The 550,326-nt window shown below is 36.9% G+C and overlaps 49 protein-coding genes, 1 long non-coding RNA gene and 2 other non-coding genes across 79 annotated transcripts in view; 25 read left to right on the plus strand and 27 right to left on the minus strand.

The window, feature by feature from the left end:
• The window catches only part of LOC113498891 (transcription factor kayak), a 31,664-nt gene extending 27,753 nt beyond the window's left edge, over nt 1-3,911 (plus strand). For 2 of the 3 annotated variants that reach the window (XM_026879071.1, XM_026879072.1), the window contains exons 2-5: nt 1,601-1,775; nt 1,962-2,514; nt 2,700-2,832; nt 3,062-3,911. In XM_026879071.1, coding sequence (XP_026734872.1) covers nt 1,601-1,775; nt 1,962-2,514; nt 2,700-2,832; nt 3,062-3,271 — 1,071 coding nt within the window. In that variant the 3' untranslated portion in view covers nt 3,272-3,911. Of the gene's footprint in view, nt 1-156; nt 570-1,600; nt 1,776-1,961; nt 2,515-2,699; nt 2,833-3,061 lie in introns of those variants that run through there. The other variant, XM_026879073.1, reaches the window with a different exon arrangement.
• An 895-nt stretch (nt 3,912-4,806) lies between these two features.
• Nucleotides 4,807-11,682, minus strand: LOC113498890 (sodium channel protein Nach-like). Its single transcript, XM_026879070.1, has 9 exons — nt 10,868-11,682; nt 10,301-10,430; nt 9,348-9,514; nt 8,738-8,879; nt 8,278-8,414; nt 7,560-7,750; nt 6,441-6,567; nt 6,097-6,206; nt 4,807-5,674 (listed from the first exon to the last, which is right to left on the minus strand). The coding sequence occupies exons 1-9, from the start codon at nt 11,038-11,040 to the stop codon at nt 5,535-5,537; spliced, it is 1,317 nt and encodes a 438-aa protein (XP_026734871.1). The 5' UTR covers nt 11,041-11,682; the 3' UTR covers nt 4,807-5,534.
• An 860-nt stretch (nt 11,683-12,542) lies between these two features.
• On the minus strand, nt 12,543-25,363 carry LOC113498888 (synaptotagmin-16). Of its 2 annotated transcripts, XM_026879068.1 has the most exons (11): nt 24,006-25,363; nt 23,753-23,935; nt 23,147-23,238; nt 22,012-22,215; nt 20,422-20,580; nt 19,806-19,914; nt 19,159-19,337; nt 18,576-18,788; nt 18,047-18,211; nt 17,460-17,624; nt 12,543-17,035 (listed from the first exon to the last, which is right to left on the minus strand). In XM_026879068.1, the coding sequence occupies exons 1-11, from the start codon at nt 24,040-24,042 to the stop codon at nt 17,003-17,005; spliced, it is 1,539 nt and encodes a 512-aa protein (XP_026734869.1). In that variant the 5' UTR covers nt 24,043-25,363; the 3' UTR covers nt 12,543-17,002. The 2 variants fall into 2 exon arrangements, with proteins under 2 accessions (XP_026734869.1, XP_026734870.1); XM_026879069.1 differs by lacking the exons at nt 23,753-23,935; nt 24,006-25,363 and adding an exon at nt 23,412-23,456.
• Nucleotides 25,364-25,692: 329 nt separating this feature from the next.
• On the minus strand, nt 25,693-71,040 carry LOC113498884 (sodium/potassium-transporting ATPase subunit alpha). Of its 11 annotated transcripts, XM_026879054.1 has the most exons (18): nt 70,946-70,976; nt 40,917-41,021; nt 36,393-36,473; nt 35,980-36,111; nt 35,696-35,866; nt 35,394-35,615; nt 35,097-35,315; nt 34,839-35,019; nt 34,505-34,762; nt 34,080-34,429; nt 33,749-34,000; nt 33,447-33,658; nt 33,167-33,350; nt 32,680-32,895; nt 31,060-31,154; nt 28,193-28,367; nt 27,721-27,953; nt 25,693-27,612 (listed from the first exon to the last, which is right to left on the minus strand). In XM_026879054.1, the coding sequence occupies exons 2-18, from the start codon at nt 40,923-40,925 to the stop codon at nt 27,492-27,494; spliced, it is 3,111 nt and encodes a 1,036-aa protein (XP_026734855.1). In that variant the 5' UTR covers nt 40,926-41,021; nt 70,946-70,976; the 3' UTR covers nt 25,693-27,491. The 11 variants fall into 11 exon arrangements, 10 of the variants coding, with proteins under 10 accessions (XP_026734855.1, XP_026734853.1, XP_026734850.1 ...); XM_026879052.1 differs by lacking the exons at nt 31,060-31,154; nt 40,917-41,021 and adding an exon at nt 29,922-30,016 and having other exon boundaries at nt 70,946-71,040; XM_026879049.1 differs by lacking the exon at nt 40,917-41,021 and having other exon boundaries at nt 70,946-71,040.
• A 1,390-nt stretch (nt 71,041-72,430) lies between these two features.
• Nucleotides 72,431-90,450, plus strand: LOC113499077 (alpha-mannosidase 2). Of its 2 annotated transcripts, none has more exons than XM_026879420.1 (21): nt 72,431-72,567; nt 72,862-73,001; nt 73,628-73,876; nt 74,338-74,485; nt 76,874-77,048; nt 77,486-77,787; nt 78,108-78,193; nt 78,392-78,492; nt 79,082-79,259; nt 80,932-81,116; nt 81,394-81,567; nt 81,975-82,239; nt 82,565-82,737; nt 83,151-83,369; nt 83,882-84,059; nt 84,508-84,666; nt 85,046-85,198; nt 85,452-85,574; nt 86,297-86,488; nt 86,978-87,091; nt 87,496-90,450. In XM_026879420.1, the coding sequence occupies exons 2-21, from the start codon at nt 72,870-72,872 to the stop codon at nt 87,658-87,660; spliced, it is 3,471 nt and encodes a 1,156-aa protein (XP_026735221.1). In that variant the 5' UTR covers nt 72,431-72,567; nt 72,862-72,869; the 3' UTR covers nt 87,661-90,450. The 2 variants fall into 2 exon arrangements, with proteins under 2 accessions (XP_026735221.1, XP_026735220.1); XM_026879419.1 differs by having other exon boundaries at nt 72,432-72,567; nt 73,601-73,876.
• A 278-nt stretch (nt 90,451-90,728) lies between these two features.
• Nucleotides 90,729-106,784, minus strand: LOC113499078 (dihydroxyacetone phosphate acyltransferase). Its single transcript, XM_026879421.1, has 11 exons — nt 106,385-106,784; nt 105,775-105,951; nt 105,355-105,484; nt 104,668-104,871; nt 103,582-103,733; nt 96,674-97,166; nt 94,888-95,025; nt 94,395-94,474; nt 93,860-94,021; nt 93,322-93,470; nt 90,729-92,864 (listed from the first exon to the last, which is right to left on the minus strand). The coding sequence occupies exons 1-11, from the start codon at nt 106,565-106,567 to the stop codon at nt 92,723-92,725; spliced, it is 2,010 nt and encodes a 669-aa protein (XP_026735222.1). The 5' UTR covers nt 106,568-106,784; the 3' UTR covers nt 90,729-92,722.
• Nucleotides 106,785-107,546: 762 nt separating this feature from the next.
• LOC113498695 (putative helicase mov-10-B.2) lies at nt 107,547-123,856 on the minus strand. Its single transcript, XM_026878811.1, has 19 exons — nt 123,299-123,856; nt 123,003-123,108; nt 122,390-122,552; nt 121,724-121,851; nt 116,336-116,439; nt 115,999-116,112; nt 115,652-115,748; nt 114,967-115,078; nt 114,358-114,463; nt 113,848-114,018; nt 113,242-113,389; nt 112,835-112,980; nt 112,401-112,535; nt 111,701-111,894; nt 111,252-111,409; nt 110,728-110,846; nt 110,117-110,228; nt 109,602-109,778; nt 107,547-109,492 (listed from the first exon to the last, which is right to left on the minus strand). The coding sequence occupies exons 1-19, from the start codon at nt 123,397-123,399 to the stop codon at nt 109,190-109,192; spliced, it is 2,694 nt and encodes an 897-aa protein (XP_026734612.1). The 5' UTR covers nt 123,400-123,856; the 3' UTR covers nt 107,547-109,189.
• Nucleotides 123,857-126,038: 2,182 nt separating this feature from the next.
• On the minus strand, nt 126,039-127,166 carry LOC113499107. Its single transcript, XM_026879466.1, has 2 exons — nt 126,922-127,166; nt 126,039-126,492 (listed from the first exon to the last, which is right to left on the minus strand). The coding sequence occupies exons 1-2, from the start codon at nt 127,021-127,023 to the stop codon at nt 126,280-126,282; spliced, it is 315 nt and encodes a 104-aa protein (XP_026735267.1). The 5' UTR covers nt 127,024-127,166; the 3' UTR covers nt 126,039-126,279.
• A 2,107-nt stretch (nt 127,167-129,273) lies between these two features.
• Nucleotides 129,274-138,314, plus strand: LOC113498738. The gene is made up of 4 exons (XM_026878875.1): nt 129,274-129,543; nt 132,750-132,926; nt 135,806-135,933; nt 136,106-138,314. The coding sequence occupies exons 1-4, from the start codon at nt 129,450-129,452 to the stop codon at nt 136,892-136,894; spliced, it is 1,188 nt and encodes a 395-aa protein (XP_026734676.1). The 5' UTR covers nt 129,274-129,449; the 3' UTR covers nt 136,895-138,314.
• An 877-nt stretch (nt 138,315-139,191) lies between these two features.
• LOC113498535 lies at nt 139,192-150,777 on the plus strand. 2 transcript variants are annotated; one of them, XM_026878567.1, is made up of 7 exons: nt 139,192-139,597; nt 146,032-146,130; nt 146,915-147,241; nt 148,516-148,678; nt 149,442-149,585; nt 149,822-150,026; nt 150,167-150,777. In XM_026878567.1, exons 2-7 carry the CDS (start codon nt 146,061-146,063, stop codon nt 150,413-150,415), a joined length of 1,158 nt encoding a protein of 385 aa, XP_026734368.1. In that variant the 5' UTR covers nt 139,192-139,597; nt 146,032-146,060; the 3' UTR covers nt 150,416-150,777. The 2 variants fall into 2 exon arrangements, with proteins under 2 accessions (XP_026734368.1, XP_026734369.1); XM_026878568.1 differs by lacking the exon at nt 139,192-139,597 and adding an exon at nt 141,049-141,135.
• Nucleotides 150,778-151,495: 718 nt separating this feature from the next.
• LOC113498536 (putative transferase CAF17 homolog, mitochondrial) lies at nt 151,496-152,960 on the plus strand. The gene is made up of 2 exons (XM_026878569.1): nt 151,496-152,838; nt 152,918-152,960. Exon 1 carries the CDS (start codon nt 151,659-151,661, stop codon nt 152,730-152,732), a length of 1,074 nt encoding a protein of 357 aa, XP_026734370.1. The 5' UTR covers nt 151,496-151,658; the 3' UTR covers nt 152,733-152,838; nt 152,918-152,960.
• A 3,891-nt stretch (nt 152,961-156,851) lies between these two features.
• Nucleotides 156,852-185,794, minus strand: LOC113498786 (ubiquitin carboxyl-terminal hydrolase puf). Its single transcript, XM_026878929.1, has 57 exons — nt 185,524-185,794; nt 185,274-185,370; nt 184,229-184,983; nt 183,878-184,149; nt 183,511-183,729; nt 183,117-183,302; nt 182,434-182,512; nt 182,289-182,361; nt 181,860-181,978; nt 181,457-181,571; nt 180,780-180,951; nt 180,225-180,374; nt 179,590-179,717; nt 179,378-179,456; nt 178,899-179,083; nt 178,187-178,367; nt 177,689-177,839; nt 177,133-177,436; nt 176,202-176,391; nt 175,856-175,984; nt 175,480-175,659; nt 174,832-175,186; nt 174,288-174,412; nt 173,833-173,952; nt 173,455-173,577; nt 172,540-172,692; nt 172,083-172,194; nt 171,621-171,835; nt 170,887-171,055; nt 170,165-170,391; nt 169,618-169,821; nt 169,170-169,342; nt 168,512-168,678; nt 168,193-168,283; nt 167,648-167,825; nt 167,079-167,219; nt 166,380-166,534; nt 165,879-166,005; nt 165,616-165,726; nt 165,413-165,489; nt 165,218-165,326; nt 164,751-164,909; nt 164,120-164,302; nt 163,674-163,820; nt 163,271-163,435; nt 162,775-163,035; nt 162,181-162,315; nt 161,600-161,790; nt 160,718-160,915; nt 160,009-160,166; nt 159,453-159,568; nt 159,087-159,339; nt 158,699-158,869; nt 158,188-158,327; nt 157,580-157,714; nt 157,204-157,432; nt 156,852-157,123 (listed from the first exon to the last, which is right to left on the minus strand). Exons 1-57 carry the CDS (start codon nt 185,564-185,566, stop codon nt 156,852-156,854), a joined length of 9,852 nt encoding a protein of 3,283 aa, XP_026734730.1. The 5' UTR covers nt 185,567-185,794.
• Trnac-gca lies at nt 161,201-161,272 on the minus strand. Its single transcript has one exon. It is a non-coding gene; the product is annotated as a tRNA-Cys (tRNA).
• Nucleotides 185,795-185,988: 194 nt separating the features above from the next.
• Nucleotides 185,989-190,197, plus strand: LOC113498899 (dol-P-Man:Man(7)GlcNAc(2)-PP-Dol alpha-1,6-mannosyltransferase). Its single transcript, XM_026879089.1, has 8 exons — nt 185,989-186,202; nt 186,277-186,409; nt 186,669-186,842; nt 187,087-187,240; nt 187,435-187,579; nt 187,969-188,195; nt 188,374-188,514; nt 188,601-190,197. Exons 1-8 carry the CDS (start codon nt 186,077-186,079, stop codon nt 189,790-189,792), a joined length of 2,292 nt encoding a protein of 763 aa, XP_026734890.1. The 5' UTR covers nt 185,989-186,076; the 3' UTR covers nt 189,793-190,197.
• Nucleotides 190,198-190,389: 192 nt separating this feature from the next.
• Nucleotides 190,390-207,417, minus strand: LOC113498900 (protein UBASH3A homolog). Of its 3 annotated transcripts, XM_026879090.1 has the most exons (14): nt 207,256-207,417; nt 206,813-207,053; nt 206,365-206,560; nt 205,996-206,085; nt 203,004-203,173; nt 202,416-202,554; nt 200,691-200,783; nt 199,362-199,541; nt 198,382-198,434; nt 196,215-196,366; nt 194,070-194,236; nt 193,549-193,687; nt 193,233-193,342; nt 190,390-192,518 (listed from the first exon to the last, which is right to left on the minus strand). In XM_026879090.1, the coding sequence occupies exons 1-14, from the start codon at nt 207,399-207,401 to the stop codon at nt 192,274-192,276; spliced, it is 2,121 nt and encodes a 706-aa protein (XP_026734891.1). In that variant the 5' UTR covers nt 207,402-207,417; the 3' UTR covers nt 190,390-192,273. The 3 variants fall into 3 exon arrangements, with proteins under 3 accessions (XP_026734891.1, XP_026734892.1, XP_026734893.1); XM_026879091.1 differs by lacking the exon at nt 205,996-206,085 and having other exon boundaries at nt 207,256-207,416; XM_026879092.1 differs by lacking the exons at nt 205,996-206,085; nt 206,365-206,560; nt 206,813-207,053; nt 207,256-207,417 and adding an exon at nt 205,575-205,605.
• A 164-nt stretch (nt 207,418-207,581) lies between these two features.
• LOC113498901 (H/ACA ribonucleoprotein complex subunit 3) lies at nt 207,582-208,348 on the plus strand. The gene is made up of 3 exons (XM_026879093.1): nt 207,582-207,757; nt 208,042-208,084; nt 208,198-208,348. The coding sequence occupies exons 1-3, from the start codon at nt 207,704-207,706 to the stop codon at nt 208,293-208,295; spliced, it is 195 nt and encodes a 64-aa protein (XP_026734894.1). The 5' UTR covers nt 207,582-207,703; the 3' UTR covers nt 208,296-208,348.
• Nucleotides 208,349-209,006: 658 nt separating this feature from the next.
• LOC113498706 (anaphase-promoting complex subunit 2) lies at nt 209,007-211,755 on the plus strand. Its single transcript, XM_026878824.1, has one exon. The coding sequence runs from the start codon at nt 209,394-209,396 to the stop codon at nt 211,722-211,724; it is 2,331 nt and encodes a 776-aa protein (XP_026734625.1). The 5' UTR covers nt 209,007-209,393; the 3' UTR covers nt 211,725-211,755.
• Nucleotides 211,756-213,637: 1,882 nt separating this feature from the next.
• LOC113498720 (probable Rho GTPase-activating protein CG5521) lies at nt 213,638-236,519 on the minus strand. 6 transcript variants are annotated; one of them, XM_026878847.1, is made up of 34 exons: nt 236,248-236,519; nt 235,144-235,254; nt 234,840-234,857; nt 233,933-234,104; nt 233,267-233,847; nt 232,613-232,906; nt 232,211-232,392; nt 230,499-230,645; nt 230,005-230,186; nt 229,587-229,669; nt 229,353-229,504; nt 228,937-229,123; nt 228,657-228,776; nt 228,465-228,563; nt 228,292-228,393; nt 227,697-227,950; nt 224,826-224,929; nt 224,242-224,372; nt 223,674-223,828; nt 223,034-223,159; nt 222,398-222,565; nt 221,813-221,909; nt 221,187-221,371; nt 218,843-218,998; nt 218,230-218,452; nt 217,695-217,833; nt 217,290-217,398; nt 216,701-216,861; nt 216,022-216,198; nt 215,540-215,666; nt 214,927-215,082; nt 214,326-214,484; nt 213,883-214,211; nt 213,638-213,724 (listed from the first exon to the last, which is right to left on the minus strand). In XM_026878847.1, exons 1-33 carry the CDS (start codon nt 236,351-236,353, stop codon nt 213,888-213,890), a joined length of 5,487 nt encoding a protein of 1,828 aa, XP_026734648.1. In that variant the 5' UTR covers nt 236,354-236,519; the 3' UTR covers nt 213,638-213,724; nt 213,883-213,887. The 6 variants fall into 6 exon arrangements, with proteins under 6 accessions (XP_026734648.1, XP_026734649.1, XP_026734650.1 ...); XM_026878848.1 differs by having other exon boundaries at nt 213,656-214,211; nt 227,697-227,947; XM_026878849.1 differs by having other exon boundaries at nt 213,656-214,211; nt 216,022-216,195.
• LOC113498733 (endocuticle structural glycoprotein ABD-5-like) lies at nt 219,006-220,810 on the plus strand. The gene is made up of 3 exons (XM_026878866.1): nt 219,006-219,636; nt 219,797-219,918; nt 220,359-220,810. The coding sequence occupies exons 1-3, from the start codon at nt 219,625-219,627 to the stop codon at nt 220,546-220,548; spliced, it is 324 nt and encodes a 107-aa protein (XP_026734667.1). The 5' UTR covers nt 219,006-219,624; the 3' UTR covers nt 220,549-220,810.
• A 2,565-nt stretch (nt 236,520-239,084) lies between the features above and the next one.
• LOC113498730 lies at nt 239,085-242,524 on the plus strand. 2 transcript variants are annotated; one of them, XM_026878864.1, is made up of 3 exons: nt 239,085-239,435; nt 241,846-241,942; nt 242,124-242,524. In XM_026878864.1, the coding sequence occupies exons 1-3, from the start codon at nt 239,361-239,363 to the stop codon at nt 242,480-242,482; spliced, it is 531 nt and encodes a 176-aa protein (XP_026734665.1). In that variant the 5' UTR covers nt 239,085-239,360; the 3' UTR covers nt 242,483-242,524. The 2 variants fall into 2 exon arrangements, with proteins under 2 accessions (XP_026734665.1, XP_026734664.1); XM_026878863.1 differs by lacking the exon at nt 239,085-239,435 and adding an exon at nt 240,096-240,430.
• Nucleotides 242,525-242,595: 71 nt separating this feature from the next.
• LOC113498721 (protein phosphatase 1 regulatory subunit 12A) lies at nt 242,596-258,278 on the plus strand. Of its 2 annotated transcripts, none has more exons than XM_026878852.1 (8): nt 242,596-243,149; nt 249,227-249,506; nt 252,862-252,995; nt 253,205-253,377; nt 253,464-253,729; nt 253,802-256,556; nt 256,645-257,039; nt 257,194-258,278. In XM_026878852.1, exons 2-8 carry the CDS (start codon nt 249,341-249,343, stop codon nt 257,490-257,492), a joined length of 4,188 nt encoding a protein of 1,395 aa, XP_026734653.1. In that variant the 5' UTR covers nt 242,596-243,149; nt 249,227-249,340; the 3' UTR covers nt 257,493-258,278. The 2 variants fall into 2 exon arrangements, with proteins under 2 accessions (XP_026734653.1, XP_026734654.1); XM_026878853.1 differs by lacking the exon at nt 242,596-243,149 and adding an exon at nt 247,749-248,014.
• Nucleotides 258,279-258,293: 15 nt separating this feature from the next.
• Nucleotides 258,294-291,136, minus strand: LOC113498719 (dynein beta chain, ciliary-like). Its single transcript, XM_026878845.1, has 82 exons — nt 290,889-291,136; nt 290,306-290,413; nt 289,861-290,031; nt 289,545-289,715; nt 289,311-289,399; nt 289,134-289,237; nt 288,638-288,826; nt 288,020-288,193; nt 287,532-287,667; nt 287,156-287,384; nt 286,851-287,042; nt 286,624-286,758; nt 286,398-286,531; nt 286,002-286,191; nt 285,796-285,897; nt 285,525-285,678; nt 285,030-285,225; nt 284,861-284,951; nt 284,525-284,774; nt 284,262-284,410; nt 284,054-284,174; nt 283,803-283,943; nt 283,454-283,548; nt 283,205-283,372; nt 282,855-283,024; nt 282,177-282,396; nt 281,660-281,824; nt 281,180-281,353; nt 280,950-281,098; nt 280,426-280,549; nt 279,516-279,646; nt 278,963-279,077; nt 278,533-278,757; nt 278,263-278,449; nt 277,973-278,151; nt 277,386-277,581; nt 277,088-277,298; nt 276,824-276,965; nt 276,495-276,651; nt 276,171-276,411; nt 275,882-276,083; nt 275,288-275,512; nt 274,875-275,213; nt 274,648-274,796; nt 274,247-274,465; nt 273,707-273,944; nt 272,993-273,185; nt 272,433-272,610; nt 271,357-271,485; nt 270,991-271,210; nt 270,665-270,826; nt 269,977-270,176; nt 269,223-269,389; nt 268,929-269,107; nt 268,769-268,846; nt 268,534-268,695; nt 268,093-268,341; nt 267,796-267,907; nt 267,292-267,554; nt 267,085-267,165; nt 266,789-267,004; nt 266,351-266,499; nt 265,909-266,068; nt 265,507-265,673; nt 265,019-265,220; nt 264,613-264,743; nt 264,150-264,434; nt 263,734-263,989; nt 263,304-263,485; nt 263,052-263,183; nt 262,758-262,890; nt 262,368-262,594; nt 262,004-262,127; nt 261,693-261,829; nt 261,221-261,416; nt 260,714-260,887; nt 260,430-260,498; nt 260,108-260,290; nt 259,596-259,769; nt 259,191-259,339; nt 258,717-258,911; nt 258,294-258,476 (listed from the first exon to the last, which is right to left on the minus strand). The coding sequence occupies exons 1-82, from the start codon at nt 290,895-290,897 to the stop codon at nt 258,377-258,379; spliced, it is 13,770 nt and encodes a 4,589-aa protein (XP_026734646.1). The 5' UTR covers nt 290,898-291,136; the 3' UTR covers nt 258,294-258,376.
• Nucleotides 291,137-291,286: 150 nt separating this feature from the next.
• LOC113498723 (DNA replication licensing factor Mcm5) lies at nt 291,287-295,772 on the plus strand. Its single transcript, XM_026878854.1, has 13 exons — nt 291,287-291,586; nt 291,726-291,873; nt 292,122-292,229; nt 292,629-292,801; nt 293,014-293,092; nt 293,292-293,450; nt 293,707-293,944; nt 294,051-294,244; nt 294,352-294,492; nt 294,571-294,747; nt 294,837-295,081; nt 295,229-295,371; nt 295,459-295,772. The coding sequence occupies exons 1-13, from the start codon at nt 291,432-291,434 to the stop codon at nt 295,686-295,688; spliced, it is 2,190 nt and encodes a 729-aa protein (XP_026734655.1). The 5' UTR covers nt 291,287-291,431; the 3' UTR covers nt 295,689-295,772.
• On the minus strand, nt 295,761-297,884 carry LOC113498726 (1,5-anhydro-D-fructose reductase-like). Its single transcript, XM_026878859.1, has 6 exons — nt 297,535-297,884; nt 297,284-297,451; nt 297,007-297,210; nt 296,612-296,862; nt 296,386-296,536; nt 295,761-296,263 (listed from the first exon to the last, which is right to left on the minus strand). The coding sequence occupies exons 1-6, from the start codon at nt 297,676-297,678 to the stop codon at nt 296,090-296,092; spliced, it is 1,092 nt and encodes a 363-aa protein (XP_026734660.1). The 5' UTR covers nt 297,679-297,884; the 3' UTR covers nt 295,761-296,089.
• Nucleotides 297,885-298,357: 473 nt separating this feature from the next.
• LOC113498728 (N-alpha-acetyltransferase 40) lies at nt 298,358-313,679 on the plus strand. The gene is made up of 5 exons (XM_026878861.1): nt 298,358-298,480; nt 298,580-298,836; nt 299,347-299,505; nt 310,391-310,549; nt 311,066-313,679. Exons 1-5 carry the CDS (start codon nt 298,475-298,477, stop codon nt 311,220-311,222), a joined length of 738 nt encoding a protein of 245 aa, XP_026734662.1. The 5' UTR covers nt 298,358-298,474; the 3' UTR covers nt 311,223-313,679.
• Nucleotides 299,518-307,618, minus strand: LOC113498724 (UDP-glucuronosyltransferase 1-7C-like). Its single transcript, XM_026878855.1, has 6 exons — nt 306,878-307,618; nt 303,685-304,152; nt 303,437-303,607; nt 301,804-302,035; nt 301,311-301,530; nt 299,518-300,456 (listed from the first exon to the last, which is right to left on the minus strand). Exons 1-6 carry the CDS (start codon nt 307,049-307,051, stop codon nt 300,102-300,104), a joined length of 1,620 nt encoding a protein of 539 aa, XP_026734656.1. The 5' UTR covers nt 307,052-307,618; the 3' UTR covers nt 299,518-300,101.
• A 945-nt stretch (nt 313,680-314,624) lies between the features above and the next one.
• Nucleotides 314,625-319,962, minus strand: LOC113498729 (homeobox protein MSX-1-like). Its single transcript, XM_026878862.1, has 3 exons — nt 317,476-319,962; nt 316,309-316,472; nt 314,625-315,478 (listed from the first exon to the last, which is right to left on the minus strand). The coding sequence occupies exons 1-3, from the start codon at nt 317,690-317,692 to the stop codon at nt 315,164-315,166; spliced, it is 696 nt and encodes a 231-aa protein (XP_026734663.1). The 5' UTR covers nt 317,693-319,962; the 3' UTR covers nt 314,625-315,163.
• A 127-nt stretch (nt 319,963-320,089) lies between these two features.
• On the plus strand, nt 320,090-326,199 carry LOC113498725 (alcohol dehydrogenase [NADP(+)]-like). Of its 2 annotated transcripts, XM_026878858.1 has the most exons (6): nt 320,090-320,230; nt 321,376-321,556; nt 321,990-322,177; nt 325,103-325,341; nt 325,525-325,675; nt 325,994-326,199. In XM_026878858.1, exons 1-6 carry the CDS (start codon nt 320,159-320,161, stop codon nt 326,135-326,137), a joined length of 975 nt encoding a protein of 324 aa, XP_026734659.1. In that variant the 5' UTR covers nt 320,090-320,158; the 3' UTR covers nt 326,138-326,199. The 2 variants fall into 2 exon arrangements, with proteins under 2 accessions (XP_026734659.1, XP_026734657.1); XM_026878856.1 differs by lacking the exons at nt 320,090-320,230; nt 321,376-321,556; nt 321,990-322,177; nt 325,525-325,675; nt 325,994-326,199 and adding an exon at nt 322,231-325,027 and having other exon boundaries at nt 325,103-325,172.
• LOC113498732 lies at nt 320,399-321,031 on the minus strand. Its single transcript, XM_026878865.1, has one exon. The coding sequence runs from the start codon at nt 320,822-320,824 to the stop codon at nt 320,453-320,455; it is 372 nt and encodes a 123-aa protein (XP_026734666.1). The 5' UTR covers nt 320,825-321,031; the 3' UTR covers nt 320,399-320,452.
• An 11-nt stretch (nt 326,200-326,210) lies between the features above and the next one.
• Nucleotides 326,211-332,082, plus strand: LOC113498727 (elongation of very long chain fatty acids protein AAEL008004-like). The gene is made up of 6 exons (XM_026878860.1): nt 326,211-327,494; nt 328,010-328,200; nt 328,926-329,060; nt 329,529-329,634; nt 329,846-329,982; nt 331,570-332,082. The coding sequence occupies exons 1-6, from the start codon at nt 327,434-327,436 to the stop codon at nt 331,732-331,734; spliced, it is 795 nt and encodes a 264-aa protein (XP_026734661.1). The 5' UTR covers nt 326,211-327,433; the 3' UTR covers nt 331,735-332,082.
• A 6,505-nt stretch (nt 332,083-338,587) lies between these two features.
• LOC113498923 (HSPB1-associated protein 1 homolog) lies at nt 338,588-343,759 on the minus strand. Its single transcript, XM_026879188.1, has 6 exons — nt 343,285-343,759; nt 343,077-343,213; nt 342,606-342,730; nt 342,194-342,336; nt 341,651-341,761; nt 338,588-339,881 (listed from the first exon to the last, which is right to left on the minus strand). Exons 1-6 carry the CDS (start codon nt 343,606-343,608, stop codon nt 339,477-339,479), a joined length of 1,245 nt encoding a protein of 414 aa, XP_026734989.1. The 5' UTR covers nt 343,609-343,759; the 3' UTR covers nt 338,588-339,476.
• A 497-nt stretch (nt 343,760-344,256) lies between these two features.
• On the plus strand, nt 344,257-346,389 carry LOC113498929 (single-strand selective monofunctional uracil DNA glycosylase). Its single transcript, XM_026879195.1, has 5 exons — nt 344,257-344,700; nt 344,825-344,944; nt 345,462-345,605; nt 345,714-345,869; nt 346,259-346,389. The coding sequence occupies exons 1-5, from the start codon at nt 344,416-344,418 to the stop codon at nt 346,367-346,369; spliced, it is 816 nt and encodes a 271-aa protein (XP_026734996.1). The 5' UTR covers nt 344,257-344,415; the 3' UTR covers nt 346,370-346,389.
• Nucleotides 346,379-348,609, plus strand: LOC113498933 (tRNA-specific adenosine deaminase 2). The gene has a single exon (XM_026879199.1). It carries the CDS (start codon nt 346,391-346,393, stop codon nt 346,877-346,879), a length of 489 nt encoding a protein of 162 aa, XP_026735000.1. The 5' UTR covers nt 346,379-346,390; the 3' UTR covers nt 346,880-348,609.
• Nucleotides 348,592-350,561, minus strand: LOC113498926 (protein HEXIM1). The gene has a single exon (XM_026879191.1). The coding sequence runs from the start codon at nt 350,347-350,349 to the stop codon at nt 349,333-349,335; it is 1,017 nt and encodes a 338-aa protein (XP_026734992.1). The 5' UTR covers nt 350,350-350,561; the 3' UTR covers nt 348,592-349,332.
• Nucleotides 350,562-351,670: 1,109 nt separating this feature from the next.
• Nucleotides 351,671-352,685, plus strand: LOC113498934 (trafficking protein particle complex subunit 6b). The gene is made up of 3 exons (XM_026879200.1): nt 351,671-351,929; nt 352,016-352,279; nt 352,463-352,685. The coding sequence occupies exons 1-3, from the start codon at nt 351,840-351,842 to the stop codon at nt 352,586-352,588; spliced, it is 480 nt and encodes a 159-aa protein (XP_026735001.1). The 5' UTR covers nt 351,671-351,839; the 3' UTR covers nt 352,589-352,685.
• A 573-nt stretch (nt 352,686-353,258) lies between these two features.
• Nucleotides 353,259-358,064, plus strand: LOC113498921 (DNA polymerase alpha subunit B). 3 transcript variants are annotated; one of them, XM_026879183.1, is made up of 12 exons: nt 353,259-353,408; nt 353,549-353,789; nt 353,961-354,006; nt 354,873-354,943; nt 355,248-355,412; nt 355,615-355,738; nt 355,832-355,956; nt 356,282-356,430; nt 356,614-356,848; nt 357,205-357,408; nt 357,587-357,770; nt 357,907-358,064. In XM_026879183.1, the coding sequence occupies exons 1-12, from the start codon at nt 353,333-353,335 to the stop codon at nt 358,036-358,038; spliced, it is 1,752 nt and encodes a 583-aa protein (XP_026734984.1). In that variant the 5' UTR covers nt 353,259-353,332; the 3' UTR covers nt 358,039-358,064. The 3 variants fall into 3 exon arrangements, with proteins under 3 accessions (XP_026734984.1, XP_026734985.1, XP_026734986.1); XM_026879184.1 differs by lacking the exon at nt 353,961-354,006 and having other exon boundaries at nt 353,317-353,408; XM_026879185.1 differs by lacking the exons at nt 353,259-353,408; nt 353,961-354,006 and having other exon boundaries at nt 353,415-353,789.
• A 34-nt stretch (nt 358,065-358,098) lies between these two features.
• On the minus strand, nt 358,099-365,434 carry LOC113498787. The gene is made up of 15 exons (XM_026878931.1): nt 365,183-365,434; nt 364,161-364,386; nt 363,862-364,006; nt 363,677-363,771; nt 363,489-363,600; nt 363,196-363,401; nt 363,042-363,116; nt 362,574-362,704; nt 360,547-360,772; nt 360,077-360,221; nt 359,453-359,547; nt 359,025-359,136; nt 358,731-358,936; nt 358,584-358,658; nt 358,099-358,231 (listed from the first exon to the last, which is right to left on the minus strand). Exons 1-15 carry the CDS (start codon nt 365,196-365,198, stop codon nt 358,099-358,101), a joined length of 1,998 nt encoding a protein of 665 aa, XP_026734732.1. The 5' UTR covers nt 365,199-365,434.
• Nucleotides 365,435-365,749: 315 nt separating this feature from the next.
• Nucleotides 365,750-366,674, plus strand: LOC113498935 (signal recognition particle 14 kDa protein). The gene is made up of 3 exons (XM_026879201.1): nt 365,750-365,927; nt 366,001-366,073; nt 366,153-366,674. The coding sequence occupies exons 1-3, from the start codon at nt 365,904-365,906 to the stop codon at nt 366,377-366,379; spliced, it is 324 nt and encodes a 107-aa protein (XP_026735002.1). The 5' UTR covers nt 365,750-365,903; the 3' UTR covers nt 366,380-366,674.
• A 54-nt stretch (nt 366,675-366,728) lies between these two features.
• On the minus strand, nt 366,729-383,366 carry LOC113498918 (zinc finger FYVE domain-containing protein 26 homolog). The gene is made up of 16 exons (XM_026879179.1): nt 383,180-383,366; nt 382,462-382,545; nt 380,635-382,288; nt 380,418-380,539; nt 373,872-375,584; nt 373,693-373,791; nt 372,529-373,613; nt 372,199-372,333; nt 371,774-371,910; nt 370,998-371,413; nt 370,323-370,793; nt 369,751-370,027; nt 369,027-369,327; nt 368,675-368,809; nt 368,052-368,178; nt 366,729-367,691 (listed from the first exon to the last, which is right to left on the minus strand). Exons 2-16 carry the CDS (start codon nt 382,525-382,527, stop codon nt 367,524-367,526), a joined length of 6,906 nt encoding a protein of 2,301 aa, XP_026734980.1. The 5' UTR covers nt 382,528-382,545; nt 383,180-383,366; the 3' UTR covers nt 366,729-367,523.
• LOC113498924 lies at nt 375,595-380,410 on the plus strand. Its single transcript, XM_026879189.1, has 5 exons — nt 375,595-376,094; nt 376,329-376,749; nt 377,796-377,943; nt 378,591-378,827; nt 380,014-380,410. The coding sequence occupies exons 1-5, from the start codon at nt 375,883-375,885 to the stop codon at nt 380,202-380,204; spliced, it is 1,209 nt and encodes a 402-aa protein (XP_026734990.1). The 5' UTR covers nt 375,595-375,882; the 3' UTR covers nt 380,205-380,410.
• Nucleotides 383,367-383,601: 235 nt separating the features above from the next.
• On the plus strand, nt 383,602-386,310 carry LOC113498925 (probable cardiolipin synthase (CMP-forming)). Its single transcript, XM_026879190.1, has 5 exons — nt 383,602-384,202; nt 384,546-384,683; nt 385,020-385,235; nt 385,715-385,810; nt 386,055-386,310. Exons 1-5 carry the CDS (start codon nt 383,780-383,782, stop codon nt 386,205-386,207), a joined length of 1,026 nt encoding a protein of 341 aa, XP_026734991.1. The 5' UTR covers nt 383,602-383,779; the 3' UTR covers nt 386,208-386,310.
• An 89-nt stretch (nt 386,311-386,399) lies between these two features.
• LOC113498927 (transforming acidic coiled-coil-containing protein 3-like) lies at nt 386,400-389,650 on the minus strand. Its single transcript, XM_026879192.1, has 2 exons — nt 389,461-389,650; nt 386,400-389,184 (listed from the first exon to the last, which is right to left on the minus strand). Exon 2 carries the CDS (start codon nt 389,115-389,117, stop codon nt 388,146-388,148), a length of 972 nt encoding a protein of 323 aa, XP_026734993.1. The 5' UTR covers nt 389,118-389,184; nt 389,461-389,650; the 3' UTR covers nt 386,400-388,145.
• A 445-nt stretch (nt 389,651-390,095) lies between these two features.
• On the minus strand, nt 390,096-396,352 carry LOC113498928 (complex I intermediate-associated protein 30, mitochondrial). Its single transcript, XM_026879193.1, has 5 exons — nt 395,920-396,352; nt 391,917-392,134; nt 391,361-391,546; nt 390,642-390,786; nt 390,096-390,227 (listed from the first exon to the last, which is right to left on the minus strand). Exons 1-5 carry the CDS (start codon nt 396,215-396,217, stop codon nt 390,148-390,150), a joined length of 927 nt encoding a protein of 308 aa, XP_026734994.1. The 5' UTR covers nt 396,218-396,352; the 3' UTR covers nt 390,096-390,147.
• Nucleotides 392,425-395,169, minus strand: LOC113498922 (transforming acidic coiled-coil-containing protein 2-like). Its single transcript, XM_026879187.1, has one exon. It carries the CDS (start codon nt 394,994-394,996, stop codon nt 393,410-393,412), a length of 1,587 nt encoding a protein of 528 aa, XP_026734988.1. The 5' UTR covers nt 394,997-395,169; the 3' UTR covers nt 392,425-393,409.
• Nucleotides 396,353-396,639: 287 nt separating the features above from the next.
• Nucleotides 396,640-403,149, plus strand: LOC113498931 (probable glucosamine 6-phosphate N-acetyltransferase). The gene is made up of 6 exons (XM_026879197.1): nt 396,640-397,041; nt 398,404-398,623; nt 400,454-400,581; nt 401,396-401,457; nt 401,570-401,710; nt 402,059-403,149. Exons 1-6 carry the CDS (start codon nt 397,015-397,017, stop codon nt 402,075-402,077), a joined length of 597 nt encoding a protein of 198 aa, XP_026734998.1. The 5' UTR covers nt 396,640-397,014; the 3' UTR covers nt 402,078-403,149.
• Nucleotides 403,150-404,590: 1,441 nt separating this feature from the next.
• Nucleotides 404,591-414,558, minus strand: LOC113498919 (N-terminal kinase-like protein). The gene is made up of 13 exons (XM_026879180.1): nt 413,972-414,558; nt 413,567-413,796; nt 413,089-413,265; nt 412,416-412,644; nt 412,022-412,165; nt 409,511-409,692; nt 409,013-409,241; nt 408,568-408,655; nt 408,179-408,340; nt 407,680-407,820; nt 406,574-406,707; nt 405,911-406,109; nt 404,591-405,570 (listed from the first exon to the last, which is right to left on the minus strand). The coding sequence occupies exons 1-13, from the start codon at nt 414,347-414,349 to the stop codon at nt 405,419-405,421; spliced, it is 2,445 nt and encodes an 814-aa protein (XP_026734981.1). The 5' UTR covers nt 414,350-414,558; the 3' UTR covers nt 404,591-405,418.
• Nucleotides 414,559-414,839: 281 nt separating this feature from the next.
• LOC113498932 (39S ribosomal protein L11, mitochondrial) lies at nt 414,840-416,319 on the plus strand. Its single transcript, XM_026879198.1, has 4 exons — nt 414,840-415,145; nt 415,226-415,415; nt 415,623-415,789; nt 416,120-416,319. The coding sequence occupies exons 1-4, from the start codon at nt 415,011-415,013 to the stop codon at nt 416,216-416,218; spliced, it is 591 nt and encodes a 196-aa protein (XP_026734999.1). The 5' UTR covers nt 414,840-415,010; the 3' UTR covers nt 416,219-416,319.
• Nucleotides 416,308-426,324, minus strand: LOC113498930 (N-acylneuraminate-9-phosphatase). Its single transcript, XM_026879196.1, has 5 exons — nt 426,111-426,324; nt 421,094-421,268; nt 419,397-419,481; nt 417,744-417,966; nt 416,308-417,396 (listed from the first exon to the last, which is right to left on the minus strand). Exons 1-5 carry the CDS (start codon nt 426,219-426,221, stop codon nt 417,226-417,228), a joined length of 765 nt encoding a protein of 254 aa, XP_026734997.1. The 5' UTR covers nt 426,222-426,324; the 3' UTR covers nt 416,308-417,225.
• Nucleotides 423,267-426,059, minus strand: LOC113498920 (neurochondrin homolog). The gene has a single exon (XM_026879182.1). The coding sequence runs from the start codon at nt 425,730-425,732 to the stop codon at nt 423,519-423,521; it is 2,214 nt and encodes a 737-aa protein (XP_026734983.1). The 5' UTR covers nt 425,733-426,059; the 3' UTR covers nt 423,267-423,518.
• An 8,467-nt stretch (nt 426,325-434,791) lies between the features above and the next one.
• LOC113498937 (cuticle protein 8-like) lies at nt 434,792-436,601 on the plus strand. The gene is made up of 4 exons (XM_026879202.1): nt 434,792-434,880; nt 435,361-435,486; nt 435,802-435,968; nt 436,455-436,601. Exons 1-4 carry the CDS (start codon nt 434,869-434,871, stop codon nt 436,510-436,512), a joined length of 363 nt encoding a protein of 120 aa, XP_026735003.1. The 5' UTR covers nt 434,792-434,868; the 3' UTR covers nt 436,513-436,601.
• Nucleotides 436,602-481,145: 44,544 nt separating this feature from the next.
• On the minus strand, nt 481,146-482,059 carry LOC113499025. Its single transcript, XR_003401059.1, has 2 exons — nt 481,724-482,059; nt 481,146-481,432 (listed from the first exon to the last, which is right to left on the minus strand). It is a non-coding gene; the product is annotated as an uncharacterized LOC113499025 (long non-coding RNA).
• A 50,656-nt stretch (nt 482,060-532,715) lies between these two features.
• Trnal-cag lies at nt 532,716-532,799 on the minus strand. Its single transcript has one exon. It is a non-coding gene; the product is annotated as a tRNA-Leu (tRNA).
• Nucleotides 532,800-550,326: the final 17,527 nt, after the last annotated feature.

The following is a 550,326-nucleotide window of genomic DNA, read 5'->3' on the forward strand; positions in this document are numbered from 1 at the left end:
TTTGTATATAAAACGTTACCTCAGATAAGTAACCATCACCGCGTGCGATGCGAAATGATGCGAAATATTTCCGGAGTTAGAGGAGTATTCTATTAATAAATGATTCGACGTCGCTCGTGGGCGAAGATTTCGGGCGAGCGTGCGCGGGCGCGGCGTTCAGTAGCGCGCGATCCGCCGCGGCCGGCCGCCGTACGCGCGCGCAACGAACGAACGACCCGCGCTTCCCGCGCACACGATACTCCACGCGATACTTCGCGACATACGACCCACGATCCGCCCCAGCCAGACAGCGCCAACCCCTGCACGACAACCCTGTAATATCGATCTCAGTGGTGCATCGACGGATCGACCTCACGTAGTTAATACCTACTGCACTTTTGCGAGGGCGGATTATAACGAACAAATCGACTAACAAACTCGAACCGCACGAAGGTGTCGCGTCGCAAAAAGCGCAACACAATAGAGTAAGCGTCTAATTATAACCGTGGTTGAGTTAGCACCGCAAGATGCAGAACATTGATCCTCTGGAGATCGCCAACATCCTCGCCACGGAGCTGTGGTGCCAGCAGGTATACCGCCCACTGTGCCCCTAATGTATGAAGTTCTAGCGACTAGAGAACGTGCTCTATATCATGAAATCCTTTAGTTCGAAAACCCATTTGGCTTATGTTCCATTTTAAGGTGACAAGTGTTGATTAAAGGTGTCCGTCTGCATTGAAAGTATGAAACTAACATTATGATATTTTACGATACAATTAAGTACAACTAGAACGACGGTAATTTATGTTCATAAATCGTTATCACAAGTAATTTGCAGCGCGAGTAACGAGTCTAGTACGTTCACTAGAGCATCAGCTTTTAGGTGACAGATTTATTGGTTCGCTTTCAACGCACATGCCATTAGCGTACACATTTTACCAACTAACACGAACTCTTGAGATAAACAAAGCCAAGGATTAAAAAGGAGCATTAATTTATTTTTATTTGCGGAAGAATGTTAAAAAAATAATATATAAACAAAATTGTTATTTTGTTATGTTGCGCGAGACATGTGTTGTGAAAATATTTCGCTGATAAAATGTGATCGGAATGTGGAAGCAACCGATCGATCATAACAATAAATATTGCATAACAAGTATAATAATTTCACAATGAAATATTACAAACTTGCAAATACTATCAGTCGGCAATACATATATGAGTGAATAGTAAGTTACTTACTCTAATTAGGTTGTAGGGATCATATTTTGATGACGATGCTGTCTGATACATAATCAATACCTAGATTCGCCGTTTGACAAGTTGTAACAGGTTTCGTCAAACCTTTATCGGTTGTTTTCTTTCTCATGGACTTAAGCTAATGAAGTCAAATCTCCATCTATATTTTTCTGCCCATAGCCTCTAAGGATTGTAACATGAGATGTAGATGAGATATTCAGATTTAGGAATTCTGTAGATTCATTGGAAGACCTTTAATCTTATATGGTCCTCAAGACTTTTGGAGGCTTCTCATGGAATATTACGTACCTCTATAGTTGGACTTATGAATTTCTGAACTCAATTTCGACAAAGTACTTATAGTAGTATTATTTTGTTTCAGTTGGCAAACCTTGAGGGCCTCCAGTCGGGGGTCCCAACCCGCACCACGGCGACCATCACGCCCACCCAGCTGCGGAACTTCGAGCAGACATACATCGAGCTGACGAACTGCCGCAGCGAGCCAACCACTCACGCCGGCTTCGTACCGCCTTCAGTCACGCACGCCAACAACTACGGTAAGAAACGTTACTGCCAGCAGATGTTTTGATTTCCCAATTTCATTTATTTTGTTAGTTTTATTGTGAAATTAAAGACACAGATTTTTTTGTCCTGTAATGAACACCCATTTATACTACGCGAGGAGACTACTCATATTTTGTTAATGAAATATGAATATTAATAGTTGTTCGCCTCATTTCCAGGCATCCTGAATCAGGTGGGGTATAGCGATTTGGGCCCGACGACGGCGCTGCACGTGTCGCCGGGCCCACTCTCCGCCAGCGGCGACAGCAGCAGCAGCCCTGGTTTGCCCACGCCCAAACGACGCAACATGGGCGGCAGAAGACCTACCAAAACCCCCACTGACCTATCACCAGAAGAGGAAGAACGTAGGAAGATTAGGAGAGAAAGGAATAAGATGGCCGCCGCTCGCTGCCGTAAACGCAGACTCGATCACACGAACGAGCTGCAAGACGAAACTGATAAGCTTGAGGAGAAGAAACAGTCACTTCAGGAGGAGATTCGCAAGTTGAACCACGACCGGGAAAAGTTAGAAGCCATCCTGCAGAGCCACGTGCTGGTTTGTCCCCTGGGCAAGAGGTCTACAAGCCCGCCCGACGTGAAGCCCTTCCAGGAGTACTCGTACCCCGAACTGCCGGAGGACGGCGTCAGAGTCAAGGTCGAGGTCGTGGAGCCCGTCGTCGACCCCGTGCTAGGGTTGGATAATATTTTTACTTCGCCGGCGAACGATAAGAAGTGAGTACTAAACCCTTTTTTCTGAAACTTTATTAAAAGTAGAGTCCTATACATACCACTCGTTTCCATTCAATTGAAGTCATAAGCTTCATAATCAGTATCTGGAATATAATAGGTTTTTTTTATGACTTGATGGAGATTTTAATTGAACGCATTAATTAACAATTTGTTATGATTTTTTGTAGAATAATGCTGTCGGCGGCCAACCCAGCCGTGGTGACGAGTGCTGCGCACGCGACGCTGGACACGCCCCCCGTACTCTCCCGCCCCAACAGACCCAACTCCCTCCAAGTTCCACTTAGCCTCACACCAGCACAGGTAATTACATGATCTTACTTTTTAATTAGATTAAATTACTTTTTGTTCCTATTAAGAGAGAGAATAATTGATTTTGAGACTAGTTTTTTGTTGAACAGTTTTGAACTCTTTACTAACTTATATTTTTGCAAAAGACATATTTTCGTTTCTATTGCGTGCTGTATACTTTTCATTTGATCAGTTTACTTAAGAGACAGCTGTATTAATCTTTACCGTTCGTTATTTTCAGATGCACAATAACAAAGCACTAGGCAACAACAACAAAATAGCGGGCATAGAGATAAGCACGCCCAGCAACGGCATCCCGTTCAACTTCGACAGCCTGATGGAGGGCGGCACGGGGCTGACGCCGGTGCACCCGCACCCGTGCGCCAGCCACGCGCGCGCCGCGCCGCTGCCCGCCGAGCCCGACACGCACGCCAGCCTCGTCAGCCTCTAGTGACGTCACGCGGTGAGCCCCACCACCACCACCACAGCGGGACACAGTCCGCGCCACGAAGACTACGCCACTATTTATTCATGACTCTCGGCCGCGCCGAACCCTCTCGTCTTCAAACCTTCTCTACTCTACCGTTCGGTCTACTCAGAGGCGATCGAATCTTTCTGATTCTCTTTATTTATTGAGAGCTATATTTAAGTGACATACTTGCTCATTTGTGCTTTGTATTTATATCGTAGTCTTGTAATGTTAGTGACGGCCTAGCGTCGCCGGCCTACTGAAGTCAATTTACGAGCTGTTTTATAAACATTCTAAAGAAATGAATATTTTTATAAATAGATGTGTATTTCCGCAGAAATAATAATTGTGATCGAAAAAATAAAACAGAGTTTTATTTGAAGCATTTCAGGGATTTATTTCGTGTTGTGCTTTATGTCTAGCGAGGCTAGAATACTCGGTGCGTTTTGTATTGTAAGGTTAATTGTAAAAGATCTCTTTTACACTGTTCACTTGGAAATATTTCGGCACAAAATGTATTTATTGAACGATCCTCAAAGTATCTTGTCATAATAAACCTCGTGCCATTAACTACGTCTACTCTCAGGAATACAATAATTACGAGTACGAAATATTTAGTTAACCATAAACTAACAGCAATATTACTTAAAGAATAATTAATATATTGAATGTAAGTTAGCTCAATGTTGATGTAACGTCTTACCGTTCCATTGGATTAGGTACTGGTAGTGTAAAATTATTGTTAAGCCTTTTGTGATACGTCCAGTGATTGTAGCGGCCGCGGGCGACCCGCGGAGAGTGTTGTAGACTCATGCCATACCCACAACTCCACAGCGTACATACATGTTGCACTGACTGCATTTTTATACTCACATTATCTAATGTTAACTACATTTAAATGATGTCTCCTTATTACAGTAATTATAATTGTTACAGAAAACATTGAAGTCAATTGAATTAATGTAATATTTATGCTCAGATATTGATCATGGCATGAGTTAGGATGTTTTTTATTGGTATGGTTATACCGTTGGAATAAAAAATAAATTAGTTTAAGGCAATAATTAGTGTAAGGGCACTTAACGATTTAATTATATATTGTATGCATAACGTAGACCAAATTATTACTTCATGTGCTTTATCGTAGTTGTAATTAAAATCTAAGCCAAATATTGAGTTTATTTCGTTACGTTAGGTTTAGTTATTTCCGTTAAAGTATTATTGTACGCGCCGAGAGCGGAGAGTATTTATTTAGTACCTACTTAATGTATGAACCATCACGGATTGTATTTAGTGCAATACATACGTTGCCTAAGGTTTTATAAGCGACATTTTTGCTATGAACTTATTACTCATTCGAAATATTATTACGCATAATATGAACATCTAGGATAAATAAGAGATGTAATTTTTTCTAGACGATTTTTCTTAACGCAATTGTAGAATACTTTTGTATTTTTTCATGGAATTAGCAAAGCAATATATTTGATAAAATTATTGGAATTTATAAGCAGATGTAGTAAAATATATATGTAAATCAGAAAATATAAATTTGTTTACATACACCTGAACATTGTTTTTTATTGTCGACACCTTTCCTAAAGCATTCCTGCAAAATTACTAGTATGTTGATGAATAAACTTCAATGAATTGATCATAGCTCTAAAAATAAATAATTATAACAATTATAGTTGCCATAAATCATGCCCTTGTCCTTTATTTAGTTTCCACTCATCAGCTACCCACACTATTGACAAGACCACTGAGTCATCAAACAGAAACAACATTATTTATTGACTAAACATTATTTAAAATAGTGTACTAATGTACTAAGTATTATTTTAAATACCTATCGCGAACAAAGCAAGATTTTGTGCAATAATTGTCTGTCTGTCTTATCTGAATGGGGAAAAATGTGGGATACTGTTGTTTAATAGTGGGTACATTTACAAAACAGCTGTCTGAATTAAAAGTGGGCGTGGTTAGTCCATCATAATACTTATTATTTTGCACCTTGTTCAGGTACAAAGTGTTTCGGTATATTGTAAGTATTTAATGCCGAAAATGATTAATTAGACCCTGAAAGATCACTCCTGAAACAGTTTTCATGTAAAGAAATTTGGGTATCATAATTCTGTGTTATAAAGCGACAGCTAAATGGATTGGAGAAGTACATACTTTTAGCAGCCTAATATAAAATCAAACGAAGCTAAAGATTGACTTAAGGTAAACTTCCCTAAAAGTATCAAGTCGAATGTCGAATCCGTCGCCTCAATTGTCTACGTTTCAGCCTGTTCTTAATAGCCAGGTAGATATAGAACAACACCTCCAGCACGCTCATACAACTGCAACCCATGAACAGACCGAATACACCGCCCAGGTTTGCTGAAAACACAAATTATGAGAAAAGTAGAACATCTCGTGAATAATTAAAAAAAATTGTCATAGAAATTTCTCCTTTTGTAATATTCTTCGGCGTAAGCAGAACGTATGAGACCCAACATACAGAAACCGTTATATGATGAAAAAAAAAACGGATTGGTTGATACAAGTTAATCAAACCTTTGGGTTTCATATCAGCATTCTACTAGGTATAAAGGCTAAGCTGAAATTTGGCAGATGTTGAAAGCTAAATGAAATATGAACACTGCGGTTTTTGGGAAATTTTATTTTGGGTGGCAATGGGTCAAGTTTGAGGCATTTATATTGAAAGGGAAACCACCGCGCGCTGCAAACTGAAGTCCACTTGGACGGAGTCACGGGCAACAGCTAGTTCTACATAAATAGGTAGGTATATAAGTACGTACATACTAAACTGATGATGGACATCACAGTCTCCTGCTTTAGCTTGGTGTACACCGGCGTGGAGAAGAAGAAATGCATCACACTTGTACTCGTGTTCAATTCCAAACCAGCGCTGTAAACGAAAAATAAAACTTAAAATGGAAGAATCTTAGTCTTCGTTTAATCTATCAAATTACCGAACAATGTGTTGATATTATGTTGTTTAATTTAACAATTTTCTCAGTTGTTTTTTAAATATTCAGCGCTTCTTTTTATTTTAAACTTGTTTGTGACTTTGTGAGTGACCCCAGGATATTTCCTGGGGTATAGAATTACAATATGTCTAGGTAAAATTTTTGCTACTAACTATGGGTTCCTAAGCATGTACGGTACAGCGTTGAAGTTCCCCATGATGACCTCAGCCCGGTAGCGGCGCGACACGCAGTCCCGGGGGCACTCGCACTCCTGAGCTGATAGCCAGTTGTACATCTCCTCTGAAACGTTAAAAAATGCCTGCAACGCTCAGTGTAAGAAATGTCTACAGTAGAAAGTTCAGAGGTCGAAATGCCCTTACAGGCTCTAGAACTTAAAGGATCGGCCTTAAGTCTTATTAAACATTTGTTTACACAACGTAAGAGACGATTGTCATCAACAAGTAAGTAGCATTTTAGTTCTCGTTTTCAAGAGTAAAAACGGAACCAGATTAATGCTTCGCTGTCTCTGCTTATGACAGTCTGTTCTGTCACCGAGTTGTATCTCACGAGCTGTTATGGCCAGACAGTTGTATTTAATGTTGTAATAAAATTACGGATATCTTGGTTTCGCAAGTCCGACTCGCACTTGACCGGTTTCAGGAGCACGAAATTTTAAAATAATCTAAAATCTTTCATCACATCGTAAAGTCTCGTGAATCAGTATGACAAGGCCAAATCGTAACAGTGATTTCGCAATTAAAAAAAATTGTATGGACAAAAATAAGGCATGATATATGATAATCTACATAGCTTGCTAGTACTCGAATGATTGTGGAGGTCGAGGACCATGAAGGATCATTCCCCTGGCGGTCAACGACATCCATCGCCATGAATTGACATTTCAAAATATTGGGCAACACCAAACATCGTGACGTAGGGACAGCGTAGACGTGATTTTCAAGGTCTTACGGACATTTCGCAACTAATGCTAAAATTTAAGTTAGCTGTATCTCTTAGATATGTAAATAATTAAAAGATTTTATTTTTCTTAAAGTCATCATTACAAGGAGTGTGTAAAATAAACAAATGTTTATAAAACACATGAGCAGTTGCATAAATTAATTAGACTAGGTATAGATAAGAAACTTATCTTGCTTTTTTAATAAATCGATTTTTAAAACCTAAGAAGTAGATGCTCAACTTACATATAATTAAATACACTCAGAGCTACGAGAAAGAAGAATCCAAAAATATTTCAACTACCCGTGCACATGAATGAGACCAATACTTACTTCTAACATTAATAATACAGGGTATGCTTGTAATCCTGCAGCCAGTATCAGTCCGTAGGTTGGGCACGAAGGAGAGGTAGCAGCCGCAAGCCTGGCGCACGGCCTTCAGGTAGCACGTGTGGTCGCAGTCAGAGTTGTGGTACTTCCTGAAGTGGGGGAGGTGGTGCTCGTCCTCGAAGTAACAGTTGCGACTGGAATTTTCAAGAGGAAGAACTTTTTGAAAAGAATTCTTTATCGGCATTGGAAAACAAATAAAGATGGCGCCTCGACCCCGCTTGAGACACGGGCTCTGTTCCTATTAATACTTTTTATTAGATTAGTAAGATTTATAAATTACCGTCGAGATTCACGCGTCTTATTTTTTTATTTATACATATTACTCCTGTAGGTTATTTTTAGAAAAGGTTTGTTCACACACATACGGTTCAACCAGACGAGAATTGACAGAATTGTTCTTAGAACTTGCAGCGCTGTGTTAACTAGACGTGATGATGTGGGTGGTGATTAAACGATAATTAGGTATTCTCCTGGATCCGTTATTCGTGGACCAGGCGGTGGAAAAACTTGACTTTCTCATAAGTATTCCTCGTATGGCTTCATTTGAGAAGAAAACGGGAAAATCGTCGAAAATAAAACTTTTAAGTTTTTCGGAGTAAGTACTTTCGGAAGCCAATTATCTTTCAAATATCTTGTATAAGATTTGACAGTAAGTCCGTACCTCCAAACGGGCAGTGTCTGCACTTCGTCCGAGCAGTAAGTGTACGTAATATGCAGTATATGGTAGGACTCGCCGTTGGGGTCCACGATGCTGGTCTCGTCGTCCGCCGGGAACTCGGTCCAGTCAGTGTACATCACCTGAATACGTTATGAGTATTTTACGTATCTTTCGAAAGTTGATTGAAATTTGTACCATATTAAATCGGTGGGCATCGCATATATTTTTATCTCGGTTTCTTTCGCTTTTTGTTATAAAACCTTATAATCATGCTTTAAAGAAAGTGAGTTAAAAAAATATTCTTAGATTTCTTCCGGGGTCAAAGATGACGATGAGTACCACACGAAAACATACGATTCCCAAACTGAGAGATCTTTGAACTTTTTATTTAAATAAAAAAAAAACTATTATTATAAAGCTATAATTTTTTCCCGTTTAGGTTCTTATTATTTTGCTTGTATACCTTACTTACCCGGATAGCTCCTCCGTTTAGAAGAGTGCCCTCTATGGCATCTGCTGGGTCATAATCCGTGACAACTGTCAGGGCGTTGAACACACCAATAGCATTTATAGTGAAGTTAGGTAACTTATTGCTAACTGTGTTTCTGAAACAAAATAAAGTTTATTTATTTATTTATTTATTTATTTATTGGAACATAATCAATTTTACAATGTGTAGTGCTCGTTAACGACTACATTAGTTAAAGTAAATGTGTGATGAACACTCTTGTTACGGTTCGAGAGTAAGGTTAATTAGAAACTTTTTTCAATATGGGGTTGGAAGTTTCATACAAATGACAGACTCTAATAGTACAAATAGTCTTAAGGTATCTTCATTTATAGTGTTCGTTATACCAGTAGTAGTAAAATAAATTATCTGTGAAAAAGCCAATTGTTTAGCTATCACGGCTTACTGGGTATATGTATATAGCCTGGTGACGGACGGACGGAAAATGGATCCTTACATGGAGGAAGGATGGAGACCCCCCTTGGGGTTAAAATGATATCCCTCACATCACTAAATTACCTACCTGAGATACCTAAAATCTGACGTCATTTTCTCAAATACCAACCTTTTGCCATTGAAGTAATACACATTATTAAACGTACAGCAAAAGCCATGCGTTGTGAGAATAGGCTTGAAGAGGGCTGAACACTTCGAATAGAGTTTACCCTCCAGATAGCAACGCTTTAGGAAGTCGTCGCAATTCTGCGGCAAGGTGGCTAGCACTTCTGGCACCTGGGAAAGGAAACTATTGAGAAGTTGCCACGTCTTATCTTCCACAACAACAAAGTGACCTCCTGTACTTAGATACAAATGTTTTAATTGACCACGTATCGAGAGTTTGTGATTGAAAAGGAATTTAATCGTCTTGATGCAGGGAGTGCTAAAAACATTCAGGTCACATGCAGAAAACACTCAAAACTAAACGAGCATTTGTGGATGGGTTTCCTACGCGAGGATTGAACCGACGACTCATCGCGCCGTGTGGTTTTGAGCATGTTAAAGTTGTTTAACCCATAAGCTTTCTTCAAGGTTCAAGTTGGGTTAAGTGGGATCTCAGCAACTTTTTAGTATATTCCAGAAATGTACTGATACTTCTATAACTTTAAACAGGCGTTATTATGTACATACATTCCTTTGATCATGAATGTAATCCAGTGCCAAACGGACCAAATTGACCCGTAGCTTATAAATAATAATTTTCGTCGAGTCATCGTCCTCCCGGACGACCCTACAGTTTTTGCTCTGTCATTGCCTCGCTTTGGAAACGATATAATATCGTGCCCAACAAAGAGCAATACTTGTACAAGATTGATGGATTCAAACTGTCAAAATCATTCAGTAATCCATTTTTGAAATTTATTTACAAATTGTGTGTCAGTAATTATCATGTTAGTCCTAATTGCTAAGTATTAGGATGTTCATTTCATCCTTACAAATTTGGTATCATTAGCCTATCCCGAGCTAAATGAGGATAGGAAGATGACCTGCTGTGGGAAACTAATAATGATTATTACTTACGGTGTATCGATTAACTTCTAGAAGATCCTGTAGATGCTTCAAGCTCTTGGTATCCAAATCGTTCATGATCTCATAAAAGGCTAATAACATTGGCAATGTTGCTTTTAAGTCAATTGTTAGGTCGCCGTCGCTGAAATATATATTTTTGGTAAAAATATATAATACTTAAGTACCTAACTAATAATTACCTAACTAGCAATTAAACTTTGCGTTGCGGGGGTTTTAACAAACATTCAAGTGCATGTGCAACAAAACACACCAGGCTCAGAATAAGCTTTCAAGGATTCGCATAGGAGTTGGGGTTGGCAGAGCGACCTCAACCACTCGGCCATGATATACAGAAAACAAATTCTTTATATTTTTTTAGATATAATAGACACAATTGTACAATAGATAAAAAATAGTCACGTTGTAACTATTGCAGATTGAGCGAACCATACTGATTCAGGCTTCTTCAAACAAAAATAAAATACATATACTGAAGATATTGTTCTATGTCAAAATACTGTCTTACATAGTTATTTAGTAGGTCAAAAAAAACTTAATGAATTCCTGAAGTGAACTTACACAAGACTTCTGTTAAAATACTTCATAGCGGTGATAGTCATCTGGTTTGGGGAGCACAGAGTTATAGAGGGGTACGGGAGGTCGATCAGGGACTCGAACTGGCTCTCGATCGTGACGCGTGTCGGCATCTCCTCGAAACGGTTGTACAGAAGCTGGGTCAGTAGGAAAGACATCGAGAGAACTGTGATCAAGTTTGCCGCCCAGAAGCATCTGTGTGGATGGGAAATTTTTATTACAGTTTAAGTTTGTTTGACAGATGAAACTCGTCAGAAGTGTAAACAGTTTTTTAAGTATAGTAGACAAAATCAATCAGCTGATAAAATAACAACAACTAAGCTAAATTTAATGAAATGTATATGGGTCAAAATGACTAAGTATTTTACGTTAAATGAAAAAAAAATGTCAACAAAAATGGTTCATCCATTTCGAAGTCCTGTGGTTAAAAAAAATGACGAATTGAGAACTTCCTCCTTTTTGAAGTTGGTCGAGAATAGCATCGCCGATCCAGCTTAGGTGTATTAGATGTTGCGTATGAAATTCGCACTCGCTATAAAAATACAAAAATTGCAATAGAATTAATTGGGAGAAGATTAGTTGACGTTTTTTCAACACGGCTGCAAGTACGGCATGGAGTGGCGTCTCTCAGCCACAACTGCGATATCATTTCTTTAAGCGGTGTTGGGAGGCCCTTTATTTGTAAGTAAACCAAGAAAATTCTAAATAGATACCTTGATAAGATATCCGGATACAAATAAAAATACTTCAGCCCCACAATTGTGCTATTCAAGCAGTAAGATTTTAAAAGCCGCTTACAGTTTTCCATGTCTAAAAAAAAACACGACGATATTAGGTACAGAAATATGAAATTAATAAAATTGAAAACTGTTAACATTGTTTCCATGTACTCTGCTTTTATACCTGTAATTAAAGTTTTAAAATATTAATTTGTATAAGAATGTTGGACATTTTGAAACCCGCCGACTGTCACGATATGCTAATTAATATGAATAATTAAACATTTTAATCTAATAAATCTACAGTGAACAAACAGCTGCGCTCAATGTTTTGAGCAATCTGAATTAATGTTGCGAGATTATCAATGGTTAATTCGTAGTTAAAGGCTAATTTTAGTAAACTACTAGCTTTATCCTGCGTTTTCGCCTGGATGTCGCTTATAGTTGAACCACATTATTCTCCTTCTGCAGTCGGTAAAAAATTTATATCTAGTTACTGGTCAACCTTTCGGTTTTATAATTAGTATGCTTTGCATTAGTTTAAGATACTTTAGTAGTAATGTTAGTTTATACTGACCTTTGTTAGTTATTCAAAGAAAATTCTGACAAGATACGGAAAACATCGTGAGGAAACTTCACCAACCCGTAGTCAGCTAGCGTGGTGATCAATACTCAAACGTTCCAGGCCTGTGAACAGCAGTAGGACATCTATACCATAGTATTAGTGATAGTAGAGTTCTATTTACTACTTCATCTGCCCTAGAGTTTTACCAAATTCTCACCAGACGTAGCACCAAACAGACTTTAATCTTTTATGGAGTATCTTTTCTTTACTGGATAAAATCCAATAGTATTACTAGAAAAATATTTTCAAATAAAATATAATAAATAAAGGGAACAGAAAAAAACAGCATATAGGAAAAATGTATAAAGTGATTTTATTGAGAATTTCTCATTACATACATTTCGTAATAAGTAACAATGTTATACAGTTTTGTGTTATTTTCAAACAATATATATCATACATATATTAAATTTTATTTTTATATACGGTGATTGTGTTATTTGTGTGAAAACTAACAAAAAAAGAGAAGGTATTAACATGTTTTAATAAATTCATAAGTGAATACTGTAGATTGTATAGAACGATTATATTTTAATGTAATTTATGTTTGAAACCTGTATAACATCTATCGACTATCAGGCATAGATAATCAGTTCTTCTTAATTAACTTTTTAGATTGATTTAGAATGTCTGAAAAAGTATGATTTAAATTGGAACAGGCACTTTAAATTATGATTACAGTATGCACTCATAACATTAATTAACACAGGTTGCAAACTTAGTCAAACGATTTCAAATAGCTTTAGAAAAAAAATCTAATCCACCCCCCCCCCACTCCTACTAAAAATATTATGTCACTCGATTAAGCAGGAAGAGCAAGAATAGATATAAATTAATTACTTAAGTCTGTGTGTTAGTATTTTTCAATATGATCGTGTAAATATATATTTATATAGAACGACATAATAAGCTGTCGAAATCTAATTACTTAAACATTTAATGATGTCAAATTAAGTAAACTTTATATGGTATATAACCCACGAACGTGGCGTGCGACATTTACAAATACACACATAAAACACTCAGAATATCTTCAAGCATTGGATAATGTCCTATTTTCATTATAATAGCGACTCTACGCACTCCCTCAACGACTTTTATTGGGTATAGTCTCGACAAGTAACAGAACGCGAGACAAAACGACAGTGTAAAAATCAGTTGCACAATCAGATTTGAAAAATAACCTATACATTAAAATTCAAACAGTTGTTGTGTTGCTACTTAGATAAAACATAAAGCAAAATTAGATTGCACTAAATACTATATAATTTTGTTCAAATGACTGAAAAAGTCTGACACTTTGTAAATCTGAGTTGAACATTGACTTTTATTGACAATTGTACTCCCGGTATGTCTCGCAGTAGGTACAGTCGCTATAAAAAAAAAAAAACAAAAAAAACTTTTTCTTTTTTTTCAACACCTAAATGAAATTAGCGATCACAAACATGGTAATCCAATTTGCAAACTATAGATAACTATTCAACAGTTAGTGGTCTACTCTGCCAATTGTACCAGCGTGGGTGTGTAACAGTCTTTTAACATAGTACTCTTGCTTGCCAGGTATACAAATAGTCGTACCACAATACTACATGTTTATGCAAGCGGCACTCGAAAGACCACTCTACTTTGGGGACGAACTATCTAACATTATTCAACATTCTTTGGACCAAACGTTGCATTAACGCTTCAAAGTAAAATTATAAATTCCATTCACAATTGTGTTTTATCTGAGCTGAAATGTTTTCATTGGTATTGTGTGCGTCCGTAGTTACAATTTTAATTCTAAATAGTTGGTTATTAGTTTCTAGTTATTTTTGTATCAGCAGAAAATCGCAAACGACATTTTGTCGAACTCAAATTATATATTTATTACATTTATACGCCTATCGCAATATAAGAATATCTATCTACAAATATTGTGTAAATACATGAATATTTTTAAACTTATAGAAAACTATTTTTTATAAAGACAGCAGGTACTATTTTGGCTCACATGAAGTTTTAACTATTATTTGATAAGTATGATTATATCTAGGTAGGTATATCGAAGGAGTATTGTAGTAATGAGTTAATTATGAGAACATACAACATTTAAATATTAATAAACATATGAGAATAGATGAGAATATTTCTTTATACGAATGCAAAAACGATTTATTATTTTATTTCGTGGCGGAAAATTTTATATGTAGAAATACCGTTGTGGGAGCGAGACAACGTCATTAAAAGTGTAGAGTTCTGTGTCTCTTCCACATTGGCAATCCTCTTGCTTTAAGAGGTTTCAAATGTTATCTGTAAATTGTGTTATCTATATATTGGTCGTCTTAAGCCTATTAAGATGGAGTCTAATGTAACAGATAATATAAATATTGTATTAAGAATTTGAGCTGCAAAACTGAGCATCTAGTATTAATATATTTCAATGATTATACATGTGTAGTGTCTTTAGTTCCTTATTTATAATTGTGTTTCTATACGGTTTCATTCAATCTTATCAGATATCCTTATTCTATTAAATAAACTTGATAATAGATTATAAATATGATCTATATAATTATGGTATTAAGTAGGTACATTTCATTCACCGTCTTTAACATTTTTAATAACTTTTATCACATGCATAACATTTTCATTTTATAAAGAAATTAGCTTGAAAGAAATTACGTGGGAGCACGTTTGACTTAGCAGAAAAATAAAATATTACTAATCTATGTCTACCTCTATGACTTTTAGTAAAAACTAGCTTTATAATTTATATAGAATAATACAATATATAATTTATAGGGACATACCACATCCTAAACTATAATTCTTGCTCTATGGAAGCGAAGAGCGATGTTTTTTTCATAATTCCAAGTTTAAAATAAGATTTGGCGGTTGTCTTTATTTTTTTAACAAAGACATAGATTAGTTATATTTTTTTGTGACAAAGGAAATTACTTTAAGTTACAAACATCAAGTCTTAAAACCTTACAGAACACGGCCATTGTCAATATTCTTTTTGCACAATATTTTATACAATCGTCCTTATTTATAATGGCATAGAGTCCATAATGACTTACACAGACAATAATTTGGTTTAAAACAATCATAAACATTCACATTCAGCCTGTGATCTACGTGACAACACTCATGGACATAGCAAAATTTTATAGTGGGGCAATCCGCTTTGAAAATACCGCAATGCATAAATATATCTCACTAATTATCAACATTACTTCCATAATACAATAAAAGCAAACTACGGAATTTCACATCCCTAGAAACCGCAAATGGGACAAATCTTCTTTATCGAAGTCTTACAAATATCCTCAATGGGACATACATGGTACATAAACTTTTAATTCAAACATTTTTCGAAGGGACTATGTATACAAACTGTTTTCTCCTAACTACTCAGCTGAACTCCTTTTCAAGACAGTTACTAACCTAGAGGCAAATGGAACACTTCCCAGTAACAATGTATAGATTTAATTTCTTACTTTCAATTTCGAGTTATAATTTTGAATATCTTAAATTACTTATACCCGTATAAAAGACATCTCAGAACATACCAAATTGGTGTTATTTATAAATATGTACATGTATAATTGTTCCGCATTCAAGCATATACCTTTTCTATTGGTCTAGGACTATGATGTGATTACTGCATTTACTTACTGCTAGATTACATCAACATGCAAACAGGCGTTTCTTCAGGTAGATAATTATTTAAACATACATACAGTATTTATTATTTTTTACCTATGACTCTTTTAAAAAAAATCTTAAGCATGATACATAAGTATACAAGGAAATATTCAGTTTTCATATCGAATTGACGATTTTTAATTTAATGTCGATGAAAATTGAAACTTATTTTAATCCAGCAAGAAAATAGTTATAACGAACAAATAGATTTTATGTAAAAAATGTAACCGTTATTATACTTTAAGAAATACCTAGTCTATGAGAAATATTAATCGTTCATTATTACATATTATTTTTGAAGTTTGAAAGTGGTAGAGAAATGTAAATTATTTATTTGTTACAGTATGGCATAGTGAGCTATTTTAATAAGTATATTCGAGATTCAAGTAATTATGTAATGAGTATTATTGAGTATGGTAAAAACATTGTTTCAGATTGATGAGCTATGGTTGCATATCAATAACGTTACAAAAATGTTAAGTTTCTTACAAATATATATAAAGAGTATATTCAAGACATACTAGAATAAATGTCTATCTTGTAAGGGTATAATATATCAATATTCAATAAATATCCGTTCTACTATCATTATTCTATCTCACATGTTTTGTGCGCTCCAAGTCTTCAACATCATTATAAATACTACAAAACGACAACGATCAAACTTTTGGAAACCATAAACGAACTACTAAATTACCCTCAAAAAGAAGCATAAGTATAGTAGAAAGAGTTGCCATTTAAAAACCATTTCCAAACATTACAATTCCCGTTCAATATACATAATACGGATAATATAATATAAGCTTCGTAATTTAATAATAGAGAATTAATTATATTTGAGATTCGATCTCCCGGTATCCTCGCTGTCATCTCAGTTGGTAAGTGCGGTCCCCGTGCGAGGGACGTGCGGACACGAGCACGTATCGGCACGGAATGGCGACCGCGTGCTAACAACGAAAGCGACACGCACCAAACATGAAGTGGAGAGGTGCAGCGGGCGCGGGGGCGCAGGGGCGCGGGGGCGCGGCGTCTGCCGGCGGGCGGCGGGGCTCAGGGCGCGGCGCAAGCACGCTACGTCACCGACCGTCAGGAGTCCAGCAACACATGCCACCGCTGCACCTGTAACCACACGGACTAGTTGTAGTAAATGCCCTGACAGAGTACTTGTGTCTAGAATATTGGTATAAAGAGAAAAATGTCTATTCCCAACGTGTCCCAATTGCATACAAGATGGCCTGTGCAATTTCACTGATAATGCTCTAAGTTGCAAGGTTAAGAACTGGGGAAATATTAGCACCTCTTGAAGCAGTCTATTACAGTTATATAAGTGAGACGTTACCCTACGCCGCTGCCTCACTTCCACAACTGAAACTGTCTTCCCTATGGAGATTGGTTCTTTGGTCTAAAAATACATGTGGAACCTTCGTTGTATCTGAATTCCATAACACAAGTGCTTTAGCAACTTACTTTGGGTTCAGAACAATGTATGTGATGTTGTCCACATTTATATGTATCCCAGCAGAGGGTTCTACAAGGTAGGTACCTGTTCGCCTTGCCGCTCACAGAGCTCCTGCCAGTGGCGTTCCTCCTCGCGGCCGGAGGGGCTGTGTCCGAGTGAGAACCAGCCCACCATCTCGTTGCGCTTGACGCTGCGGCGCCACCACACCGACACCATCAGCGTCACCTCCGTCAGTTGGAACAATGCTACCTGCAGTGCACATGCGGGTAAAATTAGTTGGGTACAAGTAGTATGTACTCATAGTATAAGGAACTAGTTAGAAAAGTTTTGTTTTTTTTTGTATATTTAAACAAAAATTAAGAGGTGGGTTTTTGGTAAACTATCGAAAGAAAGGAATACAAATTACTCAGTGCAAAATGCCCGAAAGCGGGAAAGAAATGCCCCTGTTTAAAATGTAGAATAATCTTTCTGTGGGAAAGGTAGGTAGGTGTTATGCTGTAGAATTAATTATTGAGGTCAGATAGCAGTTGTTTAATGTAAAATATATAATGTAATCGAAAAAGGTCAAAGATGAGATTTGAATTTGTGTATGGCTATGTAGGAATGTAGCTACAATTTACTCTGTGTGATGTTAGTGAATGAGGTAATGTGTGTGTTTTCATTTATTGTACCTGGAATATAAAGAGCTCCTTATATAGCGGGTTGGACTGCGCGCGGCGGGTGGTGGACTTGCAGCGACCCATCTCCATGCCCAGCGAGCTGATGAGGCACAGCTTCACGTAAGTGTCCGGGGCCTTGTTGGGAGACAGCTTACGGAAGTGGGTGCCTTTTATCACCTGGGGAAATATATTCAAGAGAGTTTTATTTAAGGGGAACCTTAGCAAATGAAACAGGGCGTCTCAAAAGTAACGTTTTTGCTGGCGTTTTTTAAAGGTATAAAATAAAATGCTTTAAAAGACGGACCAAGGATGAGAAAAAATCATTAATATGAACGAACAACAAACTTAAAAAACTTTATCAAACGAAACTCAAACATAAGTTTTAGACCAACTGATATAAGGATAATAAGTATAATAACATACCAGTACCAGTCAAAAAAAAGCTACAAGTTACAAGCGGCTGCAGGCTTCTCTTGGGATACCCGAACCAGGACTGGTCTTTCTCCTATGGACCGACCGAGTATATCCCTAAGCAACATACCTCCACAGAAAGATGTCCGGTGGTGGAGTTATACTGGAGACCGAGCAGCAGTTCTGGGGCGGAGCGGGCGCTGCAGCAGGACGAAGCGGAGTCGGACCGCGCGAGGCTGCAGGCCTCCCCCGGGATGCCCGTACCAGGAGTAGTCACTGTTGCTATGGACGACGGACTCGCCAGCACGCCGGTAATCGTATGGTTCAGATCTAACTTCGGAAGCTATGTGATATATGGTTAGTTAGCGTCAATGAGTAAGAGCTGTTTACCTTTTAAATTTTTGAAGAGCCCTCCACTTGGGACCTGATTCTGAGTTTTTGCTGTGGATTTACTTATCTCCAAAATTATCAGGCTATGTTCCTAATAAATTTATATTTTCATTTTATGAACAATATTTAATTAAGGTCAAAATGTAGCTTTTGTGATTTAAAATTCCATAAAAATGATACTTTTAAGGTGGCAAATGCTTTTCAAAATTACCCCAGAATCTTAAAAAAGAACTAGAGCATATTTATTCAGATATCTTACAAAAAAAGGTTGGATCAGTTTACCGTATAAACTTATTATCGACATATGTTTTGGCAAATTATACCTTATTGACCTGTAAACTAGGTTGATGATGCTGTCTCGGCATCAGCTGGAGCCACAGACTGTTCTCGAGCTCCAGGTTGAGCGTGGCGAAGCTGACTGACGCCTCGCCTAGCAGCCGCTGACGACGCATGCGCTCACACCCGTAAATACGTATGCGAAGACCAAGACCGTACACATCCTCTGATATAAGAAAAATGAAATAAATATCAAAGCTGCACATTATAAACGCGGAAGATTGTATGAATTACTGTGAATGGATCTATGTTCATCTTTTAAATTCACACATAGTAAGCCTGAGCGTAGGCTTAGTCAATTTCATCGGTCTTACAAGTTTGTTACTTTTTTTACCCAGTTACGGATCAACCCATTTTTAATACTTTTATCGATAGCTAAACCTCGGATGCAACTATTATTATTAGATGAAAATACATAATTGGTATAGTAAACCGGATCAAACCGATTTACACTGCACCGTACCGTTATGTATTTGTTTTAAATGTCTATTGTGCAGATGTTAAACATCATTCTTAAAATAGAACACTAACAGAGCGTTAATATTAGAATCTATTTACAAGTTCATGGAAATGTACTTAATTCCCGATATATCCTAATATCCAAACACTACATACTAGGTATATGACGTCTCACCTGGGTTTATCTTGTGGAACACGAAACTTTCCATGTATTGAGGATTCTCGCCATTTCTTATTTTCGACTTGTATTTTTGCTTCTTCATTGGCAATAAAACTACTCGGACCTGTTAACAAAGATTACAATTTAATAACTCAATAAAAACAAGCCGCTTTTTTTGGGATAAGGTAACCGGAATATCCGTCAATTGTTTCTTGTGAACTGTATGTGCTGAACGACCGATTATAAGCCCATTGCCCGGCAGGGGTAGATATAGATATACACAGAGATTCAGAACAAGCATTCGTGGATCCGACAAATGCTTGTTCTAGGCGGGGATAGAACTCACGACACGGCGCGCACTGTGGGCTTGGCGTGTTGACTAATACCACTTCGCACTACTATCCCTGCAGCTAATTATTGACGTAGGCCTCTCCAAAGGTACGCGTACAAAGCCCTATCTATTACAGCAATTAGCAAATTACCTTGAATTTCCCTTAAAATCCTTAAATCTATTGTATTAGTTTTTTTTTCTACTAGCAAAAGCGTAATTGTAGGGAGGTACCTAAATAAGTATTCATCAATCAATAACCGTTATTTTAGTGGAATTAATTTAAATTTAATTGTTACAAACCTGGCTCTGTAGTATCTGGCCCTCATTCCTGAGCGGGAGTGTCCTGGCCTGCAGGATGTGCACGGTCATGCTCCTCACGGGCGCGTCGTACAGCAGCGTCAGCTCTAAGGAGCCTCGCTCCTGGGAGCTGCTGCTCTCGCCGCATAGGAGCGAAGTATCCTGGGAGAAGATGACATGAAAGGATTATAAGAAAAATGGTTCGTTGGTCTCATAAGAGTTCAGCTCTTAAATGAACAATTTATACGCCATTTTTTGGGTATTTAAAAAAGGTTTAGTTCTACAGCTTTGGAGTTTGGACTGAAATTTAAGTAAAAATAAAACGCAACTCTAAACAAATCCAATACAAGAATAAAAATTATCACAACCCCTGAAATGAATTAGTTTCTAACATTAATAAGATAATTAATAATAATTTCTAACATAAACAAATAAGACAAACCAAGATTTTAATTTTCCATTTAATAAGAATTTTATCCTTTTTCAAGTAACTGGAGTAGGATAAAGATAATTTCTCAAAAAAGTTCTGGAATTCAACGAACTTTTAAAAATAGATTATTTTAAGTCTCGTAACAGTGGACTTTACAAACAAAGAAACTACGCACGCAATACAAACGCGTCATTACAAACAATTATTATCAGAATGTTAATTCCCATCGTTAATTATTTAGATCGCGTGCTGCTGCTAAACTGACGCGCTTAATATTAAACGAGGCAAAATATACCCGTCAAGCTTTCGATATAGTAACACATCACTGACATCATAATAATTGTGTGTATAATGCTTTTAAAACCGCCCTCAAAAATATTAAATAATTTAGTACGAAATGTACTGAATTACGGTCAATTATTTAGAAGATTTTCCCATAAACATAAATTGGTTCGAGTCAACTTTTAGCCTTCACAAAATGATCAATAATAGTGACCTTCAGTGACGTCATTGAATAGAACACTTATCATGAAATTTCTGCTTTCACTTATAAGTAGGTAAAATTATAAATGAAAGTTATGAGTCAGTCGGTAAGTTAGTATTTTCTTTTTTGGAATCATCATCGGCCTAGCCTTTTTCCCAACTATGTTGGGGTCGGCTACCAGTCCAACCGGTTTCAGCTGGGTACCAGTGTTTTACAAGGAGCGACTGCCTGTCTGACCTGCTCAACCCAGTTACCTGGGCAACACGATACCCCTTGGTTAGACTGGTTGTCAGACTTTTTCAAGCTTCTGACTACCTGTAACGACTGTCAAAGATATAGGAATAACAGCCGGGACCCTCAATTTAACGTGCCTTCCGAAACACGGAGGAACTCGTTTGTCTTGGAATACCTAAAGGAAAATATTAAACTTGTTTCAGGAATTTCTAAAAATTTGAAATCATATATTTGATCAAGAAGTAAAAAAGCCCACCGTCGGACTTCAATATTTCCAAAAGTCCTATAGGTGCATACTGCATGGGTATGGATCTAGTTGTGCTGTCAATGATTGCTACCACTGTAACAGAAACCTGGCCGCTTTTCGGAATCAGGAACTTTATATTAAGCCTACCATAAAACCAAAAAGAGAAAGAAGACCGAAAGTATTCTGAAGAAGACTCACATTATGCGCAATAACATCGCTGTCGACGCTGCTCTGTGCCTCCAGCGTATGGATGTACTCAGCCCGCTGCGGCACCACCTCATCGATCCTGGTCTCCCGGAGGGTCGTCTCCCGCAGCTTCGACTCTACCACCTCCACGTCCAGCTTCGGTACCGACGCGTTCTCGTTCTTCTCCTCGTAGTGGCATTCCACTTCCTCCTTATCCTGAGGAGTTGAAACTTTTAGACAGCCATTGGGGAAATTATCATGATCACGATCTTGGATTTTGATGGGTTGTGATGGGAACAATGTAAATAGTTGCCTGTATTTTGCTTGTGAATTAATGTATTATAGATAGTTTGATGAAAGAGCAAAAAAATCTGGGCAGGAGAAAATGTGTGAATGCGGTTAACGTTTACGAATAGTGTCCTTCCGCTTTATATTGTTGAGTCCTCGATTCAAACTGCTCAAAATGATACACAAACACTTACGAAGATTAATATAAAAAAGTGACTAATAAGTAAAGAAGATACGATCTTAAATGAAAAACAATTTCACATGCTTTAATGAAATAGAACTAAAATGCTAACTAGTAAATAAGAAACTAGTCTACAGCTCATAACAAGATGGTAATCAACAAATGGATATCTTATTTGCAATTCATGAATAGCGCGCAAGTGGTTAGAGAACTTTCCTCATCTCGCGTTTCCCACCTGGGACCACCGTCTCGATACGAGCTGTAGTTAATACTGAGGAAGTGGTAACACAATCATATCCAAGTAAACGTCGTCGTTATATCGTCCGACTGTTTTTGCTCAAATATGTGGGCTGTATTTATAGTATCTACAGACATTGAAATTTCACACATCCACCTCTGATGCAGGATGTCAGGATATTGCGCAGTTGGACGTTAAATTGTGTAAATTATTGCAATCTGTTAACATATTGGGTGGGTATGTTTTGAGTTCACCGTAAAACACAATTGATGAGAATTTTTGATAGGAATAATATTTATTTTTCCATTCATGAATAGTGTTACAAAGCTGGGAAAGGGAGAATTAATTTCACATCCTAAATATGGATCACAAAAATTAAGCATGACATTAGCCAGTATAGCGGAAGGTAAAATCATATGTCGAACGGTCTACTGTCTCACCTGTTGTATGCGCAAACGCAGCTCTTCATCCGAGTCGGACGCCTCGAACGTGAATATTCGTTCAGGGTAATGGTTCGGTTTCGACAAAGCATCTATAACAACACAGACGTACGGACAACGTCAATCGATATATAATATTGCCCTAACCAACTAAACTACGAAACTAATTGTCGCTGCTACTGGCGTATACTATCCTCTACTACTCTATGTGTAAACAAACACCTAGATAAAACAAATAAGTAATAAAGAAAGTTTAATACGAGACCTTCATGACGCACTCGGCGCCCTTGACGGTACATTTAACACTAAAATGAATGTAAGTAACTTCTATTCTACACAATGACGCTTCCACGAATGACTTCGCTCTATAACGAAATCGAAATGTTAATAATTAATCACAAAATCAATAGGCATAGGTTTATTTATAAAGGTGAAGGATATCTTGTCTATACATACAACTCATAAAGAAGGTATTAAATATATCGTGAACGTTTTAACATCTATTGTGTTAGCAACAAAGAATACTGTAGTACCGTACTAATGAAATATGACTTAGACATACAGTAGCTTATCAACACACAAGCAAAACAAAGGGGCTGTTCTTACCAAACTGAGCATTGTCGAGCGGCAGGCAGGGCACTGCGATGCGAGGGTTCACTGCGTGGATGTCATCGCAGCACTTGCGGCTGAACACCGCCGAGTAGCACCAGCGGCGACCCAGGAACAGCAGCACCACCAGCACCACGGCCGCGAACGCCGCTACCGCGCTTATGTACGCGGTCGCCTCCACTGCGCCACAGACAAACACTCAGACTCCAGTACACAACTCCAAACACAACCTAGTGACAAAGATGTTTACCATTAGAAGGGTTGATGACGCCGATGTTGGCCACCATCCTCGCTTATTGCGAGCCCGACGGGCATCGCTGCGCGCCTTTATAACACACTTCCACCCTTATAACTCCCTCCGATACCCCACAAACATATAACGTTAATATCTTCGTTGAATATGCGACAATAAAGCGAACTGAAGAAAATAATTGGGACGTGTTGGCACGGTCGGGCTGTCAAAGCTGTGCACATGCGCGGTGCGCGAGGGGCACGACGGGGCGTGAGGAATATTCTGCGCGGCTATAGGACGAACTACGAAGGACCTCGCTTACAGGTGTAGCTATGGCGCTACATACCTACACGCATATATACACAGCGAGAAGCCTGTCGTCAAGGCCGAGGGCGGCACGTGCCCACACCGACCCTTCCCTTACATTTATAGAACTATACCTTCACATAGGTACTGACAGCATTACTCCGATGTCTTTATGGGCAGTTAACATTGCGTGAGTGATCTTGATAGGAATTAATTAATTACTTCGCAAACATAACGACGAGTCGCTCAAAAAAAACACTAGCTTCCCAGCCCGTATTTTTATAATATTTAGGGTTAAAATTGAAGAAATACCAACGCTGTCGTAGTACGTAAAGGAAATAAAATTAAATAATATTTTCGCTACACGTGCGGTTGGTTACATTACAGCAATATCACAATTAGGACATTGGAGATCTGCCAAAGCTGTAGAAACTGCGGAGCAATACGTCAACCCCACTTAAACTAAGGATTTGTAAATATAAATAAACTCTGCTCATATTGAATTCAGGCTTTTAGTAAATTAAACATTACTCGGGGTTTGTTCTATTCCTTGTGTAGATGGATATCGGGCATGCGTCTAACGTCGGCGCGGTGTGGAAATAATAAATATGTATGAAGGGAAGATTAATGCGAGACGGTCCGACACGTTTAGCTGTTCGGATATTTCATACCATCGTCCAGAATATGTTGCGGACATCAAATGGAAGACGTCTGGCTCTGAAATACGTTGTGCTACATATAATCGTAATATGATGTTGGCAAGGACAGTATCTTTTTGAAATGAAGAGAAAGAGTTACATTTTTTATGTTTGGCTTTTAATTTTGTCATGTACCGTTTTGCTAAATTATATAGACCTATGATTACTGAATTAATTATCAATTAGGTGTTTAGAGAAAATCACTAATAGGTAAATGCCTTTAAGTCAGTAGCTTCATTATGTTGTAAGCGACAGAATATTTTTACCAATAGATTATGCTCCTAATCTTAAAATATTTTTTTTTTTTCATTTTTCTTAACTTAATTTGGTGCTATTATGCTTGAACAGTATCACTAGTCTTTAAAAAAATACTTTGATAATTTTTTATAAAGGATTTATAAATTTCAGTTTTAAAAATTTCTTCGATCTTTCGTGTTAGTGCCAATATCATATTAAGACTGTATTTTCATCATCATAGTAATTTTATTATAAGTAAGGTGTCGCTAACGTTAACCAGTGTGGAAGGAATCCATGTAATTATTCTGTTTCAAAAACTTTAGATTATTGCTTTATCAAAATGTATTATAATTAAATTGTATTTGGTCTATTCTAAATGTTTAGTGGTATGTGATCGGTGCGTCTCCACGTCAGAAAAAATGTAGGGCAAAATAAAAATAAGAAATAAACAATGAAACAACACATTAATATTTTGAAAATGTTTTTTTTATTAACACTTACATTTTTACAGCGCTCCTAGCCAACAGAGTAATACTATAAAATGAATTGGTGTAAAGAACTGTCGAACGCAAAACAATGTTAGTTCTACAGTGTACGATAAACAAACCGCTTACAAAGATCAGATCATTACAATAATATCATCAACGACTATTGTCAGTGAGATGTACATCGTTCTCATCAAACAAGCACAGAAGGTCACCCTAAAGAAACGAACTTCATTTAAATCTATAAACATTTCATATAATTTAGATTTTATTAGTCGCTATAATGTTATATTTTACTTTTGTAACCATTATTATAATGTTATATGTATTCGTTACGAAAAATTGAAATGCTCGCTCCACTTGGTCCTCGGCGGGTGGGAGTGCCGCGCCCGCCCCCTCCCCGGGCCCCGCGCGGTCGGTGCTACGGGGCCCGCCTCGCTGCTAGCCTGCCGCGCAAGGGCCAAGTGGCGACTAAAACAAGATGACTCTATCATAACTGTATAATTTTAAAAATTTCTAATTACGCATCCCTACGTTTTGTTATTATCTTTTAATTAAGAAATAAAATCTTACGTAATTACCATGAGCAGCCTATTTTAATAAATTTGACGAAATTCGCTAATAATCTGATTATTTTAGAAAAGAAAAGCGTCGGTTGAGGGCCGGGCGGCCGGCCGACTGACGAGAGACGAACGAACAATAGTCGACGGCAGTGCTGTATGAACGTGTGGCGGTGCTGCGCGCGCACCGCCCCCCGCGCCTCGAAGCGATCGCGACTGTGTATGCTTTATTTATCTACTTTTACAATTGAAAATACGGCATCAAAATTTCAACTACCTACCTAACAGTAAGCAGTAGTACACTAAAACTCAGGCACTCCACATCGACCTCTCATACACCATGCACCCGATCGAATCGACAACTAAACTTTTTTTCACTCGAAAAATTCAACTTAAATCTAATTCACTTAAAATATAATAATCATAATGGCTTCTTAACTGTTAATTTTACAACAAATGCGTTTCGTTGGCCGCCGAGCAAGGAGCGCGGCGGGCGTCATACTTTCTGCCCACTCGATTCACGAACGATGAACTACCGCTAAACGATAATTTATTACTTATTACATAAGTATGTGAAAAACAATTTATTAGTATTACGTTTAATCTATCTTATAATGTCATCAGTGTCACTGAACGCGTACTACTGTAACATGAAGTCCGAGTCGGCGGCCGCTTGCGCGTGACGTCGAGAGCGCGGGCCGGCCCGCACCGACTGCGCACACTGAAACTTATATTCCAAGAGATTCATCAGATGTCGCATCACACTCGAGATATTCGAACGTTTTAAACGATCTCGATACAAAAATAACATGATCCACGATTTAAATAATGTGTGTATAATATTTTTTATATCATCACAAATATCAAACTCTCCACAGTGCATATATACATACATAGTTCATTAGAAACAATTATAGTGAATGTGCGGTGGCGAGGGGCGGGCGCGGGCCCGACCGGCGCCAGCGCAGCCGCATCCTCTCGGTCACGTTACGCAATGAAACGAACATCATAATATATATAACACTCGACAGGTACATACACAGGTGCCCCTGTGCGGAGCGATGCGGTAACAAGCGGTGAGAAGCGTACACGACAGCGATTACACATATACCGGAACGGCACCGCAAACCTCTGTCAGTCTGATATAAGAACACAAATGAACTTTATGTACGCAGTAACTAACTGATGCACGACGGTGTGGACAGTGGTCGGTGCTGTTTAGTAGTAAGTCTCTTGTTCCAGCCAGCCGCCGGGGTTGCGGCGCAGGTAGAAGCGTCGGATCTCGTCGTAGATGAAGATCGACAGCATGAACGGAATGGCAGGCAGCCACCACACGAACCTGTGCACAAGGGCTCCAGTCAACACACGGCAAACATCGTATCATGTCAAACTGATCATAACATAGTATAATTCCATATTTTATATGTATCCAGTCAGTCATACTTACTTGAGAGGGTACATCCTCAATCCCTTGTCCATTCCGGGGGTGTAGGATAGGAACGCAGCGAGGGCAGTTTCGAAGATGAGGCCGAAGTTCAGAGCCCAGTTGCGCATTCCCTGGTGGATGATGGAGTTACGGCGCGTCTTGCAGATGATCAGATCAGCCCATTGCACCACCACGATGGATACGAAGAAAGCGGTGTGGCAAGTGAACTCCAGAGCCTTGCGGTCGCGGTAGGTCTGAAATATTACCAAGTGAGGTTAGAAACAGGAATAAAGGAACAAAATATAAATTTGAAAAGGAGGGGTAAGTAAGGAGTCCAAGTTGCTTCATGAGGGAACCAAGGCTTTGATAAAGGTCAAAATATATTAAAATTACTAAATGTCTTTGGTATTTTTGGGAGAAATCAGTCAATAAGTTTCTATTGCTCAAAGCTAGTCAGCTAGTTTCTTACAAAGAACAAAATTCATAAACGCACCCATTCCTGTCCGTAGGAGTCAGTCAGATCGTTGATAGCCTTGGAGTCCCACATCTTACGGATGCCGAAGAGATGCATCGGCAGGAAGCCGTTCTCAGCCATGATCACGAAGTACACGAAGAATCCAGCTGCGGCTTGGATCATACCGATCTGGCCGTACGCCATCGAGATAAGCCTGTATACACCCGGTTATATCTCACTATATGACCTCACAAAGCAGGCGATTGAAGTTAAGAAGTTACTTCATAATTCTAAACAATCTAAAATTAATACTTTGTTTTTTTTTCTTAATGTTTACAAAGTATTTCTCTGAATAATTTTTGATTCTTTTTACTTTAAATTTTGGGCATCAAATATATTTAAAGGCATTCTATAAGCAGTTATGCCTATTTCGAGCTTAAGCGTGACAAATGAGACTTTGTAATATATTTTGGACAAATTTTATGTTTTTAAGATATGTTTCCTTTTGTGGAAATATATAGAGTGAATTTGCTGTTACTACCAGGGTTTTTGATTTATGTAAAGTCTTATTTGTCAAATGTTAGTCATTAATCAATCACTCCATTAAAAACCAGAATATCTAGCATATAGTAATATACTAATACCAGGTTAAAAAGTACATGCAACATATTCTGTTTTTTTTTTAATATTGTTACATTTATTGTTAGGGGTTAGTAGGGTAGCACAAAAATCCATTGAAGAATCACCACGAGCATGCATATTTGATTAATCTTAATGGCGAAGAAAGCTTAGCAAATCCTAACATTAATGTGTTAAAAAAATTATGTAGAAAAATAAGCAAGAATATTTGAAAAGAAATAAAATAAATGTATCGATAGCAGAACAAAATTGCCTAACCATGGTGTGGTATGTTGTGGAGCTCGGAAGCGCTATTAGCGGTGTGAACTTTGCAGAGCAACGTGCTTAACTATGTAGAATATATAACATAAACTATAAACATAAAAAGACAACAGGAAAATATAATAAAAAATATATGTTACAATATAACGCTCCATGTCGCCTACGACATTCCTTCAAACAAATAAAATAATATCGTTTAAAATATTAGTTATGAATCATTCGACCACCACTATGATCTACTTTGGCTACACGTCACACACAATAACCACTAGTGTGCTCTATGACAGAGACTAATACATTTCGCTAATTTGTTTACTAAACGTGCAACTCTTCGACACAGCATTGCATCGCTAACTTGAATAATTGAATTTCTAATATTGAAATATGGAAGAGTGAAGATTATAGAGATATAGAAAGTACTATTTCGTCTAGTTCTAGAGACTTCTAAGCGTATTTAATAGAGCTAGATAATTTAAAATAGGATTTTTAAAGTTTAATATTTTCTAGATGAATTCGGTATATTTATTTTGTATACTGTACTCAAAAGCGTGGCATCTATATTCCTATTGGTACCGGGGAACTAATTTTGATAACGTCGGGTCGTCAGCCAATTACTTTACGATGGACAGGGGACGGAGTGGGGGGGGGGATCGGGTAGTCATAATCACTCTTCCACATCCAGTTACAAATGGTACTGTTGAACCACAAGTAGCCGCACCACTCTAATAGTTTAATCTCACCAATCGTGTAGTTGGTTACAAGTTATATCGGTGGGCTAGTCGTTGTGTTAACACCCAAATGAGAATCTAGTAAGCGTCGGCGCACGCGGTGAGGCGGCGGCCGGTGACGGGGAGGGTGCGGGGCCAACCTTCTGTTGACGAGGTTGTCGCGGTAAGGGTCCCGTGGCTGCCGCTTCATGATATCGGACTCGGGCGCCTCGTACGCCAATGATATAGCAGGCACCTTCGGTAACACAAGCAATCAGGACAAACCAACACTCGCGCGACGAGCACGCATTCACTTATACATAATAAATATACGTACACACACCCCTCGGCTACGCCGCAACCTATATCTACAGCTAGCATTAGTAGAAATATAATTATCAAAAAATTACATAAAACTATTTATTTTATACTTAAAATATTACGCATAAATTAACTAGTAAATATAAAAGTGGAAAAATTGGCGTGATTAGAATTCAAAAAGTACTGTAGCCGGTACTATCCTGAGGAGACAAAATATAATCTGAAATACTACGCTAGTGAGAGAAGTTACAAATACAAGCCCTAGCAGCATGTTGATATATTTATATCATGTAAGTATATTACAAGTGTTGCACTACCTGAGGGTATAGAGATACGTAGACGTCTGTGTGAGTATGCAGTGTGATGAAGCCTGTTGCGTACGTGTGACAAGAATACCGAATGAAACGATGTCACTTGTGAGAGACGAGTAGATACCGTGTCATGAGATCATGAGAGGTAACAAATGAGAAAGTCAAAATACAATAAAATATATAGAATAAATAGATAGTCAGTATATTGTAGAGACGTCAAGGTGTGTTCAACATGCACGATAGACAAATGACAGAGACAGGGAGACACCAAACTTACCTTAGCACGTGACCACATTAATAGCAGAAAATATTAATAAAACGACAACTCAACAATGGAACAATGCGTTTAGCTCGTGAGCTCGACGCGATGTGTCGAAACACGTTGTTCCATCACCACATCAAGCTACATAGTTAAAGAAAGTAGGAGATACGTTAGTAGAGAAAAATATATAAAAAGACATCGCAAGGCATACATTAGGAGCGGTGCGACTGTCGCCTTCAATATCCACACACAGAGAGTTCTAGAATCGTGTACCTACAGGACACCGTCCACACACTGCAGGCAACAACCAAACCTCAATATTGAAGACTATCGTACACGTGGTAGCAAGCAAGTAGCGGATAGAATAATATCTTTGAACGAGTCACGTCACTCGTTATATTTTACCTCTCGTTAACGAGTTTATCAGTGAAAGGGTTACGCGGCTGTCGCTTCATAATGTCAGATTCGGCCTCCTCGTAAGCCAGGGAAATGGCGGGCACCTACACAAACACTAGCGATGTGAGCGACGGCGGGCGAGCGCGAGCCGAGCCGAGCCGAACGCGGCCGCACGACCGCGCCCGAGCCGCGCTCACGCACTCGCAACAAAGCGTGGTGCATCATTGTCACATGTGTACAACATCGAACATATAGCAACAGCAGTACAATCAGACGCCACGCGGACCTGCTCGTCACACCGCGCGACTGGGCCGACTGTGCCGACACCAAGCGGGTAGCGTATGCTTGCAACTACTTGTCACGCTTATAACTAACACAACAAAATAAATTAACACAAAAAATGTAGATCATGAGATGACTTCAGTTGTGACAGACGGGGTCTTTTGTAAATTAAAATGTCATAAATAAACCGAATGGTATATGGTATGGTATATGAACGTTGTGTTTTATATCACAATGTCGGATGATTTTTACCGAATTGGCTTGATGGGGATGGTGTGAAATGACGATGACTGTGGTAACATCAGTGTGTTGTGTTTGTCTTAGCTGTAGACCATTTGCACGGAGATGATACTCTCCGTCATAGGCTTTTCACGTCGTCTAGTATTTTAGGACATCACTCTTGGTTTAGTGAGTGTTTTTAGTATGAACACAAACCAGAACACATCTACATAATCACCCCCTCATTCCTAATGAGACTCCCGCCGCATTCCTAACAGCAACTTGACAGACAACACGTATTAGTACATAGCCTTACTGGGTTCATAGCCTATTAGTCCGTCTGCTTTGTATTAGTAGAATCATGCATGACTCTACATTTTTATAACATCATATTTTAATTTACGCAACCATAACGTACGAATTTTCAATGCATTACAACAATGTCAGTTACTTGAATAATTTTAATTTGGTGTTTATATTTGGTATTTGTATCGTTTTGATTACGTGATTAATAAACACATTAGAAAAACACCCACTCGTCACGATATCGAGACAACAGCGACGTTATTAGCTGAAAACCAGTTAGGAGTTATATGGCAACACAAGTATGTAACATAATAAAGACCTCTCATTGACTAGTTTGTCGCAAAATGGGTTCCTAGGTGGACGTTTCATAATGTCTGCTTCGGCCGCCTCGTAAGCCAGCGCGATGGCTGGCACCTATGTCAATCACTTATTTATAATAACAGTTACATAACCGGCTCCGTAAGTCTTCTGCTGAAATATCTAAGTAAAATACACCTATGTGTTATTTAACAGCCCTTCTTCAATATTGTCTATGTGTGCGAAAAATATATTTTCTTTTATAAAGTATCATATCGAAACTTTTTGAAGAAGAACTATTAATACACATAACAAATAACAGTTACATTTATTGGTATAAAATATCCATATTTATGCAACATTGTAAGAGCTTTGTTTTATTTATAAATTAGTCTTTCAGTTACATTGCAACCAATTCGTGCCGACTTACTATTAGTGCATATACGAACAAAACAATTTTAGTCTTACAATGCAACATGTATGACCAATTAGATTGTAGTAAGATACAAATAAGGTCGAACTTACCATGTCAGTTCCAAGATCAATGCAGAGGATGGTAACAGTGCCAAGTGGCAGTGGGATGTCGCACAGGATGAAGGCGAGGAAGGGAGAGATCTCGGGAATGTTCGAGGTCAGGGTGTACGCGATGGATTTCTTCAAGTTGTCGAAGATCAGACGACCTTCCTCGACACCGGTGACGATGGAAGCGAAGTTGTCGTCAAGGAGGATCATGTCGGCAGCCTAGGGATAAGCGATGTGTTTGTATTTTTACTGGCGAATTAGAAGTTTAATGTTTCTATCGGTTCAATCCGCTTGTGACATTATATGTCCAGAACGAGTGAATCGATATAGAATTTGTTTTGCTTGAAATAGTCTTCCTATCAGTGTCATGTGTGAGCTAAATCTCTTCAGATGATATTTAACTTGTCGTTTTTAATGTTTCTTTATTTAAATCTTTTGATACTAAATTCTAAATCTGCTGATTTTCAATGGACACTGTTTCTGAACTTACTTGCTTAGAGACGTCAGATCCAGCGATACCCATGGCAACACCGATGTCGGCCTTCTTCAGAGCGGGCGAGTCGTTGACACCATCACCAGTTACGGCCACGATGGCTCCCAGACGCTGGCAACCCTCAACGATGATCAGCTTCTGTTGTGGTGAGGTACGGGCGAACACAATCTCCGTGTGGAATCTAAGAGACGAAACGTCGAGGGGTTAGGAGTAAGGAGTCGAAAAACAGTCGAGAAAAAATTGTGACAGAAAATTTAGAATTTGGAAGCCAGCTTACTTCAGAATTTCATCAAGTTGATCTGAGTTCAGTTCCCTAAGCTCAGTTCCGTGGACAACGGCAGCCTTAGCCTCGCGAGGGTTCACTTCAGATACAGGAATGTTCAGACGAGCAGCAATGTCCTCAACGGTCTCGTTGCCTTCAGAGATAATTCCTACAGACTTGGCAATAGCCTTGGCAGTGATGGGGTGGTCACCAGTTACCATGATAACCTGGAAAATGTATTAAGTTTAAAAGTTGTTCTAATAGAATGATCTTGTTCCATATAATTTGCAGGCGATCATTTGGTTGGTTGACTATACCTTGATACCAGCAGATCGGCACTTGGCAACAGCGTCGGGTACGGCGGCACGGGGAGGGTCAATCATACTCATCAATCCAACGAAGCGGAGGTTGTCCAATGGGAAGTTAGGGTCATCAGTGTTGAACTTGTAGCCAATTGGGTACTTGTCAGATGGCAGTTGAAGATCGCAGAATCCGAGTACACGTTCACCAAGACCACCGAGTTCCAGGTAAGCGTTGTTGAAAGCCTCCTTCATTTCCTCGTCCAAAACCTAATCAAATAAACAATGTTTAATGCCATAATGAAAGAAGGAAATCATTGGTATAAGTATTTCTTGGGTTGCGTGTTACCTTTTCCTTTCCGCCAATGAAGATAGTGCTGCAACGTTCCAGAATCCTTTCGGGAGCACCCTTCATGACAAGCAGATGGCGAGGGTCGCTGGGGTCATCACTCTCGTGAATCGAGACCTGGTACTTGTTGGTTGAGTTGAAGGGAATCTCGCAAGCCTTCTTGTTGCGCTTCCTGATCGACAGTACATCTCCGAGAGCCAGTTCCATACACTTGAGCAGAGCCGCTTCCGAGGCATCACCGGCAACTTCCTTCTTCAGAATTGGGACACCATCCTGACCACCCTTGAACTCAGCTCGGTTGCAAAGAGTAGCGATCTTAGCGAGAGCCTTGAATCCGGGGCTGGTACGGTCTGATGACAAAAGACAAAACATTGAAATACTAGTTCATAAGTCATATGAACATTTAGTATATTTGCATTACATACCATATTGTACTCCAGACTGATCTTCGGTGGTGTCAGCTTCAATGATCTGGTTGTCGAACCACATGTGGGCTACAGTCATCCTGTTCTGCGTTAGCGTTCCGGTCTTGTCAGAGCAGATGGTTGAAGTAGATCCGAGGGTCTCGACGGCCTCCAGATTCTTCACCAGGCAGTTCTTGGAAGCCATTCGCTTGGCAGTCAGGGTCAGACATACGGTTACAGTGGCAAGCAGACCTTCGGGTACGTTGGCAACGATGATACCTGTAGAAGACACATGGTTAAGATTCTAGTACATAACATCGAAGAAACGAACAAAGAACATTTTGGTAATATTTACCAATAAGGAAGATGACAGCATCCAGCCAGTGGTAGCCAAGGATGAAGGCAATTACGAAGAAGGTGACGCCAAGGAACACAGCTACGCCGGTAATCAAGTGGATGAAATGGTGGATTTCCTTTGCAATTGGGGTCTCGCCGGTGTCCAATCCCGAAGCTAGACCAGCGATACGGCCCATCACCTACAAACATAAGTGCATTCAGAAAAGTCCTAACATCCTTCATTTTGATTGAGATTATTCATGTCAATTTAACTTACGGTATTATCTCCGCAGCAGATGACAACGCCCTTCGCCGTTCCCTCGACCGCGTTGGTAGAGAAGAATGCCAAGTTCTTGGTCTCCAATGGATTTTCATGAGTAAATTCAGCTCCACGCGATTGGGGTTCAGATTCACCGGTTAAACTTGAGTTGTCGACTTTGAAACCTCGAGCCTCAATGATACGAATATCAGCAGGGATTCGGTCACCGAATTTAACCTGCAAGATGAATAGACGTTACTACTTGTTGAGAGAGCTCGTTATAGCAATATGGTCATTTTTTGGGTGAAACTTTACCTCAACGATATCGCCAAGTACCAAGTCTTCAGCACGCAGTGTCAACTTTTCGCCTTCACGAATGACGGTAGCGAACTGGGGTACCATGTTCTTAAACGATTCCATGATTTTCGATGACTTGCTTTCCTGATAGTATGAGAAAATACCCGTAACGATCACGACAGCCGCCAATACAATGCCGAGGTACAAGTTGTCATCTGCAGGTTCTTCAACAGTACTAGCCTGGGGGATTAATTTAGCCAGTGTTAAAAAGACGTGTCCACTAAACATTTTTGTGTAGTGTCTCAATGTCTATTACTGACCTGAATTCCGTAGGCAATAAAGCAAAGAATAGCACCAATCCACAATAATAACGCGAAACCTCCGAACAGATTTTTACAAAACTTTACCCATTCAGGTGTCTGTTTTGGCGGCGTAAGTGCGTTTGGACCGTCCCTTTCAAGGTTTTCTTTCGCTTTCGCGTGACTAAGGCCCTGAAATGGAAAATAAATGTAAATAGTGTCCAAGGTACCGATAAGTTATTGATAGGTTGTTATTGAAGATTACTTATAGGTACCGATAAGTAATCTTTGAACTAAGTCCTTACATTTTCTGGGTGTGTCTGAAATCTTTGGTAGAGCTCTTCCGGTGTTACTTTGTGAAAATCGATATCCAACTCCTGTTTGAGATCATCTAGGTCTCCTGCTTTCCGTTTCTTCGCGGGTGGTTTCCGGCGTGTCTGAAATATTCATGAATAAATATATGTTAAAAACGTAGAATTAGTAGTCAGCATTACATTATTTTTTACATTATTATAAAACACTTTTCTTAATAAAATAAAAAGTTAAGAACTCTTCGCTTTTAAATTGACAAGGGAAAAGACAAAAGTATCAAAATGCGAAATGAAAATGCATTGAAAACCACGCAATACATTAGTGTTGACAGCTCCTCGTCTTGCGACTGCTGGCGTCAATGGTCACTTAGAGAGATTAAATGAAAGATGGTAATGTAAATAAAAACCTTGTACTGTCCGTCAGCGGTTCTATTATCGTCCTTAATGGGTCCAATGGTGGCGACGCGGTACGAGTCGGTACGGCCATGCTGCAAACACAACTAGGGGCTAGACACATTCTACAAGGCGGCCCTATGGGCCATGCACTCGAGGATGAAAGGTGGCAGTGACAAGTGGCGATATCGAATGTCATCATATGTAGAATTAAAATAAATTGTAATCATTATTGAAAGACAAGTCAAATGATACATGCAACATCGACACAAGAACAAAACATGTATAATATTTTTATAAAGTATGTGGATTTGAAATGTAATCCAGATACTTTAAGTACAAACAAATCAAAATGAAAATATGCAAGTTGATGTTATCGGATAAAGGTAGCTCTAACAAATTGCATCTAAAGACGATTGTGCTAAGTATGATGTCACAAACTACAATTTACAAGGGTGTGTTGTAATAATAATTCAATAGAAGTACGTCTCCATTTGAAAAGCGTTGAATAGCAAAGCATTAAAGAGCTACATGTGTAGCATAACCTTGCCGAACGTGTACTCTATAGAGTTAGGGACCAACGGCTCAATGGCACTCAATTGGTCTGAACTAGTTGCGCGTGCGAACCTGAGCGCAAATGTAAGGACACCGCACAAGCGTACGTCTCTATGCATGGATGACTCCAAACAACTTCTCAACCACTAAAGTGTTACACAATGTTAATCTATAGCTACAGCTGATACTCACATTGGACATGGTTTTCGAGTTAGTTTAACACTTCAGGAAATTCAGTCTTTTTGTCACTAGTATACTTGCGAACTGTTTAAAATAGAATGGTGGTTATCCACTTGACAATAGTCGACCTCAAAGTTTATAAATTGCCTGGATATGGGCTCTTACGTAAGCAACGAGTGTGCTATATGCGCTAAAGGGGAGTAATGTCACAGAGTCTAAATGCGTCCGCGGTGCCGTAAACAAGCCAGCCGTCGCCGTCGATAATTGATGAACGTTTTCATAGCAAGCCTCATTAAACCGCGCCCTGAATTCCCATGAAGGAGAATAACTAGCACAACAGGCTGTGAAATGGACTCGTGCCGCGAAATTCTGGGACTAATGGCTTATTAGATTAAGGGAACTTAAGTAAACCGACACATATTACTTCGGATTAGGATGGGCTATGACTGAAGAAGTATGACAACGGCTCACTTGATGTTAGCGAAAGGCACGACTCAATATAACCGGAGTAAGAACAAACTATTGAAAAAAAAACACGATTTTTTTTCATATAAAGTGTATGAGTTTGCTCTTGCCTCTCACCGCATGGTGCAAGGCAGGAGCTACACTGGGACTGACATGCGGCAACGCGACGACGGCGGTGCGGCGGCGTGTCCCGAGTTACATAAGCGGCGCGCACATCGGGCATGCGCACTGCGGACCAACCCCCTCTCGCTACCCTCGACATAAATAGCTAAAAGACAAGGTTGCCACCCCGGGGCCCCGTCGACCGCATTTATAATCTCTATAAAGGTTAAACCGGAATATCTGATGGAAAATCGAAACAGGTTCTAACAAGAATAACGACGTCTGCAAAATGCAGAGGGTAAAATAACCCACTTAAAAATGACAAATTAGGAAAGTAGGTTAAAGTATATTTTATTGTTAGGGACTGTAACTTGTGCGCGATACGTAATTCTGCCGACAACGACCTTTTTAAATGCGATGCTTTTTGTTATTAATTCAGTTTATTAACACTTGCACTTTGACTGTCGAGATAAAAAGTTGTAATATATCAAAACAAATACAAAATTAAGGTGATAGAGAATCCGAACGAATGCCACACAAATGTCGTGTCATGTGTCAGACGCGGGGAGATTCATTGCCACGGCCGCAAAACTGCTTTACACCGAAAATTTGTGGTTACTACCGTAGTAGATGCGTGACTAGTGAATGAGACAATTATTTTTAACATTAATGAAGCGAAGCTATGTGACGCGCCTCCGGATCTCCGTGACGCCGCGCGTGTGCCAGACGATGCCAAAAACACTATTATTATCTGGATCCCACTTTCGCGCGGATGATCTAGAGATCCATCTAACATAAGAAACAATAACTAGGAGCGTGGGCGCGTCCAACCGACGTTGAATTTCATAATATACAAAAAAATACAGTTTCCCATTTATTTTATCGTTCTGCATTAGCGGCATTAGCATTTTGATTGATTGTTATGCTTGAACCAATATATCTTAATATTTCATGGAATTTTTCCCAATGAAATACTTTAGTTTTGAAATAAATTTTATTTTAAACAATTTGGTCTGACATATCAAAACCTAGTTTGTAATAATTGTCAAACCAGTTGTTATGCGTATGTATGCATAGTAATTGCAAGTGTTTAAATTATTTGACTGTATATGACAAGAGGCACTTAATCTTCATTTGCAAAAAAAAGTATGATGATTTACTGTCATTGACTCTTGTTAAAACAAATAATTGCAACTAGGTATTTTTGTTCAAAATTGTTTCAATGTTTGAAGTTAAACCCAATGACCTATGTATACTGAACTGCAACACGAATGAAATAAGTCGCATATGCAAGTGTTATAAAAAAGAGCTGTTATCGCAATGGAAACCCGATGAGGACTGAGCACTCGAGAGTGCAGCACTAGGAACTGCAATAGTGCCTAAGTCCGGTTACGTAATACCTAGATCCTAACCCGACGGAGGATCAAGTCGATCTGCTAAGAGCTGAAGTGAAACTGGAGTGAGCTGAACGATTTGAATGACCACCAAGGATGGCAACGGTTCCGTAATTGCGTAACACTGTACTACGACTGTGACCGTGGCAACGAGAAATGGATCGTTATCATGGCGACGATCTGATGCAGTGTGCATGTGTCCGTTTGTCACGTTTTTATTATACTGAATAATCACATTAACTACAGTTTGAATAGGTTAGCATGAATTTAAAATGTAGACCGTCAACTATAAATTAGTACTTGGACTGCGAGAAAATATACTCAATTTTAAAATTGAGATGTCTAATCCTATTAAAAACTATTTAATTAGCTCTTTGTCACCGTTAGCTAATTGATGAAATTTTATCCAAAATGTCAGCCGGGATTATGAAAGCGCAGACTCGATAGCTACGAAGCCATTGTTCGTTTGGAATTCAATTTACGCGAGAGCTTCTGCCGGCTCTAATGAAATTTCTATGAGAACATTCGAGATGCCTTAAGACACAAGTTTAAGAGATTAGGAAACACCTTCAGGGACTACGTCTAGCATCCTAATTGATGCATGCTGTCGTCATAAAGGATAAAGGAAATACTCCAATAGAGCGACGGCACTCTATGCGATTTAAATGACATAATGACGAGGCAATTTTCTAATAAACCTTCGGTACTCTTATAGTTGTCGTGTCCGAAGCACGGTTGGCTCCCGCGACAACCTGTTAGCCACTTCCTTCAGAACACCTAGAGAGGAATGGTCTTTTGCCTTGGCATTATTAGATCACGCGATCTAGACATGATGGTTTCTAGGGGACTATGAGCACTTAGTAATGCGAAGTTTAACTTGATACAAATCTGGCGTTTTAAATGTAATTTTGAATAATTACTAAATTATTCTTTTAAGATAAGATTTTTCGAAAACAGTTGTATGAAATGATTTAATGTTGCGAAAAGAGCGTAAATGCATGCGTGAATCATGCTTTAATTAATTAATACGTTTTCGTTTTCAGTCATTTTTTAATTCACATCCGTTTTTAAAAGTACTGAATTTGATATTTTTGTAACAAAGATTTTTTTTGAAATATTTTAATTATATTTAAACTGTGAATAAGGGACGGCACAGCTAACTTTTTGATTTTAAGGTTTAAGTTTAGTTTTATCATATTTTTTTCTTGAATGTTAAGTAAATCGGTCAAATAGCTGTACTGCGAAAAACAGTTGAAAATCAAATGGTAGAAATAAATGAGGATGTATAAAGGAAATGGTTCGGTACTGGCATATGAGGGACTGAGCGGAGTGTCCCGCTCTTCGCACAGATCGATACAGCCAGTTACGCAACCCGACCGGCGCCGTCTCCGATACATTGCTCTCCTTCGGTCGGCCGAACTTTGTAATTAATAACACCCCTTAATAAATGATTAAGAACAATACGATAACTACAAAGTAAAATAATCAGTACATACTTGTACTAAAAATGAACAAAGGAATCTAAGAACTTCAGGGAGAAAAATAAAAAAATTGACGACTACGTGCATAGGATAATGAGCCGGTTGATATTTTCTAGAGGAACAAAGGCTATGGAACGTGCAAATGCATTTCTGTAGTGAGACTGTACAAGGACTTGATACGAGGATCGCAAGCACTATCCCCAAGCGGGCGGGCGCCGCGCTAGCAGCTAGGGGCACCTTCATTACCTTTTCGCACTCACTTCTGCGACATGCACTTACACCTTCACGAAAGCACTGTCTCGCTGACTCGGCTCGCTACTGTAAAGGCTAAGGCAAGCACTACTGCAAGCACTGCACTCACCTCGCCCATTTTCGCTAGTCTTTATGAAAGGCGGTTAAAAAGGAACAAGCCGCCTCTTGGTCTCGCCTCTGTCCCTCAACGGAATGGGGTGGGTCGTCGCTAGTTCTGCAACAACGGGGACCGTTACGGTTTCCGCGTTCCAACGAAAAAACTTAAAAAGTGTGCGCTTCACGTAGTCTCGTCGCACGGCACTGGCTATGTCATCTTTGTACGAAACTAAAACCCGGTATGAAAGAGGTGCGCGGATGGCGGAGGCGCGTAGGGCGCGACGTTCGGCGGCCTGCTTCGGGCGGCGACTGACGGTGGGGCCGGCGCGTATCGAGCCGACGGCGCACTGACGTCACACTGCGTCACGACGCCAGCGCCGCCGCTGCCCAGCGTCGCGCGCAACCCGCTGTGCGCGGCGCCCTCTTCCGCCGCCACCGCCCCTCTCGTAACCTTCCACAACCGGTACGTTGACAGCCCTACAGATCGACAAGCTTTCCGTACAAGTACCATTTTATCTACCAAATATTTGTCCGTTTCCTTAACCGGTAATATTACTTACTAAGTCAAAATTTCGCGTTACCATGTACCTTTTACGTAAGCCGGCCCGTATAATAGCCACTACATGAAAGTTCTTATGCACGCCGTAATAAATTTTTATGAGTATTTGTTGGTAGGGCGGCGAGTGGAGGCGGATAGAGAAGGCCGTCTCGGCGGGCGGCGCGCCCTGCCCTAATACTATATTGAGTACTTATTGACAAACGGGCCTTATCTCGAGAACGATTTCTTAACGGGATAATATCTATGAATACTATAAAACAACATATACGTAGATAGGTAACATTTGGTCAAGACTTTTACACTTTTCAATACGCATACACCCGAATATATTTTGGTAGCCAATAAATTTTATGGCGAGTGAATACATTTGCGTCCGGTTTATTGCATTCGTATTATGATAATGTCATAACCTACGTACATAAATAAATGGTAGACGTAAATGTTTTATAGTCAGAGGAACGTTCTACTGTCCCTGTTGAACTAAATCCGATCGTAGCTTATATTATTCAGACGCTAGGCGCTGATTTTACTCAGGAGGATATTCCCTACTTTCAATAATGCGAATGTAATTGTATAACAAATTATAGTTTTTAAAACGTTCCCTAGAACAAAGAATCAACGTTTTGCCGTTGTGATAAACTACGGCGACGAACGTAGATATGTACGTAAAAGCTTGATTGGTAGCTAACAACTACGATGCATCCACAAAGCTAAAATTAGATAATCGATAAAGTAAATTGCCCTCTTTGCCGCATATTCGTTATATCGTATGCAAGTAATGATCGATTCCATGCGACTTGGAAACCAGGACATTATTTTCATTTTTTAACATTATTTTCACGTATCGTAGATGTTATATCATTAAACTCAGTACCTAAACAAGTAAAAAATATCATTACATGCGAAAATGTGACAAACCATGTGTTCAGTAATTATGTCACATAATTCCAATTTATCACACCGGATGATAATTATAAAACTCGTGTACAAAATGGTGCGTCCTACGTAACCTGCGTTATCAATTACTATAGACCCGCTTATGAAACGAGGTACCATCCTATATTGTTTTTGTGCTACTCACTCCAGATCAATCATTCGTCTGTCATCTACGGCAATACCATTATGGCACGATATTCAATATTATGATAGATATTTGGAGTGGTTGCTTGCTACACAGTTTTTTTTTTTTCAATATAATGTACATTTAACATCTTTCCGTTAATATTTTGTACTCTATACGTAAATGGTTATTTCTGGGTTTTTTTTCAACTCCTAGTAACATTAATTTAGTATTTTTTACATTGCTGGTGCTGTATCATTTCATTTTTTAATTTGGTAATAAGTCACATGGTCATTACTGATAGTAAAGTCATAATTCGTTACTAAAAGTTGCTATTTCAACGAACCGAGCCTAGCCTACTTTAAAATAGATAATGAATATTGTTGAGAAACTTTCCGGAGGTATACTTTTAAGCAACAAAATTATAAAATCTGTATTTTGAGCGGACATGGTTTTCTTCGAACAAAAATTTTTATTTACTTACGTTCCGATAACTAAACGGTTCAGAACGGATTGTACAACGAATTGGAATTTATATTATTGGTTGTAGTTATTTTCAATAACTCATTTACAACTATGAGGCTTTTTGTTCAGTAACGTAAATACAGTGAACATATCTTTTTATCGACACATATATGATCTTATGCAAGCTAATAACATGAAATAGCACACCGGATTAGGCACTGACACATCACGTATCTACGATGACACAATTACCATCATTTAGATTTCATGTTATGTGACGAATATTTTTTTATGGGTTCTCGACTTAGACACGTCGATTTAATAACGCTCTTACTTGCGTTACTACAGTAACTGTCATAACACATAAAATATGATTCGAGCTTTTCTTTCCACGCTGGCAGTAAAGTACATTTTTAATGCGTAGACTGAAGAATAAACTTTTCTAGTATGGGCCATACGCACGTAGGTACGTTCTATGTGAAAAAGGCAAATATTTTATGGGAAGCGGAGTGGCTGCCGCGGAATACGTTTCCGCTAGTCCGAGGGCGCTACCTGTCAGATATTAATTTCCGGCACTTGACGCTGCTTGCCTGGCGTAATTTCACGTCAGCAAATATAGACACATCGCCGGTGCCACATAGCCAGCGACCAGCCCCTCCACCAACACTTGAGCACGTTAAAGCGCTCCGGCGTGATTAGCTTTTTATTATAATGAAGCTAAAATGAAACTCAGTAATAGCCATAGCTTGACCTACGACACTTCGGAAATTGCCATACTAAGTTTTCAAAGAGACCCGAGGATATTTAAAGAGAACAAAGAATCTTTCTTTTGTATCCAGACGACCGCAATAAATGGATTTATTGTTGCAGACCCCGAGCAACTCGGATCGCAAAAAAGGCATTTATCTGAAGCAATCGCAGAAGGTACAATTTATTCGCAATCTCCTGCAGTCTATGCGTTTTATTGTAACAGGGAGGCCTGCTACAATAAAACGCAAAGTTGCACACTTTTCAATTTCAGCGTCCGTGGTGCCCCGCCTGTGCGCGTATTTTTCATTTTACTAGCTCTGGACTGGGATGTGAAACAAAAGGACTTTTCTGCTCATTGTTTCAGTTGATCTAGAATAAGCATTTCAACTGTTTTTATGCGTAATTGGCGAGGATTAATTAAAACCAGAGTAGTTCAAGCGTAATACAAAAGGCTTTTAACTGCATTAACAAAAGGTAAGAATACCGTATGCTTTATGTAATACTCTTTGATTTAAAGCACTTAAATTATGTAATACGTTAGGTTGCGCTACATTGTGGACGTTAGCAACACGTCCAGGTAAAATGTAGAGCCGATCAATATAATTGCAATATGTCAGCTGAATAATACAGTACGCATGCACCGCCCGGGCGGGAGGCACCCAGCCATAGGTCAGTTACCCACTCCGTGCCTTTCCGTCACGCCACGCCGCAAGGGGTTGTTTAATTTATAATGCACTTTCGACCATTTTCTTTGTTACGTTACGTAACAAACGAGATTTATGATTTTATTTCTATTTTTGGTCAGGCATTTTGTTCAGATTAAGATAACACTGCTCATTTTACAATTTTAACTTCAAATAATAATGAACAAAGTTCTATTCACAAGGTAAATATCAATTAAAAGTTGAAATAACTCTCTGCTTTTTAAATAAAATCGGAAAAGTCTAGAGGCAAAAAGATTAAAGTGGAGTTCAAAAGCCCTGTGGTCACCGCGACCTACATTTACATAGGCAATCTTTCATTTTGATAAAATAAACGAAAAAAGGTTACTATCCAAATCGCTATTCAGAGTATTGTGTAGAAACTAGACAAATTTATTTAATTCTAAATCGACATGACTATTCTCAAAATGTCAAAACCGACGGAAATTCTGAGGCGTAGATATAATTCAAGGGCGTTCAAGATGTATATATAGCATTATTATTTAAGTAGGGCTAGCAGGCCATTCCTTGGTCGTGAAGGACCGGCTGATATGAAAATTCGCCGTGGAGCGGTCGGCGGGCGGGTGTCGGCGAGGGGTGCTCGCGCGCGGGGCGGGGGTGCACGGAGGCTCTATTTGGGTCACCCCGGGCGTCATTCTCCACGATCAATAGTGGAGTCGGCGCGCGCCGTCTCCCCTCTCGCTCGCACGCCGCCGGTTACCTAACGCGTCTCGCACACTGCCCCACCAACATTAATTATTTTCCAAATCGCCTATATATGGGAACTATTTAGATAATCCTAAAGACCACCAACACTACAGCGACATACTACCCCATTACTATCAGTAATACATAAGAACATATTATGTACTTACACAACGCAAGTATGAGGGAATGTACTAACATCTCATGTCTAGTACTTTCCACCAGTTTCAGCTCGAATGGTTACGTAACTTAGGATACAATGTACAAACTGTATCTACAGGATACAGGACGATTGTAAAGATTTTATCAGGTGATGGTCTTAAAACGGGCTATTTCAAAATATTCAGTGGCCATCTTGAAGGAGGCAAGATGATGCAATAAATTTCCAGTCAGCGCTATCACAAATGGCTCATAATTTAAAAACTACGCTGAGAGCTTATAATGAGGCGTTCCTAGGCGAGGGGCGAGCTGAAGTAGGCACATAAATAATACTGACGAGTTCACCCGATGAAGCGGTGAATGCTAACTAGTAATAAGATGTTCATCTCCGGTGAGAAAATTGAACCCTCTGCGAGAGTATCGAGTTTTGTATGTCGACTTACGTAATACGGGAGCGTAATGTATTGATAGGTACAAAAACATTTCTATATTTAGTAAGTAGGTATCTCGTGCCTCTCAAATATAATGGACAAACAAACTTATACAGGGACATAAAGGTACACCGCAGAGTGATAAGCATTTGCATTTTGACTGGATTATTGGAAAAACTTTTTACATTAAGCTCAGATGGTAAACTTTTCCATTGTTGGATGGGTACTAAACATTTTATTCTTGTGCGTTCCAAGGGTTTCGAAATCAATCATAAAGCTGAAATAACTTATAATATTTTCATATCTTGTGGCAACATATCCTTCACGAACATAGTAAATCATCTATTGTTAGGCAAAATACCTAGACCGCAATCCGCGTTTCAGAAATAGCTCGGTTGAGAGTATACGTCGGGATATAAGGTAAACTTTCGTATATAGGTAACAAGGTGACGTATGCCCACAAATATATTCTTCGGCCAAATGTTCCATAAAACCCCTGAAGTTATTGTAAACGCAAGCCGAATTTGAAGAGATTGTGGTTAACGGGTTTTCAAGGAGAAACATCAAACTAGAAACATCCCACAATTGTAAATTGTACGCAATAATATGACAGCTCGTGATGTAAACTAGACCATTTTGGTGTGCAGTACGAATATTTCGTATCTCTATCTACATACATATTATATGGTATTTACATGAATCCTAAATGTACAACCACCCAGTTACGAGGTATTGAACTTCTGTTACATAAACTTAAAACATTGATTTCAGTCGAACTGTGTCGTGGTAAGGCTTTATTGAGTTTAAGTGTTGAATAAAATAACATCAATACAAAGTCATTTAGGCAAACATTCGAATAAAGAAGTCCACTCAATTTTCTCTTCACCTCATAGTCTATTACAAACATTAGTAAAAACAAACATCTCACTGAAAGATCTGTTTCTTACTAAATACATGAAATGTTTATTTTCCCACTCAACTGAAGCTATGATTGTTACACAAATGAGATCTTACAAAAAAAGTATTTACTCCCAAATTACTTGAACATTAAACAGTATGCAATGTGTTACCCATCGTATTGATTACTTAAATTATATTTTGTTAGGAAAAGTGGCAATTCAAATCGATGTAGATTAAACAAATACTCGAAATCTAGCAGTATTTAGTGAAATCACTGTTTAAGTAATGAAATCTAAAATGGGTTACTTTGTCGTAATTAAATAAAATATCTTATCTATATTCCCGTCAATTTTTGTTCTTTCCCTTGATAGGTAAACGTGGTAAAAATAAACTTGCCCTAAATAGAAGTCTTGCGTCAACAAAAGTCTTGTGCCTACTCTAAAACTTGGATAAAATCCTTAAATCTGACCAGGGCCATATACTAGGATTAGGTTGACAAATATCGACGGCGAAATTTTCGCTAGAGAAAGCAACGTGGAACTTTTGTACACGTATACATAAAGTGCATAAGATATTGCTTCTACATTAAATGTGGAGGTGAAGACAAACTTAGGGTTATGTGTATGTTTCCCATTAACCAGATAAAAATTTACAGTGATCATTTGTACTACCGGACTTAAAACAGAGTACAATAAAATCTCATTTTGGAAAAATCAGCATTCTTGGACTTTCTCTGAGAAAATTACAAAATTGAAGACAAAATTACAAAAACTACAAATTGAGACCAGAACGAAGAATGGTAAGCATTCTCCATTGAACATTAGAGACATAAGAATAGAAAAGAGAGCTAGGAATCAGGATCGGAGTGATGAGAACCACTCCAATCTCCCTTTATGAATATGCGCAATCGATACCCGTTCCTTACCACTGCAAGCTCCACATTTCAAAATCAAATACCCCGTGTACATAATGAAGTAACGCGTTTATTACGACGACGTGACTCTTTACAATTCACACATTATAAAGTCGTTAGCGATATCATGAGATGTAAACTTCAAAAAACAACATAAGAGTTAAAACACGTAATATTTCCATTACTCTTGTACAGAGGAAATGTATTGAAAGTTAAAGTTTCATAACGGTTATTTTGAAGTAAATTATTTGAGAAATTGTATTAAAACGTGGAATAGGGCTGAGAAGATCTTAATTCGTTATCGCGACGAAGTGGGCTAATAGTTTTAACTTTTACCTTGCCTCCAACCGAGTCAGGACGAGGTCAAAATGAATAAACCGTCGAGTCGAGTCAATTTCCGATATTACATTTGCCTACAGGCAGCAGGGCGACGGTATTCCAAGTCTGCTTTATCTTAGCAAGAGCGTTACTTGAATGGCGTTTTCAATCAGACTGGCATCCTGATCGATTCAACTAACATTGATGGAAAAATCTCGAACGTGTAGACATTTTATGATTTCAAAAATGAGGTCGTTGCGATTCCGATAAGATTTACATTAGAGGCCATCTCCAATGCAATAAAGACAATAAAGAAATCGGAGCTTTTGTGTATTTTTACTGAATGTTAATCGATATCCGATATCCTCAAGATTTTTTTTTCTATATATGGACAAGATATAAGAACGAAGCCTCTACGAAATCTTAAGCCTTTATCAAATGCCGAGAACGGCACCTAAAACTCAATAAATAAAGTCCAGGATCTCGTTATATCTCCAATGAATTCGCGAAAATATCCAAAATTCGAAGCAAACGACATTGGCTCGGAGCAAGGGAAAATTACTTGGAGAGGCCTATGTCCAGCAGTGGACTGCGATAGGCTGATGATGATGATGATGATGATGAAGGGAAAATTATAATAATATGATTGAATTAGATTGGTGAAGCATGATTTCGGCTAAGATTTGTTCCGTATACATAGGAATATGTGAGACTACGTCAAAGGACGTAGCTCTGATTAGTAAAATATGTATTCCAAGAAATTCAGTCTATAAAATTATTGTAAATATTATATGAGCTAGTATAAACATCGGACGTCACAGTCGTTGCTACGGCAGTGGTGTTGATTCACGCGGCTCAGCGTACGGGCCGAAGGTGAAGACGAAGGAAGTTTATTGCAATATGTACTAGATAATATTTATAGTTCTCTGTAACTATTCTAAAAATTGCACACGTCTCGACTCCACTCTCCATTGGTTTGCTTTGCTTTGAAGAGCAACGTTTCACAAGGTTCATCGCTGATATTTTAGTACCATGATAAATGCAATATTTACAGAAACAGCAGATCTATTTAGATCATAAATTAAAAACTATTACCGATACAGGAAATATTGGTTACATGGACAAGTTTTAGTTCGACACAGCTCTGTCAAACGGCTTTCATAATTTTGTACAACATGGAACTATTTACTTACTTTAACAATAAGTAAGGGAATGGATTATCTAACCACGAAGCCGCTAAACTGTTGCAATTGAATTGTTTTATGTTACAAATACATTGGGTGACATTTGAGAACTGCGGTAGAAGGGCTAGGCAGCATTGACGATTCAGTGAATTAGTAAACGGGGGACAGACAAAACCTTTTTAGAACCAAAACAAAAAGTAAGAAGTATTGCGTAATGTCTTATCGTAGACTGTAATGCGCAAATTTTATGCTGAGGGCACATTTAGGAGCGTAAATATTTGCTGAAGACTAATCTGACGCGAGAATATCGTAGAGAATTATTTTCCTCCATTTGGGTGCTAGCATTGTTCTATATGTATATGAGACGACAAACACCCCTATTGGAGAAGGATTTCCAAGTGCTTCGTTAAAGCACAATCGACGGATGAATTCGTATCATAAATATACTACGAGTATTCCACACGCAAAAGTTGGCGTATAACGTTACAAACAACAAACAGATCATGTACTTTTATCGAGCTGAGTTCCCTAACCAGATATTAAACGTGGAAAACTACGCTCTTCTAGGCCATTAACTTTAATGAACGGTACGTACAAACAGTTTTATTGTGGTTGTAGTAACTGTATGGTTTCCTTGAAGTATATGCGATACAGTCTGTCCTTTTAACATGCGAGGATGGAAAAATGGAAAAGCAAGCTTGGATAGAAAATCTGTTTCTCATATTACGCAACTAGTCGTTTTCTTTTCCAAACAGGGTCTTGGTAAAAGTATTGCCATCAATGATGTGATCCAGATGACATAACAGTTTCACATAGAGGTGTTAGCAACATTGACATGGCTCTAATTAGTTAATCCTGGCATTGACGACAGGGTCGATACTCAGGTGTGTGCTAAACTAGATTCCATGGTATTTTACGAATCACTCGGTGTTAAGTGCACGTGAGAATTGCCGCGCTCCATATAACTCAATTATGAGCCTGACGGCACCTTATAGCCACATTAGCTTTATATTGGAGTAACACCATTACTTTATATTGCATAGTATAATCGTTTCGAGCTAAATATGTTTTAATGGCAGTAAAAGTAAGTGTTACGATAATGATATTAATCACATTAAGAGTCCGGTAATAGAAGATTGTGGACAGGATTAACGAACACAAAAGATGTTTTTAAAGGACTTGTCCTAATTTTGACTATTACCCGAAAATCTGTTATTCAACTCCAATCCACTATTCAGTTCATTGGTCTGAACTGTAAACGGATCTGAAAAGGACTCTGGAGGATAGCTGTGTGCATATAAGAGTATTAGCCGAATCTAAGCGATTATCCTTTGACCGTTACTGGCTATTGCCGGTGGGATCCGCTCGAGGCGGTCGGCACCGGTGGCTCTGGCCAGTCCCCGCGCGACTTCCGTTCACTATTCCACTTACGTCAGTTCAATGCACCACGTTTTAGAAATACGATCAATAATCTTACATATAACATTTTGAGTAACATCCCTGTTAAAGGGCACGAACGTGCAATAATCAGTAATCGAAAATTTTGTAGTGTTTGCTTTTGCAGACTACTCTAAGTCTTTTTTCATTAGAAAGGACGTACGACATACCAATATCAGCACTAAAAATATTTTACAAAGCTTTAGTAATGGATTTTAATAGTCAAAATTCACAAAACGAGATTCATTCGACACTCCCGGTAGTGACTTTTCAATTATTATACATCACAAGACTAACAATCATTCGAAAATGGTATAAACTTTCTTTAAACTTTCGTCTTTATGAATACACTGCAAGAATGTAGCATTACTTTACTGACGCCTGAAACAATCTGAAATAATCTATCTAGTGCGAAATCGTCCGAAATCCAAGTCCGCGAAATTAGTCCCGATGGGAAACGAATAGTTTCGTACAAACTTACGCTTTTATGCTGATTAAACATTTGGCATACGATATTTTACAAACGGAATTCTCCAAACAAACAAAAATAACTATTGAACAAATTAAATTTAGATAGCTAATTGTATGAAGTCATATGTTTTCAAAGCTACGTTTAACAAACGAGTTTTGAAATAATACCTAAAAGTTTCAGGTAAGTTTGTCACCAATTGTATAATCTGCTTGTGCTAGTCCAATTGGGCGTGGGCGTAGCGTGTGAATGAATTTCACGCGGCACTCAGACCTAACGTGATCGCCGGTGCTTGTGCACTGGATTTCATTTGTAATTCAGTTAAAAAACAGAACTTTCTGGACCGAATCATTTTGAAACGTCTGCCGGCTAATTATCTTAATGCAAAGTGGAAGTTCTCCTTTTATAAAAGTTTTGCTAGCTCAGAACTGACTGTCCGATTTAAATACAAGTTTCTTTTTTCTGTTTGTTGAGTTGCAAGTAATTACTTTTTACAATGACATGGCATTAACTAGAAAACAGTTCTGCAACGAATGAATTTTACACAGCGTTGTTGATAGAAATAAAATTACATAGATTTATCTGACAATTTTGTTTAAAATTCAGCTTAAAAACGTCAAATCATTAGCATAACGTTCATCAAAGCGAATACCAGTGCGAGTAAATGAGACTTATGAAAAGCTCCTTAACTGCTGTGCTGAATTGCAGATTCAATTTTTCGTAGAGCTCCGCTGCAATCCCAGCGGGTTTTAAACGAGTGAAATAGTTGCGAACCGTCACTATATAAATGTGAACGAAATAAATATATGTATAAGGGAAGGATTAATTACGCTTGTTACATAATGTATGCAATGGTATGGGTACTGAGTAACTTAGCATTTATATATATTATTTTAGTTAAATATACATGATCTCCGTACTACTGCCGTCGTAGGTGAACTAAAGCTGTCAAATGATAGAACGTATAGATAAAAGTGGCAGGTGTTTATTTTCCAGCCATTTGTAAAATGGCACAGACGGTTTTTTTAACACCCTCAGAGTCACGCGATGTTGTAATCAGTTAATTCATTTATTGTACTACATTGTGGTACACTTTTTCAGATTAGTATCTAAGTGAGTATTTTTCCTGAAGGTTTCATAGATTAATATTGGTTTTTCATAACATTCCTGATTAATTATAACTTTTGTACAATCAGTTTATTCACATAGCAATGTTTCTACAGCTGAGTCATCGGGCTTTTCAAAATGTTATTTTGGCAAGATATTCATTTTAATGTTTAGCAACTATCGGAAGTAATCCTACAATTTAACCACCGGATATCCAGATGAGCATTTGGACGGCATTCAGTTTACTGACATGCCCGGATAGACATCTTAAACGTCCGCCAGTAAATTCACATTGTAGGTAGATGTTCATTTCTTACAATGTGAATTTATTAGTTGCACTCTTTGTAAGGAAGCTACAATGCAATTCTTATTACTCTTTTATAGGCAAAAGCGCTAGAACTTCAAACAAGTCTGCGCTTTGGGTCAGGTAAGCTGCGGTCAAAAGTCCTATTTTATATCGGGCATAGGTCTTTCAGAGTAAAAATAAAAGGAACCCTCACAAGTGTGAGTGCTGTTCTATTTATGGATAGCGCAACCTACTTCTTTATATTTTTTAAATTTTCTCACCAGCTACCGGTTTTCACATAAATAATTCTTTATAAGGAAGAACGGTTGAGTTTTCATTATTTCTTATACAATATGCACGTCTCTTGCGGTGAAACTACTTTTATAATTCATTGTAAACATTATTCTTACTTAAAAGAAGGTAGTCTGGTAAAAGGAGAAATAAACAGACTCGTATAAAAACTTACTGTCACGCTAAATGATTTAGGTATCATTATGAGCCGCACCGCCGGGATAGCAAGGTTTGCGAGAAATTGGATGTGGGCGTCGTAAAGCGCTAGTTGTATGGCTCGTTATCTCTCTGCTTTTAAATTAATTAATCCGTGTAACAATGAACTTCCACTAATAAATCTAAAGGACGGAAAATTTCCACATTCTCTGTCATGAGTGTGCAGTTATTTTAAGTGTTGCCAATGATGAATTACCGGCACTTTCATGAGCCCTTCATTCTCCATAGTTTACGTTTTAATGGAATTATGTAAACATAATCGTAACATAACAAGTAATAAATCTTGTAACACAATATGCGAGTTTGCATTGAAGCTTCACAACAAGGCGGCTTAACATTCGTTGTCAGACACACGCATTAGTCACACAATCACAAGACTGGATGGCGAGCACACTGCAGTTAAAGCTGGATTTAATTTTGGCCTTTGAACCTATTCAATGGGGTAATCTGCGTACCTAGACTGAGTCAGAGGAAAAGAACTGTTTAGGTTTGTTAATTTAAATTAGCCGAATTATCTAGTGAGGATGAGATGCAGACGACCTTTGAATGTTATTACGAATGTAGTAGTAATCTGAATGAGCCAGAGAGGTAAAAAGAGTTAATATTTACTTTTGATTTTCTTAGTTAGCTAGTTGTTAATCTTCTCATCTTGTTGTGGATTGTTTATAGATGTAGATGTGTTTATAAGATATTTTAAGACCACCCTAATCTGAATAACAGAAACATATTTGTAGACTAGAAATGTTAGAATATAAGCACTATAATATAATTTTCAAAAATAAATATATGTTTTCAGGTCTTATATCGATAATTTCATAACCCAAATTAGGAAACGATTGAAGACTTTCTAAGACAAATAAAACGATGATTAAAAGTCACATATTTTGTGGATAATCTGTCGTACGATTAATTGCTACATGTATTCGCAATGCCAAGAGCAAATACGTTCTTCTATATTTAACTAATGGGTTCCAGCGTTAGTTTAATGTTGAACGAACATAAAACTGACGAGTTTCAATACGCATGCACATAGAAACGCCTGGATAAACATACGTAGCAAGGACATTTAAAATAAGCAGGGCGAATTGCAATATTTCAAAACGAGAAACCAACTATTTAATTAAATGCTTCTTTCATTGCATCCAAAGTGAGTTAAATCCATTTTCGGATCGAATTCTATTAAGAAAGAGTAGTAGAATGTGACATAGAATTAACGGAAAAGTTGGCACTACCCATGCTGGAAAGGCAACTGGAACGCACATAAAAATTTATAAGACCATTATCCGTGAAATGAATCAAAATTTTATGACACAGGCGCAATTAAATGACATACAGATGCATATTGTATGAACCTCAACCAGTACACACATCAGACGACAGGCAGCAATAACCAGAGCGAATGAATAGGATGGCTATACAAACGAGATTGAATTCATTTTCTTGCGCGATGCAGTTAGATCTAGTGAGGTATCTAGTATCATCAATGAGGGCCATTTCACTCTGTTATCTGTCACTATAACAGCTCTTATATATTTGCAGGCATTAAAAATTTAATACAGTATCAAATAACTTCAAAATTAAATACTTGTAGGTAGAAAAGTGGTTGGATGGAATGTCGGAATCGGCACAGCAAGAGGCAATTTAATTGAAGTTCTATTATGTAATGATTTTTTTTAATGTACATAGGTAGTCTTTTAAACAATCTAATGGTTAGTCTAAAGCGTACTGAAATGAACCATAGAATCCCATTAATATAAACTTCCTAACTCAATTTATATGCCTAGTTCTCAGAAGTTCTTTGAACGCGTAGTTCGTTTACTTGCATGTCAATCAATAATGTGGATAAACTGGAAATAGAATATCTGTTTTTCATATTATCCTAAAAGCAAGAAGGTGTGGGTCAGTTTCCTTTTGCCATATTCATCTTGAAGAGTAGTTCGAGGTTCTTTCGTGTTGATATAAAATTTATAGGAGGAGGCATGTTTCATTTCACATTGACTATAAAAGAAGTAGTTCAAAATCTTCAACGTCTTATTGCAAGTTCTCGTGCAGTCAATTTTCTTCGTAGGTATAACTCAATATTAATTTTACATGAATCAAGATTCTCTCACGCGAAATGAAGAAGCATTTTCGCTAATGTCGTGTGACGAGACAGAAGGTTTATGCCTTGCTGAACGTGCATACATAATTCTGTCGCCTACACGACCCGGGGCAAACATAATTACGTTTACCCTGTTGACTTTTGCCTCTAACTTGGTAAATGACTTAAACCACAAAAGGTAAATGCATGTATTCTTCGACTTTGGCTAAACTACTTACGAAGCTCTTCAAAAGAAAATTGTTCTTATTAAATTTGTTCGCAGAGATTAAATGTGACAAGGCAATTTACTTTCGATTAGTTCAAATTTTTCGTAAGACTGCTTTACTCTTAAGCTCTGAGATTGACGAAGATGACTTTTAAAAGTTCGTGAAGGGCAAGGAAAATATATGTAAAACAGGACAACTTTAAATAATATAAAGTTAAAATATAAAAAGGTTTTCCTAGTCCCATAATAAAAACGCTTTCAGATCGGAATAACGAGAACAGTTGAAAATGCTTCTAGTTTCAATATCTTGTTAATAAAAACGGCGATATTGCAAGTCTCAATTGTATCTGAACCTGCACAATAAAACGGGAATAAGAACACAGTTACACAACTATGCTTTGTGAAATAGTGAAAACTTTTCAGAATACAATGTCTTAAACTGATGTTCCAAAAGTATCTCTCTATAAACATAAGAAATAATGATAAATTGTGAAAATTTTGTTGTTTTTCAACGCATTGTTTCTTCCGATAAAACATATCATAGTGCATACGGTTCATAAATTACCTACACGAAATAGTTCATTCAAGGCTTTGTCGTGTCTCGAACACGATTTCCAATTCCTGTTGTACCCTTTTTGCAACTTTGTCTTGAACAAATTGAATTACTTTTGCGATCTACATGTGCCATATCTCGAGTACATTTTCAGCATATATTCCATTTACTGTTATTGCAATTGTGCGGAACACGCCGTGTGGGCGTCACATCAGGGTATCACGTCACTCAATTCCGTAATGGATGTACTGAGTGGCTCTTTATATTCAATTTTCCATTTAAAATGAAAGTATGAAACCTCGTAAGGATTAAAATTTTAAATTTTGTGGCATTGTATTAATTTACGTGGCAGAAATAATAATGGTTTTGAGTCGTGTCCATACAGAAAAGCTCACATCTGACAAATGAAATTAAATTTCCTTTAATTATGAATGATAGCCTTTATCTTCAGCAATCCTATTCTACACAAGTATACAATTCATGGGAACGTTAACTTTCGTCCATTACATTATGTATTAAACAATACGACTTGAGCATTTGTTTCAATTCGAGGAACAAGCCACGTACTACATAATTTAAGCAGGCGATCAGTGGAATTGTGGGGACGTTCTATAAAATTACATACCAACCCTCATTCTTTGCCGTTATAATAGGGGCTTATGTTTTAAGGCAGACTTACTGGCGCGTGACTCAAATAGAATATGTTCAATATTATTGACTATAACTTTACGTTGCCTATTAAAAAACCAATTGTTAGTTTATTTTTTATACTCATGTATTGAAAAGCTTCTAAATGCTCAAACCTAGTCTCAATGATAATGTCAGTATGCAATTTAATATCAACATCTATCTAAAAACCCACCAACACCTTGAAAAAACAATTACAATCACGAAGTAAGTCTAGGTGTGGCGGTATTTACTCCAATAAAGTTAAAAGCTTATCAGGAACGATACGTAGTAGATGGTGTTGGTAATTAGTAGTTAGTCATGCTTCAGCTAAAAGTACCATTAAGTGGAACTATTTCCTTTCAGAGATTCAAAGGAAGATAACCTTAATGGCATGCTCATTCATCATGTTCGACAACAAATGAAAGATATGGAATAATATAGCTAGGATATTCAAATGGATTTGCGTTTGGTTTGCTTTTAAATATGAAGGACTGCATGATACGACAGTATACATATATATATAAATCCTGAAAACATTATTACTGTAACTTTAAAACATCGCTTTGCAATTTATCGCAAACAGCATAATGTAAAAGGTAATCATGGTCCACAAAGTTAGGTAACTCCTAAGTATGTCGTGTCGCAGTACGCAACAATTTTTGTACCCTCTTTACAGTAGGTCGATAGAGTTTTCAAAACCAATATAGAAGTATAACCAATGTAGTCTTGCAGTCTACGAGTCTGCGGGCGCGTCGCGTAGTTATATAACATTCAGCAGTCCTGTCTAATCAATACGGCGCGAGCACTTGATGCTAGGGCCAATGTACGGGGAAACTCGAGGCGCTCCACTCTACGATATCTTGGCTACCATCTTGGCACAGGCTCTGCTTGACGTTAGCGTTCCCCATTTGACGTTTAAACTTCATATGACACGTGTGAATGTGATTAGATTTGAGATTTCGATATCGGAAATTGATTTCTGTGGCGGCGACGAATGCCGGTTTCCGATAATTTAAGGTTTCTCTTTTCAATAATAAGACCTGAGCATTTATGTTAAGCATTATGAAAAAGTTACAGCACACAATTCTGAAAACCGCCCTTTTTTTCTTGTCTACAAAAATTAAGATTATCATTCCCCGAGGAAGCAAAATGCTGTCATTAGGTTATATCTCGAGAAGAGCGAAAAATGTCGACTATACTAAATACCTATCTCCGGGAGGTCACGGAGAGGAAGTAGGGCCGCGCCCACAAGTTTTACAATGCGAATAAAATACCTACTATTGCCTATTAAATCCTACGGTGGGTACGGTATGGTACTAAAGGAGATAGGATTGTTCGCGAACTGCCGGTTCAGCGCGTTACGATTTAAATAAAAACCTATTTTCCGACCAAATAAATGCTTCGTCTAAATTCGTCTCAGTAACCATGAAATTGGTCTTTTTAGGCTCACATAATCATTGCTAAGTCTATTAGGTACATGCGCAGTTGCGAACTAGGAAATGGTGGTCCTAATAACACGGGGCAACGTTCGTATGAAAAACGTCGTAGTATCTACATTTTATTACTTGGCATCACTTCCTTGGCACAAATGGGCTACAAATCACATTCATATACTTTTTGACAGAAGAAAATGCAAAATCGACATTAAATTTGTTAATGTGTCTAACTGGACTAGACGGAAAATCCAAAAATATCTAATAAAACTCACTTAGATTGTAATAGTGATACGGTTAATGGTCAATTTAAAAGGGTCCACATGTATTAATGAGAATGAGAAGCAACACTCAGCGTCTCTGGGATAAAATAGGAGCAACAGCCACACAGCTTTAACTGTGGCAGCCACACCCAGTTATGTAAGAGAGAGTCAGAATATATTGCAAGGACCTAGATTACCTAGTGCCTTCAGGATCCTTCTAGAATAAGGTTTAAGGCTTACACAGCCTTGGGAGGCTAAAGAATGTACAGTTTTAGTAAAGAAAAATAGAAACGATAATTTTTAATTCAAACTCAAGTTGTACAAGATTAACGATTTTAGGTCACATAGATAATAAAGACATAAGCCCAATAATATCTACGAAAAATCTACACCTCCACACAGACATTGATTGAAGTTCCAATTAATTATTTTGAAAATAAGGGAGAATAATGGTAACAAGGCGCTTTTTAGGACATTTATACTCTTTTAATCTATTAGTCTGTCTGTGAAAAGTTTCAGTCGCGTAATATGTAATTTTTGTTGAAACACGTCTTGAAATTATCTCCACTTTTCAGTTTACCTTATCTTTCCATTTACAGTAACTCGAAAGACAACTTACAGTAATGTAAGAAGCCAGAATCTTGTATAAACATACATAACTTGCTGATAAGCTCACATAGTTTCTTCAAGTAAAGCGGACTCTGGCAACCAGCCAGCAAAAAGGTAGGACGAAAAATAAAAACCTACCTTTACATATATTGCTTTTCTACAATTTGTACTTATGTTAACATGATGAAACCGACGTCTGGTAAACTGAACTACAAATAAGTGTGTCAATGACTGGCACGCACGTGAGCCTGAAAAGTCCATTGCTAAGGATACCCTGAATTTCTTTTCAAGGACTTGCCTTCTACCCCAATCATAAACATGAATTTATTAGAATGCCGTCACGCAACTACTCTTATGACCTTTCCTTCCTTATACATTTTCACATAAGAAAACAAGATGTCAGGACAGCTCAAACAGAATTATCTGAGGGCACGGCAGTGCCCCTGCCAAGTCTCGAGCAAAACGGGCACGGCCGTACCATCTTTTCTCGAAGCGATTCGCGGCTGTTTCGCCCCCCCTGTATCTTCGACGTGGACAAAGCTAGGAGTTTAGCTTTTCGGGGAATAATAGTAGGCATTAGAACAAGCTTAAGTTCGAAATTACATGCCAATTGAATTAATGGTTTAGGAGTTACGGTCGATCAAAGTTACACCATTTTGTCACTCACTGACTCACTGACAGATCATCAAAAATCTAAGGTACTTCTAGCAGACTTAGAAACTTCAAATTTTGCACCAAGATAGGTCCTTAGCCACATATAAAGGAAAAATTATAAAAACATTAAAAAATAATATGCCATAGAAAACAATTTTATATTTGCGGTTTGGCAAGAACATTATGTATGGATTTTGACTGCATTGTTAACTTTGTTCGTTGTTTAAGTACCTATTCAATTGGATGAATACATACATAGAATAGAAAAGAATAATATAAATGTAATACACAGACTATCATTAATACAAATTAATACATAAAATTCATAATTCATTAAATTAATAAAGCTAAAACTCCATTGTATTGCGATAAATATTGTATGCGCGCTCGATAGATGGCGTTGTACGTGTCTGAATCGCGCTATGGTTTCGTTACAAAGCGCAGTCTAAGTAGTACTTCAGAATAATGCGATAATTTTCATTTGATAGCGCCACCTGTCTATGAAAAACCATTTCGAAACTAAAAAATATTGTAGTGATAATTGATATTCGGAGAACTTTACGTGTTATTTAGTTTAGTTTAGCTATAGTTTGTAAGTTAGTAGATATATATATGCATTTATATATAAGTTTAAGCTTGTTTACATTAGAAGTAACGAAGTCTCAGAGAAGAAACAAAAGAGATAGAGATAGAGAATGGGTTCTAAGCAAAGCAGTAGCTGAAGTCCTAGAAATTATGACACCTAAAAAAAAAGAAAGAAATACACTTACAAAAAATAAATGAGATCCCACCAAAAACATTAAATGTAAAAAAATGCCAAGTCTCTCGATGCAGTCTTTCCATCGTAAAAAGTTTTGAGATCTCATAGAAGCCAAGTCCTATTCAAAATATTTTGTAGTTATAAATCAACATTTAGTAATTGTATCAATAGTTTTCTTTATATTATAATTATAGTGACTTGGCAATGAGCACAAATTAAAAGCTGCTTGATGCCTGGAATTATGTGCAAATGTTACTGACGAGACCAGTGATCAGATTATTTGTTATGTGTGAATCATGATGGTCACTACCGACTACATGCTCCAATACAATAATTAAGAATACCTTACGGGCCATCGCTTTATGAAAGTAAATGAATCGAGAGTACACTAAGACTGACTGCCGTTGCCGAAATTCGGTTGGGACGACACGGATAAACCAAAAGAAAATTAATTTTGTGATATTAATGTTTACGCATGCGGTGTGTGTAACTTTCAACTCCTACAAATATGCCGTTTTATTTGTTTCTTCTTGTGCTCATTGCCAAGTCACTATAATTATAATATAAAGAAAACTATTGATACAATTACTAAATGTTGATTTATAACTACAAAATATTTTGAATAGGACTTGGCTTCTATGAGATCTCAAAACTTTTTACGATGGAAAGACTGCATCGAGAGACTTGGCATTTTTTTACATTTAATGTTTTTGGTGGGATTAATATTGCAGCCTTTATTAGTCACGACGACGACTGCTTATGGACATAGGAAAATTATTAGGGGATTTGAAAATCAATAACTGAAGTTAACTAATAACGAAAACGGTCACTAGCACTCGCGACACAGCCAGTGTCCATTTGCATATAAATTGACAATTTTGCCACTTCAAACTTTTTTGGCTGAACTGAACCCGTGTAAATTTTTGTTAGTGTAAAGATGTAATTACGAGTATATGTATACTTAAAGTATCAATAACTGTGTATAACTTGCAACTCATCGCCCTCAGTGTTTTTACCTAAGGACAATGAGTAAGGATTCTACACTGTGGAAAGAAACTTGAAGACAATGTAATGTAAGACTAAGAAATGCGCATGACAATTTGTACTATTTGCCTCGTCTTCTAAACGTGAGCCGCCTACGTCGCAGTCTCTCATATAAAAGGGTTTGTGTGTCTGAGGAACAAACAGACAGAGCTGAGGTCATTGTGTAAGAGTTCCGTTTTACCAACATTGGTTCGGAATACAAAAAATACTGTCCATTTCACGCTACGAGTATCCTAGAACCCGTATAATCTGATAATAAAAATGTTTGCCGAAATAGAAAGACGGAATGGACCCAGTCGCATGTCAGATACGTAATCCCATGTGATTTATACGTACATAGTACATGTACCTAATATATTTTACACTAAATTTCAATCGGAAAGAGAAACATAAAAACTTCGGCCAAATATCGTTTGATTACAATCAATTTCTGGGGCTGTATGCCAAGGACGCAAGAAATGTGCCTTAAATTTGGAATTTTGGCCTAGACGATCTAAAAATAAAGCAATATGATTCATGCTATATGAATTTTATAAGCCTGCGTGATTGACGTGTAACTAAATTCAAGAAAAGACATTGTAGGCAAGGAGTTACCCGTTTTTACCTCACCAAGTTTATGGACAGAATGTACATTGTACAAAGTAACGCAATGCGACTTATTCGGTACGCAAAGGGAATCCTTCTCATAAAACCTGTAATACCTAGGTATTATATGGTCGTGTCTACGGACATTGCATAGAACATTTCTTGATAACTATTTTTAATTTTACTTTAGTTCCTAAAACCTCAAATTTCCATTCACTCATGTTATTCATGTAAGTAAAAAACATACGACGAAATAACGGCATTGCCATTCACGAAGAAAACTACTGAATGTTTCATATGGAACTTTACAGTTTCTCCATAGGGGTTATTTCTACGTGCAAGCATGACAACGTACGCGAGAGCTACTTGCATAATGAAATCGTAACATTTGAATAACATCGTTGTGTCTCTCAGCCTTACCAGGGGAACTGAGAAACTATATAGTGAAGAACATACTAGAACAAACTTAATTTGGAATACCGCACGACTTACGCGTTACAAATATGATTATGTAACATCATATGAGCTTTTGATGTCCTAACTTGAAATGTCTTGGTTTAACTAACATAATTGGGATATTTATTCAGTCTTCTTGGAAATTGTGTGGAAGTTAGTGTCCCCTCATCCGCCCCTAACAAGACGCTCCTCGACAAGTTTCCAATTAAATGTTTTCTCGACGAGAATGTTGTGCAACACTTGACTTCAGCAGACTCGTTGTTAACAATGGATGAGGATCGCGTAGTTCTAAAGCCCCACTAACACTATTGTGCTCCAAGAAATATTATGAGGATAATACATACTTGCAAGCTGTTACCTTGCTATCTAAGCCTTTAAGTACTTAGATAAAATGTAGGTGTATTTGTTCCTCTGAAAAGAGTTTTCATGAAATTGTGTGCTAAGGGTATTACATTTTAATGATAATAATTTTACAAAAAGCTTTCATTTTCTGAAAATATCAATGTAAAAAAAGGTAACATGAAACCGATTAAATTTTATAAGAATAAAATTCTTAACAGGATTAGTTAATAATTTGAGATGATACCTATTAATAGCCTACTTTCCGTCGGCACTCCCTTGAGAAAAATTAATCAGGAAAGTAAACTGACCTTCACGCGCTTAATTGGTTCCGCTTTTCCACCATGATGAGCTATTTAATCTTCGTAAACAGAACCTTAATTGAAGCCTATTTTACGAAACCCCATAGATTTCATGTAATGTTGTTGAATTGTAGGCTAACGTAGTTACTTCCAGGTAAATACATTGAACAGGTATACGATACGATAGTCCGTTATGTAACAATGTCTAGAATTTTCCCAAACGTTGAAGTCTTTTCTAAAACAAGCGTGGTCTAAGAGATTTCCTTTCATTCTGGGTAAGTTTATTTAAATAAGTTATTAGAGATATTTGTCCAATATCAGAATCTAATGTGTTTCTAATGTAATAGTCAATTTCACAAGATTCTGCTATTAAACTGTTAGAAGATTAACATAGAGTAGCGCCAGTACCGATTCTAGTCCAAATTAAACAATAAAATGTTATTACCTAGCATTAAGTCGGCAAGCTGCTCTAGAGTACTACGTAACTATGTAGATGAGTCTTTATTCAGAAATTAATTCACCTCTAGCCTTTAAACACATCATATTGTTAGTTGGTAATGTTACTACTATTGTGAGGTATACAGAATGTCTACTGCGCCATGATGTTGGCCAGTCCGATCCATCTCATTCGACTTATTGATCCGGAGACAGGGTGGCTAGTTTTGCTTGAGAAAAAGGTGACCTATTTTAACGGGTTTTAGCAGAACTAGACAGACGCTTTAAAATGGCGAGGAAATTGGATTGAGGTCTTAGGTTACATGTACTAGTGCAGGAACTACGACGTATGTTTCGCACGTATGACGAATAAGAGAAGTGTTGTTTCTCTCCTTGCTAAATAAGCCGTGTCTTTTAGATATTTCAGCTCAAAACAAGGTTTATGTTGAGACCAAATAAATATATCATAATTTAAATTCAAGTTATTTTTTTGTAAGTAGATCAGGTTATGTCAAGACATGATAATGCTCTAAAACATCGCCACGATACTTTAAGTGCATAATGTCGCGTGCCAGACATTGAACATAGTCAATTTGCAGTAAATCACCCAAGAGGTCAGGAGTGACGTGAATCCCGCTACACGAGCGATGCTCTACTGCTCTAGAATCTAAGGTCCCATATTATACCTTTATTATACCTACGTAAAACTAGCTTAACGTGTAGGCTTACTTTTTATCCTACAAAATCTTTGTACTACATACGAAGCTTAATTTCCCGACTGACACAAATTTAAATCACGAGCGACTAACGAACTGAAAGAATCGATCCATGCGCGCTCAGTTCCAAAACTGGCTAATTGATTTAGCGTTTCATCATGGCCTGAATATCAAACTGCCACAACACACTATTACATAAACCATAATTACCAAGTGTAATCTCTTGTTAAAAAGTATGCCTGATAAATAAATTGCCACTACCGTAATTCAAGATTAACTTTACACTAATGCTTTATTTACACCGACATTTATTTGGCTTTTTGCCAGAATCTGCGTCACGTAACGGAACTGAACGTGCACTTATTAGATAACGCATGTCGATTTGCTACTCGACTACTCAGCAAAATCGTTAACTGATAATAAAGTTTTTATTTTAAAAATGTTAATTGGTCGCACCACTCTTTAACTATTATTTTTTTACAATTAATTTATATTCAGTACTTATAATAGGGGGCTTATAAACGTTTGTCACACTCCTATGTAGGTTAACAAACCCCCAAAAATAGATCCCCTTATCTATTTTTTGCGGGGGCGAAAATTTTATATCCGACGACACAATTCCGTCATAATAATTAATGGCCGTCATAAAAGTTGGAAGCAGTTCCAACGTAGTTATTTGTACGGCTCAGTTTTTGAATCCCGTAAACAGAAATCGGTAACAATTTGGCGCCAGTGCATCTAAGTTATGAAACTTGCAGCGCGACCTGACCCGATCGATGGCGACCTCTTTAGCGACCAATGCACCAAGTTAACTGCCCGGGAAAACCGTAGCGTGTGCTTTGTTACATTACAAAAATAAGTTGCCTCGATTTAAATCGTGCTGTATATGCATCGTTGATCTAGTTTTAAAACTACTTTTAACTGCCTACAAAATTGTATGAGAATATATGTTTGTACCGTATGAAATGTGCGAACAATTGCTGGCGCTCTGGAAAAATATGGCCAGGCACGGGCCACGCCCCGTTTCAGGATATTTTCCGAGTAAGGTGATAACTCACATACAGGAATTTGAGCAAATCTATTGCACAGATTTTTGTACCCTTTCGTGGGTATGTATTAGGTGTTTAATGGGTTTAGGTGGAAATACAAAAGACCAAACCGTTAATCTCTCTCTGTTCACTCCTTTTTATTTTTTTAGTAACTACGAGTTCCAATTACACGTAAAGTCAAAAGAATCTATATAATTGCTCTGAAATGTTAAACGACCGTCGTTTATATAAATACGAGCATTTTCCTTTAGCTCAGCCGTATGAAATAAAAAACCCTTGAGAAATTTCCGGACGAGACTTATCGTTGTAATCCTATACAGAGTCAAGCTAGATGGATGAAGACTTCGTCATTTCGCAAAGTAGACGAAGGAATATCACAAGAAAATAAATAAACTACGTAGAATGTTTGGCACTTTCAGTAAAAGCATTTGTTCTGTTTAAAGATGGTATAGCATTACGTGCAAATATTATCCGATCAATAAATAATAAGTTGGCCATGGATGAGAATACTAATAACATAAGTATAACGGATATATTTCATTTGCCAAATGTAAGCTCATGAAAATGGCTGTTCGATTTCTCAATAAATTTGAGATAATGATAAAATAAATGATTAATATTAGTAGTTTAATAAACTCTAGTAAAATTTCTTCAATAATATTCATAATTTGCAAAGTAACGATGCAATACTGGCGTTTTGTGCTTTCTTTATCCACATGTGAAAAAGACTATATCAGGACCTTCGAGAACGATTTGTACGACACCATTACTGGCAAAAGACGGTTGCTTCCGCAGTCCATATCTCAACGCTTACAAAAGGTGTGTTCCAGACTTTATGAGGTACTCTCACAATACGTTTTATCTCAGGTATTACGTACATTTTCTGGGAAATTTGATATCGGCCATAGACCAGAACCACATAAATTGTTTATTAACTTACTAAATATAGAAATTGTTAAGGAGTTTTATTTTTTTATTGATAGTGATATCAGAGAAGTTAAGCAATTAATTTTAGCATTTATTTAGTGTTATCTTTAGTGCTTTAAAGTTAGGTCGATAAGCACTAATGACTGCACATCACGAACACTCGCACCACAAACCTTCCTTACTTCACGTACGATAAAGCCTTGAAGATATCGAATAAGCAATAAACATTCGATATTGATACCTTAACGGAGTCGCAGAAGAAAATATTAGATCAAAAGACAACACGAATTCTAAGTAATAAAAGTACTCTTTACGACACAAGTTGAGGCGTATTTCTCCGTAGACATGCTAGCAGTAGGTACAAAGTATATATTGCTTGTGTCGTAAGTAGATAATTAAGTTTACCAAAAATAATTCGAACTATGTTTTATTTAAAATGGACAGGTGTGGAGGGTCACGTGCAATTAATTACTTTGTTCGCTATTATATCCGGAATTACATTGATAAATTCATTGATTGTCTGATGGCTTTAATTAAAAAGAGTACCTCACAGTAATCAAATAGGGAGTATAGTATTTTCACCAAATACAATGCTCGTACTACGCAGAATACTTTAAAGCACGAAGCTTTGTTGGTAGGCATACGATAACTATCGGCTTTTCTAGATCACTATCTGTCATAACAAGGCACTACCTGCTGTGTGCCGAATCCATTACGTGGCTACTTCTCAAGTAGTGGATTCAGTTTATTTTGCAAAATATTCTTTGTTCTCAAGAATCTTATTTTTAACGCACGCAATGTTTTCAACCCCTTACTAATTCTACATAACTGCAAAATGTATAAGTACGGATACATGCGTCGCTTACCTACCTTACGTAAGTTCAAGCTGTTACCTTGCACGAAGTACGTACAAGATTCTTAGCTGTTTCAGCTACCCTTGAAAAAGTAATAATCGTATAAGCTTCGGTAAACGATTGTTGCTAACCGACCCTCTAGACGTTTCTCCAAATACGCGTATTAACTTTAAATTACGAAAGTCTCTTTTGAAATATTTAACATCTTTCAGAGGGTGACCTTCAGCATTAAAAACTTCCGCGCCGTATAAAATTCCCTCCCTAAGAGATTTCACCCTAAAGTGGCTATCATTATGTTGCCAGTAACAATGTTCGACGGGTCTCGAGCCGAGATAAATATTCACGCCTCGCTTGCGATATTCTGAAGTCGACAACGCTCAGGGTAGTCCTCAGGCGATGTGCGAATGAAAAATAATAAGCAGCGAATATTTTTGTGAATAACGCAATTTACTGAACAATAGGCGATGCTTTCCAGCTCTATTTCTTAGTGAGCTATGTGGAGCAGCAATTTAATATCGAGCAGTTAAGTTGACAAACGGAATTTCAACGTAGGTCATTCTTAACTAAGCCTTGAATAAAGTAAATGTTATTATATTTCATAACTTTAGGTCGGTTTTTATTTTAACTTTTGGTATTTATTAATGAAATCTTCTAAGATGATAATTATATCTCAAAAACCGTAGCTATTCAATATCAGCGTATTTAACACCAACAGATGATTTAATTAATGGCACAATCTGTCTGTTGTTTCGTCGGGCACTAACGAGGTGGCCGCCGACAGCGGTGTAATTAAAACGCTTCAAAAGGCGCGCGACGTTACTCAGCTAACATTTAGATACTTCTGAATAATATCCTCATTAGAACAAGGAGTTACACAACGTCTGCGACAATCGCCACCCACGACAGCGCAAGAGTTATGAGGACACGCTCTCATTCCCGACATCCTGTGGGAAGTGCGGCTACTTGCGTCAGCATCGTGCAGGACCTTAGCCTAACTCTTGTAGTTAGCCTGTTCTAGACGATCCCTCAGACGATCACAAGTGTGATATATGACATACGACAGTCTTCAGCTTACCAAGGTACCACAAGGTATTAACCACTTAAGGCACCATAGACCATGCTAAGTACTTCTTTTAAAGTAACGCTATATTTCTCACGGAGCATGCAATTCACACTGCCTCTAAATAGGTTTGCATCTAATGACTTTACTCCAGAGATCTCTGTGAATAGAATCGAGTTATCTCTAAAGGGTTTCCGTTTTGACGTGTCCCATATTCGCAAGGCTGTTTTCTAATTTCACAGCCGACTGCCTATTACGGGCGCTAAAAGATACGAGTTCTGTGTTATATGTGAGGCAAGAAAAGTTTCCCAAATTAGCAGAAACTTATTCGCTAACAGGAATGGAGTACATACGATGGATTACATAAACTAAGTTCGCGTATAAAGTTACTGGAATGGAAACGTATTTTCAGTACCACTGAGCATTACGTTATGTGTGGAAAAATCTTTTGAATAGGCGAATACGTCCACTAATGATGTTAAAAAATGAGACGCACGGACTATTGAGGCGTACTCATTCAGGCCATAAAGCGAGTGGCACAATGTTGAAATGGGTGCGGAAGGTCAACTATTCATGTGTTAGCCGGCAATCCCAACCGGTTGGCATCCATCAATTCATTCACATGAGGAAGATGTTACTTTACAATTTGCTAATTTCGTAGCAGTGAATGATTATGCTCATTACTTGTGTTACCACGATAGATCCCGCCGCCGCGGTCTAGGTAGTGCACAAAATAGAAGGTCTTTTTATATCCTATTGCTCAGGTATAACTGAGCCTAATCTGCTTCGCGAACGATCGTTAGGGACTATAGAGCGACGTAGGAACATTTGGACGACACAAAGATGTGGTCCGTAATTTTCCGCTATAAAAGCTAGCGTACGTGGGCATCCAGTGGAGTATACTGCCTACGGATGTGTTGGTAACCTTGGTCGAAGATGAGCTCGTCTTGGAGCGCGTGCTGTGTCCTTTGACACAAATGCGGATGCGCTCAATTGGCGAGGCGGCCGCTATCGAACCGCGTTAAACACCACGCAAGGCTGCACTCCCTCACTTTTGCGATGTTTTACTAAATCGATTGTGGGAATACCAGAGTAAACAAAGGGGTGGCAAGCTTAGTGATAGAATTTTATTGATTGGATATCAGTTATTAAAAGGAGGAAAAAGAAGGAGTTATACAGAAATGTCTTACTTTTGGGACTAATATTGCCAAAGACGATATTCATCAATATGAACATTTTACATAACTGTTAAAATAATGTATCAATAGTTTGATTCTTTAAATAGAATATAATATTCAGCCTAAACAGGTATTTTAGGTAAGATGGTTTAAATGCCTATATTTTTAATCACTAGAATTCCTCATTGATGGAGTGTTGAACTTATTAAAAAAAATTATTGCTTCATTCTTTGCAACAATATTATATGTTGTATCAATTATATTTTTTTTATATTTTATCCAACCACAAACTGGAAGTTATGAAAAAATGAGTTAATTTTTTTATAGCATTTACAAGCAATTTAACATTAATCTGTGTTAAATCTAATTGGCACAGGAACTAGAGGAAGTAAATTTGGCTTATGGCCTAGTACAAGCCCCGATTACAAAACATTGTAAAGGCCTTTGCCGTAAGCCAACTTTTTTTGCTGAGTCTGGCTTTTTATAGAATTTTAACCTAGTTACTGAAAGTCTCTTGGTAAAATGTTGGATTTTTTGTATCTTTTTCTACTCTTTAATGAGTACTTGGGTATTGGCTGGAGAAAGACCATAATAATTGCAAAAGGCAAGCCATATAATACACCTTTCCATATAAACTTTCAATGTATGTCTTCTCTGCAAAATTCTGGTGATTTGGGTAGTAGCTAAAGGTTAGCCATACCTTAGCCATGAGAAGCTCCAGGTAGACATGTTTATATGTACCAATCACGTATGACTTGTATGAGTTATCAGAAGGCGAACAATGACCACACCCATTTCAATTTTGTTTGTGATGCCTTTCATTATGTATTTACAGCAAACACTTGACTAATATAGTGACAGTTGAGTAATAGTATGATGTTTCAACTTTGACCTTTATCAGAATATTGAAAATAATTATCTTTGGCTAATGCATAATATTTAGCCTACTGTTAGGATGACTTATATGATTCCAATTTGAATATTTTTCAGTTTAAATTATTCAGAATAGTAAGAATTTTCAGCAAAAATTAGTGTATATGAGTCAGTAATTAAGATGAAATTAGACCATTTTAAGAGAAATTCCAGCCATTTTATAAAATATATTATTACGATGCCACATCATCATTATGTAGTTCGATTATGGCTTATTTAGGACCTACCTAAATGTTTTAGTATCTGGAGATTTTTATCTTGTAGATTCCATTGACTTTAAAATGTCATATTCATTCATTCAGATATTCATTCATTTGATTAGTAATGATACTAACTTTGCAATCATTCTGTACGAGCAACATATCGGAGACAATCTCGGAGCTCCAAGTGTGATTGTATTAAGACTCAAGAGCCATTTTACTTTGAATTGAACACACTAGTGCAAGTTTTAGAACAGCATTTTCTCACAATAACACCATCAACATGAGTTTGAAGTGTCCATGTATTTACATTATAAGATTAATATTGATTTATTAAAAAGAAGATTATTATTAAGTAGTTTTTTAAGTCCCTATTTCAGGTAGTTATTCGAAAACAAACAGTTTTGTTCTATTAATTAAGCCGGTAGGCTTAGTTCCCGGTTCGCATTATAAAATTAAATGTTACCTGAATAAAATGAAACCTAATGTAGTTTTACTATCGTTAAGTGAATCATAGAACAAACGAAATCCAATACCAGATACATTTGATAGACTTTTAATTCAAAACATGATGAGAATCTTCAAAATTTTGATTTAACTCAATACCAACGGCTGGGCGTGGTCTTCTCCGGTAATTTGTATGGTATAACACGGAGTTTAAGTCGCAATCATAAGTTTATTATCTGCGTCATAGCCTAGAATGTTCACGAAATGAGAAAAGATGTAAAAAAGAGGCCATTATCTAGAGAAATAACAAAATACTCACGTCCAGAGACTCCTTTGACGCCATCTTTCACACACAAACAAATTAATTTGACGTTTCTCTCCCAAAATCGATAACAAGACTCCCAGTTTCGTTCGGATACGCATACATGCATGTATTCGTTTGGAATAATTTTACCGACAATATTTTAAATAATAAGTTAACATAAAATGTTAAGCATAATTGCAGCTGATTATAACTGACCCCTAAAGTAAGCTTAGTGAAAAATATGTATAAAATGATAAGGGATAAGTAAAACTGAAATACTGGAAATAAATAACTTTACCATTTTAAGGATATCAGTAAGTAGTCCATAATAATGTGGCACCAACGAGTATGCAGGTTCAGATGGCAATGAACCGGTCGCGCTGGAGAGCGAACGGAGAAGCCTATGCCCAGCAGTAAAAAGCTATAGGTAGAGATGAGATGAGATGAGAGTATTTTAAATTTCCTATAACAATAGAAATAATTAATGTTTTTATTATTGTTTTAACTAAGGAGTACTAACATCACATCAAGTTATGCAACTTGCGGTATCCTGCTGATATCCCTGAAGTGTTCAATAGTTAATTAAAAATACTTACAACTAACAAGCAATTTACTATGATGGATTCATTCTTCATGCTGAATACCCCAGAAAATAGCCAACATACGCTAGATATTTTTTAATTCGTAGATAAATACTATTATACATATTATATGCAAATGTTCCCACCTATTTCAGCGCCAACGCCCATTAGTTACATACCTATATTCTTTTATTTAACTTATACATACCGTAATATTCTTATTGAATTATAATGTTAAGCCTTTTAATTCTTTTACAGAGTGCAAGTATATTATGCCTATTATATGCCTAAGCTTTGGTTTATTATTCATTAAGGTTATTTATTAAGGTAAGCTGCTTACTTTTTCATATTTACCATTTCAAAAGAATGCAATCATGCACCAAAATCTTTAAAGTTTAGCCCTCAAGTGTTTTTGTTATTATTAATAGAAGTCGGTAATAATTTGATAGGCAAAAAATTTACAATAGAATTTACAATACTGTTCAATAAAAATTGAATCATCAATTAATAGATATACAAACTTAGGTATCAAACCTACATAAGTGGAACGTTTTCACGAGAATGTGCTATGTTGGAAAGCTAGAAATCAATAAGGGTTCATGCACCTTTCGTTCTGGGAGGAACTCTAACCTACAGTAGGAAAGTATGTTACAAATGTTGCATGTTCGGCGAATTTACGTAATAACCTACTATTTTAGTTTGGGGGATGAAATTGAATACAGTTGCTAGTCTTATTAATGCTTTCAATAAAGTATTTAATATTGTTTTGTGCTGCCATATTATAAAAAGTGAAGTTAAATATTATAACTTTTTAAGTAAACATAAATTTTAATAAAATCGTTACGTTACGTTACATGTTACGATTATGGATTTAAAAGTAGGAAATATTTTTTTTAAAGTCAACACTAGCTCGCTATTAACAAAATGAACAAACGTCAATGTTCATATGTCAGAGTCAGACAACATAATAAATAGGTACATGGTATACCTATTGTTGCGGTAAATAATTATGTATTCGTGTCATAATAAAATCTAAACAAATACTGTGATAACGTGGTAAGTATGCGTTATTGTAGAAACATGTTAATTTGACGTTAATCTTAATAATTTACCGGCATTTCCATCTTGACGATATGCCTAGCAATTTACCTGCCTTCGTAAACCAGTCAAAACTTAGTACCATTCATTGATGTTGTTTTAATCGTTATTTTTTCCCTCGAAAGATGGTATGTATATACTTGATTCTGTAATGAACTCAAGCCTTTACTTGTTCACCAGCTAGATTGTAGTATACAAAAATGTTATACAAATATGCTTAGCGCGATGAACATAGTTTTTTTTTTATTGCAGGTTTCAATATGAGGATCAGGCGGTTGTCGGCTGTGTTTTGGACAACATGCATAATAGCATTCGTATTTATACTCTATGTTGTGACTGACTTAAGTTTTAAACTGCCAAGTATAAAGCCTGCAGTACAGGAGTTTGATGATGTAAGTTATGTTTGATTGCACATGAATGCTAGTAAACATTTTAAATTAATTTGCTGTGTATATTTGTTTAAGTCACCTTTACATTACTTTTATTTCAAATAGTCACCAAGAAACCTGAGAGTGAGTTTATGATTTTCAATTGTTTTATTATTATAATTTGTAGATTGTTTTACTAATTCATATTTATCGTACTTTGTTTCATATATTAATAAGAAACTAACACTATCCATAATTTTGTTTTTTCTTTATATAATAAATTTAAGGCTTTAAAAATAAATACACTTCTATTGTGAGCTGTAGTGTTTCAACAATTTTATAGTTAAAAAAATAGTTTTCTTATCAGTAATAAATGTATAATATAACATGTTAATACTTCACATAAAATGAAGACAAACATTGCAGCATAATTTTTTATTAATTTATTGCTCTCAACATATTATTAATCATATTTTATTTTGCAAAGTTTTTATAATGCCATATTATGATTTCCTTAACATTAAGTAAACATGAACTTTTCATATGTAAGTATCAAATAATATTAAAGTTAATGAATTATTTAATTTTTATGCATAGAAATTACAGTTTAAAGTTATTTTCAGACTAAATGGTCATCTTTTGAATCTAAGTTGCGACATATAGAAAACGAGTTAAATCAACACCATGCTGTGGTCGGTGAGATCAAGTCGGCCATGGACCAGATTGTTGAACAGTCACAGGAGTACCATCCTCCCCAAAAGAGGCCGAGAGAAGAGTACACGCAGCCTAGGATAAAGGAAGTGAAAGCAGTTGGCGATGAGCCTCCTAAGATGCGGATTCCATTTAATCAGTCAACTTGTCCAATACAGAAACAGAGTGTTCCTAAAACTGATATACAGGTATGTTCTCATTTGATTGGCCCTGGTTTTTAAAAGACTAATCTAAGCACAGATGAGATTTTTAAAAGTTAAGGTGACATTCACAAGCATAGAATTAACTTGCTTAGGTTTTAAGTGAGCAGGGGTAGTATTCATTGAAATTTGATGTATATTTTTTAGAAAAGTGTCAATATTATCAAAGAAAACACACATGTTAAACAATAGGTACTAAGGCTAATCATATTTCTTACGAAACTCAATAATTATATCATCTAACAAAAAAATATATATATATATGTAAACACAAGTACATGATATTTAATTAGAAGAGTAATAGTATGTATTATTGATAATTGTAAGATATAATTCAAAAAGGGACCTTATACTTCTAATATAAATTATAAATTTAAAATACACAAACATTTGACGTTTATTAGTAACCATGTATTTCAACACAATTTTGAACCTTATTTCCATTGTAGATGCTTTCGCTGTACGATCGTATGATGTTCGAAGACATTGACGGCGGAGTCTGGAAGCAAGGCTGGGATATTGAATACAAAGAGAACCAATGGAGTCAAAAGAATAAACTCAAAGTGTTTATCGTGCCGCACTCCCATAATGACCCAGGTAAGAAAACTAGACGAATTTAAGAACACAGTTTAAATAGGGAAAGATTAGTGAATTAATTGAGATGTAGATTTTACACGAACGAATCTCAATATGTATTAAGTTAACCAAATTATTACTATTATAGGTTTTTTTTTTACTAACATATAGGTAAATTTTTTCCTCTTATGTAGTTTTAGTTACCCATAGCTTCGCATTTACGTTTTTATATGCAGCATTATAAGCCTGTTTTCGTGTATTACGTCCTTGTTGTGCTTTGTTTGTCTGCATTTTTGTAACGTATTTTGCTGCTCTGCTCCTATTAATCGTAGCGTGATGGTATATATCCTATAGTATTTAATCTGCGACCGTTGCAAAAAAAGAAACAATCTTTATTAATTAATTGTGATAACGATTATCGTCGTGTTCCTCTAAATAGTTCTCAAATCACCTCACCACTCAACCGACTTCCAAAAAGAGGGGGATCTCAATTCGTCTGTATTTTGTGTTTGCTACCTCAGGTCTTCGGACCACTTCACCATACATGAAACATTTAAAATTATGTTTTTTCGTTTCACGACAAAGACTTCAAAGCACTTGCACCGCCGATCATATTTTCTTCATCTCTAATTAGTTATTCGAATAAAAAAAACATATACGACAGCCCATTTTCTTCACCGAAATCAAACTGACGACATTTATTATATGGGCACTTTATTTAGATTTTCGGCATAGTGGGAAAAGCCTAGAAAATATACTGACAGTAGCATAAAAAATAGTATGTATTTCACTATATTGTTAATCTGTAAACATCGAAGGACACTGCTTATCACGCTACCGGCTATGTTCAGATTACGAGTTTACGGTCATTTTGTACGTAAGAAATGTTACTGAACTTTCATTATTTTTCCACTGATCATCATTTGTCGACTCTGATATACTTCACGTTTGTCTTTGGGGATTTCCTGACGCGATAACCTTTTATAAAACCAATAAAATGCGAGTCCGACTCGCGATACTGAGGTTTTCGTACAAATAGGCTAAAGAAACACAAATCAGTTAACCGTACCAACGGGTTCTCTTAACCTCGATATTTATTTTTAGTATTTGTTCTTAAAGTGGTAAAAATTGTCTGTATATCGATGAGATGCAGCCTGGACCGAAGTACGGACAGACAGCTTAGCCTCAGCCTTATCACTTAGGCTCGGCTGTCTAACTTTCGTTCCTTTTATAACCTTTGGGTGGGTAACCCATAAAAATAAACTTAGAATAATATAGTCGTTAAGGCAAATTACCCTACATCTCGATAAGACCACTTCAATAATAATGAAGGCTCAAACTACTGAAAAAAAAAATCAAAAATAATTGTAATCAGCAATGTTTTCCTTGTTTTGCGGCATGCTTATGTAACACAAGCATAACAAGCTCCCTGATATGAAAGATTACTGATATTGCTAATCATTTCTCGTTTCTTTGAGATCCGTTTGTTTTATAATGAATTGGATAATTCAAGTTATCTTATTACCTAATCTAGTATTAATCGTATTGCAATAAAATGACGTAGTCAGATCACATACTTGGAAGACAAAGATAAGAAGTCCTTGCTAAACAGTTTGAATCAATTCTGTATTGAAAAGTATTGGAAAACAAGACCCATCAATTATGCCCAACAATTTTAATAATGCCGTTCCGCCTTCAACTGATATAAAATCAGTATTTTCTCTTAAGCAAGCAATTTTTATAATTCCTGAGCATTTTCTTAAATTCAAGCAACACTTAAACTAGGTTCCTTAACTTCTGGTACAACTGCTTTGGTTCCGTGTACCCTGGCCTTGTCTTCTCGTCTTGTCTACCCTTGTCTTGTTAACATTGGATCATTTCTCGTGTAAACCTATATATAGCTGTTGATTGTTGTTAATCTTACGCTTGGTAAAAACACAGCGCGTTCTAATAATGTTTACAAATATAGCATAACTTACTGTCGCGCGAGACTTTACTGCTCTTTAATCGTGATGGTATATATCCTATAGCATTGCTGAATAAATTGACTATTTAAAACTGAAAATTTTGTTTCAAATAGGACCAATAATACCTAAGATTAGCGCATTCATACAAACAAACAAACTTCAGCTTTAAATATTGGTGTAGATGAAAAATGTGAATGAAAGTTAGTAGGTTAATTTAATCAAGGTCACTTGTAAATTGTAGTGCTGTAAAACACATAATTGTTATCTTTAAAACAACAATTATTATGATTCAGCAATTAAATTAACACTTATGATTTCTACTTTTTTGTTACCCATTCCTCGTAATTTTTCTCAACGCATACCTCTCATAAATTTGCATGATGTTGTATGAAATTCCCAAGAATATGACTTCATCTCACGTATTGTTGTCATAACATTACAGGTTGGATAAAGACATTCGAGAACTACTACAAGACACAAACACGTGCGATATTTAAGAATATGGTGGAGAAGTTGTTCGAAGGTATCGGTAGGAAGTTCATTTGGGCTGAGATTAGTTACCTGTCGCTTTGGTGGAACAGTGATGCATCTGATAAGGAGAAAACGGCCTTCCAGAAGTATGTATACATTATTGGTTCAACAGCTAATACTGATTATGAGCAAACTGCACACCTTATTCTGTGGTAGTCTGTGGCAGGACGAACTTAACGTCTGTTTGTGGTAACTAGGAGGACCTTGTTGCTACTTCAGAAACTTCTCATGCTTTCAGACGCTTTTGCCATACTTACTACATTAATTATTATAATGATATCCAAATTATAGGACCGATTATTTTTTTAAGTTTATATCCATAACAACTAGACCTAATTAAGTTGTCAATTTCTTTTTTTGCTAAAGCCAGCTATTTTTTATTTTTCTCATGCTTGAATTAGAAGGATAGACGAATAGCAATGAAAAGCATGCTTTGCGGGCTAGCCCGTAAAATGAGTATAGTAGTTACTTACTTCTAATGCTAAATTAGTACATGTCATTAACGTCTGAATGAAATTTACAGCCTTCTCAAAAAAGGACAGATAGAAATAGTCACGGGCGGCTGGGTTATGAATGACGAAGCGAATTCCCACTGGTTATCGATCATGCAGCAACTTACAGCTGGTCACCAATGGCTCATCGAGAACTTCGGTTATACACCAAAGAACTCGTGGTCGATAGACCCCTTCGGGTATTCCAGCTCACAACCTTATTTACTAAAGCTAGCAGGCTTCGACAACGCTGTCATACAGAGGGTGCACTACAGAGTGAAGAAAGAACTCGCTTCTAATAAACAGTTGGAGTTCAAATGGCGGCAGACATGGGGTAAGATCTTTTTATAATCCTATGTAATATTCCAATTATTTTCATGCAAGAAATTTGTTCTGCGCAAGACTCTCAATTGTCTCAGTTCCGAAAATATTCAAGTAAGAACAACGAACAATGAAGAACAGTTTTGAATCTTACGATTCACAAAAAAGATGTATCCTTTAAATATACCGTATTTGTTTTGCATTGTAATTTCAGTAGAAGTATTTTGTTTCATGTCAACTGTATTTAGACGTCATAACATTTAATTCGCGTAATTCTTTCCGTATTTTTGTATCAAGAATGACGTGAAGTACTAAGTATTTGTCGGTTTTCAGATGGTATGGGTAAAACAGACATGTTTACACATATGATGCCGTTCTATTCTTACGATGTTCCTCACTCCTGTGGACCTGATCCAAAGGTAAATGTGAAATCTATATCAATATAATGAACGCTCTTGAGAAACTCGCGTCTAACGAGAGCGGAAAGAAAGATTGCCAAACCGCGTAGTTCAGCTAGTATTGCATTGATCCAGTGCAATTAAAATCTGTTTTTGATATATGCTTAAACCTCGTATTGCAAAGCAGACAGTAAAAGTAATATTATGCTTTCATTTTAGGTATGCTGTCAATTTGATTTTAAACGGCTGCCTGGAAACGGAATAACTTGTCCATGGGGTATAGCGCCACGGAAGATTACAGAGAAAAATATCAATGAAAGGTACTTATATGGTTCTAATGGTAAGGTTTTATTTAATTCCTTTAAGATGTCGCAGACAAAAATACAATGCAGCCTTGTTTCAATTGTATTGACAGCCGATGTTGATAATAGAGCTGAAATGATCTTACGTATTATGATGCAATATTAGATCAAAATGCGTGTCATAATTAGAATCAGACTTGATCTTGTGTTTAAAAATATTTTAATTTGAAAATATAGAAAAATTGTAGAGGTCTCCCTGCCGAAAATGGTGTGACGATATTGTTAGAAATGCAGTTTTAACGTGGCCAGAAATTTTAAAAGACAGAGGTTTGGAAGAAGTAGAGTGCGCCCCTTTCTCGTTCCAAACCTCTGTCTTATCTCTCACTGTTCTGTCTATTGCCAAGCTCTGGTATCTTACACAGTTTACTTTAGGGTCTATTTAGACGATGCGAGAAATACCGAGCAAATTGTAATACATTTCTGGCAAGTTTACATATTATATCACACTAGTGACACTGCGCGGCTGCACAATGTATTGCCACTTGCACGATATTTCTGGAATCGTCTAAATGGGTCCTTGAAAAACATATGGGCTTTTCCTCTTTAGAGCGTCGATGATCCTCGACCAATGGCGTAAGAAAGCGCAGTTGTACCGCAGCAACGTACTCATGTTCCCGCTGGGCGACGACTTCCGTTACGACCGCGCCAACGAGTGGGACAACCAGTACCAGAACTACGAGATACTCATCGATTACATTAATAATAACGATGCCTGGAATGCTGAGGTGAGGGATGTTAGGTGGTTATACGGTTTTGTATAAATATGTAAAAATGGAAGACTATTTCAGAGAATGCGGTCTATCAGTCTGTGAGTCTGTCACCAGGCTGTATCTCATGAGCCATGATATTGAGATGGTTAAAATTTTGTTGGCGTTTTAACAACAAATACTAAAACAAAGATGGAGGTTAAGCATCGTATGTTATGGTTATAAATTTGTGGGTGACATTTCTTTCGCACCCAGTCGATTTATTTTTCTTTAACCACAATGTCGCGAGTCCGACTCGTGACCGGTTTTGTATTATACAATTAGCTTTTTCTCACTTCTTCGTCCTCGTGTACGTCGCTTATCGTACCAAAAATACCTTATGTCCAAGCTTGTATCATGCCATATGTATCAAGCTATACCAATACTTATTTTATCACAACCGGTTGAGTAGTAATGCACCATTATAACTGCAAGCAAAAACAAAACAGTTTTCCTCATCGGGAAGATGACTGTCAAGAAATCTGGGTTCAAAATAGTTACATTCATTGTTGAAATTGTTACTTTTAAAGTTATACTTGTTAATTTCACTGATAAGCCACTTTGTTACTCTATTTTACTACAGTTTGTTATCTCTATGTAAACAAATATAATACATTCGTTTTTATAACAGCCGGTCACGCTTCTACCCATTATGAAACTTAAAAAAAAACGCGCTAAAACAACGCCGACGCTAATAATGCGTCATCTACAAAACGTCTAAATTATGACGTCATTTACAAGCATTATGTCATGAACACAACAATTTATAACATAATATCGTATTGACGATAATCTCTTTGATAAGTTACGTCATTTCGTTTGCTTATTCGGCCGTTACTGTTGACATGTCTTAATACTACTTATTACATACTTATTACCTATTACAATTGTTCAAGTAACTAGTAGGCTTTTAGAGCTTCGTAAGGTTTCTCTGCAAAGCAGAAATAATTAGTGTTACTTGGTTGGCTAAGGAATTTAGATGTTGTTATCACAATTAAGATTAATCTAATTTAGCTTGTTTTGATTGTTGTAAAATGATGTTTATAAAACTGAGATTGCGATGGTAATGGGTGTATTGATTGAGTTACTAGCCGGAAATAAGAAGTAAATTAGACTGGCCTGTATGTTTAGTGGGAAGCCGTGGATTCGATACTTAAACTGGACAAATGGTTGTGTAATGAGCAAGATCATTTGTTCTGTGTGGGTGTAATATTATCTAGGATGTATTGGTGTTTAGAAATATGTCATTATATCAGCTGCCTAGTTCTCATAATACAATTTTTGCTTCGTTTTTGACTAAATAGCGTTATTTGAAACTTGTAGAAAATTAAACTAGTCTCTATGTTTTGTATTTTTGTAATTGCAACGCGTAATCTCGCCTCTAAACGAGCAACATTTCTTCGAGCGTTGAGGAGTCTCTTCTATACATTATTCTATGCCTGACAAGCAAAATTAATTAACAGTCGAAAAGGAAATCATTCCTATCCATTGGGCGATTTCTATTCTAATTCGATGTAGCTAAGCACTTTGAGCTTTTGACCAAAGCTGTCCTCCAAATCTTTCCACGAGTCCGTATCCTGTGCCACGTCGAACCAACCATCACCTTGTAACCCCAATTTATTTTCTTAGTCAAACTTCCACCTCATTCCAGGTACAATTCGGTACTCTGGAGGACTACTTCAAGGCTGTCCACGCGGAGGTCAAGCTGTCCGACTTCCCGGTGTTGTCCGGTGACTTCTTCACTTACGCCGATAGGAACCAGCACTACTTCAGCGGGTATTTCACGTCGAGACCCTTCTATAAGAACATGGATAGAGTTCTGCTAGCTTATGTTAGGTGAGTAAGGTTCAATTTTGAATGAATTTATATTCAAAAATTTATTGTACATTTTTGCTAGAGTAACAGTTAGAATACTACACAAATCTGCAATTAAGAGTATTTTTATTTTAAAGTTTATACCATGAAAATTGGTTCAAATCTCTATCTATATTGCTAAGCAATTTTTGACAGCAATGGTTGTGTTAGTTTGAGCTAAAATATTCCACACGAAAAAAAAAAGATCTATGCAGAGTTTTCACATACCTAAAATTGTAAAACATATATACTCCAACAGGGCAGCAGAAATAATAACAGGTCAAGCAGCATCGTCCCGCTCCGTGAACAACATACTGTCACTCCAGCTGCGCGACCGCGTGGAGCAGGCGCGACGAACGCTGTCGCTATTCCAGCATCACGACGGGATCACTGGCACTTCCAGGGATGAAGTCAGAGAAGATTATGCTAAGAAGTAAGTGGAAATGTAGACGACAAACAAGCCGCGACAGCTCATGATTAAGGACTACATTTAGGTCCGAAACTAGTCGAGCTATACCGATACTTACGCGTAATTAAACCGGTCGCGAAATCTACGAAATTCGTCTGTGCAGCGATGTCCAAGTTGCAAATTGCCCAAAAAGTATAGTTGACAACTTTTTCTGAGCTAGACGGGACTGCAGTATACTATAGCGATACCATAAGCAAAGATAATAATTTTCTTTTGTCTTTGTAAATATGAAACGATGTGCATTTCACCTTTATCCTCGTCCCCCCCTCTCCCGACTTTTCGATAGGTTCACCAGGAACACTAGTGACCAGAAAAAGATATGCGTATCTTTTTCTGGTCACCAGTGTTCAATAACGAAATATTTGTTACAGATTGCTATCAGCTATCAAATACAGTCAGTCAGCAATCCAGCAAGCCGCTTACTACCTCCTCAAACAGCCGGCCATTCTAGACCAAATACAGGAAGACATATACTTCGACGTGGACGACATCTGGCGGACACACGATGAAATACCGACCCGTATAACAATAGCGTTGGACGCAGTGTCGCCATCTAGGAAGATAGTACTGTATAATGCGCTCGTGTTCAGGAGACACGAGGTGCTTACCGTGTTGGTGTCTTCGCCTCATGTCGAGGTGAGTAAAATCTGCAAACACAGACAAGGCGTAATACAATATAAATTAAACTATTTAAAAGTAAAACATAATATAAAATACCCAAATTCAAATGTGTCTGTGTGCATATGCCTTGAATGTTTGTGAAACCCCCGCGACATTTCGACCACGCGTAGATGTTCTTTATTCAAAAGAAAGAAAAATCTCTCCAATATGATAGTTACATATGTTTTGATAATGGAGGGGAATTACTAAACGTCTTTGCAACAACCATTGCAATCCCATTGCAAAGTCGTACCAAATTTTTCACAGGGTCCAAAGGTAAACTACTATAAACGTTTTCCAGGTGTTCGATCCAGAAGGCAACCCCATGATGGCTCAGATCTCGCCAGTAGTGGCAGGCGACAAGAGACTCGCGTTCGCGGCGAACAAGTACCAGCTGTCGTTCCCGGTTGCCGTCGACCCGCTAGCTCTCACAGTGTATACTGTGTCGCTAAGGGATAATATGAGTATTAACAAGTGAGTTTAGTGTTACATTTTAATAGTGTTGAGTTCTAATGGTTTTGGTTGATACTTGTTAGTATTAAATATGTAGAGTTCTGATTCTAAGTTTACAAAGACTGTAAGAAAGACGTATTTGGTAAATATTATAAATTAATGGATTAAAAGATAGACCCCTAAAAAAGATACTGCATCTTAAAAACACATATTACAGTTAAGTCTACGTATATTTAATTTGCTCTCAATATGCTTGAAAACTTTTCTATGATTAATTTAGCCAATTCGAAATAGACTTCGTCGTCGCATTTGCATTTAACTAAACTTAGCATGAAGTCAATTTAAAAGCATAATATTCCACATATATTCCATACTTTCACCAAGTAAGAATAACTTAAAACTCTTCACGTAGAACAATATCCCCTCCCCCCCAGATACACGTCATACTCCCGCATCCGCGTGTACAACGCGGACTACTGGACGGTGGACCTGCCCAAGATGTTCCCTGTGGAGCAGCCGTCCGCCCGCCTCATGGAGGACATCAGCTTCCAGGCCAACAACAGCACGCGCGTCGTCACCAACCTCAACGGACACATCAAGGCCATCGTGTCGCCAGATGGCACCACTGTACCCGTGCATATGGATTTCGCGCAGTAAGTATTTGGAAAGAAAATATAATAGATTTAAAAAATCTAGTTTTTCCCCCCAGGTTTTTAATAGTCGTTTGTAATTTATTGTTTAACAAAGAACACCCATATTTTTTTGCTGTTCGAAGCCAGAAGTCCATCTCGCGTATGGCTGACAGAGGCGGTTCAAAACTGTTAATCGAAAACAGAGATTGCAAATTCAAAATAAGGTTGTTTCCATCAGATATGTGCGAGGATGCATAGCAAGGAATGTATTTGTAACGCAGCAATAGAATCGCTTTATTTACCTCGCCTCGGTCAGCACAGCTCTGGTGGATACGGCTCAGCGAACATCCTCACACGACCAGTTCTTTCGCACATCTATGGTGGAAATGCAGCCCTAGGTTATAGATATGCATCATTGTGTCGATTGCAGTTTCGGTATGAAAAAAAGTTTATGAAAACCTATTCATGTAGTATCACAACACGACTATATGACTTTATCAAGTTTTCGAAGTAACATACCCTTATCTTCGCAGATACGACAGCCAGCGCGGTCCGGACAACAACAGCGGCGCGTACCTGTTCATCCCGTCGGGCCCCGCCACTGACTACCGGCCCGAGCCCTTCCCCGAGATCGTCGTCACCGAGGGCATGTACAAGGCCACCCTCTACACAGCCCTCAACTCGCCGAAAGCCGCCGACTTGGTCGTAGCCGTGAGTATACTACATAATACTACGTAGTACGTTGAATGTTTGTGAAACCCCCAGCGACACAACGATAAAAATCCTTAGGGCGAGAGTCGTTTAAAAAACAAGAATGATAAAGGTCCTCGTTTTAAAAAAGAAAATACTTAGTTGACTTTGTTCTAAACACAGCAAAATGCGATAGTCAATTTTGCTACTTTGACTTAAGGTAATTTTTGCCTTAAGCTATCAAGGAGCTTTCGCGTTTTAGTACAAATTGTTCTTGTTCATGGCACGTATCTGTTGAGTGGTTCCAGCATTCGCTACTTTCATTAAGATCTTATTGTTAAACAGAGACAGTGCTTTACATCTCTTCTTATCTTAAACCCTGTAAATATTTCTTACCTTATTGATAACCCTATAGAAAATTTACCTAAGAATTTCCTGCACAAGTATAAAATTCCATTATTGTTTTTAGATCACAGTCCACAACAACCCGACCCTCCCTCACAGCGAGGTTGAGATCAGCAACACGTTGCTGATAGACCCGCAGGTGGACGACCTGGAGCTGGCGCTGCGCCTGCGCACCGCCGTCGACAACGGCGACGTCTTCTATACTGATCTAAATGGCATGCAGGTACTGTGGCATTTTGTAAGGCTGTTACAAAATTAATATAGAAAGATCCGAGTTAACGTATTGTTAAGTTATCGGCCCTTATACATTTTATGAATCTTTCGAAAATAAATTGATTTTATTACTTGAATCTTTATTATTGTCTAAAAATAGATTTAACATTAAATCTATTTTTAGACAATAATATCGTGGTCTTTATTTTCGGGCCTTTTTACAACAATAGTGTCAATATAGGCATAGCATTAGGTTATTCAATATGCTGATAACCGCCAGAAAAATACCAATAATTTGATCAGACCATACCAAAGTTAACCAAAGTCGCAATGGATACCGCGGATGGCAGATCTAATACTCCCATTTTAAACATGTAATATTTCGTCAGATGGTAAGACGTCGCTACTTCGACAAGATCCCTCTTCAAGCGAACTTCTACCCGCTGCCCGCGGCCACATACATAGAGGACGACAGCATGAGGTTCACAGTGCTCACGTCCACACCGCTCGGCATGGCCGCACTACAGCCGGGACAGATAGAGGTACGCCGTCATATAGTTTCATGTATACGTTTGTAATTAAAACGCCTACATATTCATACCCGCTCATATCAATCAAAATCAAAAGTCACCAGTTTTGGTACTACCGACACAGACACACACACATATAGCGGTCAAGCGTATTTCTCGCCTTTTGCGTCAGTGATAAAAAACGGCATTCGTCCTACGCACGCGTGTCTATTCTTGCAATTAAAAACACCACCCTTATACAATTATAAGTTCTGTTGTGCTATAGGTGATGCAAGATAGAAGACTGAGCCGCGACGACAACAGAGGGATGGCGCAAGGAGTTCTTGACAACGTGCGGACAAGACACACCTTCAAGATCATCATAGAAAAGGCTAAGAAGGGTTGCACCGTAAGTAGTAATGAAATTTTTATTTATGTGTGATTGTAAACATAGTTTTCAGAACTTATAGCTTCGGGAGATAGCACCAGAGCTAAAGTTCTTGTACTGAATTTCTTCTTACATTTTTGGGGGAAGCTGCCTATCTATATAAAGGGTAAATAAGGAAAGTTTTTCTATCCAAAGAAAGAGGACGCCAGTAAAAAAAAAACAATCATATAACGATGATATTGATCACTCAAACAGCATCCGAAAGTTGAACCGAAATTCTTAGCTAGTTTATTCAGAAAAGTCTGTGACTGTTAAATACGCTTTTGAACAACAATTGTTCGTCACTTAATATTAAGTAATCGTCCACTAACAAACTTTTTTTTGTGAAATATGCTTTCTCAATGTGTCAACAGTGTAAAGCTCACCAAAACTTACTTCATTGTAACGTTTTCTCTTCTCTGGATGTCAGTTTTTATAGAAAATCATTAACATTTTGCTATTTGATACTTGTTTTGCTAATTTACGCTGTTTTTGCAGACATTCATTTTATGTAAAATGCTACTGTAAAATTTTATTTTGAAAAGAGTAACTTATGGAGTTTCTTGCCGGTTCTTCTCCATAAGAATGACACTTTGGAACCATGCCACGAGAGTCAGTAACGTAACGTTTTAAAAGTGCCTGAGAAACGGCCTATTTGAAATAAAAACTTTTTGATTTTGAATGTGAACATTGTAATCCACCAGAAGCCGCCATCAGAGCACCCGTCAGGGCAGCTGACGCTGGGCGCGCACGTGTCGCAGCAGATGCTGCTGCAGCCGCTGCTGGGCATGCACTACACGTCGCGCGAGGACACCACGCACACCGGCTACTCGCGCGTCAACGTCAACCATGCGGACCTCGTGCTGGCCGCGTTCAACCCCTATGTCGCTGCTAAGGTACGGGAACAATCATGTTGGACTACTAAAATACTCAATTACACGAAGATTTTGTTTGACTCTTTGACTACTGAGATACTCACAGTTTCACGAAGATGTTTGTTTTTCAAAGTATTCTGCACTTTATTGCAATAGTTTTAAATTCTGTTTTCGAATAAAATAAAAACTTGAATGTGTTCAACCGTTTAAGTAAATTTATTCAAGCTGAATTGAACTTTCGGTGCATTCAATTAAGATGAAAGTTTACATACCTAAGAGACAGGGTAGGTAGTCAGTTGATTAAGTCAAACAAAATTCGTAGTTGAACCTCTGTCCCGAAACAATAAAAATCCAATCGTATTAGTGGTCATTGCATTCGTGTTCATTACAAAATTATTACTAGTTATTCTCACTGAATTCAAAACGTTTTATTGCTTATTCAGCAAACATAAAAAATATAATACTCACACTTGAAATTCAATGAAACTGATCACTCAATATACTGTACAGAACAAAGATGGCGGACTGCTCCGCGGCATGGGCCTGACGATGCAACGCGTGTACCTGGACACGTGCTACGGTAACAACGACATCAGGAAGTGGTATCATCTGGGAGACGGACAGGTAACTGAGTGGCAAAGATAGGACTGATATACTATGTAGTTGAGTTTAGCAAGAATTTGGTTGGAGGCTTCTTATGTTGTTTTGGTCATCTTTGTCCATTTTAGCAGTTTATTTCGAAGGTTATAGTGCGTCAGCTGTCTTTAAAAAATCGCTCGTTACTGGGAAATTTGACATTATCCTGACTTGAATTGTAATTGTTTTGCCTTATTTATTTGAATCCCAGCAGTCTCGCAGCCTTGAGCAGTTCTTTGCAATCTTGTTTTTTTATTATTTTTTTTCATATTTTATTGTTCCAACTGTCAAGTAGCCAATTAAAGCAAAATTACACACTTGTTATTTTAGGACACTATGAAACCCGAATTTGATATTTTTTGCAATATATTCTTAAAAAATCCCTTTTTCAGATCTCCGTATCGGACCTTGTCGACGCACCTGCCGACAAAGTATACGACAGCTCGCTCACATTTACAACGATACGGAACCCGTTGCCAAGTGGAGTGCTCACGCTGTGCCCCATGGAAATCAGATCAGTGTTCATCAACGACACGCTCAAGAAATACAAGTTTTAACCTGTTTTGGCTATGGGTCGGATTTGAAAAAGGAGCGGAAAACAAGAAAATGAACGTAGGCTAAGTTCAGATAAACGCGCGACGTCGCGCGGTTTAAGAGTGTGAAAAATAAATTCTGTTGTGTACGCGCGGTATCTTAAACCGCACGTCGCGTCGCGCGTTCATCTGAACTTAGCCTTACGGTGAAACCAGGCGAGTATTTTGAGTCGCCTTTTGATCGAAAGTAACAACAATTACGTGAATTTTACGACAGAATTAATATTAACTCTCGTCTGGCTTCACCTTTAAAAGATTTTCTGAATTCAGACTTCGAACTACGAGACTTGTTTTATAATTCATGAATGTCGGATAAAAATATTAAAGATCGGTACCTTATTTAAATGTAGGCAACTTTGTTTTGGATTTAATTTTAAACCACGGTGCTTCGTCTATGTTTCATTGATCTTTAGTTCGTTAATATTAAATTTCGTCCTTTTTAATTTTAGGTCGGGAATTTATGACGATGAGAGATTGTTTTTGGAAAGTATGCGTAGTCTATGGTCTAACTGGATTTACAATAGACAAGTTAGACTTGCAAAGGACCATTGAGTGAATGTTAAGATCGATATTGGCCAAATACACACTACTATTGGTGTTAAACGTAACATGAATTAGTTAAATTTTAGACCTTATGCCATTGTTATAAGTGTCTTTATTGTGAAAACAGAAATCGGTTAGCCTTTAGCTTAGCCTCTGTTACCCCTATCATTTAGGAATATGTTTAGGCTTACCGCCGTGAACGCACAAAAAGACTTTGAGGCCGCGTTTGGCTCATCAATGCGCGTGGCGCTATGTGTGCGTGCGATACACGGCGATAGTTTATCATTAAGACTTGCCACAAATGAAAGCATTACACAATATCACTCACAATACACACAAGGGTTACGCACACATGGCGTCGAGCGCAAAGATAAGTTGATTTACCCATAGAGGCATCGTCTATGTATGTATGAGACAGCAATGCGAAGCCAATCGTATGAGCTACTGACTGAGTAAGCAGCCGTATGTTTACGACCACTGGTGGAAAATATACATATAAGGAAATAGAGAAATCAATAATTAACGGCTATCCATAAATTATGTCACGAGTTATGGGAAAAGTGGTGAAGTAAGAAGTGTGAAGAGGGATGGAAGACATCACTACTTGGTCAATCAATTTGTGTGTATGTCTTGATGAAATTTGGCTAGTCTGGAGGTAGTTGACATTTCGGATTTATACATAGAACGAGTTTTATTTGCATGTATTACCGCGGAACGCATCTAATAATAATGTGACCTAATTCATGGATTACCACTTTCAAGTTTATTTACAATAATATATGTTATTAATTAAATTATTTACATTTTATTTGTTATCTATCAATTGAGTGAGTATCATTTATTTTACACATTAAATATTAAAATGTATTCATTTCTATGGTTCGTACTGCCGTGTTGAAAGTGTTTAAACGTTCAACATTTAACTAAACAGTTACTATTATAATATAGCGAGGTTTCTAGGATAAGACTTGTATATATATTTGCACATGAATACTTAAACGTTTTCACTGAATATACATTTATTATAATCATGTATATCCGCAATATTTACATTATTAGGGGTAGTGAGTAAATCAGAGTGCCTACCATCACATCTCAAAGTAATATTATTGAAATTAAATATAATAACCGACAAGGCCCTACAATGGTCGAATAATGAATAGCAATTGGATTAAAATGACACCATTCGTATCCCCCTAAGCATTTTGCGAACACAATAATTGGAAATACATTGTATTGATCGTGAGTGTAACGCCCCGTACTTAATCCCGTTGATTCTTTGGCCATTATAAATAGCGGAATTAGGGTCCAGGGCTCTAACCTGCGTCTCCAGGCTATACAAGCCAGTCGCTTTATCAACTAAACTACCAAGGTCTCTGACCAGGAATTTGAATTTGTTCATTGCATTCTGACACATCTTCGGTGCGTAAGACGAAAATAATTACATCGGAATCGCTTTAAAAAAAAATGACTTTAAATATTATTGCATTTGAGAGATGCTGCTTTACGACTTACAGTGCGCTGTCCCTCTTCCACGATTGCTGTAATATTACTTTGAGACGTGCTGGTAGGTCGCCGGGACTAATTATCGATGTTCAATAATGATAATCGTAGGTATTTGTTTTTTGTGTAGAATGTAATTTGTAATTATGTTTCTGAAGCACCTTGTTACTGGATAACGATTAAGACAGTTTAAAATAGTGAGGATTTCTCCTCAGTATGTTATAGGCGTTTTTCTGTATCTCGTGGGTATACTCCGGCGCAGGTAAAAATAGCTTTAAGGCGCCTGTGTAGGGTATATATTCCTTTACCGCATGAACTAGCCTCAGGTTTCCCAAAGCTCTCTTTACCTAGGTCGATGAAATAATAGCTCTGTTAATCTTCGAATTTACTAAAATAATTATAAATATGTATTGTGAAAGCATAATCGCGTTTAATTACGAGGATCATTATCTAATAATATACATGAATAATTTATTCCGTCTTTGGTAGTAGCATCGAGATCTCAATATAAATTCAACTTTGTATTTAGGGGTTAAGAATTAATATGTCACAGTTCATTGAAAACGTACGCACTAATGTATTTAAAATTCCTCTGAACCATTTATTTATCTATGTAAAATATTAGTGAGATTTATAATAATGTTTTATTATACATGTACATTTATTTCATGAAGTTGTAAATATATTAGGAGATTGTGTTAAATGTAATTTTTGTTTTATTTTTTTCCTTTTCGTGAAGTGTTTAAACCATTTTTGAAACTGAGTTTTTTTTCAATTCCGTTTTATAATATACAGGTAGTAAGGGTATGTTACAAATACTCCTGTTATTTTTAGGTACAGCTAAACAGTCCACTAAATAATCACTTGTCAAAAATATTTGTATCATTTGATTGGTGTTTGAGATTAACACTGTCAAATTATTAACAAAATGATTAAAAAATCACGCGGCCCTCGACTTACTTACTTATAAGAAATAATACACAAAATATGTAATTACGAGTTATTTATTCAAAACTTAACATGGTAACAATATTGGTCGTTACTATCACAAACATAAAATTAACAACTTAATTCGACTGATACAATATAAATAAAATATAATACAATAAGTGCAAATAAAAGCAAAATTACATATTGTAATGCTTATGGTACCTTAATTTGGCAGTTTGTGGATAAATCTCATTATATCCCGGTTTAAAGGCTGATGGCTATTTAATACTGACAAATAATATAACGCATAAATGCAGTTGACGAGTACAAAATACAACAAAGAACTCGTTAATACAAAGTTCAGTTATATATTTAAAGTCGATTTTTAAGTGAAGATAAGCAACTTCTGGCAAGAAAATTTGTAGTTAGCAGTTGCTTGGCTTATAAATTACATGACGCAATCGTTTATTGACGCGTATTAATCTGTATCACCAGAGTTCTGAATTTCGGATTCAACTGGAGCCTTTCATGACGAGCTAACGCGGCGAGCAAGTCGAACTTGTCCGAAATAAGTCGGGATATTCAGTTAAATACACGTGAGCTAACCGTAGTATCATTTAAATTTCAATCTTCTTCACGAAAGGTACTATTTAAAAAATTGAATCATATACATTCGCATATTCCTCATACTTATCAATTAGGGTGTAGCATGTGAAGCTATTTAACATAATTATGAAAACATAAATAATACATAAAATACTTTTGCAAATGAATATCATTGTAGGATTAAAGTAAACCTTGTTCCAAACTTAATAATACATTTGTTACCACTACATTAAGGCCCTATGAAAATCATTTTTACAAGATGGTAACACTCTCAATTTTCTATGGCAACATATTCTCACAATTTGCTTTTGAAAAGAATGATTCTATTTCACATTTAACTTGAAAATAAGATTTAATTTTTAATGGAATTGGCAATTTCGTATCACAATTTACGTATAAAATACCTACGTTAATACTTAGCTTATGCGTAATATTCAATTATGACCACGCTATTTTCGAACTACATATATATTTTAGTGAACATGAATTCTGTGCTTTTGCACTGACAGTTTTGACAAAGTAAAATTTGCACATAATATTTTGCATTTTGCTCCTAACGGTTAGTGTTAGGAGCTCAGAGGATCCAGCCAGTCTTTAAGTAGCTGTGGCTAAAATATAACATCAAAGAGTGGTGGTATGTCGTAAGAACGTTCTTCAATGTCTTTGATTGGTTTAAATTGAAATGTTGAAATCGAAGGCAGAATTCATCTCAATTTACTACATATATGTATATAATGGTACCTCATTACTTACTCCCACAGTTTTATAAAACTACATCTACCTAACTAAATCTACCTTTCACACTATAGTTTACGTCATGGATTTGTTAGGCATTCTATAAGCTATAATAAAAATTCTATAATATTTTAGGTCACCAATGTTTACACGACTGTCCAAGATGTAGGCGTTTTGAGCTTATTTCTTTCATTAAGTATTTGTATTACTTGCTTGTTAATTTTGGCTTGATTAGGAATGCCAATAAAAACATAAGGGTACTGAATTGTTGAATAATACGACATAATAATTCAAATGGCAAAATGATTCTTAAGTGTCGCCATCTACATAGTTTTATCGGTTGCCGAGATATACCGGAAATTACATTACTTCCAATCTGATCACAACCCATTTTACTAGCAAACATAGACTCAGCAGTAATTTGGAATAATTATAACACAAAACACCTCAAAGAATAAGAAAAAGGAATGTTTGAATTTAAAGTAAATGTAAATGCCTGTGTTTAAACTATTACGAATGTATTAAACTGTTTGTAGTTTATTTGAGAACATTATGACTATTACATATTATAATAATACGCCTGTCTGACAAGGTAATTATTCCGATTACCGTCAGAAATACATAAGATATACAAAATTCCACAAACATTTTCTATGATCATAAAAATCCTATTCAATACGAATTTAAGTAAATATTCGTGCCTTAATACTTACAACCTAGAAATCGCTTTATCGTCTATAACGACAAAGTTGTTTGCGAAGTCGACGCTAAATGAGGGTAGTATTGAATTGACTAGAATAGTACTCTCCTTCATGACATCCGGAACCAACTCGTAGACAATGTCTTGATCTCTGAAAACAAATATTTATTAGCTTAAGATATCTTGAAACAAAGTTGTGGCATTATTTTTTATAAATGAAGCCCTGTCCCTACTTTATGTTGTGTATAGGAGGGTCTGGTGGCATATCGTCACCAGTTAAAGTAATGTTTTTCCAGTTTCAGAAGAGACCGCACTCTACTCCCTGAAGTAAGCTGTTTCGCTTTCGTAGCTTTCGTGGAAAATTTTGAAGTAAATTCATGGGGGGGGGGGGCAGTCATCAACGCATCGGTTATGAGATGGTAGGTGAAGGTGAGCAGCCAGAAGTAGATATCAAACTTTTTGAAAGCGCGTTTTTGGAAAAAAATTGTCTCCTACACCTCTCCGGATCTACCAATTTGTGTGCGACATGTAAGCCGAATAATTTGTTAATTATTCTAAGCTAAGTCAATCTACAATTAATACAACAAGTACCTAATTATAATACTCACCCTTTAAGTTTAACGAGTGCGCCCGCAGCGACGAGCCCGCTCAGGCAGTTCGCGATGGCCTCCAGACTGAGGCAGTAGGGGTGCACGCGCTCAGACTCCAAGCGCTGCTGGACCAGCTTCAGGGCGAGCTTGTGACCGCAGCTCGATTGCTGAATACGTGATTAAACATATTGTTAAGTCAGTAGTTTTAATTTTTCGGGTGTAAAGTAAAATGTCCGTTTTGCAAAAAGATGATGATGAATTTGGATGTTATTTTAGACAAATTTAGGATTAATATCGGAAATATTAGTTTTAAATAAATACAAAGGTTACCTTTCCCTAAAACCAGAGACAAAGAAATGTTTTACTGAATTAATCGCACAAAATATCATTTTATCGACAACTAAAAATAAACTAAAATTTTATTGCTCTATAGTTGGAGATCTTTTGTACGTCACCATATATTTGTATTCATTTTGTAGAAACAGAAACTCAAATAAGAGACCTTTTTTAATTTTAGGCATATTAGCGTAATCGTAATAAGGAAATATCCACAAACCTGTGTCATAACATCAGCAGCTTTCAACAGCGTGGTGAGTGCTGGCCACGTCGCCCACCGCAACAAGTACTGGAGTTTCGTATCCTCACCGAGCGAGTACAAGTCACCGCTGTTCGAGATGACGCGGTTTTGTATGCAGTAGTCGAGAGCTTTGTTGAATGTCTGAAAAATAAGGTGGAGTAGGTTGTTTAGCATAGTATTATTGATAATTTGGCATTATTTTCGTACATGGATGACTTAAAGGTAATAAAAACAAATTTTAATCACTAGAAAGCCCATAACATTCCTTACGAATACAATCATATTAGCATTATATACGGTATAATTATATAATTGACCTACATTGTTATGAGGGTTTATAATGAAATTATTAAAATTTAATGCTTCAGATATTGTTATAATGTCCATACATCAACATAAAGTGACACGAAAATAAATTCTGTTGACAATATTGACTACAGGTTAATTTTCCTTACTACGAGAACATCACTTTACAAAATATTCAATATGCACAATATTTTATGGTTACACTTACATTTTCCTCATCTTTTTCTAAATGGAAGAATTCGTGGCTGAGCAGTTTGCGAATCCGACGGTAATCTTCTCGTAGTTTATCTGAAAGTTGTTATAAACAAATTTAAGTTTGTTATTCAAATATCAATCAATTAAGCCAGTTCATAGGCACCTACGAATTTGCACCACCCCATTAAAAACCATTCAAGCAAGTTTGTGAAAGACCATTTTTTTTTTGTAGGACTGGGTTATCTTAAAGAACACGCGCTAAAATTGGCTAAAAAGGGGTAGTTTCAAACTTTAACAAACTAAATGCTTTTCTGTCGGTACATGGAAATGCATATCTTTCATTCAAGTTTATAAAACGATCCAAAAAGTAAATTATTCTTTGTCGAAGACTGTACAACTCAAAATAAAAAAATGTCTGAACTACAATTTGTCAATATTTCCCAATCAGGACCATTGTCAACAGTAAACCAATTAATTTAATAGTATATACAAGTAAAATCTGTTACCTCTGGACAGAGCCTGTCTCTGTACGATAAGATATATGAGAGCGGGCGGCGCGATGTAATGCAAGACGGGGTTCACGTACAGTTGCAGCTGCACTATAGGCACCGCCACCACCATCGTTTGCGCTTGCAAGATGTGACCTGGGAGAGAAGGATACACAGATTTATTTTTTTTGCTATTTCTTTCCCTCTGTAGGGTAAAAATCTCTCCGATACTCTACCATTTCTATTTACCATACTACCATATCTACTTATGTAGATTTTCTTTAGGTATAGGCATTGGCGATTTTCATTTGTCTTTTAGGGACTTAACTATGCCGCTGGTAAATTATAGCAGATAAATAAAATCTTGGTGGGTTTTTTTATACAAACATATATTGAATAACTGCAATAAAGTAATTTATTTAAGTGGTTTATTTATTTCTTAATCGCCATAAAATGTTCGTACTTTTTTAAGTAGCCACACTAATCGAGTACAATTTTTATATAAAGAGTTTAGTAAATATTATACAAATATTATTTGTGATAAGCCTATTAGTGAGAAAAGTTAAAAAAATGCTAATTTTAAATCAATAATATCCTATGATTTGATATCTTAATACTTTTAAACCACTGTCATTGATTCTTGTTTATCAAAATATGTTCCAATTTATACGTTACCAAAATTATTTGATTTGTTTGTCGTCAACACACAGGGACGTCAGCAGAACATTATGACATACAAATTATGTTAATCTGGTTTCACACTTACATAATTTTGAATTTAAATACTCTTTTAAACTCGAAGACAATAATAATAATTACCATTAAAGTTAATAAATACGTAACTTAGTCATTAATAATGATATTCATTGAACAAGAAGTTAAATAATAACAAATTAAAATTCAATAATGCAAATTATTAAACTCATTACATTATTGTTTAAGGTCATTTTTAATTCGTTATATTTTACGCAATGGAATCGAAACAAATTATTTTATTATCATTTATGGCTAATTTGTAAATGAGAACAGTACCTACTCTTGTTTTTTTTAATGTTGTATTTTGCTAATAAGTTACTCGCAGGTATTTAAAAAGCCGAAGACAGGGCGCTATGGCGCACATTGGGGGAGGCCTATGTCCAGCAGTGGACTACTAAAAGACTGATGATAATGATGATGAAGTATTTACAAGTGATGGACACCTGAATTTTCAATTGGAATCCGAGGGTCTACTACCTAACCAAGATCCACAGCAAAGCTATTATTATAGTCGTGAAGCGAAGAACTGCGAAGAGCGGCATCATACTTAAGCCAAAAAAATATTACTTTAGAACATTGCGGTAGGCCCTCTGAAATTGCCATCAAGTGAGCTAATGTGGTGATCAATGCTGAAAGCTTCCATATATTGAAAGAAGCCTGTTTATAGCAGCGGGATGGAAATAAACTGGTATTCTATTTTTTTTTCATGTCTAAATACTGATTTACATTGACTTGAAGTATATCGTACAGAAACGGTTACATAGTTGACTTGAAGATTGTTTACTGTTTCCTATTTGTAAACTAAAGTGGGGATACTAGCATTGTATGCGAAGTAGTATAGGTAACCAAGAGTAATAACGCCTTATACTTATTATTTTATATTCTTATTCTTTCTCCTTGGGGATTTTCAAACTACACTGGCCTGTACCATAATGTGGGGAGAGGCTTAGAAGTCTGCGCGGTCCCTGAAAGGTGTTTTTGTTTACCATTTCTAAGTCGGCCCATCGGACCAAGTTGCTCAATTTTAGTATTTGCAAACAATATTTACCTTTCATTTTCTTCTTATCCTCGCTGGACAAATCAGTTAGCACTCCCGATATCAGCCTCAGTCTTCTATCCTTGTCCAGCCTCATCATGCTCCTGTGCACCACGAGGATCCTGTCGACACTACTCCTCACATCATTCTCGAACACCGAAGCACCCAGATTCCTTAACTCCTGGACCATCCACTCCACTTCCTGAATCAGCTCCTCATACTCTAGAAGTCGGTTCTTCATAAGACTTTGCATTAGAACTAGTGAGAGAAGATTTGAGATCGTTGCGACTGTGTTCTTCTGTTGTAGGGTGATGACGTAATCAGCAATCTTCTGTACCTTTTTGAATTGGTCGGGGGTGAGCTGCTGGAGGTCTACCGGTTTCAGAGTCTCCTTGGAATGTGAAGTGTCGTTGTGTAAGTACTCTCGCAAGGACAGCGGGGCGCCGAGGTTTATGTAAATGTTGCCGAAGTGGTCGTTCAAACTGCGCAGTGCTTTTAGGAAGCCCTGAAAATAACAATATTTGTTTTTATTCAACTGTTTATTTTAGGGGAGGAAGAAAAGTCACTGTTACACTAATAATAAAGAACTATCGCTGTGTAAATCGTCGCTGAAATGTTCATAATATTCATAAAGGTTAAGACCAAAGTGTTGATTCAGTAACCACATATTTAAGGTCTTAAAATAAAATTAACTTGCTATAAAATTGTGACTAATTACGGTTTGGTGTAAATGCTTGTAAAGTCCAACAACAAAATTATGTTAGTGTTATGTTAGATCAGAGTCCTTCACATAAATATGCTAACCATCTTATGTGCCAAAATTTTTGTATAATTGAATAATATGCTAATTTTGTGAACAATATATTTCTAAATTCTTAATGTACATTATACAATATCTGTTATTGTACCTAAACAGTTTAATACCGTTTCATATGAGACAAGACAGTCTTAGTATAGGTACTACTCATTCACTCACACTTACTCACACATCATATACAAAATTATTTCATTTCTCTAACAAGAACGGTAAACTACTTGAATTTGATACCTCTTAGGGCGAGAAGGGAACCAAAAAAAATAACAAAACAATTCGCCTCAAATGAGAGGTCGCTTTTATTAATATGTACATTTATATGGTGAATTAGAGTTAAATTTGCATGTTTTATCTCATTAATTCTTAGTTTTATTATTCACAAACAAGACTATCGAATTTTTACCTTATATGTAATGTATAAGTGTCTAATTATTATAATGTACACATTATGGTCCGTTAGTGTCCCAATTTAAAAAAGGATTAAATACCGTCATATAGTAAATACTAAAACAATTCTTGATGGGTAATATAGTTTGTATAAATAAATAAGTATCCTTAGTTAAAATAAGTCTACACACGAAGAAAAACCTGAACGGTTTGTGTGGGAATTTTTAAATTAACCTCGTTAACAAAAACATGAATTAAAGCAAAAAACACAGTACAATTCTCATCATCTGTTTGTTAACATTTGTTGCATAAATAAATAAAAGAATTAACGGTAACGGTATATTGAGTAACAGCTTACACATATTACAGTACTTTTGACTTTCTATTAAAAAAATAATTTTCAAAATCAGTTTAGTAGTTAATGAGATTATCACCTACAAAGACACACTTGGAAAAATTACGCTGCATAATAACCATTCTGAAGATTATAGTTCTTACCTATTTGTGTGCACAAGTGAGTGCGTTAATTCTAGTCTTATCATGTAATCACGCGCTATCTTTTCGGTAGGTTGAAGGAGGCTCATTACATATTCATATTCGATAACTCGTACTCAAAATACTTAGTCGAAACACTGATTTGTAACTTTCTGTCTATAAGAACTGTGTTAATACTTTACTGTGTAAGAACTGTGTAAATTAAGAAAATAAACAGTGAAATCAAGTATTTTTTAAGTAAAACTTCGTAAAATGTAAGACTGAGAAAATAGTCATGATGATGTTTTAATGCAAGACACAACAAATACGTATCAGATTAGAGGACTGGAAAAAAATAAAGGACGCCTCAGAGGCCTGTTCCCTGTAGTGGAACAGAACCTAACAACGGCTTTGAAAAAGAATATATAATTGAAATATTATGCACCTATTCATTTTATTTAACTACTAGCTGTTGCCCGCGACTTCGTCTGCGTGGTTAGAAGATATAAGTTATGACTTTTTCTTCGCTCCTATTGGTCGCAGCGTGATGATATACATATAGCCTAAAACCTCCCTCGATTAATGGTATATTCAACACAAAAATATTTTTTCAATTTGAACCAGTAGTTTCTGAGATTAGCGCGTTCAAACATACAATCAAACAAACAATTAGTATATACATAGTACATACATAGTATATACATAGTAATTAGTATATATATAGTACAATTAGTATATAGATGCCAACGATATCTTCGCTACGTTTCATCGATTTTTAATTTCTCGCGCGGAGATTTTCATATTACGATAACTCATTACCTATTAACATTTTTGGCGTAGTGTAAAAGGCAATTTTGTTCTACATTACATGCATAATATATCTAACTTATTTATTTGGATAAGGATTAATACTGTATTGTTAAAAAGAGGTTCGTAAGTAACCAATAATTTTACTGTATTAAGAAAACACATAAAAATGGTTATTGTGGGTTATCCTTGGAAGATAGACATATACCACCGCGGACTTTTTTGTAGATCTATTAAAGAGGTACAAACCCGCCATACATTGTTTTGTTGTAACTCAAAAGGTTTTGGCAGCGTTCTCGATGAAAGCTCTCGAATGGCTTAATTTTTTCCGACATGTTTAACTAATATCGCTGTAATATTGTCAGTTTACACAAAACCTAAACTTATTATACACTAAAACCTTCCTCAAGAATTGCTCTATCTATCGTTGAAAACCGCATAAAAATCCGTTCAGTACTTTTCTAGTTTATCGCGAACAGACAGACAGACAGACAGACAGACAGACGCGGCGGGGGACTTTGTTTTATAATATGTAAGGATACAACCGATAAAAAATCTCAACTGTTAAAAAAATAGTTTAACGTATATTTGTTTAGAGAAAATTAGATTATGCAAGGCGGTCGGCAATTACAAATGTATGTCATAGACGCGTCAATGTAGAATTCCGTGTCCATTGCATAAACCAACAGGTTTGAGTTAGCTAACCATTCAAAACTTTGCGAGACAGCTTGGGCAGTTTATTTATCATTATTTACGTTGTTTTTAATGCCTAATAAAATACAATGAATTATGAACAAGGTCATCTATCACGCCATGATTTATATTAAATTTATATACGCAATTAAATGAGAAATATAATTTGTACCTGCATGAAAAACATAATAAAACAGACACAGATACAAATATAGTAAAAAAGTTTAGAGAATAAAATGACGTTACACAGCCTGAAAAAGAATAATAAATTTAAGCAAAAAACAATACGAGTTATACTATAATATCACGCAATCAACATCGTAGTTGTCGTTTTAGGCTTTTGTAACCACGTCGAAAATCCGCCTACCCTATAACCAAGGCTCAGTTATCTGTCCTTCCGTCTGTCACCGCTAGTCACCATGGCCCCGATTCTTCTAATGGCCGATGAATGAATGGCAATTGGATTTAATTTGCAACCGTTCATATTTTCTTAACCATTTTGGCAACACAATAATTGGAAATTCAGTACAGGGCGAAACACTGACGGTCAATACAATGAATTTTACCATGAAAAGTGATTAAAATTATGCTTCAACAGATATTTTTTTTGTAGATGATATAACTCTGTTGCTATGCTTAAAAACCTTGTTACTATTTTACAGTACAGAACCGTTCTTCAAGTCTTGACTCCCACTTGGCGGGTTTCTTAAAATGATTCAATTAAGATAACATATTTGCAAATATTCGTGTCATTCATGTTATTGCCGAAATAAGGCGAATTATAATTATAGACACTTAGTAAATGAATGGTAAATATGACATAATCATGATACGAGAAAACGTAATGAACCTCATTTTTAGACATTCAATAAAACAAACAATGGAAAGTCAATATTATTTACACTGTTTCATTTAAATGGTCCTTGACTTTACTTTTATAAATATTCACGTTGATTTCCAGTAGCGAAATGTATGGTACGAAACCCTTTTAAATGTTTGACCTTATTGTTGATATTATTATGATTACTTTCGTGAGGTTGATTCATAATTATTGAAGGGTAGTAAACTATTCTATCACGCGTATTCATTTGGATTGCCCGACTATTGCGGGACCCATCATGAGCTGGTGCAGTCGAAGTCAATAACATGACAACATTGATCGATTTTAAAAGTCTAAATACCCCGGTTATAAATGTCACTCCATTCAAATTTTATCATCAGCGGTCCAGGTATTTTTATAGTTGTAAATTGCATTGCTACCCTAAAAATATCAGCCTGCTAACTTTTGATGAGGTGCCTCAAAATTGAGTTACAAAAATCCAAACGGAACAACAAACATACAAACATGAAAGTGAGTTTATAAAAACGTGGGAAAAATGAATACAATGCCTTATTAGCATAAATTTCTTTTCACTTGTGGTTTTCTTTCATCGATACTATTTCATCACTAATCAACTATTTAAGGACAGAATATAAAATCAATATTCGCTAAATTTGAATGTTTCGGCCATTATCACATGACTTAGAACTAATCTGCATATCGGATAAAATATTTGATACATTTAATTAATATCTATTAGTACTACTTCGAATATCATTTAGGACCAGTTGCTACCCGCGACATAGTTTATGAGAAAGTGTACCATTAGGTCATATCATCGATTTAGCTTTAGATAAATAAGTTTTCACATGCAGTACGCAGTTCATTTCTCATTTCATCCATCGACATACATTATATATGTATATTCATGGTATAGAGTACACACATAGTTTATAACCAGGTTTAACACATAGGATGGTTTTTATGACGATTTTTTCTTCCCGTTTGATTGTTTTCGTAATTGTAGCGGGTGGGCCCGCGGGGAACGGCTAGTCTAGCATAAATATTTTTACTCGTTTTTGGCCTTATAACGTGCCTATCAACGATAACCTGGCAACAGATAGTGCAAGCTAAAAGAGGCCTAAGCCTAACTGTGGGCTTTATAGGAATAATAAAGATTAACTATCTTTACACGTAAGACTAATTGAATTAAATAATGAGCGACAAATACCCGCAATAAATAATTTATTATCACGGTTACAGAAATAGAATAGCGCTATGTTCTGTGTTGTTCTCCTTTAGGTAGGACCTTAGGCTGTAAAAAGGCATCGATAAGTTAGTTGTCTTCTCAACGCAACGACTTCATACCACTATGAGGTCGGATGTTTGGGTTTATCCTTGTGGAAGAGGAAAGCGCAAAGTCATTTCATTAGCTTTTAACCCCAAAAAAGGGAAAATTAATTTAATGCTTTTTTGAAACTCAGGGCTGTTGTGTTAAACGTTACCTAGGTAGGCTTTGCTTCACTTATCTAGCCAAATAGAAATTGTGCGACGTGTGCTAAAATATATTAGTGATAGTTTGAGAGAGGCAACTTCATAGACTTTATTAGAATGCATAGATACTACCGATAAAGGTGGATAATCAACAGATGAACTTTTATCAAGATTTAGATAACAGCTCATTTTTCGAGCATGATTGACGATTGATACACGCCTATTTACTCTGTTGTTTACTCAACTGCAGGTCAAGGTATTATGTTATGTAATGATGCTGAATTATTTAGTGTCACTTCCTGTCCTGGTTTGAGCAATTTTAAATAAACATATTAATATGATATCCTTATATTGAAATATAATTTCCCTTGTTGAAGTGCCACCCCACAAGTAAGCAAAATAGATTAATTCCATATAGAAATTGTATGAGCCGTCCCTATTTGGGAAGAGGCGTTTCTCTAAACGGACGACATTTTTAGTGCAGCAGTATCTATTATAAAGTACCCATAATTGTAATTATTTGCTTTCCACTGCCCTAGTTCGACATCAGTAGCATTCATCAAATAGGCCCTTAACGCTGTCAGGCCGGATCTATTAATTACGTACATCGTATCCAACAGAATGCTTGACAAGTATCCTCAACTTTATAACAATAGGGATGACGACTGGGCATAAAAACTAAATCTATTTCGCCCCTCAGATAATTAAAAAATGTTTGACACGTACTTTGTCCTTTTACTGAACAACAAAAATTGACAAAGACAAACTGCTTTAAAGTTTAGATGAGGGTGCTTGTAACGTACCGATCGTGACGTCACAAGCAAGTTCCATTCGCTGTAATATTTTGGACAAAAGGTAAAATACGTATCATATAACTGCAAGACACTGACAAAACAGACACTGAAAAAAATGTCGTCATTTGCTGAATTGACGTGAATAAGTAAATGTATAAGATAAGCACAGAACAAAGCTCAAAAACTGATTATTTATCGCTTGGCCGAAGTGCAAAGTCTAAAGGTGGTCTATTGCTCAAGCACAGGTGTGAATGCGATAAAAATAATCTTAGGATTTTTATTGACTTAGGCCATGGTCAGTGTAAAGTCATAAAACTGTTACGAAATATGGCATTTATAATATTGTAAGGCATCTTAAGGAAAAATTGGACACCTACAACTTTTTGACTGTTTGTTACTTAGGTTTAGGTTACTTTTAAACTTGACCTTAATTGAATTGGTAATTCATTATTTTGAGAAAAAGCTCGTGTTTATTTATCTAAAGATTTTGCTGCAAAATCCGATATAATTTAGTTATTGATATGTTTTGCAATATTTATATGATACAAGCGGCCATTGACGAATCGGTCAGGACATGATTATAATTATCAAGGTTTTAATATGTTATGTAGTAGTTTTAATTATGGTACAAACTCACCCCAGTAGATTCCTTGGGTTTGGGCACGCCAAGATGCTCGTAGGCGAACAGGGAGTGTTCCATAAGTCGGTCATAACTGATGTTCACCGGGACTATCGTGATATCATTCACCTCATGCGCGAAGAAAGGCATCAAGGTCATGGACAACATACCTGGTAAAAAATAAGATGGATGTTTAAAAAACAAAATAAAATCGCAGGTGTTATACGTATACCTGCGATTTTGTTTTCCGCATATAACTACAATGCAGTCTTTTTAATATTGCCCACAAATCAAAGCTTCAGGTTTCAATCAAACTTTTAAGTTCTATTTTCATGCGAATTAAATTGCAAGGAACCATAACTACAACCAATAGCAGAAGGTTATAAAAAACAATTTACTGTTTTAATAGCATTATTAATTTATTACAACACAAACTTCTATAAAATTGATTTATTGCCGTTTTTTATGATTTATTGCCATATAATATTCTACTAATAAACTTTCCTATGTCATCAAAGTAACTATTTATATATCGTTTTTTCAAAACCTTATGAGTTAGACTTTTCACACAGTTTCACACATTTAGCTACTTGCTAGTGCTAACTGCCTCAATCTATGATAATGGTGCAAACACTTCATTATGTACATATTTAGCTTGGATAAACAGCAATCGTAAGAGTTGTAATACTCTAACTGTTGAGTGAACAAATAGTAAATACATTAAAGTTCTCGAAAGATATGTCGCCTTCATTGAAGTGCTATAAGATGTATGTAAATTAAAACACGTTGTACCTATTGCATCTTGTTCCTCGTTGTTAAAGTAATATTTTTTTTCTTATTTTAGTATTAAAAATGCTACAGACACTAATACAATGACAATGATATATGTATACTTACAAATTGATTATTGACAGACTTCCTAGCTAAATAAAGTTACATTTTTTCTGCAAATTTACTAGGTTAGTTGACTGTTAGATTTAAATGATAGGGTAGTTTTTGATGCTAACAGTTCAAACCTTTTAGATGCATGACCAGATGAAAAACCTCATAAGTACTTTCACAGGATAAAAAGGCAGACAAATTAGTTTGTTTAACAGCACTCACCATATTTCGGCGGCATGCTTTTATTGCTTCTGCTGCGCGTGCCCTCAAGGAAGAACTCGATGGGCACGGCGTGCTTGCCCACCACAGTCCGCACATACTGCTTGAGCGTGGCCGCGTACAGCGGGTCGCCGGCCAGCGTGCGGCGGATGTAGAAGGCACCAGTTTCTCTCATCCGACGTCCAATCACTGCCATTGAGTAGAAATCTGCAAACATAGTGCTGTTAGAATAAGTTTTTCGCAATACTCATTCTATACTGAAATTATAAATGCGGTAAACTCTTTCTGTCTGTCTTCAGTGTCCCTATTATACTTTCTGAGTTAAGCACTAATGATTTTTACGTTAGGATGTAGGTTTTATAGCACTAATATTAAAAACGCATGTGAGTGTGTGTGGTGTTTGTTTATTAATTCATGCCCAAATTGCTAGACTTATTTTTATGCAAATTTGTGTGGTAGTAGCTGACATCTTTGATTAACACATAGGCAGATAGGCTAATTATATTTGGCTGTGGCGAGGCCGCGAGAATCAAGCGATAATGCGGGGCTAAAGCTTATGTTAGCCAAGCTCATTAGGGCTCATAATACTCCACCAGTGTATTTAGTCCAAAATTATTTAATGCTCTCTAGCATGATGTAAAAGTATTGATAATTCCTGAATTAAATTAACATTGTTTCAGAGAAACTTACCCATGCCAGCAGCCACAGCAGGGAAGTCTATGTCATAGTGGTAGCACAGGTAGGTCATCAGGCAGAAGTCTGCATAGCTTCTGTGTGTGGGCAGGAATAATACTGGATTCTTTCCCATTTTTGATTTTAGCTAAAATGTGTATGGCAATTGCAACATTACATAGTATAAACAGTCATAAGAAAAGCAAAATAAAATTAATGCTTGACTATGTAGCTGGCCAAAGTAAGTTATTCTTTATAGAGAAAATCCTTAAGACGAAAATATAAGAGAAAAATTTCTTATTATAACAAGTTGAATAGAAATTTGTAATTTCCTTTCAATATCAGTAATAAGTTTATTATATTAACATATATTTAAGTTTTAAAGAAGGCCTTTGTGAAGACTTTATGTTAATTTAGCCTAAGAAAGTAATGTCTTACAGTCAATACAGCAGCCTCATTAACAAACATCTTTATCTTCATCATAAAACAGATCTTCAAGAAGAAGACTCCGTTCCATCGGATGACATGCATCTTTTTATCAAGGCCCATCTCTTCAAGATAATTCCTTACTTCCTGATGCAATTTCTCTTTGCTTAAACCTGTTCTGGAACATTCCTAAAACAAATTTAAAAAAAAAATACTTAATTTTTAACACATGAAGTTTTTCACTATTTTTTCCTATTTCTACATTAATTTTGATAAGAGCAAATAATTTTGAGAGTGAGAGAGTGTTTTATATATGATACCAATTGATAAAATTCTAAACAAAGTATATAATAACTTTTTCAGACATGGGATCTCCCAATCTCATCAACTTGTCAACCTAATCTATAAACATGTGATAACTAACACTTTGCAGGAGGCATTTTAGATTATGACTGAACTAGAAGAGAATTAGGACATCGGTACCTATTGCGGAAAATTAGAACTTGCAAGTTTAGATAAGATAGCTATTGTTATTTGGAAAATATGTTCTGCTATACGAGAGCTCTGCCTGCCGAAGTATATTTTAAACTGTTTAATAATTAATATAATTAAATACGCTTACCGCTTCTATAATAGAGTCAAGATAAACCGAATTTGCAACGATATCTTTCAAGTCCTGGGTTGAACAATATTTGTCCATAACCATAGTTCGTTGCGGACGCCAATTTCGAGACATAAAGCTGAAAATACCCGACTGAGTCCTCCTCGGCTCCAAGATATCAACAAAGTTCACGTGTTCACTCATTTTTGCGGATACTTTTCAAATATTTAGCACAATTTCAACACATGTTTGGCTATAATTTTAACACAATGTTATTATTTATACAGCAGCGTAAAAATTCTTAGATAACTGCCATTTTTATACCTTTACTAAAGTATGAATTGTTAAAAAGTATTTAAATGAACTTTTTAATATTTAAAAATTGAAACGCTTCATCAGCACACAACCATCGATTGCAACAATGACATAATCACTGAATCTAATACATAAAAGTGACAGTGACGTTAACGATCCTGTTTTTACAACGTTTAGTTGTTTCCACAAATTATTTTGATAAACAACTCCGTTCAATTTATTGTAAGATTGTATTTTATGGAAATTCTATTTTAATAGCTTAATACGTGCTGGCATGATAATGACAGACTTGCAAACTCTATAAAATTATCGCAGCATTAACGTCGCGTCTGCGCTACTTTAGCGCTATACTTTCGATAAGCACATTCTGTTACAAAACGCCAATGTGTGGCGGTTTTACCTAAAAGAAACTTCTATAAAATATCGTTTAACTTGATTTTTTACATAAAACATGGCTAGACAAATTTTACGAGCTTCAAACTTGACTCGACTCTTATCTTACATAGAATTCTTATCATACCAGACCCAGCATTGTAATGCAATATACATATGCATGAAAGTTATAGCTGAATTAGAATCGAGAGCGGGCTAAATTTTCTTTTTATTTACAGGATAGGTGGAAATGAAAATAGTTTACAACAGGGAAAATAATAAATAAAACCATTTTATTTTCACTACTTTTATTTCGTGTAGAAATTTATTCAAAATCTTATACCTTATACATTTAGCACCAAGATTTTCAATAATTGATCTCCAAAATTGATCCAAAAAATATTGTACTTAGTAAAATATAATCTGTTTTCTTTCTAAATAAAATATTCCCAAACATGATTATGGCACTTAAAAATAATAGAATTTATAAAATTATAATTAAATGTAAATTTTGTAAAAATAAAAACATTGCCAATCCATAAATACGTATACAAAACATTATCTTAGGAGAATTTGGAAAAATCTTGGCTTAGTGTTTTTCCCTGTAAACACACCAGGCAAAACAAATATGTATTCATAGTTCAATACTCTTTATCTGCCTGTAACCATGTTACAATTTACGAAATGTCCTCACTTCTCTCTTAACCTAGTGCAAAAATCATTAATTTCATCTTAATAAGAACATTTATATAAATCAGCAAATAATATCACAATTGCCAGCAAAATAAAAATATATGAGAATTGGCACAATATTTGTTGCCAGTGTCAACTACAAAATCCATCTATTGAAATAGAACAAACACTTATTATTTCTTAATTTATTCCTATTATAAAAGATAATCATGTCTTTAAAAACTAATACAGATCTTTGGCTGCAAAGATTCAATATTCTTAATAGCTACTGCTACATAAACATATTGTGCTTGGCCAGTAGTTTGGCGCTTGCCTCATTATGAGATTCTTAATTACTAGACGGAAACAGGTCATAAATCAAATTTTAATAGTTTAGAGCAGATAAACTGGAGTTATCATAACACTTGTGCCTTTTACAAAGGAGAACTTTCGAAGTAACGCACCAATACGACAAACGTTGTGCCTCTTACCATTAAAATATAATTATGTCCTTACAAGACTTATCACAAACAAACTACAGGATTGTTATGGTAGGCAGGGCGGAATTATAATTATTAATTAATAATCCGCTACACGAAAGTTATTACAATAAAAAACTATAGTTTTCGTTTCGTTAAAAAATATAGTTAATTTTAAAGTTTAAATGAGATCTAGAAAAATATACCTAAAAGTACTTACTTCTGTCTGTTATTGAATTTTATCTTGTGACGAGAAATGCTCCATTAGGCACATACTATTTTTAAAATTAATTGACGCCAAAATGCTGATCTAAACGACCAGGATAATACACTCTTATGTGTAAACTCCTGTTTAATTGCTCTATGGTCCAAGAGTGAAACAACACGATCTATAAAAATATCACATTCATCAGACGTCACGAGGACAAAAATATGGGGCTGACACGTTCGCTGCCGGATTACAAGTAATATGAGATCCTTCTCACTTATTATTACAACATCAAATCTACGACAATATTATAGAAAACATCAAATACTCATCATCACCACTCAACCGCCGCGGCTGAGTGCGATTGCGACAAAGGCGAGTCTAAACCCTCAATTGTACTTATCACTAAGTTTGCCGAATACGGCATAATACATTTTTGGTAACGAACGTGTTAGCGGGGTAAAAAACAATACAGATGTTTTGACACCTACAGTTACAAAGTGGAATGTTTCCACGGTATCGATTTCATCGACGCTACATACTACAAAAATATGAATAGACATGTCCTTAGCAACTGCTGGCCTTCCCCATCGACTGCAATAAGTAATAAGTTCGGGAATGCCGTTAACACCATGCGATAGATAGGCGGGTTGGTGATCGCAGTTGCTGACATAAAATACTTAGTAAATGCGGTTATCTTACCTAAAAGGGAAAAAGTTTTTTTATGTAAAATGTTATTGTGCTTTCGTATTGTTGATGTTTTGATCATCAGCTAATGCCTTACATATCCCCGAAGAGGTCGGGTTGGTGGCTTGAGCTCGTGCTTGTGCTAGTCTTCAGTTTTTTCTTCTTGGGTTTCTTGGTGGCTGTGGCGGCTTTGAGCTTGGCCAGCATTGGCGTGATGCTGTCCACTATCTCCCTGCATCGCTCGTCGTCAAAGTCGCGCGAGTCGAACCCGTGGTAGGTGCCGAGTTCACGGCACTTCTGTATGTACATCTGCCATTTGCTATCCCTCTCGAGACATAATGGATTGCCTATGATTATCACTTTTGCTTTGGCTCTGGTTATGGCAACATTGAAGCGCTAAAAATTAAAAGAGAACGAAATTAGAATGAGAAATGAGATGGCACAATTTTTGTCTTTATTGACCATTAATTACTTATATACTCAAAAGAATAGCCATTTAACGTACTTTGTGGTCTACTAGAAAGCCGAGCTGGAACTTAGCGTCATGCTCCAGCAGGTTGCAGTTGGCGCGAACTGTAGATATTATAATGATCCTCTTCTCTTTGCCCTGGTAAGCTTCCACTGTGCCCACTTCGATCTTGTCATAGCCGATATCTTTGAGAGACTTCTTTATTTGGTACACCTATAAAAAAAACATGTAGGGAATGGCAAAAAATATTTGGAAGAGAAGTTGTACAAATAACCTATTGCTAGCATTATTCTGATTATTCATAGTTGTCATTCATTAATCTAAAGATGGCTCTATGCACACTTCACTAACAAACCATATTGTAGGTGGCACTAGTGTCGCAGACATGTTATTGAACATAGAAGAAATAATTTAATTACCCCAGTACATCGAAGTGGGCCTGTTTTATCTCTTGCGTTTTTGCCGGACTTCTACCTCCTTACGATAAGTATGAAAGTGTACTTATTATTCATAAAAGAGGTCGTGACATGTTGGTTGACCTTCGTTCTCACCTGTCTGATATACGGAGTGACGATACCGATGTCCTGCATGAGCACGTTGTGTACCATCACAAGGCGCTTCACGTACAGCTGCACTATCTCACACTCCATCACGTTGAAGAAACTGGACGAAAAAATAATTGTTAACATAATTTGTTCTATTGGTAAAATACATTTTCACTATCATAAGTCTTGAATAACCTGCAGCTACTACAGCAAGACATAAAGCTCCCTTTGTCTGCTGGCCCTTAGCACCTATCCTATTCACTATTATGTTTTGTCTCTTACGAATCATAGAGAGGTGAAACTTTGATAAGAGGTGATGAGTTAAAGGATTTTTTAAACGGGTAGTTGTTTTTAAACAACGTAGTAGGAGACGTTGCTCGACTGCTCCATGGTCAGAACAACTGCCATTGTGCATACAAGACGTCGGCGTCGCAACAAGAACTATATTGCATTTTAGTTTATACAATCAAAAGTAATAAAAGTCTTGCTTGAAGAGCTTACAAGGTAAGTTTTAATTACATCGAATTACACTTAATATATTTTTTTAAATAGACAGGACACTTTTACCCATTTAACGCTAGAATTATTTACTCATATATAGCCAGCCTAGTCCTTACCTCGGTGATTTACCAATCCTCTGCTCCTTGGATAGTACGCCGTGGAACACGACAGCGCGGCTGTGAGGGTGCTCACCTAGTATGTCGATGTTACTTATAGTGTCCTCTTTGGCTAGAGCCTGGAATAAAATAATTATGCGAATTTCAGTCGTGTGAGACAATATTGATTTAATTGAAGGAGGGATACATATATTACATATTCTTATAGCCAATGCGTAGTAGTCTAGAACTGGATTTTCGTGTTATATTAACCAAAACGTTATATTAACCTTCATAAAAAAACTCTTAAAGGGTTAACACTTTATACCAAAATTATAAGTCTGAACTTAATTCAGACATAAAATTTTATAATCTGGCATCATTTTCTAATCGGTTTTTATGTCTGTGGCATCAGGGCTCTCGAATGGATTAAGGGATTTTATTTTAGACGTGTTTGTTAAAAATCGGTAGAGCTATCAGAGAGTTGTTACCGGTGGACGACTTTAATTTTGTTTTTTTTCGTAATTCTGACTGGTGTTACTAACCCTGAGCTGTCCTTTATAGAAGAGTTTATCAGGTATATCGATGATGTCAGGGTTGGAGCGGAAGTTGTTCCGCAGCATCACCACGTAGTTGGGGTCGTTACGGATGTCGCTGTACAGAGGCGACGACGACTTCTTCAGGCGCTCCATTAGAGATATACCTATAGAAACGAATTAATTGCTTATTTTGCTTACAGACTTTGTACCTGATTTTATGTGAACTTTTTTGTTATGGTTTGATTATTGACGTAAAAGGCGGAACACTTTTATACATACTGATGTGCGATCCATGCATAACAATATGTATAAGCTGAAGGTCGAGCTCAGTAGCGTGTCATGAGAGAGGCTTATTTATGTCTATTAGTGAACTGAGATGGGCTGACGATAATAGTGATGATGATGACAGCAACATTGTAAATGAAATGTGTAATGTGTTGGTGTTGGGTATTGACCGAAGCCCTGCTTGTTGGCGAGGCTGGAGATGACGACGGGCCCGAGCTGCTGCGGGTCGCCGGCCAGCACCAGCGTGCCGCCGGGCGTGAGCAGGCCGCACACCGGGATCAGGCACGCCGGCTCCGACGCCTGCGCCGCCTCGTCGATGAACAGCTGCGAGATGTGCGGCATTAGGGACTTCACGCGCATCGCCCTGCGGAGAACTACTGTTGTACTACGGGGTACTTAATACACGTAGGAACTTGGAAGCTGTTGTTATACTCATCATTATGAACAACTTTTATTATGGGACGGTTGGGACTAATACTGTAAAGGAAATAAAAAAATTGCTGTTCAGTAAGTTTTATCGAGTCATTCGCTCAGATATATATTATGCTTTCAATTTCTTTTCACAGTTTTAGTATTATTCCAATGAAAGTTGTTTAAAATGATGAGTATAATAACCCCTTGAAATGTCTTGTATTTTAAATTCTGATAATCGTTGTGAAATTACTAGAAGATTGCTCTCGTACATCTATAAGATCACCATTCGCCCCCCGGCTCTTCCCTTTTGACAGTTGTTAATTTGACAATACATTAGTTAGACCCACACAACTCAATGCTGAAATGGGGACCTCCGCCAACCATAAATTGATAGTTGACTGGAATGATGTTATTAATTTGATTATTTACACTAAATCTATCTAAACATCATGTTACCTTCCAAATTTGGCCGCATGCGATAGTGTGGTGATGACAATCTTGTATCTCCTGAAATCTTCTATCTCCACATTCTCGAAGTTCTGCCGACAAGTGCCGTTGGAGAACGGCGCCAGGCATTCAGGTAATGTGTCCCTACGATACAACAATTATTAGATCGATTCTACTTTCAGCATTGTATTTTACAGTCTGCATAGCAGTAGCATATTGTTCCCACGTTTTTATACACTCTTTTCTTTAACTACCTTCAACTCAATTTTGATGCACTTCCCGATAAGCTAGCAGGCTGAAACTTTCAGGGTAGCTTCAAACTCGATGACAATGCAATTTACAAACGAAAACAGCGCGACCGATTTTGATAAAATTTGAATAGACTAATAGTTATAGTTTTAAAATGTTTTAAATCTATTACTTAACATGATAAATATACGTACCAGTTTCTGAATTTGGAGCTGGCACGTAGCATGAACTTATCGCCAAACATGTGCGAGTACCGAATGATCATGGTGGCCACGTGGTCGGCCGCCATGTTGGAGTCCGTGCACACCATGATGCGGTTTTTAGGATTCCTGTGTACCAACTGGAAGGAAAGAAACACATTTTAAGGAAAAAGGGACATTTTAGAGTGACGTAAAAATGCTTGTAATTAATTATTTTGTTTTTTTTTCAATAGGGCGCTGAATATTAATTTATTGACCTTCATAAAGTCCTATTTGGTAGCTTGAAATGAATGAACGAATTTACTCAATGATGTTGAATATGGAATGGCAAGCGCATTAAGGTAAGCGATGTGTTTAGCAGCCTTATGCTATAGGTTAGTCCCGGTGCGGTCGGGCGCTACCTGCAGGATGGCCTCGACGATGGTGACGGTCTTGCCGGTGCCGGGCGGGCCGTGCAGCAGGTAGGGCGCGGCGCCCGGGCTGCCCGACACGATGCGCTCCACCGCGCAGCGCTGCTCCAGGTTGCCCTCCACCAGCACGTTGAAGAAGCTGACGCAGGGAAACACGAACGAATAAATATCATATAATCGGCGCCCTATACAATATTATTCCCGTTTCTGCTGGAATTTCTTGGGTAAATGTAGACTTAACACTAAAATACCCATAAACCGCTGTGCAGTTATTGCATTATTTTGAATAAACAATATTTAAGCAAAATTTAAAGCCTTAATCCATTCCAAAAAAGTTTTGTTTAAATTTGACCCTATATCCTTTCCCAAGCTCAAAACTATCTGTGCATCAAAATTATTTACTATCTGTTCAGTAGTGTTGACGTTAAAGCGAGAGAACCAGACAGATAAGGATACTTTCGCATTCATAATATTAGCCTGGATAGGGTCCGTTACAACATTACTAACTTTATTTATTATTTTCATTTTGGTATATTACGTAGTAAGTGTTATTTACTAACACTAACATTTCTTATCTCTTCAAATAGTTCCACTTACTTGGAGATAGGCTGCACAGCACACATATTCTTGTTCTCCTTGGGGAATATCCTGGACTCCTGGTTCACCATCCTGACGTTGTGGACGGCGTGGTGCATGCGCTCCAGCGGGATGCGAGACATGAAGAAACGGATGTCGAACAGCACTGTAGGTCCGTAGTGCTTTGTGAACCTATATGAGAATTGTAATCTTTAATTCCTAGAAAGACGTAACATCTAAATCAACTAGTAAAATTAGGTACCTAATATCAAAACTCATTTGCTAATGTTGACAAATATCAAATAGAACAACAATACGTAGTAAGGCCTCTATTTTGATTGTACCAATAAAATAATTGTGCGCTTTGATTGTCCTCATGGAACAAAATAGGAACAATTATCAAAGCGAGATAACATAATACTACATGTGATCTTGCTTCGATAAAGTCATCAGATAAGCTTTTGACTCCTTTAGTAGAGTTACTAAAATTGTAGCAAAATCAACCTTCCTTTTTTTAAAGCTATCACTTACTCAGAGCTCAATCCCCCGACGAGAGCAACATTATCGTTAATATCCTTGACAACGGCTTCAAACATAAAGTCGTTATGGGCGTGTGGCTTTACGTGCAACATGTCCCCTATAAAAGGAAAAATCTATTTTCTAATGTTCCAATCATCAAGTTCGTTAATGGACATAGGTCTCTCCTTAAGTACTCCACAGATTAGAGTTAGTCTCAATATAAATTTTAAAGATTATCAGGTAATTAGTTTTCCCATAATGTTTATCGAAAAACTAGTTGTTTTGTACCAATTGTTAAAATTTAGCAAGTCATAGAAAAGTAGAGATTTTTGAATGCAGCTGTTGACACGAAAGTGAAGAGTTACATTATATCCCTATGGGGCTCCAAGGGTTCCTGAGATGAGCTCAGAACGGACAAACATCTAGACAAAGATAGAGCATAACATAAATTCACGAAACCCCATAAAACGAGAAAAACGTGCTCTCATAAAAACAATGTCATGTCAGTCATATACTTCAATGCTATTTTAGGCATTATTGAATATTATACCAGGTAGTAATTAATTCACTTTATCTACTTGTCAAGTGGATGGGCAACTACGTTTGTACTTTGATACGTACCGATCATTAGAGAGGGTCTCTTTTCTCCAAGCCCTGGCACCTCGAGTGCGTAACAGGGTCCATGGTGATTGCTCATCTGAGCCTTCATGGTTATAGCCGACATGTTGTAATTCTGTGGATGTCATTGTCAAATTAAATACTAGTCTATCTAAGAGGCTTATTACAAGGCGTGGAGAGGAATGTCACTTACAATAACAGACCATTTTCTCATTAAAAGGTGGTGGAAGGCTTGCAGATGTATGGTTTAATTATTATAAGGAGAGTTCATAGACAAGAACTTAATAAATCTACTGGCCACAGGGCTCTTCTCGTATGGGAGAAGTTTGAGCATTGATAAGGTTATCAAGCGTGGTTCCACGCTTGCTTACTGCAGGTTGTATTTCATTTTCCATCTTGTTTGTCATCAGCTCGGCGATATTGGAATCCATGTTCTCTTACGATAATTTACTGTTTTTCAGAAGTATCTTAGAACAATTAACAAACTACATAACTTTGAAATAGTACAATAGTACTTTGCCTGCAATGGGACTAAACCTGCATCTTGCGCATAAAAATCCATGCATAGAGCCCAAAGACATGACATAGAAGGCAAGATTGTACAAAATTTAAAGTTAGCCATTAACAGGTTGATAAAGAATTGATTTGACTCTTAAACATTCCAAAATATGATTGATATAACACAAACCTTTAGATTCGCTCGAATCATGGTTTCTTCAAGCCAAAGCAAGTTGTGGAAGAATTTGACGTAGTTGTCTTTAGTTACACCCGTGGTAAAGATTTTTCTGAAAATAGTTTGTATTAACTTTTAAAACACAATTGACTTATTCGTGGTAGAGAACATAAGAATCTGTCAAAATTTTTGAACATGCATTTGTGTTTTTCTGTCAACCAAATTAAAGCTTAGCTTAACAACAAAAAGAAATGATCTAAACTCTGTCCATGCTAATAAGAACCTTTTGACAGGTCATAAAATTTATCATGTCAATAAGTTCTCCTTAGCCTGGACAGGGTTCATCATAAGTTATTACTTACTTGATATCAGCCAACAGTTCAATATCCATTTCGTCGGCATTGTCTGGCAGTTTCAACTGGTGATAGAAGATTTCTTTGCTTTTCTTTGGCACGCAGAACACGTCTGTGCACCGCCTAACAACAAAACATTTATATTATTCGTAGCTAAGTATAATTTATAAACTTTGGCCAGTATTGACTAATAAGATGCTTGCAAGTTAATACATAAAACATTGGAACAAAACCATATCTTGACCACATCTTGAAGGAGACACTTAGACAGTGTGGGGGTTTATTTCATATTATAATGCATTAAGAACGATTTTTGCTTAGCTACTAAAAAGATATTGAAACTTACTCGACGATGCTGGATTTATAAATCATCTTGGCCCAAACTTGCTTCCTCGCATAAGGACTTATTATAGGGTTGTGCGTAACTTGGGTCCCCTCGACGAAAACCACCTGGAAATAAGGACGAATAAGAAACTCCGTAGTTTCACAAAATTAAAGAAATGCTTCAGATATTCTGTCTGGTAAAGTCGGCAACAGCAACAGAAGTCGGTCAATCTGATTTACAGAGTTCAAGTATTTTTCGGAAGCAAGTAGAAATGGGTATTTAGTGGTTTTTTTTTATTATACTTATTGGAACCATGCCGGTACTTAATAGGGCAACAGCGACAGCAATAATTTTATTCAATTAACTGATTTCTGCAGCTGACACTCTAGACAACTCAATGGAATTTAATCGATTTCATTGCGGACGAAGCAGCATTCAAATCCATTAAATTGTATTGGTAAAATTTAAGATATTTGCTGGTTATCTGGTATTAACACTATTAACAATAAAAGCTTTTAACATCCGTGGATGATCAGCAAAGCAAATGCAAAGCGCAGTGCTGGCTACTTGAAAACTTGAATCTCATACATGATGTTATTATGAAAATCCCAATTATTGTTGAAAATAATCTTTAAAGTCACATTATAGTCAGCTATTTCCGATTTTGATCTACAAAAATTAATACAACAACTTTGTTTTGCCGTCAAATTATGAATTGCATTGGTATGTTTGTCTCTAACATCAGTAGTGAGTTTTTTTTAACGTCTATGTGTTCTATTTAAGAACATCTTCATTATTTTGCGTCATACATCAGAACATACATACATATATTATAAAACATTAAAGTCAAACTAGCGAAGATTTTTATTAATATTTTTTTTAATTCGTACTGAAAGTCTATTGTTTATAATAGATCATTTTTTATATACTCATTAATTCTCTTGTCATTTTTTCGTTAACTGATGTTATCTGTTTAAAATACACCGACTACTTTACATTCTTTAGAGTTATTGCTGAACCAAGCTATGTAATATTACCTCGCATTATATTGATCAACTGCTTGTCCGTAGCCTCAAGGTATTATGGTGCATAGATCAATACCAATTACTTATTCAGCTCCCTGATGCATACGGCATTGAGAAAATAACATACTCATAACACACAACGTAATTTAAGTGCCGGGTTATGTTACAAAATATTTAAACATTGCGCAGTAGCTTCACAGAAGCGGAGAAAGACTTCATGAATACATCTGACTTATACGTAGGTACGTTTTAGGAAGTACTCTTGATATTGTGTAAAAATAAATAATAATTTCGTCAGTCGACAAAAATGTAACGTATCATTAAGTGCGTCAAAAGCTTTCATATTTCACAAGTTCAATTTTGAATAAGTATTTAACAATGGACTCGGTACAATACACCAAAAACTTAATGTGTAAGTACTAAACGCTTTGTGCGATTTTACCCCATGAAATGTAGCACAATGAATGAAATAATACGCTTTATTGTGACCTCAACAATAGGTCACCGTTATAAACTCAAATTCGAAAATAGCGTATGCATTTGCACGTATTATACGAGAGCAAAATAATTAGGTAATAAAAGGTCTGGCTGGCTGGACAAACCGGTTCAACGAGATAATCTACTACCAAAACTGCAGGAACTTTGTGCCTATTGTATAGACATTGAAAGGGTGACCCCTACAAAAGTGAAGCGGCAATCTGTTGACCAGTTAGGGTTGGCTCCGACTGGGAGTGCAGCGACGCGCACCAGCTTTCGGTGCAAATAATACCTACAGACACAAATGAACCGATTGATAAAAATAACTCAACCAGGGTGTCTCGAACTGTGATGAAATACTTGAAAAGACTATTAATGATTCCAAAAAACATAAAAGAAAAAGCTTTGATCGAACGTCTGTTTGTAGCATTGCAGAATTCAAATATTAAACACTTGATAATTTAATGGAACGAGAAAATATTTTATTAAATAGAAATACAGTTCGTGGATTCATTAAGAAATGTCGGAAAAAAATTACGACAGGCGGTTTCGGTATTATTTTTTGAAAAATACAATTCTCCATGCCCATATTCAAGAAGCTTCTACGCATCGCTGCTTTCAATGGAGTGTGTCGACCCTCATACATCGTACTGGACACCGGAACTTAGTAAATCAAATCTGCAATTATTGGACCTCTCACTCGCTCAACAAGCCATATTGTAATATGTGTAGGTATGAACTGTATTCTTGAGTAAATCAGTTAACGGATGATAGCGTCGTGAATTGTCTGCTTGTCCTGTGGCCCTACCGACACGTCGACGAACAGATGCCGCTCTGCGCCGTGTATTACACTGTCAGGATTCCACAACCATAATAATATTACTTTCAGACTTGTTTATATACACGATATTAATAAAAAAATTGAGCAAAAGTAAGCTTTATTTGTAGGATGTTTAAAGTCATTCTCGAGGAGTAACACTGGAAATAAAAGAGAATTTGGCTACGTAAAAAAACCGCTTGTTAAAACATAAGTGGGAATATTTAAAGTAGTTGTCTAATGTCGACTATTGAGAGCCTTATTTACCTTCGAATCCATGTTATCACCTCACTTTCATAAAATGCGAGTAAGCCACTTATCACAAGTCAAAACATGTACTCCCATTTACTTTTCCATTCCCGAGTAAGAATGCAACACAACTAAGTACTAGGGACCGTCCTTGGGTTACCTGCTGCCGTACCCAAACTTTTTTACGCCTACGATTTGTTTTTAATGTGACACGTGGTACTTTGAGAATAAGATGTAGTTATAAGATTTCGTATTGCTGTAAGGGTCTGAAGACGTACTGGGAGAAAAAGTTTTTAGTAAATCGATTGTTTTAAAGGCATTCAACGAAACTTTGTTATTTTGCTTTTTAAATATCTTGGGGGCTTACCGCGACGTCTTAAGACAATAGACGAGTACGTGCATTACGCTGTCACGCTTCCACAGAAATAATACTATTACTCCAAAACACGGTGGTAGACCTGATCCTCAACAACGCGCGATGTCAACAATTATTTATCTAAAATGCTCAAAATTGCAAAAAATATGATACCTTTTTTCTAAATTTCAGGGTACAGTAATTAAACATGCATTTTTGTACTAGTACAGAAACCAAGATCCGATTTAAGAAATATTTATATCGTGGTCTTAAGTGGTCAAGTATAACAATTCGTAGAACAAGCCTAATAGAGAAATGAAACGCGAGCCGGGTACGTATCCCATACGTAAACAATCCAACCCAAAGTAATATTAGCAAATCCACTTGATGATACTTGAGACGTTTCATGAAAAAATCTTAAGTACTTGAGAAGCGAACCGATTCTCTTGTGCCTATTAAATGGGTACTCATATCTAAAATGACTACGTAAAACAAATTTTCTTTGTACTTATTATTTTGTTTGCTTGAAAAATACGACTTAGTAACTGCTGAAATAAAATAACTTAAGATTTGAGAATTAAAATATTGCGTCGGGTAGAGCTAATGGAGGACGAAATAATTTAAGACTTGGGACTTACAATCTTGTTGCTGGTAGAGTTTATCAAACAATCAAATTACAAGCACAAAGAACGCCCAGACTTAGATTAAACATTTATGGATCATACACAATGCTTGCTCATGCAGGGATCAAACGTCGCTTACTTTGATCATTAGGGTAGTGACCTACGCCACTCGGCTGTCCGAGCACTCAAGAATATTACTGATGCGTTTAGCAATACTATCTATTGAGTACGTAAAAAACCATCATGTGTCTTTTAGATTGTTTAAAATAGAACTTTATTTAAAAACATAGTAAAACAACACTTACAATCATTCTTTACAATATATGCGTTCGTAAAAAAGTTACATCATAGAGTTAAGCTCTAAGCTTAATTTATAACTTACCAAAGGGAGTAGGTGAGTGTACTTTCGGATATAATTACCTACATAATAGACGCGGAGAGAGATAAAAAAAAACTGTTACTACGCTACTGATAGATTATAACAATAATAATTAGTTTATTGTTCAATATTCTACGGAATCACGGGACAATTTGTTCTTTGTTTAAAACGTAGATTAGTATCTACTTACTAGGCGGATCCGATGTAACATTGTAAACAATAGAGTGATAAAGGAATTATTTGTTTCATATTTAGGAATAAGTGGTATTACCGAGTTATCAATCTCTCGGAGTCTATTGAAAACTATAGAAATGAAATTGTTTCAGAGTAAATAATTTTGCCAATTTAAAAATTAATGCCAATTATTATAAATCAGCGGCAGTAGGTATCTGATTTTTACCGGTTTTAGTCTCAAAACCATTACCACAACTCAATTAGGAGATAGTTTAAAGACGTCGCCTATTGGAGTCCTGTGCTGGCTCCTGTATAAAGGGCTATCATAGGCTACATATTTGGCACGGATCAGAAAAAAAAGAAGAAAAAATAAAAGCAAGCGCTCAAAAAAAATATTTATTGTTACAAAAAGCTCTAACACCGTGGTTAGAATATCTACTGCGTTATACCTTACGACGCGTTAGGATGTTAACTGAAAAATTTACCAACCTACCACCACTCCTACACCTCTTACCTAAGTCCGAAGCAGTTTTAGCATAGAGATAATGCACCGTATCTCGACTACAAGTATGACATATTAGATTAAAGTTCTCAACAAGGCCTCTACATGTTGGACCTGTGTCCCCGTGCAAGCCTTTAAAAAGGACCGGGTCTCTTCATATGAAGTGATCCCCTGACTGTAAAGAGATGAAAATAATAAGACATAAGTTAAACAAAGCTTTATATCGTCGGTCCTGAGAAGGGTGACTATCTATGTAACGTTAGTCCGTGTTTCGGAAGGCACGTTAAGTTTTGGATCTCGACTGCTATTTACACATCTTTGATAGTTGTTACCGGCAGTTAGAAGCTAGAAAGTTTCGACAACCAGGTTTACTTCATGTTGCCCAGGTAACTGGGTTGAGAAGGTCAGATAGGCAGACACTCCTTGTAAAACACTGGTACTCAATTGGATCCCGTTAGACGTTAGCCGACTCCAAATAGTTATTAGTAACGAAAAGGCTAGGCTGATGATGCACTCTGACAATGCTACATGTTGTAGCGCGCGGTGTTAGTCTTCTACTACGGCACTTTAAAAGAAGGTGGAGGTGGTTTCACTTTCGCTAACATAGTGACGCATCGTAAGGCAGGACCACGGCCTAAGGGCTCTTTCAATTTTTCCGTTTCGTGTCGGGCCGCTGCGGTGCCGAAGCGGTGCGACACGACACTGTCGGTTTGCGCACGGACGGCCGTTTGTTTTCATACAAAGCGCGCGGTGCGGCAACGACGTATAAATTGAAAGCGCCCTAAGAACAAGCTTCTACAAGACTTACCATCTCCCTCATAATTACGATGTGGTCGTTAGTATCTTTGTTATGAAAGAAGAATATTATCGGTGTCTCATACTGACCGATTTCCGGAGAACTGAATGTCACAGTTATTTCTTCCGTCAGTTTATTTTCTGCAATACAAATTAAATATTTCAACCTTGAACATCTCTTTAAGGTTTAAGAAGCATTTAGAATTACTGGCTTAAAAAGTTTGCTCATCTAATTTCTAATTTGTTAAATATGTATGTTATGCTGTTGGTATACCTAATAAATAAATAAATAAATCTAGATATCTGCAGAATATATTTTCTGTAAATACTTTTACTATAAACAATAAACCAGTAGGTGTATGTTTTGTCAACTTGTAGACAACAAAGCCTTTCTATCTAAAGAATAACACTATAGAAGTATAAGTTGAAAATACCAACTGAACAACAAACTACCAATAATATTATTTATGATCACAAGAATTAAGTGGCCTTCTCCCTGTGGCCTAATAATTCCGGCCTAAAATAATGATCCAGGATATTTTTAAAATGCAAATAAACTATATGTTATACTATAAAAACTAAACTACTAAGTAGCTATCGATAAAACTCCCTGTAGGTATTGCTTAACTGCAAGAAGATAAATTAACAACAAGGAAAAAAAGCATATAGGTGAACTTACGTGGTGGCAAAGTCCTTGCAATGCATCCCGTCTCAAAACTATGTCGGTTCATTATGAAATTGAACTGTGAATGAACCAATTTGATGAAAGCTATACTGATATAGCTCTTATGACTGTCATTACGAATTGTGAATTTGAAAATGACTTCTTCATTGGGTTTGGCCTGTTAACAATAATGTTTATTTATTTAAAAAATGTTGGAACTACTTAATCAAGTCCATTGAAACATAAGTAAAATCCTGCCCTGTGTTAAAAATTTTTATATTTTTATAATATTTCTGAAGTATTGAAGTTCAGCACTATTATAATTCTTGTATTTTCCTTGGCAAATAAATAATTTTAGAAGTTAAGTTTGCAAAGATTTTTACTGTGACTTATAAAGCACAACATTAATATTATTTAATTTTAGAAAAAGTAAATAAAAAAAATGAAATTTATTACTCAAGTATCCATAATATTTTTGTACCCTTTAATTTAGGTAATGGTACTTATACCAATAACAGCAAAATATTTTAAATGGATTTTTGCATTAAAATTTTTCATTTTATTAGTATTATGAAAAAAAGTAATACAGTAATAAAAAAAAAACTATGAAATATTTAAATTCACTTACTGAGATATTGATTTTGCCTTCTTTCTGGTCGACGACAGACGAGAAACTCGACTGCACATCGCATGACACTGATGCTAATCCTTTTTTGTAGTTTACAAAATGTGATCTATTAAAAATAATTGAAATTATTCTAACTGCGTATCATTCGTATCCAGGTATTTATAACGTTTACTATCGCAAAAGTAACCATGAAATAGTTCGGCCGGCAAAGTAGCCATCAACATCGACCATTATCAACACAAAGCATGCAAAAAAGAAAACAAAAATATTATGGCTAAACAAAACATTCGACTTACTTGTTTAGCGCAAATTGTCTGAGATATTTATTTTTTATGTGTTTTTCCGTTTCGTAATGTTCCGGCTCAACTTTTTTTAATTTACACACTTCGCAATCCATTGTGATGTTGATTTTAATTCAACTCTTTAAAATCGGTATCAATCAGTTTTCGGCGCTTAATGAAATCGTTGTATATCAGAAAGAAACTATGCTGATTACCGTACAGAAATTACTAACGATTACAAAATTTTAAATAGTACACGGTAAAGTCAAGGGTGAATAGTGCGCTCATAATGAAATAAAGGTGTAAAAACAAAATAATGTATAAGCGAACTCAAGCCTGCCTCGTTAGTGCTATACTGAATTATACTGATAGTGATAGCGAAACCGTGATCTGCGATAGGCTGATACCGAGCCAAAGTGTTGCCACTGGTTAAATTTTAACATTCTACCAGCTACAGGATGTAAATCGAATTGCATATTTTAATGAAATCATTTTGTATTTTAATTATTTATAGTTTACATAAACTTCTAAGTTAGAATTAATAGACGCATTTTCCGTTTACCCGTGGCCATATCACCTGCTAAAACGTCGGCGTCGTATTGTAAAAACTTAAAATCTTAATCACAAAATTCAACAAAATCCATTTCAAAATTTAGCCTTCAATATAAGGAATTAATGATTGCGAGAAAATCGATATGAAGTAGTTTTGGTAGAAAGTTTTTTTCAACCTGGTATCCCTACACGTTACCAGATTTTCGACTCTAAATCAGAAGTTGTCTTTGGACGGGAATTTCCAATTTATTAATGGAATTTAGTAATAATAAGAATTTAGTAATAAATAAAAAAGAGCCTTGTAAATTAGTTTGTTATAAATTGTACAGAGCTCAATTGTATCATGAAGCAAAGGATTTATAAAAATGGTTGTAAGGTATCGTTAATATTATAAATGCCAAAGTATCCCTGTCTGTCGTCAATTGTTGAAAAAAGGGGGTTGTAGTTTAATGGACTGCAGCTTTGAAATTTGGCCTTAATATTTTTTGTTTAAAACAATAAACCGGCTTTTGGTTATTTTGGTTTTAAGAGGGGGGGGGGGATCAGAATATACCTTATACGAAACCCGCATTAATAAATTTAAAGGCGTAGCCTCATGAGTTGCTCGTCGCTCGTTTGCAGCGTAAAACCCGATCAGCAACAAAATAATGCTTGCCTACGCGGGGATCGAACCTGCGACGCCTCGCGCTCTGTGGTTTTAGCGAGGTACCCTGAACCACTCGGTTATCCGTGCAGTTGGAGTAAATATATTTAATATTTTTATATGAAGTATGCATACATGTCTGAATAATAATTAAGATACTTCTATTTTATTAGAGGTAGATACTAAAATGGAAGTCTCATATAGAGATAGATTTGCAAATATATTTTCTTAAAGGAATACTTCTTCTATATTCTGTTAAGTAAGTACATGGTAATATATTATGATTAAAAATGTTAGATTCTGAGTACAGGAAATTCCTGAGCGAGACGAAAAATGTCACGGATACTTATTTGGGTCGCAATTGTATAAACATGTAAATGTACTTAAAAATGTAATATTTTTTTGCTAATTATTTGACATTTCAAGTTTTGATTTTTTTTTAATCCCCTGTCGTACATTTATGTTAGGTGGCAGTATAATACCACTGATTTTTTATGATTAAACCCAAAAGGTTCTTCATCTACAAATTACTTTTAAGATAAACAACAAAACGTTCGAATTAAAAAAAAATCTTATTTTGAGCGTAAATACATTGTTGTTTTAATGTCTTCGTTGTTTGACATTAGCACTCACGAGTAGAGTACAATGGTATTCAAGTTTCAAGTCGACAATAAATCGCATACTTTACTTGTAATATTATTGAATTATGATGGAGAATAGCGTATAGCAGCTACAGGGGCCCAATTATGCTATTAGCATTGACCGATGAATGAATTTGCAGTGGCAATTAGATTAAATTTGAAACTATTCCTATTCTCTTCAACATTTCGCTTTAATTTTTTAATTATGCAATTAATTTCCATTAATACATCGGCCATTGTAACTAGCAGAATTTTTGTATTGGTGATAAAAAATGTATCTACTTACTGGTACTAATAGTACGCAGACTAACTGTACACTATGATGTCCTGTTCTGTAATTGACTGGCAGAAGTGTAGACAAACGCAGCTTATATAGAACGTCGATATAACGTCAAAAAGTTATTATCTAGCGAGCGATTTTACCTTAATATTAACAAGAGGATTGCCAGGCTAAAGAAATCTAAGCGTGATTTATTTGTATCTTAGAGACGATAAACAACGACTGCCATAAATTACGCAGATACTTTAATCTATTGTAATTTGTAAAATACCAACATAATTAAAATATAATTATTTGATATATTAGTGCGAATTTATTAATAATTTCAGAGTTTACCTATGATATTGTGGATGTGATGTAAATTATTAGTATGTCGCTTTAATCCTTTCGTAGGCAGTTGCAGTTTATTTAAAAAATAATATTTTAAGTATCAACTCTAAAATAAACAAATTGAATGATTAGAAATATTATACTGCCTGGGCACTTATCGTAGTCGGTTTTCAGACATTAACACTAAGCAACTTAGAAAAAAAAACATACTTTGAAATAATACTGCCAGGCCAACTTGGTTTGACTTTGGCTAGACTTCGGTTAAAAACAGAGAATTTGATTAATAATCAATTGTACTGAGGAGGATGGTCGTTGCCTTGAAATTGTAATAACTGCAGGTAATATCGATTTTTAATGAAATTATTTGAAATACACCATGCAATAAAACTCCAGATCGCTCTTACACTATATATTTCATTTTCGTACAAAATTAGTTAAATTATAAACTGAGATCATTGTAGGAATGTTGATCATTAACACATCTTTTTAAATATGACTAGGAATGAGATCATAAGTTTCAGTTGTTTGGTCCAAGTGGAATGTTGTTAGTTTAGAGTCCTTCGAAGGGTATCCCGTCATCAACGGTATGGGTTTTGTGATCGTTAGGGCGGCCGATGATGGTCATGAGCTTCAGCTGCCAGGTGTCGGGGCGACCTTCAGGGCCGACGCAGATCCCCAACTCCTTGTTGCACATGTAGCCAGTACGGCACCTCTTATCGTGGTTGTCGAATTCGCGCTTCTCCGTGCATTCCTCGTTGGCATCCTGGAAGATAATAAGTTAATGTTAATCTTAATTGGCGCCACAGTTTACGAATTTCCATGTATTGAAAAGTGGATCATTGAGTGAATTAAAGGGATAAGGTATATTTGGCGCAATAAGAAGGAATAACTAAATTACTACCACATTGATAAACGTGACTCCGTTATAAATTGATGTTAACTTTCATGCGGTCTCTATGTGTAAGTAGTAAAATGAAGAGACAAATAAAAAAAATTTTCGTTGTGGACAAGTTCGTTGCGCTGGGCATCGTTGATGTGCTGATTCCAGCTATTTTCATAAAGCTTTACGACAAAATGCATTTAACCAGCGATGCAACACTCGGCTGAGTGACGCAAAAGACAGAAATAAGAGATATCAGGGTGATATGATAATGATGTAAGTAAACAGAAGACTAAGTCCTAAGTTACCCACCCTGTAGCAGTCGAGCCTGTGGCCGCACTGCTCGTTTTCATAGGTCCCGTGCATGCAAATCTTGTAGCTCTTGTTCCCCTTCTTAATGGGACATCTTTCCATTTTATCCAACCACGGTGTTGCGCTGACGCAAGTGGGACACTCGACGAGGACTCTGTTGGATAAAAAAATATCAGCATATTCTACAACTTTTTGTTTGTACAGTACCTAGTATTCTTGGTATGTCAATTTTAATCATGTATTAGATTCGTAAGAATTGTCTTTCATCGCTCTGTGTAACTAATAAGTTGCAACCAAGTCGTCTTTAAGAAGTCTTTGAGCTCTCAACTGCCAACAATAGACTCTTTTCTTACACTTTATTGTTGGAGGGTTCCTCTCTTAAAACGTAGTTCCTGCTATCAGATGTGTCTCTGTAATGCGCCAAGCACGTGGCCAGGGTCACCAGCATGAACAGCACCAACGAATGCATTGTGCAGGAGAGTTCTGAAACAATGGTGGGTAAACACCGATTAGAATACTTTTATCAAAATTATTAGAGAAAATGACAACCGCAACAAAAAAATTAATAAAGGAAACTGTCGATGGAAATGAGAATAAGGAAATCAATCTAAACATAAGTGATGAACAGTAATAATTTTCACATAAAAAAAAGTTAAGCAATAAATTCCTTTTGACGAGACTTCTATTTTAATGAGCTCCTTCATAAGATTCTGCAACGTTCATGCCTCATTATAATCCATTCTACTTATATGCTTTCTGATTTCAGCACCAGGTATCTATAGGTTCACGCATAGTATACCAAGTTGAAGACATTTAGAATTACAAACACGATTCAGATCAACGATCTCCATAAACATTTTTACTCGAACTCATACTCATGATGAGAAATATTCCAAAAATACGATATTTATTAGTGTTCCTCGATCGCCACGTGACCTGTAAACATTTGTATTAACTACAACGATATTAATCACAGGCTATTACCGTAGCCATTAGATATTTTTGTATATCTCGTGTCTTTATGAATGAATGACGCAGTTTTCTAGCTGCTAATGACTCAATTTAAAGTGACAAACAAACTCAATAGTTTGAGAGCGACGAGTACTTTTTGATCACAACCTTTTTTTTACTTTATTATCATACTAGCTTTTCGCCCGCGGCTTCGCCGGCGTCGAGGTCGGTTATATCGCGTTTCCAAGAGAACTCCTCAAAAGTCCGGGATAAAAACTATCCTATGTTCTTTCTCAAGGTCAACTCCATCTCTGTACCAAATTTCATTAAAATCAGTTCAGTGGTTTAGACGTGAAAGCGTAACAGACAGACAGCCATACAGACAGATAGAGTTACTTTCGCATTTATAATATTATATAGTAGGGATTTTTATATTTGCACGACGTCGCGAAAACTGCTCGAGTCGCGGGCCCTGTCGCCTTAAAAGGATATTCAAAGTCCTTAAAAAATATGATTAGATTTAAAATACATTTGCTCATGATAATGAACTTTTTTTTTGTGATATAGGGGGCACGACGGGGGGAACGACGACATATTAAGCGATTGCCGCCACCCATTGACACCAGACCAACAACAGAGGAGTCACGAGTGTGACTTATTATCATCAACCCTTTATTTGTACGAAATCTCATCACGCAGTTATTTGTGAATTATTCTCAATCTGTAGGAATGCAACGACCTACGTGCTTCCCACCTATTTCTGGATTCAAATTATATGATGGTCACGTGTTTCCGTTAAATAGATATTATTTCGTGATTTCGTGACCAACCTCACGTAGTTTTGTATAGAGGTTTCCACCTTGTTACCTTGGATTCAAATAACAGGAACAGGGCTTAATAAACAATGACTTTTTTGTGTAATTTTGATTTGACGAGGCTATTTATGAAATATTTATTCTGAGGTGATTCTTATTTTTCAGTTTTTTTGTCAAAAAATCATAAGTAAGTAATTACAATATGTTTGGACAGTGACTAGTGTAGTTTAAGGCCTTTAGGGTTTAATTTTAAAAACAATAATATTTTTCTCGATCCAACAATTTAAGATGGCAATATTGATATCAAATACTTACTACAATAAATTCAAAAGTCAGTGACATAAAATTAAAATTAAATATAAACGTCATTGCAATATGCTGTATGACGTAGATGCAATTTAAGATCATGAACTTTGAGAAAATATTTTTGTTTTTATACATTACTGTTTATGTACCACGGGGCGTTGGCCTGGCATAGGTAAAGAGATCAATGGATGTTTCGCTGTATTTCGGTGTTCGAGAGTCGTTGCGACGCTTGGTAGATCTACGTATGCGCGTGCGCCGCCCGCCCTAACGTCCGGCGCCCGCGCACTAAGTGCGCATTCATGTGACACACTTCGAAGAATACAGAAGCTACTCAGACGATTAAAATAATATTACGCTGAAAATAATCGACAGTGGGACTTTGATTTCTAATAAAACAGTGGTGATTTAAAGTTGTGCTTGTTTGGACAATTTACAAAACATTTTAATAAGTTTAAAATGGGTATGATTTCGCGTGTGCGAGGCCGCATTCGTAGTGACTCTTTCTCGAAGATTCACACGATCAAATCTGGGGATAAGCTTGGCAATATCGGTGAGTAAATAAATATCTTAAGTGTTTCTTCTTTTTTAACATTTATTTATCATTTTAAATAATCATAATATATCTCAGTATCATCATGCGTAGTAAAGTAAGGCGGCAAAATTCTTATATTTTTTATCATTGTGAATTCGAATTTTTACTTTTCGAAAACCTGGCTAATTCTTTGGACATCCTAAGAATCAATCGCATCAAAAGAGAAAGAGACCAAAGTCAAGTGATTCAAGATTTTTCGGGTTTCTAAAGCCTGTTCGAATTTTAAAATCGCCCATACAAAGCTGTTCCTGGGACACAAAACCTCAACAGCAACAATTTAGTCAACGTGTATGTCGAAAAATAACTGATGTGTATTTTTGTTTATTTCATGAGTCATTTGTTTATTATCAACTCGAGTATTTAACATAGAGAGTGAATGTGCGAGGGACGGACTGGCGCAACTAGAACTGTCACATAGTACAAATTTAAATCATGTTTTTCCTCATCCGATCTTGAAGCTAGGTCCAAAAGCTCTGTAAATATACCTACGTATTATGATGAATGTGTGTTGTAGTAATAATATTTAAACAAAGGACTAACGGAATTAAACGAAGTGCGGCTGCACCGAAATCATTTCTTTCTAACGTTGACGCTTCACAAAAGGCAATACGAACTTTAAATATTTATGTATTTTTTTATACAAGTTTTATTTATTTTTTATATGATAACTTTAACACCAAAAGTGTTAAATATTTAGCATTTGAACCATTTTTTTTTGTTGTGTACCTAATGTGTATCTAGCTTCTTAGACGATACAACACGCGTCTAGTCTGGGATATTTTCGTCGTATCAGCGATGCATAACGTTACAGAATTAGATCTCAAACAAAAACATTGACCTACTAATAGTAAACAGTTTACAGATGTTTATTGTTGATACGTAGTGGGCAAATTCGATTTATTATTCATTCGTTGACGTTTTGACCACGAAATGTAGCAAATGGCGATCGGAGAAGTCAGCCGCGACCGATAAACATTCTATTATCCCTTTAATTAAGACTTTAATCGTTGCGTCGCGGGGGGTTTCACAAATATTCTAGTCAGATGCACAAAGACGGGTCTTTGTGCATGTGAAACTCGGGACACGCATTCGTAGCGCACAAATAGGACGCTACAACTACGCGGGGATCGAACCCACGACACATCGCGATCTGTATTGATGTCATTTGCCGTAGTGACCTCAACCACTCGGTTATCCGTGCAGTCAACTTTCGATATTTTTACTGGACATGCTTAGGACCAACAAGAGTGACAGCAAAAGGAAAAAAAGGGAGGCTTGTACCCAGTAGTGAGTGATTACAAAAACAGCATAAAATGTGCAGACCTGTATCAGAGGGTGACTGCTGGCTCCTATGATGATAACAAAATGTTATCAGAGAGTTATAAAGCATTTTTTAGATCATTCGTATAGTACCTGGTGAAAACGTGACGTGATCAAAATATATGAACAATTTTCATTTTCTACGTAAACAAACTCAGTCGGCGGTATAATCGGTGTTAGAACTAGATATGATTTTGTCTTTCTTCGAAACCGTCTGTTTGTCTATCAATCAGAACCAAAGCAAATTGATCGTAATTTCTAGTTATTTTTACATTTTGTGCTGCCAATCTGTTTGTCTGGCTCGTTATCCCAAATGACTATTCATGAATAAGAAAGGTCACAAATTATAGCAAATTCAGTATCTTATTGAGGTACATTAATTAAATAATAGCTCTCATTGATAGCAAATCTAGGTAGGTACGTACTTATTATCTATAATAATCTAATCATTATTTATTCAAGCCACATTTTATTATAGGTACATTACTTGAATATCACAATTTTACGATTTCGCGATCGTTCGAGAAAAGTAAGAAATGGGGCAAGGTGACGCGGATGGCGCCGGTTTTGCTAGACTTAATGTATAAAAACTCTTTATTCAAACTCAAAGAAAAATCCTCTAAAGCTTTGCATTCGATCATTAAATATCTCAATAAATTAATGTTATATAAATATACGTTAAATATCGTGCAACGACCGAGACGCCGAGTGCTGTGTTTATGACCGCTCGTTCGGTGACCGCAAGGGGTGTGCATCCGACACATGCGTCACTCCGATACTTGATATTTTCATTAATTTAATGGTTGGATTGTGGAATATTAAAATAAACTTACAAACTGAAAATATTAAATACTAATTCGTTTTCATTTCAATTCTTAAGTGCCTGCACTGATAAAGCTCACCGAAAAGTTAGCTTTGAATGGCTCAAAAAACAAATGTAAATATTATCTCTAATTTAATAATTAGATAACATCCCTCGCTGGATTTTCAGCAACCACGATATACGGGTACCGATTGTAAATAAAATGGTGTAGCTAAACATTACCTGCAACGTGAGATCAAAATACAAATGGAAAATTTTATTTCCTCTTGCACGTTTTTCATGGAAGTCGAAGTTATTCCTGGAGTGTTTCCTACACATAGCTTGCTATACAGAGTTTTAACAAACTCGGACAAAGTGTTCTGACGCAAAACGTTATGAACGCCTAACTTCCGAAGCTCTTCAAGAAATGTTTCGAAACGCCTTTTTTGCAATGGCGTCAATATTTTCGTATTTTTAGAACGGGAAAAATAATATTGTTCACTGGTACTTACTGGCTTGTAACAATTTGTTTTCATAACATGTTTTTCTACGATGTTTGTTTTCGGCTTAGTCTCATTAATTTCAAGTACATTTTTGTGTGAGATCTTTATAAGAAGATTACGAGTTTTATCATTTTTTCAAGGGGTTTTGTCCGCCTACATGAACGTTTATCCTTTTATTTTAAAAACAACGGCAATTATACCTGTCTGAGTAGTTTAATGATCTAGGTATTCTGATGTCTAAGTACCTTCGATTATTACGATACGAAAGTATTTCTTACTTCGGTATTTTTTTGTCTTATATTTGTTTTTTTTTAAGTTAGAAATTTTCCGTGAATGCCTTGCAATAATCTAATAAATTGATGAGCTAAAGAGCATATTTTGAAAGCAATCATCAGGACACAAAGTACTGATTCTAGTTAAATATTTTGGGTAGACCGCATAGGGCGGAAAAGAAAAACAAAATAGAAAGAAAAATTATTCAGGCTGCTTTTTTTTATTTTCCCTCCTATTTTAACATGTTCCGTATTTTCTTTCCACAGTGTGGCTTTTATCCCTAGTCCTGCTGCTCCCGTACTGGGCGCCTCGAGGCCTGCTGGTGGCTCTCGGCGGAGCATGGCTCATGGCCGCCTACACCTGCCTCGTAGTCCCAGTGCTCATCTCAGCCAACTACAAGTACCCAGCGAGCTGGTACCCTGCCGTGGTCAAACTCGCTCAAGGTAAAACATCACAAGATATTTTTACATTTCTCAAAGCGAAAGCGCTCTACACGTGACTCTTTTCCATTTAGGAATGGCTCTATAGCCTCCAAGTTCAGTATAAAATTGGTCTGAAATAGTAGAGAAAGCGGAGTATAAGTCATTGCTTCTATACGAAAAACAAAGAGAGTTCGCCGAATGTTTCCCGAACCGTCTCCTCACAATTTTATAGTGTGGTTTAAAAATGCATCGCACGTGAGACTCCGCCCAAAAATAAACGAGACGCAGATGAAAGTAACAAAACAAAAAGGCGCATAAACATTGCAAATGCAATAACTGTATAATTAATCGTTTAGAGTCGAATGTCCTGAATATTAGCTGTCTGTAGGCCTAGAGGTAAAGTAAACACAAATCTGTAACGCATTTATTTTGGCATAAACATCGGGGTGTGCCAATCTCCCGACCTATGCTCCGCCCACGCGATGTGCCCAAGTTCCTAACACGCGTCAATGACAGTACAGACAAATCCACATTCCAGAACTAAAATCATTAGACGGTCAATATATTTAGTAAACAAGTATGATGCAACATATCTCTACATAGTAAGTACCAAAATCTTGCGGGCCAATAGATTGTCACATTCACTTGTCTGATTGGAAAATCAATTAATGAACTTAGCGAATTTTTAATTAAGTATCGTACTTTATTTTTTAATGTTATGATAGAAGAGAATAGATGTAGAGCGTCAATACCATGAAATCATAAAGACATATTTTATAGTTTTGTTTACTCAAATTTTAGTCAGTCACAATAACGATAGCTGATCGTTAGTTTAAATTCGGATGGAAGTCATAATTTATCTCAATGATAATATTGTTGATCGAGCAGACTTTGTAGTGTTATTGTTGTAGTCTTGAGTTTATATTTATGTTGGAAAGTCAGGTCATTGTCGAGAAAAGCTGAATGGGTCGACGGAAGCTGGCCATCGTCCAGCGAACGTGCGTCATCATCGTTTACTTGTATTTTCTACGTCTTGTGTACAGACGCCCCACAATAATTAAACACACCAAAGAAAGTCAAATAGAGTCCTTCTGGGTGAGATATTGTTGCTAAGATTCGTTTATATCACGCGAACACGAGGCAAAGTACTTTGTATTTAGAGAGTTATATGACTGAAATAAGGTCCAACCTTTTTGAGTGATTGTTAGCTGTCATTTTAGTGTTTTCTTTGTCCCTATATCCAGGAAGATAATTAAATCATGTGTATGAGATTGAGTTTTGAATTCGTATAATAACAAAACGTTTCAAATTTAGAACTAATCCTGTCGACTTTTCTTCGAAATTTTTAAAGAATGAATTTGAACTAACGCCACATAAACATCAACATGTTTATTTATTCGAATTTTAAATACGAAACTTGTTTTGGAAGCGGTGTGCATTACAAGAATACATAGTCGTACGTGTACAAATTAATTATTTTTGTTCAGTTAATCTAAACGATAATCGCATTTCTGATTGATTATTATGATTTGCCAAAAACGATTTTTATGATGGCGGTCGACGCATAGGAAATGAGGTTTCATAATTCTCGTTTAAAACTCAAAATTGTCTGAATTAGTCACCATTTTACCAGAGTAAAGAACATAGTATGTGTTGCACATGTGCCACAAAATATACATATATCAAAGTAGTTGATATAGAAATGTTTTGTTTTGATGTTTACAAACAATAGAAAAAGCATATTTTTGCTGCAATGTGTGTTGCAGCCAATGATTGATATCAATGCAAGAAAGTTGTGACGTTCAATTTCTAATTTATTTATGGCCTGTAGACTCCGAGCCAATGAAGTAAAACTTTTTGGACTTTTTATTTTGTGTACGCGATTTCGCCGTCGGTTAATGCGGTAAAACTAGCATTTATCCTCTTTTACGTTATCTTAGTTATTTAATACGACCTGATGAAAATCCAATGACACACCCTGGTGTCTGGTTCTGGTATCATGAGTTCCGAGAATTCTTGCTTTCTCAAAAGATACATGCAGTAATTGATCCTTTACCAAGAATATTCAGGTAGATAATGTGTAGATCAGTATACATACATCGAACTGGTAATAATTTACAATTTGTAGATAGTTATTTATTATAAAGTTTGATGATGCTGTACTTACCAGATTATTTGGAAGAAGGTGGATGTACCAGATGAAGCGATGTTCTGAACTGACCACCATTGTTCCATGGGGGTCCTTTTATATTGCCCATGTTTCTATCCACTGGATCTGAGGACAGATTCATACTGGAATAACCAAGAATTCAAGGAAAAACAATTTAAATTTACGCAGTTCACATTGGCTTTCCTGCAATAATAATTTCTTTGACAATTTTTGATCAAAAAATTTTCAATCAATTAAAAACAGCATCTCCCCAGAAATTCCCACTTTCAAGACAAAACATTATTTTTTTACCTCTAATAAAATAGAAACATTTCTTGGCACCGTTTCCTATCATCGGTCCATATTTTATAAATTAGTATTAAATAAAGAATACTTAAAGGAAAAATGCAAATGAGCGAAATTTTCCCGAGACAGTCAAGTGAGCAAATAGGATGTGACGGGTATTGGACAATGGACAACCCACGCAAACTTGACAAATATTTGTCTTAAACACAATTAGTAAAACTGGATAGAATAGTTCAAGAAGCGGATAAAAATCTCCGAGAACCTATTTTTTCGCTGCATTGATCGGAAAAGAAATTTCATTCATTCAGTTTCATTTTTTTTGTGGATAAATTGTAAACATCGAAGGATATGAGTAAACTTACAAACATCCAAAAAAAACATTATTTTCCTTGTCTTGGGCTTGACCGCAAATTGCCTTTAATTTAATGAAAATTATTATTTTCAGAATTGGCGAAGAAACTGCGGGCGCCTGTGGCTAAAGTCATGGGCGTGGTGAAAGCTGTGTACGCGCCGGTTGAGCGCGCTGAGAATTTGTTCTTGCAGATGAACAATCTTTCAACTATGATTGGACAGGTAGGCGAAGTGCTGAATACTTAGGTACTTATTCGGTAGAACACAGGAACCTAGAAGTCTAAACAATAATAGAGGAACATCACGGGAAAATAGAAAAAAAAACATAACTAAAATGTATTCAACTAAGGTGTATTCAAATGAATGTTTCAAAATGTTTTGTTCGTATTTCCAGTTGCTGATGTTTACCGCCTGCGACCGCCTGTTTGTATCTCAGGGCCGGCTCACCAGTCTCTACTCCCTGATGTTCTACAACGTGGTGACCTACTCAGTCAGCTACGTGCGAGAGATCTGCACTAAAGAGGACTGGTCTCCCTACGTCAATGTCACCCGCCATTCCCGCGTCAAGCATCTCGCTATGTCAGCCACCAAAATTGTTCTGGAGTGGACGAAAGCAGTCACTTTCATTGTCACCATAACATTTGTACTCCTGGCTCTGGGACTGGAACAAGGATTGGAGCATTACAAACCCACAGCCTTGTACACAGCTATTACTGGTACATACTACCTTCTTACTGAACGGACTTTCCTGGAACTGTGGCCTATTGGACTTGCTGCCTTAAAATTAGAAAGATTAGAAGGCATGGAAGCACTGTATTTCGGGGCTTGGGCGAGAGGGATCGTCACAGCATTAGCCCTGCCTTTAGTGCCGGCGCTGGTGTGGTACGAGCGGTGGAGACTAGCCGCTCTCCTCATGTATGTGTGTGTCTTTGTTCACGGAAGACACAGGCTGATGGAAGCCCTTAACAAGCTGCAGGAGGCTCGGGGTTCCTTGGCCAAGTTCAGGCGAGCCACGGTGGAGGAACTCGCGACCCTGGAGGACGTGTGCGCCGTGTGTCTGGGCACCATGAAGTCAGCTCGCGTCACACCGTGCGCGCACTTCTTCCATGCAGATTGTTTGAGGAAATGCCTCGCTGCCTCTGACAGGTGTCCAATATGTGTCAGGACATATGTCTTCTGTTGATCATGGACTGGTAACATTCGGATAAGACTGCTAGAAACGAAAGTATAGACATCACCATTTCTATTTAGATCTGGAGGATGTTTCGATTATAATGGTGATATTTAAGAAAATAGGAATTAAGCAAATAATTATAGTAAGCGAATAGGTAGCCGGTCATAATAAGACCGCTGTTGTGGTGGAATTAATATTATTGTATTGTAATATTTACAAAAACATTACTTTAGGCATTCTATCGTTATCGTCCCCATCTGTTGTTGCATTATTTAAGTAAATTAAGGAAAACGATTTTAGTTTCGAATAGTTTCGATTTTTTCACGATCTTTATTAGACAATTTCAGATCTTCAGATCTATAGAAGGTCATGTGCTTTTTTATTAATAGAAAAACTAATTATGTTTAATGCAAGCCAAAATTAATGGTCATTCTGACGTAGGCAGGCTGCGCAGTATTAATTTTCTCTTAAATTGCTTAGGTACTGCGCAGCTACTCACGACACGTTCAGAACGTCCGAAGACCTGCAGCTCTATCAAAGTGACATTTCTACAATCGTCAACAGAAAATGCCTGAATGTCCATGTGCATCTCCGTAATGACGCGATAAACATTGATGTTTTAAGGACTGTAGAAGTTCATTCATCACAGGTGAGGCTACGCTCAATGTTTTCGGGTCGTGGATGGGTCCCCATATAACGAGTTCTTCCGGGTTTTGGAAAGAAAGTTCAATTCGTAGTCCCGGCTAATATTCATTCATCTATGGCAGCCGTTACGGGTAATTAGAAGCGAGAAAGTTTGATAACCGGTCTTACTAAGGGAGTCTGATAGGCGTTGTTCCTTGTAAAACACCGTTACTTAGCTGCGCCCGGTTTGACTGGAAGCCGACTCCAGCACAGTTGGCAAAAGGCTAGGCTGATGGAGATGTAGGTAAAAATGTCACTTTGCTAGAGAGACTGACCACCTATTAAAATAAGGCTGTTGTCTTCTATAACTGAGCAGCTTTAATTGATGGTGGAATGATTGGCAATAACCTTATGATGTATTGTTTAATTGTTGTCGCTTATTGCTGTACGGGTTCCAACTGTTCCAAGTGTTAACTTTGCTAGCGAGGAGACTAAATAGGTATAAAGGATAGACGAAGCTGGAACGTTCATGTTAAATGTTGATAAATGTTCTGGAACCTTCCACCACCTTTAAAAGTAAGATTGTTGCAATTGTAAAAGCGAGATGCTACTCTACTTTGTATAGTGCGCTCTCTTTTCTTCAATAGCAATAGATAGTCTTGTTTTTGCAAGTGGTGGTAGACCCTCAGGCTCATGGAACGCGCCTCATGTAGCTAGTAACATAGGTGTTTAGATAGCTACCCACGCATTCTTTGGGTCCAACTTTGTATTAATGTTTTTTACAATAAACTGAAGTTCGATGTGATCTTTTACTTTCATTTCGTTTTACACATATTTAGGTATATACTCAATATAACTTCCCCTAATGCGAGTTAATTTAACTTGCAAGTTTTGATTGAAAATTCGACAAAGAGACGGGTGAAAATATAATCAGCGTGAAAATGAAGAATTCAGAACGGCGAGTCGGACTCGCGACAAAGGGTTCCATACAAATTGCCTGAAGATGAACAAACCGAGTGGGTGACGAATTTTGGGTACCTATTCTGAAATTTATTTGTCACCCACCAACAAATGTACGACTGCAACAACGTTGCTTAACCTCGTACCTTTTAATCTGAATTTGTTGTTATTGCGGCAGCAGAAATACAGTATCTGTAAAAATAACAACATTCTAGATACTGCCAGGTGACAGACAGCGGAGCCTCAGTAAGCGATTTTCGTTTTACATTTTAGGTACAAGCAAGTAAAAAGGTAGTTACAAAAGCAGTTCAGTTCAGTAGTTTACTTTGGTATCCTAGCAACCAACAGTGCAATGCCCAGCATCCGAATGGCGCAATGCGACTCTCCGACGGCGACGTTTTGTTTAACGCCGAAATACGAATTGAACGGTCGAATAACTTCAAATGGAATAAGTATAAATATTTTTAGGAGAAAAAAGAGAGAGTTCAGAATAATTTCAGGTTCCAAATAAAAATCTTAAAAGGCTTTTATTGTGTTTATTTGTTTGGTCGTACAGGATCGGCAATCGGATTTAATAATCCAGTAAAATGCTAGGAATTTGCGTGGTGTTAACGGGCTGCTACTTAACAGTTAACGGCTATTTAACGCGAACATTAAAATCTTATTTGTAAACTGTGAGCTATTTCAGTATCCTTGTATAAAACAAAACACCCGCTAAAACCGAGATCAAATACCAAATGGACGGCGGACGGCGTTGCCATGACATCATGCGGTTACGTCACGTAAACAAAGCTGTCAAACTCTTCGCGGTTGCAGTCGGAGTCCATCACATACATCCGTCTCTCTTACATATACGTCGAAGCGTGTATGTTTTCGTGTTGTCCCTTTTCAGGCTGCGCGCCACTTGTTTCAGATCCAAAGTGGCTTATCTCATAGAATTCTACTAGAATTGGTCTGGTGAAGCCAGTCACCGCGGCATGCGTGGTAGATTACCGTGTGATTGTGTTCGCTCCTACAAAGTTTTATATTATATATTTTCTACTGTAAAATATTTTTATCAATGAAAATGTGAATGGTTCGGTAACAGCATAGTTGAAATTTCTCCGAACGGATTTTAATGCTGATAAGGTAGGATCGCTTTTGTAATAATCATTTTTTTAAGTGGGTATGAGAAAACTGAACAACACTTTATAATTAAATAAATGAGAGAACTGTAAATGATGAAAAACCAATGTAGTTCTTAAAACAAATAATTAGAAAAAATTGGAAAATTGTACCTTAATTTTAAGCCAATTATTCAATCAGCTTTTTTGTACATATTTTATACGTAACAATAATATATTAAAACGACAAACACAACAAAAGGAAAAATGTATTTATTAGTCATCGACACCATTTTTTCCACATTCCCGCTTTAATTTTTCCTTGAAAATTAAGAAGTCCAAAATGTCTGTTGGTCCTTGTGTTATCCTTGACCTCGGGGCTGGCTCCGGCGTGTCGCATCCGAAAGCCTGACGTAATGTTATTAAGGCTCATCTTGTAGCATTGGTATCGATTGGCTAAAGGAGGTTTGAATTTAAAGGCCGGTATGCCTATTTATTTTCATCCTTAATGCATTACAGCTGTCTATTACGCCCTGTTCCGAAAAAGCTATAGGGACTTATATGTTTATTTGTCGCAGAATTGTACTTAGGTGTACCAATTACCGAATATTTTTCACTACATTTGATTTTCCTTTTGTGGCATCATTTATTTATTGAAAAATCTTTCAAACTTCAGTATCAAAAGTAAGTTCATAAAATTAATATAGCTTACAGTCGTTGGTACTCTCAAAATGGTACAAATAAATTTCAAATCCAGCAAAATAATAACAAACAAACCGTACCTAATTCTCCGCACTGAGCATACAATAATTATTTTCAAACGTTTCGGATCGCATTTTTTAATTATTATTTAAATCCCAGTATTTCCAATTTAACTTAACGCAGTAGTGACGCGAATAAGGATAAAAACAAAGCAATGTCTCATTTGCTTTATTCCTACAAAATACGCTATGCCATATAAATGAGGCCGATTGAATTATACGTGTAGGGTTTCCTCCTGAAATATGTTGATTGTTTTCAAACTGCGTCAAACAATGGATGCAAGATTTGTTTATAAGCATTTTTTTCAATTTCTGAAAGCCCTTAATAGTTAGTACATTAATTTCTGCTCCGTTTATAATCCATTTGACCTCAATCCAACAAGACACAGTAGATATCAATGTAACATCGCATACATTTTGCAGTTCTACTTTTTAAATGTTTTTAACTGTGCTATCAAGCTACAACACATTTAATCTTATCTGGCTGTAGCAGCTACGGCGAAGTACTTCAATAATCGTGCCTGTACTACATTAAACTACTGATAGTTAACTGTTAAATAATATTAATAAATAAAGTATAAAACGTGCTCCTGCGCACAACACAAGGTGGTTCGTAAAAACAGAATATCGAATGAGACCGTTACGTCATGCCCATAATAAGATTACGAGACGAGATTACAATGTTCTTTATTTGAATCTACATTGTTGTTTTTTTTTGCAAATGTCATTCCGTGATTTGATGGTGTTTTCTATCGGAATGGGAAAGTAGCCTGAAAGCTATACAACCTCTTCAATTGCACAGGTACCTAGGTTGATTTACGGATTTAAGTCATAGTTTTTCTAAAGCTTAGTATTTAATTTTTATCTTAGATACCCAAAAACATCATTATTCTTCTTGCTTGCTTTTTATTTGAGAGAATCATTTCAAAGCTTTCTCATCTAAATTCTGAAATCAACTTAGAAGATAGGTGCAGACTGCAATGCAATCTGTCTGCTGTCAGTCACGGCGTCATATTCGAAACGCTAATGGAATGTATTTCTGAACGCAACGCATGAGAATGGTTGTACTCCGTTGACCGTGAATCGTTCTGGTTGACTGGCGTCATCAAACCGAATGGGTATATTTTTGTGTGCACTTTTACTGGCCGGTTTAGTCACCACTATTCTTATGACCAGAAGATTGTTTTCATGGACATTTCTACCTACTTATTACATGAGAAATACATTGTACTAACAAATTGTTCTTGCAATCCGCAAGAATTCGTAGTTATCAAGTCTGACCTTTTTCTAAACAGCTGCTTACCTGATCATAACAAATTTATTTATTATCACCCCGAAAATGCAACAAGGATTGTATCTCCTCCTATTGATATTTAGCAAGTTACTAGCTGATCCTGTTTTTTCTCGGTTTAGGACTAAGGACAATTGTTGGTCAAAAAGCTTTTGTATTGGCAAATATGCTGCATATTAATGTGATAACGTTATCAATACATTTTTTTCTACTCCTTCTATTTAAATATCACTTTTCAGTATTCATTAATTTCGTTGCTGTTTTCCCTGGGACACACCGAGCTTAAGTGCTGATGGTTATTTACTGTTGATCCTGGCTTACAGAGTCGCAATGTCTTGCATGTATGGCAGGCTTGCCCCATAGAAAAGAAACCCATTTAGATCAAAGACAAATCATCAAGTTAAGAAATTATAGCAGGTCGTTAAAATGAATTAAATCTTCCGGATAACCGATAATGTCTTCATGTCCTATTGCCATACTGTTCGGATAATTAATATCCGTCCGATGATGTCATAATTCACACATAGACGAAAATGTACATAGCTATGAATAAGATCATAAATATTCATGTTTAATACCTGCTGTTGATGTACGGTGATCGAACGCTATGTACCGACTATATGCAAGACGTTGGATAACTGGTTAGTGATAGGTCACTGGTCAAAAATATCACGTTACGTTATGAGAACTATTCTCCGAGAAGAAGAGGAATTATAAAAAGGAAAAAAATGGGTGTGGTATACGTAGACTTAAAATTGCTGATTTCTTTGGCTGACTTCTGGATTTTGGGTACTTTAGAGGACGTAGCAAGTACAAAAATGGACCGTTGAGTACAAATTTGAAGCGTGAAAAAGTCATCGACCTCATTAATTATTTGTGTTTCCATGGAATAGTTTGCACAAGAAACTCTGTTATTAAATGTAGATAATACATAGGTAATGGTGTTGTTAGCTTCGCTTAATGTAGTTTTACACAACACTAAAAATGTAGTGAACATGTAAAATGCAACATAATTTTCTATTTTTTTTACTTTATTTTATTAAACTAAATCTTATTTTAGTGATCACGTTAACATTTCAGCAATGGTAATCCTGAAAATGGTTCCTTTAGCAGACTGTCCATATCAAAGATAAAAAATGGAACCGTATTCTATATTCCGCTGTCATTCCGTCCAGCTGCCAACAGGCCACAATATAGCTTAAATTTTCGCAGACGCTTGATCGGCCATCAGTATTTTTTACAAATTTGATTTTCTTTAGCCTATTGGCTTGGAACTATCAATATCGCGCAAAGTGTCGAAGTATCTCTACCTTTTAATACATGTGCGTTGACCTAGACTCAATCGAGTACATACAAACAGCAGTCAACACAGCTCCATCACTAAAACTAATAATAACAAATGTAATAAACCGGCCTTGGATTACATGATGCATGTTTGTTCTCACCTACATTTCATTTGAGTCACCTCGTGGGAAATCATTCAATATTAACACCAACTATTGTGTTTGAGTTATAGTAATGAGTTGATCACCATTTTCCTAGAGTCACGCATTTTTTTCCCGCAGGGGAATAGGCAGGGTTCTAACGAACGCCAGGATGGACCTACTTGTAGGATGGAAGGGTTCACACTTTTCTAATGTGTACACCATTATTTAAAACGATATTGAGCAGTTAGCATTTCATATAATAATATGTATAATATAATATATCCTGGGACAACTCACACACGGTTATCTGATCCCAAGCTAAGCAGAGCTTGTGTTATGGTAACCAGTCAACTGATAAACTTACTTATATAGTTCTAAATACATACACATTGTAGATAAATTACACCCAGACACTAGAACAAATGATCGTGCCCATCACACAAATATTTGTCATGGGTGGGAATCGAACCCACGACCTACGGTATAGCAGTCAGGGTCACTAACCACTAGACCAACAGGCCCGTCCCATTTTCCACGTCCTTCTTTTTACACGTTATGTGTACATTTTTGAATGCATATGTCCACAATGACTAAAAACTATGCTTTTTAAGAAGCAGTCAAACCTTGCGTAAAGAATGCAAAGACCCACTCCATGGAACATGGAACTTGCTAGTGTTGAACCACTTCACTGTCTTGAACTAAAAGCCCAATTATTAATTTAATAAGTACATAACCAACTAATGCGAAACCTAATGATAAACTCTTAAATGTCCTTCTTTTATCTCTTTCTTCAAACTTTTAAATACGGTCTCTCAGTGGCTTGCGTGGGTGTGGTTTAACTTAAACACAATCTACGTCGTGTGATTCTTAAATATAGAGTTGTTATTAACGTTCACTGCGTCAGGAGTACCATAGTAACGAAATCCACTACATCCGATGTAGGTGACCTCGCGATTATTGAACCAAGGCGGCGAATCGAGAATTATAACAAAACAACTGCCTTCAAGTTACTGAGCTTTTGTAGGAGCTCTTTTTACCATGGTTTAAGAGGCCCTTTCTTACTTTATATAACTTTATAAGATCAATAAAATGCGATGTTTGTGTTGCTTGAACTAAAGGAAAATTTTATGTTTTCGGATGCTGTCTAATTTTTTATTACTATAAATAAGTAAACTACGTTTCTTAGAATGTTATATTTTGGCTTGAATTATATTAATATCAGCCCATAAGGCATGATTCGCACGGGAGCTTTTTTAACGCGAATTTGAACGCTTTTTTAACGCCCATTAAAAAGCTCCCGTGCGAATCAGGCCTTACGCTAATTAATTAGAATTTGACATTTCCAGCCATGTATTTACCTGGGGACCAATACGTTTCAACAGTTACTCACAACGTGTTTATATTTAACAACGGACATGGAAAACTATAAGTAAACATATTAATTACGCTAAATGTCTCGGACGCTCCTATTCAATAATTATAATAAGCTAATTAGAAGTAACGAACTAACCAGAAAATGAAGAATTAAAATGAGGTTTTAATCCTTTTAAACAGAAAGGGATTTCTTTCTTTAGGATAAAAAACAAACGACTTTCGCCTGGTGTTCTATGCTTCCATAAGAATAAAAATATAAACTGACGAAGCATCGTAGAGTAGTTTAAGCAGAAGCCGGTCTAGGAAATAGTTTATTTGACAAAATGATAATTTAGCAAAAGGAAAATTACTTTAACATTTACTTAATTTGCTTTGCTTTGCTTTGCTTTTTTTGCTTTGCCGTGACTACAAACATTACCCATGATTTTATGTTTCTCAATAGCACATAGTATTCGTTTTATAATTTGACTAATAATAATATAAATGTTGTTGGTTAGCTGTTATTTCCTGTAACTATTTCTGTTTATTATTGCCCTGTGACGACACAACGCCGTCCTTCCGCGCCCTTGGATCTTACACTATAAAAGTATTTCGGTCATCTGATAAATGCTCAATTGATTTAACTCCAACAGTTTACTTGCCTATGACCACTGACAAGACAATCAGTTTTCAAAAGCAAATAAATTTTACTTTCCTGTAAAAGCTTCGATAAAACAAAAAAAGAATCCGCAACCCTCACACAACGCTATTTAGCCTCAAAGTAGTACAAAACTAAACAATTGATAAACATCCTTATATTGCTCAATATATACATATTAAAGATTAATTACTTACACCCACACACATGATCGTGTTCAACCCACAAACATTTGTCGTGGCTGGGAATCGAATCGGTCTGTACTAACCAGTAGACCAACAGGCCAGTCAATGTTATTTTGGGTATGTCACAATACCCTGAAACAATCATCACGTTGTTGTATCAAATATTTTTATATGTATTTGCAATGAAGTGTGTACAAAGTAAATAAATGAGTTCGTCCTTGTTCCAGTAAGTTATTTCGGTAGTTTGTTACTTTATGATACGTATTAATTTATTTTGGTAATAAATTATACAGCTCAGGGACTCACGAATCCAATAAACTAATTGACCTGTATCGGTTCTGATAAATTGCCGAACTACATAAACATAATTAACAAATTAGCTTGTGCCGTCCTTGTATTTACCTATAGGCACACAAGTACACATGGATTTATAAGGGCCTTTTTTTTTAAATTGAACTATATTCGTCTGGCAGTCGTATAAGACAAGCTAGTATACAGCATACCTTATATTTTTTTTGGTATCTGATATTAAATCCAACATCAATCAATCAATCAACTCAGCCTATCAAGTTCCACAGCTGGACATAGGCCTCCCCCAAGTTGCACTACACAAATCCATTGCAATTTAATTGTGGCTGATCAACTTTGCAGGACTTTGGACCAAAGTTTTTTAAGCTAAGTAATTTATATATGTGACACAGAATTCGCATAGGGACCTTAATTGTTCGACGCGAGCTCCTATCCTGTTTATCTAATTTTAATAAATTTCTTCTAAATTTTTCAGATCATATTTGACGATGGAGTGAAGATATCATGACGATCCTTCTGTACGACTACTTCGATTTGGAGGAGACTTCTTCCAAAAGCCTTAGTGTGTGGAAAGGTATGACTTAATGTAGCTGATCTATTTAGTGCAGGATAAAAGTAAACGGACGGATTTGCAGCCGTTATAAAACTGAGGAATCCCAAAAAGTCTATCCCAGTCGAAGCTAGCTGTCCTAGAATCAAGGACGATTCGGCAGACTAGACAACTACTGACTAGACTCAATGACGGAATAAGGACAAAGCCTCTATAGGATACGTATTATTGTAGTTATTGTGCTCAAAATCGGACTAATCAGAAAGTCAACGAACCAGCACACGAGTGCGTCAAGTATGTACTCACTGATTATCGTTTGGTCTGTCACTATGACCTCACACCATACAGCCACACCTTTTGAATTTTAAATACTACATAAGTTTGTTATCTTTTGTCAACCTTGCTTCAAAAACATTTTGTATATGGCATAGTAGGTAGGGGTATTTACAATTTTTGATAGAAAATGAAAAGTATTATTTTTACTTACTTAAATCTTTTTCATTATTAAATGATGCAACGGTTTACTCAAAATATAACTTTTTCTGCTATTTTTGCCAAAATGATCAATTTCTAGTCTCTATAGATTAAGCTTACTTGAACCTTTTACACCCAACCATACTTAACTGTAAATAACTTTTTCAAACTAAACAGATTGTCACTGAAATAGCACACTATTTTTCCGATTGAAACATTCAAACGGCTCCCGACTTCTAGGTCTATGTGGGATCTTTGAACAGCATACCTAACAATACCTTAACATATTTAGATTCCGTGCACTTTAATTTCAAGTTTCATTTGTCCTTTTCAGCATGCCATTTAATACTATACGTATTCGCGGCCGTGTTTGGCATCGCGAACTATGTATTCTTACAACAAGCCATGGAGCTGGTCAACCACAACTGCTTGTTATTTCCGAGAGAACTCGAATTCCATACAGTCGAACTGATTGAAGCTTCTGAAATGCAATATGGAGTTCTGGAGGTGAATAGGAACGTGACTGATGATGCTCAAGCTGATGTGGAGAGGAATGGGAATGAACAAGAGAGTGTTAAGGAGAAGAGGGAGGCTAATGATAACGTAACCCTGGATTATAATGAGACGGCGACGGATGGGAATGTCTCATTGACTGTATTTGGTAAGTTCGATGATACTTTGACTTCAACACATTATAGTTGAAAATTTATACTTTAAGATAGTTATTCTTCTGAGATGATACTGTCCTTATATTAAATTATGGAGTACATACAATAATGAAAAAAATCTAATTAAAGATTTTTTTTAATTTAGCTATAAGTTTACTTTTGGTAATGATTTTAAGTAAGGTTATAGCTATTCTAAATAAATTTACTTTTGGTTATCCCGAGAAAAGATGACGATGTTGTCAGAAACCGCGAACGCGGTCTAGAAACTGCAAGATAGAGAAGTTTTAAAGCAGAGGAGGGATACCATTGCCTAGAAAGTGGGATCATAGACGCTAATTAAAAAAAAAGAAGTATGGATCAGATCATATTTATAAGCATTAGTCTTACGATATTAATTTGATGCACCGTTTAACTTTATTGGAAATTGAATGGTTAATTAAGACACCATGTGACTGCAGCATGTTATTATACACAAAGAAGTTTTATCGTTCTGGTCCATGTCTCGGCAGTAAAATCCACAGAACTCGTCTTGAAACAATAGAATTAAATCCGCGGACGTTGTATTGAAAATGTGTTTGCTATTGTGCAACAACAAGTCTTTTTTTATCAAAATTGTATTTTCTTTTTTTTTAATTTATGGAGAAACGATATTTAAGTCTGTTTTATCATAGAAAGTACCAAAGAAGTAACTTCGTTGCTTTTATTTCTTTGTAACTTTAATCTCTTACCTAAGTAGGATTTTTTTTGTTCAGGCCCTACAAAATATCAACACAGTGAACCTCGGATAACTTTCTTCTCAATAACCATATATTCGAAAAGACCAAAACGTAATTAGAGGAACTAAGTATTTTATTTTGTTTGTTTTCAAAAACCAAATTTCTAATATTAACTAACCGTAGGCAAAATTTGCTAACATTTTGATTCATTGCTAAAACCTTGTTTGAATTTGAATTTGGAATCAAGAATAACAACATTTTGCATGAAGTTAAAAAAAACAGAGTTGCTTTTGACCAGTATTAAAAATTATCTAGGAATCATCTTAAGAAAGTAAATGAAGACCGTGGCGTGATGGCGTAGTGATCCACGAAGTTTGTATTATCTGTAGTGAAGAAGAGATACTGCTAGCAGCTGGTTAGTAGCCCACTGGCTTCCACGAAAATATAACTCCTCTGTGGAAGCCGCTTAGTGAAGTAAAGTGGCAAACTCCATAACCTAAAGCTTCGCAATATTTCTTCCATATTCTAATTGCCAAATGTACTGATTTCAGGAAATAAAACGCATCGCTTAGCACTGGACACGTCCCGGACCCTGTTCGAAGCGAACAGTGACTGTCAGTTCGCGGAGTACATGCCCCTGTTGTCAACGGTGTTCTCAGCAGTGTGGCTGACTATGTTCACCATGTGTCCGCGGGGAGGACGCGCCAGAGCCGGGTAAACAGCCAAAATGTCAAGTCAAAATTCAATATGTCTTTACCTCTGTATTTCCCACTGATAAACCATTCTAAGTTTGTTTACGCTCGCCTCTTGCATGGACCTATCCCAAATGTTTGTTTAAATTAGATAGAACACAGAAATACCAACTAAACAACAACAATGTCCGGAACTACTAAAAATGTTTTGCGTTTCTACTATTCGGCCAGCAATTAAAATTTTTAAACTATTCATAAACGGTTCTTTTAGGAGGAAATGACTAAAGCAGACGTCATTTAATAAAATTCTTCAGACGAAAACTAATTAATTAACAAAACAAATACTTGTACAGGACTGCACTAGTTGGCGATATTCCAAAGAGGTTACAATGTGAAATATTTTAAACTTCTTGTGAACGATGGCATTAATTAATTAGGGTGCTCATTAAGATAAGTCTGGAGTCACCAGTAAAAAAGATTGTTTAGTCTTTGAAATATCAGTAAGTTTATCATTTGTCGGCCACCAACACTTAAAACTTAAATAAACCAATCATGCCGAGGGTTGTTGTGTTGTTTGGGCACCTGGGTTAAGGAGGTCATAAAGGCAGTCCCTCCTTATAATACACACTTAGCTACTATTCGTTAGACTGAAAGCCTAAGAAGGTAGAATCTATAACCTGCAGTGATCTAAAATAGAGATCGATACTCTATCAGTGAAATTCACTGGTTGTTTGAATAGCGCTGCGCCTACCACATTCATGTTTGTAATATTATTGTCATTCAAGTCTTCATCAACCCTGGCGCATCCTGGCTCCAGCGCTACTGTTCGCACTGGTGATGGTGGGCCTCACAGGACACAGCTTCACGCTCACCAACGGAGGCCTGCACGCGTTTTGTGCTGCCTTCTCTGACGTCACGAATTCTACTACGTAAGTTTCATGAATTTCGATGTAAAGCAGTTTCTCAAGTAAGGGTTTTATGACCATTCGCTAAAAGCATTAAGGAATATATGAGAGCAACTGTGCATCTTAATAAATTCAATCAGATTGTCTGAAAGTTTCTGCCTTTGTGAAAAAAATGTATACAAGTGTGTTCGAAAAAAATAATTTGTTTTTTCCATAAATAAATACTGTAGCTATAGTTTAACGCATTTCTACTTGTGTAGATGTTCCTCTGTGGGCCCATTACTTGAGCTGGGATGGAACTCGACGTGGACATTCGGCGGGCGCGTGGTGGCGACCCGTGCCACATGCGCAGGCGTGCTGGCCAGCTGGGCCTGCGCCGCCGCCCTGCTGCTCGCGCGCTGCCTCACTGCTCCCGACTTTGTTGTCAAGCGAACTGATGTCTGCCTCGCAAGGGATCCACAACAGGTATAGACAGTATAGTATACTTATTTGGTGCAAAATAATTTGGGTTACTGGAGCGGCTTGTGTTTGGTTAAGCAACTCCTTTTATTCTTTCTGGCATTCTTGTAGTGGTTTTAAGAATTTATTAATTTTATCTTTTTTAGAAAGTAATCCCTCACTTGCTGAAGTCACCGAAATATCACCAGCGCTCCAACCAAAGTTCTCCAAGTAAACGAGACAACTCGTCATTGCGCTCAGAGCCAACTGTTACCACAGAGCTGGTGACTGCTTCCGTGGAACCGGGACAAGACTCCGTGCCCACCTCTCTCCTGGTCACCCCGGTGAAGACACCACGCAACACCGAAGATATCGAAATGACGTATACGTCACAAGAACGTATTGATAACCAATAATGCTCAATTAAGAACAGAGCATCAAATAAAAAAAAAACTACTTGCCCACTTCCAAGGTAAAAATTAAAGCTTCCATTTTGCTCTATTATGTGCGTTATCATTGTTGTACCTAATTGATAGGCCGTATTATACTGTATTTAAATGGCTACAAGCTTATTTGTCTTTTTAAGCTCTATGTCACTCAATGAAGTAATGATCAGGTAGGAGAAAATAGAGACTACATGGAGTTAAAACATTATTGATATGATGTGATAAATTGTCTTTATTGGGTGTTATATATTTTCAAAGTGTAAAATTATCAGAAAATGGATCGTATTGTATGTTACTCGTTTACAATAAATGCATTTAAACATTAAACGTAGATTTTTATTGTGTTTTATTTTATTTCTCGTCGGAAACGTATACAGGAAACCTGCGCTTACTACACGCTTAACCTGCCTACTATTTAAATGGGTGAAGCTTAAAACGTGTTACCGAAAAAAAAACATAGCCGAGTATTTCAATGCAATTCGAAAAATGAGGAGCTATATTTAACAGAGCATGCTCTTTTCGAAAAAGACACCAGTTACCAAATGTAATGTAATGTAATGCTTCGTCCTTAAGTTTATACACGTGGGATCATAAATCTATTATAATATTTATTCAAGACTCTCGAAGCGTGCGAAAAAGAAGACAAGAACATTGACTGTAAGTGATAGAAATTAAAAGAAGTAGACTGACGACTACATACATAGTTCTTTAGGACTGCACTTTTGACTTGAAGGTTTTTTGATTATTTAATTATTTATTGTTTAGCAAAAATTATGACAAACGTTTTTTGATTGTTATGGTATATGGATTCATTTCTGTGTAGGAATGTGATGGTGCAAAAGCAAAAAATCCAGATGGATATATATGTCAGAGGTACCTAAACAAGGCTCTTTCAGTCACATGTCAAAACGATTTTTGTCATGCCCTACATAGCTTTTTTAAAATATATTTATATAATATAATATAATATATAATATTTTTTTAAATTTTAAAACTAGCAATACCACACAAGCATGGCTGAAAATAAAACAAAACACATTATGACATACTGTCAAAGTCATACATCGTTTATTCGTTTCAATATCTAATAGAATGTCAACAAGCCACCATCTGATATAACAAAAAAAAAAAAACAAAAATTGGAAAGTGAGGAAAAAAATTGTAAATGTGTTTAAATTTGAGTATATAAACGTAGACTCGACGAGCTAAGAAAATGTTTATGTGTAAGGTAAAAGGACTTTTATGCAAATCATATTTTATTAAACCTGCAATGCGATATGCGCACGATGATTGTGCGAAGGTATTATACCCCTTAAATAGCAGAAGACTGCTAAAAATTGGTGGCGCAGATTCTGCGGATTTCCTTCAGGGCCTCGTCACTAACGATATGAATCATTTTGCTGAAGGAGCCCGGTCTATGTATGCCATGTTCCTGAATAGCAAGGGTAGAATTCTATACGATACTCTTATTCACAAATGGGAAGACGAAAATGCTTTCATGATTGAATGCGATCACAGTGTCCTGGCCTTACTGAGAAAACATTTGCAAATGTATAAATTAAAAAGAAAAGTTGAAATAGGAGACTTAAGTTCAGGTTTTCAACTATGGGCATTGACAGTACCTCCAACCATAGATTTAGAAAGTACAACTGATGCATCTGATATTCAACATAACATAAGCATGTACAAGGATCCTCGTTTGGAGGATCTGGGCTATAGAATAATAACTACCACTAATGTGGATCAATTTGACTTAAAAGAAGTATTTGGGAAAGATACAGTCTTGGAAAATGATGAGACAGGATATAAATATTTGAGATATAAGCTAGGGGTAAGTGAAGGGGCTGATGACCTGTTCCCTGGGGCTAGCTTACCACTAGAAGCTAACTGTGACTATCTGCATGGAGTTAGTTTTCATAAAGGTTGTTATATTGGTCAAGAATTGCTAGCTCGTGTATATCATACAGGAGTTGTAAGGAAAAGAATAATGCCAATAAAGTTTGTAAATGTAAACTCAGTGGACGGTCTCGAGAGAGATGCTGAAATTATATCAGTTGATGATGGAACCTCTAATGTTGGAAAATTAAAAAGTTATGCTTTCAATTGTGGGTTAGGTTTAGTGAGGATAAAGGAGGCTCTAGCTGCTCAAACTCTTTGTGTTGGTCCACACACTATTGAAATTGTAAAACCGGCATGGTGGCCTGCTGAAGCTCCCAAGGAAAAGGTTAAGCCAACCACAACATCTCAAGAAGATGAAGAAGCTGTTAATGAAAATGTATACATATAAGTAACAAAACAATTGTACAATGAGATGGAGATTATGAATGAGACCAGGCTATATCAAATAGAAGTTTAAACTAAATATTGTAACAGAAGAAATCATAATCCTTCTGGTAATTACCAAAGATATGTAACAGTGTGTTAAACTATGTACTGAATATTTAGTTATTGATGAAAGAAATTTTGTTTCAGTGAAAGATGGCTGACGATAAGAAACCAAAGGAAGAGGTGGTGCAGTTAGTTTACGATTTTAAATGTTCTTCATGTGCTATGGAGGAGAAAGCACATTATAAAGGCAAAAATCCCCCCTTTTCCCGCAATTTATCACTTAAATACCCCAGCTACATAATGAAGGACCCCTTTAGTCCACCCGGTAAAGGAGAAATATTGGTCCTTGGATCTGATTGTACAGTATGTGGAATATCAGTTTGTATTAATAAAGAATGTAGTTTCTTTTATTTAAAAATGTATTGTATTCCATGTGCTCTTAAATTGAATGAAACGTTTCCGATTGAAGTAAGAAGTAAGTTACTGCAATTAAAAAAATAATCCTAATTTTTGTATTTTCATTTCCTTAGCACCAAACAGAATGTCTATTATTTACACAAGTGTCACTTATACATTAAGAATTCATATACAATAATTTGGTAACGATCGGCAATATTGTTTTTTATTACATTATTACCAGACATAGTCACATGACATCGTCAATTGCCAAGTTTTGTCAGAAACAATTTGCGCGTGAACATTTCTGGACGGCACAAATTTGCGCTATAGTTACAATTTTTTTAATCATACTGACCATCGGTATTTATTGTTAACCGACTTCAATAGATGGGGGTACTAAATTATTTTGAAAATGCTTTAATTATTTACCTACGTTTTGGAACGGTAATGTTCCTGTCGCTCCTTTTTCCGACGGTCTAAGAAATCGGTTAAAAAGCTTGGATAGGAATTTTATTTGGGACTTATGAAATAAAAGGCTTACATATAAAATACTGTTTACTTTGGCTTTCCAGTCCGATTTACAGTATTTTTTATTAATTTTCACAAATTGTATTCAATAACACAGTTATATTCGACTGAAACTCTAGTTTCAGTAACACATTTTATTATAATACACAAATTCAAAGCCATGGGAGCCAACGAAATGGGGTACAATGTGACCACAGTAAGTACCACAAAACGTTTGCGATCATCTCACGCCACACCACGTTACAAACAAATTATAATCTTAAAATTAATAAAGATAATTACAGCGTAGTTATATTAAGTTGTATATATTAATAAGCTCTAAAAACAGGACAAACTTAAATACACGTTTTGTCTTATGTTCCAGTCACTTCAATCAGATAGATAGCACCACATTACTTTCATTCCTCCTTACACACTGTCCCGTGACTGTCCATCTCGTGCTCCACCGGTGCGGCATCGAAAACAAATACGTCAGGTATCAAATCTTTAACAATTATACGTACACCAATGAAATACAAATTATTATGAAAAACTGTGACTATAGAATAATTCTTATTTAGTCGAATATTATTGCTTTGTTTCGATAGCGATCAGCACGCGCGAGTAGCACGTGTTGTATTATGGTATTCGAGAGATTACATGGGCGAGTTACATACAACATAGATTTCCACGTTTATATTCTAAACAACTAATTTTGTGATGGACTATATAGCGTAAATATGTAATGTGTACTATATAAAGATATAAAATGGACAGGTTCCTTCGTAACGTCTGCTGTAAACTGTTGTTATATACATCTATTTGAACCATAATTTCTACGTATTGTGAGATTATCTGATTTACATTTATTTATTACTTAAAATCTTATCGAACTGGGCAGTGTATGTGATTCTGTGTTGCCACCTACAAGAATACGTTATAAGTATACATAAAATTACATATAATAGCAGTTAAAATTGAATATTTTAGAAGTATTACTTTTACAGAAATATATATTTGAGATAAAACGTTTTTACAGACATTAGAGTAGAAGGAATTTGTAGATCCGACTATCAAATGATAATGGCCTAATTTCAAAGACCTGCCAAACGAAATTAAAAGTACGCGCCTTGGACGGGTAATTTTGATCATTGTCGTTTAGCATTTTCATACTTAGACACTATAAGCGGGGTGGAGTATTCCTTTTGACTTATAAGATTACAATATTTAAGATAAATTAACGCAATGTTCACAGCCTAAATGTACATACTTATAATTTTGACATACAATTATAATTTTGCGACAGTCGTACACGTAGATACAATAGTAGTTACAGACACTAAGTAAGAAATGCACGTCAGTTGAAAGCTACAAGTCTACGAGTTCAAGACAGAAGACTTGATGTACCAAAGTGCAAGTACATACCTCACACAGCGATGAGCGATTACACATTAAACCTATTGAAACAAGAAGGTAGAAAGATAAATAACAGCTACATTGAAGAACATCCTTATTATTGAAAGTTATAGATAGTTTAAAGGAATGTCTTCAACAAGCTATCCATCAGAAATAAATCTATTTAACCTCATTGGGCCGACTATTTCTTTGAAGATTTTGAATAAGATTTAAAATAAGAGATGGCGCCGCAATACTAGAAGATTTTTCCGACTGTAAGATTCCAATTTTTGTGTCAAAAACATAATGAATTTGAGATAAGTATGAAAATAGGAATACTACAATCTTTTACCTATAAGCCGCTAATAACGATAACTTACAAATTAAATAAATAAAAGCACAGGCGCCATGTTAGTAATTCATCAAAACGCATTTATGCTTCGATGAAATACTATTGAGCTACAGAAGTGCCGACGCAGTCATTTATAATTAATAAAAAACATTATAAATAAGTTCATGCACACCATTCAAACTGCTGCATACTTAACAGACCATAAATCGAGCGATTATATGTGTGATTTATCATCCCTAAGCATTGTCTATGGTCGCACCTTTAACAAAGTATGTTACTTCAATGCGAGTGCGATAGCGCAAAAGAAAGATCTTTAACGTTAAAGTTCAGTCCACGTTATGAACTTAGAAATTGGAACCAAGTTGTTAGGCTTTTGGTTAGTTTTTAGGCCCACAAATGTCAGAACTTGAACATTAAGTTAGGATATTTCTTTAACAACTGCATCTATTGTAGTCTAGTCTGCATCAGCCTGTATATGACACTTATAGAAAAACTAGAGGCTGAGGCAGAGCAGACGCGTCACTACCCTCTCATACACTGATAACACGAGTCCTAGTTTGTGATGATACGCTTGGAATGTACTAAACATCGATGTTTTATACCAACAAACTCTATACCTACATGTAACGCAAGACAGAAGACAATCAAGTCACTGTATTCCTTTCAATTCTTAACTAAATAAAATTATATAATATACTTACTGAAACGCAACGATCACAAAACTATGTATATACATTTAACTTACACATAATATTAGAAACAACCGAAATATTAAAAAAAAATCTCACATCATTTGCCATTTTTAAATGAGATGTCAATTTAAAATCAATAAAATTATACATATATTTATAAGACAGTCTATGCAACGTATTCAAGGAAATACATATGTATACACGTTATAAAAGTGTAAATTAATTATAATATGTGATATAATTCCCGTGGGATCCTTATGTAGAGGTTAGCAATTACTTGAAACTGCTGGGTGATTCCATTGTCCCGCAACAGATAAAGCAAAGTGAAGCGTAACGATGTTGCTCCCTACAGTTAAAAATTATAACAAAAAGTAAAAAATCCCTGAGACAGACATAAGCTATGAAAATTGAGAGAAGCTTATGAATGTCTCATTTGTATCGAACTTTAGAAAGCAACACTGTGTTCTAAATCAAAGTTTTGCTTAACTTAAGGGCGCATGTCCTAGGTTCCATTATGAACACGATTGTTCGCACTGTTACAAACCAATATCACCTTAAATAAATGAACGCGTCTCAAGCTCGCCTAAATGTCTGTCTACTTCGAATGATAATAGCCCGCGACCGTTACAGTTCGCGCGAGCGTTCACAACATTAGGTGTCGAGCTGGGAGTGAGTGGCGGGTGGTAGCGCTGCGGTAGGATATGGTGGTCGTTCAGCACGTGGTCTGCTTCGGTTAGGGGTCGGCGGGCGGCTGCGGCGGGTGCTGCGGCAGCGGCGGCGCGGGGTGCGCGGCGGCGGCCGCGGCCAGCGCGTCCAGCGCGTCCAGCGCCGCCGCCAGCGCCAGCAGCGCCGCCGCGCGCGGGGCCGCCGCCGCGTCCGCCTCCGAGTCGGGCGACGCCGCCTCCGACGCCGCGTCCGAGCCCGAGCTGCCCGAGCCCGACGCGCCGCGCGTGCTGCCGCCCGCGCCGCCCGCGCACCCGCTCTCCGGCTCGGAGCTTTCCTCTTCTGTACATGGAAATTCGTTTTCAGTTGTATGTGGTCGATTAGCAACTATTTTTTGGATTTGATATAAAGGCAACGCATACCGGTGGCGTGCTGCAGCCGCTGGCGGATGTTCCTGGTGGCGCGCAGCAGGTCGCGCGCGAGCGGCGGCGGCAGCGGCGTGCGCGAGGCCAGCAGCAGCAGCGCCCGCGCCGGCGCCAGCAGCGCCCGCAGCGGCGCGCGCGCCCCGCCGCACAGCGCGCCCGCCAGCGCCTCCGCCGCGCCCGCGCCGCTGCTGCCGCCGCTGCTGGTGCTGCTGCCGCCGCCGCCCAGCTGCACACACATAAACTTCTAATATCATCAAGTCGAAATAAAGTCTTACAACCAACTTACGAAATAGGACTACCCAAAACCTGAAACTTGAAAGTATTCTCTACTCATAAACCACCGGATTCAAATGGTAAAAAATGCGATACCCACCTTAGGATAATAGTGCTGCATGAACTGGTAGATGATGGGGTCCTCCAGCGACTCGCGCTCGTCCAGCAGCACCGCGTCCACATACTCCGTCGCCACGCTGCACTCTAGTAACATCTCTTCCAACTTGGAATCAGCCTGAGGATTTTTATGTAAATACTTTATCAGCAAAGAAGGCTGGCACTCATGTAAAAATCGCAGATTGATGTACAATATAACATTTCACTGTTTGAACAGGGTTTTGCAGATCAATGTCTTAGTGTTTTTTTTCCATGACAACGAATAAGCAAATTGCTTTACTTTTATCACTATGTAGATTTATAATCGCAGTAGTGTTCGCATGAACCTGAAATACGATCATTTTTTTCTTTCCGATTCCGATAATTTTCTTCCTGCCATTTCTTTAAATATGTTATGGACCTTACCTAAAAATGTGCTTAGATAGATAATAAACACATTTTTCAAAACCCGATCTTTGTTTTCGAGTTACGTAGACGCAGCGTCTGCGCTCAGCGGTCAGCGCGACTTACACATATAAATCCATCAGAGTCGACCGCCAACGTGACAGTAACACAAGCTTTAATTCCCTACTGAGTACTTAGCATACACACCGGCGAGGCGGCGACGTCCCGCCAGAAGGCCGCGAAGTAGTTGAAGCGCAGCGGCACCGCCTCCAGCGCGCACAGCGCCGACAGCAACACCAGCTGCTCCGACATGCAGCGCTGGCTGCGGGCCACGCGGCAACACGTGTCTGCAACACGCACATGTGTAATTATACAGACTGACTCATTGACAATATTTCGGCTCGCCGAAATTACCAAGATAAAACGAATGGCTTCCTTTTTTCTTCGTTTCAGCATGAACTCAATTTATCCAGGTGAAATTAATGTTTTAGACTTTCTTCGTTTGCCTTCAACGCGATTCACCCAGATGTGTATGTTGGTGCAAGTAGTTCGTTGACAAATTACAATATCATTGTATTAATTTTATTTCTAACTTTTTCTTGTTACATTATTTGCTCACTTTTTTCAACTGATCAGCATATAGAGTGCCGCCGAATGATACCAGTAGGGCAATCGGGCAATGTTCTGAATGAATAACGGGCTATCATGATCCTCTTACCTATGAACTTGTGATAGGGTCGGTAGGCGGCGGCCAGGCGCAGCGCAGCGGCGCGGGCCCCGCAGGCGTGCGCGGGGCGGGCCCGGGCCCCGCACTGCGCGCCCGCCGCCAGCGGGACCAGCGCGCCCAGCGCCGCGCCGCCGCCGATCGTCAGGATCTCGCGCAGTACACCTGCACACAGGACGATAGGTCAACGAGAGTGAAGATTGAAGAGGGAATAGAAAGATTGTGTATGGTGTAGTTAGATTGGTATTGCGAGAAGGCTCCTGATATATGATAAGGAAGACACACTCTAGTTGTAGTTTTCTGATCATATAAAAGGATCTTGGGTAATACCCTGGGTTTAATGAAGATGTAAATGTGTGTCAGGGTGTACGTTGTTACGTACCGAGCGCGGCGTCGCGCAGATGGTTGTGGCGATGGTGCAGGTTGAGCATGGTGAGCAGGCGGCGCGCGCACTCGGGCCAGTCCTTGCAGGCCAGCAGCAGCGCGCGCGCCTCCTTGCAGTCGCGGCGCGTGCGCAGCGTGCGGCACAGCGCGCGCGCCCAGCGCAGCGCCGCCGTCAGCTCGGCGCGCACGCAGCCGCCCGCGCCGCCGCCGCCGCCGCCCTCCACGTACACCGCGTGCAGGCTGTGCAGGGCCTGCGGACATCACACCATTAACTCTGCTCCCTTACAACAACACCTGTCTCGGTCGTCCCACACGCCCCTGCAACAGTAACTTCAAACAAATTAGTATGTACGTAGGTACTCACTTCAAAAGTCATCTGCAGCCCACCGTTATACACGACGTACAACCTATCGTCCTCGTTCTCGACAAGTGTACAAAACGCTGATATTAAAGTCGTCCAACATGTCCTGCCGTTAAGACCTGCAACCGGGTAAGAAACGTGAAAGTATCAATACTTTCAAAACAAATTTAAAAGAAAAAAATAAAAGAACAAAAAAGAGAAAATATTTAAAAGCAGATAAGTATTATTTTCACCTTATTATATTACATAGCAATTGTTCAAAAAACAAAAAATACAAAAACCAAAATTTAATAAAAATAGAACACCCTCTTACGTATACAACATCTATGGTCTGACATCAATAACATATTACTTAAGTTTTCAGTAAAATTCATTTACAGGATTATAACAAACAGCCTTTAGTAAACACCATTGCTTCTTACCATTTTTTTAATGAATTTGTACTATATAGACAGCCAAATTTACTTTAAAATATTAATACGCAATGTAGACTCAAAGATATTGTATGTATAAGAGTGGTGCAAGTGTAGTGAAACTGTCAAGATACCTATGTGCTCACCCTGTAAATAAGCGGAGAGGGTGCTTCGCCTGAAGGCGGCGGCTTCACGTCCGTCCGCGGACTCGCTGCCGCTACTGGCACCGTTGCCACTGCCGTTGCCGCTGCTGGTGCTGCCGTTGTTACCGCTGCCACCGCGAGCGGCGAGGATGCGGGCGAGCCTGAATACGAAAATATTAAAACAAACTTGAAGCCACTTAAGTGGTTTTTTTTTAGTAAAAATATCCTAAAAAATATTGAGACATGTTTTTGAAGATTGTCTCAATCATGGAAAGAAAAAATAAATAAATTATCCTTTGAAATGTTTTTAGACACATATCAATTTCATTGTATTACGTCTATATCAATAATAATAATCTATACTAATATATAAAGCAGAAGAGTTTGTTTGTTTGTTTGAACGCGCTAATCTCAGAAACTACTGGTTCAAATTGAAAAAATATTTTTGTATAGAATAGACCATTCATCGAGTAAGGTTTTTGGCTATACACCATCACGCTGCGACTAATAGGAGCGAAGATAAAATGGAAAATGTGGAAAAAACCGGGCAGGTATAAATCATAACTTATATCTTCTTCCACGCGGACGAAGTCGCGGGCACAGCTAGTGTTCGATAATCGTAATAGAATTATCTTATCACAACTTATATCCTTTACAGTAATTATTTTTGATATATTTTGTAATATACAAACATAGCTCTATATTATCTTACCTGAGTAGTTCATCAGCAGCCCCGGGATACAGATGAGCGTGGGGCGCGATGTTCCTGAAGGCCCAGTGTATGTTCTGGTGTTGCGCCAGCGAGCGCGCGAAGGCGCTGGAGCGGCGGCAGCACAGCCGCAGCAGCGCGTAGTACGGCGGCAACATCGCGCGGTTGTACGCAACTACTTCGCCGTCCTCGTGATCCGCGCTTGGGGATAAATAAACTTGTTATTTATGGTAATAAATACTAAAAGAAACTTAACCGAAATTTCTTAGCCATCGAATGTAAAAATGTATAAGACATAAAGATTTAACTGAAATAAAATTAATATTCAAACTATTTTCTCAGAACGTCGATATCTCATGTTATTCTATGAAAATTCTTAAAATAATATATTTATGTACTTTATTACATAAAAATATAACCTAAATAACTTAGTTTTCCAGTCACAAGGATCGAGAAAGGCAAAAGAAAACGCAAAAAGAGAAATTCAGGGGACACCCGGGTTTGAACCGGGGACCTCTCGATCTGCAGTCGAATGCTCTACCACTGAGCTATATCCCCACTGACTATGTATGCGAAATAGCTGTGTTTGTCTAAATGAGTGGTTATCAATTATCCACTTTGATTAAAATTCATTGTAAACACCGATTAATACTTTATGATACAAACAGTCATTTTATCAGAACAATTATTTTTTCAGATAAACGCTTCAAGAGCCTTAAATTATTCCTTAACATTTTGTGTTGGTACAAATTACACAAAACAAACAACCACCCACTCTCTACGCCCACATTTTGTATAACATTGAGGATAAAGACACACACTATAATTCTCACATTCAAGGTCTATTATATCTAAAAACATTATCTAACATAGACAAATACTCACAGTATATAATTAAAGGCGATATGTTTGATCAGACGCTGGTTGGCGACGGCTAGCTGCACGTTTTCGGGACAGTCGACGGACACGGCGTGCCAGAATGTCAGTAAAGCTTGCTTGTTGGGGTGTACCGCTACTGACGGTTCGGAGATCGCGGGGTGGTACAGATCCCATAGGTCGTTGAAGTATTGACCGAACTGAGGAACACAAGTTTTATTTAATTTTATATTGGTTAATGTTGTTATTATTGGGTTTAAAGTTTTGTATTGGTGTAGGTACCTAAAATTTTTATACAAGCACGTATTTTATATACGATTGATATTATTCAGTGGTATATTTCATTTGATAAAAAATATTGTGGTATTATGTTACTTTTTAGTTGTGTTTTATTTGATAACCGAGTTTTTGACCGAGCCTTTTTTGTAAGACTTTTTTGTTCTGTAAGTTTTAGTAAGTTTTTTTTAGATATACAAACTACTCAATAATCGCATGAATAATCACGTTTAAAAGTTTACACGTAATTAAGGAGTATCTCATTAAATTTTAATATTCATTAATCCTTTTACGTCAAGATAAAAATAACTTACCATGAGCTTCTCGACCCTGCTGACTACGCAATACGACATGACTCCGAAATACGCGGTCAACTTCATAGTGCCGTGTACCGCGATATCGGTGTACTTGCGGGCCGCCTTCAACTTGCCCAGCAGCATCGTGTACACCTGTTTAAAAGGGTTATATTAGTTGTTGGTATGTAATTGATTTCAAATAAATTTACTGATTTTGGGCGAGTAGCCAGTTACAAAAATCAATATTATTCTTAAAACGCGCTCTAAATTCGCTTGCAATTCTTGCTGTGAATTCACGTCGCGATTCGCGCCCTGCAACCGACAACGAACGGAGAATTGTGCGAAGCGTGAATGTGAACGCGCGTAACCATCTACACACGCGGTTCGTAGCCTTTTGAGCTACGAGTGTAGAGCGCGCTTAAAACAGTTTATATTAAACCCAACAGGAAATATTCAGTTAGGAGTGCCTTATACCGCCTCCTCGACACAATCGGCTTCCCGCGTAGCAATGGACAGTGGACTTCACATGTTGTCTTAATTTTGTGTAAAAGCGGCTGATGATGATGATGATCTCTTTCCTCTACCTCTTCCCCTTCTGTGAGTGTACCCTACCTGATGCAGGGTGTGATGCGCGGTGTCGGGCAGCTTGGCGTGGTTGGCGTGCGGCGCGTGCGGCGCGTGCGGCGGCGGCGCGGGCGCGGCGGGGCGCGCGCGCGCGTAGCCGGCGCGGAAGTGCTGCGACGGGACCAGCGCCACCAGCAGCAGCGCGGCCGCCGCGCGCACGCGGGCCGCCGCCGCGCCCAGCAGCTGCGCCTCCACCCACCGCTCCGCCGTGCGCAGCGCCCACGCGTGCGCCGCCTTGTTGCGCGGGACCTGCAGATACGTGACAGATACGTCAATTTTTTGAATTCCTAACTGTTTCAACCCCGTCGCCGCGTCAGTTCATGATAAATAACTCCTGTCGGGTCCGAAAGCGGTCAGACAGTTTCGATAAATACGCTAAACCGTTGCATCATTCAAGAATTAAATCAATTCATTCCCAGATATTTATTCTACATCGTAAATCCTATAATCGCCCCCTCCAGCACCCCCGGCAGCAGTCCAGTACCTGCAGCGCGAGCCACTCGAGCGCGGCGTGCGGGCAGCAGTCGGCGGCGTCCCACAGACGCGCCAGTACGAGCTGCGTGAAGCAGGGCAGGCCGCCCGCCGCGCCCGCGCCGCCGCCGCTGCCCTCCACCAGCAGCGTCAGTAGTTTAAAAAATGGTCCACAACTCTGGAACAACAAACGTATTGACATTATTTACCATTAAACGGAGTACCTACAAACAATTAAGTATCGCGTCTGCACGCTTTAGATGGCGTTAGCAAATAAAGTATAAATGAGCGATGACGTGTTCGTGGTTTTTTTTACGTTCTCATTTTGACATAGGTCGCTCGCGTAGGAAACCCTGTTAGTCTTCATGAGCATTCCTCTAAAATCTAATGTATTATGTTTAAAAAATAGTACAAACCTCGGAATGTTTAGCTATTGCTTGAAATATCATGTTCACGATCTTCTGTGCGAGGGGCTCGTTCCACCGGCAGAGCGCGAATATTAGAGAGCGAGTCTGTTGCAGGTTCAGACAGTCGCGCGTCTGCTGGTAAATGAAAGGAAACCCCTGTGGACATAAAACAAGGTATAACGTTAAGCTAGTGCAATCATCTCTGCCTATATAGGTCCCACCAATTTTTTTGTTTTGTTAAAAGGGACAATTTGCAGGAAGAGAGGTCACGATGCATACACCACGTTATATTGGTAGTATAGTAGTTGATATCTGGTAGTAGATTGGCTTGGATGCTGTCCGAATTTTTGTGTGCAACTAGAGGCACGAAAATTGGGATATCGATTCATATATCAAGATTATTATTATTAACGATATAAATATAGCTGGTCCTTCTTGTCGAGTAGCAGTGGCACCTTGGCATGCAGCAGCGCCCTGGCGTCGGGCTCGAGCAGCGCGAGCTGCCCCGCGGCGTCCCGCGAGCGCTCCACGAGCCCGGCCACGAGCGCCACCATCTTGTCGAGCGCGCCGGGCCGCAGCTTGTCGCCCGCGCTCTCCGCCGCGCCGCTGCCGCCCGCCTCCTCCATGGGGGACTCCGACTGGTAACACACGATTAATAATTTTGGCATTCCTCCTACCAACATACCAGCAGCCCACAAATTGTAGAATGCCCGACTCAAAAACAACATTATTTACATTCTGTCTTTGTCATTCCACTTGACAGATACACGTCAACTACAACTACTACTTATTTGACACAAAGATAATGTAACGTTAAGAATAAATTAAAAAAGAATCTGAACTAAGTATCACTAGGGGTGTCGCAAACATTCAAGTCATAAAGACACGCAGACTTGGGACAAGAATTCGTGGTTCTCACAAATTATTGCGCTGCGTGAGGATCGAACCCGCAACATGTCGCGCACATTGAGTTTAACATGTTGACACGGCTATCCGTGCAATCAAGACGAAAACTGAACAAGAGCCTAGTTCAAATCAAAAGTAAAAACACTCACTTTCGAATAAAGCTATTTTACAATAACTTACTGTAGTAGAATTCTGTCCTAGATAGAAGTTGACCATGCTGGAGATGGCGTTGATGCGCAACATGAACTTGCCCTCCTCCTCGCCCATCTTGCTGAACTCGTACAGCAGGCTGAAGTACTCCGTCAGGTGGCGCAGGTGGGAGCGGGCGCCGTTCTCCATCTAGAACCACAATTCTTTTACAGACACAGCTTACAACACTAATTTTGGACTTTGATGAAGTATTTATAAACTTAAGCCTGGGGTTGAGGGAAAATGAATTGCAATCAATCTATGATCTTAGAGAAAACGCACAAAAAGCATACATAAAATGATTTTTGTGAGTTTGACATTACAGTCAATCCAGTAAAAACGTCCCTCTGTACTCAATTTAGTTAGCAATTAGCCTTTATAAGGCTTTTCCTAGGTCCTAGATGTTCAGTTAACACAGCCAAAGCGTATTATTTAAGCAATAATAGAACACAACATACCAGTGATAATAACATCCTTATAAACCTAGTAACACAACTTGCTTCGCCCAATTTGCTATTATCCTCGTCTTCTTCCATACCTTGTAGGTATAAGGCACAATGACTAGATCTAGAACAAAATAAAACATTTTTATACTAACCGTTATCAGGACTTACTAAAAAAACTAATTGATAATTATAGTTATGGTAACATACCTGAGTCTCTGTATAACGTGCATACAAAGTCTTTGAAACATTTGCCGGACCATCTGATTCGGGCATTTTATTAATACCTAAAAAAAGAATAATATTATAACATTGAACTGCATCTTTTTAAAAATAAAAGTAAAACTGTTACCGACAGAGCTCCCAACAATTTCTCGCTGTGTCGGTAAAACAGTTTATACATATGCACTCACTTGCATCGGCCACCACGTGTCATCAGCCATATGGCCTAGGAACCATTCTGAAGCTGCAGCAGATGCGTTGAACTGCTTTGTCACTAACTCCACCCATGATACCATTGTTGGCTGGAAATAAAAGAAACAATAGTAAAATAAAAAACAAATCGTTTTGAAAATTCATACGCCGTTCTCGAATAGTATCATGCGCTGACGGAGTATGACACGCTAACTATAAAGAGTTCATAAGTGAAAAAGGTCAGTATACTATAATATCAAACCTTTTCTTTTGCATGGATGAAGGTTTCAATAAAGAATGAGGTCGATAACCTCGCCGCGACCTCGGTGACCTCCGGCCTCAGAGTCATCAGTGACTGAGGCACTGAGCTGCACATTTGACCCATGAATCTGTGTAAAGAGGAAAATCTTACATTAGGATACAATAATGTTGAAAATTAAACCTAATTTGTTTCAATATCTATCCTTGCTGAATCACTCGACTGAGCAGATCTGAACAAATCTAGTTGTAAATAAAGAAAGTCGGAAAACTGTTTGCCAAAAAACGGTCAGCAGTTAACACGATACATTGTACAGTACACGGACATTGACCTTAGCTTAGTCAATTGCTAAGTCCATTTTCTATAGCCCAAGCTAGGCTCATATCACCAAACAGATCAATTCCTTGATCTTAAAACCATTGAACTGGACCATAACATTTACATATTTTTACGGCAATTTTTAATTTGTAATTAACATTAGAAAGTTTAGTTAATAGTACGTACGTGAAATACGCGTGCTGGAAGATATTCTTATCATGCAGGAATTGCATGTTATCGTCCCATATCCACTTGAGCAGGTCGGGCGGCAGGCGCACGGCCGCCTCGCTGCTGCGCCGCTCCACTGACGGGCTGGGGCTGGCCTCCTCCGCGGTCGACGACTGGGAATTAAGGGAGTTATTAGTTTCATGTATTGATCTTCATCAAATAGATTCAATACTCAATCATTTATTGCGTTTCATAATGTACATCAAGGTCTTAAAATATAATAATACAGAAGCCTTATGGACCCTGTCGGGCACAGCAATACTCGTTCGTTTATACATGTAAGTATTTTGAACACTTGAACGTATCTTAATGTCGATATTTTCTATATTCGCCTACTGTGTATGCTTCTGGGCAAAGGTCTCCCCTAAATTCTTACTACGTTCGCGTAAATCAAGAACGCCAAGTTTTCATATTGTATCGATACAATACACAGACATACACAGCTTTCAAATATCTTTTTAACTAAACATAACCCATTGATTCAATCTGGTCCCAAATCTAAATTCTTTTAAAATAAAAAATGTGTTTAAAGAAAATGCTATGCAAATCATACCATCATCATTATGAACCAAAAAAATGTACCAAAAATTGTGTCTCTAAGAGCAAAATATTGTAAGATCATAATTATAACTCTATCACAGTTGATGCTAAGTATACCTGTGCCTCTTCCTGCTGTCCGCAGTCCGACCCTCGCTGGCTGCGCGGCGGGCTCCACTCGTAGAACAGCATGTACGCGCTGTTTGTCTTCTCGAAGGAGAAGTCCATGAACTTGTCTGTCACAGAGTCGTAGGTTTTGCTCTGGAAAGGAAATAATAATAATGTAAAAAAAAGAAATATTACACAACTTTCACACAACGCCATCTAGTCTCAAACTACGCAAAGCTTGAATTACGACTAGTAGATATAACAAACATCCATACTAATACAATTAATATGAAATTAACCCTGTCCGTCTGTCTCGCTTTCACGCCAAAACTACTGTACCGATTGTAATCAAATGCGTTACACAGATAGTTTAGAGCCTCAGAAAGGACATAGGTTACTTTTGTACAGGCAACATGGTTTTAGCGAGAAATAAATAAATTACACCCAGACACAGTACAAATGATCGTGCTCTTCACTCGAAAAATTGTCCTGGGTAGGAATCGACTATATACTGAACTGAATGGTCTGTTGGTACAACTAGTACCAACAGACCATTCAGTTCAATGTGAGTGTGTAGTTACCGTCATCTCCCCTCCGAAACACTCTGCGGCGATGTGCGCGGGGTCGAAGGGCTTGACCTCGGCGTCGTTGAACAGCAGCCAGCGGTCGTGGTGCTCGTGCTCGCGGTCGCGGATGAACGAGTAGTAGTGGCCGCCGTCCGCCGTGCCCGTGTGGACTGTCACGCCTATCAGCTCGTATCTGCGGAGAAGTGGACTTGGATGAGGACGGGATCAATCGTATGAAGTGATAGGCAAATAAGATTGTATTGTGTATTGATGTGAGATTTTTATGGATAAGAGATTGCATGGTGTTGTGATTATTTTGTGTGTACACGATCTTTTATTTAATTAAATAAACTTCGCAATGGAATAGGACAGAATTTTTTAAGCTCGCGAATATTCAAAAAATATCTCAGAATTCTGTGAGTAATATAGAATAATTCTATGTAGGTATAGCATATTTGCGTTGATATAGACTAAAAACCAACTTTAAGTAAACATCGTATTTTTTAAATATAAAAAAATTGAACACAAAATATTTATATTATTTTTGTATTATATCTTACTCGTAATGCTCCTCAAATTCCGAGTTGTCTTCAACTTCAGCGGTGGGACTAGCATCACCTTCCTTTTTTTCTGCAATCTTGTTCTTCTCCTCTGTAATACAAAATTACATTTTTTATACATGCATAGGGTATGTTATAGCAAGACTAAACCCCAAAAATGTGGAGCTAGCCTAGAAGAAAATCCGCCATCTTGAAAAAGGGATTAAAAGAAGTTTGCGTAATAATAGTCTTACTTAAATAAGAGAGAGGCAGCCTGCTTCAATCGTAATCCCATCAAAATTAATTTTCAGATTAGACTAAAGTTACTATTATGATTTACCTTGATATTGCGCCGGCATGAGATGTTTCTCGACATAGCCAGACATGTCCAGCCTCATCGGGAACGAGAAGTGCGTGTTGACTTTCTCCTTGAGCATTGTCAACATGTTGAATGTATACCGCATCGTGTTGAAGCATAAGATGCGAGGGAGTTTCTTGAAACACGCTCTGGAAATAAACATACAAGGGAAATTGTAGATGAGGCATTTCTGTTTTACATTGGGGATTTGGGTATTCATCCGTTTTTTTTTTTTCTGTCCTGTCAAACCTTCTGTGCGTGACGTGCCACGGGTTCGATCTTTGCGTAGAACAAGCGTTTGTACGATTCGCAAAGGCTTGTTCTACGTCCAAGTGCCTTGGTGCATATGACAAGAATATTTGTGAATAAACCCGCGACAAAACGATTAAATTCCTTAGAGCGGGAGTCGTTTTGTAAACAGAAAGAAAAGTGTGTGATACCCGACGATTTTAATATCCGAGCGATTACTGCCATGCAAAATTAAAGGTCCTCACAATAAGCACGCGTAACAGGAGGCGAACGATTGGGCATAAAGTAATGTTAGTGCTGCAATTCAACTGCACTTCAGCTGCACAATTCAATAATATTATACGCTTAATTTCTTAAATAATAACAAATCTTTGCAAATAATGTATCGTACCGTTTCTCCGCGCGCACTTTAGCGGAGCAGTGCGAGCAGGTGTAGCAGTTGTCGCCCTCCAGCGTGTCCTTGACCGTGACCTCGTCCAGACTCTGATGCAGGTTGCGCATGTCCGCGACCTGGCAGCGCACCGTGTAGAACTCTTCGAGGGTCCGGGACACGTGCGGGCAGTCCTGAGGTCAATTACGGTGGTTAATGACTAGTTCCCGAAGTCAAAATGCATTTTTAAAAATGCGAATTAGGTAATTATTTGTGATTTAGTCTGAGTTAAGTCTGACTAGGCTGTAACTGCTTTCCTTCTATGTAACAAGCTCAAGTATACGAGTTACATTCGCATGGCAATAATAATTTCTAGGACTGAATGATAAATATTAGATAAATCCAGCCGTTTTTAAGTGTCTAACAAACAGCAGTTTACTGCGTAGAAATTTAAATATGATCTACTCACCAGCGACACAACATTGTTGCTAAGCACTCCACAGAACAGCGTCTTGACGAGCTTCTTGAGCTCGGGCGTCATCTCCTCGAGCTTGGAGACCAGGTCGATGAAGAACTCCGCCATGTCCTTCTGCTCGCCAGTGTTCAGCGGCTGGTGGTCCATCTGGTACACCTTGCAGAAGCTACGCGGATTGTATGCCTTGCGCTCACTTTCCTGTAAACATATATTATATTGAAGTGCAGGTATTTATGTTGACTGTTGTCTTTCTAGTAGTGGTGAACGTAGGAGTACTTCTAGATTTTAGCACTCTATTCCAGCCATCTATGGGTCCGGTAAACGGCGTAATCGATTCGCACTTGAGTTCGATCTCGAGTCTCCTACAAAGGCAAAAAATTCTCAACCATTCCCGCGGTATAAAATGACTGAGTGATTGCTCTAAGATCGGTCATTTTTTAGTCAGTTTCATTCCAATATATGCCTATAACTTACTTCTAACATGACTCAGGGACACGTTTTTCATTAAGTCATTAAAAATATATAGCAACATGTATAGTACCATGAGATATGCGAACATCCTCTGCATCTCGTGCAGCGTGGGCGCGTGGCGGCTGGCGGCCACGTCGGCGCGCAGCAGCGCGGCGCGCGCCTGCGGCATCATGTACAGGTGCTGCATGCACGACGCCATGTAGCACGTGGCGCCCAGGTTGGTCAGCCCCACGTAGCCGCACTCCGAGCGGGACTCCTCCGCCGGCCAGTAGTCCCACGGGTACGACGACTGCGGACCTACACGTACCAATAAAATTCTTATTAGTACCCCGATACCCCTCAAAAAACCGATTACATGAAATCTACGGAAGGAGAAACTTCCGCAAATGTTATTAAATGTACTCTTTTGCTTTCTGCGGTGTTGATCATCTTATGCCTAAAGTCTCCTTATAAACACTGTCTTAATCCTTTCTATTTCAAACAAATAGTATCTTTATTTTTAGGTCCACGACGGATATTCTCATTGCGTGTGTATTTTTTTTGTATGTTTCTTCTGAACTCCAAACTGGATGAACCGACTTTGTCCATTATTTTTTATCTAACATAAAATAGCTGTCAATTAGTCAAGTTTGATAGGGTACTTTTTATTTGAAGGTTCTACGTATTGTTGTTAAAAAAAATACAATCGATAAAAAACTCATTTGTAGAGGTAATGCTAAATAACAAAGTGAAGCAAGTAAACTTGTCTATTTTTTTTCTATGCTCAAAACTGAGTAACAAACATGTCCATACCAGGTTTATGGTGTTCCATGAGCTTGTTATGCAGCACCATGTAGTTGTCGGGCGCGCCCCGCACCAGCTCCACCAGCAGGTCGTAGGCCGCCGCGCGCGACTTCTGCGACTTGCACTTAGGCAGGTTGCGGTTGTCCGGGTTAGGGACGTCGAATAGGAAGCCGAATACCTGCACAGGAATATTTTACGTTTTAAACAGGATAAAATTTAACATTCATAATTCTAAGCCAGACATAGTTTCATACCCCCAAATTTTAAATGGCTCGATTTCGATTGATTACATCAAACATGTCTAAGGACACCTGCACATAGATCGCTTTCAATGTAAAACAATCTAAATAAAAAATGTTCTATCCGGGATCTATGATGCCATGGACATATCGACACGTTTCTAGCTTCAGAGGTTTAAAAACGAATCAAGCTTTGTGTCCTATACTAAACCAAAATGCATCTAAAAACGAGTCGAAGATAACTAGACTCTACCAAACCTTTACTGTAGTGAAATAGTATAGTGAAAGCTCTGAAATTTAACTTGATAATAAGCCCTCAAGCTATTCCATTTGATTTAAATTAGTGTATCAACGTCTTTACCCTCACTGCAATACAACACCACTAAGGCACTAAACCATTTTTAGGCACATTTAATTATCATACGCCACAGATCTGTCTCATACACAAGCCACTATACTAACATCATAAAACTAAATATATTCGTATTCTAAATTCCAACTCACCATTTCCAGAGTCCTAGTCCCTTGTTCAGACATTTTGAACTGTAAGGGGTGTTTGACCAAGTGCGTCAGTAAGCTGAGTTGTCCGTAGAGCCCGTCGTCAGGTGAGCAGGGTTCAGTGCGGCGCTCAATAATCTCTCGCTTCTCTAAAGACGTGTGGATTTGTTCGCATAGCTCGTTGAGATCGGGGGCGCCACTGTCTTCGGAAGTTGCACCTTCTACAAAATAAAAAATAGGTTTTCAATTCAGTGTAATATCTAAGTGCTAGGATTAATTAAGTGAAGTTATTTGACTTTTTAAAGTTATCAGTAATGAATATTAAATAATCGCTCAATTTGAATATATCCCGGGTAGCAGATGGACAAAAATTGTTTGAAGCCAACAAGGTTGATTTTCGCTTAACAGTTGAGATATGAATCAAACATGCAGTACTTTAGTTGTAAAAATAAGGTTAATTAGACTTACCTTTGAAGAAATCTTCCGGTAGACCATCAATGAGTCGACAAACTAGCCAGAAGTAATCCCGGCAGGCCGGTCCATACGGTTCCTTTCCTTCTTCCGCGTGATGATGGACCACCTGTGATACACAAATACTTTGTACTCTTGGTGATATAAAAACATGTATTACTGTTAGGTATGGATTTCCTTACAAGTAGTTAAGATATTAAGATTATAATGTGGAAGTCACTGATGTGACATGTATGAATACCTATAGAACATTGTAGTTTATACATAATTTACTTGTTATTACAGCATTTTCCTAATTTTCATGAAATTCCAATACAAATACAGTAATACGAAACCATTATAAATTACTTATTATTGTATCGTGTTCGTAATTTTCATAAAAACTCAATGCTCAAAAATATGAGTCAATAAACAAGTCGTGTGTTATAGTGTATGGGGCCGGTGTGGTACTGACGTCGTGGTGGTGGTGGTGGTGGGGCGCGTGGTGCGGGCGCATGTCTGCGGCGCGCGGCAGGTGCTCCAGCAGCAGCTGCAGCAGCGGCGCCAGCACGGCCACCTCGCCGCCCGCGCACAGCCGGTACAGCGCGCTGCCCGCCTCGCGACGGACCTGCGCCGGGAACACACATGCAGGTACCGTACGTAGGGGACAAGGCATTGTAAATGTTACAGGTCTTTACGAATTCCCCTCAGACGTTAAAGAAGAAACATTCCGGTAGTTTGTGCCAGTGTGTCACAACAGACGCATGTCTCTGAGTTGTTTCGTATTGCAATCAAGTTAGAGTCATTAATATTAACGTTTCGAATGGGCTCGAAAAAGGCTATCTCAAACAAAAATAATTCGCTGGATAACAGGTTCGCTTCAAATAAGGTTTCTCCACTTCTCAAATTGTATTGCTACTCCCCAAAATGAACAATATAGTATAGAATAAACTATACCGGAGGTCGAGGGTTCGATTCCCGCCCAGGACAAATGTTGTGTGATGAGCACGATCATTTGTTCTGTGTCTGGGTGTAATTTATCTATAATATGTATGTATTTAGAAATATATAAGTAAGTTTATCAGTTGTCTGGTTACCATAACACAAGCTCTGCTTAGCTTGGGATCAGATAACCGTGTGTGAGTTGTCCCAGGATATATTATTATTATTATTCTTTATTGTATACCATGGAATTGCAGCAGTGATTCATAACACATACAGTAGTTAGGGTATAGTATGTAGCATACAACATTTTATTCATCCTGTCTAATTTTAATTTCGTTTATTTTAGCTCCTTATAGAACCTACATTTCCTTGACACTTATCCACTGTATAACCCTTAGATGACCATGTAATAACATTAGTCTAATCATAGCACTGTATGGCTCACCGCCGGGTCAGCATCGTCGAGCAGCAGTCTCGGCGCGGCCCGCCGCAGCGACCAGGCCAGCGCCACGGCGTCACCGCCACCCCGCGCCCACCACACGCACATACGCATGGCGTGTTGGACCACCTGACAACAACAAATACATTACAGTATGTTAACACGTCATGTTACATGTCATTGGAGAAAAGCAACCTGAAAGCTGATTAATTTAATTTATTGTCCAATCGAATGATGATCGATGATGATGAGGTTTACAAAATCACTGATAAAATAATTTAATCAATGAATAAAATAAAATATATACTATCTAACAGAATATTAAGATAGTTTTATTGTTTGATATGTTTACAATAATTGTAAAAAGAATGCTATTTAACGTACCTGTGCTCTTCCCCAGAAGCCAGTTTTGTATGTGGTGGGTTCCTTGAGTGTGGCCGCTTCGCACAGGATCGATATCAAGCGCTCGGTCGTCTCCTCCACGCTCATCAGTGATAGCAAAGACTGAAAAAGTATTGCCACATGAAATATTTTCTGTTGGACAACTTAAAGTAAATGTAGCTGGGTAAATGAGAACCTCCTTTTTTTGGAGTCGCTTAAAAAGCAAATTAATTCATAAAAAAAATATAAGTCATGAAAGAGAATTTTAGTTCAAGCTCATGGTGTAAATTTTTAGCACAAAATATAGGAAATGCAAAAGCATGCAAACATGTCTTCATAATAAAATTATAAAGACATGTTTGCATGACACCACACACAGGAATAGATTTGAAATCGAACTCGCGACACGTCATGCTCTCTGGCAATTAGTCCATACCACTCGGCTATATGATCCTTACCGGGTGCAACTTGGGCGTGAGCGCGGGGTCAGTGGAGGGCAGCGTGCCTATCCTGCACAGCAGCTGCAGCAACAGCGCCAGGCAGTCCTGACGCCACTCGCTGTCGTCATTCCTTTGTAGTACACCTGCAATATTATGCTGATATAGTATCATGGAAGCGAGAGATTGTTCTAAAGTTATAGAGGTGAAGAACATTTCTACATGACCCATATCACTGTCAGAATTTTTTGATTTGTTTAAGTGTACCTATTAGTTTTTATTTATCTTTAAATTATCATTTAGTTAGTGATTTAGACCTTTGTTTAGTTCTAGCTACCGCATTAGGTTAAGTAACCTGTAATGGTAGATTAGTGTGATAATTAAATAAATAAAAAAAGAATTTGAAAACGTTGCGAAACGCACTTGTTTTAAACGCACCCGCCGGACGTCTTACTACGCCCAGAAGTTTTTACGAAGCTGTGTGTTAATTCTAGTCATACAGAAATCCAATATCGATTTATTTTGTTTCACAAAGAAATTAGGAATGATGATTGATACAACTTACCTGACATCATGATATCGTATAACAGTCTTAGACCTCCCTTCTTAATAAACAATTCGTTCCAGTTTTCCACCGCAGCCTTCTCCTCCTCACTCTTCTCATTAGTAACCAGAGGACTTAATGTACTGACTGTATTCTCTTTGACATTCGGCGGACCAGAATTACTTGAGCTCAGCTTATCAATAATGTGTAGGGAATACATGAGCTTCTGTGGACTGGTTGGGTCCAGTAGTTCTGGTAGCTTGCCCTCCGTCGGGTTTTGGAAGGCCTCCAGTAGGGTGGGGTTTAATGGCACGGCTTGGAGTATATCCCAGACACGACGGGATAGGAGTTGAGCTTTTGTGTGAGCTACGGGTTCCTGTGAAGTAAGGAATAGTTGTGTTACCAAGTTATTTGTTGTGTAAAATGAGTCGGTCTTAGTGGGTCTTCGAACTTCAGTTGACTGCAAGATAGACAAGTGCTTTTTTTTGCCGATGGCAAATGAATCATCTTCTACCCTGTAAGGCTATTATTGACCTAAATATTCGAATCGTATTTTGGCAAAATCATGAAAATTCCATCAACACAATGTTTCGTCTATCGCCTATATACTGAGGATATCAAGATAAAATGTATTATTAACAGGAATTATAAAAATCTGTTGTATCTTACCCTGTTGGCCCCGGGTTCCTTCATCTGTCCCAACGCCTGCATGAGCGTGAAGAGTTGGTGGAAGTAGGTGGGGTCTAGCAGCAGCAGCGTCGGCAGCCGAGCGCGGGCGGGTGCAGGCTGCGCGGACGGCCACTCCGCCCATGCACCCCGCCCGCCCACTCCGACTGATACGAAGACGAGCTGGAACAACACACATTTGTTTGAAATTGGCTTTGAGGAATATTGGCAAGTATTTAAAGTACATTCGATGCATTTTTAAGCCGAATAATGTGCTAGATAACGCCTGACTTTCTATCTAACAAATATTGTTATTTTTTTTTATTGTTCGAATCAAATAATAGTTTTGCTAGAGTGCGAAAGTAAACTCTTCCTATACCTGATTATCCTTGAAGCCCATGTCGTACAAGGTCCTCTCGTCATAGTCTATTGTCAACTCTTGTCCTTGTGTTATCATGCGCAACGGTCCATCCGTAGATAGTGAAGTTACGCCTTCTTCACCTTGTATCTGTGGATAAGATAAGTTTGTTTACATAAGTGCTGCCGTTTATAAGTAAAATGTGGAGACTTTTAGTTATACTTGTATTAATCGAACATTAGAAATGGTCAAGCTAAAATATTCTGTGAGGTCATATCAATCCTCCTTTGTGTTGCGAGCGACATAAAAATGCTTGATATTAGCTTGAAGCTGTGTTGCGTGGCTAGTGTGGTAGGTGTAGAGTTACCTGTTTCTCCCACCAGACGTGCACGTGCGCGCGCAGATGCGCCACCAGGTCGGAGTGGTGCAGCGCCAGCGAGGCGCGCGGGCCCGCGCCCGCCGGCTGCAGCGTCACGCGCACCGAGCCGCCGCCGCCGCCGCAGCCCTCCCACGCGCCCGACTCCGCCAGCGCCCAGCGCCGCAGGTGGTACGCGTACCTGCACCAACACACTACACTCAGTACGCACTAGTATGATAAATTGTGATGTCAGAGGTCTCAAACAAGACAAAAAGATGCCTAACGGAAATTGCGTGATCACAAAAATTTCATCAGTATAAAATAATTTGGTGTTTAACTGTTCATCAACATGCAATCAAATCGAATACAATATCACGCTTGTAGCGAGTGAACTAGCACGACTAAACGCAGTACAGGATAACGCGATATGACGTCAGAGCGAGCCGAGTGAAAAACAAGTTCCAGATGCGCCGCCCACTCCGGGTCGTCAGGCGAACTTAGCCTCGCCTCCTAAGACATGGCGCTGGAGCATCTTTTGTGCAAGCCCTGATGAGGCAAGTTGGCTGCGCACACGTCTGTTGTGTTCGGTGCTGAGCGGGTGTAACCTCCCACGGAAGATGCGTCAAGTGGGAGTCGTTTTTGTAACTTGCTACCTCAATACATCGCTGTTACTATCGCCTGGCATTTCATTTCTTCGCCTATCGCTTTATCGCTGCCGCTACCTATTCACATCGCAAGTAGTGCCTACGTCATCACAGACTGCTATACTACTTCAGTACGTAAATTAATTAATGGTACAAAGTACTAATGACTCGGCAATAAACAGCAGAAAACATCCCACGTTAAATAACTGACCAAAGAATGTTCATAATTGACACTTCTTCATAATTTAAAACCATCAATTATTATCAAAAATTGTCTCTTAAAGAAATCTACAAACCTCCTCTTAAAAGTATCAAGATGTGTTTTCAACAGTAGCAGCGCCCTCTGTATGCACTGTAGCGCTGCCTCTTCAGTCATATGCTCATAAATATTCTGTTTGTCAACAGTCTTTTCCTCTTTGACGTCTTGCTCACACGTCATCTGAGAGGACGAGGTGCCCTCGCCATCCTTCTTCTTGGTAATAAGCCTTTCAGCGGCGGACGACAGGTGGAACATGCATTTAGCTACGAAATCGTCCTCCTGTTGAAGTTGCTGACCCATGTAGTAGCTGTTTAGGTATTGTATGGCACCCATTGATACATCTGTGAACATACATTTTATATGTAGAGACACTGTTGGCACAGTATTCTTTAATACAGACAACTCTTTTTATTCTAACTAATATGGGAACGCGACGCCCTTCACTGTTTAGCCAAAACTATAGTCAATACTCAAGCCACATTTTTATTCGTTAGCTGAAGAAGATAACTGATGAATAAACCTTATATATAGACGTCAGGCACATTAAACTTTCGTCTTTACACTATATTGATGTTATTAGGGTGGTTTTATACCAGTACTGTTGGCCCTGAGCGCTATCTTCCACAGATGGTCCATGGCCAGCGTGTGTGGGTGCGCGGCGTCCCGCGAGTCGCCCGTGCCCAGCGCCATGCGGGCCAGGTTGCACAGCTGCTGGTACAGGCTCAGCCCCATGATGCTGATGGTCTGGTAATAATATCGACAAGTTAGTTTCAATCATTAAATTTGTGATGAAGTTGCACGGTACAAATGGAGATCATTCGTACCATACCGTATCATTCGCCGGGTAAAGATTTGGTAGAACTATTACATGTATAATGTAACTCAAAATATTTTATTTTACAGTAAAACCAGAAACCCTTTCTATCTTAAAAACAGTATAGAATAGAAATTCTATAATGTTTTTTTTAATAATCAGAAGGCAGGAGGAGCTCATAGCTAAGCTATAACTGCGCAACGGGTCGCAAGAACATCAAGAATAAGAAATTTCGGAAACTTAAATGAAGTAATACACTTAGTTTTAAATCACTCACCTCTGGGTCAAGAGTGGGCATTTTCTCGACGTACAGGAACCGCAACGCGTCGAGTCCCAGCGCGTGTTGGTCCGGCGACTTGGTGTGCGACAGCAGCCACGAGTACAGGCAGTCGGCGCACTCGCTACTGCCGCGGACCACGAGGCATTGCCACAGCTCTTCTACTTGCTCCACCGTTAACCTGCAGGAGAAATAACGAGTTAGATAATTGAATCGAAATTGTAACCTTGCAACATGGTTATTAAAATTCTAACAACACATGTAAGTTTTCAGATGTTTTAATGCTATTTATGGTAGATGTTTAAAGTGTCTTTTTAGCTAATTAGAAATAAATATTGTTTAAAAGACACATGCTGCCTTATGACTATTTTTGATATAATTCTTGCCCTTGCTTGAAAAACTGGTATTTCTGACAAACATTGTGTTAGAATTAGTATCCGCGTTTATATCTTTCAGCTGGACATAGGTCTCTTTCGGCATAGGAAAGGTATTGGGCATTGATCTCCACGCTAGCTTTGTTCCTCACGATCATTTCTTTCATAGTTTGTCAGTGGTCTAATAAAATAACCAACAAAGTACATAGTGCTTTGCCTACGTCGCGATTGAACTTGCACCTCGCGCATAGAACTGCAAGGTCACTACAACGTCGATAACCTCAACATAGTAGTAGAAGACACGCGTTGCTAGTACTTATGTCGCTAGTATCACGTACCGGAAGTGTTGCGGCGAGCCGACGGGCGAGAAGATGGCGGTGAGGAAGTGCAGGCGCACGGTGAGCTCCGTGATGTGCGCGTAGTGAGGCGCCTCGCCCGGCGCGCGCGCCACGCCCGTGTAGTGGCGCAGGTCCTCCAGGAACAGCCGCATCATGCCGCGCTCGCGCTCCGCCCACATCACCACCTGCCCAGGGAACACTCGTACACTGCTATCGGGATTGGTTATACCTAATACCACGTTTCGCGCATTTTATAGACTATAACAATATAAACAAAGGCCCGGTCTCAACCGGACGATCCACAAAGTTCCGATCGCGAGAAATCTTCATCGTATACGGGCGTGATAGAGAAGCACGTAATAAATGAATATACATTTTGATTTCTTATCTTATGTGTCAAAAACGATTAACGATGCAATATGAGTAGTGTAGACTTGGAGTTCTCCGATAAATTTGACCTGATTGAATGATAAACTTACCTGATGCATGTCCATACCGCGTAACTGTTGAAATGACGAGAATAATTTCGGTAATAGCCGAAGAGAGACCGCTACAGATCTGAGGAAAAAACAAAATACAGTTGTGAGACACAACTAGCGGTTTATTTTTCGAAAAGTCTAACAACAAAGTCTAACATAAAGGAACTTTTTTTTTTTTTAAATGTAGTTTAAAATATATTTCAACTCCTTACCTGTGATTGGCAAGATTGTCAAGACATCCTTCAATGAACTTTATCCTTATAAACTTGTCCGTGCTGAAACACAACAACGCGCAGAGCGCCTTCTCCGCCTCGAGCGCTAAGCCCTCGCCAAGTTGCTCCTATTTAACAAAGTATTTTGTTATTAATCACATTGTATTACACTTTCAACGGGTAAACATTTTCATTCGGCAAGAACCTGAAAAGTCATTTTTTCTGGCAGAAATGATTTGAAGCATATACCATATTTTCTTTATTTATATTCCATTGTCTTTAGGTCAATAGACTGGCTGTTTTTTTGCAAATGTTCAAAATGTTTAATGTTTGTGCGTTTCGATAAAAGATATTTGTACATGAGCTTGCAGACCTCACATTGAAGAAATACCTCATGTTTTTTTAAATGATGAGTCAAAGACACATGTTTTAACCATGAAGGTTGTTATTTCTATAGATCACAGCAAACGGTAAGGCGATACCGCTTGTAAAATAGTCACGTGTCTAGATGTAAATGTGTTAGTAGACCATCTAAACTTTAGTCGTTAATGTCTACAAGTGCTAGTTCCGTGTGTGGGTGTGTTGTGGCGTAGTGTGACCGATCTTCGCCCGTTTCCCCGCGCCATACAACTCACAATGTTGCCGTCCTGCAGCAGGTCCCACAGCAGCGTGTTCCCGGGGCGGCACACGTCGTCCACGTCGCAGGCGGGCGCGGGCGAGGCCCCGCGCGCGCGCTTGCCGCCCGCCGCCGCCGCGCCGCCCTGGTACTCCGTCAGGCACTGCGCCTTAGTACAACAACAACTCAGTATAGTAGAGTGCGGGAAAATCATGGGTTCCACAGTACATGCGATTTGTATGTTTGTGAAACCCCCGCGACACAAGGGTTAAATTTCTAAGTGCGGAAGTCAGTCAAAAAAAATCCCCCTACACAAAAAGAATGTTCAAAACTGAAAATACACTTATTCCTAATAATTTATATCTTTTAAAATAAAATATAATAATAAAATAATTTATATTTCAATGTTTTAAATAAATCATTCTTTAACCTAATAGCTATTACTAACGGCATATTCAGACAAAGAGCAATGACTTTAACTGCAAAGGTTTAGATGCATCAAAAACGTTATAAACTTCTTTTGTTAAAATCGAAATATAGAATTTGAAATAACAGACATATGGGTATATATTACCTGCGCAGCAAGCCTGGCCAACTCCTCCTCGCAGGCGGAGTCGTCCTCGTCCAGGTCAGCGAGGTGGGGGTGGGAGTGGGGGGAGAGCGCTGATGATGCACTGCCTTCCTCCTCCTCACCAGCGCCGCCGCGACGCTTATAGCTCTCCATCAAGCGCAGTTCCATTAGACGCCTGGTTATCGAGCACAAATTGATATATTCAATATTCAATACTTAATTATAATGAGGTTCCTGTTATTTAAGTGTTTACTGGACATCTGTACAGTAGGTGATCAGGAGTTTGGTGGTAAAATATTAATATGATGATACTATACATTAATGTAATAAATTAATGATAATATGTAATAATGCTGTATGTATTAATTTGATTATTAATGTCAAACCATATTTGTATACCTTCCACAGTGAAACATAGTGCAACTAAAATGTAATTTTCCACCAAGTGTACCACCTTTGTTTAAGAAATAAATAAATTTGAATTTTCTAAAAGTTTCTCAAATGGACATAATGTATGAATACTGGTAGAAGAGAGCAAAATTAGAGGCTTCAGTACAAGAAAGGCTTTTCCGTTAAACCTTTTCTATCAGTGCCTTTATTTTGACATAAAGAAACTGGACAATTAATTATAAAAAACACACACAAAAATAAGTTATTAATTGTGGGCACTATAAACTAACCTAGCGTCCACATTGTCACAGATCAGCGGACAATGTGCAGTATCACTGCCGGACGACTCCTCCTCCACTTCAGACACCGACTCCGCCAAGTCCGCGGTCTTCAGCTGTGTCGCTGCTAAACAATACAGACAAATTTGCACCTTATTTTCAAAGCACAATGTTCTTTTTACCTTAACATTGTTTTAAGGGTAAGGTATATTGTAAGATCTCATTTTATGAGTGAGTATTAAAATTTAATAAAGTCCTTGTCGAGAACAGCCTAGTCACAGTACATATGGTAAATGAAATATCAGTATTATGAAAAAAGAGGTTGATGTCAGGCGATGTCAGGTCAGGTTGATGTCAGATTACAGTAATAATAATAATAAAATGTATAGTATGCATGTATGGACCATCCACTCACGGAAATGCTTGGGTTTGCCTGGCTTGTGGCGCTTCTTGTAGAACTTCTTCTTTCGCGGGCGCAGCAACTCCTCCGCGCCGCTGCTAGCACTGCCGCTACTGCCCGCGCGTTTGTTGCGTCTGACGTCATAACAAACTCATCATAAAGAAATAAAGTTTTCATGTTGCTGTGTGTATACGACCGTATTATGCAGACAGGAATATACAGGATTTTAACCAAGCTACTTAGAGAAATAAATAGGTAAATACTGTAAATAGCAATGTCACACTGGTAAAAAATAAATTTGATAGCAATGAGACTTCATTTCGTAGTGCAGCTTCTACTTTGGTGCATACATATACATATTTCTTAATATAACCAAGTTTTATTTCACTAAATACATGAATTGTTTACTTACTTTTTTACATTATTATTGAACACGACACTTACTTTTGGCAAGACTTGAGTGTAGGACATTCCTTCTTGGTGAGCTCTTCGCCTTCGCGCAGCCACTCTTGTTCAGCTGGAAGCGAACATTAAGATTGTATACAGCAGTTGGTTAAGCCACGTCATAATATTAGAGGTATATGTTTACCAGTCAGGTCACGCTGATGTTTACTTTGTTTGCGCGGCGTCGGTCCTGCCTCTTCACCAGATGTGCTCAGCTCCTCGCACTGAGGACAATATAAGTTGGATGAACTCGACAAAAATGAACAGAATTGGAAGAAGTTAATTAAATAAATAAATAACCCATTCGGTGGGTTCCCATGAGCCAGTGTACCGAGGTAAAATGAAAATTAAAAAGAAAGTGAACGAACAAAACTTTCACAAACTTTCGTAAAAGAATAAAGACTAGCATTTTTTAATAAGTTTCACGTATAATTACCATTAAGAGCTTAGCTTAACAAACTAAGGCAGGTACCATTTCGCAAGACTCGCTCAGCATTGATTTTAAAATCAATTACAAGTTGTTTGCAAAAAAGAGACTGCACTGAAATTTACATGCCTACAAAACTTCAGCTAAGATTCGGTATCAGTTTTCGTTACTTGAAAATATTATGCCTGCGAGGCGCTAGCTTAGCTATTTTAGTATTGAAGACAAATAGTCTACTCGGTCTATCTGTGTCTTAGCCAAAATATCACACAGTCATTGTATCATAAAATGTGAAATTCGCCGAGTTATAGCTACAGCTGAATGCATAGACAGAATATTCTACTTAGCAATTTATTTAACCAACAAACTTCAGATACCACCAACTTTATAAGAAGAAGACTTACAGGGTCATCATCTGAGTTGGTCTGGTCCATGCTGACGCTGGCCTCGGAGGAGGAGTTGTGGTGCGGCTTGCAGGAGGGCTGCGGCGGGCGCAGCGGCGCGTCCTCCGCCGGCGCCGGAGTGCCCGCGCCCGCCCCCGCCCCGCGCGACCACAGCGCGCGCATCAGCGCGGACGCCAGGTACAGGCTCTAGCACACGGAAACCACTTGCTTAGGTACACTCAGGTTACTTGTATTGTTTAAGGTCAACAATTATTAATATTTGGAAATTTAGATGCAAAGTCATATTTCAAAAGAACGACGAATTAAGAAAAATAATAATATACTTGGGTGAATGAACTACAATTTCAGGATGAATTGTAAAGTCATTGTATGCTAAATGAAGTTAGTCATTTACCTGTTCAGTATGTTCCTTAGGCGGCAAGGCACACAACAAGCTATAGAGATGAGCGCATGGCTTGGGCGCCAACGCCCTGATGAAACCGGGCAGCAGGTCGTAAACCTGGCGGCCGCAGTGCTTCAGCTGCGCCGCCGCCCAAACCAGCTCTACGTGCTCCGGCGTGACGCGCCCCTCAACCGCAAGGAATTTCAGGATCATATGAGATTGCTTTATCACCTGCACATAAAAACATAGCATTAAAATAGTATAATATTAATTTTGAATCACCTAAATCAAAGACAACTATTGACCATGTTCCAAGTTGATAAATTACAATCATAACTTAAACCAATAGATCAAAGAATGTTCCTGAATGCAGACAAACCTCCACATGTAGATTAGGCCCAAACAAGTGTTCAATGATGTTGTTGTTGGAGAGCCAGGTCGCCAGCTGCTGGCCCGCCACCTCCGCGTCGGCCGCCGGCTCGCCCGCGCACAGCTCATTGTGAGCCGCGATGTGCGCGTTGATCTGCGCCACGCCGGCTAGACGCATCGTCAGGGTACTGCTGTTGAAGTACTTGAAGGCCAATGCTAGCCCATCCGCGTCAAACGCCAGAGGCGCGTCTAGTGGTTCCTTCGCTGCTCCCCACATGAAATCTGGTAAATATAACAAAATATAGTAATTAGTGTAAGAAATAACTATTTACTACAGTCACTCTAGTGATAGATTACCAACCTGCCATAGACTTGACTGCTGGCACCCGAAGATCCTTATCCTCTAAGCTGCACATGTACTTTAGTATTTTGCTTCTCAATGGCATGAAGAGTTGAGCCACAGCCCTGAAGTTTAGCCACAGTTTAAGGTTGCCCACTGCAGCTACAATAGCATGGGCCATGGACAATGGCAGGCTTCCGGGTGTAGCACTTTCAAACACAGATGTCATGGCACACACTCCCCCTAACTTGCAGAATAAGCTTACATTGCGAAGTAAGTAAGCAGGTATCTCAGTGTCATGCAGGTCACAATATGAACTCAGATTTGATATTTCTTGAGCAGAGAGGTCATCTAACCGACTAAGTGCAGAGTGTTTGCAAGCTAAGTATAGCGGGAAGTTAAGGAGGAATACTTTAGACACAATGTGCATGAGCTTCTCCTTTTGCTGCATGGACCATACTTCAGTGTCTTCAGTTGGAGGAGAAGGTGTCTCAGCATGTTTGGACTCCTCTGCAGTGTCAGGTACGGGGGAGAGATCATCTGGTTCAGCTGGAGATTCCTTCTCTTCATTTTTCTTTTCTTCTGTAGTGGAAGGAGTTTCAATCTCAGGTTTCTGTTTTTCTTGTGCATTCTCAGCTGCTGGTGTGGTTTTAGCTGCTTCTATTAGTTCATCTTTGAGCTGCTTTAGTTGGCAAACAGACAAGCACAGTATGCTCTGGACTACAAGATAGAACCTTTCAAAATTCTTTACATCCCGATAGCAACACATACATTGCCTAAAACAAAACATAAAATACTATATACAACAACTTCACTAGCACAAAGAGTACACTACATGTACCTTGCTCAATTTTTTGCATATTATTTAAATTAATTGCACATTTATATCACTTATCATATCAATGTATGTATGATATACTCAATCATACTTATAAAACTTGCAATCATCATAAGGTATTGTTAGGACCCTAACAAAGCACAGTAGTTTACCCACTTAGATTGTCAAATCCCTAACAGCTGTAGAAAGCAAAATCTGTGCTGGTAATAAGCATAACATATATTTTACCTTTGTGGCCATGAAAGAATATAGTTTAGCACTGTCTCCAGCTCAGATTGACTTATTGTTGGATACTGGGATACATCGTCGGTCAATCTGGATTCACCTAAAATAACAGTCGGAAGACATCATAGCTGCTCACCATAACAAAGATTAAATTTATAAACATAATACAAAGGCATAAATACTATATTTTCAAATCAAAAGGAAATATGGAACACACAAATGGACTGCTAAATTTCGAAACAATGTAACTTACAATTTACTAAAAGCTGTGAAAACTCCGAACAAACATCACACATTCTTAATGTTTTATGTCAAGATTGAGCGAAATATTATTGCAATATAATCGCAAAGGTTATTTCAAGTGAATTATTGATCATTATTGATATTTTTCGTATCAGAAAACGAATACTGCCATAAAATGTCACGGTATCCGTTCCACCATTGTTGACGATTGTTGTCAAAACTACGTTTTGTTGTATTTGCAATTACAAATTTAAATTTTGATTTATGGGTAAATTATTCAGTAGCCGCTATTTAATTAGATAAGCCAATGCAAGTAGATAGTAGTTTTTTGAATTCTATAGATGTTTTGTACGTTTATTAATTTATCGGCGGTAACGTTTTATTATCATGGATTGCATCTTTTCAAACCCGATAATCGACTAAATAAATAAGTCAGATGTTTTTGAATGACATTTGTCCGAATTGAAATGATAATAATGACATTAGACGTCATCTGATTATTGTTTGAGTTCCAGATCGAGCGATGGGTTGATGCGGTGTTGTTGTTTATTATATTAAAAGAAATGGTTCAGTTACTGTACATTGTTGCTAGCTTACATGTGTTGCTATGCCCGTTCACAAAAGTAGAAGAAAGTTTCAACATTCAAGCCACACACGATATTTTATATCATCGCCATAACCTCTCACAGGTGTCTAGTAGTTCTAATTTTGGATTCATAAGTCGCTTCCTATAGTATACATTAAATATAATTTTTGTTTCCAGTACGATCACAATGAGTTCCCGGGAGTTGTGCCGCGCACATTCGTCGGACCGCTAATAATTTCAGCTATTTCTGCACCATTAGTGTCAATATTACATCTGACTGGAATAAACAAATTTTGGATGCAATATGTAGGTTAGTGGGCATTAGTAATTTTAGATCATATGCTAATGATGTTCTGTTTTGAAAACTAAAGTAGTCTGAACTGTATGTTCTATTATTGTTTTGCTATTATCAGCTTTACTTACTTTGAATTTAGAATCACTTTGCAAATACACAATGCTGATTCCAATACTACTTCAATACAAATAAAACAGTATTTTAACTTATAAATAGCAAAAATAAACATTTTATTTAACAAAACATTTATTTTCTATTTCATTCTATTTTCCAGTGCGTCTAACCCTGGCAGTGTCAGTGATAGGGGCATGGAGCCGGGTGAGGAATGCTCTGCAGAAGCAGTTTGGCAGTACATATGCCTGGTGGTACACCCTCATTACTGTCACACAGTACCACTTCATGTTCTACATGAGTCGGCCATTACCTAACATTATGGTGTTACCTCTTGGTAAGAATATAAATATAAACATTAGAAAAGATTTAGATTAAAAAAAATATCCTAGACAAAAACTTCTTTCATTATAATTGTTAATGGTTTTATAAATTAATCCTTCTTTTGTTCCTTCTTATCTGTTATATTTTTTAAAATTAAAGATAAATTAATTGATAAAAGAATTCAAATGAAAATAGTGAAATGTTACATTAAGTCAGTGCCAGAATTTTCCATTAATCTGTTATAATTTATGTTTCAGTACTCCTAGCATTTGAGGGCTGGATATCAGGCAAACACAAGCAGTTCTTATGGACGGCAGGAGCTTCTATTGTCATCTTCAGAGCTGAACTGGCCATGCTATTTGGACTGTTTCTTATTATAGACTTGTATTTTAAGAAGATTGACATTAAAACGTAAGTTACTTCAGTCCATTCAGACTAATCAATGACTGATCTAAAAACAAAAAAGTATGTATAAAACAACTGCAGCAATTTAGAGAATAATATTTTTAAACTATGAAAGTTTTATGAAGAAATATTGAATGGTTTAGTTAAAAATATATTGCACTTTTGATTTTATAAGTAAAGCCGTTTTTCTTTATTTCCAGGTTATTAAAGATAGTAATACCAGCAGGTGTGGGTCTAGTCTCCCTCACTGTGGTAATAGACTCGATATTCTGGCGCCGGCTGCTGTGGCCAGAAGCAGAAGTCTTCTGGTTCAATACTGTCATGAACAAAAGCTCCGACTGGGGTGTATCCTTTTACTATTGGTGATATAAAATTGTCTTGGCATTCAGTATTTCAGAAGAAGAGCTTCTTTTTCCTTTTCTTTTATTTTTAGAACGACTCCCACATTAAGGAATTTAATCTTTGTTTCGTGGAGGTTTCACATACATCCAAGTCGCAGGTACATATATGGATCTGTGAAACATACAAATACTTGCAAACACGGGGATCGAACTCGCAACACTTCGCGCAAGTAATACCAATATCATTCGGCTAACCGAGAAGTGGTTTGAAAACAACAGTCGCATCTTTAATAGACGTAAATAATAATAGACCTATAAACACGTCTTCGACACGCCTAAATTAAAATCGACCAACGTCAAACAGTTTAATCACTATCCTTGACTCTAGCACAGACATCACCATTCCTCTGGTACTTCTACTCGGCGCTCCCACGCGGGTTAGGCCCCAGCCTGGTCCTCATCCCGGTGGGCATGTACCTAGACAAGCGGTTGCTGCAGTATGCCGCGCCAGCTTTCGTGTACATTCTGCTGTACTCGTTTCTGCCACACAAGGAGCTCCGGTTCATCATATACGTCTTCCCCTTGCTCAATATGGCTTCAGCCGCCGCTTGTTCCTATATGTAAGTGTACCTTCATTTTTTCCGTAATATAAAAATACTAAACAAAAGCTTTCCTTTTTTGTCCAACTCAAAAAGAGTGTGTACAAATACAAACTATTTCAATTTGATGTAATTTCTTGTTGCTTACTCCCTGCAGTGTCAAATTACAGTAATGTCTACAGTATTTTATTTGTTACAGATATGTAAGACGAACAAAAGCACCTATTTTTGAGTTATTGTTTTGGGGATCCATTATTGTGATCCTTGGTAATATTGTCATATCATTAGCATTTGTGTTGGTGGCAATGACCAACTATCCGGGCGGAGTAGCGATCACAAGGTAAATATATGAATATATCTAATATATTTTATCCCTATCACACAAATAGTCTTGACAATTATTCTTATTTTGTTTTCATTTTCTAGATTTCACAAACTGTTGAGGAACGAGCCCTTCGTCCACATCCATATCTGCAACTTGGCTGCACAAACTGGCGTCACCCGGTACACGCAAATCAACGACCGTTGGATGTACAGCAAAAACGAATCCCTACCACCAGATCTACTACAAGATTACACCCACCTGCTTATTGAAGCTAAAAGCAAATACTCATCGAACCTGAAATCCTTTGCACAGACTCACGATATCTTAGATAGCATAGAATCTTTCTCACAAATAGCTATGAATTATAGGCTAATGCCACCAGTCAAAATTAAAACAAAACCTGCTATTTTCATTCTAGAAAGAAAAGATTTCCGTGAGTTCCCCCATGGACATCAGCTGGGCATCTCTAGAAGCTCTGCCTTAGCAGCTGAAGAATCAATAATGAGCCATGAAACTATCATGGAGGTTACAAATTATGAAAATTTCGTAGAAAATGGATCTAAAGAAACTGAAGAGACTGCTATAAGTGTCGAAGAAGAAGAGAAAACTGCTGATTTAAATATTTCAGATAAAGAAAACACAATTATAGATATGCCTGAGCCGATTAAAGAAGAAGTCGAGATACCGACTGCTGAAGTAGTCCCTGAAGAAAAAGAGCCAATCGTTCAAGAAGAGATCAAGGTTGAACATGACAAATCCCCGAAACTACCAAAGGCGAAAAAAGCATTCGACGAACTAAAATCACTTCGAATCGAAAGAAAAAAGAAAGCTATCGAGAAAATTAAAACGGAAACTAGAAAAGAAGTAGTAGAATCGGCAAAAGAAAAACTTAAGGAAATAATGAAACGTCACAAGAATATCGCTGATGAACTGTCGGAGAGTATTATGTCTGATATAACAAGTGAGCTGGAAGAAAAAGACGGAAGAGGCGATATTCCGGAGAGCGAGTTCATACCTGAACTGAATCAAGTCGAAGAAATCGAGAAAGAGGCTAAGAAAGAAGAAGAAAATGTTAAAGACACATTAAATATCGACGTAACAAATCATGGAAACGAAACAATTGATTCGATCGTCGACGAAGTAATCCTAAGACTAATAGATAGAAAAATATATGACGATAAAACAAAACCTGAGGACATTAAGCCAGATGACAGGCTGATGATACAGAAAATTGTTGAAGAGGTTGTGTCTGAGAAAATTAAACTGAATTACTCAAACGCTGAGAGTAAGTGAGAGTGGATTGTTTTATATATTGTGTTTTGTTTGAACTTGATCTCGTGTATTGGTGAACCAACAGTGGCTGGTAGTTATTCTACCTACAGGATGTGCCTTGAATATTGTAACATATTATTTATATTCTTGTTGAATGTTGGTGGATACTTGCATTTTGTTTTGTCGTAAGTGATTATATACTGCATTTCTTTTTTATTTTTGATCAAGATTGTTTCCCCAATGTTTTCTAGTCATATCACGAAACAGAAAAATATTACGTTCGGTCAATTTTTTATGACAGAAATGAGAAAAATTATACATTTATATAGGTTATGAATAACATATCGTAAAGCCAAACATTATATTTTATTCTTTTCTTGGAAATCAGAGTGTTTGTGGTAAATAAAGTGTAAAATAATTGTTGTATTTGTTTTTTTATTAGAAGTTTAAGTTCCCATGTTTTAATCGTAGCATTAAATACGTATTGAGAAAGGAGGAAGAGTCACTGTAACACTGAAATGACTGATCTACAGCCAGAGGGCTACCGACAACTGGAAAATATGATTTTTTTTTAAAATTTCACCGAAATTGTACCTAGCACAAAAAAGAAAACAACCATTACACTTTAATTAAGACATTTATTTACCTAGATTCACATAGGTACAAATATAATCAACATTAATACGAGTGTATTGAACATATATCTAGTCAGTCTAGTAAGGCATACAAAGTAAACACAGTCCACTAAAATACACAGGTACCGATGAAGTACATATACATAGCGTATGTACATTAGTAGCGAAGATAGGTAGGAACGAGTGCTCGTGGTCGAGTCACACCAGGGCCCCGATTCTGCTGTTTACAACTGCCGATGAATGAATGGAAATTCTATTAAATTGTCACTTCGAAATATTCTACGCATTTTTGCAACACAATAATTGGAAATTCAGTGCGGCGTGGAATACGCATGGTCAATACAATAAATTTCTAATTAGTCTGTTGAAAAAATGTTTAAGGGAATAGGAATAATTTCAAATGCCATTCACTCAGCGGCCATTGTAAACATCAGAATAGGGCGCCAGATATGCAGCTGTTTGGCGTAATGTGATTAGAAACAGCTCGATGTGTCACGGATATTAACTATTGTTGTCTTGAAAATAACAAATTAAACAACTTCCTTTCTTGGGATTGCTAATCGGAAATTAATTTGTTACATACCTATTGTAAGCAAAAACGTGCAGGAACTTATCTTTTTTAATCACAGTGTATAATTATAAGGTCCTATATTTAGGACGTTAACTGCTAAAAGTAAATATGCGACCTGTATGCCCATTCTGTAAATATTAGTAATAACTCCGCCTTAAAAGAAATCTAAGAAACATTCCAACGCGGCAACGGTGAAGATGAATATAAATTATAGAATCTGTATTTATCTTGAAATCTAAAGAGGAAACATGTTTACTTAGGTTTATTCACTTATAAATACACGATTATTTAATACATGTATGTTCTGATATCACTTAACAGGAATGTTACATAGTTACCTGTACGATCGAATATTTATATACTTCGAGACGTTAAAATCACACACAATATTTCGTCAATGATTTTTAACAAATTACGTACTAACATACAAAGCATTCTTAAATCTATAGGAAATTTCCTTGAAAAAATTAGAAGAATTTTTTAAAATAAGAAAATAATATTGTCATAAAAAAATTACTGTTTCGAATATTTGCATTTGGTCACTGAAGAATAATACTAGTAGAACAAGACCTTGGTATTATTACAATGACTGCGTTATAATGAATATGTAGAGCAGTCAAGTAATGAGATCACAATAAAAACATTAATACATATGCCGCATTAATTTATTGGCAAGCGTGCTAGAAAGTAATACATCTTATACTAATATAGAGTACTCAAACCACATGAACATTTATATAAACTTACGAAACGTAGTTATTTATAAATAAGCACCGTCATTGTGATTGTCACATTATTTTATTCAAATCAATTTTCCTCTTACTAAAAACAATTGAATAGAAATTCACGATGACTTTGCTATAGTATAATGTGTCACTATTCAGACACTTCAAATTTAATCAAGCGGAAAATTATTATAAGTACAATGATAAAATCGTTAATCATTACTGTTAGTGGCTTTTCACACAAACCGGAGTACGGAGTAGCTGGGGGAATAGTAAATAGCCATGTACGTTAAGTTCCCACGTAACGGTGTTATTTGTACGGCTACCCAGGGTCGAGACAACCACTACGTCACACGTTTTGAAGTTAAGACAACGACAGATGTGCAAGCGAGACTCAGTTATACGTCCTCATGCTTCCACTACTGCAACGTCCTAACTTTAAAAGGCAGTAGTACGACTCTAGGGCTTGTGAAAAGGGAGCCACTATCAGCGGAGACCAAATGCAACACCTAAACATATTACTGATTAATAGTTATCACATGATAGTATGATGCGGACGCGCAGTGCGTCGTTATGCGTCGAGCAGCATGCGCCAGTCGAAGCGGCCGGAGCTGGAGTTGATGGAGGGCGGGCAGGGGGGGCACACCACCTCGTAGGGCTGGTCCCGCGCCGCGCCCAGCGCGCAGTACGGCACGCGCAGCAGGTTGTTGTGGATCTTGTACTCCGGGTACTGGCTCCTGGTCTCGTTCATACGCTTCAGAGCGATCGCCATCACGTCTAGAGTGGCGGCGTGGCCCACGAATATTATGTTGCCACCTGTGTTCATTAAAAATATATGAAAAACTAGTCAAGTACGAGTCGGGTTCGCGACACTGAGGGTTTGTTACAAATAGGTTAATAACAATAAAAAAGGTTAATAATAACAAGATTGCTAAAACCTTGATATTTTATTATAGATAGATAAAGCCTGATGGCCGATGGTCTGAAGCGTAGCCTTAGTAATAGAGTTCCATTTTTATCTTTTGGGTACAGAACCCTCAAAATTAATATTTTCCATCGAAACTCCTGAAAACAATCATTAATGCTACACAAAAATTATAGATTAACAAAACGTTTACTACGTGTGTTCCTCAACATAATCAGGACATGCCCGAGTACTTAATTGTGTACTTAGTGACGTTTGTGCACGTCTATTAGCCTCTTTATCACCTTATAAAGATGATTATTTTTCCGCGTTATATTACACTATACTTCCACGTGACCGAGACTGCAATGCAGAAGAAGTAATTGTCCTACGAATACCGGCGTCACGGCACGCACTGACGGCGAATCGGGGTGCTGTCCGATGTCACTGCCGTTCCAAGCGCTTCAAGCTAATTTGAATAAGTATAGTTTGATATAAACCGTGGTTCTCAGGCCACCCTAAGAACCACTGATTTGTTTATTTTGTCTTGTTTACACCTATAGGTGATAGCTATCAGTGCAGTCAGCTGTCGATACGTCGTCTGATCTTGTTAATCGCTCTCTTACCTTCATTCTCTGTGTCCTTGACAGCGGACTGCACGACGAGCTCGCCGCGCTTGTAGTACTCCTCTAACGTCTCGTTACTGTGGATGTCCAAGTCAATGTATGGCTTGTACCTGTAAATAAATTATTATATTGAATTCCTGTATCGACATAGTGATTTTTACAAAATCATGAAAGTATGTAATTCTTGATTCGGTGGAGAGGTAACTGTTGTCACAGTCTATTTTCATTCCCACCAATTTATTGGGGACGTCCTAGTATTATTATTAGTCCGCGTATAAAATTATTAAGTAATATAGTTTATTATAACTGAACTTACTGCAGGTCAACATTTAGTCCATATTTGTAGAGCTCAATGGGGGTCATGAAGGGCGCCATACCCTTCGCCAGATGCCACATCTTGTACTCGAAAAGTCCAGGCTCAACCTTTACTTTCACTGATGGATCCGCTTGTAGTCCTAGAAAAAAATAACACTTGTAAACAACAACCCTTAAGTTAAAGATAGTTTTTTTAGTTCGCACTTGCCGTATAATTAAGCACAGAAAATAAATGAGTGATAGAAATAGTCGTCAAAGAAAAAAATATCTCTTAACGATAAGGCAATCCTCATTGCAGCACCGCCATTTTTATCTGCAAAATCCTATACTCAGGTGGAGGGTAATAATCAAAACCGAAAGTCATTTATTCAAATTAGGCTAATAAACTAAGTAGCATTCTTTGAAGGTTAAATTACATTGGACAGTTCAAAACACCCAGTTTCGCCCACCCTCCACCGCTTCCTAACTGCTTTAATATTCTGGATGTCTGGACTAAAAAGTATTAAGTCCCTCTCTAGCTACCTTCTAGGAATGAGTGCGCGGTCTCGACGCAACGCAGCGCGGCGGACGCGTACACGTGCGTGACGGGCACGCCGGCCAGGCGCAGCCCCTCGCCCACCAGGTAGGCCTGCAGCCGCCCCACGCGCGTCAGCGGAGTGTCCTTCAAGTAAGACTCCTTGCCACCGACCCTGTAACAAAGTAAAATTTAAGATGATGTCACTCATGACAGAGAATCGTAGATTTTGTTTGATATCATGTGGTCTACATATGCACTTATACTGTGACAGGGCCCATAATTGTTTCTAAATTTTATTTTATTTTTACCACCTGTAATTGTACATTATGGATTGCAATAAACGATTTTAATTTTTTTTGCTTTAAGTTTTTGTGGCGATACTTAAGAACCTTAAGCTAGAATAAAGATTAACAACGTTAGCAACGCTTTGTCGGACAGTCTGATGATAACTCTCCCTTGTTTGTTGTTTCGATAAACCATAACTGCTTTTAAAAGATAGCTATGCTATAGCATCTGACTATCAAACAGAGATAATTGGCAGTCTTTGACCCCCTCCACCAAGAATAGCCTATCAGAATTTGTCTAGATTAACTTTTAAGCTAACCCAGTAAATATATCATATCGGCAGTTGCTTTACACAATGCAAGAATTTTAAAAATGAGTTACATTATTCGTTAATTAACAAGTTCAAACTAATGAGTATAGTTATTTAGTCCACGCACTTTTATTATTAAATAAACATAATTCCTCAAATGCACATGATACGAAGTAAATAAACGCAGCCATTCGACATTCAATAAATATTGACAAGTATTATTTGATCCTAATAAATAATGCAATCACAATTAAAAATGATTGGGTACAAAGCTGCTGATTAGGATGCAATGAACGTTCTCAAGACATATATTTAATTGGACACAAATTTATATTGTTCTAGATATTGACTGTAGGAAATATTCCATTACAAAATTAAGAGGTGTTCCTGCAAATCTCTTTACTTATGAATAAAGTCTTTTATGCTTAAGAGAAAATGTGATTTCGCGGGAAAATGTTGCTCAGCCTAAATATACCGTAAAAAATCGTTCAGAGTATTTATGGATAACTTTTCGAGTGCTTGCTAAAATTTCATGACAAGCAAAATTCAAATGATTTCCTTAGAGAATAATGAAACTAAATTCTACAAAGTTGGACTAAAAAGGATCGCACTTGTTAGGGGGTCCCTTTTTATATCATAATCAAAAGCAAATGTTCAAATTAGACTACTAAGTAGCACTTTTTGAAGGTCAGATAACATTGGACAGTACCCAGTTTTGAACACACTTCACCGCTTTGTGAGTGCTTTTGCTGAAAACTTAGAAGTTTCACCCAAACGGATACACACTCGGTGTATTTCATGGAATCCACTACGTGTCTTGAAGCCCACAACAGCCCCGAAACAGTAAAAAGGTGGTACTCTTCACTTACACTGGTTATTTATTAACATGTGATTTAAATATTTTGTTAGTTAGTTCGTATTCCTGCTTACCTAATTAACTAACACGGTTAAAGTGGGTCAATAAAGGGTCCCATTAAAATTTTAATTTCAGTTGGTATCGGTAAAGCATTAGAAATAATTCCCTAAGGTAAAGAAATTATATGTCGAAATTTTAATATAAATTATGTAAACTAACACAAAATATTCTAGCCAAGCCATACCTAGCCAAGTAGTATTGAATTACACAGTTTTTAAATGTTAACAGTCGGCCATTTCCAAGGCCACGACAATTCAATGACTCAGACGGTTAGAAATATTTTTATTCTTGACACGTTATTACATAGTTCATTGTCAAGGCCATGAGCAGTGCTTGCTAGTTCTATGAACTCTTAAATCAAGACTATTGCCGTTTAGGGAGTCAGACAGCGCACAAAAGATATAGTAAATATCAATTTAGTTAATTTCGTAATCATATATTCTAATTCTATTACAAACGTGAAAGTGGTATGGTAGGATGTTTGTTACTTTTTGACGCAAAAACCTCTGAACGGATTTGGACGAAATCCAGTACGCAGATAGCTTATAAAATGAATTAAGGTTTATTATAATTAACACATAGGATACATTTTGTCGCGGGTAAAGCCTATATCAACAGTTAGTCATGTATATAGTTTACCTTTCTCCTAACTTGAGGGGAAGGTTCAAGTCCTTGCGCACGTATTTGCCGTCCTCGTCGAAACAGAACGGCACCCACTGTCCGTAGGTGAGGTCCACTCTCTCTCCGTGGCGCATCGCGAATATCCAGCGACGACCCTTGTCTTTTTTACCCTGTAAATAAATTTTTATTTAGAAAACTATGTGGAAAATTATACATGAAATGTATTCTATTATTACAGAGTATCACAAATATTGGGGATATACATAAACGAATCATCAGCTTTCTAGATATAAGAGTTGTTTGTTTACGCGCCAACGTCAGGAACTTTTGGTCAGATTAGATAGATTTTTTCAGTGTTAGATGGCCCTTCTATTGAGGAAGGCTATACGGCATATACTATCACGCTATGATTAATAGAAGCAGAGCAGTTAAAAAATAAAATCCTATCTTATATCTCTGGAACCACGCAGACGAAGTTAACAACTATGAACATACTATAGTTATCTAGACGGGTACAGAATGGTTTGTGCTGTTTGTGCATATTTGACATATTTATCTTCTTATCTGGTGAACATAGCCTACTCTAATGATTAACGCGGTAGTGCACGGATTCCATCAGATAAACATTTTTTTTTAAAGAGATATTTATGTCATGTTCGTTTTGCAACGTACATAATAGGGCTGTTGGGAATATTTTCATGTTAAATTTAAATGCATAATTAAAAAAACAATCCTTCTATTATTATTCCCGAAGAATCCTTCTATTATTATGGTATCTGGATATATGGAAGATAACGAAGTATGAAAGTCATATTATCTCTTCTTTATCTACTGTAATGACCAAATCAGATAAAACTTAACAAGGCTAAGATTATATACTTTCAGATTATTTTTATAAGCTGCAACGTAATAGCATGTGATAATACTTGTCTATTCATGTAATAAACAGAGTCGGTATTAGATCTTCTTTTTTGTTAGGTGTGGGGTACCTCATGGGCACCAATTCCTCGGGGGAGGAAGCCGGTATTGTCAAACTCTTACTGACTAAACGTTAACCGCCGTGCAACGTTTCCCGCATTTATACGTGGTAATGCAAAGCAATCCACCAGATCTACTGTCACGGACCAATTCTGATCACACTGGTTACATAGCGTCCCCAATTTGGCAACTCGGACCCTCGCCCCCTTACCCTAACGGTGGCACTGATAATTATGTACCGGTCAAGATAAATCGACGCTACCAGTTGTAAACTTGTCTCTTGTTCTCTGGTTCGCTAATGCTTGTTAATAAGTTATATATAAAGAATTATCAGGAGACCGGTAATATTATACCACTAATTAATAATAAAAACTCAGTCGACCGTAACGCACCTCACAGACCTTATCCAAGCAGGAAAGAGGGTTGATGCTAAGTAAGATGTATTTTATGTTGAAGGACAGTTGATAAAAATAAAATTATTTTTACTGGTCTGTAACGAGTCAGATAACACCAAACCGTATATTAAGACTTAATAAATTATTGCGTTTTAATAAAAAGAAAGGACGAAGTTTAGAATAAGGTAAGACACCAATTAGAAAAAGGTAGGAAGCAAAAATACTAGTAGAAATTACGATGTGACAACCCTATTTAGCTATGTTCAATGCTACAGACCTTGCCCTTGACCGATTAGAAGTAAAGGGGCGACATGTACGAACAGTGAGTCACTCGCACGGTCGAGTTATGTTCTCCCCTCGCCGTAAATACAGAGGGTGACATAAAAGTTGCACTTCGAAAGCTTTCTGATACAAACTTCAATAAGGGCTGATTTGACACAAAAAAAAAGGTTAAGTCCGTCAGAGAGACTACCAAAATAATGTGTATATTTTATTCTATCCTTAAAGAAAACATGAAGAGAATACAGTGATTAACATGTGACGTCACTTACTAGTACGCTTTTTACTAGCAAGTGAGTAGCCCAAACTACCATACATTACATCTTAAGTGCTTTTAATCTTACTTACTTCTTAGTTATGTGTTAAAAATAAAAATACGTATTCAATATTTTGTTTGAAGGTTAGGAAGAATAGTATTTATAATAGTAAAAAAATAAATGGACGGTAGACAGACATTATTAAATCGCGATGTAATACGTCATTGATTCTTTAGTTTCTTGTAATCCTTAATGACTATTAATTACGCCACTTACCTCGGGGCCACCCTCCACTTGATTGCTATTAGCTTTCCAGTCGATGGCATGTCCTAAAACAAGATTTTATTTTAATATATAATAAACTTGAACTTTTCATTGATTCGATTGTTCATTTGTTAAGAATAATTTTCTGTCATTACTTAGTAATAATAATAATTAATGTAGATAAAATTTTGATAAATAATAAAATAACATTTAATTGCAACTTCTATTCTCTGAGCCTCGAGTTTTTGTAATCAATATGCATTTTATCAAGGACTTTGGTCGCAATTTATTTATGTTATCAATACCAATCAGCTGATTATTCTGACTTTAATTAGGTATCGGCGTTTGATGTCATTAACGATGAAATCGATAAATAAGTATTGGATAAGCTTAAAGATACAACTATACCAAAGATTTAGGTTTTCAGTTATTCCATTTTCTAGGGAAGTATTATGACCAAGCCTTTGGCATAATTTACACGAGTAAAATAATTTATGTGTAAGTAAATTTAAAAAATGTCTAAGTTTACCTCTTTCGAACATAAAAATAAAATACTTATACTCTTTTAATGATAAGGATAAACATTAGAATGACACAGGTCAATAACACTGATTTGATAATATCATAAGACAACAATTACAGGCAGAAGTCGTAAGACAATCTAGATTAATACCACAAGATGGTGCAGGGAAATAATTAATAAGACGACTTGGCTTCAAATAAGAACTACTAATTCAAACTTGGTGCAATTTTTATGGGACCAAATGACAAATAGTGTACGTTAAATTAAAAAAAAAGAAAATTCTGTTCATAAAGCCCAACCTTCTGAAGTTTTCTTTTTTTTCCCTCTAGCTCACTGTGTCCAGCTGCTCGGAAAAGGCCTCCTCCAAATCCTTCCATGACTCTCTATTTTGAGGTTACAAACGCAAAAAAAAACAGACGAATCGAACCTCTTTTTTGAATTCCGTTTTTAAAATATGCTATTGCCTTACCCTGCGTAACATTCAGGATGCTGTCAGTCTTGTCGGTCTGCACGGCGGTCCAGTACTTCCCCCACTCCTTGTAGGTCTCCTCAGACTTCTCGTGGCCCAGCTGCGTGGCGTCCTCGTGCGGGTAGTTCGTCGCCATCTCGCCGTCCGTATTCGAATCCGACTCAGACTTACTGTCCGAACCTACCACACAAAGAAGCAACACGATTATATAAGACCATCTCGAGATATTCACATTCACAGACATTGTCCCGCACATCCGTATTGACCGATCTTATATTCAAAACAAACTCTCCGTTTGACTCTCATCTTATAAATAGTCGGCGTGTTTATAAAGCTTTTACGTTACGTATTATCTAAAATTTTATAGCAATAGAAACAATATTTGATAAAGATGTCACACGAGTACAGTCGTCGCCGTTGTTTGTTTGTCCACCGGCAGGGTGCAATTGTTATCAAAAAACCGGGGAGTATCGTGTAATTTGATTAAATCTGCCTATTTTTTATTTTGAATGTCAACTTTTTTTCTAAATTGATCCTGTACAAAAGACGTTAATCAACAATAAGAACTGGTTTGTAAAAATATTTTACTCTCTTGTTTGAGGGTCAATAACACCATTCGAAATATTATTCATTCTGTGCGGATAAACTATCTGTACGTAGAAAACATAAACAATTTTTGCGTCATGAAACATTTTAACTTGTTGATAAAAAAAAATGCGGCATCATTACTCGATTAAAGTCCACGCACTCACCTGTCGATACACGCCGGTAAAATTATAGGCCGGTGGAATTATATAAACAATTCCCGCGACACTTTTGTGATCGATATTACACAAAGGATCCAGCAAACACTTTTACCAATACTCGCGTAGACGCATACAACGTCAATAAACCAAACCTTTACGACCGCCAGGAGGCTGTGGCGCATCCAATTGGGGTTGGGGTAGAAAACAACACAAAAAATCCTAGATCCCAAAAAATCCTGAGCATCGATGCACAACAAACTATAGCTGAGATAATTTCAACCCTATTTCCTATACCATACAGTATCTAAAAATCATGGTGCAATAAATAGTTTTATTTTGATGAATCATTATCTAGGACTAGAATGTATTTTTTGTTGACTACACATTAGCTATCGTCTTGCGTTTATAATAAATTAAATTTTACTATTCAAGTGTATGATAAATATAATAATACATTGCTTATTTATAAACAAATCAAAACACCATGCCCGTTAGACATAGAAAGTTTAGATCTTTTGTTTGGCAACATGTGTAAAAAAAATCGTAAGTGACTTTAATAAAAGTTAGCAATAATTGAACTCACTGTTGTTGCCAAGTGATACGGCGCGGTGTAGAGTCCAAGCGTCGGACTCGGCGGTACGTCGCGTAAACACGGCCGGCAGGCAACCACTGACTCCTTAAACAAAATCACAATCGCAAATGGCGTCACAGTTTAGCACAGATCATGTATACACAACACGAGCCGTTAGGATACGAATTCATAGAACAGCGGAGCCGTCACTCAACGCCGGCGCAAAATGTTCTAGTGGTGTGGATATTGTGACGCCGGCCTTTATAGACTCGGCGTCGGTACCTGCCGCTGTTTGTATAGAATAGGGTTTTACAAGCTGTAATTAAAGTTAATCCTCATGTTCCTTATAAACATAATACAATGCGATGACAAAGAAACTAAGTCCTTGTCAAATTTACAAGTTACTTTCGTTTTGACGACCCTGCTGTGTTGATACAAGCAATATCGATTTAATACAACTCCACTTTATTTGAGTTTGATTTCTGTATTGGACTGTATTGTGGACCTTTATTACATTCAGAGTTGATAATTATGACTAGACTCGTCTACGTTTCCTTATACGTACATAATAACTAGAATTTATCGATTATATCAACATCCTGCGTTACATTATTTTATCGCTATTCCATATTCTAATAATTTATACTAAATTATCAACTGTTTACAGTCCATGCAACAAAACGCAGGATCAATAATGTTGTCCCTCTAATTATATTAAAAAGTAATCGAAGTTTATATAGATTCGATAATAGATGTTAATAAATTACATTCGAAATGAAAATAGTAATAAACTTACAAGATAGACTGATATAACCGCAAAATGTAAACAGTATCACAGGGAAAACATTGACAATGACCTCTCACGACGTTCAGCACACACAAACTGTACTCAGTACAACACTAACCTCCAATTTTCAAGTTCAACAATCGCACACTTTTGATTATATTAATCATAGTGACGTGATAACCGATAACACTAATCAATCAGAGATTGTATTCACTCGGCGAGGAGAACTTTAACCCACGCTAAATTCACGCAACTTGAAATTCTATTTGTGGCACAGTGGAGCCACCAAACAACCCCACACTATTTTCTCAAAACAGCTGACAGCGCTTGCTCACGATTGGCTAGGCGACCGCTATCAAGGATGCGCTATTTTAGCATATTTTAGGGCGCGTACACAAAGTGACGGCACACGAGGTGCGTTAAGAAGCGTAACACTTTTAATTCGATATATTATCGCGTGAGCTACTACAAGCGTTGCCAATTTGTAAACAATGATGTAACACTACTGCTATTGATAAAGGAACCTTAACTTTTCCTACTTGTATGTACAGCCTCTGTGGCACAGTTACATACAAATATTGACTAGAATTCGCAGAGGAAGCGGATAAGTAGATACAGTTATCAAGACTTGGAATCTGTTTTAAATATTCAACATCTCATATTCTGTATGAAATGAAAGAGGTTAGTACTGTATGGGAATATATTTAGCAGAGGTGTAACAATAGGGTGACAAGAGGGCAATATGCGAGGGTTCAGGCAGACAGGGAGCCTTCGATCGGAGACTTCATTTTCATTTATTAAAAATATAATATCAGTATCATTGGTTATGTTTCTTCATATTGAGACAGGGATGGCCCAATCCGACGGATTTGCCATATGCCTCTAACGATACAGGTACGCTAGTGTTATTGAGTGATGTATGTTTTTAGCAGTTATAGAGTGCCACCGACCTGTAAGCCAGGAGGTGCCGAGCACCCAGCCGTCGGGCGAGTTGTCGAACTCTTTCTCCTCAATATAAATATAGTCGCCGAGCACGAGCTCCAGCTCATCGCTCGCCTTCGGGACGTAACCTTGCGTCACTTTGTATACCTAGCGGAAACAATCCACGTGTTAATTACAAATATAATAACAATTTCATCTGTTTATTTGTTAGTTCAAAACATATTCTTATAAAGTCAACACTTATCACTGGTATCAATTATAAAAACATAATTCAATTTTGTTGAGCGACATACTCTTACCATTGAGTGCTATCATTATTTGATTTATCATAAAGATTATATGAAAACGTCATAAATTATACCATTAGCATTTTAAAAGATATGTGACTCAATAAATCTTTATATTTTGGACTTTGATTTATGAAACCCAGCATGACCAAAAAGTCTAAAGTTTTAAGACACGTATCTGTGTAATTTATTTTTAATTTCACAAATAAAGGTACTATTGAATTTTTAAGGGTACGCTTTATAAATCTACCATGTACAGAACAACTCCAGTTCTACGATTTTACATCACAAATCTGTAATAATATTCACCTGGTGATTAGCAAACCGTGGATCCCTGGAATACAGCCTGAGCTCCCAGCCGGGCTGGTCCGATGGCTGCATATCATCCACTAGTCTCTTCAGCTCATCATACGCCGCTACGTCGAAGTGGTACGCCAAGGTTATGTGCAGCGACTTCACGTGGGCCTCCAGGTTGATAGCTGATCAACAAATGAGGACGTTAGTGACCTAGATTTGTTAAGGGGCACGTGAATAGCTGCTTGTGTCAATGTGTAAGGGTCTATTTCGGATAGGGGCTACCACTAAATAAGCACTTAAAATAATATACACTTAATACTACGTACGGTAATATAAATTTAATATAAACCACTGACAGAAGAATATAAATTATTTCAGCCTTAACCAAATTATAGTGTTATGAATATCTTGAAAAATAACACATGCAAATTTAATAATGTAGGTAACCATCCCAGTTCATACTTTAAAAGACGCAAATTTTATTTAACTCTTGTCACCTTACAAGGGCGACCTTTCAGGCCAATCTTAATTACCACGTAGCTAAAATTCTAAAGTTGAGTTCACACAAGCAAAAAGAACCTCTGTTGTTTATTGCTTTCATAAGATCAGCAGTTCAATAATTTTAATAAATTTTACGATAATTGTGCAGTTCCAGGATCGTTTCTTAAGTTTATTAATGCTTAAAACAATCCCACCTATTGACATAAAAACTGGTAGACGCCAATTGCTTTATCGAAATTGATTTATTTGACCTTGTTAAGAAAGTCGAGAATCGCGTGCCTCCGTTGAGCTCAGTCGCATTGCAGTTTAATTTTTAATCTAAAGTAAAAAATCAGAACTCCAAACGCGAACTCTAACAAAGAGGAATATTCATAACAAAAAAAAAGAGTTAATTGTGTCGTTTCTTTTAGGCAAACACAGTCGATAGCGTTTGTATACTAAACAAATATAATACTATTGTCCCTGTGTGCCAATTTGAGGTCACATATATTGTTGAGCAAGACAATCATTTATTTCGTCGAAGCAATAAAAAGGACATGAGTGTCATACGTTCAGTTATCAAATATCACGTGGAAAGAATGCAGATTGCATAGTATGATAAATTAGTATTCGAGGTTTAGGATTTCCAGCTACTATGCAAATGTCGAATACCTACATTAAAAGCGCTAAAATTCTTGACAGAATAGAGAAGAGCATCTACTCAAGTAATTCTTTTAACTTTTTGAAAGTGCCTGAAAATCATCAATTATTCGATTTGAAGCGCTTTCGGTACCAAGTAGCAGGGGACCGGTTATCACATGTATCATAAATATCTGAACGGAACCTATCTATTTTTGACTGATTAAATAATACATGGTGACATTAATGTTATTTAATCTCCAAATACATTGCAAGCACATGTTCCTCTTAAATTTTCAGCTATTGTCTGTTCGGGATATCCAAAAAACTCCCAATGTTTTACATTTAAAACTTAAAATAATTTCTCACGACCGTTATTTTAAGCCAGTTTTTTTATGCAGTTTTAAAAATTCCATTATGAATATTTAAAAGTTTACTAAAACATTTTCTGTTGAGTCGACTCTATCACACAGTTTTGTTGGGTCATGTTTAAGGACTCTGATTGGGTCCGACTAGTCCCGTAATCCTGATAAATATACAAGTATAAATCGTTGCAATATTTATAAATCTTTTGATCATTAAATTTACGGTACGTGTTTGATCCTTTGAACTCCTCCTAAACGGCTAAACCGATTCGAATGATTTATTTTGTATGAGTTTGGGTTGGGCCCTGGATATATAGAAATCAGTACGGCAGAACCACCGAACCAGCTAGTTGGTTATAAATCGATTGGTTATAAGTCACGGTCCACCTTGCATACAGTAAGCCCATGTCGTAAATTTAATTACAATACCTATGCGCGTGAAAGAAGCCCCTTCGAGCGAATTACTGCAGACTGTATTTATATCCCGGCTGCGTCCCTGAGCAATCAGTACTCGTCCAAGCTGATTAGCTAATCCATTGGTAAGCGTAAGTCAGAGGAAGGGGTCATGCTTGCACCGGTTTATAACTTTTTTTTAAGGTTTTCAATACTAATGACTTCGACTTGAGCGGAGGGCGCGGCCACAGTGACTCGCACCAACTATAACATACTAATCCCTTTCTTTTACTTACGATGGAGTCTAAAGATCACCCGAGCGCACTTTGGCCCAATCCATTCGATCGATTTGTAAAGGCTAACATTACAATAAAAACCAATATCGATATCTATACTAATATATAAAGCTGAAGAGTTTGTTTGTTTGATTGTTTGTTTGAACGCGCTAATCTCAGAAACTACTGGTTCGATTTGAAAAAATATTTTTGCGTTGACTATATAACATCACGCTGCGAATAATAGGAGCGAAGATACAATGTAAAATGTGGCAAAAACGGGGAAAATTCTAACCACGTGGACGAAGTCGCGGGCAATAATAAAGACAGTACATTTATATTAGTTTTCTACTATGGAAAACAGCAACCTCATATGTAAACTAAAAAAATATTAATGCTTAAAGTAAAAGTTTCATAAAATAAATAATTACCTTTAAAAAGCGCGTGGCATGCTTAAGGGTGTCGTCTACTTCTCTAGCCTACAAATAGGTGATAAATAAAATATTAAAATAAAAATATGGTATAAAAAGAACAATAGCATGAAGTTACCTAAAACCAAAGAAGCATGAGTGATTAGCATTAAATGAAAATTAGGATAACTAGATTAGGTACTTAATAGAATAAAATAATTCGCAAAGAAGTCGTACTGCCTAAGTATATTACTATTTTCGAAACAATAATTTGAAATTATCACATTGACATGACAACGAAATAAGCTTGATAACAAGCGAGCTTAGTCTGCAAAGTTATTATCAAACAATTCCTGGACTTGTAGATTAAGACATTTAAAATGCAAAATAAAGGCAAAATACAACACCATTGAATGCTACATATTATTTATTCCTTTCTTACATTTGATAGGTTTCTCTTGAGGCATGGTACACCATGGGAAACAAGTGCCCAATGCATCCAGATGTTCATAAGTATCCACCATAACACCCACTATAAAATAATGTTAGGCTGTTACACTACAGTCATGGAACTATGAGGAGTACAGGAGGAAGGTGCAGTGACATGGAATGTTATACAGGTCAATAGGAGGAGGATAACATACTTAGACTGTTGCATGTAAAAACATGTAAAATTTGTCCATTCAAAAGTTAAATGTCATATGTGAAAACATAATTGTACATATTTGCACATGTAACATTGTTTCATTAGTCTTAAAACCTTAGCCTTTTTACTGATATACATACTTTTTTATGATTGCTAAATACTTACGAATTGAAGACACTTGTTTAACATACTGCACAGCGATTCTCTTTAAGTAGTCCGCATGTTCATCAGAGACAAACAATGCCATGAAGTTATGTGACACATAGGGCTCTAACTTGAGAGGACAATTTGGAGGGTCTCCAACATTCTCCACAACATGTTTCACTGCTTTACCCAGTTGTAATGAAGTCTCATCTGGAGCCTGAAATCAATTTACATTTATTTATTTATTGTCTTTTTTGACGCTTTGTAAATAATGTATATTTTTCTTTTTATATTGATATAGTTTTAAAAATGTAAATTTACATTTATTAGTTTTTGTTTTAAAGAAGTAAGTCAGTTTTTTATTCTCGGATCGATCAATGTTTGCCATGTCAACTAGATTTTCTATAAAACCTGAGATTCACTGATTCACATACAAATTAAAATATTGAATTAATTAATTATAAATTACCTTAAAAAATGAAACTAAAGTAATATGAGGAGGAAAGTTATGGGCCCCGTTCCAGCCAGAGATAGCCTTAGACTTGTCCCAAAATTCAAGCAGCTGATTAAGTAATGGTCCCGTAGGACTGGCATAGAATATGTACTCTCTAGGTTCATCAGCATCTATGTGACCATCATTCACATGGGTCAAGAGCCAATCAGATGCTAATTGGACACTGCGGTTACCAGTAGCAGCTAGTGCCTTGAGCCTGTAAATGAAAAAATAAGAAAAATAAAAAAGTAGAATTTTGCAGTTTCCAAGAAAAACGGTGTTCGAAAGTGTCGAAGATGTTTAATAAAATCCAAGTCCATAGCGAGCGCATAGGTACATAAAACTATTTTTATTGATGATTATAGAATATTATGAATAATTCATATAATAATAAATAACATGTTTAAAAATCTACTTACGCCCGGTGTCTTGGAAATCCCATCTGTAAGAGTATTTGAAGTGGAGACGCATCTTGTTTTACTCTACTAGAAGATGATACTTTTCGCGGAGGAATATTTGCCATTTTTATAAAATGACTTTGAAAACTACACCAAACTCGCCGCATAAAAACAATCCATGAAAACAGAATTTGTCAAATTGAAATTGCCATCAGAAAATATTCTATTGCTGCAATCGATGACAGATCCAAGTTGACATAAGAAAACTCAGGGTGACCAGTTAACCCTAAAAACTAAATCACAATTTCACCTGAAACATGGAAACACTCAAATGAAATGTCAAATTAACTAAATTAATTTGACATCGTCTATACGCGTGTGTTACTGTTTCGGTGCTACTGTTTAACTTCTCCGATAAAATATAATAGACTGTTTTCAATTGTGACTGCAATTCAAAAGTGTTTCAATAATGTATCTGAGATATTATTTGAATGAAAATGGAGACAGGCAGTACACATTGGCGGTAATGATCAAATTCTTATTTTATAACCTATATCTCACGTGTTTGTTTACCATTTGGCTTTACAGTTGATAAAAGCATTTAAAAAGTATAAAACTCTTTGCCCTAAACTCTTTGTAACGGCTGTATCTACTGTGTTTTACATACTAACTCGTTCATAAACACTTATGTACATGTGTTGATTTTCGGCCTTTAAGTTCAGAGTTATAATAGAATCAACATTTTTATGCACTTATTATACGTATAGCAAGCAGCAATGAAATAACTGGATTGTTTTTCATTTACAGACTATTGACCCATATGGAAAACCTACAATTTCAGCACATCCAGGTAAATAAACTGATTGTCTTACTTATTAAGCATGGTAAACAACCTACTTGGTTTTCTTATTTCATTTCCTTACATTAAAACATATTGTTAAAGGGATATTTTCTTTGTTCCAGCTCGTTTCTCACCTGAAGACAAGTATTCCAGACATAGAATTATTATCAAGAAACGCTTTGGACTGCTCCTGACACAGCAACCAGAACCCATTCTATAAAATAAATAAATGCTTTTTAGGTTAAGTTTAATTATAAGATTACTATAATATAACATTGTAGTTTTATTATTTATAGCTGTTGCCCACGACTTTGTCCACATGGTTAGAAGATATAATTTATGATTTATACCTGCCGTGTTTTTTCCACATTTTTCATTGTATCTTCCCCGTAACACAGGCATTGCATGCCTATTTCGGGCTCAAGTCTCATACAATTTTTTTTACTATTGGATTCTGTAATTTTTGTAATTTGTGTTGAAAGAATAAACGTTTATCTTCGCTCCTATTAGTTGCAGTGTGATGGTATACAGCCTAAAACCTTCCTCTATGAATGGTCTGTTCAACACAAAAATATTTTTTCAATTAGAACCAGTAGTTCCTAAGATTAGCGTCTTCAAACAAACAAACAATCTCTTCAGCTTTATATATTAGTGCAGTAGAGTATAGATTTTTCCCAAACCTACTTCTTTTTGTTCACTTGTGGGCCATTTATTATTTGCTTTGGCCAATCTCTTTTATTGTAGTGTTAACTTATAAATCAAATTAAAATAAAGTAAAACTAATCTACATTATATGTACAGTCCAAATGCAGAAATAAATTTTAGACGATAGATATTTCATAAAAAAGCAATAAAATTAAAACATCCTCAGTAATGTAGTGCATAGTCATGTAGCCACTCATCAATCTGATAATTTATCGAAAAATACAGGTTGGGGAGATGCTAATAATTAAAAACAACATTATTGTATTCCTCTTTTGCATTAATCAAAAAGAAAAAATTTAACTCACGAAACTAGATTAGCGTTAATACTCTAGGAACTACATTCATATGGGTTTATATGAAAATACGCAACAACATTGCTTACGTTTTTTAAAGAAATTCAAATAATCAAAATAAATTCATAGATCTGCGTACGATTTTCCAATCTACGTTTCGTTGTTGATCAATCCACGCTTTGGTGCTTTTTGAACTTTAGTCAACTGTCAATGTCATCTTTAACTGTCAAGTTTTCCGATTGTTATTGTATAGCATTATTAGTATTGCATTTTTATCGTGGATGGAATTGGTTATTTAAATTTATAATTTCTCGTGCAAAATGTCGTATAAAAAAGAAGACTTAAAGGTGTACTGGAGTAAAATAAACTATGCATTCCCGATCCTCAATGACACGATCTTCAGTGACTGCAGCAACACTGAGTACGACGAAATCCAGCAAATTATCATCGGTCTCGGTATTCAGATCAAAATACGGGACCTTGTACTTGTCCATGTTGAGAAATACCTTCGGCAGCATGTTGCCCCTTCGTTTTGGTCGAAATTCGTTAAAGTGGAGGAGGATGTGAAAGGATTTCAACTGTTCAAGTCTGCGGTGAACGATCTCTACGACTCCGTAACAAATTTCTCAGGAATGCTACAAAGATTAACCTTACTCAACAACAGCTGCAGTGATAATAAACCTATATATGGAGAGAAAGATATAGTTTCTGGGTTTAAACAACTGCTTAGAGCAACTCTTCTATCTCAGTTGCCATTAGACTTCCAAGTAATCATAAATTGTTTCTACAAAGTTTCTTTTAATGTTTTTGATAATGAATATGAGAGCTCTGACATGGGTGAAGATGTCATGTGTTCAGGATGCCTGAATGAGTGCTCAGACTGCAATTGTATGTACATAGTGAAGGTGTTCCATGATACTAACAGGAAACTCATGGAGTTACAACTACTTGAAAGACTGACTGGACAAGTTTTAACAAACTTCATACAAATGAGAATAGAATCTCATATACAGAAACTTTGCACAGGAACATTTGATGTGTCACACATAGGGTTTTTAGAAAATTGGCTAGAAACAACTGTCATGTCTTGGTTAACTAGAATATACTGTGGAGGATCATCAAAACCATCTCCAGATGATAAAAATACTCTAAATGCTATATCTAAGTTCAAGCAAAAGTTAAGCTACTTCCTTTATCACAGTTATACCAAATTGAGAATAGACCAGTTATTTAATATTATAATAGAATACCCAGACTCACAGCCTGCTGTTGATGATATAAAACTCTGTCTGGAGAAGACTGATCTCAGATCTACTCTATGTAAAAACTTGCAAAGTGCTCTGGAAACAAGGTTGTTACATCCTGGTGTGAACACACCTGACATATTGACTGCATATGTAACTACTATAAGGGCACTGAGACATTTAGACCCATCTGGGGTAATACTTGAAACTGTCACAAAACCTGTAAGAAACTATTTGAGGAACAGAGATGACACAGTACGTAGTGTAGTCAGCAGTTTGACAGAGGAAGGAGCAGGCAGTGAGTTGGCAGAAGAGTTAGTGAAGTTTGCAGCAGAAGCTGATGGAGACAGTGACAAGGATGAGGCATGGGATGATTGGAACCCAGACCCTGTTGATGCAGATCCCACAGTTGACTCAAGTGACAGAAGAGCTAATGATATCATATCCATGCTGGTCAATGTATATGGTAGCAAGGAACTGTTTGTCAATGAATATAGGACTTTGTTGGCAGACAGGCTGTTAGCACAAAATGCCATAAACACAGAAAAAGAAATAAGATACCTTGAACTGTTGAAGTTGAGATTTGGTGAGTCACAACTACATTTCTGTGAAGTTATGCTCAAGGATATATCAGACTCTAAAAGAATTAATGCTCTGATTCAGCAAGACAAAGAAATTGAAACCTTGAACAAAAAGTTTACATCCAATGCCATGATACTGTCAGCACAGTTTTGGCCTCCATTTAAAGATGAGAGTTTGGAATTGCCTGAAGAAATAAAGCACCATTTAGAAGCATACACAAAATCATTTGAGGCTTTGAAAGGAAACAGGACATTAAGTTGGAAACCACATCTTGGTAATGTGAACATAGAAATAGAAATTGGAGAGAAGAAATTAGACTTGACAGTTTCTCCATTCAATGCCACACTGATTATGCACTTCCAGAATAAGCCAGAATGGACTATAGAGGAACTTCATCAGGTCATGAAGGTGCCTGTAACTATATTGAGAAGAAAAATAACATACTGGCACTCAATGGGCCTCATAACTGAGAAAAGTCCAGATCTCTTTGTTTTGGTTGATGGTACTGACGGAAACAAAGCTAATGTAGCAACAAATCAAGTGCAGGAGATGATATGCGAGGACGATGAAACTGAGAGTGTGATGGCGTCAGCGCATGACCAGAGGGAAGGGGAACTGCAAGTGTTCTGGTCCTACATTTTCGGAATGCTCACAAATTTAGACAGCCTTCCTCTGGACCGTATCCACCAAATGTTGAAGATGTTCGCGTCACAAGCTCCAGGCACAGAGTGCTCTCTTCAAGAACTCAGACAGTTCTTGGATACTAAAGTAAGAACCCATCAGCTGGTCTTACAGGGTGGCATGTATAAATTACCTAAGACATAGTTACTGTAAGAATATAAACCTTGCAATAGAATTTATTGTTTTATTTCTGTTTGTTTGATAATAAAATTAATCAACAAAAAATAAACAATTTAGGAAAGTTTAACAAAACTTTATTTTTACATAAATTTAAATATAAAAATTTGGTTACATTATATAATGTCTGTGGGTTAATATCTGGATTACTTATTATAAGTGACAATTCTTGAAGCTATTTCAATCAACAAATACTAGCAATAATAAATTAGCTGAAATAAGTTATAAGTAATACCACCACATTGTAAATATAACATTTTAATACTTAGTGTTTGCAATATATAATCTTGTGTCAGTCTTAACAACTACAAAAATACTGTTTACAATTAAAAAGTGGAAATAATCATTCAGATTAATAAATAAGAGTTAAACTAAAAGATACTGAGAAACAATACAGATTCTTCAAAAAATATTTTGAATGGAATGCATCAGATTATTTGACGTGCGAGTACCACGGGTAAACCATAAATGCATGTTGATTGTTACACAATATTATCACCACATTACCTCAATAAACTTGATTATAAAAGGTCAATTTAACTTTAAAAAAATAAACGATTGGAATGTAGGCACGTAATTACATTTTATCGATTAACAATCTCCAAAGGCTTTTAAAATGAAAAATAAACAACAATCAAGACCAATATATACAAGGGTAGGGAAACTATTTGATTTTCTTAGTTTAGCGGCCCAAATTCTTGTTTGGGGCATTAAGTATAACATCGTGGAATAATGACGTAATTCTGTATCTGTGAGCGTGCGATACTTTACCTGGTACTAAATGTGTGTACATTTTGGTTTGACATACGTCCTCTCCACATAGAAAATAAATAATAACAACGAATGGGACTCGACTTAAATATCAATTATGCAAATAAATAAAATTGTATAAACAAACCTACAACAGTTAAAGCTCTACGTCTAGTTTACATATGTACAGAAACATCAATGTAATGTCGAATGGTTGCTGATTACCGTTATTTATTTTATATTATGAAAACATTTACATAAAGATATGCGTTAAAACGTTTTAAACATTCCAACTCTACAGTCTGCACAATACTTCAAGCTAACAGCAAGCATGTACATTACATTTTAAATGCAAGACTCTACAGATAATAAAAGCTTATAAAATATTAAGTACATGAAAATTCCTTTTAAGTCCGTTAAGTAGTGCTATAATCTCTCGATGGACGAATTAACTTAAGATACAGAGCGGAGACGTTCACAGAACATTTCACTGCGGCCGGCGGTGGGCGGCGGACTGCCAGCGAGCCAGCATCCACGCAGCCGGCGCGGACCGATATCACGATTATTGACAAAAATAAATATTTGCAACATATATTACATACAAACGTTTTTCTTTTCGGTAAGAAGGTTAATTTTCAATTTGATCTTGGAGAATAAATCAGGTAAAGAAACAGATCAAGTCGAATATCTTACTGTATTCGTAATACTAAATTTAATTGTTACGCACCATATTAGCTTTTAGCGACCGGATACAAAATATAAACGCGCACGGAGCTGGCGCTTTAACTTCGCGGCACTTACTACATATAAGGCGTGGTGGTCAATTTACACTGTTTCGTGTAATGCTTTGGCCACACATAGCGGGGTCTGGAAAGGGCTGTCGCATCGCAATCCGTACGGAAAATATGTGCGATGACTGACGATAACGTTGGCGGCAGGGTGAATATTTGCTGGAGCCTGGTTAGTGGTTATCAGTGTACCGTCGGGGATGTCTGTGGCGGGCGCTCACCGATGCTTGCGCGCGGCGGGCTGCGGGCCGGGCGCGGCGGCGGGCGCGGGCGGGGGCGCGCGGCGCGGCGGCAGGGCGCGCTTGCCGGCGCGCGGCGAGGCGGCGTGCGGCCCGCCCGCGCCCGCCCACGCGCCCGCCGCCTGCGCGCCGCCCCACGAGCTGGCGCCGTGGTCCAGCAGGGCCGCCGCCAAGCGTCCCGTGCCTTGATCTGCACACAAGTTTCATAGTTAGTGACCGCGACATTCATTTATAAAATAACACGAATACAAGGAAGTTTGGTTAGTACAAAAATATATACATATAGTTACTTGAAAAATTCCCCGGCAGACTCGTGCTCCAGGAAAAGAAAAAACCAAAAAGAAGCACCTAGGCTATGTATCCGGGGAATGTTTAGTCCGCGCACGGCGGTTGGGCCGGGCGGGCGGCGGGAGCGGCGGGGCATGGTTACCGTGGGCGGGCGCGGGCGCGGGCACGGGCTCGCGCAGTCGCTCCACGAAGGCCTCGAAGGTGGCGGGCAGCGTGTGCTGCGCGACCAGCGCGTCCAGACTGCGCGCGCGCTCGGCGTAGGCGTGCTGGTACAGCGGCATGGTGGCCCGCACGGCGCGCCCGCCCGCGAACGCCGCCGCGCGCACCAGCGCCGCGCAGCCGCGCAGCCCGATCAGGCACTCCTCCCACAGCGGACCGAACACGCACACCTGCGCCCAACAGAGGTGCACTTGTTAATCATTTTAAGTTGACATTTTGCTACCAGCCTTAAGTCCATAACCATCTAAGAAGATTCAAATAACAGAAAAAGCATCATGACTCACATCGGGCTTCCTAGACACGGTACACCGGAGCAGGCCGCCGGGCAGCGGGTACAGTACGATGAGCACGTCGCAGAACTGTGTGGGCAGCGTGTCGCGCTTGTACGGCCGCCAGTGCTCGCTCCACACCACGTGCACCTCGTCGTTACCCAGGTGACGGGTCTGGAATGAATATGGTTCGGAAACATTATTCAAACCTAGTCTAAAAAAAATATTAAAAAAGTAATCATACGACATTTAAAAAATGATGTGTCAATTAAATGTGTGGTTGGCGGCCATTGCGAAAAAAGATTTGTTAAGGTTCAATGCCACTAAGCCCATACTAAATTTTATCACATTCGTTTGCGAGAGAAAGAGAAAGAGTTATAATAAAATAAGTAATTAGTAGCACTTTTTTTAACATTTTCATTTTTTTAACACTTCTTCGCTTTCACATATACACTAGTCACATGCACAAAAATCCCGGAACATTAATTTGTGGATAAAAGAAATGCTTTTCCTACACGGGGATCGAAGCCGAGACGCGTCACGCAGAGGGTTTGGCGGGGTGCCCCATACCAACCGGCAATACATGCAGTCATAGTGTGGATAAGACCGTACATACCTTGTTGAGTATAGCGTCGGGCGAGTCCGCAGGCATGCGCGTGGCAACGTGGAAGAGAGCTTCTAAAGTTAGCGCGGCAAGATAGGGCGCCGACACACCGCCGCCGCCCCCGCCGCGCAGCCCGCCCGTGAAGCCCACGTGGCTCTCCAGCTCCACCTGGCGGACAACAACAATCAGATATAACTTAAAATTAGCAACCGTCGCAACAGCTCATGGTTATGGGTTAGAAACAGGTCGAGCAATACTGCGCGAAATGCGCCGAAAGTCGAGCCGGGAGTCGAAACGAATCGATCAAGGCGGAGAAAACAAAAAAAATGCATCAATCATTCAATAGAGTTATAATAATCAGATATTTACTATAAATAAAGAATAAAAAAAAGTTCAAATGTGAATCTTCTAAACTCCTAGTTTAGATGACGATTCATTGCGACTTTATAAAGTCCTGTCCGTACTTATTTCTTTACAATTAGTTTTACTGTAAGTGCGCAAGCGATCAATAACCGCTAATTTTCTACAAAGAGTGCAGTTTTTGACCAGTTATCCAATGAATACAAATAAACGACTACTGATATACGATATTCGCTAGTAAATAAAGTTAAAGTAATGACCATACCTCCCACGCTAGAGCTGCTAAGAAGGCTTCATACGCAGGGCTGCCACAGCGATTTGATAGGATTTCATTACGCGTCTCTTGTCCCTTGCCTACGTATATCACTGCAACCTTATGTGTTTCTCGACACCTGAAACAGATTAAATAAATTACAAGCTTAAAACAAATGTCAGTTTTTTTTATAATTTAAATTTGTACTTTTGGTTACAAACTACTACTTAACTAACACAAATCCGATATATTATATCGTAGCAAATAACAGGTACACATACAAAATACAGTTTCTATTTTGTAACAATCATTAAAATACTAAACAAGGTCAATACATGCTAGTCCTTTGTCGGCTTAAACGGCTTAAATGGACGCTTGCCTCTCTTTTCCTTTTCATCTATATATCTATAGATATTTTTTCGTGACGTTCGGAAATACTACAGGTACTTTAGAAGTCTGTTTAGTTTCCATGTATTAGGAGTAGCGGCGCGTACCTCTGCGCGTCGAGGTTGCGGAGCTCGCGCAGCAGACGGTCGCTGCGGCGCAGCAGCTGCGCGTGCGGGCGGCGCGCGGGCGCCAGCGTGCCCAGCTGGGCGCACAGCGCGCGACACACGCCGAACGTCGCGCCCGCCGCCGGAGCGCTGCACGCCGGGATCTCCTCCTCCTCACTACTGGAATATTACACGTTTTGTTATTTTCTTACTTCTTTTAATATATTGCTAGATAATCGGTTGTAGTGTTGAATTTTATAGCAGTGGCTTAGAGTAATCCCCCAGGGCACTACTGTGCCCCGCAAGGTTGTTTCCTATAATGATTTGTTTATGTACGGTCAAAATCGAGTAACGATCTATGCACAATCGAATACTTATCATCTTTTTTCGCTGCCAAAAATAGTTCCAACTCACACCACATCGCCAATGAGCGCTACTGACGTGTACCAACTCGACCACATTTCAATTGAAATAGAACTCAAATTTTACTGGACCGTATGTCCGGCAGTAAACTGTAACATACTTTCATCATAATGTTTTATCTTCATTTTGCCGTGGGTTCTTATGTAAGGCGGTTTTTTCATCATAATCTGTATTGCGATGTAACTTTTCTTTTGTAAGACAGTTTTTTTTCATAAATAATGTTTTGCCTAAGGAATGTATATCCTAGATTCTGCCGCACCTGTCCCTGGTGGCGAGGTAATGTCTCTCGTGGTTCCGGTGCGCGACCAGCGTGGCCACCAGCTCGTCCTCGGCGCCGGGCGCCAGCGGGGACGCGCCCGCCTCGTCCAGCCGCCGCCCGCACACCACCTCCGGGGACGTGTGGCCGATGTACGCTAACACCTAGACAATAAAACAGGGCATTTGTGAAGGTTGCTTTTAATCGACTGGAGACAGCTAGATGATCAAACATTTTTGTATTTAATGTGTAAGTTTTGTTGTTGGAAACGTTTGAAGCCTGACTATTTAGAGCCAGACGTTCTAACCAGTATAAAATGGACCAAAAAACATTTTTTTTTTTGTGAAGAATAATCTTCAAGTACGTGTATATTGGACTAATTAACTAGTTATCAACTAGTTAAACATGATTGATCCTCGCAAACTAGTGTTTTGCTGAGTTTAATTGTAACGATACATATTATGTATTTAACCAGAGAGAAGACATATTTAAGAAGGATGGACAGTGACAGTTTTAGCCAGCATCTAGACGAAGAAGCTTAAACATAAAAAGTTAACAATTTCTATCAGTAATAAAGGATATCGTATCTTACGTGGTCTAGTTGATGTTTGTCGGGAGGGCAGTTTTTGTAGTCGGGCAGCAGGTCGGGCGGCAGAGGCGGCGGCAGCGATGACAACGTGTTGTCTCGCGGGCATTCCGCACTGATAACAAACACTTATTATATAGTTACACTTACATTGATGGTTGATATAATATTTTTTTCAGTATTTTATTTGATGACTCCCATGTGATCTTTGATGGTCATTACAAGTCTTAAAATTACTGATAATAAAAATTACCAGAAACATTATCGACCTAAACAAAAAAAATTTTCGTCAATTTGCGTAAAATTCTACTGATTATAAAATCACTAAAAAACTATTGAATTCTAAATATGAACATGGTTTTTTTTTAAATAAATAAATTGTAAATTGAGATTCTGCTTCAAAATACATACCTGTCAGGCAATTGTAAAGGTTCTACAGTCTCGGAGGAGGCTATGGAGGGGTCGTAGTATAGCGCGGAGGCGTCCCAACACGCCTTGCCCGCGATGTCGCGCAGCAACACACGCACTTGCCGGTCTGACGTCATCAGACCTAGGTGTTACAAGATAAAGATAATTTATTTTGCAAATATGGGTATAACGTGGTGTTACAAATCTTGTATAGTTAAACCATACATTAATTACTTTTAAAGAATCGCCAAGTTAAAGTCGGATAAATTATCTATTTTGGTTTTCTTATATGGTTTCTTCCTTGGTTTTCCGGGGTTTGTATCTCATAAAATCTCATTAAACTTAATAAGCTATTTAAAACTAAAAAAAGATATAAATTAAAGAACAATAAAGATTTTTTATTACTCGTTATCGATCCAAAATCTAGAAAACATCACAAGTTGGAATTATTTTTACATAATCTAAATATTTTCTCCCAGCGAGCTTTTTTTCCATCAGTCAAATCTCTATTAAAACAGGTACATGTTTGGTAGCTGACCTGGTGTGGTAGCGGCAGGCATATCAAGCGCCGGCAGCTCAATAAACGATGCTAGAGTAGAGTCACTCAACCGCAGCATCTGTACGTGAGGCGCCGACAGCACAGCGGGCCCCAGCTCGCCACCCAACGTAGGGCTGTCGTGTTGCTCACACACTGATGACGACACCTGCCAGCCGTTCCATAGAGGCCAGTGTCCCAGGAATAGTACTAGTTGGGTGCATATCTGAGGAATAACGTTGCCTTTAATATACTCGTAGGTCTAAGATCTATTGGTCATTCATTCACATGATATTTAGAATGCGCTCTAGTGCATGCTCCCGTGTCATAAGGATAAAGGAGGAATTTAGTGCAAGTGATGTTTTTAAATAAATTACTCCGGTCTTTTAGTGGACTAAGGCCTCCACATAGCTATGCGGCACTCGATCGCCGTTTTCCTATCCAGTTCAAAACCGGTGCCTTCGAAATAAATCCCTTTCATTTTATCATATTTATGTACAAGCTAAGCTCTGGGAATTAAGCGATTGGTAAGCGATTCTGTTAACTGTTTTGAGGATCCTACACACTTACAAAAATAACAGGATTGCTAATAGAAAAATATTGTTAGGTAACATACGGTCTGCGCCCAAAGCTTGACGTCTATGGTGGAAGCCGGCGTTGCCTTTGGTCCTAGATTGTCCAGTTGTATGTTAGGGTCGAAGTCTTCGTCGACGGGTAACGACAGGCCTTCGATGTCCGCACCATTAGTACCTTTCATTACAGCATATAAAACCTGGAAATTAGTCACAGTTTCATTATGGATTTATAGGGAGTTTAATATAAACTGAGGCTTATGATACTTTCATCGTGAAAACTTTTTAAATGTGCTACTCCTAACATGTGTTATAATGTGTCTCTTTTTTAATAATACTTTTTGGAACAGATCTTTTTTTTATTTTTTATTCCTATATACTTAGGGTGTTTTTTGCACATGAATTGTACGTAAATATGTGTATATCCTGTAAATACAGATAAAATAAATCTACATATATTATTTACACGGATATTATTGTGTAGCAATTGAAGATTTTTTTATTGAGGAAAAAATCCGTAAACTGTATAGTAAGATGTGACATTTATCGTGCAACTTCTAAAATATGTCAAAAATACACATTTTGTTAGGACTCGAGACAAATTTTGCAAGATGTAACAGACGTTGTGTAATAATACCGCTAGACTACAGTTTGTAGGACGCATCTGTTTTATTAAATTAACACCATATTACATGCGAACGTGCGAGATGGTGTTGTCATCGGTAAAAGTTTTCATTTATAACGGCGGAGTCAGCTGAAATCTGTACAGTTAGCAGCTGATTTCAGTAGTCTACACCGACTTCGAGATATTCTACACTTTTTCAAAATGAACAAGATCGTGAGTACATTTTTTATGCTCTTTTGTTGACAATATTTTATTAAAATTTTATTTCTTGAGTACATAGTGGGTAAAAGTGTCTGAATTTATTTTTGGTATTGGAGCGTAGGTTTTTATTGAAAGTTTGTGTTTAATATATTATTTCCCCTGTGTATTTCAGATGATCGTTGCCCTTGCCATGTTCGCCATGGTGGCTGCCGCACCGCAAGACGCGCCTGCCGATAACCCTGTCTACATCCTGAAGCACGACTCAGAAATCACCCCTGAAGGATACTCGTTCGAGTAAGTCCTTTGTTGTTTATAAGAAAAATGATAGACTACTTTTTTGAATATCCTAGCTATCGATGGATATGGCAACTAGAGCTAGAATTTTGATATCTAATAATCTCTAGTTGTCATCAATTGGAATATATAATAGTGAATATTGCCGTTAAAGTATAAAAATATGTATTTTCATCTGTAGTTAGCTATAATATAGTGCTCTAAATAAGAGAGCTTTGAGTAGGGTTTTCTGAGTTCAGTTTAGTTGCGCAAGTAAGCAGTAATTTTATTTATCGAAAATGGGTTTTGTTTTTAGAATTTTATCTTCATAATTCAATAAAGGCAAGGCATTCAAAACAAAATAAGGGTGATCATTTTCACGATCACAACTTGGGAATATCAGACTTTACTATAAAACTGTTTAGTCATCCTAAAATACTAATCTAAACTTGTTTCCACAGTTTTGAGACTAGCGACGGTACATCTCGCCAGGAGAAGGGAACTCTGAAACAGCTGAGCGAAGACCACCAAGCTCTTGAAGTGACCGGCAGCTACAAGTACGTTGGTACCGATGGCCTGACCTACGCCGTCACCTTCGTCGCCGATGAGCACGGCTTCCAACCCCAAGAGCACGTTGAACACCAACAGTAATCAATAACATTTGACAAACAATTCGACGCCAAATAAGTCAATGTTTGAAGTTTGTCACTTGGATATTTGATCCAATATTTGTCTAGACTCGGATAGTCTAGACAAATATTGGATCAAATATTTGAAGTCTGTTGCACAATATCCAAATTCCAGTATGTGTAGGTTTTACTACATTCACTGTTTATTCACTGTTCTGTTTTTTGTCTTGTATATTTTTCTACTGCTTTGTTATGAATTTTTGTAATAAAATGTTATTATGAAACAAATCTTTTATTCCACATCTACCTAAATATAGTTTTTTTTTTGAAATTATAAAACTTTCTATAAGAAAATGTAATCTCAGAGATCTTGTTTTGACCCCTTCGCAGTCCATAGTATTCTTCCAAGGTTCGTCATAGAGTCCGGTTTGCTGATCTGTTTAGCTCATCGAATCTTTTTCTTCTATAATCTTATGCCGTGCCCCCATAAAGCTACATTAGGCCCAGACGAAGCCTACCCTCCAAATTAGTCCTATCAACGCTAATATATTTTCTATGTAACTTACCTTAAATATCACGGTTGTGACAGCAAGCGTATCTCAACATATCCTTGACGCGAAACAAAACCTATCTTTAAAATCAAAATTCATTTTAAAATACCTTGAATATCATGAGCAGTAGCGTCTGGTCGCCATCCTTCTCCTGCATGAGGTAGTTGGGGCCGCACCTGACGGCGAACTCGGCCAGGCACAGCAGCAGCGAGCCCGCGAGAGGCTTGACCGAGTCGCGAGAACTACTCGGCGATATCTGAGCCAGGCACGCGCATATCCACTTGATGATTTTACCTGTACATAGTTATGTAGTTAGTAGGTATATGGTCTATATAGCTATATGAGTATTTTTATATATAAAAATGAATTTCTGTTCGTTAGTCTAGCTAAAACTCGAGAACGGCTGAACCAATTTGGCTCACTCACACTCTTAAAATATTCGTAGCAATTCAGGGAAGGTTTAAAAGGTTACAGAATATGGAAAAAATGTTCATCAATTGATAGGTACATAGTTTGCCGGGACCCGTAGTTGGAGTTAAATTTGAATATTTTTTTAAATTTATTTTGTGTTCAGGAAGGTGTGTCAATTGATTGTTACTGCTATTGTGCTGCTGCATGTTATACTGCACTCATGTGTTATGTTTATCAAATGATAGTTGGGCATGATTTCAAGTTTTAAAAATTACATTGTAGAAAAATAAGAAAAGTTGAAGGTAAGAGAAGTTGAATCCTTACCGGCTAGTCCAGGATACATTTCGACGATACGGTCCGTATAGTCAGCTAGCACCAATACGCAGTCGCTCACAACTTTCGCTATGTTCTTGTTCTTCATCTGCAAAAAAAGTATTTCATGAGAACTGGGATAATTTAAGAACTTAAAAACATGAGCTATGGTGTTAGATTTCGTACACGATTCAAAGTTACTTTTGTCTGGATTAATTAACACATATGATGTGATGGTAGCAGGGACGATTTTACTGTTTCATTTCTTAAAATTGAGGTGGCATGGTCTAATTCATATTTTTTTAAAGAAAAATATACAATTGACTTCAAATAAAAACTACTGACTTGATGAAACTTTTGTAGGACTAAATGACTACTATATCGTGTTAAATGTAAAAATAATCAACATAATCGGTTCATGCGGTCCGAAGCTTATGGGTAGAAAACAGAGTAATTGAGGGCCTCCCTCTGCTTGAAGACGGTTGACAACAAATTTTTAACGAACGAAGTACTTCGGTATCGCAATTTGATCAACACCAACGTTATGTTCCTATAGGAGCAACATTTTGTTCCAAGACTACACAAGTGTGCCCTTACCATGAGCATCTGCAGCAGACAGGTGACATACGCGGGCAGCCGCTCGCAGTTGGCGCGCGCGGCCAGCACGTGCGTGACGTGCGCCGTGAGCGCGCACGCGCCCGCGCAGCGCGCCGCCGCCGCGCCCTCGCGGCGACACACGCGGACCACTATGTTCAGCACGTGCTCCTGCACACCGGGGGAAGAGGAACATTCATATATACAAACTGGGAAGTTATCAAAGCTATGGAACTAAAAAATAAAAATAGCGGTGTAAGAGTGAAAATCAAAAGTAGTACTGTAAAAGATAAACTTTTTTTCCCGAGAAAGTAGAATGATAGTTCTGAAGCATTCCTTTCGGCTAAGTCTTTATCTAAACACAACTGCGGGCACGTAACCTATTTCAAAATATTGTACATTTACCACTTATAAGTTAAGTTACGCTCCGCAGATAGATTCTGTACTAACTGTCACCAGCGGTTAAGCCCGCTACAACAAAAAATCGGGATAAAAAATATTCTATATATGTTAATCCAGGTTTCTTTTAATATCTATGTAGCAAATGTCGTCCAGATCCGTTCAATGATTTTTGCGTGAAAGAATAATAAACATATGTTACATATACGTTTATAATAATATATTACTACGATAACATACTTTAAGGTCGGGACAGGAGACGGTATTATACTGGTGCGGGTAAGGCTGCAGCATGGGCGCGTTCATGAGGCCGTCGGGCAACGCGAGCAATGACCCAAGGAATGTCACGGCGGCCGTGCGAGGACACTGGAACAAACGAAGATATTAGACAAGTTCCTTAAATTACAGTTTATTTATTATTTAAACTTCCATGTACAATTGTGGTACATAAGGCGGACTTAATGCCGCAACTATGTATTTGTATAGTTTGTAGCTGTTGACAATTTGGTTGAATCGTTATAGTCGGAACAATAGATGATGTTTATCGATTATTAGTCATCTAAGTTGCGTCCAAAGACTTTTCTTGTTTATCTTAGTACTGAGATCCTGAGTTTTCTTCTGATAACAAACGCTGCGTAGTCATGTCTCAGGGAAATGGATGAAACCGTAATTTTAAGTTAATCTTATGTTAATTTTCGATCGCAAACTCAAATAGTCTGTACTGTTTTGTGAGACCCTGTTAACTTAAAAGTTTACCAGAACAGTCAATAACAGATTTGATCTTATCCCTGTACCAAACATTTCACCCACAAACCAAGAAGAAAACCGGTTTCTTTTATCAACATGCCGTCAGGAAGGTTTCAAAATGAAAGTAACTCACGGAGGGTCCCATATCTGAGGAGTTGAGTACGACAGTGGAAGCGTGCACGAAGTCCAGCAGTAGGAGCGAGTAGCCATCGAGAGCCAGCGAGAGGTACCGCGGCGCCGCGTGCTCTACTAACACGTCTACCACTGAGCGATCCTCGCCGGTCAGACCTAGGGCAAAGGATAATATGCAATTTGTGCGAATTTGAATTTTATTCCGTTAAGATAAGATTGGTATTTATTTAAATCAATTCTAGCAATACTCCTTTTATTTAGTGTGAAAATTGAAAAGTTATCTTTGAAAATTTATTCTACTTGGACAAGAAAAAGAATTTAGAGATTAACACAAATAAAGGATTACAAAAAACGATCAACAATTTTGGTTAATTATTCTGAATTTCCATAATGTTTGAATAAAACAAACAGAAAAAAGAAAAATACTTAAGATAATAGTGAAATTATGAATTAGATTTTGTTTTAATTGACAATAATTGTTTTTGGTTAAACATAGCGAATGAGACTGATCTCAAAAGTTGTTCATATCATAGATAAAAAACTTCAGTTTTAACTTTTCTGTGACATACCATGATGTAGCGCTCGTTGGTACAGATGCAGATGTGCGAGATGCAGGCGGTTGTTGCAGGAGGACGGCGCGCCCGGGCCCTGCGCCTGCGTCGACTCGCACAGCAGCCGCAGCGCCAGCAGCTTGCCCGACCTTGGGGACAACAACATCGTATTATTAAAGATACGGAAACACAACACACAAGTACACAAAGTACGAACAAATTGTATTCCAACTAAGTCTACATGAACAAGAAAATACTAAGACCCTCCATTAAAGTTTACACGCTACCGAGGTAAATACAAACGGAGTTATTCGATCCTCTTTTTTGTGTCCCCATTCCATCTTCCACAGATTCTTCTTCGCACAGATCACATCACCGAGTAACTAGTCACTGAACAAAACACTCCTTTGTCCATTCCACTAATTTCGTAACATAGCTATAGAGTAACAGCGCCTGTCACTGCTCCATTGAACGCTTGCTTCATTAGATTTCACAATGTTATTTAGACATTTAGGCTAATCGAATGTTTGAAATTAGATTGAGTCATAATAATAACAAGAGGTTTGAACAATAATCGCGGTGGATTGTAAATAATAACAGACCTGTGCGAGGGGGGCAGCGCCTCCGCCTCGAGACACCAGCCCGCCACCAAGTTGAACGGCACATGGATCTCCGTGTTGCCATTCAGCGTCTGATTCGCACTTATCTGTAATAGGAACCACATATCACTACAAAGTCACTAAGATCTCCGTAATTTTTCAAAATTAATAAAAAAAATAAACAAAAGCCACACGGTGCCTCTACCCTGTCATCTTCGAACGACTTCTGGTGTGGATCGTTGTTGTTAAGAAATTTATCTTCATTTTTAAACTCCATTTAAAAATATTATGGTTTCACACGACTATGCACCACGATATCAAATTCACACGTCGTGAGAATCTAAACGATGTTAAAGTCACACATCTTTTTAAAGTACCCTCAGTGCAAGTTATAAATAAATTGTATACATTCATAAACAACGACCTCTTTCTTCCTGATTCTCCTCAGGAGCCTTCTTTTTCCTGCTCTTCTTTCGCATTGGCAGTCTTTAAAAACTTTCGACTTGGACAACAGTTCGCACAAACTAAATAAAACCATTCACTGGACACGCCACTAAGCGACCGCTTAGAAAACATGCAGACGCCACAATAAACTCTTATTTATGAAAACAATAAACAAATAATACAATAGCAGTGATGAATGCGTATGATTTTTCTATTGGACCATCTGCCAAACAGTGACAGATATGAGTGATAAGTTACTCCAGCATGGCTGTATTTCTGATAAACATTAACAGATGGCTAGTTGGCTTTGGACAACATGATTTCATTATATAATTGTTTACTCAAGGTACCGGTTCAATTTGAGCGTATTAAATGTGTTCGATACCAGGTAAACATTGTTTGTTGGCGACGTGGGTGGGTGTTAGGTAAACGAACTCGAATTAGCAGATTCTTGTACAAGTACTTGTGTGCATGACATTTAAATTTGAATGGTATAAAAGATTGACTACAGATGTGTGATAAAGTTTCAATTTTATCATTTAGGTGACATTTGATTTGAGTCAGAGTAGTTAATACATTTGTGCCATTAATAATGATTATTATTGTGATAATTTAGGAAATTATGTTAGTTTATAAAATCAATGACAATTAGTACACTCGCAAACAAAATACTGCATGGATAGCCGAGTGGATAAGGTCACCACTATGGCAAATCGACTGTGCGCGACGTGTCGCGAGTTCGATTCCCGCGTACGAAAACCGCTTGTGTGATCCACGAGATGTCTTTGTGCATGTGACTCGAATCTTAGTAAAACCTCTTGCGACTAAAAGGATCTTCTTTCATAGCGCATCGGAAATTATTAAAAAAATCTTTAAACAGGAAAATGAATTGTTTACGTATGGCTCTAAAATTCAATAAAACACTAACCGCATCGACCCAATTCCAAATAATGTCCATTACTGACCTTGTTCTTATATTAACTGGAATAATAAAGAGGATATAATAAACAGTTTAACAACAAACGTGTGTCATCAAGGTATAAACGGAGTAACTTTACGGAAATTTTAATTCTAAAAATAAAATTAACTACTCATCGGCAATTTTTAGGGGCAAACACGCTGTTTAACACTTCTTAATATTACTACACTTAAATTTATAAGTAAAATATCAGCCTTATATATAAATACACAAACTTTTGACTAACATTAACAAGTTTCAAATTAAGTAATAAAAATATACATTTATGTATTTTTATTGAAACAGATGTGAAAGAAAAATGGTTTTACTTTTAACATATACGGATAAATGTCATAGTTTTTAAAATCTTAACGATCACAACACTAGAAGCAGATCACTAATACGTTAATGATTTCCAGATACACAAGCACGATTAAATATATTTACTTAAAACACTGAATTATATTGTGAAGTTTCTCTCCCTAAAGCGATTCGTCAAGGTCGTTCTCGAGCTGAAATCATGAAAACAAAGAAAAACCGCGAAAGCAATGTGACGTAACTGGTGGTCATTTATATTCAATAGACCATGGCTGTATTGATGGGTATTGAAGACAATGTTCTTGTATAGGCTAGTTATTCTTTGAATGAAGATTTAGGATTTGAACAACGTTTTTGTCAGCTAAATTAATAGCTAGATAATGTTATACGAATTCGCTTCGGCACTGTGTAATGAATTTCAATACATTGTATGATACATTTTGCGCCTACAGTATCATCAGATAGTGACGTCATGATCGGCGGATCCTTTATTAAGGGAATCTATGTGGTTTAAGTCTATTAATTTTCTTATTAAATCTAATTAGTATCGACATTCTATTTAACTCTTACGAATATTCTGGGGTTTATGTGGCAACCAGAAGGCTAATTTTCCATTTGAAATTTCGATACAATCATGATAAAAAATATCGTAATCAAACAAGAGAAATACATTAGCCACCTGAGTCATTTGTTTTAGTAATATCTTGTGTAAACAGAGGCGCGGCTTCAATATTGATAAGCGTATCTAAGACATCTGAGTTATAAAGGGGTGAATCGGAAGTGTGGTTAAATCTTTACCATGCTTATTCAAGCAACGACACTCTTTTAGGATACGTTTCATAACAGGGTTATGAAACGTATCTATTCTACCTATCGCAAGGATAGCCGCGTGTTTGATGCCACTACGCCAAATACACTGTGCACGAAGTGATGCGGGTTCAATCCACGCAACAAGCGATTGTGTTTTCATGAATACTTGTTTTGAGTTTGGGTGTCTTTGTGCATGTGACTTTTATATCTTTGATTCACTACATCTTTGGTCACCTTAAGTTAAAGATTTTATTAAGAAAAAATCATGTTATTTATGTTAACCTGTCCCTGTTATGAAAAAATCACCAATGAAATGTCACAAGAGCAATGTATTAGGGTATTACCTTGAGCAGCGTGGTGTTGAGGTGTATGAGATAGTTGTAGAGGTTGGCGTGCGCGTGCGGGTCGCGCAGCAGGTTGGGGTCGCCGAGCGCGGCCAGCATGCGGCGCCACAACACGGCCGCCACGTCGGGCAGCCAGCCGCGCGCGCGCCCGCCCATCACCACGCCCACGCCCTCCCCGCCCCCGCCGGCCCCGCCCAGCGTCTCGCACGACTCGTTCTCCGTCCATTCTGGTATACCGATATCCAATGAACCTACTATCTCTTTATTATTAATCTAAGACATATATGCAGTGTATTACATGTTTTGTTTTGTCGCCACTGCGTCAATAAGGCTGCTATTGTATGAGACGTCATATTTTTAAATAATATTCCTCGAAAAGTTTAAATTTTGTTTATCAGAGCACTGTAGACTCGTACAAAAACAGCCTTAATTGCTAATAGCTCCTAACTCTTGTAAAAACTTCTAAATACGAACTCAGATTATTTTTTAATTCATTATGAAATCACTTTGTGACTGAGTTTTATAATCGCAGTAGCTTATAAGAGTGAAGAGACATCAGAAGACGATCACAAAAAGTAGAAGCAAGAGTACTTACCGACATTCCCTCCATCGGAGGCCAGATCTATCTGTAATGGTGAATCCTTGATGGAGCTGCTTTCTACGCCACTAGATGGCGCTGGTGACGGAGAGCGGGAGCCTGAAAACAGGGCAATATGAAAGAAAGCCCTAACAATATATTGTTTGTATGGAAAGTAAAGAAAAACATACCACTTGCGGAGTCCCTCTCCTCTTGCTGCGATGAATTCCGTAACGAATCTAAAGAATACCATCTTCTTGTTGGCTTGTCGTTGACCGGTTCTTTGGTATCTGTTTATGGAAAAACAAATTGAAAATAACGGTAAAAAATATATCGAAATATTACAAAAACATGCTAAAGGTATCGTTAAATATTTCACGTACCCGTATGCGCTTGCGCATGTTTCGTCAAATGAGGGTCGCTCCGACATCTAGTGAGCTGTCGTCGTGTGCTTCCAATTTCCTTGCGTGGATGGGGCTCGTGGCCTGATTTTGGAGATTTTCCTGAAAATAAAAGTTAGGTAAAGTGAACGATAATAGAGCAACCAGAAAGCTAAAACGTTTGCTGGAAAACGCGACCGTTTGCAAATGACCTTTTACGCTCTCTCAGCCTACCTTTTACGCTCTTCTTTAGATCTAGCAAGAACACGCTTGACATACGTACCGGGCGTCCTGGTGGCACTATGAGCTAGAACGGCGGCGGCATGATGCGGCAGCGCGGGGCGTGGTAGCGGCGCCGGGGCCGCAGCCACCCGCCGGCCTCCCCGCCCTCTGTCCCCGCTCACACTTTCCGATAAGTCCAGAGAGTACACGTGCCGAGCGAGCACACGAGTTAAGGTTTCCATTGTTTTCTGGAACAAAAATAAATGCATGTAATCATGACACAATCTAACGTTCACATTATAAAGACTACAAAAATTAAAAAAACACGGTCTATATTTTGATAGTAACTATCGTGAGAATGATTCATTATTAAATTAAACCAATTTAATAAAAAACAGTCTAGTTAGGGCGTGCTCATCAGCAATATTTTGGATCATGGGAACGGAAATGTACAGAAAAGTTTTATATGAAACTTACCGCCCATTCCTTAATAAGATCTTCCCAATGCGTGAGCCTGGACAAAAGTTCCATAAAGTTCTGCCAGAGCTCCGGCTTCACAGCAACATTCAGATTCGCCTTTATCCACGTCACGATCAGGGTTTGAAAAAGCGCTGGCGCCAGAAAACCTCCTAAAAGAATAGCGCGTTATATACCCAGTTGCTACAAGTACACAATTTTTACAATAGTTTATTTTAGAGTAGAATGTCTCACCTAAAGATTCTTGTTTCCGTTTCGGTGGTACTTTGGTTAGCACCAACGATGTGATTTGCAGTAACACGAGCAGCAACTGTTCCCTGTTGGCATAAAGTAACTCAGTAAACTGCTCGATGATTCTTGGCACATACCGCGGAAAATGCTTGGGAGAGGGACTAAGTTCTTTGGTCGTTGGACAGAAAGCTGCAACGGACTCGAAACCAAAAATGGAGAAATGGTTTCGAATGAGCGACTTGTGTCAATAAGAAAATAAGTACAATGATAAGATGATTGCTTAGGTATTTGATGGCAATACTTCTAAACGTCTTTTTTACTTTACAGATGTTCCTAGAAAAATACTAAAGAATTGATTATAATTGACAGGATTGACGACTGATCATTCAATAGCTCGAGAAGTCCAGGTCACGCTACTCACCAAGTATTAGCGTCCATAGCGACATGCATAACCATATATCTGTATATGTTGAGCACTCGCTTGCAAGTGTCCGTCTGTTCCTCCAACAGCTGTTGCTGACTGAGCGCACCAGGCGGCGCCACCGGCGACGCTGATGCCAGGAACACGTTCGCCGCTTGCGTCATGAAGATTTGTAGCACGTTCTGTAACGAGTATTATAATTCAATATTTTTATAGAAATAGGTTTATGTCTTTGTATTTTTAAAGAGATGATATTACGATAGGGTCATTCCAACCTTACGTAATTTAAACATTCCTGAATGAGACCTTACAATTGATCTAATTTTCAACTAGTATTGGTTCATACGCAACTGTAAATTATGAACTCTGAATATTTACAAATTATTTTGGACTGGCTGTGAATAAGGGTTACATTGAGAAAACATTACTTTCTATATTTACAAACATTTAACACATTCCTAGCACTATAGACGAAAGATAAACAGCTAGTTTACCTGCAGGCCAGCACGCACCATAACATTGTCCCGGCCCACCGCGCCGAGGTAGGAGTCGTTGCGCAGACGTCGCGGCGGCGCGGCCGGCTCGCCCCCTCCCTGCTGCTCGAACGTATTCTCCACCAAGAAAGGAGGGATTTCTGCCACCTATGCAGGCAAAGATATTACTGTTATTTAAAAATATAAATATATTTTAAATGCCGACAACATCACATACATTATTTGACCCCAAAGTAAGTTGCTAAAGCACTTGTGTTATGGAATTCAGATACAACGAAGGTACCACAAACACCCAGACCCGAGACGGGGATCGAACCCGGGACCTCAAAGCTAGCGACACCTTGTAACCGGTGCGTACGTCACTCGACCACGGAGTCGTGGAAAAAAGAAGGTGACTTTCATATTAGGCTAATTTTAGAACTATAATACAATATGTTGTATATAGTTGATTAATTATAGTACAATTTGGTACATAGAGCATTTTGCAGGTGCAATTGATATCAACCCGGGCGAAGACACAGGTATTAGCTAGTATAAAGATATATGGATTTGCAAGATTATCTGATACTAGCTGTTGCCCGCGACTTAGTCCCCGTGGGTATCTTCGCTCCTATTAGTCGTAGCGTGATGGTTTATAGCCTAAAGCCTTCCTCGTTGAATGGTCTATTCAACACAAAAAGATTTTTTCAATTCGGACCAGTAGTTCCTGAGATTAGCGCGTTCAAACAAACAAACGAACAAAAAAACAAACTCTTCAGCTTTATATATTAGTATAGATTAAGGTTTGAAAAACTATTGTTTATGTTATCAATTTATTTGAAGTTTAAAGTATTTTTGGCAATACGCTGATATGCTTAGCGCAGGTGGCCAGATATCGCAAGGCAGATTATGGAATTCGAAGAGTGTGAAATAGGACTTATTGCTTAGTAGCGAAATTTGAAGCAAATTTAAAAATTCTACAGTTTTCTTCTTCTTTCATTGAAGTAATTCTTCTTTAATATAAGTTCTTCTTTTTTATTTTACGCAGTTTTATAATATTTAAGGTTTTCTACAGTTATCATTGTATATTATGATTAGATGGCTAAAGTGTCCAATACGCTTTTGTAAAGTCAAAATAATATAAAAGTTACTAATAGTAACGAAATAATTGTGCTCCAAATAAATTTGTAGAAACATTTACTATTGTTTGTTATTACCACTAAACACATATCATGATCTTATTCAGTAGCCTATAACGTTATCACGGCATATCATTATCATAGTTTATAACTCCAGTGGGTGTGATTAGCGGGACGCCGCTTACTAGAAACCGAGTCAGCCAAGCATGTGACTACGCTAATGTGCCATGAGATCGCTACTGTTTCTTGCTGTTAACCATCACATAATTGCCGACACCTTGAATTGTCACAATAGATAGTAAAAAGAGCTTTATTGGACAACCAAGTGTCAACTTGAGTCTCATTTGTTTTTTCATTTTTAATTAAAAATCCTTACAAACTACTCCCGAGAAAATCTAATAACTATCCAATAGACTTGTTATTAGACTAATTTATAACGGCTTGTAATGTTCTGCTGGGAGGCTGAGGATTCTGTACTTTACCAAAGCTGGACAAACGCCACTTTCCATAAACTTTCCGATCAATTATTCATGATACCTACGTACCTACTTCAACCTACGATAAAACTACTACAAAAATAAATCAAAAATTTACATTCATCTGAATCCAGTCCTTATAGAGTGCTATGACGCGTCTCACAGCGGGTGCGTGGGAGAAAGGCAGCAGGAAGGCTTGACGCAGCACTTCTATCGTGAAGTCGACGTGTTCGCGTGACGAACAGCACAGCACGTCACGCACTACCATTTCAGAGCTTAACTCCTCGAAGACACCGGATCCTGGGAATGAAGACATTTTTTTTAAGGGAGTTTATGCGATGTTCTAAACTACTTTGTGCTACAGGAACATAAATATTTATGTTAAATTCTTATGTGTGGCTGTACAATTAAAATAATGATTGATTTAGCTTTTAATACTCAGATAAAGGAAACCATTTCAATTAACTAGTCCTAGTTAAGTTATTAAATTGAAATTCTTGAGCAGAAATATTTCATATACCTGATTCTAAACTCGGATGTGGAGTATTAGAAGCGGAATCATGTGACGACGCTCTGCTGGAGTCTGATGGATGTCCAACAGTGAAGGAAGTCTCCTCCTCATGGTGCAGCGAGGCGGCTGGCGTGGGCGTGTTGGAGTGCGGCAGGTGCGAGCCCGTGCTGGTCATGGACGACGGCTGCCCCCCCTCACTGCCCTGCTTCTTCATGAAGTGCGCGTAACTAGCCACCCACTTGATCAGCGTGACTCTGCATAGTACGTAGTCGTCCTCCAGTATGTTGTGTTGGACTGGCAGTTCTGTGAGGAATTATTGTGGTATAAATTGATGTTAGAAATAATAAATTAAAATAGAGGTTGATTCCTTGCAATCGGTTGAACATAGCTAAACCTAGTTAAAGAGCAGGTTACGGAGCTTTAGGTATTTCGTATTGTAAATATAATTTTTCAAATGAATAAGTTTTCCGTAATTGTACGAATCATCATCATTGACTTAAAACGGATTTTCATCATCATAATAAAAAATCCTGATTTAAAAAATGAATCTGCAACATTTTTAAGATAATCGAATAACTTTTATTATTGTTTTGCAAATCGGATTTGTTTGTGTGATTAGATAAGACGAGATATTTAAAAATCGTTTCAAATAAGTCTACATACCTAGATTAGGTTTATACAATGAGTTCTTAACATTGTACTGAGGGCAGATAACAGGCAAATAATAAATCTTGAATTTCTCGAGTAGAAATGCGAAACATCTCATTGCCTTTGTATGAGATCTGTCCCTCCATTGTATCTTCGTAACAGACGTGGCCATTCCGTCGAGAAGTATTTCAAAGAAATATTTAGTCTCGTTGTCAACGGCCTTTTCGTTAGCGGTTGGCGGCAGCAGCGGCTGTATCTCCACACTCTGTACTGGGTTTAGAGCATTCGTATCGTGGAATATGGATGCAGACACGTTCGCTATTTTACCCATTATACCCGTTGGTGTTTGTTCAACTACAACCTTTTTAGCATTATCAACAGCCGAGTTGAAGTTTGGATGGTGCATGATATCATCTATACTGAAATCACCGGAACCCTTGTTTTCATTTGCTGCTATTTCATATCCTTTTGGTTTGAGTGGGGATCCAGTGGGTAGTATCGTCGGCTCTGGCATGCCGGGCACCAGAGTCGCAAACATTCTGTGAACTTCACTTGGAGCATTGTCACCCAATGCTTGATACCACAGCAAGAAATACCTAACAATTGAGAGACGACATTAAAACAAAGTGATTATTTAATCGGTTGAATTATTTTTTATACTTTATCTTGATAATCAGGTACCTTATAGCCTCTGCTCTTAATTTCTGTGAGTTTCCACTATGGAGGAGTTTTGAAAATATTCTCGTCAATGAGTGTAACTGCCATCTTCTCCCGATCAGCTCTGGCAGGAGACATAATACTTTGTCTAGAAGAGACAGAGCCCCTTCTAACTCTTCTCTGCCTGCTTTGTGGACTGAGAACACATAAAATATATTATAATCTGTATGTAAATGAGATTGTGTGAGGTTAACATGAGTGTTAAATGAAGCTGGAAACAATGCTGTTTAATATGGTCATTAAGAAACTATTACATTCCAGTTTTGTTCAACCCATTAGCTACATGTGGTTAGGGTGACTCAGACCTCTGTTATAAATGATTTAACTTTTCCTTGTATACATATAATCTGGGGTAAAAAATTATAATACTAGTCTGGTTAGTAAATAATGTTATTTTTCAAGTTACAGTCAATACAGCATTGTTTTCTAAAAAGTAATAAAAATAGTGGTCAATCCTTTGTTTACTATTCTTATGAACCCAAGGTCAGGAGAGTTTCAATGCTATGATAAGCTGATTGATGGTAATCTAGTGAGATAAGATAATGGACTCTAACAGGAACAATGAAGCACCAAAATTCAACGCACATGACGTGATTAAATACACAGTTTAGTTAAATAATGTTTTTAAATTTATTGTTATTTTATACTATACTATTTAACAATTGGCTGAGCTATTGGGCTTGTGAAAAAGCATCAAAGTACAAATAAATTTTGTGCAATTTGAAAAGGGATCAAATCAGAGGGAGGGAAAAAATAAAAGTATTATTTTTTTAACCATTTTAAACATTGTTTAACTAGTGTATAAATTGCTAAAAGACTGGTGTGTGACACATGACTGATTGTCTGATGAAACAAAACACCCAAAACTCACCGAGATGAAATGGAAGTTCTGTACCGCAAAAACAGAAAAATAATATATAAATATGTATCTATTGGTTTCATCTACACACTATAAAATTAATCAGCTATATGTGTACTATTGATCATTGTGTTACTTATTTTTATTTTATTAAAATCTTTATATTTAAGATTAAGTCAATTAAAATTTGTTAAATAGGGGTAGAGATATAATAGTTGAATATCCTAAATATCTTTACAACACAAAAGCAAGTTTTCAAGTATTCAGTGTATTATTTAAACATTTATTTAAAAGAATTTGTATATTTTGTTGTTACCTCTTTGCCGCAGATTGTTCTCAGCTTGTATGAAGTTATCATACAAAATGAAATAGACATGGCTAAAGTTACCATCAAAGTAATTCTTCGCTTCATCAGCATCAAAGTGTTCTGAAATGAATATATTATGTATAAATATCAGATTTATACTTAATATTTGGATTTGTAAAAATTAATAATTTTTTAAATACATTAATTGGAAAACTATTAAGGATTAAGAGATATTCCATTCATAATAATAAAACAAACTCACAAACTAAAATTAAAAAAAAAAAATGTTTAGTTATTTATTCAATTTTTAGTTTTTTTTTATTTTAGTTAGTAACTACATCGAGACAACTCTCAACATACAATACCCTAGTCTATACTTATCATGCTATTGAAAAAGTATCAATGTAAAAAAAGACTTCATATTTGTCATAGTTTAATTTCCATAATATTTACTGATGGTATCAATAGAATAAATCAGAGTAATTAAGTAAGTTTCATAAAATGACCTACATAACCTACATTCTTTACACAAAAACATAACACTTTATAACAATTGGTAACAATTGGTATGGTGTTTGATAACATAGAATAATGATTAAAGATATAATACTGATACACAAGTAATACTATGTACTGTTAGAAGTAAATACTAGAAAAAACTTTAAGTTATGCATTTCAGAAGTAGACTGAACTGGAACGATGTTTATCATTGGTATGTTATTCTATAAAGGTTATTGTAAGGTAAGAATATTCAAATCATAATTAGCAAATAGTCATTAACCTAAATCAAGACTGTTAAACATGAAAATTATAACTGTAACTGCACACCAGTGTTATTTTAGACAATGCCATTTAAACACAGTAATTTTTAGTTATTATTTCATCGTTCGGTTGTAAGAGATCACAATAAACTTATAGTGTGACTACAATACTACTTTCTCGATACAATAAACAGTTGTAAGTTGAGGAGCATCAACTACAGTTATTCTCGGCTAATTAGCATGTATGGAATGCGATAGGTGACGATATTACTAGAGCTTTATGACGCATCCATTTATCTTAAGAACATTACCCGCAGCCCTAAGACCATGAATAAACACATTATTTGCTTACCTAAAACGATTTTTAAATGTTTTAGTCTGGTTGCTGAATCCTTTTTGGAGTCTTGTATTTTAACAGTAGATTTCTTAACATCCTGATGAGATTTCTTAGTAAACATTTCGGATGTGGTTTTAAAGGGTCATTACGTAGATTCTTTTCATTCTCAGAATAAAAAATACAGTAATTTCACATTGTTTTCTTTACGTTTTCACTCCCATTTTGACATTTACTTACATAAAAATCTCGGTTGACGTAAACACTACGAGTGTGTTCGTTTCACGCTGCGTCCGAAAAGTACCGTTGGTTTGACATTTACCTTAGGAATAAAATCCATTGTTTCTTTAATATGTAAAGTGATTTTATGTTATCAAAATATTATAGGTAAATTCAATCCTAAAAAAACTATATGTGCTCACTATTCGCGCTTTTACAAAAGTTAACATTTTCACAGTGCTAAGAATGAGTTAATGAAATGAACAAGCTGTTGTTTTTTTTTTTCTGAAACAATGTCAAAGGAATTTATTAAAAAGGATATTAAATTAATATTTTTCTAAAGCGCACAATATAACGAGTAAGTTAATTCAAGTAATTTTATTTTGACTTTTATGTTACTTTAGCTATCTTAATAGAAAAAATGAAATTATCGCACACCTGTCAAAATTATACGTATCGTAAATATTGGCAAATATACTGGGTCTGTGGTAGGTACCGTACCGTATGTATGTAATTTAAGAACAGTTTTCTAAAAGTTAGTGCTGCCTATTTCTTTCTACGATACGCGTAGACAAAGACGCGAGTAAAAACTAGTCTAATATATTTCAACCAATACTTAGGAAAATTCAAACGTTCCATTAAAATCTGCCACTACCTACCTATTAATAACCTTTTATTGTATTATCCTTTGAATTGAAAAACGTATAAATTGCGTCATTTAAATTAATAATATAGTTAAGGGACTGGGTATTCCCCAAAGATAACACTGTTTAGGTAAACCTTTTATTGACGATTTAATAATGTAAGGGTCAATCCCCACCGTGAGAGCAAAATCTAAGGAAGGGCCAGCAACTTCTTTACAATACCTAAAAATAATTTTATCTTATAGATCTACATGAGTAAAAGTTCACCGTCATTCACAGCTCGTGCAGTTTCACTAGCCTCTAAGGTTCAAAATTATTTGTAACTAGCTGTTGCCCGCGACTTCGTTCCCGTGGGTAGAAGAAGATATAAGTTATGATTTATACCCGTCCTGTTCTCTCACATTATCCATTGTATCTTCGCTCCTATTAGTCGCAGCGCGATGGTTAGATTAAAGCCTTCCTCGATTAATGGTCTATTAAACACAAAAATATTTTTTCAATTTGGACCAGTAGTTCCTGAGATTAGCGCTTTCAAACAAACAAACAATCTCTTCAGCTTTATATATTAGTATAGAGTATAGATAATGTAATGTAAAAATGCTGCAGTCTGTTCCTTGTTCAGTAAGGATTGACCCTAATTGTGTTAATGGGTTTTGGTACTTGTGTAATGTTTTTTTCTTACTTTGAGTAAATAAAGATTGACTGGTAGCTTTGTTGCAAAATGGGGCGCAAACCTTTGTCGCAAAGGGTTTCAAAATTTAAAATCGTCCAACTAAGGAATTAGGTCATAATTATGTTTGTTCGTATGTAAATGACTTCCATACTACACTACCTCAAACATTTTTTTTTGCACTTGTAAATCGAACCCGAAAATATGAAATCTTGAAAAAAAGATAGTTATTGAAGGTCAACGCTTTGATATTCCTACCTTGTTTCTTCAGCGGCTTTTCCTAAACATCAGAGAAAAGCTAGAAGAATATCTACTAGGAATAGTAAGGAAAAATGGGTAAAATATACATAATGACTGTAATTAACCTCTCAGGTTGACTAAAAACTCGAATCAACTCGCTTGCGTATGCTCTATTTCTATTTGCACCAGTATCCGCATTGCACCAGTAAAAAAAACACCGACAAAATCCACAGGACAGTAATCTTTAGCAGAATAGCAAAGTCGGTTAGTTAAATAGTTGATACTCAGTTTGATCATAATTATACATATTTGTCCATCATTTACAAATGAAGCTACGAGATCTCTTAAGCCATCAACATTCTTTTTCAATTCGCTTTCATTTAAGAATCCACTCGAGTACTATACCAATGCTATGGTTTGATAATTTTCTTAAAAAACTTGCCCGAAACAAACCCTAATTGAAATGACTCAAACGGTTCGGGAGCTATGATGTCACAGACACACAGACACGTCAAACTTGAAACACCAGTCTTTTTCGTCGTCGATTAAAAAATGTTACTAGTAATCGTTGCCTAGTTAAACATACGTATTGCTTTTAGAGTAGGTAGTGATTAAACGGATTAAACCCAATTTATAGGAACACGCATATTTCTCAATAAGTAAACATTAGTAATGTGGTGTGTAAGGTACCGACGGAATAATTAATGAAGCGGCGTTGACGTAATGTATCCACAAAAAACGATCGGAATAGGGATTTATAATTTTTGACGTCATGCACAGTGCACAACAGTTCATGTCTATTGTAGGAGTGGAACACCAAAGAGATCCAACAGGGCCCCAATTCTGATATTTACAATTGCCGGTGAATTAATGAAAATTACGCTTTTCGTATTATCTTCAGCATTTTTCCTACACAATAATTGGAAATTCAGTACGGGACGGTGCACTTTAGGTCAAAACTTCCAATTATTGTGTTGAATTCTTAAGAGAATAGGAATAATTATAGACTTTAATCCAATTACCGTTCATTCATCGGCCATTGTAAAATAGCAGAATCGGGGCCCTGTTTATGTCTATTGTAGGAGTAGACCACCAAAGAGATCGATTAGGGCCCCAATTCTGATATTTACAATGGCCGATGAATTAATAAAAATGACACTTTCGTATTATCTTAAGCATTTTCCCCACACAATAATTGCAAATTCGATACGGGAAGGTGCACTCAAGGTTAAAACTTACAATGATGGCAAAATCCTTAAGAGAATTGGAATAATTTCAGATTTTAATCCAATCGCCATTCATTCATTGGCCATTGTAAATAACAGAATCGGGGACTAGTAATATTACCAGTCTCTGTGATGAGAATCTTTTTAGTCAAAGGCACAGTGTTATTCTCGAAATATCATGGTACATTTCGGATGGGATACTTTGAGGTACGGCATTATAAATGTCTCAGGTTTTAGATTTTTGTCGACTGTGCACAAAATTCTAAGCATGCGAACTAATCACAAAAGAGTAGTGATTTGCTAATGACGTCACTAAACCAGTCGTATCATAATTATAAGCTTGTGGAAATTAAACATCACCCATAAGATTGTGTTGGGTGTAATCCATGGTAGTAATTACAATCGCCATAAAATGAAGTAAAATCGATTTTAAACGGTTTTTCGATTGCTATAGTCTTCCCAAATTATCCACTCTTAATTATATTTCGGAAAAATATTAAGAATGTGAGAATTCGTTTTACAACCAGCGTACATTTTCAAAATTTTATGTATTTTTGTTAAGTTCCAATACCTATATGTATTTCCAGAATGTCCTTGACATGCTTACTTGATTTCCTTATTGAGTTTGCTCAAAAAGAGTAATATTTTTGCTTTTGCGTCTTCGTAACCGCACCTAAATATAAATCTGTGAAAATGTTTATTATAAACATCTACCAAAACTGCCAAAAAAAAAACAAACTTTTCTTTAAAAAAACATTCCTACGAACCAGAGTTTTAAGAAAGTAACTGATTCCCAACCAAAACAGATAATGATTGGCGGTTCTCGCGGACTTTACGTTCATACGTTGTAAGTATTTTTTATCAAACCGTAAACCCGTTTTGATTTGAACTCATGACGTTCGATTATTTGTATTTAGCTCGGTACAGTATCTCAGTACGACCTAGTCGCTCTCCGGCTGTGTATTAACGAGCATCGCTTTAAATTAAGCATTCTATTGATAGTGGTTAACTCTAGTCATTTGGATGCGTGTGACTAATATTCTGAAGTCAGTGGTTAAAGTACGGTGGCAATAAAAATGTGTTCGTTAAATATTTTAATGCTCACGTGTTTAGTAATTAGTGTAGCAATAGCTAATAAGATGCCCAAAGGATCCATTGGGTTTCCCGAACCTGAAGAAGACCCAAATTTAGTTAATAAAGATGTAAGTAGATATTTTTTTTAGGAAAGCTATTTCACAAGTATTTTGAATTTTTATAAACGCTGGAAGTATGTAACGTTTGATTTTCCTTGTTCAAAACATGTTTTTTTGCTGCGTGAATGTTTTTTGTTAGTTTGTTACAAGTTACATCGTTTGTTTAAATGTATAGAAACTGTGTAGCAGATAATTGTTTTTATCTATGAATGCGTCGGTGTTTGGACGTTTGGGTAAATACGAGCGACCTCCAGCCGTGACCAGCGCTGGGTCATGGGTCTTTAACTGATTTTAATAATAATACCTCTTCGTAATTTAGTTTACACTCTGATTCACATAAACACAGATTTTTACGTACGATTACTATGGCATGTTTTGTAACAATAAATTGTGTTGAGCTACCTAATTTGACCTTTTACACTGTTGGGTTAGTTTTAGGTGTTTTTTTAGTTTATTTTTCTCTTTTTTTTTGTAATTTGAAGACCGACTGTAAACTCAAAGGTTCAAAGATCTAGGCTTTATGTTATCAAATATATTCTTCCAAGAATTCCTATCGGAATCATTAAGACAAACAAACGGTATAGTACACAGATTACCTACCGCTTATAAACCGCTGTATTAGGGAAGTACTTACATATATTTAAGTTTAAATCTTGATTTGAAATAGTTTGCACATTGTGGAGTTTATGACAAAGTGGAAAAAATAACGATTAACTCTTTACTTGCTGTTTACTCTTTGTCAAAATAATGAGTCATTGTGTTTTTCTTTTCTTTCTAATAAGTAGAGTGTTTTAAAATATTTTTAATTAGAGGACAAAGCTTTGTTTACAAGAATAATTAGTAAAACCAGACCAGATATAATAATTACTATTAAGTAGTAGGTACTTGATGATGATGAGTTCGGAATCGAACTGCGTCCACTCAGGCTCACCGTATTTTCTCTAAAAAAAAGGTTTAAACCTGCAACTTCCTCCTTAAAAATCCTGTCATAGTATTGCTTAATAAAATTAAACGCGTGACCTTTTCATTTTAGGTTCGTAGTTTTCAAAGGAGGGAAACTTTGATCGAATAAACCACACATTGCCCGCAACTTTACTCGATATCCAATATTTTATCAAATCGTATTGGTAGTTTTGACCGCACCAGATCAAGCAATGAAATCAAAACACAAAAATCTTGACTTACTCAGATTAGGTATAATGACTTTATCCAGCTTCCGAGAATGTAGCTTAAATTTTATACTTTGAAGAAATATGTAACTTGCTTTATCCATAGGCATCAACGTGTGCCGCGTTACAACTGTATTTTGTGGTTAGTTAATTAAGTAAAATGACAACTTGTATCAATATTCAAACAGCTATGCAATTAGCTAAAAGGAAAAACAAGACGTAGGTACTCCTAATAAGTTCGTCTTTCTATTTCAGAACCGGCAACCGGTGTTCCTTCCTGCTATGTGTCCAGAAAACGAACTGTACTATCCGGGAGACCAAAAAGATGACTGGATTTGTGACTGCAGACCAGGTTAGCTACGCTGAAACTTACTTATGTTCCACTTCTACATACTCAATAAATTAACGCAGAGGGACTGAAACAAAACATACACATAAATAAAGTTTTATAGTGGGATGTTGACGTACCCTAGGAAGAGTTTTTAAGTGTGTGTTTGGTATCTACAGATTTCTTTATTTATTTATCATTTCAGCATATCTGTTCCATCCAAAATCAGACTCGTGTTGGCCAGCGTATCGAAAGGGACCCTGCGAAGATGGACACTACCTAGTCCTAAAGTCAGATTCAGCGATACCGGTTTGCGAGAGGAACCCCTGCTCCGTGGATTCGTACGTGCTGTTCAACGGCAGATGCGAGCGGCTGGCCGACCCGGTCCCCTGCCGGCACCTGTGGCCCATCCCCGCCACGCTGGCCGTCAACTCCACCACCCTCGCCATCGGCTGCCGGTCGCATATCAACTTCCCCAGCAGGTTCGGCGAAGTCCCGCCGCAAATATGCCCGCCAGGTTGCAAACGGAGTGTCAACGGAAAATGTGTTCCTATTGCTGCATAAATTATAATCTCACGTAACATAAGCATAAATATTTTTACTTAATGACGTGTACTTATTTCGCTAAGTCTCAAAGTTAGACACAATAAACACCTACAATTTTCTAACCATGCTCCCCTTGTCACGCTAAATTCATAGCTATTTATAAAATTGGAGTTAACATAAGCATGCTAGTGTAAAACATGCAACTTGTAGGTTTAGTGAAGCGATATAAAAATGTAAAATCTATATTTATATCGATAATTAAGTAACAAATCCCCTAAAGTCGTGGACTGGGTAACGATGGCGGGTTAACCTTGCACAGTATGGCACGACGCTCGCGTCGGCTATGGCAACGCTCGCGTCCCCCGGGTAGCCATGGCGACTCCACCGACTCCGGGCCACACCATGCCCCTGTCATCAGCGTTTATTTACCAATTACCACAATGGACATCGATGTGGCTGTCTGCACGCACGATTATCGACGACCCGCACGATAAAATCAGCCCCGAAATGTTATTCAAGTTCATTATGGCGTAGTGCTTAGTTGCTGCAGTGTTCTCCAGGCGGCGGCATGGTGTTTTGATAGTTTTAAGTTTGATTGGCAGCTCGGTGGAAAGTTTAAGCATTTCCAAGTGAAAAGTGCATGTTTCTAGAAAAGCAATCCTCGAAGACATGCTGTTGAAATGTGGTAAGTAAAAGCAAAGAATTCATAGGTTAGTAAGTTTGAGGAGTTAAATTAACATTCGAAAAACAGTTGTAAGATATTTTGTGTTGATTGGATAGTTTTTATATCAAGTAGGTAATCTTAGACCCTGTGTGACTCCGTAAGTCGTCTGACCGAGTGGTTGCACGGCGACTGATCGTTTAATTTCCATATAATCGCAAATGGAGTCGAGCTTGCTCCTATCTCGATTGATCGCTGACCCATATTCCGCGCCGGCTGACCACTGACCACCACAACATACCCCGTACACCATTAGCTAATTCGACCTTCGCCGATTTCTGTTATGGCAGCCGACCGTAATGTTATTTCCTCTTACTCTTTACTTTTGTTGCTTGCTGCATCATTAAGGAAAATGGTAATAGAAAAATATTAAACATGGGATTTAGCGCACATTAATTAAAAGCGATTTTATTACATGCGGTCTGAGGCCTAGGTACTACTCCTTATTTTTTAGAAGCCGTATTTAGTACTTAGGTAGGCACCCAGAAACCCGTTCTCGTTTGATATCAAGTAGCAATAAGTAAGCCAAATCTGAGAGCTTTAGGTGACCTAAACACCTTTATACCCGTCGTGTCGATAACTAATTATGATAAACTTTCTCTTCAAACCATACGATTACTGAGCAATAAAAATATTCTAAATATAAATTCAGGATCGATGCAATGCGCATTTTAATTTGCTACCAATTCAGCCTTCTTCGTTTGTTCTTTTTCTGTTTTAGTGCAGAAAAGAAAGCCGTCCTCATTCCCTTAAGTTTTACTGGTTGTAAATAAAAGAACTTGATTTGGATCAACAGCTTTTTGTAACGACGTTTAAATCGTATTCTTTACGAGTATTTTTTAGCGCCTCGTTATATCGTATGTTTGTTTGTTTTATGATACTTTCCCCAGTAACCTGGGCCGGCAACACGCTCACTACATGTTACTTTCGTGACTACATGCTTACCACAAACGTTGCGAATTCATACTTTAACTTCATGTTTTTTAATTAACATAATTAATCGATTAAGACTCAGCTTTTAAATGTATAATTATACGTTTTCATGAAATATGAGTACCGTACATTATTCGTGTTTGTGAAATTATAAGAATTACAGTGCTTTTTACTAGACCTAGCGTACGTACAGGCTATAAAACCTTTTTTAGATTTCTTTATGGCTTGAAAAATAAACGTAAGGCAATTTAATATAACTACGTAACTACGACTTAGCTGGGATAGGTCACCGTGCACAATAACTGTGATTACCAATCGTATGTTCATTTACACACGATTGTTCAAGATTTATTCATCACAGCGACATCTAATTGCTCTATAGCATGTTATTTGAAAGCGTAGGCGTACTTTACACATGATAAATTACACGTTCACTGCAGCTGTAAGTACCCGCACTTTCTACTGGACGCGTCAAAAACTTGACACAGCACACGAAGGGAAAAGTAAATATCGTGAGGATAAAACCAGGTCGACACACGGCCTACTTCCGAACATATATTCCCCTATATATTTATCTTATGCAAACAATCATTATAAGAGTAAGGTATGTACTCTGAAGGTGTAAAGAAAGAGTATCATGAAAGAGTATGCTTCAGGGCGTATCCCATGTAAATTAGGTAACTGCATTAAAATTCCAAGAAACGGTTTCTTTTTTCGAAATTTCGGGGAAAGATAAGAAAACTAAGAATAATTCCAAATAGCAAAAGATACAATTTAGAATTAAAAAATCACCGGACACTAAAAACTATTTACCTCACAACTTTTAAAGGGCTTTACCGATTTTTATCAATCATGGCTTAGAACAGTCGCGAATGATTCACCTCTACTTAGTTATAAAACAAAACAAATTGAAATCGCTCCATCCGGGGGCTATGATGCCATAGGCCGACATATAGACACACATACATAATCAATCATAGTTAATATATTCCGGGATCTACCCATGGTCTAATCAATATAAAATAAATAATGAATATTCAATATAACATGATTAAACCTATGCTTCTATTTTTATTAGCAACTGAATTGATTGACTTAGAAATTCTATTCTGTGCTGGGATGTGCTGGGGGTAAACAACAATTCTGGATAACTGTGTCAGTGCTGAATCCTCGAGCTGATAAACAGTCGCCAAATACTGTTTACCTTACCGTTTCTATGTATGAATGCAACATTTTTCATTTAAGATTAACTATTTATTATTATCTATTATTTCTTAAGTCGCTTGAGTTATTGGAAAACGCTCAAATTTTTTAAATTCAATTTTGCTGTATCACGTGCCTTAGATATGTTATTTTCATTTTCTTTAACAAAAGATTTGAAATTACAAGTACAAAGGTACTGCTTTGCATTCAAGCATATAAGAGCTAACGTCGCTTGAAGGCTGTTGTTTAGTAAATAACATTTACTTTACTTTTACCAACTTTTTTTTTACGGCAAAGGAATCCGCACGTGGCTCTCGTGCGCAAAACGTGACCATTGATAACTTTCTGACTCATACTCTATTTGAAAATATTATTTTCCTGTTACTGTAAATAAAAAACACCATGACTTCCCTAAGGAAATTCATCTTATTATACCTATTTGTTTATTGCTATTTCAGTCCAAATCGGGATAACAATAATAATAAAGCCGTAGCTAAACAACGGTGCTAGATTTCATTGCTATAAAGCACGGAGGCAGTAGCATGAAAATAGGTTTGCTGTGTAGTCTTGCTCGTTATAAATAAAATTGTAGGCATTGCTTAATTATGAGCCCGAAGCTCAGAAGTGAAATTTTTACAACATCGGTGGCCCTTTTCGCTATCGGGGGCAGTGGGTCAACTTTACTCCAGATCTAAGTACACGAAACAACGGAAAAGCATGAGAATGATTTTATTTTCAAATACGTCCTTGAGGGTTGCGTGAGACCCCCAGCTACTGGCATAACTTACATTTTGCGTGTAATTCAGGCGTCAAGAATGTTTTTATTCGATCAAGTATTTGTACACATGTCAAGAATGTTAATAATAGCATTAGCACCGAAGCAATTAGTTCCTATTGAACCTTTGATAACACCTTGCGGTCGTATTAATTTCCTGTTTATTTCGTATCATTTGCCTACACTTACGAATTGACTTCCATTTTATACTTTTGTTAAAAACATCAACATCATAAAGGGAATTATGAGTAGGTAGTACTAGTGCCCACAATTTGGTGATCTTGTATTGATATTTAAAAAATACCAGATGCGTTGAGTACCTTATTAAATTTAGTCTGTTAAAAAATAATGACTTTGTTATAATCTTTCAATATTACTCAATCATCGTCTTCCCTAAATTGTATTCTTATTGCGTACTGGGTTTAGACCCTTTCTCGTAATATCAACAGCAAAATTTCGGCAGAAGTAATTAAATATCAAATTTTATTGATGAAGAAAGGAAGTTCCTTGAAAGTTTTATCAGAGGAGTATCGTGGGCAAAATCATCAGTAACTCGTAAAGTAAATTATGTTAGTGTGATTAGATCAGGCTGCGCACGGGGCGTGTGGCGGTGCTGGAGGACTGCCGCCATGTCTTAAAGTACTGGAGTCGTGGAAGCGTGACAGCACTCTACAGTCTGTAGAACACCGTCTCTCTTCCACAGCTGCAATGAATTACGTTAAGAGGTGGGTCCTCAGGGCGGGGTGGCGTGCCAGCGCGGCTGCCAGCCTTACGTCACGCATCACGGCTTGAGCTCCCGCTACTTACTGCCTTACACCCTTTCACTTTATATATCTAGATAAGACTGTCTATCACTTCACTACTTACAGCAATCCTTCAAGGAAACATCAAACTTACCGCAAGGCATTTGTCTTCGCCAGAAAAGCTTACTAAGCTAAGGTCTTTTTACGCTGGTTTCTGTCTGCCGGGAGAATAAGGCGATTTTCTGAATTTGTGATAAGTATATACCCATAACCCATAATGTTATGTGGTGGCCAATGAGTAATGACTCACACGCTGCACGCAACATTTGTATTTTGCGTCCAGTTCACGGCCAAAATGATTCAGATCTTGAACAGCATTAGGCAAGTATTTCAAGGCTGTTCTGTACTTACTGTTTACCACTCCTGTACTTATAAGCCACAAACTTTGGAACTGAAATTGGAAATTCAGTGCCAAAGTTTGTGTTGCGTTTTTTTGCGATTTAAATAAAAGAAAAACTTACCCAAGTCGCCTTTTGTGGAGTTGTTCGTCTCAAGCTTTTTATAAAAAGATTTTTCCAATGAATTGGTAAATAGTATTAAGTAGCACAAGACATTTGAAGTCAATAACATGTACGTTGACCGCTATAGGCACAAAAGCTACGTGTAAGGTTCCATACGTAAACTCGTCTAAGACTATATAGTTGGTAAACGGTGACCTGCTTTAAGCATGTTAATAGATTAGGTGTTGGGCGGGCGGCTGGCGGCGTGGCGGCGGGCGGCGGGCGTTGCGTGGCGCCCACCGCCCAGCCACCTCTGTCCGAGCAGCGGGCAGCTCGCGAGGGCAGTCTGAGGCACGCGCCCTCCGCGCCCGCCCGCGACCACTCGCCGCCGCACTCGCCCGGCACGCATGGCGCGGAGCGTTCTCTAACCCTTCTGTTATGGACAAGCGCGCGACCAGCGGCCGGGGCGAGCCCATCCCAAGCATCCTCAAGAAGCCTAAGAGCCGGCACAAGGGTGACCTCGTGGACAAGAGTACAAAAATCAAGCGAGAGAAGGTGGAAGGTTCGAAAAAGGCAGGAGACGTGAGCGCGCCGCTGCAGCAGGGGTGCTCCCCGCTTATGTACGCCTGCCAGCAGGCTGACTACAAGGCGGTCGTTGATATACTCAATAAGGACGTGAGTTTAGCGGCATCGGTCCCTTTTAGAGGGCAACATTGCACTATGAAGCAAACAACAACATTGCCACCAAGATCAGTCTCATATCACAAGTCGATTATGGAACTAAACATGAACGCCGTCACTTGAGGCCTCATCTTCACTATCGATCGTAAAACTCATAAATTTTGGTCAGTAAATTAAGAGTTGATTGACATGAAACGGAATAGCGCTATAACTTGTACACGCGATGTTAGCTGTTCCTCGATCGCTTTACTCCTTGTCTGTAAACAACCCTTCCCGCTCGACGCCGGCTTCTAAGGCATTACTTGGTATTCATAAATTCTGTTCGCGTATTAACACTACATTTAACAAGACGATGTATCATTATAAGTCCATTCGAAAAGGCGTTTTTTAGCTTTTATAAAATTTCGCGAGTTAAATTGTTATAATAATTGGCTTTTGTGTAATTTATGATCATACATTAAAACGAAAATAATGTAAATATATTAAATTTTTAAATACGACGGCAGTTTGTTGCATTTTTTCAGGCTTAGGTACATAAATAAACATTCGCGAGTTGATAATCATGACGCTTATGTTATCAAACTTCTAAGCTTCCAAGGAAATGCACTAGCACGCGGTGAGACGGGGGTGAGGGGCAGTAGTCAATCAATAGGTTTAGAATTGGCTGGCACAATAGAAGGGAAAGTTCTCACATGCACGGCATTGGCGTGACGATTACAAACACGGTTGTCAGGAGTGACACGTGGCGTAAGCTGTTCCCCTCGCGACTGCCGGTACCCAAGCTTCATTATTCATTTACTAAACGTCCATTCTTTGCCTTCGTTTTCACCCCAAAATTACCTTTCACTTCGGAGACATAATACAATGTAATATTTTATTATCTTTCATTCCACCGACTCAAATTGTATGTAATACATATTCGTTGTTATCCATTACTTTAATGTGTAATAAAATCATAAAACGAATTAGGAATGCTTCTTATAACAGTTTATCAATTTTAATTAAGACTTCTGAGAACCTTCTGTATCATAAGCTAGTAATAGTCATTTTATATCCAACACGATCTTGGTAGAAAATATTCGACTCAACATCAAAAAAATCACGTTCTTTTGATGGAAAATTCAGACCTATGTTAATTATTTCTTTTTCCATTTTGATGATAGTTTTCTTTCCTCGCCATTCTATTATAATATTTCGATGGTGCAGCCAGCATCAGTCCGTGTTCGTGACCGCGGCTTGCGTTGCGCGCTGCACTACTGCGCGTCGAGCGGGGCGGGTGCGAGCCAGGCGGCGCGTGCAGCCTGCGCCGACCGCGTGCTGATGGCTGCGCCGGCACTGGCCAACGCGAGGGATGCAGACGGCCTAACTCCACTCCACCTGGCCGTCGTACATGGCAATGTACCGCTGGTACAGACTCTCCTGGCTGCCGGCGCGGACGTCAACGCAAGAGACGATGAGCATCATACTGTTGTCCATTGGGCTACCGGTGAGTTTAAAAAAAACTTAAGTTCTGTACTCTCTATATTGCAGATTGATAGATTTGAAACATAACTATCTATACAAAACCCTAGCAATGTTGTCGAATGCTTAAAACTTTACAAAAGCTTCAGCAATTCGAAGAGTAAATTATGACAAAGCAACGACTCGAAGATACCACAACCATTAGTTCGTTGGTTGGCGACTATCAAAGTTGGAATCATTTAGTTCGTCGGGGTGTTGGCCTAGGCGCGGTGTGACGGTAACAGATGGTCGGAGTGAGTTGTTATCTAACCGGTGTCACTCGCGGTGCGGCGCAGCTTTGCCTCCGCGGTTATCACCAGCCCTAGCTTGACGGTGCGGTGCACGCGAACCAATTAGTTACTCACCGCACACGTGTCAATCACATGTCTTCTGCTCTGTTATGAACTGATTTGAAGTGCTTCACTCTTATGACTTTGCTGCTCATAATGGGCTTATTGTGGCCCACTGTTTTAATAAAATGTTCTAGTTAGTTTATGACTTACTTTTGCTGAAGCCTTTAGCGTAGCATCATATTATTATGTAATTCTACATTATCTAACCATAAGTATAATCCTGAAATAACGATATGGAAATTCTCGAAAATTCCCGCAAGTAATCATGACATAAAAGCTCTACAATTACTAAAAAAGATTCAGAATAGCCTGGATAACCTACTTCTTATTGAAGTCTCGAAGCTCGTGATTAATTGCTAAGGAGAGGTCAGCATAAATCTCATGTATATCGGATTATCGGCCCCTTGCCGGCAACTCGTTAAGTGGAGTGATGACCTTCCACGTGTGGTGGCCCGTTACATGTAATCGTCTCCAGATTGTTGACTTGAGGCAAGACATGCTTAGTTACCTATGAATAATACAGCATGCATTAAAAAGCCTGTCTGATCAATTGGGGTTATAGTGTAGTGTTTAATGATTAATAAGGTACATACTTGTGATTATTTTTTGGAAAAAACGAAAGAATTTTCCTTCAATTAATTAACTACAAATAATATTGTACAGATTACGTATTACTGAACAAAAAAAAATGAACGAATAGATAACTCCCAAAAATTTGGAAATTTCTTAAAATTCAGGGTAATATTTAACAGCATTAACGAATTAAAGAAATATTTTTTGATGTTACATGAAGACCTATTTTTTTCAACATTTTTAGCACGACCGGCGAGTCCCTTATTGGTCCTTCAAAGATCGGACAGGGTTCTTTATACGTACTGTATAAGTACCGGCTTACTTTTTTGTGAACTTTTTTTGAGAACTCTAAATAATTGGAGTGTCACAGTAACTATTAACATATTTTCAAGTTTGAAATAAAATGTTGGCAATGGCACTGAATATTTCAAACCATAGCTATATATTTTAAATAATGCCATAAATAAATAGCTACTTATCTTTACATAGAACTGACAATTCGGAAGGAAATCGTAACACACGAAGATATGCTAATATAATGTACACAGGAATTTAATGTTCTCCGCCAAGGCGAAACAATGAGTGAAGAACACCGGCTTGGTATAAATAGCGTTACGGCGCAAGGCTGCATAAGATGGCTGCTATAATGCAACACGTCAGATCAGGGCGACATGCGACGAGGCCCAAGGTCATACCCAGTTCCGTTTTAGCTGAATGTGTGACGAGCTCAGCCGGACTTCCGACATCAGATCCTGACTCACACTTTTAGGAATATATACAGTATGTATAAACCATGTCCGATCCTTGAAGGGCATATAAGTGACTTGCCAAAAGTGCTAAAAAGAATATTGAAGAAAATCTAGGTCTTGACATAACATCAAAGTATATTTAGCACAGCATTAACGACAAAATAAAGTTCAATTTTAGGTGGTTACCTTGTTGTTACGATTTAGCCGGTTAGACTCGAAGCCGACCCCAATATAGTTGGGAAAAGGCCAGGCCGATGATGATTCAAAAGCAATCATTGTAGATTACACTACCCCTTTTTTATCGGATTATTTTTAATAAATGCTGTAGACTAGAAATACCTCGACGAAATAGAAACATGGAAAGACACTATTCAGCCTTAAAGATCAATGTTTATATTTGCATACAAGCCACGCAAAATCGATTTTCGATCTCGCAAACATATTGAATGATAACTGCTCATTGAATTTGTAATGTCGACATTAAGGATACGCGAACTCTATTGCCAGAGCATTTACCAGCATACCTGTCGTATGGGAATGCCGCATTGTTATAAGTCATCGTTATAAATGTGTTGCGGTGCTGGTGGTGGCTAGTCTGTATTTTAGGGGGATGTGGGGTTGTCCGGTGCGATGTTATTGAGCGGCTAGCAAGGTCGGGCCCTTGAACTCTTACGGACCGCAATCTAGGACTAGGTTTTTCAAAGAATTCGTAATCTGAAAGGTCGAGTTTGAGTGACAAGGAAACTTTTTATATGGGCTGCTGATTAGAGCAAGGTTATAGTTAGGTGTGAATCACATATTTTTGACAAGGTGCGGGTACTGTCAACTCGGGCATTTAGGTTTTTAGGTCTCTGCACTTAAAAGTTAATTTATGTACGGGGAATTTTGATCGCTACAATTGAATCACTAGCTGTTGCGACTTGCGCGCAAGTCCAGGGGGCTATGAAGATATAAGATAGGATTTTTTTTTAATTGCATTAATACTCATAGCTTTAGAATGCACGCAAATTGTCCCAGTTTTTCGTGATGGTTTAAATATCCTACTTATAGCCTTCCTCATTCAAGCGATATCTATTATAGCCCATTTAGACGATGCGAGAAATATCGTGCTAGTTGTAATATATTGTGCAGCCGCGCAGCTCGGGTATTTAAGATGACATTATAATCGCCAGCAATGTATTACAACTTGCACGATAATTCTTGTACCATCTAAATGGGAGAAATATTATTAACTAGCTGTTGCCCGCGACTTCGTTCGCGTGGTTAGAAGATATAAGTTATGATTTATACCTGCCCTGTTTTTTCCATATTTTCCATTATATCTTCGCTCCTATTAGTCGCAGCGTGATATTATATAGCTTAAAACCTTCCTCGATGAATGGTCTATTCAATAAAAAAAGAATTTTCCAATTTGAACCAGTAGTTCCTGAGATTAGCGCGTTCAAACAAACAAACTCTTCACCTTTATATATTAGTATATATATTTTATTTAGTATTTATTAGTATTTAGATTAATTATCGTTCTTCGGTTGTTCAATGACTAGTAGGTATAAACGTTGAATTAGTTAAAAAGGCGTTTTTCAAAATGCCAAAATGCTTTCTCAAAAGAAATACTAACTATTGGTACTATGTTATCATCTAATCTTAAAGTTTCTGTTTGTGTTAGTTTGTGGGGAAGTTGGTGCGCTTCGAGCTGTGTTAGCGGCCGGTGCGGACGCGGCTACCTCAGACCAGCACGGCGGGTATCCCTTGCACTACGCGGCGCAAATGTGTGGTGCACCAGCTGCTACTGATCACCAGGTACTTTCGAAACTTAGGAATACTGACGAATACAATAAATTAATACATTTCAAAGATCATAGGAGTATCTGATTATTTGGTGTTTGATCTTAGAAATATTTACTGGTTTTAGATGAAAAAAGAAACCTTATTTTCGATTTATTCAGGCTTAAAACTAGTGACTCGTGAGTAAACCGATCAAAGCAATTTAATTGTGTTTCCTTCTACAGAGTAGAGGGGCAGCTCTCGAAGTGTTGCGGGCACTAGTAAAAGAGGGCGGAGCAAGTGTAGACGTGAGGGATGCTGACGGTCGAACACCACTGCTGTGGGCAGCTTCTGCAGGTTCAGCGGCTGCCGTGCTTGCCCTGCACCAAGCCGGATCCAAAGTTGACGATGCTGATAGGTACGGTGTATTTACTGAGCTTTACTTTAACTCTATCATCACGCACGCTTTATGAGTTTTATATTTTAATGGTGTATTGTTCCCAGGGATGGGTTGACAGCATTACACTGCGCTGCGGCTAGAGGCCATACCGAAGCTCTTGAAACATTAGTCGGCTTATGTGGAGCTCGAGTGGATGTCGCAGACTCGCACGGCTGTACTCCACTGCATTACGCCGCTGCATTAGGCCACGCTGACTCAACATCAGCTTTGCTACAACATGGAGCTGATTCTCATCGCCAAGATAGAAGAGGCCGCAGCCCTGCTCACACAGCAGCAGCCAAAGGACAGATTGAAACTGTACGAATACTCGGTTAGTAGCCATTTTATTTAGAACAGCAGAACGTAGTTTTGTCATGCTAACTTATCTTATTCTGTTTTTCAGGTGCTAGAGGAGCTAATCTGTGGTTACGCAATTCTAAAGGTGATTTGCCCTTACATGAAGCTGTTGCATCAGGAAGGCGAGAGTTGGTTAAGTGGCTTTTGGACGGTAGGCCATCCCAAGTCAATGCTACCAACCACGAAGGTCGAACACCTCTACATATAGCAGCAGCTACAGATAACGCAGATTTATGCCGTTTACTACTTGATAGAGGTGCAGAAGTTAATCTAGTAGCAAGGTCATCAAAAAATGAACCACTAACCCCTTTAGATTGCGCAACCACCCGAGGGCATCGATCTACAGCTAAATATTTGCAAATGCATGGTGGTTTGCCAGCATCAAAGCTAGCTAACACAGAAATCGTAATAGACGGAGCTCCAATAACTGCATTACCAACTCGAAAAGTAACCAGTACCAAAATTGATGTACGCGATAGAATAAGAATAGAAAAAAGGGAAGTTGTTGAAATATCTAGTCCTGTTCAAGAAAGACGACGAATTAAAAATAGAAACGACAGTGATTCATCAAATGAATCGTATACTGATAATAGAAATCGTAAAAAATCTGACTCACATAGATATAGAGATAATAATCATAAAGAGAGAAGAAAAAGACTAATGCATACTCAAAAAAGCTTTAGCGATGGTTATGACAGTGAGTTTGAGGGATATGAACGAGAAGACTCAAGGGACAATAAACATAAATCTTCTAAAAAGAATAGATCCAAAAGCGAACCTTCTCGACGGCATAAACGTAGTGCTAAGCCACGGCAACGATACCGATCTCGGTCTGACAGTTCTTCAGATTCTGATAGCTATTCTGAGAAAAGAAGAAGCAGACGCCATCATAGACGAAGCAAGCGAAAATCGAGTTCTCCTTCAGATAGTAGTAGCTCGGAGTCAAGTGAACGACGTAGCACAAAACGTAAAGGAAAAAAAACTTCGATTCATATCGAAAATGATGAGCGAAAACAAAGTGTTAATATAGTTAAGTATAATACCGAAAATGTTCAGAGCAATGAAAAAGATGAAAATCTTGTAGTTGATACGGAACCTAAAATTGAAGGAACTAAATCAGAAGCAGAAAAAGACGAAAGCATATTAATTAAGAATGTAGCACACAGTGAGACCGAAACGGACACTTTATCTGTTAAAACAAACATGATCACTACAGAAGCTCAAATCCATATGGAAAGACAGTCAAGCCAACATGGAAATTCTGAACTAAACGTCACTGTAGATTCTAGTAATAATGTATCTATTGAGACTTCTAACCTATCTGTTACTCATAAAGATTTAACAGAAGAAGCAAAAACACGAACTGAAAATCTTGAAATTAAGGAAAGTGAAAAAGAAGCCATCGAGGAGCCAGCGGCTGAAAGTCCAAGTGTAGAGAAACAAATACCACCATCAGGGCCTGCAAACGAGTCAAGCACTACTGATAAAGAAAACGCTTTGAGTGAAGGAAAAGAAATGCAATATTCAAATATAAGTGAAAATGATAAAACTGAAGAAAAAAAATCAGACGGCCAGGAAAAAACAGCAACCGACAAAGAAAAACCTGCAGACGATGAAAAAAACAATCAAACAGAAGGTTTAGAACATATACCACCCGTTGAACAAAGTAGCAAGGAGAATAGCCCACGTTCGAACGATAATATTAAATCATCTAGTCCGGAAGTAGAACTTACGCGAAGAAAATCTTTTCAGGTGTTATCAGGGCCAGATGAAAAGTTGATGCTAAGTAAAGACTTATCCGGAGACTTGAAAACAAGTTGCGATATACCAAGTATTGAGCAAACAGAAACTCAAGAGAAAAGTAATTCTCCGATAGTTTCATTTTCAAATAAAGATGAGATTATCGAAAGTAAAGAATCAAATAACAAAGCTGAACATTTAATGGGGGAATCGGTCGATCACAGCTTTGACCCAGAAACAGACAAACAAATTCAAGATAGTATTTTACAAAAAGATAGTAGTGAAAGTAATATTATAAGTTCAGAAGAAAGGAGAAAGGAGTTTAGTTCCACAACTGGCAGCAGTACTGAGAATCAAAACTATGACAAAGGCCTAGTTTCAGTGCTTGATGATAATCTCTCAAGTAGTCGTGCAGTGCAACAAGTTATCTTAGAAAACTTGTCTGAAGAGTTTGACGTCAATTTGTCATTGCCGCAGACCTCTCCAAAAAGAATAAGAAAGAGTTCAAGAGAAAGTCAAGGTAGCAGTCGCAAAAGTAGCATTTATGAAACGGAGAGTTATAAAGTACTATCGGATATTGCTAGTGCGCCTGATGTTACTACTGGGATTCTAAAGAAAACCTCTGTAAAATTAGATGACGGTTCCATGGAGGGCGATAGAGAATTGTTTGATGCCGATAAACCCACTAAAGAAGGGTATATGGGCCGTGTCCCTAGTGTTAGCGATAATGAGCTATACAGTCACAGTGAAGCCAATGGCCGGAGAAAACGTTTTCGTAAGAAAGGCAGAACGAAAAGTAGAACAACTATTCGGTCAAAAAGTGAAAATTCTGAAAGAGGTTACGAATCCAGTGGTCTAATGGACTCGGGGTTTGAACCCAGTCCAAGAGCTATTCAGAGGCAAATAACTAGCCCTCGTCTGGCAGCATATTACCAGCAACGTAATGCTACTGGCAAGTATTCCGGGAAATCAGATAGTAGGATCCCTGTACGGAAGCCTGGAGATAAAAATGCCGTCGATATGAAGTCCGTTACTCAGAGGATACAAACCAACATGAGAAGGTACGGTATTTAAATATTTAATCGAACAATTTTATTGGTAACATAAGTATTTAATTCAGACGTGATTCAATAATTTCAATATTTACAGATATTACTGCGAGAGAAAGATCTTTCAACACTTATTGGAACTAAAACGACTGCAAATACGAACAAGTAAAACTAACGAGGCTGTCCTAGTGAAAAGAGCTATCGATGAATACAATAAATCAAGTTTAGCCAACGTAGGCTTAGGTCCATATAATACTCCTGATTACTCATTCAGCAGTTTTGAAAAGTTCCTCTATGAAAGTTTGAGGAAGTTACAAAAGAGTGGGAAGAAACATTTGGACAAGTTGCCAGAGAGGCCTATCGACTTTGACTACGGAGAGAGTGAATTGTATAAAATGAGTGCGATCCCTGATAACCCTTGCCTCTGTACCAGCAAAACTCACCGTTGCTTCCACGCTGTGCATGCATACACCGGCATACCATGTTCTGCATACAGTGAGTACTATATTTATTTGAGAATATTTTTGGCAGGTAGATATGAAGCGGACAAGCGGTAGCAATTGAACAACTATTTATAACAGTACTTACCATGAATAAAATTCTATTTGTAAATATATTATTATTACTAAACTATTTTTTAACTTTACAGTACCTTACAAGTGGAACCATCACACAATGCCAAAGCCTGCTACACCAGGGGGTGCGAAGTCTAAAGGATTCCTGCCGAAGATCAACTCTAAGCCGCCATCTGGCACAGCCAAGGCTCATGTCACTTTAGAAGTGTCTCATGGAACTGAGAAACAATTGATAGCGCTGCCGGCTGAAAAACTGGACAAGAATAAACGATATTACGTCACATTTACAGTAAAGGGCTCCGAACCAACATCTGATAACGATAACTCTTCTCCGAGCGCCACTTTGAATACAAAGAGCGTCCGAACAGGTTGATTGTGATAGTAGTATGCAGAAACACCCCTAATCACTGCCAGCGTCGAAATACTAGAACTAGGATGATATTATGAAGATTACTGAGCTCTATTTATTTATGTGATTAGACTGATTGAGTCCGTCCGTTGAAAAGTGTATTTATTTTTATAAATTTTAAGTGACAGTGGTATATTATGTATATGTAACAGAGTCCCTATTCTACGTAAGTAAATGTTGTGTAGTCTTCCTGTTAACACGTTGTGATGCACAGAATTAAATTATGGAAATGCTATGTTGTAAGTTCGATGATTGTTGTCTGCACTAAATATTTTTGTCAAAATACTCAAACCGTAATAAAATAATTATAGTAAGATATACGTTTTTCGTTTTTGTTCGCCTGCTGCGTAGCAACCTATACTCTTCTAGTCAAAGGGTACACGGAACCCTATTACTGAGGCCCCGCTGTCCGTGGTGGCCAGACAGTAAAAAAAATCACTGAAGATGTACATGTATTCTGTTGCCTTTATAACAAGCCTTTCATCATACATTTGTTGGTTGGTGAGGGGAAAATCCATTTAAGAGTGGGTACCTACAATGTTATTTGTTACTGACCGATCCAAATGGTTTTATTTATACCCAAGGTAGGTTCATTGAATCAGCTCTAAGTTTTACCAGTATCTTTAATCTTTTGAACGATTTTTTCAATTTAGGCGAGATTCATGCGATTCATCATCGCAAATGTTGTGTCTAAAAGTGAGAACGCAATAATTTTGTTATGAAGTAACATTTAATAACCTATTAAAAGTATTAAAAAGCACAAATAACATTTACAGAATAATTAAATTAAGAAAAAAAATGCACAAGACTAGAAAGTGTGAGCTGTTGCTTCTAAAATGCCGGTGAGACTAGACGCCGAGCAGCAGGGCTACGCCGGCGAGAGTCCAGCGGGTTGGCTTGTCCCTGGTCTTCAAGTTGAAGGTCCATACAAAAGTGGGGCCACGCATACTATAGAAAATATAAATATATATTAGAAATCCACGTTAAAATATATGACATATCAACAATATAATGAAACACTTAAAATTAAATTCACAACTACCTAATGTTTGAAGTAAGCAGCGAGTGACTTTAATGGTAATGAAATTCCCGCGACACAAAATCTAAATTCCTTAGTGCGGGAAGTTCTTAGACTAATTGTCAAAGTGTCGGGTTGTTGCATGCGGCCAGTTATCTATGGGAACTTACCGGATTTTGTAGACGGGACACTCATAAACGTTTCGCGTATCCTGCTTGTCCTGCGTGACGGCCTTGATATAGATGACGGGCATCATGGGGAAGAGGTCCATCATGCGTGACTCCACGATGCCGCCCGTCATGGTGTCCCAGCGCGCGCCCTCCATGTACAGCCCGTGGATGTTGGCGCCTTCGCGAGGCGGGGCACTGATGCGAATGAATAAGGGGATTTTAGTTTAAGGTTAATTTCGTTGCGTTATTTTTTTAGTGCTTGAAAGCTTCATATAAAAAACTGTTTGAAAAAAAGCAAAAGGCAAAAAAAACAACAACTTCTATCTGAGCTGCGCTGTACAGCCATACTTCCACACAAGCAATAACTTTGATACAGGATTGAAGATAATGAATAGTGTCCGTCAGTTGCTCGGTACTAACTAGTAACTAAATAATCCTAACTGATACGTGATGCTTAATAAGAGTTAGACCCACTTGAAGTCTTGTCTGGACTTCTTGGTGACGTCGCAGTTCAAACACATCTTGTCGAGTGGCCACTCGTTCTTACGAGCCGTCTGCTGCATGATAGCCGTTAGGAACGACTGAGGGTTGAAGAACCCTGCTAGCCATACAGCCGGCGGCAACTATAAATGTAAATATGAATTATATTATAATATTTATATATATTATTTATGCATTTGGAAATTTATAAATATGGTTACCAGTTTTTTACTCGTAGCTTTGTTTAGCTTGAGTCTAGATGGCTTGTATGAAATTTGTGGAATAGTATTATAATTATTTTTAATAAACCTGACTGTACCTAGCGGTGTTATGGTTTTGTCAAAAAGTATTAGTTTTTATAATAGGAGTTTAAATCAAGTACTCCTCAATGGAACTTACATTAAAGTCACCAGTCCAGTTTTCGAGTTCAGTTAATCGCATACACAGGTCTGAGAACCAAGCAGCCAAACCCAGGAGACTGGGGTACGCTAGGTTACTCCACGAGTCCGGCACTTTGTCCATGAACAGGGACTCCATCAAATTTTCCATGTCACTGCTGATAGTCAGCTCACCCTGGATAGTGTAAAAGAGTAAAGTAACTTAGTAATACAATCACGTAAAGACATCAGGTACTTCCAAAACTAGCTTTTTAATTGATAGTAGTAGAAAGGCTGGGTTGAGGGTCTTTGAAATATTGAAAGCCTAGCCTTAGAACTTATATCAATTACTACTGATGTTGCTAATGACGCCGATATAGATGATGTACTTATTGGTCTTATGGGAGTTACTTTAAGTTACTCATCTGCCACTTTTATGAACGAATATGAAGAAATGCAGTCATGTGTAACCTATGCTCTAGAGGTCTCATCCAATTAGGCTACATAAACAACATAACGTAGAACACGGCGTACCTTGAGACCCAACTCCAGTTCTTTCAATGACCTTCGAATTTCTCCCATGAGTCGATTCATCCGCTCACACTCTTGTAAAGCTACAATAGTGAACGGAGTCAGCTCTTCCAGCTTGCCCATAAGTTCTGCCAAGTTAAACGCTTCAGGCACTCGATCCAAGATATCGTCCAGCATTGCTCGCACCTGTTCATGAAAACATTTGAAGCTATGATATTACCTGCTTAATGAAAAATTTCGCCCCATAACGCTTACTACCAATTTCTCCATTTCTGTACAGCTTTACCCAAAACGGGTTAGTTACAAAAGAAAGCGTATGAGTTACCTGCTCATCTTTGCTAGTACCACCTCCTGCTGTTGCTCCCGTGTCTCGCGGTTGCATTTCGAACACCACCTAAAATCAATTTTAATACTTTAATATTTATTATCGATCTTAAATCTATACCTTTTGAAGTTACCCATGCAATATTCTACCGGAATCCTTAATTATTAAAGCCTAGTGGCCAAACCGCCGCGTCAGCTCATTTTATGATTAAGGTATGCCCAAAACTACTTTGGCGAGTGTTATAAAGAGCCGTTATTTCAAAAAGTAATATAGATGATACAAACCCTGAACAATCTTTCAGAAACAGTGGTCAGATACCCGATCTCAGCGTTAGGATGCAAACCATACAAATAAGGTGTCTCATCGGGTAAGAAGTCGTCGATATAAGCGTGGTAACCAACGTAATCTGAGTTAGGCGGTGATATGAAACCTGGTGCCAGCTGCAGTTCACCGTCAACCTGAAACGATACAGTAAAAAATCTAAGAATTTTGTAATCTCAAACTTAAACCAGTTAAAGAGGCATTGTGGTGAAGACACTCGGCTATCCGTGCGCTCGTAGCACTGTGGCATTAAAAGCCTATGAAAGCTTTAGATCGACAAGGCTTCCGGAAAACCAATAAGCTGGAACATCAAATTCCTATTAAATTAGTTCGAACTTTATTTTATGCTGTTGTTTTTACCGCTGACTGTTTTTTAGGAAAACTTGAATATTTGTGAATACTTCCGCTGCACAAGGATTTAATCCCTTAATGCGGGAGTCGTTTAAAAATAAACTAAATGGGTCTCTTACCAACTCAGCTTGCATGTATTCGAGTAAGAAAGTCCGGCAGAGCCGCCGGTCCCAGTCGTCCGTGATGTGCCCTCCGTACATGATCTCTCCGAACAGGTAGCGCAGATCCTCCCACGGTACGCGAGGGTTCGCCTCCAAATAGTTGTACAGTACGTACACGCAAATTGTTAAGTCGCCGAAATTGAAGGGATATACTCTAAAAGAAGGTGTTAATTTGATAGAAATTTTGAGAAAACCTTATATTAGACAGAATTTTCCTCACCACAGCGCATTATAGCGCACTTAAAAAGTGCTTTAATACAAAAAGTGCTACATAGAGTCTTTAATAGTTTTTAGTTTTACTTTTTAGTTAGTTTCTAGTGTATTGATTTTTATGTACTAATAATACTTGGTTATGTTAACCACAATCACCAATTCTTATCCTTTGGAAGGTTTTCTACAGCCAATATAAATACGTATAAGGAATACTAACCTGTTCCATCCTTGTGGTCCAAACTTACGTCTCTCCGCCACGACCGCGTGGAAGTAGCACAACGCAAACAAAACTGCCTTGAATTCCGCCTCCTTGCTGCACATCTCCAGGGTTTCCTGACTGAAGTTATCTAGAGACTGGTGGAAGAAGCATTTATCTCACATTAAGCAACATTGTGTGAATTTAGACTATAAGATGTTATTCATGTCATAAGAATAAGTCTATCTGTGTGCCTATCACGAAGACAATAAGTACAATTGTACAATTTGAATATTTATTTCATTACTATAGAATAAATACAATATATATACCTTATGCAAGTTGGCCCACATTCCAATGGGCGGTTCGTTCGTTATTTTGATGGAAGACTCCAAAATTCCTTGAGGAATTATATGGTAACGCGGGTCTCCGGCTGGCTCTGCGCTCAATAACAGCCTGTGACAGTCACAAACAAATATCATACACATATTCGTTTCGTCAAAAAGAATAAAATCAGTAGGAATTATAACAACCGATCCGATTAAATTAAGTTTAAAAAAAATCAAACTGACTTTAAAACAGATGGATTAAGTATATGCAACATTTCCAATCATTTGATTCAGAGCGATAGAAAACAATGGTTGTTACAAATTGCCGAATGTTTATCTATCTAAAGTCTATAATAGCTAATCGTACCTGTAATCCGCGAGTGGGTTCTCGAAGCACTCCTCCATTTTCTTCTCCAGCGCAGCGAGCCACTTCGCTACCAAGTGAATGTTTTGTAAGATGACCCAGTGCCCGTGAGCTGAAGCCACATTCATAGCTTCTTCAGCTACCACTTCCTGACCTTGTCCTAGCGACACGATATGGAAATTCTTCTTGTCCGTAGAAAAACCTATTTTCCGTCCTAACTTTTCTAAATCCTAAACATAATTAATGAACTTTATTAATAGATTTACTAAGAGTTTTATAATTTATCTCAATTCGACTGAACTATTATTTACACAAATTTACCCATAGCTAAATGCAACACTAAGTGGTCTCGTGGTATGTACAGTTGACTATTGCGAGGTCTACTGAAGTTACCTTCAAGGGATCGACACCAGGCGACAGAATAAAGAACATGGCTGTGCTAGAATTGCTCTCCTGGAAAGACTTATCCAACGGAGGAGTACGCGCTTCCACATATTTTGTACCAAGATTTTCTTCACAAAATGCTCTGGAGTCGTGAAAAAGAATTCATGTAGTGATCATTATGTTTTAAAACTATCATTTGTTTTTCGAATCATAAAAAAACTATTGTCAAATTGAAAAGTGCTTCCCTATTCATTCTGTCATAATCGACTATTTGGTCGAAAGAAGGCAAAGAACCAAGCTTACCCAGACGCATAGGACATTCTGTCTGGACGGAGTGCTCTCATGATGCACAGTCTCTGCAGTGAAGTCTTGTTTTTCCATTCACCTGGTAACTTGTCTCTCTCCGGGGCCTCGCCTTCGGTGTATTTTTGCCACCTTGAGACATATTTTAGTTAAAATTAGGATGGACAGACGGACACTCCGATCGTAGCAATGATTTTGGACCTAAATTTTTAACAATGAAGTCCAAAATACTCGTTACATTACTAACTATACCTCTTGGCTGCGCCTTCAATATCCTTGTCAAGGTTTTCGAAGGCATCCATCTTGGAGAGGGAGATGATACCGCCCCAGCAGATGTTGGATAGCCAAGAGTACGGTGACTGCTCAGGCGCCACTGCGTACTTCAGCAGAAAGTCTAATTCCTTGGCATCCACTTTACCTTCCACTTGCAAAACCTGACCAAAGAAGTATTTGTTTATTTTTACTAGAGTCTGGCTGGTGACTTAGCACAATGTTGAAATTGTTACTAATAATTTACGTTGCGTCTGTATCCAGGAAGGAAAAAAATATTTATCTACGAAATACTGCGGTCACTTTGACACGACTTATTTACACAAAGATAGTCTTGGTAGAGCTACACTGAGATAAACGACTTCAATATTTTAAGAACAATAAAATAGATTTTATTTTCCGACCAACCAACCTGTAACGTTATGAGGAAGAGGAACACAAGCTTATCTCTCTCAAACAGTCCTCGGCTGGTGTACACGAATACTGCAAAGGTGATGCTGTCTAATAGATTGCGGACTCGGCTTTCCAAGTCATCGGCAGGGTCAGCCTTATTCAACGCATCCTTGAATACGACGCTGTAAGCCTTCAGAGAGAACTGGTACATCGGGTTAATTTTATACAGGTCGTTAAGGATGAAGTATAGAAGGGAGGCTCGGGTCGCAGCTCGTCTGGAAAATAAATACAATTCGTATACTTCTTTCTGGCTACTTAAAATGGGTTTCGTTAAAGCGTACGTGAGCTGAAAGAACTTAACACAAACGTAAGTGTAAACTTTTCACAATTTACAGAATTACACGAAATAATATAATGTAATCAAAAGTCACTTACCTATATCTCTCCCTGGCTTCATCAATCTTAACAGCAGTAACTTTACCCTCCTCGACTTTTATTTCAATATCAGCTGCCGTTTTCTTCGTGGTTTCCAAGTTTATGACAAGCGCCGAATCACTAAGAATGTCAGGTCCGGCAGAAGACAAACGCTTCAGTAAATCATCTTCTAGAGTCTTTAATGTGATCTTAAAGTCATTCTGCTGTTTCGTAAGACCTGAACGCAGTGCTTCTAGATCTGGACGTTCTTCTTTTACTACTTCACCTAGCAGCTGTTCTTCTAGACTATAAATAAAAATATTTGGTGCTTATAAATAAAATCACCTTTGGATGAATATCCGAAATTATACTTATTAGTACCGTTTTGCAAAGGTGGTCACACTATATCTTGATGGCATTAGCTGAAATAAAGCATTATAATGTTCTACAGGGAAAAAATATATGGTTATCTTATATAACTTACCCATCCCTTGTAACGGTGAAGTTAATAAGCGTACACTGCGCTTGCATCTCGGGTTGGTAGTGGGGGTTGGCTAATTTAGTTTGTAGTATAAATCTGAAGTTCGGGTGGTAATCAATTTCTCTGTCACCAATCTGGAACAGTAATATTAATCAAGTTCAGCTAAATTGCAAAACGATACCCTAGAAAAAGTAAATCTGCAGATTTTTTATACGAATACCCAAAAAAAGGAGTTTTGTTTTCAGGGTTCAGCTATACTTATACGAGTATATTTTTTATTCCACCATTATTTCTGTGTCATAAAACCAATATTGCATAAACCGTGACATAAAAAGGTTGGCATATTTTAATTTATTTAGCGTGTATGAATAATCTTGACTTAATGTAGTATCGCTAAATGTTTTTTTACCTTGAGCACTTTCCCCTTGCGTATGAGCACTCTGCCAAGCAAAGGCTCCAGTACTGCGTCTACAGTCTCCCCGATATTCTCGAGAATCACCACTTCCCCATTACTGACTCCTCGTTCGATGCGGTCCAAGTAGTTGCGTTGCGTCAAACGTACCACCACGAGTGCATCACCGTACTTTGATTTAATCCACTTTATTCCTTGCCTGTGCGATGAGTAAATATCGTACATCACTGATCACTTTAATTAATAGATATGAAAAGGACAAGTCTTGATCAAATTTTGAAATGCCTAGCTTTGCCTGACATTATACTCAATTAACTGTACGATAAGTTTTGAATATTAAGACCTTACGTAATGTAATCGATACCTTTGTTTTATGGACATAATTGTCTGATATAGACTGGCATCAAACTCGCTACTCGAACCAAATCAAAAATACAACAAAATTCGTTTAAAAAACTTAATAGTTTATCATGTAGGTGACTCACAGCTGCGGGTCGATCATGAGCGGCCAGCGCGCGGAGTTGGTGAGGATGGTGGCGTTCTCCGTGCTCATGGTGTCGGTGGGCAGACCCTCGTTGTTCCACGAGGCAACCTGCGCGTCGTCTGTCAGCATGGACAGTGGGTCCAGGCCCTCAGTAGTCTCAATTTTAGGCTAGAATTTTTTAAACGATTGTAAAGTTTGGTACATGCAGGTGCACAGGTGTCACACTGCCTTTGAACTAATGTTAAATTATTAAACGAGGGGTGACTGTTAAACAGGCTCTTTAAACCAAACTTGGTTCTACCCAGTCATTTCCCTAATTTCATTTCATTATTTACATTTCTTTCTTTCTAATTTGTAAACACAATAATACAACTGCAATAATTTATCCTTATTAAATAATTACATTAGACTTGGCGAGCGTCGGCACCCAGTCTTCGTTGATCAGCTCTTGTCGATATTGGCGCATGAAACAGCCGACGTAGGAAATGAAGGCGGTGATGAGCAGCACGTCTCCCGGCAACATTACACCAGACTCCTTCAGGTTGACTACCGTCGCTGACCATCTGGAAACAATCAATGGTCTTGTTTTAAGGGGTACCAAGAAAGTAATTTTTGTTTTTCATAAGCTACCGGGCTCTTGCTGTGAACTCAAGTCCTTCCATTACCGTTATTGCACCTTTTACGGCGAATGTGTGTAACATTAAACAGCTGATATTGGAAGTGTAAATTTTGCATATTTTTAAAAATATTTTCTATACTATTAAGTAGACCAATTTTAGTATACGTAAGAAATTTTTGGTTGATGTACTTTTCTGTATTCTAAACGATGCTTTTATCCTCATTACCTGATCTTCTCTGACGCTAAACCGTTCACCAGTCTGTTAGCCAGATCAATAGTAGCGTTAGTGGCATCAGCCTCTGCTTGACATTTCATTTTTTCGTTTACTGCTTCCTGGAATGCTTTGAGCAAACCTTCCAATTTTTCTTCTAGTTCCTATCATAAAGAGGTGACATAAGTAATGAGCTAGGTTGTTAACACTATAATTTACAGAATACCTTTAGTGGCTGTATTTTAAATAGCGGTCAAAAAGCGACTAACATATCTAAAGAACGTGTAACACTTCTCCATAGAAACATACTCAACTAGCTTTTCGAACCAATAAAATTGAACATCTAGCTAATCAGCTAAACAATGGACTGGACTAGAATGGGGAAAAGTGTAGCGTAATTTACAACTAAGTGTGCTATTAAGAGATACACATCTATAGAGGTATAAATATTACAGTGATCTGGTCCGTCAAGAAGGCAAGCTTGTCCCTGGCGGCCTGTAGCTCAGCATTAGCAGCATTGAGCGCGCGCCGCTTGGGCTCGACCACCACGTACACATCGTAGAACTTGACGATGTTGATGACCCACGCGCACAAACCGGCCGCCGCCGCCGACTTCGACATTATGAACTCTGGATTGAACTCCGGGTTCTTAATGTAAGGTTGTACCGCCTGAGAACATGTGGCTCGTGTAATAACCGTTAAAATCAAAGTATAATACTAGTGCAAAGAGAAAATGGAAAACATCCTACCTTAACTACGTCCGGGTGAATATTTTCTTTATCGTAGTAAACTAAATCGTTCAAAAATTGATCCACTTTGGCCATCATAAGCTGAAATTATTAAAGTTTTCTTAATTACTTCATATACTCAAATCCTTGGATAAAAAGAGTTGTTATCTCAAAACCCAAGAGATGTATTAGTATATTAAATAGGTTCGGTAATAGCTGAGAACATACTTTGCATCCTTTCCAGGACCTATCCTTCGGCAGCTTGCCTTTCTTGGACATCAGTACGAGCACGGCCGCACATACGTTGACGACGGCATCGGGAGGCGACCCGAAGGACTTGAGCTCAGTCAAGTTGTTCTTGTTCAGAGTGTTGAGCGCCTCCTGAGCCGCTATGAGAGCCGGCTCGGCCTTGGCTAAGTCGTCCGCGCAAATCTTAGCTTTTATCGTGACGTCCTCTTCAATGACCTTTACTTTCTTTTCCTCTTCGGCAGCTGTGAGTAGTTTAAAAAATATGATGATAACACGTTGAAATAATATCAGTGCAGATGATGCATTAATTGTTGGTAGTTAATATCAAACATTAAATTAGATTTAAAAGTCCTTACGGGTCACGAGCTCATGATCTAGGACTCAGATTATCAGAGTCTAGTCAATGTGAGTCTAATACCCAAACAGTAAAATAATAGAGGATCCACATAAAAGATAAATCATTTTACAAAAACATTTTTTTACCAAACGCCTTCTCTTTAGATACTTTTTCACTCTCTGCTCCCACAACTTCAATAAGTGCTTCTGCAGCTTTGTTTTTCTCTTTTAATATAATTTCTTGTTCAGCAAGAGTAACCTAAAAATAGTTAATTAGTAATTTGGGCCACATGAAAAATATCGCGGAGCCGGCTTTAATTAATTAATAAGTAATAAATCAGATTACAAATATAGGTAAGCATGATTCATGTTCTCTCTCGCTTCGTCTGAAACAGTCTGAATTACCGACGGTTTGAATATACTTATCATTGGAGTAGCAGTTACCTTTAACACAGCGACATCACCAGCACATGACGCCAACTTCTCTAAGCCATTCTCCAGCCTTATAATCATCATTTTGAGATTCTTTGTCTTTTCATTCAACAATTTGCTGTAAAGTGCGATTTGTTCAAGGAAAGTCTTTGGAGTCGTGTAGTTGTATCGCCTCTCGTTTTGGAAGTAAACTTCCGACATGTGATTTACACTTTGATGCACATGAGACATGAATACGGACACCGGCTCTACAAGGAACTCCTGCAATTAAAACAAGAAAAATAAGTCATTTTTGTCTACCAAGGAAATGAATGAGCACCGGAATAATTATAAATCTTCAGCAATTTCCTTGTTGATTTTCTTTATTAGGATAAGAATATTTCCTCTTCCATCATCAAATAATAAAACAAAAAGCAAGGTTAAAAATTTGGCCACATGTATAGGTTCCGTTACCGGTAAGGACTCGACTTCCGCGATGAATCGCTTGGAGACGGAGCGCAACGCTTCCTGCGGCCAGGCGTGGAACCAGTCGATCGCCGTGCAGTTTACAATCGACGGGAATTTACGAGCTCGCACACGTAGCGTCGCACCCACTGGCGAGAAACACAACACCACCTGACGAACGACGACGACTCTTGAGCACATTGTTAATTTAATTGAAACAGAACTGAACTAGTCTCAGACTGACCTTTAGCATTGTCCGAACACGATTGATGAAGAACCTCCAGCAATTCTCTCGCGTATCAGGTATTCCAGTTGCTTTAGTCTACGAAAATATGTAAATAAGTTACATTTACGAGTGCTTACATACAGATAAGCATTTTATTATCATCGGTCAACTTTCGTACCTCTCCTCTGACACCATTTATGATATTTTCAAGTTCATCGTCTGCGAACAGTTCGGGAATTTCACCGGACGCAAGTAAATCATTGATGAGCACCAGGAATCTCTCTTCAGCGACCTGAGCGTCCGTCATCAGGAACACGCAGCCTATGTTCTTCAATCCTGCCTTCATGTTCAAGCCAGCTAAGAACATAGAGGAAATTAATATAAGAAAATTCCAAAAATGCTAAAACTTGGTAACAAAAATTCCCAGGTTTGCAGCAAACCGCTATACAGTATATAGTTGTCCATAACGTACCCAAATCGACTTTGAGATCATTAATGCTGTATCCTTTTCTAAGCTGTATTTGAAAGACTTCCAGTGAAGAGATAAAGGCAGACAGACGGGATAAGGACTGCTTTCCCGAGCCTCCCACGCCAACTAGTAACGCATTTCCTCGAGGTGCCTCCAGGATCCGATTAATCCTAAACAAATAACTTCAATCAGTGGAGCGCCTGGAGCGTCAAAATCACAGAAACCTCAGACTTCCGTAACAGTGAATGAAAAAAATAATAATTGGAATTTTTAGCTAATAACATGAGAAAAAAATGAATAATTATAATAATTCAAATATGAGAGGCGTATTACTGTGTAAAATGATATTGATAGTAACTGTCGTGAGAATGATTTATTATTAAATGATGTAACGGTTTACTCACGCGTATTTATCGGGGTAGCCCGACTAGTTTCGGACCCAACCGGAGTCCTTAATCATGAGCAGAGAGGCGGGATCGCGAGTCGAATCGCGATCCCGCCGTCGGTAGTCGCTAGTCGGGCTACCCCGATAAATACGCGTGAGTAAACCGTTACATCATTTAATAATAAAATTATATTGTATATGAAAATTAAGTTCAGGTATATTTTTTTATATATGCATAATAAGTGGGTGTGTTAACATGCTACACTACAATATTATATAAACCACTCTTCCGACATCCACAAGCAGCTCCACACCCCTTTTTGCAATTGCAAAATAAATGGCAATATTACTTGTTGTAGATTTACAAATTACCTGCATATATGATACATGGCATCCTCAAACAGCACCAGGTTCATAGAAGCCACGAGGTCATTGTAAGCTGACAGCGATTCGTCTAAAAGCTTCTTGATATGGTTCCAGTCTCTGATGGGGAAATATTTGGGGTCCCCTACGCCCTCAGCAAAGTGGCAATAGATGAGCGGCTTTTCAAACACCACGTTTTCGTCATAGTCCTAAGAAAAATCATTCCATCACTGATCCTTAAATGCTTGGTCAAATATTATTATTAAGATATTTGTTTTTTTTTATTCTTCTTCTCAGAATGGAATAATAAATAAATAAATGCGGACAACATCACATACATAGTTCTGAACCCAAAGTAAGTTGCTAAAGCACTTGTGTTATGGAATTCACATACAACGAAGGTACCACAAACACCCAGACCCGAGACAATGTAGAAATAAGAATTCTTACATTGACCCGACCGGGGATCGAACCCGGGACGTCATGGTCAGAGCTAGCGACACCTTGTAACCGGTGCGTACGCCACTTGACCACGGAGGTCGTCGATATATAGGGTTCAAGAACATATATTAAAAGAAAAACTGATCAGACTCAGTATTGTATCTTTAGGGTAGATACGTAGCCTGGTATCAAGCAATTGATTTAATAAACAAGTGACTTCTTAAGAAACCAAAATTTAATTCAACTCAAAACTTACCTCACAATGCTTCTTAATCATTTCTACGATAAGTTTTGCGAATACGTCGTTATCGTTGTCGTCAACCAATTTGTCGGAGTACACTCGCGTCGCCTCGTGCATCCACAATCGAATGAGATCCGACGATGTCTTGATCGCATCACCAGTTGTGAATAACATTCCCTAAACGTTAACAAAGCAAAAATTCATTTGGATTTAATAAACAAAAAAATAACTTTGTAAAAATCTTTGTTTTACTTGTGCCTAAAACGAGGAAAGGCCAGGAAAATAATCAATGTAAATTCGGGTGAAAACAATTAGCATGAACGGTTTTTAAATTGATATACCTGGAATATATTAGAGAGATCCCGCAAGTTGAATATGTAGTGGAATTTGATAGCCGTGGGTAAGAACGTGCTCGACAGTTTGCTGTGCAGCGCCAAGGCTAAGTTCACAAGATTCTCGGCGTACCGTTGGACGTGCATAGCAAACTTATTTGCTGATGTACCCATGTGTTGTGATAGAATCTGCTTGTAAATGTGATGACAAGCGTCGTGACCTGGAAAACTATAACACATTTTTCTTCATTAGCAATCATTCACTATCTCTTTATCGTACTTTCTACATATCTAGACACTTTATGAACATAAAATAATTGATGGTTTATGTTAGTCTATTAAAGATTTATACACCTAAAATTAATGCACTCATACCTGACAGCAAATGTGCAGAAATGCCGCTGTAAACGAGAGTCGATCGTAAATGAGCCAGCAGTGGGGTTCATGCAAGCCACAAACATGCAATTTGAAATATCCTTAAGCGTCAACTTTTGTCTGTCGTACCTGAAATTAATCAAATGTTAAATATTCATTATCTTTCTTAGGCTGCATTTTGGGTCCTAATAAAAATCCTAAGCACCTCTAAATCTACCAAAAAACTGTAAAAAAGAAGTGTTATAACTATTTGTGTAAATGTAAGAAGGCTTACTATACAATCAATGATTATTTAAATGATAAAAATAGTTGGTCGCCGTGATTTGCACAGGACGGTTTAGTGTGGATTAATGTTTGACGTGTATTTGTGTAATTTGATAGACATACTCTATGTGTGTAACATTGTGTTACCTATTTTGTTTTATTTTTAGTATAATTATACGCATGCACGTATATATTATTTATTATAAATTTTGACATGTATAATTTATTAATTATAAAATTGAATGACGTAGCAATTTATGCCGCCTCCGTGTTTAGGGCTATGCCAGGTAAATCAACGTTTGGGGTATTTCTTTTAGCCTTATTTTATTTTATTAGCCGGCAGCAGATACTTCATGCTCCCTAAGTCGTCACTGCCTGCGGTGGCGTCTTGGGTCGGGTCACCTCCTTCCCTCTAATATGGCGAGGGAGGTGATGGCTGACCCTTGCGTCATACTCGTGAACGGGTGCTGCTTGCGGTGGCTGGTCGGTCTGCTGACCTTGGCCTTAGTACTTAAAGTTTAATTTCGTATAGGTTTATATACAGCGACCTCAAACTTTTGTTTGTTTGGCATGGCACCTGCACACTTATTTTTGTTATTGTTCTGTACAATTATAATATTTTTTGTAAACGGAATGACAGCGTGCTGCTGGGGAGTTTGTTGCGCCGTTTCTTCTCTCACAGCAAAAGCACTTAGGAAGCGGTGAAGGGTGGGCGAAACTGGGTGCTGTCCAATGTAAATGACCTTCAAAAAGTGCTACTTAGTAGCCTAATTTGAATAAATGAATTTTGATTTGATTTGATTTGTAAGTACCAATGCTTATAGTCCATAAACTGTCTGATCAGTGTGTGTGGCTGCACAGTGCCATACGTGTCTACTTCGGGCATATTCATGTCGTCCACAAAGTATATCATAAACTTGCTGCCCGGTGGACCGAAGTTTCTGCCCGATTTCTTCTCCAGCGGTTTCTCCAACACTTTTTGTAACATTTCTGCAAGAATATTTCCGTTATAATGTAGCATTTCATGCAAAACTATATAAAAACTTAAAAAAAAAACATTTGTTCACTAATCATTATAATGCAGATAAACTTTAAGAAACCGAATTTCACCCGAAAGTAAAACGTAATACGTTAAATAGTTAAAGCCTATTAAATTAGAGATTAGCTTGTGCTGCTATTCATAGTAGTTTCTTTTCCACAAAACGGCACGGAGTATACTTCGAAGAAGACATAACATCGAAGGCGCCGGAGCAGCCAGATTCAACACAGACACCATGGCTTGTCTATGCGAATGGGCGCTACTCGTGCCATTAGCAAATCTTTGTGCAGCAGGTGTAGATCGTGAATTAGAAAGCCAATTTTCGCTACAAACCTGATGTAGTATAGAAGTTAAGTGGCACATTGGTAACAGCATAAGAATCCGGCAAGGAGTTAAGTTTCGCTGACACGCTCACCGTCTTGCCACTTCCAGCACTCCCCACCAACATCACTGGTTTAGTCTTCGTTATCAACATATCCATAAAGAACCTGGTACGGGTTGTTTCCGATGTCGACACTAAGCAGGACTGAAAAGTAGAATTTAATGGCATTGGCCGATTTTGGATACGGAAGCAATCCGACTGCAATTCGATACAACCCGAGAGAGATAGACAGAAGGAGCGCCTACATTTTTACGTGCCTTCCGAAACAATTTATTTCTGACACGCTGCCTACATTCCAAAAGTCGCTGCTTGTCTTGGGGATCGAACTAGAGACCTTTAACTTGGCCTTTCTTGAGGCCCTTACCACTAAGCTATCAAGCTTCGAGATTTTAAAAACTAAATACTCGGCTATTTAGTACACCAAGACAAATAGAATAGGCACAAGACGAGGACATACAAATGTTCACAAATTTGTCAGAGACTAGCCCCGTTCGCGCCCTGTCTTATTTTTGCGTCGTGACAATTCTAATCGGTTTGTTTTAGTAAAGGAACATAAATTTTCCGATTATCTAGCCTCTAAGTATAAATATGTTATAAAATACAAGTATCTAAATACAAGTATCTAAATACAAGTATCTAAATACAAGTATCTAAATACAAGTCACCTGCAGAGGCAAGTCCGGATCCAGTTCAAAATTCTCTATTTTCTCGGACCATGGTAAGAACTTTTTAGTTTCTGGATCTATGAAGAAACTGAACACGTTGCCCGTGGATGGGAATTTGATCGTCTTAAATTCATTACAGAACCATTTGCTAAACTCGTTGCGCCAGTCAACCAGCTGATCTTGAAATAGAGCAGAGCCAAAGCCCCACACGACCGCAAACACGAAATAAGTTTCGTACCTGAATCGTAAAAATATAAATATTACGTACAATGTATATATATTTTGGTCAAGTTTATGGAAATAATAAATCTTGACGTTGAAGACTTAAAGACCTTGGAGATAATCAAACAACCTTGTAATTTTAGTATCATTTACATATTGGGAAAGGATGGCAGACATTTACGTGTCTGAAGCTAAATAAGATTTTTAGATTCGACAGTTTTTTTTGTAGAACTCTAATGATTTCAAAAATTTGTAACGTTGCAGTCTATTTAATAAACATGTTTGTTTATCCCCGTAGCACTTTATCACATAACTCACCAATCCTTCGGACAATCACTAGGCAATAAAGTCTTATTTAAGAAACACTCCAGTAGATAGCAACTCAATTGTATTTGCTGCAGTTCCGTTAGCGGAGTAATCCGCTTGTACTTCTTACAAGACTCCAACAATGACGGTATGTACTTATCGAACATGACGGTCAACATGGCCTTTTCTGATTCGTCGTCCCGAGTGGTGTCTATCCACGATGCCACAAATCTAATAAAAATAAGTACGGTATGCGAAATCATAAACATTTACAACTGTAATCATGAACGACTAAGGTGTCATGTCCTTGGCATTTTTATGTGATATGCAAAGACATTTTAGGACTTTACTTAGCTGAGTATAATTCTAAAACATGGCCGTTATGTTTTTATATAGATTGATTCAGTGCTTACGGATTCCATCCTAAGTCCTGAGGGTTAATGTATAAGATACCAGCCCGAGACACCGTGGCTGGTGTGGCTGTCCTCAAGTTTGAAATCTCCATGAGCAGTCGCATTGACTTGGTCAAAGCGATACGTTCATTACTCGCCAACGTCAATACCTTAAATATTTACATTTTAATTATTACTTTATTCTTGAAATAAGCAGGCCGAATATTATTAATGTTATTGTTATTTACTTTATTATCGTCCATCAAAGTGTTTAAACTTTCGATCCACATAGGATCAATGTCCCCGTCGAGTACAATCCACTTTGGGCCATCCCCCGGCATATTAGCCATGTCACGCATGATAGTTGAGAACAAGCCATCCTTCCACTCTCGTGTAGCAGGATTAATGATACCGAACAACTCATCATTCGTCACAGCTTTAGGATCTAGGTCATTGTAAAATGGCTTCTGTTTCAGCATATAGTAAGTTCTGTTGAGACACTGCCAAACCATAGATTTCCCAGTTCCCGCAAATCCAACGATAAAGACTGAATGTCTTACCGCAAACAATTCTACTAGTTGCACCATCTAAAATTTTATTGAGAGGTTAGCGACAGAAAACGAGGAATCAAATCTAAATTATGCATGTTAGAACAATAAACCTTTAATATGAAACCAGGTTCAGGCTGAAGTTTCATTGAAATTGCACCATCAATCAGATGTTTCTCAAAGTCCATGTCCCGTTTTCTGGGTACGTCAAGTGCGGGAAACAAATCACCGATCAGACCCATGAACACAGGAGTGTCATCTGTCACGATTTTTGGAATATTAAAATCTCTCAAAGCTCTCATCAAGACTTGATCCTCTGGTCTTTGGCGATCACCTCGCTGAAAATTTATTGATTAGTTGAGTCCATCTAGAGTTGTCCACAAATCCTAATAGGGTATTTGACTAAATATAATAATATTATTTGTAAATCTATGAAGACGACCAGACAGAACTGTAAAAAATATTTCGATACGTATTTTTCATTACGTCACATCATTAAGTATGGAAGTGGGGGTAAATACATCATTTGCTAGTAAAAGGCGTACGGGGATATGAGGTCACATGAGATTTTAGAAACAATAAAAGAAAAAAATGCCATCCAATTTTTTTGGAAATCTGTCTGACAGTTTTTGTGTTTCCAAATAGTTTTTTTTGTCAAACGCTCTATTAAGAGCAGAACTATACTAAGAAGTTACGTAAGGTTGTACCTTAAGGGATCCAGCGACGACCAAGACAGATTTGATGGCCCTAAGACCCCAATCGTAGTGATCTTGCTTGGACAGCAACTCGCGACACAACATATACAGTGTGATAAATTTGCGCGCTAGCAGACGCGCGTCTTGGAAACCTTCCGCCACTAACATGATCTCGCAAATCAACTCGAAATCCGGTACCACCATAGCACAAGGCCTGTTATAAAAATAAATCAAAGTTATAAATCGTACCTTTCATATAAATAAAATCTCGAGCAACAATGGCAAAAATATACTGCCTCACCTAAATAGTGCTTTCAAGTTCTCGGGCAGTTCCGTTCTCCCCGCGTATCCGGGATTCATGGTGATGAACATACCAATGGTTGGGATAAGCAAAATGTACTCTCCCATAAAGTCGAACTTCTTTTTCTTGGCTTTTATAGCGTCTAACACACTTTTGACCTGCACTGATACGACGGACAACACCTCAACTGAAATTCTGTTGAACTCGTCAAAGCAACCCCAGGCTCCAGTTTGACAAAGGCCTGACATAAATTAAAGAATATTTTAACATTCACCTTTTCAGTATTGTCATATTTTTATATATTATTCATGAATAAAACACAACCTTTGTAAATGTTTCCGCAAGACTTGTAATCCATCTGTTCAGAGCAATTGAACACGTATACCATTATGCCCAATGCTCTGCCCAAATCTTTGGTAGTCTCCGTCTTACCGGTACCAGCTGGCCCGGCGGGAGCACCTCCCATGATTAAATGCAAACTCTGTTCAAAAAAGGAAATTATAAGTGTACCAAGAATACGACCTTAACGTATTATTTATTGGAGACTTTAACAGGCGTATGCAAAAACGATACTACATACTACATCTCTACTATTCTTGGCAAACGTTCTTTTACATACGGCTATCTCTATAATAATCTGAAGTTAATATTACCTGTGTTAATGTAATATAACAACGATCGGTCAAAGGAGTGATCACAAGTCGAGGCGTATTTCCTAAGTACTCATAATCGTAAAGAAATTGAGCATCACAAATGTTAGCAAAACAGTTCCCCAAAGTGGTATCCCAGCGATGTCTGAAAACGAAAAGTGACTTTGTGGGTGAGGGTCATCTTTGCAACGTGTGAAGGCGATAAAATACCTATATTCTTTAAAGTTTTTTGAAAAAAGTGGCAATCAGCGCACACTTATGATTTACCTTAACTGACTCTGCCACTGAAAAGCGTTTGAGGTCTCAACCTTCGCCACGATGAGTTTGGCGACAACGTCTCGTGAGTGCACATCGATGGTACAGATAGTCATGATCTTTTGTCGGTCTCCTACAGTCAGATCTCCCAATAGCAACATAATCAGAGCACTCAGCTGAGCGATTTGCTTCTTTTGATAATCTTTTAGTGCATTTTCATATCCTGTAATTTTTAATATCAGGATTAGACAGAAGCACCCTAACATTCGTAAGATTCTAGGCTACATACAAACGTAATCTAGTAACCTACCTTCTTCAAGCTTCTCAAAGGCCTGATTAGTTTCCGAAGTCCACCAGATCTGAGTGCCTACTAGAGCAGGTTGGGCAGGCCAGTCGAATACCCATTCATCACGAGGTTTATCCTCATAAGACTTAACAGAGTGCTCAAAAATGTCGCGTAGTGTGTACCTCATACAGTCTGTTACTCTGTTCAACCAGGTTTCAACCTGAAGGCGTTTATACAATTTATTTAACATCACACGAGTCAAGGAACAATTATTAATTAAAAACCGGTTTGATAGGGTCGGAATCACGAACTAATTTCTAATGTCTAGTTTTAATGATTAGTAAGGTGCAGCCATATGACAATCGATTGCACAACAGAGCCTCAATAATAGGGTTCAGTTTTTATCTTATACATACGTATTAACCCGAAAAATTAGAATAAACGGATAGTAAGAGGAACGAGCAGACTCAATTTCGTGCTAAAATCATTAAAATACCTTTTAACTTTACTGGGCTACCTGGCGGAAAAGCACGTGTGTAATTATTGTCATTGTAAACAACAATACAGATTCGAAATAAATGAATACTAGAACGAATTCGTAATGCAGGTACCTTTCCAGAACAATCGCAACAAGGTGCTTTGAAAGGAACGTGTTCTTCGTTCTCCTTGGATATCATCTCGAACGCTTGCTTGCTGGTTTCATTGGGAAAGACCAGCTTTGCAAGATTGTCGTATAGTTTGGTCAGATGGCGGCACACAGCGGGAGGATTGTTTCCGTTTGACAAAATATCTGAGGAACATTAAAGTATCGTAATTGTTATCACTTATTTTGTAAACTTACAATTCACATCATTTTACATAAGAAACCAATTCAGCAAAACTGTTAAAAACACAATGTTACCGAGCAAATCAGCCGAGGATACGAAATAAAATCGTGGATACGCCAATCTCTTCGTCTCGAGATAATCGTTGAGCGCCTTTTCGCAGAGATTCAGTGATTCCATCAGCTCTTCAAGACTCTCCAATAACCCCGGTTTGTTGGTCGCCTGAATTACGTTTGGAGTTTGCTCCATATCTTTGAGTAATACCTAGAGTTGGAATAATATTTAGTATCAGAAAAAAAAATAGAATAAAAAACAGCAAATCAAGAATGAATAGCCAAGAAACTAACTTTAAACGCTTTATCAACTGTGTCAAATCTTTGCGAATCCTCGGGCAATTGTGAACGAATATCGTCCGATCCCACGAAAATACTTTCCAAGTACTGCCATTTACGTTGGACTTCAAACCAGAGCGATATAACAGCGTCTGCGGTGCCAAGCTTCCTCTGCCAATCTGTTACCTCCATCTCGAAGAATCCAACGAATTTAGACGACATCATATTTTGTACTTGATTCTGAAGTGGAAAAAAGAAATCATCAAATCTGAATTTATCCTACCTTACCTCACCTGGTATCATATGAAATTGTGCATGATGTATTATTAGTTCAAAACCTTAACTAACAATACATCAGTCACAATTTCTATCTGTGCAGTTCTATTACTATTAAAAAGCGTTTGTTTAAAGTACGAGTTACGAGTAGGTCACTAAGTTCGTTAACCTGGTTATCTTCAAGAGTTTCTACAAGCTCTTCACTTGCCCTCGGCAGTTTAATTCCAGTTCTAGCATGTGCCATGTAATTGAACTCCATGACAGACCAGGTAGCCTCCAGTTCCCTAAAAACGTAAATGAAGATTGATACATAGGTAAAAACTAAACAATTAATCAATAATTATTAATCTAAATAAATTTTATTTACACATAATTAGATTGTAACGTCTGGCTGCTTCGAATTGCACTGTCCTACGCATTTCCTTCTTAAGGGCCCATTTAGAGGATACAATAAATATCGTGCAAGTCGTAATACATTGCTGTCGGTCATATGTCCCATACCTGTGCGGCTGCATAATGTATTGCTAATGGCATGGTATTTCTCGGAGCGTCTAAACGGGCCTTAAGAGTTTGGAGTGCACAAGGGACAGAATTAACGAATTAGTCGCACTACCGCTTTCTGTCTCTTGGCCAGTTGTACAAAAGCTGGTACATATGTCACTTTAAAATTCAAAGGGTAACTTTTCGTTTCCACTCGAACACTATGGTTAACTACTACTTACTTAAGGGTTTTCTCCATAGCAGCTTCTTTAACAGACTTGTCAACGATTGTCTTCACTTCTTCTTCATACTTGTGCAGATTAAGAGCAAGTAAGTCTGCTAGTGTTGTGTCATCATCGATATGGAACTTAACCTAAAATTTAATGATTTTGTAGAATGTGAATACTTTTAGCATTAAGCAACGAGTTGGCTCACATATTTATTGCAGCAAAAATAAGCATAGGTACTTGATGTAGCGATGCTCTTAAAATTTGTTATAAAAAATTATCTGATCTCTTCTTCAGTTTAGCCGTGAAAGCGTAATAGATTGGCAGAGCTATTGTACAATTTAAAATAATATCGACAATACCAACATAAGGAAATCTTAGTAAACTAAAACTGATGCAATGAACTTACCTTAACACTCCCACTGGCCTCAATTATACCTAACATACTATTTACAATGAACTATATTTACATGTATCTACAAAATGAATTCCGATAATATGATAGGGTGATGCGTTTTCTGCTGCTGAGAATTCCCCTCAGACTTCAGCTGAAAACCTATTTGCTTAATCTCTTGCCTTGTGTATGATCGATTCAATCTAAATGCGCTTGTTTTAATTCCCTCTTGGAACTTCGGTCTTCGAAAGTCTTGAATTTGAGGGTATTTATGATAATCAGCTTTCAGTGCTTCATTGATTAGTAATTTATTGTTCTCTATATCAACATTGTCAGGTAATTCGTCTAATGATTTGAATTCATTTAAAAACTCGTCTATATTTCTACTAATTACTTTATCTTTATTGCATGTTTGGTGATTCGTATTGATGGTCATGATGTGCGAGTGGGCTGGTAACTAAATAAATAAAATATTAAATGTCTTGTAGAAATATTTACATCAAATCATAAATTACGATTGTTTTTTCTTACCTTGGTCGCCATCATAAGCTCTAACCAATGTCTATCCTTGATGGCTGGATTCTGCAGATCAGTAACTGCTCGTAGCGATGTCATCAAATTCTTAATTGTCGATTCAATAACAGCGTATGGTTCCCTAAGACACAAGTAATTATTTCAAAATCAATTTATTAAAAAAAAAAACAGAAACAAAACAGTCCCCTCCACATTAACAACATTAACAGACAACTCCCCAAATCGAAATTTACCCATCAAAAATATGATTTTGTTGTTAGGAAATTCAATTGAATTATGACAAGTAAGAATTGTAAATCCCTTACTTTTGAAACTGACGCCACAAGCGTTAAACTTTCTCTAGTAGAAGTAAGTGTTCTAGCAGTGGAAGCGAAACGGCGTAACAAAGACAAAATTTGTTTCTTTTTTTCTAAAGCGTTTGTCTTCTCTGTCTTAATCCTTATATTTCTACCTACGCAACGTAGGTAGAAATACTAAGGATTGAGACTATCCCTTTTAAGAAATATAACACGTTCTCATACCATGCTCTCATGTCTTTGTCGAGCTGTCGCAAATCCTTGGTGAACCGCTTGCATTCTTGGTCCATGCCATCCGCATCGATCTTCTTCCACGGTGACTTCTTCCAGAACTCGATAGTTCCCATCACCAAGTAGTAGTAATCCCACAGTTGCTAATGCATCGATAATTTGGATTAAAAAAAAATTACTTGGGACGATTATGAGAGACTAAATTTGAATAGTAAAAAAGTTACCTTGACTAGTTTCAATTCACGGCGACACATTTTAAGATTCTTTTCATCAGGAGGTTGTATATCAAATAGACCACACGACTTCTTCAAGCCTTCCAATAGTTCTTCAAAACCTACCAGCTCTAGATGAACCTTGTCGATACTTCTGTACGGCTCTTTGCACGCCATCAAGAACATCTGAATAATAATACATTTTATGCTTAACCTATTAGATATGGTTAGCCATAGTACATTATGACCCAATTTATTTAGAAAAGTTATTTTATGTTTTAACATCAGGCACTTCAACTCCTCAAAGCACGCGGCGCTGTGTGTGCGTGCGATTAACAGCGATTTTTAAATATTAATTGATTTGTTATTAACAAATGAAACTTGTACATAACGTCACTTTATTACTATTTCAAGGGTTACCCACGCAATATGCCACGTGCAAAGATGAGTTGAAATGACATCAGCCTTTATGTGACTGTGCCACTAAAATACCTCTTTATTCTTGAACTGTTCTCTGTACATGCTAAGTCTCAGATTGATGAGCGCGACCCGCTTGGCGATGAGCGCTGCTTGAGCAGCCTGTAACGGAGCCACTGTGTTCTTCATCACTGTAGCTTGTTTCACCAAGTTACGCCACTTCTCGGGTAACACGTCCAACTGAATTGAAAGTCACAATTCAAGTAGGTACCAGATTTTTATACAGCTAAAAGTAATTGCAATTTCCATTAAAAGTGATTCACTTTAACGAATAAACGTTGTATCAGCATGGTGCAAAATGTTACATCGGATATATATTATGAACGATTAAAAAGTTATTTTCTTACCAATGTGTGAACTGAGTACTGATGTTCCGTCTCGTTCTAATCAGGCAGCAAAAAAATATTGAACAACAATAGCTATCAGAACGATGCTTGAAGAAACACCCAAAAAGTAACTGCTTGAATGTCCTGTGATTATTGTGAATTTGTTTCTACTTAATTCTCAATTTGAAACCACCATCCTTACATACCTGGTCGTAAGTCTCTTCGGGGAAATCAACGCCATACTCCTTGAGTACGTCGATGATGTCCCGGAGCGGCTCGAACATCTGGTCGGTGCCGGCGTCCATCTTGGCTCGCACCTCGTTCAGCACACCCATTACCTTCAACAGGCCGTCGTAGTCATCGTCTCCCAGTTCCACTGACAACTCTTTTGTTGCGTAAGCGATGAACTTCTCGAGATCATTCAAGCTGAAGTTAGAATAAAGTCAAATAACTATTTAAACGGTTATTAAGATAGCTCGAAGCATGTAATATTTCAAAGGGCTACCCCAGACCGATTACCTGAGGTTTTTTTAAGATGGAGAAGAAAGAAAATTACGTCCGCCACCTTTGATTTTAAAAAGGATGCTTTTTTGGCTAACTATACCAAATAGACCAGGCTGCCATAAAAATGTTTTTAATTATACATTATATAGTAAAATTTAAGTAACGTTAAGCAGCGCATTAGTAGTATGCAAAAAACTATTTAAAAAATCTAGCCGGTCGGCCATTTTGTTAGCTTTATCAACCTGACAGTCACGACATTTCATATTCATTTCTATTCTATACGCAACGCTTGTATCTTGCCTAGGGGACAGACTGTTTCAGTCGGAGAAGAGAGACTCCAAACCTTATATTGTACCATGAAATAATTAATAAATACACACCTCTTCTGTACGTGGTCTTTCAAGTTTTCTTTGTAGAGATTGCTCCATTTGCAAATAATATTCATAATCGCTTGGTTTAGGCGCTTAAGATCTAGTCTTAACCATCCATTGCAAAGGTATTCGGAAGGCAGCGACGCCACTTCATCGTATAATGCGTTATACTTGTCAATCTATGAAAAAAAAACATTTAATTTTGTAACAATAGACTTAAATATCAATGTTCCAGATCGATTAATTTAGGTGATGTGACAAAAATCGTGCGAGTTACACTACATTGAGGAGCCGCGCGCCTCTAATATTGGCACTGATATATCGTCTAAATAATCTTAAAAGTAACTATGTGAACTTACCTCAGCTTGATACTGTTCAAGCTTAGGTTTCACTTCAGGAGGATCACATCCATTCTCATATCTATACTTGTCAAATTCCTCAGGAGGAATAAAACGGCCGTACTTTAAAAATGCTGCTAATACTTCCTGGCGGTCTTCATGCCACAAGGGGGTATATTTTTCATATTTCTAATTAACAGAAACATAGGTTTTTAAAATTTTTTCAAATGGTAAGTAAGTGAATACTATTGATTATTTTTTTGTACTTACCGACGAATACTGTACTATGTCGTTGATACTGTTTTCTATACGCTTCAAAATGTCATGATACATATCAATCATAGCATCTTGGCCCACCAAATCGTCTACAAAATTAATAAATAATACAATATTCAACTGCACGCATAGCCGAGTTGATGTGGTCACCATGCCAAATCCACTAAGCGTTTGTGTGATCCACGTTTTGAGTCCTCACTTTAAAGTTTCGACTTTGAAATTTTGTGACGAAAATTAAGTTCAGTAATGGGGGAGTTGTTTATTTTTCAATTAGAAAAGTAAGTTTGTTAAACATATTTTTTTAAGATAATAAGGGAACTAAAGTCAACAAGTACTGCCTTACCTTCATAAGAAGCGATAGGAACAATAGGATCTATTCTAGGAAAAAGTGTTGTTTGTAGGAACATGTCTTTCATCATTTCTTTTAGAGTATCAAACAATCCATCTGGTTCTTCCACATCTAGTGACGGCGTAAAGAAAATATCTGAAAACGAATTAGATAAGTGAAGCAAAAAATAAATAATCCCTGATGTAACGCAAATATTACGTTTGCTTGACGTAATATCTAGCCTAAGTAAGCATTGTATTACTAACCCGGATCTCTAAGTTCTGCAATAACTTCCATGAATGCCATCCTTGGACCTTTTTCCAGGTCAGTCTGTCTCTCGAACAAATCTAAACTAGATTGCACAGCTTTCATCACCTGACGCGAAACCTACAACATAATTTGCCGTAAAATATTTATCTCTTCACAAAATAATAATTCCAGAATAAGACATATACATAATTAAGTTAGCAATACCAGTGAGTCAACATATTTCACGTATGCAGGCCATCGCTCGGCTCTAAAAGCCTCTATCTCTAGTTCTGCTCTCTCCTCCTCTATGTCGGCGAGCTCCTCTGGGTCCGTTATCTCTTCAACGTCTTCCACGGGAGAATCCACATCTTCCCCTATGTCAGTTAAATAAGGATTGGTCAAAGTTAATATGATTTCGACACTTCAAGCATTTTGGCTCTTTAATTGTATCGAGAACGCATCGCTACAATGTAAAAAAAATACAGTACCTGCATCTCTCCGCGCTTGCCTCTCTGCCCTTTCCTGCTCTTTAGTTTCTCTCTTCAGTCTCCTTGCCTCCCTTCTTTGGAACTTAATTTCATTCTGCTCCGCCTTTACCCTTTCTCTCTCAATTCGAGACAAACGTCTCGCTTCTCGACGTTGTTCAATTTCTAAAAGCTTTTGTGCCCGCGCTGCCTTTTCTTCTTCATCTAAAGTAGCTTCATCTACTTCCTCCAAAACTTCTTCCTCTGATTGATCCTAAGGCATAAATTTAATTTTATTATCACATTATATTCATAAACTGTTCATGGTTATCATTCTATCAGATTTAGTTTTATAACCACCTCTTCGTCATCATGTATATTGAAGAAAAGTTTATAATTGTCTTGTAAAATTTCTTGAAATTCTTCATGGCTTTTGAGGATCCTGTTTCTCCTAAAAAGGAAAGATAATTTATCAATGATTTATAACTTCTATGCGTAGCAAGAACAACAGAATAAGTATCTCAGGTACCGTGCTACGAATCTGGGATGTCGTTCATTAACAGCTAGCAGCTCCTTTTTGTCGGGATTCTCTTTGCGGTTGTGCAGCGGGATGTCGCCCCAAGCCGCGATGTTCGTGAGTCCACGCTTCACATTATTCTGTGCCGTCAGCACGCGCTGTTGCAGAGTGTTTATAGCAGTATATACTTCGGCCATCCAATCCGTAACTGAAAATGTATCGAGTGACCTCATTAATTGCAAAAAGTATTTCTACCCTGACTTTATAGATATATTATATTTGGATTCGTGTCTTATTGTAAACCACATTTATTTTATATCATTTTACCAAATCATATTAAAAAGAATAGGTACAATTAAAACATTTATTTCTTAAAAAAAAAACACTTAACAATTTGGAAACCATGAGTGAATGGATTTTGTGTATCATATTTCTTTTAGTATAATTTGATACCAAGGAACGATGCCAACTCTACGAGACGTTGTTCAACAAGTGATATTGTCTTACAGTCATCATTCCACGTGAGTTCTTCAACTCCTCGACCGAGTAACTTGTCGATTGCAGAAATCTCTTTCTCGATAAGAGCGACCTCAGTTTCATGACTGCCCTCGCGAATTGCGTTGTACCAAGCGATTGCTCGGTTCAGCCGGTTCATATCATACTGAAATTTTAAGGTATTCGTAAAATAAAAATAAAAAAAAGCATTTTACTTCGTATGTCAGTTTTTGAATTTTATATAACCAGATTAGTAATCAAAATAGAAAGTATCGATACACACCTGTAACTTTTCATTTCTGGCGTACAAATCTAGTCCATCTTGCGGTATACCCTGCTTGTCCAAGTATTTCATGTAGCGTATTTCGCGTAGCAACATCGTTAGCTAGTAAATGGGTAACAACATTAGTACATGTTTTACATATCATACCACCCCAGAGGAAATAATCTGGAACTTAATAGAACGACAATTTAACTTTGATACCTTACCTCAGGGCTAAAGTTATTTCTAACAAAAGGTGGATCTCTGTATATTAAGTTTTTAGCCAAATGCGTCTTGCAGATAGTAGGAACAGTGCCGCACCATGCTTTGAACTGCTTATCCTCCACCACATTCAGATAACCCAACATCTCGTTGGCTTTCTGTTTCATATACATAGCGTACTCCGATTCTATAATGCTGTAGGATACGAAACACGTTGTCACTATTAGTTCAGAGGGCAAACCACCTACCACAACAACTTTAGTTAGTATAGTAGCTGCCGTGGAAGGTCACACTTCCACGACAGCAATAATATTCCAGGAGGAGGTAGTGCAAAAGCTCTAAAGTAACTTCTTTATCAACTGGCAATATTTTTGGAAGTATTAAATTGAATTGTGTCTTACGGGTCTTCAAACATGATAAAATCTTCCATAGGTGCCTGGATTCTCCTGCGCAATTTATGGACCCACCAAATTAGACCAGCTACAGGTGGGAGATAAGGATCTACCATTGGTCTTTCGGGTCCTTTGGTTATTTTCTATAAAATAAATGGAAAGGTGTCTTGAATAATTCAAATATAACCCGCTTTATGCAAACATCATCATGATAACATATTTAGATATTTCTCACCGCCATCTCTTCGTCGAAAATTTCCTTAACGGCGTCCAAATTGGCATGCATGAAATCGAGTAACCTAGGCAATTTAGGTTTCAATTCAGCTTTTATTATTGGTCGGTGAAATAGATCACCTATAATTTGGAAAAACTGCAAAGGAAACATTATTGATTTCAATACTGCGAAAAATTCAAATCACTGAACAGGTATTTCCACTAAAGGCCACCCAAAATTTCCCTTACCTTAAAGAAGTGTTCCAAATTATGGCACTCATCGAGTCCTTGCGAGAAAAGCGAAGCGAGACGTCGATCTGTGTCTTCAAGCACATCCATATGCTTTTTATAATCTTCTACAAACGAGTCGTCTTCCGGGTCGGCTGGGTCGTACTGAATGTTACCGAGGTTGTTGTATTGCATTGTATAATCATCCAGAACCTAGCAGATAAAATCATTTTAGGTCATCCCAACATTTTGATTGTTTACCCTTTACACCATTTAGCTCCGGTCTTATCTTTCTATGTTTCCAAATATTTTAAATAAAAACTCACCTTCATGCATTCAGTGCTCAATAACTTGCCTCTTAAACCGCAAAATTCAACCTTTTCCAGTTTCATAATTTCGACGGTGGATTCCAATATAGATTCCAGCATTTTAAGGCGATTCATGTAAATGTTGAAGCGCATGAACACGCGGTCGAAGTCGAAGGACCAGTGCACTGGCATCACGCCCGGGGGGAAGAATGTATGCACCTTATCACGATTCATCGCGTATGTATCACTAATAAGTAATCAGTTTACGATTATAGGATTTAATCTAAAAATCTTATTAGCCTTAAAGCCTCTATATTTAAAAATACTTCATAAATAGTATTCTGAGCTATATGTTTTTTTGTCGTAGAAGTTAAAGTGATCAATGAAAACTTACATGAAATGGTTTAAAATATGCAAGGACTTCCTTATTTTGAACAACTGTTCATCGGGCTCTCCTTGGAATATAGAAGGAGGGTCAATGCAGTTTGAGCTCTGCACAATTACTAGATTGCACATTTCTCGTAACAAAGCTGGGAAGTAAAAAAATGAATTATTAAAAAAAGAGTCTATCGTGCTCAACTCATTACTTTATAATATCCCTTCAAAACTGTCATTAGAGTTCCGTACCCAAAGGGTAAAAACGAAACCTGTCACTAAGGCTCCACCGTCCAGCGTGATAGCTGTAGTAGTAGTACAAGGTGTATCTCATGAACTGTAATAGCTAGATAGTTCAAATTTTTGCCACCTCGCCTTACAACTAAAAACATACATCGAGGTTAACTAACGGCTTGTCAAAACCGACTTCTATTTGACCCTCTTTTTTTAACTAAATATTGCAACTTATATCGGGCTAAATATGGAGAAATAAAGCTTGATACTTACGAATAAGTTTTTCGACGCTACAGAAGTACCTTGAGTTCCCCCAGAGCAAACCGATGCAGTGAAACATTGGTCTGATCAAGTTTTTAGCATCAACAAATTCTGTACCTTCAAACGATTCAAAATGGGGTATCAAAGGTTTCTGGTATACGTAAATATCTCGGCATTCCACAATCGCTGAAAATTAAACAAAATGTTTTGAACAAATTACCAGTTAATAACGTACCTAACTTTCGTAACAATAATTATTCATACTTAATGATAATATACCTAGATATAAATATAATATAGATATACCCCACCGCCTAAGCTCAGAATTAAGAACTCCGGTTGGGTCCGTAACTAGTCAGACGATCGGAAGTTGTATCATTTCGTTAATCATTTTTTTATCGTATTCTGGCTTAATCAATAATTGGCTTAACAAATAATTTCGTTGGATTTAATCAATCAAAAAAATATGAAAACTAAACATATCAAGATTATGCTGGTGATACACGAGAATTTCCATGAAAATATATCAGGTCTTGCTAAAAACCCTTCAATAGTTCCATATGCGACTTGTTTAGGGACAAACACTTGTTCTTTTACATGTTATGTACACCATATGTATCACAGACTTACCAGCCACAACATTAGTCAGCATAGTTTTAAAGCAGCTCAGGTAGACGCTGTGGGTGTCCTCCAAGTAGTGCGCCATTCTCTTGACGCGCGGGTCTCGAAGCTGGGAATATATGCCTTCGAGATTCTTCAGCCGTTGTGCGTAGAAGTTAATATCAGCGCTCGGCAATGGGAACTGTGTTCTTTTGAATGCTAGATTGTACACAATGAAATCTCAGTAATGTACCTATGCTTTTTGATTTTTAAATACCTTCTTTTGGTAAGGCAGGGGAAATGTCTTGGACACTTTCGTGCTCCCTCGGAGAAGGAAGCCGGTGGTAAAAGATTTTACTAACTAAACCTAAAGCCCTCCTACAGGACATCGGTTTTGGTGCCGGTACATGGCAGTGCTTTTTTGATCACGTAACAGTTATTACGTAGGACGCAAATTGATTTCTAGCGGGCTAATATGTCATTATGTACTTTTAGATTTAAACACTTTGTTATTAGATTGTTTTACCAATATAAGAATCCTCTGCCAATAGATCGTGAACTTGCTGAGCCCACTTGATCACAGCTCCTTCGATGTTCGTCTTTAGATACAAATCCACGTCTTCCCCATCACTGAAACATTAAATTTGATTTAAGAGAGTAAAATAACAGTTAAACTGTCAACAGAACTAAATAGTTCGATTACCTTTCTTTGAGCCTATTTTCAGCATGAAATATAGTCTCTACTCCGGCCGGCATTGGCAACATGACTTGACTAGCCATTTCGCCTTTTAACTGCAATATAGTAAGCCCAGTTAGGTACTCTAAAGTTAATGGCTGACTCCTAGCGACGAGGTGCCATTGCTAAGAAGCAATATAAACTATGTCTCATAGGCAAATATGCAAGTTGCTTACATAGAACAGTTGTATTAGTACCCACCTGATGCATCAAGTTCCTCAGTTCGATTACGTGTCTCTTCATATCGTTTTGCACTATTTTAGGCCAGCCTTTTTGATTTTCAGGATTACACAACAGGGGACCTATCACCTCGTCTGCCATTACCCCAAGGTCCATCAATATGTTTCCGGAGATTTCGCCCATAGTTATGGCCTGCATCAGAGACAAGATAAACCTTACGAAAAGTACATTATCCTATTTGTCTGCCTGTCTGTCTACAGTAGAGTAATCTGTAACTCCCTTCTGATCAGTCTAAAACTTATTAATGTTAATTTTATAAAAGTAATCCACGAATTACCTGGCGAAAGTTAGCCTGCGTTATTTTCTCATTAACATTCCTTAGGAAGTACACGACTTTGCCCCTGCTGATAGGCGGAAATGTAAGGGAACATGTTATCAATCCAGCCGTGTTCATACGAAACACCAACACTTCATACTTCGGCGTGTCGAAGAATCTAACCAATATGTGCTGGAATACAGATATTATTTAAGATTTATTATGAGTCGATAGCTTTGCCATGGTAGGAATATAGAGCGATTGGCGAAGGCCTCATTTGAACGACAATTATTATGAGGAAGCTTAATGATCGCGGAAAGATTTGGGGTGATCTTAAAGGACTTTAGTCCTAAATCAAAATTGTTACACGCTCCTTAGAGTACCTTTAAGGTCTTAGCTTCGAGATTAATATTCTCCTTTTCAATTTACTTTCTTTTATAAACTAATAATTACATTCCTATCTTACCCTCTCATCGCCAGTTATGAACTTAGCCCATTTCTCTATTTTCTGTTTGAGAGTCTTCAGCAAGTATTCACTTATAAACTCAAGTCGAGTATCAATATCTTCTTTAACCTGAAACAAATTAACAAGTAGTATTTTATCTGGAACAGCTTAGGGGTCTTGTAATGGATGTTATTCCTACATCTTTGACAGTCTTTACAGGTAGTCAGAAGAGAAGCTGAAAAGTCTAACAACCAGTCTAACCAAGGGGTATCGCGTTGCTCAGGTAACTGGGTTGAGGAGGTCAGAAAGACAGTCGCTCCTTGTAAAACACTGGTAGGTACTTAGCTGAATTCGGTTAGACTAGAAGCCGACCCCAACATAGTTGGGAAAAGGCTAGGCCGATGATGATGAATTGGGTAGGTAGTTAGCGTAGCACTTATGATACAACTCTAAAATCCTTGATAGGTAAATGGACTAGAGGGAGGGGTGTAAGAGGGATTATTATAAATCATTATCTTAAGGGCCTATCTAATCTAATCTAATCTATCGCCGTCCTCTGCTAAACGCATTTTGATAGGTATTAGGAAAAATCTTAGCTACTCACTTCACCCATGGTGTTTGTTTCAGCTCACAGTGTTTAAATTGTTCGCTTCAAAATCAAACCATTGTTTTTAAATAAAAAAGTAAAATATTGTTGTTATAGAAATACTTTATTCACGAAGGTAAATTGTTTACTGTAATCAAAAACGTTGTCATAGCAACAACAGCTTTAATTTGAATTTAGAATGCGTTGGTTAGTTTTTTGTGTTTAGACTAGAAATTTATTTATTACGAATATTTATATCAGTGTTTTACGGGTTTTAATATTGATACAATTATTTAAATTATCCAAATGTTAAAAAATATTTCTTAAAAATTGAAAACATATTTTAAAAAGGATCATTCCCTTCATGGCTTACTAAACGTAGTTGTCAAAGTGATTAACAATGACAAGTATGGACAAGTTACAGGATTTCGCGCCAAATTCTGGCGGCATCGAAAGCTGTCAGAAAGTTGATTGTATTTTTGTATTTTGTAAAGCTGCATTGCCTTGCAGAAATTCATAATAAACATACATTGCTTTTCATAAACATATTAAACTGTAAAAATGGAAGGATTTGATGATCCCGGAGTGTTCTTTTCCGACAATTTTGGTGTCGAAGAAAATGAATCGCAGGACCAAATTAACCTACAAGCAGTAAAGAAGAAATTCAAGGAATTCATTCGACAGTTCCACTCGGGAAACTTTAATTACAAATACAGGTAAACTCAAAGCAAACTATCTTATATAAAGAGTTAGTATACGCTCCCAAAAGAACGAGGCTATACAGTCGAGTCTAATCGCAAAAGTTTGCGTTCGTCGGTTGCCTGATTGGTTATTAAACATGTTTATTTCTTATAGGGATGCTCTAAAGCGCAACTACAACTTGAGTAACTTTTGGGTCGAGATAAATATCGAAGATTTGTCTAGTTTCGACGAAGTCTTAGCTGAGAAGTTATACAAGAAACCAACGGAACACTTACCCATACTTGAAGAAGCAGCCAAAGAGGTATTGTAATTTTCTAAATCAGAAAAAACCTTCTCCAAGCATTGGATCATCATGTTACCATAATCACAGTAATATGTTTGTTTGCTAACAAAAATTTTAGTTACTGTTTTTGGTCTCTCTGTGCCAACTATCATCTTTGAACTACCATCTAGCTTTTGAATTCGAAACTGAACCTGTATACTCAATACAACAGGTCAAGTATCTATACTAAAATATGGGATTCAATAACATGTTCTGGTTGCACACAGCTTGCTGATGAGCTGACAGCTCCCAGACCAGAAGGAGAAGAGAAAGTAGAAGATATTCAAGTGTTGCTGACTTCAGATGCTCATGCTGCCAACTTAAGGGAACTCAAAGTGTGTATATTGTTCTTATGTTGTTTTTAGGTTTGCTGGTGTTCATATTGCTGAATTCTGCTCAATCTTTTAAAGGTGCCCATACTGCCCATACCCAAAGGGTAAAAATGTAACACTGTAATTGACTTTTTGTGGGTACCCAGCCTGTTTGCATGTTGTTAGTTGCAAATTCGTCTCCCATTTGACTGGTTTTATTTGTTTTGATATATTTATTATGAGTAATTACTTATCAATGAAAAACTCTTTAACACTACTTACCTACACATTTTAAAATACTCATCATCATCATCTCAGCCTATCGCCGTCCACTGCTGAACGTAGGCCTCCCCCAAAGAGCGCCAACCATCCCTTTAAATCATCATCAATTTAAAATACTCACTGAATGTTATTTTGTTTTAGTCTGAAACAGTTTCTCGGCTTGTTAAAATACCTGGGATTGTAATCTCAGCTTCTGGGATTAAAGCAAAAGCTACAAAAATATCAATTCAATGCCGATCATGTCGTAACATTATTCCCAACTTGCCAGTCAAGCCTGGCCTGGAAGGATATGTGATGCCCAGAAAATGCAACACGTAAGTACTAAAAAGTTTAAATAAAATCTAAACATCTGTTTGCAGCAATTTTGATGTCACATGGAAGATCAGTAATCTATAAATCTGAGTGTCACATATTTTCAGTTTGACCATATTTACACACCCCACTATAGAACAAGCTTTTCTTGTAATACAGTTCTTTAAAAATTATAATTCAAATTTATCTCACCTCCATTAATATCCTTTTACAGAGAACAAGCTGGAAGACCAAAGTGTCCATTAGACCCATACTTCATCATTCCAGACAAGTGCAAATGCATTGACTATCAGGTAAACAATACAGATGACATCTCTTCTAGCTTATTCATGTTCAGATTTCTTACATTCTTGCATTTTAAAGCTTAGGTATAATAAATAAACTATAGCACTAAAATACATAGAGGTATCTATGTAAAATACATTATAATAATAGTAGGCATCTATATTTTTCTCCTAGTACATATCCTCATTATAATATTTTTTCATATAGGTACTGAAACTACAAGAAGCGCCAGAGAGTATTCCTCAGGGAGAAATGCCTCGACATTTGACAGTCTACTGTGAACGCGTTCTGTGCGAGCGTGTAGCTCCAGGCGCGAGGGTGACTGTACTTGGCATCTACTCCATAAAGAAAATTGCCAACATTGGTGTAAGTATACTATTAGGATGCTTTCAAGAGACGTGTGGTTTCTGTGATACATACTCGTTAATTCAGTATTATGTTATGAATACAATTCATTCAAACAATAAATTTGTAGAAAATATTGAAACATATAAAATCATTAAAAAAAATTAAGGTCTATATAAAGTCCAGCTGTTCTAATCCATCTCTCAATATTGTTAGGATGCATATTATTTCCTTACCATCATAACCCAAAAATAATTTAATTTTCTACCAATTTCAGCGAGAAGGCCGTGACAAGGGTTCAGTGGGTGTACGTTCCTCGTATCTGCGCGCCGTCGGTCTGACCGCCGAAGAAGGCGTCACAGGCGGTCTGCGGCCCTTCACTGCTGAAGAAGAGGAACAGTTCCGCAGGCTAGCAGCCTCACCAGACATATACGATCGCATCGCCAAATCTATAGCACCCAGTGTGTTTGGTGCCATTGATATGAAGAAAGCTATCGCCTGTTTATTGTTTGGTGGTAAGTCCTTTGTGACTTCCAAATTATGTCATATTCCAAGGAGCATGAAGTCGATTTCAATTAAATTACTCTCTATGAAAGGAAATAATATTTTTTTTCTTCTCAGGTTCCCGTAAAAGATTACCAGATGGGCTGACCCGTCGAGGAGACATTAATATTCTACTACTGGGTGACCCTGGTACAGCTAAGTCGCAACTGTTAAAGTTTGTGGAAAAAGTCGCCCCCATTGGAGTATACACCTCAGGCAAAGGTTCCAGTGCAGCTGGTCTCACGGCTTCAGTCATCAGGGATCCCGGCAGTGTAAGTGCTATACACTACTCAGAAAATCTTTATTTCCTCATTTAAGAAAAAATATATGCACAAAGAGTTCATGTATCCATGGAATCATATTATTAAAATCTTCGCAGCGTAACTTCGTGATGGAAGGCGGCGCCATGGTTCTGGCTGATGGCGGTGTTGTCTGTATCGATGAGTTTGACAAAATGCGGGAGGACGACAGAGTTGCTATCCATGAAGCCATGGAACAACAAACCATTTCCATTGCAAAGGTAAGTTTAGTAATGGTTTTAGGAAAGTTTGAACTTTTCTCGTAATTTACTTAAAAACGATTTCTTTTATTCTTCCAGGCTGGCATAACTACAACTTTGAACTCCCGTTGCTCAGTACTTGCTGCAGCCAATTCAGTGTTCGGCCGATGGGATGACACCAAGGCTGACGACAATATTGACTTCATGCCAACTATTTTATCAAGATTTGACATGATCTTCATAGTTAAAGATGAACATGATCAAAACAGAGATATTGTAAGTACTCTAGAAACTAGTCTATTCCTAAAGCTCAAATAAAACTTAGGCAAAATATGACAAAATGCCTATTTTACTTATCATTCTAGACACTAGCTAAGCACATCATATCAGTACACATGGGTGGTGATAGTGTGGAGCGTGAGACAGCGGCCGGTGAGCTTCCTCTGGCGTTGCTTCGGCGTTACTCTGCTTACTGCCGCACTCGCTGCGGTCCAAGGTTGTCAGCGACTGCAGCAGAGCGACTCCGAGCCCGTTATGTGCTCATGAGGACGGGCGCCTCGCAGCACGAGAGACAAGTCGACAAGCGTCTCTCTATCCCTATCACAGTGAGGTAGCCTACAACTACATACATTAGTATTATAAAGTATGAATTTAACCAAGTATTGGCTCCAAAAAGCTACCAAAAGTTCACTCCATTACTTCACGTTGTTGTTCTTTAGTGTAGTGCAAATGATTTATTGACCTTTTATAATTTCAGGCAACTCGAAGCCATCGTTCGCATCTCCGAATCTCTAGCTAAGATGCAATTGCAGCCATTTGCAACAGAATCACACGTGACTGAATCACTACGTTTGTTCCAAGTGTCGACATTAGACGCAGCTATGACGGGCAGCTTAGCTGGTAAGCTAGTTGAAATTAATTTTTGTTACTTCTGTTGAATGAAGAAGTAAAATGGGTGATATTTATATTCGTTAATATAAATTTCAGGTGCAGAAGGCTTCACATCAGAAGAAGACCATGAAATGCTCTCGCGCATTGAGAAACAGTTGAAGCGCAGGTTCGCCGTTGGTTCTCAAGTATCTGAACAAACTATAATTCATGATTTCCTAAAACAAAAATACCCAGAGAGAGCAATTCTCAAAGTTATACACACTATGATTAGGCGCGGAGAATTACAACATAGGCTGCAAAGGAAAATGCTTTACAGACTCTCATAACTCCTTTCTATTTACAACTTTTTTAATCATGTTTTAATATAAGAGTTAATTTCAACTGAAATAAAAAGAATGTTCGTAATTGTATTTATTTTTATTATATTACCAGAGATCACACGTCAATGGTCCTTTGCTTTAAGCATTTAAAGGAAATCAGTTTTACTGATTATTACACATGTTGGTGTTAAGGCTAAGTGTTTGTTATAGCACTTGAGTGTGCATACATATTCAATAAATAATTCACTATCGTAAACTAATGCGTAAACACAATTCGTAGTTACAAGTGTACAGAAGAATAACAGACGTAAAAAGGCGTGATATTGACTTAAAAACAGGAGGTACTTGCTTGACTAGAATCATTGATTAACTAAAATTACAGCTAAAATAATAATTTTAAATCCCTTTCAAGCTTCGCCTTCCTTAGCGTCGACCAAATGCTTGAATGGATATTCAGGATGATTCTCCACACCTTTCCAAAACAAAAAGTTAAAAATTCTTCCCTTTTCTCCTTTATCCAGCTTAATTAAAATTTCCATATCATCTTTAGATATCTCAAAATCATAAATATCAATATTTTCCTGAAAGCAAACATTTTCATATGATTTAATTTAACAAATCAATATACCTATATGTAATTATTTTCAACCAATACTTTACGCAAATGTATTAGTCCATGATATTAATAGATCAAATTATTTACCTTGAGCCTTGGAGTATTTGTACTTTTTGGTATTACAACAATTTTTTGTTGAACTAAAAAGTGAAGTAAGACTTGAGCAGGAGTTTTTCCATACTTGATTGACATTTCTTGCACTGCTGGCAAAGAAAATAAATCGGGAAAGACGCTAGGGCTGAAAACAAAGAAAATTAGGTTAATCTGATAACACAAGTTTCTTTAGACTAAACTGTTTTTTCTTCGTACATACTTATACTTGTATTTATTCACGAAATGATCCTTTGCTCCTGGACTACCAAGAGGTGCATAAGCTGTCACTACGATACCATGCTTAGCGCAAAATTTACGCAGTTCGTATTGCTGGAAATAAGCATGGAGTTCAACTTGCAATACTTGAGGCTTGAATGTGGCGTAGTTTATAATATTTTGTATTTGTTCCTGATTAAAATTAGACAAACCAATGTTACGAATAAGTCCTGCTTGTTGGCATTCTTCCAGTTTCTAGAAAAATATAATTACAAGATGATCAAAACTATTAATTTCAAAGTGAAAAAAAAATAGTAAAATCAAAGATGATGATGAGTATTTATTTAAAAGTGAAGAAAAATTCTGTTAAAAAAATCCAGCTGTTCTAAAACGAAATACCTTCCATATTTCAACATGATCCGTTGTTGTATCTAGCTCGTATTCTCCATCTCTCTTCACAACTGGGGTGAGTGTCTTAGGGTCACATTTAAAAGTAAATGGTACATGTATTAGGTATAAGTCTATATAGCTCAGACCAAGTCGATTAAGTTGGAGATCAACAAATTTGTTAACATCAGAAGCTCTGTTTCCAACATGAGGTAACTGAAAAATATATTAAGACATGAACATTTTGCCTTATAATTTAATAAACAATTATTAATGTTTTTATGCTCACCTTGGTCGTAACAAACACATCAGATCTGGAACCTTTCCCATCGTTAATCCACTTTGTAATAGCTTTCCCAATTGGTTCTTCATTATTGTAATTAAATGCTGTATCAATGTGCCTGTATCCCAGTTCCAAGGCTCTATAAACGACGTACTCTACAATGTTTGATTCAGCCTAGAAGATACAAGTTACCTAATTATTTTTTTCAATCATATACTGGGAAACAAATTTTTAATGACACAGTAAATGTACAATACCTGCCATGTCCCTAAGCCCACGGTGGGCATTATGTCGTCCGTTTGTGATAGTTTAATAAAACGCATGTTTCTGATTGTATTATGATAGTATTGGCAATTGAATATAGCTCTGGTAACCGAGCGCACTCGAACCGCACCGTTCATATACTTATTGAAGCTGAAACTACTTTGACAGATGTAAAATTGGCAACTAGCCAGAAATTTCAATAGTTGTACTTTTCAGGACTCCACGTGTGATGATAGAGTTAACCTGACTAAAATAAACTTATTAACACATTCCTTAGCAATAAATTACAATAATAGACTTAGTTCGTAGTACATAGTACGCAAATCAAAGATATCATCGGCGTATTGATTTTTCGCACACGTAATGGTTTATTTTCAAATTTGCCGGCCAGGTATTCTCAGACAGGGGCTGCCATAACAAAAAAATGATTTAGTTTCAACTTATTCATAAGATAAATGTTTAATAATGTTATTCGTAGAAACCTTAAAAATTAGGTACCTTACTCGTACCTAATTTCGCGTAACGAATTACTACCACACTAAAAAAATTATTTTTTCCATTGATTTACCTTCAGGTTTGTAAAAATAATTGAATAAAATTAGAAAAATATACTCAGTGTACAAAATATACTGATACTAGATGACGCCGCCGCAGTCCTATGCATTTTAATTAAACAGTTATCACTAAATAACATAAATGGTTTCACATAATTATATTGTACCTCTATTCACACGAATTGTTTTCTGAATCGAAGTTGATGATTTAAATAACTTTTTTTGTATACTCTGTTTTTCATAACTTGACAATGACATTTAGTAAAACAACAAAGCCTGTGTCAAAAAACGCGTTTTTCTCTTCTGGTTCCCGCCGAAAATTATAAATAAATCAAAATCTTGTTAATTAAATCGTTTTGCTATCAAGCTGTAGTCGAAAATGGGCGTAAGTATTTACTGTACCCATATAATCAATGTCAGTATTTAGTTTAGCATGGATGTCATGTCATACATTACGATAACTGTTATTGTTTGTAATTTGCAGAAAAAAACGCAAGATAATGCTAACAAGAATAAAGAAAAACGTCAGGCGAGAAAGCTGGAGCAACGTCGAATTGCAGATGCTATGGCACACGTCACTAATGCTAATAAACTGAAAGACATAGCTTCTTTATGTAAAGAACTTTTAGTTTACCGAAACAACGATCTCGAAGTAGAAATGTACATTCAACGCGTCACTGATCTTGAAAAGAACGTGCTGCAGTGGGCGATAGACTTGACTGAGAGGAATATGAAGAAACTGTTTGTATCTAATTTTATTATGCACAATGCACAAGCATATAAAATAATTTATCTCTTTGTACGGTTTGGCGCTTGCAAACTATGTCTAGTTGTATTAACATAAACATGTAAAGCTATGAATGAATGCTAACCTTCTCTCCTTATCCATCAATAGTTATCATTAGCTAAAAAGTAGGGATATTGTATAACCTATTTACACAAACATACTACATCAACTAGACTGAGACAAATAATACTTACTTACTTAAAACTAAGTAACTTTTTGACAATTTATTTGTGAGACCCTAAAAGAGAAAGGTTCTGTCACTACAGTGAATATAGGCCATTTTAATTTTTTAGGAGATAAAATAAAATAATTACCATATAATTACTATTAAAGCAGTTTTTATGCATAAACACTCATGCAACCACACAAAAACTTATTCTATTCATCCCTTGAAACTCTTCATCCAGTTTCACAAAATTAATATTAAAAACAAATATAATATGTTTGTTTGTGCCTTCTTCCAGATATGAAACCTGTGCTTGGGGTTGGAACAAGGACAAAAAGGTTGAAGAAATGACAGATGATGGGGCTTGGTACCTTATTGCTAGAGAAAAATCAGGCACCCTACTAGCATTCTCACATTTCCGATTTGATATGGATTTTGGAGATCCAGTTCTTTATTGGTAAGTTATCCATTTATTTTACTAATTATGTAAGTTATGCCTAAACAAGTACAATTTGCAAGAAATTTTACATCTACATTATTATCATATTTCTAGTCAAAAAGGGTGAGATAACAACATTTCTCTAACAGAACAAAAACAGAAATATGAAAACAATTGAAGGTCTACAAAATGTTATTGTATCTTAATTGAGTTATTTAGGAATTTGGACAGGGAAAATAAAACTACTTGAATTATAATCACCATTTTATATGAAATAACTTCTCAGTTTATTTATTTCATCTATCAAAGTAACAATTTATTGTTGTACCCTGCCTTGATGACAATAATAATAATGCCTATAAGTCTTAAAACTTTTTAAAGTAATCAGTAAACAGTGCCTGTATTAAGAGTTCTTCAAGGACTGTTGCTATTTGAAAGGCGAGATAGCGCACGACACTGCGCCTATTTACTTCTCGCTTCGACAGTTGCAAATCTTAGATCAAGAGTTGTCAGTAACTGTGAGTCAGTTCAAATTCATTTATAAATATCTTACAAAATAACATTTAAACCTACATAATACATTGAGTTCTTTCAATCTATTTTCATAGCACTCATTAATTAGGTTTCACTTTATACTTCCACAATATACACAGAAAAAAGCTAATGTTCCTCTTGAGTAGTCTTTTTTCGAAGACTAGTTTTTCTTTTGGCCACCATTTGATACACCTTGTGCAGAGGTATCTGAAGAGCTTGTGTAGTATGAATATCGTGAGGAGCGCCATAGCTGTGCTGAGAGCTATGACGTCTAGGAGCAAGTACTGCGGCAGGCTGAGGTCGAGCGCCGGCGACCGCAGGTGCTGCGCCCCTTTGTGTCTCAGAACATACTCTATCCAGTACACTCCCATATCCAATGGCTTCATTGGCCGGTCTAAGAATATGTTTCTTAATTCTATAGCATTGGTTTTGTATCTGTAACAGAAATTTTCAAATTAGCTTTTTTATCGTGCCTTGTTTAAATATCGAATTTGGAAAACTGCAATCAAATAGTCGACCACAAACTCACAATCTAGGTTCTTTTTACTATTAATCAGTGAAAAAAATGTTATTTAGTGTAGGGCTAGTAATATTCTTGAATACAAGTATTTATCGCCATGCTAGGTATGTTTAACAAGCTTTTTGTTTACATAACAACAAGAATGAATTTCGATAAGATAAGATTATTACTAAAATTCCTAAAACTCCCAATAGCTAAAATTCTGCTTGCATGAGTTGCTCAAAATATGCAGGTAATTATTACAATTCCTGTTAGCTGTACCGACTTGAATAGGCGACGATAATGGACGCAGTCTGGCCAGTTATATTATCTACAATTATGTCAGTGGAGGTTATCTAGTCCGACATGCATCACCATTGTCTCGCATCATCGAAGCCTCGCGTCTGGTAGGACTTTGTAATTATAACTATATTGTAAATTACATTAAAAATCCATTATATTATCTGACGCGAGAATTACTCTCTCCGATCATATTTATTGTTCGGTAAGAGCCAAAAAAAATTAACTACAAAACGTACGTAGGCGTTCAAGGAAAACTATTGGAATAATAACAATTTAAAAATCATGACTTCCACAAATATTTTGAAATATTCTTCGGTAAAAATAACTACTCTATAAGTGAGTTCTACATTATCCAAGAAGAAACTGACTAAATGATTTTTTGGACGGATTTAATCTAGATATATTTTTCAGCACCGAAATTTCGGATGTTAAATAAGAAACATTGTTTGACAAATATGGGCCGAAATAATTCTAATAAAATACGCACTGTGGATCTGTGAGCAGCGCTCGAAGATGTGTTCTCCATGTGTCCTTGTCGGTTTCTTTGAGTTTGATTATTTCTGCAACGCCACGGTCTGCCATCGAGCGTGCATTAAGAGCTTGGTCAGCGTACAATGGCACCATGAGCATAGGCACCGCACAAGCCACCGCCTCTTGCGTGCCAAGCAGACCACCGTGAGATATAAACAGCTTTACGTTCGGATGACCTATGACATAAAAATAATTGTTGTTTGATAACACAAGTCACGATGAAAGTGTTCACAGTGATTTGTGTAATGTTCGTTGTCTTGCTAGAACAAACAATTCCGAAGGCACCCGAAGGGTCGCATAGTAACAATGATTGCAACGTCGTAAAAGCGAATGAAGGATGCAGTTTTCGTATTCGTGTGTGTGATTGCAATAGTACGAAGAATTTTATTACTCGGGGTCTTAGTGAAATGACGTCATTTTGTTTTACAAACATGAGATTTTTTACGTACACAAAGTTGCATGTTGTGGTATCCAGTCCATTGTGTAAACGTTCTCTGGCACGGTGATGTTTTGGGCCAGCATGCGGCGATCCATCTTGATCAGTACAGTCTGTGGCAACTCCGACAGAACATCAAATATCTTAGACAGGGTGTCGGTCGGTATAGTTTCGATCCTGGACATTGATCCGAAGCTCCAGTAGATAACGCCTTCCGTGGCCGCGTCCAGTAGCTTCTGCATGTCCTGATGTGCAAAAACAAAAAAATACTATTTAAGTCATATCACATTATAGAAAACTAGCAGTTGCCCGCGACTTCGTTCGCGTGGTTGGAAGATATAAGTTATGACACCGTAGTTGGGCTACAATATCGCAATTTTCTTACGGAACCGTAACAAATATTAATATTAATAATATTATCTCTAATAATATTATTAATAAATAATATTAATATAAAATAATATATATAAGAATTTTTCAAATCGGACTAGTAGTTTTGAAGCCTATTCGTGTCAAACCAACAAACAAACAATCAAATATTTTCTCTTTATAATATTAGTATAGATAACGTCTCTTTAAAAATTTTGACTAAGGTTCTAATATCTTTGTGAATGTGGAAGCTTGATAGCGCTCTACATGACTTTTCTTCCTCACTTGCAATAGAATTCCTTATATTGGTCGTACATTGTTCAAATTAGAACATGAACGGTTATTTTTTAATTATCTCCTAGTAATTTGACAATAACAATCATATAACCGTAGTGTTAATGAATCATGTTTTTGACACTATCTTGTTGCCGAAGGGTCTTAGGTCCTAGGTCGGCAGATAGTGGTTTCCCTATTACAAAATGTAGGTTATGTTATATTGTCCAGGCAAAGCTGACTTTTGTTTGTATGTATGTATGTATACCAATATCAGAACTGCAGACACTTAAATCTTTTAATTAAAAGCAATTAACCTGAACTTTATTAACAATCATATTATCGATAAAGTTATCTTAAATTTTCTGTTTACTTATTTATGCTGTTTTTCTGACATCATTTTATTATTTCTGTTGTTAATTACATTTATGTGTTCATTACTCGTGATTTATTCTTTATTAATTATTTATTTTATTAAGAGGAAAGTCTCAGCGTGCGATTGCTGTCTCTCTCTTTCATCTTTGTGTTCACGCAATTATCCAAAAGAATTCAGTTACTCTGAGTGCGATGGATTAAAGATTAAAGAGCGTGCACATTTTTTTTTGTACTACAAGTTATGCAACGTTACTTTGAATTCATTTGTTCACGCTAGCACGATATCAATATTTAAGAAATAAAAGTAAAAAAGAACATTGTTATTTCCTGACAGGCTCAATGCCTGATCCAAGTGCTCTGGACAACAAACGCAGCCACAATTATCAGAATCGTTAGCTAATATTTTAACTGTTTGAACAATAACAATTCTCGATAAGTGTGTGGACACGCGGTCTGAGTGACCCAGTGACTTGGGAATGATACGCTCGCCTACCGCACGCCGACTACTGATACGGACAGTTATTAAAGAGCATTAGAGGTGATTTAATAGCTTGATCAATCGCTAGTCTAGATAAACATCGATTTATTTACATTATCATACAATTTGTTACTTATTGATAAATACTCACGCGGGGTAGCACAGGAGAGTCCTCTAGGTGCAGCCCGCCGACTTCGACGAGCGCGGGCACTAGGGGGCGCACTTCGTTTATGCTGAAGTGACTGTTCGATAACACCAAACTGTAGTTCTGAGCTAAAGACTCCAACTTGGGACCCGGACCGAAGAGCCGATCTGCTATAACCTATAAGTAAGACTATTGTTATGATAACGCAATTTATAAGACAAAATATCATTGTTTCGATATTGATCTTTACGTACCTGGGATGGAATTTGTGATTTGTACGTATATAAAAGCTTAGCTGCGATCACCGCCATAGTGTTAGCAAATCTTTCCCATAGCGTCATTCGTTGGCCGTAACCAACCATGTAGGATGGAACGTATGCCGTGGCTTCAGGGTTGCCGAGTTGTTCGTTAACCCACGGCAGTGGTACACTCGATAGGAACCCGACCACGGGCGCTCCATACTTCTTGCCGAGAGGAAGAAAACAATCGCTTCCGAAGACTTCCACAATGATAAGGTCAAAAGCCTCTGTCGAATTAAACAATGCTTTAACAGCTGGCACTCGAGAAACAGTTTCACACGCATGGACGCATTCTTTCATTATCTGTTCCAAGTTCGTGATAAAATCCGGTTTAATAGAATTGTGTTGTTTTGTGAGATTATTCGTTATTTCGGGTATGGTTCCTGCTAGACTTATTTGTTGCACGTTGGGTAGTGGGTTTTTCTGGAAAATGAGATAGTTACAAATTATTCCTAGTGGTAATTGTATTTGGAGTAATGTTTTTAGGCATAGACAGCATAGTGACCAACGGGTCGAATCTAGGTGAAATTGGCACTAGAAAGAGAAGGCCTATGCCCAGCAGTGGGAGGACAAAGGCTATGGATGATGATGATTATGATGATAGTGACTAATGGATATTTTTAGATTCTTTACAATGTAATTTGTATGTCTGCTCCTGCTTAAACTTATCTTCCGTTTACACATTAATACGTCGGTAGACGCGCCACGCGACTCCGATATCACTCGATAATACATACGACATAAACAAAATATATTTTTTCTACAGCTTTATTGTTGATGTATATTTTTTTCCATTATCTGACCGAGACATTGGTTATTCACGAGTGCATGTTTGTTATTGAAAGTTCAATATTTTCAGACATTTTGATAATACAGTGCGAATTAAGGACTTGATTTGAATATAAATATGAATGTTTGGTGAGAAATGAAATTATGGCGCTAAATACTCGATTGTCTGCGACACCTATAATACACCTGTCACTTGATCAAATTATAAACTACCACTGTTTGAGTCCGAGTCAAATTGGCTTTTATTTTATGTGAAGCTTGCTTATATAAAGCTTACTTATTTCGTAGTCATTTTTAGAGATCGTTGGAATGATTTGGGTTAGGCTGAGGCCTGTACGGACAGACCTGACAGAGGGGACTAGATAAAAAAACCTAGTTTCGTTAGTTCCATGAGACATTAAAAAGTAAATTGCTTTCGTGCGGCAGATAGACTTGAACATCGTTTATAGTTGACGTTGTATCTACTACTATAACTGTGAGTTTCACATACACCATTAACTTTAGATACTAAGATTTATTAGTTAAGACACTTTTATGTAACTGTTTGTAACTGTCCCAAATAAATAAATTACGTAGGTAGCTACGTTTTAAAAAAAGTACAAAGTTAAAGTTTTCGTTATCTACGTTTTTTACAACGAATAAGCGAGCATGTTCGAGTCAGATTGTAATTCTGAATGTTGCGTACAAACAGGCTAAAAAAGAAAACCAAGTCGGTAGGTGTGGCAAATAAATTTGTGGGCTTATCCAACAAATGATGACCGTAAGAGTAATTTTCTCTCTCTGATCTCTATTTTGGTCTCTGATGATCTGAGCTATCACGGTTCATACAGCGTGATGGCAGACGGGCAGGAGCGGTGCCTCGGTAATAGAGGTAAAAATGGTACCCTATTACTAACGCAGCGCCTAACAAATTGAGCACATACCAGCTAGTTATGTTGAATCCAGAAATTTTATACTTTTACTTATTTAATTCCCTCATAAATAATCAAAGTCCCACATAATCTTTAAACAAATATTTACCCTCTTAGAAAACTAATTTTATGATAATCTGTAGAAGATCATATTAACTAGAATTATGTTAATAAGCGCACAAACATAAAGATTGCGTTTTAGTGATTTCTTCGGCTTGACAGGGCAAAAGTCATTTCTTTTCATAAACATTTCTATTATCTTTGTCCCCAAACTCACCTACGTCGGAACATAATCCGTTTTCTTGCTAATGACCGCGTGTACTTCATCTTAATTATTCCGAATGCACTCAGTATCTATGTGACCGATTGTCAACTCTTTATGTTACGAATACTTATCAGCTTTGAGATATCACCTGCTGAACATTGACCCTTATTATTTCAACCCTTAGCAAAAACACGATTATCAACCTGATTCGTGTGATAGAAAAAATAAAACAATAATAAGACCTTTTTGGTACCGGTCAACACGATTTTCATCACGATAAATGTTATGAATATGTATTAAGGAATGGATCTTTTGCATATTCTCTATCTCTATTTAAAACTATCATTGCTCACGTTAATCGTATAAGTTAATTACATGATGTAAGTGATTAAATAGTAATTTTTGAGCGTGACTTTAACACCTCAGATTTAACCTTAACTATACCCCGGTAAGTTTTTCTCTACAAGTAAAAATGTCTTCGAATAGGTATATCTTGTGATAAAATAAGTGCGTTGAGTTCTTGAACTCATCATGAGTTATTACAAGAATGTTATGAGGAAAATGCGTTACAAATTGTGATGTAACTGCATATCTTAGCAATCAATTTGTCTCTAATTAAACATACATAGTTATTAAATGTAACTTCCCGGAATTTATGACAAGATTTACATTCCTAGTAAAATTATTGTAATATAGTCTTGGGCAGTTCGGTAAGATAGAAAGCGGTCAGCTTTCGGTCAAAAGTTCCGAATAAGATTTGGCAAAAAGTTTGTGTAAGGTTAGAGTATTACAAGAAAGGTGCACTAGCCGAATAACTTGGCATATCACTTGTAATCTTGTAAAACGGAATTCTTATGTTCTTACTCCCTTACTCTAATTTAGACACAAAAAACCTACAAATTATGTTTTGAATTCATTCATTGATTGTGCAGGATTTTTTAAGTGTAAGGTGATTAACCACGGCATTATTTAGAAAATATTTATACTTAGACTAAAACGATATATCGTTTTAGTCTTAAATTCTCAAGCGTAAATTCGATAGGTTGGTTTAACATTTTTAATGAATACTTTACCAAATATAATATTAATGGGTGACCTGATAATAGAGGTAAGTATTTGAATATATCTTGGGTAACAATGAGGTGAGAAAATAATATTAAATTATACCTCAATAATTACATACCATGGGGAAATGCGTGATGACAGTAAGTTGGTGGTCCCGCCAGGCCAGGGCCTCGAGCAGGCGGCCGTACATGGCGTGGTGGCTCTTGGTGTTGGTGGGCAGCACGGCGAGCAGGCGAGCGGCGCGCGCCGACGCCGCCAGAAGGAACACCAGGCAAAGCAGCCGCGCCCTCATCTCTCTACTGCTCGACTCGGTTTGCGACCCGTCTAGCCTGAAACCGCCGAACTCCCTACTATACTGACACACGCTTACGTCACCCCCGATAACAGCACGGGTATCTCCTATCTGACAGCCGTGCTCCTTGCCGCTGCCCTCTTCCTAAGAAAACTTTCTTTCACTAACATTCTCATTATGGATTTGTTTTCCGGCGAATAAGTCATCTACGGTCAGTTAGAAAAGAGCTTGTTTCAAATGATTTATGTGCATCGTAGTGAAGATCATAGTGCATATAATTTTGATGTGGTTCTTGATTTAAACCGGTTCGAACTAGTTATAGTGCAGCAGTTCGGAAAACATTTAGTTGCCTGCAATTAATTGATTAGTGAATGTCCATTGGTACGGACAGGTCACAGGTACATTTTGTATCTATATTATGTTTATTAATTATTATCGTGGTGCATTGTGTGTCATTTGTGTTACTAGTGCGTTGATTTCGTCGAACATCTATTAACCTTCATGGGGCAAAACGGCAGCTAAAAGCGAACTTGCACGCAATGTAATGCAGACTTTCATTGTGAATTAAGTTATGAAGGTAACCTATATTCTCTTCTAAATAGCTTCGTTTTACTATATTTTTATAAGTAATGCAATTGATTTATTTTTAAACTATGTAAACGAAGGGCTTACTTTAATTTGTTCGAGCGAACCCACTTGCTCAGAATTAATAATTTATAATCGAAGAGAAGTAAAACACAAACACAAATAAAAAGGGGTCAAAGATGCCTTGGAATATAACCAATGAAACCAATTTCATATTTTTACTTGATACCGATTATTTATTGCCTTAAACTAGATTTCTAATCGCAAAAACACGTTCACTGTAATTGGCGTGGTCATCGTGATCACAGTTCGTAGCAAATTTCATAGTCGTTGACCACGTCTACAACCATACCTGTCCTTTCTAAAAATAACCAGTAAAAACCAAAATAGTCAATTATTTGTCAGGTTTTCGAATTTTCCATGTCAGTTTAAAACGAACCTTACCTTCTGCTACATCTTCACTTGTCTTAGGAAGTAATCAATGGTTTAAATGGTTTTACGTTCGCCGACTATTTCTTATTCTCTAACTAGATTTTTAACGTACATTTCTGTATTTTAATCTATCACTATTAGATCTTCTTTTACTCGGCAAATGTTTTTGGCAAAAATAACATTAGTTTTTATGTGTAGGTCACCTATATATAAAAAAAGTAAAATCTGACTTCCCTTATACATAGTATAAAATCTGTTAAACATTACTTAACTACGCGTTCAACATTAGGAAATTCTAGAAAGTTGTATCAATACTTAAAAGTCGCAAAATTCAAATTGTTGTTACAAATAAAATGAGAATAAAATTTCCCCTAAACCCTTTTCTGCGTTTTTCGGAGACAAAAGATTCGGCCTCGAAGAGGGGATTTTATATCTCTTGCACATGCTTTGACATAATTAGATCAGAACTGTAATTTTCTAGTATGATGTGTTCAACATTACCATACATCTATGCCTACGCAGGTGTTTTTTTAACCGCAAGAGGACCTTTTTCATTGACCATTGCTTTCTTAGTGCAAATATGTTATGTTAAATTTAAATATGTCCTAGGTCTTCTTAATCTCGTTGTTTACTTGCAAACTCAGGCCATTGCCTCGAACGTACTACTAAGTAAGCTTCATTACTATCGATCTAGTAGAAAGTAGTGACATCATTTAGGTATATACAATATTGTCGTTGCATTATCATCGTCAGGACTGATCCGGTTCAGAAATTCATATGAATGAATGCAGAACTTCAAACAGAATCCATATAAAGAGTTTTTATTTACCGTTTTAATTTTGAAAGTTAAGTTAATCCGTCGTTAGTAACTGACATTCCATAGAATACGGTCCAACGATCTCGATAAGGGGTTATTCTGTTATCGCGATCGCCATCTTTTAATTGGAAAATACATCCCGCGAGATTTTCTTATCTTGGTTTCCTGACGTATGACACGAGCTGCTTCAAAAAGAAATAATAATATTAACTGTGTATACTAAAATAATATTGACTGACACATACCAATAAAACTAAAGTACCTAAAACGGAAAGATATAGAAATAAATTGAGTAATATAAATAACCCAATAGAAAATTTAACCTATGACAGGCTACATAGGTACCTAAGTAATAAAAAGTTATGTCAAATCAAATGAATGAGGTCATTTTGTTGTCTGATATAGGTAAATGGTGCGTTTACTGCGGGGATTTTTGTCACGTGTCAAAAATGTGCATCTACAAAACTCGTGTCACTTTATCTACGCACGAAAGTATTGTCAATTAAAACTTCAATGCATAATCAGTTCAATTAAGCAGAACATTCAGATTATTTATCAGAGGTGATCATTATTTTTCTGAGTACACTTAATTAATCGGTATTGTCAAAGAACGCATAATCCTTATCTGTTAATTGGACAGAGTAGGTATGACAGGGTTGTTACATTTGAGTAACCCTCGGTAAGGTCATCCTGCAGTGGTGCCATTGATACGATACATTCAATCCGATCACTCGTCGTCGAAGTGATTCATTTATCTCGGTCTCGAGTTTGACGTATGCAATTAAAGCTGCTGCTTCTGTATTGTATTGCGTAATAGTTAATTAATCATGTCATTTACTGTCACTGCACGATATTCCTGATAAGCATACTTTTATTTTTTTCTATTTTTTCTATTTTTTCTCCAAAATCATCACTACAAACAAAATAATAAATGTTGCATATTTTGTCTCATGTTAATCAAAGCTTTCGACAAAAGTTTTATTTACACCCCAACGCCAATAGGGTGTTAAACGTTTGACGTGTCTGTCCGTCTGCGTGTTGCGAAAAAGCTCCCGAAGATATTGAGTTTCAATTTAGTCTGTTTTGAATAAAAAGTCAATTATTCGCAAGTGTTCTTGGACATGTTCGATTTAATAAAAATCGATCGAGCCTTTTAAAAGTTGTGGAAGTGAAAGTGGGAAAGAATAACCGAACGTCTTCAAATAAAGTCGAGTGGGGACCCAAATGAAAAAGCTGAGATATAATATTGATGATTTAACCTGAGCTCTATTGTTTTATAAGTGAGCTTTGTTTCATGAGAAAATTGGTGGAGGCAAAATGATAGAAATCCGATTTCCAAGTGAATCTCAATTAATAAATCTACTACTACTACTTTAATTTCAAAGAACAAGATTGATAAAATCCGTAAAAGTAGTTTTATTTCAATGTCTAACATTCACGTAAACCTAAGATACCAGTATCTTGTTCTGTTACGGTTGTCTGACGAATCATCCGCCTTGTTCCAGCTACGAGGTGCAGGTGGAGAGCGAGGGTCGCCGCCGCGGGCTCGGGCAGCGCGTGCTGGGCGTGCTGGAGCGGCTCGCGCTCGCCACGCGCATGCGCTGCGTGCGACTCACCGCGCTCACGCATAACCCCGCCGCCTCAGCGTTCTTCAGAGCATGCGGGTAAGACTCCCAAAGTTATTATTAAGGAAACATATTATTGCAATAGGGTATAAGACAAAAAACTGTTTAGTCCGTCAGGTTTTTCAGGTTTATTTAGTCAAATACCCTGTGAAAAGCTAACTTTGGATAAAAATCTTTTAAGGATTTTTTTTTATATTATCTAAACAGTGACTGTAAAAATGTTGACACTCCCGTATAGGCTCTGTTAGAAATCAGCGAAGGGTCACAATGAAAAAATCTAACATGGCTGCTATTTCAATCATCCGTCATAGATGTCAGAGGCCACAGATGATAATGAACTGAAAAGTGAACCGAATTAAATAATCTACTACAGTGCATGGTAACACTCAAACTTTATGACCTCATGGACCCAAACGGTCGTCCAAACACAGTACTTTTCGAACTAATGAACTCCGTCCTTTTTTCGTTATGACACAACCCTACGTACAGAAAAAAAAACGGTACTAAGTTAAAAAAAAAAGATAAATGTTTTGACCTTGTTATTTTCATCAACAGGTACAGTTTAGACGAGACCAGTCCTTCGAAAGAAGATGCAGCCCATTACGAGATCCTCAGCAAAGCGACAGACACTGACAAAGTAGAGCCGTCCCCCTCAGACCAGTGCCCTCTGAGTGAAGGCATGAAGGCCGTGCAAGTGGTCAGCTCACAATGACACCGGACTACACATGGAGTAGAAACTCTTTGACATAAATCCCGTCTTTATTTATAATGTCTTAAGGTTGAATTTCTCAATGAGTAATATTGAACTTCCCAGAAAACTCTGAAGTGCAGTGTACTGTGAATTTTATCGTGCTTTAAATTATACAGGATAGAATATAGTACTTTGCTTTTTGAGTATTGTTCTAGCTGCAAAAAAAAAATCGTAATGTGAGCGCAAAAAAGCATCAGCTACGGCAACTGTGCTCCACACTTATAGTAAGTGAATGAACTGGATAATGTGACCAAAAGATAATAGGCTAGTTGCCACTACTTTTATTATTTGATAGAACGGTTCATTACTATTATATAACACCATAAAAAAAAATCTGAAGCACCTATCCTAATATATTTTAAATTTTAAAATTTATTTTCGCTATGCTGTCAAAAACGCCGTCCGCCACGATGGTCTATTAATTATCTGTGCCGTGAAGTGACTATTCTTGTAAACACTACGCGTGACTGTCATATACTTTTTATCGGAATTCAAAACCATATCTTCGAAAGGATTACATGATAAATATAGTAATTACCACTATTGTATCGTGCGGGAATGTAAGAATACATCAATACAGAACCCAGAAAAGTTGTGGATTAAAGTACCCACTGATGAGAATATGCGAAACACCTGGTCAAAAGAGATCCCGTAACTCTGTCCAGTGGAACTGCTGTGTATTTCTGTGTATTTTTACGTGAAATAAATAATTATCAAGGCGTTTAAATGAAAGACCACGAATAACCTGAAACTAGCGTTTGACATTATGTTTTTTACAATATTGGTGACGTAGAACCATGGCAGACGGTGTTTTCAAGCAAGAGAAAAAAGTAAGGGTTTCAGTTGAATTTTTACAGCAATCCTCTATTAATATTTATTGAAGTTTATATATTTCGGACCCTTGCACGGAGTAATATTTAAATTAAAAGTTATTTTTACAAATGGTGACATGAGGCAACAAACCTATTATGATTTCCGGAATAATACTATTTCATGTTAAGCACTTTTTTATAACTATCTAATACTGCAGAGCAAAAGCCTACTATGCTTTATTTCACTCTGTCCGGCCTATGACGTCTCTCGCCATTTCATACGAGACCTTCTTTGTCTCCGCCTAATTAGCTCAATAGTACACATTATTTTTGTATAGATAGATATTTACATTCTAAATACCTCAAGCCGTATTTTGAAGTTATCAGTGTTTCTCTGTTGTGTAGTTCTATCGTTTTAATTAGAGGAAAAAACAGACTTTATGAACTACTAGGTAAGGTTCATAATGATTTGCTTATAATACTCATGTCACACGCATTGCAAGTAGACAGCTCTGTAGAATGTAGCCTTTAAAGTAAAAGTAAATAGTTTGTAAATGTGGTACAGCAGTTGGCCCTATGTATAAGTATAGTTGTCAAAGATGTACCAAATACACAGTACAGATACAAGTATCTGAGATACAAAATGCAAGTTACTTTAATGTTTTATTTAAGGTACGAGATTTAAACGCGTATCTTGTATCTGTAAGTCAGATACTTGTGTCTAAGATAATTGTTCTCTGTTAATTGTTAAGTCCACTTCTTAATTACAATTAGGCTAATAACTTTTAAGATTACGTCTAACTTATAAATTAACTGTCAGATCCAAAAATATTTTTTTAAACGTGTCAACGAATTAATTAAGTAATATTTTACTTTTTTCATAACACACTACTCTTCTATTTTTGTCTCATGCCAAAATAAAAAATTGTCTTTAATAAAGACTTAAAATTATTTGTGTTGATCAACTGTTACTATGCAAAAGAGGTACCTATAGCATAATAATCTTTATAATAAGACTTTGCAAACAATGCCCCGATTTCGCTATTTGCAATAGCCAATGTGTAAATGACAATCGGATTAAATTTAAAACTATTAGGAAATTCATTGTACTGACCGTGAGTGTTCCGCCGCGTTATGAATTTCCAATAATTGTGTTGGCAAAATGCTAAGAATAATTCACATAGTGCCAATTTAATCCAATTTCCATTAATTCATCGGTAAGGTAAGCATCATTGAGGCCCTAGTCCTGTGGAAGGAAAGAGACTGTCAAGAAAGCAATAGGCTAGCGATTCCGATAAACCATTTAGACTTCACATTCGACCTGGCTTCGTTGAAACTAATGATAATGAACTTATTGCTATAACTATTACGCTGTGGATTAATAGATAACGAAATCATGAAAATATGAAAACGTGTCATTAGAGGTCGTGGTAGTAAGTACGTTGGTACATTATCACGTAGATATTACTACAGCTAATTAAGAAGTAATCAATAAACAAAAGGTCAAGAGGTTTTTAAACTTGCATCCGTGTGAAGTACGAAGTTTACGGTTCAATACATAATTATGCGATTTGCACGTCTATGACTTACTCAACTACTAGTAAAAGGAAAATAGGGATGACGGAAATGATGACTAGGTATAAAAAACGTCAGTTAGATATTTAAAAAAATATAAAAAACGTATTTTTGCTTTCTTGTGAATAAAAAAATGGACAAAGATAAACTTCTTCAAAGTTTATCAGAGGGGCTCGTGACGTAACGACTTCGCAAAATTTATACTCAATCGTGACGTCGCGCATAGGTCTTTTTATTGTTATTAGAAAAAATATGTTTATGAGATACAGAAAGTATCCTTTATTATGCAATAAACTACCTACAAGACGGGAAAATTGAAAAACAAATTTTCACCATCCCTATTCAGAAAGACACTGGCACCTTCAGAATTGATTTTGCGGAAGTGATACGCATCCTTACGCGGAGTGTTGTGTCCTCTTCGATGCTTTCTAAAGAGTTATTTTATGTTTCTGTTATTGGATACAATGTTAATAACAAGGTACCTTTTTTTGTATTGGTTTTCCTTTTGGAAGAGTTCTCAAATTGACAACTTTAATATTCATCTGACCGATCGAAATGTATGTATTAATATGTAAACTCGTTAACTGGCCCTTAAAAATTAAAGATGTTCAAGATTATAAAATTATGCTGATTCCACGGATATTTATATACTTATACTTAAATAAAACACATTGAAGACTATCTCGTATTTTTAATATCTTCACCTCATCATCCCTGAATTTTCAGGGAACTTACCTGCAGGTTACTTATAGTAGGCGAACAGGCAGCTCAGCAACGGCTTAATTTTTTAACCTTAAGTAAATGCTGGATAGCCATCCTTTTGGTTGATCAAAAATTTGAATTAGTCAATTGCATCGTTTGAATTAGTCAAGACGCCTTATGGCGGACGTTGACCATTGCCTACTTCGAAAAGCTGAAAGAATGTATAATATTTCAGAAAGGCATCACACATAAAACCGAACCCGATGTCTTTGAAACTAAACGTTGCCTAATAGTTTTTATTGCGTAAAGAAGTAAATAATAACTCTTCTCATTATCATGAACTCTCAAAGGCATTGTTGTTATTTTCCCACGCAGTCAGTGACCTACGAGCAACATAATGAGTTTCAATGATTCTTACCCTAATTGGAAAGATTAAAAATAATACACACATTCTTGATTAAAATACTATCCTTTAATATAATTTAAACTCTCATAAGTGGTAATTCTTTAGAAAAAAACATGGCTAAATTTAAGAAATCATATCCTCACCACACTAATATCTATGTGGTGTTTAAATATTTTAATTATTGTATGTTAAATAAATAGGTAGTTATATTACTGTATTAAAAGTTAAATTAGTAAAATACCCCTCTTCAGTATTTTAAACGTCGTGTCATGAAATTCATTATTGTTATTCATTTCTGGTGAATCACCCATAATACATAAATTATGTCATATTGTGTTGCTATCACAGTGCACCGTAGCTTTAAAATCCTCCTATCTGGTAAATCACAATTGTAATAATTACAATTATTAGTCTTCTATAGATTCAATATCCAAGGGCGAGTCGGGTCTATCGTCATCCGTCGATTCACTTAGAGATGAAACTTCTGAAGTATTTTTATCTCTCACGTACATTCCAACTCTGTCGAGCTTTTCTTGACTATTATGCATTGTCATATTAAACGGTATTTGCATATCATTCTGAGTCCAGGTACTGTTAGTGATGGGATATGAAAGGGACACTGGTGTTGTTGTAGGCGGCAACGTCACAGCGACCGGTGGTGTTATATTCACGCATTTTTCTCTCCTCTCTCTTGCTCGCCGGTTTTGAAACCAGATTTTTATCTGTGGACAAGTTATGGTTTGGTAAAATGTAATGTCAGTGAGGAATTTGTGGAGACTAGATAATATTTGCATACAATAGTAAGGGTTCTTTAGATAACTGTTACACCTTTCACAAGTAGATAATGTCTTTTTTTGTATGTTAAAAAAGTACACGTATGCAGATGCTGATACAGTTGAAACAGTTTTCATATGAGTAAGTATCACTAGAGAAATAAGCTTAACCTAAATCCAAGTTTAACTTGCCCCTAGACAATTTTTATGAGAATTTAGTGATTTTTAAGAATCCGAATGAAAACTGCACTTACAACATTATGCATTAAAATAGCCAAGCTAACCTTTTGCTACGACCGACTAAAGTGCTGCGGGTTCGACTCCCGTTTGGGAAGAGCAATGTGCAATCTCCTCTTCTCCTTACAATTATATCTTTTCAAAACTATCGTCAACAAATAGCCTTCGCTTAATGCGCGTCATCTTGCAATTGGTGACGACGACCACAGTGCATCAACGGCCTTAATGTCCATCCACTGTGACAGCCTGTCATAGTAAGTAGGTACCTGTTGCTAAATCAGCAAGAAGTGTTTTGGTCGTTTTCCGCTGTGTTGCGCAATCGCAATGTAACTTCAATCTGATACTGATTGCGAGTGCGAGACATATCTCAATACTCAATGTCATGTAGGTAAGTGGCAACACATTAATGTGATGACGAACTTATCCCTTTAAGCATAACAATACTAACAATGTATAGCAAGTTTAACAACTTGCTTATTTCTTGCAGCTTCAATCTTTAGTTAGAGTGGAAATTGTAAAAAATCAGGAACAGTGCTGCTTACTCTATCGTCACGTAGTTGCAAGGCAGCAGCCAGCGCGCGTAACGCTGGCGGTGCGAGGTACGGCGCGCGCGCATACGCGGCCTCCAGCGCCGCCGCCTGCGCAACCGTGAACGGCACCCGGGCGTGCCGGCCTGACCGCCGCGCGCGACCGCCAATCACTGCACCTGATGCAAAAAAAAAACAATTATGAAGTGAACCAACAATCCGATAATGTTCGATCCCCACGTAGGACAAGAATTTGTGAAATCCACGAACTCTTGTTTTAGTGACTTTTTTGAGTCTTAGTGACTTTGTGCATGTAACAAGTTACATGATTACAGAATCTTAGTAAAACAAAACGGGTGTCGCGACTCAAGAATTAAATTCCATAGAGCAGAAGTCGTTTTTTTTTAATAAAAAAATTTAAAAGTATGGAAATGAATAAATCTGTCCATTATTTGTTTAATAAAACAGTAATTATGACAATTTTTGAACACGCGTAGTTCCGTCGGTCAAAACACCTGACGCAAAAACTACTTAATCATTAAGAATAGGTAATAACATAAATGATCGCTTAGATACAAAACATTAAAATGTAATTATTTTATCAGTTGTATGAGACATAATGCATCCAAATTAATGCATATTGTTTGATCAACAGTCACGCCAAGCATGTTGAAGTTTTTAATTAATCTCTGGCATATATCTCAGCGTCAGTAACTAATTTGCAATAAACTAGATAACCGGTAGGTTTACATAATGTTGTTGTTTAACTTACGGCAACAATAAGGTTTTACTTTTTGCTATTTTTAAGACTAATGGATAAGGAAATCGTGTGTATTAGAATCACAAAATACGGAAATTGCAATACCGCAATAAGGAAGTTAATGCTATCAGTAATATCAATTAAGTGGGTTAAGTTATTTTCTAGCTTTACAATTTTTCACTAGCCGCCGGGGAGGGGTTTGTATAGCCACGGCGGCTAGTGTCACAAGACTCCAGCTAGCTGCGCAGGACATAAAAAACGCGTATGCACATTTCTAGCCAGATGGAACGTAAAACCGACACGATCGCAACTGACGCTGAACCTACATCGCTACAAAAGAGATCTCAACTTCAAACACGGAAGCGACGAAAAGTCGATTTTACTTAGTAGCTCTGCGGTCTCTCCTCGGCTAAAATACTTACGTGGCAACCGCGGCGGTCTGTACCGAGTGCAACACAACCAGTCGGGAACATCAGCGTTATCACTCCTTCTGCTATCACTGCTCAGAATCCGCTCTATACTGAAATCAGAGCCACACTTTGAACTCGACTGTACCGGGGAGGTATCCATGACGAACACTGAATCTGAATGCAAATAAATTATCTGGGTAACTGCTACCCTTACATATATTGTACACATTAGGGGAGGGGTTTGTATAGCCACGCCTTAATACCATCCCTTTGGGGATTCGGGGATTGGGATAGCTGATGTTATCTGTGGCCGCGGTCTCCGGGGCTCACGCGCCGCTGCCCTCACAAGTGTTGTGACGTTCGCTCATTCATACGTTTCGCAAATTGAATGGGAAAGAGATACTGTTTGCACACAAAAGGATGATATTACTTTAAGGGTTTGTGGGAAAATTAATTTGTATTTCTATTATAATGCCTTCGTAAAGATTAATTGATTTGTAATATGATATTATAACGTAATAGCTTATTAATATTTGTTGTGATGCAACGTGTGCTTTTTGACTCCTGCTTGTTAGTTATGTTAATAAGTTGTGAATTTTTTTATTCATAACAAATGGTAATATTGTAAGGTTTTTTTTACAGAATACTGAGGCATCCCTTATTATACTTATATCAATCATCGAAGATGCAACACGCAGGTATGACACAGGGGCTGACTTAAAGTTCCTGTCTACCTAAACCGTCCATGTATAGCTTTAGCATTATATATTGTATTCCAACGCATAGTTCCTAAGGTAAGTGCTTTCAAACAAACAACGAGTACCTAGTTAACGTCAACATGTCAAATCCGCTATGATCGTCGTGTCACGGAATCTGTCTTCACGTAGGATAAACGTTTGTGTGATCCATGAACGCTTGTTCTGGGTCAGGGGATTCTGTGTTCGGGACTTGAATGTTTACTACAAAAGGATTAAATTGCTAATGATTTAAACAGGCAAATAGGCGCAGGTAGCTGGCCTTAGCATAAGGCGTAATTTGACCTTAATAATCTGGCAGGAGGTCACCTTTAGGATTTAAAGTCACTTAAACAAAGTCTTAAGGACCTATATCTATCTAGTCTTTAGAATCTTTTTATAGATTACATTACGAAAGATCAATGTTTAGTATAACATTTAATAATATCAGCCTAAAAACGTTCCATAGCTTAACACAGAACTCTTCCTGTACAGATTCTAATACCAGGAACTCAGCTTTCATCACGATGTTTTCCTTCACCGTTTGCCAATGGTGACTTAAAATAATAAAGAATTTGCACTTGTCAGCGGGCGTTGGGATCGCCCTGCAACCTTATGTAGACAAAGCCGTACGTAGACTACGACACCATGTGATGTGTAATTTCATGTAAATCCCTAACAAAAAGAGATTTCTTGATAGTGTCCGGTATAAATACTTTTAAAACCTGTGACCAGATTGGTGAAGATTTAGGCAATTTCGCACATATTTAGGTACATCTAGGTACCTTCTACGCTAACATAAGCAGCTACTATAGCTTGATATAATATTAGTAAGTAATACTATTCTCTCCTCGTCACACAAAGAATAAACTCACAACAAAACGTTAGTTTAACAAGCATTATCAATGATTTGCCAACGACGTGATAAAGTGCGTTGACATCTAAAGCAAATACTTCGCCGCTCAAGTACCACATTATATTATTGTTAAACATTAAATGGTTACAGAAACAGAATTGTATAATGCTAACAATTATTGTCTAACCACTTGTAAACAGAGGGATTTGTCAAAGATCCACCGCAATGATAAAGGACATTGGGCGCAGATGTTTTGAACCCATATTCTATTGATCGAAAGGAAAATACTAACAAAAGTTGTTTTGGCAATTTTACATAATTGGATCATGGTTGTAGGGCTTGTCCTTTGAAGTATTTTTGTTTCCGAATTGCTTTTAGATTTTGGTCAATAACAGAAAAAGCGCTTTTTCGCTTGCCGTGCGTTTATGAATACTAAGTGAGAAATTCTGAGACATATGAAAATAATATCTATTGTCAAAAGTTTAGCCTAAAAGTCTAATCTCTCAAGTGTAAATTGTTGGTAGAAATAAGAGGAGGTGGTATTGGCCATCTTCTTTTTAGGTTCTCTTAATTTTTCTCATAGGAAGTTTCTGTTCAGACGTTACGTTAGCCCAGGCAATCCTGATCAAGACGCTTACCAGCTAGTCTGAGATCTTAGTCTCTTATTCTGGATGTTTTGTGCATCATTATGCTGGCCAAGACATTTAAAAAAAATTGCCTCTAAAAAGATTTTTATACTTCACCGTTATTATATAAGATTAAAGTTATTCTATAACTTCTGGCCCTGTTGAAGCTTTTAAAACTTATGTTTCAGATACAAAAATACCGTTTAAAATGCGACCGTGATAAAATGCCTCACAGAGAATTCTATCTTGCACTTAGCATGCGTAATAATGTGTACAGAATTTTAGAAGGTAACTGTTCAATGGACGGTGCATAGTCTTTGACAAACCGGTACCGGCGTTTAACTGTACGGAGTGATCAAGGCTGGCGGCGCGGACATGCACGCGCGCCGCTCTCCGCATTGTATTGTGAATCACAGTCGCATTAACACACACTTGCATTCAGTCAATAAATAAACAAAGTATACAGCTTTGTTATAATTATGTCTATTCCTGAGTATTTTGAATTGGAGGGAGGCGACCGAATGCCCCGAATCGGATTTGGGACATGGCAAGTAAGTTGTGCATTATATTCACGTAACAAAGTGATTGTAGCGCAATTATAATTGTTGTTTTGTGATTTAGAATATCCGGCTAGTACATTATTTAATTGCCAAACGTTTCATTCAATATTTTAAAATTGTTATTGTTTGAAGACGTATAATAATCAGAAAAACAATCTGTAATATTATGTGATTGTGTATTATATTTCTGATAAACGAACGGTTTCGATGATACTATTCAGCCCCTGTATTGGAGTTTCCTTTCCCGTGATCTGTCCTTATTTTGACTTTCCTAGCTTTTTTGAATTTCCTTTTTTTTCTGTAGTTGAGGTACTTCTTGAAAAGGTTCCACTTGGGTTTGCGAAGTTGTGTCGTGGAGTCGGCGATGAGGCAGGGTATCTCGCAGTACTCCTGGAAGTACATGTTGTTGGAGGCACAGGAGCACTTGCCGCTGCAGTAGGAGATGGTCTCGCTGCCGTCACAGTCGCCACTGGAGTGCGAAAGGCCGCGCGAGGTGGACGCGCGGCACGTGCTCGTGTCCTGCGACCACTTCTCCTGCACACAGTGCTCACTCTCGCGACACACATCCGCCCCTTTAGAACTCATCACTCGACAGTCTTCGTTCGGAAAAGACCGTCCTATTGTTCTCACAATTTTGATTACCCATTTGGTGCTATAATTGGTTTACTCATCGTTTTATTTAGCACATTCAATTTTAATAACGAATTGTTTTGGAATTTAATTTACTGTATTGTAAATAAGTTTGTCAAAAGTCGGAAGTCAGATTTGACAAGCCGCGCATAACAGTCAACAGAAAACGTTTATTTTCGTCTTACGGAAAAGGTAGTTTACGAAAAATAAGTACAAAACAATCTCTTGTTTTGTATAAAAACAATTTGACCTGAGAAGAGTGTTTGTTTTGCTTATGCACAAACTGGCTTCTACTGGTTCGCCGCATAACCGGTAAACCCAAGCCGTAGGTAATAACTTCCTGTTTACAATTCAACGACCTATAAACTGGGCTCAGTTATATTCGGTCACTTACTTATTTAGTATAAAAAGTTCAATTCAATTCAAGTTTTTATCATTTTACGAATGATGCAATACACCTATTGTAAATGAGTTTATGTTATATATCATGTGTTTGTGATACCCAGGCTTTCGACGAGGTGCTGGAGAAAGCAGTGGAGGCAGCGCTGGAGGCGGGCTACCGGCACTTCGACACGGCGCGGGCATATGAGAACGAGCCGGCGCTGGGCCGCGCGCTCAATCGGTGGATAGCAGGCGACGCCGGGAGAAGGAAGCAGCTGTTCGTCACCACCAAGCTACCGCCAGGAGGTCAGGCTTTCCAAAATGCGCGGCACAATTACTTTTATATTATTTTTGATTTGAACCTAGATCAAGTCGTATTGCAAGAATTCCTACAATAATCAAATACGGGTACCATTCAATAAACCTAAAATTAGAAAGATTATTTTTTTATATATCACTAGCTGACCCAGCAAACGTTGTTTTGAAATCACTTAGGGGTATGAAAAATAGATGTTGGTCGATTCTCAGAACTACTGAATATGCATATCTATAAAATTTGGTAAAAATCGGTTAAGTCGTTTCTGAGGAGTACGGTAACTAACATCGTGACACGGGAATTTTATATATTAGAAAAAAAATGTAAAAATCGGTTAAGTGGTTTCGGAGGAGTACGGTAACTAACATCGTGACACGGGAATTTTATATATTAGAAGACTATATTTTCCATGGTGTTGTATAGGCAACAGACCAGAATCGGTCCAAGAGTTCTTTGACGCATCGCTTCGAGATCTCAACCTGGAGTATGTGGACCTGTACCTGATACACGTTCCCTTCGCGTTCCAACACGTCCCGGGCGACCTGCATCCCAAGAACCCTGACGGCAGCATGAAGGTCGACCACTCAACCAACCTACTCGAGCTATGGAAAGTAAGTATACTGCAAACTATACGCTAAAACCTCCAAGGATAATAAAAATTGCCAACATCACATGACAATGACAACAAATCATGGCTAACTTGAAACTAACCGTCAAAATAAATTTTATGCGTAAACTAACACTAAATTAACCTAATAACTATCCACCATCTAACATCTTGTGAAACATTCAGTTAAGAACTTCTAGCATGGGTGTTTCATATACTGAAAATTGTATCAGTTGTCCAGACAAACAAGTTCAAGGCAGAAATATAAGTGAAGTAAACATCAGAGCAATCTACCGCAGTGATGAGATATACAAAGAGTGCAGCTACCAGCTCCCAACCAACAACTTGTTTAAGGCCAAGAAACAGAAATTAGTGACAAACTCTATACTACAGCCGCAAGAAATGAACAGACAGCTGCCAAAAACTAACCAACACCTTTATACGCAGTATTACTGGTCTAAAGTTTATCCATCCCCCGCCACAGAAAGACAAAGCAAAGACAGACCGATTACACATAGCATAAGACGGCACTCGTATGATTCAAAAATTGACACTACGCAATTTGAAAAACGTGAAATCATCTCGAACAGATCCTATACATATCAAACATCTACTGAGAATGTGGGCACGTCAGTGGCGTCCTTCCTCAAATCTCGACAATCTCTATCAACTAAAGTGAAGGCTTGGTACAAAATTACTTTCCCAAAGTTGATGTGCCCGTGTTGTACCGGCGGCAGCGACGGGGTAGCGCCATATAACACGCAAAGCATGGGTGGCTCCTATGAGAGCATTGATCTAAGAGCATGTTCCAATAATGCCCTTCACTCTCTCAATTTAGATGCCTCCCTAATGAGTATTATAAACTTACATCGAAGCATGAAAACGAAAAGAAGACCTAAGTTATATGCAAAAATATTACGAGGCATAGTTTGCAACACTTACAAAAATGCAGTGTGCCTCATAAAGTCTGTAAAATAAAATAACAATAATACAATAAAAAAGACCGCTACCAGAATGTATAAAAAAGGTTGAGATGACAAGCAAGATTTCGGGGTGTCAAAAATGACATTCTTCTTGCACAAAATAATAAAACACATCGTGAACCAGACTTAGCTCAACAATCATGTGTTGCTGATTTCAATTCTAGCCAACGCCAGCAGTGAAAGTTAAGTAGAGTGAAAATGTGGTTTCCATAAATGCCTCACAATGATTATCATTTTCCATAGAAGTCCGAACAACGGACAAAACATTCCCTACGTAATAATATGAATCTAAAGAACTAAAAAATGACGGGAAGCCCATCCAAACGAAACTCCCTAACTAACAGAGTCACAAACTCAGTGAATAACAGTCGTAACTCAGTGAATAATAGAGTCGCAAACAACAATGTTGCGAGCAATGTTAACAACAGAGTCGCGAACAGCAACGTTGGTAACAGAGTAAACAACAGAGTGACTAACACTACTAACAGAGCCACTAATGTTACTAACAGAGCAACTAACGCCACCAACAGAGTGACCAACAGCGCGTCTAACAGGGCAGCACACAACAATGTTGGCAGCAGAATCAGCGCTAACCGTCAGTCCGCCACGAACAGAGTAAGCAGTGGACCTAACCGCACCCCGCAAAGTATAAGAGTACCCAAAGAAACTAACGATAGACTCAATAATAAACGAAATGCCGCCTTAAAACACAAACATGCCGCAGCCAGCAGAGCCGGCAAAATTAAAAAGAAACTAACATGGAAGGATAAATGTAAAGAGTGGTTTAAAAAAATATGCTGTTGCGGCATTTGTATAGAGAAATGGAAGAGCCGTAAACAAGCGAAGAATTCAGGCAGAAGACGTTCCTCTGGATACGGACGTAGCAAAGCCAAACGAAGGCAGATGATAAGAAATCCGTCAGAAAGAATAGATGTAGTAACATCTGATTACAGTGACTATGAAGCCAAAGTATACTATTGTAACGTGACATCGAATTTTGAACCAAAATATCCCAAACATGCGCCCATAGCGAACTCGAGTGAAATCGAAACTCTTATGAAAGTAGGAAAACCTCAGCCTTCGTTACAATGTATATACTTACACGAAGATCGGCAACGTTCTATGGACAGCGACTACCACAAAGTGTTCGGCAACGTTAACACCACTCGCACATTTGGTGGTCAGTGCCACGTGGCTCCTATAAAACAAATACCCGCGACCTCAACAACAAAAAATAATACAAAACCTACGTTTTTGTCAAATTGTTTCAGTTGTTTGAAGAAAAATCAAACTAAAGGAGCTAACCAAACAAATCGCCATGGACCAGTTCAAATACCATGTCCAGTAATCCGGTCGAACGCGTCTATACCTGCAACTCCACCCAATGTGCACGTCATAAATCCATTTAATAGGAACCAGTTTGACTTCGGCTGCCAAATCAGTTTGAAATCCAATCACAGCCTTGAAATAGTCTCACATGTACTAAACAAATCAGTTTCTCAGATATCGTCTGTAGAAACCGTGAACAGTACGAAAGTTAAAAATCAATTACGGCGACGAAAGAAACCACCCAGCGCCTTGCAGATCATGATGTACACGATTAACAGAAGATTCAAAGATAAGCGAGCTAAAGACCCGGTAAGAAATAAAAAGAAAAATGTCGTGGTACTGCGTTTGCGAAAAGCATTCAGCAATACCTCGACGAAAAACACAATTTCTACGGCGCGGAAGAGCTCGAGGTGTGAAAAGCCCTTAATTATTAGAGATAATTCATCGTTTCATCAAGTCAGTCGTATCCGTCTCGTCGGGTCTCAAGTCAAAATATGGGGGCCGGGAGAAGTGCTCCTTAAAAAGATTTAAAGTGGAAACACGTAAGATAACATTTTATCTACATGATTTCCCTGTGTTGTTGTACCTACGTTTTAAGATGTTGTTTTAATTTCCAGACTGTGCTGAAATTGAAGGAGTCCGGTCGTGTTCGTCACGTGGGAGTATCAAACTTGAATGCGGAGCAGCTGTCCCGCGTGTGCAGCGTAGCCAAGCCGGCGTGTCTGCAGGTGGAGGTGCACGCGCTGTGCCAGCAGCCGGCCCTCGCAGCGGTGGCCGGGAAGCTGGGAGTGCCCATCGTCGCCTACTCGCCACTCGGATCCAAAGCACTGGCTGACTCTTTATCGGCTAAAACAGGGTAAACGATTTCACAATGATGCATGATTCGTTTCAGAACTCAGACCATCAGTCAGTGTTCTCAGAAAATAATTTCAAAGAACGTTTATACTTATCGTCATGATACATACAAAGAGTGACGTAAAAAGAAAAACAATCAAAATCCCAAGAATATATTGGCATTATTTTTATTGTTGGTGTAAAGACGCGAGTACCCAGACTTGTTGCAACTGCCGGCGGTGGTCCGCATCGCGCAGGCGCACGGCCGCACTCCTGCGCAGGTCCTGCTGCGACACACACTGCAGAGAGGCCTTGCTGCCATCCCTAAAAGCACGAACCCTACACGCATCAAACAGGTAGCTATAGGCTATGCGGAAATTTACACATGCTTTTAAATATATATTTATTTAAAGTATAATAAATAGTCGCCAACCGGAACGGTGACAAAAGGGTACAAGCTGCCGGTGCTGAGGGCTCCAGAGAGGGGAAGCTCCTCTTCAATTATTACGACCTATCGTATATCTATAAGTATCGGGATCGCATGACTTTATTTAAACTCACCGCGCTCACTTAATCGTGAGATAACAAAACTATATGAATCCGCCCCGCAATTTTTATTCTTCCTCATCAATCCAGCATTACAGAAAAGGTGTAATATTTCTTATGATTCCCAGAATATATCCGTGTGGGACTTCGTGCTGAGTGATCAGGAGATGAGCGAGCTGGCGGCGCTGGACCGCGGTGAGAATGGACGCATCTGTGACTTCACCTTCTTCGGCGGCGTCGAGAAACACCCCGAATTCCCTTTTAAGAAATAAATTTATATTTTTAATTATATTTAAATCATATCAAAATATTAAGATTAAAAAAAAAGAACAAACCCCAGTTTTGTGTTTTTTATTTATTTACCTCCTACCAAAAAACTGCGCGATTTTTTTCTTAAATTACCAACAAGCGCCTTGACAATAACTGTATGTAATTGCATCTGTATTACATGTATGAAGTCAACAAATAGTTGCCTATTATTATCCCGAAGCTAGGCAAAAACTTCGTTAGGGCTAATTAGTTGATAACATATTATTTTATTTATCTCAGAAATAGAAATCTGAAACCCTGTACCCACGAATTACCTCAATAAACCACAGATTTGAAATGGGATATTCCGAACATTATTAAATGCTGGTACATTTCTGGTACGTTTTAGGTATAATTTATTCATTCACAATAAACAGTTCCTTTTGTATTTCAACACGTGCATCGACACTGGATATCTCCTAGGTACGCTAGAGACCTTGTAGGACTGAACTTTGGAAGCGATGGGCATTCAGTACCTGAATGGTCACCTGCTTGACCCTTTATTTAACATGTACTTTACATTTTATATATTAAATTTATACCTCGTTATGTTTGCGTGTCGCTGTTGTTTTTTTACACGTTACACATTTAGATATCTGGTTAACAAGCATAATGTTAGCATAAGGTTAAGGGTGGGTGACTGTGGGAAGTGTGGTTGGTAATCTTGGCATTCAAGGAGTGATATTTAGTATCAATGATTTTGTATGTTAATTATTCACAATTCATTTTATTTTCCTTAGTTTTAAGTGTATAAAAAAATGATACGCGTTGAGCAGGGAGGTGTCTCTAGCAGCAGATAGTTGGTCAATTGCGTTCCCGTTTGTTATCCGACGATAGACGGAGACGGAGAAGCTCTCCAGTGAGCGCTTCGCACCCTTAGCTTTCCTCAGCACCAAGGACGCCCTGAAGAATCCACCAAATAATTTTTCCTCCTGTAACTTGAAGAACTCTTAACAGGATTTTCTAATTTATTTTTGGATACCATTTTCTAAACGAAGAAAATAATATAAATGACACCACATGATAGCACTAGTTTGTCAAATCAGCAATAAGAAGCAAACGACATTTTAGAATACATGAATAAAATTAACAGAGGCGCTTCATGAAAACATTACATACAGTGTAACAGTAAAGTATTGCGTTACGCTGCAAAACAATGACTAGATTCACGCGCAAGTGACGTAATATCGTAAAAAATAAATAACGAATTCTTCATTAGTCCCCCAATCGTGCATAGCAGTGAAATTAATTATTAAATAATGTCGGTCATCTTGGGAGGAGCAGTGAAATTATATTACTACTTAAATGAAGATATTGCAGGTATAATCATTGTTTTAAACTGTGTGGGTGCCATTATCAGATAAGTTAACATCTTTCAGATTAAGTGCAATAAATTTGTTGTAATTTAACCAATTATCTCCAAAGAGGCGAAAACAGGTAACTGAATTTATAAGGCGGTAAAGTTTGTGACTGTGTAGTAAACTATTATTTCAGTATCAAACGAATATATTTGAAAAACACACGATGTTTGTAATAGCTATAGATTATCAAAAACCCGAAAAATACCTGCCAACCAATGCGGGCAGCTAGATACTAGAAATCTATTTTCCTCTCTTCTGAGGGTGACCTTAGGCTCTACAAACACGACTATAATAACTATGTTCGTAGAAGCAGGACAGCACTACACTTGACATAGAGCGGCATCTCTCTTCAATACCGCAACAATATTACTTGTAAGTTGTGGTGGTAGAACCTCTAGTCATTCAGTCAGTCTGTATCCAAGTTCCTAAATATTGTTTTACTACATGCCCTGATGTGAACTGTTATCCTTAAAGATCCCAGGACACAAGACTGGTCCCTAATCAGGACACCATGGCCTGGTCTGGCGATAATGTGCTTCTATCTGGCGCTGGTCCACAAGTGGCTCCCAGCCTACATGAGCACGCGGCCAGCCTACAACCTACGAACAACTATAGCGGCATATAACGCTATACAGATCGTCGGCTGTGTGTATATTACTTATAAAGTAAGTACCATAATGCTATTAAGGAAACATAATATATTTTCTTAAAATTTAAGCAGGAAACCGTTGAATTTGATGATAATAATAACGCAACTTGAATAATTACTTAGTGATTAAATACAATAGAAACTTGATAATGTAATTTAATATCAATGATAGCGTGATAATGCCAAATAATTTAGTATAATATCTTCTATTAATTAAGGCAATGTTTCAATATTATAACTATAATGTTATGCGCGCATTTCAATTTCTACTGCAGCGAAAATTTGTTATAGCATGTGTTTTAGTAATATTGCAACAAACAAGATCTTTTCGTTTTTTTTCAAAATCGTTTCCTGCGCGTTTAATATATAGGTTGTAGGAGATTTCACAAACATTAGAGTCACGTGCAAGAAGACACCCAGGCACAGAACAAGCAGGCTAGAATCAAACCAATGCTTGTCCTACGTGGGGATACAACGCGTAACACATTACGCACATTGGATTTGCCGTGTTGACTTACACCTCTCGGCTATCGTGCATTAACGATTGAGGGCAACTCTGAAAGGCAAACTTACAAGGAAGAAGTTTCCTGTGTGTATAATCACCCCTCCCCTTCTATTTACATTTATGAAAGATAGATAGGGCTCTATATAGAGTAAAGTAGCGTCTTGCATCCTCGCTTCCTCAACTTAAATTAGATTTTGATCTCATAGTGACATAGCCTATCCTTTGCCTTTTTACAGAGTTTATCACTAGGATGGCTGAATCATTACTCACTGGTATGCCAAGGTCCAGACGACGGACCGAACGGGGTGGAATACGCTTGGAACGTTTGCTATGGGTACTTTGTCATGAAACTAGCTGATCTCCTAGATACGGTAAGTCTTTATTACTTGTCTATATCTGAATAATACTTTAGGGATTTATGTTTGTAATTAGTTTAAAGTTTGAAGTCCTTTTATGGGGATTAAACAGATTCCCCTATTTTGTGCTGCTTGCCTACGGCGACGCTGACACTGCTTGACGCGGTTGGTCCATAGATGGGTGACAATCTTTGTCATAACGAGTTTCTCCGTGTTTCGGAAGGCACGTTAAATTGTGGGTCCCGGCTGTTATTCCTACATCTTTGACAGTCGTTAAAGGTTGTCAGAAGCTTGAAAGTCTGACACCCTGTCTCTGGCCCATCGGTATCGTGTTGCCCATGTAACTGGGCTGAGGAGGTCAGATAGGCAGTCGCTCCTTGTAAAACCCTGGTACCTAGCTGAATCCGGTTAGACTGGAAGCCGACCCTAACATAGTTGGGAAAAGGCTAGGCTGATGATTTAAAAACTCTTTTGTGCTTTTAGGTGTTCTTCGTTTTAAGAAAAAAGCAAAATCAAGTGACGTTCTTACATGTTTATCATCACTTCGGGATGGTAGCAGTGGCGTGGGGTATGGTCAAGTGGGTGCCAGGTAAGTTGACATACTTGAATATTAGTCTCAGTACATATCTGACGGAAAATAAAATTGAAGACTGGTTGTGTTTAAAAGTGTAAATTGTAGGGAATACATCAAACACACTGTGCGCGATATGTCGCGGGTTCGATCCCCGCGCTAGATCCTTATCTGTCTATACCTAAAATTTTATATGACATGAATTATTTATTGATTGTTTTTGTTCCAGGTGGCCACATAACAATGTTGGTGACATTGAACTGTATCGTCCACACCATTATGTACAGCTACTACTTGCTGACAATCTGGGATGAGTCCTACAAACAGTCCGTTTGGTGGAAGAAATACGTTACACAAGTGCAAATTGTAAGTTACTTGTGCTATTAGTATTATAATCTATCTGTTGTAAGCATCTCCGCCCATTAAACGTGCCGAAACAAACAACAAAGAACATTAACCAGAATAAAATGTATGCTCAATATACTATCTAGTAAAATCCAGGTTATGAACTATCAGTGAACCAAATTTTCTATGATATTTGGTTTACCTTGTACCTATTCAGTGACGAGTCAAGTCAATGCAAATCAGACTCGCGACACAAATAGGCTAAAGACAAACAAGAAAAACAAATTCTCTAAAGAAAAGATTGTCCCCGGCGCTACTGTAAAACAATAAATAGAAAAGTAATAAATTATGTAAATAGTTTGGAGCGTCACGTCTTGATATTCGTTTAAAATGTATGACGTATTAGCCCAGTGGTTTAGTGACACGCTTTGTATGCGCAAGGTCGCGGTTTGAATAGGTACGACATTTGTTATGCGATTATTTCAGTGTATTTCCTAATAATTATGTTTTTATGTCGGTGGGCATTAAAACTATTTATTAATCAACTATTTTTCGCGCGCAACTTCGTCCGCGGGGTTATAAAGATGTGAGGCAGGATTTTTATTTTTTTACAGATCGGTTAAATAGTTTTAAAGATATCGTGGACTAAAAGTTAAAAACTAATATTAAATTATTAATTACATCATATTGCAAAGTCACTAGCCCTCTACCGCGCAACAACAATAATTATTTTGCTGCCGAGTATCTTATGTTAAAAAGAGTGGTTACTCCTAAGGTATTCTCTAAAATTAAATGCTGTAAAGGGCAACTTATAGAAGGCGTTGACGAAGCGCACGCGCTAAAGTAATAATTTCTCCCCGTTTTTGTAACATTTCTCATTGCTGCACTGCTGGTAACCGCCCCGAAGGCGGGTCACATAGAATTGATGTAAGATGGGGAAGTGGCACAGACGCGACAACCCTTCACAAATTGTTTATGCGAAATACAACGAAGATCGCGAGACACTATTAGAAATCACAAAGCAATGACAATCAATATTTTAACCATTCCTTGGTTTATTCCGGACCTGACCCGAAATCCTACCTCAGACGCGGGCTAGGTTAGGAAGATTAGGAACTTGAAAACAAAATCGTTCCGAACGTAACCCTCATGATCTCTTCCTGAATTGCGATATAGTACCTAAGTTTCCGCTTCTCTTTCTCAGAATAAAAGTTAGTCTGTGTCCAATCAAAGTTTAATATCTACTAACAATATTACACTACCAGTTAACGAAATTTAAAAACAATAATTATAATCAACATAAATAATTTACTTGAATGTAAAAATCACTTTGAAATTTCCTTAATGAACCAATTTTTACGTTGCGATCTTTCGTCTGTCCCGCCCCTTAAAAATGAGTTTTAACAACAATAACAATATTACACTACCAGTTAACGAAATTTAAAAACAATAATTATAATCAACATAAATAATTTACTTGAATGTAAAAATCACTTTGAAATTTCCTTAATGAACCAATTTTTACGTTGCGATCTTTCGTCTGTCCCGCCCCTTAAAAATGAGTTTTGTTGTTTGCCCATACTTAATCACGTTTTATACTAATTTCAGTTGCAGTTTACCCTACTGCTAGTCCACTTCGTGGCGCTGGCGGTGACCCGCGAGTGCAACTTCCCCCGAGAGCCAGCCTACATACTCATCCCACAGAACCTGTTCATGGTCATACTGTTCTCCGATTTCTACTATAGATCTTATATCAAGGCTAAGAAAGTTTAATATTAAATGTATAATGGATAAAAAGAGTTGTTTTATTTGAAAGTTTTGTCGCAAGCGCTTAGGGTTGAGGTAACCTGATCCCAAGTATGCAACGTATGGTATAAAAGATGATAATAATATCAGGGAAGCAATTAAGCTATTTACGATAGCCGATGAATGAATGGATATTCGACTGCATAGAGCCGACTGGTTGAGGTCACCACGCCAAACCCACTGTGCGCGTGTCGCTGGTTCGATCCCCGTGTAGGACCAGCATTTGTGTGTACCACGAAGTTCCTATTCTGCATCTGGGTGTTGTTGTGCACGTGATTTGAATGTTTGTGAAACCCGCCGGGACACAAGGATTAAAATCATTACAGCAAGTCTCGTATTTTTAAGAAAAAATAAACAAATTCCATGTTAGTATAAAAATATCAAATTTATTTCTATCTCCATGAAACAGATCAATTTAGCAATTATATTGTAGCGAACGATTTGAATACAAAAAGGTTTTATCACAATAATAATTCTTATACATACTGTTTGGATGATAGCATGGTGCCAAGACTGCTGTTATTATGAGGTGACTAGAAGTATTCTGCGTTCACACAGAAATATTCATTAGTAAAACTTTTGTCTGATTTTTTTTTTTTAAAAACCAATGCTAAAACAAAATAATAATTATAGTCTTACTATTTTTCTTAACCAATAATTGCAACTCTGCCTCCGCAGCCCCTTTGTGCTTGCGCACTGGGGACTGTCTCCACAGCTCGCCTCTGTGTTTGCGCATAGGGGGCTGGGGTGCCGGTCCCAAGCCCGGATAAAAGAGGAGGGCCCGCGTCCCTTTGGGGCACTCGGTCATCACTTACGATGGCTGACTGACACAATGGGACGCACCATATATAGGTTTATGTAATTTATACCTTATGAAGCAGATATATATTACCCACTATGTATATATGTACGCAGTCTATGTAAGTTCATCTCACACTCACACACAAATACCTCCACCTGCACCGCGTCTCATAAGAGGATATGTTGGCGCGGGCCCGTTCATCACAACAGTCCGTGATGTCGGGTAAGGTAAACATCCTCCCGCGTGTTTGTGCCGTGCGTGGAGACCCGTAAGGCAGGACGAAGGAAACCTGGAGGTTGAGCTGAAAGATGGCCGGGTCAGATGTCGTCTGGAAGCAACACACCTCTTTGGTCTGGACTTCTGCCAAAACGGGAGGCCTGGGTCCAGCCACCCCAGGCCAATCGGCTGCGGCAACCCGTCAGAGGGCTGCCAGGCGAGGTTCCTGAACATGTGGAGGCGAGCGGTTCCGTCGCGGTTGTAGGTCGGCGACTTCGGGTGGTTCTTACCCTCCACCTGAAGGTAATCGCGGCCACGATCTCGGCGGGGGACTGCGCCGTCTGCTGCATGGGAGGGGACCTATATCCTCGTAGTAATCCTGGCGTCTGGGTACGCTCGGTGCTCAGCGCCCCCTTTTGCGGGCTCCAAGGAGGGTGGGAAGCTACGAGGACGAAACCAACTAAAAGATCCCATGGATACCAAAAGGGACACGAAAATAACAAAAGCCAGGCCGGCAGCGACACACGCGCCGGTGAGGGATGTGACGCCAACCAGTGAGCATCCCTCCAACACCCACAACCGACAACCTGCTGCGCTCCCTTGCGCGCAGGTAAACAGCAATGACCCGTTGGACCTGTCCAACCTCAAAGCTGCCATGCCGCCCTGCACCCGCCCTGCGGAAGCACTGTGGCAGGTGGTGGAGAGGAAGGGTAAATCCAAAAAGGATACGCTGGCCAGGCAGACCACACAGGCGCCGAGCACCCCAGGAAGGGAAGGCCTCGAGAAACTCTCGAGAGGCCAGCGTAGACGACGAGCGCGCGCTGAGCGGCTGCGCCGGCTTGAAGAGGCGGTCGCGAGAAGGGCACAGCCAGAGGTCCCACGACCAACGGCCCCGGCGAGGTCAGCAATGGCCAAAGCCGCCCCGACGTCTGAGCCGAACCAAGGCGCGGGACCCAGTTCCGCTGCCAGCGCGGGAATCAATTCCGCTGCAGGTGACGCGGAAGGCGGGGGGGCTTCTCGCGGTCGCCCCGGAGAGTCTGGCGGCGCCGCCAGCAATGAAGCAGCTGCAAAGAGAGCAGTCCCGCGTGGAAAACGCGGGGGCAGACCGAGATGGGTGAGGCGGGAAGAGGCCGCGCTGGAATCTCGACCGGCGAAGGGGGGTAAGAGGGCTAGACCCGACGACTCTCTGACGCCGCGAGAGAAAGACAAGCGCGCCAAACTAAGCCGGTCATCCCTAGGACCAGGAGCGGTCAACTACGCCGACGCGCTGAGGTCTAACGACCTTTGCGTGGCCGTGCGGTATGACCCTCACCGCGCCATCACTGAAGAGCAGTATCAGCTCATTCAGGAGAAAATAATGGAGGAGTATGATACAACCATCTTCTCCACCGACCCCACAGTGCGGACGCCAGCGTTCAGAGGAAGAACCTTCCTCAGCGAAGGCGTCATCAAGATGTGGTGCGAGGACGAGTTCGCCCTGAACTGGCTGCGCCGCACGACAAATAAGATACCCTCGCCGATACCCGGCACCAAGCTGGTCGTATGTCGGCAAAGGGATATCCCACAACGTGTCAAGGGGGCGATCTACGTCCCCGACTTCACCGACGGCGACGTGGACCGCCTCCGCATCCGTCTACACAAAGCCAACGCCGACACCTACGACATCAACAGCTGGTGTCTATATAACGCACAGCGTACGCCCGAATGCGACGGGATCAGGCTACTGCTGGGGATACCCATGCAGGAGGCCGAAGTCCTGAAGCAAAAGGAACGGCGCTTGCGTTATAAGCTGGGGTCGGTCTACGTTAAATTCGTAGACGAAAGGGAAGAGGACGACAGCAAGAGGGAAAAGGCGCCCATCACCAACGCACCGAGCGACGAGCCTCTTAACCTCGCCCCTGGCGAGGCAACAGAGGCTCCAGTGGAGGCGGTTACCAGCGTCCTGCGACACCCGGGTCCATCCATGGACCAGGAGATGTCTGCAGACACGCCGGCCCGGCCCCGGGAATCTACCCCGGAGGCTGTCGACTGGTGGAGGCGCGTCGAGAACGAGGCGAGGGAGGAGATGCTGCTGGGTAGTGATGGACCCGACAGCTCCCCGACCAAACCCCATTAAAGCCATTCAGGCCAACCTCCAGCACAGCCGGACTGCATCGGCCATGTTGTGCAGGCAGCTGGAGGACTCTACGGAGACCATAGCCCTAATCCAAGAGCCGTGGATTAGGAAGGGCAGGATTTGTGGTCTCACCAACGCAGGACACAAACTGATTGTCAACAGCACCGTAAGTAACCCACGTACTTGCCTACTAATACCAAAACATTACAATGCAATAATCATGACTGAGTTCTGTTCCAGGGATCTCACGGCTGTGAGGCTCCTGGTAGACCCATCCAATAGCCTATCGAGTGTCGTAATAGCATCTGCCTACCTGCCGGGCGACGAGGTCACACCGACGGCTTCGCTGGTCGCACTAATCACCCGGTGCGAAGAAGAAGGTCTGGAACTCATCATCTCAGCGGACTGCAACGCGCACCACGTCATTTGGGGCATGGATAAGTCCAACGCGAGAGGTGAGGAACTCATGAATTACCTTTTTTCCACTAACCTTAATATCCTCAACAGGGGCTCAAAGAAGACCTTTGTAACCTCAAGAGCGCAAACAATAATCGACATCACCCTAGCCACCGAACGGATATCTCAGCACGTTTCAAACTGGCATGTGTCTGACGAGCTAACCTGTTCGGACCACAGGTGGATTCGGTACCAACTAAAAATGGCCATCGCTCCTGCAACACCGAGACGAAACCCCCGGAAGATAGACCGCAACAAGTTCAGAAGCTTAACCGCGGAAGGTCTGAGGGAGGCAGACGCCGAAATCCACCACAGCACCACTGCAGACATCGAGAAGCATGTGGAACAAGTAACGCATCTCTTGAATGACTGCTTTGAGAAAGCCTGTCCTTCAACACTACCCCAGGTCAAACCGAGGGGTGCGAACCAATGGTGGGGACCTGAGCTAGACAAACTCCGCCACAGGACAAGACAACTGTTCAACAGAGCAATGAACACCAAATACCAAGAAGACTGGGAGCTCTATAAGGAAGCCCAGCGACGTCTAAAGAAGCGTATCCGACTCAGGAAGACGGAAGCCTGGAGACGTTTCTGCGAAGATATTTCAAGCAACAACCAAGCAGTCAAGGTAAAAAAGATCCTATCATGCGAACCTGAGCGCAATATAGGATCCCTTAAAAAACCTGACGGTGAATACACCAGAACCGACGATGAAACATGCGAACTTCTACTCCAAACCCACTTCCCGGGCTGTAGGATTACCACGGAGAAAGGATGGCTGGGAACGGAGATACACGTGCCGCAGGCGTCGGACTGGAGCACCGCCCGAAGAATTGTCGACGAGGACAAAGTCAGATGGGCCATAAACACCTTCCTCCCCTTTAAAACAGCGGGCCTAGATGGAATATTCCCGGGTCTGCTGAAATGGAGCGCCGAGGGGCTGATAAAGCATCTGGTAGGTATCTACAGAGCCTGTCTGGCCTTCCGGTACACCCCGCAAAAGTGGAGAGAAGTGAAAGTAGTATTCATACCGAAACCCGGCAAGAGTGACTACACACAACCAAAGTCCTACAGACCTATCAGCCTGACATCCTTCCTTCTGAAGACGATGGAAAGGCTCTGCGACAGGGACATTAGGTCAAACGCGCTACTACAACATCCGCTTCACCCAAACCAGCACGCCTACAGCGCGGGCAAATCAACAGAATCGGCACTACACAGTGTGGTCAGCACAATCGAAAGAGACTTATCGGCAAAGCAGTCGACCCTGGGAGTCTTCATAGACATTGAGGGAGCCTTGGACAAAACCAACTTTACTAGCATTGCAAAGGCTCTAGTACGACATGGCGTTGATCCAACGGTAGCCGGATGGATAGATGACATGCTCAGGAACAGGGCCATACAACTCACCGTAAATGACACAACCAGGGCCATGGTGGCGAGAGGCTGTCCTCAAGGTGGAGTCCTTTCGCCGCTTCTGTGGAACCTGGTGGTCGACGAGCTCATCACAAGACTCAACGCACAACGCCATTTCACGGTGGGCTACGCGGACGACATCACCGTCCTAATCAGCGGACCATGTGAGAGTACTTTGTGCAATCTCATGAGCTCTGCTCTAAGGACAGTCGAAAAATGGTGCATAGACCACGAGCTTTCCGTAAATCCAACGAAGACGGAACTCATACTATTCACCAACAAACGCAAACTGCCAAGCCTAAAACTACCAAAACTATTCAACACCGAACTCTGTTTGACCAGTGACGTCAAATATCTGGGAGTGACCCTGGATAACAAACTGCTATGGAATAAACATGTAGAACAAAAACTCAACAAAGCCTGCATCACCTTTTGGCAATGTAAAAGACTAATGGGGAAAAGATGGGGCCTTTCACCCAAGATTACCCTGTGGTTGTACACAGCCGTAATAAGGCCAATCATCACATATGGAGCGGTAGTATGGTGGCCCAGGACCAAACTAACCACCGCCATGGATAAACTACAAAGCTTCCAAAGGCTAGCATGCTGTGCTGTCACAGGATGCATGAGAACAACACCAACAGCGGCTCTGGAAGTGCTGCTTGGACTGCCACCGCTGGATCTCTTCATACAACAAGAGGCAGCGGTGGCTGCTACAAGACTACAACACTCGGGACTGTGGCGCGCACAATCTAGAGGTCATGGTGACATATGGCACAAAAGCCTTGAGTCCATACCAATGCTGAATGCACCATGTGACCGAATACCTAGGATGTATGTCTTCAACAAAGCATACACGATACAAACTACAGAAAACAAACAAGATTCCTCGGGAATACACGAGGTACGCGTCTACACAGATGGCTCAAAGACGGACTCAAGCACGGGCGCAGGAGTATTCTCAATGGACTTGAACATCAACATATCAATACCACTGGGTGCAGATAACTCGATCTTCCAGTGCGAGTGTGTAGCCATCACCCAGGCGGCCAGAGCTATAGAAAGAAGAGGGATCCAGGACCAAGCCATCAGGATTCTCTCCGATAGCATGGCGGTTCTGAAGGCACTGGACAACTACATCATCACATCGTCGCTGATACAAGAGTGTCACCAAGCACTTGAGCGCATTGCTGCAAGCAACATGGTGACCCTGCAATGGATAAAAGGCCACAGCGGATCCCTAGGAAACGACGCTGCTGATCAGCTGGCAAGGAGGGGATCGGACACGCGGATCCTTGGCCCCCGGCCATACCTGCCTGTGCCCTTTGGCCAGTGCAGGTTATGGCTAAGGCGACAGACTACTAACAATCACAACGATCGCTGGGCTACAGTTAACGGCTGCAGACAGTCAAGGGAGGCGGTCCCTATCCGTTCACCGAAACTGTCTCGCAGCCTGATTGGGCTAAAGCGGGTCGACTTACGAATAGTGGTGGGCTCGCTGACCGGGCACATTCCACTCAATAAACACCTTTTCACCATCAATGTTACAGATAGTCCACTATGTAGAGGCTGTCTTCAACATGAAGAATCAGCGGCACACGTGCTCCTGGAGTGCACGGGGGTCGCGGAATGCCGGGCAGGGATCCTCGGTTCACCGAGCTCCGTCACAGAAGCCTGCGAACGTCCCAGGAGACTTCTGCGCTTCTGGAGGGAGTTGGGATGGCTGGACTGACAGCCTCCCAAAGACACCTGACGCACAAAGGGCCGACTTAGAGCCTACGTGCGGAAAAAGGAGCCCATCACCAAGTACCAAGTAACCAATAATTGCAAAAAAAGTTCCTTAAAAAATACTTATAAAAATACACGTCATTTTTCAAGAACATTTGACAATTTGTCTCTAAGATTTATTTATTTATTTTTTTAGACACTTATTTTTAGATAATAATATACTTATACATAGTTTTGAGAAAAATAGATACACAGGTTTACCTACATTCTGTGAATGTATGTAAACTAGCAATAGACTAGAACCTATATTTTTGGTCAATATACATAATTATACCATAGATGTGTATATCGTACTAAGAGATCTAGCTTTCCTATCCTATTGTGTTTTTTTTTTATTACTTTTACACATAAAGCAATAATTTATTATGGAAGCGTATTTATAACACTTGAGCTGTATATGCCAATAAAATTTAAAAGGTTGGTACCATTTTTTAAGAAGCTAAACATACAACCGTCTTCAAAGAAAAACTACTGTGCCAAACTTGATGAAACTCATGGGACCGAATGTCAGCTATTTCACGTTTATAAATACTCGATTATACATCCTATAAGTCAAAACCTTCACAGGCTCGATATTAATAAAAAACTATTAAATGTGCATAACATTTTGTTTCGAAACAAAAATAAATTAATTTGTAACAGATCTAAGTTTTTGTAACGTAATATCGATATTATGTGACAGCTGTCAATCTTTAATGCGTCGATAATATAATTGTATAGAACTAATCGGAATTTTGTTTCAGTCACGGGTTTCATATCTTATACATAAAGTATAAAAATAAAAATGTACTTGCATAAATCTTATTCGACGATTTAAATTACTCTTCATCTGTTTGTCTTAGACAAGGCGTATGGACAACAGTCCACAGTCAGAATCCTATTAGAACAATACTATTTAAAGATATCTTACAAAGCTTAGCTCATAGAGCTCAAACGAGCAAACAAATTCTGTTTAACGAGGTCGATGACGTTACTGTCACTGTAAGCATTGATCACCGCTTTGGTTAGACAAAGTGGGCTAGTGGAGCCGTCAATCTCCTCATCACAGAGGGGCCTATCTTTGTTCACGAACTCATCAACATTTCGCTTCACTAACTTGACCAGTTCCTCACTCGTAACCGTAGGTACTTCTTCCAGGTTATTCGCCTTATTATCTAGTAAAGCCTTCAAGTCGTATTCGACCAGTGTGTCTGAAGGCTCCTCCTCGCATGTTTTCTGTCGTTTTGCGCGTCGAAGTTTCCGTTTTTTGTCGAGATGAGCGTTCGCAACTGTTTCTAATTGTAGAAATAGCACCGACAGCGGTGTGTCCGCTATGTCGTCCTGGAAATATTTATGTGATTAGTGATCTAAGACAATACACATACGACTTGGGCCACGGCTGTTAGCATCGCAAAACACCAGACAGCAACGCAGAAAAGTACAAAAGGAAGTGCGCTAATAAAGTTGGTTCTCATAGCCCGATGGTATGGAAATCTGACACGACCGGAGAGAGATCAGGGCTGCGATTCTGGCATTTACAATGGCTGATGAATTATTAGAAATTGGATTATTATTATATTGTAAATAGCAGAATTGGGGCCCAGTCCCAAATCCTACAACTTTCAGCCTTCCGAAACATTTTTACTAAAACGCACCCACCATTCCAATAGCTTGCCTTGGGATTGAACTCGAAACTTTTGACTTGAAAAGCTTACCAATAAAATCAAATATATAAGTCAAATTCAAATCTGGTAGGCAGATTATGATATATAACAAATATAAATAAAAAAAGGTCTTAAAACACTCATTAGGTACAGCATAATACCAATTACATTAAAATAAGTTTATTTCACGGCGCACATTGTCATATGAAGAGATATTTTTATTCAGATGACCTTTAAATATGATGTCAGCTTACAGATGTAATAGGTATGAAGAATGTTGTCTTAGACAGGCGCGTAGTGGAATGTGTCACATGGCTTGGCAAGACTTGCGGATATCCTCTCATGACCGAGAAGGCGTTGTAAATTGTTTAGATAGTATATGCAGCAACAAAATACTTAAATAATAACTGGCATAAGGCGAAATCATATTACAACAGACCAATAGCTAGCCAGTTCGAATTGCCACCCTGCCGCGTCAGCTCATGATTAAGAATGGGTTGGGACAGAAACTAGTCGGGATAAATACGCGTGATTTAACCGTTGTATCATATATGTATAGTTAACAACAAAAGTCTATAAACACAAAATAATGGTTTAGAAGCATTCGCATTAACAATAAGACTTTAAAAATATGCTCAAAATAGATCTCATACCTCTCAGTTTATATAAAAAAGAAAAGTTGTTTAATGATAATTGATAATGATTTTACCAATAGAAAGCTTCGCGATCATCTGTGTCATAGGGCTTATACTCGTATAATTTATAGTAGATTTAAATTTTCGTTTGTTGATCGATTTTTGTTGCTGACCGTACGTCTTGAGTGTCGTGACGTGATGTCATTCTGTCCCTGACTCACAAAGATGAGGATGATAATAATCTATACTAATATATACAGCTGAAGAGTTTGTTTGTTTGTTTGGACGCGCTAATCTCAGGAACTACTGGTTCAAATTGAAAAATTATTTTTGTGTTGAATAGACCGTTCGTTGAGGAAGGTTTTAGGCTGTAAACCACCACGCTGCGACTACTAGGAGTGAAGATACAATGGAAAATGAGGAAGAAATAGGGCAGTTATAAATCATAACTTATATCTTCTAACCACGCGGACGAAGTCGCGGGCAACAGCTTAGTATTTAATATGACCACTGCACCGGTCAAGGGCTTCAATTATTATAATTAATCATCATGATGGTATGAACACTATGAATAGGTATGATATTGTCGCTGTGATTAAATTGTCCTTATGGTTGTAATTATAATCATGTTCTTGGTAATGCTAGTGTGGTAATGGTGAATTCCGAATTTCTATTTACTAAGGACCCGATACTGCGCTAAAACCTTTTAAAAAAAGAATTGTATTTTTTATTCTTCGGATTTATATTTTTATAGTCTTTTTGATACTCGGAATAACGAAATATGACTTTGAAACGTAACAAAAAGACTTACTTCATTTGGATTCACTATTAGTCTAGCAGTTTCCTGTGGTAGATCCTTACATATTTGAGCAACAAATAATTTGATGAGCGCCTCGGACACTCTCGCCGAACTGTCCTGATCCTGTAAAGAATGTAACATTGTGCTCAAGTTTTTAATGAATGAATGAATAATACAGCAATGGAAGTATTTTCAAAGGTAATGGTTGTTTTTAATGTGTCACTGGATGGAAAAACAAAAGCAGAGTTGTAGTTAAACAAGCAAACTAATAAATTTTTACATATTGATTTAAACTTTCAATGGTGTCATTATAATGTTGTTTTGATTACCTAAAATGAGATCTGGTTTTATGCAAGGCCAATAAACAATTTATATAATTGTGCAAACTATGGGAAACTAATTATACAAACCAAACATAAAGGATAAATATTTCATCCTAGGCTATAAAGGATCTTCCAGCCAATATTTTCAGCATTTCACCAACAAACTTGACATAAAAAAATATAATTAATGTATATCTATAAAAGAAAAGCACTGGTGCTAAAGGATTCTTACCAAAAGCTGTCTGCATACTTCAGGTAACCAAACATTGAGTGAGATATTGAGAGGGTCTACATTCTGCACATAATGCCACCACCTCCAGGGCATGATCAGGACATCTCCAGCATGCAGGTCTACTACACGAGCTCCCTTCAATCCTGGAGGAATAGAAAAAAGCACATAGGTACAAATATTTTAATATTCTATTGAAAAATATTTATTAATTACACTCACTTCAGGTTTTGTGAACATAAGATAAGCTTTCCTCATAGCTCCAACAGTTGTTTTGTAGAATTTAATTTAATATTATTCAATTTACATGCGGTTATTGAAAAATAAAACTTTACTGGCAACAGATAATTAGATTGGAAATTGTTACATATTTGGAACATTATTTTCTTAAATATAAGTGTTAACTTTGACTTACCACTAAAAACATCCAGATTGTTAGGACAAAAGAAGTTAACTTCACTGTATATACTTGACTCCTCATAAGGCACCCTTGTAGGTTTCAATCCCTCTGTTCCAGGGGGGAAAATAATCCACCTCTTCCTAAAAGTTATCAATAATTATATTACAATTTTGTTTTGTTTATTAAAAACATTTGTAGAACTTAATTAGGCATTTAATTAGGTTCTAAACAACTGGAGAGGTCAATGGTGAAAGGCAATAAGATGTGCTGTCTGATGTGCTGTCCTTTAAACTTCATGGAAACATTCTGCACACTTTCACTAATTATACTTGCTACCCTAACTTTTAATATATATTTTTCACTGTTAATAAGGTCACCCTACATGGGAAATGTAAAAGAATCCTGGATCTATCTCTACCTAAATGACCTAATAAAACTATTTACTCATACAAATTAATGAAGTAGCAGAACATAATAGGCACTTACGTTCCATGCAATTGAGTCACAATGTTGACACCATATGTATCTATATGAGCAGGTGTGTGAGCACCCTTGCTACCAACCCAAAGAGTGGCATCTGACGCACCCTTCTCCGGAAATCCAAACTCCTTCCAAGAAATACCCTGGAAATTAACACTATATAAATTTACTTATAAAATACAATCTTACCATCAAAATAAGATTTAAAAGTTACCTTGTACAATTCATCATCTCCATTAAACCACTGATATACATATTTATAATCAAAATACATCCACTCTTCCCCTTTAGATGAAACATCAAGAAACTCCTTGAAAGTCATAGATTTTTTACTACATCTTCGCTCCCAACATGGTTCATCAGTCAAAAAATCCTTTTTCATGCACCTTAATGGTATTTGTTTTTCACCAAATACTGAGGTCCACTTTTCGACACTCCACTGGCATATTGACCAATTTTTCACGAAACCCCGTAGTATAAGCGGGACTGAACAGTTACTTATCACAGAGCGAAGCACTTCTTCGTTTAACGAAGCCATATTTTGCAATAGTTTCAGTACTTGTATTTATAGTTGCACTTTTATTTCAACGACGAATATATGTTTATCCCAATTCTAATAAGAAAGAAAAGTGTAAACAAACGGCAACGAGTTCAACACTCCAACCAATGGTCATGACAGTTATGACATAATGATATCACAAATGACATAACATGACATTATCCCTACCTACTTTTGTTGCGCTGCAGCTGCAGGATGGTGCGATTCATAAACAGACAAACCGTTCCTTTTCAGTAATTATTTTTTGTGGCTGAATATAAAGAGCAAAAGAAAACTATATCCTTGGTAAAGTGAAGATATGTAAATATATATATTTTTTATTTCTGGTATAAATATTACTTTATTATTTGTGATAGATTAATTTGATTACTGAAGTATAAACAAATTTATCGTCACTAGCTGTCATGTTATCGTCAGTAGTTTTCAAAACATTGCAAAAAATTAGGTTATAATGATGAAAACTGAGTATAGTTCACAAGAAAAATATTTCTTTACTTTAATCCTGAATCCTGAGTCCTGGCAGCCCTGAAGGTACGTAGTCTTTGCGCACCTTTGTCATTTTAAGTTGTTATCCTTGTCACAACTTGACACAAACAAGCTACTTGAATTGAAGTGCTACAAGTAGGTACTCCTACGCTTTGTTTTGAATTCAAAGTTAAAAAATAAACTTTGAATAATTATTTACCTACCTTAGAATGTGATATCTTATTTGTTTACGTGATATAGTGGAGTCTAGTGTAGTAAAAATTGCGTGTATTACTGTAAAATTTGTGATTTGTTTCAAAAATGTCTGAAGAAGTAGTATCATCATTTTTCTTTCATTCTGGAGATTCCGCCTATGAAGAGTGTGAATTACATGAAGACCTCTGTGACGATTTGCTCCATTTGTCAGACGAATTAAATTTATCGCTTAAACAGTTTAAAATGCCTCAGAAAGTATGCTATGTCTACAATCCTACAATTTATGCTAGACATACATTTGAAATGTATATCCGCAAATATTGCAAAACAAAAAAGAAAATAGTGTATTTTGGAATGAATCCTGGACCTTGGGGAATGTCTCAGACAGGAGTAAGACAATAAAATAAATTGTTAAATAAGTAATTTTAAAAATAACAATATAAAACTGCTATACATAGGTACCTAGTAAATGGAATAAAAAAATAGTTAAGATATATTTTTTTTTATTCAACAGGTACCTTTTGGTGAAATAACTTCAGTAAGAGATTGGTTGGGAATAAGTGGTCCTGTGGAGAAACCTTCACCTGAAAATCCTAACCGTCCAGTCTTAGGCTTTGAGTGCACCAGAACTGAAGTGAGTAATAATTAGAACATTTTAAAGTGCACATTATTAAAAATAGTTTGTATTTTATCCAACCCACTTAAGAATTAACCACTTAAAAAGAACGGATTCTCCGTAAAAGTAGTTTTATTTCAACAATATTACAAAATAATTCAAAATATTATCTTATTTTGAGATAATAAGTTATGTTTTGTGTGTACATGAGTAGTTTAATTGGGTTTTACCGTTCTATTCTATTCAATAAATAAATAAATATTAATTTTACTAAATTGTTATTCTGCCCATTTCCTCTCTCCTAAATTTTTGTGTGCCCGACGGGGTCCATATTAATTAATCACTTGTTATTTTTTTGTACCATCTCTGTATCATCTGGAATGCAATAAATGATTGAGTATTGACTACTAATTAACTATTAGTAGTACATACTGATGACATTCATAATAGATTTTAAATCAATATAGGTAGAAATACCATATCACCCAAATTCAATTATTGATAATTTAACAATTTATCACTATTTAAATTCTAGGTCAGTGGTAAAAGATTTTGGGGTCTATTTAAAACTCTGTGTGGCACACCTGAAAAATTTTTTGAATCAAGTTTTGTCTTCAATTATTTGCCTCAACAATGGATGACCGACTCTGGTTGCAATGTTACACCGCAAGATTTTAAAGTATGTATGAGTTAAAATAAAATCCTGCATAAAACAGTCTGATTAAATGGTTGCTGTAAGCTAAAACGAATTGTTAAGAGTCTAAGTAGACTATTTTTTATATTTCAGAAAAGTGAAGTAGATGATTTATATAAAATCTGTGATCCAATATTTAGCAAAGTTCTTGAACTTTATGAAGTGGAAATAATTGTGGCAATTGGAAAATTCTGTGAGACAAGGGCTAAGGAGATATTAAAACGACACTCTCTCCCAAGACCTGTACAGGTAAATCCCTACTATCCCTACTAATATTATAAATGCGAAAGTAACTATGTCTGTCTGTCTGTTACGCTTTCACGTCTACACCACTGAACTGATTTCAATGAAATTTGGTACAGAGATAGAGTTGGCCTTGAGAAAGAACATAGGATAGTTTTTATCCCGGACTTTTAAAGAGTTCTCTTGGAAACGCGATATAACCGAAATCGGCGCAGCGAAGCCGCGGGCGAAAAGCTAGTCCTTCATAATGTTGTTGCTTATCAAGGCTATATTAATCACGAGCATAAGCTAAATCAATGACATAGAAGAAAAATAAAATTGTGGAATAAAGCAAGTCTCACCCATGAAATGAACCTTAAGACAATGTGTTTGTAAAAATAATTTGTTTGTTTCAGATATTATATTTACCCCACCCAAGTCCTAGGGCAGTAAATAATAATAATTGGGATCAGACAGCTACTGAATTTCTAAAAAAGAATAATTTGCTAAAATATTATACAAGCTAAAGTAATTAGAAGTTAAGAAAAATGGTTGATTTTATGAAAAGAGCTCTTGAGTTAGCATCAGAAGCTTTATCAGCTCAAGAAGTACCAGTAGGCTGTGTTTTTACAATTAATTCTGAAATTATAGCAGAATCTAGAAATAGCGTAAATGCTACACATAATCCTACAAGGCATGCAGAAATTAATTGTATAGATACAGTCATAGCGCACTGCAAAAATAATCATATTGATTACAAAATGTATTTTAAGAATGTCACTGTTTATGTCACAGTAGAACCATGTATAATGTGTGCTGCAGCACTTAGCAATTTATGTGTGAAAGAGGTCATATATGGTTGCGCCAATGATAGATTTGGCGGCAAAACGGTTTTAGATATAAGTAAATTTTATGAATATAATTATAATTTGACAGGGAACTTAATGGCTAATGAAGCTATGGCTCTATTGAAACAATTTTATAAAGGAACAAATCCTAATGCTCCTGAACCTAAGACAAAGAAGGAAAAAGTGTAGATTATTGTTGTAGTTATTTTTTTACTGAAATGTAATATTTTTTTAAAAGCACATTGACAGTATAACTGGTGCACCTTCAATCAATAGCTCCCCAGTTTTGGAAATTGCTCCCAAATATAAAAGAGTAATTAAATGTGCCATTACAATATTTGGTATAAGGATGACAACTAGTCTGAATACCGATTTTTTTTTTCGGTTATTCATCTAAACTGTATGCAGGGCTTGGGAACTGTTCTTGTGTTTGTTGAATTGCTACGCATTGCCGCGCACCGATAAAAGAGGGAGACGTTGCATGACGGATCAAATTAACCCAGTAAGGCTCTCGACAATATGAGCTTCCTTGCTTAAGGAGGTGATTCCCCCGCCTAGCCGAAAAAAGGCTTGGCAACAGTTCAAAATTTACCGGTTTATTATAGTTCTTAACTAGGTCCTTTGTAAAACACCCGCTCAGAGCTGAATTGATTCCCAAGCGATATGTAAGCAAATGATAAATTTTGTAGTATTAATTTTATGCACTTAAGGGAGCGGTTTTGGACTTTACAATTACATCTCTGTTTAATTTCAAGCTGAGCATGTGAAAACTAAACTGGTCAGATTATAACAAGAAGGCACCCGAAAAGAATTGTTGTGGAAGGCGCGAAAAAGTAAGCGAGTAAAATTAACCGATATTTCGAACAGAAACCGTTATAATTTGATCTTTGATTCCATTAGAGCGGAATAGAAAGGAAGATTTTTTGAAAATGCACGGCAAGTGAAACGAGCTGGTTATTAAAATTAGTCAGGATTACGAGCCCTGTTTGTATTTATGGATATTCTTCTTTGCTCTCATAACTTCTAAATCATAATTCCACAATAATTGGATAAGCTTTCGTTTGAAGAGGCTGATCCAATCATCCGCTGCTTGCTATATACGTCACGTTAAATGAATACAGCGCCCTCTAGGGGACTGATGGAGTCATCAAAGTCGTGCGGGGTATTCCGTCAGAATGTTGCTCTCATTTTGGCTTTGCTTTCTTTACCAGATAAAAGCAAAAAAATATAAAATCACGTTCTAAACTGTTTTCAACAAAATTCAACCAAGCCCAAACCAACGTATGGTAGTTTGACTACAAAATTAAATACAATATGCAACAATAAGACCTGAACTGTTATTAGGTCGGGTCAGTATAATAATTATGCCTTCATCTAGTCTCTTTTATTTCTCTCTTAGTCTCTTCTAGTATCTTAGTCTAATAACTAACCGACGACCATTAACACATCTTAAAAGTACGACACAAGCAATTTTTCTGCTGAAATTACTTCTAGAGGCGGCATGTTATGACTATTACATAACTGCTTTTAAACAAACAACTTATTACGTAATATAACGTATTTTTATATGAAATACTGATAGAGATAACTGTTAGGATAGCCGTGGTCGTGTTCCTCCCTCTTATTGCAAAGTAGATTCGTTATAATAAAATAAATTCAATGTGGCAGACGACCTCGGCCTGTTTCAGGGTTGGTTTTAAATTTTTAAGGTTCAATTTGATCGTAACTGAAGAGACTGTTTTATGTTCTCAAAAAAAGATGTGTAAACTAGTTGTCACCTTTACTTTATTTGTTTAACCAACTGCCAATATTTTTACTGGATTTATGTAGTAGAATAGGTTTTTTATAAGATTCTAATAGTATTGTGTAATAAGGGGTAAAGTAATTGAAATTAATAAACATTTTCAACTTATAAAGTATATATATATTTTACTGTTTTCTTATTCCATCCAAAAACTATGTTTCTAGGTCCACTATGGTAAATAATATTAAAGTGTAAAAGGATTTCGCAGCAGTGCAAGTGGCAGATATATAACATACATAAAAAATAAAACCTGACATATTAATGTTTAATGGCGCAGCAGAACATAATAGTTACATCCCTGTTTAAATATAATTAATATTCAATATTTCTACAAGTACTTGACACAATTGAGTTTATTACATAAAAAAGAACACCTATTTGTAACAAGATCAAAGGCAACCATAAAATATAAGATTACAATAATAATTCAAAATAAATTATACTCAATACTCTACAACATTTTCACTTAGATCTAGCCTACATAATATCCCACTGTATAAACATAAAAGTGAGATCTATTTGGAAACAACTTTTTTATATTAATTAATCACTACCAATAAAATATCCACAAGGATATCACAGAAAAATTTCACTAAATCTAAAGAATTATGATCTCACAATTACATTTCCACAATGTCGAGGAAAAGAATGTTCGAGGGAATTTGTACAGTCTGCTACACAAAGATGCAATTAAATAAATGCATGTCATGTAAATTCGCACATTACACCATGAAATGTACTTGTCCCAATGTAACAAAGGAATAAGCAGAAATAGACTTAAAATACTGTTACACAATTTTGACAGCCTGTTTACTATTAACCAATGAATGTTTAAAACTTATTCATTTGAATCATGGCAGCCATTAACCATAGGGTAAATAGCTTCAGAACCTTCAGTCTCTTCATTTTGGCCATTAACATGAACATGATTTTCAATGGATAAATTATTGCAGTCCTCAAGAACTGGCTCAGCTATAGGGCTTGCACTGCGACTAGAGGTACTGTCGCTGTCTGAAGTTGAAGAACTATCACTTTCAGAATCTGCACTTGATGAGTCCTGGGACCTCTGTCGTAAATGTTCATTTTCAAGTCGAAGTTTTTCGTTATCCAGCTGTAGCGAATGTATTTGTTCTTCTTGTTCCTTCATACGCTGCATCATTTCACTTATCGACTGTTCATCAACACTTGATCCTACGGATGTTCCAGAGGTATCTCTGTCGGTTACCATACTGTCTCTGTCAGTGATCGAAGCATCCTTGTCGGTGTTGGTGACGTCTTTGTCTTCTTCTGCGCACTTCGCTCTTGAACGCTCGGTTCTTTTGACCAGATTTTCGTATTTGGCTTCCAATAATAAATACTCCTGTATCAGATCATCTTTTGTCATACTGGACAATCTTTCACTTTGTGCGTCTTCATAAACACTTGAAAACTCCTTTGTTAAATATTCCTCTTCATCATCGGGCAACGAATAAAAATAGTTTTCTTCAGAATCCACGCTGAAACTGGAATCGCGAGTGCGGGCTGATGGTGTCCTTAAAATATGAAAAGAATTTTCTGGTTCTGGTTTATGAATTTCCATTAAAAATTGATTGTTATTAAATGGCGCATGTGTTTTAGCTAAAACTATCTTCCGGAATCTATTATTTCTCTTTGATTTGTCATTTTTTCTTCTTTCTTGCCACGGCATTTTCGAAAACGGTTTCGTTATTTTGCGTTTGGATTTCCCGCGCCTCCTTTTCTTTCTCACAACTCCTTCAAGATTCTGATTTGGGACATCCACGGCAGGTGGCGCTTCTAACTCAGCAGGGCGCGTCGGATCGCCATCTTTTACAGCGATAATATTATTTCCGTCCATTTGCGATAAATCGTCACTTACTTCTTAATATATACTAAAAGTTAATAAAACTGATTCACAATAACACTTCGAATACAATTTAACACCACTGGAGCTTTACAAGATCTTCATAAGAGTACAGTGTACCACGAAGCTCTGCATGGAAGACGCAGTCCGCCATCTTTATTTATTTATTTATTGTTATATTTTTTTAGTACTTTGTCGTTAGGGTTGCCTATTATGACATGAAAATTATTGCGACAGTTTGCATAATCCAATAACCAATGTTGCACTATTTAAACACTTGTTAATCAATACTCAAACTATCACTTTTAATATTCCACAATGTACCCCTTACCATACTTTGCTGTGCCATATGCCTTATTGCTTCTATTATGAATTTAAATCTTTTGACTGCCTTAGACTTTCTTTGTGGAATGCAAAAAAATAATAATAATAAATCTTTGGACTTGCATATAGGTGGAACTGTTAGCACGCTATCCTAATTTTTTTATCACCACCGTCTATAAGTGGGATTTTACTCAGCATTTGGTGGTGAATACTTTCAGAATAATTTACAGGGTAATTTTTCTGCACTCCCTTGTTCAATGAAACCAATTGAACTACAAAACCAAGTTCAATGAAACTTAGGAACCCAAATGGCCCTAAAAGTTTTATGAACTCATCGTTTGATTTAGATTACCTATGTATTTAGAAAGGGAGCTACTGGTAGGTACATTCAGGCGTGACGCATGAGTCTAAACCGGTGAACCTATTGAAATGCGGGGTTAGTTTTTCGTTTTTGAGCCATGGTTCATATACGAGTTTAATTATAATCTGTTTAAACATTTTTATTATAAGGATAAAAATGATAGAGACAAATCAATCATAACCAAATACCCAAGTTGGATAAAGGGATATCAAATAGCAGGGTTAAGTTGTCACAAAACTGGTAGTAGGCGTAGTATATTCCGGGAAAAAGATAGCAATGGGAATGGACAATGTTCCATCATTACATTCGGCGATTTGTTCAGTTATCATTTAAATATAGTTATTTTGTGGGTAGTTATCAGCTGTTAAGTGTTATTCTAAATTTTGCAGCTCGAATTAAAAAGAGCTATTTTCTTGAACGTGACTGTGATTTTGAGAAACATCTTTATGACCTCAACTGAGTGAAGAATTAAACTTCCACACTGGTCATCATCGTTATTTTATGATGTACTTGGCGTGTCATAATAATAATATATTTGAAAAATTATATTACTTATCTAAAAAATGTTGAAAAATTAATACTATAACTACTCTATATAATCTGTATCATCCGAAAATGACAGATCCCTGACTGAATGCCACTAAAGAAAGTTAACAATGTCAAATTCGTCTGGTGTTTGAAAATAATATAAAAAGCAACAATATCTATTTATTAGTCAAACGTAGATTTTGAAATTACGATTTGTAATTCTATTTGGGCAGCCTTTAATCTCTTCATTCTACTGCCATAGCGTGTAATTATGGCTGACGATATAGTCTTTGAATTACTACATTCCGAAATAATTAACTATTCTTTAGAGCAATCAAAAGATAACATAAATGAGAAAAAGGTGATAATACTTGTGACCTATTATTTATACGATAAAAACCTGTAAGAATGTTATCAATCAATAAAATTGTGTTGCATTATTTCTAGGAGGTGGATCTTTCAGTAGTAGAGTATATTGGTTTTGCTGCTGGATACAAAATAATGGAGAGACTGACAAGAGAATGGCCCAGGTTTAAAGATGAACTAGATACTATGAAGTTTATTTGCACAGACTTCTGGACTTGTATTTATAAAAAACAAATTGATAACTTACGGACTAACCATCAAGGTGTTTACGTCTTGCAAGATAATGCTTTCCGATTCCTGACGAACTTCTCGAACGGCCACCAGTACTTGGAATTTGCTCCCAGAGTAAGTAGTTTAAAATTTGTATCAATTTATAATGATTACAATGAGTGATTGAAATTCCATGTATATTAGTTCATCTATGATTAAGGTTACTCAAATACTTTAATTATTAAATAACTTTTAGACCTGATAAAATGCATTCATTAATTGCCATATTTGCATTATTGTATTTGTTCTCTTTTACAGTATGTTGCATACACTTGTGGACTGATCAGAGGAGGTTTGGCTAACTTATGCATCAATAGTGTTGTCACCGCTGAAGTTCAAGCTATGCCATCCTGTAAATTTCATATACATGTTCAAAGAGCTTAAGAAGAAACCCTGTAATTACCTGTATATCTGTACATCAATAATCTAGTAAATGTTATCACTGTCTTATATTAATTAAAAAAAGAAAATTGCATCATTATTTGGATTTTAATTTTTTACCCTATCTAAAATTCATTAAAACTTACCAAGTTTTGGTAAAAAGTGATATTTAAACAAGAATATAATGCTTTAACAGACAATAATTGTGTACTTACTAAATTTATTATCCTGGCCTTGCTATATATGTATACCTTTGCGTTAAATTTAAGTATAGTAATCTCATTGTGAGATAATAATGGACAGGCGCTAATTTTTTGCCAAAATATTACGTGTTTTACATCGTGTATTTTAAAAATTTATATTCGGCAATATTTTTGTTTTGTTCAAGTGAAAGGGATAGCGCTATTATGTCAGCATATCACCATCCTTATCTATCAGCTGCAAAGCATCAAAGTGTAAAGAACATTTCAGTAAATCGCTGCAATAAATGTTTTTTTTCTTCATTAAATGTGTTGTTGCAACAAAATATTGCAATTCCATATTGTTCATTTGTTATATTGCATAGCTGCCTAGAATCTAGATCCGACCGTTTACGTCTGTGTTGCCATAATAGAAATAGAATCAACAAAGTTTTAGATCTAATCTGTGGTAAAAACTTTGACGAAACGCACGCAAACTTTTTGATTGGCGTTGGCGCTCTTTTGCTTCCTTTCCTTTCATTCGCTCTTTCATTTCAATTTACAGAAAATGGCTTCCGAAGAATTGGTGACTGAGCAATTTCAATTTTTTGGTATAGATGTGCCTAAAGAAGTCATAAGTAAATGTGAGTACTCATAACATTCGCGATATGTAATAAACTTATCGATCTATCTCTTCAACAACTTTACTAAAAGTTTTGGGTGTAACTTAGACCGCTTCAAAATTAATGTTCAAGGTTGTTCCATTATTCACTTCTTTTCTAAGGCGTAAGTTTATGCGAAGAATACAACATCGACGCTGAATCTTTCATCGAACAATGGATGGCCTTCAGTTTAAACAACTTAAACGGTTCGTCGCCGAATTTGGACAACTTGGATGTATTTGTGAGAAAGGAATTTTCCAAGCGATCGGCGAATCGTCCCAATGCAACGGCTACAGAAAATGGACAATCGGTTACCGGCAGCGGTTTGACGGTTTACGGAGCAGGGGCTGCTGTTTCAAATCAGTATCCTTTTAAAGCGCATGCTCCACGTGTTCAATATTTACTGAAGTATTTTTAAAAAGTTGTTTGAAACTTGTGAATTCCGTTGCCGCTTGGATAATTAACGGTTTATCGGTAATATTAGTTGTACATGTTGTACTTCATCAACGATTGTAATCCTTAACGAATATACAGATCAGAAAATGAAGTTTTATCAAATTATATGGCAACAACACCAAAGGTAACTTATTAACTATGTTGGTTACTTACCTGTAATTTTTTGAATGTTTGTTTAGAATTGAAACTATAAATCTTATTTATAACTATTTACTTTGATTGTTTGCTTCTTACAATATAGGTTACAATTAAATTATATTGTTGTGTACCTTCACTTTTATTTAGGTGATCCTGCTCGAATTAATGCTATTAATTGAAGAAAGAAGTTGAAAGTACCTACTTGTTCTTAATGGGTATATTTCTAGTAACACAGTGCATTATTTCTGTGACTAGATCTACACTCATTGAGTACGTTTAGGACAACATACCAACTTCCACAGAAATAAACTTTGAAGAAACTATTTTTTCCTGCAATAAGGAAATACACCTAAATAAGATTTTTTTTTCATAAAAATTCTTAATACTATTTTTTCCATTTTTATACAAAGACAACCTGCACTTAGTAAATTAAACATAATACAGAACTAAGTTGAAATGACCTTCAGCATTCTACTAATTACTGTTCAAGTTAAGTATACTACTATGTTTTAGTACTTAAAAATGCACTGCAATCTCAATTTTAATTTTTTTATACTAGCCTTTTTTACTTAGTCTTATGCATGAAACAACTATGATAACTTACGGTTTTTGTGTTAGGTAGGCATCAATTAAAGTGAAGCTTACTACTATATATAACTTGATGATATTTGTGGGCGAGTTTGCTTCTGGTTCATGTTCTTTATAAATCATGACTAGATCCATACTCGTCTGCAGCCATCAACTTAATCTACACAACAATATGAATAATGCTTATGAACTGCATCCACTGCATCCTTGTTTTGAATAAAACAAACCATTGATTATCATTTTAATTTTAAATTACATTTGCAGAGAGTTAAAATTGAAATTGAATCAACAAATCATCCAAATGACCTGTGTCCAGCTAGTTACTCACCTACAGTGTAAGTTTAGGAACTTATTAACATTAAATATTTTTATGATTTACTCAGTTTTGTGAAAAAGTTTACTGAAGTAGAAAAAATCTCCTGATTATGTTTGTTGTCTAATTCTGTTTGGCAATTGTGCAGTATGATTTTCACCCAGCAAAGCAATACTTTTTCAAGCTAAAGCACAAATCATGTCTAAGTTTATGTTTCGATTAGGTCTTTTTTTTAATATCCAAGCCAATATCCAAATTTCCATTTTGCCCATTTTGAAGTCTGCATTGTGTTCATTTAATAAAAGGCATGTTATGGTTAATTTCAGTGGATCAGCTAAATACGCATCAAGAACAAATCCCGGTGCAGTCGTTCATTCATATGGTGATGATAAATTATTACAGAGCATTGCTGAACCATGCAGTCTTGATTTTTTAAATCTAAGAATAGCACAGGTACCCAATGATGATGGTGACACATACACTAAAGCAATGTAAGTTATAAAATCACTAAATTTAAAAAAAAATGGTATACTGCCAAGCCAGCGTAGCTTTGTGAGTGAATAGGTCAAACAAGCTACTTGAATCACAGAGCATATTCATATAATGACCAAAGAAGGTTTTATTTTAATACACATACTCCTAGAATCAATCCCACTCAAAGTGCAGCATTGTTATTTGAATTTCTTGTTTTAGGTTCGGCTTTGAGCTGCTCCATGAGAAAGCTAGTATGTTTGATAACAACATTCGATATTTATCACAATGCATTATGAAAAAGAATGGAATATCAGAAGTCACTTCTGTTAGGTGTAAAACACAGGTAGCCCACATAACTATAATAATACCAAACAAATAAAACCTTATGATTTCCTGAAATGGCAGCAATAGATAATATATAAGTTTGATATTTCAGGCGGAAGTGTCAGTAGCAGGTCGCATTGAGTGTGATGCCGATGCCAGGCTCAACCCCAAGAGTGTTGTGCTTCAAGGAATTTGGGAACACTCGCTCAGTCAAACAGTGCCAGTGGATCTAGATAAGTCTGTATTTTTAGTGTAATCGTGAGGTTTATATTTGATGCAGCTGACGAGTCTGTTTTGGGACTTTCTAATTCGAATGAAAAATAAAATCTCGTTAAGAACGATACTTTGTAACATCTATTTTTGAAATGACGAAGTGTTTGAGAGTCTATAATTAGGGTGCAGAGCATTATTGCCAGGTAGTTAATAAAATACAGGACCTTGCTCCTTGCTTACACTCCTGAAAAACTTAAGATGAAGTTGTCATCTTTCCAATATGCATCTAATATTATTATTTCTACATTACTATTTAAATTTTTATTAAAACTTTTTTATTTCTGAACAGCGTAAAGCAGTATTCATTATTCCCCGGCCAGACGGTTGTGATGCGAGGCGTCAACCCTCGTGGAGACAAATTCGTAGCGCAAGAGGTTTTCTGCGACGCCTCCCTGCCCGTCGCGGATCATAAGGCCGACATGATAAACGCGTTAAATGGTGGGCGTTTTGTTTGAATTGACTTGACTTAGTTATGAAGGGATTATAACACCATATTATTCCGCTTGGATGAATATCTCTTCGGTATTCCTTAACAGCTATTGCATTCGCTAATATTATTAATTTGTATAGGTACTGAAAGCAGGTTTTCTTCCTTTCCTTACTTTTTTTTCTTTCTTACAGGTAAAATGTCAATTGTGATAGCGGCAGGACCATACACAACATCAGATAACATGGCATATGAACCCCTAAAAGACTTTGTTTCCTATATTACAACACACAAACCTCATGTAGTTATTATGACGGGACCTTTTCTAGACAGTGAACATACCAAAGTTAAAGACAATACAATGGCAGAAACATTCAAATCATTCTTCGACAAACTAATAGATAATCTAGGCGATTTAAGTAATACAAGGTAATAAAAAAAGTAAATATTAAACCCATGATCAAACTATTCACATTGTTCAGCACTGTTTCTCTTCCATAAACGCCATGGTTCTGCTTTAGACGCTTTGTTAAGCTCCCAATATCTTCAAAGCTTTTCGCCCGCGTCAAGGCCGGTTATATCGCGTTTCCAAGAGAACCCTTCAAAAGTCCGGGATATCCTAAGTTCTTTCTCAAGGTCAACTCTATCTCTGTACCAAATTTCATCAAAATCAGTTCAGTGGTTTAGACGTGAAAGCGTAACAGACAGACAGAGAGTGTTACTTTCGCATTTATAATATTATTAGGGATGAGTAATAACCATTTTTTCGTCATTCTTTGTTTCAGTCCAAACACAAAAATATACATAGTCTCTAGCAGTAAGGATGCATTCCACGTGAACATTTACCCGACGCCAGCATACCCTAGCAAACGGAAACATGGGAACATTCACTTTATACCTGACCCTTGCACTCTCAACATCAGTGGAGTAGTTGTTGGTGTTACCAGTACCGACATCCTTATGCACACAAGTCAAGAAGAAATATCCTTGTAAGACCTTAAGTACTTTTGTGTTCATTTTCATTGTGTATAAACTTTGTAGTAATGTATCTATTCCATAATTTCATAATTACAAGATACAACTATTACGTATTGGATTCATCGACGATGACGGTGCTTTTCTATCTTCTACATTTCTTCTAACTCATTGATTGATTGACTGTTGCAGGGGTATGAGCGGCGACAAGTTGTCGCGGCTAGCGGGTCACGTGTTGCAGCAGCAGTCGTACTACCCGCTGTGGCCGGCGGCCGCGGGACTCGCGGTGGACGCCGCGCTGTGGGCGGCGCATGCGCAGCTCGCTGTCACACCGCACATACTAGTGCTGCCCTCTAACTTCAGATACTTCGTCAAGGTAAAAAGACTAAAAATATTACTACAAATAAAATGAAAACTACTGAACTAAACTAAACAACTTTAATTTTTAAAACTTTAATAAAATATTTTATTAATTTATAACAAATTGTAAATAAAAACAAATGTTCTTTCAGGATGTCAACGGCTGCGTTGTTGTAAATCCAGAGCATTTAACAAAAGGAACAGGCGGTGGCACATTCGCACGATTATTGATAGCCAGTGACAACAATGATAAAAAAATCTCAGCGCAAATTGTCCGCATTTAAGATATTAATACAAACCTCTTTCTTGACTTGATCTTTTATTTCTACGAACGGATGTTTTTTTTATTTTGCTACGTAAATAGGTTCGTTAATTGTTACTATTCCCCCAGGCCTGCTGCGTAAAGCCATTTGTACTCCCATGCGTGGGGAAGTGCTAGCGGACTTGCGTGCTCGAGGATCTTCTAGTTGCCTGTAACTATTTAATAAAAAAATATAAAATCTATATTGCCAGTTATAACAAAGATAAAATACATGCTTTTTCTTAATTTAAAATGATGGTTCGACATTAAGATTTCATCTACACTTTTCAACCGACTTCAAAAAGGAGGTTCTCAATTCACCTCCCATCTTTTTTATTTGTTACGTTATAGTTAGTACTTCCGGGTAGATGAACTGATTTTGTTGATAAATTTTTCGAACCAGAAATGGCTGTCAGGAAGAAATAATTCATCAAGTTTGGCTAAGTTGGTTGGTCTAGTTGAAGACGGTTTTATGTTTTTGTTGTTAAAACAATATAATATTATACATTATAATTTTAATAAGTTTACCTTTTTAAGGTTTCCAATGGTTCTGTCTGTGAGTTACGCACACCAGTTTCTGGGTCGATTGTTGTTAGAATGCATCTGAAAATTAAATATATTATACAAATACTTAGTTTCAAACATGAACTTACGAGGAGAAGGTAATAAAAGTACCTTGTACACGGTTTGATTATTTCGAAAACATTTTCTCCTATCTTCACAAACTTCCAATCATCTTCTGCGTAAGCTTTCGCTCCGGTTAACACGAAATTGGGTCTAAAGTTTTTCTCTGTAACCTGACAGTTTGTCAGACGAGTGTTCAAATCATCGACCGATGCTTCGTTGATGAGATTAAAGGACACTTCATCAGCCAACGCAGACTGAAAATTAAATATAGAATAACATTTATAAAGAGCTCATGTAATTTAATAAAAACAAAGTTATCGTCTAAAGATTGTGGTTACTTACGGTATCATTCTTTGTGAATTTGAAGAAAGAGTTTGTTGTTTCCCGGAATGGACGACTGTTTTGCGATGCATAGTAAACTAATCGGTAGTTGATGGATGATCGATCAATTAACCTGAAATCAATTATATCTTTATATTATTATCTCCAACATCAAAACCTTAGTCTTCAAGGTTGATGGTATAACACTTATAAAATTCAGTTTATACTAAATACGATATAATTGTTAAACTTAATAAGTTTTTCTTATTAAATAACAAAAAAATAGTTTGTTCAACTCTTACCAAATAAAGATTGCATAATATTTGCTTTATGGAAAAAACTTGCTGATAAACTTTATTATCAGTATCTACCACATATCCAGACAGAGCTGATAACGCGAAAAACACGGTCTGTAAGTACTCAACTAGAAAAGAGGATTAGTTGCGTACCTGGAGAACCACTCGCTTGCCTCCCACCCGCAATCAAACACAGGTACTGAAACGCCCCAAACACGAGATTTCGCAGGTTTCTTCAGAGCTACCACCTAAAGGATTACTCATATTACTTATTTTGTATCTCGCAGCAACCATATAGACACAGGTATATGTACTATTACTGTGATATAGATAAAAACCGAAATGCTAGTAGGTAGGCTCTTTAACATTATACCAAATATATGATCAAGTCTTTTCTAAAGATAAAATGTGCACAGTATCTATAGTGCTGTTTTGCAGCTTATAGAAAAAAAACAGAAAGCAGACATTTCAAGTAAAAAAATAATGATTGCCTTTGAACACTAGTTGTGGATCGAACTCAACTGTTTCCTTACATTGTTTGTGTATGTTCAGCGGGTATAGTTAATTAGTTATTCAAATAAGTAATAACGATTAAAGACTGAAGCAAAATCTAAGATTGCACTTAATGATAAAGTAAATGTTACGAGGCGTACCCACTTACACAAAATTACCATACAAATGGCGGTACTTACGGACCAAAGTATGTACTACAAGGTTCGTTAGTCTAAATTTTCTAGTTGTAGATTATCTTTCGAGACAATATTTAAGGACTTGTACCTCTGCTAAATTGACGTGCAGCGGTTCCATGTCAGCATGTTTCAATGTTAGAACCGAGTTTCTAACGGAAGGTGTCACCGTTAGCAGTTCAGGGAAAGCTCTGGCTGTTATGAAGTTGTTCTTGTCGTCGACAACCATTAGTACTCTGCGATATAACATAAGGAACAGCTGTAACGAAGCATCTGTTACAGCCTGTAACAGATGCTTCTAACCTTTCAATTATCACGCTTTTATGTAGATCATACAAGGGTATGTCTCAAAAATGTCAAGGGATCTAAAATCAGTCTCCTTATTAATAACATTAACTAACAATTAGTTATAGTATCAGACAGCGAAGGTTAGAGAGGTGAGAAGTGTCTATATATTATAATGACTGACCCTGCTACATTAATTGATATAAACGTGTTTATTGACTGCATCAATAGGAGGGTATTTTATGATCTACCTACGCGTTTCAGTGTAATGCTCACCTATCTCGTAGCCATCCATCTTTAAGTCCTAAAATTGAACATTCGGCCGTATTCAATTCGATACGCCCACATGACTTTATCGGGTAGGTGAAGATATTTTTCAGAACACCTACTTGTTCCCATGTCTCTGGTAGTTTCGGATGTCGCTCCTGGTAAAGGCGGTAGGCGTAATAAGCTCCACCGAGAACGCCCGCGGTGGTAATCGAGGCGGTCACATAAGTTGACACTATAACAGGTATGATAATTATCAAGGAGTAAAGATGCAAATGTACGTGATAAGCAACAATATCAATAAAACCTAGGTTTTTATCAATAAATATTAGAAACTAGCAAAATACTCGATTACTTGACTCTGTATTTGTACAGATCCATCAGCTCTATTTACGTACTACTCTGATTTATTGAAGTAGGTAGGTACATAAATCTTGTATTAATGAGATTAGCCACAACAGCGTGATACGAATTCTATTGTTATTACTTTAATATCGTAGGTTACCTACTTCATTACATATGACAGATAATGTACGCTATGTTTAAATAGTCGCATATTTAAGGTCAGGTCGTGTCATTGGTCGAAGTTACCCAATAATGTAATGCCCTTTATCAGATTAAGGGCCAGTTCCGACTTGGGCGAGTTATTCTTTGCGTGCGATGCGCTTTGTTTCAACGCAAACATCTATAGACTCTAATGTGTTAGTAACTGTATCACAATAAACACTTGTTTATGATTATATTCCTACTTGTATATGCAATTTATATTCCATTACCTACCTACATTAGTATTTCAAACTTATCCACTTTTCAAGGTCTATGGAAATTCAAGAGTTAAAGTAAGTTTTATTTCAAAGCCAATTAATTAATTGGTAAGTAGATAAACAAATTAATGTGTACAATTATGCTTAGATAAATCGACATTTAGTACCTATCGTCTTTTATGCAAATTATTTACTTACCTAGTTAGGTATTAAAACCTTTTTGATGAATTAAGTATTAATACCGATATTCGTGAAAACAAAAGCGGTTTATTTTGTTTCGTCACTATTATTCTAGGAAAGTATTTCATAATTAAGCATGATAGTAACAATTAAGAAATAGTTAGGTACCTACATATCTCATTAACAAGTCAAATACAATCAATTTATACACATCACATCAATGATAACCAAACGACGTGCGACGTTTTCTAAACCAAATAAACTAATAATAAAAGTCCGTACAATCTCACCCTGGTTATTAAGCATGTTGAAGTCACAAACTGATTCGACTACGTAAACACTACGATGTCGTTATTCTATAAATATTATGCTTGTTGTATTGATGTAGCACGTCTACTCGACCGCGGCAGTTGATTTGATTGTGTTACGTTATCGAATGCATTCGGAACTCGTTATGCGTCTAAGTCAAGGCTGTGATAAAGTGAACGAGTGTCTTCATAACAAACATAAGAAGCTGAAGTAAACTTTTATGGTTTTTTGAAATAATTATATGTGCTTTTATTCTTACATACTTTGGAATCAAATACTCAATGGTTAAAATTCACCTAAAAATCAATCCTACCTAATTATTAGTTCAGCAGTTGTTATGATCGTGTAATCCGATATAACGTACATAATATGAACATCGAAATTGTACCTGATGTTGGTTAAAAATTTAATTATTTTATATATTTTTAACAGTAATTTTTGTGTTAAGACCTTTTTTACTTATAGGCTAGTAATTATGATTAGAGAAAAAATGCTTCAATTGCCTTGGAGTTTTTTATTAACAGACACAATTACTATTAAATCGTAATTAAGTTAAATACAATATATTATGTTTCAATGGCTTTTAGAAATTGTGAGACTGCACTTCTTAATTCTTTTTCAGTTGGTCACATTTTTCACAATTTCCACAACAACTTGACAAGTAAAAACAGTTTGCCAGCTTAAAAAAAGAGAAAATGGTGACATTCACAATGTGATTTTGTTGTCTAAGATAATTACGTAAGTAAACGTTTATTATAACATGTTTACAAAAGGTTATATTTTAATATGCTACGTAAATTGGTTCGTTGACTTTGACCAAGCCGCCAGGCTTGGTTCGTAACGCCATTTGTATTCCCATGCGTGGGGAAGAGCCCGTTATCTTGCGTGCAAGAGGATCTTCAACTTGTCTGTAACTGTTGAGGAAAGGTATTTTTATACAACCGTGATACAGTCATAATTAATAATAATAAGAGAAAAAAAGAAATAAAAGAGTGCGTGTAACCGTCACACGCGATTAGAGTAAAACTTTTTTGCTATTGCAATATTTAATAATTACTTTTTATTATTATTCATTTCAATATATTTTACCAATAATCAATTTTTAAATATCTATTGACAAAATATAAAAAAAAAACCGGATGCCGATGCCGTGACGCCATATTGCCGTAACGGACTTCCGTTGCATTGTCGTCCAGTTAGTAGTGGCGCCTAAAGAAGTTGTACTTCAAAAAATCAAAATAAGTTCATTACCTTTTTAAGGTCTGCAGTGGTTCAAAGTTTGAGTTACGCACACCGGTCTCTGGATCGATAGTAGTTAGAACGCACCTAAAAAATATTTACATTATAAATCACGTGCGTACCCAATTTTCAACATGATGTACCTATATTCAGAAAGTTTCACTACCTTGTACACGGTTTGATAATTTCGAAAATATTTTCTCCGATCTTCATAAACTTCCAATCATCTTCTGCATAGGCTTTCGCTCCTGTTAACACGAAACTGGGTCGAAAGTTTTTCTCAGAGACCTTACAATTAGTCATACGACTGTTCAAATCATCCACTGATGCCTCGTTGATGAGATTGAATGCTATTTCATCGGCAAGGCCAGCCTACGAAAATCAATACATGTATAATCGATATTACAAGGTATCAAGTAAAGTTAGTTACCAAAGAAAATCGGTGGATTAGGTACTTACTGTATCATTCTTTTTGAATTTGTAGTAACCGTTAATATTGGCCCGGTATGGACGACTACTTTGCGATGCATAGTAAACTAAGCTGTACTTGATTGACGTCCGATCAATTAGTCTGAAATCATTTTTTATCACTCACATTAATTCTTAGCTCCTCACCATTGGATGTGTGGAATGAAAGGAACAGTTACCTGGAAAACCATTCGTTTGCTTCAAAGCCGCATTCGAAAACAGGTACTGGAACGCGCCAAACAGTAGTTGTTACAGGTTTTTGTTGACCGACCACCTAATGGATGAATTAAAATAATTATTTGTAGTTGTATATATGTATGAAGGGTGACCGTGTCTGTAATTATCGCAAATTTAAAAAGGTTACCTCTGCTAAATCGACGTTCAGAGGTTCCATGTCAGCATGTTTCAAAGTTAGCACCGAGTTTTTAATAGATGGTGTCACCTTTAGCAGTTCAGGGTGACCTCTGGCTGTTATGAAGTTGTTCTTGTCGTCAACAACCATTAGTATTCTGCGAAACAACGTAACAATTTCAGTTGTGCTTCCATTTTGTAATGGTCCAGCAAAAGTCAACGGGGTTACATGAAAGTGCCTACTGGAATCCTTGCGACTGGCGTTAAGGCATTTTTAACTCAGTGTGACAGAAATTGTACGTCAATTTTTACCTGTCTCGAAGCCATCCATCTTTAAGTCCTAAGATTGAACATTCAGCCTTGTCCAATTCGATTCGTCCACATGACTTAATCGGGTAGACGAATATATTTTTCAGAACACCAACTTGCTCCCATTTCTTCGGTAGCTTCGGATGTTGCTCCTGGTAAAGGCGGTAGGCGTAATAAGCTCCACCGAGAACGCCCGCGGTGGCTATCGAGGCGGTCACATAAGTAGTCACTATAACAAATAAAGTGCAACTGTGATTTTGACTGCGTACTCCAAATACTGATAAAGAGCCGAATCTTAAATACGGTAGCTGGTACTACAAGGGTTTGTTCAATTTAAGAAGTAAGTATCAAGTACCTCAGTTTTTCAAGTCAATCCATCAGCAAGCATCAATTGTTTCTTTATATATACCTACAGTAGGTATCTCGTTATTACGTGTAACGTACGCATTTATTTAAATATATTATGATATCCCCTACGAGTTTGAGACTTGAGCAGATTCACGATCGATGCGCTTTTTCAGTTTGAAGTGCCCAACGATTTGATAACGTAATAAATACAGACTTAATATTATGTCTACGTACCTATTAACAAATAATCTCAAACATTGAAGAATAGAAGAAGAAGAATTGTTGAGCTATCCTTATATTTCAAGGTAAACAAAAGTTCTGAGATATATCTCATGTTTCAATATAGGATAAATTCATTAACCCACGTAAAATAGTGAAAGATAATGTTTTAATAAGGAAATAAATGAAAAATATTTTAACTACCTTCCTACCACATAGAAATTAAATTAAGCGGTATTCATAAAAGCAGAATCCGTTATTACTTTTTGTCGTTACGAACTCCTGTTCTCTAATAATAGCATTCATAATATCAGAAGTTCTCTATTTGAGTTGAGTCCTTCAATTTAAGAGTCAATTACTACACATTCCTTACTGATAACCGAACAATATAACTACGTAGAAAAATGTGTCGCCACTTCAATTATTTACAAACGAAATTAATATTAGAAAAATCTTACTCTGATTGTTTAACATGTTTAACACACGAATTGAATTTATAAATGTACCACGTAGACACTAGTGGGCTTTTAATAATGTTATGCTTCGTATATTTGTACTGCAATTTGAGACGTCTGCAATTCGCGACTCCCAGCGGTTGTTTGTGCCGTGTTATCGAATGCATTTCAGACTTGTTATGCTTCTGGGTCAAGGGTCTAATTAAATGAGTAATTTTCTTTATAAAAACATAAAACAAAGCAGACATCGAAAGGTTTATCTTTTAGGAGCTTTGACCTCAACTTAATTTTTTAATGTTTTGTCAAATTGTTACACGTCATCAGTATAAATTCAAAGTTCTTTTGGTCTATCACAAATCTTGATGTGATTTATGTTAGAATTAGGTGAAAAGGGACTTTTCTTTATTAACCTATTTGACCTAGGATATTCGCATTTAATAGTATGTAGTGATGTATCACTTTAGTCGAATATTTTTTTTGGCACTTCTTGTTAAAAATGTTTAAATGACGTCTTTGTATTATGTGAATGCATTCGTTTTTCAATTGGTCATATTTTCCCAAACGTCAAATTTGTCTTGTCAACGTGTCCCGTCCGTAGTGTTCTGCGACGACTGGTTGTTCAAATAATTTATTCGTAAAATGTTAAACTTGTACCGAAGATAAAAGTAAAAGTTTATTATAAGGATTTATGTTACAAGATAAATAATAAAAATAAACTAAAAACATGGTTTTATTAGGAAACGATGAGGTAAATAATATTTTTATGGCCTCCGAAATTGAGCACATATTTTCATAATTTATAATTTGATTTCTGTTTTCAGTTTCTTTCAGAACTAACAAAATTGTTTCAAAAAGCACGTGTGTCTGGATCAATTACAATGACAATGAAAAGATGTAAGTTATGAGTGAACCAATGTTATTTATCTGTTTTGATTGAGATTCATGTAATCATGCTTGCGTTTTTTTTTTATAGATGACGGCAGGACCAAACCAGAACCACGGGATGGAAAGCCAGTTGTTCAGAATCCAGAATACAAATGCTTGATAAGGGCACAATCAAGAAGTAAAAAGATATCAACGGTTATAGAACAACGGGATGTGGAGAAGTTCAGTACTGCATATTCTAATTTATTGAAAACAAGCGTTAATGGGTTAAAACGGTTGAAGAAACCCAAGAAAAAGGCCATGGCCACTCAGTAATCAGGCCCCGAGGCTGAGACAATGTGTCAAGACTGAAAATTAAGTGCGCAATATAGTGTTATGAACAAAATGTGAACTTTGCTATTTAACATACCACCGTGATATCCTAGCTTGTAGGATGAGGTCCATTGAAGTGTGCTTTTCTCTCACTGTGAGGTTTGAAGAGTTGGAGTCTTGCCTGCCGTTGCTAGTGATGCAAGCGCAGCTGAGTCATTGACCATCTGTCCAATGCACCTTATTTTTATATCATGAATATTTTATGTTACATTCTCCAAATAAAGGTTTATCAGCAGTCTTCATTTGTATTATTTACACATTTATAGGCTGATTTTTAAAAGAAACAACAGTCTAATAAAACTTGACTTTATTTTTAATATGAATGAAGATTATGTGTTAACAATCTGATATCACAATATGAGACCAATACATTATGTAGTTAATACAATGAAATAATTACTGATTTTAATTTAGCATAACTTGATGGGTTATATCATATCACCTTTTAGCAAAATATATTTATATTCTCTCTTATAAAAACATTTTCCAATGAACACCCATAGAAATAATACTGATTACAAATTATAAGCTGGCAATCAGTCATAGTAAAACAAGATCTATTTAAACATGTCAAATACATATAAATCGTCATAATATCACATTTGAAAATGCAGGCATTGCTATTGCACCAGTATGCCCAAGTATAATATAAAAATCTACATTGGGCTTCACATGCGCCCAACTTCTAGGTATAAAAAGTTTACGCCAATTTACATGTCTTACACATTAATTTATTTTTGTTCAAAGTGCTTTAAAGCAATTGCATATAGTTTATAAAGAATTTTGAAAGTACCTTATTATTTTTCATTTTCGAGCATACAAGTAGATTCAACAACTAAATAATAAATTCCATTTTACATTTGCAATATAATAAACAGTTTATAAACTGAGTCGTAACAAATCTTTTTAGTAACATGATAGCTCTTATTTCCGATGTTGCGTAAACAATTCGCGCTTGTAAGGTCATTAATTCAAAACAAGCGCAACTGTAACGCTTAAAGCTTTAATTTTCCTCCCAAAAGCGCGGCTAATAGCGATAGTCAGCGCTTAAAAAGCGTATATCTGAAGCCCTGACTGCTTTATGGCATCACAGTACATTTTTGGATGTGAGTCGTTTGAGGCAAGCGTTTCTGACTTGATCATTTCCAAGTCGCTCAGCCTCCTGCAACACTCTACGTAGATCGTTCGTCCGGTCGTTGCGAGCGGCTAGAATGTAGGCGCTGCTCACGTTGTGACATACTAGGTAACATGATATCTACAATAAAAACAAATAGAATTGAGAAAATATAAAATACTGTTTATGAGCAAAGCTTGGAACGGCGCCAATATTTTTTTTATAGTACAGCTTAGTTTTTTCCTTAATTATCATCTTATCCGAACGTAGTGAAAACAATAGCTTCAGACGTATTTACCAAAACTATTTAAAATTACTATTATTAATGACACATAAGCGCACGCGAAAGCATTTCGTAAATAAACTTTAAAAAAAGCGGCGCGCAGTGCCGTTCTTCGCAAATGCATAAAAGACCAGTAGCTACTAAAAAATGCTTAATGGTTTAATAAGGTATTTATTTTTCTTTTCAATCACATCAACACATCGCACATATATTATTACCTTAATAGTAACGCTGTGTATATCGCTAATGAGGATTTCAGCCTGTTCGTCGTACAATAGTCCCCGTGATTCACAGCGAGACACCACTGCGCTGACGCCCGACTCCAATACTTGATCGCTCATCAAACTATAATAAAAAAAGAGGTGAATACACAATATTAAAACTATATTTATTATAGAATATCTATAATTGGGGACCTCGTGGCTAAGCTGCGACTACACAAGAGGAACGATCACAGGTTAAGCTACGCTTGATATGGCCGGTCCATAGATTATCCATGGTTACCATCTTTGTCATATTATAAGTTCCTCCGTGTTTCGGTAGGCAAGTCAAATTGTCCACGCTGTCAGTAACACATTTTTGACGTCAGAATCAAGGTCTGAAAACCAGGCTAACTAAGGGGTATCGTGTTGCTCAGGTAATTGGGTTGAAGAGGTCAGATAGACAGTCGCTAGTCGCTACTTGCACAAAATGTACTTAGTCCGGTTAGACTGGAAACTGACTAAAACATAGTGGGTAAATGGCCAGGATGATGATGATCTAGAGTATCTCTATTTATGTTCATAAATCTCATAACATTTCTTAATGTTCTAAAAAATAGTTTGATTCATATATAGTTTACCTTGCCGCCGTTTCTTTGGACGCCCTTATACACTTCGCCAGAGTTTTAACTTCCATGAATCTGTCAGAATGGACCAGAAATCTTGCGACGTGTATGTAAATGTTCATCGAGTCCAACTTATGTTCAGTTATTATCCTACAAATCGAAAAAAGTAATTAAACACGCTCATTCTATTCTACCGAATGTAATTTCACAATGCCTCATATTAAAGTAGTTCCAGAGAATTTTACATAAAAAATAAAAGTATGTTTGAAAAGAGGGTAATTGGTTTTAATGTTACTTGTACCAACATCCAATAAACTACTATTTTACCATCACACACTGTCCCGTTCCAGATACAAAATGAACTTACTTGATAGCCAATTCATATCCAACCTCTATGGTGGGCCCACTGGCTAGCACGACGGCAACGAGTCTTATCTTATCTGTATTAGATCCGAACAGTGTCAGCGGTCTGTAGTCCGGCGTGTCGGTGTCTTTGCGCGGGTTCTGTATGGGTATCGCCTCGTTCAGTACTTTCTCCGTCAGTCGGCCGCTAGCCTCACACGCCGCCAGGAACTTCGCTAACTCGATTTGTCGCGTGATTGTCGTCATGAGGTTGTCGATTGTCGCTTTGTCCAAGTTGAAATGGAATGATCTGGAGTCGCTCGTTTCTGGAATATAGATTTTTAAATAAAAACTAGGGTTGGTTTGGTGAATCTTGTAAATTTAACGTCAAACACGGTAGTCAAACAAGATCTCTTGATATGATGAATATTCGCGCCCCCGCGAATATAACGCCTCTTATCGAAGTACTTCGGGAAGCCGTGTGCCGAATATGGAAAATGAACTAGTAAAAAAGAGGGTAAGCGATGCCAGCCTGCTACAGACCGGACATTTGCGCGCGCAAGTCGCAGAATATATGTAAAGCACGCTCTATACTCGCGGCGCGAAAGGCCTAGAAACGTGAGAAGGTTTTGCGCGTTCACGTTTGTTGGCGGTTGCACGGCGCGAATTCACAGCAAGAAGTAGCGGGCAAGCGAGCGAGTGTAGAGCGCGCTTATGACGTAAGTAAACAGGTAGGTATGGGTACTGACTGAGCGGCGCGGGCACGCAGTTGGCGAGGTGGTGCAGCGCGGCGCTGAGGTGGTGCTGGCGCGTCTGCAGCGCCGTGAAGGTGCGCGAGGGGGGCGCGGGCGGGGGCGCGGCGGGCGCGGGCGGGGGCGCGGGCGCGGGCGGGGGCGCGGGCCGCGCGTACAGCAGCGCGCACGTGGCGGCCGCGCGCGCCGCCTGCCCGCTGCCGCACTGCACCGCGTACAACGCCTCCAGCCGCCGGGACATCTCCAGCGTGCGGCAGATGTGCATTATGTACTCCTGTATGAATATCACAGAATTATAAAAATACTGAATTAAAGTGGGTAAGAGGGGGGAAAAAAATTGGGGATTGTTTCTAGATACTTATCAGAGTATTTAACTGAAAAAATCTAAATAGTCCACTAGAAAGGTTTCCCAAAAACCGTCACACGAGATTTTATTTCACTGTATAGTGTATACCCTTCATTTTGTGCTAACGCGATAAAACAAAAATACATATCAGATATTTCTTGGAGATTGAAATGCTTTGAAAGGACATATGTCCAAAGATGCATTAATGTATGTATACACTCACCGCCCACATATCAAGCGTAGAATCAATATCGCTCATGGCCTTCAACAGGTCATTAACCTTATCCTTCTTCAAGCACTCCATATACACAGATTCGGTGAACGTCTCCTTATCAACCAGATTATCATAACAATACCGAATGACCTCGCTCAAGTTGCTATGCTTCATGTAAAAGGCAATATTTGCCGTATGGGAACCGTAGTTGGTGAGGTAGAAAACACACTCTTTGTAGAAGAAGGGGTCGAGTCTTTTGTGTTGGTGGTCTATTTTTGGTTCGGTGTGGTTGTTGTTCCGTCTCAATAGGCCTTGAGCGAGGCTCTTCTTGGGGGGGATGACAGCTGTTTGGAAGTCGCTGTAGTCCCCTTGTTTGATCTTCTTGACGCTTGCTAGAGTGTGCATGATGTTGAGAGCCGGTTCGCTGAGTTGTATCTTCTTTTTGTTAGTGTTCATTGTTGTTAGTTTCTCGTTTGTGGACTGAAAATAAGAGCATTTACATTTCTGTCTGTTTAAATTATGGCTAGCTAAAAACAAACAAATAAGTACATTCAGGTAGAGCAGAATATGATTATCTATAATAAATACATTCTTTAAGGTACTTTCAAATGAAAAAATCTTTATTGTTGTTTAATACTCTGAGGGATTCTTCTACCGCAATAACAACCCATTTTTGACACTTACCTTAATAGTTTCAGCTTTGTTCAACAGCTGTTGATTAACAGGGTAGTTCATATCTTCAAGCATGCTTATAATCTCGTTCAGCAGTGGCGGGTTGGACCGCGGCCGGCCATCAGACTGCACACTTGACATAGAACTCGTCCGCTCCGAGTACCTCATATTATTCAGCCTTCTATTAACAAACTGAGATTCAGACGCTTCTTTACCGAATTCGCAATCTTCTGTTACCTCCGCACACACGTTTAAGGCATTTTTGAAGCAATGCGCAAATTTCTCCCGAGCTTGTTTGAAACAACCAGCTTTGAGACACGCTTTGCCCCATGCGGCTAGTACGCTGTTCCTTGGCAGACCTGATTTTGTTGCTATTTCTAGCGCCAATTCCCATTTTTCGGCTTCGAGGAGTGATCTCACGATTTGACCTTAAAATAGAAAGGATGATTTAATTTGAAGTCACATTAAATATCATGTTATGTCATATTTCATGTGGTTCTAAGTAATAATTTCTGCGAAGCTTTATGATGTGCTACATGTGATGAGGATGGTTATAAACTAAATAGGTTGGATTTTTGCAACTCCATTTTGAGGCACTTCCCGATAAGCTAGCAGGCTCAGGCTAAATTTTTAGGGTAGCTTCAAACCCAATGATAATGCAACTACAAAAACGGTTGGACCGATTTTGATAAAATTTAAAAAGGTGGGATTTTAGAATTTCAAAATCTATTTTTTTTATGCTGATTATAAGAGTGATTGTTTAAGATATACCTTTTTAAGATACTTACTAGGATGCGCTCCATGGTGTGGTACGAGGTGTTGAGCTTGATGTGTGACGAGCGTGGCCATAGCGTCCGCGTGGGCGAGGCAACGCGCGGCGTGAAGCGCGCCCGTCTCGGCCACCACTATACGACCACCCGCACCCCTAATTAAAATCATGTTAGAAATCACGAAAAAAGATAACATTAATTATTATGCATTTAAACAGACCACGAATATACTATGTTATTGCTGCTTTTCTTTTTTTTTTAAATATTATCTGTTGCTTATTTTTATAGGGCAAAAAACAATTTGGAATAGAATGATAAACTAAGGAATTTTAAGTAAAAAATAATGTTATTTCATTTACTTGGACATAACGCCAATAAGTTTTTATATTAAAACCCTATCCGATACAGTAAAAATCTAGAGAATAAAAATCATTTGAACTTACGTAGATTCATGTGGAGTTCTGGAGTAGAGTTCTGCGGCGGCGAGTAGCAGAGACCGCCTGGCTCTCACCAGCAGACGAGCATCACCACCGTGCGACAACTCCCGTGCCACCTCATCACTGCGGTCTAACAGGAACCTAGACACAAGAACCTTTAAATAATTTACGAGAGCGGAAAGTAATAATAAATGGAAAAGAATGTTACTCCTTTTCTGGCAACTGGTTCTAGTATTAATGACCCAGACTAAGTTCTTTCTGTTCTTCACTTGCCAAGACGTGCAATATATAAAATAAGACTAAATTAGTGAAATATAGTTTTCAGAAGTGACATACCTTGGATAATCTAAGTTAATCGAATGCATCTTCATAATAGAAAGACAGAGCGTCACATTTGGGGTAAACTCATAACTGAACTCGGTCCGAACAGCGTCGTTCCTATTAGCGTTTGTTGACAGGCACCAGTCCATGCAGGTGACCCCGCTGCCCGCCGAATCAGAATTACTACTGAGCATCATATCCTGATCGGAATTAGCCTTCTTATTCATTGTCTGTGTGTAGCAGTCATCGCAAACTCGAAATTTTACTCCACTTGGGTACGTCGGGACATGCATCCTGTGTCTCGAACACGCATGGCATACAAGGCGACCGCAGCGACGGCAGTGGTGTCTGCGGATGATCATGGAGAACATCGACGCATGGCATAACATGCATCGGTCTGTCGAGTAGTCCTCTGCCCATTGCTCTTTGCTTGGTACTTGTTCTGGCATCACAAAAGGCTTGTTCGCCGCCTCAATATTGATCGAATCTATAGATTGTAACAACGAGTCATCAGAAGGTTTCGGAGGCGCTGGACAGACGTTTCTTGGATTCCTCATGTCTAGAGCCTTTTCAGCGTAAAATCTCAATAACGCATCAACGGCATTCCGGGATATGACTAGACTTTCAATCGACTTTATATTGTAGTAGAGATTGTCTCCAGTGGGGTCTTTCTTCAGGCTCGGAGAAATCTTGTTCACAATGTTAGCAAGCACGTCCAGCTTTGCATTCATTAAGAATTGCTCGAGCATAAGCAACGGACTTTCTATGAGGTCCCAGAACATATGCCGCCAGTTCGGGTCTATTTCTAGCATGATTTGGAGTCCTATTTTAATGTTTTCAAATGATTTCCAATCGAAGGAGTTTCCAGAGACGAAATCTACACAGACTTGGAGTATTTCCACATTTCGAACTTTAGACATCTCGTCCTGAATGAGGTCCATGGCTTGAGAAGTTGGTAAGCGTAGGAGTAGCTGGCTTACAAGCTCTGGTGTTGCCTGATTTGTATATTCGAACAATTGTCTTAATAAGTTCATCACAATGAGATTTTTCATGTTCTCTGATACTTCATGTGCGTCGGCCCATTCCAAACATAGTTTGAACTGAAACACAAAAAAAAACAACTTAAAATTTTGAACTTATTCCGCATGTAATCTGTGTTAATAAGGAATACATATTTACCTGCTGACTATCCATAAGGACTTCGATGACACTCTCCGGGTTTTCTATTGATTTTTCATAGATGTCGTACCAATGATTTGAGCCCATTATTGCTGCTATCTACAATTACAACAAAGGTCGATATTATACTCAAGTTCATTAATGTTAATCAAACTTTAAATATATTAATGAAATCGTACCTGGTCATACAAGGGTATTTTCACTATCCAATCCGAACATTTTTCATATAATCCATCGTCTAATAGATCTTGGTTTAAAAGGAAACGAAGATAGTCCAACACTTCTAACGCGCCATCCGCCGACCATACACTCAAGTTATTCAATATTAAGTCCACTTTCAAGTCGGGACATTTCAGAAACTGGCAATACTTCCAATTGTTCGGTATTTTTGGATTTGTTGCCAGTTTAAAAAGTATTAAATCTCTCAAATTCGACAAGTTCGCACTACAAGCCAACTGACGTTCTGAGAGAGAGTCTATTATGTTAAGACATTTAAGGATTTTTCCAGATTCAATCAATTGAGGCATGAACAAAAACAACTTGTCAAGATCAACAGTCGTGTGAAGAGACGCCAGATATTTATTGCCACCGAACAAATATTTCGTGCAATTGAATCTCTCCAACTCCATGTAATTGTTCAAGCATTTGGTACGAGCATCCATGCTCTGTTGCAGACTGTTTTCGTTATGGGAAGTATGAATCTTCTTGATGATATGAGCTAAGACCCAGTTATGTAGAACGACGTACGTAAGGCACTGCGGGTCAGGAGATCGTGGTAGAGGGGCGAAATTCGTAACTGGGTCCAGGAACAAGTTTTCTTCCGGATTCTTAAAGTCATATACGACGTGAAGCAGATTGTTGAAGTTCACTTCGCTTGCTTCTTTTTGCGGCCCAGCCAGTGTGATGGACGGACAGAAGTTTAATATAAGCTTTGGTATGAGATTGACATTTAACTTTTTACATATTGGTTCCAGATTAGTGACTGGGATTTCTTTGTTATTTATCATATTACCAAATATGTCGTGAAGTTGTCGTTCGAGGACTGAGAAATATGGCGTCTCTGAACCGCTGTCAACAGAACGATTGTCTTCTTGTTCCAGTTGAGACACAGTCTTACAGTACATGTAACACATCCTTAGGTATGGTATTCTGGCTTTTCTGCTACCTTGGCGCGAGACTTCTGATATATTGCATATATCCTTATCTGACGCAGCAACTACGTTCATATAAATTTGGTGGTATTTCTGAAGTAAGTTAGGGTCTAGCTCCACGGTTTCATTCGAAGACACAATGTCTACCAAGTCCTCGCATGACTGCCTCAGTTCTTTAGAGAGTTGATTTAGTTTACAAAACTCTTTATGTTTAACAGGGATGCGACAATCTGTGATCAGTCCACAGATGTTGTCGATAAAGCTAAAAGACTTTTCAGTGTTACCGAAGATTTCGAATGTGACGCTGGCAATGTCTTCGACGAAGCGTATGTAGTTGGTTTTTTTGACTGCTGCGATATCGGTGCAGCTTCTTACTTCTGCGAGCTTTCTCTCCACGACATTTATCAGTCCGTAAGTGATCTCGCGGTTCAGTCCACTACTCAGTAATATATCGACTGCGTTTATGAAGGGGGCGTTTTGGTGATTGTATAATTGCAAGTGCGGATGTCGAGCTCCAAGTTCTATGATATCGAAGGAGTTTGGAGCCCTATTCGAGGCCAGGAACCCTTCAACGAGCCCCATGACCTCCGTGGACACGACAGATAAAGCTGATAGTTCTTTGGTTGGGTAACGAGTGTCATCTCTATAGTAAATTATATTTTTTATCTTCGCTATCAAGTTACGCAGGTGTTCCGTAAATGTTACTTCCGTAGCTATTTCGGAATCCGCTAGGTCAAACATCTGAAATTGAAAAATGGTTTTCATCAATCAAGTTAAATGACCCAATTTAATAAAATAATACTGATTGAATGATTCGATTGTCGCCAGTTTTCTGCCTACAATATTCAACTGGACTTTTCATTTTTCAAACTGTATGTATCAATCGACCTTTTTACTTGAGAATTTTGATTGACTATTGTCTAGTATCATGTAACGTCATACGTCATCCTGAAATCATGTCAATGTCTCTTCTCTAATTCTTCTTTATGGGGTAAAACAATACTAAAATAATCCCTAAACAGTGATTAGAAGTATTAAAATGATGTTGTTCGCGTCTATCGGCCTATGCCATATACTTTGCACGTATAGCATGGCTATACAAGATTCGTACAACGTCCTGCTACATGATAAAGCTAACTACAAGGTCGATCTCGTTATAACTGAGGACGACTACGAGATGGTCGGGAAACAACAGTTAAAGGAATTCAACATAGACAATAAGAATAAGATTCGATTAAGTGAATTCAAAAAGTAATTATTGCTTGTTTTAATCGAATAGTAGAAAGTAGGATTTCGTATAAAATAATTCCATATGCATGTTTAACTGGAGTAATAACAGTAGTCGTATTTTTTATTGATAAATAAAAGACCTCAACATACTTAATTAGAGTAGAAAATAAACTTATCTAACATGGAATCACTTTGAAGATATATATTTTATTTGTTTCTGTCAGACTCGATTGTATTTGTAACTATTAATTTCAGAAAGGTGCAAGCAGCAAATAAGAAGGCCACCAAAAAGCCCGAGACAAAAATAACGTTCCCCACATTAAAAGATAATACTCCTCCAAGCTCCAGTGCGGCTACCCCAATTTCGTCCGACGAAGCAGTCATGCCGGTTGCCACAGACGATGTGACGCCGATGTACCCTATAGAAACCCCTAGTACAACTGAAACAGTTGTGCCTCTTTACTCAGACGACGCAATGACACCTATATCCCAGGATAAAGCGTTTATGCCTATTTCTGACGAAGCAATAATGCCGATTTCCCCAGACGATACATTTACTACGGTTGCTCCCGGCGATACAGATTCTCTGCTTTCTATTTCCCCCAAAGATTTTGTTATGCCAATAATTGTGGTGACGGGGCGCACAAATTATATTATCTCTTCCTACATGACTCCGGTAAGTTGAATTAATCCTAGGTTAACCGCGGTGGTTTGGAATTTGTTTTCGCTCTGACCTTTAAGTAAAGCAAAATCAATCTAGTCTTAGCTGGAAATAAACACAGCTAGCGACTACTAAGAGACCCATAAGGACCTTTGCAAAAAGGTAGAATTATATCATCAACATCATCAGTCTATATTCGTCCACTGATAGACATAGGCCTCCCAATTACAGGCCATCGAATCATATATAAAGGTAAATATTATTTACATACTTCTGCAACCAACAGTTATTATGTAATAATTTCCGAATTCTATAAATTCTTAGGAACTTCTGTCAACATCCGAAACATCGTCGCAGGAGTTTGGATACGACAACCCTATCAAGGTTTAACCTCAGAAAGAGCCGCTTGAACTTATCAATGAAACTCATCATCTATTTAAAAACAAGCCACTTGAATAAACACAAAAAAATTCATTAATATTTCGTGTTTGACATTCCTCAAATAATGTAAATAAATATTACTCACTAATTGTATTTTTATTGTGAGTAATTGTTTGTCAGTCGGTATGATAAATGACCGAATCAGTTAATGTGGTCACAGCTGTTTAAAAAAAACGTGGATAGGCTTAAACAATGTACCTGAATAGGGTACATTGGCTGTAAGCAAATTTATTACAAGCTGTGTATCTATTCTTCGTAACCTAGGCGGAAAATATAGCATTAAACAGGAATATGAGACCGTTGTGGAAGTGAAACAGAGCTACGTGCAAAATAATGCGCTGTTTCTCTTTTACAATGGCAAAAGTCCTACTCAATAAGCTCATATTTAATACATTGGACATCAAACATAGCTCAAACAACCTTATTATCTTTGCTCTTTAGCTCTTAATGTAATACGAGCAAGCAATGACGTAAATGACATACAAATATACAATTAGTGATTGTATGCAAAACAGTATGCGGGCTTGTTTTGCTATGGCGTAACTAATTAGATACAATAGTGGATAAGTCTCATGATTCACACTAGAAATATAATAGCAAAACTTGTAAATACATTCCAGCCGGGCGATGCGCACGCGATTAAGAAAAGAGAGACTAAAACAAAAGAAAACGAAACGGAATATGATTACGATAGCCTCTTAGACGAGTATTATGAACAGGAGAAAAACGAATCTCGGTCAAAAGATACGTATCAGATAAAGAAAACAGGTATTGTAGATTATATCAACCATACTTAGTTATTTTAGCTAAGCTTATGGGAAATACTGGATGAGGGATGCGCAGAAGTGTGAACGGGTAAGAAAGGGGAGATTGAAGATTTTTTTTATCTAAAAAAAATGTCTAGTCGTTGAAAAACAGCTCTGCATGTCCATGGATGATTACTGCTTTCTCACAAAATTTGTGACACATTGCCTTAGGCCAACGGCAATGTCGTCTATTTAATAATTATATTGTTTTTTGGGAATGAAAATTAAAATATTGAGATGCTTTTTTTTCTGAATGCTGAAACTCGACAACTACCTATGCAATCTATATTTATCGTCGATGAGGAGACAGATAAGCAAGTTAGCAACAGCTATGCGATACAATTCCAAATTTCCTTTAATCTCTGGGAGCTTATTGTAATAAATGACGATGAAAACGCAAATTGCGCACCGTAATATGTAGTATAAAAAGCAATCGACTGACTTTTTTTTTTTTTGTAATGCATTCAGCGTATTATTTTATGCAGTGGGCCTAAACCCAGGTTAGTGCTTCACCAAACAATCTATCCAGTGACTATAGTTTGAATTGTTGTTTTATCTTTCTTTTCTCTAGTCTGCCTTCAGTATTATTGTATTTTTTTTAAATTACAGTTCTGTCAGACTACGGTGCGATCAATATGGTGAAAACAATATTACTACTGAGAACCGAAACTGAAAACTGCACGCAAAATGTGAAGGGAATCGGGTTCCATGCGATTAAATGTCTAATACACGATTACAATAACGAACGTCAATTAACTAAAGACATATCCGCGAGAATGTGGAAGATTATACAGATATGGTTCCTGGTTTATCTGGCTATCGCTGTTCCTGTTTGGTGTACAAGAGGTAAGACGAAATAATGAATACAGAGCTATACGCTTGCTTGAAGTCTCCAGGCAATCGGATAGCTTTGTATGATGGCTGGATGGAAAGGTACATATGAGCCTAAAATGGAGTGGAGAAGTAGTAATAAGGTATGCAGAAGATATGGCAGTAATCAAAGCTGACTGAGTAATCATAACCGTCCAGATAGAGCTAATAGTAGGTATATTTACTACATATGGGTACTGTAATCAGTAGGTACGGAAATATCGATACAATGTATCGTTGTAACCAAAACAATTGATAACCTGAGCACTAAAGAGCACACGTAGTCATTTCGCTTCATCACGTATTTATTAAATACCTACGTAGGCGAAAATTAGTGCAAATGTCAGAAGTAACGATAGAATACAGAATGTAGAGCAATATAAAAGTTTTATATTATTTTATTTATATTATCCTTTCCAACAAATTAGTCAGAACGCGTATGGGTAGAAATAATTCAAGTACATGTTCATTGGAAAGAGGCTGATCAGACTAACTTCGACGTACTCTGTTCTACCGAACTGATGAATCTAAACCGTCTAGGGCCCGCAAAATTTCCAAAAGAACATTCAAATCGGTCTAGCGGTTTAGTGACATACACAAGTACAGTGGAGTTACTTTAATATAAAAAAAACTTTTGCATTCATAATTATTCTTACATTTTACCTAAACTAGTTTGCGTCAAGGTCAGAATCGCACACAAAGCATGCAACAGTGCTAAATATATTCAGTGTCAGGGTCTTTTGGATCGATTAAAGTATTGCTACAAGGTAATAATAGCTTTGCAAATGATCCTATTTATCATAAGAAATCTAAGTTAATAAGTTCTAGTATGGCATTAATATTTAGGAGTGTACCTCCATTACTTGTACATTATTTTTTTCTTGTGAAAATGAGTGTGACTATGAGTGGCAGAAAAAGGGGAGGCCTATATGTAGCAGTGGGTGACTCCAGGATGGTGTGACAATGACCACTATGACCAGCTTATTTATCGATGGATATATTCATATCAGATTTATTACACATTGCCTAAAGGCCAACGGCAACATTTTAAAGTACTATTTACTGCAGTTGTGAAAGAGAAACGCCACTAATTCGTCGTCGTCAAAATTGAATAAGACGTGGCAGTAATCCTTCAGAATCTACACTCTAACTTAACCCTCAGGTTGGTGTTGCTGTTGTTTGCGTTGCAAGTTCTTTAAGCCCCAGCAAACTATCGAGGAAGCGAAGAAGTATGTAGTCATGTACCCACCAGGAGTGTTCAAAAAGAAGAACGGGGAGCTTATCATGTACGATCCTAGTCCACGCGAGAAAGAATGTTATGAAGAGTTTAAACATTTTATAAAGACTTTGTAGTTATTTTAGGGCTTTTTACTGGCATATCTGAAGATACAGACTTATTTTAAAGCCATTTTAAATTTTGCTTTTATTGCGTTTTATTTAAGACCCCTAAATAGGGCTTTCTTGAGGCCCTCGACGTTAAAACTTTGAGGTCTCTATAAAAACGGTTGAGTGTGAGTGAAATAAATTCTCAAGAAAGTTTTATTTAGGGGTGAAAATAGCACTTACCTCTAAAATCTGATTGGCTTTGGAGAAGTCATTATGGTACAGTGCAAGAGCGACGAGGCTTGTAGGTTTTGCCAGCATGATTGATATGAAATCTATGCCGTTGCCTCTTTTAGATGGATATGCTGAAAACAGAATATTTCTTTAAGAACTGCATTAAACGAGTTTATTTTGGTTAATATGTGAAAATTTCTAAGTGAAAATTGCTTAAGTGACTCACTTTCGTCAGACACAGTTGACGCGAACATAACTTGGTCGACATCGTGTTTTGCGTTGGTATTCCTCCTTCGAGTTTTCGGTTTTTTCCTGAAAGCCTTAAGGTCCATCTCTCGAGCTTCGTCTTCACTACTCTCGTCCACTTCGACATAGTCTAAACAAAGCTTCAATGGCAACGGGCTAGTGTCGGGAGACAACGTCGACACTAACTGCAGCTTCCAAATAGAATGGTTCACCACCTTCACCAACTTTTTGAGCCTCAATGATATCTCCTGTTCATTGTCCAAAACTTCCGACTTTTCTTCCAACTTCTCTAAACATAGCTTCAATGTATTTAATACTAGCTGAGTTGTGTAAGAGTTACACATAAAGCCCGAAGTATTATTATTACCGGTTTTTGAATTTGTTGTCTGCTTTTTTGCGTAAAAATATGAACAATCTGAGTGTGCACCGCAGGGATAGTCCTGACTGTGCTCGTGACACGAAAAATATTCATATCTCAAGAAAAGACATGAGAAAATATTCTCGATCACTTCAATACAGCTCTGTGGGGGCTGTATAGATAAGACTAGGCGTTTTAATTCGTCCAAGGATGATACAGTGTCCTGGGCATTCTCAACACCTTCAGACGAGTTCACTATTGTATCTATAATCTTCGTTATAGCACAGTAACTGTTATATGTCATAACATCCCAGTTAGAGCAATACTTATCCTGAACTTTAATGTTAGATTTATTCTTCAAAGTTTTTAACTCGGCAATAAAATCATTATTCGTATTTAAAAGTCTTGAGACTTTATATCTATCTACTTTAGAAAGTCTACATACTTGAGATATCACCGCCAGAGCACTCTGTGCCAATAGCTGACTAAAAATAGAAGTGGTCATAATTTTACAATTGTTTTCTAAACAGAATTTGATTATTGTCAATTCTCTTTTCACTTCAGTTATATAAAATTGTAGCTGGTTATCAGCTGTTGTATATGTATCTAAAATTGAGAATATGTTGGTGAGCTGATGCACTAGAGATGTTAGATCAAATGTTTCAGGACTGTTTGTGAGATCTATGAGCACCATGATGAGAATCTGCTTAGTGAAGTTGTTGATTTTGAAAGTGACATTCTTCATGTCATGCACCTGTTGTTTGTACACCTGGGCAGCTTTCAGCAGCCAGTGTGTCCTGTCCTGGTAACATAGTTCGAGCATATATTCTGGAGTGAGTTTAAACTCTTTCTGTGGCTCATTTTTCTGCATCAACTCTGAGGCAACGTGTAAAAGGTTGGGTCTCTCATGAGGTATAAGAGAAAGCAGGATTTGCTTTCTATATTGCCTATAATGTTCTTCAGAGATTGGTTGTAGAATTTGTGTGATGAATTGCGGCAAGAGGGGCTCTTTCCATCTCACTAGTGATATCAAAGTTATAAGCCTATCAATAGAGTTGGTTTCGCTCAGCTCATATTTCAAGATGTCCAGATAAAGGGTCTGTATTTTGTTGACATTAGGATCGTCGCTCTGAGCATGTTGTTGTATGTAAGATAGGATTGTAGATGTGGTCACAGGATTGTTTTTTAAGTTCACTTTTATAAACTCTATTGTTTCATTGCTGAACTCCTTGCATGGTTTGGATTCTTCAATGTCATAGTGCAGTTGTATAATTTCCTGGTAAAAGCAAACATTTTACATAAACATTAACATTAAAGAAAAAGGAACAAAAATAAAAATAAAGCTGGTCTTGATTTTACCTTTTTTATTATCAGTTACTATGAAGTTTGAATTTTAAGTAATATATTTACAGAAGATAATTTCGGAAAAAAAGATAGGATTTTACTCACATCATAAATTTCTCCTGTTAGCTTATCAAGCAGATTTAATATATATGTCAACTCCTCTTCCTTCATTTTGTAATCTAATTATAACTGCAACAAATACAAACTATAAATGAAAATCAAAAACTCCTGTCTAAATGACTGCTAAGTAAAATAAAACACAGTATTGTGGGAAACTAATGATAATGCTACAAATAACTTCACTAAATGGAATGTAAACAGTTTCTGCTTATATAATTATAGTAAAATCAACTACCTTGTTAAGTAAACAAATAATTATGTCGTGTTATCAGTGTTCAGCCCGGGTCACAAGTCATTGACATGAACAATTTACTGTTACTATGAAGGAAATTTTATTTCCTAATTAATTTACACTTCTATTTCAAATATTTTTGAATAGAGTTGTTATTGTAATGCAGAATAATAGTATGAAGAATAATATCATTGCTTGAAGACAATATTATAAATACATTGAGAAATTTGATCAGCAAAATAAACATTACTGCTATGAATATTGCAATAATTTGTAATCAAACACTTTGTTTATCTACAAACACCAAATAGAAAAATAAGAATCTTGTTGTGAGGTTACCAATACAGTCATCTGATTAATTCATTTAACTATCTTTTGTTGGAAAATGACAGACAATCAGATTATATGCTAAATAATGTTATGTAAATAAACATTCAAGGAGCACATAACAATAACAATTATTTGACATACCTTCTACTTCATAAGTTTTAACAGCTATCCAGGTAAAAACATTTTAAACAAATAATTTAACTTTTGATATGAGTATTAGGGTTATAATATCGTTAGCTATTTAGAAACTAGTATCTTTGTTAAAAATAAATAGCACAAAGTATGTACCCAGTCGACAACACTTTGACAGATAAACTTTTTAATTAGAATTTAGAAAAGAGATTTGGTGTAGCCAAACCTAAATATTATTTCTTTATTTTTAAATCCAATCTTTCAGCCATTAATAGATATAAAAAGGATTTAATAATTTCGAATACAAATGTTCCTAATTAGTGTGCATGCAGTATACTTAGTTTGTTGATTGTAATTATATTCAGTTAAATATTATTGTGTATTTAGGTCGGGCAAGGACTTGCTAAGTTGCGACATTGACATTTACAACATTGACATTAATTTGACAGACACATGCAATACGATATCACTCAGTTTCATGATTTTTTGCCAAATATTTGTGTATTTCAATTTATAATTGACTATACTGTTGTTTCTACTTTGATTGAATTAGTACTTTGTAGAAAATACGTGCCTCGTCATTAGTTAGTGGCATTTAAGAAAGCTACTATGAAACTACTCACAAGATGTAATTTTATGAAACATGTCGCACTTTTGTACCGGCCGAATATAATAAGGAATTACGATGTTTCAGTTAGAGATTATGTTACTATTCTGTCCTTTAGACGGCGGAGGTTGAGGTGCCCTGTGCATCTATCATCAATATCATGTTTCTATTCATCTGACGATAAGAAACATTTCCTAACCTTTGAGAAGAAAGCTGACGCTCTAAAAGATGCATTTGAGCACAAAAAAGAACAACTCAAGGACACAGAACACCGCCTTAGACAGAGAAGTGAAGAGATTGTCAGGGATATTAAACATCAGAAAGAAATAACTGGTCAGAAATTGAGAGATAAAAAGGACTATATCATTAAGGATATACTTGAAACTAAAGCTAAAGTAAAAGAAAGAATTGAGGAAGTTGTAGAGGTAATCTTATAAGTATTATTTAGAAACACTAATAAAAATCACTATTTTCCATATTTCCCATGTTATTGATTTCTCTTTCACCTACTAATAGGATTCTACTATCACTGTTGAAGTTTTATTGTTATTATTAACCAGTAGCCTCTTCATATTAAATAATATATATTAATCAGTCAGCCAGTATAATTACATGCCTTTTATCATACCTTTGCTGCATGAACAAATCGAATATTAAGAAAAAAATAGATAGAATAGACAACATTTTAATCAATCTTACTGTTTTTTTTTTGTAGACAGTATGTTCTATACAAACATTGTATAGTATTTATTGTACTGTTATTTTCAGAAAGAAAAGGTATTTACAATACCCAACATATTATGTTTTACAAGAATAGCTATGTCTCCATATTTGGGATACACAATATTTCAAGAGAACTATAACATGGCATTAGGATTGTTGGTGTTTGCTGGTGTCACAGATCTGGTAAGGTATAAATTAATTAGCCATCCCAATTTTATACGATTTATTGATAAATACAAAAAGTTTAAATGGAAAACTAGCATTCTCACAAAGTTCAAAATACTAACCGAGATGTTCTATGCAACATATATTATTACATTTTGTATGGCCACTTCATACTGCTTTTTCTATATGCAATTTAAAGACAACAAAGAGAGCCCTATAAAAATATTGTCAGCCATGTCATAGTTACATAAAAATAAATAAACAAATGCCTCCAACATATTCTCACAGCTGTCAAAACAATAATATTTACTAAATTGTTGTACCTATAATGTTTATTTTGTTTTTGGATTACAGCTTGATGGCTGGATTGCAAGAAATTGGAAAGGCCAGTCAACGAAAATGGGGTCTTTTCTGGACCCCATGGCAGACAAAGTATTGATAGCAACTCTCTTCATATCACTCACTTATCAAAACTTTATTCCATTGTCATTAACTCTGCTCATTGTTGGACGAGACTTAGCATTGGTTGTAGCTGGATTTGTAATCAGATACATGAGCTTGCCACCACCGGTAAGGATATTTATCTAATTCTGTGCATTATAAATTAACACTTATTACTATTTTGATTGAGTGTGTTAATGATATTCAAGACCAAATTCTGCAACTCTGTTCCATTTCTATAGGTGCTTAAAAAAGGTTAAATATCCTGATTTGGACTTCATTTCAAAACAACAATAAAGATTACCAAATCATGTATACAACTGAAATAACTGTCATATAAATAGTTGCACCAACTGCACTCTTATAATAGAAATCAATCTTTTTTTAAATCTGCCTTTAAAAGATGAGACTAATCTATTGATGAGACTATTATCTTTAAACAGAGATTTACACCTTTATTTTATCAAGTATAATATATTAATAAACTTAGAATACAATAAGTATTTACCTATAATGTAGTTTTATTATATGACAACCGAAGCACCAAAAGGTATGAGATTATTTTTTTAGAAGCATAATAAACTCTAAAATACTTACGTTTTTTACAGCGAACACTAAGCAGATATTTCGATGTGACACATGCAACAGCACAGCTTGCCCCTACATTCATCAGTAAAGTGAACACCGCTGTACAACTTTTACTGGTAAGTTTAACTGTTACATAACACCTATATCACATCACATAATACATATTTGTTATGATTGTAAATCACAAGTAGAAGAATGGTACCTACTTTTGTAGAAATTATGCTAGAAGTATATAAACATTAATATTTATAAAATAACTTTATTGATGCTGCAATGCTCATTCTGTTGTTTATTTAAGCTTTATGTTTACATATATCTTAATCATACTGTGTCAGAACATAATTTATTGTTGATGTCTAGGTGGGTACAACTCTTGCATCGCCTGTGTTCGGTTACGTAGACCACCCGGCGCTGCACGCACTGTGCGGCATCACCGCTGCCTCCACTATAGTCTCCGCTGTCAGTTATTTAGTTAGTAAGGACACATACAGAATTTTGAAGAAAAAGTCCTGAAAATACTCTATCCAGACATCTGAAATCATTTTTGTATTTGTATAGTCTTCCAAAAATTTTAGTTTTGTAGTTAAGTGTTAACTAATTAATAAATTCCGAAAACTGTAAATAAATATTATTATATAAAAGGTGTTTGTTTTCCTTAAATAGTACTCTATGAATGATAATGTGTGGAAATAAATAGAAACCATGTACAAAAAGAAATTTATTATTTCATTCTATTCATATGAATAAACTGCAGTTAATTTTATGCGAAATAATCAAAGTTATAAAAAAATATGTAGTAAATATTAACTAAATTATGCTTATTCTAGACGAAACATAATTGTAATATAATTTTCAGGCTTAATGGGATTCTCGTGAGATGCGTTGTGATCGTGATCATAAATAGTGTCATGATTACACACTTGACTTGCACTATTTTCAAGTGCCTTCGGTTAGGATTAAAGATCTACAAAAATAATATTGTGGAATGTTTGCTGTGACAGGTTTTAGTAGGGTTAATTATATTTTCCTCATCAGCTAAATAATACTTTTAGATCAATACATTGTACAATAAAAAATGAGAATGAGTTTAGCACTGCCATAGGCTTCAACTGGAAATAGGCGAAGTATAGTTCTAAGGTGTCTAGTAGTTATGAATATTAAATCATGGACTGAATGGATATGGATGGTGAAGATTTAATTTCAAAAGGCACATACTAATGTCTAAGTTTCAATTACTCATGTACAAAAAATAAATAAACCTAATTTAATTCCAATTGTTGCAATAATATTATGTTAACAGTTTCTTTTTGGTATTTGCTTTATGGACCTAGCTAGCTAGCTGTAAAGCATTTTTTTTTTGTCATTTCTATTATTCTTTTACTGAAAAATAAGCTATAGACAATTGGGACTTAATTACAAGTTATTGCTGTTAAAGTATCTTTTTGATATTGATCTAGGACAATCTAGGTACTTGCATACTTTACAAAACATAAAAAGTACCTGTAACAAATTTAGAACAATCATAGACTAGAGGAACAAAATCTATTAGTCCTGCAATATCTGATAAGTTTATCAGCTAACACTAATTATAAACAATAGATAATATTGAGTTTATTTTTTAAACTATTATTTAAGCACGCTTATAGCTTTACACACTACTGTTCTTATAAACTGGTGTCTAGCATAGACAATTTTAATCTCAAATTGTTACTTTTTCTTTGTTTTATTATAAGAATGAAAACAACAGATTCCATTACTATTCAATGGTAAACACCAGTCTGCAGAACATAATATATCTTTTATTATACATAAAGAAAATTTCAAAATTAATTATGGCAGCTAAGGTTTAGTCAGAAGAAACTAACAAAGTAGTTACCATAAAACCATATCCTGACCTTAGTCCTCCATGACCGTAGTCAGAGATACACCAGACTGTAACCATATCTTTGGATAAGTTAACAATTACATTGAAGGATGGAATTAATGAGAACATATTATCAGAAATTCATTACAAATGGTATAAAAGCGTGGTCCAATACTAGTAGGCTTACATTATATAGTGGGGTTATTACTGAACTGATACTATACAAGCACTTGACATAAAACACAGTCAGGCACCAAATAAAAACAAACTTATAAAAAAAAGAAAACAATTTCACTGTTCATATGTCACAAGGTAGTAAAATCTTAAGATTCATTATAAAATATTTAAAAAAAAAATTGTACAAAATAAAAACAAGGTGATTGCACAGTACATTAAAAATTATTACTCTAGTTACTGTTTTATAAAAAAATAATAATTAATTTCTGATATTGGTAACAGTAGCTTCATTAAGTAATTTCACAATGTTGTGTAATGGTATTACACTATATAACAATATAGTCAACTGCATATAAATACAAATGCATGTTAGTTTAGTTATGTAAATGAATGAGTATAAGTGTGAAGTATTAACCAACCTTATTGATCAACTCATCACATATGGCTGTGAGTTCCTCATTATCCTTAATCTTCTGTGCCAATGATTCCTGCAGTGACGAGGCATGTACTTCACTCTTCTTGAGCATAGCATTCAGTTTGAGAATCTCTGCTTGATGAGCCTTCTTGACTGAGTCAAGTTCTGCATTAGCCTTGTTGAGCTGCTGCATAGCATGCTGCCGCAGAGTTTCATACCGTGCCTCCAGTTTCTGAATGGTATCATTATTATCTTCAACCGTTCTTTTAAGAGTTTCTTCATTACTTTTGTAACCTTGAATAATGACTTTACACCTCTCATATTTAGTGTGGACATCATTGAAAGCATGTTCCATGGAAGCCAGGTGTGCAGCTGCCTCGTCTCTCTCTCTGACCAGAGTGGACCTCTCCTCAGTCCATCTCTTACCCTCTGCTTCACGTTCTCCAATAAGAGATGATATAGTGCGCTCGTATTCCTCCATCACCACACTCATTTGTTTATTATTTCTAACTTTTTCAGCAACTCTCTGTGACAGTGACTTTTCCTTCTCTGCATACTCCTCATTTTGTTCAGTTAACTTTTTTATTTTTGTTTCACACTCTTCTATTCTCTCTCGAAGATCATGATTAATGTCTCTTAAGTTCTGTGCCTCTTCTTCTTGAGCTGTGAGCAGTTCCTTAACAGCACGCAACTGCTCTACTGTGTGAGGGTCCATATCTGAGGTTCGTGTGATCACTGGAGGTGGAGGTGGGATATTAGCTCCCAGACTGAGCAGCCGGTCTATGGTAGCTATGGCCGGGGACACAGTATTAGCCTTCACAGGGGTGACCTTTGCTGCTGATGCCTGCTGGCTCCTGTTCACAGCAGGTGTAACAACTTGCGTTGGTTTTTCAGTAGGACCACTAACGTTTGGTTGCACAGATAATTGCTGCATTGAGTTCACTATATTATGCTCTGTACCTGACATGGTACTACACTGTTTTCACTATTCCCGAATTATTTTCTCTTATAGAATATTGTTCACATGGTCTCACCTGGAAGAACATAAATATTTTATCAACAGATTGCAATATCGTATCACTAAAGTAATGGTTTATCATGTCATAAACAGGTTTGCGCCACGGTGTTCTCTTAATTAGATTAAATTCATAAAACTTTACTTCACACGTTTATCTGTCAGTTTTTATTCTACTTTACGTAAAAATATAATCAAGAATGTTAAAATATGTGAAATGGTCAACATCCCACGCAAGGTGCAGTGAGTAGGAACATTGAAGAAAGAATTTGCGTTGGTGCATACAATAACTTACCGCAATATCCTTGAGCCTTAGAGCACTAAAGAAATAAAAGGAAATAGAAAACTTGATAAAAAATATTACTTATAGCCAGTAACGAAACTCAGTTTAATTAAATAAACATTATTTTATTAGCGTAAAGTACGTAGGAAAATAACGAACGATGATCACGGCGATGACATCAGTCCTTTACTCTGCGTCAGTCATAATAGCCACAGATGCATTATACCTTTTTTGTCTATGAAATCACTTCATTCTGCTGATGCAGTGTAGCACTATTAGGAGTAGTATGAGTGCGACGGAGACAACGAAAACTGGGAAATGCTAAATATGGATGCGTGGAATGTCAACAAGGTATTTCCCTTTTGACATATTTGGCTAACTAGGGATGGCCAGTCTCAGTTCAAGAATACCAGGAGAAACCAAAATTAAATGTTCAGCTAGCGTATATTTCTTTATGTGACGTTTCAATTTAAATAAACTATGTAATTAATCAAGATAAAATGATTTTGTTCGTTTTCGTAATATGAATAACTGTTTTTTCTTGCCAGGAGGTTTCGAAATTCTTTACTTGAATTTTTGACCCATATAACATTAAGCATCAATATTTAAATTGTTGTCTTGTCGATTAAAAATAATAAAACACTAAAAACGCATAAATAACAATTTCTTTATTTACACACTAAACTTCCATAAAATTATTTAAACGCCAACAATATATTTGCCTGTTTTATACATCTCATAAGCAAATTCTTCGTCATGAGTAGGGTCGAATTCAAGACCTGAAAAATAAACTTGATTGAATTAAGGATTTCTCGAACTACCAGACAAACCTTATAATAATTTAACTAGTAAACAACTTTCTTAATTACAATCAGAGTTGGATCATAATATATATTTAACAAGAAGTACTTATTAAAAGTAACAATAATATGTAATGCCCTGAGCCATGCCTAACCTCATTGCGTATTATTTATGTTCATCACGTATAGAGCGCATAACATCGTGGAATATAAATATAGATTCAATAGATTGATACTCTTTAATACTCTACAACATCCCTAATAAATATTAAAAAGAGAGGAAAGACTGAGTAAATACCAACCAGTTAAGACACATAATATAATATAAAGTCTTCTGCTTCAAAAATGAGTACTTTGCTAGTATTATTCTAGATGCTTAATGCACATCCTTACCAACGTATTCGATTTCCAAATCGAAATTCCCAGGTATTTTATCGCCGCAGGATATACCAAAGTGCGTTACTCTATCGAAGCGCATTCGTGTTTGCTTGTCCTGTAATCGACCTTTTGATCCTAATACGAACTTCGAAAATGGGATCTGTAAAAATATAATCTAAATTAATTCAGGGATAATTAGTAATACCTATCAGTAGTTACGGTATAAATGCGTTGACTGAAAATCTTTTTGGGTTCCGGATTTACATTTTTCGGCTATTAATTAGTCGCTGTCATTCGAAAACTTTATTACAGTTTGAATTTTGATTTGAACGTAAGTTTTAAGAAAAAATATGGTAACCAATATAATTTAACGTCATAAAAAAGATTACACTGCAAAAAGAAATAAGTAGTGTATTATCATAAATAAATAAGTTTGCCTGCACTTTCACACACATCTTGTGTTGCAGAGAAAGTTTTATGAGAGAACTACTCATACATCACTGTATAATATACAGAGAATATTATTACTAAAGATTGCATATTATTCTCTACTAAAGAAAGTCATGTTAGCACTATTTATAACTCAAGAACGGCTGAACCGATTAGGCTACAAATTGACGAGGAAGAAGCTTAGAATCAAGAAGAGATTGGGAAGGGATTGGTTTCGGGAATAGGATTAACAACCCGATCAATTAATATGCCTTAATATAGGTATAAAAAATATTGATACAAACCTTAGCAATTTGCCAGTATGGTCCACCCCTAGTATAAAGTACATAATGGTAGATATCGTTCCACGTGATGTCGTAGTAGCCCTCGCAGGATACATTCAGCAAATATGATCGCCCATCACCTCTTATTTTGAGGACAAGAGTATTGTAGAGGTGCCAATCGAATGTCGCTGGCCGTTTGAATGATTTCTGTAAAAAGAAAAGCACAAAACGGTTTTAAACCCTTTTTTTCTGGTACTGTAGGTATGTCTCATGGATGGTCACTTGAAAACGCTTTAATAAGTAAGTACATAAGGAACCATAGTTCAGAAAATTCAATATTAATTTACTAGACTTATATTGACGAATATATTTATATAATAATTGCAAACGTTATCATTTTAAACTTATTATTATTTCCTTTATTAAGTCATAAACTTATTTATTATTACTATTACGGACATATTTGCGTGTATGTTATGATAGTTTTACAGGCATTGCCTGTTTGGTGTTACCAAACCAAATAAATCCTACTTGGTGAACTTCGTAGCAAAAAAATATATGTACGTGCTATACTTACTCGAATTCGTTTAGATCTCATAGCGCAGTAACCAGCTTTCTTTATACGTCCGTCCTTCGGCACCCGTACATCGAGGTAACCATGGAAACGAGCTCTGCCGGCTTCGCTCATCTCCAGGCTACACTTACTGAACCCCTCATTGTGGTCACTATCGCTTGTCGTCACGAACTTTTCCAATGTGCTTGCTTCATTGAAACACCACACGAGGTCCGTTTCACCTAAAAATATTTTAAATAGCTTTAGACACATATCTAGTTTATAAATATGAATAAACTAAGTAGTTTATTGTAGTAAAGACTCTGTTTTGGGATCACACAACATTGCCTTTAACTTACAAGTAACTTTTCGCTTTTAACGGCAGGATTGGCAGCGATGAAATAATGTATAGTTGAAAGATTTTGACTGGTTTTCTAAATGAAAAACTTCTTTAAAGGCACTTTAAGACATTACATTCTATTATGGTTTTTTTATCTAGCAGTGGGTAAATGGTTAATTGATTAAAAACAAGTTTTTTATATATAAATGTTTTATTAAATATCTAAGTACAAAAGACGTGTGAGAAGGCTGAGAACACAAAAATAAAAAGAAGAAAAATTACAACTTATTCTCGACTGTTGCTACACAAAGTATTTATAATTAAAAAGTTTTACAAACCTTATACTGTTCGAGACACACCTACGGCAGATAGGGCGTATTGCCGCTACTGCAGTTTAAAATACATTGCTTGTACAGTTGCCTCCTAACTATCCACATGGAATATAACAACGAAAATGTAACACTAACAAATTTTTAATACCCTTCACTCTCCATCATATCAAATGCTTTATAGCTACTACAATATTAGTTAAAAGTGTATTTATTTATACAGGTGGTATGAAACTATGAAATATTTTACATGGCAATAGACACCAAGTCTAGTTTATACAGTTTCATCATAATTATTTGTAAAAAACATGATTTATTTCTATAAGGCACAACAATAGTTAACTGGTATTAATTTAAATTATTAATTGCTAAACTAGTATATTATAAAAGCTGCCATGAAAGTATCAAATGCAATTATTTGATGTTTTTATAAACATAATATGTTAGTAATTAGTAATACTTTCAATAAGATCAATCAAAATGTTAAAGTTAGCATCAGTTTTAAAATCAAAATATACATCAAGGTCCAATAAATTAAGTTGCTGTTAGTTATTTTAAGGTCAACAATTTCATAAAATGAATAGTAATTTAACATGTCAAACAAAAACACAATGTTACCCAATGTTAAGAAAAGTTTGAATCAAAATTGTCATAAACATTACTAACAAGAGAAACTTAATTACAAATTTTACATAAACAAATGTCATAAAAGCTCATACTAATAAATAATACTAATACTACAATTTAACATATAAAATGAGATTCATCACAGAGAAGTCATAGAAAACAGCCCTCGAAAGACAAGCATGGAAAATAAAAGCACCAAATGACAAGGATACTCAAACACCTCAATGTACTTCACTAATGAGTTGATCATACAACCTCATTAGTTCCTCATTGTCTCTGGTTTTCTGACTCAAAGACTCCTGTAAAGAAGCTATTGTTACTTCATGCTTCTTGACTGTAGCATTTAATTTTGTAACTTCAATAGTGTAGTTCTTCTTGAGGTTGTCTAGTGTTTCGTTTGCTTGAGTCAAAGCCTCAGACGTTACCTGTTTCAGATTCCCATACAATTCTTCATACTTCTTCACACCATCTTGATACTCAGTAATTTTCTGTTGATACATTTTCTCTCTATCTTTTGTTTCTAATATCACACTCTTACATTTCTCATACTTGCTGAGCAGATCATTGAAAGAACTCTCCATACTGTTCAGATGGTTTAAGGCCTCATCTCTTTCTGCTGTAACTTTTTCTAAAGTTTCCTGATGGATTATTTTATCCCGTTGCTGTTCCTCAATTAATGAAGATATGGTCTTCTCATATTCCTCCATGACAATACTCATTTGTTTATTTCTAATGGTCTTGTCATTTATCTGTTGGAGCAATTTGTTTTCTTTTTCACGAGAGTGGTCCCTTTCATCAGTCAACTTTTTTACTTTCGTTTCTAAGTCTTCTGTTATTCTTGCATATTTGTGCTCTACATCCTGCAGGTTGTTCCTCAGCTCTCTGTTCTGATGTCTAAGCTGGAACACTTCCTGTTCTTGTTTTTGAATAATACCCCTTAGAGTATGTAAGTGGTCTACTTCCTGTGACGAGAAATTATTGTATGCTCGAGGGCTCCTAGGTGCTGCAGTTGGTGGAGTGTTACCTGATATGCTGACCAGTCTCTCAGTAGCCACCCGAGTTGGAGTCAGAATAGCAGAGACACTGCGCATGAGGCCTGGTGTAGATCTAACATGGGCAGCACTGGATTTAGGCATACCACTGTTAACAACAGGTGGTACAACTTGCATGGGCTTCTCTTTTTGACTCATGGAAGGCATGGAGCCAGTCGACATGGAATGCTTCGGCGCAACAACATTGTTATCCGTGAAAACTGACACTGCACTTCCCGTTTCATAACCCACATCACACTCCAAAGAATCGACTACTGAATCAGTATTAACAGAGTGAGCATCATCCAGCTTCTGACGTGCGTACAGAGGATCGAATTTCACAAATAAACTTTCCTTGCCGCGATCTATGTGGCTGTGGGTGCGATTAGATTCAGCGCATTTGACGAGATAATCTAAGCTATTGGCATCAATGAACATGTCGTCAGATGTCGGCACCTCTTTCATAGTTACATCACAGATGCTATCAAAGTCCGACCCGGTAAGAAGATCACTCGTTTCGTTCCTCTGCTCCAACATGTCAGTCATACGTTTCGGTGACATAGCCATCAGATCGCCGACCGATGAAACTGGTGTTATAAAACTATCTTCAGAAGGAGCAGCTGAATTGCCTCTGGAAGTCAACATTTCTTCATTGGTTTTACCACCAGTGACTTCCGAACCACGGCCCAAAAAATTTTGAAATTTCTTGTAAATGGTTTTTATGCCTTTATCATTTGGAGTAAACGGAGAATCGCTCAATATATAAGTCGAAAACATTCGCTTTCCTTATATTGATTTACAATACAGTAATAAAACACACCGCCTGAAAGTTACAGGTTCTTTTCGACTATTATTAAAACTTGTAGGTCCACAAAAAACAAAATAGAAAGAAGCAAAATTTATTCTTGGCTCAACGAGAACAACGGTTATTTAAGTTTTGAATGTATCTGCCATAGACTATATCAATATGTCAAATTAAAATCGACTAAACCAACAATTTATTTTTAAACTCTTATAAAATGTTTCAAATTATTTTTTCATGCAGAAAGAAAGTAATTGCTACCTGCGATAACCACTAAACATTTTTAATAATTTATTGTATTGAATATTAAGATGTCACCAACGAAGTTGTTTAATTATTATACCTGCATATTTTACTTGAGTCATTTACAGCCTAAGAACACAATAATTCATGTTAGCACTATTCCTAAATCTGTGCACAGATTCTGTGATGTCAGTATAATTTACTTTCTACTTTACTAAAAAATATGGTTTAAAAACTAAGAATAAGAAGAAAACTTCATATTATGATGACTTGAATAGGTATTTAAATGTGAATTATAATAATAGCTTAATTATCTGATTATATCCCATAAAAACACCTTACAAGTAATTCTTACTGGTTATTTATAATTAGGTGCCAGAACTATGGAATTTACCTTCATAATAATCTGAAAGTGTTTACAGCAACATACTATTTAACCCAGCAATAACAGGTATTCTAAGTACTTTACTATGTAGAATTTATATCAAACTATACTTAATATGAAATTTTAATTTAAACAATATGCATCTACTTATTTAGTTCAGAAAAAAAAAACATTTGAAAAGCAGCAAAAACAAAATAATAAAATAAATGTATTCATGTGATCAAGTTAAACTTGTTCTCATTTGCTGTGAAATAATAAATAAGGGTTTACCTGGTCTAGCTATTAGAAGAGGATCAGTTTCAATTAAATCTTTAACTTCTTGCTTAAATAATTGTAATTCTTCCTTCAACATTTTGAAACCATTTTTCATATGTTCAATATTTGACACCTTCTTTTCTGTGTTGTAACCGCCTTTCCTGTGACTTTCATGAAACAGCCAGCGTTGTGGACAAACAATTGGAAATAAATATTTATTATTGTTTGTGTTGGTCACAATTTTACACACTGTTGGGTATTGACGATTGTTTCTTAGAACATTCATAAACGTGTTCAATTTGCATAAAGCCATTATAGTATATTAGCTTAACTAAACCTTTTTAAACTGTCTTGCACATATATTTAGCTGAAGAAACAAATTTCAATTAAATTTATTGAATTGTATAACCCCACTAAGTCTGACATTTTAGAACATATGATTGTGACGTTTAAAATGAAAACAATGGTAGAGGAATGTGCCTACTCTAAAAATCGACTAATTTATGACTATTACTAATGCAGCACAATTAATAAAACCGTTTCGTAGTATTAAAACAACTTGTATAAAAAATATCTACAGAAATTATAACTTTAGCGACCCCTTTCTTGATTATAAATAGTTAAAACTTAGTAAATTATATCAAAGTAAACTAAAGTAAATAAATAAATAAAAAATAGAATTGAGTTTTGCCATTCTATACAATGGTTGAAATGACAAACAAAAGTGCCAGTCGATTTCTCTGCTGTTCACTCAGAACATACTCGGAAAGTTCTGTTTTGTACATGTTTTGTATGATGTTTGTATGACACTGACTGATAAACTGCTGATGATGACAACTTTGAACTTGTCTTTTCTGTCAGTTAGCCAGCGGCTGACAAAACTTGCGGTACGGCGAGATTACTTTCACTTTTAAAATTAATTAAAGTTATCAGGGACGTAGGTTCTCTATACGTTGTGTGGCTGTCGTGGCTTGGTGATGTTTATTTAATTTCTGACGACATTGATGCAAGCGTGTCGTTAAATAAAAGCCACGTACACAAATAGTGTGAGGATTAAACAGCATGCTAAAATAGTTAAAAATAAATAAGAATATAACTTAAATAGTGAAAATGGGGATGGAGAAATATAATAATGTGGTAAGTGGCTATTCTATAATTCTAACATATCGCATGCCTTTCGTCACGGATAGTGTTTCAGGCATTTTAAACAAATAATTTCTTCCTTCTTCAATTGGAAGATTGTGAAGGAGATCTATAAAATTTAAAGTAACCTTATTGATTGGGTTGAACACCGTAATATTATAGAAATAATTAGTTTAATAAAACAATCATTTTGATGCCTTTGGCTTCAAACTATATGGTGCAGATAAAAAATTTGTTCAATATTTATTTGTAATGTATAATTTAATGCCTACTTTAATCTAAGTTTAATTATTTCAAAATCTAGATTCCCTTTTAAATATGTTTTTTTTTATTTATTTTTTTCATTTCATATGATAGGTTCCATGACATTAATTAATCAGGCTAATAGAGTGATATAATAAGAATTATAATAGAATCTAAAGATAACACTGTTTCCAGTGTAGACACTTTGTAAGTGTATTTTTTACTTAAATAAATACCTTATGATGATTGAGAGATTAGATCTATCATGTAGATAGGTATTCCTGTTTAGATATGATAAGATTTAGAAGCAATAATTTTAATAACAAATCAATGTTATCCTATATAAACTGTTATTGTATGATCAAAGGTATTTTTATGCCTATTCATATTAAAAGTGTAACATTCCAAGATAAGCCATTTTGGTTTATTAATGAAATATACTACTAGTTAGACATACTACAGCTAGTTTCTGACCCAACTAGACTCTTTAATTATGATCTGATGCAGTTGTCTTAGCAAAAATGTAATAAGCTTTATGAGAAGCTAGGAAAAGTATTAAAGGAATGAGGTAGTAGATTGTTGCGTCTTAGGAATAATAACATACATACTCTTATTGAAATAACTGATAAACCTTTTGAATAAGTACTTGTCTTGTTGTTGTCGACTATACTGATACTATAAATAAGTTGCTGTTATAATTTATTTTTACCTTTACTTCAACACTCAATGTTTCTATTTGAATTAGATGGAAAGTCAACAGTGCTATTGAGACTAATGACAGATTTCAAGTATTTATAATCTGGCCATAGTCCAGAACATTTCTAATTGATCAGTAAATGTTTTAGCAAAAATTTTCCTATATATTTCCTCTCGAACTTTTCATCACAAGTTGATATGGACTAGCATTCGCCCGTGACTTTTCCCGCGTAATTATGATCTATGTATATAAAGAGAGAGAGAGAGAGAGAGAGGTATAAGCTAAGTTAGCCATCTCTCTCCAATTCGTTCAGCCATAGCAGAAACACACATGAAACACTCACGCACTTACGCCTTTATGACATAAAGTTGGTAGTGGCTAATCTAGGTAGATAATATAACCGTCGCTTGTTTTAGGATGGTAATCCATCAGAGTACCTGTACCCGCCTGAGATTCTGAAACGGCTGAACTTTGACAAGAGTCCAGCGACGTTTAAGCCTAAGATCAGCGCGGCCAGTCCTGGCGAGGACTGGATGGTTGTCAGGCCTCTGCAGCGCTCGGACTTCGACAAAGGGTTCCTGCAGCTGCTGGGCCAACTGACCAGCGTTGGCAATGTTACGCGGAAGCAGTTTGATGGTAAGTGCTAAGTGCAAATAATAACGCAACTGTTTGTCTATTACCTCTGTGTAAATACTAGAGCTGTACCAAAAAATGAAGAGTACAAAAAAAATCTTTATCGTTTCGAGCCCTATCGATTTTTAGATTAGATCTGCCAGTAATACACTGTTCTAGCTCCTTTCCATCCAGGAAGCGTAGTCACACTTCAGATTTTACATATGACTACTTTAGCACCATTTCGCTAACCACCAAGTCTTTATTTTATTAGGGAAACGAACAGCAATACCATAAATAACTACGAAATATAACAAAACATTATCCAAAGGCAGCATTAAATATTTCATGCAATTTGCTCCAATATTTTGTAAATCGGTTCAAGATATATTTTATGATTGCACGTAATTAGCGAGCATGACCAATTTTACAATGAAATACTTCGCAATCGTTGTTCGGTTAAGGTCTACACGTGTTAGTATCGTATTGTAGAGGCCATGAATGTCTAAGGCTGTATACCTGGTCTATTTACATACTGATTGTTTCCAACACTAATTCTATATCGTACAATATTCGCAGTTGTTATAATTGTGTATCGTATCTTATTGTGAAAGAAGGAGAATGCTTTTATCGTTATAGCTCTTTGTCTGTCTCGTGAAGGTTCAAATTATCATGTACACTCACTTCCTTAACTGTTTTGCGGGAAATTGTGATAAATAGATTAAAAACACCTAAGAATTTCTAATGTTTCAAAAAATGTTTCGCTAGCATATATCACGTATATATCATTACTCTCTTCTCTCGTCCATTCCTGTAAACAAAGTCAATTCTTCGAAATAAGTCAATGATATACTTATGGTATATGTTCCTAGCCTTTTCCCAACTCAATTGAGATCGGGTTACAATATTGATGCCTATCTGACCTCCCCCGGTTACCTAGGCTCCTGAGTAACATAATACCCCTTAGAAAGACTTCTTAATTAATGACTGTTAAAGATGTATCTAGCCAGTTCCCACAATTTAACGTGCCTTCAGGAACACGGAGGGACTCGTTATGACATGGACGGTCACATATCTACGGACCGACCGTGTCAAGCGTAGCTTAACCTGTGACCGTTCAACTCGTGCAGTTGTAGTTTAGCCACGAGAATAAATAACATAGCGAATAAATATTCAAACAAAGATGTTGCGTAAAACTGGTTACTTCGGAATGCGAATCGGAGCTTGACATTTTATTAGCATGACCTTGGCGAAGCCGGCGCTATGATAATAACCTTTCCATGAGCCTTGTTGAGTTCCTGATTTTTGTTTAAACTCGTTGATATGTGCGATTTATTGAGTTAACAAACGATAGATTATTTTTGACCTGTTTAAAATTTGCGCGATTCAGAAATTAATCGAAATATAGGTAGGTACTTTATGATGAGTTATAGTAGGAACGAAGAAAAAGGGAACACCAATTCGCGGCAGATTTTGGCTATGAGGAGGCATTGGAATAGTTGGATAGGCGATTAAATAGGCGCAAAGTCACTGGAATTTGACTGGAAAAAAAAAACACTAACACGCAAGCTTACTAATATCGAAAAGAGTATGAAGCGATGCATCTAAACGTATTTCAATTCGTTCGTGTTTCACTTAGACCTGAAATACCTAAATCCACAAAATCTTTAACTTGTTCACTTTTAGTAGTTTTTGAAGGAAATCAATGAGAGTTTCGAATATTATTTAGGACGAAAATAAATCTTGTTACAGAGAGATTCAAGGTTTTCTGAAACAGATCGAAAATTGTCTGGCAATCTTTTAGGAACATTAAGACAAAAACTATAGGTATATATGTACCTACTTATTTTTCAGAGAGATTCACAAGTATGAAGCAGTCTGGCGGTTACTACGTGACCGTGATCGAAGACACTCGCATATCCAAACTGATCGGCGCAGCTACCCTCACTATCGAACAGAAGTTCATACACAACTGCTCTGTGGTAAGTTTTCTACATTTATAGACGTATTATCATGGAGACCGACTGCAAAGACTTCAAGTTTTTCCACATGTAAGATGGCACACTTTACGTAGAGCCTTACATACGCCTTGCTTTATCATATTTATGTCATGAATCGTGTATCCTTAATATATAAATACATCAGCTTTACTTTAAGTGGAAAGGTTCTCTGTGCGTTAATACCAGCACCATAGGTGGAACTGTTGGGGTTGAGGGAGCGAGCTGAACAGGGCAACTACACTTAAACCATAGCAATAGTCTTGCCTTATAACATTGAGGATACTTTTACCCGAGGTTGAATTCTACTTTCGCTCTTGTTAGGATTATGTCAAGACTAACGAATAACGAAATGCCCTCAATATTAGAACCGGTCCATATAATTACGTTAGACATAATTATCTCATGATATAAATCAGAAAGTTTCTTGTATTTTTCTTTCACGGCCAAGTTAGAATTAACTTTCGTATAGGTACATACATACCTGCGTGGCAACGCAAGCCTCGGTTCTTTATAAACTACGACTAAATTTTTGCCATTACCAATAAACTAGTATTTGGTCAAACAAGCGTTGCTACCTGTACGACATAGAAGAGATCAAAGCAATTACTAAGTTTGTCTCTATTACTTCTTTTTCAAAAAAGTTGCGATGTCTTCGATATTGACTGCTAGTTTGCATCGCTCACGCTCACGTGCTCGAGTCATATACAAGGGATGGGTGAAATACGAAGGAGGTTTAAGACACATCCAAACATCCCTATAAAGAGTCGTATGTAATATACTGTATTTTTTTTTACAGCGAGGACGTCTTGAAGATGTAGTCGTCAATGACACTTACAGAGGAAAGCAGTTAGGAAAACTGTAAGTACTTATAAAAGTATAAATTTAGTTTTGCAAGGAAAATGACGAAACTATGTCAACACCTAAATTTATAAAAAAAAAACTTAAATATAGCAACTTTATCTTTTTCCAGGATCGTAGTGACAGTATCCCTGCTAGCCCAAGAGCTGGGCTGCTACAAGATGTCCCTGGACTGCAAGGACAAGCTCATCAAGTTCTACGAAACCCTCGGCTACAAGCTCGAACCCGGAAACTCTAACGCTATGAATATGAGGTAATGTTACGTTTATAAATAACCTCTTCGTAATATATTAGAGCTATTTGCAAGTGTAATCTTTGCTCATTTTAGTTTGGATGTTCAGGTATATCATATTTAGGATGCACGCTTTGCAGGAGTTTTATAGCGTCTAAAAACACGTCGCGAGTGAAGCTCACAATTTTATTTCGAGCTTTTTAACCCCTGTCTGACTGTCTGTGGCAACATAGCTCTCGAACAGATTCGAACTTTTTTAACTTACTTTGTTTTGTATTATAGGTGTATTATGTGCAAATGTTCTGAAACATTTTTTCAAATATCTTTTCTCAATTTTTCTTAAACTATTTTTTTTTGTTTTTCCCCCAGGTTCGAGGAGCCATCTTGACAATTAGCCGCTGGGACATCCGACCTGCGCTCTAAACTGTAAGTACACACAAGGGGCCGAGCAGACTTCACGCCACTTCCAGAGAACAACTACCATTCACATCTACTTCATGTCAACGAAGATCTTCCAATCATGGATATTTTGGATTAAACGTCATACTAATGCCTCTCATGGTTGACCACCTTACATTGACCTCTCATGTTTCTTTATAAAATGTTCTCACAAATGACGTTGATTTGTTTTGTGTGCCTAGATTTTGAAAAATCATACGTCAAAATCGTACGCCTGTATAAAGATCGAGGGTCAGTTTTATTTGGTTCCTGTACTAGATTGCTCTAGTTAACAGACCACCAAAGATAGACACGTTTACAAGAGATACATATTAAATTGCTATAGATCATGCTAAATTGGTTGCTATTATGTAGTTCTAGAAGCACATTTTCACGTTTATCTGCAACACGCTTTCTATTCACTTTGGATTTCGTTGTGTTTTCTGTTTGGTCATTCGTGTGATTACGGTCGCAGGGTCAATTTTTCTATCCATCGGGGTTAGCGCTCACGATATAGTGGTTTCTTTTACCGATGGGGTGATCAATTGATTATGGATATCCTAGCTCATAATAGGCGTTTATTCGTACTAAACGCAGGTGTAACAAACATTTTTGTTATGTATAGTGTGGAACAAAACAAGCACTAAACACAAAGTAAATTGTATCATAATTGTTGGGTCTTAAAGACGCATTTTGAATAACATTATATGATATTTTATCTTGAGGGTTTGTTTTGCTTCAACAGTAATAACTTCCATGCTTCCCAGAATATATTGTTAAGCTTTTTTTTGTTATTAAGCTAACACTAACGAATGTTAGAATTATGTTGCCAATTAGTTGTAGAGCTTAATTATATGTTTAAGTTGTGAACTTAGCAGTGTTAACATTGTGATTCCAACCCAGAGAGAACTGGCTATGTTTCACTACATTTTGTTTTTAAAAGCTTTATAATATGTACTTAAAATATACTTATTTTTGTAACTAACATTGTGTATTTGCATTATTAAACCATTGCTGCTTTATGTCTTAGTTTTATTTTTGCTGTGTCCAATAAAACAAGTCCATTTTACATTTTATTTACACAAGAGTATATGTTAGCCGATAGCTTATGTACCACATCCAACCTCATTATCAATTGTAGGCCTAAGACCAATTGTTATTAAGTTATATCATTGCAGTTGTGGAAAAGTGATGCTGCTATACTCTGTGTCGATAACAGCTATATTCTTTTAAAAAAAATATCTACAGGCATAGGTTTATTACTCATTAAATTCTTTGAAATACGCTAATAGCTGTTCTGGACATTATTGGGAAGCTGAGCGCCATTAAAATGATTAATTATACCCATCAAATACCCATTAATATGTGTTCACATGTCTGTAACATCAATGTCTCATTCTTTTTCACTTAAAAAATCATATAATTCTTGTAGTGTCATTCCATTTAAAACCTTATCAAGTGTTTTTTTAAGTTAAATTTAGACAAACGCAGTACAGAAGACTGTTCTGCTTAACCCTTAAATGCATGAATTATTAAATTGTAATGAATTTTTTTTTTTCAATTCTTTAGAAGCTGTGATTAACGGGAAAAATAATAAAAAAAATAACAATTAATATTTTATAGGATTTTAATAAAAAAATCATGTTGATGCATTTTTGGGACATTATGCAAGATCGACAAAAAAAATGCTTTTATTAATTAACTGTGGAACAAATTGAAACAATCGTTTCCTTTCTTTGCACAAAGGAATACACTGCACTTTGTGCATTTTACAAAGCTCTGTAGCTTACAGCCAGGTCTCTTGCACCTCATGCGTTGGTCGGTTTTAATTTGGCTATGACCAAGATTGTCTAACCGAACGTCAGACGGTGGAAGAACCTGGCACCCTTTCTTTCTTTTTGCCTCTATGGTTTCAGTGATGCTGCTGTTGCTAGGACGTCCTCTTGTTGGCTGGGTCGTAGTACCATAGGTACATAAGACATCAGCCAGCTCTGACCTGAATTCTGACAGATTTTTAAGCTTCTTTGGATCTGCTCCTTTTCTTGTCTCCACAGTTTTGTATAGAACCCAAGAATAAATGTACTAATTTTAGGCGTCGAGGGACTACCACCACTGTTAAAGGTTGTTGCATTGGTAGAAGCGAGACGCCGCTACTTGCCGTGTAGCGCAGTCTCTCGCTTCCACAATGGCAAATCTTAGTCAAAGTATGCTGTGTTATAATGTGCGTAAAACAATTTAAAATACCACATATTAATTGCCTTATTGGCTTCTAGTCTCACTTGAGCATTACTATGTGTGGTGAATTTCATTTTACAATAGTTGTTCCCTAATATCGGCTTCCGCCAAACAGGATACTGACTAATGACGTCACTTTTCATGAATGGAGTTGAATTAACTATGAAGGCTTTGCCCAAACCTAGCGATCTACGGGCAGTTTGTATGAGTATATTTAAACTAGTTTCAATTGTTTAATATTTTTTAATATTCCAAATAACAAATTAGCGTGCAATTAGATACAAATATCGTCAGTATGAAAGCTAATGTGAGGGTTTTTAGGTTCATTTATCAAAAAGAAATGTATTCGAATTGTTTATTCGCCTTTATTCTTCATTTTGCTGTACGGAGTCTATACATTTCATCTTAATGACTTTTAGGTCAATATAAAAAGTAGCACAGTTCACTGATCATTACATCGTTCCACCAAATTTCTTTAAAAACCAACGTAACTCATACCTGCCTATTACTATAGCTTTAAATATACAATAATCCTTAGATATGTGAATAATACAATTTTAATATGAATCTAAGTAAATCGTAAGCGATATATTTCGAAATAAATAACATAAAACCTTATCTACTTGAATGCATTATAAATTAAATTCCGTTTACTCTTTACGATGCAAATAACATATTTGGAGAATATGTAAATAATTTTCACAGGGTTTTATATCTATTAAATCGCGTTAACACTTTTATTAACGTTTCCCAGGAATATTTATGATCCCACTTAATCGAATTTATTTAATATAATTGGACTTTTACTAACCAAATTTCAGAATACACTCAATTGTTTTCTTAGAGAGCGGCCAACTTTGGAACTATTGGCGCCACTAGCGTATAACACCCGCTTTAGAATTGCCGTGTTTAAAATTAAGTTACAAACACAGCATCAGCCGATAATCTATTTCACACATTTCAAACGCGACTCAAAAGCAAATGTAATTTGAACATAGCGTTTTTGAGTGTAAGGTTTGGTTGAATAGGGTCTGTGTGGGGGTCTGGGGGCCGGTACTAGAAGGGCGCGGGCGCAGTGTTGATCTTGGTCCCGAGTTTCATAGGCCCCTGGCCTCTCGCGGACCTACGAGCCTCCATCTCACGTTGCCTCTGCAGCTTTCTCTCCTCGCGTTTTCTTCGCAACTCATCCATTTTTGATGCGTTGTTTTCTGTGGGAATGGAGATTTATTATTGTTATGACGTATTTAAAGGTCAGTTTCTTATACGCACAAGAGTAGGGCGAAATGGCAACGCCTTAGTTTTATCACTTAAACTGAAAAGTTTATTGATGTTCAAAATATGTTATCAGGTCTAAGTAACTGAAAAAAACTAATATCACTTTCATGACATGAAATAATGAATTTTCATCTATAGTTCTTTTTTCTGTTCTCTAGTTTTTAATAGCGTTAAATGCATCCGAGTTATACATTATACCTTGGTAGGAAAGGTGTTTGAAACATTACACATTACATTATTTTTACTCAGTAAGAAGTATACCGAACAGCGTACCGTCAACATTTTCCTCGATAGGTTCGAACTCGCTATCCTCCCAGCCGCCGAGCGAGTCGTTACTGTTCTGGTGAGCAGTGGGGCGATGCTCCAAGCGTCCGCCGCGCACGTACGTAGCGTTCGCGTTGTTCAGCGCCGGGTCCGTCCACTGAGAGTTGTTCCAAGTCTCTGATGGACTCGCCAGCTCCGCTTCTGCGCACTGTGGGCGTTAACGACAAAAATATGTAATCAATGTAGGAGATTTATTTATGTGTGACAACGTTAATTTACGGGTCTCGAAACGGTTTTCAGATTGCACGGTTATTCTCCGTGTTAGGTAAAAATTAAGTTGGCTACTATGTAACGGTTTTTATAACATGTACCTACTCTACTTATCTATAACGTACAAGCATATAAAAATATCCATTGCCCAAGTTAGTATGACCTAAAACAACTCTCTTAAAACTACACTAACTTTAACTTTTGAAAGCACCCACAGTCATTAATATAACGTTTTAGAAGTGCTTGAAATGCCCATTTAGACGACGCGAGAAAAATCGTGCAAGTTGTTATACGTTGGCAATCATAAATATGTCACATTAAAATACTGCACAATGTACTGTAACTTGAATGATACTTCTGGCATCGTCTAAATGTGCCTTAAATATGTAAGTAAGTGTTTACCGGCTGTTCCTGCAACGTGCCCCACTCCTCGTTGTCCCAGTCGTCCTCGCAGAGCGCGGCGAGTGCGGGCGTGGCCTGCGCGCTGCCGCTGCTCGGCGGGGACTTTGCGCTTGCGCCGGTCGCCGATGACAACACTATTCGTAATAAAAGATGGGAATATAAGTGTTTTGGAATCAGATTAGAATGTTTTCGGTATTTAGGCAAAAGTACAATGAAGACATTTTAGCTTGTAAATAAAATTAAAGTTACAAAGGTATATTTTAGCATTTGTACGTTTAATTTCTACTAAAACGACTAAATAGAAATTAACCGCAACCCGCAAATCTTGATCGGGTCAGAAGTTTATGACTCCGTAGCCAAAGAAGAAAAATGGAACCCAACCACTAAGGCTTTGCTGTGTTAGATTTGTCTTGAATTTGATAGGTGACCATTTGTTTTTCTTTAGCCTATTTGTAAATTTGTTTGAGTCCGACTCGCACTAGATCGGTCTTTTCTTATTATTTTAGTATCAATATCAATTTATGTATTATGACGCAGCCTGAAAGTAATAAGTTGGTAATATTTTTTTAATTGGTTTCAGATCGTCCTCACAAAGCTGTGATAATGGAGAAGAAAGTTCTTCAATATAAATGTAATATAAACAACAATGTTTAGATAATTTAACTTCATAGTGAATAATATTAAAAATAAACATCTACTCATCACAATTATTGGGTCTTTTTATTGCCAAATTCTATTGTAAATCTGTTCATGTTACCTTTCACGCTTAATTTCCTAAATACAATACGTAAAAATCTAAAAACTAGCCTTACGGTTATAACATTATTATTAACGAAATAAATTAAAATCTTTTTATTTTACTGTGAATATCACAATGAAAAATAACTTTTGGGGCATAAATTAACTAGTTGTTGCCAGCTACAAATCGAAAATGATCCCACGGGCATATAAAACCTATGTGTTAATCTGGTTACAAACTGTCTGTGTACCAAAGTTTCGTCCAAATCCGTTTACTAGTCTTTGCGTGAAAGAGGAACAAACATCCACAAAACATTCGTGTTTGTAATGTTAGTACGATATTTCTCTCCTTATATTAATTTACAAACCTGCGCTAGAGTCGATTTCTCCCCACGCGGCCATGTCCCAGTGATCCGGGTCGTAGTCCGACGCGGACTCGCTGTGCTCCAGTGACGTCATCGAGGTCACTGATGATGTAGTTGTGGACATACTGCTCGATGACGGTTGTTCTGTAATCATTAAAACTTACTTAAGTGATATTATGGGATGAAAGCTTTGACAATGCAGGTTGACATTATTGCTTAGCAGGTAAGTATAAGTTAAAAATTGCTAGGCGTGAGGGTGAATGGACCCAAGATAATACAAATGACCCTATAATGGAAAAATAAGGTTGAACAGGCAGCAACCTGGCTTCAGCACCAAATTTCAGTTTGAATAGATTTTTAATCTACATATAATACAGAAATTTATATAGATTCATCAAATTGACTCAATATTTCTGTTACTATCTAAAGAGTAAATGAAACCTTTACACTTTATATTCTCAACACAACATACAACGGAACATACATTTAGCTCTACACTTACCAAGAGATCCAGGCTTGGACAGTACAGATTTAGAAGAGTGTGCCACTCGCGCGGTGTCAGAGTGTGAGCGGTAGAACTTAGCGGTTACCGCCGTCACGGCCCAGCCAGCCCATGTCGCCGCCGCGTTGCTAAGCGACGGAGTTGCTGTGTGGACGTCCGCCTCTATAGATGAAAAAAGGTTGTATAGTCATGGGTCAGTGGGTCATTTTGACCTTTTAATAAATGTTAAAGTTAAAGATGGTTTTATGGTCAAAGTAAGTAATATTGGTCATTAAGTATGTAACTACCAATTTAGGGAAATAGATATGGGTCAATGTGACCTATTTTAACCCATACCACTAAACTTTGATTTTTTGATAGTAGCTAACATTTTAGGAATTCTGTCTTACCCATTCCTTCCTTCAGACTTGGATCTTCCGACACTTTTTCTAATTTACCAAGGAAACCCTTTATAGTTCTAAAAGTGGCGTCACGAACCTGTAAACGAAATTATTAGATTAAAGTACTTGATTTTTAATGTAACATAGTCTATTGCCTGTTTTGACTATCAATGGTAACTCACAAGATACTATCAAGATTAGTCGGTGTGACCCAGCTGCCATGTCAGCTCATGATCCAGGTATTAAGGACTTCGTTTGGGTCCGAAACTAGTTGGGCAATCCCGATAAATGAATTTGAAATAAGTTGATAACTGATATGAATATTGATTCGCGTTATTTATACTTATGCTTTGTTATGTACCCAATGAAAAGAATAGAACAAATAAGCCGCAGTGCTTATTTGTTCTGGATACACGATTCGTTATGGATATATTTTTAATCTATAGACACATACTTGTTTCTCGGGATCAGCAGTCAAGGGGCATAGCGCCGGCAGTATCCTGTTCGCGACTTCTGCTAACAAGAAGTACTGTTGGGTAGCCGCTAGCGCCAGCACGCCGGCCTGACGCGCCGGCGGGAAAGCGTCACGGGTGGCTCGCACGAACGCTGACACTAGGACCTTCTGACGTATCTGAGGGTGCAAGTGCTGAGCAATCTTGCCTAGACATACTGTTGTGTTTGTCCTGGAGAATAAAGGAAATTGGTTTAAAATTGAATGAAGTGAAAATAAAGCAAAAAGCTTGAAAGGAACCTTAAGAGTAACTTGCATTTTTAGATTTCATAAAAACGATAATCCTATATACGGTGTTGCCAAAAAATAGCATAAAGAGAAAATTTTGTATATGGTGTTGCCAAAAAAGGTTTAAATACTGGAAAATATTTAGGGACTTCCCATTATTTACTCGTCGGAAACGGTACTTACTTAAGTTACTACAAAACTATAGAAACTCACCGTATACCGCCCTGGTCGTCTTTAGCCTGCAACCTGGCGAAGTGTCGGAGAACTTCCACGTTCAGGTTGTTGTAGTTCAGCTTGGACGAGAGGTGGACTATCGACTTGACTGTCTGCTCCCTAATTGTAGGGTTCGTGTCCATAAAACCATGAACCACTTGAGGAAATATTTGGTCATTTACCTGTAAACAGGGAATAAGTAGTTATAGCACGTTGAACATTGAAAACCCGAAATTGTCCGACTTGTTTCCGACAAAACTAGTCGGGAAATCTCAATAAATACGTGTGAATCATCCTTACGAAAGTTACTTTACCATATTATTTTCTAACATAATATACGTTGACACTTGCTAATCAAATCAGTTCATTTACTTGAATTAATAAATATCGTGAGACGTGCAACAACAAGTTTATAAAATTGTAATTTGTTTAAATTACAAATATCCGTTTAAAATGAGCTCATGCATAACAAATAGCAATTAAAAAGGAATTTAACTGTTTGCAATAAAGTTATATTGTTTCCTAATATGAACAATTCTTGTTAAAATTTTATTTCTTGAGTCTAGTCGTATCGGCTTCATCTTGTAGCTGGCTGTGTGTTCTTAATGTTCAAAACATAAACAAAATGGTATAAACTACCTATTACGACTCGTGTAATCAGTTTCCGGAAATTGCTTTTTGTTGTTTTAGCATTGAAATATGTTGTTCGAACTGTATTTAGAATTGCTTATCTGTAGTGTACTGTGTTTTACTAATGTGTATTTTTATAGATTACACTTTAACACGAGACGAGACTGTATTTGTTTTAAAGCTTAATAATTAGGAGGAGTAGTTCGAATATAGAATGTTATTAAGCTGACTTAATTTACAAAAATAAAACATTGAACTTATTACAAATTTTAATGACCACGGGATTGGGAAATTAATCAATGATACAGACCGTGATCATGATAACATTTTTCAAAGAATTAGTAGATAAAATGTTTCGAATACCACTTTTGATTATTCTAAATGGTCATAACGTAACATAAGGAAACGGCTTGACCGATTCTCATAAAATTTCGTAATATTGGGTAGGTCTAAGAATAAGATAACAACTTAAAACTTTTTTAATTCATATATCATGTTTTGACTGCACCATGGCAAAACAAAATTTGCTGAATCAGCTGTGATCTGAATCAATATATAATTAAGGGTCGCTTCTTAAGTAGGTACCTTGGAACGAATACCAGTTTTTTTACAGTTTTATTGCGTCTGTATTCCAGGAGAGCGAGCATAGACCTCTTCTATTAAATGATCCACAAAATATACAAATTCATTCACGAACTCTCGTCTGTCAATGGTTCCTATTCTCAATATTTAAATGTCTCGCTGCGTAACAAATACCACGGTTTTATGGCAACGGAATTTCGTATACATCCGAGATAGATAATGCGAGTGATGTGATATTTACTAAACTGAGTCACGTTACTTCAAAGAGTACTGTACGTTTGTACAATATACATTAAGGTTAACATATGGTACGGTCAGCAACAGAAATCGACTTACACGATCAGATAGCCATAATAACTGTACACAAATTGTCACAAGACAGAGTTGATACCTCGTATGGTATAGCAAGAAAAATAAAAATTTGAGAACCCACGACATTAAAAACGTTCATCCCCCAAAATGTTTAAATGGCACGGCCGATGATTATCAAACACGTACGAAGAATCGCGCATAATTCAATTTTAAAAGAAAACAAACTAAATTAATAACAATCGATTTGGGGAGCTGTGATGCCAGACAGACACGGCACACTTATAACACCCCTTTTTTGCGTCGGGGTTTAAAAACATACTTAACACTAATTCCTACACGCCACTAAAATACTGGCACTTTGTAAATCAGATTGTGTTAACCGTCTCGCTGACTGTATCAAAGCATATAGAACGAGAACGAGATTATGTCCGTAGATAACTAAATTGCATTGGCCACGATTGTAGCTCCTTCTAAAATAGCCCTTATTGCCTACAACCTGTTGCTAACCTTATCAAACCTTTGTGGTAAATACCACAAAGGTTTGATATCTATCAAACAGCCAGGTTTAGATAGTACAAACTTTGTTTGCACTCAACAAAAAAGTTTTATAGATTTTTTTTTGTTGAAAGGAGTTTCACTTTTGAATAAATTGTCGTTTTAACTCGTTTTAACATATGAACCGGATAATACAAATGTTTTTTTTAATACTAGGTAAGTTTCAATAACGAAATACGTTGCGAAGTCGTTCGCATTAAGTTCCCAAAGTCGTGCGGATGTTTTTTTTTATTATTATTATCTTATTTTATTGTAGGAGACAATATGGATCGACCATTAAAAAAAATGTGGCTGGCAGAGTACGGTTGTAGGCCGCCCAAGACCGGGATGGTTGTCACTCTTTGATAGTGATATACTACCCATAAGCTGATATGTTAATAATACTGAAATTGAATGGGTAGTAGAAGAGAATAAGATATAAGATGAACTTACAGTGGCATTCTGTAAATGCATAATAAACTGGTCCAATTGCTGCAACAGTCGGGATCGCGTCGTCCTGTCGTTCGACGCGAACAGTTTCACTACACACGGCACTATCTGTTTCTGGTAGTCTGCATCGTCTAAGAGTTTACCCAACTGTAACAACAGAAACACACTTGTTTTATAATAAAAAATATATATTTTTCATTCATTTGCTTTGTATATAAAATTCACTGGCAAAATGGAGTGTACTTCATCATTATATGACGTTTATGAAAAAAAAAATAGATTTAGTGAATGAGTAAAGTAGAATGTCATATCTATTCTCTTTGTGATAAAACTTGTTAAAAAGTGTCGTAGCATAGTACCATAGGAGGAAATTTCTAGGAACATTTCAGTTATTTACCTTAAACATAGGAGCCAGCACAGCAGACCCAGCATCTCCATAATGGAAGGCTGTCATCAACTGCGGCAGTATTTTATGAACACACACAGCTTCAGGGAAGTTGTCCAGATAAGAGCTTAATGTTGAGAAGAACTTCCCCTTCTCAACTTTATCTTTAATTTGTATCTCCTCAAGAAACAGCATTGTATCTATCAGATCATTCTTGAAGTAGCCACCAGGTTTTCTACACCTAAAATGACAGGATAGTTAAGAGATTTGCTATGTATGAGACATGTCTAATGATGAAATTAACAGGCACCTATTTAGTTTGGATCAGTACAGTTTTAGTTACGCCGGGTTACGAGTCGAATTTCAACTTGCGATCCGGCCGCCGCGTCATCTCTTAGTTTAGGACTCTGGTTAGATATGAAACTAGTCGGGCTATCCCGATAAATACGCGTGAGTATACCATTTTTAAGCGATTATGAATCCAGCTCACAAAGGCTATTATAATATGTAGTTAATATTACTTATCTCTGGAAAATAGATTAATGGCTGAGAGTCACAGGAAAAAATGTGATCCAATAGCTGAGACCCTTATGATTCTACTGCTTCTATAAATGCCCAAAACATAATCTTGTCTAAATCAGTAATTTTCTTCATTTACAACCAGCATTTTATCATAATAACATACCTTGTAATAATATCAGCAGGGTTTGGTCTGGAGACAGGGTTTGCACTGACCAGCTCACAGTACAGAGTGCACAGTTGTTTTGGAATGTTGTCAGTAGTTTTCAGTGCTGGCTGGTTTTTTAGTGGTCCGTTATACGCTTCCCATATTAAACAACCTAGACTCCACATATCTGATGAACTGTTTGAAAAAAAAACCAGAAAGTTTTTGTTTATTATCTATTAGTTTAAAATGTCTAAGATTAAATGGACAGAATGTAGGTATCAGAGAATGTTGAAACAATTGTATTGTACACAAGGTATAAAGGGTCAAATAGTTTGCCATTTATATTAAAGTAATTAAGTTATTATTTTCCTTGTAATTGACTGTGTGTTTTCATCTGCAGTGCTTTTTGTTTAAAGAAATGCATATGCTTTTACATCCAATTTTGTGAAGTTGAGGTTTTTTACTATTAATTGTAATAAATAAAATTAATACTAACCACTTAGTGATGGTTTTAAGTTTAACAGGGTCATTTTTCTCTGGCGGGTCATATATTTCAAGGGCTGGTAATATTTTCATAGGTATAGGGTTTCCAGTGTCTTGCCCCTGAGCCGTCAGAAACTCAAATCCACCGAGTTTCCATTCTCCAGCTAAAGTCACAAACACGGAGTATAGGCAGACATTATTATGCCTCATATTGCCATCATTATTTAAAAATGATAATGCTCTCTGTAACATATTAATAATATTAGAAAAAAGAAGCAGTTTTTTTTGTTTGTTTAATTGACAATCATAGACTAAGATCAAATCATTTAACCTTTTTTTTATTTCTGTTTTCATTGATGATGCAATCCAATAAAGGATGATCTGTCTTAATTTGTTTACTAATTAAAAAGGAACTTACAGTTATTTGAAATATACCCCAAGCAAGAAATAGCTCTTTCTGGGGACCTTCCAATTTAGAATCTTCTATGTGTGTGGCTAAAGGTTCTATATATTCAGTTGCTACATATAAAAATTTCTCAGTTTCACAGCTATCTAAGTAATGTAAAAGGCTAGGATGTCGCATAGTCTTCAGTTTCTTTAGGGAGGCCTTAGCAATATCGAACAGTGTTTCCGAACTCTTCTGAACATCGAATAAAAATATAGACACTTCATCCTGTGTGCCTCTTTTCTTTCCTTTATGTAAAGTCCACACACTTCTATCTTCTAATCCAGGCACGGGATCTCCTATTTCGTAAGGAAAATCCTTAGTAGGATCCCGAGAGAAAAACGACCACATTATGTCTTTTTATTTATTATTTACGCCATTCAAACATAATTTTTCGAAAAAATCACTTTTAGTTGAAGGCCTAATACCATAATCTTGGTAATAAATTATCCAGTATTGTATATTTTGTAATTACGTGTTAATTTATAAAAGAAAAATACGAATTTATTTTCTATTCATGAATTCACCATCCACAAAGAGTTGTGACAAATCTGACAAGTGACAACACACGACTTGATCTACGAAAGCAGATACAGATTAAACAGTTATCTTAATCAGGCTATTGTTAATTATTTCAAATTATGATCATTTCAATTATTATGAATTTCGAGAAAAATATAAGGTTGGTTCTGCTATGATTCATCTAAAATGTAAAATACAGAGCAGTGTTATTTTATTATCAGTACTGCACTTTAAAGCAGCCCATCCCTATACACCAGCTGAGTAGCGTTTCAGGTTGGATCAGCTGAGATATTTGACAAATGCTTTTGCGTTCAATACTTCAATGACATTGATAAGAGAAATGTCAAAATCTCCATCCCGTTGAGGACCCGAATTGTAAAGGAATTTTGTTTTGTTTTCTGAGTAACATAAAAAAAATGTGCTAATATTATTTCTGAGACATAATAATTGTATTAAACACACTTATATAAGAACGGGCCAATAAGAAAAAATGTCGAAGTCAGTTGCACGGTTAAAATCTATGAAGAAGGTGGCTGACAAAGTAACCCACAATTCGAAATTAAGAACTAATATACCAGCTGGTATGGCTGCCGCAGGGCCTCCGTTGGGGCCTATGCTCGGACAAGTGTGTATTCTGTTAATTTCGATTTTATTTGTAATACGAACTTATGTTGTAATCATAACCTATATCTTTATTTACTTCAGCGTAACATAAATATAGCAGCGTTTTGCAAAGATTTCAATGAGCGTACGGCTACTATGAAGCCTGGTATCCCATTGCCGACGAGAGTGAAGGTCAATTCTGACCGGTCCTATGAGCTCATCATTCATCAACCACCAGCTTCATATTTTCTCAAGCAGGCCGCTGGTATCAGCAGGGGTGCCATGGAACCAGGTAAAACACAAATTCTCTGTTAATGTATCTAACATAAATAGTTAATTTATAAAAAAAAAATAGGAACTGCTGTAAACATCTCATTTCCCATTTCAAATAAATGATGTCTATTTTTGCTCAAATTAATTTTTATCTCCAATACCCTAGAGGCAACATTTGCCTTAGCATCCGGCAATTTAAATGTTTATTGACATAAATTATTTTCAGTAAGAGAAACAAGTGGCAAAATAACTTACAAACATCTGTATGAAATTGCAAAAATCAAGTCAAAGGACCCGCCACTAGAATGGAAGCCCTTGAAGGAGATCTGTGTCATGTTGATAGCCACGGCCAGGACTTGTGGAATAGAAATTGTTAAAGATTTGGATCCTAAGGTAATTATCCCTTTAGTATGTATTTTTAACATGACAGAGTAACCTTGAAATGCTGTGTATAAAAAACTGTCTGATATAAAAATCACTTCATTTATGAAGTTGGTAAATAATAGTTTACATTCTCTACTTCTTCCATTTTATATTCAGACAAAACAACTAAATGTGCATATAATTAATTTTTTGCTATGAATGCCTACAAAATAGCTGCCTTATATTTTATTTCTGTTATATTATTTACTGTATAAATTTCTGTCCCATATTGCAAAATTACATTGCTAAAGTAACAAATGGTTTTTGTTTATGTAAATTGACTTATTATGATTTTTCTAGGAATATGGTGAGTTCCTGCAGGAAAGGAAAAAGGTCATAGAAGAGCAAAAGAAGCAATTACAAGAGAAACGAGAAGCCAAAATGTTGAGAACAGCTTAATTGTACAAATAATTTTATTATAGGTAGTGAATGTATTAGGGACTAGCGAAACAAGAAATGTCTATTTCATTTGAAATAAAACAATGAAATACCCAAAATTACTTTATTGAATCTCTATTGAATATACCTTTGTGAATTCCCTAACATTTAGTATGCTGCTATTTGTACAGGCAGATCGTCAAAGAATATAAGTAGTCAAGTTAAAATATCTACAACATTTATTTATAATCATGGCACATGTAGGCATTATTATAAAAAAATAAAGCCTAGCTGAGTGATAGTCATTACGTCTAGAATATTAAAAATTTAACTAAAGTTAGAGATTTACACAAGGAACAACTGGGTCACAACTGTTACTATGTACATCATATACATATCAGTCTACAGACATTTACAGGCTATATCTAACGACGATATATTGATATTTATTGACGATACCTACAACCATATCACTTTGTGAGCACCCATGTGACATAATTCCAGTATAATAATTTAATCTTCGATATTTGTAATTAGTAACCTCGAACCGAGCAAGAAACCTTACAAGAACATTTACAACTATCAGTATCACATATAAGACAGTCTCTTAAGAAGTTACCTTAGAGTACAACCGAAACTTAAAATAAAAATTGAAATACTTATAAAAATATGCATTAAATATGCTTCTTTAAATCCTTAAAAGTAATCAGGCGTTTATATTCTTACCTACAAGAAGACAGAAAAATAAATATTTTTAAATATTCGTAACGCAATATTTGTATGAGTATACATTGATTTGTGATTATGCAAGCTTTGTATGGTAACTGGTGCATAAAATAAATTCGAAGTAACTAACATCCCCAAGCTATATAAATAGCGGTGTCAAACTAAGATCTACGCATTTGTACTGTAAATAAAATTTTGTACTTTGGTAGAATACTGTTCACAGATTAAAAGTTGCCAAGTGTTGCCATGTGTTCCAAAATATTGCCAAAGGTAGAATATTACAGCCATCGAAAAATAAGTTATCAGTAGGTTATGTTAGATGTGTGCTCGGAGCGTTTGAGTTTGGGTGAATTTGGTAACACTTCTGGCAACTCCGTGACTTTGTCGATCGTGAAGTCTGGTAAATCGGAAGACTCCATGTCCTTTTGCAGCGGAATCCACACTGTGCCGCCTAACTCTGCTTCTTTTCCTCCCTGAAATTTTTTAAGATAGAAATGGATTTATTTAGTTATTAGCATACTTATTTTTTGTATGTATTTTTCGTGAGGTTGTGTAAATTTTGTTCACCAATTTGTGATACCTGTATCAGCGATTACTAAGTTACACTTATTTATTTAATACGCAGCACCGCCCACTAATTTAAATAATGTCAATGTCTTGGCGTTGCTACAGAATCGTTAATCTTGTATAGATACATTTGCGATGCTATCACATGAAAGCTATGTAGTTTATCTCCCATGCAGTCCAAGATTATCTTCGTGCGTGGGTAGCACTTTAAATATAATTGTTATGACAGGACAATCTACAAATAACAACGTACCTTGATGTCAGTTTCCAATTTGTCTCCAACCATTATGCATACGCGAGGCTCGACCTTGAGCAGCTTGCAAGCTTCCAGGAAGATGTGCTGGTCGGGCTTCTCCCACGGCAGGTCTCCGGAGACCAGCACGCAGTCGAAGTACTTGCGGAGTCCCAGCAGGTGAATCTTCTGCCACTGGGCGCGAGACGGCCCGTTCGTGATCAGACCGAGAAGGTAATCCTCCCTGTCCACATTTATTCACCAGCCTTTTGTTATTTCTAGCTGCCTTTAATGCTGAAACTCAGCACATGATACAACAAAGCAAATACACTTGCACGCCTACTGCAATTGTCCCAGCAATGAATATGATATTGTTACTATGACTACGCTGGTTTACGAGCTTCGTGATTGGAATTAGATACTCTTTGTTTAGTAAGCGAACTATTGCAGTAAGTGCAAGAGAATTTAAGATAACACATGAAAATGAACACAGTATTACACGTGCAATTCATAAGATCAATATAATTTGCACATGGAATAGAACTTAGGAACTATTCGTATGCCATGTTGAGGTAAAACAAAATAATTTATATTATTTATGAGTTACATTGTAGTCTCAAAACAGCACACTAGGTTTAAAAGACAATGGAGATATTTTAACCAGCTCTGAAACTCTAGCATTGTGTAACTAAGTCGCAAGTTCACAACTTGGGCGTACACCAAGTTATTCAACTTCCAAAACTATCTCCATTGTGTAACTGAATTTTCTGAGGTAATGTATTACCTTCGCCGTGATGTACTCCCTCATATACTTTACAAATACAATTCAAACCTAAGTGTTGCGCACGCGGCGCCCCGAGTTTACTCACTCGTTGAGCAACAACTGAACTGTTGAAAAACAAGTCATTTATTAGCAACATGCGCTCAAAGCCAACCCAATACAATTGCAAAGGCATAAGAGTGCATACAATCATTGTGCACGGCTGGATACTTTTTAACTTCTTGATTTTAAGTACCATTTGCTGTTCGATACCAACCAGGTATTAGGTACAAAATGGGAAAATGTTAAGTGATTATGTTATGCCTCCGCAATGTTTTGGTCCTGACTTTTCTATGATATTGATAAATCAGTATTGCGCTGATTATTCATAGTCTTATGTGGCATGCACGATCCAATGATAAACGTAAACAATCTAAAAATACTCGTAATACTAGTGAAATGCTCTGTGGGTTGGACGTGAACGATGGTAACATGAATAACAGTTCTGAAAAATGACGAAAACAATTTAGTACCACATAACACCATGCACAATATTGAAGTGGTAGCAGTGATATTGTTCTGAGATCAAATAAATAAAATTAAGCTAACAAAAACACTGACCGATTAGTTGAGATAATAAAAAAAAGCTTTTTTTAATCTTAGAACAATTTGTTAAGTCCGCTAGACAGTAATAGTAATTTCTTTGTTCTATAATGACACTTATGACGATGCGACAGAAGTCAGTATAAAACAGCAAAGAAATTGCCAATTAAAATTATTTACAAATTAAGGTAACATAAAATTACATCATGGAGAAATATTTTTAGACCGGCGCGGCGATCATAGTTCAGGTGTAAAGTTTAAATATTTCTTCATAACATGTAACGTGTGTGAACAAAATGTAACCAACGTACCTCAGTGTCTCCAACAGATGTATTACTTCGTGCGTTAATGCCAAACACTGAAACCTTAATTTTACCCACTGGGTTGATATATTTTCTGAAAGAGAAACGTTTCAATTAATTTCAAGAAGAAAATGTCGTAATCTATGACTATATTATGTATGTATGTAGACTATATGTATGACTCAAACTTCTCAAAATCCGAATGTAGCTACGGTTTGAATGTGTCACATTATTATCACAGGAAATCTTTTCTTTTCTTGCATCAATATCTTATCATACCGATTGTAATATTATCGTACAATCAATAAAACGACCATAAACTTTTTGCTCTTGACCCTTTACAAGGCAGCACGGGCTAGAAAGTCGATTCATTCTTTTTTTCTCTACATACAGATTTTTAGATAAAGGTCAACAGACAAACAGATATCTAGAATAATTTTTTTGGACGGTATACCATATTAAATATTGTACTATGTGGTACAATATTATTTCCATTTTTTAAAAAGAAATGGAGAAAAATCGCACCGTTAAGAACAAAGTTTATTAATGATTATATTAGGGTCATTTCAATTAAAATCTTTTAGGTAAACTCTACGCTATCTATGTTTTAGAATGATTTAAAAACGGACGTGAGTTTCTTCGAATTTACTAATAAATTGTATGCGAATGTTTAAAAAACATCTTGGCACGTGCTGCGGCTCGAATTTGAGAGTTATGATATCGCGTGGCTGTCCACTGCTTACTTCTATCTTGTAAACCATGTCAAGCACTTGTCATTAGTGTCCATTATCGTTTAACAGTACCTAAATACTAATATTAAAGGTCTTTTCTAGTTCTCAACACGTTCTTCCAATGATCGCGTCATTTCCATTCACAACGCGGTGTCTTTTTACAATTATTTATAGCTGTCTACTGGCTGTTTATAAATCTCTTGTGTAGCACGCCAACACTCGGAAAATGAAATTGTTACATTTACGTAGATGATTTAAATAAATTTATCGCTCAACACACGTTTTTGGCATGTTTACATTAATAGGAAGATGACAAGTTTTGCTTAGTCATTGGAAGTACCTTTGTGCCTACATGTTTAGTTATAGCTACTTTCGTACATCAGACATAGAAGTGCATTCACATTCTAGGCCCGCTGCCAAGTCTAATCGTAAAAACAATTTCACCGAATTGTATCTGCAGACATACTTGTACCTACATGAGTCTAATAGACATTCACTCTTTGTCACTCGCTTGGCACATTAACGTGATAGAGACGTCGTTCAATGTAAAGAAACATGTCTTTACATATAGTTCATAGCACTCAATTATTGAGAAATAAAAAAAGATTTAAATACAACAATTCATGAGTAATTGTGGTTCTTCCTTACGACCTCAAAAATAATTTTATAACGTAATAATTACGAGTTAACGTTTGCCTTGAGTTAACACTAAAACGGAGTAGAGCATAACGATGCACATAAATTGGAACGTGCATAAACTTTTCGTATTTAGCCGACATGCAAACTTCGTTGTTTTGACAAATTTCTGAAAAGCAGCAGCTTTTGCCAAAGGATGTGATGTGCAATATTTTAACATTCACCTACGTGGGTTGGTTTGAAATATATGAAATGAGTTTGTATGTGGGGGTGACGGCAACATTGTGTACTTGGTACCTATTTATAACACGAAATACAAAATAAAATTTAGATACTAACTGGCGATATGTCTATAGTTTTTGGGCAAGCAGTTGCGCCATAGATGAGCCGGCCATTCGTCCAAAGCGTAAGTGTCATCGTCAGGGCGGGCTCGGAAGGCGCGCAGGAAGTTCGTCCCGCTCTCCACGGCAGCATCCTGAGGCAGGCCGTATTCCTGCTGCAGAATCTCTATAATCTAAACAAAAACAACAAAGGATTAGGATATACCTACATAAAAATATCTTAAAAGTTGACTTTGAATGAAAGAACATTTAAATTTTCTTGGAGTGGGAGGCCCAGGAAGCGGTGGCGAGACGACCTTAACGCTTAACGCGGGCTGGTTCCATGACGGACAGAATATTGAATCGTGAAAGGATTTGGGGGAGGCTTTTGCCCAGCAGTGGGACAGGGGCTAGATAAAAAAAATAGACATCGGCGCTTATCACCCATTGATAATTTTAAAACAGACTTCATCGCATTCAAATGTATGTATATCTACATAAGTACAAATAGCCTGTAGCTAAGCAACAAGTCATTTTGTTGATATCTTTCCGGTGTTGTCTTCAAAGCGTTTAAAGACTCGTAAGCAAGACCGATTCTGAGAACGTGCGGAACTCGCGGTTTATGTTCGTGCGCACCTAACCTAATATGGACGTTCGAATTTGTTCAGTTTTCAAAAACTATTCTTGGTCATGGATTGTAGGTAGGTCGACTGCCAAAAACACAGATATGATGGAAATTATTAGTCGAAGTAACATTAGTGTAAGTATATAAAATACATTGTAGGTACGGTAGAAATATTATAATTGCTAGCGTTTCTTTGTCAAGACGATATTTGTAGGTAGGCAGAGGTGTAGGGTAGAGGTAAGAGGCAGTCGCAGGTCTGAAAGCGAAACCTAATCTGCACCGCATAGGTTATGTCTCTTTCACGCTATAGTCAAGTTCTTGCTTAAAAATGTGCTGGTAATATTCAGGAGTCATAATATTGTTTTCCTTTCCCAAACGATGTCAAAATGACAAAGAATCGATTCAGTTCTAGAACTATGTGACGAGAATAAGTCCCTTTCTGTATGTACTATGTAGTACCAACAAATGAGTAAGATGTAGGGATTGATTAGAGAGGAAGAATGGCATCTTCTAGAGAAAAAACAGTCTTAGGAATAATAGTATCAAGATGGTCTTAGTCTCGAAAGTCATGAAAAACATCTTATAAATAAATAAAAATGTGTTTATGCCCTTCGCATCCTACATTACCCGCGTATATTTTTCTTTTAGCGTTTTTAAAACATAATTTAATAAATTGAGGTCGTTAGTAAAAATATCTAAACTCATAGAATTGAGAAAACAAGATCGTTCTTATTTTCAATAGTATAAATAAATATTAAGGTCGCGCGTCGCAACGCAACATTTTATCTAAATTGTATAACGTGCCTGCTATCTGTGAAAACGTGCGAAATGTTATGTATTAATTTATCTGTAGCTGTCTTACATAAAAAAAAAATACGGAAGGAAATGATTAACGACATTAAGTATTAATTTTTACAACTTTTTGATACACGCAAGTTTAATGACCTTAGATTTTGAGTTATTCAGATGAGTAAAACTACATTTTCTTGCATGACATTTGTATCTAATGTAAGGAAGTCTGTTACAGGAATAGAGAGGGGTCAACGTTCTCTCTGCAGCGTCGTTCACTCACCTGTTTGGCACAGTCGGCGGATGAAAACTGATACCGCCTCGGTAATGAGTTTAAATCATTTTGTGTCATTTCATGGCTACACTACAACTATGTTCAAACAAAGAAAACAGTGTCAAAAGATTACCAACTATTAAATTAATAAAAAAAAATATTGTTGTAAATATTTTACTGAAGAATATCTCTTTAGTAAAATAATAAAATTAAGATTGTTACAATAACTACTGTTTCTAGGACTATTTAGCTAGAAAATCTTCAGAAGGTAAATTTTGTCTACTTGCCTTAGTTTATGCATGGTTATATCAGTATTACATAACAGTATTTAACAAAATATTCTGCACCTTCTAACAAACATAAAATTGCTGTTTAAATTGATATATAAATTCTTGATTTATATTAGTGTATTGGTATATTACATCATGTTGTAGAGACTGAAATATGAATTAAATTGCCATCATAAACCTCTAACATTATGTAATATTAAACAAAAACCAAGAGTCTGTTTACATAAAAAACTTTATTCAGTACCAAACAATATTACTGTTATAAAACATAAGAAGCCAGTCAAATTATATTACAATGAAATTAAACCCGTTGCGCATAAGTCCTTGAAGAAAATATGTTGTTAGACATTTAAAAGAATCATTCAGTAATTAAAAAACAAAATTTAAGTACTTTGTAGTAAAAATGTATTAAAATTTAACATTACGACAAGTAGGTTGTATACCTAACTATTAATTAACTTGACATTTAATCTCCAAACAATTTTTTACCTAACTCCATTAATCTGTGATTCCTGCACATCTTAAGGGCACCAGCTTTTTTCAAGACTGGTATGACACTCTCATTAGAATCTACTAGCCTACACAGGAAGTCTTCAAATGCTGACTTCACATTGGGTGGGAGGGTTCCTACTTTCACTTTAGTTAGCATTTCAGCAATGCCCTGTGCCCATCCACTCTCAATGGCAAACTCGGATATCCATGGCACGATGGTGAGAACTCCACTCATGGTCTGCATACCCAAGAACCACAAGTCTGCAATTTCATTCCAGTGTTCTTTGTAGCTCATTGACACAACTAAGGCAGTGGGGTCATTGGACTCATCAATGTTGTAGGCATCCCACAGGAACCTTATTGTGGACTGAATGTATCTGCAAATTGAGAAGTCATTCTTCTTCACTTTACTAGCTTGTTGTTTGAGTAGAAGTAATCCCAACACTGCCAAATGACCATGGAGTACCAAGTTCTCAGGTATGTCCTTTAATTCAGGGAGGTCATTGAAGATGAATTTCAGTAGGGTATTGAATAACATACTGGTTTCTACAACTTTAGGGGCCAGTACTGTGAGATTCATGAATATATTGCACAGGCTAACCATGGCTGCCCTTGAATCTTTCATGTCTTCCAACATTTGTGGGTCCAACTCAGGTGCAGGCTGATTTTTAACTTTTCCCCTTTCAGACTTTGGCACGGGTGGTCTCTTGTAATGTACAATGGACCAGTGGAAACTCATGGCTTCATAAAGAATGTCTTCTTGTTTTAGATTTAATACTATGGTTCTTGCTTTGTCTTCAACTACTAAGTGGCAAAGAGCAGGTAACATCAATCTGAGAAGGTCGATCTGTCCCATGAGGTTGGTATCAACATCCATAGCTTCACCTTCAGACTTATTCTTTTCAGCAAGCTTCCTGGCTCTGTAGGCGTGGAAGGAATCATTGGCCAATGAGAAAATGAATGGAAGTAGGGTGTAGATTTGTTCCCTCATAGCTGTTGTTTCTTGTGCAATCCAGGCCACCAAAACTCTGACCATGGCACAAACATAAACTTTCTCGGCATCAGGCAGTTTATCTCTGTTCTTATCATTGTATACCTTTGTCAACATTGACACTATAGCATTGAAGGCACCCTTTAAACCAGTGTAAACTGATTGCTTTTCTTTCTGTTCCAAATCCAGTTGATCGGTAGCCATGTAGTTGATAGATAACTCTAATACAATGAAACAGGAAGTGACTAAATCAGCATTAGCATAAGCTTGTTTGAAACTTCTGTCATCCAACTGCATTCTCACCTCAATGGCACAAAGTTGCTGCAGTAATAGGAAGAACTTCTTTGGGTTCTCTTCATCATTTAAGGTCCACTCAATACCAAGCAAATCTACAATGTTCGCGGCAAGTTTGAGAGCAGGATCCCTCTGGTTTTTACCAATTTTGCTGGTAAGGATATCATGAAGGGCTTTGTATATACTCTGTGGCCAGGTTTCTTCAGATGATCCGGGTATCACGGTACACTTGTTGCAACTGTATAACAGGGCACTCAAGATAGTTGCTAACTCAAACTTTCTTTCAGACTGGTCAGTTGCAAAGTCCAAGGCTATTTTATTTACAAGAGCATGGAAAGGTTTAGGATCATCACCCCAAGCAGCGGGGCCGTACCTACTAACTAGCTTCACTAGAATATTAAGGGCTTCATCTGTTTGGAAACTTTGAACTGAGTATATTTCTGACATTTTGGTGATGGCACCAACTTCAATAAGAGCCTTTTGTCCAGCTTCATGTTCAGCAATACATTGAAGGCATGTGTACGCCTCACTGACAATAATAAGGTCATCATCATAGTCTTCATTTTCTGAAGTTTGTACTATCTCAAGGAACACTGGTATGTTAGCGAGCATTTCAGGGTGTGTTGCCAGCTCAGGATCATTGCAGAAGTTTGTAAGTATTGAGAGGGCGACAGACTTGTACACAGTCGGCGGGCAATCATCCTGCACGGTGCTACAGGTTAGTAGCTTTTTCAGGAACTTGAATCCGATGGCTTCGAAGAGTGCTTTCTTGGCTACTGTGTTGCAGTCCTTGCTCTTCACAAGCTTAGTCACCATGAAGAGCGCCGCGAATTTCTCCGTATCGGTTTTCGCGGCTTTTAGTATTAGTATACATTTCTTAATCGGCTCGGATATGTCGCCCATTATTACGAAACACACGACGCGATCACAAAGCGCAGTAGTGAGCGCTCCACTGAACGCTGGGTCCTCCGTTGAATCGTTCCGACAGCGGCTCGATCTACATCACGTTTATAATTAGCATGCGTTCTCTTCCAAAATATCTAAATCTGGACGTCGAGCTCACGTTCTCCAACTATGAAATACTATTTTTAAACACACGCTGGAACGTGAACGTTAAACACGCGGGGTGCAACAAGCAGACCAGCGAGTCCAACCAAAATCAACGACGTAAAAACTTGAGATTGCGATATAACCACGATGACAGCGCGCGCACTTCGTTCCGAACTACAATCCATGACCGTGGCAATGTCACAACAATATTTTTAGAAAAATATTACTTACCTTGTTACAGGCTCTAGTGTCCCCCTTTCTTGTTTGTATAAGAGTATTATCTAGATCGAAGAATATAGCTGCCACATCACTATTTTCACCATAATACGAATTATTTGCCATATTTCTTAGATTTGTGTAACGCAAGGAAAAAAACAGCTGCTTTGTGATGACGTCACATTGACAATTTCCAACAACGTCAGGAACCAAACTGCGTCTCGAGTTCGATATTAATATTTTTATTCACTTACTCTTATGACATTGACCGAAGATTTATTGTGTTCTATCTCTTTCTTTATGAAACGTTAAAATGCAGTATTCACGCCATCTAGTATTGCATATATTAACTAAAGCAGCCTTAAGTTAACTTGAGAATGTTTGTTATCTTTTTACACACATAGCTACTAGATGGCATTATCACTTACAAATAGAGACCTCTCGTTGCCGTTGCTCTTTGTGCTGTGTTAAATAATTTGTTAAACATTTAAATAAAATGTCGTCTTTTATCATGAGCCTTAATGCGGTAATTCATTATGATTTCATTATTTTTGTGTAAGATAGTTTGTGCTCAAAGTGGAAATTAATTAATTACATTTGCTTATTATTTAGATTCAAAAAAGTTTGACACTACGACAACTATTAGGTAGGCATTAGATAGCAAATAAATGATTTGATTTGAGCGCTTTACTTATTGCTTGAGTCTTAAACACCGTCATACTTCTTCCGCAGCTACTATGGAAGTATGGAAGTAAAACGTTAGTGCCTAATTGATTCTGTAATAATATGTAGGTGTAACAGTTTTGTAGGCTTTCAAATGATGTCAAAAGTAACATTTTTTTTGCAAACATCCCTTCTGTCTGCCTGTCAGAGGTTTCTAACTTTGAAACGTAATTAAATAAGGGCGTAAAATTAACTTTTGATTAAATAATTTGTTTTAGCCTAAAGTTGATAATCGTATTTTAAACTTGATTCATATTTAATGAGAGAGGGCTTTAATATTCTAACCAAAAAAGTTAATTACACTAGACTGATATAAAGCACAATTTTATAATTCTCGACATTTTGAGAGATTTATTTTGTACGCCATCACCATCATCATCAACAGTTTGTCGCCCACCCTTGTCCTCCCACTGCTGGGCAAAGACTTTCCCTTTTTAGTGCCATTGTCTACGGTACTCATACAGACTCGACCAGAGACTTTAACTATATTGCCTTGCTCCCAAACGACCGACGTTTCTTTTGCCTAGCCTTGGATAACTTTCTGTCGCCACCTTATTCCACCTGCTTATACCTACGGCTACGATATATATACTTAACTTCTTCTTAAATGCCTTTTATTTTTGTTTTGTACTTAGTAAATACATATTTCATACACCCATATTTAACGTCGCCGGTCTCCACCGTATCATTGACTGCAAAGGAGTTCTCTAAATAGAAACTAACTTCCTATCCCAACACTACATTTGGAACAATAACATCAACGTGCAAATGGGTGAAGACTGAAACTGAAGCCACATATTGCAATGAAATGTTCCCTTTAAAGCTTTATTGCATAATAGTCGGCAGGGTGCAAGCACTAATGAAATTAATTTTGCTCAGATGTTACTTGTACAACTAGCAGAGGAAGATATATTTAGCTGCAAAGCTTTGTTAGTGTCTTGTAGTTTCAATTTTTATTTTTTGACTTCTTTTCCGCTTAACATAGTTTATTAACTGGTAACGTTAAAGTAAAGGATTATACTCGTACATAGTCATCTATTTAGAAAAAAAAAACAAAATTTATTGATATAAAAGGTTGGATATAAAACTATTGTTTTTAGTATTGCCAGTTACAGAAAAAAAACCGTTCAAGTGCTGGTACTGGAGTTTTTATTCTTAAAACAGCCCTTAAAACTGGGAGATTATAGATAGGTATAAATTTATAGTAAGTAGGTAGTTTATTTTATGTTGTATGTAATTTGACTTGGAAAATTGGAAAGAATGCCTATTGATGTCATGACAAATGCAATAGTGACCTCCAATACCATTCGCTTGCAATACATGTGCCATATAACACGCCAGATAAGATATTATAGCCATGAATGCTTGTATTTCACATTTTTCGTACTTAGGAGAACACGCGAGGCTGTCGTTACCGCCGGCGATAAACTTGATAGTCTCTGGCTGGGTATTGGCGTTCCTAGTAATATCATTGCATTACTTTTCAAGAACTAATACTTAAATAAATATATCGTTGCTATTGGTTTTAAATTACAATTAATTATACTTGTTCGGTCCACCTGCAATCTGTATGGCAGAATTCTCTGCTTGCTATAAGCATCTTGAAGTCATACGAGATCAATAATACGCGGATAGCCGGTGGAGATCCATCATACCTACCCTCGTAGGAGGACGTTTGTGTCATCTACGAATGCTTGTCCTGGGAGTCTATATGTATGTGCCTTGCATGTTTTTAAAAACCCTCACGACATAAGGATTAAAATCCTTAACGGCAGTCGTTTTTTAATGCATATGGGCCTTCCACACGATGCGCCACATAGCGGTGAACTTATAAGCTACTTGCGGTAACAATCATAATTATGACAGTTTTACATAGACAGATGATGATAATCCAATTACTTCTTTCTAACTCTTTTCAATTGTGACAATTATCACTAAACTAGCTGTTGTTTGCGACTTCGCCGGCCTGCCTGTCGGTTACAGTTGCAAAGACATAACGAATTAACGAAGGTAGTAAGATAGCAGGAAATAAAACACACACAAATACATACAAACACACTCACATAATTTTATTGTATCTACCTTTATTTGCGACATAAACTTTCTTTATCTGTAAATTCTCCATACAAAACTAAAACCAACGGAAACATCTACCGAATATCCAGTTCCTTGAACAGTTTAAGGCACAACAAAACTGTAATATGTCAGTTACCGAGATGACACATCGTTTATGGTTTTTGTCATGAGAACCATACTGACATACAGTAAGTTGCGTATAAACCTTCGAGCCCTATACGAAAGTAATATGAGGAGGCCGGGATGAGTTACGATCAAGGGACATGTCATTCCGTGAACAGAGAAATTCTTTTATCAACATTGTTTCGCTGGGATAATATGCTCTGGATACGTGGGCTCGTGTTATTTTATAACTGTGCAGGTATACTTTTGTATTTTGTTAGATATAACCTACTTACATGCTCTTCAGGATATCTCTATCCAGACTGAAGAACACTCAAATATTTTTTCATTTACATCTACTTACATGTACGTATGTTGTTCACATGGACAAGCTACATAAGACCAAACCTTCGTTAAACACAAACAAGACGGAGGCTTCGGCTCGGTCTCAGCGCCGTGACGTGGACGTATTGACACAAGGTGTAGCGAGTATACGTCGAGAACAGCGGCCGTGGTCGCCACCGCCTCCTCTCTCATTTGTCTATACACACGCCGCACGTTCCAAAATCCACATACGTACATACTACGTATAATATATGTTTAAATTCCAACGTGTCTCGAAACTAGCTCCGTCTCTATTTGTACAAACATTGAACAATAAAAACCGAACACATTCTGGGTTTCCGTCAGATTATCTTCGTGGCTCAGGCTACAAAGCTTTGCTAACTCCGCAAAATGAGGAACGATGGGACTAAACAGCTCTGTCTATACAAAAAATACATGTTTTGTGTACATATAGGTTCAGATCATCAAGGCTGAGGTGATAAAAAGACAAAAGTCTTGTTCCAACAAATGTGGGAAGTGATCCAGCGTTTACCGTAAACCCCGAGGATATGTCGACGAAGGACCCAGCAATATACATGAGCACAAGATTCTGAAAAGGGACAAGCGAATAGCGATTGTGTAAGAAATTTATACGTGGAACTCGTTCAAGGGTTATTAGATTTCCTGTCACACGCAGGGCCCGCCGGCCGCAGGGCTTATTTGCCAAACATTGCCAAGTCAATGCCAATTTCTTGCGTAAACATTTTGTTCGGTCATTATCGTTTCTTGTTGGGTGTTTTGCACTGGTTTAAACAAATTATAGGCCAGTTTCAAAGTTGGTGCCAATTTTGTTCAATTTGAAGATTGTAATTTGCTTGAAGGATGGCTGCCAGATCTCATTGACGTCATTTTAAGCTTATTTTCCAGACTCGTAATTCCCGCAAAAGGGGTTTTGTCGTCGCGTAGATACAGAGGGAATGGGTTGGTGTAATTTAAGTGCTTTTATGCGTAAGCGTGTTACTATTTTAAGTAACACTAAGATATTAAGATATTAGCAGAATGAACAAAGTTTCATAATCCAGGTGAAAGCAACAACCATTCAGTTAGTTCTGTACTTATTCAGCTAAAAACGTTAACTCATATCTTAATCAAGATCAGAAACATTAGCAAAACGAACAACATTCGTATAAATTCTTAGCTATTTGTCGACACATTCAATCTCGATTTACTTTTATGTATTTAGATTAGACTATCGCGTAACACCCCCATTTCTACATTTGTAAGTTAGTTTGCGTCCGCTATTGTGCTGTTATCAGCATTCAAGATGCTTAACTGAATAGTGCGCCCCTCGCAGCAATTAACTTGCGATGCTCATTAGCAGCCCGTTTTCATTCGGTGGCCGTAATCCGAGCTCGGGCCAACTTTCTTTGAAACACCTCGATTTACTGTTACTGTGTCACGTGGCCGCTAATGTGCTGACGCTGCCCGAACAGCTGGGACTGTGGTTCTTACCAGTAACGACTATACTGCCTCCCCGGAGCGAGGGCGAAATATTTAAGCTGACATAAAAAAACAGCACAGGTTCCCGTCAATAAGTCAATGAAAACATGAAAGCGAGGCGCACTTCACATTCATTTATCTCAGGTATCAAAGTCCTGAAAATTAAAACGAAACTTACCGGCATGAGGACGGCTTCTAATAAATTTATACGGAGTTAACTGCTCGCGCTTTTATCGCTGAACGTCAAGTGCAAACCGAGCTTCAATTTTGCTTCCAAAATACAATTTAGCGATGATCCATTCGAAGCCCCACTCCTTAGGTAAGTAAAACGCAAACATGAGCCGGAATCTGCATTGAGCCGTCGCACGAGAGCTATTGACGGCGAACCGGCCCGCGAAGCCGTCCCGTGACTAGGTAACCGGTGATTTATACCGGGCAAACATCGCATGCGTTATCAACGCCTTGCACCTGACTCATCCGGGTGAGCCGTACGCCGTACGCCTGCCGTGCCGTTTCCAGTAAGCCGATTTGCGATTTCGATGCATATGGAATTACAGATTTTGGTTAAGTTACTTGTCAGTTCCTTGGCGTCGCCCGGTAATCTGTGATTTCAGTCATATAATTAAGAGTGGAACATTAACCCAAAATCTGTGTGTTATACTGTTTTGGACTATCCTTGTAAAATTAGTAAAAAGGTATATTTTTAAGATTTACAGCTGTAAAGTTAAAACGCTGACGTAATTATCTAGCAAAGTAACAAAAACTTGCATATATCTGTTTTTTTTTTTCAGATTTAAATGCCGTTATATTCACTCGGTGATTATACCATCGCTATAAAACTACATCAGCGTTTTAATTAAAAGTTCCAAACTTCGTGTAAAGTTGTTAATTCAATAAGCAGTCTGCTTAGCGTCGTATTTCTAACGACGTCAGTATATTTCCAGCGGCTTTTCGTTGGTGTTAAGTGTGGTGCTCGATTCGGAAGTGCGCCCGGTTGATCCTCCGGCGTTCATATTTATTACTTCCCGATCGACCTCGGCTCTTTCCTAATACTACGTGCTACTGAGCATATGTAATTTAAATGCTTTTAATCATGGAAGCCTCTGAAATACACACGTATTGAGAGTAATTACGATGGAAGGTACGCCTCGTATTTTAGCGTGGGCTTCTCTTTAATGTCCCGTGGTGCGGTGTTTTCAAACAGATTTCGACGTAGCGGGGTAATAATTTATCTGATGTACGTATTATTGGTAGGCACAACTATTTGTGGGACGATTTGTCGACGCGGCGTGACGTCCATGATGTTACGCGTGTTCGTGGCGTTTCATTAACTAACGGATTGTTGCCGCAAGCCGCCGATGTGCGGCCCTGTCCAATTTGTTCGCAAAGCCGACGCTATTGGCCATCTGACCCCAATGCCTGATGATAATCATAAACGGCCCCTGCCAAATTGGTAATACCCGTTAGTGAATATCTAAGCAAGGGATAGCATCTAATGGCAATTAAGTTTAAGTTATTACGCTGATAATAGTTATATTCTGCTGTGTGCTTATAGCTGTTAATATCGATTGTGAGGAAATAAATCATGTACAATAACTGTATTATTGTAAGCTGTTACTGTTAGATATAATTTTCAATGGAACAATGTTATTTGTTATAATCCAATAACTGTAAAATTCCCTTTTAGCGTTGAGACAAAACATGAAGATATGCTCATAGAACCTTAAAAATCTTCTAGATATTTCATTTTTGGAAAATAATAGAACTTTTACCCCAAAAAAAGACAGCGTTTTTCAGAAGCCTCATCATCAACTAAATAAAACAGGAAATACTCTTTACATAGTCCATTGATTTCTGTGGAGTTTTGAGTGTGTTCTGTGAGTTGTTCCGAGTCCGCCTGGGCCGGATTGCCAATTAATCACTGCACGTTGCATGTAAATCTACACCGTTTGTATTGTGCCACGGATGCTCTTTGTTTGTAGGCCCCTTTTAGTTATCTTCAGTTTCAGAGATACGATAGCTGACAGCCCATTCTACATTGATGTGTGTTAACAACGTTAATGAGGGATACGGAATTAAATAGGGGAAAGTTTATATGTCGCCGTTGATGTATACAAGGAAGAAGATGAGAGAGACTCTAATCAGCGTAGAGAACTCGAGTCACTCTTCTGCAATTACAATAATATTACTTCAAGATGTTGTGGTAGGCCTCCTAATAGACATAAAGACATCATGGAAAGAGTCGTGAGCATCAAGAGAACTAAATTGTACCTTCCTATAGAACAAAAATAAGTTAAAGATAGAAACCAGTTTAGCACGAATTACTTAAACATTAGGACGATTGCGCATTTCCAAGTTTTCTCCAAAAAATGTAACCCCTGATTAACGCTCGCCATGAATTCGCTGTCATTAAATGACTGCGGCAGTTACAAAGAAGAATGTAGGGAAAATGCGAGGTGAAAATAATGGTAAAAATACTGGAATACGAGAACATTTGGCGATTTCCCGCTCTGCCGTCAGCGAGGTTTGCATTCTTAATGTCATTCGTTTCATAGTAGGCTGTGAGAATATGGGAGCATGTATCCCGTTTTCAACGCTTTTTACAATGAATTTAGCTGCGATTTTATTTGAAACGGCATTTTTATTTTGATTAATGGATTTTTATTTAATATTCCACATAAATAAGAGATTTTTTTATATTCTGTGCTAGCTTTAGGTCGTCAAGCGTAGTTTAGTAGTCAGTCCCAAAAGTTCACCCGTCGGCGCCGGGGACTTCCTCAAAGGAAATCCACAGCCGTTATATATTTAATTCTACTGTCTAAAAAAGTCCCCTCAAAGAAGTCACCAGTGAGTTTAAAACATCAAACTAATTATTCAAAGTCCACTGTTTTAGTTTGTAGTACATGTGCACATAATGGATTATAACTCGTACCTACGGCCCGTCTATTTTTGCTATTATTAATGACATTTCTGCTGTTCAGTTGAGCTTTGGTATTTCTGTAAGCGTTTATTGTAATTTATGAAACAACTACTCTTAAACAGCAAGAAAGTTATGAAACAAAACAATTCTTAAACGGAGATATAAATACCAGGTTACTGAATGAATCCTAGTTTTAGATATTAAGAGCCCGTCTTGAGTATCGAATTTCAGATCCTCCTGTTCTTAAAAAGCACCGACTAAGAATATAATATAGTAAAGTAATTTATCTAAAAGCGGTACAGAAATAACTAGAATACCCAAAAAATATGTAAAAACAAAAAAGGTTAATAAAATTTTATCAGCAAATTACAAGTAATCAATGTCTAGGAATTTCAGGCGCCCGTGTTTCGGCTCTTTACTAGTTTTTACTGAAATCATTTATGTAAGAAAATACAGTGTATTTTATATATTTTATTCCAAAATTAACTAAAGGTTTACTGGGATCGCCTGATTACTACACTAGGCCACGATGCCCCGCCGGCTTGGTTTGAAACTAGTACAATCGCGCTCCCAAAACTCCTAAAAACTGATTTATTGTAATAGCTGATAAAATTTATCACAAACTATCCTATGTGTTAATCCTGGTTATAAACTATCTGTGTACCAAGTTTCATCTAAATCTGTTTATTAGTTTTGCACAAAAGAGGAACAAATATGAATACAAACTTTCGCGTGCATAATATTAGTAGGATTTGTCATTTTTTTTGTTAATTGTTTTCGGCTAAGATGCAACGCTTATACAAATAATAAAGTGACTCTTTAAAGATCTTAATAGCATCATCGGTTACAAGAATGATCTAACAATTAACAAATTAAAAACAACTGAACGTGCTCCATAAATCTACCAACGACCTTTGCACGCGAGAAACTGAACTGTGCAGTTATTATCTTTACGCAATAAGTGACAATGCGTAACTATGTCTCGTGAACAATTTAACGAGGAATTTTATTCGGTGAAACCAATATTACCTTGATTATATTATCTTATACAGTATATAAGATGCGAAGTTCTAGTGTTATGTATCAGTCAGTTCCAGACTTTCCAACAAAACAACCAACTAAATCAAAATGTTCGTTAAGGTAATAAAGTTGTCTATTAGTTATTGATTTTGTGTTAGTGACTATCTCGTTTATTGTACCTTCGAATTATATTGGATTATATTTAGTACTAATTGATAGCTATAGTTATTGAAATCGAATGTGTTACGAATTTGTTTGGTTTCGTATTGGTTGATTGTATACTGCGGTAAAATCTCCAGCTGTGTACCGGATTGCCTGAGTTTCGACTGAAGAAATATTTTTGTCTTGATTATTTTAAGCCTTCAAAAAGATAAAGACAAAACAGAAAAAGGGTAATTTTTAAAAAGAAAGGGGATTTTTTTATGTTATTTTCCATTTTTTTAACGACTACGGCACTAAGGAATCGAGTCTTTGTATCGCGGGGTTTTTTACAAGCATGACATACAAATAGATCTCAGGTAACAAGTCGCACACAGTGGCTTTGGCGTGGTGACCTAAGCATATTCATCTTGATATAAAACTTCTTTTGTTTGTTTCCAGGTTGTATGTGTGCTATCCCTGGCCATCGCCGCTGTCTCCGCTTATGGCCACTCCTCGCAGTACATCTACCGTCATGACGGTCATCATGAGCCCGTGCACCATGGATACGGTCATCATGATTACTACGTAAGTATTAAGTTGTGATGAACTTGAAACTGATACCATAAAAAAATGTTCACATTTTGGGCATGCCTAAAATTGGAGAATTCATATTGTAGGCATATTTCTATTTCGAAGAATTTATCGCTTTTTATTTATGCCAAGTTCTTTTTTTAATTCTTGACTTTATATTAAACATATCGATCAAGCCTGACAGTTACAAAATCCGTTTATTAAATCGGTCCAATATGTAATTCTGTCACTAACCCAAAATCCCAAAGCTAAAGACAGAATTTCTTCCAGTCTTCCTAAAAATTCATGAAACTTCGCCTTTCTCTCCAGACATATCCTAAATACGAGTTCGGATATGAAGTGGAGGACTCGCACACCGGCGACATCAAGTCGCAGCACGAGCACCGCGACGGTGACGTGGTGAAGGGCAGCTACTCCCTGCACCAGCCCGACGGCTCCGTCAGGCATGTTGACTACCACGGCGATGACCACACCGGGTAAGTCGTACTTATAAGATATTTGGTACTTTGAAATAGGACAGCTAGACCAGCACTTTGTCACATCAATTGAAGCAACGTTTAAACTTCATCGTCATCATCGTTTAAGCCCTCAAAAGTGCAGATAGCGGAGACTTTTGTCACTCCAGCAATCAGCAACTTATCTGATCAACTACTGATAGTTAAAGTTAATCTCAGATTTTGCATAGAAAGCCTTGGATTAACAGTTATCCAGTAACAGGATTAACAGTACTTAAAAGTAGTAAGGCGTGAATCGGCAGAGATCGAAGTCCAGTAGAATATCGTTGAGGCTGTATTGAATGATCCAAGGATGTACAGATAAAATAGGGACTAGATACACATACAGCACGTGTTTCAAGTTTTTTTTTATTTTTTTTTACAATAATGCCAACCACTCTACTAGTTAGTATAATAATTGGAAAATCCTTGGCGTTATCACTGTACTGACCTATCTGTTTTTTCCAGTTTCCACTCCACCCTGAAGCACAGCACTCACCATATTGTGCCCCACCATTACTACTGAAGCCTATTCCGGATCGCCTATTGAAGGGACTGAAGCTGGTATTTATATATTTATTTATAACTATAAATAAAATTGTATTAAAACACAAATGGTTGTTTTGTTTTGGTGGTGATTTTCTAATTTTGTTGTTTCGATTTCCACTTATAACCTTAATTACGTTGTCGTAAGTTTCATGACATATAACGAAATTACTTTATACTTTACCTCAATTTAATTGTAGCATAGTAATTATAACACGATTTTTAAAAGCTCTATCCATAATTTATCGAGTTATTTAAATACAGTACCCGAAAATAGGCACTGAAAAGTTAAATTAGATCCAGTAAGTAAACGTTGTAAATAATCATTAATATAATAATATAAAAGTTCACAGGATAGATATTGGTTAAGGAAATTTGTAACTTTAACTAGAAAAAAATGTTGACGTCATAAATATAACTCGGCATAATTTAGTTTATTTTATTTTTTTGCATTGAAACTTCATTTGGCATTTATTAAAAGAATTCGAGTCCTATGAAAATTATCCAAGAAAACATAACATATGATTTTACTTTTGTATTCGAATCGAAGATTTATTTATCTGAAATTTGGTACTTGCCACTTACTCAAGCTCTGAATTATTAATACTTAATACATTATATTGTGAAGAGTGTGCCGAGCTGAGAGGTGGACGGACAAATATTGTCCTTAATATAAATGTTGGCTCGTGGCCTAATTATACTGAATACGAGAAAACAGGTGAACAAATTATAATGAGGAATGAATTTATTTGGAAAATGACTGAAATAAGTCAGTTCAATTCGTAAAGGAAAATATCGAATGAAGCATGTGTCAAAAGACAGGAAGCAGAATTTAAATATTATAACTATCATTTTATATCAAATCTTTTATAAATAAAAGCTATTTGATTCCAGCGAGTCGCATGCTAATGAATCTATTTAATTTTTTCACAAGACTTGCTCAACTCGAAATCTTCCAATGTTTAATACTAGGAACTCAAGTATAAATTTAAATTATTCAAAGATGAATAAACTGAACCGACTGAGTCTAGCAAAGTCTTACATAATAATAATATAAATTGTAAGACTTCTTTTAAGACGAATTACTCAGATATTCCTTGGTCTTCGATTATATTTAAAGTTTGTTTAAATAAAGGAGTTTCAGCTGTAGTTACTTCGTGATGTCTGCCCAAGAATTGGCCACCAAAACTCTTGGGACGCAGGTTTCGTAAAGTTAATTAAAGTTTGGTAGCCTTTTGCGTGTTAGAACCATTTTGGTTACATCTGCTTCCTGTAATTTTGCAAAGGTTGTGCTACATAAATGCATCGGGGAAACGGATTCTTGGCGTAAACCTTGTTTTTAACACCAACGCTAAACGCAAACGCTAAAAGAGGGGTGTTTGTTTGACGTGTCTATCTATCTGCGGCATCATGGATCCCGAACTTATTAAGCGATTTATTTTGTATGAAAGCTAATTATTTTCGAAATTTTTGATGGGAAAATGGGATATGGAAATCCGATTGTCAGGTGAGACTATCAATTACTACATCTCGTCTTTGCAATTCCGCCAAATATTTGTTGAATAATCCTTTGTAGCGGGTCTAAAAAACATTGAGGGATAAGTGTAAAATAACAGCTCAGCCCATGGCGATGTCTGTACAATAAAACGTGGATAGAAACAGAGGCTCCAAGAAATCGTTCCTAGATACACCATTTACCAAGGTCTCTCGGGTTTCAAGAAGCAGCTCGAATAAATGCAATGTTCCGTTACGGCATTGTCTTGGAACCCTGCCCGATTGATGTCGACAAACACAGTTCCTGCAACATTAGGACCTAATAATATCATTGTCGAAATGTGAATTGTTCCTAAGAACATTTCTTTTTCTGTATGGCGTAGACGTGGTAATTCCACTGTTAGTATTCGACGGGTTTCTGCTGTCTTTTATGTTACCCTGGTACCTTCATTGTCAGGGCCAGTTAAAAGGCTAAACCTGGTATACTAGACAACTGATAAAAATACTAATTTGAAGTACACTAACATAATAGAGATAAAACATATCCAGTTAGTGATCACACAAATAATCGTCCTGCGTAGGGATCGAACTCACAATCTAGCTAGGGTATTCGGCCACAAACCGCTGGAATAACAGGATTGTTGAAATTTTAATATTGACGGTAACACTTACAACGGCCCCATCAATTGAACAATACTTGTCATTAATTCGATCAGTTAACTAATTACATGATTGATCAGGCTAATTATATTTAAATTGTACGTTATTCATATCTTAATTAACACCATTATACCAATACATGGAGCTTAATGACTAAATATAAACGATCAATCATAGGTCGTTAAGCTTGTAGAAAATGTTTCCGTTTCTGGAAGCAAGTCTGTTGGTTCCGGTTGCCATGGTAACACCTTACAATCACTCGATCGAGTGGCGTCAAGACGAGACGTGAAACATCTGACGATCGAAATTTATTATGGTTAAACAGTGAATTTTTTGTCGAAGTTATTGTGACATTTATGTGTGGATGTTTTATTTTCTGGGGTTTCCTACCCAAAGGCTTAACACGTAACTGTATATATGAAGCTACTTTGTCCGTTTACTATCGGGCTAGTGCCAGCTAGACAGTTTGAAATTTTCACAGTTGATGTATTTCTGTTGCTGTTTAAACAAAAATTACAAAAATTAGTCATAAATTTGATGGTGGTAGATATTTGTCACCCACAGACTAATTTACGGGTGAACCCACAGTGTCACTAGTCCGCGCACAGACTGGTTTTATTTACGTATCTTTCATCTTCTTCAAAACTGAAGAAGATATTAAGAAAAAACCGTTTATTCTACTCCTTTCCTTTTTTTAGAACAGTGACAGCTGTTTTTAGAAAACTAGAACTCTTAGTGATTGTTTAAGGCCCGCGTAATACAGTCTTTTTATCAGCCGAAAGTTTAATCGGGATGTATAAATTGTAAGCCCACACACGGGCCCAACTAATCTGTCACGTTGTTTGAGGAGGTATAAACAAAGCAAACAAACGTATTATTGCTCTGAATAAATTCACAAGTTTCTTATCGAACTTAAAGAATATTGTTGTTACCACAAAAACATACAACCGACTTCAAATAAAAAAATACTGAACCAATCTAATGAAATTGTAATGACACTAAAAGAAGGATTGTCGAAGTTGGTCCAAGCAATCTGAAGTAATGAATTAACAAACAAACAAAAAACAGACGAATTAATAACCTAATCCTTTTTGAAGTCGGATGAAAAAAAGTCTTACACTCTTCAAGATATACAAAGCACCTACTATAATGTTCACAAAAGGTTTCCTAGCTTAGATTCTTTCAATCTTGCAGAAGTCGTTCAACTTATGCTACCGTCAATATCCAACCGTTATAAAATTTTATTACAGAGGTTAAACCTTCCAGAATCTTTAGGAACACTAGTTTTCATTCGTAATATTGTTTCTAACGTGAGCTTAGTCGTAGTAGCTAAACCTAACAATATATAGTAACTATATATACCTACCTTTGTACTATACATGACAGTATACCTGGTATAAATGATACAGGCATAATCCTCCTTGCGTTTGTGTAAATTGAAATTAATATTAATGCTAGAGAGCTCTGTGTTCAATCATTGTTTACATTGGATGTATTCGATGTTTTAAGCGTACGACCTATCCCTGTATTTTGCTGTTGGGATAAATATATATCAAATGACAACTAAATATACAGTATGTAGCGACTGAATTGATTAATTGCCCGATTAAAATAACGTTGTCATGAAATGCATTCGTCTGTTATACGCACGTGAAATTTTGTTGCAGTTATAGTATTCAATACGGGTAATAATTATGGTATAAAGGTGAACTTTTATTGTATAGATACCTAAATAATTTTAGACATGAATAAAAAAAATGATTGTTTAATTGTTCTGTAGTTGAGGAGAGGGGTTTGTGACGTAACGACTACACAATATGTATATATATACAAAAGTGACGTCAAAGGTAAGTACCATTAACATACATTTTTTTATTAAGCTACAGATTAGCCTCAAATATACCATTTAGGTCATAGAAACAGTTTTAAATAACACCTCCTTGCTTCTAATCATGATGCCGTATAAAACAATTAGGTATTTTCACTTAAATTTTTTTCTGGCACACAAAATAGGTCGTAAAAACATTTAGTACCCTGAAATAACATGAATATATATGATGTACGGAGGTAATGAATAACATGCAAATGGGGTCTCTAATGAAAACCGTTGCTGGGCCGCGCTTCCCCCCCCCCACCCTCACAACTGAGGAATCAAGAGTCGTCTTTGCTTCGTATTAAATTGTTTATCAGATAAAATCACTCAAGTCTGAATTGTGATACTGAGGGTTGCATGCAAAAAGCTTAATAAAGAAGTGCAGATAAAGGACATTCAACACGTTTTTGAATATATCATCTGTTGCTTAACCCCCCTGTTTATTATTTCTTGTTAAATCGGAAATTGAAGTCTGTATTTTGTTTTCTATCTTTCTACAACGGTTCATGAGCTTTAGCCAGAACACAAGTGGCCAGATAAACGAATAACAGACGGACAGACGAAGCCTTTCTAATACTGTTCCGTTTCGACCTGTTTAGGATGAGTAGAATCTACAACAGTTTTCGCAGTAAACTTCAGAAAAACCGACTTCAACCGAGCACGACAACTCTCTAAGGCACGCAATTTAAACTACCATGAGATATTATTTTTTGTAGCCGAATACAAATTCATTATAATTTACACGTATTTTTATAAAAGAGTGGGCGAATATATGTCTCTGGTATGTCGTAAACTTTTCAGTATCTGGGGACCGACTGAGCTTTCATTACGAGTCCCGCGTTAGATACTCTACCTGCAAGTAAACAGTAACTTTTGAGCGACTTTAAACTTCCTTATCAGTGAAAAGACGTCGGGAATATTTTCTTTATTAGTTAAGATAAAAGAAGTGGCGAACAGTATTGTTCGGGGGAGCACGAGAATTGACAAAAAAAAGTCTAACTATGTCGTCTTTTAGCGATGAATTAGAGTTGTACTTGACAGTCTGTTTGCGAATGCGGTCGCTCTGGCTAAAAATGGCGGAACACCGACAGTAGCGACTCGTAAACAAAAGGCTCTCGTCGCACTTTTATAATTTACTTAGGTACCTACTTCCTCTTTCCCTTTTGAATTTTGTTTTTAACATTTCCCTTTTTTGAAGAGCCGTTATCTCGGACGCGCCTCTGCTGCCTTCATTTTGCGTTCTATTCAAATCTGTTTTGATGTGGGCCTCGCCTTCATATTTTCGACTGACACAAATTCACCACGTTTCAAGATTTTAAGGAGTCACTTTTTAAGAAGTGTCACATCGAGGTACCTTTGTACCTTCAATATTTTAGTTATTTATTGTTACTTTGAAAAAGAAAAAAAATACTTATTTTTTATAATCAATACAATAAACAATATTCTTTCTTCAGTTGTGATCAATTATCGCAGAATCCTAGTGAGCATTCCACTGCAGTGAGTGAAACAAAAAATCAAGATTAAAATTTCTCTCCCAAGATCAAAATGTACCTAATTAGCGTACAAGACTTATAGTCTTAAAAGTTAGCTAAAATTAGACCTGAAATTTCAAGTTAAAGAGTCGGTTTTAACGTTCGCTCGGTGAGAACAGCTGTCGATGTCGCCGAGAAAAGTTTTAGAGTGCGAATTCTGCACTAAACGTCTGCCAGTCCGGCAAGTTCATAAAAATGAATTTTCTACCTATGTAAACTAGAATTCTGGATCTAGAAATGGTAGAGCATGTTCTTGAGAGATATATGGATACTTAATAATACTAAATCGTTAGATTATGGAGTTTTTAACCATATTAATTTCATGAAATTGTTAACGTATAATTCTCATTTTTATAAAAAAAAAACTCCATTATACAATTTATCGTCATAGCACTTTTGTCAAAATTTTAATACCCCATTAGATCGTTAAGCATTTTTTAATGCTCGCTCCCGAACTCGATCTAACTTAAAATTCTACAAGATTCTAAATCATTTTATACATGGTCAGGCTCCAGTCTAAAGGTAACAACCGAATAGATTCAGAGAGTTCCTTAACGAATTTATTTAACGTTATAACCAAAGTTCAGTGGAGCGGCTCTGAGCCAAGACCAAGGCATTTGGTAACGACTTCCACACAGCTTCCAAGAAAAGATTCTATCTTCGACTTTGCTTCACTTGACATGTTTGAATTGCCTTTATTTGTCTTGGCTTATTGTAATTTTAAGTTTTATTTACATTGTTTTAAAGTAGATTTTTAAATAACTATTACTTTATTTATTTTATAATTAAAAATAAAACACAAAGTTACAAAAAATATACAAGGGGCACTGTTATTTTTTATCTTATCATCAGTATAGGTTATGTTATGTTTACGTTTTGATAAAAAATAAAAACCGTAAGAAGAGCAAATAAATTTGTATTTTTCAATGGTAAAATATATTTTCTGTCTTAGTACTTTAAAATCAAATTGAATTACTTTTTACGGTAAGCAATAAAACTAAGTCTTTCTTTTTCTGAAGTTCATAGTTTCCCATTGCTAGCTTTCTCCAAATCCTCCCACGATCCTCTATCCCGAACACCATTCTCGCCCACTGCGTATTTGTTTTTAATTATTGCCCAACATAAGTATCTTGCAAGCCCAGCACATGTAACACCCAACATCCGTAGTCCGTACATATAACCGTTTACGATCCCGGCCCGACTGGACAGGCGCGTCATTGTCGGGAATAGATGAAACCGGGCCTTTGTTCCTACCGCTAGTGATGCGACTTATATAAATCACTCGGCACTCAAAACAAATGACTCGGCAATATCGAGTCTGTTAGAAAAAAATGTATTGACTTAGTTTTATTGTAATCGAGTGTCGCGGATTTATCGAGTTTACTTTCGAGATTATTGGATTGGAAGGGAGTGAGTTGATTTTGTTAGTCCTTGTGATTTGACGTCTTTAGATCGTCTTGACACGAATTTTAAGACTATGCATAAGTTGAGACGATAGGTTAATTGACATTGAAACTCATTAAACAAGATAGTATTCAATTTTTGGGAAAATCTCCGACAGTAACCACCAACTTTAAACGGCTCAACCAATTCTTATAAAACATAACGTCACAGAACACTCACACTTAATTCACCATTAATACAAAACAAATTATATTGAAATCAACCAATCGGGAGCATGCATGAACGTTCGGGAGCTATGATGCCACAGACAGATAGACAGACACTGCTAACTTACACCACCCCTTTTTTTGCTTCGGGGGTATAAAAGACAAGCCTTTTTGAAAATCTACTTGTAACATCACTACTGGCTACTATAACGGAAGCAATTCCTTTTTTTCTATTATTTTTTAAACACACCGCTTTTCTCTGTGGTGTAATTTTTCTCCTCACCAATTACTTTGTTTCTGCACCAGTGAGGTATAGCTGCCGACTTCCTGGCATGCAGGGCGTTTGTATTTTTCAATATTTGGTCATCTAGAAGATATATTTGGAGTGTATATTTTATATGTGATATGTGTAATTTACTTATGCAATAGAGATATAAAACGCTCTTAAAGATCTCTATAATTTATTTCTTATTTTTTGTAAACAATTTCAATGCAAGATATTTAAAACAATCTTCAAGAAATCTAGTGCAATTCGAAAAACGAATGAGTTGCTTGATAAAATTATACATCAATGGAATAAAAACATATTTGTAAATTAAACAGGCATGCTACATAATCGATTGTATAAAATGAACCTATGGCGACTTAAGAAAACCTCACGACGCAGATATGAAAACATTTAAATACTTACTATGTTACATCAATCATTTCTTATACACTATCTAAGAACCCATTACGGTCATTACTTGTTTCGTTTATACATCGAAATTGCAACAAGAACCTCAAAGATGATGGTGATTAACAACTTGGGCGATAATGTAATAAATTACAATCAATTCATTTGACTTACATATCCGCAACTCACGCGGCGGGCAAGCCAGGGTCTGCGATGTGTGGTGTGAGGTAACTAATCAGTCAATCTTGCGGAGAACCTTATAGCCGGAGTGAATCTGCAAAATGACGACCGCCCGGTATAATTAATTACCGAAACTTCAATAGGTACCGACAACAAAAGACGATTGTTTGCGCTCTACGTTGAATCGATGTCGGCCCTAAAATCCGGATAATCTCGCCCTTTGTATCTGTTTTATGAAAGAAATAAAGTTTTTATTTCCTTTAGAATTAGCCGGTCAGCTATAAGATTCTTATCTGGATTGCTTTTTATAATCAATGCTTAATTTTTCGCTTTTAGTTTGTTTATGATATCTTTATAAGTCTTTTTCTGTGATGGCTTCTGCAATAATAGATACAAATGTTTAACATCTTATGTTAGTAATTCTATGGCAGAAATCCGATTTTAATTATAGATAATTGTGATGAATAAGACCAATAGCTGTACATGTTGCCAATTGTGAAATCATTAGGAATACTTATAAAATAAACAGTTACGTAGCAGTGGCGGCAGGGAGCCACTTTGTTGTGCAAAGCCAAAAAGACTGGTCTGCAGATAACGAGCTGAGCACAATGGCCGCCCCATTCCGCCCACCGCCAAATATGAACTCTCATTGTCTACTTAATTACAACGGGTGTCTTTGAGATATGGCTGGTACACATTCTACTACAAAGCCTGTCACATACAAATAATATTTTATCGCTGAAGTAATGTTTTCTCGTCTCAAAAGGCAATTATTGCGTCTGGAGTACGCGAGTGTTGCGTCAATCAAAGGGCCTATTGAGGCGCATGAGCTCGTCGCGTCGCGTTGGCTCCGCGCAGGGCTCCGCGTTTGACGAACGGTGCTGGGCGCTCAGCGGGGCCTCCGTTACCTATAGTCTTACGATTGTTCGCTTCACTGACTACACGTGATAAAAGGCTAACAGCGTTCTGTATACTTTTTCAGTTTCTATCGCTTTGACTCTTTGACTACGGTATAAAAATAGGAAAATACGTCGATGTTTTTTAAGTCACGTTAGATGTTGCTTATGCTGAAGTTGCGGACTAAACTATGAGTAATTTAGTCCATAATCGTGCATTGGATGTTTGTCAATCCATTCTCAATTAATGTTATCGTACCAAACGCAAATATTAAAATGATTAAACATTGCATGAAACCGCTCATAAATGTATCGGGTTTTCAGATAACATACAAGATTTTTTTGAGTGCCCACTGATAAAATATTATGATCCTACCTAATAAAAATAAAAGGTTCACGATAACAATAATTTTAAATTAGATCAATTTAGGACGATAACGGCTCCAGTTATTATTTCCATGGCGACGATAAAGCTTGTAAATGGTTTTCCAAACGTCCCGGGAGCGCGGCGAGCCTTTTTATTAGGGTATTTGTCAAGATATTCCCGGCTAAAAGGGACTATAATCGAAAATTTTACGTTTGGTTACCATACGCCTTGTGTTCTGGCCGGACGGTAATTTATGGCGGCGTATAACCGCGTTCAGTACACTCTGTTGTCAACTAAGTACAGTCTGCGCTCACCCCTGACTCTCTGTGTATTCTCCCGCCTTTATTTCAGAATGGAGAGCAGCAGTCTTAATAATAATACGTATAATGCCAAGCCATGAAGATTTGATATTAATTCAGAATAATTATTTTTAATTGATTTACAAATAAGACATTTAGTCATTTCAAATGCATTAACCCTAGCTAGTATAGTATAATGAGGATGACGATTGGGTATAAAAAGCAAAAATCTATTTAGTCTCTTAATTTGGATAACAAATATAACACACGTACTTTTGCCTTTGTCTGACCAGTAAAAAAATTAAGGAGCTTGTGACGTAAAAAGTGCGTAAAATTTTATTCACTGTAATTCGATCTGCAATTTATATTTGCGGGACAAAAAAAAAAAATCCATTATTATGCATTAAACTATAAGACGGAAACTGACATCGTCCCAATAATAAAAATATCATCAACATACGTTGAAAACCCAGAAAAACAGCTACTTTGTTACAGCAAATTCAAAAACAAAAGACAATTCGAAAACTCAATTCAACTTGAAATCGACAGAAACGATATAAATGCAAAATCTTTAAGCGTAAGTGATAGAAGATGCACTCCGGTTGGTAATAGAGAAATACAAAGGAATAGGAACGTACAAGTGGGGGCCATAATAGAAATAAACCTTGGTTTATTAAACAACTAGTTGTGCCCCGCCGTATCAACCGCGTGAATACGTAGGCCCTGATCCCGTTGCATTTATATTTTTAAAGGCGGAGATGGACCCAACAAATCACTATAGTAAAAAAAGTTACAATTACTTAATATGGTGGTGGAATACTTAAATCCTAAATTTTCTAATTTTCCGCGCATTTTTTCAAATATTTTTTTTGCATAAGAACCTTCTTTTGTCCATAAAAAATACAACGAAAAAAGAACTAGCGAAATCGGCCCAGCCGTCCACGAGTGATGCCGTGACAAAGAGAAATAGGGATTCATATTTATATATGTAGAAACCAATATCGGCAACGCTGTACCGATTACGATACTGTACGTGGTTATAGACACAAATTTGCATGTTTAATGAAATCATTGTATACATGATCGACGCTAATTGGAGTACTAAATCTATGCACTTGTTTATGCATATGCAACTAATTATGAACCCCGATTGAACGAAGATTTTGTGATCATAAAATCAAATGGCTGCGTGATTAGGTTATTATGAAATGTTATTGTTTATTTTGTAGTCATGATGTTGATGCAAGCAGATGTGGGATATTGAAAAGTGAAAATTTTAACTGTCCTTCTATCGCGGTGGTACAGTCTGGTGATCGACAACGGAGAGACGGGTGGACGGACGGATGGACGCAAGAACGGACAGACCGCATTGTCTCAATAATGGGGATCCGTTTCTACCTTCAAAATGAGGTACTTGTATTCTTACGAGACTGCGTACTTTTGTCGTTAGGAAGCTTGCCATTTACTTCCACTTATATTGCTCAATGCACATTGATGTCGGCGACACTTCGGAAACTTCTAGTTATGCAATATTATAAACTTAAAACTTAATACACTATTCGCTTCAAGTAGTACTGGCGAGCTCGTAAAATTGTTGTCTAAACGACTTGCGAGACAGCAAGATGTTAGAAGCAAGGAGTGCGAAAGTGAAGGAAGAAGAACGGTTTAACAAAGTCACATTCAAATAGGTTTAAACGTTAGACGATAAACTATCGAATCAATTGAGACTTGTTCACAGTTTACGGTTAGAATTTATGTATTTATTGAGAAGGAGTTGCCTGTCATTAATATATACATGTAATAGTTTACGTTCCTTGTTCAAAGAATATAAGGATCGGCTGTAAATAAAACTCGATATTTTGCTGCCTATTCAATAACCAGCAGATTAATAATCCAACTACAATTTGTAATAATTTTAAAATATCGATGTAACTGCAATAAATCCACACGATGCATCTAAATCGGAAATGAACATCCGCTACATCTGCAACAGTTTCAAATTAATTCGCGGGATGCAAAATATGGGCAAGAAACAAGGCCAGCCGGGTCGTATGTCGTCTGCCGGCGGATGAGTCAGGCCAGCCAATTTCCGGGCCGCATCGGCAGGAAGTGGACTCGCGATTAGGCCTGATACCCGCCGGGAAATGCACTTGTGTCGCCACTCGCTCCGCCAGCCCGCTGATAAACTGTTGAATATGACCTGTTTCGATGTTGGAAAATATTCCTGATTTGCATTTGTTTTCTAAGTTTGTTTTCGTTGCATTTCTTGCAAGACTTAAGTTAGCATTTGATGTTTATCATCTTTTAAGAAAATGATACTTACCTATGCGTAGATCATGTTTATAACTTTATGTTTTTGTCATCATAATCTTTATAAAAGGCAGACAACATTGAGATAAGTTATATCGCGGCAATGAGAAAAAAAATATCCTCTTTGACATACATACAGTAATACATTTTGAATCAAAAATGCTAACTTGATAAAAGTGCAAACTTTATACCAGTTCTCTCGTTGGCCGGGTTTAACATTACTTGTAGAATATAGACCAAAGTAAGAGGCAAAATAATTAAACGTATTCAAAAAGCGGGCGTTGGAAGTAATAAGCTTAAACTTTTAATTGGGCAATCTAGATCCTTTCGATGTTAAAAAAATATATTTAGTCTCAAAATTAATTGGAGGAACCGAGAGGGACTTTAAAATAACTGAGTTAGCACGATGTTCGTAATAGTGTTATATAAGGAGAAATATTTAAATTCGCTGATGTTACTATCTGCTTCGCAAATGCAGATAACTTCGAAACATTATTTTTTGATATAATTAAGGTTTCGAACAGGGTTACTTCTTAATTTTCTCCTAAATATTTTCGGCAAATAATCTCACTAAATAAAATACACATTAAATAACGCAACTCGTAAATTAAATTATTTTCATTCATTGATCAAACTCGGTACAAAATTTCGACAAAAGACGAATCAGCAAAAATGTATATCGAAGACGAAGAAGAAAGATTACACTGAATAAGTATTCCGAATACATAAAAACCATCCTTGATGCCCGAAATTGTACAATACAATATATCAATGGAGAGAAGTTTTTCCCAAAGCTGAATACGGAACGTCTAGCGATTCTTTGAATTAATAAGCAGACGCTAAATTTAAATTTAATGAAACAAGTTTGTAGGAGAGTGCCGAGTTATACCTATTCAGTTCATAACGGTGTCGTCCTTCCTTCGTTACCTCGGCACATTGTGTTATGTAAATTATTTACAATTTATAACAGGACCCCGTTGTATTCTACGAATACTATGAAAATGTGGTGTACGTGGCTTCAGATATAACTGTAAAAACTTGCGTCCCTCAGGGATTGGCGAAGATGAGAATGTAATTAAATATTGTGTTCCGGTGGGGTTGGTTAGGCGCTCTCGTATATCCAAATGATAGTCAATACTATTAAATGAAATATACTTAGTGTCTGTTTGTCGTGAATGTTTTTTTTGTATGCGCTTGGGTGAATGGACTCTTAGACTAGGCTAAATTATAGATTTTATAGTTGTAAACACATAATCTATGTTAAATGTGCATTCGGATTTATTACACTTGCTTTAGCTAATCTTTAAAACGGCTGTTAATTTAATTTTGACAAAACATAACTAAATTGATTAATTGTCAACTTGCCAAGACGAGAACTTTCTATATTATCAAACATAAAATCTCAAGGGGACGTGAAGTCGGCAGGAATAAGCTAGATTTAGAACTGTGATAGTTTATTAGGTAAGGCAAGGGTATACGTCCGAACACTAATGATATCAAGCCAAGTTAACCCATCTGACTAAGTAAAGCTGGATGTAATACTAAGTTGTGGCTAACACCGAACGCACGGGGAGCCTACCCCTACGTCTCAAAGTAACTAAGTTGTGAGAGAGAGATGGCGCTATGCAAAGTAGCAAAGCGTCTCTTTTTCACTCCAGCATTACTTAAGAGTTGGTGTTGCTCCCCATGTATGTGGTACCCACGTAATCTATATTCAATTTTCACAAACTTATTTTATGCTTTCTAAACATTTTCCCGTTTCATTTCCCATCAATCGGCAATTATCGATTGTATCGACGTTGGTGAGATAACCTCTTTTCTCTCACCTGTTATCGATAAAAAGCTTTGTTCTTCAATTACTTCACAACCGAACTTGTGTTCGTTGGAAATTCGATTTCCTTTTGTTTCGCGGTGCCTCGAACTTATTTGGGGGAAGGAAATTTATTTGCGGGTAATTGTTACAATAACTTCCTGGTTTGAACAGATAAGTTGTGGCGGAATGAGAAATTAATTCAATTAGTTTACATTTACAGCTATATCTGTCATATTTTGGTGAACGTCTCCACATCATAGAATGGATTATGGTTGTGTGATCGTGGTTGCTTTGTTGATAACAATTGATGCATTGTGTGTTATGGCGGCTGCTTTTAATTACCTACTCCATGCTGAGTTAATTAAAAGGTAATAGTTTTGTAATTTTTATAGTGACTCTCGTGACGCCCGACTAGTTTTGGACCTAAACTTAGTTTAGGTTTTTCCAAAACTCCAAATTTTAGTTTTCAAGTTTTAAGAGGCTTAAAAACAATACACTTTTAAAATAAATTTGTAATATGCATGGAAAAGTTTCCTATTTTCTTTCTAGTCAAACCTACGTTCGTGGATTTTCTTAAAATAAGCTTTTCCCTCGCTCATCATCATCATCATGGGTGTGCAATAGTCACAATTCAGTACAAAAACCCATATAAAAGCAATAACTAATTAAGACGCCAAATGCACATCTGAACAGCATGAAATTGGCGTTATGCTAGGTGTACGCAAACATTTTCAATCTGGGTCAGCGATTCGCGGCCGGCTCGGCGCAGAATGCTCAACGGCACAAAATGATTCATGGAAATTGCACCGTAATTGAAAAAAATACGTTATTGCCGTTTGACGCATTGCCGCCGCGTTCACGAGCGCGCCACGAATATTCACATCCGATGAAATCGTAATCTATTCGGGGATACCTGTGTATGTTTAGATACTATCGATTTATGGCTGTGAAATTACAATGTTGGACGTTTATTGTTGTTTTTTTTGGGTTCTCTACCCAAATTGTGAAAACAGAATATCATTCGGTATTGGACAGTAGAGACTCTATTGTCTGTCCTTCTGTCTGTCACAAGGCTGCATCTCATGAATCGAGAAAGTTGTAATTTTCGCAGATAATGTCCTCCCCATTATCGCTATAACAACATATAAAGAAAATAAACATCGAGGTCAAGCAACAGTTAGTTAGGTCATAAATTTGATGAATGATGAATGTCATGAATGTGCATTTCCAATATTATCTATTCGTCTTAAGCCTATTTGTACGGAACACTCAGTGTTCATCCGGCTCGCACTTGGCCGGTTTTTGTTGTGAATTTTGACAGCGTGTAACGGTGTGTATGGAGGGGTAGCCCCATTGAGCAGGGGCGTCAATCGTCAGACGAATATTTTTTGTGTTCGCATAGGTTTGTTTTTAGTATTAGTTATATATTTTTTTAACGTCCACCACTTGTTTTGAACAGTTTAGAATTATTATAATAGAGATCGCTTTAGTTCTTAAGGGATACGGAAAACTGTTGCGTAGTAGTAAAAATTAAGTCACATAAATACTTTTTTAGACCTTGTTCGCTTCCTTTATATATATTTGTGTAATCTATTGCTTCTCCTTAATCGGTTTCGGTCATTAAAGAATCCGTAAAGAATCTTTGTTGAGGTTTGAGATTTTTTTTGGTAGCACCACGTGGAATCCTCACTTATTTTAAGGGCCATGACGATCAAACGTGTTGAACTCAAAAGATACAGAAGATCGTTGGAACCGCTTGAATTGTTTGAAGGTCATTCAAACCAAACGCACAGTCATAGAAAATAAGAAATTTTTACACAGGGGAAAAAAATCATTAATCGGGTTTCAAATTCGTGAATGGCAAACCTTTTAAAACAGCTACCAAAGACTTATTCTTGCCAACAGATTAGGTCGTTTCGGGGGCTCTTAACGTTTTATCACACTAATATTATAAAGGCGAAAGCTTGTGAGCGTGTATGTTTGTTACTCCTACACGCTAAACGGCTTGACCAACTGTGACAGAATTTGTTAATTCCAGCTAAGACCAGGCGGACTTAGCTAAGATTAATACTTTTTATCTTACTGGAAAGAGGGTCAATTCTTTCAGCTAAGACCTAATAACTACTACTACTTTCGCTAAAACCTACCCTTTATTTCAGTTCCTCTTCAAATGCGCTCTAATATTATATTTTTACATAAAACGTTTTGTTTACCACAGAAAATCGATTTAAAATATATTACTGTAAATATTTGAGGGGTCGTATTAGTTTTCCAAGTACGCTTGTTTGTGCATATGAGATTTATGAATGTAAACATAACCATAACGAGTGATGACGCGACACCCTTCCTCGGGACATTTTACGATGTCGTAGAAAACAAGTTCATTTAATGTAATCGAACCCTCCATTATTTTCGGTAAAACGAAAAATATTGGTAAGACTTTTTTGGAGTTTCGTACTTAACGGATATATACGGAACCCTAAAAAGGCACCCTGTGTGTCCGTCTGTCGGCAAGCGGCAAAAAACGATTATAATTATTTCAATGAGTTATTAATACTTATTGTATTGAGTTATTTGACAAAACGGAAGGTTGCAGGTGTGCTTCTAATGGAGCGAAAGAAAATGAAGTGAAAAGTGGCAAGTTTTAAAAAGGAGTATTATCAAAAAATAATCCTTTGCAAGCATTAGCGTTTCAATGTTAAAATTCTCATTTAGATAGGTATTCTTAATTACAAGTTAAAGGCCATACCTTCAGAACCATAATTTTATAGATCGATAGTGTTAATTCAAACAAGCAAAGTACAGACGAGATTATAGTGCTTAATAATGTTTGTATCTCAGCGTATTATATTCCGACCTAGCTAGTTTACACAAGGACATGAGACGATCCAAATTCTAATAAATTTAACTGTTGTTTTAACAGACAGCGGTGTGGGTAGTAACAACACTCGAGAGGGTTGATGGAGGATAATGTGTGTATGAATTATTATGTTTGTGTAACTAAACGAGCTATTCAAAAGAACAATTTACGCTCGCAGTAACGAGGACGCCCTTTGAGTCCTCTGCTCACCTACAAAGCTACAGTTAAACGTAGAAAAATACAATCCGCCATCACGTTTATCGTAGAAATGTTGTTTACCGAATCCTTTTTACCTTCACGCATGAATGGTCCCCACTCGACTGATTCACTGAGTTCTCTGCGATAAAGTCCGAAAGTTTCGTTCAAAATAGTCAAAGCAGAACAATCTTTTGTGCTTCAGACCTACCTATTCGCGTATTCGTATATGAATTTCGAACACACGCGGCACAAACGATATCACGCTTTTCCATTTTTGGGAAGTTTATTTTTTTATTTTTGGTAATTAAATTGATCGTTATAATTGGGCGCGCCAGTTGGATACGTGTAAGCGAGGTGTAGCATCAACAAATGCACTAACGAAACACTTTTATACAAGTATTGGTCGAATAAAACCTTCTGAAACATCCGAGTAATTGAATTATCGTATTTTATTTACAACAGATCCAAAAGATACTCTACTGTATCTTACCGATACATGCAATTTTATTTTCATTTTTACGTGGAAGCTGCAAAATGCTACAAAGAAGGTTTTATACGATTTGGTTAAAAAATACAGTGGATAGAAGAATTGGAAGAGTCTTTGACAAGCACTTGGTCGGCGCCGCGCCGAGCCGCCGTATTTGCTTAGCGCCAGTTCGCAAATGCTACTGATTGCTTGTTTGTCGTACGAAATTTTTATTTCCTCTCGCAAAGTTCACCGTTCAAGCATCGCAATTTAGATCTCGAAACTATATTCTAAAGTATACGATCGAACAGTTTTAGCATCTGTTCTATCTCGCTCTAGAGTGTAGGGTAGCTCTATTAGGCTTTAAATAAACAAGAGTCGAAAGGCTATACAATATGAACGGCGGTGTAACGGCTAGGTGTAATACAAATGGAACAGCAGTCGAACTCATCTATTATTCACCACTGTTTTATTTACAAATACTCTCTAGGTATTGTTATCTGGTAGTTTTTTCCGACATTATTTTTGTTATCGTGGAATCTAGTCGGAATCGGGAGATATTCCGCAGCGAGCTCGTATCGACAAGCGGCTTAGTTTAAATTGAAACATATTGGCGGGGAAGGGAATCCTTACCTTGCGTGTACAGTTCCATCTGTTCAAATAAAGTACTCGGAGACGTTCGCCCGCTGTACTACAGCCACCCTGCATCGTGTACATTGACTATGTTGTTTGATTTTATTATTTACACGACGCGCTTCTGTATTCTTTTATTCGTCGAATTCGACATATTCATAATCATGTAAATTTATAGCAAAATAATGAAAACGGGCACTTATTTACTCAGATCATAAAACTGGACACAAGCAGATACGCTTGTAGGTAATACAATATCACATAAAATAGCTCTTATTAATATGAAGAGACCAGTTATAAAAATATCACGCCGTTGTGAGGATTCCACGGTGTTGTGAATTTTACGACGCATGCACTCTATTTCAGTTATAGCATTTCAGTCTGAAATATTTTATTACACTTCCTATTTTGCTGAACGGCGCTCACGATTGCACGTGTTATGAATTTCAAATTATGTAGTACCATGAAGTTTCATGTCGCACAATATTTTATATTGCTTTATAGTTACATGCAGAACGCTTTGAATGACAATTTCGAACAATGAAACATTTTATTGGGACCATACGAGTTGTAAACGGTTAGGCGTTCGCCCGATTGCCAGTAATTTCTTATGCACTGGAGCGCGTGCGATGAAGCGGCAAACGCGTGTATAATTCAAGGGCGCGTGTTACTTGTCTGCTCTCGTAAGGTGTTCAATTTTTTCGCTCCGTTACATCTCTAATTTCACACGTTTCCAGGCACGCGATAGGTAAAAGTACACATTTGCCACCATTTATGTTCGGGAAGGGGTCGTGTACTAGTTATGTAGATTCGCTGGTGCTTCTCAAGGCGACAATAGACGCGAGATTGTCGCTTGTATTGCAAGCGACGCGTCCGGAGCACTCTCATGAAAACACACGCACTTGGTAGATTTAGCGCGAAATACCAGCAATAAATAACTGACCCGGAAGGGACAAAGGTACAAGAGTATCGTCCAAATGAATTGAAAAGGCCTCATACATAAAACAACGGCTCCTTCCCTTGCAACTTACATATCACCTCGGCTGGTGTGAATCACGACGACAAATTTACATAGGTACACAATGCGGGGGTTGTTTGTCACAAAACCCTGCAAAAAACCTATTACAATTGTATGACTATTAAATTAAAGCGAAATTCTCTATACGAAGGACATGTCGACCTGTGTAAATATTCGTTTGGGAGTGTTTTCGTACGGAGCTGGTTTGAATGAGTACGCTGTGTGGCTGCGCGGGTCTGCTGAGCCGGTGCGGTGAGTCCTGCCGAGATTGGAACAATGTAAGTATTTGCTGAGGTAGTTAGTACACGGTCTGCGTATCACGTTGCGTTAGCGATGGCTTTATTGTTTTCAGTTGCTACTTTGTGAGCAATTGATTCCGGTCGTCCGGTCACGTCGCGACGTTCGGATACGTTTACTTTGTTTCTCCGTGTAATACTGCGATATATTTATTGTGCACGTGACAGCTTTTATGTTTTTCGCGAATAATTGTATTCTGTTTTTAACAATTTATCGTGAAATCGGACAAAAATGTATAGCTCGTGATCGAGCTGATTAACATGGACGAATTTATTATAGTTCTTCAATTTGGTATATCCCTTTATATTATGCTAAAAATCCTGACGAATTTCCGCCTTCTCAAGTTTCATTACCTACTTGAAAATCGTAGGAAGCAAAGTTATAAAAACAACCAACTAAAAGTTTCTTTTATAAATATTAAAACTTGTGGCAGAACATGTTAAAAACAATTACCGAAATTGATAAAGTAAACTATAATGATATGAGAAAGTAAAGTTGCGAGGTGAGCAGCAATGCTTTTAGCGCGTGTTGTTATGCAGCGGTGCGCGGCCAGGAACTCGGGGGCGCGGGTACGGGGCGAGGGAGCGCAGAGTAGAGGGGCGCGGCGCCCACATAAATTCCGATTTATCGCCAACCTGCCGAACTTTCTGGACGTCTCACTCACCTCCCCACGGAAACCTTATTTTATTTAACTTCTTTATACCCCGCTCCGTAGTTTCAGTTAGTCCGATAAAAGATAATTAAATGGCTATTTTGGTTGTTTTTGAAATGTTTATGGCTTGCGATGTTCGTTCCAAGTTTGGAACAGTTAAATAAGGCCTTATTTTTAGAAATGTAGCAGCCATTATCTTCTGTTGTCTTAGAATTCAAAGTAATCTACGATTAATTTTGTGTAACATAATTTTGTTTAAAAAATTCCATCAAAAGTATATGCATTTTCATTATGCTACATAGTCCATTATCCAGCAAACAACAAGGCGTTGAAGAAAATACTGAAGCTTTATTTCACGCCTGACAATCAATGCAAATGTGTGGTTTATTTGCATCGCATCGGCGTTAAGTCATTACTAGACAGAAAAGGGGGAAAAATAGGGTAGGGAGGAATGAAAAAAGGCGTCTTTAATAACGGCAGTCGATAATGTAGCAGTCGTTTAAGCACGCCAGGTATGGCGCCAACTTTCCACGCAAACAAACCAATAAACGTCGCGCCGAGACAATTTGGGGAAGAAGACAATTATTTATCTTTCATACTGATATATGTCGTGTCTATGTGTGCGTGATGGTAATCCGCTCACCTGGGGACCACCAAGTCTGGAACTAAGACTGTTGGAGGAGAGCGAGATAGCCCATTACATTGTGCAGAGCGGTATCTCTTTCTCACAATTGCTGTATTCTTAAGTTATGAGGTTCTGGTAGGCTTATCTTGATATTAGTGCCCAACTCACATGATTGGTATTGGTGAAATGAATTCCATTTTCATCGGAGCATGATCGTTTTATTATCAATATGCTGTAAGCGTTGCATGTTCGGGTGTCGTAGATTCAGCGTTTTATTTTCCTTTAAGATCACATGTTGATTTACGATGTTATTTTTGTTGTTTGTGTATTCGTTCTTTTTACAATTACATCATGCAAATTGAACTATTTTTTTAACTTGTTTTTATTCAGCCGGATGGCTGAACATAGCTGTTTTATTTGGCGTTCACAAAATTTATCAATCTAATTAGAAATTTTATCAACTGAACAGTTTATTAATTATCGTCCAGACGATTAAATTATACGGTTTCCTATTCTTCACAGCCTGAAGCCGGGCAATATTTTCAAATGATTCAATTTGTAGCGACCAATAAACCTTACTTTGTAGAATATTTAAAACCTTTGCCATTGTTCTAATAAAATGTAAGGAACAATGGCTGGTAAGATATTAATAGCCTTCTTAAAAGAATATAAACAGTTACAAAAGCCATCTCAGGAATATGGACGGAGTATGAAGCAACAAATATGTCGTTTAAGAACGGCATAAATTTCTACATTGATGCCATATTGTATTAAAACAAAGAGATTCTTTAAAGTCCCGGGTGCTGGCATTAAAATACGCGCTTGTCATAAAAAAAGCAATAATAATGGAACTTTGGCAGTTCACAGCGAATGTAGGGGTTACTTTACGATTATTTAAATGAAAAGTTGCTCAACATTAGAATTTCTCTCGAATTATGATGTTTTTAGATCATATGACCTTTTTTCAAGAACAACGCTGTTATCTATACCTATACATTTAAGGAGTCCTATAATGTATAATTCATTTTAATTTACAATGTATGAGCTTAGTCTTTATTGCAATAACATTATTACCAAGAAGTCAGGAGAGCACTTTATAGATTGTACGTCCTACAGCGATATTGTATTATTGCCACGCACGTGGGCTCATAAGTGCCTTTTACTTATGAAAATTGTTTTCTTGACTATGTGTGGGACTAAATTATAGTCGGAGTGCCCTCACTAAATATAACAAGTGAACGGAAAAATCTAATATTTATTTCCAACTAGGAGTTTTCTTTTCGAATTAATGATTTTTATTTTTATTGTTGAAATTGTTTCATGGTATTTCCAAGAACTGTACGGTTTTGACTTTTAAGTTTTTCAAGTACAGATTTTTTACATTGGTATAGGTTACAATAATGCCATTCTACATTATACGATACGAACGATGCAGATGTAAAGTTCTCCTATTGTTTTGGTGAAAATAGGATGGTACCAGATTCCAAAAGTGGAAAGAAAACCTACCATAACTAGTTATAAACCTCTAGTTGTTAAACCACAAAGGTTTTAAGTCACGTTCTGTATAAAAGAACAATTCTGGTTCACAAGTAACAAATGTAGTGACTTTATTTTTATGTGTAAACATTAGGTTGGTAGCAGTGTAATGCGTCCAGCGAGACCAGGACACAACACCCGCCGTGAGGTAAACTTTCTAATCTTTTAAAGTTATTCGTGGAGAGGCAGAAAACATCAGTCTTGCACACGTAGTCAATTTTCTTGTTTCTTCTTTTTGTAGAGCTGACTTGTACTTAGTTGCCTGTTTGCGGTCTCGGTGAACTTAAAGAGTTTTATCATTTTTATTTTACGTGATTTTTAAGGTGTTCGTATTATTGATACCGGTTCAGATATACGAGATGAGAATGTATTGTAAAAATTATAAATAGAAGGAAAATTATAAAATGATATATCTCTCATAGTAGAATAAAATGTAATAATATATAAATTGTTTTATTAGCGACCAAAAAGGTTTATGGCTAATATTGATATTAGTACACATTGCCTGAGTGTTGCAAAAAAACGTTAAAAATAACTTGGAACCTATGTTTTTAAAGAGCTATTGAAAAAGAAGAGCATAAAAATACTTAAAAAGATACCCCTACACATTTGGGGACCCGGCTATCATGTAGTTTAGGTTACTTGATATTCACATTTAAATACAAACTTTAAAAATCAATAAAAAAGTTACCATGTTGTAATAAATTTACCTTCCCTTTTGTATTTTGCTGAGATTCCTAATTGGGTTCTAGCCTTTAAAGACGCGTGGGTTTACTCAAGTTCCATTTCAAATAATTTGATTGAGAACTTATTTTCTTTGTTCATAAAATACTTTTTAATACTCGGAACGTTCTAAAACGGTAAAGTAATTGATCGCTTCCTCTAATTGTTTCGTGGAACATTTCACTTTTTATATTTTGTATATTTCATCCGTAATTTTAAACATTTCCGCATCCTTTAGACTAACAGCGCAGTTACCAGTGCGTTTAGTTGTAGCTAATTGGGTCGCGCTAATTGAAGCTTGAACCCCGGGGAAGGACATAGGCTACTTTTTATCTCGGAAAAACCGCTAGGAAATATTCCGCACCGACAAAGTTGCGGAAACTAGATATGAGATAATTCTGACGAATTTTGTAAAAACAACTGACAATATTAATGTCTGGTACTGAACATTTTAAATTAAGTACAGTCCAAAATATGGGGATATGAAAATACATCTCAAAAAGAGAGTTTTGAAAGAGAATTGTTTTTTACTACTGTGCCTCATATTCTGGAACGAAGGATAGAAATCCATTGATAAATAGTTCAAATTCACATTGATTTATTGTATGCACAGGTGGAAGTTCAGCTCCTAAAATTACTTATTTACACTCAGAAAATAACATGCATACATCAAACACATACACAATAACACATAATAATAAACTCAAGGCACAGAACAAATGCCCATGGCACAAATTTTAATGTTAAGGCACCTCATTATTTCCGCCAACTGTTTACGTCAACTGCCAATAGTGCTAAGTAACGCGGTGTAAATATTTGAAACGTGACTTCTACTGGCAAATCTCCTTTTGTGACAGTAATCTTCGCTCCGTACCCTCACAATTGACAGGCCTTATCTTTGATTCCCCATTCCGGTGCAGGATTCCGAAGTGAGATGGAACGAGAATAACGAAGCCTTTTAAATATTTTGTGTATTTAAGGTAACATTTGAGACAATGTTGTAAAGTAGTTCAAGTCATGTTTATGTCCTTATTGTCCTTGTAATTTTCTTTGATGGTGTTTTAACAATGTTAGAAGTTCGGGTAATTGGATATTGGGCTGTAGATAAGGAGTGTGATTCTCAATTTAAATTATATAGTTTTATGGTTTGGTATTTGGGGCTAATTGACATATTTTTTTGCTACTTTTCCATCTATTTGTAAAATATCTATGTTTTCATTTAGGTAAGTAGGTACATAACGTTAGTCCCCGACACTTGTCATTGAAATGAGTGGTTTAGTTGATACAGTTGAAAAAAATCCGTCAAATACACCCAAGTCCCCTGAGTGAGCCACCTTTTTATTTTTTCCGATGAGCGAGATTTAAAAGCTTTCCAAAAGTTTACCTTCCAAACTCCCACATGAACAAATGTTGACAAGCAGGCGATGTCGCGCAACATCTAATGAGTTCGAATATCAAACCGACCCTTCCATTCAATTATGTCCAAAACAAACTGCGGAACCTTTAAATTTACTGTCAAAGGAAAAATGGAATGTGGACTGGCTTGGAAATCGCGCTAATCTTCCTTCATTTGTATGCGGGGCTCTACTTTAAAATAGTCACCTAATTAAAAAGAGTCGCCTTTGTCATGCAGATGCGTTGGCAGACGCAATCAAAGCCCTGCTCATTTCACCAGAACCCTTCGAATAAATATCTGATCCTATAAGCCTATCAAGGCCCGTTTCTTTTGCTAGTGATTTTAATTAAGAATAGCTTCTGATGGCCGAAGACTTACAAGTCAAAGGGATGCTAACGTTTACGAAAAGTTTTTGGTAATCAGCAGATATTTGCAAATGAACTGGTGAACAGTGAAACTGGCCAAAAATAATATTATTGCTGAAAAATCTACATAGTAGCTTCATTTTTCTACTTTTTTTCCTTTTCCGAATATTGTATTAGGTTTATTCATGTTATAAGAAAATTTTTGGTTCTTTTCGTCGACTTGAACTAAAAACTTCCCTACTCATTATTTACCATAAATTAGTCAAGCCCTATTATTATTATGTTAAAACTCGTTTGTTTTCTTTTTCAATTAAGTTGCGTGATGAAAGTATTTATAATTATAATTTACTGGTAATGGTGAAGTTGGCCGTAATATGTAATTTAAAAGGTAGTTAATTCCATGTTTACAGTGCGTTGGAATTGTTAGGAAACCAAATTCGGATTCGGATATTTGTATACGAAGATTACGATTTTTGTTTGGCCGAAACAACTTATTTAGGAAATCTTTGTGTTATCAGGGTTGTAAGTTTAAAATCAGTCATAAGCGCTTCTTTAAAACATCAAACACTGAACAAGATAGCAAATATCTCCACAAAGCTTTTATAATTAAATTTACAGACCGTTCAAACTATGATTACATTCTATCCCGCCAGTCGGTCAAACAGAACGTACTTTCCGAACACTGAACAGTTTCAGTGTGGAGAGCGCAACGCCCTCTGCCGGCTAATGAATAACATGCAAATGATGTTGTCTAATGAAAACCACACTCGCCTCTTTGCTGTCTAAACTTTTCATAAACTTGGGTCAGTTCGCAATTTAAATGATAGAGCAGGAGACATTGAACATGTCACGTAATAAACTATGGATACTGGTATTAAGTGTGTTTAGTTAAAAAATCAAAACGTGACTAAAACACTGTTAAACAACTATTAAGATCTCCTTATTTTATCTGGTTTTTGTTTATTTGTTTAATACGTGTTTGAGTACAAAGTTACATTGAGAATCGAGATAACTCAATTGAGAACAAAATATCTAAAATTATTTGTTCATTATCTTCTCACTTGAACCCAGTATATCTTAAAAAAAATACTGCAAAAACTTACTTATCTCGCCGAACAAAGCTGACATAGCTAAGCTAGTATTGTAATCGTAGTAAATACAGTCAATATTAATAGTAGGCTGCTCACACAAAGCGAAGGAAATAGGTGCTCATAGATAAACGCTATCTGTGTCCTCAGAGCATCTCAAGTGGCATTCAGTTTCTGAGTATGCAGTTATGCTAAGTTTACATTTAAATCCATATAGTCATGTGTCGGACAGCTCAAACCGTACCACTGTCACTTAATCTTACAACATTGCAATTGTTGGAGAGTGACAGCGCTATGCATGACATATAGCACCATCTCGCTTCCTCTTAGGTTGTAATATAACTTTAAGACGAAGCAGTAGGCCTCAGGATGCTTGCTAACAATCAAGACGGGTACCAGCAACCGAGTTTGCGTGTAATCGGCTCGCTACATACACGATTTGCATACCCATTGGCGATATGTAAGCGAACGGGCAACACGGGCTATCCTGGTCAATTGGATACAATATTCATTATTGATTCTAGTTACACTTGCATCTGTTTAGAATAAATACTACACATTGGATTTGAGATTGTATCTCTTCTGGTGGTTGTTCTTTTAGTGTATCGGGTGTTATTGGTTTTTTTTTAAGATAAAGCCTGGCTTTGAATTGTTACTGAAGAAAAAATAAGGTCAAAATTAATACATGATTTCTCAAAGAGTGAAAATGGAGTCCTATTACTGCAAAAGGCTTGCTGTGCGTTTGTCTGAACAAGCAACGATGATTACATCATGAATTAGTTGATGGATGACTAACAAATTTGTGTATTGACGTACATCTTTAATTTGTAGCGGGCTTGGTCGCTGACAACAGCTGGTATTTTATATACTTGAAATTCTAGCAAAGATCAAATACAGCATGCTCTCCATATTGCATTGTTAGCCATGTACACAGAGAACATTGGTTTCATACAACATACGTATAACAAAAGATTTACGAGACACAACAAGGCATGTCTGTTTTATATCTCCGATAAAGTCCTTCAGATTCGATTGAAGACGAATCGTCGGGTCGCCGAATCAATTGTTACTGGGATATTGACAATATGCTCTTCCAGATACCTACCTGTTGCAAGACTTTGTCAAACAGTTTTATTCATAGTGGCTGTGTTTGTTAAGCTGCTTTATTAAAGTTAGTCACGTTGTTAAGCTTACCTCTATGAAGCATCCGAGCTATTTGAGTAGGTTTAAACTTCAAACCTCTTTCGTTGGTTTGAATTTTTTTTCTGGCATTTAAGAAAAAATCCAGTGAAGTGTGGGTCAGATTCAAGTTTAGAATAAATACTTAGGTTACGGTTATAATAGTCTAGAAAAAAAAATACATCCATCAAATTTAAAAGTTTACCAACATGGCTTAACCTGGTTTTGTGTGTATTGCATTGAAAAACTGTCTAGCTTTTACGGCTCATGAGATACAGCCTGTTGTGATTTACGGACGACCAGACAGCATAGCTTTTGTAAGACTCCCGTTATAACCCTTAGGAGAACCCTAAATAAAACTAAATAGAAACTCTAATTTTACAGGTTGCACTAAATTGAGATTACCAAAATAATTTATTAAATAAAATTAATCTACATTTCTAAAGTACGAAATGAAACTGACGAAAAATAATAACAAATCTTTTTGGCTATTTTTAAAGCAAAATAAGCTTCTACACCAGATTAAAGACGCAAGTTTTTCAGATTTATTTTAAATCGTCTTTACAATATGATGCATCGGCACCATCCGTCTTCCGCACAGCACTACATTAGTCAAATGCATCGCTTAGTTAATAGTCAACCTATTTAACTCATGTTACATGATTTATAAGGTGTTATAAATGTATTTACACTAAAATATACAGCTATAGCAAATCCAGTAAATGTATGGAATATGATTAAAAACCGACAGATGGCCGAAGAACATACGCATAGATAGAACGCAAGTATATACATACTTTTAAAATTTTTAAACAATGAGTCAAAATGAAACCCTTTTTCTAAGGTTCCGCCGATTATCAATTTTGTACGCAATTTTAGGTAACAAATGAAATAGTAAACATTGTAGTCTATACTTTTTCTCAAAATTTTCGTAAATCGGTAAAAAAATAATAAGGTTCCAAAGTTGTGTTTGGGCAGACAATAGTTGTTGATTATATCGATGCGGCAAGAGGGAGAAAAGCACAATTCCATGATTATTCGAAATTGCCGCACCAAAGAACATTACAAAATAATGAGTGACATGCTCATTTTTTACTTATGTCATTTAATATAAATGCTACTTAACAAAATACTTAATAAAATAAGTACTTGATGGGGGAGTCAGACGTTTAGCAAACAAAGTTTTGCGGTGCGACATCGGCAAGCCCTAACAATATAATATTTGTCTTGGGAAACAACATGTGGTTTCATTCGTAAAGACAAATACATTCTCATTGTGACGTCACTTTCTTGACACTTGATATCCTGAAAAAAAAACGAAAATAAGTTTAATGTTACTATTGATGAGATGTTTGTGAAACCGTGATACAAAGATTTTAAGTTCATACCATTTTAATTGTTATTCAATTGCAATTTAATTCTTTTTTTATATAAATTCTGATTACCTCTGTATATTAATTAGGCTATCTGTTTTTAATATTGAAATAACTGTTTTTTACTACACGCTAACGAATACTTATAAGGCAAATACAACAGATTTTTTTCTTACTATTGTTGTGTGTTCGTTCCGACTTATCTCTGAAAAGGCTGGGCGGATTTCGAAGGTACTTTTTTTAGCAGTTAGCTAATTTAATAAAGATTACTTTCTCTACTTTAATTGTAGATAAATAAATTTTGTTAAACTTTACGCAGACGTAGTAAATCAATATGTAACAATATGCATACAATTTTCGGAAGATCAAATTTCTACATTATACTGAACACTGGAATAGTGTTGACTGTGGTTTCAATGTTAAACCACGTTATATGACCCGAAGAAAGTCTGAACCTCCTTGTTAATTTGAGAGTAGTGTACTGACTATCGGTTTCAGTATATTGATATGCGTCTGATATATTCTTGCTCTGTGGTCGATCACTCGGTTCCAACTGGAATGTTGTATATGAAATCTAAGATGGCCGTACATAACATTCAAAGTAGTTCATTCGTTTACGCAGTAGGCTGCAAAACTGTGACGCTCTTTGGATCCTACAAATGTAAAAGTTGTTGGCCGACTGTCACCCGTGGTCGGTGCTTAATCAACTACAATACATTGCTATGCACCTGCCAAAAGCGAGAGACGTTGCAGTAGGTACGTTGGACCTTACTCAATTGACCTCATCTTCTGCCAAATAGGTGAATTTCTGCGAGGATGCCCTCGTAATCCCAGAAAAAATGGAAATCCTACGACACATATAGCACACCTGCATCCTTACATAATTAAATCATATCATAAAAAGAACTAAAGATTCAACTAAAGAACTCGAAAGAGTTTAAGCCAATCCAGTAGATACTCTCAGTTAACGTCAAAGGTTACGTGTGCCTACTAACCAAGCTAAATTAAGCAGTACAGTAGTCGATAACTAATTAGTAAAACTTACAAGGGAGAATTTATCATTAAGCACTTGCCTCGAAAGTAGGTCTGCGATGGACATTTTATAAATTAATGAAATGATTTTAAGCTGGCCCATTTCGCTTGATCTACGCAATTATTGGAAAACAGGTGTTATTAATAGATCTTGTATCGTGAAATGAGGTAATATACTTCTTTTTTAATTACATTTTTAAATTGTGGTCGTTATTCATGACAGATTGAGAAATTAAATTATTCAGGGAAGAACTGGAGTGACAAACACACCTAGTAGAGCTAGTTTGCTGAAGTGGCGTTGGGCTGGACGTGTGCTCCGAAGGATCGACGGCGTCGGAGCAGACGAGTCCTTGAGGGGGGAAACAGGTTGTTTTTGGCTGAAAACAGGTGCGTTCAGAAAAGCAGTTGGTAAACGGTGTAGGAAACCTTACAGCCCAATAGGTCAATTAATCTGGAAAAATATTTCGATTACCTCTATTGTAAATAGCGAGGAAATTCGTTGCTCACAATAAATGCGTCTGTTGCTAAGTATTGCTAAGATTTTCCTATAAAATCAAGAGTCTAAATATCATAACGCGTTGTATTCGTAGGATTATTATCTTTTAATGTTGTATTAATACGTGTTTCTAATGTCGCCTTATGCGGAACAAGGAAACATATATTATTATAATGACCTGTAGTCAAGTAGGTTAAGGATAGAAGCATATTGATATGATCGGAAAAGTGTCAGCAAAATGATCATATAAATAACAATTAAGTGTATTTTTGGAATGTTAAAAGAATATTTTTTTTGGGTCATACAACTATTATTTGCATAATACCGCAGCTTTGCCGAAATCAATGAGACTGTTATTTTTATGTTATTTTACCGTCTTTTGATACTAGAACATTTTTGATGTTGAAAAGGATATCATTAAAATTATTAATTGTAGGAGAGCAGAAAGAGCGGGTATGAAGTAGCGGGGTTCAGTTAGTCTACACTAAAACTAAAGTTACATAATTATAGAACTCATGTTTCCTTACTCACCTGAAATCTCGCTAATTAATTCATAATTGAACTCCACACACGAACGTGTCGCTTTAAACTGCCACGCAATAATGAAACGAGGAAATAAGGAACCTTAGACGCAGGCTGTTCTGTATATTATTAACCTAAAGACGAAATTGCGGCCCTAAACAAAAATGAAATATATTACGACCGAATACGGTCCGTTTATCATACAGTGAAAAATTGACATGTAAATAAGAATTAGACTTTATTCAAGTAAATATATGGTTTGTTTTACATTGTCTTGGCGTTGTGAGGTGAGTGACACCATTGCGTATGGTAATAGGGGGTTGTGTGATTTGCGCTCATGAGATTCAATTTCACGCACTTGTATGATTGACGGGCACATTATGCAGGTGTTCAGCCCTCCACATCATTTACTATTTTATCATTCCTCGGGATGTCGTTTGTATCAAGAGAATTATGTGTAATGTTTCAATATTACGTAGAGCCAGAGGTGCTGTAGTTTTCTTGGTATTTCGTTACTGCCGTGCTGTGTAAACCGTTTTTGTTTCTATGATGTTCAGCACACTGACGTTATCATTAACTTTAATTTATGTGTGTAGTATTTCTCAGTGTATAGACACTTACGAATCTTAGAGCTGTTTTCATTGAAGAAGCCAGACAACACTGCACATAGCTTCACCTCGCTTGCACAATCAAAGACCTGTTTAAGAACAATGTATCAATCAGCTCAGACAATACCAGTCTGTGTGCAAGCATCTAAAATGGTCCCACAACACTCCACTTCCTATTCCTTGAACAAAGACCTTGTAAATGTTTATTTCAAGGAACATTTTCCGTAATAATTAGCGGGCATACATCACGTTAAGTGTAAGGAAAACAGCAAAGATTGTGCAGCTTATCAGACCTCGCAAATTGCAGACGACAACTAAGGGACGTGGATGTCAATGTGACTTTATCACGTTCAACATTATTTAGCTAAATCGAGGAGTTTTTGGAGCCAAGAAAACTCAAGGAAAACTCTAAAATAAACCATTTTGAAGTTTAACTTGCGTTTTCCTCGTAGCACCTCTAGAGGCAACAGGGTACTGCTTCTATTAATTTATTTGCAATACTGTTGGGTTCTGCTTTGTTTAAGGCTATTTTGATAATATTGAAAGAAAACTAACCCAATTTGAATCCATATGAATAGGATCTTAACGTACCTAATGTTAAGACTGTTAATTAGGTTTATTGGTACAAAGGGCATTGTATTATTGTTTATAGGTCGTAGGTACTGAGTTTTTAAAAGATGTGGTACATTTACTGTGTATATATAGGTACAGGCTATTTGTTTCTTGATTCTTTTTAAAAATTAATATCAAATCATTTAAATGCCAAATAAACTTCGTCTGCCTATCTGTTATGCTTTCACATTTTAGCAAAAAGTCATAATCTATGAAAACTTCAACCGTCTAGCTTTAACGGTTCATGTTTTAACCATTTAGATATCGCACCCTAAAAAGTACATAGGAGGAGCTCGTGGCTAAGTTATAACCGCATAAGCGAAACGCTCACAGGTTAAGCTATGCTTGATCTTGCTATTCATTGCTTCCTACATCTTTGATAATCGTTACAGGTAGTCAGAAGCTTGAAAAGTCTGACAACCAGTCTAAACAAAGGGGTATCGTGTTGCCCAGGTAACTGGGTTGAGGAGGTCAGATAGGCAGTCGCTCCTTGTAAAAGACTAGTACTTAGCTGAAACCGGTTGGACTCGTAGCCGACCCCAACATAGTTGGGAAAATCCTAGGCCTATGATAACCCTAAAAAGTACATACCACTACAACAAAACTAATTCTTTCAACACCCATCATCCCACTAATTATTAATATTATAAATGAATTAACACATAGTGTTGTAAACCATCATTTTTCATACGATAAGAGTAATTTATGATCTGATGTTTACACAAAAGTATGGTTCAGTTCATAAAGTTCTTCACATTCGACAATGTTGCCTATTTATCACACGGGATAGTTTGCGTAGCTCGCTGCGAATTAAAATTTAATTCAGTGTACGTTTAATGGACAGAGTGAATTATAATAATTAATTGAACTGTCTGGATGTGGGGTTCATTATTCAGGAATGTAAGGAAGTATTTCGTGTTTATTTTTATTATTTTTGCCTATTGTTGTGAGTTTTGTTTTATAGCTGTTGTTTTTGTTTGAATTGTGATAGTTGTTTGTAACTTAAGTACAGATATTTAGCAAAGCATTATATTACTAAAGCCTAAAATAGCTATATTTTTAAAAAAGGAGCCACAACGCATTTAGAAAATAGACAAAAAAAAGTTATAACATGTACTGTTACGGTTACCTGTTAGTGATCCAAAGCAAATGTATTTACATATTGTTAACCAATATACTTTTTAATTATAGTTTTCTACTCACAGATAATTAGAATCAAAACAGTTTTACATTTTCAATCTAAAAAAGAAAATTACGACATTTAAAACCTTCTATAATGAACACAACACAAAAACTCATTTGTTAATCTAGCTATCATACTCAAGACGTAATTATTCCCTTAATCCACTCCTGAGAGGAGCAAATAAAGATAATTCTGTTTAATAAATGAGCAGATGATGCTGTGAACATTTTATAATTCGTACGGTTCGCAGGCATCACGACAATTAGCACTAAGGCTGTGTTCTAACCAAATATACAGACAGCCGCTGAATGTACATATGTATGTATGTATGTAAATTGTAATGACAGGTAGTAATCGCAATGCGAGGAACAGTGTTTAGACTGGCCTGTTGGTCTAGTGGTCAGTGGCCCTGAGGTCTTCGATTCCCACCCGGAAAAATGTTTGTGTGATGAGCATGATCGTTTGTCTAGGTGTAATTTGTATATATTGTGTATGTATTTAGAAATACATAAGTGTGTTTATCAGTTATCTAGTACTCATAATACAAGCTTGATTAGTTTGAGAATAGATGGCGTTGTGTGAAAGTTGTGGAATTTTTGTTTATTTATATTTAATGTCTTAAGAAAAAAACCGGTCAAGTGCAAGGCAGAAAAATGAGTTGGTGTATCACAAACCTATTCATTGAGTGACCTTTACTGCTATATCGGCAGCTGAAATATGTGATGGACGGACGGACAGATTCTCAGTAATAAGGTGTGGTTTTTACCCTTTTGTTACGGAAACCTAATCATGATGTTGATGCAAAAGCAGATTTCTGTGTTATGCCAGCGTAGTGCCATCTATAAAGATTTATACGACGATATTTTGCCATACTAATGAAGCTAGAAAAATAAAGTGATGATTCTTTTTGCCGCCATGTTACATTTTATACAGTACAAGTCATAAGTTAAAAATTCTGGATCATTCTTGATTTGTATCAGGCTGCAAGCGGACAACAGCTAATATATGGGCATAAGAGATAGTATAACATATGGAAATACAATGATTCGTTAAATGCTCGCATACGGTTTGCACATCACTATACCCTTAGTTTGAACATCGCGTAAAGACTCATATTTCATTAAGGTTTAGCCTAATCGTCTGTACGAATATAAACAAGAGTTCTGCTAATACCTCATTAGTTTACAAAGACATCTGTTATTTAGACTAGACGTAAGTTGTTTTATTATCCGAAAGCGAAAGAAGGATGGGTGATGTTTTTGAATTTAACCTGTTCTGTTTTCTTTGCCAACTAATAATATTTCTTCCGATATAGCAGTATTATTATTCGGTTTTAAACTTGTTTTGAACTTATCTGCTAAAGTAACAACTGTCATTGTAATGCCATTTTTCTTTTTGCAATTACATATTTGTAGACCTTTATACTTAAGTAAAAGGTTGTCTGTGTTTATATATATATGTGTAAGAAAAGACTTGAGGCAACATAGTAAATAAACAGAGACAAGTCCTATACACAGCGGATAAACTTGTAAGCGTATTTCTGTAACGAATTGTGAATAGCAAGCAATTGTTGGCGCGACCATCTCCTCGCAACAAAAGTGTATGAGAAAATAATGTTCGAATGAAGTGCTATTGTTATGGCGGATTGTCACAAAGAAATGCCCGACAAAGTGCGGGCAGAGCGTTTGTTGTACTAGAAATTACTTTTTGTTTGAAGTTGCTTCATCAAGGGGCCTACCGCCAGCTTTTGGAGTAAGACTGTTGCACTTGTGGAAGGGAGACGCCCGCTCTACGCCGGCTCTACGCAAGCTCTACGCCGGCTCTACGCAAGCTCTACGCCGGCTCTACGCTGGCTCTGCGCCGGCTCTATGCTCGCTCTTTGCCTTTTAATAGGAACTTTTATCACACATCTTATTTCGGACTCACTTACTAATTACTTAAAGAATTCATCATGCATATTGAGCTATGAAAAACGCAGTAATTGAAGATCTTTTGAAAAATAATTTAGATTTTCTTAAAACAATGACATGACACTATAACGAGATGTAACGAAGTCATACATCAAGGAACCTGAGCGCCTTGAGCTGAACTTTATTTTATCGCACACAAGTTTTGGGCGCTTTAATTGTAAGCGTGTGGGTGACATTCGTCGAGGTAACGCGCATTACTGTGAGTGGTAAAGTTATCTTAATTAAACAAAGCTCTGTCGGGAACGTTTGTTTGTTTGAATAGCTCGTAAACAGACTGGCACTTGGCAAATATCGACTTTACCGCGACACAAGTTACTTGAAAACGAGCACGTATCGTACAACCCTCATCAAATGCGCTCTCAAATCATAATCTCTGAAACCATTTCGGGGCGCATACCATTTTTTACATTTAGTGTAAAACGATCGAGCCGGGCGAGTTTTCCCCAAGACCCGTACGGGCCGCTTCTGATTTTCCGCATTTTTTTCTAAACAATGGGGTTGTCCTCAGGGTACTGCGTTGGATTATGTGAAAATTTCACGAGGAATTTCCGTGAGATTCCCTTGAATGGCTGAATGTGAGTGAAATTCTCTCGAGTTCAATACATCCGAATATCCTTTTGAGATTGGAGTGACACAAAGCGTATTGTTACAGACGAGAGGTTTCTATCTCGTGCCGTTTTGTCACGACGACTCCACTTATTGTCTTCATTTGCTCGCTGCACTAAGTGATAAGCTTTATACTATCGTAGCGCAAACGATTGATAAATTCATTCAAATCAAGTTTCTATGTTTGTCAGTCGTTTAATATTCTATAAGGCATGGATAACGATCTATAGAATATGGAACGACAAGGCAGTAACAACTTGCTTTCATGTCGACAATCGCTACAAAGTCTGTGTTAATCCCAGTGTCCATGACAAATCGTGAAACACTGACAAACTAAATATACTTTCTCACAAACTTTGACCTTTATAGAATAGTATTAGATATGTAATATACCAGATGAATTTCTCATATAATCAAATAGGATAGTTCTGTTCTAAATATAGACCAGTAACTTGTGAGTTTGTGAGTAACTATACAGCTTGAAACTGTCGAGAACACTTTATATGATAATTGTTTGTTTAGTTGTTACTGTTCATTATGAAGGCACGTGAGGAAGCTTGACGGGATCACACACTTTGTTTGATTTTACGATATTCATCACAATTATGAATTTTATTCATGTTCCTTCTCATGAAGTGGGGAAGAAGATAATTCTTAGTTTGTTATAGTCGAATAGGACTTGAACATAGTAATAGTTTACTGATACTAAAATAAGGTGTTCTTTATAGGTAAATGGAATTTTAGAACTCGCAGATTTATTGGATAAATGTTGACTTAATTACTTACATTGCGGAGTGATGGTTTTTCTGATTGCTTCAGGAGGGTAAGGATTTCAATAACTTGTGTTTAAGACATAACTTTGGCCTATTTCATTATAGTAATCATTTCTTGATGAAAATTTCATTCTAGTTTGTCGTTTTATGTACAAAATACATTGATTAAAAAAGCGTGTTACGTGTTAAAACTATTATAAAAACGCAACGTCATTATCAATTGAAAAAAAAAAACCATAGCTCATTATAACAAAGGACCCGACGACCACCTCTTGAAAAAAAAATTGCAGATGTAAAGGAAAGACAGCACACAATACGCCTAGCGGTATCTCTCTCGCACACCTTACATAATTTGACTTTGGGTGTGGTAGGTTGCTAGGCCTACAGCCGGTGAAAATTGTTTAATGGCTCACTAGCGATCGTCGTAAAACTATATTCCGGAGGAGGGTTGGACGGAGGACACGGGCCTCGTTAAAACTCTGACCGTTCACTAAATCTTACGGGTTTACGATTCTACAAAAATTGGGACGGCACCGTCGACACTTGTTTAACTACAGTTGGTACTTGGACTCTTGTTCACTGCGAATTATAACGACAGGATAAGATGATTTTAGTAGAAGGTATTTTGATTCGATTTTCAGTGAAATTGCAATTGAAGTGATTTTTTTTTTCTTATTTTTTTTTATCTATTGGTTGCAATTGGCTGGATACTGTTTAAAAGCAACAATAGGGACAAAAAATATGAAATATGTATCTTTTACTTTCCAATTTATCTATAGATGTATTGTATGTAAACTTCTCTAGAGGTTGAGGTCTTTAAAAAAGTAAATAATTTTGGAGTCTCTTTTATAGAAACTTCAGTGGCATGCGTGACTCAGTAATATTTATAGTTGCGTTACACTGGCTTTTAGTCGCGTTATTTTTAAACAAAAGAACACACCAAGATTTTTTCAAGTACCAAAACCGATGAAGTGTAGATAAATGAATAATCTGAAAATAAATACAGAGAGTACACATGAAGGAAGTTGTTCAAACTATTTACCATACACATAAATAGCTTTGTCAAGAACATAACCACCAAATCAATAAAGCTTAATAATCAGTATTAACTGTCGTATTAAAGTGATTAATTATTTCACACGTCAATACAACGTGTTGATCTTGTTCTGCGTAAATACTAATGTACACATGTGCTGGGCTATTTCTGTTCCAAAGCATTAATATTGCTTCAATGCTGAATAAATTATGCGGGGACAAAACGTCGTTTACCACGGTAAAGCTGTTCGAATGAAATGAAATGCTAACTAATGAATGTTGAACTGAATGCCGTATATATTAATACGTAGAACGTATTTAGTATTCAGCTGAGGCGTGCACCTGTCGGCAATCAGCCTCCACTCACATTATTTCGCCATTACTTTAGACAATACCGCATGATTTAAGGTAAATACGTGGAGTTCTCTGATTACGTCTTTTGCGTCATAAATTTTGGCTACGTAATCTGTGTGACGTCAGATGTAACCGGCAGCTGTCATTGTCACAAACATCTTTCGATGTTAAGTAAAGTTAAACTATGAATAGCACGTAGAATGACTGGTGGTAGCGTGTGAGTGGGAGTAATGGTGTGGTATATCATTAGAGATAAGGTCGGACGTAGCGAATGATGCTGAGATACGTCGCTCGGCTGCTGGCGCATCTTGCTATCTCCGAGACCTGGAGGATAGTAAGGAGTATGCATATGATAGAGCGCTTAAGTCATGTTCGGTGTTTAGGCGATTCAAAAAGAGTTCCATAAACTAAATTCATAATAAAACGCTGGTTCACAGATATCTCATTTAGGTTAAATAAAAAACCCCGTTTATCCATAATTTTGATAAAGCACTTATGTGGCACTCAAATACGATACCAATTTAAAGTTATTTAGCGCTGCGAATTTTTGCATATATACAATTTACAATTTCATCGGTCTAATATGAATTTTAGGACTTGAAGCTGCGATATCGTCCTAAACGGACAGGTCATCACCTAAGTTACAGAATTACGTATAAGGTATTTTAGTACCTACCTTATATACGTATATATCATAAATACTACTATTACATAACAACAATTTAGACTTTTACGACTCACTCACAAGGCGGCGTCAACAGATAAAAATTTTCACATAAAATCGCAATGCATTCTGCTAAATTCGTTGACAAATCGTTTGTCGTTGAGCAAGTCGCCGACGGAATGCATTCCCACTTAATGTGATACGTGAGCAATCGCACCCAGTCCGAGGAAAGGAACCTTAAAAAAACACAACTTGTCACTTCAATTTACATTTTTGGTGTTCCGTAGTCGAAAGCGTAAATACGAAATCTTATTATTAAATGACGTAACGGTTTACTCACGCGTATTTATCGGGGTAGCCCGACTAGTTTCGGACCCAATTCGACTCGATTCGACTCGCGATCCCGCCGTGTCTGTTCATGATTAAGGACACCGGTTGGGTCCGAAACTAGTCGGGCTACCCTGATACATACGCGTGAGTAAACCTTTACGTCATTTAATAATGAATCATAGTTACTATCAAAATACGAAATCTTATTACTTAGTCTTAGCCGTCTGTTTGTTTTTCCGTCCGTCTGTCCCCAGATATGTTATTAACCTTAATAGCTAGACCGTTGAAATTTTCACAGATGATGTCTTTTTGTTTCCACTAAGATAAAAATAATAATAATGGAGGGTAAGCGACGGTTAGTGCGGTCATGAATTTGATAGGATTGTTTTTGCATTCTTTTTCTGTAGCCTATTCCATACAGATATATACTAGCCATTATATATCTACAGAACCCTGAGAGTCGCGATTCCGATTCGCATTTGACAGATTTTTCTTTACATTCATTTAAATAAATATTTTTCTCCATTCGTTGTACCTCTCACAAATATTTTCCGATGAAGTTTATTTATTTATTGACTTTATGAAAACAGTGTAGAAAACATGGCTATTTGTGTAGCATTGTACGTTTTATTTGCTTTTCTGTTCGTACACTAAATCTCTTGTGAGTGATGAACTGTGTATCTGATGCATTCGCCTAGGCAAACACGACATGCCCTAGTCATACTGGTTTTTAGACTTTTTGCTGCTACCCATAACGACTGTTAAAGATGTACGAAAAACAGCCGTGACGGAGGAACTCGTTATGACATAAATGGTCAAACATCCAAGTACCGAACGCACCTAGTGCACCTTGACCTGTGATGACACAATTTTGCAGTTGTAGTTTAGACACGAGCTCCTTATTATTCCCTCAATTTAAGAACTTCCTCTTTAAAGTCTTTTGAAAAAGGTTGTCTATTTAATTTATGCACCTGACATTTTTTATAAAATTGTGAACCTAAATATTTCTTTAAACATTAAAGCGCTCTACACTAATTTATTCTCTACATACTCCAAGTGCCACATTATTGTTGAGGTCGCACACTCGGCTGGTTCACGTGCTAGCCTATCGTCCCACTGATCTTTGTTAAGTAATTATAAACTTTTAGGACCGACATTCCTTGAGGAGTTACGCTTCAAAAGCCCTGACAGTACCTAGACCTATGTACAGTCGCGGACAAAAGGATGTTCTCTTGAAGAAATAGTTGAAAGCGATTGTAAAGAAAATCACTTCTGAAGCTACCGAATATGTCTTGTGTATCCAAAAATAAAAATAAAATTTCATAAAATCATGAATCAGTTCTGTGTATTCAATCGACTTGCGTATATCTTTTTGTTCGTGACTGTACATTCTACAGTTGGCCACCCTATATCTACATTGTTTAAATACAATATCAGATATTTTAATTAAGTTTTGTCTTTCACAGAGATATTCGTTGATCTGGCCTCTTTGCTATGTATAAAATAATTAGTGTTCAAAGCATAATAAAATACACAGAAATGAAAGCATTATACAAGCAAACTGTTTGCATCAATACCCAATACTAATAATATATTATGTACGTTTATATAATATTTCTTCTCAGATATAAATGCTTTTATTTTTATCCTTTATCAGTTACATCATAATCGAGTCGTCGAACAGGATTGGTGTTATGTGACAGACCTCCATCAAACAGTCCAGCTGTCCAAAATGTAAATGGTGGTTTGACAAAACGCGTTTTCTGAGACCCTTCACACAACCCTTAGCAGTAGATTATTACGAAAAGCTGGCTACAATTAGTGGGGAAAGCCGTGTACGTAAACCTGTCATCCTCCTTTGTCAGGTAAGTTATTAGGCACCTAACAAAATAATGGCTTGTTTGGATTAATGCTTAATCTATGTTTATGACGCATATAAGCCGGCATAGTTGCGAGTAACGGATATCACGATGATTGGGACCAAAGTAATTTGATGCTGTGACGTTGTGGAGGGACGAGGGTATGTGTTGCCTTTGTAATGTTTGATGAAAGGGTTTTTGAGGTTTTTGGTCATTTTTTAAACATTCAACTCATATTTATTCTTTGCACAATGATACTCAATACGAAATGCTGTGCAAGAAAAATGCAACTACAAAAATGATTAACATTCCATTTTTGCTACGACTAATATCGCAGTAATCAGAAAAATAAATCTATGCTTACCTATTATTTACCTTTTAATAAAATATTTGTATTCCAATAACTAAACGAAAACTTACAAAAATACTTCAACATCAACAATATTGAATTAAAAGAAGTTTCCGAACCGTCGTTAGTTCTCAAGTTTAAAGTTTTTCGTTGGCTCGTGAATTCAGACTTCCGAGTCAGACAATGTCTTCACCATATTTCAGGGATATTTATCTAACAACTTTTATTATACAGGATGTTTGCATGAATATGGAATGTTTACGTCACGTCGTTTACATAATGGTTAATGAAACACCCTCGCTACATATTTTATCTTCGGTCGACACGACGTTAGCCCAGAGTGAGTCGGCATGAATGTTAATGCATTTCGGTTCGTATATCGCATTTCGTCAAATGTAATCGAAGTCTGGATGACAAGGCCATCCATCACAAGAATGTTTTCCTAGCATTTCTTTTAAATGGATATTCTATTCATCAATGCAAATTTACATTGGAGTTCGGTCGTTATTAGGGTTGGGACGGAGGCTGTAATCGATTAGGTATATTCGGTGACATCCGATTTGGCAACTTTATGCGATCGAGTGAGCCAGTAAACCGCTTCTCTAGAATTATTCATGTCAAAAACATTTGGATTAAATGGAAACTGATTTATCGAGGAGACCGCCGGCCCTGAATGTGCGTTCGAGAGGGTTTTCTTTCGCTTTTTTTCTCAACTTTGAATGTAGAGAGAAACTAGTAAGTATGTAGTTGGTTTTATGAGTATAAGCTACTGTAAGTTTTCTTGGCGTGCAACCATATTCTATAAGACTTTATTTTCAAATAAACTGTATAGAAGTCTTATAGGACATAAAGCTAGTTGCATTTAAAGGGATATGTTGATACTTAGTAAAAAAAGTAAACATATAATTTTAAGAAATACGATTGTATTGCCGTTCCACTGTTTTTTCAAGTTATTTTTTGCAGTAATATTTTACTGTTTTGAGAAAAACGAGCTCATGACAATTACCTATCGAAAACTTTTCACTTTTTATACTCTCTTAAAAATAAATAACTCTCTTTTTTTGTGAACTCTGTTAAGTATTAAAAAGGGAATCTTTAGTTTATAGGAGCGTGCATGTCGGCAATAATCCGCGCCCGTTTGATGAGCCCTGTTTACGATCAACGAGAGCGTATCGTTTAAGTGACAAATAAATCGCTGGCGATGCCAAATTTATACGAGTTAATATATTTTTATGAGCGACGGAACGCGGGCGTTGTGTAAAATGTTCCAATTCGATTATTTGTTTTGATGTTTATATTGATTTTAAATTTTAAATTTTGTGCTATATTTTCGAGTGTGCCGTGTTATCTTTAGAGCGCGTATTTTAAATATTGATTGCATACTATTAAACTTTTATATGTAAATAATGGTAAACTCTTATATATGTATTTTGGTTTGAAGAAAGCGTATAGTTATATTTTTGTACGAAGCATTTATCGTACATCAGATTGAATTCCTTCGCATAATGATTTTCGCCTAGAAAAGAATCAATCACTGAGAAAACTCGAGGCTTAGATCTTACAAAAGGTACAAATTCTCATCCTTTTCAGATGTCGTAACAATACATACAACATTAACACTATCCCTTCCTCCGCAGTCGGGTAAATACAAATTCAATTACAAGCATATTCATGCGGCATTCCCAGCTAAGTATTAGTCCGCGTCTGAGTTACGACACTATGATTATATACAAGTAGAATTGTGATTAGCCTAGATACAATGGGGGCAAGGCCGGGAGGTATTGCAGCTTTGAGGACACTTCATCAACTATTGTACCTTCGGTGAGGGTTACATTTACATCGATCGGAGATGAAGAGGTATGCTTACAAATAGAGTTTTTACATTCAGGGTGGTGAAGTTTAAACGTCGAGTAGGACGTGCCCGATAAACCGATAATCTAAAATAGATTAGATATGTAGATATAGAATAGTTTTTCCCACGTTTTTATACACTCACTTTTCTTGTCTGTTTGTTTGCCGTTCCGATTGGATTGAGGCAACCAAATTTTGAGGCACTTCCCGGTAAGCCAGCAGGCTGAAATTTTCAGGGTAGCTTCAATCTTATAACTACAAAAACGGCTGGACCGATTTTGGAAAACATTTAATAGAGTGATATTTAAAAACGTGGGTTTTAAAATGTTTTAAATCTTCTTCTTTGTCCTCCTTTGCTTCCTAAACAAAGCAAAAATAAACTTATCATTACAAAGTGGTTTCTTAGGTTTACGCGAATGTTAGACATTGAAATGAAACTACTTTTACGCAGGTATCATGGTCACGGGCAGACCATGCCCGTGACCATGATACCTGCAAAGGTTTCGAAACGTCGGGAACTAAAATCTAAAATTAAACCGCGACAAAATCCGTAAAAGTAGTTTCATTTCAATTATCATTACAAGTTTTTCTGGTGATTACAAAAAACATTACAAATAAAACTCAACAAACCACACACAAAACTAATAGTTTTATACCGTCATCTTTGCACAAATGGGTCGCACAAACATTTCACCGTCTCACATTACAAGGAAAACTATATTAATGTTCCCAAGACAAGGAGAGGTGTGGAAGTGGAGATCGCCGGGGGACCTCATTATGAGGCGTTAATCTGGATCATTGCATGTCCACTTAACACTCAGCTAGGTACTGGTAACTGTGCAGTTAGTCCCGAGGTGCAATGTAATGCGAGGCGCTGTGTGCTTGCTTTATAACGTAAGATTTATTGTATAGTGTTGTAGGGGAGCTCGTGGCTAAGCTGCAACTGCATAGGTTAAGCTACTCATGGTACGGTCGGACATTGGATGGTGACCATTTTTGTTATTACAAGTTTTATTGTGGGTTCCGGCTATTGTTTATACGTCTTTGGCAGTCATTACAGGTAGTTAGACGCTAGTAATTCTAAGCTCAGATGAGTCGTTCCTTGGATGATACTTGTACTGATACTTCAAAATTGTTTGCTGTTGTTGTGGAATGTATTTTAGTTCTACATGCGGAAAACACTACAAAAAAGTGTAAACATAATCTAACGCAGCTACTACATAAATGAAACTGCTTCCACGGCTTGAAGACTTCGTGAAAGGCAACAAGATTCCAAAACAATTACGCCTAACACTTGGTGACGTCATCCGTCGGCCTGCACGGTGCTGGTGACAAAAGCATGTGACGCGTGACACATGCAAGTCAACCCTCCGTAAACTGTCATGGCGCAAGTTAAAATTATTCTATACCCCACATTTATACGAATAACTCGATTACATTTGTGTGAACGGGTTTAATTGAATAGGGGTGTTTTTAACAAGTTTCAATCGGTTGCTCTCGTCGAGTTTGGGAAGTTGGAGTATGACTTTATATGGCGAGAAGATTTCTCGTTTGATTGGCTGCTATACACGTTATGTGTTTCAGAGGTTTTCGATTCAGTTTATGCTTGAATTTCACAATGAACAATGACTTTAACGTTATGTCGTATACCAAAATGTTTTTTTTTAACATCATTTTAGTCACCACGTCATTTAAAAAGTTACCATTTCCAATCTGATTTTCAAAAGTAACTTTTCAATGAAAAACAGTTTTTTTATGACTTACTGAAACTTAATCTATTTTTGGTGGAATATCTGTGAACAAGGGTCTCGTTAGATATAATTAGATCAAGAATTATACATTTAGGGTAAGGTCGCCTTAGTCGTACCAGTTCAAGGAAAATAGCTATAATTTCTATTGTAATATAAATAAAAGAAAAATCTTTGCATATATAAATACTTCATTTATTAACGAATCAACAAAGATAAATAAGACATATGAAAATCTTTTTATAAAATGTTTTTATAGGTTTTACAAAAACCTTCCTTCGGTACGACTTAGGCAACCGGTTGCCTTAATCGTACCATCCATGGCCTAAGTCGTACTTAGAGTAAACATATATATTTCCAACTGGAATTCTAAGGACAATTAAAAAACTGCGTAGACTAATATGCTACGAGACCAGTTTCAGTGTTACTTATAAATATATCAATAAAAAAACGTTAGTAGTAGTTTCGTAATAATGAGTACCTCTGGGAAATAAAACTATCATTTTTTAAATGCATATATCACAAATGTAATTTTTAGTTTTAATTTCGAGATCTGCACATAAATCATGTACCCATCCTTTGCATTTAATACATAGGGTCATATTTTCTTTGCGATCTTGTTTAGTGTTGTTAGTTTGCACAACCAATTTTCTTTAGCATCTAATTTCTTATCTTTGTTAGATTTTCTGTCTATCTTTCTTTTTTTATTTGTGAATTGTGTTCCTTTTTGTGTTCATCTATGTCATCTTGCTTCCAAGAGTTATAAATTTTCTTTGCCATATTGATCACCTAAAGGAAAAGAAATAAATTAGCAAAAAATATCTCTGTAACACCTAAGTCGTACCGGTACGAATTAAGAAGTTTATGCAGGTACGAGTTAGGCAGCGGGGTGTACAAAGTTTAAAACCAAAATTAAAAACATAACCTAGAAACCGTTTACCATTTAACCTAGCTCATATCAACCAGAAAACACTATAAAAACAGACATGAATCAAAAAAATATTCGTTTCAACACAATCTTTTGTGAAATTGCTTATGAATGACGTAAAAAAATTAGTGAAAACTGTGCAAAAAACTTACTTTTTCATTATTTTTTGATCGCGAATTCCGGCAAGCCGCCGCGTGTTGCTGTTTATCCGTGGTACTTAGTAGAACCATATTGCACTGCTAGATGCCACCTTTTCATGACGGGTGCGCAGATATCGACGTGGTACGACTTAAGCGCTGGTACGACTAAAGGTACTTTACCCTAATATCGTTGTTGTTTTACGCCGATAGTTAATTGTCCATGGCGACTCTTCATAGAAAAATGATATTACTAAACTTCAGTCGAACTTCAATAATATAAACAAATATGAAATCTTCTATAAAAAGCAGCATTGAAAAGGCAATGGTTTATAATAAACTGGTACAAATGAGCCCCAAATGAGAAAGCAACGAACGTGACTGCGAGTCGTAAGTCACAAGGTTTTTGCGTAAGCCTATGATTTTGTGGAGCCATATTAATTTAGCAAATTAAAAAAGGTTTTCATGTACAAGAATTATGTATTGTTACAAGAATTTCTGTTAATATTATTTAGTTGTTTTGTGTAGATATACGTTGTCTTTGTAATCTTTGAAAGCATGGAGGTAATAGGTAGAAAATAGACGGTTACTGACTGAACGACCGTGTCAAGCGTTGCTTAACCTATAATCGATTGATTCGTGTGGCTGCGACTCAGCCACCGGCTATACATGTATTGTAGGAAATTTTATTTTTGTCCCAATCAAATTTGGGCCATAATAAAACATTCTTTGCTTTCTTGATCAGCAGGTTGATGTAAGTTATAAATATGTAGCTAACTATTCACTCCACACCTAAGCGTGTAGTTCAGAGTTTCAAACTACTCTTCAGTAAAATTGAACTTTTAAAATATTGAGTTCAGTATACTATGGAAGGAAAGTTACTCAAAAGATAGACATTGTCTAAGGTAAATGCTACCATACCTACAGGGTGTATATTGGAATAGACCAACAATTTTTTTTTAGTCCGTCGTATGGCGAAACAGCTGTATGGCACCATTGGAGACATGTTTGCACACAGTTCTTAAAAAATAAATCCGAAAAATTATCGATCGCCAATAAAATAAAAAGAAACATCGCTTCTTATATTTTGGCGTGCATCCATAATCCGCGCTGAAATTGTAAAGGTTGTTTTATCTAAAGTTTCCATAGTTTCTAACAGTCGAAACTTGGTATTGGTAAGAACGAGAGTTTGTTTGAAGCCCAAGTCTTAAAAAGAAACTAGCAAAAGTGGAACGAAGAATAGAAATAGATTTTACAAGGTGGGACTTTTTAATAACTTAAAATTAAATGCCAAGACACTTTACTAAGAAGTTGTGGTTGTACACTTGTATGGACAGCGGGTACATTATGATATTACTTAGTTGGAAGTCATGGAAAGTTCTGGAACGATAAAGTGGCGATCCAGCGACCAGATGGCCGGGTGTCAGGCGATGACCCGACTGCTTTCATTTGATTGCCCACTTCCAGCCAATTGGAGCGATTGTGTAAAGTGATATTAATTTGCGTGTAACGACAGAGGAGTGAGTAACTATTTAAAAAGGGACTTTTGCTTGAGAATGGCATTTAGTACATTGGTAAAGCGTTTGTGTTGATGAAAATGTAGCTTAGAGTGATAAATGTGAAGCTGTTTTTTTGCATCTTATCTTCAAAATTCTTTAGCACACCGTCAATGACAAATATTGATTATAATTTATTAGTTCTTTCTGCTACGAGAAGTAATCTGTACGATCTATATATATATATATCGGTCATGTATTTTATAGCTTGAGTACAAATCTACATCTTTATTAAACCGCAAGGCTACCACGAAATCGTTCAAACTTCATAATCATAAAATAATTTCCGTAAACATAGCAAGACAGTTTAAATAAGCAACATTGGGTCACATTCACCCTACATACATACTTATATATACATAACGGGAACACATAGTGTTTGTTTGCTACCATAAGTGGATCCATCCTTCCTCTCGACGACCGATTGAAGTAGTTTAGACCCCTTCCATATTTAGATCAAGTGGCTCCCTCTATGATGTTTAAGCTCCATTATTTGTGTACGTAGCACAAAATTCGCCGTCGAGGGAAATATTAGGAAGTCTCTGTAGTAGCCTAACCCATATTTTTGCAAAAGCTCTAATTATATAGAGGATTGAGCTAAGAGAAGGTGTTTTCAGATTTTAGTGTTTAGAAATCAGGTTTTCAGAATTGAATGGTTAGAAGAAAGTTTGCCCTGTGATGCTTTCCTTTACCATTTGCCAGCGTGCCGGTTTCTGTATATAAATTAAATGGCGTTGTTCAAGAAAGCAAAAGAAATCCTCAAAAAAGCGAACGAACTCAGTTTGGTTGACCTGTCCAGATTCTTTCTTGCTGTCGGTATACCTGCTTTCTTAAAGAGAGTCGTTTATTTTCATGCAGAAAATCGAATTTCATAATATTTGCATCTTGGCTTTCTTAACATACCGGGTGTTGGATACGAAGACCGACAAAAAAGATAAAAATTTTCCCATTTTATGATTAAGGGGAATATTTTCTATAGTTTGTATACAAAACAAAATACCCCTTAACCCATTTTCTTCTGTCTCCCTGTACACAATGTGTGTACTTTATTCCCCCTTTGAGGTCGCGAATCATCCCTACTTGTGAATATGAAAATGTTTCGTATATTATGTCTGTGATCACTACGGTAGCTTAACTTACTCGCTAGCTTGCTGTTTTCTCTCGCTCTTCTTTGCCTTGTTGCAACTTTATAAGGAATTATTGTTTTGTATTTTTTTAAGTTAGTGTTGGTTGTTCTTGTTGTATTTCTTCTTTGTATGCTTTTATATGTTTTGAACCTTAGGTAAACAATATGTTATCCAAAAAAATTAAGTTAATGTTTTTATTTATGACTGGCGACTTCGTCCCCGTGGGTAGAAGATATAAGTTATGATTTATGCCGTTTTTTTTTCACATTTTCCATTGTATCTTCGCTCCTATTAGTCGCAGCGTGATGATTTATAGCCTAAAGCCTTCCTCGATGAATGGTCTATTCAACACAAAAATAATTTTTCAATTTGGATCAGTAGTTCCTGAGATTAGCGCGTTCAAAGAAACAAACCCTTCAGCTTTATATATTAGTATAGATTTAGGCTTTCGTAAGGCGGATTCATAATTGTTTATTTGTTAAAAGTTTACTTACATATATTTATCGGTATAGCCCGTCTAGTTTCTTAGAAAAGCGGAGTCCTTTATCGTGCGTCTTTTTCGACTCGCGACCTTAAATCATTGATAGCTACCAATATCAAGCGTTATTAGATCCTCAATATCCATATCTTCATTGTCGCTATACCAATAACTCCAGTGTTTACACCCTATTGGCTCCAACGCTTAACATTCACTTCGACTGCACCGCACTAGTTCATAAATACTCAAACCCAATTCAATTATGACAATCTATTTACTACACGTCAATAAATACGACTACAAAGGCACACATATGTGTGTTCTACGTATTAATACACGACACAAACACTGGCCGACAATTGTCATTTTACATTGTTGTAACACACATTCATTTACTCCCACAGAGAATGCAAAGCTACAGTCAAATAATACGATTGATTACTAGCTATTTGTTTGTCAGGAACATCCGCAGTACGGATTGCGCTGACATATTCAATCATCGATTTCACGTGCAATTTACCAAAACTCCGTTAATGGAATATTATTTGAATGTAAACGCACCTGTGTTGCTTGTTTTGTGGGCTATTGTAGGGTCTGCGCACAACGGCTTAACATTTGGACAAGGGTAATTAATTGAAGTCGCGTTGTACTCCCGATAACAAGAACATAAGCCGTGCACAATGTTCAATTATATAAGCACGTGCAAATTATGTAAGCTCAGGTATAATGTAGGTTGGTTAGGGGAACTACAGTGTTCGATAGATATTAATAGAAATTAGTAGCGTGTACTCCCAAAGAGGTTGTTTGCTTGGTAATAATATGCTGAACAACACCAGTTATGGTTCAATTACCTGTGATATGCTTGAGCTAGTGCACTAATTGGATATTACATCTACTTAGGTAGGATGCGTTAATGTTAAAGTCTTGATTATTGCGGCTGGCAATGTTTCATTATCTTTTCTTTTAGCGAATAATTGTGGTAATCTTTCTTTTCAGTTTTGTACCAAAATAATAGTAGTGTTTTTATTTGTCTCCTTAGATATCTACTATGTCTTGGACATTTTTAGAAAAAAAAATGCCGTACATGTTCACGTTCATCCTTTGACTGTTTGGAGTGTTTACAGTGTTTTGGACACCAATTCATTAGTACGGAGAAAGTAAAATGATTTCTCATACATGTTTATTGTGCCTCTTTAATTAGGCCGTGGGTTCCGCACAGAAAGGCTAAAAAAAACAAATTCCTTAATATTATTTTGTCAACAAAAACATACAGACGACCCCAAATAAAAACAACTGAGCCGAAATTTTCATGGAACCTAAAGGTAGGTATTTTTTTTTTATAAAAGACATATTTTGAAAAAAAACAAATATCGCGTCCAAGCTGCTGAGGTAACAAATAAAAAAAATACAGACGAATTGAGAACTTTTTGACTTTTAGAATTCGGTTGAAAAGAAAATTGTCTATCCATTAAGTTCAGACCCGTAACAAAGGTTGCTTCACTCCGATTTGTAACGGGAACCGAAATACATCATATGTAAGAATTTAAACAGCCTATCACGGTTCATGAGCGAAGCCTTAATAATAGTTATCCGTTTGTATCCTTTGGGTACGGAAGCCTAAAAAGCATGTGATAAAACATTAAGCGAGCCATTTCTTAACATAAACGCCTATTACTTCCTTTTATCTTAAAGTTGAGACACTTGACATTAACTTAATAACATTAACATACTCCATGTTACATAACATTAGAGTTTCCTTAAACACAAGTCCTTTAAGGGTTTAGTACTGGATATAATAGTAGGGACATCGTGATTTTATTTTACGAGAACCGTTTAAGAAATATTGATGACCAGTTTAGCGTAGACCAGCTGTTTGTCTAAAGTATCTCTTTAATAGTCGGGAAATTGTAGGTTAGTTATTCCGGTCTTAGTATCGGGTATGTAGTCTTATTGTAGAGGTACATTACTATGTATGCTGACATAGTTTAGGAAAAGGTTTGCTAGGAGAGGACTAGTTTTAAGTTGTAGGTACAAGGCTTAGCGATGTTTAGTGTCGCTTAAATGTCGATTTTTTTTGGATGTGTTGTTAGATTTTATCTGTCGGCCTACTTTTTTTTAGAGCCTCGTTGTTAGTATTGTCAAGAAATTTCTAATAAAACTAATTATTGTAATAATGTTTTTGTTAAATGATGAAAACCAAACCGACGGCGAACACAAACACGAAATTGAGGGTAGGTCGTAGACGAGCGCAGCGTTCAGGGTGTCAGTACTGCGCCCGCGCCGGCGCTGTTATGACTTGCAAGCGTTTTTATCCAGCGGAACCCCTGTGTACAGTGACGCACCAGAGTGTACTCGTGTAGTAAAAAAATCTCACAAAAATCTTTGATCTTGTGCGTATTTATCAATGAGTCTGTGTGTGTAAGTGAACCGTAAAAGTGGCTGGCAGAACAAATAAGAAGGAGAGGGTAGTTGCACCGGGAGCTCATCACTGCTTTTGTAAACCAGCAGTGACATAAAAGGTAAGCTATTCACGATTTTCTTTGAGCTTAGTTTTTGATTGAATTTTACCAACTTATTTGTTCAGTGTGTATTAGTTCAATTAAATACGATTTAAAAAAAAGAAATGAATTGTACTCAAAATTACTAAACAGATCACATTAGTAGACCACATTAAACGTTTGCTAAGAAGTCTGGCATCTTCTTACAAAGGCATTATCGTTTTCAATCTCCATTGATATCGATCATGACTATTTTATTAACGGCCTCACAGTGAGGTATGTATGCAACCACATACAGTTACATAGGCAGGTATTTGTATATGGTTCTACATTGAATATTAATAGCGTAGCCGTTAGAACCTTGTCAGTGTTAACGAGATCGATCAATGACTTACTAACATAGATATCGAATAAATGAGAGGCATTTGTTATTTTGGACGTAATGAGAGGGCGCTTAGTTACTGGAATATTTGAGGATATATTTAGAAATAACGAATTTGTTACATAATAATCAGATAGAAAGCAAATAATTACAAAATAAATAGGAGTCGTAAGTCTTAGTTCTTTAAAACGAAAGCAGTTTCAAATAACTTTGGCTGTAATATGTGGTGTATAAGGAAAATTTTCAAAATAATAATAATTGCGAGACGTTGTACGAAATTATTTATAGCGATGTCTTTTTTTCACATAGCGCAATTTTGGAAGAAAGTAGACTCGTCATATTTAGACACTTCAGACCATTTCTTTAAGAGCCAACCTTCTTAAAGCCAACGTTCTTAAAGACTTCAAATAAAAAAGTACTGAGCCGAAGTTGATAAAATTTGTATGGGACCAAATGACAGTTCGGTTTATCCAACAGAATATAGACGAAATGCGAACCTTCATTTTGAAGTGGTTTAAAAATAAAAGAAAATAATAATCACAACCAAAATAGTCTCACCCTATAAAAACCTGTTCAGTGTTCACTCAATAGAATATAATGTGGCAATAACAATTAAACAAGAACGCGAAATTAACGCATCACACAAGATCCACGCATGCAACGTTAAGTTGCTAACAATTCAATCAGCCTGTACACCCACTCAAACTTCTCTCTTACCGGCAACTTTCTTTGACTGCCTCCCTAATCGAGTTGGCGTTAACTTTATAAAATGCGCCCGTGTGCTCAGAACCTACTACCACGTATTAAACCAAAATGATTACAGTTCTAAAAGAGAGATGGCGCTGTTCGTTCACTAGTGCTGTTTCGGTTCCACAACCGAGGTAATTTTAGTCTTAAGAGTTCGTAGTAGGATCCTGGTTTATGTTTTCCACGCTGGTTAAGAGCTTTTCAAGAGTTTTCGTATTCGTTAGCAAACTTCCTTAGTTGATGACGTGATTGAAAGTTCTTTTTAGGTTTAATGTGATAATGTCTTCGTCTTGTTTCATATGTTTAATGTTTTTTTTGTTTAAGTATTGTTTTCTTTCATTAATAGCCTTTAATAGCTTCCAGTTTCCGTCTCATTTCGGAAACGAAGATGTTTTGCTTTTAACTACTTTGAACGGTAACTGATATTTTATTTAATTAAACGATTTACGGGTATCATAAACATTAAAGTCACATACCCAAGACACTCAGATTAAACATATTAACGTAAATGCTTTTCCAACACGGGGATCGAACCCGCGGTACGTTGTGCTCAGAGGCTCTGGTGTGGATACCACTCGGTTATCCGGGAGAATAGGTTTTTAAAACATGTTACTTAGACAAAGAACGGAGTTTCCAAATGATTTTAACATTATAGTCTAAGAATAATCAAAGGATTTTAAATACTTACATATTACATTATAGTATCATTACACCTACTCATAATATAGGTCTTATTATTGCCTTGAAAGGTATAGCCTTTTATATTTAAGCTCTAGTTATTTTATATTCACCTACACACCGTCTCAATGTAATTGTCCATTTAGACAAAATTGTTTTTGTCTTAAATGTAAGAACGTAAAATGTCAGTTTTATTTTCTGTTCCATCTCTATATCAGAACTCATTTGTTGCCTTATTGTGCAGAGTAATACACCTTGGTACAACTAAAGAAACTATAGTTGGCAGCATCAAATCATCAAGGTTAAGAGAGAGTATGGAGGTAGAGGTAGTGTAGGCACAGTAAGAAGAAAAAACACTTAATCTTTCATGCATTTTTGTAAGTTCAAGTTAGTTAAGACGAAAACATATAAATAATTTTGTGGAAAATAGTTTTACATTTATAAACTTTTTTAGCTTTAAGCTCAGCACCCATAACACGTAATACAAAACCGTTTATTTAAAAAAAAATCTGCTTAATAACTTTTCTCAATAGCCTTAAAAGGTCATTCTTCTTTAGGTCACCCCTTACCGTTACCACTTACATAGCACTGTAAAATCCATTCGGTTAATCGACTCTCATCCATTCCCTATACTGCCCGCCATCGAAAATGTTCGACTTGAACTCAATTGATGTTTCAAATTGAGGCTTACTTCGCCGACGCAGGCCATGCATACATTTGCATGAAGTTCCTGTGAACTCTCCATTTTCAGACAGGACTTTTTAATAATTTTTTTGAACTCTTTATAAACCTGAATTGTCAAAGTTTTGAATCAAAATTTGGTAGGTGTAGTTAGTGGGAAAAACATTGTCAGTACAGTATATATGCTTCTTCTTGACGTCCAAACTGCTTGATAAAGATGGTTTTGAGTAAGATGCAGCTGTAAAATTGCAGCAGGAGAAGCTCATGTTCTGAATCCTGATTAAAAAAGCGGAAAAAAACTTGAAGCAATCCAAACAGAAACACGGTGTTTTTTTGGAAACCACTTTCGTTTTGTAATTCTTTAACTAGTCTGAATTCAAGTTTGTCACATAACCTATATTTTGCTCAATCGTATAATTATTTCTTAGTTGTAAAATCTGAAGTTGTGAAAAAAAAGGAAAGGCATATTAATTACAATACTTAAAATACCTTAATCATTCAAAAGTACAATGAAACAAAATAATTATAACGATTCCTATAGCACTCACACGCTACTTAAAATCCCTCACTTGCTTCCACACAACAACCAATCTCCACAAGAAAGGCAATTAACATAATATTAAAGTGTATTTTTAGTAATAAGCCATAACAATTTAAATTAACCTACATTGTAAATTACAAACAATGAAAAATACAAACTAAATTGTGGTACTATTTTAATGTGGGTAAATTAAACGTGCAACGATAGTATTCAACTGTATTAGTAGCACGAAGTATTATAATACCCGTTCATTCTGTTTGCAATAACTAAACGAAAACACTCTCGCAATTGTGGGAGAAGGACAGCACTATGCTGCGTAGAGTAGCATCTCGCTTCTACCATAGAATTGGTCTTTTTTGAAGAGTTAGTGGTAGATGATTTAATTTGGTTGCAAATGGATTGAATGCGGCTAAACAGCTTATAATGTGCAGCAATATCTTCATTTAAATGGATATAAATAAATGATCAACTATTTGGTAGAAATTGTTGTTTAATTTTGTTTCAAGTCTAAGTTATATTATTCGAACCGGTCAACTGAGGGCTCCGTACAAAAAGGATAAAGAAAAACGAATCAGATAAGTGTCAAATATATTATTGGGTGCCTCCGAATTTATACCCACCCACCAACAAATTTATGAGCGTTACACCTGTTCCTTAACCTGGCTCTTTATTTTTAAATATCAGCTATCTAGCTATCACGCCAGAGCCTGACGTAAACCGACAAACTCCATAATAGGGTCCATTTTTCCCTTTTGGTACTAAACCCTAATAAAGACCGACCTACACACCGATTCACAGTTTTCACAGATGTGTTATTGATTAGGTTTTTTTTAATTAACGTCAGACAATATAGTATGCCTAATAGTATTTAAGACTAACTAAGGAAATACACGTACAAATACGCTCAATACTTGACAAATCAGTAGGTACTTTATTTGTCAAGTATTAAGAATCCTCCTCGCGCATACGAAGTTCTTAAAACTTATTTTACACTAGCTAGATCCACTAAAGACTACGATTAAATAACTGTTCAAATGAATACCTACTTATACCTTGAGCTCTTCCCGTCCCTATAATCTTTATCTAGGATTGTTTGCGCTATAAAATGGGAACGGAAAATAACGTCCGACAAAGCTGCAATTTGGCTTAGGACTGGCTACAGACAATGGACGCGAGACAAATACCCTTGATATTTTAGTACACATAAATAAATGAAATCGAACGAGAACTGATGTTGAATGCAGTGAACACATTACTTTAAATTATCCAAGATTGATATTTATTTTTGTTGTTGATTGTAAGTTATTTTCTGTGTGGATAAGTTAAGAGGGCCAGAAGGTATCTTGTATTGATGTAGTGAACTTGCTATAAGCTCTGCAGCCGTTATCGGAGCGAGATGCAACTATGCACATTGTATTGCGCTGTCTCGCTTCTATAACTGTTACTGAAGCTACTCAGTTTAGTTTCTATAGTCGTACATATTTTGGTGCTGCCTTCATAATATGTAAATTATTAATAAGCAAATTGTTTTTCAATCCATTTGTATATTCTTTACTTCTCTAGTTTCTATTTAATCAAAGAATTCTATTGGGACTCATGATGTCTGTATTGGAGTGAATTATACATCACCTTAGCCAGATGAATCTAAACTACATTTCTTCAGGGAGAACCTGAATTAGATAAATTTTAAAATAGATGCCTTACTTTTAGATTCGGTATTTTTTTGGGTCTGGTGAATAACGAGATGTAACATAGTCCCGACCTCAGCCATAAATAAGAAGAGAGATGAAGTTCAAGAATAGCACCTTTAATATAGCATTTTCAACTCAACGAGTCCCTCCGCCCTTGTTTCAACGGACGACATAATATCATATTGATGAACTACAATTTAATAGCAAAAACTTTAATAATTTTTACCTTTAAATATTGTATGAAATTCCGAAGGACGTATACAATGTTATTTCTTGTAATTAGAGGTGTATAAAAAAAAATGACAAAAATGGTTGCCTTGATTTTATGTCTGTGTACGTATAATATAACAGGGATCACAAAATCTGTGGACGAATGTGAAGGTACGGTGTAGTAGGTTCAATCCCACTTAGCAACGCAACGGCAAACTCCCTTACCATGCAAATTATCTATAAAATTAAAGTATCAACCATAGTCCATAAAATTTCAGGAATAATGACCATAATTAGCCTTTACAGGATTCAATATCACGATCGTTATGTCAAGGTTGTTGTTCTGTCAGCCTACTTTGTCTTCGAGTAATGAGCATCCTTTACAAATGTGTGCCTAAAAGCCTTTTAAAAAGCCATCGGAAATAATGGTCTATTCACACACGTACACTTACTACCGAGTATATTGTATGTATGTATAAGAAACGAATTGATTGTTCACTTTAATGTTGGTAATAGTTTTTACGACGTACCTTCGATTCCCTATTTCAGTTTTTATGCGTAAGAACTTTTTTATTGGCCAGTAACGTTTAGCGGAGTAATATGAAACAGTTTTATGTATATTCGTAAACTTTTTCTCATTATTTTGATGTTTTCTTGATGTGATCTCACCTTTGGTCAATTTTCTGGTGAATTGCAATAATATTGTGCCTATATCTTCACTATTTACACATCTGCATGCTCTCCAAATCTTAGCTTTTTTCGCAGCTAAAACAAAAAATACTGGCTTTCTCCAATTTTCTTTCTTAAACCAGAAATTTTAGTTTTAAAAATGTAAAAGAAAATTTGTTTATTCTTGGTTTACCACGCGATAAAAATCTTGAGCACCGAAGGAAATGAGGTATAATACTCGATATATGCACATAAGTGAAGCTCACTCGCGGAAGTACATAAAACGAAAACGCCGCCACAGACTCTGCTTTATGCCTTTATGGGGAAGTAAGCGAATGAAACGAGGAATCTATTTAAGTGTGACGCTCCTCGTACGAGACCACGAAACTGTTTTCAGGCACAATCGTATCTCGGTGGCTTCCGAGACAAAAACAAATGGAAGTATTACCGGAGACAATCTACATTTAAATGGATCTTTTTCCTCAATTCGTGCCGAGTTCTGTGATAGGTATCGCAGTCACCGATTTATTTCGCCGAATTTACATTTGAGCGGTCGTCACCGCTGTCGCCGCTGATATAAACCCTGGCTGTATGCGTCGGTGGGACTTGCATCACCGCTGGTAATTTATGGCCTGATCTGCGCAGGTTAAAGGTGAGCAACACGCTGGCTGACGTGCTTTTGTTTTATTGAAAGATATTTTTCAACTCCCAGTACACTTAAGTGCTAATGAGACCATCATGTTTGGTTCAAATTACATGTTTTATCATATTTGTAACAAATTATAGTACGTTTTAGTTTTAGAAGGTCTTTCAAGCGATATTGCAAAATGGAGGCCCATCATAAACATAATTTGGCCTTTCTATTTCTTGATCATAAGCTTTTATAACAACAATCTCAAAACCCACGACCAAATAGTATTAATAAACCAAGCTAAACAACCTCGATTCAGTTATCACAAAATTAAATCCTATCTAAAAATAATACTTAATAGCCCACTCATTTTCCGATTCAACAGCAAAATTACGAAATTAAACGCGTCAGTAAATACGGTAATATTTCCTCCAATAACCGCAACCCTACAATGAAGACGCAAACAATAGAATTAAAGAAACGTTTAAGAAATCAACATTAACTTAATCTAGAGGCTTGGGCCGCGGGGTGTTGGGCACAATCGCACGCCGTTATTAATTATTCCGATGTGAATGGAGCCCCGACAAAAGGCATTAACAGTGTAGATAATGGCATGGCGTCGCTTCTCGAAGCGGCTTCCGTTTCCTTGCGGTGGCGATCAGTCATCGCTCGCCACCAGACATTGTAAATGAACCGCATATTATACAACACGCGTTACGGATACACATATTGGCTCAAACCATACCTTAACAAGTTTCATTCGAAGTATCCTCTTACGTCACAATGATGTCACAGCTACTAACAAAAGCACGAAAGTCGTAAACCTTCGGATAATCATTCGCAAATGTCGTCTTGTCGCACACTCGAGGGCTCGTAAGTTACGTATATGAGTGACCGGCGTTACACAGCCCCGCCCGACGTGTTACCCTGCTGTTATGATTCACACGAACACGCTTTTACTTATAGCGCTATTTACTTGTGAGAGGCTTTTCGTGTGTTCTTATTTCGTATGTATGGCAGTCATTTCTCTACTTGATATACTCGTTTATGTGCTGCCAGTTATCTTCACATCGATGTAAGTATATTCTGTAGTCTACGATATTTCCAACCATTTCTGTAAGAGAAAACAAATGTTATTCAATTAAGTAATTTAGATTAGTCTATGGTGAATTGATAGCTTTGACATCGAATAGACGATAAAGTATAAAGGCGTCTGGTCGGTGGAGTGTTTTATCTCACTATAATTGATGCTTTTGTTTATCCTGGATCCTCATTCTGAGAAAACGAGGTTCGAGAAAACAGTTCTTAAAGTCTTAGAAATAGTAAATAGAAACAATGTATAAAGAGGGATTCGTTAGCTGTTTGGTCAGTTTATCGTCCTGGCGACTAGATCAGGGAGACGAATCGCGCCGGATTGCCGTTTATTTTGTCGACATATTACCCTCTCAGTTAAGTGGATAAGGAGGTTAATCCTTCCCGATGTCGACTAAAGTAATTAGCTAGTTTATGTTTTGCTAAGGCTAATCTATACTAACGTCAGGAGATTTGCGCTAAACTCGATTATTCAGCGCACGATGCACCCGCTGTAGCTCTTGTTACAAGAAGAGGAAATCTTTGGAAAAGGTGGCATTGAAGTTTCTTTTTAATTCTAATGCAAATATTGCGCCTTATGAATATAAGATGCCTGAAATTGTTGTCTGCTGACTGAGGAATGGCGTGATGCATACGTGATATTAACTAAGCCATGAATAGTGTAACATAATTGCCATAGTTAGCGAACTCTGTCGACTATTCAAAGTGAATATTGCACGTCTTCCCATTGTCAGACAATCGTAATGCAACAACAGTGAGAGCTTTATTGATTTACACGCGGTTAAGATGTCTGCCGTAAAGTGCATTTAAACGCGAGGACATTCATTGTCTTCAGCGCTGGGCGCATTACCATTATGTGTGACTTACTTTATAGTCGGGACCAACTCGACTGTGATTTGTGAATCGTTTGTCGGCGTCGCACTGTGTCTGCACTGCATCTTACATTGTGCTACTCTGTAATTACAATATTCACTAAATAAACTCCCACTTTGTATGCCTCCAGATAAAATATAGCTTTTTAACAGCGAACAAACTGCGTTCATCTTTACAAATGGGATGTTTTCACGTCTAACGAGACGGGCCCAAGCAAATGAAGACCCGTGATAGTAAACAACTTTCGGTAAATTTGTTGAATAAAAAGAAATTTTCACGAATAAGATTATGAGAGATGTAATTTTATTCGCGAAACGTCCAAATACAATTACGACTCTCAAATAGAATAAAGTAGATTTAACAAATCTTTACACTGGCCAGTATAAATACGAAATACAAAATTGTGTGTCGACGAATGTTTTCGAATCTCTACGGTAAATACTGTCCCCCATAATGATTATTTGAACGAACAATTAACATTCGAACCCCGTCAGTCCGTTCGTAGTGATAATTCGATTTGCACGCGCGTCAGGGGCGGTAAACACGCGGCCGCTTACATACGCCTCTAGCCGTATCTACCGCTCATTAGCCCTATAGAAATGAAGGAGTTTATACAAAAATATGAGCGAGCCAATCAAACAGAAATATATGAATACATAATAATACTTTTATGTGAATGATTCAATGTGACGACGGCTTACTCATTTATTTTCGTAATCCTTAATTATGAGCTGACGCGGTCGTGAGTCGAAGTATATGTATACGTAGTATACGTACTGGTCGAATTGAAACACAAACGAATTCAGTCAAAAGACTGGATTAAAACCTCCTTGTTTCCTGTGACTTGGGAATATACGGTACCCTTTACAAAAACATGTCGCTCCAACGGCTTTTCTTTGTTCGTTAACAGACTTAAATCTCGCAGAAGCGTAGAGGCCTGAAACAAATAACTGTCGGTCACATGAATAACGTTACCGCGACAGGCCGCACCTCCACTGGGCTGTTGCCGGGGGTTTTATAAACTTCTTTTAGCTGACCAACTCTGTTCACACCTATTATCTGTACTTAGATACGTTAGTTTCTACCCGACTGCTACAGGAGAGGCTTGTTTCTTGATTTTGGTTAGAAATGTTTCACAGGTTCACAGTTGTAGACAGATAAATTTTATTTCTCAACAATTAGCCGCATAAGTGATTCGATCACAGGTTAAGCTATGCTTGATGCGGTTGGTCTGTGGATGGGTGACCATCTTTGTCATAACGAGTTCCTCCGTGTTTCGGAAGGCACGTTAAATTTTGGGTCCCGGCTGTTATTCCTACATCTTTGACAGTCGTTACAGATAGTCAGAAGCTGAAAAAAAGTCTGACAGCCAGTCTAACCGAGGGGTATCGTGTTGCCCAGGTAACTGGGTTGAGGAGGTCAGATAGGCAGTCGCTCCTTGTAAAACACTGGTACTTAGCTGAAACCGGTTGGACTGGTAGCCGACCCCAACATAGTTGGGAAAAGGCTAGGCCGATGATGATATTTTCTTTGGCCTCATGCCTGTTCAGTCGTCTTTAACTTGTTTAACTGAAAAATGATTGAACTGAGAACAGAGTGTCAACATGGCTTAAAGTAATCTTAGTATAGTCGAGAGCGACATCTCTCTAGAAATACATTATAATCAGATTATTAAAGTTATATTCAACGTAGGTTACGATTGGGCAAATTACATGTTTACACAAAAAGAACTACAAAGTATCGTCAAGAAAGAACATTTAAAATAATCTCACGAAGAATATAAACACTGAAAGAGTTTCACATTGTCTATCTGTAGCGTCGTCTCGGAGGCTCTCATGCTGCGTTTTGATCGGAGGCAGCGTTGCGGCGCGAGTCGCCGTCAAAGCCTCCCTTTGTTCGCACTTCCTTCACGCCGCCCGCTCACACGGCTAATGACTTAATTGATGCTCAAAATAACGAGTGAAAAATAGGCTTCTTGTTTAACGTCTCGACATTTTGACTGACGAAAACCTTTTTTGTGTTTTTGTAATGTTTTTGAGACGGCGGTGAATTGGCTTTGGTATATTTTTAGTTCAATTTAACGGTGTTTAGGGATTGAAAAAATTGCGGTCGTTCAAATTAGTCGATGTTTAAAATAATCGTCATATTTGCATATATTATTAATATACTGCGCCGAGTTTGCTAATATGAAGAATATTTTTTTGGTTCGTGTCAATGCTTAATAGCAAAACCTTGATTAACTGTAGTTTAGGAAGTTTTACAATATCATAAAAATATGAATTGCCTTCTTTTCATTAGTTTCGATATTAATAAATTTTCTCACTTCTATTTAACCTTTTCTTCTAGTAAATAATTGAATTAATTAAGAATTCATTTGATCAAATTCTTCTCAACTTTAAAATTATACCTACCTATTTCGTCAACTTAATTAATATAACTTTAATTGTGTCGTAATTTAAATTTCGTTAATTAAAACTAGGTACGTCTGCATTTAACAGGTAAGTACAGAACAAAATTAGTTTTCTTCGAAGTTATTTAAGTTTTAATGATTAAGACCTTTCAGTTCTGCTAAGTCAACAAATTATTTTGTGGTGCATTGTCTAGTATTCGCAATTATAGAAAGCTGTTACTGGTATAAAGCTGGTATATTGCTGTTCATGTCGTGCCAATACTTTTTGTTGGAACCATAAGTTCAGCATTCATTTATTACATGAATTCTCAAAAAAGGCGTTAAGGTTTCAGAGTCCACACATATAGTATGTGTGTTTTTCATTATTTGTAAATGACTTATTCAATTTTAATGAGAAGCTATAATTAGTATGATAGCTTGTCATTAAAATTGACACTAGTGTGTGACAGTGTCACAGGGTTCATTCATTTTTGAATTGTTGGCAATTTCATAACCAAAACTATTTAGTTATTGATCTGCCGATTGAGGTCAACTGATGTAAGAATTTGACATTAATGTGAGAGTAACAAAGACTCAGAATAAATAGTGAAGTCTCGAAGAAATAAATTGGATGAAAACAAATCGATTTTTCAGAACGAACGACTGTCTTTGCAAAAAAATCTGTCGCTTCATTCATTGCCCATTGTATCGTTTAATCTAGTGCAAATGATTGAGCAAGGGAAGTTCTCACAGACTGGTGATTACGACAAGTCCATCTTGACTCGCTTTCATAAAAGATTTGATGACAAAATTGCAAAATAGAGTTACTATAGAGGAAAAGAGGAATGGAGTTTTTAAAACCGGTTAAGTGAGAGTCGGACTCAAAACACTGAGGATTACTTGTAAATAGGCTAAAGAAAAAACAATATTAAAAAAAAGAAAATCGTCTCTCATCATATTTATGGCTGCGTCAATAGTTGCTTAACCTTGATTTATTTTTTTATATTTGTATTTTTTTTGTTATAGCAGCAACAAAATGTCATGGTCAACAATCTACCTATCAATGGTTCATGAGATACAGCCTGGTGAAGGGTTGACCGACGGAGGGACACACGGAAGGACGCAAAGACAGACGAACACACATATGGATACATAAAAGAGGCCTTAATAATAGGGTTCTGTTTTTACTCCTCATTACGGAACTCTAAAAACGAGGAAGATTTGAACTTATCAAAACGTACTTACAACAGGGCATTACCGTTATAACGAATGCTTTAAATACACATTTAACTTCACGTGTGTCGAGTTATCGCTGTTTCTCCCCTTCCCATTGCTTCGCATACATAAGTATCTTTATAATTTTTCAACGTTTTTCAAGTTTTTCACAACGTGTTCGCAATGAACAGTCTGTTATAGCTATAGCAATTTATGGCATAGTGCATTATTATACACTGTTAGAGACGTTTTATTCTATGTTGACTGCACGGCTGTAAGTGGTTGAGGTCACCACGCCAAACCCACTGTGCGCGTGGGACAAGTGTGATCCACGATTGCTTGTTCTGAGTCTGGCTGTCTTATGCACCTGATTGTATGTTTGTGCAAACCCTTGCGATACAAGGATAAAATTCTTTTATAGTATAGAAGAATAGTGGTACTTTGCAGTTGTTTTCACATTGACCAAATGAGTTCGGTCCGGTTTATTTCGGAGTTTTTCCAAATATTTTACAATAGAGCGAGACTTCGATATATCTTTTCGAAAGTAGACTTTTATATTTAAAAATAGAAAGAAATACATACACATTAGCTGTTATTTGTTGAAATATGAAAGCAAAAGAAGAATAAATCGTTTATTTAAAGGGATAAATCGAAATGCATTTGCTGGCATTGTGATTTACGAGTTCGTTCGGTGTTAAGAAAAAGTGCCGCTTTAGTACCGTGCTTTGTGATTATTCTGCAGGTCATTATGCAGTTTTTTATTTTAGGTTTATTAAGCTTTTTATGCAGACAATTTGTTGGCAGTCAATTTTGCCTAAGAAAAATACCGGTCAAGTGCAGAATAGATGTAAACTTTTATGTACATAAATAATAATAGACTGGCAACACTGTTACCGTGCAAATACGCTAAATATGAACACAATATCTCTCTAATTTATTTGTGAAACGCATCTTGAGATACGGTCTGGTGACAAACTGACGGAGAGCGGAGCCTCGATGACGGGGTTTCATTTTTAAACCTTGTGTTTGTTTCCACGTTTCTTCTCAGGGTGCAATGTAAAGGGCGGCTAACTTAAAAAAAAATGATGACATCTATCCGATTGGATAAATTATTTAATTTAATTTCCCTTTGGGTACGCAACCCTCAAAACTTTCATACAAAATTTGTACCTAAAATTCAATTGTACATTTCAAATAGTATGTTCACTGTTACTTAGTTTTTAAACGAACCTTTGTTATTACGTAATTACTTCATAGGCCAATTTAAGTAAATTTCGCAGAGAAACGTGTTTTGCACTTATTAGTCACAAGTCACGAATGATTGCTATTTCCAACTAAATTAATACAACGATTACATTTATTTATGGCTAATTTTATATGCATGTTTTCAAAAGTCGTAATGACTTAGTCGTTTTCCTGTGCTAAGCCTTTTTCTGACTTTAATACAGTTCTAACTTTTTATTTCATCATTTATTTGAGGGATTTACTTAATCTATCTCTGAATCAATTACTATATAGACAATGGGACAATTACAGGGTAGCAGGTTAGTGACATTGTGGGCTGTGCGCTTTTAACACCCATTCCTCAGAGGCTGTCAAATAGGACCAAGGTTTGCGAGAGTCGTGCAGAGCATACTTAAGTGATCCTGTAACTCTGGCTTAGGCATTGTAGTGGCCCGAGATAGTTTAGTCAGTAGGAGTCCGACCTATCTCCACGCGCTGTCCTCGGCGTGGGTTGAAGTTATTAGGTTTAAGCACGGACATAAAAAAGGGAAGTATTATTGGACTTTAAAAGATGCTTCTTTGGCGGATCACTTAACCAATGTTAGAGGTGCGTCATCTTGCTTTTACAATCACTATTTTAGAATACACAAAGATCTCACGAACATCACCATTAGACCAAGCTTGCGAAGACTATAAGAAGATCATTGCCTACAACTGGACTAGGATAAATCATCAATACCAAAACTTAGCATTGAATCGATTTTTCCGTCTCTAATCCAAAAACAAAAGCCTCACGAGAAATAAACAACAATGACGTCGCTGTTTATTGAACAAAACTATACAATAGTTTAGTATTTCGCCGTACGTACAATGAGTAAGGCACTTGTCTTCCCCTCCGAGGAAACGACCGATAATTAACAACGTTTTCATCCAAGAAACATAAGTTTATGTTGGAAGTAAATGGAAAAGATACAGGTAATAACTTTGTAGACAGTTCATATTTCAGATGATAGATCTACCTCTGTTCGTTCAACTTGCTCGTTCTTTTTACAGAGTGCTGCTCGCTTGGTTTTTATTAATGAACGGGATATGTTTCAGATCGTCCGTATGTTTTAAGTTTCTAAAACATTAAGTTTAGGTTAGGTAATCACTTTTTTCCAGCGAGCTTTTAGAATAAAACTGAACAACAAATAGTTCGTATTCGTAAAAGTCATCGATTTTTTAATTAGAACCCCGTTTCTTTCACAAATATAATTATGACACTGATACAAGTACTTTTTAAATGTACATCAGCAAAATAGAAAAAAAAGCTAAAGAGGTTTAGTTAGCAAGAAGTATTTAACACTCGTACATAGTAACATTGTATCGAAATTCAAAAATAAACCACTTAGAAGATAAAATTACTTTTCAGTCTGAGGTATTGACGGTATTAAAACTGGGGCGTGTAAAAGCGTTTCTCGTGCAGAAACAGTGATATTTAACGCTTTGCGTGAGCGTATACCGAACCCCTGACCTTTAAGCCTGTGACCCTATTCCTGTTCTGATCTTGACCCCGCATTCCAAAATTTTGTTACGAAGCGTAATAATTTGTGTCCTCTGTGTTACTACATACCGGTTTTTAATATAGTGTTGGTACTTTTTACGTAATTTTCATGGCTCATAATGGTTTTTTTGTGTTTTAAGTTTAATTTTTATGGATTTTGGTATAGTAATGTTACGTAATAATATTGTAATTATATAATATTTTAAAGCAACATTTTCTTTATTAGTTATTAGATCATTATTCGTTCATGTAATCGTGAATAAAACAGATTCACGAAGATTTCTGCTTGTAAAGTGATTTGAATTTCCAAGTAACAGGCACTGCATTCAAATTAAGTTTAATAAACTTGTTGCTTCCCTCCCTTTAAGTGATTAATCAACGGTAACGATTGTTTATGTATTTACGTTATTTAGTAAACGCGTTCGGTAGGCTGAAGCTTTGCGTCAACCCGTGTGTTGTGTAAACGCTTAGCTATACAAGGAGCTACCTCCAAATAGGTATGATCCCATTTCATCCAGGATTTATTTCCAATACGCAGAATTCCGATGGAATATTCCGCGTTTCGGGGATAGAATTTGGGCCAATGGTATAAAGCGATGTCAACTACACGTTATAGCGAAAGTTTGTAACCATTTTGTTACAAATAATAAATTGGTTATGATGTCGTGGACAAAATATTATTACGTCGTAAAATAAAGTGTTACGAGCCCTCACACTTAGGGAGCGCTAAAGCTTATGAATATTAACGTTTTGTTGTTCAACAGCTTTTGAAATAAGTGAGTATTCGGCCGTTTAAACTCGCATGAACTTGAAAAAAAGACCAGTAAAGTTTATGATGGGATGTAGAGATGTTCAGGTTTATTTTTTCCTTGCACAAACATGACTGGAGGGCATGTGGCCTGGCGATATGACCTACATGCGAAGGGCGTAGAACCGCGAAAGTGCTATCAGAGAGAGCTTGTTTTTATTTCGAGTAGATTTAGGCGTGTAAACATTCTGAAATTGAGACAGTTTTTCTACGAAATGGAAGTTTATTTTTTCGTGTATACTTGCACACACTTACTAGATTATGTCAACTGCTTACAACCATGTTCTATTAACTTAAGTTTTGGGGATGTGTCAAGCGTTTGTGCGACATTTACGAACTGATAACTACAAAGTTCACGACATCGGCAATAACATATATCGGGCATTATGGGGCCTCGTAAATGTGGCCTTATCTGATGGCCATTAACGAATAAGGCCTTAGACAATCATTCCTAAAAACAACCCTTAATATGGCCTGTATATCGAACACATTTATACGTGTAATTTTAGGGATCCGTAACCAAATAAATTTCCCTGTACACCCGAAAACTTAAGTCTAGTACTGAAACTGTCCAGTCTGTCTGTCTGTCTTTCAACAGGGTGTATCTCATGGATTGTAATACGTATATAGTTGATATTTCCAAGGACGATGTATTTCTGTTACCGCTATAACAATCAAAACATGGAAATCGAGGTCAAGCAACGATTGGTACGGCCATTAATTTATTAGGTGAACAATTTTTGTTCCTATTAAGAAAATTTGTAAGGAAAACGAAGAGGTGAATAGAAATGACAGTAATTGCTTTGTCATTTATTAAATTCATACAAGATAATATTACGGACAAGAATTACAGTCAGACAAATATTCCAGTTGCGAAAAGAAAATTAATAGTTTCAGTTGCTAGGCGAAGTATTATGAAGTTAGCAGAACTCTATTAAAGATTACACCTAGGTGAAGTTGCAGAAAGAAACTAAGTTAGCCGCACCAATCGGAGGCGGTTAAGTTTTACATCTCTGAGAACTGCAGTTTCTATTTATGTTAATTTTACTCGTTGTTGTATTGAGGACAGTTTTAAAGAGTGCTGTTCTTTTGTTTAGAGACGTCGATATAAATGTATAGCACTTGTAGTAAGTACTAAAACTGGGCAGATTTCAGACTGCCTTAATTTGATTTTGGGTATCTGCAAAGATGATACAACTACCTGAAATATAAAAACCAGAATAATTTTGTTGTCAACATTTGGCTACAGTAATTTCGTTAATGTAAAGGTCGCTTCATTTCATCAAACTAATTTATTTTATCAATCCCAACGATAGTGGAATTTACAATAAACAGGTCAAAAAGTTGCATTTAAAACATTTGAAGTTCGCTTAAAACTGTAAACTAAACAATATTTAAATACTCCCGAATATTGCAGAAACAATGTTAATAAGTTAGTAGATAGAAGAATATTGTTAGGTGAATACTAAAGATAGATATATAAGTAATGATTTAATCAACCGCTTTAATATATATATTTTTTTTTATTGAATTCCTTTTCGGTTCCGGGATTTTTAAATTGATAGCGAAAAATTAGTTTCAATTATAAAAAAAACGTCGCTAATATAATTCAATTGTAGTCTGACTAATAGCGCGCGCAAACTAGTTACAAAAATAAAGTTTAAATCGAAAATTAAAGACATGTTTATTTAACGAGAGCATCTTAATTTTTTCGATTCAACCAAATTAAACTTTTTGGAGTACCTAAAATTATATCTCCGTACATTTTACAATCGCAATAAACATCTGACCTTCAATTTATTTCAATGGTTTGCCCTAACTCTAACACAACGCCAGGTAATCTCAGTTTATCGCTCTCTACTGCAGAATAATTAGTTCTCTAAAATTTTACTCGCAAATTATTTAGTCCGTGATTAATAAACATCGCGAAGGGGTAAATGGCGACTGTCAAATGTACCAGTATTAAAATAAACGTTACATTGTTATGGTTCAGTTCACTTGTGTGTGGGCGGTGAGCCCTGCTGTGAGGAGTTGAGTATCAATTGCATACGGATCTCGCAGGTCGGCTAACGCAGGGTATTAACCTGAGTGAGCGGAAAGACTAACAACGAGACAAACAGCGAGTCCCAAGCCGAGGCGCGAGCCTCGAGACAAGCTGGGAGAGTAAATGAGCCATAAGGATTTGGATAGTTCGAGAAATATTGTGCGAGTGAGTTGCAGTACCTAGATTCTTGTAATGTTCGCGCAACTATGATGTCATTAGTGGTGGACCATCAACGAAAAGGTTTTACAATTTGCGCACCGTCTTAATAGCTTTTAGGTAATGAAATCTCCTGTGGTTTATGAATTGAATATGAGTTATTAAGTTAATTGATTTTCTTTTAGTCTAAATAACTTCCGACACGACGGATGTAAAGGAAGACATTTTCGTCTCCTTAAGATGGGAGGGTTATTGAAATCTAATTTTAATTTTTTTTTTAATTTTTTAAAATTTAAATTTTAAACTATCCTATCTCGCAAGTTGGATCGAACTGCACATGGTGTGCGAATTTTATTATAATCGGTTAAGTGGTTTAGGAGTCCATTGAGGACAAACATTGTGACACGAGATTTATTGTATATTAAGATTGTTCGTGTTTATGTTTAGGTTAGCTTCTTCATGTCTTCTGATGCAGACCTATTTAATTGACGTGGTCTCAAAACATGAATATTGAGTTTAAAGTGTATTTAGCGACTCATATATCTACACTTTTTCACGCGATTTATTGAAAAAAGTATAATTACTTTTTAAACCACGAAGGTTTTACATAAAAAATACTAGTGGATCCTTTAATATCACGTCACATTATAAACTCGAAGCGCTGACCTCCTTTCGTCAGTTCCATCGCTACAACAAAGTGAGGATAAGTAAACGTTCGTATAAAAATAAACCGTATTAACCACGTAATACTTTCATTAAAATGTATATCTAGAAACGCAAACGAAATCCTTTCAAAGAATTTCGGAATTCTGAAGGGATTTATACGGTCGGTTACAATGTAATGAGAGTCTGCGGGGAATCGATCCCTTGGCCCGACATTTTATTTTTCTTTCGCTACCTTAGCTCACGTGTTAAAATAGGTGATCTATTTAAGATAAAACCATTCATTATACTGAGCACGAAATACATTCTCGTGTCCGACGAGATACGAACGTACAGTAAAACGAATGATAAAACTGGGGTTTACGGGGAAGGGAAGCCGGGAGTTGTAACGTGTATGGCATGGGTTTTATATCAGGGGGCAGCTACTGCCTTCCAACTACGATTGCTTCATTTGTAGAAGAGAGATAGAGCTCTACACAGTGTAATACGGCGTCTCGTTCCCACACTTGAGTTTTTCTTAGTTTATGATTGGGTTGTAGGTTGTCTGTATGGTCGTTCTGCGCCGGCAATGAGCAGGCGATTTGTGGCTGCACTAAACTTAACAGCACTCTAACGTCGGCTCGACTATGAAAAGCCAATCAAAGTTTAATGTACCCCCTTTAGTTCATGTTCCTGTGTATATATAAATTGATACGTTTCTTACTTTCTGTTTGATGAGTTTTGAAGGCGGTCACTGATTTCGTTTTTTTTTCGATAAATTTTCATTTCAATTTTTCTTAGATTTTCTTTATATTTAGATATTTTTATCCGTTTTTAAACACTAGTACAGATAATTTTATGATAGTAAATTAGTGCGTTATCATCAGCCATGTATTATATAAAATAAATGTTTGTTTATTTATGGTTGTTATACATTTTACGAATTTGCTATCAGTCAACCTTAGGATGACGCGATAGTTACAATAATGCATTTTAAAATCAGGGACTTAAAACTACTATTAGTTAAGTAAAACAAAATGTACGACTGCATAATTAAAACAACCAACCCAAACCACCAACGAAGGTACAAAGTAATAGAATCTATCGGAATTTATACTACGCCTCGATACTTGGTAATGAAAACTATGACGTCACTAAAGTGGCGAGGTCGGTACCAACGACATAAAGTGTCTTGATTGATTAATTTAATTTAATAGTGGTTGGTAATTAGTTCGTTAGCGTACGGATAAAGGCTGCAGGTGTCTTTGGCGATGCTGGCCCCGGTACACGAAGGGCAAAGGAAGGAACATGGGTGGGTTTTAGTCGGTAAATGTCTGATACTTCTAGTCAACTTAAAGCGAGATGATATATTTGATGATTTCTCATCCGAAAATAAGTTTCTTTGGGAAAATAGCGTGAGTGACGTTATTTTTTTGTAAAGGGCTTATTGGGTTTGGAATAGAATGTCGTGATGGCGAAATTGTTTAACGTATAGATTTGGATGCATGAAATGCAGGTTCAATCAAAAGCCCCAATGTGCATTTTTCTAATTTAAATAATTATACTTTTCTATTAAGTTTGTTTGTAAGAACTTCAATGTGTGCTAGACAATAAAACCTTTTTTGCTAATTCATAGCCAGCTATTAGCATTACCGTAATCACTTTTATTCACACCTGTCCGGACCTAACGCGTGCGTGGTACCCGGATATCCGGGTACCGTGGTACCTGGGTTGTGGCATGATGTACACTCGCATTTTTCTTGGTAGGGTGCATAATTATGGGTCATAATACGACAGAATTTATATAAGAGTCAGCAAAGGTAATCTATACTAATCTATACTTAATATATAAAGCTGAAGAGTTTGTTTGTTTGAACGCGGTAATCTCAGGAACTACTGGTTCAAATTGAAAAATTCTTTTTGTGTTGAATAGACCATTTATCGAGGAAGGATTTAGGCTATATACCATCACGCGGCGACTAATAGGAGCGAAGATACAATGGAAAATGTGGAAAAAAACAGGGCAGGTATCTTCTAACCACGCGGACGAAGTCGCGGGGTACAGCTAGTGGCTAATAGAACTTCATAGTGTTTAGGATTCGGACATCCCAATATTGACAAAACAGTTTTTAAGTAGACGGATGTTTAAAACATTAATTTGAAAAGTTATCTTGAGCATTAAAATTTAGAATATTCTTATTAAAGTACATTTTTAGTTCAACACATTTCGTCATTTAACATTTTTTTTACATGCAAATCAAAACTTAAATGTTTATTATTTTCATTTGGCCTGAACAATGACTCTAGAATATAATATTCCTTATTGTACACCATACAAGTACAGGATTAGCTACAAGTAAAACGTTACAGTTATGGTTCCACAATGCTCTGGTTGCGTGGTTCCAAAATGTCATTGGTATAGCAAAGAACCGGTAAGAAACTTAACATTAAGAGATAATATTTTGTAACATTGATTTATATTTGTTTCCACAATAACTCTTGCAATAGGACCGTTAGCTGCAAGCGGCCAACATATCGCACGGTATCGACAGATAGGCCCTACTGTACACAACGGGCAATCTTAATTGCATGCAAATAGTAGGAATACGACGTATCTTTGCTTCAATGACCTCTAAAGCCTACGATATTGTAAGAGTTGTCTAGCCTATGGTCTGGCGCTTGACAAAATATTATAAATTTTACTTGTGAAGGACACACGGTAATTACGATGTAAGAAAAAAACGAAATGTGGTTAAAAATGTACGTTTTTACTACATGCCTACCTATAAGTTTTATATATTTTTTTAGTTCATAAGTTCATTGTTTTTATAAACAGCGTTGCTTTTCGATAGTGCTTATTTTTTTTAACTCATTTCCGATTTCATCAAAATAATTTATTTATACAACCAAATTAATATTAAGTAGTATAAAGGGTAATATTAGGTTGACAAAAATGTTTTAAAATATTTTCTACATCGTGTAATGTAAGTAGTTTTGCGAGTATTTTATTTCGCGTTTTGTTGAAACGGATGCTAACCGTTTTGGAGTTGAATTAAAAAATAGAGTTACACTAGAACGTTGCAGTACGCAAAGGTTGTTCCGGTCAACCGGATACGGTAAACGTAAAATTCACGTGGCAACGATATTTTTTACAAATAGAATAATATTAGGTTTTCTTTTTAGTTATTTACTGTTTGCAACATAAATATGTTTGAATATTTTCAATTTTGCATAATATAATTGTATTATCGTATAAGTGTGTGTATAATTGCATAAAATCTTTTTCAGAATGAGTAATTGAGGCCATTTTTTTCCGTCTTTAGGTGGTTTCGTAACAACAGTCATACGCATCCAAATTTTAAGCCTACGCAGTTGCTACGCCGTAGCAAGTGTCGACGTTACGACAGCACAAGCCTATAGAATTAAAAGTGACAGGGACTTTTATAAAACGATAGACAAATAGGTCATTTTAATATATTACAAAGATATCAGTTACTTATTAATATTACTTAAACATTATATTAACATCAAACTAACTTTAGCAAGGAAAACTAAATGATTAAGCAACTTCCACCACGAAACTTAGTTATGAATTCACGTTCCGATACCACATAGCTATACAAGAATACATGTGCAAAGTTATCTACTTGGGCCGTAATGCCAGCCATTACGCGTGAGATTGTTCATAACCCATAACATAATATTCACTAGGTCGTTTGTGTGATCGCAAAGATGATCGTTCCGAGTCGGCGCGTTCTCACGCCTCGGCTTTTGTCGGCAAATAATTAATAGCTGCACCCATTGTGGGCAGATGAGCAGAGGCCCCTTTGTCCCGGGATTATGTCAAGAGCGCATTTAAACTTAAAGCAGGACAAACAAACCGGTGCACGCAGAGTTACTGCGACACGTCGCCTTTAGTCAACGCGCATTGCGTCGACACCTAAAATATTTTAAATAGTTTCCACTTTAACGCGCCTTTTGCTTTTGTAGTGTTTGCTAATTTGGTTTTATAAGGTACGTGTATTTTAGTCGAGTAATTCTGTTCGTATGTACACGAACTAGCATTTGTCTGTTTCTGCTTATTTTTGGCTAAATGTGTTTCAAGCTTCTTTATTTGCTTTGATTTTTGTTTTCTGCAGTTCACTATGTTAACTGCGAAGCTTTATATGCGCTTGTCAGTCAAAAAACACCTTTTACAAGTTATTCACAATTCGTTTTTCAAAAAATAAAAAAGCTCTATCGAGTTTCCAATTTATGTACAGAATGTTTTGACATGTGCTGTCAAAGCCAAACCACCATTGGTATGGCTACAGAAGGTTAAACAAAATTGTAAAATAATCCCAGTTGACAAAAAAGTGACCTCGCGGTAGAGAACTGATTTTTTTTGAAGTTGAAAAAGTTATCTTCAAAATGGATAAGATTTTTTTTAGTCTTTACGAAAATACAGTACCATGAATGTCTTTGAGATGAAGTGGCTCACTAACAAACGTAACATACTTAATGCGTTGTTTTTGTTTGATTGTTTGAACAATATAGCATCCATCGTAGTAAGAAGTACTTGTTAAAAAAAAAACGTTATAATGGCTGTTTCTAAAAATGTCACTAAGCATGAGTTATGAGACGTAAGCGCTTACGTGTAATTCTGACCAACGAACTTCACATAATATTCGTTTACAAATTAATGTTCAGAGTTTTAAAGTGGTGGAGCTTTTAAAATAATCGTTGATGAGGATCCGGGGTAGTTTCGCCCTCATTTTACACGTTGAACAAGTTTAATGCATGCAATATTCAGAGGGTAGTCTGGCAACACTATCGACGTCGTGTGAAGCGGTGCGCCGTCAGGTAGACCCGAGTGTTATGAAATACATTATGGGTTACCGCATTTATCTTTATTTTTGCATCGCACAAGACTCATATTTTGCTCTTCCATTTAAAAAGTGGACTACGATATTTTTATAATTATGTACGCGTTATATAACGTGATGCAATTTGTTTAATAGAGTATGGTATACGAATTTATTGTCTAATAAGTTTGATTGTGTTTTGAATAAAATTCAAGTTCAATAAACCTTCAGGCACGGTTTTATAACCTTAATAAATCCACCACATAGTGTACGTTTTTACAATTGAATCTTTAAATTTTCATGAAAATGGCCGCAGTAAAACTTTTTCAGTAGTAAAATCTACGTTGCAATATAATCTATGTTACCTATAGGTTAGAAAAAAGCTTCAAATATTCTTGCAGGTATATTGATAAAAGAGAAATTTTGCATTGACTCGTAGCAAAAGGACGTGCCATGTAGTTGCTTTTGTAACGTAATTTGAATATTAGAAATATTTCTGTAACAAGCTGTTTTGAAACGAGATAAAAGCTGAAGATATCATTGAGCATGATTTTCTTTCCAATAAGTCGCGTGGAGGTGGTGGGGCGGACTAACGACCTTCACAGTGACAAACGCTCACTCGCGGGCTCGAGTGGCATGTGTGAACGCGGCTCGGCGCGGATCGGCGCGACGCGGCGCGGCAAATGACGTGGAACTGATGTGAGCACCTAACGATTGCTGCGCCCTTTTACCGTGACACCGAAAGGAATTATTTATGCCCCGCTCTGCACTATGCGATGAAATTATTTTCAGCATGAGTTGAGTCGCGCGGATTAGATTCTGCGGGCGAATGTGTTTACATTTATTTTGATGTGCCACTTTGGTTGAGTCGAAAATGTCGCTGAATTATATATCTTGACGATATTGCTTACTTTAAGACATTCAAGTATTATAAAAATGCAGTTTCTTAAATCCTTACTTTAAGTTCGCTCCTTCTTTCAACGCGCTTTCTTTTCGCAAAATACGCTTTGAGAGATTAGAGTAAAAACATAAATGAAACAGCGTTCAAACTATATTCGAACTACAAACGTAGCATAACAACTGTTAGATAAAGTTAACGGTAGCATGCGAGATTCGCTGAACATGCGTAATTAACCCAGTTCACTTTTATGTCGGCGTGCTGATAAAAATATGAAAGGTTAACTTAATACACTGTGAAAATGCTGAATTAGGTAATAACATGTCGATAAGAAAAAGCGTCGCCGGCATAAATTGGTGCTGAGTCTCCAGTGAGGCGAGAACGCATTAACGGTCCGCCACCGACATATATTAGGAGCGTTTTCTTATCCACGAGTGCGGAGCGGGCGCGGCGCGGGAGCGGGGCGCGTGCGGCGTGGCAGCGAGCGACCTGCGCAAATGACGCGGAAAAGATGTGGGGAATGACGCCCTCTTGATCACAGAATAGCACGCCTGTCATATACTGCCATGTACCGCCTCGTGGAGCATATCTACTTTATTGCTTTATTTTTAAAGAAATTCACGTTGTGTTCAGCTCTTATTACTTTGCAGATGCTTCAGAATCTGCGCTACTTGTAGAAGAAAATTGAATATTATTTGAAGCACTTAAATTATTGTCTACATTTTTTTTTAAACAAAACTAATACACTTTTCCCCCTTCCACCATTGAATCTCAGCGCACAAAATTCATATCCAAAGATAATTTATCTAATAAACACATCATTTACTCCGCGTTTGTGTAACAAATTCACGATGAATGCCATTATCTTATGGAATGAATACAAGATTCATTGTGAAGCATATTTTCTCCCCTCACGTAAACGATATCGTATTAAATTAATAAGTCGTTGGGCGACCCCCGATGGGAAGATACTGGTGATATCTGAGAGAAATCTACTACCAAGGTCTCTTAAAATAGGACTGTTGTTTTTGTGGTAGCGAGACGTGACAACGTGCATTATATAGCTCTATCCCTCTCCCACAATGCCGACAATCCTACCTTCGTTAGTCAGTACAAGAACATCCCCTAGCCGGCTCTCAGTCCTCATTGCCACCAGATACACAACACTAATGCGCCATTATAACACTTCTTGATATTTGAGGGGGAAAATAATTCAAAAGCCAATACAAAATTGTTTATCATCTAGTTTTATATTTAAATGATAAATTCCTTGTATAAAGGAATTGAAATTCAATAGAAAATGAAGTTTTGAAATAGTTAAGATACCAACTTTGAACGGAAAATACTTGATACTTCGGCAAAGCCTTTGTGTTTCATTGGGTGTAGTTTTTTGCCACATTGCTGCATCGGTTTTATTCAAGCAATTATTTTGCTTTAAACATCAGTTTACTACGAGACAGTTAAATCGTAAATAAGAATGATTTTGATATATAGGTACACTTAGATTAGATTAGATTAGAATATTCTTTAATTTACACCATGGAATTACAGCAGTGATTCTTAATACATACAATGTTAGGGTACAATGGCGGGATAGTTAGCATGTACTTAACCTACAGTTTTCATTTTAATAAAGAAATGTCCTTTTTTATTTATGTATCAAAGCACCGAAATCACCATAATTAATTCTAAAACGTCTTGCAGAGGTACTATCGTCGGAATAATCATAATAAACTTTCGTCAAAATATCAAAATCAGTTCATTATCGAAAAAATGATACAATATTTAAATCAGTACAAATTTCGCGAACCCTAAATGACCAAGCAGCATTATGAACAACGGGTGTTGAAATATAAAATTGAATTTCATATTTATTTACCCATTAATAAATATCAGAGTTTCCCTTCCTATTGTTTCGTGGTCTCCCCCTCCCCCCTCCCCGACGTGTTGCGAACACGCTGACGTATCATTTTTTCTCCCGCGTCACGTGAAAGAATAATGAAGCAAGTTCAGCAAGCTGTATTTAGGTACGATGATAGGTGGAGATAATAGGGGTGAATGTCATCGACACTTTGTTCGAGGACTTTTGTGAACTCTTGCTTTTTGTTTGTACACATAATTATAGTTCTGGCCGATGGTTCTGTATCGAAATTTTACTGTGGTAGGCGTTGTACGTGTTTTTCAAGGGTTTCAAGCAAAAAAAAAACTGAAATGCGATAGACATAACGGACTCGTATGATTTTGATATGTTTGGTCACGAGACTTAAACCGCATAGTATAGTACAACTCCGTGAAATTACTTCCCTGATTTTTATTTATGATTTTAGATATTATAGTAGATGGACGACAATACCAAACGTAGACCCAAGCAGAAAACGCAGGCCATTTATTCAGATAATAGATTAAATGGATTCGTTATCATTTGTTAATCACAACAAAGTTATCGCGCTAAGCTTGTCGTAACGACATCGCGTCCCCGACACAAACAAATAGCTCTCACGCAAATTGAATACAAGATATAAATCTAGCGTTCTCCTAATAACATGCGGTGGATTTCTCCGCGGGCCGTTTTATTTCAGCCCCACAAAGCCTTCGACCCAGTAAATCCGGCGATATCTTGCGGAATGCGACAGAGTGCCACTGGCGTACGTTTCGCGGGACGCACTTTAAATTTTCCGACTGCGAAAGGACGATCGCAGTAGAATTTAAAACGCCGACGCGGGTTCCCTGTGGAAACAAAAGTGTTCTAACGCTCGTCGCGGCAGCCGCGCCGCGGCCGCGCCGCGCCCGCACCGCGCGGGAGGGGACACCGCGCGCAGCTTTGCATAATGTAGCCACTTAGCGTATTCTCCTCTCGGCTGCGGCAATAAGGCTATATGTGGAATTCATTATCAGCAGATTTTCAAAATTAAACTGTACGAAAGTTTTTGTAACAAACTTGCTTGTCTTTCCTATGTTCATTTTACATGTTACCGTTGAAATTTTACCTAAAAGTGCTCGTTAAAAGCTTCATTTATTATGAAACCTACAAGAAATATGCTGAAAGCGTTTAGTCGTCATAGCTGGTCTTTTTTGCAATAAGGCATTTTAATTAAATTTTCTTACCGTTGCCGCGTCGGTGTGTACGAGCTCACCTAGGCACTATTATTAATTACGTCACTTCGCACCTTACCGCGCGGCCCGCGGCGCCCGGCCCCCATGCACTTCCACTAACAGACTCATGCAGTTCTCTGTACACTTTCTTAATGTTCATTTTTTATTATTTTCAAGAATTTCATAGTCTTCATTATATAACAAAGTTGGCTAAAATATATAGTGATATAAATGAGAACAATTTGATAAATCAGGATTCTCAACAGACAGATTCCAAAAGCCTTTAAAGCCTTCCAGGTACGGAATTTAGCGTAGCTAAAAATATAAAAAATCTTGGAACCTAGAAGAAAATGTATCCAAATGTTTTGTTTTACAAATTGTTATTAACTTAATTACAACCTGTATTTTGTTGACGAAGGCATACAAAACCGAAGTTATATTTAACAATAAAAAGTAACAGTAAAATATTTCAACAATATAATTGCTGAACACATGGAATTGAATTTAAATGAAGTTTAAATACAGTAATTAGCTTATCGTGGAGCATGTCAACTGTTTATTGTTGAGCGTAATGGGCACGTGTATTTATACTCAGGTCCGTGTAACACGTTATTGTAGAGCACTCATGTTTCTCTGTCGCCGCTGTTTCGTTGCAAGCAGTCCGCTTGTTCTCAGACGTAGAAATATGTTTTGCAGAGAGCGAGCGAGGTGCGGCCGGCGGCCACCCAGCGCCGCCGATGATTTATGAGCGGTCGCTGCACCCCTCCGCAAACCCGACTCACATCTTGCGACAACCCTAGACACTACAGTTTTTCCTAAAGGCTACAGCTGTTTAAAGCTCTTTAATTATTCACGGCTTCACTCAAAGGCATTCATTTCATTATTTAGAACGTCATTTATTTTCCCTCTCCTGTTCACACATTAATTTTCGTCCAATATGTCGCTCGCAACTGCTCTGGCCAGCAAATAAGATTGTATATCGTGTCCGGGTGTAGTCGCGCGCCGCTCTATGCGAGGACGTGGAACTAAGCGTTACTTATTGTTCTGTCCGCGCTAAAGGAATTGCCAACGGATGTTCACTTCCACGTTGGATTTAAAACAGTCACTGACGAATTGCTACATTATCGTTAACAGCGTTCGATTTAATTCTTTCCGTGCAACTTAGATACGGGGATAAGGAATGAAAAATACGCCTTTATTTTTAATTATACGGTTGGGAATGAATATTCGCGAAGTGATTTCTAAAACAGTCTGTGAGCAGCGCAGCTCGGCGAACGCAAACAGACGTGAGAGACGTTCTCTGACCAGCGCGGTATAACTCTCTGTGAACGTTAATTAACTTTTTATTTTTCCGTTCATAGCGTTATACTGTCCGACACACTGAATACCTACGGGCGAGAAAAAATACAAAACAATTACACCGCAGCAACAATCCTTAACGAGCAGACATTCAAGCAACGGAATTACGAATGGCGCAAAATTATGAGGAGCTTCAAATAATCATTAAACATAAACGCGTAATGGTTTCCCATTCAAATGATAGCTCGTAGCAGTTAACTGCCTCTGTAATGTCTCAACACAATCTCTTCTAGAGAAAATTGTTACGTTTTAGCGGCGAATTAATGAATTATTACCTATTAAATATAACAAGTACACATTTCTTTATAGAGCGGGGCGTTAAAGTTGAGCTCCGGCTGTCTTTCCATTTTACGAGTGTGTGCCCCACGAAGACGGCCGTTTTGATTAATTACACTTATCTTAATGGCTAATTGACTGCTATTTTGACAGCTTTAAGGATAGGTAGCGGGGGAAAGCTATTCCCTTGATTGTGATTAATTTCTTATTTCTGAGGCGGGTATAGGGACACTATATGAGCGATCGTTATTAACAATGTTTGTTGGTAATGCGTAATAAGGGATTTAGTTCTGTAGCTACGATTTGAAATGGAACTAGAACATTATAATTGGATCTATTAAAATATATCGGAGAGATGAGTATCTCATTATTTATAATACAATAAGTCTTCGAATCTAAAATTGTCGTAATCAAGTGTCCGAAATATAAAGAAAGATGTTACTTTCTTACAGACGAAGTAAAAATAATAAAGTTCTTTATTCAGAGTTTTTGCTAAGTCGATAGTAGCTGAGTGCGAAGGAACGTCAAGCCATTAGAACATTTCTGTGACACGTTTCGTTTTTTTGCAAAGAAAGTCTTTTTCTTGGATAGAAAATGCAGTTTTGTAAGTGACGGGAGAGATGGCTCATTTAAGACGTTCTGGAGTACTTTTGTTAGTCATTATTACAATCACAGTAAAATGTTTGATAAAGATTTTTACAAATAAAATATAAAATAAGTTTGTGAAAATATTTGCATATGAATGGCTACTAATAAGGTAGTGGGCAAGGATTATCTGTGAGTAAAACATTTAGAATATTAAAACTTATTTTTACATTTTCCTCACACAATTATTGGAGGCTTAATTTTTTTTTCCTGGTACTATGAAACAATTTAGTTAAAAAAGCGTGATAGTTTTATTTAGGTGTTTCGATGTATAGAATTTAAAACGTTTGTTTCGTGGTACTTGCCGTGTTGTTTATGATTAAAAGCAGGTAACGAGCGATTCTAAATAAAACTAGATAGAAATTTAATTGAAAACTCACGTGTCGGAAGGCAGTTTGTACAGAAAATTAAATTATATTTTTTGTTGACGTTTTTCATGAAATATTTGCTATTTTGTACGGCTCTGATACAAAACGTTTTTGTGATTGGAATCAATGGATTAATTAAATGTATAAACCGGTTGTCAATTTGTTTGGAGGTTAATATTGAAGAGGTAATTGTTTTGTAATAATATAATGTAAAATGTTTTTATTTATACAATTTAATATTGGTTTTGGACGCGATATGGTGTGGGTTTACACTTAATAAACTAATTTCAAAATTGGTGAATACTTTAGTAACCAATTTTTGAACGGTAATTTTAATTGTAATAACAGAGAAAGGGATATGACACTGAATAGATATACTAGCCCAATAAAAAATAATTTAAAAAATATATTTGAAAATACACTTTTTCTTGCATTTGTATGTTATGAAAAGAAACAAGTGAATGCTACGTTACTGAGTGAAACGAATGGAAGAACAACATATGTATGAAACTATAAATTATTGGGAATAAGGAACATACTTACTTGAAGTAAGATTTTTGGAACTGTGGAAGCAAGGCAGAGTACTGTAGGTACCTAGTTACCTACGTCTAGAACACTCTTCCACAACTATGACAGTCTTGTTCTAAGATAGGAAGTTAATAGAAAACGCACGACTAAATGGAAATGACACTTCGATTCAATTCATTGTGGTCGATAATTTTCTATTGACGTAAACGATTGCAGTAACAACACTTTTTTAATGGGGTTGGGTTTCGACTATACCTATCTTACAGTATTGCACTAAAGATTTATAAATTATCGTTGAATATTCATATTAAACAAGTTCATGGGTAAGCTATAATTGCATAAGATGATCGATCACAGGTTAAGCTACGCTCGACGCGGTCGGCGATGGGTGACCTGGCTGAATTCGTTTAAACTGGAAGCCGACCTAACCATAGTTGAGAAAAGGCTAGGACAATGATGATGATTTAAATTTAACTGTTAACAAATAGAAATTTGCGTTCTGTTTTTGATATAATATTGAAGTTGGTCTTTCATTTTTCTGTTTAACGAAAAAACGACTCCCGCACTAAGGTATTTAATGCTCGTGTCAATGCATAAAGACAACTGCGAAAAAGCGTTTGTGGACCACTCAAATATTTGTCACGTGTGGGGATCGAATGCGCGACATGTTAGGCACTGTGTCTTTAACTCGGTGTCCTGTACCACTTGGCTACCCGTGTTGTCTAGTTTTTGATATAGGTATATGTCATTTATAGTCTATTTTTTGTCTTTTTGAAGTTTTAAAATACATTTTATTAGATTACAAGATAAATAAAGTCTATGACATATAATTTTAAGTGGATACAAATGGTTTCTTTGAAGCACGCGAATGGAACATTTGCAGTGTGTTTATGTCGAAAATAAAATTACCGTCGAGAGTAGAGGTTCTACTATAAAAAATGCTTTACGACATCCAATATATTTGCAATATATTTTATTTTTATGAGTTATTGGCTTGTTACTTTTTGTCCTTAAAACGAATTGTATTTTCAATGATACCTTAATGTTGACAGTGAGAGTTTAAGACTATTTTTAAGCTGAAATTCACTTTCATAATTTTAAAAACAATTGTTGGATGTTGATGATATTTTCTTCTCTATATAGGAAGAGACAATTTTCCAGTACATAATATACATAACCTTTAAAAATGCTCATATTTTTCAGAATATTTCTAAAAAACTTATTCACTGGAAGCTGGACTTGCCCGCGTGGGTTTCTTATAAACAGGCTAAATAAAAAAATCAAATGTATGATCGCAACAACCGTTGAATGACTTTGGTGTTTACCATCTGCGAATTATCATTGCTTCACAAGATGCCGCTTGTTGACAGACGGACAGACAGATAGTGGAACCTTAGTAGCAGCGAAGTAGGGTTCCGGTTTTTCTTAAGTTATTGTTATTTTAACTGTAATTTTCTTCAAAAACGTTTACTTCCTTAATTATTTAACCCGCAACTCTACATAAAGGCCTACAGATCCAATATAATAATTGTACAACCAAATATGACGAGATTTTTCTGAAAGAACATCACACAAACCTAAACTAAATGTCATATTGACATACACGATACAATGTAATGTAATAAGTTATTTATCCTGAGGTCTCACAAAACCGGCCTCAATACAACTAATACTATTACTGTATGATTTCAAGGAAAATGGGAATGTTCTAAGGGTGTGTTTTCGTTGGTGCAGAGCTGAGCTGAGCGGAGCGAAAATGAGTAAATTTTACCTACACAATGCTGTATGCAAGGTATCGCTTTTATCCTGCTTACGTCAAGTGAAGACTATTCAGTCATTATTAAATGATGCAACGGTTTACTCGCGCGTATTTATCAGGATTGCTCGACTAGTTTCGGACCCTTTTTTTTGTTATTGCGGTGAAATCCTCGTGTACACCTACTCCCGGGGGGGGGGCGTTTTTGTGTCGGTGTATGACAATGCATTGCAATCCTTCATACAGACTAGTTTCGGACCCAACCGGAGTCCTTAATCAATAATGAATCATCCTAACGATTGTTACCATATGAGTACTATTAAGTCAAACCACGCTTGGCTCCGCTTTTCTGCAATAATGTAAACAAACCCTGACTGATATGAGGTAGGTATATTTTATGTATCGAAGAACATCCTAAGTATTATTCATATGTTCGCAGTACGTATGAGCGGTAAGAATAAATACGTTGACATTTATCAAGAGGGCGGACAATCAAATGGGAGTGTATAAAATAAAGCGAAGATAGCGAATAGTGGTGATCTCGTGGTGGTCTTGAATATGCATGTATTGTGGTCTAGGGAACTTCACAAGTTGTAATCTACTAGATATCGTCACGCTGTTTTGGGTAAAAATGGAACGCTATTATCTTCTACCACTTATTCTGTGATCAGGAAGGATCTCAAGGTCAAGCGCGAGTGGCACTATCTGAACAGTTGTTTCCATAAAAATGGACACAAAAAAATTGAACACAAGAAATCGAATCCATGACCAAAAATCTTATACTTATGCTGCAGCAGAACTTCTTCATCTGCGAATACGTCCGACTGTCTAGCTAACACGGTTCGTTAAATATAGTATTGACGTATGTACAGACAGCGGCACCTTTGTAACACGGTTCAGTTTTCACCCTGGAACTCTAAACAGTCGTAATCAGCTGCTGTTCTCCTCAAAAACGTGAATTTATATTGTAATTAATGGTCTTATAATAAGTTTCAGTTCGAATATCATTTAATTACCCACTTCCGCCATCCACAATCAATTAACAAGCGTGATGGGTTAATACGCTTAATACAACAACCCCTTAAGTACTCCTAATTGATATATACAGTTATAAGACCCCAACAAAGATTTGGCCGGCTTCCATCTTGTGAAATGGTAAAACAATTAAAAGTTTCGCGGCGCCCAGATTATGACCAAGTTTTAAAGACTTTAAAAACATGTTGTGCCCACAATCAACTTTTCCTTTGTAGTAACTAATTAACGCTAGATAACGTTTGTAAAGGCTTAACTCAAGGCCCTATTAAACTGATTCCAAAGTTGACCCTTACATAGGGTAATGTACAATACGATTATGTATGGTTCTGGATGTATTTGTCATGAAAAGTTTTGGTTATTCTGGAATGATTTATATTTTTTGTAAATCTTTATATTTATTAAGTGATAATAAGAATTCCTCGTTTAATAAGCGAGTTTTGTGCTAGTTTGTAACTTCATTATAACACAAATATTTCGCTTTACTGACTTGCTTTTTGCTCATTTATAAAAACCCTAAAATACGTATCAAGTACTTACTATACTGATAATATACTGTACAAAGTAAATCAAGTTTTAATTTCATACCGAACCAAAATTTCCCACCCAAAACTTAGCAATATGGGTCAACGACAAAATCTTTACCTACAGTTAACGTCGACCAATTTCAATTCAAAGGCCTGAAACTAAACTCGCTCGTTAATTCCTAAGGTATTCTTGTAAAGAGGAATAGTTGGTGAAAATGGAGAGTGGCCAGCCGGACTTTGTGACCGGAGTGCGAGCGCTCGAGTGTTTTAGCCACACTCCGCGCTGAAGGGCCCTCGCGCCCTCCCGCAACGCTCAACAACACTTGACTGCTGTTACTCGATTAACCCAACTTATTATCAGGCTCGCAGTGTAAAGATCTTGTATCAATTAGCGGGAATTACGCGGGATTATAATGCTGTTCCAGAGATGCTTGCGTCTTGTGATAATTAATCCGAATGTATTAATATTGATTGGCAATGTCGTGTTTTTGTTAAAGGTCAAAGTACATATTTGTAATCTACGTCGCATAGTAATTCAAAATTGTCTAGGTATATTAAATTCTCTTCAATGTTATATAGGTCACGCCTATAGAAGTTACTCCATTTTCCAAAGAATTAACGTAAATATATTTGAGATATTTGATTCATAATGCTGATATTTGACCGTAGTTAATAAGTTGGAAACCACTAGTTCCTCACGTCGATTCGCCGCTCAACTTCGCCCCTTCAAAGTCAACCATTTGGCAAATTATTCATCCGATGACCTGCGACGGGAGTGACCCGTCCTCTCGGATGATTAGTCTGAAACTAATTGATTTCATGGGTAGAGAGGGAGCTGTTTGCTGCCCACTAATATATAGAAAGAGGTTCTTCGCTCACTCGAGTCGCGGTTTTGTCGTCTTTAAAGTGTGGTGACGTGATTTGGGTCGTTTCGACTTTATCACGATCAACATCGTTTAGTACAGAGTTTCAGTGAGCGAGTTTTCTTTGAGTTTTCCTTGTCGGGTTGAGCTTGTCAGTAAACGTCAGCACTTTAAGATAGTGGACGTCCTAATTAATTGAGAGTGGACTGAACGTTTACACTTGTGAGTTAAGTGGTTTCTCGCATTAGTGAGAGTATTTTTCATGTCACCTGTGTTCATTGAACGATAGGTGAGAGTGTGACCAACGGATAAGAACTTGTGTATTGGTGAACAAAATTATCATTATAGTAGATTTCGTGAGGTGGTTACATACTTTTTATTCAAAAACGGTTTACTTATTCATTCGCATTACATTATACCATATGATACTTACTATTTAAACTTTTCAATTAATGGCGAAAAATTTGCCTGATCTTTTATCAGAAACTAGCTGTTGCCCGCGACTTCGTCCGCGTGGTTAGAAGATACTCGTATAAGTTATGATTTATATCTACCCTATTTTTTCCACATTTTCCATTGTATCTTCGCTGTGATGGTTTATAGCCTAAAACCTTCCTCGATGAATGATCTATTGAACACAAAAAGATTTTTTCAATTTGAACCAGTAGTTCCTGAGATTAGCGCGTTCAAACAAACAATCAAACAAACTCTTCAGCTTTATATATTAGTAGTAGAGTATAGATTCAAACCCTACACCATATAACATGCAGTTACATGTTAAACCTGAATAGATAGCGTAGAAACACATAATATAGATACACAATATCGTTCCATATTAAATAATAGCTTCGTGTGTCGATATCTACGAACATTGTACAACATTGATACGTGCATTAAGCAATATTCATGACACAGATATAGAGAAAGCCAGCAATCAAAAACTCGTTACTGTACATAGTATGCCGTATAACAATAACATTGCATTTACATGTAATGTTTGTCTACAATAAAAGAATTATTAAGTTTTTAAGGTAAAAAAGGAATTAAGGATGTTAGTCCGTCTGTCATCTGGATATTTCTCATGAACCATAATAGCCAGTCAGTTTGAATTTTCACAGATGCTGTATCACTGAAGCATAGAATAAGAAATCCAAAGAAAGCGGATTAAAAAAAAAACAAAAAATTATAATACTTTACTGCGGGAGTCGTTTTTTTTAATTATAATAAAACGGGTTACGATCAAAAATTTGATGATTTGAAGATGGTTGACTATTTTTATGGCAGATTAGTCTTTTCTTAGATTACTTGTACGGAATCCTCATTATCGTGAACCCGACTCATACTTAACCCGTTTTTTTCTTTCTTTTATCATAGATAATTTGACTTTTGTCACCGCGCTTATGCTCAAGTATTTGTGATATAAATATTTATTCGATTTGAAACGTAAAATGATTAATTTGAAAAGTATTTATTTTAAATTATTTATATTTGAGGGCAATTTGACTTTTTGATGTGTATGAGCGCTTAAATCTGAACTGTTGAACTTGAACTTATATGATTGTTAAACATAATGCCTAAATGTTTTGTGCGCACAATAGAGATGATGACAATTCGTAATTTAATGCATAATTATAAATACTTATTTTTACTTATCAGGCAAACATAAATTTATCAAATGACAGTGAATTGAAATTTCGGGTGACGTCACGCATTATACATTTTACGAACTCGTTACGTCAGAAGCCAATTCTACAAACCCTTGCAGTTTTTTTTTAGATTTTGTTGTTACAAGAAGGCATAAATATGTGTTCAACGATCGAATTGAAGGACTAAATACATTTTCACTTTTTTAACCCAGTCATCATCCCTATTAGCGTTTAACTTACCAACACACCCAAACAGCAAGCTTTCGTGAACATGATAAAAGGCATTGATTAGGTATTATTAGTTCATGATTCACGTCTGCAAGGTTGCACTGAAGACCTTGAACTGAATCGAACACGGCACTGCGCCAGCCATCGTGTTTCTATAACTTTTATAATAATGTGTAATAAGAACAATGTAACGAAGAATAACAAATGCCAGGATTGCGTGTTGAGGCGACGCCGAGCGATCTATCAGTTTCTTATCGAGTCGAAATCTATCAAACTCTCAGCTTTCACGAAGTTCACTCGATTACGCGAACCCTAATGCACGTACTTAAGTCACTTCTTACTCCATTCATTCCTCATAATGAGGTTATGAAAGATGGAACTAAAAAAGGTAGAAGAGTGTTAGCGCGTTGTTACATAGCGCATGTGTTAGTATTAGGAGTTTGTGATCACCATTCGAGTATTTAAAGTCTCTGAGGGTCATGGTGTAGAGGGGCATCACTCTTCCACAACCTCAATAAAAAAAACTTTTAATACTTTACTTTAAAACGTGGCGGTAGGAAGTGATTAAACTTTAGCGGCACTAGCTAAAATATGGATAATATGGTCGGATATGAAGAGCCTAATATGCTAAGCATAATAAGCATATATGTATTTATGTAATGTAATGTATTTATGAAAAGCCATAAAACAATATAAAAAACATATCCAGGTGTGCCGGTTTCCGTACGACATTTTATTTTACCATCTTGGCATAGGACGTGTTGACGCAAAGGTACTGTGGTTGTGTTTAAGATTTTATAAAAGATGTGATTGTTAACAACAAGTGAGGAATGTGACCTGTCGCTCTCAATGTCACTGATATTTGAAGAATAATAAAATACATGTACATGTTTAAGTTTTGAAGAATAACAATAACAAAACCAATTACTTTTGTTACTTAAATACAAAGTAACGTCGTAATGTTGACTAAAACTTTGTGAATTCTTGTTATTCATTTGTTTCAGTAAGAAGTTCACAATTTGTTTCTTACTGACATGTAGGACAAATTAAGGGCGAATTTTTTATTCTATTAAAGATTTAAGAGCCTTTTGGCTTGGCATTCATATCATTCCTAACAATAGACATATCACAAATAATTAAAGCATACCTAACAGTCGTTTTTTCTCCCCATTATCGTGGCACCAGGTGGTTGGTCTCGGCCGGTACTTAAACCGAATTTTATCATCAGCCCTAAATAAATGCGCTGAGTGGCATAACGCTTAAGCGTTAAGAATTAGCCATTGATTTCCTAAGGAAGTATAAACCGGGGGGTGGGGACGGTTCCCGGCATCGTCCCGGCCCGGACGCTCTCAGCGTTTAAGGTCTCTAACGAGCGATAAAATTCCCCCGAATTCCTTTTTAACTGCAAGCGAAGTTTACCTGCGGGTGGGTAAATACGAGCCCACATTTGGTCGCTGAATTGTGATTCACAATCTGTAAATAAGAAGAAAATTCAGTTTATTCAAAGGATGCTCAGTGTTACGTGTAATTGGAGGCGGCGGGGGGAAGGTGGGGGGGGTCTTATTAGAATCAGCCATAATTGAATACACACAGCGGCACTCTCAAACAGAATGTTCATTTTTCACATGTAAGCGTTTTGGTAGCTTTGTTTGAATGAGATATAGAAGAGAATTAATTAAGCTCTATGTTCGCTTTCCGATGTATCGGTATCGCTAAAGAATTAGAATTAATTTAGTGTTTATCGATAGAATTGTAACCGAGATTTTTTACTTTTTTACGGTACTTAAAATAATTGTATTAAAGAAGAAATAAACGCTTGAGGAAGTGCAATGCAATGTTCAGGAAAAGAAAGTATTTGAAGGAAAGTAGTGGGACAAGTGTAGCGTCACGGTCGAACAAATTGATGTTCGTAATGGCAGCCATTACAGACATTGTGTGCGCTCGATCGAACATAAAGGTCGAGGAGGCGCCCGGGATCAGCTTCTAAAGAAAAAACCTATGAAAGGCGATATTCATAAATTCGTGAAAAGCTATGCTATTTGAAAAAACCCATTTCGCAAAACCCATGTTGTGTATTTATTCTATTTCATCTCTAACCACTGGATAAAACTTTTTTCAATTTTGCGAGTGAATATACAGTCGCACTTTAGCTAATAGAAGATAATCTTTTACCAAAGCTTTGATTAAAACTCCTTATATTCAGGACTCTATTGAAGCATGAAGATTTACGTCGACTTGTCTAAATAATCTCAATTTTTAAGCCGACTGCTGCCACAAATAGGATATACCTATCGATGCGATACTTCGTCGACATAGACGTACTATTCGTAATCTAATAAACGTCAGAGTGTATTATACACGCAGCTGCAAGCCGGGACCAGCGCTGCCGGTGACATCTAGTGTCGATGATACTTAATACAACTAATTTAAGTTTAGTAAAGTTCTGTGACAACAGCGAACAGTGCAGCGCGCAGTAAAACGAAAGCCTTGTTTAGCTACGAGCCACCAGATAAAAGTTATCTTGAAAAGTCGCCAGCCGCAACAAACTTAGCAACTGTCTTCAGGTAGGATAAGGAACTCGATTAAGGAACGAGAAAAAGTAATTCGAGGCCGTTGGAGTTGAGTTTGCAGCACAAGTTTAATTAAGCATCGCAGGCGACGACCGCCGACCGATGTCGCAATACAACCTAGCTACTGACACCCTCTTCAAACATTTTGTCTTGGCGATACTAGTATATACCCAGTCTGTAAATGTCTCGCAGGATAGGCAAAATCCTTTTTCCTTAAAACGAAGAATTGAACTTGGACCACATCACTCACACTCACGCATATTGGCATCAGCACTCTACAACTCAATTGGTGATTCCAAAAACCAATATGTGGAATCACGATGTTTTCCTTCAGTTTATCGGTATAAATGACACAGTAATAAATTCCTCTTAAATTTAAAATTGTGTACCAAAAATATATGACACAAATTATTTCCTTTAAATGCAGTGTTTAAATAAAACATAAAACAATCCCCCTATCCGATACCCGCTCTAGTACATCAAATATTCAAAGCATTCAACAGTTTTAATACAAAAACTTATAGACCGGTAGGTCCTCAGAAAATAGCCTGCAATATCGAGAGAAGTCTTACAGAACAATGTAGTAGTAAGCTTATAAAAATCATAGCTTTACATCGAATGAAAGGAGGTTGAAACAAGAAAAGCGAGTGCATCTCCAAGATGCCTTTTTGTTTCCGACTTTGCTTTTCGGAAGTCATTTAAATTGAATAAGGAAGCGGGCTGGAGATCTCTCGGCCTTCGCTGTAGTTGGACATCATTGTATTTCCAAGCTTGTTAAGTAGCCCTCCACAATTTGGCTCGTTTGAAACGTACGTACGTATTTTTTGGAGAACTGGTTGTTAGTTTTGTTCTTTGTATTTTTTTAACAATGTCACTTGGTTTTTTGTTGCTTTTTTTTGTACATTTTTATCATTTTTAGATAATATAGTTATTTTAAAATACCATACTTATCTTATTACAGGAGGAGCTCGTGGCTAAGCTATAACCGCATAAGTGATCACAGGTTAAGCTATGCTTGACGCGGTTGGTCCGTAGATGGGTGACCATCTTTGTCATAACGAGTTCCTCCGTGTTTCGGAAGGCACGTTAAATTGTGGGTCCCGGCTGTTATTCCTACATCTTTGACAGTCGTTACAGGTAGTCAGAAGCTTGAAAAAGTCTGACAGCCAGTCTAACCAAGGGGTATCGTGTTGCCCAGGTAACTGGGTTAAGGAAGTCAGATAGACAGTGGCTCCTTGTAAAACACTGGTACTTAGCTGAAACCGGTTGGACTGGTAGCCGACCCCAACATAGTTGGGAAAAGGCTAGGCCAATGATGACTTATCTTATTACAAAGACTTAAAAAAAAATACAAATATTTTTACCAACCGTTAACTGGTAGCTTTCAAGCTTGTACATTCTCTTATTAATGATATGCTGTGTAATATTTACGTGTGTTTTATTTATCTTAAATGATAAAATCGATTTTGCATACATTTCCATATCACCGAGTTTCAACGCGATGTTTATGATTCAAAAATACCGTTGATGTCAATAAAGAAACTTAATTTCGCCTGCATGCATTTTTATGAGTTTCACTTTATTTGCATATAATATGGCCCAATATTTGTGAGCAAAATGACGAAATAAAATTTAACCACGTAGAAATATCAAAAGTACGATAAAACAAATAATAATAAAATGGTATTACGGGGGGTCGTATTTTCCATTGTTATGTTATATGACGTCATAGGGAAAGGGGTTATCAATTTGTATCTCATGTATTTTTTATGATTGTTTGGGAATATTGTGAGCTGCATATTATCCGAGAATTACATTTCTGGTGTATCTTTTACGTCACATTTACGATGTGACAGAAATGTTTTAAATATGGCATACTGTTTTATTTGTGTTTACAAGTGCTTGCAAGTAAGGTTTGCAGAGAAGTTTGTGAGTATCGCTTGACCATACAATGTCCGTTGGTTTTGTTTGTTGAACTAGGAGCCATTGTCTCGTATTGTTCATTAGTACAGCGAGCAATAAGTTCGGGGCCCTATGCACGGCGACTGGGCAGCTTTAGGTGGTCGCGGTACACTTCGACCTTATTTGCAAGTTCGGTTGACTTGCTTGGGGCAAGTTGTTCGCTCCATTCGGGCCAGGAAGCTTGTTAGTACGACTTCTGCGGTTTTCGACTAGATAACATTGTGTTAAAGATTTAAACTATCTGCTGTTGCAACCCGGATCCGCTTTTGTAAACTTGCGCCGTGCATAAGTATTCATTGTTGTCTTTCACGAGGTTGGAATTTTGAATGTTAAGTGCAACCTGTGTGTTTATAATTAGTGTACTGAAGTTGATTGTTTGAAGTTTGTTTTCGTAATAAGCTTAGTTTTGGTAGCTAATAAATATTTTCAGGATGACTGTTCTATTTTTATATGGTATTCAATTACGGTGGTTGTACCTATGTATCAGAACGTCCTTATTGCGAAACGGATATTAGTTTCCTCTGCCCACATTGCAATTGGTCTGACCTATAAAATCTCTGAACTGAACAACCAGGTAGGTAATATTTTGTAAGGGTGGGCTTAACAGAGGTATCTAACCAGCAAGACTGGATGACAAAGTAACATCCAGCCAGGATCACACAAGGCACATAAAACAGGACGTACACGATAGTAATTATTATGTAGGAGTTCTTATTTAGTAATGGTATTACATTCCTTCAGTAGATACCTAACAACTCTAAACAGTTGGTTTGTCATAACTTTTTTTCTCTATGAAACCTCAAAAAACTCAACTAGACCTCACCATAAAACTGTAATTGAGATTTGAGTTCGTGATTTGACGACGTACTAAAGCGAGTTATGTGAACTGAAACACACCCATTAACGGTGGTTAGATGACACTGTTAATATAAAGTGCGAGATTTGAAAATTTTATGGGTACACACGCCACTGGTACGTGAATTTGGAACTCGCTTTACGACTCAGAACTCGTTTCAGATACGTTTTAAAACTGGAATAAAAACTGACGGAATTTGTTGGAGGTTGTCTGTTTTTTACTGTTACAATGTTGTGTAAAGAAATAATTTGACAACATTTTATTCTAAACTAGCTGTTGCTATCAGCTACCTAAAATCGGGATAAAAACTACCTATCTATTAATCCAGGTTATAAACTATCGCTATACTTAATTTCATCTAAATTTCGTCTATGACATTACTTAAGGAGGTGATTTAAGGATCTGTTTTTGGATACATCCGCATGGCTAAAAGTTGATTTAAATCGAGCATTACTGTTTAATTTCAGGTTTTTATCGTCGAATTAGACTTAAAGATAATTCACAGTAAATTTAAGATCCACACCCTCATTTCAAAAGGATTATTTCTACTTATTGGAGACATATTAAAGACAAAATTCGTAATCAATTTTCTCAAATCCTGACCTCTGTCTTCACAAATTACGTAATAATTATGTAAACAATTACAAACAACTTCGATCAGACTTTTTTAGAATTCCCCTTAAACAGCGAACAGTTCTACCATTTCGATAGGAGCACAAACACGTAGGTGTTAGTAGTTCAGTAGTAACGTTCCATTAATTAATATTAAGCCGAATACAGCCCTAATTGTTTCGACTTACAGGTGGAAGCTTAATGTACTCCTCCGATAGTTGGCGAACACGTAAAATAAAAGTTTTAGAATATTTCTGCTACGAAGTTGTGCTTTAATAGAAAAATTGTGGGCCATATTGTAATGGCGGTGGGTAGTAATTAGTGTTGGTATTCTAATTTTGACGAACGTCAAAAAGAATAACGTTTGTCATAACTTAAATCTAGCTTAACCGATTTTGATTACTTCTTTTTCATTTGAAGAGATGTAATTGTCATTTGGTTGCAAAAAAATATCGATATTGAATAAATTGGTGTGTTAAAATCGATTTAAAATGACAAATTTTCATTCACACAACCTATAAAAAGTTAAATTCAAAGCGAATTCTTGCTTGATTTATCATTTCAACTTGATCCAACTATGTTCAGTTTCAAGCATCATTAAGTTTAGTCATCCATTATCTGTTATGAAGCGTATGCAGTAATAAGTAGAAAAACAACCGCAAGCCAGCCCGTATGAAGAGCCCTTAGGTCGCAAAAAATAAGTGTCTCCGCTTCTGATATTGACAGAGCCAAGTCACTTTGAGTTTATAAGGTTTTTTGCGACTTCTCACTTAAGTACTGTTGATAAAGATTATATTTTACGAGATTTAGTAAAATTATGATCTTTCGCGAGCCCTCTCAAGTGGTTATAAAAATCTGAAAATGTTGACGCTTTAGATAAATTAGATCATGTTTGATGGTTTACCGTCGGGGATTTAAATTTACATGAGTCTCTTATGAACTTCTGAATTCAATTTTGAAAGTCGTCATACAAAAAAGTCGTATATGATATTTAGTATCTGTCCCAATTGTAGTACGAATTCACGAAAGACACATTACTACAAAAAATCTTCGCAATCATTCTTAATGTTTTAACACCTTTTCTACATGATTTTAAATCCCTCCACACTTATAAATATCGAAGTAACATGACTTTTTTTATAAGTTACAAGGATGTTTAACTATATGATCATAATAATCTTTACAATAAAATTGTTAAAATATACATTAATCTACGATTTGAAAACCTCAATAAAACTGAATTATGGATCTAAAATTTTCTGCAGTACGTATTTTAAGTGGAACTTTACTAAAGTTCAGTTTTTTAATTGGTCGGTCGAGTTCTTTGCCTTTATTAATTTGCCAGTGCAAACGTTGGCGATCAGGGAAAATAGACGACTACCCGTGTTCCCGTAGTGATTGCATTTTTAATACGTAACTAACTAGATGTAATTGGGATCTTATTCACCTTTTTTGTCATTGTTGTTGTAGATATTATAATATTAATAAGGAATGTTAATTGTATTAGCCTATCAATGTCCCACAAGCAGGGTACGGGAAAATACGGGGCTTCACAAGTTTCACCATAGTTTTTACTGATCTTCCTTTCCAGCATCCAGTCCACTCCCATAGGTTTTAGTGCGATGTTTTTCCAAAGATTCACCGTTTAATCAACCTGACCGTTTGATTGCGTAAATACATGGTAAACTTGCAGTTCAAGAATAAAAAAACATGGATTGTTTGCATAGTATAAAATTGGGCGTACTACCATTAAATTCTTCTCCTTACGTATTAAACAAGAATAGGTCACATTCGGCCCTCCTAAGGACTTATTTACATGGAGTATGGCCGGCCATCCCATGTTATATTTACCAACCCATGTTGTTCATACTTATATACGTATGTAGGTACAAAGCCCCCACACATAGCTTGTCGAGTGCTCCTTTGATGTCGCACTGTGTAACGACATGTCAATCCGAGCCATGTCAAATAATAATAAATAAAAGAACCACTAAGGCGACCGTGAGTCTCTCCTCAAGTGAAATTGTATGGTTCAAGGAGCTGGATTGATGCGAACTTTACCTTTTTCCTCTTGGTTTATTGAAATAATCATTTCCGAGCTATTTTCATACTGAGCACATTTTTCTACGGTTTCTTTAAAGTATCATTAGTTTCAGCTGTGGCTAGTTCCGCTGCTATTCATGTTTTGTTCGGATTTTTCAGCGTTAAGATTCAAATAATGGCTGCAAAAATATTGTTTAATTTTCGCCTATGGCTTTGCCTATTGTGGTAGAATGTAGTAAACTTTAATTTTAGAAAAGACACCTTATCCTATTGAATCTCAAGTTCACCATATACCAACTACATAAAAATTTATAAAGTCGTTTAGAAATCAAACTGTCATAAGACGACAATAGGACAGGAAAAACAGAGAGTATAAACCGTCACATTTAAGGCTCATTCACACGAAATTCCCAAGAACAAATACTAACATCCCAAGACCTTTTGTCTAACCGCCCTTTTCGTCACAAGTATCCAGGTACAATAAAGTGTCAACGACCCTGAAATACTTACTCCAACATACGAGATGTACACGAGTCACTTATGCACAACAAACGCCTTCTATGCCGTGTTTACTAAGGAGAGCGTTTAAGTCGACGGCATCGCTTTAAACGTTGCAAAGGACTAATTCGCGACACAGTGTACATAATTACTTATATGAGTTTGCTTAAGTATTTTTAATGGTCTTGTGGGAACTTCATCTGTGTAATTGAATGTTACTGTCTTGTACGTGGATGAGTTCATTTTGTTGGAGTATGGAGGATTCTTGCGTTGTTCGGTAATTACGTTACTGCGTTTATTGAGAATGAAAGGTTTGAAAGTGTTCGTTCAATGCTGTGACGATGATAAGAGGTACTTGTAAGGTTAGGTTTAGTTTTTAAGTTTTCCCAAAATACCATTTACAATCCGCAATAAAAAATCTTAACGTTTTGACAAACATTCTAAAGAGAAAACCAACCCGATTAAAAAAAAACACGATTCCATTTTAAATGTAACAAGTCATCAGTTTCATTAGGCCATAAAAAACACTGTCAGAAGTGGGATTCGAACCCACGCCCACCGAAGTGGACTGCGACCTGAACGCAGCGCCTTAGACCGCTCGGCCATCCTGACATGTTGGTAATAGTATAAATATTCGTACCTTTTCTGCATGACTTTAGTTTCTTGCCGGTTCTTCTTCATAGTAAAGACATTATGGAATCGCGCAACTTGAGTCATTAGCGTTGTAACGAATGTTGTGCTAACGTATCTGAAGTGCATTTTTAGGCCTACTAGAAATAGCCAATTTGTAAGATTTTATATGTTAAATAATTCACCAAACATAACTATTTTTTTATATCCAGACCAAATATGTAAAGTAAGTTCGGAAAGAGGATGCCTTAGAAATCTTAGAACGGTAGGTATTTATAATGCTTTCAAACTGTTTTGTAATTGCCCAATAGAGAGTGAGATAGGATGATGTTATTTAAAACAAAGTTAAACTTTCAAACCTAAATATACTGACTGAAACTTTTTACCGGTTTATTTTAATAGTCCAAACATAAAGTTCTGTATAATGTGACCAGCAGCCGTATTCAGGAAGAACAAGTTTAGACTAGGTTGGACTAATTTATTCAGAGCGTGTTAGGATAGTTTGTCCTGATTCGAAAATAAACTTGCATGGCTGTACCAGATTTAGATTGTGGGGTCATGCTGATATACGAGCCTTGGGATTAGGACTATGTGCCTTTAAAGTTGATAACTGAAAATAGGATGTGGAAGTGGTAGCTTTTTAGTTCTAAGTCCGTATTACTGTGATTTCAAAAGTTAAATTTTGTTATGTTATGTTGGACTTTATATCGAACTGAAGATTTTAAAGTGCCGAAAAAAATATCTACGCAAAACTTTGTGTCGATATTTTTTCCAACTATTTGAATTTCGAATCCCCAACCAGCTGGTATCTGGCGATTCTCAATCCTTATTTATAAAGAAAAATGTCATTGCTACCAATTGGGATTTTTATGTCCGGATACTATGATTTTATTTGCAACAATAATACCGAAATTCGTATCCTAACATCTTAGATTTTCCAAAGCTACTTAATACGTTGTTTTACGAGATTGTTGACGAAAATATTTAAAGGGAGTTTAAAGTTACTGCCGTTTGCGGTGCACCGCGGCGTTTCAAACCTCTTTTGCTAGCTTAGGATTTCTCCTTTTTTGATATTTTCGTTTGCATTGGTTCAATATGACCTCTCGTATCAAAAACAACCTGTTGACCTGAGGAAATACTCACTGCACTTTAAGAATAAAGAAACTAAATTTTGCAATTTTTGGGATGATTTCTAAAATTGTAGCCAGGGAATAGGAATGATATCCAAATAACTGCTAAGAGTTCATGTTTCAGTGAAATAAAATAATTTAACGATTATAAGGCACGGCGTTGTTTATTAATATAAATCGTTTTATGAAATGGTCATCCATTTTACGGTTGATAATCAAATCAATTAAGTGTACGCAAGAAAACCATAAATATCAAGGAGTTTTACAATAGTTTTGTAACAAGCTTTGGTGGTGATTAAAACAAAAACGAACTGGCCCACTTAATTTTCACTAAACCGTTTTAATTTCCTTTAGTATTTTTATACGGAATCCCTAATGTCAGGAGTTTTACAGGCATTGGATTGGCTATTAAATTATAGTTTGATAACGAGCTATATGCAACGACGTAACTATGTTTTCAATTGATAAAACAACAACCGAAAATACATGCATTTCAAAACCAGCCGCGACTACTGTTCTATAAACTTTTCTTGAACAACAAAAAAAGCGATTGGAAACATTAAAGCGTTCATTATAAACTGGTACTAAGTTCTTTCCTCTGATACGTAAGCTTTGATATCAAACAAAGTTATTATTTACTGGAGCTTTAAACGGGATTAAGATACAAGAACAATTTGAGTATAATCAAGGATGATTCTCGAATGAAAGCCTCCTGTAGGCCTACCACTTTTCTTTGAAGTAAGGATATCGCTCTGGTGCAAGCGAGAAGCCGCTCTACGTCGTTTATAGCGCTGTCTCGCTCTGACAACTGGAACAATCTTACTTATCAAGTGGTAGGATGTTGTAGCCAGGGATCATCCGTCAGCCATTTCGTATTATACTACTTATTTGTGAAATACGAACAAGTTTTGAGCTTAATTATGAGCTTTTTGTATATTGTATAAAATTATAATCTGAATGTTATCTTTCTAGTTTTCTTTTCAAGTCGCTTTTTGAATTTTGATTTTTGCAACTTATTGTTCTCTATATCAAGCAAAGCCTCCGTTATTTAGCCCTTTATGGCTAGCTATAGGTCTACGGGAACCGCCTTTGTTAAGGGTTTAAGACAGGTTCAGTGAGAATGAAAAAATAATATAAACATTTTAATTAACTCACCGATGTTGTAATCATACCATACAATAGACAAAACATTCCATCATTCCGCCGGTCACGATTCCGTAGCAGAGAAAAGGATTGATGTCAAAAATAAAGATAAAAGCTAGTCTTTGGTGAGGCTTTTAACCAAAAAGGTATCAAAGAAATGCCTGTCGGGATCGCCAAATTCTGTCCCTCGCCAATACGGCCGGATTTTGATTCACACCTAGTTGGATTTTTAAGAAAGACGGTTTTCTATTGCACTAAATTATACTAACTGAAAAAAAAGTGGAAAAATTGCAAAAAAGGAGGTTTTAGTGAAAGCGTCTTTTAGAACGCATTTGTTTTCGGGAACATGTTTTTTTTTAATATAAGAAATATTTCTGTGGGTTTATTTTCTTTTTTACCTAATACTATGATTATAGTTATAAAGGTTTGATTTGTAAATGCATGTATATTTTTATAATAAAAATAGCTTATCGACAATCATGTCAATTGTCTCCAGCTTTACGGAAAGTGTGGTCATGAAATATCATTATTACATTATCCGGATATCCTGGTCTCCACCAGGGTAGAACGCGTGGTCACCGAGTAACATTACGCCTCGATATTGGTCGTGTCTCAGCGCCCTGCTGCGAGGGTGAGAACCCTCGTAAAAACTATACACCCACTATATCTTACAATTATTGGCCCTTTTATGTATTAACGTGCATGTCCCGCGCAATTTTCCTTTTTACGTCAAAAGAATGAATGAAAGGTTTCGTAAGACGAGGCATAAGTTTATAACGATGATAATATGATACATAGCTGCACCGACGCGACTCGGGGTAGACACTGCTCAAGAATCAAGCTAAGAAAAAAAAATGCAAACAAAATGACTACAGCTGTTAACTATCTGGTTATCACCTTCCTAAAAGAGAGGATTTTAAAGACACTTTTGAAGAATTATTAATAAATAGTGTTACTAACTTGACTTTGTTTTATGAAAGGTATAAGAAAAAACACCAATTTGTCCAACGTTATCGGGTCTTTTAACATACCATAGTCTACTCGTAAAAGACAAAAATATTCTATCAACAAAAAAACTTCCACTTAATATCGTCAAAAACATTCAAAAATAGCTATCGATAGCATTAAGTTTTCCCATACAGATTTAACGCGTCACCCTCAGTTGTGGGGCACTATACTGAATTATTTGCACGCCACAGCGGGCTGGCTTCCACACGGCAAGGCTAATCCGATCAACAGATAAATTATTCCTTCGGAAAACGAAGATAACAGGGATGTTCACCGCTAACGTCTGCATTGGAAATATGCGACGAGTATAGTCCATGTAAAGCGCCTTGGCATGTTGATCAACTAACAAAACGAGCTAAGTTAAGGTCGTAAAGTTCATTTTCGAATGTCTTCAATACACTTCCTTAAATTGAACAAGGTAGTTCGACAATTGATTATTATATGAACACTAGTTTTAAATAAGATTAGCGTTATTGGAATTTGGACCTTAAAATATTGATTATCCATCTGTATTTTGAACTTTTACCATTCCGTGAAGATTTCTGTACATTCATGATGTAATGTGTAACGAATAGCTCGCGTGATATTTAGTTCGTGACGATCGAAGAACTTTTATGGCAAGCTGGCGTTTTACACTCCTTGTATAGAATGCCATGAGCTTTGTGGCACACCCTGTAATAACACACTTTATTCTAGTATTCACAAAAATACGAACACAAAAATATTACGATACAAAATCTATCTGAAAAGTATTCGTATCAGAGAAACTAGTAAAACCATACGCAGTGATCAAACCATTTGAAACCACTACACATTGATTTGCCATTAAAGTGAGTGCATATAAAATATATGTTCAGTATTTACCGTTATTCTAAATGTATGTCTGAGAACGCTTCTGCCGGCTATAGCAATATGGAGTGAAGTAGGTAATGCTTGTGAGGTGCGGTTATTGGCTCCCGCGGACGCAAGTTTCAAGTTTATTAAACACACGTAAATTGTCTCGAAGTCAGCTCGATACATTCACTACCGGAATTTCTCTACACTTAATGGCCGGTTTTGAATCTTCTTTAATACGTAAATAATCGTCAAGAACACTCCATAACTTTCTAATTGCTTTTTACCTCGGTGGGCGCGTGCTTTTAGCCAGATTGCTTATTTTGTTAATGAACTTCTGTGGCTCAAAACTTTTTGCTTTTCGTTTCTTTAATAGCTTAAAATTATCTCTTAAACATAATAAAATTATTATACACGAATCAGCGACGCACAATGGAAAAGTTTGTTTATTGTTTACGGTTTGAACACGTTCATTGGGGAATCTAAAAGCCTTTGTGTTCGACATTTTATTTTTACGCATCAAATGAGACTGATGAGAGGAATACAAGATGCCGAGTTCTGGAACTGTATACAGGAAAATGTTCTTTTTTCCTTGTCCCATGAATTATCTAAAGCGTTTAGTATCAATTAAGTATGTATTATATCATGCCCGGCTGCGAACACATGCAACAGGAAAAGTATTTGTAGTCGAGCTATTTTTCGGATATCCGGTTTCCTCAGCCCATGTTTGATAACCCTCACATCGAATTGCTCTGCAAGTGTGTATTCCAAAGTTTGATCGAAAAATGTTGTTGCGCTATGATTCAAAGAGTCAGGTAACATTTCGGACATGTAAAGGCGCGGCGTACAAAAGAATTTCAATTTGGTACCGTATCGCGCAACCCTTTTCAACTTTACAAAGTAATTTCCTGACGCGAAATTGATTTGTTGGCTTCGTGGTTTTTGTTTGGTGTGGCGACTGCGGTTTAATTAAAACGAAAAAATCTTACCGTGTTGTAATTCTATTATTTATAGACGTCCGCAGGTAACCAATCCGAAATATTTCGCGCCACGACTCCCGTTTAAGTGTTCTCGCCCGATTCCGATTCTCGTTGCGTACTCGAACCCGCTTTACATAAACATTGGAAAACTTGGGAGTTTGATGACAAAACGTTCGAAATACAAACATCGATTTATCAAGGAGTATCGATATAAAATGACTTCTGAATACCGCCGAGGATAATTTAATATATTAACATTTCGACGTCGAAACTCGAGCTGGAGTGACATTAATATGACAAATAATTTCCTACGAAGCCTACTGTCGGTGTGCAGACGAAATGCGTTGAATATGGTAATCATTTCCCATGTGCCTTGCTCGCTTCAGACCTGCCTACCGCCACTTTAAACTTAGAAATACTTTAGAATTTCAATAACTCGAGGCTTCGTATGTTGTCATCGTCGTCGCTTACAGAACTGTTGAAAACTGTTGTGCAGCGAAAATGTATTGGAACGTTTTCTGATGCGCGTTGTATTTTTTATTTGGACTGAGGGCTTTGTTTGACTTCAATTAGTCTCTTGTTTTAGTTTTGAAGACAATTCAGAACTCTTTAATTCTTCTGTTCTTCTCTTCTACACATTAATTATTTTTCATAGATCATCATCATCATCAGCCTTGAATAAGTCATAGCTGGGCATTCCTGCTATCTTTTTTATATCCCCGGTCTGTCCGGATTTTGATGTTCAGGTCTTGATCACCATCTCATTCCTTCATCACACTTGCCAAACTTCATTTAAGCTCCGATGTGACAAGAAGACCATTCTAACCAAAAACAATCAGCCAAAACTTGCTTCCAAAAAGGGTTAACTTTTGATACTTTTATCGTGAACTGCAGGTTGCGAGGACGTTCATGCATCTGAAGGGTGTCAAGTTATTTCGGTACATTTCGTACGATTACGTCGCGCTACGGTTTCGTCCGTTCTCTAGGGAGGCTGTGTAACCGCGATGGCGTGGCGTAACCTACAATTATTCGCTGCTGACGTTGTGTTTTATTGCATTATCAATGTGGGCTTGAATTAACTCGTGTTTGTGTTGTAAACATGTACAGTTTACTAAACATTGCAAGAAAATGAAATCAACAAATGATAAAGTCTATGTAATACCAAACTGTGACTGTTTTTATTACAAAGGCACAATTTTTCTCTTTTAAAAACGGGCTGCCCCGAAATTGAAAAAAAAAACACAATTTTTTTTCGTAATAAAGAAACATCCTAAAAATAACATTGGTTACATTTGCATATGAATAAAAATAACAAATATCTTTAGTGAGACCTATTTTTGTATCCCACGAGAGAAATTGAAAGCAAACGTGAAACAGACGCATTTTATTGTATCTCTTCACCTAAAGTTAGTGTGACAATACATTTCTATCGATGTGGGAATATCCCCCTTTTTAGGGATCCGTATGCAAAGTGAAACACTGAAACTGAAACTACGACTCTGCCGTCTGCAAATCTAGCCACCTGTCTATCCTCTTTTTCTCATGAATCATTATAGTTTGACTGTTAATATATTTATGCATGGTATATGAATATTGCCGCTATAACAACAACAATAAAAACAAAATCAAGGTTAAGCAACAGTTGGTACAGCCGTAAAGTTGCTGGGTGACCATTTCATTTTGAAACACATATTTTCTACACCTTTTTTCTACGGAACCCTCAATATCACGTGTCCAACTCACACTTGACCGGTTTTTTATTCGTAAGACCGACGAACAAAGTTTACGCTTTCGCGGGTTACTAGTCTTGTTGAAAAGCGAATTCCTGTGGGGGGCCATAACTAAAGATTAGACCAATTTCGGGTAATATCCGGGTTGTGTGACCCATTTAAGGGTGGAACGTGGTAAATGGCTTTCTGAACATCGCCCCTGTGTCTTGGGAGCTTAAAACGTGTTTTTGGTAATGCGTGTTCTCGTCACCTTGTTCGCTTAGGATTACGTTGCGACGCGAATTAATAATTCAAAATGTGTTAATGTAGACAGTTTAACGGTTCACGGAATTTTATCCCAAATGTTCTAAGATTAAAGCCGTGCAGAAAACATATAACTCATATACCCTGCTCCAATCTACTGGGAATATTAGCGAGTCTACCTCAAAGCTGTACCGTGTTGCAGCATAACGTCCTAGATATCTAAGTTGCATGAAAAGAAAATGTGCAGTTTTGAGTTCTGAAACATTTTCCAGCTCAATAATATACTCGTTCACTGCTGATTGCATTCGTTGCGAGGTAAAGTCAGCTTTATATTTTGAGGGTTTAGGTTGGAATTGTATTGCAGGCTGTGGGATATAAGACAAAAGGGTAATGACTGCCGGCAGTGAGACCATCTGTTGGCCTCCATAGACATTACGGCGCGTTCTTGCGAACCTCGCAGCGGGAGCCACACTGAGAAGCCAAAAATGTTCCTCTTTTGAATTTGTTTGATTATAGAAGTGGAATTTTACTTTTAATTGCGAGGTGCGTTTGCCTGATTTGTTAAAGGGCACAGGAATTGCAATAGGTACAACTTTTCTTCCATAACAATGGATATTATATTTTAAATAATAAAGGTCAAGTCCTTTCTATATTACAAATTTACAAAAAAAAATTGCTTACTGTTTGCAAGATAATTTTAAATTAAACATTTCCCCTTCCTGTTACAAAGTAAGCTCCAACTTGCGTCCAACTTTATCAGCAACTACAAAAAGATGCTGAAAGCTTAAGATAAGACTCTCATCTCAAGCGACTCATCAAATTCACTCTTTAAAATAAAAGGGAAACGTAGAAAGGGTAGTCCTATTGAAGAAATTCTCCGGGTGTGCTAAAGCCCTACGGAACCACAATGTCAGTTATTATATCTGTTATCTCCCCTAGTCCATTACGACGAAGGACGCTACGCATCGCGACGGACTCCGGCCATTGTCGAAGACGTTTTGTGTCAGACTAAGGAATTTTAATGTCGCATTTTTTTTTGTTATCTCAAAAAATGTCTCATGTGGCTGGCTGCTTACGTCTATTGTTAGATAAAAGAAAAGATTTGAATGTATTGTAATTCGTTTAAAAATAGAATTAAAGTAAAAACAAAATCAAAACACTTTTTTAACTCAGTCACAATTTTTGGCCAGTACGATTTAAAAAATAAATGCAAACTTAAATATATCGAACCTTGACAGGCTGATAAAAGATATTGAAAAAAACTGTCAAAAAGATACTTCCGATCAATGGATTTATTGATTTGTAGACATTTGTAAGCACACGTAAGGGTCTCACTCGACCAATAAATAAAACATTACTTTTATTTATCAAAAACAGGTCACCAGAGTTAATGGCATTTTAATGACAGCTGTAAGTACATACATTTATTTTTTATAAAGAAATAGTCATGTAATTTGATTGGTTATAATATGATTGTGATCGTTACGTATTTAAATAAATGTTTCGTGACAAATTTGACTTATTAGAATAACATTAAATTGACAGCGATTATAGTGAACTACAAAATCGTTGTAAATTACTCGACGACAAACCCATTTACCACAAAAATAAATAGCTGTATTACGTATGCAAGCATTTTCCAGTGCATTAACCTTCAATAAAAAACAACACTTTCGTTTAACGTTTCAGTGTTGAAAACACCGCAATTTTGAACACAGGAAACGCGGCCCCATTTTATGTTGAAGCCGATGCAATATAGATTAAACTATTTAAGGTTGAGCCTTATCTGTATAATTAATCCAAACGAATTACTAATCGATACAAACGATAAATCGTGGGAGCGGTCGCTCGATGTTTAATAACAACAACGATTCGGGCTGTAAGTGATCGGTGGTAAGCTCCCGAGCCGCCGAGCAAAGCCTTCAAATCAAACAAGTGTTCGCTAGGCGGCCGACGCCGTTTATCCGATACCCTGGTACTTGCTCCCAATCCCTTCAGCGATCCGATCGTCCACAATTAGAGATAAGGGAATATCCAAGCGATCATGCAGATGACAATTTGTTTATTAACTGCGCTTGTGCGCGAATAGTTCGATTACTGTATTACTGTACCGTACAATAGAAACGTGATAAACACAATGTATGAACAATATATTGTCAAATGCACGCCGTTACAGCTAAATGGATAACATGGGGCTCCACACAAAGCCAAATCGTGGATTAGCACAAAGTCCTCTTTCATATATTTTATTTCGTTCTCTCATTTACCGGACACAATTCCAATTATAAAGGCATCGTCTTTTGTTATCGTCCGTCCATATTTCAGCCGTCATTGTAATGAAATGAATGAGTATTTCTACATTAAATTCACGGAATAATATCAGGAAAAAATACAAGAAGCTTAATAAAATTTGTAGGTGAATTTATGAGACATGAATCGTATTTTTTACGAAGGATAAATATTTATTTATCTGACTAAGCGTGTGCTAGGTTTCCATATTTACGTTCTGTCACTATTGTGTTTCGTATACAAGAGTGTTACTTTGACTGGAGAATTCAGATATGTTAATACGCCTTCTTATTTAGTTGATACGAGTGTTGTATTCGTTGCGTGCGCTGAAAGATGACATAATAAAAGATAATATTTTTAGCGAAGTGACTGCGGGGAAAATGCTTTGAATATGAGTACGTGTGAAATGTTGGACAGATGTACGATATTGTGACGTTGTTTTGAGGTTATTTTCATTGTGTTTTTTGTTCCGAACGAATGGTGCAGCATTCGAATAGCTGAAGGCAATCAATAGAGTGTTGTGTTCACTCAATTGTAGTTTGGTAAATACGTAATATAACTGACGGAAAATATAACTGACCGTAGGTAAATATCTGTTTAGGTATATACCTAATATTAAGGGTTTATATTTTCTACTTTCTATACTAGTATTATTCTTTAGAGAATTGTGAAAAATATAATTTCGCCGCTATTTTGTGTAGGCCATATTAGATAGTTAAGAAACTCCCAATTTATTGATCAACAAAAAAAAATCAAACTCGGTTCACCCTTTTCAGATACACAACAAATAGACACATAAATAAACTGACCCAGTTACCCTAAATTTATAAGTCCGAAGTTTATTCGTCGATGCTTAAACAACGTTAATAACCTAACCTTAAAATTACTTAAATTACATACGTATACAGTTACAAGTACAATAATATCCATCAATGCCTACTAAAAACCTTTTAACGAAACAAAAGAGAGTCTTAAATCCTCATCGTTTCAACACTTAGGTAAGTACGTCATGTGCCTAAAACTCGATACTCAATGTGTATTACCAAGAAACGTAGGTCAAGATTGTTTTCTGAGGGCAGGCTTTGAGAGCTTAGTTGAGTAAACGGCTTACAAAGACGCCTAGCATCACATCTTAAAATACAGTTGCAGCTGAGAGAGAGAGAGACATGGCTCTACGGAGTGTATTGCCATCTCCCTTCCACTACGAAGCTCTTTACGCTGTGTAATACGCTGTCTTCCTTGCACAATTGCAATAGTATTATTTCAAGAGGTCGTAGGCTTTAAAGGGGGCCGTGGGATGTCCACTTCAAGCGAACAGGTGAACTATGACTTCCAACGTGCAGACTAAGCCGACCAATGTGGTCTGCACTGCAAGCATTAGGAGCGACAATATAATACTTATTTATAGATCTACTTATGTTAAGAGCTTAGCGAGATCCGCTTTTCTGATGGTATTTAATGTCTTGTTTGTTTTTTTTGTACATTACATTCGAATGTATGAATGTAGGGTATGATAATTGAGGGTAATATTTGTAAGACTTGTTTCGTCAAAAATTTGACAATTTTTACATTCTGATCATTCTATTCATAAAGATAGCACGAGATAAAAAATTCTTCGTAAGACTAATTTATTTTTGAATAACTCACTTTTATTAGAAACGCGATTATATCTTTATTTGCTCAAAATGTCCTATAAGAAGTGAAAGCAGTACAATATTCTTATACACTGAGGTGTCTTTATAATATAGGAATGATTGTTTCTCTTTCATACTCAAACGGCTAGACTTATTTCGAAGAAATTTGGTCTGCAGTTAGCTGACAACTTGGATTTACACATATGCTTCTTTTTACCCGGCTTACTCACTAGAAAGTTTATGTTTTTGTATCTATAACCGAACACACACAAAGGAAAATCGCGGGAAACAGAATGTTATACCTCAACAAGGCTAGATGATTTATAATATTCAGTTTCCATAAATATTATTGTTATCCAAAAGGTTTTAAATTCCATTAAGTGGATATTGTTCACATAAATCTTTTACTTTTTTCCAAAACAATGTTTTCACAATACAGTCCTGTCTAAATCTGGTAGTGGCATATTTTTTGGTTATAAATTAAAATGTATGGTCTCTAACATGTTGTATGTATATCACACGTGTAATATTTTGAATAAATAATTGCTATGAATTCGGTTTGCAACAAAAATTGTTTTATTCAAATGATACATAAAGCTAGATAGTATATTTATTACCCACTAAATTGCAACTAGTTTTAGACTTTCTTTTGAGATCTGTTAATGATTAAAAACAAAAACACTTTTAAGATTATTTGTTTAACAACGGTTGAGTCACGCGTCGGACTTTGGTTAGGTAATAAACTATCGATGAAGAATATTTTTTTAAGTTTTTTTTTTACCGATATTGTAATGTCCATTGCATTCGAATTCGAATGCAATATAAAACAATCGACAAAAGGTTGACAAAAACCAAATCGATTACTCTAAAGGGGATCGAGTAGTTGTCCACGATGTAGCATTATTCATTGGGCCGAGAACAGGTGTGGAGCGTATTAATATGGGTAGACCTTTGCTTCCTACCCCCATGTGAATATTCAAGATGTATTACATGGGTCATTTAAGGCCAGAATTCTGTGGACAATGTGTAGAATCGCTTTTAAATGTTCCTTCAAAAGTGTTGACAGGATAATTGCCTAAGTTGCTAAAATCCAACCGGAACGACAAACAAACAAGAAAAGTGAGTGTATAAAAACTTGGGAATAACGGAAAGCTTTCACTGAGGCTACGCTGTCCATCCGTCTGTCACCATTCTGTATCTCATTAATCGTGATAGCTAGATAGTTGCAATTTTCACAGATTATGTATTTCTACTTCCGCTATAACAAAATAAATCCTATTTGTGAAGATTGGGGTTATGCAGCGGTTACAACAACAGTTTTAAATTTAACCCTGCTTTTAGTAAACAACTTTATTTATTTCGCTGCTACATATAATAAAGCAAATGGTTGTCATTTATATAATCGTGCATTAAAATAACTCGGCGGCCGCACGAACACCACTCGTTGCGACCCGCCACAATACGTTATTCTGCAATGGAAAATCCGGACTTCATATAATGTGACCTTAATTAGGAAACTACGCTTATTTAAAAACATATACTGTATTTTAAGTTCTAAATTTAATATGTTATTCTGTGTTACAAGTTATGGAACCTGTATAAAAATATTTAAGCAAATTTTAGTTTTGTAATATAATTTTTAACGCTGTATTATTAAGCTATCGTTATTTTCCATTTTAATTGATACAAATGAAATTGAAGAAAACAATATAGATGAAATTCGAGTACCTACCTATTCAAGCTTCTGTTTGAATTTCAGTTTCAGTTTTTAATTATAGGAAGAGTTCAGTTTTCATGCAGATTATTCTTATTATATATAGATAATTTATTGAAGACTTCTTAGGCTTCCTTTTCCTATGTGGATTGCTCGCATTTAAAACAAGATTATGATATAAAGCGATAACCAATATCCACGCAGGCGGAGCCACGGGCGTCTTGTCAGTAATAAATAACAAAAAAATACTGTGTTAATATTCCTCAGACGAAGGCGTCAACAGGTAACATCTTAAAAACTTTTGATTGGTTCGGTTTTAAGTAAAATTTGTGTCGAAGTTTACTCTTGATCTATTGGCAAAGTGTAAATTGAAGACTTCCAAACTAATTCTGTGGAGAAACTTCAAAAGAATGTGGAAAATAAGTTGTTATGCTGTTTCTGGGTACAACATTTTTCAGATGTTATATTTTTTTGGTTTGTGATACAAGAATTGTGTTTTCTGTATGTTTTAAATTGTTTGTTTGGTTTCTGTTGTTGTACTAAAAGGAGTTTGAAAGTAGTATTATAGATTGTCTATCGTATAGGTTGGGTTACTAAGAGATTTGTCTTCGTATAGGTGCAGTATAAAGTCAAGAACACGATACCGAGGTGTTAGGTACTAAACCGTCTAGACTTTATAAGTTAAAGTGAAAAATACTGGTCTTGTGTGTTTAGCCCATAGCTCTGAGTGTTTGGGACAAAAAGGCTATAAAAAGAAATTGCCAAGATTTTTTTGTCAATTTTTAAATTAATGACCGAACTATGTATATTGTAACTATGTTTTTTTTTATGAAATGCAACCTGTTTATAGACGAATAGATAAACCAGGCAAAAGGACAGCGGCACCTTAATAAGGCTTCCGTTTTTATCTTCTAGGTACAAAATCTTTACTTATACTTAACAAGATCTTTAGAATCGATTTCTAGAAAACTGCTAGTTCAACTTGCAATACAATTTCCACTAAGATACAGACACTATAAACTGTCACTTCGTGTTCAACAGCACAAACTCCACAATCGCAATCCAAAAAACGCTTACACATTTTTCGAAACAATACGTAATTTAAAAATAGAACGTTTTCCCATCTGTCTGCGCAGCACGTACAGTCAGCTGACTCAATTACTTGATTCAAGCTCATCGTCGAGAGAATAAGACGTCTAAAATCATTAATAACGTTACATTCATAGTCACTTCATTTTAATTTCAGTCCTTGAGAGGCGTAATCAGAAGGAATAAGAGGAGGGAATAAGCCTATTTCTTACTCTAATTTCATTCAAGCCTTCGCAAGTTTACACGTCTACCGTGAAGCGACACTTTAACTCTGTGTAAATAAATAAAAGGGGTAAGGAGTTTATATACTTGTATCTTTATATCGCAATGTGTGAAAGGTTGAAAATAGATCGGAATGTTCGAAGCAAACTTGTTATGTAACATGGGTAATTAAGAACTCTTTGGAAATTCCTCCTTTTGAATCGATCGAATTAAGTTTTAAAAATACAATTTGGAGTAGAATGTATTAATGTTTTTTTATGTTGTTCTTAAATCAAAAGGATTTTCAATAATTTACAGAAGTATTTCTATGCGAAGTTTTATGAGAAGTGAACTGTTGAGTACCTACCCACTTGCAACATACGAGCTGGCCACTTAAGACATTTATAAATAGTATTTATAACTTTTTTCTTGGTAAGGCGGGGGAAACTTTATTGACACCCAATCCCTTCGGGGATTAAATGGGTAGTGTCAGACTCTTACTGACTAAACCTGAATCTCCGTGCAACGTAATCCGCGTTTTTGTGTAGGTGTATGGCAATGTGTTGCAATCCTTCATACACCGACCGTGGGTTTCCGCTGGAAAAGTAGTAATTATACCTAGCATGATCCTGAGGATCCCACATTAACAAACGGGAATGTCATTTCTTTTCAACAACTCTCGTGGTTCTAATACATTTCGGTGCGATTAGCTTTAATAATCCTAGAAACAATTTCTAGAAGCTGTATCGTGTAACACGTTACGTTACTCGATACAAAAGTCCTACCACAACTTTCAAAAGTAAGACTGGTGTGGGTGAGGAAGCGTGATGGCGCACTATAAGTCATAGAGCGATATCTCTTTTGCACCTATGTAAGGGTATGAAGTTACTTGTAGGTATGCGGGGGGCTATTCTTGTCGCAACCTTAATGTATGCGACAATGTGCGCTTTCGATAGTTATTCGCTGTTTACTCCGAGCCATTAAAATGATGGCGTCGTGTGATATTTTATAGCTGTTAATGTTTAAGTGTTTGCAGAATTTATGGCGTAAGGCTTATATTATACGTTAATGAAAGTAATTTGTTCGTAGAATCTATTTACGAGTGAGGTTTAGTGGTAGTGTGTGAGTAAAATTGGCCGAAATATTTAGTAATTATATTTAATTGCGTAAAGCGTCGATTAGAGAAATTATGCATTAAGTGCTTTATTAAGGCTTGATTTGATGACTTTCATTACGTGAATCTGTACTTTAGTTTAATCGCAAAAGGATTCAAAACTTGGAATGTAAATAAGGACTGATCACGTCGGTCTGTCCGTCTGTCATGAGGCTGCAGTAAGCCTGACCGTAGGCTTTGTTTGTAACAACGGACTTATTGGTGAGACTTAACAAGATAAAAACAACTAAATAGGTATGTAAGAGATGTTCAATAAATGGATAAACATAGGACCTATTTTGATATGATATACAGGTTTTTATGACAGACGCCCAATCAAGCAAAGAATTTATAGGTACGTATAGCAAAAGTAAATGCTCTTCATTTAAAACATTCGTCGCAATTCTCACAGTACGTATGTAATTTATAAAAATGAAGTCGTCATTTTTAATTTGACTTATTTTTGGCATGATAATAATATTGTTCGCAACAAAAACTGCTGAGAAGCGCCAGCGAAGCTTATTGTTCGGGTTTCTTGAACATCTGATACGGAATAACAATACTTTACGCACAATACGTTAAATGTAAGAAGTCGATAGACTTGGACGTTTCGGACCACGAGTATGAGTATTATAATACCATCAAAATCTACGAATTTGTTTGAAATTACTTGCTTGTAGATATAAAATATTCGGTATCAATGTCGAATCTAACGTTTTTAAGGGTTCTGATCCTGAAGGATAAAACGAAATGTTGTTTCCAAGGCTCCATTGACTATCGGTCAGTCTGAGCATCTGTTATCAGGCTGTATCTCATGTATCGTAATACCGAACAGTAACCGAAATAAAACAAAGTAATATAAATTACAAATTGAGAATAAGCTACCATTGGTTAGATTACAAATTTTATCAATGACTATTTATAGTATTTATTCTTCAAGGTGGTGAGTCTGCACTATGTATCTAACTAATCTGACTTGTACTTGACCAGTTTATAATGTTCAATGCATTTGAGGTGAAAACTAGTATTGTTTTATTCCATTTCCGTACACAAAATTCCATAAGAATTGGTCCAGCTGTTTTGACACGAGAATTGGAAAAAAATAATAATATTATACTTTAGAACAACGTTATTTGTTGTTGAATTTCGAAGTTGGATGGTTATAATTAGCCGTTGTTTATTGCAAACAAGACTTAGGTCCTTTCAGTCGATTTGTTAGGCTTGTGTCAACGTTTGCAGAGCTAAGAGCGGTTACGCTAAAGAGTTTCAGCTCCTCTCGTCTAAAGCAAACGTTGTTTTAGCGACGTTTGTTATTGTGGAGAATTGAGTTCAGTAAGCAATGAGTTTGTAAGTGATGACTTTATTGAAACATGTTTTAATTCATTATTTTATAATGGTTTACGTAGCGGTATTATAGGGACTATAATACGTCCAAATCTATATAAACGTACTTTTTATTATTGGCATGGGCGATGTTTTGTTTCCTTATACCATTATCTGCTTTTAGTTACATTTCTTTTGGAAATGTCATATTATGACAGCGCTTTGCGATGTTTACAAATACTGCACGGATTGCCGAGCGGTTGAGGTCACCACGCCAATGCCACTGTTCGCGTCGTGTCGCTTGTTCGACCCCAGGGTTTAATTCCTTACTACGAGAATCGTTTTTAAAAAGAGAATAAAAAGAAAAAAAATTCAATCGCATAAGCCCTGTCACATCATATTCAACTCAATCAGGCCGTCAATGTTCTTAAATTAAATAAAACCTTGAAGGCTACATAATATAAAGAGAATTTATTTTGATTTTCTTAAGCCCTTGAACAGTAGGTACGATGTTTGCTTGACCCTGATCGATATATCAGGGTACTTTAGTACCAACTGAGATACATTTGTCGGCTCTCTTAACATAATTTTCTTTTAATGGCCTCTTACGGTACCCGAGGGAGGTACAATCTACCTTATTTGTAGTTAGTCATGTCTATTTTAATGTAAGGAGGTGAATAAAATTTTTGCGAACTCATTGTGCCCTTCTGTCAAAGTTAAAAGCGTCAGTTTACTTTTTAAAACTGTGTTACTGAGAGCTCTGTTTTACGCAACAAAAGACACTTGGCAACCGGCGATCAGTAGACATGGTCATCTTTATGACCAGGTAGATAATGTTTTTGAGATTTTTTTTTATTTTTTTTAGAAGTAAAAATAAAATTTCTAATAATTTACCTTTCTTACCTTAATTTTGTGTTAAAACTTTGGAATTCATTCAACTGCCCTCTTAGACCTTTGAGTCAAAGCACATTATTCGCACCTGCAAACTTTTTAACTTAACCTGGCAACACAGCATATGTCAGTTGCAGCTACATAGTT

The sequence above is a fragment of the Trichoplusia ni genome, chromosome 11, assembly GCF_003590095.1.
Source record: "Trichoplusia ni isolate ovarian cell line Hi5 chromosome 11, tn1, whole genome shotgun sequence".
NCBI classification, from domain to species: Eukaryota; Metazoa; Arthropoda; class Insecta; order Lepidoptera; family Noctuidae; genus Trichoplusia; species Trichoplusia ni.

Bases quoted from the DNA above. Each gene is read 5' to 3' on its own strand.
- LOC113498901 (XM_026879093.1), top strand. From the start codon at position 207,704: ATGTATCTGAGATATTATTTGAATGAAAATGGAGACAGGCAGTACACA. The intron at 207,758-208,041 runs GTAATGATCAAA...TTTCATTTACAG, and splicing joins ACAGGCAGTACACATTGGCG to ACTATTGACCCATATGGAAA. The intron at 208,085-208,197 runs GTAAATAAACTG...TCTTTGTTCCAG, and splicing joins TACAATTTCAGCACATCCAG to CTCGTTTCTCACCTGAAGAC.
- LOC113498536 (XM_026878569.1), top strand. From the start codon at position 151,659: ATGTTTATGTGTAAGGTAAAAGGACTTTTATGCAAATCATATTTTATT.
- LOC113498888 (XM_026879068.1), bottom strand. From the start codon at position 24,042: ATGGTGGCCAACATCGGCGTCATCAACCCTTCTAATG. The intron at 20,581-22,011 runs GTGAGTCTTCTT...ATCTTCTCCCAG, and splicing joins GCGATGTTATTGCGCATAAT to GATACTTCGCTCCTATGCGG. The intron at 17,036-17,459 runs GTACCTACCTTG...GTGTGGTTACAG, and splicing joins GTGAGCGGCAAGGCGAACAG to GTGCAGCGGTGGCATGTGTT.
- LOC113498732 (XM_026878865.1), bottom strand. From the start codon at position 320,824: ATGAGTTCTAAAGGGGCGGATGTGTGTCGCGAGAGTGAGCACTGTGTG.
- LOC113498934 (XM_026879200.1), top strand. From the start codon at position 351,840: ATGGCTGACGATATAGTCTTTGAATTACTACATTCCGAAATAATTAAC. The intron at 351,930-352,015 runs GTGATAATACTT...CATTATTTCTAG, and splicing joins ATAACATAAATGAGAAAAAG to GAGGTGGATCTTTCAGTAGT. The intron at 352,280-352,462 runs GTAAGTAGTTTA...TCTCTTTTACAG, and splicing joins ACTTGGAATTTGCTCCCAGA to TATGTTGCATACACTTGTGG.
- LOC113498720 (XM_026878847.1), bottom strand. From the start codon at position 236,353: ATGTTTACTAAGAAATCTCATCAGGATGTTAAGAAATCTACTGTTAAA. The intron at 235,255-236,247 runs GTAAGCAAATAA...TATTCATTTCAG, and splicing joins ACATTTAAAAATCGTTTTAG to AACACTTTGATGCTGATGAA. The intron at 228,564-228,656 runs GTACGTGAAATA...TTCCATAAACAG, and splicing joins ACATGCGCAAGCGCATACGG to ATACCAAAGAACCGGTCAAC.
- LOC113498930 (XM_026879196.1), bottom strand. From the start codon at position 426,221: ATGGCAAATAATTCGTATTATGGTGAAAATAGTGATGTGGCAGCTATA. The intron at 421,269-426,110 runs GTAAGTAATATT...GTTTTTGTTTAG, and splicing joins ACACTAGAGCCTGTAACAAG to ATTATAGAGATTCTGCAGCA. The intron at 417,397-417,743 runs GTACGTTGTTAT...AAAAAATTTCAG, and splicing joins AATTGGAAACTGACATCAAG to GGAGGAAAAGAAGCAGAGTT.
- LOC113498724 (XM_026878855.1), bottom strand. From the start codon at position 307,051: ATGAGGGCGCGGCTGCTTTGCCTGGTGTTCCTTCTGGCGGCGTCGGCG. The intron at 301,531-301,803 runs GTACGTAAAAAA...TTTATGTCATAG, and splicing joins ACCACAACATGCAACTTTGT to GTCATCCGAACGTAAAGCTG. The intron at 300,457-301,310 runs GTGCGTATTTTA...TTTCTGTTACAG, and splicing joins GCGCTGCTCACAGATCCACA to ATACAAAACCAATGCTATAG.
- LOC113498935 (XM_026879201.1), top strand. From the start codon at position 365,904: ATGGTTTTATTAGGAAACGATGAG. The intron at 365,928-366,000 runs GTAAATAATATT...TTCTGTTTTCAG, and splicing joins TTTTATTAGGAAACGATGAG to TTTCTTTCAGAACTAACAAA. The intron at 366,074-366,152 runs GTAAGTTATGAG...TTTTTTTTATAG, and splicing joins TACAATGACAATGAAAAGAT to ATGACGGCAGGACCAAACCA.
- LOC113498706 (XM_026878824.1), top strand. From the start codon at position 209,394: ATGTCGTATAAAAAAGAAGACTTAAAGGTGTACTGGAGTAAAATAAAC.
- LOC113498729 (XM_026878862.1), bottom strand. From the start codon at position 317,692: ATGTGTACAATATATGTAAGGGTAGCAGTTACCCAGATAATTTATTTG. The intron at 316,473-317,475 runs GTAAGTATTTTA...TTTTTGCATCAG, and splicing joins CAGACCGCCGCGGTTGCCAC to GTGCAGTGATTGGCGGTCGC. The intron at 315,479-316,308 runs GTAAGCAGCACT...ACTTGTCCACAG, and splicing joins TGCAACTACGTGACGATAGA to ATAAAAATCTGGTTTCAAAA.
- LOC113498890 (XM_026879070.1), bottom strand. From the start codon at position 11,040: ATGTCTTTCCTACTGACCCAGCTTCTGTACAACCGTTTCGAGGAGATG. The intron at 7,751-8,277 runs GTACGGACTTAC...TGAAAATTCCAG, and splicing joins CAGACACTGCCCGTTTGGAG to TCGCAACTGTTACTTCGAGG. The intron at 5,675-6,096 runs GTACGTACTTAT...TTGTGTTTTCAG, and splicing joins GTCCATCATCAGTTTAGTAT to CAAACCTGGGCGGTGTATTC.
- LOC113498787 (XM_026878931.1), bottom strand. The intron at 364,007-364,160 runs GTAAAAATTGAC...GTTGTTTCGCAG, and splicing joins GATGGATGGCTTCGAGACAG to AATACTAATGGTTGTTGACG. The intron at 363,117-363,195 runs GTAGTGAAACTT...AATATTTTTTAG, and splicing joins ATTATCAAACCGTGTACAAG to GTGCGTTCTAACTACTATCG.
- LOC113498726 (XM_026878859.1), bottom strand. From the start codon at position 297,678: ATGAACGGTGCGGTTCGAGTGCGCTCGGTTACCAGAGCTATATTCAAT. The intron at 297,452-297,534 runs GTATTGTACATT...TGTATCTTCTAG, and splicing joins TGGGCTTAGGGACATGGCAG to GCTGAATCAAACATTGTAGA. The intron at 296,537-296,611 runs GTATGTACGAAG...CTTTGTTTTCAG, and splicing joins GTGAATAAATACAAGTATAA to CCCTAGCGTCTTTCCCGATT.
- LOC113498927 (XM_026879192.1), bottom strand. From the start codon at position 389,117: ATGTCAGGTACAGAGCATAATATAGTGAACTCAATGCAGCAATTATCT.
- LOC113498929 (XM_026879195.1), top strand. From the start codon at position 344,416: ATGTCTGAAGAAGTAGTATCATCATTTTTCTTTCATTCTGGAGATTCC. The intron at 344,945-345,461 runs GTGAGTAATAAT...TTTAAATTCTAG, and splicing joins TTGAGTGCACCAGAACTGAA to GTCAGTGGTAAAAGATTTTG. The intron at 345,870-346,258 runs GTAAATCCCTAC...TGTTTGTTTCAG, and splicing joins CTCTCCCAAGACCTGTACAG to ATATTATATTTACCCCACCC.
- LOC113499077 (XM_026879419.1), top strand. From the start codon at position 72,870: ATGAGGATCAGGCGGTTGTCGGCTGTGTTTTGGACAACATGCATAATA. The intron at 84,060-84,507 runs GTGAGTATACTA...TATTGTTTTTAG, and splicing joins CCGCCGACTTGGTCGTAGCC to ATCACAGTCCACAACAACCC. The intron at 85,199-85,451 runs GTACGCCGTCAT...GTTGTGCTATAG, and splicing joins TACAGCCGGGACAGATAGAG to GTGATGCAAGATAGAAGACT.
- LOC113498719 (XM_026878845.1), bottom strand. The intron at 276,412-276,494 runs GTTGTGTTTTAT...AATTTATGTCAG, and splicing joins TTGCGGAAACATTTACAAAG to GCCTTTGTCAAACTGGAGCC. The intron at 261,830-262,003 runs GTATATATATTG...TTCTTCCACCAG, and splicing joins TGTGGGCCAACTTGCATAAG to TCTCTAGATAACTTCAGTCA.
- LOC113498932 (XM_026879198.1), top strand. From the start codon at position 415,011: ATGTCGAAGTCAGTTGCACGGTTAAAATCTATGAAGAAGGTGGCTGAC. The intron at 415,416-415,622 runs GTAAAACACAAA...AATTATTTTCAG, and splicing joins CAGGGGTGCCATGGAACCAG to TAAGAGAAACAAGTGGCAAA. The intron at 415,790-416,119 runs GTAATTATCCCT...TGATTTTTCTAG, and splicing joins TTAAAGATTTGGATCCTAAG to GAATATGGTGAGTTCCTGCA.
- LOC113498738 (XM_026878875.1), top strand. From the start codon at position 129,450: ATGGGTATGATTTCGCGTGTGCGAGGCCGCATTCGTAGTGACTCTTTC. The intron at 129,544-132,749 runs GTGAGTAAATAA...TTCTTTCCACAG, and splicing joins GGATAAGCTTGGCAATATCG to TGTGGCTTTTATCCCTAGTC. The intron at 132,927-135,805 runs GTAAAACATCAC...TATTATTTTCAG, and splicing joins CGTGGTCAAACTCGCTCAAG to AATTGGCGAAGAAACTGCGG.
- LOC113498920 (XM_026879182.1), bottom strand. From the start codon at position 425,732: ATGGGCGACATATCCGAGCCGATTAAGAAATGTATACTAATACTAAAA.
- LOC113498928 (XM_026879193.1), bottom strand. From the start codon at position 396,217: ATGGCTTTATGCAAATTGAACACGTTTATGAATGTTCTAAGAAACAAT. The intron at 392,135-395,919 runs GTAAACCCTTAT...AAATATTTTTAG, and splicing joins TCTTCTAATAGCTAGACCAG to GTGAAACGGACCTCGTGTGG. The intron at 390,228-390,641 runs GTAAGGATGTGC...TTTATTTTTCAG, and splicing joins TTTGGAAATCGAATACGTTG to GTCTTGAATTCGACCCTACT.
- LOC113498727 (XM_026878860.1), top strand. From the start codon at position 327,434: ATGTCGGTCATCTTGGGAGGAGCAGTGAAATTATATTACTACTTAAAT. The intron at 329,635-329,845 runs GTAAGTTGACAT...TTTTTGTTCCAG, and splicing joins TATGGTCAAGTGGGTGCCAG to GTGGCCACATAACAATGTTG. The intron at 329,983-331,569 runs GTAAGTTACTTG...TACTAATTTCAG, and splicing joins ACGTTACACAAGTGCAAATT to TTGCAGTTTACCCTACTGCT.
- LOC113498933 (XM_026879199.1), top strand. From the start codon at position 346,391: ATGGTTGATTTTATGAAAAGAGCTCTTGAGTTAGCATCAGAAGCTTTA.
- LOC113498721 (XM_026878853.1), top strand. From the start codon at position 247,778: ATGGACAAGCGCGCGACCAGCGGCCGGGGCGAGCCCATCCCAAGCATC. The intron at 249,507-252,861 runs GTGAGTTTAAAA...TGTTTGTGTTAG, and splicing joins TGTTGTCCATTGGGCTACCG to TTTGTGGGGAAGTTGGTGCG. The intron at 252,996-253,204 runs GTACTTTCGAAA...TTCCTTCTACAG, and splicing joins CAGCTGCTACTGATCACCAG to AGTAGAGGGGCAGCTCTCGA.
- LOC113498695 (XM_026878811.1), bottom strand. From the start codon at position 123,399: ATGGATTGCGAAGTGTGTAAATTAAAAAAAGTTGAGCCGGAACATTAC. The intron at 114,464-114,966 runs GTACGTATCAAA...TTCCTTTTATAG, and splicing joins GAGACCCTCTCTAATGATCG to GGGACATGTTGCACGTAAAG. The intron at 113,390-113,847 runs GTAAGTGGAACT...TCCCTGCGTCAG, and splicing joins GCTGTGCAGCCTATCTCCAA to CTTCTTCAACGTGCTGGTGG.
- LOC113498728 (XM_026878861.1), top strand. The intron at 298,837-299,346 runs GTTTGTATCTAA...GCCTTCTTCCAG, and splicing joins GAGAGGAATATGAAGAAACT to ATATGAAACCTGTGCTTGGG. The intron at 310,550-311,065 runs GTAAGACTCCCA...TTTCATCAACAG, and splicing joins GCGTTCTTCAGAGCATGCGG to GTACAGTTTAGACGAGACCA.
- LOC113498723 (XM_026878854.1), top strand. From the start codon at position 291,432: ATGGAAGGATTTGATGATCCCGGAGTGTTCTTTTCCGACAATTTTGGT. The intron at 295,082-295,228 runs GTAGCCTACAAC...TTATAATTTCAG, and splicing joins TCTATCCCTATCACAGTGAG to GCAACTCGAAGCCATCGTTC. The intron at 295,372-295,458 runs GTAAGCTAGTTG...TATAAATTTCAG, and splicing joins TATGACGGGCAGCTTAGCTG to GTGCAGAAGGCTTCACATCA.
- LOC113498925 (XM_026879190.1), top strand. From the start codon at position 383,780: ATGAAACTACTCACAAGATGTAATTTTATGAAACATGTCGCACTTTTG. The intron at 384,203-384,545 runs GTAATCTTATAA...TGTTATTTTCAG, and splicing joins GAATTGAGGAAGTTGTAGAG to AAAGAAAAGGTATTTACAAT. The intron at 384,684-385,019 runs GTAAGGTATAAA...TTTGGATTACAG, and splicing joins TTGCTGGTGTCACAGATCTG to CTTGATGGCTGGATTGCAAG.
- LOC113498918 (XM_026879179.1), bottom strand. From the start codon at position 382,527: ATGAAGGAAGAGGAGTTGACATATATATTAAATCTGCTTGATAAGCTA. The intron at 382,289-382,461 runs GTGAGTAAAATC...TGCTTTTACCAG, and splicing joins TAACAGGAGAAATTTATGAT to GAAATTATACAACTGCACTA. The intron at 375,585-380,417 runs GTAAGTGCTATT...TTTCAATTTCAG, and splicing joins AAGCCAATCAGATTTTAGAG to ATGTTTGACCTAGCGGATTC.
- LOC113498921 (XM_026879183.1), top strand. From the start codon at position 353,333: ATGGCTTCCGAAGAATTGGTGACTGAGCAATTTCAATTTTTTGGTATA. The intron at 355,957-356,281 runs GTCTGTATTTTT...ATTTCTGAACAG, and splicing joins GTGCCAGTGGATCTAGATAA to CGTAAAGCAGTATTCATTAT. The intron at 357,409-357,586 runs GTAAGACCTTAA...TGACTGTTGCAG, and splicing joins AGTCAAGAAGAAATATCCTT to GGGTATGAGCGGCGACAAGT.
- LOC113498535 (XM_026878567.1), top strand. From the start codon at position 146,061: ATGACGATCCTTCTGTACGACTACTTCGATTTGGAGGAGACTTCTTCC. The intron at 147,242-148,515 runs GTAAGTTCGATG...TACTGATTTCAG, and splicing joins TGTCTCATTGACTGTATTTG to GAAATAAAACGCATCGCTTA. The intron at 150,027-150,166 runs GTATAGACAGTA...TATCTTTTTTAG, and splicing joins TCGCAAGGGATCCACAACAG to AAAGTAATCCCTCACTTGCT.
- LOC113499107 (XM_026879466.1), bottom strand. From the start codon at position 127,023: ATGGAAAGATGTCCCATTAAGAAGGGGAACAAGAGCTACAAGATTTGC. The intron at 126,493-126,921 runs GTGGGTAACTTA...ATTATCTTCCAG, and splicing joins ACAGGCTCGACTGCTACAGG to GATGCCAACGAGGAATGCAC.
- LOC113498730 (XM_026878863.1), top strand. From the start codon at position 240,305: ATGTGTTCGTTAAATATTTTAATGCTCACGTGTTTAGTAATTAGTGTA. The intron at 240,431-241,845 runs GTAAGTAGATAT...TTTCTATTTCAG, and splicing joins CAAATTTAGTTAATAAAGAT to AACCGGCAACCGGTGTTCCT. The intron at 241,943-242,123 runs GTTAGCTACGCT...TTATCATTTCAG, and splicing joins GATTTGTGACTGCAGACCAG to CATATCTGTTCCATCCAAAA.
- LOC113498931 (XM_026879197.1), top strand. From the start codon at position 397,015: ATGGGGATGGAGAAATATAATAATGTG. The intron at 400,582-401,395 runs GTAAGTTTTCTA...TTTTTTTTACAG, and splicing joins TCATACACAACTGCTCTGTG to CGAGGACGTCTTGAAGATGT. The intron at 401,458-401,569 runs GTAAGTACTTAT...ATCTTTTTCCAG, and splicing joins GGAAAGCAGTTAGGAAAACT to GATCGTAGTGACAGTATCCC.
- LOC113498725 (XM_026878856.1), top strand. From the start codon at position 323,460: ATGACGGGAAGCCCATCCAAACGAAACTCCCTAACTAACAGAGTCACA.
- LOC113498786 (XM_026878929.1), bottom strand. From the start codon at position 185,566: ATGTGTGATGTTTGTTCGGAGTTTTCACAGCTTTTAGTAAATT. The intron at 185,371-185,523 runs GTAAGTTACATT...CTGTTATTTTAG, and splicing joins TTCACAGCTTTTAGTAAATT to GTGAATCCAGATTGACCGAC. The intron at 169,343-169,617 runs GTGAGTAGATCA...AATTGACCTCAG, and splicing joins GCAACAATGTTGTGTCGCTG to GACTGCCCGCACGTGTCCCG.
- LOC113498733 (XM_026878866.1), top strand. The intron at 219,919-220,358 runs GTAAGTCCTTTG...TTGTTTCCACAG, and splicing joins CCTGAAGGATACTCGTTCGA to TTTTGAGACTAGCGACGGTA.
- LOC113498919 (XM_026879180.1), bottom strand. From the start codon at position 414,349: ATGTGGTCGTTTTTCTCTCGGGATCCTACTAAGGATTTTCCTTACGAA. The intron at 409,242-409,510 runs GTGAGTTTCTAT...TTTATTCTCCAG, and splicing joins GACGACCAGGGCGGTATACG to GACAAACACAACAGTATGTC. The intron at 406,708-407,679 runs GTTTGTAAATTA...TATTACGAATAG, and splicing joins AGAAATCGACTCTAGCGCAG to TGTTGTCATCGGCGACCGGC.
- LOC113498899 (XM_026879089.1), top strand. From the start codon at position 186,077: ATGGTTCAGTTACTGTACATTGTTGCTAGCTTACATGTGTTGCTATGC. The intron at 186,843-187,086 runs GTAAGAATATAA...TTTATGTTTCAG, and splicing joins CATTATGGTGTTACCTCTTG to TACTCCTAGCATTTGAGGGC. The intron at 188,515-188,600 runs GTAAATATATGA...TTCATTTTCTAG, and splicing joins GGCGGAGTAGCGATCACAAG to ATTTCACAAACTGTTGAGGA.
- LOC113498924 (XM_026879189.1), top strand. From the start codon at position 375,883: ATGATGTTGTTCGCGTCTATCGGCCTATGCCATATACTTTGCACGTAT. The intron at 376,095-376,328 runs GTAATTATTGCT...TATTAATTTCAG, and splicing joins CGATTAAGTGAATTCAAAAA to AAAGGTGCAAGCAGCAAATA. The intron at 377,944-378,590 runs GTATTGTAGATT...TTTAAATTACAG, and splicing joins GTATCAGATAAAGAAAACAG to TTCTGTCAGACTACGGTGCG.
- LOC113498923 (XM_026879188.1), bottom strand. From the start codon at position 343,608: ATGGCTTCGTTAAACGAAGAAGTGCTTCGCTCTGTGATAAGTAACTGT. The intron at 342,731-343,076 runs GTAAGTGCCTAT...GATAACTTTTAG, and splicing joins GTGACTCAATTGCATGGAAC to GAAGAGGTGGATTATTTTCC. The intron at 341,762-342,193 runs GTAAGAATCCTT...CATTCTTTACAG, and splicing joins AAGTATGCAGACAGCTTTTG to GATCAGGACAGTTCGGCGAG.
- LOC113498922 (XM_026879187.1), bottom strand. From the start codon at position 394,996: ATGTTTTCGACTTATATATTGAGCGATTCTCCGTTTACTCCAAATGAT.
- LOC113498926 (XM_026879191.1), bottom strand. From the start codon at position 350,349: ATGGACGGAAATAATATTATCGCTGTAAAAGATGGCGATCCGACGCGC.
- LOC113499078 (XM_026879421.1), bottom strand. From the start codon at position 106,567: ATGAGTGAACACGTGAACTTTGTTGATATCTTGGAGCCGAGGAGGACT. The intron at 97,167-103,581 runs GTGAGTTTGTAC...TGTTATTTTCAG, and splicing joins AACCCAAGGAATCTACTGGG to GGCTTCCTAAAAGCACTGCG. The intron at 92,865-93,321 runs GTGAGTATTATA...ATTTGTTTTCAG, and splicing joins GCACTCGTTAAACTTAAAGG to AGATCAAGACATTGTCTACG.
- LOC113498900 (XM_026879090.1), bottom strand. From the start codon at position 207,401: ATGCGGCGAGTTTGGTGTAGTTTTCAAAGTCATTTTATAAAAATGGCA. The intron at 194,237-196,214 runs GTAAACTATATA...ACTTTGTTACAG, and splicing joins CCCCTCAAGTTAGGAGAAAG to GGTCGGTGGCAAGGAGTCTT. The intron at 192,519-193,232 runs GTAAGAGAGCGA...TAATGAACACAG, and splicing joins CAAGGACACAGAGAATGAAG to GTGGCAACATAATATTCGTG.
- LOC113498937 (XM_026879202.1), top strand. The intron at 435,487-435,801 runs GTAAGTATTAAG...CTTTCTCTCCAG, and splicing joins ACGGTCATCATGATTACTAC to ACATATCCTAAATACGAGTT. The intron at 435,969-436,454 runs GTAAGTCGTACT...TGTTTTTTCCAG, and splicing joins CACGGCGATGACCACACCGG to TTTCCACTCCACCCTGAAGC.
- LOC113498884 (XM_026879052.1), bottom strand. From the start codon at position 70,969: ATGGCGTCAAAGGAGTCTCTGGAC. The intron at 35,020-35,096 runs GTAAGTTAAATT...TTATGTTTGTAG, and splicing joins TCTGCTGCGGAGATAATACC to GTGATGGGCCGTATCGCTGG. The intron at 27,954-28,192 runs GTGCGTTTATGA...GTAATATTTCAG, and splicing joins ACTCCTACGGACAGGAATGG to ACCTACCGCGACCGCAAGGC.